The 567129-nt window shown below is 49.7% G+C and overlaps 11 protein-coding genes, 1 non-coding gene and 1 pseudogene across 38 annotated transcripts; 6 read left to right on the forward strand and 7 right to left on the reverse strand.

The window, feature by feature from the left end:
- The first annotated feature begins 5754 nt into the window (after positions 1-5754).
- COL6A2 (collagen type VI alpha 2 chain) lies at positions 5755-42681 on the forward strand. Of its 3 annotated transcripts, XM_068547227.1 has the most exons (29): positions 5779-5864; positions 9608-9701; positions 26287-26426; positions 26570-27168; positions 27440-27460; positions 28210-28275; positions 28912-28965; positions 29048-29092; positions 29407-29433; positions 29664-29690; positions 29789-29833; positions 30410-30463; positions 30893-30955; positions 31224-31286; positions 31546-31635; positions 32311-32373; positions 32911-32977; positions 33205-33263; positions 33582-33644; positions 33908-33958; positions 34255-34290; positions 34533-34595; positions 34696-34758; positions 34933-34968; positions 35150-35195; positions 35501-35653; positions 35809-36261; positions 36370-36408; positions 41599-42681. In XM_068547227.1, exons 3-29 carry the CDS (start codon positions 26288-26290, stop codon positions 42195-42197), a joined length of 3084 nt encoding a protein of 1027 aa, XP_068403328.1. In that variant the 5' UTR covers positions 5779-5864; positions 9608-9701; position 26287; the 3' UTR covers positions 42198-42681. The 3 variants fall into 3 exon arrangements, with proteins under 3 accessions (XP_068403327.1, XP_068403329.1, XP_068403328.1); XM_068547226.1 differs by lacking the exon at positions 9608-9701 and having other exon boundaries at positions 5755-5864; XM_068547228.1 differs by lacking the exons at positions 9608-9701; positions 41599-42681 and adding an exon at positions 39280-40407 and having other exon boundaries at positions 5755-5864.
- Positions 10770-11911, reverse strand: LOC137766630 (histone-lysine N-methyltransferase KMT5B-like; annotated as a pseudogene).
- A 15005-nt stretch (positions 42682-57686) lies between the features above and the next one.
- On the reverse strand, positions 57687-73758 carry FTCD (formimidoyltransferase cyclodeaminase). 3 transcript variants are annotated; one of them, XM_068547230.1, is made up of 14 exons: positions 73648-73758; positions 72814-72997; positions 72038-72166; positions 71165-71253; positions 70907-71086; positions 69754-69891; positions 69543-69674; positions 64217-64278; positions 63731-63860; positions 63473-63634; positions 60078-60121; positions 59737-59875; positions 59024-59119; positions 57687-57906 (listed from the first exon to the last, which is right to left on the reverse strand). In XM_068547230.1, exons 1-14 carry the CDS (start codon positions 73699-73701, stop codon positions 57850-57852), a joined length of 1596 nt encoding a protein of 531 aa, XP_068403331.1. In that variant the 5' UTR covers positions 73702-73758; the 3' UTR covers positions 57687-57849. The 3 variants fall into 3 exon arrangements, with proteins under 3 accessions (XP_068403331.1, XP_068403330.1, XP_068403332.1); XM_068547229.1 differs by having other exon boundaries at positions 57687-57936; XM_068547231.1 differs by lacking the exon at positions 69543-69674 and having other exon boundaries at positions 57687-57936.
- Positions 73759-76456: 2698 nt separating this feature from the next.
- SPATC1L (spermatogenesis and centriole associated 1 like) lies at positions 76457-98195 on the reverse strand. Of its 2 annotated transcripts, none has more exons than XM_068547237.1 (4): positions 97994-98195; positions 86092-86436; positions 77297-77448; positions 76457-76783 (listed from the first exon to the last, which is right to left on the reverse strand). In XM_068547237.1, the coding sequence occupies exons 1-4, from the start codon at positions 98193-98195 to the stop codon at positions 76457-76459; spliced, it is 1026 nt and encodes a 341-aa protein (XP_068403338.1). The 2 variants fall into 2 exon arrangements, with proteins under 2 accessions (XP_068403338.1, XP_068403337.1); XM_068547236.1 differs by having other exon boundaries at positions 86092-86442.
- Positions 98196-103462: 5267 nt separating this feature from the next.
- On the reverse strand, positions 103463-143970 carry LSS (lanosterol synthase). Of its 3 annotated transcripts, XM_068547235.1 has the most exons (23): positions 143233-143321; positions 143021-143086; positions 142586-142739; positions 142355-142493; positions 140181-140289; positions 138956-139077; positions 137462-137558; positions 135445-135580; positions 135058-135166; positions 134287-134405; positions 132878-132975; positions 132593-132620; positions 130875-130931; positions 130181-130252; positions 129886-129936; positions 129186-129335; positions 128684-128780; positions 127796-127901; positions 108449-108514; positions 107960-108040; positions 107206-107376; positions 106289-106367; positions 103463-105763 (listed from the first exon to the last, which is right to left on the reverse strand). In XM_068547235.1, the coding sequence occupies exons 4-23, from the start codon at positions 142431-142433 to the stop codon at positions 105632-105634; spliced, it is 1959 nt and encodes a 652-aa protein (XP_068403336.1). In that variant the 5' UTR covers positions 142434-142493; positions 142586-142739; positions 143021-143086; positions 143233-143321; the 3' UTR covers positions 103463-105631. The 3 variants fall into 3 exon arrangements, with proteins under 3 accessions (XP_068403336.1, XP_068403334.1, XP_068403335.1); XM_068547233.1 differs by lacking the exons at positions 142586-142739; positions 143021-143086 and adding an exon at positions 143868-143970 and having other exon boundaries at positions 143233-143401; XM_068547234.1 differs by having other exon boundaries at positions 142586-143086.
- A 6470-nt stretch (positions 143971-150440) lies between these two features.
- MCM3AP (minichromosome maintenance complex component 3 associated protein) lies at positions 150441-193421 on the reverse strand. 4 transcript variants are annotated; one of them, XM_068547239.1, is made up of 29 exons: positions 193314-193421; positions 191132-192460; positions 190666-190886; positions 188440-188518; positions 188076-188217; positions 186768-186958; positions 184661-184800; positions 183060-183257; positions 182474-182742; positions 180709-180871; positions 178650-178810; positions 177677-177918; positions 177220-177431; positions 176490-176590; positions 172836-172967; positions 172350-172463; positions 170910-171062; positions 169127-169324; positions 167269-167337; positions 167050-167184; positions 165588-165741; positions 160034-160292; positions 159713-159810; positions 158498-158888; positions 157147-157404; positions 156540-156669; positions 154556-154762; positions 152121-152271; positions 150441-150840 (listed from the first exon to the last, which is right to left on the reverse strand). In XM_068547239.1, the coding sequence occupies exons 2-29, from the start codon at positions 192351-192353 to the stop codon at positions 150682-150684; spliced, it is 5949 nt and encodes a 1982-aa protein (XP_068403340.1). In that variant the 5' UTR covers positions 192354-192460; positions 193314-193421; the 3' UTR covers positions 150441-150681. The 4 variants fall into 4 exon arrangements, with proteins under 4 accessions (XP_068403340.1, XP_068403341.1, XP_068403339.1 ...); XM_068547240.1 differs by having other exon boundaries at positions 191177-192460; positions 193223-193418; XM_068547238.1 differs by having other exon boundaries at positions 193223-193417.
- Positions 193395-197748, forward strand: YBEY (ybeY metalloendoribonuclease). Of its 3 annotated transcripts, none has more exons than XM_068547243.1 (5): positions 193395-193471; positions 193804-194034; positions 195035-195163; positions 196426-196494; positions 197408-197748. In XM_068547243.1, the coding sequence occupies exons 2-5, from the start codon at positions 193825-193827 to the stop codon at positions 197615-197617; spliced, it is 618 nt and encodes a 205-aa protein (XP_068403344.1). In that variant the 5' UTR covers positions 193395-193471; positions 193804-193824; the 3' UTR covers positions 197618-197748. The 3 variants fall into 3 exon arrangements, with proteins under 3 accessions (XP_068403344.1, XP_068403345.1, XP_068403346.1); XM_068547244.1 differs by lacking the exon at positions 193395-193471 and adding an exon at positions 193482-193689; XM_068547245.1 differs by lacking the exons at positions 193395-193471; positions 196426-196494 and having other exon boundaries at positions 193482-194034.
- Positions 197749-200837: 3089 nt separating this feature from the next.
- On the reverse strand, positions 200838-214376 carry C6H21orf58 (chromosome 6 C21orf58 homolog). Its single transcript, XM_068545711.1, has 9 exons — positions 214317-214376; positions 213468-213528; positions 212121-212194; positions 211145-211309; positions 207862-207973; positions 203095-203216; positions 202510-202745; positions 202054-202160; positions 200838-200893 (listed from the first exon to the last, which is right to left on the reverse strand). Exons 1-9 carry the CDS (start codon positions 214374-214376, stop codon positions 200838-200840), a joined length of 993 nt encoding a protein of 330 aa, XP_068401812.1.
- A 3878-nt stretch (positions 214377-218254) lies between these two features.
- On the forward strand, positions 218255-323483 carry PCNT (pericentrin). 7 transcript variants are annotated; one of them, XM_068547250.1, is made up of 46 exons: positions 218255-218422; positions 221034-221240; positions 226819-226896; positions 228530-228731; positions 230069-230124; positions 231039-231213; positions 231646-231782; positions 233711-233822; positions 235292-235535; positions 235788-235866; positions 240220-240376; positions 241175-241380; positions 243604-244055; positions 245329-245866; positions 254550-254678; positions 258113-258259; positions 263427-263578; positions 265270-265400; positions 265491-265729; positions 267501-267663; positions 267870-268082; positions 273064-273293; positions 273694-273810; positions 273939-273950; positions 274649-274855; positions 276949-277119; positions 290036-290917; positions 291346-291531; positions 296717-297433; positions 298323-298419; positions 301043-301194; positions 303431-303625; positions 306167-306340; positions 306980-307175; positions 308304-308526; positions 308810-308960; positions 309463-309876; positions 313072-313292; positions 314078-314180; positions 314884-315063; positions 317024-317131; positions 318008-318240; positions 319662-319738; positions 321035-321158; positions 322858-322985; positions 323418-323483. In XM_068547250.1, the coding sequence occupies exons 1-46, from the start codon at positions 218366-218368 to the stop codon at positions 323459-323461; spliced, it is 9216 nt and encodes a 3071-aa protein (XP_068403351.1). In that variant the 5' UTR covers positions 218255-218365; the 3' UTR covers positions 323462-323483. The 7 variants fall into 7 exon arrangements, with proteins under 7 accessions (XP_068403351.1, XP_068403347.1, XP_068403349.1 ...); XM_068547246.1 differs by having other exon boundaries at positions 265270-265729; XM_068547248.1 differs by having other exon boundaries at positions 265270-265729; positions 314887-315063.
- Positions 323484-336308: 12825 nt separating this feature from the next.
- Positions 336309-429226, forward strand: DIP2A (disco interacting protein 2 homolog A). 9 transcript variants are annotated; one of them, XM_068547254.1, is made up of 38 exons: positions 336309-336622; positions 352227-352298; positions 357162-357281; positions 362016-362135; positions 363259-363486; positions 367748-367885; positions 374649-374768; positions 375908-376105; positions 383459-383550; positions 386920-387030; positions 388227-388350; positions 388696-388805; positions 389146-389248; positions 390605-390669; positions 390892-390985; positions 391927-392046; positions 393225-393339; positions 394685-394824; positions 398485-398621; positions 399080-399160; positions 399629-399756; positions 402022-402136; positions 407500-407701; positions 408560-408669; positions 408764-408844; positions 411272-411395; positions 416448-416569; positions 416676-416787; positions 417963-418072; positions 418575-418705; positions 419223-419391; positions 419707-419877; positions 421777-421838; positions 422411-422468; positions 424474-424548; positions 425851-426025; positions 426550-426673; positions 427227-429225. In XM_068547254.1, exons 1-38 carry the CDS (start codon positions 336532-336534, stop codon positions 427477-427479), a joined length of 4701 nt encoding a protein of 1566 aa, XP_068403355.1. In that variant the 5' UTR covers positions 336309-336531; the 3' UTR covers positions 427480-429225. The 9 variants fall into 9 exon arrangements, with proteins under 9 accessions (XP_068403355.1, XP_068403356.1, XP_068403357.1 ...); XM_068547255.1 differs by having other exon boundaries at positions 367751-367885; XM_068547256.1 differs by lacking the exon at positions 408764-408844 and having other exon boundaries at positions 427227-429226.
- Positions 429227-446904: 17678 nt separating this feature from the next.
- On the reverse strand, positions 446905-453473 carry S100B (S100 calcium binding protein B). Its single transcript, XM_068545811.1, has 3 exons — positions 453425-453473; positions 450405-450543; positions 446905-448155 (listed from the first exon to the last, which is right to left on the reverse strand). The coding sequence occupies exons 2-3, from the start codon at positions 450540-450542 to the stop codon at positions 448015-448017; spliced, it is 279 nt and encodes a 92-aa protein (XP_068401912.1). The 5' UTR covers position 450543; positions 453425-453473; the 3' UTR covers positions 446905-448014.
- Positions 453474-479596: 26123 nt separating this feature from the next.
- On the forward strand, positions 479597-518847 carry PRMT2 (protein arginine methyltransferase 2). Its single transcript, XM_068547263.1, has 12 exons — positions 479597-479747; positions 481022-481118; positions 486622-486729; positions 487394-487576; positions 492254-492415; positions 493336-493500; positions 494275-494376; positions 513688-513863; positions 515122-515251; positions 516037-516173; positions 517547-517718; positions 518264-518847. Exons 2-12 carry the CDS (start codon positions 481080-481082, stop codon positions 518294-518296), a joined length of 1407 nt encoding a protein of 468 aa, XP_068403364.1. The 5' UTR covers positions 479597-479747; positions 481022-481079; the 3' UTR covers positions 518297-518847.
- LOC137766926 (U1 spliceosomal RNA) lies at positions 488257-488420 on the forward strand. Its single transcript, XR_011074452.1, has one exon. It is a non-coding gene; the product is annotated as a U1 spliceosomal RNA (small nuclear RNA).
- Positions 518848-567129: the final 48282 nt, after the last annotated feature.

Consider the following 567129-nt stretch of genomic DNA (forward strand, 5'->3'; position numbering starts at 1 on the left):
AGGGCTTGTCCACATGGAACCACTTAAGGCCTCCCGCGGCCTGAGAACATGTGGGCAGAGGAGGAAACGACACTTCTTTTTTTTTTTTTTTTATTTATTTTATTTATTTATTTAATTAATTTATTATTTTTAGCTGCGTTGGGTCTTCGTTGCTGTGCACAGGCTTTCTCTAGTTGCGGGAACGGTGTTGTGGTGCACGGGCTTCTCGTTGCGGTGGCTTCTCTTGTTGCGGAGCACGGGGTCTAGGTGTACGGGCTTCAGTAGTTGTGGCGCACGGGCTTAGTTGCTCCGTGGCACGTGGGATCTTCCCAGACCAGGGCTCGAACCCATGTCCCCTGCATTGGCAGGCAGATTCTTAACCACTGTGACCAGGGAAGCCCAGAAATGGCACTTCTTAATCCCTCGGGCGGGGCCGGCAGGGCCCACAGCCAAGGGCAGCTCCTTCCCTCACTAAGGGCACACTCACATCTTCAGGAATCGCTGGTCCCCCAGGCCTCAAAGTGCGTCTTCCCCACAGACAGGAGTGACCCTGGCACCCCTCGGGGCCGTGAGCCCCCAGCCTCGGGCCTCAGCCAGGCCCCTCACGGGACGCTGCATGGATCGGGCAGCGTGGCAGTGCAGACAGCAGCCCGGGGCCAAAGCTGAAAGGGCCGCTGGACTCAGGACACCTGGCTGGGGTGGGGCTGACCCGGGTTCCCCTCCGTATCCTTCTGCACCTCAGAATCCTGGGGGAACATCCGTGCAGGAGCAAGGGGAAGGCTCCTCAGGCCCAAGGGACCGTAAAGGCTAAGTGACGCCTCCAGAACTCTCTAAATACAGCCACAGCAGGAGGCCCCGGTGGTTTTCAGGGGAACGCGGGGTGTCTGCTTTCACTGCATCTGACACCTCACAGACCCCAGCCGAGATGGGCTGGACGCAGAGGGCAACTCTGAGGGTCTTGGTCCCCACGAATCTCCATAGGATATCGGGGCCCGGCAAAGCCTGCGTCTGAGGCTCAGGATTTACCGGTTCAGCAGCCCCCTCCCCGCGCTGAAGCCGGGCCCTGCCCTGCAGGCACAAAGGCACAGGGGGCCGGCCTCGCCACCCAGGCTGAGGTTCTTCCCAGGAGGGTTACCTGTGCCCTTGGGCCTGTTTCCTGTGCAGCCGAGGGCGCCGGGCAGCAGGTGCCATGAGCCGTGTGCGTGCAGTGTCTGGCAGGAAGTGGGAAGCCATCCAGTGACTGATGCTGTCACGACCGCCTGGATCGGCAAACAGAGCCGCAAGCACGGCGGGTGCTGATGGCCCCCCACGGAGGACGGGGTGGGGACACTGGCTCCCAGCAAGGCCGCAAAGCGCCCAGCCTCCCCCGGAGCCTGGCGTCCCCGGTGCAGAGCTGCAAGGCCCGGCTGCTCCCCGAGCTCGGGAGTCGGGAAGCGTCTCTCTACAGGTGAGGATCATCCACAGGCACACGGCCTCGCTCCGGAGCCCAGGGACTGCCCAAAGCCCACAGGGCGCTTCCCACTGACACCTCCGACGCCAGGGGTCCAAGCGCAGGGCCGCCTGCACCCAGCCCGGCCTGCTGCGCAGACATGCCTGCTCCCCGCCCCTCAAAGCTGCCTCTGAGTCACCTGAGACACGTGGGTGGGGCGATGTTCCTAAGAGTGGAAGGTGCGCCTTCAGAACCCAAAAGGCCTGCCGGGCCTGTGCTTCTTCCAAGAAAGGGGACGCAAGGCGCAGCAACTCGTCTCTCACTTTGGGGGGACATCCTGGCTCACCCCTGACCCCGGGCCCTGCAACCTGCCTGAGGCGCAGCTCTCTGCATTTCGCAGGGCTCCCCTCCCACATCTGGGGCACACGTGTCCTAAGGCCCTCTGCTCACAGCCTCCTGGCTCGTCCTGTCCAGAGCCTAATGTCCTCACTGCGACGGGCCTATGTCCTGTCCTGGGGGACGTCCAGGGGCCCAGTCTCCTTGACTGTGTTAGGACAGAGGGGACAGTTAGCACAGCCCTGAGGCCAAACCGTAAATGAGCACTAAGTTCCCTCCCACGTGACCGCAAACCGTTTCTGGTCCTCTCTTTCTAATTGGGATGGAAAAGAACGTGACCACTGATCCTGCGACAAGGATGTCACAAGGATGTCACACCTGGCACGGCAGGTGCAGCTGGGCTGCTCCCTGGCTAAGCCTCAGGGGTCTACACTCTCCAGGACCAGCCAGTCTCCGCAGCCCTTGTCACCACAGAGACCGACAGCCCACCCCGCCTGCCTCCTCCAGGTCGTGACCTCCAGGACAACACGTAGTTTGTGGTTTACCTTCTGGGCCACGAGGGGGCAGTGTCTAAGCTTCCCCTTGGGCTTCCCTGCTGGGCTGTCTGTGACCACACCGGCAGGGAGCCCCATGTGCAGTTACTCCAGTGGCCCGCTGCACACTTGGGGACAAGGAAAATGACCACTGAGTGGTCTGACCAACACTTTGGCCAGGATTCTTTTATTACGCGGCCTGGTAAACCCCTCCTCCGACAGGGAGGCCATGGTGACATTGTGGGTCTCCAGGTGTCAGTATCCACTCAGATTCTGTGTCCAATTGTCCTCATAACGTCTTGACAGTTCCCTACCAGAGCGTTGGGGCCACCCAAGTAAATGCTGTAGGTCTCTGGGAGAATCGGGGAGCCTCACAGTAAAAACTGACCAAGGCGTGGCCCGGCCCTTCCTCCTGGCCGCCTGGCCGCCTCTGCAGTTAGTGGTTCCGATGGGAAATTCGTGAAGTCTGGGAACGGAGTCAGGATCCCGCCTTTTCACTGGAGGCCCTGCCCTCGGCCTCTTCGTTCCTTCCTCTGCCATCTACCAGGGCAGCTTCTGCACTTCTATTCTGCTCACTGTGGGCCAGAACTTTCTCCAGGCCTCTGTGAGTCATCCCAGAATTGAGTGTGCCCTTTGACCTGAAGACTTGCCAGGAGATTAAATCCTAAGTTCCGAGTAAGTGCCTCCAAGTTGAGAACTCCTGCTTTCACAGTCTTCTGTTCTGGCCTCTGGGTCAAGGACCCTCAAATTCAACCCCAGGACTGCTGCCCGGCGCCGGCAGGTGGGCCGGCTCTCCCGCAGCTCCTCTGACGTACGACCTCTGTCCTTCTGACCCGGCCCACAGGTCCCCATCAGGTTACACTGGACTCTCTCCCGGTCATTGGCCTGGCAGCCAGGAGATGGGCCGGGGTGGCCTCCACGGGGGGCATCTGTTGCCTTGCGGCAGGGAGGCGCCTGCAGCGACTCCCAGCACAGTGAAGTGCCGGCTCTACCAGGGAAGAGTGGGGGCCCCGCCAGCTCTGAGGGCTCAGGGGTCTGCAGAGCCCCTTCCTCAGGGCTTCCACCCGGATGTCCCCACCCAGGTTCAGGGTCTCGGGTTTACTCGGCCGGGGCCTGACCGTCACCGACCAGCGACGGCCGAGCAGTCACCGCGCCTGGAGCCGGGTGCTCCTATCATTCTCAGCCGCTGCTCAGCCCTCAGTTCTTCCCCCGAAGGAGACGGGATCTCTTTTTAGGACAAAGAGACCCCTGGCTCTCACCCTGAGCCCTTAACCGTTGGCTGACTGCCTCGGTCTCCCGTTACCCCCGCAGGGCCGTCGGTGCAACTCAGCACTAGCCAGGTAGCCCTCCGACCCCTTCAGACTCCTGAGTCATCACACCTGCGAGGTGCTCCTTGTAACAGGACATTTTCCCAGGTCACGCCTGGTGGAATCTGGCAATTGGGCCTCCACGTTGTGCCAAGGACTCCCTGCCCCCCCCCAACACCAACCGGGACGGGGTCCCCAGTGCTGGGAGAGGCAGCACCAATGCCCCCTGCACTCCTGTGCCCACTGGGGCCCTCCGAGAAGGCGGCACCAAGGCAGGCGGGATGTGACTAGAGATTTCCTGGGGCAATGGCTGCGAAGGATCCAGGGGAGGAGGCCGAGGATGATAGGGGAGCCCTCAGACCAGAGGTGAGACCCCTGGGAGGACACGGGGAGGGCGCTGGGGAAGGCGAGTGGCTGCCCACAGAGCAGCTCCTAGACTGTCCTGGCCATGTTGACAGGGACACCTGGAGCCAGCTTAGCCCCTTAAAGGATTTGGGTCTTGTAGGAATGGGCCTGTGTTCATAGCTCTGGGAGCAGCCCCCATGGGCAGTGTGGCCCCAGAGGGCACAGGTGGACCCAGCGGGGCGGCACCATGCGGGGCCCTAGGCAGCAGCACTCCAGGGCAGGGAGCCTGGGCTCGTGTTCCTGGCCGCCACGCAGCTGCCACACTCAACACACTTGCACACAGACACACAGCACACACACTGCACATCCACCCACACACAGATACACACACTCACACAGCCACACCCCCACCTCAGTGCCCCCTGGCTCCGGCGCCCATCCACACGGGAAAGGCCCCTGGGGAGGAGACAGTGACTGGTGCTGCCAAGGGATGGGTGGGCAGTGGGCGGTGGAGTGGGCACTGATGGGGGTCCAGCCGGAGGGGCTCCGGGAGGGGCAGCAGGTGGAAGGCAGCGTGCCGGAGCCAAGGCGTAACTCGCAAGCCCTTCAGATGGCAGAGCAGGGGCGGCCTGTCTCGAGGCTGCAGGGACTGCGTGTCCCTCCCCTTCTGCTTCAAGTCACTACTGCTGGGCTCACTGAGCACACAAAGACCCCTGACCTCGGCCACCGTACTATCCCAACAGGAGATGGGACCCAGCTGCACCAGAATCAGGGCACAGACAGAAAGAGGTGGTCAGGAAGACCAGCGGGGCTGCACGCAGTGGGGCTGCACGCAGTGGGGAAGTCCTCCTGGGCACCACAGGTGACCAAGAAGCTCTGGGGTCCCTCTCCTCTTGGGTGGAGGGGCTAAGCCAGAGATTTGCAAAGCTGCTCATCTGAGGCTGGAGCCACATCTCCTGCTGCCTGGGCCCCCTTCAAGGATGGCGGTGGCACGGCCTATCCCAGAGCCCAGGGACCTCAGCCCCAGCCCCACCTGCACCCTCCCTCGAGGAAGAGCACTGGTCTGGGGGGCTGCCGCTCCAGGGCGGGTGGGGGAGTGGGGATCCCCCCCACAGCCCTGACAGGGACCTGCTCACCCTCTCCCAGCCTCGGCTCAGGTAGGGCCGTCACAGTGGCCCCAGGGCCCAGCCCCAAGAGCACCTGTGGGGTTCTTGCAAGGAAACCGGGGCCCAGCCAGCACCACTAGGCCCTCGCTCCCCACCCAGAGCGCCTGAGGCTCCCGCTGTCCTGGCTGCCCTTGCCCCTCCCCGGCCGGCCTTTCACCCCTGAGGGGCGGGGGGCGGGGACCCCACAGCGGGACACCCGTTGTGATCAGGGGGTCACAGAGCTGCGTGTCCCTGCATGAGGAAGAAGACCCCAGCCCGCTGGTCCTGAGCAAGGGGGACATGCGGAGGGGACGCCGGGCGGGAGGACCCTGCGGCCTCCCAGGGCTGCTCCTCCAAGGGGCGAGTGAGTGGGGAGTCCGAAGCGCCCCAGGCCCCGGAGTAGACGCCGCAGGTCGCGGGGAAATGGGCGGGGGGGCGGGCAGCAGGCAGGGAGGTGGGCAGGCGTCCAGTCGGAGCAGCAGTCCGAGGGCGGGGAGGGGTCCTGTCTTCCAGGGCCCGCTCTCCCACCCCGTCCCCCGACTCCCCGCACCCCTGCCCGCTCCGGTCCCCTCCCGGCCGCTCGGGTTCCCTGTCGGCCCCGCCCCACCGCCATGCGCGGGGCCGCAGCGCCTCCCGGTGGCCTCTGTGAGCGCGGGGCGGGGCGGGGCGGGGCGGAGCGGGGTCTAGCAGCGGCCCCTCCCCCTGCCCACTCGGCGCCGTCTCGCACCGACGGGACCCGGAGCCTCTGCGCTCGCGAAGAGTCCGGCGAGGGGGCCCGACGCGCGGTCAGGTAAGGCCCTGGGCAGCGCGGTCCGCCTCGGCGCCGGGACGCGGGGACTTGGCGTTCGCCGGGGGACGCGCCCGCCGCGGTGCCCGCACTTGCACCGCCGGCCTCGCTCGGAGCCCCCGGGTCCGCGCCTGGGGCGCCTCGCGCGGGGGCCCGCCCGTCTGTCCCCGCCTCTCCTGGGGCCGAGTTGGGCTCCCGGTTCCCGGCGCGGTGCTGAGGCCACGGCGCCTGCCGTCCCTGCCCGGGTCCCCCATCTGCAGCCAGACCCTTGGCCGCTCCTGGGAGGCTTGGTTCTGTCTCGGGCCGGGGACACCTCCGGAGGTTGAGGAGCCCAGCTCACTCCCACGGGAGGACCCCCCACGGAACTGAGCACAGGGCCTCCAGGGGTGCTGGCCCCCTCCTCGGCTCGGCTGAGAGGGAGCGGATGTCCCTCCTACCCCTGGAAGGACTGGCCCCTGGAATGAGCTCTGAGGGGCCAGCTTCCCGGGCACTCGGGCTGCAGGCGAGGAGGGGGTCTCTGCTACCCGGAAGCAGGGGTGAGCAGGGAGGGGGAGAGCACAGGTCACACACCCCACCCTACCCAGGAGTCGGCAGGAGCCCAGCCTGCCCCCATTCCTCTGAGGCTGGAGGGGCGCACCGGCATCCGCCCGACAAAGTCTGCTAAGGGAGACTAAGGGGGCGCCGAGTGGGACACAGGGAGGGAGGTGGGAGCCCAGGCGGACTGTGCCAGGGCGGCTCCCCTGCTGGTCGGGCCCCACACCCACCCAGGGCTCCTCACGGGCCCAGCAGAGCCCGGGACAGGGCCCAGCACCCACTGGGGGGGTGGGGAGGTCAGCCGCTGAGAGTATCAGCTGATGCTGGTAACAACCAAAAACGGCAGGGCGCAGGGCGGCGCCCTGGGGTGCCTGCCATCCTGCCCGGGGCCCCGGAGAATGGTCCCCTGAACCCAGGGAGAAACCTGATGGCCCCCACACCCCCAGGCCACCCAGCTGTCCCCAAGGGAAGGATCTGCACTTGTAGAGGGACACCCAAAAAGAAGGAGGCTTGAGGTACACAGATTTCCCTGGGTTTTGTTTCCAGTAAAGGAGTTCTGGCTTGGAGGCCATCTTACGTTGGGGCCTATTTCCTGTCTGCCTCACCGGGGCCAGGAGGCTGGACGGGCACTGGGGGCTCCCAGGAGGGAGGGAAGTGGTCTGCCTTCCTTCCGTCACTCTGAGGCAGGAGAGCTGGGCGGGGGAGAGGGCCTGGGCCCCCGGGGCATAGGTGACGGGAGGGGCTGGATGCAAGGGGCGCAGATGTGTCCCCTTGGCAGGACGTGGCTCTCAGTGGGCCACTGGGCCACTCTGGCCACTGGGAGGCTGCCACCCTGGGCTGATGAAAGTGACCTGGGAGGCCTGTGAAGACCGCGGCAGGTTGGGGGCAGTTGTTGGGCATGTCCACAGTGGAAACTACAGGGAAGGCAACATCCAGGTGAAAGCCAGGCTCCAGCCGCTGGGTCACCTGGTCGGGTGGAGCGCGGCCCTGCACCGGGCAGGGCACATCCACGCCCAGCAGACTCTGCATCGCCAGCCAGCACAGGCAGCTCTGTTGTGCAGCAGGCCCGCCTGAGGTCCCTCGGGTGTGAGATGAGCTCCCTGAGATGGGCCGGTGCCTGGGAGAGGAGCAGGACCCAGGGGTCTTCCCGGGGCCTCAGCAGGGGGTGTGGGCCAAGGCCAGCCTCCTCTCTGGCGCTGCTTTTTCATCTGTAGAACAAGGTCTCCAGGTTCACAGGGTATAGGGAGACCGTGTTTGTGGCCACAAGTGCTTTACAGTGCTGGGAAACCTAGCTCTTGTGATTATTTTAAGAAAAACTCAAATAGTTTGATTCTTTTCCTTTAAACACGGCCCCGTGTTCCAGTGGGTCTCTCCTTCCTGTGGCTCCTTTCAAACATTTCTGCAAAGCCGGGGGACCCTGGTGCGGGGCACACCTGCAAAGAAGCAGGGCTCGTGGTGTGCTGCTCCCTGAACAGGACCTGGGGGGCCGGCCCCCGCCCTGAAGCCTGTGCTGGGGTTGGGCCAAATCGGGAAGCAACACCCTGCAAAGACCGGGTGCAGATCCGCCCCAGAGATCTGAACAGGCCGGCAGCCTCACGCGCCGCCAGCGGGTAGCCTCCGGGGGCCCAGTGTAGACCCTGTGACGGGCAGACGGAGGGTGGGCAGCTCAGCTGTGGGGGGCTGCTCCTTGGAGAGCAGAGTCTGGGTCACAAGTTCTGAAAAGTGTCAAGGCTCCCAAACCTGTTGTCAGAGCCACCAGAGGAGTGGAGACGGGCCCTGGTGCTCTGGCTGTGGACAGTGTCTGGTTTTCTGTCCTATTTGCCAGTTTCATAGATGAGGGATGGTGCCTTGTTGGTTTGTCTGCATGTCCTTGGTTTTTGTGCAGCTCGATCACTGACCATTTGTACTGCTGTTACCTTCCTGGTTATGATTTCCCCATCTTCCTAATGGGTGCTCATTTTTTACTGCTTTGTAAGAGATTTTTTCCCCTAATTTTTTAAAATTGTGGTTAAATACACATAACATAAAATCTACCTTCTGAACCATTTAAAATGTATAGTTCAGTGCTATTAAGTACCTTCATATTGTGATACCATCACCACCATCCATTTCCAGAACACTTTTCATCTTGTAAAACTGAAACTCTGTCCCATTAAACACTAACTCCCCAATCCCCCCTCCCCCAGCCCCTGGCAACCACCATTCTACCTTCTGTCGCTATGATTTCTGAGATATTCTAAGTACCTCATATAAGTGAATCATACAGTATTCGTCTTTCTGTGTGTGGCTTATTTCACTCAGTACAATGTCCTCAAGTTTCATCCATGTCATAGCATGTGTCAGAATTTCCTTCCTTTTCAAGGCTGGATAATATTCCATTGTATGGATGGACCACATTATGCTTATCCATTCATCCATCGATGGACACCTGGGTTGCTTCCACATTTTAGTTATTCTGAGTAATACTGCTATGAACATTGATGTACAAATATCTCTTTGAGACCCAACTTTCAATTCCTTTGAGTATGTATAGCCCCAGAAGTAGAACTGGTAGATCATATGGTAATTCTATTTTTATTCTCTGAGGAGCCACCATACTATTTTCCATACAGCTCTACATTTGTACATTCCCACCAACAATTCCAATTTCCCCTTATCTCTCCAACATTTCTTGTTTTTTGATACTGTCCATCCTAATGAGTGTAAGGTGATATCTCATCGTAATTTTGATTTGCATTTCCCTAATGATTAGTGATGTTGAGCATTTTTTCATGTGCTTATTGGCCATTGGTATAACTTCTTTAGGGAAATGTCTATTCAAGCCCTTTGCCCATTTCTGAATCGGGTTGCTGGGGTTTTGGTTGTTGAGTTTCAGTTCTCTATATATTCTGGATATTAATCCCTTATCAGATATATGATTTGCAGGTATTTTCTCCAATTATGTTGGCTGCCTTTTGACTCTCTGGATAGTGTCTCTTTTGTATTGTTCTGCATTTATTATTAAAACCAACAGTCAAGGGTAAATGACAGACTGACTGCCCGTCTTTGTTCACTTTGGACATTAAAGACTGGAATAGGAACACGGTATCACTTTTCCACGGCAGAGGTTACCCCTGGCCTCTGACCCCCAGCAGCAGGTAGAGTCAGACTTCACGGCAGTGACAGTCACCATCATGGGAGACACCCTCCCTTTTCTTTGGGATCTTCTGTAGTGGAGAGGAGCACCCAGAGTTGGGCTGAAGACATCTGAAGACAGGGAGAAGAGCCGAAATAATCAGACCTCAGAGGGTACTTACATGCTAAGAGGTATGTATGGATATTTATTTATTGATTGATTGATTGATTGATTGATTGATTGATTGATTGCCGTGCTGGGTCTTCATTGCTGCACACGAGCTTTCTTTAGTTGCGGTGAGCAGGGGCTACTCTTCGTTACGGTGTGCGGGCTTCTCATTGTTGTGGCTTCTCTTGTTGCGGAGCACAGGCTCTAGGTGCATGGGCTTCAGTAGTTGTGGCACACGGGCTCAGTAGTTGTGGCTTGCGGGCTCTAGAACTCAGGCTCAGTAGTTGTGGTGCACGGGCTTAGTTGCTCCGCGGCATGTGGGATCTTCCAGGACCAGGGCTCGAACCCATGTCCCCTGCATTGGCAGGCGGATTCTTAACCACTGTGCCACCGGGGAAGCCCTGTATGGACATTTATAGTGCCAAAGCAGGCGTGCTGTGGGGACCATCAAGTTAAAACTTTTAAACTTTATTCCTATCAGAGACAAGTCAGACTAAAGAGGCTACTGCTTTAGGGGCAACTAGAGAAAACTGGTGTCACCCAGATGAAAAACAGTAGCGATCACAGTGATTCCAGGACTTCAAAGCTCCACAGACATGATGTGTTTTCTTTTGCTTGTTTAGGCTTTCTTCTCTTTCTTTTCTCTTTATTCTTCATTCTCTCTTTCTCCGGTCTCCATTAGGTTCTACCCCCACTCACCACGGGTATCTAAAAGCTCACTTCTTTTTTCCTCTTCATCTCTCTTGCTACTTTGCGGAGCGGCTATTACAACACGTCATAGTAGAGCAACATTCAAAATGCTCCTCTATCACAGTTCTGAGTCTGAAAACTGGTGGTTCGGTGAAATGGGTCAGCTCATTTTGAAAAAGGCAAGCAAGTTGTAAAAAGGGGGTGGGGAGCCTTGAGGCCAGACGCTATGAACTCCCCAAGTCCACCAACCAACCTAACAGACTGGCCAGGCGTGGAACACGTGTGTGCCTGTGTGATGCCACGTCGTCCTTTCTCTTCTCGTGGGACCTGACAACATCATCACAGAGAAACTAACACTGTGGAAGGGTTTCTTCCAAACGTATGATGACCTTGCGTTGTTTCTATTCCTGAGTGGTGTCTGCGTCAGTGTTAGGACTGACAGACTGACTGAATTCTTACTGCTGCCACCTAACTTTTTAAGCCGATTTAAAGGTTTACTGTTTCTCTGAGTCCACATTTGCTGTTGATAACAGCAGCAGAAGCAAGAGTCCCGCTCTGGATTTAAAAGCACCAGTTGCCATCTTTCACAAGTGTAACACTCGCAGAACTCATTATTGCCCCCCAGAAAACCCATCTCCATAGTAGCAAGAATTTCTTCTCCAGGTTCAGTATCTCTTAGAGCCTTCGCACTTGCTGTGTCTTGGCCAACTGACAGAAACTCACACTTAGGTCTGCAGTCATGGTTTGTAAATGCAGCAGGACCAAGGCAAGCTGAGCACAGTTTTTCCTTCTGGAATACACAACACTGAAGTCGTTTTCTCTGGGTCCAAGTAGGATGTTCTCCTCAATTTCTGAAAGCTCAGCAACACAACCCACCAGTAATTCTATTTTGTCATTTCATTTCCACTCTTTGGTTGCAATTATTTTGGCTCTCTTTCGTTCTAATGAGTATCTATCACAAGGCATTATTTCAAATCCACTGTCAGTTGCAAACATTCGCAAGTAAATAAATACGTGTTCCTTGAATAAATTCTCCTGCATCATTTTTTTTAATAAATTTATTTTATTTGTTTATTTATGGCTGCGTTGGGTCTTCGTTTCTGCGCGCGGGCTTTCTCTAGTTGCGGCGAGCGGGGGCTACTCTTTGTTGCAGTGTGCGGGCTTCTCATTGCGGTGGCTTCTCTTGCTGTGGAGCACGGGCTCTAGGCGCACGGGCTTCAGTAGTTGTGGCACGTGGGTTTCAGTAGTTGTGGCGCGTGGGCTCAGTAGTTGTGGCTCACGGGCTCTAGAGCGCAGGCTTAGTAGTTGTGGTGCATGGGCTTAGTTGCTCCTCCTGCATCATTTCTGTTGCAAAGTCAGACATTTGACGGCTTTCTCCAAGTGCTCATCTTTCTTAAAATGTTCAATCACTTCCTTTAGTTCTTCTTGCCTTCCTGTAACAGACCGAAAGCTAGTATTCATTTTGTGTGTTTGAAAACCAAAATAGGGATCAAGAACCAAACTGGTTGCTAGGTCATCATTTTCAGAGTTCCTTGGTGGACATTCCAGAAGATGGTACATATCGACTCTGCCCTTCGCATCCTGAGTTACAATAACCTCGCCTCTTGTGCTACCCTGCGGTCCCAAAGGCAGCGGCTGGTCTGGGGACTCCGTGTCCTGGGTCCCGAAGCCTCGTGTTCTGAGGCTTTGCTGCTGCCTCTGGTGTCAGGCTGCCCTCCCCTCACAGCCCCAGAGCCTCACTGCCCTCCCCAAAAATGCATCTCCACCCCCAGTGAACCGCTCAGACCCTGCCCACGACTGGTGGAAGGACACGAAAAGGAGTGCCCTGGACCAGGCTGAATAGTGTCTTTTTTTTGAATAGTGTCTTTTGATGCACAAATTTTTAAAATTTTCGTGGAATCCAGTATGCCTCTTTTTTTCTTTAGGTGCTTGTGCTTTTGTTGTCATATTCAAGAAGGCATTGCCAAATCCAGTATTGTGAAGAGTTTTTCCTTCTGTTTTCTTCTAGAAGTTTTATAAATTTAGGTCTTACACTTAAATCATGGATCCGCTTTGAGTTAATTTTTGTGTATGGTGTTAGGTAAGGTCCAACTTCGTTCTTTAGAATGTGGATATCCAGTTTTCTGGCACCATTTGTTGAAAAAGACTGTCTTTTCCCCCACTGAATGGTCATGACACCCTTGTTGAAAATCGTTTGATTACATATGTGAGGGTTATTTTTGGACTGTATTCTATTCCATTTGTCTATATGTCCCTTTATCCCAGTACCATACTGTTTTGATTAGTGTAGCTTTGCAGTAAATTTTGAAATCAGGAAGTTTGTTCCTCAGTTTGTTCTTCACTTTTAGAATTGTTTATGCTATTTAGGGTCTCTTGATATTCTTTGCGAATTTTAGAGTGGTTTCTTCCATTTCTGCAACAGTCATTATTGAGATTTCAATGGAGATTGCATTAAATCTGTGAATCACTTGGGGTAGTATTGACATCTTAATATTAAGTCTTCCAATCTATAAACACAGAATATCTTTCCATTTATTTATATCTTCTTTAATTTCTCTCAGAAATGTTTTATATTTTTCAGTGAGTCTTTCACTTCTTTGGTAAAAATAATTCCTAAGTATTTTATTCTTTTGATGCTAATGTAAATGGAATTGTTTTCTTATTTTCCTCTTTGTGTTATTCATTGTTAGTGTATAGAAATGCAACTGATTTTTGTGTGTTGACTTTGTTTCCTGCTACTTAGCTGAATTCATTTATTGTAACAGTTTCTTTTTGTGGACTCTTCAGGATTTCCTACCTATACAATCATATCATCTGTGAACAGAGATAATTTTACTTCTTCCTATACAGTTTGAATGCCTTTTATTTCTCTTTCTTGCCTAATTGCTCTGACTAGGACTTCCAATACTATGTTGAATAGAAATGGTGAAAGTGGGCATCTTTGCTTTGTTCCTGACCTTAGAGGAAAAGCTAATAGTCTCTCACAATTGAGTATGATGTTAGTTGTGGGATTATTATAAATGACTTTTATTATACTGAGGTAGTTTCCATCTATTCCTAGTTTGTTGAATTCTTTAATCATGAAAGGATATTGAATTTTATCAAAAGATTTTTCTGCATCAATTGAGATGATCATGTGCGTTTTTCTTTCATTCTGTTAATGTGGTGTGATACATTAATTGATTTTCATATGTTGAATCATCTTTGCATTCCAGGAATAAATCCCACTTGGTCATGATGTTTAATCCTTTTTCTATCCTGTTGAATTCTGTTTGCTAATATTTTGTTGATGATTTTTGTATCCATGTTGATAAGGGATATTGGTCTGTAGTTTTCTTTTCTTGTAGTGTCTTTCTCTGGCTTTGGTATCAGGGTAATGCTGACTTCATAGAATGAGTTTGGGGGTATTCCCTCCTCTTCAATTTTTTTGAAAAGCTTGACAAGTACTGATGTTCATTCTACTTTAAATGCTTCCTAGAATTCACCTGTAAAGCCATCACATCCAGGCCTTTTCTTTGTCAGGAGATTTTCAATTACTGATTCAAACTCCTTACTAATTACAGGTCTATTCAGAATTTCTATTTCTTCATGGTTTTGTCTTTGTAGGTTTTGTGTTTCTAGGAATTTGTCCATTTCATCTAGGTTATCTAATTTGTTGACATACAACTGATTGTAGTATTCTCTTATAATTCTTTTTATTTCTGTAGAATCAGTAGTAATTTCCCACTTTCATTGCTGATGTTAGTAATTTGAGTATTCTCTTTTTTTCTTAGTCCATCTAGCTAAAGATTTGTCAGTGTTGTTGATCTTTTTGAAGAATTGACTTTTGGTTTCATTGATTTTTCTCTATTGTTTTTCTATTATTTCATTTATCTCTGCTCTAGTATTTATTATTTCATTCCTTCTGCTAGCTGTTAATTTGTTCTTTTTCTAGTTCCTTAAGTTGTAAAGGTAAAATTAGGTTGTTAATTTGAGATCTTTCTTGTTGTTTTATGTTAACATTTGTAGCTGTAAATTTTCTTCTTCATACTGCTTTTACTGTGTTTCATATGTTTGGTATGTCTTGTTTTCATTTTTATCAGCCTCTGAGTATTTTCTAATTTCCCTTGTGATTCTTCTTTGACCTATTTTATTGGTTTTTTAAGGGTGAGTTGTTTAATTCCCACAATTTTGTGAATTTTTTAGTTTTCCTTCTGTTATTGACTTCTAAAGTCATCCCACTGTGATTAGAGAAGATACTTTTTATGTTATTTTCTTTTTAAATTTATTGAGGCTTCCACTGTTGTTACACTTCTCCTCATCATTGCAAGCCTTGCCCTCTCTGGTTGAATTGACTTCCAGGAGATTTAAAGGGCTGGCACCTTTTTTCCCCCATTCATTTTTCTCTTTTTCTCCTTTTGAGAGCCAGACATTGAAGATTATGACATTCAAAAGCAACTGCATATACGGGGGAAATTAGACAGGAACTGCACATGCTTGGGGGAAAGTGCAGGCTCAGGAAGGAAATGAAAAGACCTTACCTTTACTCCTCAGGCTGAACCTTGGCACGGAGACAGCCTACAACAATCAAAAACAAAAAATAAAAATGAAAACAAACAAACAATCAAGAACAGCAAACCCTAGGGAAGGAGAAGAATCTGATTTCCAGAGTTACCATTTTAGATTCAAATGTCCAGTTTTTAACAAAAAATCAAAAGGCAAACAAAGGAACAGGAAAGTATGGCCCACTCAAAGGAAAAAATATAAACTAACCAAAACTGTCCCTGAAAAAGACCTGATGGTGGATCTACTAGACAAAAACTTTAACACAACCATCTTAAAGATGCTCAAGGAACTAAAGGAAGATGTGGAGAAAGTCAAGAAAATAATGGATGAACAAAATAGAAATATCAATAAATAGAAAACCTAGGTAGAATCCAAAACGATATAATAGAGCTGAAGAGTACAATGACTTTTAGTTATTTATTAGAGGGATGCAAAGGCCAATTTGAGAAGACAGAAGAAAGCGTTAGTGATGTTGAAGATAAGACAATGGAAATTATGAGTCTGAGGAGCAGAAAGAAAAAAGATTAAAGAAAAATGAACAGAACCTAAAGAACATGCATACTTGTTTTGGGAGTCCCAGAAGGAGATGAGAGAGAAAGGGGCAGAGGAAATATGTGAAGAAACTTCCCAAATTTGATGAGTGACATGAATATAAACATCCAAGACAAGTAGGATGAACTTAAAGAGACTCACAGTGATACACATTATAATCAAACTGTCAAAAGACAAAAAGAAAGAGAGAATTTTGAAATCAGCAAGAGAGAAGTGACTCATCATATCCAAGGGATTCTCAATAGGATTACCAGATTTCTCATCAGAAACTTTGGAGACAAGAGGCAGTGGGTTGATATATTCAAAATGCTAAAAGGAAAAAAAAACTATTGCCTAAAAATTCTATATCCAGCCTAATTGTCCCCCAAAAGCTGAAAGAGTCCATTACTGCTAGACCTGCCCTGTAAGAAATGCTCAAGAGGGTCCTGCAGGTGAAATGAAAGGACACTAGACAATAACTTGAAGTCATATGAAGATATGAAGCTTTCAGTAAAGGTAAATACATGAGCAAGTATAAAGCTATTATTATTATAACAATAATTATTGTAACAATGGCATGTAACTCGCTTTTTTTCTACATGATTTGAAAGACTAATACATTTTTTTAAATTATTAATCTAATATATACCCAAGAGTGGAATTGCTGGGTCATATGGTAGTTGTACTTTTAGTTTTTTGAGAAACCTCCATATTGTTTTCCACAATGGATGCACCAACTTACATTCCCATCAACAGTGCATGAGAGTTCCCTTTTCTTCACATCCTCACCAACATTTGTTATTTGTGTTCTTTTTGATGATAGCCATTCTGACAGGTGTGAGGTGATATCTCATTGTGGTTTTGATTTGCAATTCCCTGATGATTAGCAATGTTGAGCATCGTTTCCTGTGCCTGTTGGCCATTTCCTCTTTGGAAAAATGTCTATTCAGTTCTTCTGCCCGTTTCTTTTTATAATTGCTTCACAATACCGTGTTAGTTTCTGTTGCACAACAAAGTGAATCAGCCATATGCATACACGTGTCCCCATATCCCCTCCCTCTTGAGCCTCCCTCCCATCCTACCTATCCCACCCCTCTGGGTCATCGCAAAGCACCGAGCCGATCTCCCTGTGCTATGCTGCTGCTTCCCTCCAGCCAATGATTTTACATTCAGTAGTGTGTATATGCTGATGCTACTCTCACTTCACCCCAGCTTCACCTTCCCACCCCATGTCCTCAAGTCCATTCCCTATACCTACCTCTTTATTCCTGCCCTGCAACTATGTTCATCAGTACCTTTTTTTTTTTTTTAGATTCCATGTATCTGCGTTAGCATACAGTATTTGTTTTTCTCTTTCTGACTTACTTCACTCTGTATGACAGACTCTAGGTCCATCCACCTAACTGCAAATAACTCAATTTCGTTTCTTTTTATGGCTGACTAATATTCCATTGTATATATGTGCCACATCTTCTTTATCCATTCATCTGTTGATGGACATTTAGGTTGGTTCCACGTCCTGGCTATTGTAAATAGTGCTGCAATGAACGTTGCGGTGCATGTCTCTTTTTGAATTATGGTTTTCTCAGGGTATATGCCCAGTAGTGGGATTGCTGGGTCATATGGTAGTTCTATTTCTACTTTTTTAAGGAACCTCCATACTGTTTTCCATAGTGGTTGTATCAATTTACATTCCCACCAACAGTGTAGGAGGGTTCCCTTTTCACCACACCCTTTCCAGCATTTATTGTTTCTAGCTTTTTTGATAATGGCCATTCTGACTGGTGTGAGGTGATACCTCATTGTAGTTTTGATTTGCATGTCTCTAGTAATTAGTGATGTTGAGCATCTTTTCATGTGCCTCTTGGCCATCTGTATGTCTTCCTTGGTGAAATCTGCCCACTTTTTAATTGGGTTGTTTGTGTTTTTGATGTTGAGTTGTATAAGCTGTTTATATATGTTGGATAGTAACACCTTATTGGTCATATCATTTGCAAATATTTCTTCCCATTCAGTAGGTTGTCTTCTCGTTTTGTTGATGGTTTCCTTCGCTGTGCAAAAGCTTTGAAGTTTAATTAGGTTCCAGTTGTTTAATTTTGGTTTTATTTCCTTTGTTTTAGGAGAGAGCCAAAAAAATATTGTTGTGATTTATGTCAAAGAGTGTTCTGCCCATGTTTTCCTCTAGGAGTTTTATGGAATCTGGTCTTACATTTAGGTCTTTAATCCATCTTGAGTTTATTTTTGTATGTAGTGTTAGAGAATGTTCTAGTTTCACTCTTTTACATTTAGCTGTCCAGTTTTCCCAGCACCACTTATTGAAGAGGCTGTCTTTTCTCTATTGTATATTCTTGCCTCCTTTGTCATAGAGTAATTGACCATACATGCATGGGTTTATGCACTGGGCTGTCTGTTCTTTTCCATTGATCTATGTGTCTGTTTTTGTGCCAGTACCATACTGTTTTGATTACTGTAGCTTTGTAGTATAGTGTGAAGTCAGGGTGCGTGATTCCTCCAGCTCTGTTCTTCTTAAAACTAGTATTATTGTAACTCCACATTTTGTTTTCTACATAATTTAAGGGACCAATGCATTAAAAATAATATTTGCTTGTGTTTTGGGACACAAAACGTGTAAAGATGTAATTTTGTGACATCAGTAACTGAAAGGGATAGGGAGGGAGCTTTTAAAGAAGCAGATTTTTTTGTATGTTGTTGAAGTTAAACTGGCATAAATTCAAATTATATTGTTATAACTTTAGAATGTTAAATGTAATCCTGTGGTAACCATAAAGAAAGTACCAAAAGAATATGCACAAAAAGAAATGAGGAAGGGATATAAATGTTTTACAACAAAAATCAGCTGCACACAAAAGAAAACAGTAATGCAGGAAATGAAGAACAAAAAGGCTAGAACTACATAGGAAACAAATAGCAAAACTACAGAAGTAAGTCTCTCCTTATCAGTAGTTACTTTAACTGTAAATTGATTAAACTGTCCAAGCAAAAGACAGAGACTGGCAGAATGGATGTTAAAAAAATGAGATCCAACTATATGCTGTCTACAAAAGATTCATTTTAGAACCAAAGACACAAACAGGTTGGAAGTGAATGGATGGAAACTGTTATTCCATGCAAATAGGAACCAAAGGAGAGCAGGGGTAGCTATACTAACACCAGATTAAAATGGACTTTAAATCAAAAAGAGTTACAAGAGGCAAAGAAGGACATTATATATTAATAAAAAGTTTAAAACAACAAAAATATATTACACTTGTAAACATTTACACAATAATAGGCCATCAACATTTTTAAACCTTAAGAATATGAAATCTTGATCATGCATTGGGAATATGGTTGCCTGGCTCTTGGTATGTTTCCACTCTGCTCATGTTGTTTTGTTTTAATGAAGGTGATATGTGGGAGCCCGGTTATCATGAGTGTGGACTCAGAACCATGCTGCCTGGATTTGGATCTCAGCTATTTTCTGAGCACCGAGGACAAGTTACCTGTCTCAGTCTCAGTTTCCTCATCTATGAAATGGGGATTATAATAGCACCAGTGTGCTATCCACAAGGGCTCTTGTGAGGGTTAAAAGAAAAGATGTAGCATAGTGTCTGGTGCAGAGTAATCATAAGACATTTCATTGTCATTTCATCTTTTCTATTTCCTTCAAAGACTTTTTGGTCCATGTTTTACACTCAGTTACTTACTTCTCCTGGACTTTATTTGGGTGTACTGTGTGAGGTGGGATTACTTTATTTCTAATCACATCGTGACCCCTTTTCCCAGCCTTCTCTCAGTGCTCTGAAAAGCAGCCATCTCATTTCCTCAGTTCTCATATGGTGTTATGCCACTGCTGTGTGTTCTGTTGGCCATTCCAGCACCAAAACCACTAATGCTTTATTACTGTAATTGTATTCCATTATTGCACTTGATAACACAAGTTTCATCACCCTTCATTTTTTATTTTTCTCAGCTACTCTTATTTTTTCTTCCAGGTAAATCTTAGATTCATTTCGTCAACATGTAATGGCAAAAAAAGCAAAAAGGTTTATTGGAAATTTTAATCAAAATTACATTCTATTATAGATTCAGTTAGAAATAACTGATATTCTTAAATATTGTGTCTCTCATCCAAAAACAAGGTTTGTCTGTCCACTGTGTTCCTTAGAAATTTTTGGACTTTTTTTCATAAGTCCTGCACATCTGTAGATTCTTATTAAGTTTATTCCTTGGATTTAAGTTGTTTTTCTTGCTAGTGTAAATAGTATTTTTTCCATTACATTTTCTAATTGGTTGTTGCTGATAGAAGAAAATCTGTAGATTTTTGTGTATTTTTTTTCTTAAAATTGCCTCATTGAATACCCCTTTCTCTCTCCCCTAAACTTTGTTCAATTGATTTTATTGGATTTTCTAGGTAGACAGTCCCATCTTTAATAAGGACAGTTCCTATCTCTTCCTTTCCAAGACTTACATTTTGTTTCTGTTTACTGTCTTATTGCATTGGCTTCCAACACAACAGTGAATAATATAATGAGATCAACACTCTTTGTCTTTTTTATTTTTTATTTTTCGTACTCTAATGGTCATTCTTCAAGTGCAGGAGTTTTTAATCCAGAGTCAGTTCCATAGATGGACCCCCTGAATTAATGAGGACTATGATTTCTCCATATGAGTAATCTGTGCATATGTGTCAGGTGAAACTGTCCAGATTCTTAAAGGAGTCTGTGACCCACAAAGATAAGAACACCTATTTAGTTTTTGTGTAAAATTTGATAGTGGCTGTTGATTTGAAATTTATATCCTTTATAATATTAATCCAACACCTAAGTTTCTTATGAGGTTTTACTTTTATAATGTTAATCCAACTCCTAAGTCTCTTATGAGGTTTTGCCTTGTTTGTTTGTTTGTTTGTTTAACCACAAATGCATGTTTTGGGGCTCTTTTAGAGCAGTTACACACGTACCTCATTTTAATGCACTTCACTTTATTGCACCTTGCAGATGTTTTGGTTTTTACAGATTGAAGGCTTGTGGCAACCCTGCATCGAGCAAGTTTATCAGCGCCATTTTTCCAACCATGTTTGCTCACTTTATGTCTGTCACATTTTGGGAATTCTTGCAATATTTCAGACTTTTTCATTATTATCTTGTTATGTTGATCTGTGATCAGCAGTCTTTGGTGTTACTACTACAACTCACTGAAGCCTCATATAATGGCTAGCATTTTTTTTAGCAATAAGGTATTTTTAATTAAGTTATGTACATTGTTTTTTAAGACATAATCTATTGCACACAATAGACTACAGTATAGTGTAAACATAACTTTTACATGCACTGGAAAACCAAAAAAATTCCTGCAACTCCCTTTATTGCAATGTTTGCTCTATTATGGTGGTCTGGAACCAAATCCAGAATATCTCTGAGGTATGCCTATACATGATTTTCTTTTTTATATTAATGTGACTTACATTAATATGTTTCCTAATGTTGCATCATTGTATTTTTAACTAACTTCATCTTAGTACTGGTTTAGTAGTCCTTAATATGCTACTATATTTTATTTTCTAATATCAGTTAGGATTTTTGCAACTGTATTCAAAAGTGATATTTATCTATAGAGTTTCTTTTAGGGATATCTTTTACCAAGTTTTGGTCTTAGGTTTTGCCAAGTTAACAAATGAATTGAAAAGCTTATCTTTTTATGTTCTGAAATAAGTTAAATAGAGAAGTGTTTGTTCTTGAAAATGCAAAAGAACTCACCCAAAAGCTGTTTGGGCCAGAGTCTTCTCTCGGGAACGTGTTGCCTTCCAGCGTTTCCATTCCTTCCAAGTCAGAGTGCAGCCGGTTCCTCACCTCCTCTCTAGAGGTGAGGCCACTTTCCCAGAAAACGGTCTTTCGCATTTACTAGCTCACTCAAAGCTGCACTTGGTATGCTCTTAAAAACAAACAACAATAAAAGCTCTCCTCATCCATCATTATTTTACTACTTAAATTTGTATATTTCTATATTTGTGTTTACATCATTTTTATTCTTGCTTAGACTTGCTAAAATTTTTTCTATTTTATTGGTCTTTCTGAAGAACCAGCTCTTAGATGTATTTATTATTCTACTGTGGGGTTTTTTTCAACCAATTGGTTGTTGTTGTTTTTTTTACCACTTTCTCTCTCTTGCTTTCCTGAGATTTATCTCTTTAAGTTTTTTTGTCCCTATTCTTTAACCACATGCCTAATTTGTTACACTAATTTCTTATTTTATAACATAAAGCATCTAAGGCTATGTATTTTCCCCCGATTATAGTTTTGGCCTTCTCATATTTGTTTTTATGTGTACATCGTCATTGTCACTAATTCCTATGTAGTTTTTGCGAGAGTTTTTCAATTTCATGTGCTTTGTTTTGGGGTTTTTTTTCCTATGTCTTATTAGTGACAAATTTTGCATTGTAGCTCAAAGAATTTTATCTGTAAATTTTCCATTTTTTTAATAAATTAAAACTTTCTTTGTGGCTTACTCTAGGATTGAATTCTGTAAAATTTTTAAGAGTGTATGTTCCCTACTTGTAGGTTTTGAAAACATAGGTATATATGTAATATGTGCATGTGTTTTATGCACATTATCCAAATCCTTTATGTTTAGAAAATACATATTCCTGGCTTGTTACTATCAAAGTTTTATAAAACATGACATTCAGATCCTCTGTTTTTTTTAATATGATCTGTCAGTAACATAAAAAGATGAGTTAAAGTCTACTTGGTTGCAGTCTGTCAGTTTTTTCTTTGATTTTTCACAGATTGTGCTTTAAGTAATATTGTGTTATGAAATTAGGTACATAAAGATTTATAACTGGACTGCAGCAGCTTTTATCTTTTCCTGAGCCCCATCCCTCATCCTCTGTCTTAAATTCTAGTGTCTCAACAACACTGCCCCTGTCTTTCTCTCCATTTGCATCCATCCCTCCCCACTCCATTTTCTTTGCACCATCTGTGGCTTTCTATTTAAAGTGTGACTCTTATAAACTTCATGGCGATGGGTTTCATTTTTTGACCCAATTTAGGAAAGTTTGTCTTTACAGGAGAATTTAAGCCATACACCTTTATTGTCACAACTGATCTATGTGAAATTTCTGGCTTTTAATTTTATGCTTCAGTTCTTTTCCCTTCATTTTCTATATTTTACTGTATGTCTCAAGTTTCTTTGCTTTTCATTTATTTTTATTCATTTCTCTATTGTCTGCAGAAATTCCTTGCAGAATATTTTTAGGAATGGTGTGTGGATGGCATAGATCTGAGCCCATTTACGTCTGAGATGTTTATCCTTTTTTTATTTTTAATGGAAGTATAGTTGATTTACGATGTGTTAATTTCTGCTGTTTGGCAAAGTTACTCAGTTATACACATATATACATTCTTTTTTATATTCTCTTCCATTATGGTTTATCCCAGGATATTGAATATAGTTCCCTGTGTTATACAGTAGGACCTTGTTGTTTATCCATTCTGTACATAATAGTTTGCATCTACTAACCCCAAACTTCCAATCTATCCCTCCCCCATCCCCCATCCCCCTTGGCAACCACTAGTCTGTTCTCTGTGTCTGCGAGTCTGTTTCTGTTTCGTAGATAAGTTCATTTGTGTCATATTTTAGATTCCGTATGTAAGTGATATCATATGGTATTTGTCTTTCTCTGACTTACTTCACTTAGTGTGATAATCTCTAGTTGCATCCATGTTGCTTCAAATGGCATTATTTTGTGTTTTTTTATGGCTAATATTCCACTGTATAAATACACCACCTCTTCTTTATCCATTCATCTGTCAGTGGACATTTAGGTTGTTTCCATGTCTTGGCTATTGTGAATAGTGCTGCTATGAACATAGGGGTGCATGTATCTCTTTGAATTAGAGTTTTGTCTGGATATATGCCCAGGAGTGGGATTGCTGGACCATATGGTAGCTCTATTTTTAGTTTTCTGTGATGTTTATCCTTATACATGAAAGATAAGTTGGCTGGGGAGACATCCTTGGGTCATTTTTTTTCCTGTCAAAATCCTGAATTATTGTCTCATCTCTGTCTACAACGTTGTGGAGAAAAAGTTTTATGCCTCTGTTAGTGGTCTATTGCTGTGTAATAAAGTACCCAAAACTTAGTGATTTAAAACAATAAGCATTTACTATCTTGTAACTTATTCAGGCCAGGAGTTCAGGAGAGGCTTCGCTGGGTGGTTCTCACTCAGGGTCCCTCATGAGGTGCAGTCAGGATATTGGCCACAGCCTCGGTCATCTAAGTCTTGGCTGGGGTGGCGGGTCTGCCTCCAAGATGGCTCACTCACCGCTGTCGGCTGTAGGCCTCTTCACCTCCCCCATGAGCTTCTGCAAAGGCTGCTTGAGCGTCTCCACGTTACAGCAGCTGGCTTCCCCCGTAGCAAGCAAGTCAAGAGGGGACCAGGCAGAAGGCACCCTTCCTTTTATGAGCCAGTCGTGGAAGTCACACAGCATCACTTCCACGTTGTTCTGTTGGTCATACTGGCCAGAGACAGTTCAGGGGGTAAGAGGACTCTGTATGGGCAAGAGTAATCGGGGGCCACCTTGGAGGCTGCCTACCGCAGGCCAAAGTGATTTTTCCCTTCGGATGTTTTCTGTATTTTGTTGTTGCTATTGTGTTTTTCCCCTGGGTAGATATTTTTAGAATTTTTCATTACATTTGAGAGTAAGATTTTCCACCAGTACACTTTATTATGTGGGCCTCTTTTAACTTATTATGTGTGTTTTTGTGTGTGGTGTATGATGTGTGAGTGTGTGTGATGTGTGTGTGTGTGCTGTATGTGTGCTGTGTGTGTGTGATGTGTGGTGTCTGTGTGTGGTGTGCTGTGTGTGTGTGGTGTATGATGTGTGAGTGTGTGTGATGTGTGTGTGTGTGATGTCTGTGTGTGGTGTGTGACGTGTGTGTGGTGTGCTGTGTGTGCTGTGTGTGTGTGCTGTGTGTGTGTGGTATATGATATGTGAGTGTGTGTGATGTGTGTGTGTGGTGTGTGATGTGTGTGTGGTGTGCTGTGTGTGTGTGCTGTGTGTGTATGGTGATGTCTGTGTGTGGTGTACTGTGTGTGTGTGGTGTGTGTGGTATGTGTGATGCGTGTGTGATGTCTGTGTGTGTGTGTGCTGTGTGTGTGTGGTGCGTGACGTGTGCACTTGGAGAACAGTGCCAAGCTGGGCAAGCCTCCCCTCAGTTCTGTCCCCTCTCACCTGTAGCACACAGGACATGGTGGGCCTTATGGTGCCCTCTCTGCCGTCTCTCCTCCATGGGGCAGCAGGGTGAGGGGTAGTGGAGGACAAAGCTGTGCCCACATCCTAGTGGTCAGCCCTGACTGGCCCCCCTGACTGAGGTCCCACAGTGGCCGTCGCCAGTGGTTGATGGCTCTGGACCCTTGGCTCTGGCTGGTGCAGCCCGACTCCCTCTTGGCTTCTGGGTGCTTCAGAGCCCCTGGCCTGCCCCTCACCCCACCTTCTTGGTCCTCACCTCAATCGAGTGTTGCCCCCAGACCTCCCTAAACCAGACTCCTCTCGGCCAGGAGCTTCCTTCCTCTGGCCATTCCCTCAGTCTGGGCACATCCATCACCTCCTGCAGGAAGCCCTCCTGGATTTCCTGATACTTCCACGGGGCTTGCTTTAATCTCAGCAACTGTCACCACCCTGCGGGGTCATGACTGTTACCTGTAGCCTCACAGCCTCTTGAGCTAACCATGACCCCATGCGGAGGGAGGCAGGACCACGTCCTGTGCACCCCTAACTACGCCAGGAATAACCCCTCTCACCTTAAACCAAGTGCAAATTCACCTTCTCTCAAAAATGAGAGGTTTCCACAGTGTTGAGGGGCATCACCAAGAAACAGCACCAAAGCGCCCCTAACGCCTCTGCTTCCCTTCAGAGCTCTCCAGGTGCCTCCTCTCGCCCCCAGCCATGCGAGGGCCCAGGCTGCCAGCAGAGCCCAAGTCCCCGGCAGGGCTGCATCTTCAGCAGGTTCACCCTCTGTTCCAGGGGCGCCAAGTGAACCAGTTTGCAGGGTCCCCACTGGAACAGCAGGGTGACAAGCCCCTTCCTCGCCTTCCCACGAAGGGTCCCCCTTCCCCTCACACCGTGTCCCCAGAGCCTAGCCATCCCACCCACGCCGCACCTCGAGGTCCTCTCGCTGCATTTGTCCGGCAGAGGGTGCACCCGAGTGCAGAGGCCACAGCATCAGGACCACCCCAGGCTCCGCGGAGACACGCCAGGGCGCAGTGACCTCTCTGGAGAAGGGTCCCCTCCACCCTGTGCAGCTGTCCCCACGTCCCTCAACAAAGCAGGACCCGGAGGCCACTGCCTGCCGGCCCTCCAGGCCTGTCCTCGTCAGCGCCCACGTTCCGCTCCCCAGGCCGTCCCCCTCCCCAGTCAGCATGGCGTCAGGTACCAAGGCGCACCCTGGCCCAGCCTGGGCCTCTCTCCCCTCCCCGGGTGCCCCTCCTCCCAGTCGCCCCCAGCGACCCCTCTGCCCTGCCCACCGCAGGACCCCCTCTGTCCTCACCGATGCCAGTCACTGGCTTTTCAGTTCCCAGGACGCACCTGTCTGCCCAGCGCACCCAGGCTCTGCAGGGCCGGGAGGAGTGGCAGAGCGTCCCACCCGGAGCGGAGCCCAAAGCTTGCGATCTCTGCTCCCAGTCAATGCTTGTGGCCCATCCAGGGCAGGGGGAGAGGGGCCCCCGAGCCCAGCTGCTGGCCGGCCGCGTGTGTGCCGCCCCCACCGTCTGGGGAGGAGGGCTCGGACCGTGCTGTGCGCGCGGGGCACCGTCTGCAGCGCCGCTCTCCCCTGCTGCAGGATGTCGGGGCGCACGGGCGCTGCCAAGATGCTCCCAGGCCCCTGCTTCGCCGTCCTGCTCTGGGGGCTCCTGGGGGCCGTCCACGCTCAGCAGCAGGAGGTCATCAGCCCCAGCACCTCCGAGAGGAACAGCTGCCCAGGTACCACCGGGGTGGGTGCGGCAAGGCCTGGGCGGGGCCGGAGGGCGGGGGCGGGGCGGGCTGCGGGGAGGCCGGGCAGCCAGAGCCCGGCACCAGCCTGCGCAAGGGCCCCCGGCGCCACGGTGACTCGTGTGCGTCCCCAGAGAAGGCCGACTGCCCGATCCACGTGTACTTCGTGCTGGACACGTCGGAGAGCATCACCATGCAGTCCCCCACCGACAGCCTGCTCTACCACATGCAGCAGTTCGTGCTGCAGTTCATCAGCCAGCTGCAGGACGAGCTCTACCTGGACCAGGTGGCCCTGAGCTGGCGCTACGGCGGCCTGCACTTCTCCGACCTGGTGGAGGTGTTCAGCCCGCCCGGCAGCGACCGGGCCTCCTTCACCAAGAGCCTGCAGGGCATCAGCTCCTTCCGCCGCGGCACCTTCACAGACTGCATGCTGGCCAACATGACCCAGGAGGTCCGGCAGCACGTGGGCAAGGGGGTGGTCAACTTCGCGGTGATCATCACCGATGGCCACGTCACGGGCAGCCCGTGCGGGGGCATCAAGCTGCAGGCCGAGCGGGCCCGCGAGGAGGGCATCCGGCTCTTCGCGGTGCCGCCCAACCTGAAGCTGAACGAGCAGGGCCTGCGGGACATCGCCAACACGCCGCACGAGCTCTACCGGAACAACTACGCCACCATGCGGCCTGACTCCACCGAGATCGACCAGGACACCGTCAACCGCATCATCAAGGTCATGGTGAGTCGCTGGGGCGGGGAGGGCACCCCCACCCGCCAGCAGCAGGGACGGAGCATGGGGCCCAGAGCCCTGGGATCCGCTCACCCGCGTGGCAGGGGGCAGTCCACCGCTCTGGGCCTCAGTTTACCCCCTCTGAGTGAGGTGGCTGAAGAGGGTGGGCCCCGGGCAGGGTCCTGTCTACTCCGATGTCCTGCATCCCCGCCCAGACTTGGAGCTGACCATGTCTCCAGGTCCCCCCTAACCAGGGTTTCTCTCTGGGTCTTTTCCGCAGAAACATGAAGCCTACGGAGAGGTGAGAGCGTTTCCATCCCTGCCGGCCCTGCCGGGAGCTGCTTGGGGCCTCTGAGCCAGCAGAGACGACCACCTGCGCCCCACTCCCTGGGGCTCCCAGGGTCTAGGACAATGGGGGGGGGGCCGGCCTGGGAGCAAGACCCCTCAGCTCCATGTGGGGCCTGAGACTCGAGTCTGGACAAAGGGCTCCTGGCCACAGCCAGGCTGTTTAAACGCAGGAGGTCAGCGTTAGGGTCTACACAGCCAAAGGATGAGGGTCGAGGTTGAGGGTTGCCCTCTGGGCTGACGGGCTCCATCCACCTGAGGGAGGCCAGGAGGAGAAGGCAGGTGGCCAGCTGGGTGCCCAGCACAGGACCTGCAGCACAGGACCTGAAGCCTGTGCTTCCCCAGTACCAGCTCACAGCCCAGGATACTACAAGCACACCCTTTCCCGGAGCAGCTGCTCAATACCACAGCGATTTAATGTGCAAGCGCAGTGGGGACTGGCCAGCAGCGATTTAATACTTTCTACTGTTGGTCATTGCTTAATGCAGCCTTGATTTCCAAAACTTGCCTAGAGCACTGGTGTGGACCCCTGAACCCGCCCCTGGTGGGCACAGGGGCCTCCTGGGCACCTCCCAAGTCTGTTCCATCATGCAGCCCCCAGCTCAGGATGGCCCAGTGTCCAGTGGGCCCCAGGCTGCACCCTCTCCCTCCCTCCTGGGACTTGTGGTGCTAGCCTCACACGCTGCCCCTTGCTTCCTGTTTCAGTGCTACAAGGTGAGCTGTCTGGAGATCCCCGGGCCCCCCGGCCCCAAGGGCTACCGCGGACAGAAGGTAAGATGCCCAGACCACCCAAGGGGTCTGTTTCCCAGGAAAGCCCCCGACCTGTCTTGAACTCCAAATTTAGGGCCACTGCACCTCGGATGGACTCACCACTTCTCACCCTGGCAGAACTAAAATTCAGCTTTTATCAGCTGCATTTTATATGGCATTTTGAGAAAAGTAGGAATACTTTTTAATTAAGATTTGCCCATAAAAGACTCCTGTAAAGTAAACAAGCATGCTCAAGTACATAAGGAAACATGAACTCCGTTACTCTTGGTAGTATGGTGCTAATTCATACAGGGCACTCACTGCTGTCATTTGTTAAATAAGTAGGTTTTAAGGGGTTAGGTTGGCCCTGCGTTTTCGTAACAACAGAGGTGTATCAAATGAAATCCTTCCAAAATGACTGCCAGGGTATCAGAAACACCAATGATTCATGTCAAAAATTGTAAAGGCAGGAGAGGGGAAAGAAACCTCTGAGGACATGAGACAGAGCGTTTGAAATACTGTTACGGGGAAAGTTATTACTAAGTGGCTTCTTTCTAAATTCGGGAGAGAAGTGTCTGCCTGGCTGCCAGGCCGCTGGCCAGACGCACCCTCTGCCTCCCACCTTGATTTATTCCTTTTTCTTTCGTCTGCTTTCAGGGCGCCAAGGGCAACATGGGTGAGCCCGGAGAGCCTGGACAGAAGGGGCGACAGGTGAGTACCCTCCACACCCTGTCCCGGCGGCCCCCGCTCCCCACGGCTGAGGTTACATCCACGGCCCTTTGCTCTTCCACAGGGAGATCCAGGCATCGAAGGCCCCATTGGATTCCCAGGACCCAAGGCAAGTTGCTGCGGACCCTGCCCGGGGGGCGGGGGACATGAGGACAAGCCAAGGGCTCCCTGGCTCCAGGCGGGGCCCGCCGCCAGGGTCAGGATGTGTCTGGCGTGGCCCACTGCTCCCGCCCCTGCCCCAAGGAAGTGAAGCGCTGCTGCATTTCCAGCGACGTCCCTGGTGGCGCCTCTGCACCCGAGCCTGACGACCACCACCCCACCCCGATCCCCCCCACCTCCCCATCCCCCCTTCTTCCCCCCAGGCCTGCTGGGTCCCAGCGCACACACCCTGGTAACGCTGCTTTTCTTTCCTTCCGACCTCAGGGTGTTCCTGGTTTCAAAGGAGAGAAGGTGAGACTGGGCTCTGGGCGGCCAGACCTCACACGGCCCCAACCCTGGCAGCAGTGTCCGGTAGCGAGCCGGGGGTCCGTGCTGGGGCATGGGACCCGGTGTCGTGCCGGTAGTAGCCTTCTGGGGCCGCTCTGGCCTCGTGTTTTGTCCAAGGGTAGACTTGGGCCCCTAAGGCAGTGGCGTCTGTGATGTGTTAGCAGTGCTAACTGGCCTCGTTTCCTCCCGTGCAGGGCGAGTTTGGAGCCGAAGGGCGGAAGGTGAGCAGACAGGCGGGCAGGGGTGGGGTGCCTACCTCCCCACTGCTCAGAAGGAAGGAGCATCGGGCTAACGGGGTCCCTCCTCCCCTCTCCTCCAGGGCGCCCCCGGCCTGGCGGGCAAGAACGGGACGGATGGACAGAAGGTAGGGTGCTCTGGGGCTCCGTCCCCGGGCGGAGCAAGGGTGCCCGTGAACTGACAGCCACGCCCTCGAGACTCTCAGGTCCCTCCAGGGGCCAGGCCTCTGGGCCTCTCTGGCCATTGCGCACAACCTGTGGCTTGGGTGGCCCCTGGTTGCATCTACCCGGTGGACACAGGACACACAGGAACCTTGCAAGAGCGGAAGTGGACATTTGCTCCTGAAAAGCAGGGCCCGGCCTTGCAGGACTCTCCCTGCCTGTCCTGCAGACCCCACGTCTGGCCTGACTGGTGGTTCACACACGTGCACAGGTGCACACAAACAGCACACACACACATGTCACAGGTGAGCACGCACCATGCATGCACGCACACGTGCACACGCCTGGAGGGGGCACCACAGACACTCATGCTCCCAGCCGCACCCCGGAGACTCTGGACCGCCACCCTGACAGCCACTGACGCACACGTCCACAGTGGGGTGCCCGGTGCAAAGACCCGGCACCACTGACGTCTGTCGTCGGGGCCCTTGTCCTCCGAATCCTGGCCTTGACGCATCTTCTGCTCCCCTCTTTTCCTTCAGGGCAAGTTGGGGCGCATCGGACCTCCTGGCTGCAAGGGAGACTCCGGGGATCGGGTGAGCACAGCGTTGCGGCTTTGCGTCGCGCCCCTGGCCCCGGGAGATGCCAGGCGCCGGGCAGGGGCGGGGAGCGCAGCCACCAGCGCTGCAAGCTGCAGCGGGAAGCCAGTAGCTGGGCTCCTCCCTGCAGCCCCTCCCCCGCCTGTCCCGGGACCCCGCCAGCGTTCAGCCGGGGTTGGGGTCACAACATGACGAATGGCCTCAGCAGCTCCCGGGTCAGGTGGCGGGTGGCTGCTTCCAGAGTCCCGAGGGGCTCCCGTGCCAGCGGCTTGTCCGGTCTGCCCGCCCAGGCCGGGGTTCCCGGCAGCCAGTCCAGCGATGGGGTGCTGGTCACCCTCCCCCTGGTCAGCTGGCCCTGACCCCACGGGGAAAATGCAAGCACAGCTCCCGGCCAGAGCCCCAGCACAACCCTCTCCCTTCTTGCAGGGCCCGGATGGTTACGTGGGGGAAGCCGGCAGCCCTGGCGAGCCAGGAGATCAAGGCTCCAAGGTAGGCAGCCTGGCCGAGGTGGCAGGCCGGCCAGAGCAGAGGGGGTCGCCACCTTCCTGGGGGCCTTCTCTCTGCCTGCAGCACCAGGCCAAGACGCCCAGCAGAGAGGCCCTGGCCCCGCAAACCGGGCAGGGGGCCATGGGTGCCCACACGGGGGGACCTGCTCCACAGACGCGGGAGGGGAAGCGCGCGCCCCCAGCCCCGTCGGGGTCCTGCCCCACTGCTGGCATCTGAAGAGCACGAGGCTGATTTCTCCAAACCCTTCCAGGGGGACCCTGGCCGCCCCGGACGCAGAGGGCCCCCGGGGGAAAGCGGGGCAAAAGGAAGCAAGGCAAGTGTTCCCGGCGGGCTCCGGCCGCACGCCCGTGGTGCCCCATGGGGGGGGGGCGGTGGGCAGGCAGGCCAGCCCTGGGTCCTGAGCGCCCCCAGCCTCTCTGTCCCTGCTGCCAGGTGACGGCGCACCGCACCGCGAGGGAGACACGGCCCCACCGGAGACGGCGGGCATGCGTCCGCACGGGCCGGGCTCTGCCCACAGCCGTCCGTGCGCCTGGGCAGATCACGGCCGTAGCTGAGCTGTCTCTTCCCCGCAGGGCTACCAAGGCAACACCGGAGCCCCCGGAAGTCCCGGCCTGAAAGGAGCCAAGGGTGGGCCTGGGCCCCGAGGCCCCAAAGGCGAGCCCGTGAGTTCACCTGCCCACAGGCCCTGGGCACCCTGGCCGGCCCGCCGCACCCTCCCGCAGGGCTGCCTCGGCGCGCGCTGCTCTGGGCCTCTGTGAGCCCAGCGTCCTCCGGCCTCTCCAGCTGAGCCTCCTGGCCCCCACACAGCAGCTGCCACGGAGGGCCGCTGGGGAGTGGCTTGCGGGGCCCAGACACACCCCTGCCGGACGCTCGGTGCCCATGAAGTGGCCCCGGGGCCCCACCTTGCCCCCCCGGCAGGACCCCCCGAGGGCTCAGCCTAGACCCAGGCACACACTCTGCGGGTCCACACGGCGACCCCACTCAGCCGTCCCTAAGGGTCCTGCCACAGGGTGGGTGGAGCCCAGTCCCAGGGCTGACCCCCAGAGGGGACTAATCCCGATCCGGAAGGAACAGAGGGACTTCGCGAAGAGCTGGTCCAAGCTCAGTCCCAGTCACGTCACCTGAACTCCTGGACTTACAAGCTCACCAGCCCCCATCATTTCCTAAATCCTCGTCTGGGACCAAACCGACCCAGCAGAGGACAGGGTCTCGGCTGAGGCCTTCAGGAGGGGCCCCCAGACCCCACAGCCAGAGTCCTTGTGGGGAGAACAGACTGTGGGGTTCCAGTGGGGCTCCCACGCTGGAACCCCACACTCCCACGTGCCTGTTCTCTGCAGGGGCGCAGGGGAGACCCTGGAACCAAGGGCAGCCCAGGCAGCGATGGCCCCAAGGGCGAGAAGGTGAGTGTCCGCACGGGGGAGCCTCGGGCACTGTCTGCCATGTCTGTGTCTACACCGGAGTCTCACCGTGGTGCCAGTGGAGCCCCTGTGATGAGGGATGACCAACACCCCCTCCACGGTCCACCTAGGAGAACAAAGGCAACCCCCGGGGCCTGACCGTCAGGGGGCGCTCCCTGCAGGGTCTGGGAGAGCAGGAGGCACTCCCTGATGAGAGGCCTGGGCAAGGACAGTCCCACGCACGCCATGCACAGCTGCTCCACCCCCCAGCGTCCCCCCCACACACGTGCTCCTGTAGCTGGCGCAGGAGGTCTTTGTGGTGAAATCCGAGGGCAGCCATTTCCCTGTGAGATGTGGGGGAAGGTCGCAAAGGAGAGGCTCCCTCCTCTGGGACTGGTGGCCCCTGCCCTGCTGCATGAGGCCGAGCGGGCAGGCCTGCTGTTCCAGCTCCGCCCTCCACCGTCTGGGGCCTCATCCCCGGCGAGCTCATGATCCCCTCTCCTCACCTCCCGCAGACTAACCTGGCCTCTCTTCCCACAGGGGGACCCTGGCCCTGAGGGGCCCCGGGGCCTGGCTGGAGAGGTTGGCAACAAGGGAGCCAAGGCAAGTGGGGCAGCGGGTGGGCCGCCACAAAGGCCACATACCCTCCTGGGGTGGCACCGCCAGGGCCCCCTGCCCCTCTCCTGCCCTCCGCCCTGCAGACCCTGCCTGGGGCCACTGGGGTCAGGGCTAAGGACCTCATGGAGGGCAGCAGGGCCCCCTGCCCTTGCCGAGGTCCACAGTGAGTGACAACAGGGTCTCTGAAGCGCCCTCGTCTCTTTTCTTTCCAGGGAGACCGAGGTTTACCTGGACCCAGAGGTCCCCAGGGGACTGTTGGAGAGCCCGGGAAGCAGGTCAGTAGCAGGATGCCTGGGAGGGCCCATGGCTTTGGGTCCTCCTGTCCTCGGGTGGGCAGGATACTGTCCGCACAGTAAACCTGGGCAGCGGGAGAGGGAGCCGAAGGCCCCCATGCACCTCACACCATCATCCTGCCCTGAGGGGTCAGGCTTTACCGGGGGGGGGGATGTGCCAGGGGGAGCCGGGACGTGGCACGCGGAGAGGAGAGACCCTCGGGACGGCCAGCCCTGCAGGGCAGCAATGCTGCCTGGGGGTCAGAGCTGGATGAGGTCAGCCCCGTCTGTGCCGACTCCCTGCTTCCTTTCTGCCCTCAGGGATCTCGGGGAGACCCTGGGGACGCTGGCCCCCGTGGAGACTCAGGAGAGCCTGGCCCCAAGGTATGCCCCCTCCCCACCCGGCAGGCAGGATGGGCCAGGGCTCCTGAGTAAGGCTGCCGGGAGCATGCCGGCCCTGCCCCCTTGGTGAGGGAGGACATCAGGGGCCTGGGCAGCAACCTCCCACCCCAGCCCGTGTTCTCACCCTCAGGGGTGGCGTGTCCTCCCAAGGCGGGCCCTGCCCACCCACCCCCAGTCCAGGCCGACTGACTCAGTCTCCACCTTTTCCACTGGCCCTGCCCTGACTGGCCTCCCGTGTCCCCCAGGGAGACCCCGGCAGGCCTGGCTTCAGCTATCCGGGACCCCGAGGAGCACCTGTAAGTCCTGGGGTGGGACAGGGACTGGGGGAGGGGGTGGGCATTGTCGGGAGGGCCCTGACTGGAAGGTTCCTGCTAGCTCCTGCCAGGGCCCCCCGCCGGGCCCAGGGTGAGGCTGGGGGGGGTGGGCCATCAAGAGCAGAGGCGGGTCCCCTGGGAATCTCAGACGTTCTCCCATAGCTTCTGCGTCTCTGTACAGATTTCGATACCCAAGCCCACCCATCAGGGAAGGGAGGGGGCTGCACAGCCATCAGCCCTCAGCTCAGTGCTGAGTGACCCCTGTGCTTGCTTCCCAGGGAGAGAAAGGCGAGCCTGGCCCCCGCGGCCCCGAGGTACGTACCGCGGGGCGGTCTGTGCAGCGGGCCTCTGTGCTGAGCTCTGCTGGTGGGAGCGGGCCGCGCCCTGAAATGCCGCCGTGTGGGGCTGCATCTAACCGCCCCGCACTGCTGAGTACAGGTTCCTCCTGAAAAGGCGTGTCCCTCTTGGGCAGATCCCTGGAGGGCTGGGGGGCGGCAGGGAGCAGTGCCAGCTGCTGAGCTCTCTGCGTTGTTAACACGGGTGTCCTGTGTCACAGGGGGGCAGAGGTGACTTCGGGTCCAAAGGAGAACCCGGGAGGAAAGGCCAGAAGGGCGAGCCTGTGAGTACCTCTGCTGCCTGTTGACGGTTGCCGGGGGCAGGGCCGCGTGGGGGGACCACCCAAGGTACTGCCGGAGCCCACCTGCCCTTTTCCTTCTCAGGCAGATCCTGGTCCCCCTGGTGAGCCAGGTCCGCGGGGGCAGAGAGGAGCGCCAGGACCCGAGGTAGGTCAGTTGCCCATCCCTTTGGCCCTCGGGCCACAGTCCCTGGGCCAGCCAGGCCAACAGGCAGCCCGAACCACGCAGGGGTCCTGGAGTGGCCGCGTGAGAACAAGTCCAGCCCTCCCAGCCTCGGCCATGACAGGTGTCACATCTCACAGATACCCTTCCTCCTTCCAGGGAGAGCCTGGCCCCCCAGGAGATCCCGGCCTCACGGTAGGTATCAGTCGGGGTGGGACTCAGGGCCCTCCTCCCTCTTAAAAATCTGAAGGGCAGGTCAGCAGGGGTGAGGTCAGAGCAGGAGGTGGGCAGGGGCCACAGGCTTCCTGCAGAAGCGCTTCCAGCCCCTCCCCAGGGTTTGCGCTCTGGGCTGGGGGCTGACCCCGCTGTGTCACAGGAGTGCGACGTCATGACCTACGTGAGGGAGACGTGCGGGTGCTGTGGTGAGTCGTGGCCCCCGCGCGGCTGGACTGGGACACTTGTGTCCTCGGGGGCTCTTGTCCCGGGGTCAGGGTCATCCATCCGAGTCCTACCCTCCCGCTCACATTCACTGTTTCCCACGGTGCACCTGCCTGCACGCCCCTGGGGTCTTAGGCTGTCTCCCTGGGCCGGGGGTCAGCGCTGTCACCCGCCCGCCCCTCCGCTCACCCCTCCCCGCCTGCTCGCCCCGCCCCGCCTGCTCGCCCCGCCTTCCGCTCGCCACGCCCCCCGCTCACCCCGCCCCGCACGCTCACCCCGCCCCCCGCAGACTGTGAGAAGCGCTGTGGCGCTCTGGACGTGGTGTTCGTCATCGACAGCTCCGAGAGCATCGGCTACACCAACTTCACCCTGGAGAAGAACTTCGTCATCAATGTGGTCAACAGGCTGGGGGCCATCGCCAAGGACCCCAAGTCGGAGACGGGTCAGCGGCCCCGCAGTGGGGTGGGGGTCCGGCGGGGCAGGGCTCGAGCAGAGGGGCCGCAGGACGCCTGAGGTCCGGATAGAAATCCACGGGAGGGGTCCCGGAGGGGTCCTAGCCCTGCCGAGGGCCGCCCTCACGCCCACGCCCGCCCGCAGGGACCCGCGTGGGCGTCGTGCAGTACAGCCATGATGGCACCTTCGAGGCCATCCAGCTGGACGACGAGCGCATCGACTCACTCTCCAGCTTCAAGGAGGCCGTCAAGAACCTTGAGTGGATCGCGGGCGGCACCTGGACGCCCTCGGCCCTCAAGTTCGCCTACAACCAGCTCATCAAGGAGAGCCGGCGCCAGAAGACCCGCGTGTTCGCGGTGGTCATCACGGACGGCCGCCACGACCCCCGCGACGACGACCTCAACCTGCGGGCGCTGTGCAACCACGACGTGACGGTGACGGCCATCGGCATCGGGGACATGTTCCACGAGAAGCACGAGAGCGAGAACCTGTACTCCATCGCCTGCGACAAGCCGCAGCAGGTGCGCAACATGACGCTCTTCTCCGACTTGGTGGCCGAGAAGTTCATCGACGACATGGAGGACGTGCTGTGCCCGGGTGAGTCTGGAGGAGAGGAGGGGAGGGGCGCGCGGCCGGGGAGGGGCCGGGTCTCCGCAGGCCTCCAAGGGAGCCACCGGGACCCCCGCCTCTTTTCCTCTCTCCTAGACCCCCAGATCGTGTGCCCGGACCTTCCCTGCCAAACAGGTAACGCGGGCGCCGCTGGCCCCCCAGGCAAGCCGGCAGCCAGGGCCGGGGGGAGGGCCGTGCAGGGACCCTAGGAATTGCCGCTGCAGCCGCCCCAGCGAGAAGCCTCAGATTCCAGACCCGCGGTGGCCCGGCTCCGGGACCCCGGCACTTCCAAGGAGGGGCTGGGGGTGCAGTTGACGTCTGGAGTCACTCGGCCACCCCACCCACCTGGCGCATGTCGGGAGGGGGTGCGCTAAGCTCTCGGGCCGCTGGTCTCGAACTCAGATTCACGGCCTCGTGGGCTGAGGTGCCCAGAGGCACAGACACCCCAGGGCCACCCTGGTCCTGCAGGCGGAAGCCCTGGATCCAGTAAGTGAAATGGCTGGTCTTAAACCCTCAGGGAGGCGAACACATCCACAGCCACGGGGGCGGCTGCAGAGCGGGCCTCTGCCCTGACGCCCTGAGCTGCTGCCTGGCGGCTGGGGTTTGGTCTTCCCTCCGGAGCAGACATGTTTAGGGGGCCGTGCCTCGAGCCCTACGTGGTTGCACTAGAGCGGGAGGCTGGGGGCTGGGGACCCACGGAGGCTGCCCCCAAGGGGTCCCTCGGGGCAGGGAAGGGGCAGGATGCGTCAACCAGCTCCTCTGGGCATCCTGCTGCTGCTTCGGAGGGGCCCCTGGGGCCGGCTCTGGGTGGTGGGGGCTCCGCAGCAGGCGGGGAGCAGGGTGAGTCGGGCTGGACTGTTGGCAGGTCCCACACTGATGGGAACCTTGGGGCCTGCGTCCACATCCGTGTCTGCCACGAGGTCAGCGTTCCGGCAGCCTCCTCCCAGGCGTCAGGGGGCCCCGGGCAGGTTCAAAGGCACCAAGGCAGCCTGAGGTAAGGGACCGTGTTGAGTTGGGGACAGGGGTCCGCACACTCATTCTGACAGAGAACTGCCAAGGAAGTGCTCGCCGAGATTGTACCAGTGACTGTGCCATGGCCATTGGCAAGCTGTGGGGTCATCCCAGAGACGGCCTGGGCCTGGGGTCCCCAGAGCCAGCTGAAGACGGTTGTGTGTGGCGCCCAGAGCCACCCCAAACCCCAGAGGCTGGCCCAATAGCGCCAACCCCAGTCTCCCCCGGGGGCTAAAGAGGGTGGGGTCCGCGCAGAGACCCAACTAACCCCTGGTCTGTGCCCCTGCCTTCAGGGCGCCTGACTCCTCCCAGGGTGCGGTCCCGTGGTCAGCTTGGCCCCTCGAGGGCAGAAACCTGACCCAGCCCCTGGTGCCAGGGCCCAGCGGTGATTTTGCTGGGGAAGCTGTGAGTTTCTCGCCATGGGGAGTCCGCTGAGGGTCTCTGTAGATGTTCCTTATCAAGCTGAGGGTGGCCCCCCATTCCTAGGTACTGAGAGTCTGTCGTGAACGAGTGTGGGATTTTGTCAGATGCTTTTTCTGCACCTGTTGATATGATCAGGTGGTTTTTCTTCTTTAGCTTGCTGATGTGATGGATTGTGTTCATTGAGTTTTGAGTGTTGAAACAGCCTTCCATATACATATATATTGGTAGAGTTGATTGCTAATATTTTATTGAGGATTTTTGCATCTGTGTTTGTGAGACATCTTGGGCTGTCGTGTCCTTTCTTGTGATGTCTTTGCTTTTGCTGCTAGAGTAATGCTGGTGATCTCACTTCCCCTGAGCCTCCAGGACCTGCCAGTGAAAGGGAACAGCCCCCTTAGGGACCCCTCCCCTGTTCTCCTAAGTCCCCCCTCTGCTAAACTCACAACCTCATTCTCCTTTAAAGTGATTTGAAATTTCCTAGTAAATTAGACATTGTGACCAGAAGGGAAGAAAGTAGATGTTAACTACAGAATATGCTTTTACAAATGACCTCCTTGACACGAGTGGACTCTGGCATGCTCGCTGAGGGCTGAGCAGATGGGGCGTAGTGTGGACGCCGCCTGCTCTGGCACGGCCCTGACCTACTGGGCCAAATGGCCCCTTCCACCCAGAGGCTCAGCTACATCTGGGCTTGGACCAAGCCAGGTGGGCAGCTCAGCTGGGGCAGAACCACGAGGCTGTCAAAGAGAAACAAAGGCAGACACCAGTCAAAGGCAGCCAAGGCAGGTTTTCTTCCGCGACAGCTGCTGCAGGAGGGGGAGAGCCAGGGGGACCTGAGCCCTGCTCCCCACGCCAAGGCAGGAGGCTCCGGAAGGCTGGGCGCCCCAAAGGAAGGGCGCGGGGCAGGGCTGGGGCCGTGAGGCCAGGCCACCCGGGCGTGCTAACTGGACATGCCCGAGGCACCCTGCAGACAGGAGGCCATGGTGCGCCTGGAGCGAGGGGCCCGGAGGGTAGGCCCTGACCTGCCCCGGACGTGACAGGACGGGGAGAGCATGGGGCGTGCTGAGCGTTTGCTCCCTGGTCCTCGGGGCAACGGCTCCGGGCGGGGAGGTTTACGTCTGACGGTGAAGGGTGGAGGAGGATTTGTAACCACAAGCCGGCGAGAAACCGCCCTGAGAGGGGCTCCAGGGGCCCCCACCTATCGCCAGGCGGGGCTGGAACAGGCAGGGAATTCTCCCCGCAGTGCTGAGCGTTTTAAGGGGGCTGGGGTCGTCCCCGGGCAGGGCCCTGAGCTGCCAGCAGCCGCCACAACCTGGTTAGTCTCAGCAGCCGTCTGTGCCAAGAGTCTTGCAGTTCTAGAGCTTCTGTTCCCCGTCTCCTCCGGGCTCCCCGAAGCCCCTTTATTTACCTTTGGCACCCCGCGCTGACCATGCGGGAGCTGCAGCCTCCCCGGCTCCTCATCTGACGCCCTCGCTGAGCTCTTGGTCCCTCCTCATCTCCGAGGAGAGAGGCGGCTGGAGCCCCGATCACGCCGACCAAGTCCCTTAAAGACTTCTCTGGAATCCCCCGCAGATGGACCGCGGCCTGGCGGCGAGCCCCCGGTCACCTTCCTCCGCACGGAAGAGGGCCCGGACGCCTCCTTCCCCAGGACCATCCCCCTGATCCAACAGTTGCTAAACGCCACGGAGTTCACACAGGACCCAGCCGCCTACTCCAGGCTGGTGGCTGTGCTGGTCTACACCGCGGAGCGGGCCAAGTTCGCCACGGGCAGCGAGCGGCAGGACTGGATGGACCTGTTCATTGACACCTTTAAGCTGGTGCACAGGGACATCGTGGGCGACCCCGAGACCGTGCTGGCGCTCTGCTGAACCCCCGGGCTGCAGCCCCGCCGGCTGCATTAGCTCCCAGGCACTGCCTGCCTTACACTGCGGGGCTTAAGACAGCAGGAAGCTGTTCTCTTGGTCCGGAGGCCAGAAGCCCAAAAGCAAGGTGTCCCAGGGCCGCGCGCCCTCTGGGCCTCTAAGGGAGGGCCTTTCCTGCCTCTCCAGCTCCTGTCTCTGCCTCTGTGGACACGTGGCCTCTCCCCTTCCCCCCACGCCCTGCCCCGGCCTGCCTCCTACAGGGACACTTGTGGCATTTAGGGCCAGATAATCCAGGAGAGTCTCCCCATTTCAAGGGAGTTATTAATTGAATTCCATATGCAAAGTCCTTTTGCCATATAAGGTCATATTCACAGGCTCCAGGATTAGGACGTAGGCATCTCTTGGGGACCGTTATTTAGCCAAAAAGAAAGAGGGAAGACCAGAGCCTCATAAGCAACTCCAACTCCCGGCTTCACCTCTGGCCTCTGTGCCCAGGTCACCCCTTGTGCACTTCTCTCGTCCCCCTGGTTGATACATTGAGAAACCCCCCCAAACCAGCAGTCCCTGCGTTTCTGACTCCGACCACAGGGACTTACAGGCCCAGGGGCACACAGGGAACTCGCTGGGCAGTTTCAGCTCTAGCTCCAGCCCTGTGGGTTTAAAGCCAAAGCTGCTCTTCATCTGCACTGCCATATAAATAAGCTCCTTTAAAAAAAAAAAAAATCTGCCAGAAACACTCGCTCCTCCGCGGGTAGCCCAGTACTGCAGGCGACACACCAAGAGTGTCCTTCAGGTGCTGTGAGCGCATCTCATACGTTCTATAAAAGCTGCAAAACGAGGAGTGTGAATGTGTGCTGTGGTCAGCGACTTGCTGAGGCCAACTGCTGGCTCGCCTGGACCTCGGGGGTTGCCCATGCAGTGGGGCACCTGGGGCCTGCGGGGCCCAAGCGGGATCCTGAGCCTCTCGTGGTCGGTGCCACAGGTCAGGAGCTCCTTCAGATGGGATCGCTGTGCTCCCGACCCTGGCTCAGCACGCCTGGGCTGTGACCGGAGTCCTTTCCTGCCCCGGTCAGGAGGGTGCCCATGGGGCTGAGGAGCTGGACCCATGAGGGAGGACCAGCCCCGCCCCTGCCGAGCCCCGTTGGCCGTTAGAGCTGAGATCTCAGCAGTGCCTTGGGCGAGGGGCTTGGCTACACGTTCCTGGACGGAGACCCAGCCTGTGGTCCCGTGTGTGGAGCGGGTTTTCAGGCTGTGCAGAGGCGCCCACGTCCCTCAGAGGCCCAGCCTCAGCCCTGGTGGCAGCCTTGCCCTCACACTGTCCAGCATGTCCTGGGCTGGTGACTGGCCGGATGAGGGCAAGGGTCTCAGGTAACAGGGAGTCACCCGGGCTGCCACAGGGGTCTGGCCACACCTGTGCCCACTGCCCACCAAAGCCTTGGCCAGTTGAGGGGACACAGGCCCCTTCTCTCCCTGATGCTCCCAGGGCTGGGAGAGATACGGCCCAGCCTCCAGAGGTGGGTCCTTGCGTCTGGGGATCTTCATGAGGTCTTTTTACACGATCACAGGTGTGATGACACCTCTCTCTCCCACTCCTACTCCCCATGGACCGTGGTCCTTTGGGGCACATCCAATTCTTGGGCCAAAAGAAGGGGCTTTACTGATCCCTGCGTGCCTGCCCGCGAGGCCTGAAGGAGGTCGCTGGGCAGAGATGGTGCTGGGAGAGTGGAAAGGGACCCCTCAGCCTCAGGTTTGGGGACATTTCCTGGTGGGAGCACAACCAGGAGAGACGGTGTCGGTCCCAGGGAGACAGGGTAGGAGCCTGGACCCACGTCCTGGGTGCTGGGGAGGGCTCCCGACCGCCGGTGATCTTGGGTGAAACTCCAGCGGTCTGAGTGGCTCCTGTGGACGGGTGCGCGCAGAGAGGCGGGCGCAGGGCGCGGCCTGGGTGGGCGTGGCCCGGGGGCGCGGCTGGGGCGGGGCAGCGGGGCCTCACCCAGGTCGCCCGCGCACCACCCCGTCTCGCCCCCAGAGCTGTACGTGGCCCAGTGCACGCAGCGGCCCGTGGACATCGTCTTCCTGCTGGACGGCTCCGAGCGGCTGGGCGAGCAGAACTTCCACAAGGCGCGGCGCTTCGTAGAGGAGGTGTCCCGACGGCTGACCCTGGCGCGCAGGGACGACGACCCGCTCAACGCGCGCGTGGCGCTGCTGCAGTTCGGAGGCCCGCGCGAGCAGCAGGTGGCCTTCCCGCTGACCTCCAACCTGACCGTCATCCAGGAGGCGCTGGCGAGCGCGCGCTACCTCAACTCCTTCTCGCACGTGGGCGCGGGCATCGTGCACGCCATCAACCAGGTGGTGCGCGGCGCGCGGGCCGGGGCGCGCCGCCACGCCGAGCTGGACTTCGTGTTCCTCACGGACGGCGTCACGGGCAACGACAGCCTGGAGGAGGCGGTGCACTCCATGCGCAAGCAGAACGTGGTGCCCACCGTGGTGGCCGTGGGCAGCGACGTGGACGCGGACGTGCTCTCCAAGATCAGCCTGGGCGACCCGGCCGCCGTCTTCCGCGAGAAGGACTACGACAGCCTGGCCCAGCCTGGCTTCTTCGACAGGTTCATCCGCTGGATCTGCTAGCGCCCCCTGCCCGCCCCCACCACCAGCCCCGCGACCCCTGCCCCGCGGGCGCTGTCCTCCTGTCCGTGGTGCTACTCAGACCCCACCTGAGAGGTCGGGCGCACTGAGGGCTCAATCTCTCCACGTGTGGGTGTAAAGTCAGGAGCGGAGGACCCCCGCCCACCCCAGCTCCTACCGGGGATCCCGCAGCCCTGGACACCCTGAGCGCATTCCTCTCTTCACCATTCACCCTTGTCCTGCCCTCTGTGCCCTCCTGGGACCCCAGAGGCTTCCCGGGGAGCACATCTGGGGCTGGCCTCCCTCAGCCCAGCCTCATTCCCAGACTTGTCCTCCCCCGAGTGCCCTCCAGAGGCTCTCTGCCAGCCCTCCTGGCCCCGCTCCCAGGTCTCTGGGCGTCACCTGCCCCATCAGACTGAGCTGTGACAGCAGGCCCTTCACCTCCCTGTGTGCACACACCCCAGTCCAATAAAGGCTTTGAACCCCGCTTGCTCCCCAGCTTGCAAGTGTCTGTGCCAGTGGGGACGCTGAGACCGTTCACATGAGCCCCAGGACTCATCATGCCCCGGGGTCCCCGGATTGCTCTGTGCACCCAGAGGGTGCCGGGCCTGGCCTCCTGTCCTTACAGGCACCCACTCCCAAGGGCACCGACTGGATGGCTTCAGCCGTGGAATCCACCTCTGTCTGGTTGGCTTTGGGCTGAAAACAAAGTATTTGGTCAGTGAAGTCTCACTCTGTCCCCAGAACGGGGCCAGAGCACTTTAGGGATGTTTGTTGGTTTGCATGAGGATACTTGTGGATAGAGATAGGTGATAGAGAGATGACAGATGATAGAAAGAGAGGGGATACAGATAGATGGTAGACAGATGACAGGTATACAGATGAGAGAGAGATAGGTGATTGATATATAGATAATAGATAGATGACAGGTACACAGATGACAGAGAAGTAGATAGATAATTGATTGATATATAGATGATAGATAGACAGAGGAGAAATGAGAGAGAGGCTCTTTTTTTCTGGCAGCCTCAGTGACTTTTTGTCCAGACGCCCAGGTCTTTTAAGTTCACCCTCTGGGAAGTGCCCTGTTAAACCCCAGGCTGTTTAGTCTGCTGGGCCTGGCCTAAAAAAGTACCTCAACCTGGGGGCTTAAACTACGGTCTGGAGGCCAGCAGGCAGCGCAGTCCAGGTGTCCTCAGCGCCGCGCCCCCGCTGAGCTCTTGGGAGGGGTTGTTCCAGGCCCTCCAGCCCCTGTCGCTCCTCCGCTCGCAGCGTCCCTCGGATCTTCACACGTGATCTCCCCGGGCCCGTCTGTGTCCACGTTTCCCTTCTGGACACGGACACAGCCATTTTGGATTAGGGCCCATTCTACCCCAGGATGATCTCATCTCAACTAATTACAGATTATGTTGCAACGACTCTATTTCCAAATAAGGTCAAATTCTGAGGTACTGGGGGCTAGGACTTCTACATGGGAATTTGGGGGAGGGGGACACAGTTCAGCCCAGAACACGATGACACCCTGTTGACCCCCCCTTTGGGGGTGACTGACTCACTTCCGCCTCTCCTGTCATCTGCCTACACAGCCTGCAGCTGAAAGGCAGGGCGTCACACCAAGTATCTTCTCTTCCTCTGACCCCCTCCCTCCCCGCAAAGAACCATACAAAACGCCTGCACGAGAAAGAGAAGAGCCGGCAGCCCCAGGCCTCAGGCTGGAGGGCTGGCGCCTGTGAACTTCCCGGGGGGGGGAGGCAGGGGCCCCTCCCTCCACGGATCTGGAGTTCTGCCCGCTGGACCCTGCACGGTGTCCCCTCTGCAGAAGAAAGGACGTCCCTCTCCGTGACTCCGGCCTACGACCCCGGCGAGCGGGTGGGCGGGGTCCTTCCAGGGCGCAGGCCACCTTGGAGACCTGCAGGGTGCCCTCCACGCTGGTGTCCCCCGCGCTCTCCGCTGGGGCCCCGACCTCCCTGGAGGGCAAGGGCACCAGCTCCCTCTCAGGGCTGTTCCTTGAGGCCCCACGTCCCCAGCCCTCAGCCCCTTGGAGGGGCGCTCAGACACACTCCCTGCCACGTGTGGTGTCTGAGTTAGGGTTCTGCGTTTTCCTACAAGAGCCTCCCCTCATACACACGGGACACCCTCAGGGCCTCCTCTACAGCCGGGGTTAGCTGGGCCCCCGCTCTGCCTGCTCCCCGCCACCCAGCCCCACTCGGACGTGGATCCTGTCCCCTGAGAGCAGGCCACGTGAGTGAAGGAGACTCAGCACAGATGAACCCAAGTGGGCTCACCTGGGGCCAAGGTCACAGAAGGAAGCCAGCAGAGTGGCCATAGAAGCCGCCCAGGACAGCCGCTGTGCAGGCATCACCGGCATGCAGTCCTCGGGGGAGCCCAGTGGACTCCCCAGGCCTCAAAAGTGTGCACAAGGCCATGGGTCCTCATACCACGCCCTTATTCTGTGACCGAGACACAGTGTTCGAGGTGGTCCCTTAGCCTGAGTGGATGTCATGCCTGTCAACTCCACCCCCCACAGGAAGGACAGACGCAGGCCAGAGCGCTCTAGGCCCTCAGAGTGTCCGTAAGGAGCCAGCCACGCTCCTGCCTCTGAGAGTGGCGTATCCGTCACCAGCACCCCCACACCGACACCCCGCATGAGCAGCCCAACACTAGGGCCCCTCAACAACATCTCTGCACAAACACCCCTCACCCAGGGCCCTCACCAGTGTCAACATTCTAATGTCCCCACACCCACGTCCCACATTAGTGTCCCCTCATACCATCCGGTCATCACTCAGCAATGGCCACACAAACGTTACCCCACCGACAAGCCCTTACAATCGTCCCCACACTACTGTCCCCTCAATAACTTTTCACAGCACCTCTCAGTAACGACCCATCCCCAGCCTCCTCACCAACACCCTTCACTAGATCCCCACACTAACAGCTCCTAGTGTCCCCTCAGAAATGTCCCCTCAGTAACGTCCCCTCACCAGCATTCCTCACTAACGTCATCTCACTAATATACTCCCAGTAGCGTCCCTCACAGACACTCCCTCAACAATTTCCTCACCAACGGCCCCACAGTAACATTCACACTGTCTCTACCATTATCACTTCACCCGTGTCCTCGCACAAATGTCCCCTGACCAAGGCCTCCCCACCAACATCTCCTCACACTGTCCCTCACGAACATTCTTCAGCAAAGTCCCCAAACCAACATCCTTTCACTAACAAACATACCCTCAAAAATATGCACTCACAAACGTCACCTCTTAACATCCCCACAAGAACGGCCCCCACTAACACCGCCTCAGCAAAGTCCCGTCACTAACGCCCTCTCAGTAGCACCACCCTGTCACCCACATCCCTCACTAAGGCCTCCTCGCCAGATCCCCCGCGGTAACACCTCTCCCCATCACCCCTCACACACCACCTCACCAGTGTGCTCCCACTGACACCTCCACACTAACATCTCTTCCCAAAGTCGCCTCCCCAAACCTTCCCCAGGCAGGGGCTCAGCCTCCAGCCGTCCCTAGAAAGGCCTGGGCAGGGCGCAGGGCTGGGGGACAGGGAGAGGACAGGACAGGGCTGGGGCAGGGCCCCATCACCTCTCAGGCGGGGTTGAAGCAGAGCTGCAGCCCCAGCGAGGAGGCCACTCCGGGGCCGACAGGACACAGTCCCACAGCTCAACGGTGGCCACTCGGGCCTGACTTAGTGAGTCCCCACCACGGCCGCCCCCGAGCACCTGAGGCCCTTCCCAGACCCCTGGGACAACCCCCTCCAGGTCCAGGACTGGTGTTCTGACCAGGCCCAGCTGACCCTCCCAGGGCAGCCTCTGTGCCCCACCCTACCTGCACTCAGCTGCCTCCATCAGGAAGTAAGATTCTCCCAGGACCACCCTGTCAAGGTGTAGCTGTGCTCCCCAGACAGAAGGGCCCATCTCCCTTCCCTGCCCCCAAGGCCCCATGCCCCACCTCCAGGCAGCCAGGGACAGACCTGTGCTCGCACGGCTGGGCCTGCTGCTGTCCAGGGAGGTCAGAGGCGAGGGGCTGATGCCGGGACCTCCGGCCATGGTGTGAGGGGCCCGGGAGGGCACCCACCCAGGTGGGGATAGTGGAGGTGGTGGTCCTAGTAGCATTCTCAGTGAAAAAAGAGAAACAAAAACTGTGATTAGATCCTTCTCCCCTTCCCTGTAGTTGATAAGCATATATATAATAAATTTGACTGTAAAATTTTTAAATGACTCTATAACCAAAATGCTATTGTAAACAGAATTAGAAACAAACTGGAGAGGAGCAATTGGTTCAAGATGGCGGAGTAGAAGGACGTGCGCTCACTCCCTCTTGCAAGAGCACCAGAATCACAACTAACTGCTGAACAATCATCGACAGGAAGACACTGGAACTCACCAAAAAAGACACCCCACATCCAAAAACAAAGGAGAAGCTGCAATGAGACGGTAGGAGGGGTGCAATCACAATAAGATCAAATCCCATAATTGCTGGGCGGGTGACTCACAAACTGGAGAACACTTATACCACAGAAGTCCACCCACTGGATTGAAGGTTCTGAGCCCACGTCAGGCTTCCCAACCTGGGGGTCCAGCAATGGGAGAAGGAATTCCCAGAGAATCAGACTTTGAAGGCTAGCAGGATTTGATTGCAGGACTTCGACAGGACTGGGGGAAACAGAGACACCACTCTTGGAGGGCACACACAAAGTAGTGTGCGCATTGGGACCCAGGGGAAGGAGCAGTGACCCCCATAGAGACTGAACCAGACCTACCTGCTAGTGTTGGAGGGTCTACTGCAGAGGCGGGGGGTGGCTCTGTCTCACCGTGAGGACAAGGACACTGGCAGCAGAAGTTCTGGGAAGTACTCCTTGGCGTGAACTCTCCCAGAGTCCGCCATTAGCCCCACCAAAGAGCCTATAGCCTCCAGTGCTTGATCATCTCAGGCCAAACAACCAACAGGGAGGGAACTCAGCCCCACCCATCAGCAGACAAGCAGATTAAAGTTTTACTGAGCTCTGTCCACCAGAGCTACACCCAGCTCTACCCACCACCAGTCGCTCCCATCAGGAAGCTTGCACAAGCCTCTTAGATAGCCTCATCCACCAGAGGGCAGACAGCAGAAGCAAGAAGAACTACAATGCTGCAGGCTGTGGAACAAAAACAATATTCACAGAAAGACAGACAAAATGAAAAGGCACAGGGCTATGTACCAGATGAAGGAACAAGATAAAACCCTAGAAAAACAATTAAATGAAGTGGAGTTAGGCAACCTTCCAGAAAAAGAATTCAGAATGATGATAGTGAAGATGATCCAGGACTCTGGAAAAAGAATGGAGGCAAAGATCGAGAAGATGCAAGAAATGTTTAACAAAGACCTAGAAGAATTAAAGAACAAACACCTAGAAGAATTAAAGAACAAACAAACAGAGATGGGTAATACAGTAACTGAAATGAAAAATACACTAGAAGGATCAATAGCAGCAAAACCGAGGCAGAACAGATAAGTGACCTGGAAGACAGAATGGCGGAATTCACTGCCGCAGAACAGAATAAAGAAAAAAGAATGAAAAGAAATGAAGACAGCCTAAGAGACCTCTGGGACAACATTAAATGTACCAAAATTCACATTATAGGGGTCCCAGAAGGAGAAGAGAGAGAGAAAGGACCCGAGAAAATATTTGAAGGATTATAGTTGAAAACTTCCCTAACATGGGAAAAGAAATAGCCACCCAAGTCCAGGAAGCACAGAGAGTCCCAGGCAGGAAAAATCCAAGGAGAAACACGCCGAGACACATAGTAATCAAATTGGCAAGAATTAAAGACAAAGAAAACTTATTAAAAGCAACAAGGGAGGGCTCACCTGGTGGTGCAGTGTTAAGAATCCGCCTGCCAATGCAGGGGACACGGGTTGAAGCCCTGGTCCCAGAAGATCCCACATGCTGCAGAGCAATGAAGCCCATGTGCCACAACTACTGAGCCTGTGCTCTAGAGCCTATGTGCCACAAACACTGAGCCCGTGTGCCACAACTACTGAAGACTGTGTGCCTAGAGCCAATGCTCCACAACAAGAGAAACCACCGCAATGAGAAGCCCACACACCACAACGAAGAGTAGCCCCCACTCGCTGCAAGTAGAGAAAGTCTGCATGCAGCAATGAAGACCCAATGCAGACAAAAATAAATAAATAAATTTATATATTAAAAAAAAATGCAACAAGGGAAAAATGACAAATAACATACAAGGGAACTCCCATAAGGTTAACAGCTGATTTCTCAGCAGAAACTCTACAAGCCAGAAGGGAGTGGCACAATATATTTAAAGTGATGAAAAGGAAGACCCTACAATCAAGATTACTCTACCCGGCAACGATCTCATTCGGATTTGACGAAGAAATCAAAAGCTTTACAGACAAGCAAAAGCTAAGAGATTTCAGCACCACCAAACCAGCTCTACAACAAATGCTAAAGGAACTTCTCTGAGTGAGAAACAGAAGAGAAGAAAAGGACCGATAGGGCTTCCCTGGTGGCACAGTGGTTGAGAATCTGCCTGCCAGTGCAGGGGACACGGGTTCGAGCCCTGGTCTGGGAAAATCCCACATGCTGCGGAGCAACTAAGCCCGTGTGCCACAACTACTGAGCCTGCGCATCTGGAGCCTGGGCTCCACAACAAGAGAGGCCGCGATAGTGAGAGGCCTGCACACCGCGATGAAGAGTGGCTCCCGCTTGCCACAACTAGAGAAAGCCCTCACACAGAAACGAAGACCCAACACAGCCAAAAATAAAAATTAATTAATTAATTTAAAAAAAAAGGGCTTCCCTGGTGGCACAGTGGTTGAGAGTCTGCCTGCCAATGCAGGGGACACGGGTTCGAGCCCTGGTCTGGGAGGATCCCACATGCCGCGGAGCAGCTGGGCCCGTGAGCCACAACTACTGAGCTTGCGCGTCTGGAGCCTGTGCTCCGCAACAAGAGAGGCCGCGATAGTGAGAGGCCCGCGCACCGCGATGAAGAGTGGCCCCCACTCGCCGCAACTAGAGAAAGCCCTCGCACAGAAACGAGGACCCAACACAGCCAAAAATAAATAAATAAATTTATTAAAAAAAAAAAAAAGAAAAGGACTGATAAAAACAAACCCAAAACAATTCAGAAAATGGTAATAGGAACACACATATCAATAATTACCTTAAATGTGAATGGATTAAGTGCTCCAACCAAAAGACACAGGCTCGCTGAATGGTTACAAAAACAAGACCCATCTATATGCTGTCTACAAGAGACCCACTTCAGACCTAGGGGCACATGCAGACTGAAAGTGAGGCGATGGAAAAAGATATTCCATGAAAATGAAAATCAAAAGAAAGCTGGAGTAGCAATACTCATATCAGATAAAATAGACTTTAAAATAAAGAATGTTACAAGATACAAGGAAGGACACTACATAATGATCAAGGGATCAATCCAAGAAGAAGATATAACAGTTAAATATACGCACCCAACATAGGAGCACCTCAATGCATAAGGCAAATGCTAGCAGCTATAAAAGAGGAAATTGACAATAACACAGTAATAGTGGGAGATTTTAACACCTCACTTACACCAATGGACAGATCATCCAGACAGAAAATTAAGAGAACACACGCTTTAAATGACACAAAAGACCAGATAGATTTAATTGATATTTATAGGACATTCCAGACAAAAACAGCAGATTACACTTTCTTCTCAAGTGCATGGAACATTCTCCAGGATAGATCACATCTTGGGTCACAAATCAAGCCTCGGTAAATTTAAGAAAATTGAAATCATATCAAGCATGTTTTCCAACCACAACACTATGAGATTAGAAATAAATTACAGGGAAAAAAACGTAAAAAACACAAACACATGGAGGCTAAACAATACGTTACTAAATAAACAAGAGATCAATGAAGAAATCAAAAAATACCTAGAGACAAATGACAATGAAAACACGACGATCCAAAACTTATGGGATGCAGCAAAAGCAGTTCTAAGAGGGAAGTTTATAACAATACAAGCCTACCTCTAGAAACAAAAAAATCTCAAATAAACAAACAAACTAACCTCACACCTAAAGGAACTAGAGAAAGAAGAACAAACAAAACCCAAAGTTAGTAGAAGGAAAGAAATCATAAAGATCAGAGCAGAAAAAAATGAAATAGAAACAAAGAAAACAATAGCAAAGATCAATAAAACTAAAAGCTGGTTCTTTGAGAAGGTAAACAAAATTGATAAACCTTATCCAGACTCATCAAGAAAAAGAGGGAGAGGACTCAAATCAATAAAATTAGAAACGAAAAAGGAGATGTTACAACGGACACTGCAGAACTACAAAGCATCATGAGAGACTACTACAAGCAACTCTATGCCGATAAAATGGACAACCTGCAAGAAATGGACAAATTCTTAGAAAGGTATAACCTTCCGAGACTGAACCAGGAAGAAATAGAAAATATGAACAGACCAATCACAAGTAATGAAATTGAAACTGATTAAAAATTTTCCAAAACCAGACAAAGATACTACAAAAAAAAGAAAATTACAGACCAATATCACTGATGAATATAGATGCGAAAATCCTCAACAAAATACTAGCAAACAGAATCCAACAACACATTAAAAGGATCATACACCATGATCAAGTGGGATTTATCCCAGGGATGCAAGGATTCTTCAACATACGCAAATCAATCAATGTGATACACCATATTAACAAATTAAGGAATAAAAAACATATGATCATCTCAATAGATGCAGAAAAAGCTTTTGACAAAGTTCAACACCGATTTATGATAAAAACTCTCCAGAGTGTGGGCATAGAGGACATCTACCTCAACATAATAAAGACCATATATGACAAACCCACAGCAAACATCATTCTCAATGGTGAAAAACTGAAAGCATTTCCTCTAAGATCAGGAACAAGACAAGGATGTCCACTCTCACCACTATTATTCAACATAATTTTGGAAGTCCTAGCCACGGCAATCAGAGAAGAAGAAGAAATAAAAGGAATCCAGTTTGGAAAAGAAGAAATAAAACTATCACTGTTTGCAGATGACATGATACTATACGTAGATAATCCTGAAGATGACACCAGAAAACTACTAGAGCTAATCAATGAATTTGGTAAAGTTGCGGGATACAATATTAATGCACAAAAATCTCCTGCATTCCTATACACTAACAATGAAAGATCAGAAAGAGAAATTAAGGAAAAAATCCCATTCACCATTGCAACAAAAAGAATAAAATATCTAGGAATAAACCTACCTAAGGAGGTAAAAGACCTGTAGTCAGACAACTATAAGGCACTGATGAAAGAAATCAAAGATTAAAAAAAAAAAGACAAACCAAACAAAAACAAAAAAAATCAAAGATAACACAAACAGATGGAGAGATAAACCATGTTCTTGGATTGGAAGAATCAGTATTGTGAAAATGACTGTACTACCCAAAGCAAGCTACAGATTGAATGCAATCCCTATCAAACTACCAGTGGCATTTTTCACAGAACTAGAACAAAAAATTTCACAATTTGTATGGAAACACAAAAGATCTTGAATAGCCAAGCAATCTTGAGAAAGAAAAATGGAGCTGGAGGAATCAGGCTCCTGGACTTCAGACTATACTACAAAGCTACAGTCATCAAGACAGTATGGTACTGGCACAAAAACAGAAATATAGGTCAATGGAACAGGATAGAAAGCCCAGAGATAAACCTTCACACATATGGTCACCTTATCTTTGATAATGAAGGCAAGCATATACAATGGAGAAAAGACAACCTCTTCAATAAGTGGTGCTGGGAAAACTGGACAGCTACATGTAAAAAAATGAAATAAGAACACTCCCTAACACCATACACAAAAACAAACTCAGAATGGATTAAAGACCTAAATGTAAGAATGGACACTATAAAACTCTTAGAGGAAAACATAGGAAGAACACTCTTTGCCATAAATCACAGCAAGATCTTTTTTGATCCACCTCCTAGAGTAATGGAAATAAAAACAAAAATAAACAAATGGGACCTAATGAAACTTAAAAGCTCTTGCACAGCAAAGGAAACCATAAACAAGACGAAAAGACAACCCTCAGAATGGGAGAAAATATTTGCAAACGAATCAATGGCAAAGGATCAATCTCCAAAATATATAAACAGCTCATGCAGCTCAATATTTAAAAAACAAACAACCCAAATCAAAAAGTGGGCAGAAGACCTAAATAGACATTTCTTTAAAGAAGATGTACAGATGGCCAAGAGGCACATGAAAAGCTGCTCAACATCACTAATTATTAGAGAAATGCAAATCAAAACTACAATGAAGTATCACCTCACACCAGTTAGAATGGGCATCATCAGAAAATCTACAAACAACAAATGCTGGAGAGGGTGTGGAGAAAGGGGAACCCTCTTGCACTGTTGGTGGGAATGTAAACTGATACAGCCACTATGCAGAACAGTATGGAGGTGCCTTAAAAAATTAAAAATAGAATTACCATATGACCCAGCAATCCCACTACTGGGCATATACCCAGAGAAAACCATAATTCAAAAAGACACATGCACCCCAATGTTCATTGCAGCACTATTTACAATAGCCAGGTCATGGAAGCAACCTAAATGCCCATCAACAGACAAAGGGATAAAGAAGTTGTGGTACATATATACAATGGAATATTACTCAGCCATAAAAAGGAACGAAATTGGGTCATTTGTAGACAAATGGATGGACCTAGAGACTGTCACAGAGAGTGAAGTAAGTCAGAAAGAGCAAATCAAATATCGTATATTAACGCATATATGTGGAATCTAGAAAAATGGTACCGATGAACTGGTCTGCAAGGCAGAAATGGAGACACAGATGTAGAGAACAAACGTATGGACACCAAGGGGGGAAAGCGGGGGTGTGGGGGTTGGTGGGATGAATTGGGGGATTGGGATTGACATGTATACACTAATATGTATAAAATAAATAACTAATAAGAACCTGCTGTATAAAAATAAATAAATTAAATTAAATTTAAGAAAAGAAACAGACTGGAGAGACATTACAGGACATACGACAAGCCGAGGCTTGTGTCTGCGCTGTAACAAACCCACAGATTCATAAGAAGGAAAGTGACTCCAAGGAAACGGACAAAGAACATCAGTGGACAGAAAGTGAAGCAGGTATAAATGGCCAACAGGCACGCTTTCATAAGACAAATCATTAATAACCAATTAGACCCGAGCGTGTGCTGGAGCGTCTTTCCAGCAGCACCTGGAAGCACAAGCATTTGTCCCAAAGCTTGTGAAATACCTGAGACCTGGGAATGGCCTCCTGTGGGGGGTCAGCATGCAGACACCCCTGGATTTGCCTGGCAGAGCCTCTCCCAACTCAGGTGGGGGTCCCTTGAAGACAGGGTGTCCCCAGGCCAGAGTCCCCCAAAGACAGGATCTCCCCAGTTCAGAGTCTCCCTGGGGTCAGTGTCACCAGGGGAGGGTCCCTCCCATCTGCCCACAGGGCACCCCCTGGTCTGTCACAAGAAACAGGCCACATGGTCGCTGCTGAGGATGAAAGGTGTCTGGAGGCAGAAGCCCAGCACCCTTGGTCTTGCAGAAGGTCGTCCCACCATGGGGTGGAGGGGGCAGCATCTGGGGGGAAAGGGTGTGGAGCAGCTTTGGGGGGCCCTCAGGGAAGGCGGGAGGCGAGGCGGGCGGGCTGCAGGGCCTCCCGTGAGCGCCCCAGAGCTGGATGAGCCCCCCAATCCCAGCACCCGGTCCTGCGGGAGAGGGTGGGCGTGGCGGGTCTCCCCTCACTCAGGGATCGGTGCCTGGATTCCGCCGTGCGGTGGGCGCCAAGCAGGGTCCTGGGTGCCGCCCTGAGATGTCTGGGATCAGCTGAGCCGGGGCCGTGGGGAAGGAGAGCGGAAACCCCGCGTTTCTGAGCCAACACACACACACTCACACACACACACACACACACACACACACACACGGCGAGACCCCAGGCGCCTCGCCTTCCAACCCCTCAAAGGCAGCAGAGGAGGGACCTGGCGGAGACGCGGAGAGTCAGGACCAGTGGGCTGGGGTGGAGTGGGGCCCGCGCAGCGGACGAGCTCCTGGATCACGAGGAGGGCCTCCTGCTCAGGGACGCTGTGATTTCCACCAAAAATAACGACCATGAGCAATTACAAATGCCTCAGATACAAGCAAGAAAGAGCGGATGAAGGGAGTCGTGAAGGAGCTGCGGTGCCTCCTGGGCAGCCTGGACCCTCGATGCGCCATCTGGGGGGTGGATTTTAAACCCACTTGCAGTTCTTCCCCTAAGGCCCTTGGAAGGAACTCCATCCCTCCCCATACGGGCCTGCGGGTCCCCTCCCCAGGACAGCCCCCCACCCCCGCTGCTCCATGTGTAGACCGGGCCCCTACGAGAGCCTCTGGCCTGCGCCCACACTCCACTGGGAGAATACGGTAGAGGTAAGGGAGACCCTGCACCCCAAGCTCACGCCCTTTCCAGAGTTCACCCCTTGAGGAATTTCCTGGAGCTGTCCTTGCATTTGCACAGATACATGCACACCGGCTTGCACACGCAGACAAGCACACCCACCGCACACCTGTTCAGACACTGTCCTTGTCAGTTTAATTTGTAGGAGCTTTTCTATTGGTCATAGTAACTCTACCTGTTATCTATATTGGGTTTTTTCCTTCCCATAGGTTCTTGACATTTACTTTGGGATATGATGTCTTTTACCAAAACAAGTTTTGGGGGGGTTTTGGGGGTTTTTTTTATAAATTTATTTTATTTATTTATTTTTGGCTGTGTTGGGTCTCGTTGCTGCACGCAGGCTTTCTCTAGTCGCGGCAAGTGGGGGCTACTCTTCTTTGCGCTGCGTGGGCTTCTCTTGTTGCAGAGCACGGGCTCTAGGCGCACGGGCTTCAGTAGTTGGGGCATGCAGGCTCAGTAGCTGTGGCTCGCGGGCTCTAGCGCACAGGCTCAGTAGTTGTGGCGCATGGGCTTAGTTGCTCTGCGGCATGTGGGATCTTCTCGGACCAGGGCTCAAACCCGTGGACCCTGCATTGGCAGGCAGATTCTTAACTACTGAGCCACCAGGGAAGCCCACAAAACAAGTTTTTAAATTTTCAGATAGTAAGACTTCCCTGTAAAACATTTGGGTTCTCTGCCTTGCTCAAGGAGGATATACTCCCCAAATCATTTTCTCTTAATATCTTGTATGGTTACCTAGCAAGTATGTTCATACTTTTTGTTTTTCCATGTGCACAGCCTGTCTGGAAGGAATTTCAGAGTGTGATGACTTTTCCAAATTATTTTTAACGGGAACTTCCTGGAGGCAGGAGGCTACAAACACAAACACGTGAACATATATTCTTCATTCTTCCTTCACTACGTAAAGAGAGCAGATCAAATGCAGCCGAGGATGCCCCCCGGGAAGGAGCTGGAGGCTGGTGGATATTTAGGGCCAGTCTAGTGCCCAATAGAAAAACAGGCTACGCACATGAACTGACTACAGAAAAGGAAATCCATCATTAATGATATGAAGAGACAGTCAACCTCAGATATAACAAAAGATAATTAAACCATACTGACACCCATCTTCCACCTCTCAAGGCAAAACCCCCAAAGTTTGACAATACACTCAGTTGGGAAGTGTATCTGTCAGCTGCTGCTACATAACAACCAGCCACGACGTCTCATGGATGGGACAGTTGAAATTTATTTCATTCCAGAATCAGCCAGGGCAGCTCTGCTTAAGACTCCTGGGGCTGCCTCAGGCCCGACTCTCGCCGAGGGGCTGTGGGTCAGTGGGGAGGCTCAGGCCAATGGCAGTGGCCACCTGGGGAAAGCCATCCTCCGGTGGAGGTCAGGGGTTCCCAGAAAGGCAACAGGTGAGAAGCAGGGAGTCTCCTCCGGCCCGGTGGGCACCGTGCTCACCCCCTCAGCCCCCATCCCAGCATCTGAGAGCTGAGGACACACTCCACCGTCAGTGGTGAGAACTGGGGCTCCTCCGAACTCTGCCACAGGGACAAGGGGGGATTGAGTGCAGTGGTGCAGCTGCTCGGGAGGATGACACCCCGGGACTCAGCGGTCCCCCCACCCTGTGAGCCTTGTGCAAGATGCACGCAAGGTGGAGAGACACAGCAGATGCCGAGGGCACACACGACCCCGTTTACCCAAATGTCAGCCCACAGGGAAAACTGAGCCTTTGTGTGGGAAGTGTGCACTTGTGTCGGACGGCCTACAGGAAACCAGAGTGCAGTCACCGTGGAGCAGGGCCGTTGGGGTCAGGGGTCAGGGTGAGGAGTCTGTGACGGGGAGAGGGCCGATGAGGACATGCACCTTCCTGAATGTATCTTCTATTTCACAATGAAATGGTGAAGGAAATACGGGGAAAGGACGAGTGAATAAAGTATTAAGTAGGAGTCTCTAAAATAAACGCTGATGTGAAAGGGCTCCGGGCTATGGCCTCCAGGCTAACGTGTTAACTAGGAACAAAAGTCTGCAATTGATCTGCTCTCTTAACGCAGTCAAGGAAGAATGAAGAGTATATATTCACATGTGTTTGTGTTTGCATAAACACTGAATGGGCGCAAAGAGGGAATTCAGTGATTTCCTGAAGAGGTTACGAAAGGGCTGCCGGGGGCCAGGTGGTGGGGACTCCGCACAGCCCTGGTGTTTGAACTACGCGACGCGTTGCCTATTTTAAAAGACCAGGTTGGGGCCCTCCTGCAGCTCCTGGTGTCGCCCGGATCTCCTATAGTAGCGCCGACGCTCGCGCGCTTACAGCTCCAAGCCTCAAGGATGCTGCCCTACCGGGGCAACACGGCCGCCTGCCCGGGCCTCTCCTGCGATCCCCGCAGGGCCCCACACACACCTCCCGCCCCCCCAGGATCCCGCGGCCCTCCCTCCAGCATCACCGGCTCGGCAGCCCCTGGACCAGGTCGATTGCCCCCAGCCCAGGGGGCTCTCCGCCACACCCCCACCTCCCTCACTGCCCAGGCCCTCAGGGACCCTCCTGGGACCCCCACCACCGGGCCTCAGCCCCCGAGCTTCCACTGAGGGAAGTCAGTGCCCAGTGCCCGGGACCCCCCTCCCGGAGCCCAGGTCCAGCGCTTCGAGCTCTCCCGCCAGGACGCGGGACCCGGTCACACGTCACCAGCACCTCCCCAGGGACTCCCGACCCTCTGCTGCTCCTCACCGTCTCCTGCCCTGCGAGGAGCTGGCCTGGCCACCCTCACCTTGGCGGGTCCCTGCCCATCAGGCAGCACGGCCTTCATCCCTCCATGTGACGTGCTCTTTCCCCCAGGACCCCAGGTGCTCTGGGACCCTGTGTCACCTTGGGCTGCGCCCCCATTTCCCCCAACCTGCCTCCCCACACTGGCACCTCACGGGGTCCCCGTCACAGCCGCTCGGCTCAGCCCTCCCCCAGCCCGCCCACTGATCCCCTGCATGCACCCCACAGGCACCGGTGTGTCCTCACTTTACTGGAGGCTCCAGGTGACGGAAGGTGACACCACGAACCCCAGACACACCTGCCCCCCACACCCTCCCCTCTCTGGGCCCCATGGGATGTGTCTGGAGTGGCCTCAGGGGGAAGCGGAGTCCAGTGAGGTCCCCCGCCCGGCCGTCACTCCTGCCGGGCCTCCAGCTGGTCCAGCACCAGTGCCGCCTGCGTCTTGGCTTCCTGCAGGAGGCCGGAGATGCGCTGACGGACCTGACAGACACAGGGGCCCCGTCACCACCCCGAGCCTGCCACCGACCCCACTGGCCCCACCTCCCCGCCACCTCCCTGGGCTGTCCACTCTGGGTGACCCCAAGCCCCTGACCTAGGGGCCCCCAGCTCCTCATGGGTCTCTTGGTGGTGATGGGAGGGGCCCCTCTGTCTTTCCTGAGATTTGGGGCCAGCCAGCCCCCACCCTCCCGGTCTCCCCACTTTAGCCATGACTGCCAAGGGCAGGGCTATGTCTTGAGGCCCTAAGGGCCAGAGCTCAAGCGGCCCGTCCGTTATCTCAATGCCCCCATGGTGGACAGGGCCTTCCCTGATGGCCAAGCCCAGCTCGGCTGGAGAGGCAGGTGGGGACGGGCTGACCCTCGAAAAGGCCGTGCCACTCCCATTCCGAGCCGCGAAATCACTTTTTTAAAGATTGTCACAAAATCACAGAGACACATGGGCAGTGGCCGGGGCTGGGAATGGGGGTGACTGTGGGGCATCCTTTGGAGTGATGAGAATGGTCCAGATCTTGATAGCGGTGGTGGTCTCGCAACCGCGTAAGTGTGCCTAACGCCACTGAATTGCATCATCTAACACAGTGAGCTGCGTGTTTCGTGAATTTTCCTCCAATAAACAGTAACAATGAAATTATCACAGATGCTGAAGTGGGGTCATTGCTTAGGCTGGAGACTGTCCTTTGAGACCCTGTGCTGCCAGTGCTACAGCCCAGCCCCCCTGGGAGAGACCCCAGCCCTGGCCAGAGCCCCCTGGGAGGGAGCTAGGGGGTGCCGGCAGGCCCCCAGGCCACCTGCCTCCACAGAGACGCTGAAAGACGGCCCCGGCCATCCCCGACGCCTGCGTTCTGTGGGCCAGGCCTCGTCCACCTGCAGGAGCTGGAGGAACTTCTCGTCTGATGGACACTTCCCTCCCCGAGGGCCTGCTGGCCGGGTGCCCTGGGCCCCTAGCCCAGGGGGCTCTCCGCCACACCCCCACCTCCCTCACTGCCCAGGCCCTCAGGGACCCTCTGGGAGCCACGGCCCGAGGGCAACCTCCAGTCCCGTCGGTGGGCCCGGCCCGCACCCCTGCCCACCTGGTCCTTAAACGCGTCATCGGTGACATCCTTCAGGTTGATGAGCACATTGAAATACGCACCAAACACTCCCGTCTCCAGGGCCTTCACTGCCACCTGCAACCGCCAAGGGGCAGGGCCGGCGTCGGTACCAGGGGGGCAGCAGGGCCTCGCCCTGCCCACTCCTCAGCCCAGGGACAGGGCCGGGGGGCCTCACGCCTCAGCCGTGAAGACGGCAAACTGACCAGCCCAAGGGCTCCCTCCCGGTGGCAGGGCCGGCCCTCTCCCCACAGAGACAAGCAGCTCGGCCCGGCCCCTCCAGAGACGGATGACGACCAGCCCGAGGAGACAAGGCTCCTCCCCTCAGGATGGGCTGCGGACACGCAGAGCTGGCCCTGCTGTTCCTGGTGCCCGAGCCTCCGCCCACGGGCTGCGGACGGGGGGCCTGTGCACGTCTGCAAGCCCCTGGGTTTTCTGGAAGAGGGGCGGTGGGAAGGAGGGAAGGGACGGGGTCTGGGGGACGGTTAGGGGTGGCCTCTGGAGACACACTCGAGCTTCTGCTTCTCTCTGCCGCGCGACCTTGAACAAGACCTTAATGGGTGACGGAGCTGGCCCTGCGGGCTGAGACTGACCGAAACGCCCCGTGAGCGCTTGTGCCTGCCCGGCTTGGCGAAGAGCTGTGACGCCCAGTGACCCTCCGCACGTCGCCCCTGCAGCGGGGCTCCGCCGCGTACCTGCAGGTCCGACCGGCAGGCCAGGTTCACGCACAGGGCCAGCTCCTGCAGCGCCGGCCACAGCGACGTCACCATCTCCGCCAGCGCCAGGGGCACGGCCACCGCCCGCTTCAGCCCCTCCTGCAGGGCAGCCGCGCGTCTGGAAGCAAGAGGGTCAGTGGTTAGAGCCCAGGGCGCCCAGGCACCTCTGGACCCACCTGATGGCTCCGCTCTGAGCAGACGGAACCAGGGTGGGGACCACAGGGAAGCTGTTCTTCAATCACAACACGCCCCAGAGGGGGGCTGACTGGTGCCCGGGCCTCCTGAGGCGCCCGGATGTCCACAGCCGCCACTGCGCTCACCTGTCCTTGTCCTCAGGTGTGTTCTTGGGCAGCTTCGTTGCTTTCTGCCGGAGCAAACACAGAAACGTGCGGCTGACTGGCTGTGATGAGGGGACACGGGAGCCTGGGGGAGGGAGGGGCTTCGCGCAGGGCCCACACCACCCCCGAGGTCGGTTCCGTGGATTAGAGCCCTGGGCCCCCGACAGAGGAGGGCAGGCGACCCGGCGCAAGGCCCCACGTTGTCAGTGCTGGAGGCTGGAGAGGAGGGTGGAGGGAGCGGGTTCTCCAGCCCCAGGCCTCCCAGCCTCCAGGCGAGGCAACCGCACAACCCCCGAAGTCCTGGTGTAATGGTTCAGGCCGTGTCCCCGCATCCCCGAGGGGCCACACAAGCCAGGCCTCCTCTGAGGAGCCATCACCCCGTGTGTCACTCTCCTCGCCGCTGCCAGGAAGGCCTCCCCGGTCCCGCACCCCGCGCTGTGAGCACCCGTCCAGGCTCGCTCGCTCACACCAGCGCCCAAGGCCTGCCCACGTGCCGGGTCCAAGGGCGTAGCTGGTGGGGAACGTGCCCTGCTGGTTTTGTAGGTTTCGCCAAATCTCCGCCCAAAAGCCGTTAACAGTCAGCTGGTCCATCAACCCTGCACGAGCGTAAAGGATCCCTGGACCCGACCTGAACCAGATTCGATCAGCATCCTGACCCGACCAGAACCAGATCCTGTGACCATCCTGACCCGACCTGAACCGGGTTCTGTCACCATCCTGATGTCTCCTAGCCTCCCCGGGCACCCCTCCGGCCGCCTGTCTCCGGTGACACGTTTCTCTTTTCCACGTGGACCCACAGCAACTCCTCACGAACACGGGAACCTGCTGATTCCGCTGCAGACCCAGGTCGGGGAGCGGGGACACGGGGGGCTCCACTGGGCAGAACTTTGCTGATTTTAGTCAAGTCTGACTTTCACGTGGCCACGTCTGTGTCTGGCTGAGGAGGGCTGCCCACCGCAGTTTGATTTATTTTCTGATTCACCGTGAGGTTTGTTTGGTGGGGAGGGAGGTACACAGCTAGCTTCCGACTCCACCTAGAGATTGCTCATGTATTCGGTGGAAGATAAGGATGTTTTCTTATTTTTGTTCAAAAGTCTGTCTTCCTGTTGCTCGGTGGGGACATAGACCAGTGCAGTATCTACCACACTCACATGTGTGTGTGTGTGTGTGATTGTTGGTCGGGTGTGTCTTCAGTCTAACCATTCTATTTTAGGTTTTCTCTAAACCACACCTCTTTGCTGACTATTTTTCTTTTTCTTTCCTGCCTTTTGATTAGATTTTCATTTTTCTACTGCCCCCCTCCAGTTGTTTTATACTTGTCTTATTTCTAATCTCTAGTGGTCAGAATTTTTCATATTTGTTTTTAATTATGTATTATTATTTATATGCACGCTGATGCTTCTACTCGAGCCCCTCTCAGCATCTGAAGTTCTTCAGACCACAGATGGCTAGAGGTACCCGGAGAGAAGTTCAATAATTCTGGCCTGGGGAGGCCGTTTAAACTAGGACACAACACCAAGGAAAGAGCAAAAGAAAGACTGAATATTCGACGACATAAAAACACAAGGCTCGTATGGTCAGAAACCAGTACAAGCAAAGTTGAAAGTCAAACAAGCTGAGACTCCCTGGCTTATGAAAAGTCCTAGTCAGCACTAAGCAAAACAGAGAAGAAAAGGACACCTCACTTTCCTGAAAAGGAAAGAAAACCGCTGCAAAAAGTATGAAAATGCTCCTGCCCCACCCACATGAGACGCTCACACCAGGGCAGCAACAAGAGATGCACGTGACCACCAGGTCCAATGGCCGCGGCGTCGGGGTAAACGGCGGGAGGACCACTCCAGGGCTCGATCCACACAACCTCTGCCAGGGCCCCTGGGCAGCACCCTTCAAGTGGGGAACACACCCACCCTGGAGGGAAAGCCCTTCCCCGAGTCGTTCCTACAGCCCGTCCACCGAGTGCCCAGCGACGGAGGCCAGCTGTCCACACAGCCTGTCCCAGGTGCCGACTGGACCTGGCCAGAATCCCCAACGGGGCTGGTCCAAGGCCTCCACTCCAGGCGTCCCCAGAACCCCGGGCCACTGAGCCGGGGGTGTCCCTGCTCCAGGAGGACGTCAGGTGAAAGACGCAAGCTGCAACTGGACATCTGCCTGCCAGCACTTGTGTAAGAAAGGAAGAGAAAGGGGAACCCAGTTCTGCCCGAATGCACGCAAACATCTCAGGGAGACGTACGCACTGGGGCTGCACCTGCTTGGGCGGGGGGACGGGGAGGACGGGGGGCAGCTCACCAGCTGCCCTCTGCCCCTGTGAACTCTGAACCCCTGAGGCTTTCACCTATTTTAAAAAGCAAATAAACGAAATTAAAACATAAAAGCGCATAGGGGAAAGGTGATCAGTCTCTGTACCCCGCCCCCAGGGACCCAGCTTCTGTCACAGGGTCACCTCCTCCCGCAATGCGACATCCTAGACTGTCCCCGTGCGGATGCGGCACTCACGTCGGGGTGCCCAGCCCAGCAGCCCCCGAGGTCGCCTCCCGAGGTCGCCTGGCCCAGGTCCTCCTGCCCCGTCCCCACCCCCACCCCCGAGGCGGCTCTGGATGCCTGCTGTCTGTTGGGAGCTCATTCCTTCCCAGGTGTGTCTTCCTACCCCCGTGGGGTCCGAGCGCCCTCACTCCCGCCCCTCCCGGGTCCTCTCTGCTGGATCTGCCCTCAGACACGCCTGGGGCTTCTTGACCTTCCTGCAAGTTCCCCATCCCCCGCCCGGTCTGATGGACGTCCCTCCTCCGCTGCCCCCTGGATGGGCACTCCCTGGAGGCAGCCGCCCACATCCTGTGCTGCTGAAGGTTCCCGGCTCCCCGGGGGCCCTTTGTGTCTCGTGGCTGAACGTCTTCTCTGATCTCCGAGACCATGACCCTCAGCGTTTCTTCTGTGAAGATTCCTGTTCCCACCCTTCCCGGGATGGGAGCTCTTCCTTGGGGACCTTGCTTTTCCTCCGGCATCTGCAGGTCTGGGTGTCGCCCATCAGCGGGACTCAGGGACGTGGGCAGGGGGACTCTGAGCCTGGCTCACCCTCAGAACAGGTGCCCTTCTCGGCCCTCCCCCAGCCTGCAGAGACCCCGACCTGCAGTCACGCCTGCACCACACCCGCTGGGCTTGGCCCTGCACGAGCGGGGGAGGGGGGCCCAAGAGGGGCCAGACCACTGTCTCCTCCCTCCAGCCCCCGGCGTCTACAGACACCTGTGCTCGTGGCAGCCCCTCCCCCTCCCCCTGTGACGCTGACCCACTTGTCTCTCCTCCGGACCCCGTACCGTCCACCGACCCCACTCGCCCTCGGGGCTGCCTCTGCGGGGCTGGTGGTGGAGGCCCGCCTGCACGCTCACCAGGTAGGCCTCGAAGGCCCGGGCGTCGGCGTCCACCATCGTGGTCAGCTCAGCCCAGGCCGCGTGGAAGGGGGGAATCAGGCGCCGCACGGTCGCGTCCAGGTGTTCGAACTGGCGCCGCCCGTAGGTCATCAGGCCGGCCATGGAGGCGAGCGCGGCGCCCTGGGGAGAGCGCCCTGTGCGTGGGACCGGCCCCAGGCCGGGTGACGCCCCCAACCCCGGCTGTCCGCCCCGCATCCTCGCCCCGGCCCCACTCACCATGGCTGCACTGGCTGCGGCCACGGAACCGCCCCCTGGGGCTGCCGAGCGGGCGCCCACCTCACGGACGAAGGTGCGCAGGGGCTGGTCGACCAGGCTCTGCTCTGGGCCGGCCTCGGGGACCAGGTACCTGCAGGGATGGGGCAGCTGGGAGTGAGGGTCTGCGTCGTGCAGGGGCGGGGACAGGGAGGGGGCGGACAGGGCCCCGGGTCGTTGCAGCCAGGCCGCAAGGGTGGGGTCGGCCAGGCCGGGAGCCCCTGACTCGCACCAGTGGGGGCGGGGGGCAGGGATGTGGGCCCGATATGCAGAGTGGCTGCCCCGGGGAGGGGCTGTGACCAGCCAGGAGCTGCGTGAGGACAGAGTGGCACCTTGTCGCGGCCCCACTGGGCCCCCCAGCAAGCTCCCAGCCCCTCGCCTGGTGACAGAGCAGAGCTCTGGAGGACTGAGGGGGCCTCCACGCAGGGGCGGGGGTCGGGGGCTGCTCACTCGATGATCCGCTCCTTGGGGTTGAAGGAGGACAGGGAGTCCAGGCCCAGCCGGTTCACCACCTGCAAGAGGGGCCGGTGACTGGAGTCCCCTTGATCGCAGGTCCCACCCCTGCCGCCCGCGGGGCGCCCTGCCCTGGTCGGGAGCCTGCAGGGGCACAGCTGCCACACCCCATGCCCGCCAGCAGCCCTGCCGACTAAAGGCCTCGCCCAGAGCAGGCGCCCTGCCTGGCCTCCGGACACACCACCCACCCACCGTGCTGCTCCAGCGAGACCAAGGCCCGTGGTGACCCCATCCTGCCCGCACAAGAGCCTGTGCTGGAAAGGGGCCAAGAAAACTGCCTCTTTGGACAGGATTCCAGCTCCTCGGGTGTCAGGGTCTCTCTGGTTCTTAAAGGCCGGGAGCTGCCTGATCTGCCCAAATGTGAGACTTGATATGTGAGGAAAAGTGAATTTTACCCGAATTCAAAATCAAGTTGGAAATATCCCCATTTCGGAGTAGAATTCTTTCCACCAAAAAACACTCAGGACACTTTATGATGCTCGATGCCGTCAGCACAGCCCCAGCCCCTCTGAGCCACACAGGTGACACGTTCCACACAAAATAGAAAGTGACAAGTGCAGCTTGAGGAAACGAAGCAGCAGGTCCCAGGGGACGGTCATGAGGCCTCCCTGAGGACGCGGAAATGGGGCAGAGAGCGCCCGAGAGCTGGCGGTAGAGCCAGCAAGCGGCCCGCCTGCCGCAGAAAACCTCAGAATGAGGAACAGGACTGTCAGAGTGGAATTCAGCTCCCGGCAAAGCCGGCAGAACATAAAGGAAGCCATTCACAGCCAGAAGCGACCAGAAATGCCCGGAAAGACCTCCTCTCCCAGAAGCTGGGTCCACCCTGGAGACATCTGAGACCTCTCACGAGCAGGGGAGGTCTCGAGCCCTCAAGAGCTGGGTCAGACGGGAGACCCTTGAAAGAGGACATCTCCAGGGATGAATTTGGGAAAACCGCCCATCACAGGAAATATTGGGATACTTCCCAGTCTCGGCCTTCCGTTTGGTGAAGCACGAAAAAAATCTTTCCTGGGAATTCTAACCTGACGGGGAGGTGGGCCACCGTTCACACAGAATTCTCTTCCTGTGTGGCTCCAAAGCTCCAAGCAAAGGGCTCATCTAAAGTGGTCCAAGCATCTAACAGAGGCAAACACAAACTAAACCAGGTGACCAAGAATTACCGCAGACGAGACTCTAAAGAACAGGCAGTCACAACCAAACATCACAAAGCACAGGAAGAAGCATCACCACGAGAATCCGCAGACACACAGTTTGCAGAATCAGACCTTCAAAGACTGCAGACCTCAGAACTTTCAGTTAAAAAATATAAAATAATATGTTTTAAAAGACAGTAGAGAGCGTCAAACACATTAATAAGGAATAAATAAATGTGGGAGAGGTGAAAGCTTCTTACAGAAAAAGGATGAAGTTAGAAAATTCTCCATGCTCCTAATACTTGTGGCTGGAATTTTAAGAGGAACAGGTCATTTACACATTCTTAAACTACCTCCCCAGGGAGTTCTTATTAACAACAAAAGGAAAACAGAAACATTGCAGTGATAACCCTGGGTCGGGGGATACCAGCTTGACCAGAGGACCCAGGTAACGCCCTGAGGGGGACACTCCGTCACTTCTGAGCTGCTCCTGCCAGAAACGCACAAGCACACCCAGCCCTGAGACAGGTCAGACCAGCACCCAGTGAGCGGCGCTTCACAAAGCCACCAGCCGGTGCTCCACAGCCCATCACGGTCAAGGAAAGATGGGGAGAACTGGGGACCTGATCCAGATTAAAGGCCATAAAAGACAAGCCACCCGAACCCACTGCTGGTCTGGGGCAGACCATGGAGTGGGGGGACACTGATGCGATTTGACTACGGTCTGCAGATTAGATGCCAGGTTGTACCGTGCTGGATTTCCTGGTTTTCATCATTGCACTGTGATGGGTGAGAGAACTTCCTTGATCTTAAGAATTAAACCCTGAATAAACAAGGGGTAAAGGGCACAGTGTCTTCAATCTACTTTTAAATGATCCAGAATAAAATATGATTATGCGTGGAATACAGAAAAAGAGTGATACAGCGGATGGGGCAAAATGCAACAATAGGTGAATCTGGAGAGTATAAAAGAGTTCCTGGTACTGTTCTTGCACCTCTTCTGTGAGTAGGAAATTACATCAAAATAAAAAGTTACACAAAACTTTGTAACCACTAGAAAGAAAATAGACCCAGCCATAAACTGCATCAGTGATTGCAAAGTGAAGCCTGAGAAAACCACAGTGAATACGGTGGAAAGAAAGTACAAAAAAGACAGAATATGTGGAAGAAAATGCTACCGTGGTGTAACGGGTGTCGGTAAAATGAAAGGACCAAAAACTGGATCAAAAATACAATAGAAGAAAATATTCCTGAAGCTAAACAAGAATGAACCTGTGAATCACAAGAAACCCTGTTCCAGAGAAAAAAATGATGCAGAATAATCCACAGCAAGACTCTTATGGCAGAGTCATTGAATTTCAAGGATAAAGATGGAATTCTTCAAGCATCCAGGAGAAGGAACCGGTCACCAGGGGTGGGGAGATGACCAGATGGCCTTAGAGCTCCCCACAGGGACATTTATTCCAAAAGGTGGTATGGTAAAGATGTGTTTGCAACATTCTCAGGAAAAGACATGTGACTTGAGGTTTTGGTTGTCCTACTGTCTTGCAAGCATAAAGTCACAGAAAGACATTCCCAAACATGCCAGAACCCACAGAATAAAGCCCCTATGAGCCTTTCTTTAAAAATCTGCTTGTTTGTGAAATCCAGCCGGACAGATGGGAAAGGACAGAGATGCATAGTGACCTCACTCGTGTATAGAACCAAGATTAAATATCTGTGGATATTTAATATGTGTGGATATGGTTACAGAAGGTAAATGTTATACAGCTGACAATGTAAAAATAACAACAAAGCAATTTAAATCTGGAACAGAGATGACCACTCACACAAGTGCATTAATTTTTTTGTCTCTCTTCACCAAGAGTCAACAGACATTGTCTAACATTGATAAAGAGCTTAAGGATTAAATACATTATTTAAACTTAACAAGTTAAACACCTAGAACTAATAAATGAATTCAGCAAGGTAGCAGGATACAAAGTCAACACACAAAGGTCAGTGCATTTCTAAACACTAACAGTGAACAATCCGAAAAAGAAATTACAAAAACAATTCCATTTTCAATAGCATAAATACTTAGGAATTAATTAACTTAACCAAGGAGGTGAAAGACTACAATGAAAACTAAAAAACATGATGAAAGAAGGCAAAGATAAGTGAAGGGGAACACAGCCCACATCCAGGGCTGGAAGGACGGGGCTGTAAGACAGCACCACCGCCCAAAGTGGCCTGCGGAGTCGGTGCGAGCCCCGTCACAGTCCTGACAACGTCTTTTGCAGAAATAGGAAACCCCATCCTGGACACGGGTGACAGCTACACAACTTTATACACATACACCAGTGGCCAGTACACTTAAAAATGGTTAAGATGACAAATTTTATGTCATGTCTCTTTTACCATAATTTAAACAACTGAAAAAATATTTAAGCACCAAAATAACCAGCTCCCTAAAAAATAGCACAAGTCTAAAAAATCAGGAAATAGAGAAAGAAGAAAAGACAGCAGTAAATGCTGTGTAGTTACTTTCTCATTCATTTTCTGTGTCTAATGTTACGGGAATGTAGATTATTTTCTTAAAGTGTATATTATGCTTTCAGATGATTATTTCTTCAAAGCTACACAATTGAGTATAAGTTCTGTTGGTTTCTGCCAGCCAGCAAAAGGCAGACCTCCCTCTACCGCACTTCACAGATAGTACGTTTTTGACAAATTGAAGGTTTGTGGCAACCCTGCTTCAAGCAAGTCTATTGGCACCATTTTTCCAACAGCATTTGCTCACTTTGTGTCTCTGTGTCACATTTTGGTAATTCTTGCAGTATTTCAAATCCTCCACCGGCACAAAGATCACGACTCTCTGTAAGCTCAGATGATGGTTAGCATTTTTTAGCAATAAAGTACTTTTAAAGTAAGTATGTACACAGCTTTTTTAGACATAATAGTATTGCACACTTAATAGACTACAGTCTAGTGTAAACATAACTTTTATACACACTAGGAAACCAAAAAAATCATGTGAGTTGCTTTATTGTGATATTTGCTTTATTGCAGTGGCCTAGAACCAAAGCTATGCTATCTCCAAGGTGCCTGTATTGACAAAAATTAAGTCAAACTGATACATTTGGATAAAGTTTTTAAATTAATAAATCAAAAAATAGAGGTAAATATATTATTATAAGGTAATTACCAGAATTCCTAAAAATAGACTCCCCCATACAGCCCAAAGGAAACCACACACTCTCATGCCTAAAACTAGGACAGAAGTAAGTCCAGACATACCTGCTAAATTAGCAGATACAAAAGGATAAACCCAACTACCAAAAGACAAAAGCTTTCAGAAAGGGCTTCCCTGGTGGCACAGTGGTTAAGAATCTGCCTGCCGATGCAGGGGACACGGGTTGGAGCCTTGGTCCGGAAGGATCCCACACACCGCGGAGCAACTAAGCCCGTGCGCCACAGCTACTGAGCCTGTACTCTAGAGCCCCTGAGCCACAACTACTGACGCCACCGCAGTGAGAAGCCCACGCACCGCAACGAAGAGTAGCCCCCGCTCGACACAACTAGAGAAAGCCCGCGCGCAGCAACGAAGACCCAATGCATCCAAAAATAAATAAATACATAAATAAAAATAAATTTAAAAAAAAACTTTCAGAGAAATCCAATCACGCGTTCATTGTAAGAAACGCCCTCAAGTCAAAATGACTCAGAGGCCAGAGCAACAGGACTGAGAAGGACGGCCACACCCAGAGCAGGCGGTAGGACCTGGGACCAAAGGAACAACTTTGTGAATAACCCATGGACACTAGATTCACGCACCCAAATCCCAACAGGCAGGGAGCGGACGAGGGGCAGGTGCTTCCATCCGCAGGATGTGGCTCCAGGACCGGCACCAGGCCTGTCCTCTCCACTGAAGCTTCACAAGACTGAACACATTTTAGGTCACAAAGAAAACCTCAACAGTGTCCCCCAGGTGAAAACAGTGTGATCTCAACTTCCAGGCACAGACAATAAAAAAAAGAAGGAGGAGGAGGAGGCCTGGCCCCGCAGACAGTGCCCCAGGCCTGGGGTGCAGATGCCCGGAGCCCCCGACCTGCTCCCTCTCCCTGACACACCCCCCTAGCCCCACCCACCAGCCGGAGCCGCTGCCCCTCCTCCAGAACAAAGAGGTTCTCCTTCTCGCAGTAGAAGGCGGCCACGTCCAGCAGGGCCTTCAGAGGCACCAGGCCCACCAGCTGCGAGCCCACCACTGGGAGGCTCAGCCCCTGCAGAGATCAGAGGTCGGAGGTTGGGGAGTCAGCGCCCAGGGGGCTGGGCTTGAGAATGGGGGGAGGGGGTGCTCACCTGGGCTTCTCTGCAGGTCTCCTCGTAGACCGTGTGCAGCCCTGTGACCTCAAAGTCCAGGAGGTTCATAGACACCTGAGCCAGGTTCTTCTCATCCAGGTACCAGCCGATGCCCTGCACCTTTCTCAGGCGTCCTGGCTGTCGAGGACAAGGCTTGCCCAGCCCGGCCCGGCCCAGCCTCTCCCGTGCCCCGCACTGAGAGCCCCTTGCCCCTGCATCCCCCAGCCAGCCCGAGGGCTCCCTCCCACCCCAGACACCCGGACGAGGGGGGCCGTGGCCTGAAGACTGTGCGGTGCGGCCGGGCAGCCGACCTCAGGCGGGTCTGCGCCTCACTGTCCCGTTCCCATCGGAGCCGGGAAAGGGCCCGCCCACCACGGGAAACCAAGGCCCCACAGGGTCAGTGCCGCGGTGCCCGCCCCGCACAAGCCACAGGCTCAGACCAGGCCCTGCGGCCTGGGCATCCCCGCCCACAGCCCTGTCCTGGGCGCGGGGCCCTGCCTCCCACCCCTTCCACCCCTTGCCCCAGAGGCCAGCTCCTGGCCCTCACTCCCTGGGGCGACTCAGTCTACCTTTCGGGGTTAGGTAGACTCTTGACTTCAGCAGAGCACAGAGAAGGATTGGGAAGTTGCTGTGTTTTTGTATTGTGCTTGCAGACAACTGAGTGTTCGGCACGGAAGCTGGGCTCCCAGGGCCTCAGCTGCCTGGAAGGCCCAGGTCTCTGGGAGTGGGGCCTGACAGGTGGGCAGGGCCTCCTCCACCGGGTGTCTCTGTGTCTGTGTCCAACTCGAACTTTCTGCAGGAGCGATGCTCACACTAGGTGACAGCTATGATGGCCGACTTGGTGGATCAGGGCACCTGGGGGTACCTGGAAGTACCTGAGGCATCTGGAGGTACATGGGGGCACCTAGGGGTACCTGGGGTGCAGAAGCGGCTGTTTTCCTATCAGTGTGGAAATGATGCAGTATTTTAACCACAGCTGCAGCCCTGCAACTTCCATGGAAAATGTCCTTAAAGACCTGCTCCCCAACTTCAAAACCTGGAACCCTGACCCTGCCGGTCCCACGTGGCGTGGACACCGAGGTGGGCTGCTCAGCAGGTCCACACACGGTGCATAGCCTTGGCCCTCTCCGGCGGCACCCCGGGGTGCCCTCACCCGGTCCTTGCCGCGGCCCTGCTCCCGCAGGTCGAGGGCGATGCGGTGCGCCTGCTCCCTGGTGCTGAGCAGGTTGACGTTGAACGCGATGAGGAACTTCCGCGCCCCCGTGACAGTGGCCCCCCAGCTGGGGACGAAGGAGCTGGGGCCGAAGTCGGGCGCCCATTCAGCCTGCTTGAGCTGGGGGGAGACCAGTGGGTGAGGGAAGGGGGGAGGAGGGCCCACCCCCAGACCGCCCCCTGGTAGGGGACACCGCACCTTCTCAGGCAGGGCCTCGTACTCCCCGGCCCGGATGGCCGGCAGAGACTGGCGGCTGGCCGTCCGTGCTGCCTCGCCGTACAGGTACACTGCAAGGGGCCTGGCCGGTCAGGCCCTCGGCCGGCGGGCGCTGCAGGACCCCCATTCCCGCAGCTCCGTCTTGCTGGCAGCGACCCGTCTCTGAGCCCCATCAGATGGGTGTGGGTGGTCGCTGATGGGCACTCTGTATGGGCCAGGACCCCTCCTCTGCCCACCCCCGCTGCCCCTGCACAGATGCCCCAGAAAAAAGCCATTGCCCGCCCTCAAGAGGGGCTGGAAGGATATTCGTGTTTCTCTCCAAAGTGCATTTTCATTGAACAATCAACACACCCGCAAATTAAGGAACGAGGAGGAGAGAAAACAAAACTCACCACCAGCTCTGACACCTGCACAGGGCAGGTGACACCCGTCCCCCAGCCCGTCCATCAGCCACATCGCAGGGGGCTGGACCCGTGCCCGGGCTCACAGGTCCGCCTGCTGCCCTGTGCTGGGCTTTTCCTTGATTTGGTTAATTCCCCAAAGAGACTGTTTAGGGCTCCCCATCCATCCTGCTCAAGTCCTTTACAGAGCGGCTACTCGGTCCCACTGCCTCCCTGACAGCTGGGACCCTGTCCCTGTGGTTTGTCCCATTGCAGGAGAAGCAGGACATTCCTGCCTGTCAAAAACGTGCATGGTAGTGTTTTGGGGTTTTTTTCTTAAAATGCATTTTTAAGGATGCAAGAGCAGAGAACCTCAAGGGATGGCTGCTGTTGCTGCTGATGGGAACTGAAGTAAAGTGAGGAGGGGCCGGCTGGGGGAGCCCCTGGGATAGGCCACCCTTCCCCAGGCACGCACCTGGCACACCCAGCTCCTCTGCCAGCCTCTGGCCAAAGGCCTGAGCACAGAGCACGCATTCGTCCATGGTGACGCCCCGCACTGGGATGAAGGGGCACACGTCCAGGGCGCCCATCCGAGGGTGCTCCCCTGCACAGAGATGGGGGCTGAGGAAGCGGAGGCCCAGGTGCGGAGCTCGGGGCGGACCCTGCCCTCCGGCCCCCCACACACGCACACCTGCACTGACCACAGGGCCCCAGGAGAAGCAGCCCCCGATTTCTGCGGCATCTCAGGGGTAAACCCCTCCCTCCCCTAAGAGCCGAGAGGATAGCTCCAAGCCCTCAGGGAGGGGCGCCTTCACCCGGCTGCCTTACAGAGGGTCCTTCTCAGAACCCGAGTCCCGCTGCGGGTCAGATGGCGGCCCCCGCGCCCCCCTCCCCCCAGGCGGTTCCTCTGAGATAAGCCTCCATCTCTCTTCACCAGTTGGGATCTCGTGTGAATTCCCTCCCCCGCTGTGGGCGTCCAGAGACCCTGCCCTTTTGACCAGCTCCCCGTGTGTCCACCGATCTTTGACCCTGCAGCCCAAAGAATGTGTTTGGTTTGTGGGCTGTTGACAGATCGGGCTGTGTCCCCCACCCCCGCCCAGGGCCTGCACAGAGCGCAATCACCTCTCTACCAGCCACTCTAGGGCCCCCTGAAACGTGGACGGGGTCCAAGGAGCATCCAGCCAGCCCCATGGCCCCATGCCCTTGGCGAGTCCTGCGGGCGAGGCCGGCCGCGCGCACTCGGGCCCTCACCTCTGTGCCTGCCCATGTCGATGAGCCGGTGGGCGGCCCGGGCGGCGTTGAGGGCCCCCTCCACCACGTCCTCGGGGCGCCCCACGAAGGTGTAGACGGTGCGGTTGGTGGAGGGGCCAGCGTCCACGTCCAGCAGCACGCAGCCCGGGGTCTGCACCACCGCTCGGGAGATGGCGTCGATCACCTGGGGACAAAGCCAGGCCTGTGCCTCGATCTCCCCACGCGGAAGAGGGAGCGGGAGCTGCAGGGGCCATGCCCGCCCTGCCCCCATTCAGACATGACGCGGGGCGAGGACCTGAGCATAGGGGGGCAGGCACCCAGGCAGCACCCTCCGGAAGAAACTGAGGCAGGAAGCAGAACCTGGGCACAGGGGCTCTCAGGGCCCCGAGAAGGTGACCCACAGGCCAAGGTTACAGAGGGTCAGGGCCCCGGCCCCCAGGCCACCTGTGTCTGGGGTGGGGGAGGGGGAGCGTGAAGGGCCCAGAACCTTCCAAGGCAGCAGGAAGGCCTGCCCAGCTCTCTGTGCCTCAGTTTCCTGCAGGTCACGTGGGGATGAGAGCGGCGCCCGCCTCACAAGGTGGGGAAGGGAGACGGGGTACCCCCCGGGGACCCTGAAATGGCCCTGGGGGTCGGGCTTCAGGGGCCCTGTTTTCACACAAGAGGCCAAGTGACCCGCCCAGACCCCAGGCCCAGACCTGGGCCAGGACCTGCCTGCCCGCCTGCTGCCCCCTTCCTCACCCTTTCCAGAGAAGATAATCCCCAAACCCCACACTGAGCCACGTTCTCCTTGCCCTGAGCCCCCTACACTGTCCCCCGCCGCCCCAGGTGCCTCACCTCCTGGTTCTTCCCCTCCGAGAAGTTGGGGACACATTCTACCAGCTGGGACATGGTCCAGGCCCTGCTCCAGACGCTCCTCTCACCAGCAGAGGTGGGAAGGAGGCCAGCGGGGCCTTTATGCCCTCGGGTGGCGCCCCACCCCGGGGCCAGGCTTCTTATTAACTGAGTAGATGGGGGAGGGGCAGAGCCAGGACCCCAAGAGGCTGCCAGCGGAGGGGGAGGACTGAGGCCTCCACCCACGTGGGCGTGGGCTCCGCCGAAGGAGGTGCCTGTGACCTGGACCCTCGGGGGAAAGTCCTCAGCAGGCGGCGGCCTCAGGTCAGCCCAGGCTTGAGGCCCAGCTGGGTCCAGGGTCCCCTGGTGACCCTCTGGGTGACCGTACGATGACCCTCCACGCCTTTTGTCTCTTGGCAGAACAGCCAAGCCTCAGGGCTGCAGGGGGATGAGAGGGACCGGCTGTGAGGCCCCGGCACTGGCCCTGGCTCTCAGCAGAGGTCAGCGCACCTGGTCGGGCAGGAGGCGGGGCAGGGGGTGAGTGCGTGCAGGTGCGTGTCGCTGCCGGAGGGGCCCCACAAGGGCGACGCACCCCAGGTCAGCAGCACAGGGCCCTGAGCCCAGAGAGCCAGCTCGAGTCAACGCCGTCTTGAAGTCCTTCGTGATTTTTGAACAGGGCAGTGTTTCCATTCTGCAAAGGCCCATGGATCACATGGTCATCCTGGCAGCACACGGTCCCCCACAGACCCCTGCCCCCCAAGAGCAGACTGCACCCATCCATGGGCCTCCCGGAAGCGGGCACCCCACGCGGCCTTTGTGGGGTCAGCGTCTGCAGCTGTTTCACCCCTCGCAGTCACCACGGGGCCGGGAGAGGGGATGCCCAGATCTCTCGGGCCAGCAGCTGTCTGGTCCTTGGGAAGCCCACCCCTCCAGCAGCTGCTCACGGGGAGTGGAAGAGGCAGGGCTGGGCGAGCCCAGAGACGCTGGAGGCCAGGGGCAGGCCCGTCCTGTCCAGCTGTGGCTCCCCGGGCTGACTGTGGGTGGACGTGGGTGATGGCCGTCCTGCCCCCCGGGTCCCAGGAGGGGACGTGGGCACCCCGGCAGCACCTGGTCCTTTGCGAGGGCTCAACCAGGGCAGCTCTCCAAACTCAGGCCCCGACGCCAGGTCCCACCCGAAAGAGCCCACAGGCCCAGGGGTGGGGGCCCAAAGTGCCCACCAGACGGCCCTGCATGATGCAGAGGGCCCCCAGGTGGTGGGGAGTCTCAGCCAGGGTAGTGTCTGGCGGCTGGGAGGGATAAGGTCTGTTATGGGCTGAATTGTGACCCCACCCCCAAATTTATATGTCGAAGCCCTAATCCCCAGCGTGACCGTGCCTGGAGACAGGGACTTTGCAAAAATAATGAGGTTAAAATGAGGTCACTAGAGTGGGCCTGATCCCATAGGACTGGCATCCTTATGAGATTAGGACACAGACGCCCACAGAGAGTGATGACCACGTGAGGACACAGGGAGGAGACGGCTGTCCACATGCCCAGGGGAGAGGCTCCAGGAGGAACCAGCCCTGTGGCACCTGGATCACAGATTTTAGCCTCCAGAATTGTGAGATGATAAATTTCTATTGTTTAAGCCGCCCTGTTGGTGGTATTTGTTACAGCACCTGAGCTGACTGAGACAGGGGCCAGTGCATCTGGGACACACAAGGCTGTGACAACCAAGGGACAGGGCGCCCTAGCACCTTCATCCTCATACCTACAGCAGAGAAGGAACCAGGAAGGTGTCCTGACTGCAGAGCCCCAGGGGGCCACCTGCCCTCTCCAGGCTTCAGAAGAGTCGGGGACCAGAGGGCTCTGGCAGGAGTGGGGCTGTGTGTCCTACGGAGACGGTTCTGGGCCAGGGCTTGGCCACCGCTGGGAATGCAAGATGCAGGGACAGGACCCAGTGTGATGCTGTGACCAGTTTTGTTTTTTTTGTTTGTTTGTTTTTTTCTATTATTTTTCTATCTCAGGGGAGTGGGACCAGTTCTTGGAGGCAGTTTTGAGACATTAAAATTTTTGGCAGGTGCTAAAAATAGTTCCTGAATAGCGGACCCTGGAAAGCTCCACCATTTACAGGAAAAAGCCATCTCACCAGTGCCCGATTGCTAGTTTCTACTACCACCTTCCAACCAAAGGGACCAGGGCTCTCGATCTCAGAACCAGGCAGAAAATCGACGCCCTTTGCACACTGGCTCCCCTCCCCTGGGGGCTCCTGCTTCCTCGAATCATCTCCCAAGTAAACTGGCAGGGCACACCCACACAGCTGCACGCGGGCACGTGGTTTAAAGCGCTGCAGTCGCTGTCCTGCAATTCCTGACTTTTGAAAAACGGGCCTGTGTTTTCACTCCGCCCTGCAGATTCTGCAGCTGCCCTGCCTGCTGCCGAATCCTTGCCTCGGGCTCCGCCTTTGGCGAAACCCCTAGGGGGAGGGGACGGACCGCTGCCCTTCCGAGAGGAGGCACTGCGACCCCAGGGGAGGGGGCCAGGCGCCGAGTGTGTGCGGGCGGGTCCTCGGGGTTGGTGGCCTCGTTCCAAACACAGCGGGGCCTCCGCCCTCAAAGAGCAGCGGTAAGGGAGGAACAGCAAACAGACGACTTTTAATAGAGTCGTGCGACTCGCCGCGCAGGTGTGGGCAGCGGGGCGGCCGGGTGGCCGGGCGCCGCCCGGCGGCGCACCGGGCCCCGGCGCCCTCAGCGCGCCCTCCGGGGAGCGGACGAGGACCGCGGCGCCCGGGTTGCAGCACGCGTTTATTGCAGGGAGGCGCGGGTCGGCGGGTTCACCAGGCGAAGAGCGGGCGGCTATCCTCCTTGGAGAGCTCGCACAGGCAGTTGAGCAGCAGCAGCGAGTCGCCCAGGAACTTGGGGGGCACGACGTCGATGACCAGCTTGCGCAGGGCGGCCGGGCTGCTGTGCAGCGGGTTGGCGCGCAGGTCGGGCCGCTGCTTCAGGATGCCGTAGGTGTTGATGAGGAACTCGCTGAACGCGGGGTGCACGTGGCGGCTGTAGCCCAGCCTCTCCAGGCGCGCCGTCAGCGTCAGGAAGCGGTGCGTCAGCTCCCGCCGCCTCTTCTCATCCACTGAGCCGTCCAGGGGCTTGATGGACGTCTGTGGGCGCAGGTGCAGGTGGGCGGGCACAGCCCGGAACCCGCGGACCGGGGCGTGGAGGGGGGGCGGGAGGCGAGGCCCAGGGCCGGGGCGGGGCAGGGGCTAGATTCCCTGAGTGCAGCTGTGTAGGTGGTGACATTGGGGCCCACAGCCAGGCCCCCGCTAGGGGAGCCGTCTCCCAGTTTCCCTCCAGCACACAGTGTCAGGGAGAGCAGGGAGCTGCACCGCAGGCGCGCAGAAGGTGTCTTACCAGCCGGGGCTGAGCGTGAAAGTACTCCCTGGCCTGGAGCCACTCCTGAGACTGTCCCAAGCCAGGAAGAAAAGGGACTCATGGGACCAGCTCGTCGTGTCCCCTGGCACATGTGCCTCAGACACCACTCAGGCTCGCCCAGGGCTGCAGCTGTGTGGGCACCACATGTGACGGGGCAACAAGGGGACCCCAGGGCAGGGGGAGGGTCCTAGGGCAGCAAGGGGACCCCGGGGCAGGGAGGGCCCCCAGGCAGGGAGGCGCACCTGCTTGATCTTCTCAGGGATGTTGGACACAGTGAAGCCATAGAGCCGGGTCACCCCTGGGAAGACATAGGCCAGGATGCGCCGGTCCAGCTGGAAGGCGATCTCCCCAACGATGCGCCCGTCCTTCTCGGTGCCGGCAAAGCTCTGGATCTCTGTGGGGGGGGGGGGCGGGGGGGGGCCAGTGACACAGGCCGGCCAGGACTCGGAGGTCAGGGGCCACCAACCTTCCTCCTGCCTGTGCTCCAGGGTCCATTTCAGGGAGAGGACCGACCCAAACACAGACACTGTGGGTTTGGGGTGAAGCCTCGGGAGCCCAGCAGAGCCTTCCCGCAGGACCCTGGTCGTGACCTGAGGGGGCACCCTCCTCCCCACTGACACCTGCCCTCCACTGTGAGGCAAACACAAATTTAAAAGGAAACTTTGAATTTTCTGTTGCCAAAGGGGAAAGAGCTTTCCTCTCCTCCCTGTTCTTGGCATGTTCCGTGAGCACCCTGATCCCAGGTCCTTTCTCCATCCCTCCCCTGCTGCCCAACACAGATGGACGTAAACACTTTAAAAGCCTGTTTCACAGCCCAGGATTATTTTCTTGTCCCCGAGTCTGCTCAGCACCCAGTCAAGGTTGACCCCTCAGAGGCCCCAGCCCTATGACCAGGTGAACTCGGGATGGGCTAGGCGTGTCCCCCACCTGAGCGTGGGGTCTGGTTAACTGAAGAACACGTAAGTAACACGTGTGGGTCCAGTCTGCGTAGCTACGTGAAACGGTGAGGCTCTGTCTTGGCAGCCTGTGTACATCGCATGCTGGTCTAGTGCTTATTCAGTAATAAGACTTTCCTTCGTTGTGAACAGGATTGCTGCGTTGGCAGGAAATTCTAATTTTAATTATTTCCCACCGTCACCCCAGCACATCAACCACCCTCCCCTCCAAAACCTGCTTCCAAATCTCCCCTCCCCACAGCAGTCTCCGATGTCAGCAAGTCTTCCACCTGACAACCGTGATACGATCAATACCCTTCACAACCACTGTGCTCTTTGAAGATCACACTGCCCACTGTGCGCCTGACCTTGAGAGACGGCCGAGTGAGAAAGGGCCTGCCTCACAATGCCCGGGGCGCCCTCACTGACCAGGACATGCCCAGCTGGGGGGGCGCGGGCTCTCGGCACAGGATCCTGTGCCTTCCATGCTCTGCCCTTTCTCCCGCACGGGAGACATTTAATAACGTGCCCGTTTCTAAAGCTTTTCCTAAAGCCCTGCAACCTTCAAACCCGCCCGTGATCCAAACCCCTTCCAAGGGTGTTGGATGGTGCAGCCCTGCCAGGTCCGTCCACCGGGCGGGCAGTGCACAAACGGGCTGGGTGCTCCGCGTGGAGAGCCGGCCCCCCGGTCCTGTTACCCATAGACACCTGTGCCCACCAAAGGCTCAGGACCCCCAGCACACAGAGAGGTCGGCCTGACTCCCCACCCATGCTGGCAGGGCTCAGTGGCCCGGGGAGTTGCTGAACTGCTCCTGCGGGCTGTCTGTGTGGGCACGAGCGCTGGGCTCCAGGACCAACCCTGCCTGTGACCGCGGGCAGCTGTTCTGCTTCCCTCAGCCTCATCCTGTGACTGTCCACACAGCCCCCCATCCCAGAACCCCACCCGGTCACTCTCCACAGCAACGTGATCGCCAGTCAGCACGGGCTTATCAAGGCCAGGTATTGGCAGCCTCCTCCTCTGTGGACACCAGGAGAGGCTGGGGAGACATCCGTCCTTCCGCTCCCTCGGCCGGGCCTGTGCAGGTGCTGAGCGGGGAGGACGAGGCCGAACTCAGAACAGTCCGGGTCTCAGGGGATGTGGGCCAGGCAGATGGGTGGGCCGACGGGCCGAGGGGGTGTGGATGCCCAGGGCAGAGGGCCTCCCCTGAGCCACAAGACCCAGAGCCCTGTGAGGGCCCTGGGGTCACAAGGTCACAGGGTTGGGGGCGGCAGAGAGCCAGGTGTCCGAGGGCCCAGGAGAAATGCTGGGCTGACCCTGTGGAGACAGGGAGCCACAGAGGGTGTCGAGACAGTAATCTGGCGGCTGCGGCCGGAGCGGCAGGACAGGTTCTGGACTCAGGGTTAAACCGGTGGTGACGGGGAGGTTCCTGGTGACAGGGGCTCGGACCGCCTCAGAGGGGCCCTCGAGGCCGCCAGCAACCAACCCAGCTGAGGCCGGGCTGCGTCCGTTCCCTCCTCCAGGAGCAGCTCTGGTCCTTCCGTGGTTTGACTCGTCCTCACGATGAGCCTTCGAGGGGCCTCAGACTCCACTCACACACAAAGGAACTGAGGTTGAGCGGCTCGCTGATTCCCAATGACTTTTAACTCTTTTTATTGAGACGTAATTCACATGATAAAATTCACTCTTTTCAAATATGCAGTCCAGTGGCTTTTAGTATATTCACCAAGTCATATAACCATCACCACAGTCTACAAAACCCTGTACCCAATTAGCAGTCACTCACAGTTCACGCTGCAACCACACATCTACTTCTGTCCCTATGGATTTATCTACTCTGGACATTTCATATCAGTGGAATCACACAATATGTGGTCTTTCGGGACTGGCTTCATTCAGCCAGCATGTTTTCATGGCACGTCCGTGTTGTAACGTGTGTCAGAACTTCAGTCCTATTTATGGCTGAATAACATTCCATTGTAGGGATACAGCACATGCTGTGTATCCATTCCCCCACGGACAGGCATCCGGGCTGTTTCCACTTGTTGGCTAATATGAGTAATGCTGCTATGAACGCTCATATAAACATTTTTGTGTGGACAAATGTTTTCAGTTCTTTCGGTGATATACCTAGGAATGGAATTGCTGGGACACGAGGTAACTCTACGCCTAACTTTTTGAGGGACTGCCAAATTGTTTTCCACAGTGGCGATGTGTGTAGGTTCCGGTTCCTCCGCACCCTCTCCAACACTGGTCCTTGTCTGTCTCTTTTATTATAACCATCCTAGTGGATGTGAAGTGGTGTCTCACTGCGGTTTTCATTTGCATTTCGCTGATGGCTGAGGATATTGAACATATTTTCAGGTGCTTATTGGCCATTTGTCTGCCTTCTTTGGGGAAATGTCTATTTAAATTCTTCACCCGTTTCTAATTGGATTGTTTGTCTTTTCCTGATGAGTTGTAAGTGTTCTTATGTATTCTGGATACTGTTCCCTCCCTCATCGGATATATGATTTACACATATTTTCTCCCATTCCATGAGTTGACATTTCACTTTCTTGAAATGTTCCTTTGAAACACCAAAGTGTTTACCTTTGATAAAGTCTGATATATCTATTTTTTCTTTCGTTGCTCATGCCTTTGGTGTCACAGCTATGACTCTATTGCCAAATCCAAGGTCATAAGAGTTATGTCTATGTTTTCTTCTAAGAGTTTTATGGTTTTAGGTCTTTTAAGTCTTTGATCTATTTTGAGTTAATTTTCATACATGGTGTGAAGTCCAACTTCATTATTTTGCACGTGGATATCCACTTTCCCAGCACCATTTGTTGTAAAGACTCTTCTCTCCCCACTGAATTGTCTTGGAACCCTTGTCAAAGATCAAACCTGTAAATGCATGGGTTTATCTCTGGACTTATTCTATTTCATTGACTTGTATGCCTGTTCTTATACAAGTACCACACTGTTGATTACTGTAACTTTATAGTAAATTTTGAAATTGGGAAATGTGAGTCCTCCGATTTTATTCTCCTTTTTCAAGATTGCTTTGCCTATTCTGAGTCCCATGCATTTCCATACAAATTTTAGGATCAGCATGTCAATTTCTGCAAAGGAGCCAGGTGGGATTTTGATAAGGATTGCATTGAGATTTGTAGATCAATTTGGGAGGTTTTGCCATCTTGATAATATTAAGTCTTTTAAGCCATGACCGCAAGATTTCTTCCATTTATTTAGGTCTTCTTTAATTTCTTTCAACCATGTTTTGTAGTTTTCAGTGTTCTCCTTCCTTAATCACTTAGCAGTGCTGCAGAAGGTACCCAGGAATTAAAGCTGAGAACCAGATACACTGCACAGAAACATGTTAGGGAAAATGGGGCCCACGGAGGAGCAGGGTGCAAACTCCCCCTTCTGTATTAATACATTTATCTCATCAGGAATCAGTCCTTCTCCCTGCTTCCCTCTCTCCCTAAAGTATAAATTAGGCAGAAGAAACGAGCTACACCTGAGAGGATCTAGAAATCATGTCTAGCCAACTTGGGTCTTCCAAGATCCAGCCAAAAACCTATTCCTCAAAGAAAAAAAGTCAGTAAGACTGATAAACCTCTACCCAGACTTATTACAGAAAAAGAGAAAGAAGACAAAAATTACCACTATCAGAAATGAGAGATGGCATCACCACAGATTTTACAGACATTAAAATGATAATAATGTAATATTAACAACACCTTTATGCCAATAAATTTAACAACTTGGATGAAATGAACCAATTCCTTAAAAGATACAAAAGCTCACTTTTGTATCTTCTTTTGTGAGTGAACTACCAAAGCTCACTCAAGAAGAAATAAAAAAAAATTTGAACAGCCTTATATCAACTAAGGAAATTGAATTTGTTGGGGTGGGGAGAGAATGTTCCTACAAAGAAAATTCAACGCTCAGATGGTTTCAGTGGTGAATTTTACCAGACACCTAAGGAATACATAATGCCAATTCTACACAAACTCATCTAGATAATTAAAGAGAATGGAACACTTTCTTCCTCACTCACTGAGGCTGACATTAACCCAATATCAAAGTCAAAAAATGACATTATAAGAAAACTATAGACCAATATCCCTCACAGACTGCAAAAATTCTTAACAAAAATTTAGTAAATTGAATCAAACAATACAAAAAAGTATAAATACATCATGACCAAGTGAGGTTTATCTCAGTAATGCAAGGTTGGTTTATAATTCAAAAATCAATCAATGTTATTTACCATATTAACAAACTACAAATGAAAACCAAATGCTCATCTCAATAGGTGCAGAAAAAGCATTCAACAAATTCCAAAATCCATCCAGGATAACTCTCAGCAAACAAGGAATTAAAGGGAACTTCCTCAACCTGATGGAGGGCATCTACAAAACTCAGCTAACATCATACTTAATGGTGACAGACTGAATGCTTTCCCCCTAAATCCAAAAAAGACAAGAATGCCCACTGTCACCATTTCTATTCAGGCCTTCAATTGATTGGATGAGGCCCACCCACATTAAGGAAGTCAATCTGCTTTACTCAGTCTATTGATTTAAATATTAAACTCATCCAAAAACATCCTCACAGAAATACCCAGAATAATATTTGACCAAACATCTGGGCACCTAATGGCCCAGTCAAGTTGACAAATGGGGTCAATATACAAAACCAATTGTGTTACTATATACTAGAAACAAATAATCAGAAATTCATATTGACAAAAACAATACTATTTATTTTTCAGCATCAAAAACATGAAATACTAAGGGATAAATTCAACAAAAATGTGCAAGATCTGTACACAGAAAACTGTGAAATATTGCTGAGTGATATTTTTAAAGAACAAAATAAATGGAGAGATATACAGGCATACCCTGGATATATTGCTGATTCAGTTCCAGACCACCACAATAAAGCAAAATATCACACTAAAGCAAGTCACATGAATATTTTTGGTTTTTCAGTGCACATAAAATTAGGTTTACACTATACTGTAGTCTATAGTGTGTGATAACATTATGTCCAAAAAAAAACAATGTACATACCTTAATTTTAAAATACTTTATTGCTAAAAAATGCTCACCATCATTTGAGCCTTAGTGTGTCACAACCTCTTTGCTGGTGGAGGGCCCCTGCCTCAGTGCTGATGGCTGCTGACTGATCAGGGTGGTGCTTGCTGAAGGCTGGGGTTGGTGTGGCAATTTCTTTAAAAAGGTAACAATGAAGTTCGCCACATTGACTGACTCCTCATTTCAAGAATAATTCCTCCGTAGCATGCAATGCTGTTTCATAGCATTTCACCCACGATAGAACTTCTTTCAAAATTAAAGTTAATCCTCTCAAACCCTACTTTAGTGACTAAGTTTATGCAATGTTCTAAATCCTTTGTTGTCATTTCAACAATCTTTACAGCATCTTCACCAGGAGTAGATTCCATTTCAAGAAACCACTTTCTTAGCTCATCCATAAAAAGCAGTTCCTCATCTATGAAGGCTTTATCCTGAGATTGCAGCAAGTCAGTCACATCTCAGGCTCCACTTCTGATTCTAGTTCTCCTGCAGTTTCCACCACATCTGCAGTTATTTCCCCCACTAAGTTCTTTTTTTTTTTTTAAATAATCGAATATTAGGGTTTTGTTTTGTTTTTGGCTGTGTTGGGTCTTCGTTGCTGCGCGCAGGCTTTCTCTAGTTGCGGTGAGCAGGAGCTACTCTTTGTTGTGGTGCGAGGGCTTCTCATTGCGGTGGCTTCTTTTATTGCGGAGCACGGGCTCTAGGCGTGCAGGCTTCAGTAGTTGTGGTGTGCGGGCTCAGTAGTTGCGGCGCACGGTCTTAGTTGCTCCACAGCATGTGGGATCTTCCAGGATCAGGGCTCAAAACCGTATCCCCTGCATTGGCAGGTGGATTCTTAACCACTGCGTCACCAGGGAAGCCCCACACTGAGGTCTTGAACCTCTCAAAGTCATCCATGAGGGTACCAACTTCTTCCAAACTCCTATTAATGTTGATATGTTGACCTCTTCCCATGAATCATGAATGTTCTTAATGGTATCTAGAATGATGAATCCTTTCCAGAAGGTTTCAATTGACTTTGCCCCGATCCATCAGAGGAATCACTGTCTGTGGCGGCTGTAACCTTACGAAATGTATTTCTTCAATAATAAGACCTGAAAGTCAAAAAGACTCCTTGATCCATGGGCTGCAGGATGGATGTTGTGTTAGCAGACATGAAAACAACCTTTATCTCATTGTCCATCTCCATCAGAGCTCCAGGGTGACCAGGTGCATTGTCGATGAGCAGTAATATTTTGAAAGGAATCCTTTTTTCTGAGCAGTAGGTCTCAGTAGGGGACTTAAAATATTCAGTAAACCATTTTGCAAACAGATGTGCTGTTATCCAGGCTTTGTTGTCCATTTATAGAGCACAGGCAGAGTGCTCTTAGGGTTTTCAGATGATAAATGCATAATTCTTAAGGGCCTTAGGATTTTCAGATGATAAATGCATAATTCTTAAGGGCCTTAGGATTTTCAGATGATAAATGCATAATTCTTAAGGGCCTTAGGATTTTCAGATGATAAATGCATAATTCTTAAGGGCCTTAGGATTTTCAGATGATAAATGAGCATTGGCTTCAGCTTCAAGTCACCAGCTGCATTAGCCCCTAACAAGAGAGTCAGCCTGTCCTTTGAAGCTTTGAAGCCAGGCAGTGACTTCTCCTCTCTAACTGTAAAGTCCTAGATAGAATCTTCTTCCAACAGAAGACTGCTTCGTCTACATTGAAAATCAGTTGTTTAGTGTAGCCACCTTCATGAATTATCTTACCTGGATCTTCTGGACAGCTGGCTGCAGCTTCTACATCAGCACTTGCTGCTTCACCTGGCACTTTTATGTCACGGAGATGGCTTCTTTCCTTAAACCTCACGGACCACCCTCTGCTAACGTCAAACTTCTCTTCTGCAGCTTCCTCACCTCTCTCAGCCTTCATAGAATTGGAGAGAGTTAGGGCCTTGCTCCGGATTAGGCTTTGACTGAAGGGAATGTTGTGGCTGGTTTGATCCTCTATCCAGACCACTGAAACTTTCTCCGTATCAGCAATAAGGCTGTTTCACTTTCTTATCATTCGTGTGATCACTGCAGCACTTTAATTTCCTCCAGAACTTTCCTTTGCCTTCACAGCTTGGCTAACTGTTTGGCACAAGAGACCCAGCTTTAGCCCATCTCGGCTTTTGACCTGCCTCCCTCACTCAGCTTCATCATTTCTAGCTTGTGGTTTAAAGTGAGAGACATGTGACTCTTCCTTTCACTTGAACACTTAGGTTATTAATTGGCCTAATTTCAATATTGTTTTGTCTCAGGGAATAGGGAGGCCTGAGGAGAGGGAGAGAGACAGGGGAGGGCTGGTAGGTGGAGCAGTCAGAACGCCCACAACATATATGCATTAAGTTTGCCGTCTTGTATGCGTATAGTCCTTGGTGTCCCAAAACAGTTATAACAGTAACATCAAAGACCACTGATCGAAGATCACCACAACAAAGATAATAATAATGGAAAAGTATGAAATATTGCAAGAATTACCAAAACGTGACACACAGACATTAAGTGAGCAAATGCTGTTGGAAAAATGGTACCAATAGACTTGCTCCACGTAGGGCTGCCACAAACCTTCAATTTGTAAAAAATGCCATATCTGTGAAGCACACATAAAGCAAAGTGCAATAAAACAAGATACGCTAGTACAGTGTTCACACATCTGAAGATTCAATATTGTTACAATGCCATTTCTCTGAAAAGTGACCTGGAGGTCCAGGACAATTCCAATCAAAATGCCAGCAAGGTTTTTTTGTAGAAATGGGCAAGTTGATTCTAAAATTCATACGGAAGAACCTAGAATAGCCAGAACAACTTTGACAAAAGGAACAAAGTTGAAGAACTTATACTATCTGATTTACAGTCTTACTATAAAGCTACAGTAATTGAGACAGTGCATATTGGAATCAATACTGACACAGATAAATGCAGCAGCACAGAGCCCGGACCACGCGCCCCAGCAGCAGCCTCCCACCCCTCACCCACCCCTCGCCCGCTGTACCGTTAAGGTAGTAGCTCCTCCTGGTCCTGTCCCCGGAGGGCAGGCTGCTCTCCAAGAAGCACACCTTCTTGGGCCGGCCCACCTCCCTGGGCTCCAGCAGGGTCTTGTCCGCCAGCGGGTCCTGCAAGGGACTCAGGAGCGGGGACAGCTTCCAGTCAGAGCTGTGGGGTGCAGACAGCTCCGGGGAGCTGAGGAAAGCCTTGAAGGGCGCCGGGGAGGAGGTCGCACAGCCCGGGGAGGCATCGTCCTCGCTGGAGAGGGGGGCGTGTGAGCGCAGCAGGTCCTCCAGGGAGGACGCCTGCAGCTGGGAGGGCGCATCAGGGCCACTGTTGAACCTTCCAAAATCTGGAACTGGGGCAGGGAGGAGAGGAAGGAGACGTCAGGCTGAGGTTCCCGAAACATCCCGAGAAGTGTAGAGACCACTTTAAGAACACGCGCACACCCTGCCCCGGCTCTGACACCTGCTCCCATTTCTGCTTTGGAGGAGGTGACGGACACGTGGGTGAAACAGCTATGGGCACCAGCGCCCAAGGACACTAGCAGCCTCGGGTTCACGGGCACAGTGAGCGTGGGTGCCTCTGACGCCTCCTCCCACCTGTGCATCCACACACTATGACAGTGACTTTTATGTGCTTCTTAAATTTTACATAAATGGTATCATCTGACACATGTTTTATTCTGAAACTTATCTTTTTTTGAGATTTATCCACATTGACTGAGTCATTTGGTAGCTCACTGGTTCATGTAACCATTTCCCGGTACATGTGCACACACACTTGCACACAGACACAGATTTTTTTATCCATCATCCCACTGATGCATGTGGGGCTGTTTCCAAGTTTCCTTGTAAAAGCAAAGCCATGATCAGCGTCCCTCGATGTGCATCCCCTGCCAAACACACAGCCCACAAACTGTCAATGGGACACACCTCAGGAACTTAACAAGGCTGAGGCATCAAGGGTCCCCAGAGCTGGATTCTTCCTCTGACTCAGCCCCAGAGGAGCCTGGAGCCCTGTGCTCAGGACGCAAATATTCTGAGGGGAGGTGGGCTGTTCCAGCAGTGGGCAAGGGCTGGAAAAACTCACCTCATGGACTTGGGGAAGAGCCACATCTATGACCCAGTTTTAAAGGGATTGTTGTGTGGCCAGGTGGGTTTGCACTTTTCATTTAGTTTCTATTTAGTGAATTGAAATTCCCTTCTGTTATTCCTAAGGCTTAATAAAGCTGTGTTAATCGTTAAAAAAAAATTTATTTAATCCTCAGTGAAGTCCAAATTTTCACGTCACATTACAATGAAACTGTAAATGAAAAATGAGAGTCAATAGAAAACTCCATCTCCTCAGAATTAAAAGCATTCTCTTAAGTAATGATCAGATCAAGGAGGAAATAAAAATAGGAAAAAAATGATTACTGAAAAATAATGAAAATCAGAACACTATATATATTACGACATCAGTACATTTAAAACTGTATTTAGGCAGACGCTGGGAGGGCTCATGCCAAGGAGTACTTCCCAGAACTTCTGCTGCCAGTGTCCTTGTCCTCACGGTGAGACACAGCCACCCCCACCTCTGCAGGAGACCCTCCAACACTAGCAGGATTTCAGAGAGGATTTAACATGTAACGGGAAGAACTCTGCTCTCAGTTTGAAGACAGGGTTTTCGATCAGCAGTGGTCCCTTGGTATCATTAGACTGACTATTGATTCATTTTCGTCTACATCAGTCAAGATCTATCATCTGAGTTTCTGATGCTGCTGACTCTACGTCTCAACCCGGATGGGTTTTTTTTGTTTTTTTGTTTATTTTTGGCTGTGTTGGGTCTTCGTTTCTGTGCGAGGGCTTTCTCTAGTTGCGGCAAGTGGGGGCCACTCTTCATCGCGGTGTGCGGGCCTCTCACTGTTGCGGCCTCTCTTGTTGAGGAGCATAGACTCCAGACGCACAGGCTCAGTAATTGTGGCTCACGGGCCTAGTTGCTCCACAGCATGTGGGATCTTCCCAGACCAGGGCTCGAACCCGTGTCCCCCTGCATTGGCAGGCAGGTTCTCAACCACTGCACCACCAGGGAAGTCCAACCTGGATGTTTTAAGAGCATTACAAACTGAGCAAGTCTGAAAATGAACTGGTGGATAAAAGTAATCATCTAAATTCTCCTCAGGAGAGGGCAGACAGCAGAAGCAAGAAGAACTACAATCCTGCAGCCTGTGGAACAAAAACCACATTCACAGAAAGATAGACAAGATGAAAAGGCAGAGGGCTATGTATCAGATGAAGGCACAAGATAAAACCCAGAAAAACAATTAAATGAAGTGGAGACAGGAAACCTTCCAGAAAAAGAATTCAGAATAATGATAGTGAAGATGATCCAGGACCTCGGAAAAAGAACGGAGGCAAAGATCGAGAAGATGCAAGAAATGTTTAACAAAGACCTAGAAGAATTAAAGAACAAACACCTAGAAGAATTAAAGAACAAACAAACAGAGATGGGTAAATAACTGAAATGAAAAATACACTAGAAGGATCAATAGCAGCAAAACCGAGGCAGAACGGATAAGTGACCTGGAAGACAGAATGGTGGAATTCACTGCTGCAGAACAGAATAAAGAAAAAAGAATGAAAAGAAATGAAAACAGCCTAAGAGACCTCTGGGACAACATTAAATGCAACAACATTCATATTATAGGGGTCCCAGAAGGAGAAGAGAGAGAGAAAGGACCTGAGAAAATATTTGAAGAGATTATAGTTGAAAACTTCCCTAACATGGGAAAGGAAATAGCCACCCAAGTCCAGGAAGCGCAGAGAGTCCCAGGCAGGAGAAACCCAAGGAGAAACACACCGAGACACATAGTAATCAAACTGACAAAAATTAAAGACAAAGAAAAATTATTGAAAGCAACAAGGGAAAAATGACAAATAACATACAAGGGAACTCCCATAAGGTTAACAGCTGATTTCTCAGCAGAAACTCTACAAGCCAGAAGTGAGTGGCATGATATATTTAAAGTGATGAAAGGGAAGAACCTACAACCAAGATTACTCTACCCAGCAAGGATCTCATTCAGATTCGATGGAGAAATCAAAAGCTTTACAGACAAGCAAAAGCTAAGAGAATTCAGCACCACCAAACCAGCTCTACAACAAATGCTAAAGGAACTTCCCTAAGAAGGAAACACAAGAGAAGAAAAGGACCCACAAAAACAAACCCAAAACAATTCAGAAAATGGTAATAGGAACATACATATTGATAATTACCTTAAACGTGAATGGACTAAATGCTCCAACCAAAAGACACAGGCTTGCTGAATGGATACAAAAAACAAGACCCATCTATATGCTGTCTATAAGAGACGCACTTCAGACCTAGGGACACATACAGACTGAAAGTGAGGGGATGGAAAAAGATATTCCATGCAAATGGAAATCAAAAGAAAGCTGGAGTAGCAATACTCGTATCAGATAAAATAGACTTTAAAATAAAGAGTGTTACAAGAGACAAGGAAGGACACTACACAATGATAAAGGAATCAATCCAAGAAGAAGATATAACAATTATAAATATATATGCACCCAACATAGGAGCACCTCAATACATAAGGCAACTGCTAATAGATATAAAAGAGGAAATCGACAGTAACACAATAATAGTGGGGGATTTTAACACCTCACTTACACCAATGGACAGATCATCCAAACAGAAAATTAATAAGGAAACACACACTTTAAATGACCCAATAGACCAGATAGATTTAATTGATATTTATAGCACATTCCATCCAAAAACAGCAGATTACACTTTCTTCTCAAGTGCACATGGAACATTCTCCTGGATAGATCACATCTTGGGTCACAAATCAAGCCTCAGTAAACTTAAGAAAATTGAAATCATATCAAGCATCTTTTCTGACCACAATGCTATGAGATTAGAAATCAATTACAGGGAAAAAAACGTAAAAAAAACAAACACATGGAGGCTAAATAATATGTTACTAAATAGCCAAGAGAGCACTGAAGAAATCAAAAAATACCTAGAGACAAATTACAACGAAAACACGACAATCCAAAACCTATGGGATGCAGCAAAAGCAGTTCTAAGAGGGAAGTTTATAGCTATACAAGCCTACCTCAAGAAACAAGAAAAATTTCAAATAAACAATCTAACCTTACACCTAGAGGAACTAGAGAAAGAAGAACAAACAAAACCCAAAGTTAGCAGAAGGAAAGAAATCATAAAGATCAGAGTAGAAATAAAGGAAACAGAAACAAAGAAAACAATAGCAAAGATCAATAAAACTAAAAGCTGGTTCTTTGAGAGGATAAACAAAATTGATAAACCATTAGCCAGACTCATCAAGAAAAAGAGGGAGAGGACTCAAATCAATAAAATTAGAAATGAAAAAGGAGAAGTTACAACAGACACCGCAGAAATACAAAGCATCCTAAGAGACTACTACAAGCAACTCTATACCAATAAAATGGACAACCTGGAAGAAATGAACAAATTCTTAGAAAGGTATAACCTTCCAAGACTGAACCAGGAAGAAATAGAAAATATGAACAGACCAATCACAAGTAATGAAATTGAAACTGTGGTTAAAAATCTTCCAACAAACAAAAGTCCAGGACCAGATGGCTTCACAGGTGAATTCTATCAAACATGTAGAGAAGAGCTAACACCAATCCTTCTCAAACTCTTCCAAAAAATTGTAGAGGAAGGAACACTCCCAAACTCACTCTACGAGGCTACCATCACCCTGATACCAAAACCAGAAAAAGATATTACAAAAAAAGAAAATTACAGACCAATATTACTGATGAATATAGATGCAAAAATCCTCAACAAAATACTAGCAAAAAGAATCCAACAAAACAGTAAAAGGATCATACACCATGATCAAGTGGGATTTATCCCAGGGATGCAAGGATTCTTCAACATACGCAAATCAATCAATGTGATACACCATATTAACAAACTGAAGAATAAAAACCATATGATCATCTCAATAGATGCAGGAAAAGCTTTTGACAAAATTCAACACTCATTTATGATAAAAAAAACTCTCCAGAAAATGGGCATAGAGGGAACCTACCTCAACATAATAAACATAACACAACAAAGCCACAGCAAACATCATTCTCAATGGTGAAAAACTGAAAGCATTTCCTCTAAGATCAGGAACAAGACAAGGATGTCCACTCTCACCACTATTATTCAACATAGTTTTGGAAGTCCTAGCCACGGCAATCAGAGAAGAAAAAGAAATAAAAGGAATACTAATTGGAAAAGAAGAAGTAAAACTGTCACTGTTTCCAGATGACATGATACTATACACAGAGACTCCTAAAGATGCCACCAGAAAACTACTAGAGCTAATCAATGAATTTGGTAGAGTTGCAGGATACAAAATTAATGCACAGAAATCTCTTGCATTCCTATACACTAATGATGAAAAATCGGAAAGAGAAATTAAGGAAACACTCCCATTTACCACTGCAACAAAAAGAATAAAATATCTAGGAATAAACCTACCTAGGGAGACAAAAGACCTGTATGCAGAAAACTATAAGACACTGATGAAAGAAATTAAAGATGATACAAACAGATGGAGAGATATACCATGTTCTTGGATTGGAAGAATCAACACTGTGAAAATGACTATACTACCCAAAACAATCTACAGATTCAATGCAATTCCTATCAAATTACCAATGGCATTTTTACAGAACTAGAACAAAAAGTCTTAAAATTTGTAGGGAGACACAAAAGACCCTGAATAGCCAAAGCAATCGTGAGGGGAAAAAAGCGGAGCGGGAGGAATCAGACTTCCTGACTTCAGACTATACTACAAAGCTACAGTAATCAAGACAATATGGTACTGGCACAAAAACAGAAACATAGATCAATGGAACAGGATAGAAAGCCCAGAGATAAACCCACGCACCTATGGTCAACTAATCTATGACAAAGGAGGCAAGGAAATTCAATGGAGAAAAGACAGTCTCTTCAATAAGTGGTGCTGGGAAAACTGGACAGCTACATGTAAAAGAATGAAATTAGAACATCCCTAACACCATACACCAAAATAAACTCAAAATGGATTTGAGACTTAAATGTAAGACCAGACACTATAAAACTCTTAGAGGAAAACATAGGAAGAACACCCTTTGACATAAATCACAGCAAGATCTTTTTTGATCCACCTCCTAGAGTAATGGAAATAAAAACAAAAATAAACAAATGGGACCTAATGAAACTTAAGAGCTTTTGCAAAGCAAAGGAAACTACAAACAGGACGAAAAGACAACTCTCAGAATGGGAGAAAATATTTACAAACGAATCAATGGGCAAAGGATTAATCTCCAAAATATATAAACAGCTCATGCAGCTCAATACTAAGAAAACAAACAAGCCAAGCTAAAAATGGGCAGAAGACCTAAATAGACATTTCTCCAAAGAAGACATACAGATGGCCAAGAAGCATATGAAAAGCTGCTCAACATCACTGATTATTAGAGAAATGCAAATCAAAACTACAATGAGGTATCACCTCACACCAGTTAGAATGGGCAACATCAGAAAATCTACAAACAACAAATGCTGGAGAGGGTGTGGAGAAAAGGGAACCCTCTTGCACTGTTGGTGGGAATGTAAAATGATAGAGCCACTATGGAGAGCAGTATGGAGGTGTCTTAAAAAACTAAAAATAGGATTACCATATGACCCAGCAATCCCACTACTGGGCATATACCCAGAGAAAACCATAATTCAAAAAGACACATGCACCCCAATGTTCATTGCAGCACTATTTACAACAGCCAGGTCATGGAAGCAACCTAAATGCCCATCGACAGACAAATGGATAAAGAAGATGTGGTACATATATACAATGGAATATTACTCAGCCATAAAAAGGAATGAAATTGGGTCACTTGTAGAGACGTGGATGGATCTAGAGACTCTCATACAGAGTGATGTAAGTCAGAAAGAGAAAAACAAATATCATATATTAACACATATATGTGGAGCCTAGAACAATGGTACAGATGAACCGGTTTGCAGGGCAGAAACAGAGACACAGATGTAGAGAACAAACATATGGACACCAAGGGGGGAAAGTGGTGGGCGGGTGTGGTGAATTGGGAGATTGGGATTGACATATATACACTAATATGTATAAAATGGATAACTAATAAGAACCTGCTGCATAAAAAAATAAATTTAATTTAAAAATTTTAAAAAAACCCTGTATTTAGAGGGACCTCCCTGGTGGCACAGTGGTTAAGAATCCGCCTGCCAATGCGGGGAACACGGGTTCGAGCCCTGGTCCGGGAAGATTCCACATGCTGCGGAGCAAGGAAGCCTGTGCACCACAACTACTGGGCCTGCGCTCTAGAGCCTGCGAGCCACAACTACTGAGCCCATGTGCCTCAACTATTGAAGCCCACGTGCCTAGATCCCATGCTCTGCAACAAGAGAAGCCATGCAATGAGCAGCCCGTGCACCGCAACAAAGAGTAGCCCCTGCTCACCACAACTAGAGAAAGCCTGCGTGCGGCAACAAAGACCCAACGCAGCCAAAAAATAAAATAAAAAAAAAAACTTTATAAAACATAAAACTGTATTTAGAGTGAAATTAGTAACTTAAATCCTTTAATTACTTCTAAAACATCACCAAAAAATTAAACATTCATATGGGAATAAACTCTTGAAGAAAGAAAAAGTTAGAAAATAATAAAAATGGCAGCAGAAATAAACTCGACACAGCTCTATGGAAAGTCCAATAAGATAGTGAAACTGTGGAAAGCTACTTTAGAGAAACAGAAAACATAAAGGAATAAAATTGGAAATGAGAAAAGTGATATAAGAATGACTAGCAAGATAATGTTTAAATTATAAAAGTATTGATATTATGTACAACTGAATATTAATTGAAAATTTTAATAAAGGAGAGATCATCTGGGAAATTATTTTAAATGACTCAGAAGTAGAAAACCTAAATGGACCAATAAGCAAAAAAGAAAAACCTAGAAGTTACAGAATAATTATGCTGCAAAGGGCTGCAGGCCTGGGTGATTGGTTGGTGAGTGAGTTCTTTCAAGTTCCCAAACAATCCCTACATCATATAAATGAGGTTGGAACACTGAAAAAATTAAAAGATGCTTGATTATTAAGGTTATAAATTGTCACAACTCTGATATCAAATCCCTGCAAAGACAACCCACAGAAAGAACACTGTAGCCCAGATTCATGTAGGAACAGGGTCCAGAGATACTAAGCAAAGCCCCAGCCAAACAGATGCCACAACTGACACAGCTCAGGCCCAGGACCCACGGGGTCTCTCAACGAAGCAGCATAACAAGACCCCACAGACGAGATGCGAGAAGCAGCTGAGGGCACTTCTGCCGAAGCCGAAACGAGGTCATAAAAATTTAACAAAATGAGCCGTTTCTCAATTCTTTTTTTTTGTTCTTTAAAAATAAGGACTACTTCCCCAGCACCCAGACTGCACCCAGACTGCACCCAGACTGCATCCCCCTGATCCCTGGGCAGACAGGGCCATTCACTGCCCACCACCCACCAGGAGGATAGGGGGGAGGCTGCCAAGGCCAAAGGTCCTGGGAGTTCTGAGGAACAAAGACAAAGACAGAAACAAGTCTATGAGCTGACATGTCAACCTCGTTTAAAATGATCGTTTGTAAACAGAGCAACTACAGACTTAGAAAACATAGGAGAATGAACTGAAAAACTTAGCAGAATAAAACACCTTATGAACGGGCTGGATATAGGATAAATATCTACAAATCAACAGCTTTCCAAAACATAGCAACACTGATAACCGAAAATACGATGGAAAAAGAATTCCCATCCATGATTGCAACAAGTAACATAAAGTGCTCCAGGAATAAACTAATTAATGGGAAAGATTTATGCGTGAGAAATGGCTAAAGAGACTTGAAGAAACAGAAAATAGCTTAATAAAACTGCAGTAGATGAAACCATCCTCTGGGTTAATGTAAGCAGAAGAAATGTGAAAAAAATTACCCCTGCCTTCTGAGCCAGTGATTCTACTTTTAGGAAAACATACCCTAAGGAAATAACCCTAAATATAAAGTATTTTGCTGTGGTATTTACCTCAGGGTAAGAAAAAAGAACTGTCATTTCAAACATAAAAAGAGTTCTTTAGGGCTTCCCTGGTGGCGCAGTGGTGGAGAATCTGCCTGCTAATGCAGGGGACACGGGTTTGAGCCCTGGTCTGGGAAGATCCCACATGCCGCGGAGCAACTGGGCCCGTGAGCCACAATTACTGAGCCTGCGTGTCCGGAGCCTGTGCTCCGCAACAGGAGAGGCCGCGATAGTGAGAGGCCCGCGCACCGCGATGAAGAGTGGCCCCCACTTGCCGCTACTAGAGAAAGCCCTCGCGCAGAAACGAAGACCCAACACAGCCAAAAATAATAAATAAATAAATAAAATAAAATAAAGAAATAAACTGATTAATGGCTGTGTATTTTGAAGATTTAAAAAAAAAAAAAAAAAAGAGTTCTTTAAATTGTGGTTCATCTGATTTTTGGAATATTACACAGCCATTTGAAATATATTTATAACAATACAGAAACAGCTACATCACGGTGTTAAAGGGAAAGAGGGGGAGAGATACTCAGAAACTACTGAAATCACCTGACACTCCACCCAGGACAAGGAGTCCAGGCAACAGCGGAGGTTCCGTGACTCGAGGGGCTCGGGGACCAGCATGGTCTGAAGGAATAAGGCCCAGGAGGGAGGGGCCGGGACGGTCGAGGCCGCCCCCGCCTCTGTCCCTTGGCTCATGTGTGCCATATGCTCAAAGCGGCCCCAGGAGCCCCCGGTGTGGCCTGGCTCAGCTCCCACGGGTGAGGCCGTGCACTGGGAAGGTGCAGGGTGTCGAGGCCGCAGCCTTTTGGAGAGGGTCCCAGTGTCCTCTTCAACGTTTCAACTGCACGCGGCCTTTGACCTAAGGGCTTCCCGACAGCTACCCCTCGGCAGGCCGCAGATGCACACGTGAGGCCATCCGCGGTCACAGGGAGCTGGAAAGGCGCTGCTGCTGTGGGGTCCAGGCTGAAGGGCTTGTGGTGAGCCCACAGGGAACAGTGTACCCTCCAGGAGAGGGCCGATGGGCAACGACAGCAAGATGGACGGTCGGGGAGATCAACGTGTAGAACGGCTCAGCCCCACTTATGTAAACCAAAAGGATCCCTAGACACACACACAAATGGCCACCGACAAGGTCAGGGAGACGCCGAGTAGACGCTGACAGCGGCCGCCTCTGGGAGCGGGGCCAGGGGCTCAGGCCCAGCCTTGGGGTACCTCGTGTTCCCTGAGTGACGCCGGTAAATGAGAAAAGCGGGTTTTCAGAGCACATCCTGTTTGGAATGCAGACAGTGAGCCGCTGCTGCAGGCAGCTCTCTTCCGTCTGTACCTTGAGCTGCTCGCAGGAACTCCTGCTGGTTCTCCAAGTCCAGCCCCAAGGCCAAGGCCGCACCCTCTGCCGAAGGCTGAACCCTGGGCATGGAGGTGACCCTGAGGATGGCTGGGGCCCACGCCCTGCAGCTGGGGCTCCAAGGCCTCTCTGTGGAAGGCCTGGTGGCCGCGGGCTGGCCAGGGGCTGCGGCTCCCCCTAAGACTGCTGTCCGGCAGGATCTGGGCCTGCCCACAGGCGGGGTGCTGGCCACGGTCCCGGAGACTCCGGGCCGACTTGGAGTGTGACGGGGAACAGCCCAGCCCGAGCGAGGGCCTGCACCTCGCCCGCAGCCCACCCTTCCGGCCCGGTGAGGCGGGGACTGAGGGAGGGCCCAGCAAGCCTGTCCCCAGCTGACCGCGTGGATGGCTCTGAGCCCTGAGGGTAGGCCCTGGCACAACTCAATTCTTGGGATGAAGGGTGACAGAGTGGCACGAGGCAGGTGACTCTTGACAGTTGCCCCAGTGCAGACGAGGCCTTGGGACCAGTGCCTCATGAGCCACCGTGCACTAGGCGTCCCTCGTAGGCTGCGAAGGCGGCACGGGCCCTCTGCAGGCGTCACACGCGGGACACAGCACCGTGAGGCTAGCCCCTCCTCAGCAAGCGCCCGGGGACAAGTGTGTGCCTTGACCACCAGCAGGAGCTCAGGACACGGGCCCCCGGGTTTCTCCAGCTGCCCCTCCTTTACCCTCCATCCCCCCACGAGGACCCCCTGCTTATCTGAGCTCCTTCCTCAAGGCCCCCTGAGGCTGAAGGTGTGGAGATGCCGTGAAGGACCCTTGCACCCTGGGGACACACTCGCTCACGGGGCCCTGCGCCCACAAGCTGCGTGCAGGGGGCTGATGGGTGATGGTGCCACCTTCCACGTGGGCCTGCTTGCTCAGGGTGGCAGCAGGCATGCGGTGGACTCCAGGAGGTGACCCCACAACGGAGGTCCCCGGAGCAGCCCGGGCATCCTGCTGCAGAACTGGCAGCAGCTCAATTGCTTCCAGAAGGAAAGGAAAACATCTCACGCCCAGTCGAACGGCTCACCCCAAGAGAGGCGGGTCCACGGGCGCGGGCACCCCGGAGCGAGGGCTGGGGTGTGGACTCTGCCCGCCCTGCTGGGCAGTGAGTGACCACCGCCTCGGGGCACAAGGAGGCTGCCCGGTCAGGGGCCCACCGTCCACATCCCGACCACTCAGGCCAAGGCCAGGGCTCCAAACGTGCCCTAAATCATATTCCACGCGTGAAAATGTTTACAGCACAGCCAACTAATTCCACAGAAAGCGCCACGGCCTCCGGAGCGGCTCCCACAGGGCGCGCTGCTTCACGGCTCCTCCCTCACCTCCTGCCCGTGACGCAGCAGGTCCTACCTCCCCGGCGCCCTTCCCGCCCCGCTGCGGACCCGCCTGAGGACACAGGCCCGGGCTCACCTGCACTGCCAGCGGAGCAGGCCTCGGGGCAGGCAGGCGCCTTGGGCATGAGCAGGCCGCGGCCCCCGCGCCCACAGCTCTCCTGGCAGCTCTCACTGAGCAGCCGCTTCAGCATCTGGTTCTCCTTCATGAGGCGCACCTGCTTCTTGAGGTCCGCGTTCTCGCTCATGAGCCTGTTCGTCAGCTCGCTGCCCTCAGCCATGGCCGTGTCCTCAGGGCTCATGTGCGGGCCGTGGCCCCATGGAGGTGGGAATCCGGAGCCCAGGGGCGCCCCAGAAACGCCAAGAGCCCGGAGTTCCACGCGCCTGGCCTTCCGCAGCCTTGTGATGTCGCCCTTAAAGCAGCGGCGCCCCGCGGCCACGAGGGAGCGGAGGGTGGGGAGGGGGCGCCTGCGGCCTCGCCGGACGGGCACCCCAGCGCAGGGAACAGCGCAGGCCGAGGCCCAGACAGGAATGTTCTGGCGTGTCCCAGGAACAGCCAGAGCTCTGGGCCGCACCCCTGAGGGAGAGGAGGCCGTGGACGCAAGGAAGGCGGGCCGGGGAGCCCCTCGACGGCCCCCGCGGCCCGCGCAGCTCCAGTGGGCTCGAGGGGGCTGGCAGTTGGAGGCCACCTGCCGACCACACTCCCCTGGTCCAGAGGGTCCGGGCGGCACGTCAGTGTCCCCACACGGACCACCAGCACTGAGTGTCGGGGACATGGACCATTAGCGGACCTGAGGAGCCCTGGCCAGGGCCCAGGGCCGTCTGGACCACCCACCCACATGCAGAGTCCTGCCAGATTCCAGTCCTTGGTCAGGGTGACCTCCGTGAACCCCCCACTCCCACTAACTACCCGGAGGTGCACAAACTCAGCACTGTCTCCTGGCTCCAAAGGCCGCAGCCGAGTCGCCTGCGTCTCCGCCTGAGGACACAGCCCAGAACAGGAGCAGCGCCTTCTCTCCCCTTCAGCCGACGCCTCGACGCCTCGAGGGCAGGAGCCTCCAGGCAGAACGCAGCCCTGCCTTCCCCAGACTCACAGCTTAGCGTAACGTCGCCCACCCAACCCCGGGGGGGGGGGGGGGGATCTGCGAAGGGTTGCATGCCGAGACAGAGCTGACAGGACGGCGGGAACGTGGACAGCGCCCACTGAGGAAGGCCCCAGGGCAGATGCCCCGCCAGCCTCCTGAGAACAGGGCCGGGGGGGGGGGGGGGGGGGGGGGGAGGAGCTCCCCTCCGCTGGCCCCTCCCCTCACATTTACAGTGCCATTTCTTTCCCCCCACAAGAAAACCCTCTCCAGGTGGTACCCTCCAGCCAGGGACCTGGGAACATCCTGCCAGTTTCCTGGTCATGATGCACGTCCCTTCTAACACATCACTGGATTCAACTTCTAGTATTTTAAGTATTTTCTATGTTCATGAGGGAAATTGATCTGTATCTCCTTTTCTTGTAATGTCCTGGTCTGGTTTTGCTATCAAGGTCATATTGACCTTATACAATGCATTGCAAGGTGTTCCCTCCTCCATTTTCTGGATGTTGTGTTACATTGCTATTTCTCTCTTAAATAGTTGATAAATTCACCAGCAAAGCCATGTGAGCTTAAAGTTTTCTTCCAGGAAAGCTTTTAGTTTCTGATTCAATTTCTTAAATAGATATAAAATCACTTACATTTTCCATTTCTTCTCATGCCCATCTAGATAACAACTGTGTCTTTTGAGGAATTTGTCCACATCATCTACCTTGTGGAGCACTGGCATTACACAGCTCATATTTCCTCATTATCTTCTCTGAGGTGTCATGCCTCTGAGGACAAATAGGTCCAGCCGAGGCAGAAAACCAAATGTGAAAGTGCAGAAACAGGGTTAGCAGGTTTTTGCAGGAGCATGTAAAGCAGATCATGTGGGAACCGTGTGATCCAGGGAGAAGGGTGGCCAGGCTTAGGGGGCAGGCTGGACGACTCACTTCTGCAGGATCTATAGTGAGGTACCCTTTTGCATTCCCGATATAGGTTGTTTTCTTTCTTACTTGGTCAGACTAGAGGCTTGTTACTTTTCTCAAAGCATCAACTTTTGGTTTCACTGATCTTCTTTTATGTTTTCTGTAGCATTTGACTTCTACCCTTTTGTCTGGTATATCCTTCCTTCTACTTACTTTGGTTTTAAGAGTCTTAAGATGGACACTTAAATCATTGATTTTAAACCTTATCTACAGCATTAATATGTAAGCCTGTAAATATTTCTCTAAGCACTGCTTTAGCTACATCCCACAAATTTTGATGTCATGTTTTTATTTTCATTCAGCTTGAAATATTTTCTAATTCCCCTTGTGCTTTTATTTTTTACTATAGATGATTTAGAAGTGTATTGTTTCATTTCCAAATATTAGGGATTTTCTAAGTCTTTTTGTCACTGATTTCTAATTTAACTCCACAGTGGTCACAGTACACTCTGTACAGTTTCAATCCTTTTGAATTTCTTGAGACTTGTCTCATGATCCAGCATATGGCCTATCTTAGTGAATGAGCACTAGGAAAGAATGCTGGGAGCTGTACAGATGCCAAGTCCTCAAGTCGGTTGAAGGTTTTGTCTACAGTTGCTGAGACAAGTATTATAGTCTCCCACTTCAATTGTGTATTTGTCTAATTCTTTCTTTAGTCCCACCAGTTTTTGCTTCATGTATTTTGAAGCTCTGTTATTAGGTGCCCATACATTTAAGACTGCTATGCCTTCTTGATGAATTGACATTTTTATTGTTAGTAAATGTCTTTTTATTTCTGGTACTGTTCCTTTTCCTGAAATGTACTGATATTAATATAGCACTTTTTCTTATTTGTGTTTTTATGTTATGTATTTTTCTAAACTTTCACTTTTATCCTGTATCTTTATACTAAAAATTTCTATGGACAACATTGATGGGTCATGCTTTTTCATCCAATGTTAACAATCTCTGGTTAAAGTCTCTGCCTTTTAACCGGAGTGCTTGGCCTTTACAGTTAATAAAATTATTTAAATGGTTGGTGTATTAGTCTTCTAGGGCTGCCATAACAAACCACCACAGACTGCGTGGCTTAAACAACATTTATTTTCTTACAGTTCTGGAAGCTAGAAGTCCAAGACAAGGGTACTGGCAGGGCTGGTCCCTCCTGTGGCCTCTCTCCTCATGTGCAGACGACCACCCACCCTGGGTCCTCATGTGGTCTTTCCTCTGTGTGTGTGTTCCTGGTGTCTCTCTCTCTTACAAGGATACGAGTTCTACTGGATCAGGGACCCACCCTTAGGACCTCATTTAACCTTAATTATCTTCTTAAAGGCCCCATCTCCAGATGCAGTATCATATGAATTTGGAGTTGGGGGGCACAATTCAGTCCATAAGAGTTGGGTTTAAGTCTATTATATTATTTGTTTTCTATTTGTCCCATCTGTCCTTTGTTCTTCTTTTTCTCACCTTCTTTTATTTTAGGAGGGTTATTTTACCTCCTTTATTAGTTTACCAGCTGTACCTCTTTCTTTTTTAGTGGTTTCCTCTAGGGTTTACAGTAGGTTTCTTCTGCTTATCACAGCCTACCTTTACATAGCATACCACTTTATACACGAGGTAGGAGCCTCCATCCTCCTTCAACATCCTTTGTGTTGTCATATCTTTTACTTCTTATGTTAAAACCACCATTATTATTTTTGCTTTTAAAAGTTAATTTTAGGGACTTCCCTGGTGGCACAGTGGTTAAGACTCTGCCTGCCAATGCAGGGGACATGGGTTTGAGCCCTGTTCCGGGAAGATCCCACTGCTGAGGAACAACTAAGCCCGTGTGCCACAACTACTGAGCCCACGTGCCACAACTACCAAAGCCCGTGCGCCTAGAGCACGTGCTCTGCAACAAGCCACCGCAATGAGAAGCCCGTGCACCGCAACAAAGAGTAGCCCCTGCTCACCACAACTAGAGAAAGCCCACGTGGAGCAACGAAGACCCAACGCAGCCAAAAAATAATTAATTAAAAGAAAAAAAAGTTAAAGAAAAAATCTTTTAGACAAAGGGGGAAAGCTTCTATACTTACCACGCACTTCCCACCTGGTGCTCTTCATTCTCTGAAGATCAGTTTCCACCCGGTATCTCTTTCCCACACCTCAACAACTGAACATTTCTCGTAAGGCAAGGCTGCTGGATGATTCCTTCAGCGTTGGTTTGTCTGGAAAAGCTCCACTCTGCTTTCATTTCTGTTTTCTTTGAATATGGAATTTAAGGTTTCAACACTTTGAAGATGTCATTCCAGCATGTCTGTTCCTGATGAGAAGTCGCTTCTCATCCTTGGCTTTGCTCACCAGTACATAACGTGCCCGTTTCGTTTGCTTTTAAGATTTATTCATCCTTGGTTTTCATCAGATTATCATGAGCCTTAAAGTGGGTTTTGGTGGGGTTTTTGGTCTGTCGCTGAGGTTCATGGATCTGTGGGCTTACACGTCTTGTGTTAGGGAAAATTTCAGCCACGGTTTCTTCCAATGTTTTTCTGCCTGCCTTCCACCCTCCCTCCCGCTTTTCTAGGTCTCAGATAACACGTATTGGACCACTCAGTATTATCCAACAGGCCACTGAAGCTCTGTTTGATGTTTTAAGTCTTCTGGCCACCATCAGGCCGCTTCAATGCTCACCTATTCCTAGAGGGCCCAAGGGCAAGCCCTGCTCCTCTACCTTCCCAAGAACCAGGGCCATCAGGGAACATGAGGTCTCCGGCTCGCTGCATCCTGCACAAGAGGCCTGGCCGTGGGACAGGCATCAGAGGCTGCCTAAAGCCACCAAAGTAGCTGTTCTCCACCATGTGCAGCACGGGTCTCAAATGGCCCCTGGGGCACCACCGCCCTGGGAGGAAGGCTGGAAGTCACATACCAGTAATAGTCATCACACAGAAACTACTGGTTGAATTATTTTCCCTGAAGAAAACAAGTAACTCTGAAGTTATCGCTATCACCCTAATCCTGAGCGAGGAAAGAGGGTTTTTAAAACAGCACCAGAAATTCCAAGTGAAAATGCCAGGCACGTGTCTTTGAGGGGAGCCCAAGGTCAAGACATGCTGCCCCAGTGCCCCTAGTAAGTTTACTGAGCTCGTCAGAGCTGCGTCTTCAGCTTCCTACGGCTGCCACTTGCGAGGGCGGTTCTTGTGAATTCTGCTGTGACCAGACACCTTGTGGAGAGGCGCAGCCCAGATGCCCCCTTCCCACAATCAGTGAGAAAGTTGAGCACTGACTTTGGAGGCCAACGACAGCAAGTGAATCAAGCCTCTGGCAGGTACCTCATGTGTGACATCCCTGCCAGTCCCCTCTAACTTTCTTGCCTTCATGTCCCCTTGTCTTGTGTTTCTAACCTTAATTTCTTTTTGAAACAAAGGGAATTACAAATAAAACTTTATATTGCAGAGGGAGAGATGAACATAAATCAAGCTGGCCAATTAACCTACAATTAGTTGCTGAGAGCTGAGAGAAGAATGAGGAGGCAACAGTTGATTGTATCAATTGTTCAAACATTTTTATTGTCCGAATAAAACTTAAATCTATGTATCGACATTGGTTATGTTCAGTAAGGAAAGCATTTTCTTGGAGTTAAGTTTCCATTGTGAGTTAAGCATTTCCAGTTAGAGAATCCCTCAAAGGGTCATATCTGAAGTTTACATCCTGCTGAACAAGAAAAGCTAACCTGGCTCCAGAGAAAACTTCCCAGCACAACATTCAAAATTTGCTCCTGATAACCAAAAATAAAACAATTTGAAGTCAAGACATGTTAATCATTCACCCAGGATAGAGAACCTGACTTTTAATCAGGTTGAGGCAAATATTTTCCCCTCAAATAACTAGAGGTGTATCCTGCTTATCTGGGAACAATTTCTCTTGTTCCCTGAGACTGAGGGGTGGTGGTCCAGCGTCCGACGTGGGGCACGAGGGACCCCAATCCATGACGGTTTCCAGGATGAAACAAAACACATGCATGACAAGCCTCTGCCTAAGGGACTCAAATGTCTGTGTATTAAGGTAGCTGGTAAGATAGGTGACGTTCAAAAATGTTTCAGTATAACAGTGGATTTTCATTTCTTTCCTGGAAGCTTTATGTTTCGTCCAGTGATCTGATCATGGCTGGGCAGTGACCGCTGCAAGAAGCAGACTGTTGGAAATCACCGTCTGCGCTGCTGGTGCAAGAGCAACTCTGACAGATCTCAAAGGGGCCCAGCGCAGCTTCCTCAGCAAAATAAACCCTAGTTTAAAAATGTCTGGGGCAAGTGCTGACATCCACCTAGCACCAGCTGAACACCCGCTACGTTCCACAGTGTGGCAGCCGGTGGAGCCAGCAGGACCTGCCAGGGCGTACACGCGCCCAGGCCCTGCGGGGCTCAGAGCAGGTAGAGCACCACCTGGGGCAGGAGGGCAGTGGGGGGCAGCTCAGGCAAAGGCCGGACGCAGGCAAGCCCCGGGCAGAGTCAGGGAGAGCGCTCGGGGGCCACGAGAGCTGCGGAAGCAAGGCCACGTGGTGGAAACCTTGGAGAGCGCCCTAAGGGTCTGGGCAGGGATGGCGGGAGCAGGGGGGCATCCAGGCGTCTCTCTGGCTGTCAGAGGGAGGGCGGTCCGCTGGGGCCGCGCAGCCAGGGCTGCCGTCAGACAGGGAGAGGCACAGAGGAACAGCAGACGGAGAAGGCCCTGGGGGGGACGAGAAGCAGGTGGGCTCCTGGGGTGACACCAGGCCTGGGTTTGACCCTCATCAACGCTCTCAGTGACCCTCACAGCCACACTCCTGCTCATCCTCGTAGGTCAGAGGCAATTCCAGGATTTGGATTTTCCATCCTGAGCCCCAAGCCCATGCACGTTAAGCCAGACGGGTTTAGAAGCCAGAGGGGAATTCAGAGGCTCACCACCTGAGAGGCAGCACCCTGGAAATCTGACCCTCCCTTCAGCTCAAGAGCACAAAGGGGGGTGAGGGGTGTCCCCAACACACATCAGGGCCCCACTGTTGTGTGGCCATTAACAACCCCTCACCGTTCCTTACGCTTGGCCTCCCATCTGTCACTACAAGACGACTACAACCTCTGGAGGTAGCGATGCTGGCGCCCCACAGGCTGGCTGAACCATGACGCGGCGCTGGTGACCTCGAGACCCGGGGCAGGCCAGCGTGCAGCGTCTGGTCCCCGATCCTCGCCGAGCCTGAGCCGCCACAGTGAACAGGGAGGTCCAGCCTCTCCTGCCAGGCCGTTCGGGGCGGCTGTCCCATCCCTCAGCCAGAGACAGAGACAGGAAGAGCCGGTCCTCCAGGGCCCAAGGCAGGACGCGGACGAGGCACAGCTGCTCCGCTCCTGAGAACTCAGTCACCGGTCAGGAAAGCCCTCCCAGCCCCACGCCCACAGAGGGGACACGTACCACGCCAGGGGGTACCACGGAGCGCACTGTGCTTTACCCACCCTCATGGCTCATCCTGTTCCTTCCCTCACCCGAGCTCGACCAACTGTTCTCAGAACTAACCCTACACTGAAAATCGGGTCTGAAGGCACCAGCCCTGCCCGTGCCACAGGCCCAGGCTCAGTGCTCCCGCCGAAGCGGGCAGGGAGGGGGCTGCCTCGGCCCCTATGAGATGCCCCAACCTCGCCTGGAACTCGCATGACCAGCCCCCCCCAGGTGCCCACAGACGTGCTCTCAAGGGTGGCCGGCCAGGGCGCTCTCGGGGTGCAGGCGGGAGAAGCGCCCAAGGGCCCAGATGGGGAAGATGTTTCTGTAGCTCGTGTAGCTGATGGCACAGGACTTGTTGAAGACCCCAGCGATGTTGTCCTGAAAGGACACAGGGAATAAACACAACGGCTCCACCAGGTGGCTGGACAGCTCCCTGAACCGGGACCCTGGCTGGAGGGCTGGCCGGCTGACCTCAGCAGGCGGGCTGACCACCACCCCAGCTCTCGGACCCCAGGCCCTGCAACAAACCCTCCAGCCCGGGCCACCAACCCCTCGCAGCCCCACCAACCCCAGACTCATCCAAGGCGGGGTCAGCCTCATGTGACCTCGTGACCCCATGCCCTTCCACACTTCCTTCTGAGTGAGGGGCTGTCAGGCTCAGCCCAAGGGTGTCCTGGCCCATGGGCTTCTCCCCCACCAGCTCCTTCCCCGACACCACCAGCCCTGCCGCCAAGCCAGTGCTTCAGCTGCAAACGGCCCAGGCCTTCAGGACCCGCCACCATCACAGACCTGCTTCCAACACAGGCCACTCATCGGTGGTGTTTGTGACTCTCAAATCCCCAAGGTGAAACCCCACCCGTGGGCCCATGAAGGACGTGGGGCCAGGCGCGGGCCCACTCGTACCTGGGGCCAGTCGCCATTGGGCAGCTGTTTCCCAAGCAGGTAGCTGACTCCCCTCTCCAGGGCCACTACGTCAGGGTGCCTGCAGGGAGAGGGGCACTGAGCACTCCCACCCCCACTCTGCACGAGCCCACCTCCGGCTGCGGACAGACCTGCATCCTCACCCTCACACAGCCAAGCACAGGGACAAGGATGTGAAACGCTGCACGATGACAGACAGACCTGAACTGCAGACCCGCCGGTAACAGTCGGCCCACCAGACACCCCGAGGAGCAGGAAACGCCACCAGGGCAGAGGCGAGCAGGCAGGAGGGCAGCCCACGCGTGGCCGGGCGAGCGGTCCCTGCCATGAGGTGCTGCTCTCCTGTCCCCGCGGCCACTGGTCCTCAGGGCCCTCTGAGGGCCACCGAAGCCACATGTGCTAAGCTTGCTCGTCCCGGCCTGATGAGCCACCAGAAGGCTCGATGGCTCAGGACGGAGCTCAGCCTGCCCGCTCCTGCCCACGCTACCCGGCCTTCCTTTGAGGGGGTTTTAGGGAGATTTCCCAGTGGCCCCAAACCCAACAGGGCAGCACAGGCTGGGACACCGTGTGCACGTCTGTGTGCACACGTCTGCGTGGGTGTGTTGTGTGCACGCGCCTGAGCACGTGTGTGGCTTAGGGCCAGCTGCGGACACAGAGCAACTGCAGGTGCTGCCACACCTCACGCTGCTGACGGCCCTGCTCCCCTGGCTGTCCCTGTTGGGTGGCCTTTCTGCAGGACCTGCCACCTTGCCCTGGGAGCCTGTTGAGGGGGCCCCGCAGGCCTCGCCTCCTCCCACTGCTGCACTCGGAGCTCAGCTGCCGTGCCCGCCCAGGCTGCCGGCTCACCGCCCTTCCTTCGCCCAGCCCCGCAGCTCTGGGACAGGCCTCGTCGCCCCCACCTGACGGCCATCAGCCCCATCAGGGCCCAGCATGTGTTGTGGATCTGGGAGCGGGCGCTCTGCACGTAGCACCGCTGCTCACAGGACTCGAAGTCCTCCCCCCAGCCTCCATCTGCCATCTGGCGGGACAGCAGGAAGTCGCAGGCCTGGGAGACCTCTGCACAGGCAGCCCTGCAGAGACCAGCAAGACACGAGACACCATCATGCCGGGCGAAGTCCCGGCCCCGCTTCTCGCCCTGGCCAGGCCCCTCAGGGTCACGGAGAGGGCCGCGTGGGCCTCCGCACTCAGGCCCACCCCACCGTGGGACGTTGAAGGGGGACAGGCGCCGGCACCGCAGGGCCGTTGGAAGGTAAAGGGAGATGCTGTGCATCTGCAGATGGCCTCCCAGACGTGGCCCGCCAGCAAAGAAGCCCTCAGGGAGGCAGCTGGAGACAGCTGACCCGAGGCCTCCTCCCTTCTCCCAGCCAGCATCCTGGCCTCGGGCCGCTCCTGCTCTTACTTGGGTGTGGGGCTTGGGTACGGGCGGGCGGGTGAGCTGGGGGAGGGCCAGAGGCTTCCCTCCCCCACACGAGCCGGGAGGCTGCACAGTGAGGCACAGTGGCTCACACATTTTCCGGAATCTTGATCTTATCTCACTGTTTAAAAACATGTAAGAACACCCCCAAAATCAAACAACAAAGGGAGAAACGCCTCCAGCAGAGTGTCATGCTGAGAAGACCCCCATCCCGCCAAGGTGGGAATGTCCACACTCACCCATCGCGGTAAGTGTGCCCCATGCAGGCGAAGGCTTCCAGCCCAAAGCAGGTGCCGTAGGTGAAGCACACCCCCCAGGAGCTGGAGGAAGAAGGGGACAGCGCCCGGCCCCTGAGTCCTCGTTCACAGCGGGGGCAGGGACTCCCTCCAGCATGGGGGTGCACGGGGGGCTGCGGCTATCTTCAGGAAAAGTATCCACAAGGCCTTCAGCACTAAGACAGACCTACCCAACCTGGCCTCCGTGGGCGGCTCCATGTGCTGGATCCAAAGCCAGATGAGAACGGATCCAAACACAGAGGAGGGGTGGAGCCACCAGGCCACTGCGCCCTTCCAACGCCCTCACCACACTGCCTTAGCAGCACGCTGAGCAGTCACCACCAGGGGAGGCTGGGCATTCATAAAGGAGCAAGGCCCACCAGGAACATGTCCAGAAACCCCTGGGGCAGCACGAGCACCCCACACGCATCTGCACCCACAGGCATCACTCACCCTTCCCAGGAGCCATCAGGCCTCTGCTTCTGCCGACAGAACTGCAGGCCCCGCTCGAGGGTCTCCCTGGAACACAGCAGGATGAACATGCCCGATGAACATTCCAGCAAAACAGCAACTTACCTGCTACCCCCATTCCCCCCACTCTACGGCCTCAGAAGAATGAGCATGGTCTTCCTTAAAAATATGTAAAAACAAACAGTTCAGGGAGGAGATACAACGTCAAAGAAGCAGCGATTACAGGCTACAGGAGGGGAGCAAAGTGGCAGTGAAAAGAAATTAAGGAGAGGAAAACCTCAGGGACGAACCCACATTAGAAGCAGCTACAAACAGGATCGATATCACCGAAAACAAGGTCAGTGACACAGGCTTGAGTAAATCACATAAACGAAAATTTTAAAATAAACAAAAAATGAGAGAGAAAATGATACATTCAGAGGACAAAGAAGATCCATCACAGGTCTAACTGGTACTTCCAAAGAAGACCTGGTTCTCTGAAAGGACTAGAGGTGAAGGTACGAATACAGCCTTTAGGGTGACCCGCCCCCCATGACGCTCACTGGCCTCCAGGTGCTCAGCCCGTGTCATCCCTCTCGAGCGGCAGCCTCGTGTCCTGTTTGTAGCCAGCTGATCCCTGCACCGTTGATGGTCGCTGCTTCCAGCTCCCACCTGGCTGGCAGACAGACTCCCTGGCTCTACTGATCCCTCCCTTGCTGGCTCTCCTGGAGCCTCCATACAGAAGCCCACGTGGCAGGAAACTAAGGGTGGCTCCAGTCAGCAAGGGTGACTCCAGTCAGCAAGGAAATGGGGCCTGAGGCTGACAACCTGCAAGGGATGGAAGCCTGCCAACAACCACACACGCCTGGGGCAGACCCTCAGTCAAGGCTCAGGTGAGGCCCCAGCCCTGGCCAGCATCCTGACTGCAACCCGGGGAAACCCCGAAGCAGGGGGCCCAGCTCAGCCACGCCTGGACTCCTGACCCACAGAAACTGCAAGGTGATAAACGTGAGCTGTTTTGAGCCACCAACTCAGCAAGACATGTTAATACAAAGAATGAAAGTACAAATAAACAACATTAGCAATAAAAAGAGCGGTATGACTATAGCTTTAGTGGAAATTAAAAAGTGAAGAGAAAATAAGAAAAACTCATGCAATACATCTGAAAACTTAGACAATATGTACAAATTACTCAGAAAATTAATGTATTGAAACTGCCTCAAGAATAAAGAGCCTGAATAGTCCTACAACTACTAAAGATATACGTAAAAAACATAAACTTTGCCCAGAAAAAAAACTCCAAGTCTAGACATTTTGTAAGTGAATTCTACCAAATTATCAAGAACAATCATTCTAATCTTACACAAACTCTCCTAGGAAACAGAAAGAGGAAGGAACACTTTCCCTAGTTCATTCTGGGAACTCAACATAAGCTTCTCAACAAACCAGACAAGAGGGATATGGTAAAGTAAAAATTTCAGGCTGTTCATTAATGGACACAGATGCAAAACTCTAAATTAAATATTGGGAAACTACATACAGTAGAGATATACCAATACTAAGTGAGGTTCATCCAGAAATGCAAAGGTGTTTTAACGTTAGAAAAATCTACAATAATTATCTACAACATTAACAGATAAAGGAGATAAATGTATAATCATCTCAATAGAGACAGAAAAATCATTTGCTGAAATACAACACCCATTCACAACAGAGAGAAAAAACAACTTAGCAAACTAGGAAGAGAAAAGAGCTTTGTTAACGTGAAAAGGGATAATTACCAAAAACCTACAGGAGATGTCATTTTTTTTTTTTTTTTCGTCCACATCACACAGCTTGTGGGAACTTAGTTCCCTGACCAGGGACTGAACCCAGGCCCCCGGCAGTGGAAGTGCAGAGTCCTAACCACTGGACCACCAGGGAATTCCCAAATGTCATTCTTAATGGAGAAATATTAGAAGCATTCCCCTTTAAAATCAGGAAATATGACAAAGATGGCACTATTACCACTTCTGCTAAGCAGAATACTGAAGTCTTAGCCAGGGCAATGAGACAAGAAAATAAACTATAGGCCTATGGATTGAAAGGAAAAATATGTCATTTACAAGTGATATGACTGTCTACAGAGGAAACCCAAAAGAATCTACAAGCAATTAATTAGAATAAAAAGAGTTACCCAGATGGATTCGCTGGTGAATTCTACCAAACATCTAAGGAAGAAATTGTACCATCTCTACAATCTCTTCCAAAGAACAGAAACAGAGGGAATTTTGCCTAACTCATTCGATGAGGACAGCGTACCAAAACCAGACAAAGACATTATAAGAAAGGCAAGCTAGGGATAAATATCTTTCAGTAGCACAGATATAAAAAATCCTCAATAAAATATTAGCAAATCAAATCCAAAAATGTATAAAAAGAATTACATATCACAAACAAGTGGGATCTATACCAGGTATGAAAGGCTGGTTGAACATTCTAAAATGCAATCTATCAAATCAACTTCTTTTCTAAAGAAGAAAAAAAATCACATGATCATATCAATAGCTGTAGAAGAAATATTTGACAAAATCTAACACCTATTCATGATAAAAAAAAAAAACTTTCAGCAAACTAGGAACAGAGGGGAAGTTCCTCAACTTGATAAAGAGCAGCCACAAAAAACCCACAGCTAACATCATACTTAATGGTGAGAAAAACTAGATGCTTTCCTGCTGAATCAGGAACAAGAATGTCTACTCTCACCACTTGTATTCAACTTCATACTGGAAGTCCTAGCTAATGCAATAGGATAAGACAAGGAAATAAAAGGTATACATATTGGGGAAGAAGAAATAAAACTGTCTTTGTTCACAGATTACATGATTATCTATGTAGAAAATCCCAAAGAACCGACCAAAAAACTCCTGGAACTACTAAGCAATTACAGCAACGTTGCAGGATAGAAGGTTGATATACAGAAGACAACTGTTTTCCTACCAGCAATGAACAATTAGATTCTGAAATTAAAATCACAATACCAATTATGTTAGCACCAAAAAAAATTTTAAATACTTAGGTATAAATCGAAAAAAATATATACAAGATCTATAAGCGGGAAACTATAAAATTATGATAAAGAATCAAAAGATCTTCCCAACTTGATCTATATATGCAACACAATCTCAATCAAAATTTCAGCAAATCATTTCAAAGATATCAACAGATTCCAAAGTTTTATGCAGAGGCAAAAGAACCAGAATAGAAAACACACTATTTAACGGAAATAAAGTTGGAAGACTGACACTACCCCACTTAACTGTAAAGCTACGGTCATCAGGACTGTGTGGTATCAGTGAAAGAATACACAGATAGATCAGTGGAGCAGAATAGACAGCCCAGAAACAGACCCACACAAATACAGTCAAGTAATCGTTGGCAAAGGAGCAAAGGCAATCCAATGCAGAAAGGAGAGTCTCTGTGACAAATGGTAATAGAACACCGAACATCACATAAAACATAAATATATCTAGATACAGACCTTACACCCTTCACAAAAATTAACTCAGAATGAATCATAGACTTTGTGTTTTCATGTAAAACACAAGACTATAAAACTCCTAGAACATAAACATAGGAGAAACTCTAGGTGACCTTGGGTTTGGTGATAGCTTCTTAGATATAACACTCCAATCACAATCTATGAAAGAAAACACTGATAGGCTGTCCTTCATTAAAATGAAAAACTCCAGCTCTGCAGAAGACATTGTTGACAGAATGAAAGTGTAAGGAGCTCTTTTGCCCCTTTCCTGTTTGCCCATTTCTGTTGCCCTCAAACCTTACAGAAATCAGGTCACTAGGTGACATTCAACCTACCTAACTCCTGACTCACGCTCTACTGAATGCACACCATGCCTTGCCTAACCTGTCGGTCCTTTCCCTAGACGAAAAGAAGTAGGAATTAAGAACTGAGCAGTTAAAGAGTGACTAGCTGTCTACCCCCAGCAGCCCCCTTAGCAATCCTGCAGGCAGGCCGCGTGGGGCAAGACAACATCTGAAGAAAGCTCATGAGGAGTCAGCCAGCCTGCACACGAGGAGAGGACACAGAGCTTGACCTCCTGCCTTGACGGTTCACTGAGATTCTTTCCCTTTTTCCCCTTTAAAATCTGTCAGGGCTGAGCGGAATCTCTGGAGTTGATTCGGGGGACATGAGCCCACCTCCTCCGCACATTGCCAGCCTTCTGATTAAAGCAACCTTTCCTTTCTACCAACACTTGCCTCTCAAGTATTGGCTCTTGAGCAGAGAGCAGCCAGACCTGAGCTTGCCACAGACTGAGAGAAAATCTTTGTAAAATACATAGCTGACAAAGGGTTGCTATTTAAAATATACAAGGTACTTCTAAAACTCAACAATAAGACAACAACACAAATTTTAAATGTGCAAAAGATCTGAATACACACCTCACCAAAGGTATACACACGGCAAATAGATACATGAAAAGATGTTCAGCATTATACGTCATTAGGAAATCACAAATTGAAACAATGAGATACCACTACACACCTATCAGAATGGCCAAAATCCGGAACACTGACAGCACCAAATGCTGGCGAGGATGTGGAGCAACAGGAACTCTCATCACTGCTGGTGGGAATGCAGAACGGTGCAGCCACTTTGGAAGACAGTTTGACGGTTTCTTACAAAACTAATATTCTCTTACCATATGAGCCAACCATATGCTCTTTGGTATTTACTCAAATGAGCTGAAAACATGTGCACACAAAAACCTGCACAGGAATAATTATAGCAGGTTTATTCATAGTGCTAAAACTTGGAAGCAACCAAGATGTCCTTCAATAGGCAATGGATAAACAAACTGGTACATGAAGATATGAATAAACTTTACATGCATATTACTAAGTGAAAGAAGCCAATCTGAAAAGGCTACAGACTGTATGATTCTAACTATATGACATTCTGGAGTGGTTCCCAGGGGATCGGTGAGGGGGGAGGACGAATAGGCGGATCATGGAGGATTTTAAGAGCAGTGAAACTATTCTGTATGATAGAGTAATGATAGACACATGTTGTATACATTTGTCAAAACCCACGGAACGTACAACACAAAGAGTGAATCTGAACGTAAACTATGGACTTTGGATGATAATAATGTATCAATATTGGCTCATCGATTGTATTTAAAAAGTACCAAATTAATGCAAGATATTAATAACAGGGGAAATGGGGTGGGAGGGGGAGCGAAATGGCTTAACAGGAACTCCCTATGCCATCTTTCTGTAAACCTAAAACTGCTCTATAAGACAAAGTGTATTAATTTTTTTTAAGTTTAGCAGATTGTCTAGCTATAAGATCAACATCAAAATCAATTGAAGAGGCTCCTGGAAAGATGGCAGAACAGGCAGCACTGGGAACCCCTGTCCCACCTGGACAACTACTGCATAGGCAGAATGTGCCTGATGTAACTATTCTGGAAGTCTGCAGACTGCTGAAGGCTTGCAACTTCCAGGGGAAGGTTTGGAGGGTTAAACTGCTCTCAGCTCTTAGCACGGGAACAGCTACCCATTCCCCACCCCAGGGCCCAGCAGGCAGCTGTGCATGTGTCCCTGCAGCATTCTGCAGGACCTAGGGTGGGCAAAAAGGACCCTATCCTCCAAAAACTGGGAATCTGTTCTGAATGATGCTTCTGATCACAGAGGAGTAGGCAGAGAGGCAGGAGGCCACGGCTGCTGCACCTGCCCCCAACTGTGCCAGCCCCTGCCCTTCTGGCTGAAGTGACTTTCAGGGGATTTAAATGCTATTCACAGTAGCATTACTCACAATGGCTAAAATGTGGAAGCAACCTAAGTGTCGACCACAGATGAACGGATAAGCAAAATGTGGTTCATCCATACAGTGGAATATTATTCAGCTTTTAAATGGAATGAAGTACTAATAATACCTGCTATAACGTGCATGAACCTTGAGGATATTACTCTCAGCGAAATAAGCCAGACACAAAAAGACAAATATTATATGATTCCACTTACACACGGTACTTAGAGTAGTCAAAATCATAGAGACAGAAAATAGAATGGTGGTTGCCAGGGGCTGGGAAGAGTGGGGAAATGGGAGTTATTATTCAATGGGTATCAGTTTTACAAGATGAAAAGAGTTATGGGGATGGATGGTGGTGATGGTTGCACAACAATGTGAATGTATTTAACACCACTGGATTGTACACGTAAAAATGGCTAAGATAGTAAATTTTATGTTACGTGTATTTTAACACAAGAAAAAAAAATTAGTAGCATAAGAATCTGTGAGTCCACACTAACAAATAAGCAAATAAGTAAACAGGGGCAAAGTAAAGCTCTTAATAGAACACCAACTAATACATAGGAAAGGAATGACAATTTTGCAATCGTTATATGAATAACTGATGCAAGCAAGAATCATCATCAGGTGCTAAAACTAATGGGTAGAAGTTTGATGAGAAACACGATATTTACATAGTTTAAAACTTTCTCCCCGAGAAGGCAGACAGCAGAAGCAAGAAGAACTACAATCCTGCAGCCTGTGGAACAAAAACCACATTCACAGAAAGAGAGACAAGATGAAAAGGCAGAGGGCTATGTACCAGATGAAGGAACAAGATAAAACCCCAGAAAAACAACTAAATGAAGTGGAGATAGGCAACCTTCCAGAAAAAGAATTCAGAATAATGATAGTGAAGATGATCCAGGACCTCGGAAAAAGAATGGAGGCAAAGATCGAGAAGATGCAAGAAATGTTTAACAAAGACCTAGAAGAATTAAAGAACAAACAAACGGAGATGAACAATACAATAACTGAAATTAAAAATACACTAGAAAGAATCAATAGCAGAATAACTGAGGCAGAAGAACGGATAAGTGACCTGGAAGACAGAATGGTGGAATTCACTGCTGCAGAACAGAATAAAGAAAAAACAATGAAAAGAAATGAAGACAGCCTAAGAGACCTCTGGGACAACATTAAACACAACAACATTCGCATTATAGGGGTCCCAGATGGAGAAGAGAGAGAGAAAGGGCCAGAGAAAATATTTAAAGAGATTATAGTCGAAAACTTCCCTAACATGGGAAAGGAAATAGCCACCCAAGTCCAGGAAGCGCAGCGAGTCCCATACAGGATAAACCCAAGGAGAAACACGCCGAGACACATAGTAATCAAATTGGCAAAAATTAAAGACAAAGAAAAGTTATTGAAAGCAGCAAGGGAAAAACGACAAATAACATACAAGGGAACTCCCATAAGGTTAACAGCTGATTTCTCAGCAGAAACTCTACAAACCAGAAGGGAGTGGCATGATATATTTAAAGTGATGAAAGAGAATAACCTAAAACCAAGATTACTCTACCCAGCAAGGATCTCATTCAGATTCGATGGAGAAATCAAAAAATCAAAAAATCAAAAGCTTTACAGACAAGCAAAAGCTAAGAGAATTCAGCACCACCAAACCAGCTCTACAACAAATGCTAAAGGAACTTCTCTAAGTGGGAAACACAAGAGAAGAAAAGGACCTACAAAAACAAACCCAAAACAATTAAGAAAATGGTAATAGGAACATAACATATTGATAATTACCTTAAACGTGAATGGATTAAATGCTCCAACCAAAAGACACAGGCTTGCTGAATGGATACAAAAACAAGACCCATCTATATGCTGTCTACAAGAGACCCACTTAGATTTAATTGATATTTATAGATTTAATTGATAGATTTAATTGATAATTAAATTATCAGATAGATTTAATTGATATTTAGAGCACATTCCATCCAAAAACAGCAGATTACACTTTCTTCTCGAGTTTTGGAAGTCCTAGCCACGGCAATCAGAGAAGAAAAAGAAATAAAAGGAATACAAATTGGAAAAGAAGTAAAACTGTCACTGTTTGCAGATGACATGATATTATATATAGAGAACCCTAAAAATGCCACCAGAAAACTACTAGAGCTAATCAATGATTTTGGTAAAGTTGCAGGATACAAAATTAATGCACAGAAATCTCTTGCATTCCTATACACTAATGATGAAAAATCTCAAAGAGAAATTAAGGAAACACTCCCATTTACCACTGCAACAAAAAGAATAAAATACCTAGGAATAAACCTACCTATGGAGACAAAAGACCTGTATGCAGAAAACTGTAAGACACTGATGAAAGAAATTAAAGATGATACCAACAGATGGAGAGATATACCATGTTCTTGGATTGGAAGAATCAACACTGTGAAAATGACTATACAACCCAAAGCAATCTACAGATTCATTGCAATCCCTATCAAATTACCAATGGCATTTTTTACGGAACTAGAACAAAAAATCTTAAAATTTGTATGGAGACACAAAAGACCCCGAATAGCCAAAGCAGTCTTGAGGGAAAAAACGGAGCAGGAGGAATCAGACTCCCTGACTTCAGACTATACTACAAAGCTACAGTAATCAAGACAATATGGTACTGGCACAAAAACAGAAACATAGGTCAATGGAACAGGATAGAAAGCGCAGAGATAAACCCACACACCTATGGTCAACTAATCTATGACAAAGGAGGCAAGGATATACAATGGAGAAAAGACAGTCTCTTCAATAAGTGGTGCTGGGAAAACTGGACAGCTACATGTAAAGGAATTAAATTAGAACACTCCCTAACACCATACACAAAAATAAACTCAAAATGGATTTGAGATCTAAATGTAAGACCAGACACTATAAAACTCTTAAGAGGAAAACATAGGAAGAACACTCTTTGCCATAAATCACAGCAAGATCTTTTTTGATCCACCTCCTAGAGTAATGGAAATAAAAACAAAAATAAACAAATGGGACCTAATGAAACTTAAGAGCTTTTGCACAGCAAAGGAAACCATAAACAAGGCGAAAAGACAACCCTCAGAATGGGAGAAAATATTTGCAAACAAATTAACGGACAAAGGATTAATCTCCAAAATATATAAACAGCTCATGCAGCTCAATATTAAAGAAACAAACGACCCACTCCAAAAATGGGCAGAAGACCTAAATAGACATTTCTCCAAAGAAGACATACAGATGGCCAAGAAGCACATGAAAAGCTGCTCAACATCACTAATAATTAGAGAAATGCAAATCAAAACTACAATGAAGTATCACCTCACACCAGTTAGAATGGGCATCATCAGAAAATCTACAAACAACAAATGCTGGAGAGGGTGTGGAGAAAAGGGAACCCTCTTGCACTGTTGGTGGGAATGTAAATTGATACAGCCACTATGGAGAACAGTATGGAGGTTCCTTAAAAAACTAAAATTAGAATTACCATACGATCCAGCAATCCCACTACTGGGCATATACCCAGAGAAAACCATAATTCAAAAAGACACATGCACCCCAATGTTCATTGCAGTACTATTTACAATAGCCAAGTCATGGAAGCAACCTAAATGCCCATCAACAGAAAAATGGATAAAGAAGATGTGGTACATATATACAATGGAATATTACTCAGCCATAAAAAGGAACGAAATTGGGTCATTTGTTGAGACGTGGATGGATCTAGAGACTGTCATACAGAGTGAAGTAAGTCAGAAGGAGAAAAACAAATATCGTATATTAACACATGTATGTGGAACCTAGAAAAATGGTACAGATGAACCGGTTTGCCGGGCAGAAGTTGAGACACAGATGTAGAGAACAAATGTATGGACATCAAGGGGGGAAAGCCGCGGGGGGGGTGGGGATGGTGGTGTGATGAATTGGGCGATTGGGATTGACCTGTATACACTGATGTGTATAAAATTGATGACTAATAAGAACCTGCTGTATAAAAAAATAAATAAAATAAAATTTCAAAAGTTAAAAAAAAAAAAAAAACTTTCTCCCCATAAAGAAAAAAATATTAACTTTACAGTGGGGAAAACAAGTGGCCATCTCCTTAATCAAGCGGTCAGTGTTGACACACGCTTCCTAATATGATGCACTGAGGAGCCCCATCACTTTTGTTACTTTCCCGACAAAAATGCTTAATTTTATAACCTGAATCTTGTCATGGGCAAACACAGAAAAACATACACTGAGGACATTCTACAAAATAACTTGCCATATGCTTCAAAAATGTCAGTCATCAAACACAAGGAAAGAATAAAGAATTGTTCCAGGTTAAAGAACTAATACATGACAACTAAATACAATGACCCTGGATTAGACCTTGAGGAAAAATGTTTCTATAATCCACACCACTGGTACAACTAGGACAACTGAAATAAGTTCTATAGATTAAATAATGGTATTATACCAATATTAATATTGTGACTCATATTTAACTAAGAGAATATCCTCATTAAAAAAAATACTAAAAGAAGCCACGACAATGAGAAGCCCGCACACTGCAACGAAGAGTAGGCCCCGCTCACCGCAACTAGAGAAAGCCCACGCACAGCAACAAAGACCCAACACAGCCATAAATAAATAAATAAATTTATTTATTTATTTTTTAAAAATACTAAAGTATTTAGGGATTAAGGTAATCACATTTGCAATTTACTTTCAAATGGTTCAAGAAAAAACATACATGGGAGGGAGTATGATGAAGGAAATACAGTAAAATGTTAAAGTGGAATTAATTAAAGAAGCTTCACCTAAAGGTGGAGTCAAGACAGGCCTGTAAGGGAAGTGCTCAGGCCCACCAGGCATCATCAGTTACCCCAAACAGGAAAAAATGTCCCTCCACATCTCGGGCAGGAAGGTGTCCCTGCTCACTATCCAGCAGGAAGAAGAAAACTCTCTTTCCCACGACAGCCCAGCCAATCAGAGACGGCAGCAGCCCATCAATGGGAAGCCTCCATACTCTGCATCCCCAACCCCTCCAACAGACTCTTTGGTTATCACAGCCCCTATACAAGCAAGTTCCCTTTCTTATTCTATGGATTTTCCTGTGATCTGTCACAGTTCGCATGTCCCGAGTTGCAATTCCTCTGCCTATTCTGAATAAACTCACTTTTGCTAGTTAATTAACTGGCTATTATATTATTAAAGTTGACATTAACACCTGAGCAATAGTTGGAAGAGGTAAATAGAAGTGCTTTTTACTTCTTTTATAACTTTCTTATAAGTTTGAAGTTAATGAAGAATTTCAAGTCAATCTAGTAAAATGGAATATCCCATATATGTATTACTAGAGTAACTGACACCCTCAAACTATACCTAAAAACACTCCTAGATAAATTAAAAATTTTAATATAACAAGTTAATATATTTGTTCAAAAAATAAAAACTTATGTTCAAACTCTCTAGAGGTAAAAATAATAAAGTAACTGGGGGAAAATATCTGTAACATAAGATAGAGAATTACTTTTTGTGCTTAATAAACATGTAAGGCAAGAAGAAAAATCATCCCAGCAACAAAGTTGGAAAGGGTATGAATGGCAATTCACATGTGAAAGAAGAAACAGAAATGACCTATAAATGTCTGGAAAGAATATTTTAGCTCAGTAATCTCCAAAGAAATACAAATGAAGTAAATCCACCAGAAAACTATCATAATTTACCTTCCAAAGCAGGAGTTTTTACACAATAACAATAGTTATACTGTGCTTATCACATGCCAATCTCCCAGTGCTTTCGTGTGGTATCTCAATCCTGCCAGTTCCATGAGGCTGTACTATTGCCGCATGTGGCAGGGGGAACCTGGGCAGGGGGGTGAAGTGACTGGACCAGGATCTCAAGCAGAGAAGGGGCAGGGGCAGGGGCATCCACCCAGACAGGCTGACTCCAAGCCCACATGGCTCTAGGGAAGAATAATGGCCCTGAACAAAGATTTAACAAGAGGATACTGGTTCAGGTTAAAATGGGGAAAAGCTGGAAAACAGCAATGAAAATTCAGAAATAACCATTACAACTCATGTTGGAGGAGAATGCCAAATGACAAGGGAAGTTATCACCTGCTCTCAGGAACCTCAGAGTAAACAGAGCCAGTTACGTGAAAGGTGCACCGTGGAGATCAGTCAGAACGCCCTCTTCTCAGGGGTGAGGAAGGGCAGCTGACTTTCTTCCTGGTGCTTTTCTGTATCGTCCAAGTCTCCTTCAAAGAGCATGCTTTACTTTTATTATAATAATTCTTAAAAAGATGATTAAAAAGGAAGGTCAATCCTGTGAGGGCATCTCTGAGGACAAGGTGGCCAAAGGAAAGGACCCCAGATCACACGCACAGCACACGGCCAAGGGACCAGCCTGGCCTGGGTGACAAAAGGAAGACTAGACACAGTGCCCGCTAGTGCCCCCTTGTGGCTGCACCTCCTGCCAGAACAGACGGAAACCAGCAAAAACGTGACTGGATACTCCTCCAATTTTTTGGGGGAAATAAAGCAACATGCTCCTAAATAACTCACGGGCCAGAAAACTTACAATAGAAATAGAAAATGCTTTTAACTGAATGATACATCAAAACTTACATATAAACTTAAGTGTACATTTAAAAAGAAAGCCTGGGGCTTCCCTGGTGGCACAGTGGTTGAGAATCTGCCTGCCAATGCAGGGGACACGGGTTCGAGCCCTGGTCTGGGAAGACCCCACATGCCGCGGAGCAGCTAGGCCCGTGAGCCACAATTGCTGAGCCTGCGCGTCTGGAGCCTGTGCTCTGCAACAGGAGAGGCCGCGATGGTAAGAGGCCCGCGCACCGCGATGAAGAGTGGCCCCTGCTCGCCGCAGCTAGGGAGGGCCCTCGCACAGAAATGAAGACCCAACACAGCCAAAAATAAACAAATAAAAAAAATTTTTTTTTAAAAAAAGAGAAAGCCTGAAAATCATTTATCTAAGCATCCATCAAAGAGAGCTTTCTCCTCTGTGGGAGGATTTACTGCAACTTCTTATTTTTCAAACACCGGTCATAGACCATTGGTGAGTTATGATTAACATTTATTTAAATTGAAAATATACATATTATTTATACCTATATAAAGGGATAGTATACATCTTTAATTTTAGCTATACCTTATAGATACATTTATTAACAGATTCATTTATTATCTGTATGTAAGCAATAGTTTCATAAAGTACAAAATAGGATGCACGCATGCCATATACTGAAAATAAGAAATACACGTCCATTTATTACACTGCTGCCTCAGTTAGTTGTTCAGTTTTATACACAAAGGTATGGGCACGATATACACTGCGTCTCTCATTAAGGAATGGCCCATCATGCTGGAAAACGGCCACTCTTACGCGACGGCAAACCGAGCAGCAGAAGCACCGCGCAGCCAGCTGGACAGGCCAGCCCGACCACAGCCACCCTTTCTGCCCTGTACACACAGCGATGGCTCCTCAAGGCCAGGCTGCAACCTCTCTGACAGGCTCAGGCTTTGTTGCCTTGCCTTTTCAGATTGCAGCCAGGGAGCAATCTTATAACTACTTGCAAGCCTGGGAATTCTGGTGGCGTTTTCCCATACAGTTATAGCTCAGCCATCAGTTTAGAGGTTGTTCTCCATCCTTCAAATCTTTATTCTGCCTACTCAACACAGAGCAACCCTCTTCAGCAGTGACGTGAGGATCCTGCAGCCCCTGCCTGTTCTATGCTTCCCAGTCTAGTAGAGCAACATTGGGATGAACCTGTAGACACCAGAGAATCTCATAATGTAATTTCCAGAAAGCATATATTTTATTTTAACTGTATTATGTAGAAAGAATTTATATTCATTTAATGTCATTCACAGGCAATTATGCTGTCCTCTAAGAGTGAATGTGTAATTATTCTGTAACAACTTCCTTGCATCATTTTTTCTCTAGGTAAGCTTTGTAAGTTTTTGAAATTGAGAAAATAACATTTGAACTAATAAAGTTGAAAAATCAGCATTTTTTTTAAAAAGAGGCTTTTAAAAAGAAATACAGACTGCTATAGAAGTTCCCTTGCCAAAACTGATTCATAAAAGAGCTAAGGTTTGTTTGTTTACAAAACTACTAGAAAATACAGATAAAAGAAAATGACTATATATGAAAAGTTGGATGTGTGTTTTCAGTAGAAGGTATGAGGGGGACTTCCCTGGTGGCGCAGTGGCTAAGACTCCACGCTCCCAATGCAGCGGGCCCGGGTTCGATCCCTGGTCAGGGAACTAGATCTCACATGCATGCCACAACTGGAAGTTTGCATGCCACAACTAAGGACCTTGCCTGCCGCAACTAAGGACCCAGTGAGCTGCAACTAAGACCCAGTGCAACCAAATAAATAAATAAATATTTTTTAAAAAGAGAAGGTATGAGGAATAAGGATGCATTTTTGTTGAAGGAAAAAAAGAAAGTAATTTTTTTCTAAGTAAAATGATTGTTCCAGAATAAGAAAGGAAAAAGACAGGACAAAACCTGAATGGATATAAAAAGCTGTAGGTTTATAGAAAAGGAATCTTGAGAAAGGAATTTTATGTGTAGTCACGTTACTAAGACTGGAATGGATTTATACAAGTTTTTAAACAAGGAAGAATTTTTTTGTTGTTGTTGTTTTTTGTTCTTGTTTTTTTTTTTATTTATTTTTGGCTGTGTTGGGTCCTCGTTGCTGTGCGGGGGCTTTCTCTACTTGCGGCGGTAGGGGGCCACACCTTGTCGCAGCGCGCGGTCCTCCCATCGCAGCGGCCTCTCTCATTGCGGAGCACAGGCTCTAGAGCGCAGCCTCAGTAGCTGTGGCGCACGGGCCCAGCTGCTCCGCGGCATGTGGGATCCTCCCAGACCAGGGCTCGAACCCGTGTTCCCTGCATTGGCAGGGGGATTCCTAACCACTGCGCCACCAGGGAAGCCCCAAGGAAGAATTTTAATATCAAAATTACACTGGTTCTGGGACTTCCCTGGTGGCTCAGTGGTGGTTAAGAATCCGCCTGCCAATGCAGGGGACATGGGTTCGAGCCCTGGTCCGGGAAGATCCCACATGCCGCGGAGCAACTAAGCCCGTGCGCCACAACTACTGAGCCTGTGCTCTGGAGCCCGTGAGCCACAACTACCAAAGCCCGCGTGCCTAGAGCCCATGCTCCACAACAAGAGAAGCCGCCACAGTGAGAAGCCCGCGCACCGCAATGATGAGTAGCCCCTGCTCACTGCAACTAGAGAAAGCCCACACGCAGCAACAAAGACCCAACGCAGCCAAATATAAATTAAAAAAAAAAAATTACACTGGTACTAAATTAGAATTTGCTTTTCTCTATTAAAAGGATAGTTTTCTTAGATTATTGATCTGCTCTTAATAAGAAAGGGTAAACAAATGTTTTTCTTTACCTTTAATGCAATATGTCTAGAAAACTAAGATTCTAGGATTTGTCTTTATCGGGTCTTTGATTACTTAAGAAAACTGAGTCTTCTCTATTAAAAGAGACAAGCTTTTTTACAAGTATGTAACTTTTCATATGTGTTAAATTTCATGGGAAGCATTTTCAAATAAGAAGTGATGCTGAACTTTTTTTAGGAAATATTTATGTGGAAATTATTAATAAATATTCCAGGACTTCCCTGGTGGCGGGCGCAGTGGTTAAGAATCTGCCTGCCAATGCAGGGGACACGGATTCGAGCCCTGGTCCGGGAAGATCCCACATGCCGCAAAGCAACTGAGCCCGTGCGCCACAACTACTGAGCCTGCACTCTAGAGCCCATGAGCCACAACTACGGAGCCCACGTGCCACAAACTACTGAAGCCCATGTGCCTAGAGACCGCGCTCCACAAGAGAAGCCACCACAATGAGAAGCCTGCACACAGCAATGAAGAGTAGCCCCTGCTCGCCGCAACTAGAGAAAGCCTGTGCACAGCAACAAAGACCCAACACAACCATAAATAAATAAATAAATAAATAAATAAATAAATAAATAAATTTATTGAAAAATAAGTAAATAAAATAAATATTCCAGAAATCATATGAAATTCCCAAAAATCTGGTATGCCCTGATATAATTCCAACTCTTTTCATTTACAAATATTGTTTGTCACTTGCCAACAGTTATTATTTTACTCTGATGCTTTTGCAAAAATGTTCCTGCAAAAGTGCTTCATCTTCAAAGAGATTCATGGAAAAGGCCCTCACAAGTACTCTAGAATGTAGGCTTCTGATAACTGCTCATTCTTTAGCGTTCTATTTTCCAAAATTAAAGGACCCTTTTTCTCCTCTTTTAAGCTGTCTACAACTTACAGCAATTTAGTAAACATTTATCTTTTTCTCCCTACCTGGTCCCTCAAGAATTCTGAAACTCCTATTAAATATTCTTATTTTTCATAACAATACATATTTGCAAAAGTTAAGTAAGAATCTCTTCTTGTAACAGGACACAACTGGACAAGTCCTTGTCTTGGCCTCTTAGCCCAAAGAGACTTTAAAGATCCAATATGAGATTCCTCATGAAAAGTTCCACCGAAACAGATTTTAAAGAGCCTATATGGTCAGTCGCTATTCCTGCTGCACTTATATAAATAATCAGGCCAAGTTTATTGAAACTAGACTCGGTTATCTTTGATAGAAATGGAGATGATTATAAAGAGAAAAATTATGTTTCAATAATACACCTTTATGTACATCAGATTCTAGTACCATTAATTGTCTTTTAAGTTTGTTTTCTAAGTGTAAACTGGACTGAATCCTGAATTCTTCTGATTTCCTCCAATATGTGGCTAGAACTCTCCAAACTAACATTTACAATTTTCTTCCACTCTTTTGATTTTTGAATCACTATGAAACTAAAACTGCCCTTTTCCCGAAGCCCTGCAAGCAAGAGCTGGACAACTTGATACAAACTTCAACAGCTCATGTGAGGACGATCCTCATGCCTGTTGCTGTGTGGCCACTCAGAAAGATCACCAGAGACATTCACACTGAAAACCAGGAAAATCTGTCTAATTGCCACACTTGTCCTCACTGCATCTGAAGATGCTTAGAACCCAGCATCTAGAAATCATCTCAACTAGCTGCTCTCCAAACTCAGAAACTGAATTTATAATTTGCTTGAATTATTTACCATTGTTTTTCTTTTGTTTCCATAGAAATGCCTCTCATTGAATTACCTGATTGCACAGATCATATAGAGGTCTAATTTAGGTGGAAAGACAACTACGATGCTGCCTCCTGAAGTAAACACCCAAGGTGCATCCTGTCCTGAGGAACACTGAGGACATGTGATTGCTGACACAGCATGTGCGCCTCCGTAAACAACTTTTAAAGTTTTTGTAGACTGACTCAGAAAGGTAATACCCGAATCTGATTATAACCCATTTGATTTATTTAATTGATTAAATTTGGGCTCTGGGAAATTTTTCAATCTTGATTATTGTTCTTTTTATAGTCATCACATTAATTTCGCAACAGTTTTAAATGCCTACCGGCAGCCACTCACATACCAAATGGTATCCATCGGATCAGACAACTGGATGAAATTTGCAATAACCACATGAATGACGAAGATGGTGACTACACGGCCCTCCAATCCGTCAATTCAACTAATGAAAACAGCAAATACGTGACTCTTCAGCCTGACTACACCAACGGTGGAGAGAGAGAATAACACTACACTGGTTGGTGATACTCTCAGCCAGCTGAGACAATGACCAAAAGGGGGAACTGTTAAAATCAAAAACAAACAGAGCCCAGCCTCGAAAATTCCCTGAGCAGACAAAACCAGTTTAATCATACAAACAAAGGCTAATTTAGCTTATTTTGCAAGACTAACTTGACCTGGGTCATTTCTTGTTTACACCTCTGGAAATCATAAAGAAAACTTGAACTGCTTCCCAAGGTTGATACGAGGTAATCACTGAAAATTCTAATATTGTAACCAGTCACTGTGAAGAATAAACAGTTACTGCTTTCTCACAATATAAGCTCTTTATAACAATATATACCCGAGCCTCATTCAATGTTTTGGTTTGTGCACTCCTGGTTTGCAAACTGTCTTTGTGGTGTGTGCATGATAAATTTTTACTAATGATTCACTGGCTTTACTTTTAGCTATTTATGAACCTTTGACAAAATCCTAAACAAAATACTTATTAAATTGAATCCAACAATATATAAAAAGTAAAGCACATCATGACCAAGCTGAATCTATACCAGGTTTACCAAGAGCCATGAAACAACAGAATCATACAAGGATGAAGGAAAATCTACAAAAACTGCACAGAAGCCCCATAACACAGCAAGTCCACATCTACATCCTCAAGAAATGGGAACCTCTGTGCCCCAAAACACAAGTCTGAGATTGTTCACAGCAGGATGATTCATAATAACCCACTGAGAGGCCCTGAAGGATATATGACAAGCACACGCATAAACAAAGCGTGGCATCTGCATTCGACAGTGGAGAGAGACAGACGTGGGATTCCACGTTGGGATCACAGTGGGCAGAGGAGAACCAGGAGGGGAGCTTCTGGTAATGTGTTTGCCTGACGTGGTCACATGGGTGTGTCCACTTCATAATTAATCCAAGGGCTATATGTATGGTTTGTGTACTTCTCTAAACACGTGCCAGACTTCAACAGGAAAGGTTTATTTAAAAACTACCATTATTTGGACACAGGTGGAGCTGGGGGTACAGGCATACCTCATTCTATTGTGCTTTGCTTTACAGCACTTCGCAGACACTGCGTTTTTTACAAACTGAAGGTTTTTGGCAACCCTGCATCGAGCAAGGCTATCAGTGCCATTGTTCCAACAGCATTTGCTCACTTCATGTCTCTATCACATTTTGGTAATTCTCACAGTATTTCAAACTTTTTCATTATTATTATATCTATTATGGTGATCTGTGATCAGTAATCTTTGATGTTACTATTACAAAAAGAATCTGACTTGCTGAAGGCTCAGATGATGGTTAATATTTTTTAGCAATAAAATATTTTTAATTGATACGTACATCGTTTTCTTAGACATAATGCTATTGAACACTTAATAGACGACAATATAGTGTAAACGTAATTTTCATATGCCCTGGGAAACCAAAAATTCACGTGACTCACATTACTGTGACATTTGCAGTGGCTGGAATTGAACCCACAGTATCTCCTAGGTACACCTTTATGTGTCTTCTTTTAATGTTATTAAGAAGATGCAAAAACTAACTCATTTTTGTGTTATAACTGTGCTACTCTGACCCTCAATACACACATTTGATATACTTCAGGGCCTACAGCAGGATTCAGGAGCATCTGAAACCTCTTCCATTTTTAAATGAGCTTTATTCCAGAGCCCCCTGTCTGAGATGGGCCCCCGGCCTGAGCACCCCAAGTGAGCAAATGGCTTGCTCTCAATGATATCAAGGCTGTCTGATTTCTTGGCCCCAAGTTGATGGTACCCATGCTGCGTGACTGAGCATCCCTGTGCCAAGGCCGCCCTTACCTGATCTCTCCGGCCCTGTGGTCTGGGAACTGCTTGTGGAAATGCTTCAGCGCCTGCATCACAGCCGAGGTGCACTCCACATATGTGTAGTCAATCATGATGTCCCCTGGGAAAGAAAAGGAAGGCTTGAGGAATGTCAACTTTACCTCAGCTGCCCAATTTGGCAATTCAGGCCAAACCGTGACACAGGAGAACGCCATAAAATGCAGAGCCTGTACAACACATCACAAGCCTGACCATCCTCCAAAGGAAAGGAGGAAGCATCACCAGCGACCAGCCGGTGACATGGCCACCAGGTGGGAGGGAGGCACCTACACAGGTGGCCCGGAGGCCCATCTGTGCTGCAGGACAGCCAGGTCAGTGGGAGGGGAACAGAGAAGCACACACAGCAGAGCTGCACCCCACCCTGAGAAGGCCTCCACAGGAGTACATTTGCCAGTTACAGGAGCCCAACAAATGTAGACCCGGAAGGAGGGTACAGGGGCGCACGCAGACGCAGCAGGAGGACACAGGCGAGCGGGTCCCCACTGTCACCTCCCTGTGAGGAGCTGTGGGCTCCATGAGGAGCACTCAGGAGACAGGCCGGCCTCTATGGACGACAGAGCAGGAGCCGGCCCAGGCTTGGGCCAGAGAGCCGGTGTGAATCCCACCCACCTCCAAGAGGCAGACTGCAGCTTTTCTATCCACAACCAGGGTCACCGCACCCTGCGAAGTCGAGAAGCATGGAACACTCTGGTGCTTGGGGGCTCCTTAGAGCATCCGCCCGCATCTGCCAGAACATTTGTTGGCACTGCCCCCCGCCAGGGGAAAGAGCTCCAGGCTCTGGCGGGAGATCCGGCCTCAGGCACGTGGGGCCCCTGAGTCTGTGGCAACTGGCCGACCACTCACCGAAGATCTCCGAGGGGTTCAGAAGCTCCAGAAGGTGTCCCCCACGCTTGGTCTCGTAGGTGGCAAACCCTCCATCAGGGTTTCTCATGCTCAGCAACTAAAACCAGAGGGAACATCCTGAGAATTCGCCCATGCGCTGAGCACATGCAAGGGCCCACAGGCTGTGGCACAGCTTTCTAGAAACACCCCAAGGCTAGGAACCAAGGAGCAGGGATGGGAAACAGGGAGCCGGTTTTCATGTTAAACCAGGACCCTCAGGCACCCAGAACAGTGGGCTGCAACCTTTATCAACCAGGTACTCCGTGACCACCCAGGACCACTCCCCGGCACGTGCATGCTTACCACTTATAAAGCACACGTGCGCCACCAAACTATGTGATCTCCATCGTAAAAACCGGACAAAACTTGGGTGTGCTAAGAGGGTCTGTGGTGGGGTGGCCAAGACTCCACGTGCACAGCGCCCTCGGCTGTGCGACCAGAGTCCCACACCCAGCAGCCTCACCACAGCGACAGCATCGAAGAGCCGCTCTCGTGGGACGTGCTTAGTGACAAAGGGACACTTTTCCTGCAGGAGAAGGAGGGACTTCAAGGCCTCAGCAGTGCAGTCGGCAACAATCCAGCCACAGTCCAGTGTGCTGAAGGAGAAGCCGCCCTGGAAAGTGTGGGGCTGTAAGGGTGGAGGCCAAGCCCACACCTGGCCACCCCAGGCCATGGCGCCTCGCACGCCTGCACAGAGCCGAGGCCCATCCACAGCGGAGGCACAGCCACAGCCCCAAGCCACACACACGTGGACGGCCTCCAACTTCCAGCACAAGGACTGCAGCCTCTGCCCGTCACCGCCTTCAGGCTCTACTGCGGGACGGGCACAAGCAACCCGCTGTGAGAACGCACCATGGCCACGTTCACGCCCCCACGCGCTGCAAGAACTGCCCTCCCCACTCCTCCCCTCATCGCTGTCATTCATGTTCTGACAGCTTATTTAATGCCTGCACGTGCTGCTGAGTGCACACAGTGTGTGACGTGGTGGGGTGAAGCCCACATAGCTCAGCTACTGCATTTATGCACAACTCTTCAGTCAAGAATATCTTGGGTACATCGGTGGAACCCCACACTGTGCCTCTATCAGAACAGGAAGCCGAGGAGAGAGCCCTCCTTGAGGGCAAGGCCCAGCTAACCGGGGCGCGTAGGGTTGGCCGCGGTACCTTGCTCATCTGGCGGTAGTACTTCTGGTAGTCGGGGAGGTTGTCTGGGACCTGGTGAGCATCCGAGGGGCAGGAGGGAACACATCACCACCATAGTACGCAGACACCGGGCAGGGAGGGGCCAGCACAGCAGGACATGCGGGGACCCAGTGCCGCCGCCCCCTCGGTCACCAGTGCCAGTGGGAACCCTCCAGGCAGCACCCACGTGGCCCACTGCCCCCACCCACAATCAGGGCACGCCCTGGGCTGGAGGGGCACCCCGCCTGTGCGAGGCACGGACCAGGCCTGGTCTCACCTGCGAGACCCGGAGATACTCATGCGCCTTCTGCAGGCAGGACGAAAACTCTGGCCTGTGTTGTGCACCCGCCTGGGAAAGAGGAGGGGGTGAGCCGCTAGCCGGCACATGCCTGCGCGCGTGGCTGGTCCCTGGACGACCCTGGTGATACCCGGCCACCACTGGGAACCAGGAGCAAACCCACCCAAGTCTCGGGGCGCTCGGGTTTCTGCCGCCAAGTCAGAAAGACACGGTGGAGCGACAGCAGAAGAGGTGGTCCACACCACCCTAGCCCCAGCCCCAGCCTGTGCCCACAGGGTCCCTGCCCATCTAAGGCAGGCCCCCACGTGGCCCAGACTCCTCCCCAAATCCTGCCAACCTCATTCCCACCAGCATAAAAACACGCTCCTATTTCTCTCTAGTACGTGCTCAAAAGTATCCGTAGTGAGCAATTTGAGCACTGAGAAGAGCCTGGAGCCACTCCCCCTTATAGAAGACCCCAGCACCTCGTCACCTCGGGAACAGCCCTCACAAGCTCCTTGCCCCTGAAGACTTCAAGCCAGCCCCACACCTAGAGCTGCCAGGCAAGACCACTGTCTCGGAGCCCAGGTAAGCAAAGGGTCAGGGCCGGCAGGTGCCGTGTCCGGCTGGCTGCAGGGGTGGACACACGGGAAGGGCAGACGGAGGCTGGAGAATGAGCGACAGAGCCACATACCTCCAGCAGAGCCTGGATGGCGAATGCGGTGTCCCAGATCTGCGAGCCATTGGTACCCTGTGCAGAGGGGACAGCATTACAGCAGCCACCTCCCACCCCCACCCCAACTTCCCAGATCCGATGGGTGCCTAGAGGGCCAAGGAAGGGTGCAGGGGCTTCCACCAGCTCCTACAAAGAGGTAGGAGCCCAGCCGACTCCTCACCCCGGGCTCTCGGCTCTGTACCCCTAAAGCCCACGAGGCCCTGAGAGGGGCTGGTCCTGCAAGGAGACGTGGGTCAGGCAGCCCCACCTGCCTTCACCAGGCCACCAGCCAGGACAGGGCTCCTAAGAGCACTTCCAGGATTTGGATGAGCACCGCCATGGCCTCCACTGCTTGCCCACTGGCACGGAGCCCAGACCAATCGGTGGCACTAAGGGACACGAGACACTGCAGCCTGGCGGGACAATGTGTGGGAAGAACACACACAGCGCCTGGCCAAAAAGACCTGAACCGGATCAAGCCTCAGGGCCTAACCGCCAGTTTGCAGAAAATCTGGGGTGCAGAGCAGGCAGAAGGTAGACACGCTAGGGACAAATGACCCAGGAGAGAAGGGCACCGGGAGATTGTAGGACAAAGGTGACATCAAAGATCAGCCTCCCGGATTGAATCCTGATACCAGTGAACACACAGCAAAACCCCACCGGGGGCTGCCGTGAACCCAGTGGGGACGGCACAGCAGTTTTGCCAGAACCAGAAGCCCTTGTAAGCTCCAGGGCTGGAGGTGTCAAAGGGGGTGGGGAGCCACATGAGGGCTCGTCAGCCTCCTGCACTTCACGTGTTTCAGGAATCTTTTCACACGAGATTGGCGGCGTGGGGGCCAGGGAGCTGCAAGTGGGGCTCAAGTGTGCTTGGCAAGGGCACCTGGGGGGGTGGTCTGCACTGGGCGGGGCTGGGCCCACGTGCACTCATCCCAAAGGGCCCAGAGTTCAGTGTGACGCAAGGACATTGCTGGCGGCACCACATTTGCACACTGAGTGACAGGAGACAAAAGCCCTACAGCTCCCGGCTCGCTGACCCCAGGGCCCCTGCAGCCGGGATAGGACCAGGTCAGCCCAGGCTGCCCAGTGACCCAGGAGCCCCACCCCCAGGGACACGCACAGGACGTAAGCTGGGGGAACAGCATCTACAACATCCAGACACTGGAAATCAGCAAACAGTACAAAACAGAGGTGCGGTGTACGCGGAGAGGGGCCACAGGGAGTGCGTCTCTGGACTCTGAAGGGGGTACCTCTGGGATGCTCAGCTCGGGGCAGCAGAGGGCACGGGTTCTGCTCTGACCACATCCTGCTGCTGTCCTGACCCCACTAACCAGACCCAGCATACGAGCTGTGAGATCAGCTGTCCAGCAGCAGTTGGGCTGGCGTCTGAGAACCACCGTGGCCCTCGTCCCCCCGCCGAGCTGCAGCTCTGAATGACTTTGGTGTACAGACTGCTCCCATGGTGTGGCTGCAGACCCTCAGCTCTCCCACCACCCCCCAGGGCCTGTCAGCATCCCTGCCAGACAGCACACACCCAGGAGGTGCCCGGCGGTGCCCCTGAGATGCGGGACAAGGGGCACCTGCAGCCACTCACCACACGCTGACAGAACACGTCAGGAGGAGTGACTTGGGATCTTAACAAACCCAAAAGGCAGGAACGGTTGCAAGGAAACAAGCAGCTGTGGCCCTACAGCCCTTACCTGCACTTTCATGCCATCGAGGCCCAGCCTGCGAGGAGAAGAGCCCAGGTCAGGGAGCACAGGGCAGAGCCGTAAGTCAGGGGCCCAGAGCCCGTGTCCCAAGAGCAATGCACCCATGCAGCAGGGGACACGTGAGGACAGCTCCCACCCCCCACCCAGCTGTGTGGAGGGCCCACCAGGGGAAGAGGGCTCCCTCAAACACAGAAGTCCCTGCATGGGACACGTTGGCCTTCAGGCTCTCAGCCACGCCCTTCCCAAGGGCCACGCCCTCCCCGCCACACTCACCAGAGGTAATCGGGAATCCTGGACAAGTGCTCCTGGAAGGCAGAGGAGGCCGGCCCTTCCCTGTGCCAGCACGCAAGCATGTTGATGGTTTTCGAGATCTGGAGGAGACAGCCCTCCCTGTCAGGGCTCTGCTCCACACCTGCCGGGGTTCCCGGGCTTGAGGGCCGCAGCCCTACCCCAGCGAGGCCCCAGCACGGCCTTGCTGCAGGCCAGGCCTTCTGTTCTAACCACTTTCCCAAGCACTCACTGCTACCAGGCTGCAGCCCTGCCCTGGGAAAGGTGGGAATGGGCCAAGGCACGTGTGCCAAGGAAGAAGGGGGACGGCAGCAGGGCAAAGACAGGGTGACCCATAGAGGTGACGGGAGCCCAGCCAGCTAGTGAGCAGAACCACCACGAGGGTGACGGGCAAGGCGGGGACCCGACTGGGCACGTGGGTTGTGGTGTGTCCTGAGCTGCCTGAGGTAACTCAGGGGACGGAGGATAGGGCTGAGGGCCACGGGAGAGATGGAACGACTTGGAGGCGAGACCAGCGGCGCAGGGCCTGACTGCTCAGAGCAGATGTTCTAGAGGCCCAGCCCTCCCACCCCGGGACCTCCTAGGCCAAGGTCCGATTACAGCGCATTTCTAACTTGCTTTATGCAGCGTTAGGTCAGAGCCCACGCAGAATCCCCTGGCGCTGAAAGGGAAACAACTGGCCCCTCGGTGGGGCGGTGGCAGTTGACGTCCCCCGGGTACCACCCGGCCTCGAAAACACCTGGGAGCAGGGTCACGCGTGGGGCTCACGGACACTGCGCCCACTGGGCTCACACAGAGAAGCCGTGGGCTGACCCAGCACGGCGGCCACAGTCACAGCCGCCCGAGGCTCGCTACAGCGCTGCCTCCTGCACCCAGTGCCCTAAGGCTGCGGGCCAGCCTCCCGACCCTGCACTGGCCGCCCGGGCTCACGGGCTCACGGCCCCACGGGGCAGAGCAGGGTCGGGAGCCCAGAGGTTCCGAGAAGCGAGTCTCGAGCCACCAGCCTCAACAGGAATCAGGAGTGGAACGCAAGCACCCTGGTCCTGCAAACCCCATAGGAGAAAGGCAAATGATGGGTTATTAGGGGTGGGGAAGGGGAGAGGACCAGGGGAGGAAAAGCAGCCCACCCCACCGGCCAGAAAGACCTCAGGAGGCAGCCGCAAGCAGCAGTGCTCCAGACACACCAGGCGGTGGGACGAGAGGGCGGGCCAAGCACAGGGGTCCTGGGGGATCAGAGGCCCACGTCCCACATAAAGGTGTGGCAGCCTCCAGTGGGAGACCGCACCTCCAGGGAGACCCCCACTCCCAGCTCCACAGACACAGGCCTCTGGATAACCCCCCCTAAGTCCTCGCCCACCCCAGGCCCAGACACCCAGTGGGCGAGGGGCGCTGACCGGGCCGATGCTGAGGTACTTGGTGAAGCGGTCGTCGGCTGCGATGTGCTCGTACAGCTTCTGGATGGCCCGCTGCCGCAGGCTGGCGCTGTGGTGGCGCTCGTACAGGTTGAGGATCGCTGCGAGGGAGGGGGGCGTCAACGGGCACCAGACACGGAGAGGAGTCCAGCCCCAGCACAGACCCACCAGGGCGGTCGGCCCACGGCGGCCAGTCTCTGGGCCCCCCCTTGCCACCCCCCTCACCCACTCTCCTTGCCTGCTGGTGCAGCCCCCTCCCTGGCATCCTGGTGCCGCCCTGCGGCCCCCGCAGCCGTGCAGAGCATGCTGCCTCCCAGTGCTGACAGGGCGGGTCCCGGCTCCCACCCCAGGGCCCGTCTGCAGGACCAGTGAGGGAACGAACGAATGAACGAGGGGGAACGTGGCCGCCTGCGCCCACAGCACCCGCCAGGCTCCAAGGGGAGGCCACTCGGCTCTGAGCAGCCAGGAGGACCCACGGGAGACGGGCTTGGACTGGGCCTGGTGGGGTCCCGCCCCTTCTCTCCCACTGAGGAGGAACCACCGGCCCCTCAAGGCCCTGGGCTCCGAATCCTCTGTCCAGGAGCCCGAGCCCCAGGCGGGTCTGCTGGACACGAGGTGTGCACGGCCGGCCCCGTTGTCCCCGCAGGACCCCAACGCCAGGACTCATCGTGGGGCCGTGTCCCTCCGCTTTCCCTGTCACTTTAGGTGTCGACCGACCCCCGGGGGGCCCAGCCAGCCCCTGGGGGCACCCACCGTACACCACGTGGAGCAGCCAGCTGTGCGGCGTGTACAGTTCATCGGGGGCCACGCTGTCCCTGTGCGCCGGCCAGTCGATGCGGCCGTAGTCCTCCACGTAGAGCTCCTGAGGGCGGCAGCGCCTCAGCCCCGGACCTGCCCGTCCCCTCCGCTGCCTGCCCGCCCAAGGGCAGGCCCCGACGAGCAGCCTGCTCCCCAAGCCGCATGTCAGCGCTGCTTCCCGGGGACGCACTGGGGCCTGGCCTTTGCTCACAGGTGCCCTGCAGCCCACCCCACTGCACAAGCCCCCAGGCAGTCATTTAGGGACAGGAGGTGGGGGCTCCATTCTGTGGCGCTCTCGGCTCCGTGGGCCCCCCGAGAGCGGGCGTACGTGGTCAGGCTCACCTGGCGGAGGCTCTGGACCAGCGGGTCCTCCTCGGCGCTCAGCCGGGTGCCGTAGCAGTAGGCCATAGGCAGGTACACCTGCCGGCAGTGGCACCAGATGGTGGAGGGGTGCGCAGGCATCCAGTCAGGAAACAGCCTGGGGGGACAGCGTGTCAGCAGGCCCCCCCCCCCACCACTGCAGCCCGGGGCCCTTTCAAGCCGGAACACAGGGTGGACGGCTGTCTCCGGCCCAAGTGGGCAGAGCCGTGCTCCCGAGGGGCACGGTCCACAGAAGCCGACAACTTCTCCTGGCTCACCAGGTGCCTCCTAGAGCCAGGAGACTTGGCTCCTAAACGGCGAGGACTGCCTGCGGGTTCCCAGTTGTGACAAACGCGCCACAGCAACAAGAACGTTAATCACGGAGATACTGAGTGAGGGGTCTACAGAAACGCTCTGGACTATCTTTGCAACTTTTCTGGAAATTGAAAACTATTCCAAAATAAAAAGTTTACCTAAAAACCTTCAGGACTGCCACATCTTCTCAAGGCCTGTGTCTTTGATCGTTACCTCTGCTGTGCTTCACCCAGATACGCAGCCTGACGTGAGCACAGCTCTGCCAGCCTCCCAGGCAGGGGCTCGCCTGGGCTGTTTTCTCCACCCGCCCCTTTCAGCCTCCGTCCTCGTGTGAGAGGGGAGGCCACGTGGAGGCCACAGGGAGGTGAGCCCGCCTCCCCTGCTCCCAGGAGTAAGGGTTGGGCAGGTGTCCTCAGCCCCACCACCCCTGGCCTCACTCTCTTGAGGGCTCCTCCACTCACCTTAAAGGGCGTTTGCTACATTTTGGGTAACATTTCCAGCTTTCCTGCAGCTGAAGTGGTTCAGGGTCTCTGGTCCCTCATCCTGCACACCTGCCCTTTACACTCCAACCTACGCCCTCCAAAACAACTTCCGCCAAGACTAGCAGTGCCCTAGTTACCGAGAGGCCCAGCACCCACGGCCTGGGCCCTGTGGTGCAGGGATGCAGCCAACGCAGTCCCCCACAGCCGCCTCTGACACCACACCCCTCCCAGCGCCTGCTCAGCGCCTTCCTCTGCGGCTCCCTACATACCAGGTAGGTCGGAGGTCCAGCCAGCAGGCCCACCGGTGAGGAACGCTGGAATGGCCCCAGACCACTTCCCGCCCCTTCCATTGTGGCCAGCCTTGGGCAGGTCTGCCCCGGTGAGGCTGGGCCGTCGGCCCTTTCATCAGGCCCCTGCTGTCATCTCCTGATTGGCCCCTTCACCTCGCACCTCTCCTCTACCGAAGTCCCCTAGCGCAAGGGCCTCCCAACCTCCCTGACAGCTCCCTGCTCCAGGGACCTCACCTCCTGAAGGTGAGATTGGGGTACTTATATGTATATGAATGTATTCGGGACACATGTCCAGAGATTTCATTAGATATTCACAAAATGTTTAAAATCTCTGGCTTATAAGTATCACACAATATGGAATTAATGTTGATTTTGCTGAGTTTTTAAGCAACATTGTAGTTCTGTTGAAAGAAAATTCTTATCTTTTAAAAACACACACTGAAGAGTTCACAGGGGAAACAGAATGTCTGGGATCAACTTTAACATTCACTAGCAAAAAAGACAAGGGGGACTGTCAGCACGGCACACCCAACACTGGGCTGGGGAGGGCTGCATGGGCTGTCACCTCCTTTATTTCTATAGATGCTCAAAATGTCCAAAACGAGACACAGTCACAGGCATCTACACAACAAAGGCAGCACGTCACGCCCCACACCGGAGGTTCTGTAACCAGCAGGCAGGACCCCAGCCACCTGCCACATGGCCCAACCCCACGGCACCTCCCTCCTGCCCAAACGGGAACCCTCTCCTACAGTCTGTAGGACTCAGCCAAGCAGGGGCTCTGCCAGGAGCCTAACGCCACCCCACTCCACTGAACGGACAGCCCCTCATCTGACTAATAGGCAGCAAGTGACCCAGGGCGGCATCACTCTACTCGCTAAGAGAGTGGTGACCGTAGATGGGGAAGCGTACCACATTTCTGGGAACAGAGTGTTGAGGCCTTCCCAGCTGTACACGTTCAGGACAGCCAACCAGAACTTCCCCCAGGAGGGGATGAACACAGCGCCACCTGTGGGGAGAGAACAGGCCCCATCACCTGCCTCTGACTGTGAACATGAGACCCTCAGGAATCGGGTCCCCTTCAAAAGGCAGGCCTGCTAAGGATCCTCTCCCTGTCGTAAGAAGCAGGCTCCAGAACCACTCGGGACCACCCAACACCAGGGCTGCTGGGTGGAACCAACGTCTTCCCCAGAACAAGCCCGCCTGGCCCCTGCCCCCAGGAAGGAGCAGCTGGGAAGGTGAGAGGCCCAGGTGCACACGGCAGCCTGGGTCCCCACGGGCCTGGAGGTGATGAGGGAGCTGACGTGCACGCTCGGCCTTCTCCCTCCTGGGGTCCACCTGGCCGTCCCGCGCTGCACTGCACCCACGCAGCAGACGGATCTGGACTGCAGCTGTGGGGATGCTTGTGGCCCCATGTTGGAGACCCCCCCACCCCCGTAGCACTGGTCCCAAGCACAGGAAAACCATCCTGGACACGGTTCACAAGGAGGCCTCACCCCGAACCCAGGTGTGCAGAAGGCAAAGACCCACAAAGCTACTAGGGAAGCGTGGCCTGAAGACATTCCTTCCCAGACAAGGAACCAGAAATCAGCCTTGGGACCTCACACTAGTGAGCCCAGAAGCTGACGATGGATTCGTTACAGAGCAACACATGTGTGAAGAATGCAGGCTCGTGAGAAATTGCAGCAGGAGGCGTCACCCAACGTGGCAGGTCAGGAAGTGACACGCAAGGTGCCAGGCGAAGGGTGAGCAGGAGTCCCTGAGGCAGCGGGGTTGGGTGGCAGGTGGGACAGCCCAGGCAGACAAAGCGGCACGTGCAGAGCCCTGAAGCGGGAAGGGGCTTCGAGGCGCTGACGGGAAGCCGCTGTGTGTGAGCACAGAGCACGGAGGGCGAGCAGCCTGGGGAGTGTCCGTGAGCGGAGGGCAGGCGGGCGAGACGCACCGGGCTCTGCAGAGGAGCAGCGAATACTCTCGGAGGAGCAGGAGAGGAAGGGCCTCCCCAGGGCGAGGGCAAAGGAGTCACCCCAGGAGCCCTACAGGACACACAGGAGAGCGAGGGTGGAGGGTGCAGACAGAGCTCCACCAGCTCCCGCCACTCTCGTGCGGCCAGACTGCCCTCTGGGAAGGAACACTCCCACAAGCAACGCACGAGCGTGTTGTTCCTGAGTCCTTGCCCATTTGTGAAACAAACAGAATTATACGGCAACCTTAATTTGTGTTTTAAAAATTTACTGGCAAGGTTAGACAGTTTCCTCCTGCTCCTGCTTTTTTTTGACGCCTTCCTGGCTCACGTGTTTTGCTGTATGTGAAGTGCAGGTGCACCTTTCTATTTCCCATTTTCGAGCACTCATTATGCTGAGGTAACGTGAACTCTTTATTACGTAGCACGTGCCATGCAGGGTGTACCTTTCTTGTGAAGAATATTCCGGGCTCGCACCAGGTCGGGATCGTCAGGCCCCACGCCCAGAATTCTCAAAGACACATAGTTGAGCGCAGTCCCAAACACCGTGGACTTGTCCTCAATGTGCCTACAGGAGCAGGAGATAGGTGAGAAAATGACGTCTTCCATTACTTGTAAGAAATTAAGCAACGCTTCCATTAAATTTCCTCAGCAAATCAAGAATGACATAACAACAAGAGAAACATCCAGAACAGCCATTCTCCAGTAAGAGCTCCTGCACCTCCATGACAACTGAGCAGTTCCAAAACTGCCCTCAAGTGACTTTCCTGGCGGTCCAGTGGTTAAGACTCCGTGCTCCCAATGCAGGGGGCGCAAGTTCGATCCCTAGTGGGGGAACTAAGATCCCGCATGCTGCAGAGCACAGCAAAACTTCCCGTCCCTGTCCGTTTACTTCCCATGCCTGAATCAACATGACCCCAGGCAGTGGCCCACAACAGACCCTATATCACTACGGCCCACAGAGCAAGCTCCAGAGGCAGCATGCCAGGGCAGGCGAAGGCACTGGTGAGACCTCAGGTCTGTCCCAGGACCCAGATGGCAAAGAGCTGGGATCTCAAGCTCGAGATGCCCACGACCCCATCCAGGAGGCAAGCAGGGCTGAGCTGTCCTCCTAGGGTTCTGTAACGAAGGCTGGTGGTGTGGAGTTAGCCAGCCCAGGAGCGGCGCATGTCCTGGTTGCAGGGCAAGAAGCACCAGGGCCCCACAGCCAGGTGGGCAGGCAGTTGACCACCTTGGGACAGGGCCCTGCTCCCAGAGCAAGCGACACCACAGAAAGGCAGGCTGAAACGTGGGGAGAACTGCCCGGCCTGCCTCTCCCTGCTGCCATCGCAGGGTCAAGGACAATTTTCTTCTGCCTTACTGATGACAGCAAATGGTTTTCACTGTGGTATATGGGTCTCAGGAGTCTCTCAATCAGTCATGAAACTCATTACAACACGAGCTGCAAAACCAAGGCCTGGAAAGTGAACAGGCCCATTCTGAGAGCCCCAGGGAAACCCGGACCCAGCCTGCACGTAGCCTGCAGCCCATCTCCCTCCTGACAGGCTCTCCCCGCCCACCCAGGGCCAGAGCTACAGTCACCCCACCCCTTGACAGGTGCATCTCCCACATAAGAACAGGTGTGCACATGCATGCGTACACACGCAGCGACGCAGGGTTGGGCAGACTCACAGGCCCCAGCCGCCATCAGGAAGCTGCACAGACCGCAGGTACCGTGTAATCTCTTCTCTGTATCCAGCCGGCAGAGGAATGTGCGCCACGTAGCACGTGATCAGGAGGCCTGTGCGGCAGAAAAGATACTCCTCAGCAGGCACTCAGCACTGCTAAGCCCAGGCCCCATTCCTCCTGAGAACCCCAGGTAACAGGCAGCTGTCCGCTAGGGTCTCCTTCCTGCGGAAACAAGCCTGGGAAGGCTATTACTCCCGGCCCCATCAGGGACTTTAGAACTGGGGCCCCAGGAGTGGCAGCAACAGCACACATGACACGTATCACACGGGGCGTGCAGAGCCCACCCAGCCACTCCAAGGTCCCGCACTACTGACGTGCCTACTGGGAAAGAAAACACTCAACGGATCATCCCTGGATGGGGTAGTTTACTCGCTTACATTTACATTTTCCTGTTTTATTAATTTTAATAGCACACATCACTTTGCAAGATGGACAACGATAAATATTACGCGCAAAGAACCTTCTGTTCCCAGCCTAGCCCTCCTGAGCATGGTGTTCACAGGCCCCCCCCCGCCCCCCCGCCCCTCCACCCTACCCCGGGCCTAGGCTCCATCAGCCACGTGCCCATGGCACTGAGCACGCGGGGTCTCAGGCAGGCCCCAGCAACAACGTTTCATGGAATGGATGCCCAACTATGGCCAGAGGCATGAGAAGCCCCAGTAGACACACCCACACAGACACACTCTGGAAAGGCAGATAGATATGGAGACACCACAGAGGTTCACAGAAAAAAGCCCATCCTCTTTCATAACAGGTATGATGCTGTCAAGACAGGGAAACACAAAAGCAGGAAGCAGAGCCGGTGTCTTCCCCATTTTACAGGCAAAGAAACTGAGGCACAGCCCCTAAGTGGTGGGGCTGGGGCCGGAGCCCAGGAGGTCCAACCCCAGAGTCAGGGATCACCACAGTGATGCTCAATGCCACACGGGCCACACAGAGTCATGACCTCCAGGATCATTTGCCATATTAAAGCAGAAAAAGACCGGTCAAACTTCAGCCAGCCATGGAAGAACCCTGAGATGGCACCCCCAAACAGGCCAGTGTCCACCTGAGAAAGATGGCCTGTCCAGAGTCCAGAGGGAGAGAGGAAAGCCCCAACCTACAGCCTGCAGAGGGCAGGTGGGGCAGCAGGCTGAGCCCAGAGCTACAGCAGCAAGCACAAACCAATGCAGTGTCCCCATGACCAATCACCACTGAGTGCCTGGTGCCATGCACATGTGACCAAACCCAATCCCCACGATCCCCACATCACAGATGAGTCAGCCAAGGCATGGTGAAGTCCTGCCACCTTGCCCAGGGTCAGAGCAAGCCAGTGCAGTCACTGCTTCCCCATGAAGATCCCTGGGAAAAGTCTCAACAGGCTCCAGGTCCGACCAAGGGAAGAAAGCCCAAAGCCTTGCCCCCAAGCATCAGGCCCCTGGGTCCCTAGTCAGGAAGATGCAAAGCTGTACAGTCCAGCAGGCAGCAGGGCTTGGAGTCAAAGCAGAGATGGGAGCTGGATGGACTCCCAGTGCGACTCCCACTAAAGGAAAAGGTCCTTCTGCATAAACTCAGGGAATTTTCCGGATTACAAAGCTGAGCATTTCTTTAGAGAAACATTCCCAGGATGCAAAACAGACCTGTCTAGCCAAACCAGTTCAGCACCCAGGGGCTCCAACTGCGGTCCTCCTACAACTCACCAACCCGCACCTACAGGTCCCATCTGAGCTCTCCCGGCCAACACTTCAGGTGAGTTCACACACACAAGCTGCCTACACAGGACTTAAAAGATTCCTACCCACCTCTGCACCTTGGCATAGGCTAGGCCCTCCACTGACGCCCCTGCTCTGCACTGGGACTCAAGAGCCCCCCCTGGCCCCCACAGCACCCCCCGCTTCCTTTTTCAGAACGCTAGCTAGCTGAGCCTTCGCTCCCATCCCCTGGCAACAACAGCAGGACCACTCAGGCACAGGGTGCAGGGCAACCTCCCCGGCCCTTTTCTCTGTGAGCTCCCAGTGTGTCACCTGTCCACTCATTCACACCTCAGACGTTCACCCAAGGCCTGAACCAGATCAAGCCAAGACGCCAAGGATGCCCCAGGGGGGCCCCGCCCGCAGGCCACGACAGCACCCTCCTACCTGGCAGGAGGAAGAGCGGGCCACCGTAATCACCGGCCCAGTGCCCGTCCTCAGCCTGCAGGGCGGCGTAGAACGTCATCCCATTGAGAGCCCCCTCACGGGCTGTGACGGCTTTCGGCAAGTCCTTGAAGTGACTCCTCTGCCAGGAAGAGAAAGGAGTTGAGAGCTCAGTGGTCTGCAGCCAGGCCAGAGGAGCCCTTGGCACTTCGAGACCAGTTCAAAGTAACAAACCTGAACTGCTTTGAAAGTTTCAGCTGTTTCAGTCAAAGGCCTAAAACTCTGATGACGGCATTGCCAATCTTAGCAAATGAATGGTTCCACATCCTCGTGGTTCTGCGTTCCAGTCACACATTTGCAAATTTCTTCACAGCTTCTCCAAGACATCCTGAGTGGAGCAGGTGCCCACGTGTGTGGGGCGGGGCACTGATGCCCACCCAGACCTGGAACTCAGGCCCCCCTCGGGCAGGGGCCACGGGATGGCGCAGTGACAGGGAGACCCCATTTCTATGTCACGCTCTCTAACTAACTGAATTTCTCTTATGAAACTCACTAGATCAGAAACTTCTTTTTCTGAACAAAAACGAAGTTAGAGCAGTTTCTTACACGCGGCTTAGTGATAAAGGGATTGAAGCCAAGGGGCCCACTCACTTCACGCTCCATCTTTACCTCGATTAACTCCGGCAGGAACCAGCTTTGGCGACACGAGACACAGGTGCCCAGTACACATCCCTTCTGTTTTACCAGAGAAGAAAACGCCCTTCACGTCTAGCTGTTTAAAGCTCCCTACTGGCTCCCGGTGCCCACTGCTAAGAAGGGAGGCAGGCGGGTGTCTGGTGGCGTCCCAGACCCCGCACGTGGCGAGCAGAATCAACACTTACGGTGTCCAGGCCCAGTAAGTGAGCTTCCAGGCCAGACTGCCCTCGGCCAGGGTCTTCTTCTCCTTGGAAGTATGTCCACGTCTGCCTCCCCCTCTCATTGCTGAGTCGCCAGCGGCTGAGGTCGGTGGCGGGCTCTGTCTTATAGGGTCCCCCTCTTCGGCGCAGACACCTGGAAGCGATCATGCTCAAGTGACCTGCTCGCCAGGTCAGAGGCCAGAGGCGCAACGAACTGCCCGTTTCACCCCAGCGACCTGCGAGCAGACCACTGTTTCCCTTACCTTGAAAAATAAAAACCCTCTTGGCGCGCTTCTGCACCTAAACACCGCGCCATTATTTCTCCGGGAGAGGAGACACATGCCACAGGGACCGCCGCCCACGTCCCAGTCCCCACCCCGACCCCCAGCCCCACCCGGCTCTCCTCGGCCCGGCCCCAGAAGGTCCCCGGGCGACACCGCCGAAGGAGAGCCTGCCCCGCACCGCCCCTCACCGCCCCCAGGGCCGGTGCCGCAGGTCTCCACAGACCGCGGGCGAGGCCGGACGGCGCAGCAGCCTCGCTGGAAGCCCCCGACCCAGTGAGACCCCCTCCGCGGCGCCCCCGACCGCGCCCTCCCTTCTCGAGGGGCGCGGGAACTCACGTGCCCTCCGTCATGACCGCCGCGCGCTCCCGGTTCCCCTCAGCCTGCGCCCCGCAACCGGACCAGCCACCAGCCCGCGAAGGCCTTCACCTCTGCAGACCGGAGAACGCGATGGGAAGATGACCGCGCAGCCAATCAGAGCGCGGTGAGGGTGGGTCCGGGGCGCGGCCGGCTAGCTCAGTGGTGGAGCGCGACGGTCTGAGCGTTGGGGGCGGGGCCGGGGAACCTTGACGGAAGCGGGATCTGGGGGGCGGGGCGTTGAGTGGGCGGGACTGGGTGGGTAGGCGGGGCTTGGTGAGTGGGCGAGGCCGGGAGGGGCGCGACTGCCAGTCACGCCTGCCGCCGGAGGCTGTCAGCCTCGGAGCGACTTGTGGGGCGATGCGCCAGGACGAGGCCACCAGGGGGCGCCTGAGACTGAATGACACTTGGGGAGGGTCCCACCTGAGGCCGGAAGGCAGGGGGTCTGGGGAGCGGCTAGTGCCCTTGAGGAAGAGCCAGAGGCCGGAGGCTGTAGGTGAGTGAGTGAGGGGAGACATGGCCGCGAGGTCCCGCGGAGGGCGCGACGCGCGGGGGAAAGGCTTCCGGGGGGAGAAGGGGCGCTGGCGGGCACCTGAGAGGAACTGACAGGAGAGAGCTGCTGGGAGGGCAACTGACAGGAGGGGAGATGACACCAGAGGGGAGATGGCAGGAGAGGGAAGGTAACAGCAGAGGGCTGGCAGGAGGGGAGAGGGCAGGAGAGGGGCTGACAGGAGGCGGAGGGCAGGCTGGTGCTGACAGGTGAGGGGCGGTGCATCTTCAGGCAGGCTGAAGGCTTTGCTGTGGGGCTTTCGAGGTAGCGGTGCCAAGCACCTACTGGCCCTGGGAGGGAGCCACGTTGGGAGAGCTTGTGCCACTCAGAGAGAGCCCTGCAGTTTTGCGGTCCCGGCGAAGTAAATGTGGAAGGCCTGGACTGTAAAGGGAAGCGAGAGAAAGATGGAGAATGTGCTGAAAGGACTGGGGGTAGGTCGGGTGGGGATAAAGTGGTCGCAGGGTGTGCAGCAGGAACCAGGGGCTCCGGGGAGTTGGAGGAAACTGTGCGGACACTGAGGTCCCAAAGGCGGCTCTGCAGGAACTCACGGACAGCCCCACCATTTCTTCATCTTCCCCACAGAAGCCCTGACATCAGGTCACAGCTTCCCCAGTTAGGTGAGTGTTTCTGTGCCCATCCCTGAGTCCTATCCCCATGCCATGAACCCCACAAGCCAGGGGGCAAGGGGGGATTTGCAAAAGGAAACACACATACACCTTCCCCCAGTGGAACATCAGGCTGTTAGATGGTCAGTAAAGGACACTTACCTCTTCCTATCCCGGTTCAGAAACCAATGAAGAGACGCAGCAATAAGAGGTTTGGATATCAAAATACCAGCCTTGCTACAGAGAAGAAACTAGTTTGGAAGACATGGCTTAGACTGACGATCAAGATGGCTAGCTACTTCCACCTCTAAATCAGACACATATACCTCCCAGCCTCTGGCCCAGGGGGACAACGGCAGCTTCCACAGAGCTGCCCCACCGAGCAGCATGCAGCCAGGTGCCAATGAGAAGATGCCTGTCAGCCTGCTGACCCCAGGAAGTGTACCCAGAGGAGCCTGAGCACGCTTAACCCTGTCTGTTCTCCCAAATTCACCAATTCACACTTCCCTGGGAGAGGGGGAAAGGCTGGAAGTTTTTCTCCAGGGACGTCCCTCCAGTGTGGAAACACAAAGCATGGGAATAAGGGCTCCAGCCTACATGAACATCTCAAACTCTGACTCTGGTCAAGCTAAGGGAGGAAATAGGTTTCGCTTGGAGCAGAATTTGAGTTTTGATATTTTACTGGACTGGACTTTTTATGAGCAAAACAATAATCCTCTTTTAAAAATTTCTAAGATAGGAAAAACCTATAAAATCTATCTGAGAATCACAGATGAGAGTTTCTAGGGAGAGTCATCAGAAAAAATAATGCTTCTCTCCACTTGCACCCTACCAGTTCCTGCTCGTCCAAGAAACAGGACACGGAAGACTCTGAGGTTTTTGGCATGGACACCTGGGCATATGATAGTGTCATTTCTAAGGTAGAGAAGAAGGTCTGGGGAAAACTTTCAACTTAGATTAGGGACATGTTAAGACAGAGATGCCCATTAGACATTCAAGTGGATAGGCTGAGTAGACAGGCTGGTATTCGGGAGAGAAGACAGAACTAGAGAGAGGAACTTGGGAGTCGCCTGTTTTCAGGTGATGTTTGAAAACATAAGACTGGATGAAATCAGCTAGGGCGTGAGTGTTCCAAAGAGAAGAATTTCCAGGATCAGTCCTAGGGCACCAACCATTTCCAACCTAGAGGAGGAGAGGTGGCCAGAGAGAGGAGAAAAACTAGGGGAAGGTGGAGTCAGGGAGGCCAGGTGAAGACATGGTGATCTGTGCAGAGATTTTAAAGGGATTGTAAAATGAGGTCTGACGATTGGCGACTAGATGTGGCAAGACAATTTACTGGTGACTGACAGGTGCAATCTCAGGAGATGTGAGAAGAAAAGCCCAGAAGTAGTTAAAAAGGGTTGGGGGGGATTTCCAATTAAACATGTCAGGCTGAGCACAGGCATTAACTTCCGTTTCCCACCTAAACCCTACATACATAAAGTAATGAAAGAGATAAAAATGCACAGTAGTGAAAGAATGGGAGAGGAAGCACCAGTAAATGAGAGAGGTCAACAAAATTGGAGAGGCCAGGAATGCAAGGAGGAGTACTCACTGCCTTAGCAAGCCAGAGGAAGCTGCAACCCATTGTCGGGGTGAAGCCATTGAGGAAAAAAAGACCATTCTTGCCCGTGAGCCCCAGGAAGGTGCAGAAATTAGAACTGGTGTAAAGTTTGAACAAGAAGCAGTCTGACAGTAGACCCCTTCCCCTACCTGGACGGAAGCCTGCAGCAGTGGAGTCAGAGCAGGTGTGAACTCAGGCACAAGGCATAGCTGAGGGCCACTGAAAGCAGGGTGTTGAGTGAAAGTCTCCACTGTTGTGGCAGTTCCACTTCTCCCACTCAGCCGTATAGCTCCGGGCAATAGGAGGATTTCTCTGGAGCAAATGGCCCTCCCCCAAAAGACCTCCAAACATTGGCAGCTGGGACCCAGTGGAAAAGCAGAGAAGCCTATCAGCTGGCAGGCTGTATCTGTTGGCACAGAGCTTCCAGCAAGCTCCTCAGAGCCCCATCATCAACATGAGCCAAACATTTGAGGAAAACCTCTACCACGAAAGGCAACGAAACACAAAGAAAAAGGAAATTTTTTTTTTTTTTTTTTTTTGGCTGCGTTGGGTCTTCGTTGCTGCGCGCGGGCTTTCTCTAGTTGGGGTGAGCGGGGGCAACTCTTTGTTGCGGTGCGCGGGCTTCTCGTTGCGGTGGCTTCTCTTGTTGCAGAGCACGGGCTCTAGGCGCGCGGGCTTCAGTAGTTGCGGCACGTGGGCTCAGTAGTTGTGGCACATGGGCTTAGTTGCTCCGGGGCATGTGGGATCTTCCTGGACCAGGGATCGAACCCGTGTCCCCTGCATTGGCAGGCGGATTCTTAACCACTGCACCACCAGGGAAGTCCCGAAAAAGGAAATTTTGAGAAATGGAGATGATTGAAAGTTGTAGAAGAGGACTTTGACAAAAACATGTCCTCACAGAGATAGATGGTTCTTGTTTCGTGAGTGCAACATCCTGACATACTCTTTCCCTCCCTGCCTTATTTTTTTCTGTGCTGATCACCAGTTAGCATACCAAATGTTTTGCATAATTATCTTGTTTATTGTCTATCTCCCCACTAAAATATAAGCTCTGTGAGGGCTGAAATTTGTTTCATTTGTTGCTATATCCCCAGCACCTGGAATAATGCCTGGCATATAGTAAACATTCCAAAAGTATATACTGAATAAATGAATGAATTAACAGGAGTTGTCTCTAATAAGAAACATTAAGAAAAAGACTCTCAGAAATTAAAAATATGGCAGCAGTTTAAAATGTTTTAAACTTTTTTTATTGAAGTATAGTTGATGTACAATATTATATGTTACAGGTGTACAATATAGTGATTCACAATATGGTAGCAGTTTTAAAATCACTAGAACAGGGAGATAGAGAAATTTTAGAATAGGAGGATAAAAAGATAAAGATATAAAAAAATTGAAAAGAAAATTGGAGCATCAATACAGGTAGTCAAACATCTGAATATTAGGAGTTCCAAAGGGAAACAGTGGAGGAGAAAATTGTATTAAATAATTTCCAAAAATTCCCAGAATTGGGGAAAATTTTCTGGATTGAAAAAGCATGGGAGAATATTTTCTAAAGATGCCTGCAAAATCTCCCATCTCACGTGCTCTTTTACAATGTGGTCTTACCACTCATCCCCACTGAGAAGTAGGACCTATGTCCTGTCCCTTGAATCTATAACCAGATGCTTGTAACCAATACAATGCAGTGGGAGTGATCCTGCACAGATTCCAAAGCTGGGCTTGCATTTCGCTCACTGGGGCACTTGCACTTGGAGCCCTGAGATGCCATGTGAGAAGTCCTATCTGAGGCCACCTTGCTGTGAGGAAGCCAAGCCACATGATGAGGTCACATATAGCTACTCAGGTCGAAAGCCCCAGCTGAGCCCCTAGCCAACAGTGCAACATCACCTGCCCACTATGTAAGTGAGCTGTCTCAGACATCCAGCCAGAGTCAAGACTTCAGATAATCACAGTCCCAATACCTGCAGTCAATACCTGACTGCAACTGCATGAGAGATCCCAAGAGAAAGCTGCCCAGCCTATCCTTAAAGCTGCCCAGCCTATCCTTCCCAAATTTAAGCTATGGTTGGGGTAGTTTGTTACATTGCAAAAACTACTGGAAAAAAGCACTACAACGTGCTGAGCACAATAAGTTCGGCAGGGAATAGGGGAGGCAAACCAATACATCAAGCATGTTGTTGAGAAATTTGAGACCACCAGGGATAGAGATGATCTTAAAACTCCCAGTAACAAAAAACAAACAAAAACACAGAGGAATAATTTCCAATGTAAAATTCTACTTCCATTCAAATGATGAATCTAATGTAAGGGTAGAAATAAAGACCTTTTAGATATGCAAGCTCGGAAGGCTCTAAAAGATGAGCTCCATCAAAATGAGAAAGCAGACCACAGAAGAGGAAGATATATGACTCAGAATCCAGGAAACGTCCAAGGTGGCACAAAGACGGCGGGTGGGGGGGGGGGTCCCAGCGGTTCATTTCCAAAAGAAAATGGAGCTAGCATATTACCTGAGGCACCTGAGTGTTGGGAGGAGCTTTACACTTAGCGAGGAGAGGTTTGGGTGAAGTAGTGCTAGGAACACAGAAAACCAAGCAAATGAAAAAGCAAGGCAGTTGACTCCAGGTACAACTGAAAGTTGTACCTAAAGGAAATGTAATCATAAACCAATACAGGGCTCGATAGCAAACGGTATTAATACAGTCATACTGAACTCTGAATGCAGATTTCAGCTAACATCTTAAATCGTTTTGGGAGACCAGTGGGAGAGGAAATGTAGTATGCATGTGTGGGTGATACACGTTGCAGAGAGGATAGTATAAGAGAGCTGACTCATTTTCTATTGTAGGAAATCAACAGATAATGTTTAATATCGAGATTAAGAAATAGCATTACTTAAGTCTTTACTGATAAACATGAAGTTAATCACTGAAGAAATCCCTAAGAGTTGATTAGTGTTTGTTCTGGCGGATGCAGGGTTTGGCTGGTAGATTTGGTGGTGGTAGGATGAGGAAGCTCTGTTCCTGGTGCTTCTTTTTTCTCAGTGAAATAAGAAGCAGGTCATCATCTAGGAATGTTGTAGATTTGAAGAGAAGAAGAAGATATGAAATAGTTTTCTCAGAGAGTCTAGGGGATGTGGGATAGAGTAGGGAGATGCTGAGTGCCAATTTAAGACTGATGGTCATACTCAGCATCAAGTCTATTAATACCTCTTTCTGTATATGGCTCAAATGTCTCCCTTCTCTCCACACCAACTGCTAGCAGACTCAGGATTGTACCCTCTTCTTTCACCTGGACGGCTGCAGCATCCCCCTTTCGAGACCCACTGCTTGTCTTGCTGTTGTTCCCCATATGCAGTTTCTGAAACAAAATGTGACCAGATCACTTCTCTGCCTAATATCCTCCAATAGCTGATTCCCATAGCACTCACAGTAAAGCAGCAAGGGTCTCGGCGGTCTGGCCTATCCCCTCACTTGGCAGTAATACCAAACTGGCACCTCCAGGTTTTCATCACATCCTCTCGGGTATACCCCTGCACTCCTCTCCAAGAATTCTGCTCTGTCCTCCGCCCAATCCCCTTGTCTCCCCCTGCTTCCAATCCTGGCACATGCCCCGTGCCTCAGAGAGCTACATACATATACAGTTGGCTCAGTACATCTGTTGGCTCTCTGAGGTGTGAGCTGGGCAGGCCTGGTGGGCAGGGTCCCTGCACCTTATTCATCCCTGCACTACTGATTCTGGCACATCAGGGACTGCCACTGCTGCTAAGACAATGAATGACCACCATTACACACTGAAATGTAAGAGCACGTGTTGGCGGACAACAGAAGAGATCATGAAAACAGGTAAGAGTATCAAAGACATTACACAGGAGAAAACAGCCTTTCATTCTGAAAACTGAGGAAGACCTCATTAGATATTCCAGTGGTTTATTTGCATGATTAATAATCACATTCCAACATGCATCAAGCATCTGAAAGTAACATTATTTTGAGTAAAAGAAAATCTTCTAGACCCTCTCTCAGGTCCAGCAGCTCAAATGTCCACCATGTCCAGTAGTGCAGAGAGATGGAGCTCAGAGGCAACGTCCTCTTCCCTTGAACTCCAGATCAGCCTTTCTAGGTGCTTCAGCCGTTCGGTCAGCGATGTGCCTGTTGCCTCTGACATCTGCAGTTGCTCCCCTGTCCTGTCATTCTATTTGAACAAAAAAAGAAACTAAAAATAGTTTTGGGATATCCACAAGCCAAGATATATTTTCTTTAAAGGCACTAGATCTGACTCATGTTAGAAACCTCTTCTGGGGCCTGCTAGGCTCAACAAACCCGTCTCTTGGCATCTATCACACATCCTTCCAGCCCCTTCCAGCACATACACATACAGCTGGCATCATCTGCCATGGAATGTTTCCTCTTCTGATTCTTTATTTATATTTTTAAATTTTATTTTCTGGCCGTGCCGCATGGCATGTGGGATCTTAGTTCCCCTACCAGGGATCAAACCCACACCCCCTGCATTGGAAGCGCAGAGTCTTAACCATTGGACTACCAGGGAAGTCCCTCCACTTCTGATTCTACCATGAACAACTTTTAGTCGTTTTTATAAGATACTGTTATCAAGAGCTACGAACTATTCCATCATATGTATTGTAATCGCTGAACCAGACTCTCATCTTTGGATGTTTAGTTTCCACTTTTATGTACTATAATTAATGCTACAGTGAACAAAAATACATTAACTTTTGTCATCAGTAATTTCTTTAAGGCAGAATTGTTAAGTCAAAGAGTACAAATATTTTTAAGGTATCTGCCAAACTAATAATTGGAAATAGTATGTCATCTTAATTTCTTTTTCTCCGCAATTGAAGGGCTTCCTAAAAGCCAATCCAGGAGCATACATTTTGCCTGTCCAGCATTATACATATAAACTCTGCTTTTGTTTCTTTTATCACTGAAGGAAGAATGGTGAGGTAGAAAGACCTTGAGCTTCGGAGCCAGTTGGGTCTGGCTTTAAAAAGCAGCATTGCCACTGACCAGCTGAACACTCTTAGGTGAGGCCCTTGACTTCTGTGAGCACACCCTCCTCATTCATTAATTTTCCTTAGGGAAAATTAATACCAGAAGGGAGGTCCGGGTGATGCCAAAGCTTGGACAGTATGTGCTCCATAAACCGAACCACTGTTGTCACCTCTGTTTTTCTCCTCAAAACTTTACTGCATGTCAGCATAACACGGTTATGGGTTTTGTTCAGTTCTTAAGCATGTTTCAATTCCATTCTTCATTCATTTCATAAGCAGAAACTGAGAATTAGTTGGGCCACTATAATACTGACAGATTAAGTTTAAGAAAATATCTGATTTAAGCTAATAATTTATTGGTCATCATGACATCATACTATGACTCGAGACATTACTTTTTTCCCAGTCATTCTCTCAGTTGTTAAGTCTAATATAGATGTCAAATGTACTCTCTTCTCACCTGAAGGCTAGTAGTTGTAGATGTTTTCATCACAGGTTCGATAGTCTGAGGCAGAGACACCAGAGTATGAGGAAGGTAGAGTGGAAGGGAAGTTGAATCTGTAAATGCTCCCGAGTCCTCTGACAACCACTGCTGAAGTTGATCTGCAAACCTGAAACATTTGAGCATTAGGAAGCAAAAATTTAACTATCACTCACTTTTCTCCTATATATGCTTTAAATTTTTTAAAGCTTCGCTTTTTACTAAGGGTGGAACTAAGTTATGACATCAACTAAGAAGCAGAAAAGCACCGTTTAAAAAAATTTAGTATCTTCTCTTTAACTTATAAACCTGATTTATATTTAAAGAAAAAGGTGGCATTTATCCAAAACAACTGGTTTTTAACAGTACTTGTACTTCTCTCATTTGGTTTATCTTCTCTGGCTTATTTTGCTATTATGTGTCTATAATTAATTTGTATCTCTTTGGATTATCCAAAATGCACGGATTGCTGCTTTAGTTTAAAATTAACCCAAAATAACATCGCACTGCCACCTAACATACTCCAGAGCTGTCCACTCCATATACTTGTTTTCTAAAGAAAAATAATCTGATCCAAACTGCTTAAATGATACAGACCTAGGAAAATCTACTTTTAGAAATCATGACACATTCATTCACTCTCCCAACACATCTTTATCAAGGCTCCACCAAATGCTAGGCATCATTCTGGGTACCAGGGACACAGCACTGAGACAGAACAGACAAGGCCCAGCTGGAGGCAGCTGACACTCTAGTGAGGGAAGACAAAGGAGACATCTGAAGACAAGAAAGACAAGGCAGAGACATGGAGACAGGGAGGACTGGTGAGATGGGTAAGGAGGTCCTCACTGAGCAGATGTGAGCAGAGGCCAGAAGTGAGCACAAGGTGGGCCACGGGGATATTAGGGGGTGGCTGGGAGTCCCAGGCAAAAGGAACGGCTAACACCAAGGCCTGCCTGTGCACTGCCTAGTATGATGCAGCAAGGAGCAGAGGTCAGAAAGGAAATGGGAGGTGGATCGCACAGGGCCTTGCCCCCTTGTGAGGGTTCTGCCTTTGATTTGGTGAGAGGAAGCCACTGGAAGGTTGTGAGCACAGGAGAAACATGACCTCTGCCTCACACTTGAAAGGCTCACACCAGGTCTGCTAAGACTGACTACAGACTACTGCAAAAATGGTCCAATTCTGAACATATTTGAACAGAGCCAATGGGATTTGTGGGTGGACTGGATGTAGAGGGGTGACTCCCGGGCGTCTGGCCTGGGGAGCTGGAAGGGTGGAGCCGCCACCAACTGAGACGACCACAGCAGGAGGGGCCGGTTGGGAGAAATCGGCAACTGGATTTGGGATATGTTAGCTTTGAGATGGCTACCAGGCATCCAATAGATGTCTAATGAAGAATTCAAGGAAGAACTACAGTATTCAAATCTGGAGTTCAAGTCTCAAGGTTTGAGATATAATTTGGAGTTGTCAGAATATTGACGCTTCTTAAAAAATCCATTAAACTGGATGAAATCCCTGGGGAGTCGGTGCAGCTAACACAGAGAGAAGGTCTGCAGAGTGAGCCTGGGCAGGTCGGCAGGAGGCGGGAGGGAACACTTGGGGCTGCTGGGGCCTGGGGTTCATGGTCAGTTCAGCCGTGTGCAGGCTGCAGTACCCTGACCACAGCAGACACCCTGGGGCAGGGATGGGCTGCAGAAGGCTGGGAAAGAGGACTGGAGAAGTGAGAATCACAGTTTTTGAGGAGTTCACTGTTAAGGGAGCAGAAACATGGGGGTGGTGACTAGAGAGGGAAATGGGGCCAAGACAGGGAGAAGTGGCAGCCTGTTTTCACGTTTGTATGCTGATGGGCGAGTGAAGGACTCTCACTGGACTAGTGTCCTTGAGTGGGTGGGAGACGAGAGTCCAGCCAAGGGGAGGGGCTGACCTTGCCTACAGGCTGGACACGGAGGCTGCTGGAGAGGACGGGGCAGGGGGAGTCATGAGGACGACAGGGGAAACTCCCTTCTTGCCGTCTCTTCTTCCTCAGTAAAACCACGAATACGGGTGGTGGGAGAGGCAGAGGAAGCCCTGCTCCAGCTCCTGCACACCCGCAGTGTGGGAATGCACCAACGCCCAGGCTGGCCAGACGGGCAGAGCGCATGCCAGCCACGTGCCACAGAGGCTTAGTTAGCCAGCTACACTCACTCCCCACTAGGAGACTCAGGACTTTCAGTGATAAACAATCAACGAAACCGATTTCAAATAATAAAACAATCGAAGGCACACTATCAAGGGCACTGCCTCTGTCCTCAAAGAGCTTACCCTTCACACGTCTGACCTGCCTTCTTTTTTAAACAGTCTTGTCCCTGGGATCCTTGCTAACCCAGCATGAAGCGGCCTAAAGGAGAAAACGAACCCCGAAAACGGGCTTCACCTCTTGCTCTCCTCTTTCTCCAGCAGCAGGCTGCTGGACAGACACTGGGCCAGGAGCTCCTGGGCAGAGGCTCCGTGCATCAGGTCCTTGGTGCTGGGAATCCGCCCCTCTCGGCCATGCTCCACACCTCTCTTCCCTTTGCGGTGCCCGTGAAGTAACCGAGTGGGAAGCTTGTTTGCAGAAGGATGAAAAGACCTTATCCCCAAACTGTAAGTAAACGTTTTGAAATGCTTACGGTCAGGAAAGAGAGGGAGAAAGGGTTCCTCTGGCATCAGGTAGAGTAGGGTGCTTTGGGGTCAGGCACGGGCGCAGAGGGAGGACAGCCTCTGCCTTGCAGCAGCTTCCCCTCTCCTGGGCAGCAGGGCTCCCAAAGCTTCTCTACTCTTTTTGAGTTTTGCTTCCCATTCCAGGGTCATCAGCAGTCTCTGTTTTTCCTTAATACTGGCAAGGGTCTTATTTTTCACGTAGCTCCTAAATCCATCTGGATTTTTTTTTTTTTTGCTGTGATGCGAGGCCTGCGGGATCCTAGTTTTCTGACCAGGGATTGAACCCGGGTCCTGGGCAGTGAAAGCGCCAAGTCCTAACCACTGGCCCGCCAGGAAATTCCCCTGGAAGTAATGTTTACAGCAGCAGGAGACGAGGGTCTAATGCTTTTTCTAAACAGAGGCCAAAGTCTGTCCTCTCTGCATTAATTTCCCTCATTTGGCGTGGTACTTTTATCACATATGGTTCTGTCCTTGCACTTTCTATTCTGATCCATTTGTCTACTGTAACTTTATTATATGTTTTGAGATCAGGCTGAGCAGACCTTCCTTGTTATTCTTATTCAAAATTTTCTCAGCAATTGCTACACATTTTCTCATCCTGATGAATTCTAGAATTAACTTGTCAAGACCAGGCGGAAACATCCTTTTGGGCTTTTGATTAGAAATGCCCTGACTTCATAGTTTGAGAACTGACATCTTTATTGCATTGCGTCCTCCAGTCAGCAAAGCCTAGCCTGCCCCTCATTTATTCAAGGTTTTCTTTGCACCTTCAGGGCCCTGAGAATCCCCTTCACAGGGGTTTAGCACCTCTCCTGGTCAGTTTGTGTCCATATGTTCTAGATTTGTTGCTGCCGTGAATGAGAATTTCTGTACGTTGTAGGTTGATCTGTCTGATCACCTTGCTGAATGCTGAACAGTTCTAAGGGTGTGACTGTCGATGATCCTGAACTGACAATTTTACTGTCTGGAAATAATAGGTCTTCGTCTCTTGATATTTATGCCCTAAACTGGGCAGGGTCTCCAGGACAACAGTGAACAGCAGTGATGTCAGGGCAGCTCAAGTCTGGTTCTAACTTCAGTGTTTCTGATGTTTTTTACCAAGAAGCATGGGGGCTTTTTTAGTAGTTTTATGGTAGACAGCCCTATCAAGCTAAAGAACTTTTTTACCCAAGTTTCATAAGAAATTTTATCAGGAATGGGTATAAATTTTTTTCTTGGAGAGAGGGAGAAGGAATGGGTATAAATTTTAAGGAAAACTTTTCAACACCTAGTGAAATGATCGCTTATTTTTCTGTTATGGCAGCCAATTACACGAATAGATTTCTACTGTTGATATTGTATAGCATGGTATAAAGCGAGCTTGTGAGTTTTTTATGTACTGCAAAACTGCATGTGCCAACATTTTACTTAGTATTTTTAAACCAGGTTTGTAAGTGAGATCAGACAACAGCTTTCTTTTGTCTGCACTCTCCTGGTTATGTTACGACTTCAGGGTCAGGTTTGTCCAATAAATGCAATGAGATTCTTGTTTCCCTCTACTCTACAACAGCTTCTACTACATGGGAATGATCTGTTCCTCGAGTATCTGTCTGAATCTCCCCACAATGGGCTGGATTTCACGTATAGGATGTGAATTTCTGCTGTATACTCTGTTAGAGAATACAGCTCACTCTCTTGGCTGAGGGATGACAGAAACACACACTGAACACAGATCTCACCGGCTCTGACTGAACTGTAGCTCCTTCTGCGTCTGCATTCTGGCTTGTTCCCACGACAAAGGAACGTCGTATTTTTTCAAATGATTTTTTAAAAAATACACATATATCTGACCATCTTTAGTCAGTGCCTCTGAGAAAACGATACAAAAATAAGAAGAGAAAAGAGTATCAAAAGCACAACAGGTGACCACTTGACGTCTGCTTAAATTCACTGACTTAAGGACTAGCCCTTCCAATTAAAGTCGCACAATTATGTGACTCCCATGCTTGAGCTAAATATGCTCCAAGTGTCCATGGGTCATTCAAGGTCCAGAGAGGCTCACGTCCAGACCTGCATGGCCAGTGTGACTACTCAGAGAAGTCTCTCTAAAGCCAGCCTTGGGGGCCCATTTCAGGGAGATGAGTGCAGGCTCTCCTGGAACCTTCTCAGCTCTTCCCAATGTTTATAAGTCACCTGGAGGTCACTGGCTTGGAGAGGTAGCCCCAAGGAAAGGAAGGGTGGGGACCCGCAGGAAGGAAACAACCATCAAGTAAACATCTTCCTTTGCTGAAACTGGACCAGGAAAGTCTCCTGAGGAGCCGGCCCACGGCACCAAGCACTAACTACCTGATGTGACGGGAAGCCTGGGGGGTGTCCAGTCCCTCAGCCTGTGGTTGATGCACAAGGCGATGATGTCATCCCACGGGATCTCGGCAACTGAGGGCCGCGCCCCCTGGCCTGGGGAGGGGCTCTTGCTCTTCCACCTGCGGTACGTGCTGTGCAGCAGGCTCTCCACCTGGGACTGCAGGACAGGCTGCGTCTGGAGAGAGCTGGGGATCTGGGAGGTGTACTGGACAACCATGGAGCACACGGGGAGCCAGGGAGCTGGAGAGAAAGCACCGCATGAGTCACAGGGCTTGGTGCAAATCTACGTGCAATGTTCTTCACTCTGTATTTTCCTAGGAAAAGGCAACTATGTAGCTGAGAAGTCTGCCTTCAACTCTGAATACAACAGAACCACAGCTGTTAAAGAAAGAACATCTCCCTCCCCATGTCCAGGTAAGGGATGCAGCCACCCAGGTCAGAATTCACAACAAAGGGTCCATCCTAGAGGCTTTGACTGCACAGGCCTGCAGATGCATGCAGGAATCCGTATTTGACCAAGCACTCAGGGAGGTCTGGTCCCAGAGGCACAGGCTTCTCTTGGGGAGCCCCGACCTAGCTCACGGCAGAGGATTTGCGCAGTGCTGTTTGTTTCCCTTTGGGTTCCTTCAGTAGCAAATGCCTGTTAGGCCTACTGGAGACTGCACCTCAAGATTCAGAATAATGCCTGAGGCCTCCGTTCCACATGGGCTAAAGGAGATGGCCCCGCGAAGGCCACGTGCTGCGTCACGTGAGCACACACAGCCTCGTTCCCTGCTAACAGCATCGGCAAGGGAAGCGGCAGCCTCCTCACAGCACAGGGACCCATAAGGCTGCGTGAGAACAGCCCGAAAGCCTCACTCAGGCACAGCCGGAGCCACAGAACGAACTTCTTTGACAAAGAAGGAACACTGGTGTTAACGCAGCACTGAGTGCCGTGGCCCCAGCAGAGCCAGCAGTGTGGGGACGGGACCGCACAGCCCCCATGCCTCTTGCTCCCAGATGCCGTGGCACAGGCAGGACGGGACCTGTGGTTGACTGAGGATCCCAGGCCTGGGGCGCGGCACTCCTCCTGACACCTTCCTCCCGGGACGGAACAGGTGCCCCCAGGCCGCTCAGATGGTGGTGAAGGGCCAACAGGGCTCACTCCACAGAACCCCAGCTCGTCCTGACTCACGCATCCAAAGGCAGTGTGGGGCCGGGGTGCCCAGTGCAGGAGGACCACCTCACACCGGCGCCCAACACCTGCCAGGGCGTCTCTACAGCAAGAAGGAGACGGGGAACTCGGCCGCACCGCACTGCTTCCCAGCCAGTACCCCTCAGCATGAGCACACACCTCCCGGGGGTGGAAGGTCCATCTGTGGGAGCTGGAAGCCAAGGACAGCCTGCCTCAGCCAGGCCAGGTGCTCTGGGGTGTTCCAGTGAAGGTGAGGAAGCAGTCGGCTGCCCCCTGCCTCGGCGAACTCAGTGACAGGCCAGGACAGGTCACAGAGCTGCGCGGAGGACACTACAGAGGCCAGGAAGCTCAGCACGCTGTTGAACAGCTCGATGACGGCGCTTGGCTCCTGCGGGGCCAGGCCGCCTAGCCTCCGCTCTCTTCTGTCGTGGAAAAACCGGCCGCTAAACTCCCGGCTAACGCCATCTTCCACGTACTGAATGAGGGTCTGGCAACAAAGGTCAAGGGCACTGGGGCAGTGGGAGACCAGCCACTGCACAGCCTGCGAAACCTGAGAAGCAAAGACAGTGGGGAGAGACCTGGTTCAACAATTCACGCTGTTTTTCAGGAAGAGACTGCTGAAGGCGCCCCTCCCACGGCTGCCACAGCAGGTGCCATGGGAGCAGCAGCCTCTCAACCGCACCAGGAGGGGGAGCAGACACTGCCACTGCAGTTGAGTTTGGTCTCCCAGGGCCCTGGAGACCCACACAGCAGGGACCCCGAGAAGGGCTCCCGTGGCCCTCGCCCCCGAGGGGCGTGGCCTGAAGGATCGCCCCGGAAGGGCTGGAGGCCCAAGGGAAGCCAGCCCTGCACGTCCTCTTCACCTCACACGGAAAAGGAAGCCGCGTCTTCCCATTCTTAGAAGGACTAACAGCTTCACTGCATGCCTGGATGCTTTCACAGCCTGTAGTTACCTTTCTTCCTGTAGTTACTTTTATTTTAACTCCTGGCACTTCTTTCCCTAAATGTAATTGTCAGCACAGACTTCCTTTTTTAAGGAAACTTCTGAAAACATTATTTCTTCATATTCCAAGGACAAAACCACTTACAAAAATAATTATACATCTGACCCTCATATACAAGACATGAATTGTCATATTTTAAATCCATAACAACAAAAGCTCTAAAAAAATTTACACAATTTAATTTATTGCCGATAGCAGGACTGTGGGCAAATTTTATCTTTTATTTTGATTTCTGCTTATATTTTTAGAAAGTTTCCTGTCAAAACATAAAATTAAAAATGCAAGCAGTAATGTACACTAAATTCAAGATAGAGTGAAAGGGAAAAAACTGAAATATCTTGTTGGACCTTTAAAAATGATGAAACCTTACCTTAGTCGTGCCTTGTAAATCACTAATGGAATCAGGGATCTCAATAACGGTATAATCTGAAATCAGCTTAGCTGAAACCAAATCCTGTAGCATCAGACCTTTAAGACAAACAGACGCAGGTCACCTGTCTCCTGGTAGAGGTCTGCAGGCGAGCAAAGGCATCTCACTGCTCTGACCCTGCCCAGCCCTGCCCCGCCCCCAGTCACTGCAGCAGCTGCTGTCACATGACTCCAGACACCACACTGCCAGCACTTTCTCATACCCCCGGCTCTACCCACTTATTAAACATGCCAGCTCATAAATGGAACTGCCTTCACACACCAGCTTCCACTTCCTTCTCCATGGCGTCCCCTCCCGGGCTGGACACAAGAACCACCAGCGGAAGCGCAGGCTGGAAGGGCTTGGCCTGCAGGAGCTGCTTGATCTGCAGCAACGCCGACAGCCAGTACACGTCCTCCTCCGCCATGTCCTCGCTCTTCACTTTGGGAGGAAGCAGCAGCATGAGCCCACTGGCTCCCAGGAGCTCCTTCTGTGTCTCCACAGCATCGAGGGCACAGTCGCTAAGAGCACCGTGGGCCACCTGGAACAGCACCCAGACCATCAAGATGGATGCACCAGGGGACAAATCAACAGTGAGCTTCGGTCCCAGAGTGAGCAGAGCCAAATGCTCACCGCACGCCAGGTCAGCCTCCCTCCGTGAGGCCGAGAATTAGTATGAAAATTAGTCATAGGTAATTCAGCCTCTGGCTAGACTTGTGTTGGAGCGATTTAATCTTAACAAGTACCTCAAACAGGCTTGTAAAAAACGAGTAAGCCGGGACTTCCCTGGTGGCTTCCCTGGTGGTTAAGAATCCGCCTGCCAATGCAGGGGACACGGGTTGGATCGCTGGTCCAGGAAGATCCCACATGCCGTGGAGCAACTAAGCCCGTGCACCACAACTACTGAGCCTGCGGTCTAGAGCCCATGAGCCACAATTACTGAGCCCACGTGCCATAACTACTGAAGCCCACACACCTAGAGCCTGTGCTCCGCAACAAGAGAAGCCACCACAATGAGAAGCCTGCATACTGCAATGAAGAGTAGCCCCCACTCACTGCAAATAGAGAAAGCCTGTGTGCAGCAACAAAGACCCAACGCAGCCAAAAATTTTTAAAAATTAAAAAAAAAAAAAAAAGAAAGAAAGAAACCCAAAGGAAACAGATACCGCACGGCACCTAAGAAAACTTATGCAAAAATCCTAATTTCCTCTGAGGATGCCTCCCTCTGGAAACAGTCATAAGATGATATGAAAAAGTCAAATAAGGACAAGAAAAAGGAAATCAATAATATATATATTATTAAAAACTCAATAGAACATTTGGAATACAAAGTCAAAGAAATCTCCCAGAAAACAGTATTAAAAAACAAGAGAGAAAATGGGATAGAAAGGATTAAGAGGCTCAGAGGCTCAACTGATGAGGTCAAACATCAGTCTAATAGGAGTTCAAGAGAGAAGAGAATAAATGAGAAGGAAAGCAGATGTCATCAAGATGGAAAAATGTCAGTCTCCAGCCCACAAGGGCCCACCAAGCCCAAATGATGAGGGAAGGAAGTCATCACCAGAGCGCCAGGGACAGAGTGCAGGCTTCCAAAGAGAAACAAAGTGGGCCACAGAGAAAGGAACAGAACAGTTTCAGACATCTCAACAGCAATGCTGGACGGCAGGTGACAGTGGAGCAAACTAGAAGGAAAATAACTTTCAACCCATAATTCTATAAACCTAGCTAAACTATGAAGCAAATGTGAGGGTAAATACATTTTCAGACAGGCAAGAACACCAAAAATTCTCCTCCCACGCAGTCTTCCTTTGGAAGAAAGTGGAAAATGTGCTCCATCAAACAAGAGACTAAACCAAGAAAACGTCTTGCTGCTGCTGCTGCTGCCGCCAATGGCAGCACCGAGCAAGTGCCTGATGTGTCGGACTGTGCGCTCTGTATGTATAGCTCACTTCATCCTCAAGGGTCCCTGTGCACAGTGGCACCACGGAGCAGCTGTGTGGCCCCAGGCTATTTGTTTTAGCTCCTCCCTCCCTGGCAAAACCGAATCATGAGTAAGAGCACTGACCCACAGGCGGCCGGCCACGAGGACCCTGCCCAAGGCCAGGGTTAGGGGTGGAAGAGCAGGACTGAGCTCTAGGTCTGGAGGCCCCAGCGGCAGCCACACCCTGGGACACGTTATCAGCCTCAAGGGGAGCAGGAGAATGGCGCCTTCTCAGAGGGAGGGATAAGGTGAAGTGACAGGACATTTAGAAAACTCTACTAAGACATGTACAGCCCATGTGCCGGCACGTTTGGGTAATTATTAATGAAAGATGAAGGTAAAACTACTTAAGTAAGATAATGAGACAACTACTATTTGCAAAAAAATAAACAAATGTAGTCACAGAACACTTGCCGGTTCTGGGGCAAATAGCCGTCACACAGCGCACGCGCGCACACACACGCAACACGCGGACCCACATGACCCCACTTGCTGAGATAATATAAAGTAATGATGTAGCCACCTGGAAGATGGGGAGGCTGAGAGGAACTGGGGTATGAAGAGTTCACGCCTCCCATAGTGGGGTGTGCAGCCCCAGGACGGCCCCCACGATGCCACCTCCTCGTGCTGATGTCCATGCACCATCACCTGCCCTGAGTGTGAGCTGGGCCTAGTGACACGCTTCTACGGTATCAGACAAACGTAATGGGATGCCACCTCTAAGATCAGGCTACAAAGAGATTATGCCAGCTTGCTCAGCTGACGGGAGCCAGCTGATGCCCTGTTGTGAGCTGCCTCATAGAAACCCACGTGGCGTGGCCTGCAGGGAACTGAATCCTGCCAACAACCACGAGAGTGAGCTTTCCGAGGAGACCAGAGCCCTGGCCTACATCTTGACTTACACCTGGTGAGGAATCCCGAGCCAGAGGGCCCATTTAAGCCACACCTGGACTTCTGCCCCACAGAAATTGTGAGTAACGAACGTTTGTTATTTAAAGCTGCCACATTTGGATGTTTTTTGTTTTTTGGGTTTTTTTGGCCGTGCCGCACGGCATGCGGGGTGTTAGTTCCCCAACCAGGGATCGAACCCAGGCACCCTGCAGTGGAAACGCGGAATCCTAACCACTGGACCGCCAGGGAATTCCCAAAGCTGCCACATTTGGAGGTAACCTGCTATGTAGCAATAGATAACTAATACACATATTTTAATGCAAAGTCGGCAGAGAACATCTAAAGTGGATAAATAAGAGAAATGGCAGAGTAAGAACATGATATGGAAACAGGACAGAAGTCAAGCCTTGGGGAAAGGAGCTAGAAGAAGGGGCAGGGCCTGCAATTTCTCATCATAAGTCATGTGGTGCTATCTGAGCTTTTAACTACATGCAAGTATTATTTTGACTTAAAATTTTAAGAATAAAGGCAAGAGCAAACTAATTGTCCAGTAGGTGAAGTCTGACTCTGTCATCATAAGAAAAAGGGAAGTACATGCCCCAAGATGTGTCTGTTACCTCTGAATGGTGAGAGCTTAGATGGCTCTTATAATCTTTATACTTCCTCTGTATTTCCTTATATTTTTAAAGTTTCATATATGTATTACTTTCACATTTAAGAAATACAATAAATAGTATTTAAATGGAAAGAAACAAAAATCCTATAGTCAAACTACAATTTGAAGCAGTTCCAAGGACAGAAGGAGCATGCAGTGGAGTGTCACATGCAGATGTCTGGGTGTGCCATGAAGGTGACTGTCAGGAAGAGGAGAGATCTGGAGTGGAGACCTTCAGGTCAGGACGCGGTGGGGAGGGCCGCTTCCACTGGGCCCTGCTCTGAGCACGCCACCGGTCGTGATCACCACACTATGTAAGGCACCAGGCCCAGGCCAGACAGCTGGCCACAGCAGCAGCTGCCAACACCAGGTCTGCTCAACGCTGAAGCCCACACTTCCTGCCCTGCACTGCTATTTTCTTTTTTTTTTTTTTAAATAAGCATTTGAAATTTAATGCACATTATAATGAATATAGACAATAACATTATACTATAATTATGTAATGTGTTAAATATCATTACAATGGCAGGCATATTACAATGTATAAATGTATCAAAGTAACATGTTGCATACCTTAAATTTACATAGTGTTATATGTCAAAGTTATTCAGTTAAAAAATATACACATACAAAATAAAAAATAAAACTGCTCTGGAACATAAAGTAATAAGAAAAAAGGTAGTGCAAAACAAGCCATCAACAAAATGAAAAGGTAACCTACTAAATGGGAGAAAATATTTGCAAATCATATCTGATAAAGGGTTTTAATCTAAAAAATATAAAAACTCATACAACTCAATTGAAAAAAAAATAAACTATCCAATTTAAAAATGGGCAGAGAATCTGAATAGACATTTTTCCAAAGAAGACAGATAGCCAACAGATATATGAAAAGATACTCAACATCACTAATCATCAAAGAAATGCAAATCAAAACCACAATGAGATATCACCTCACACCTGGCAGAATGGCTGTTACCAAAAAGACAAAAAATAGTAAGTGTTGGCAAGGATGTGAAGAAAAGGGAACACTTGTGCACTGTTGGCGGGAATGTAAATTGGTGCAACCACTGTGGAGAACAGTATGGAGGATCCTCAAAAGATTAAAAACAGAACTACCATATGATCCAGCAATTCTACTGCACTGCTATTTTCTAAGTAAATAAAATACACATCTCGTTTTATTTCTGAACACACACAGTAAAACCTCAAATTCACTTATGCAAGTCTGAATGTAATGAGGAAACAGGTTCTCATTAAACAAGAATCTCTCAGGGAACCAATTAAGCTCAGTATTGTACAAACACCTATAACGAACAAAAATTAGGGACTTCCCCGGTGGTGCAGTGGTTAAGAATCTGCCTGCCAATGCAGGGGACGTGGGTTCGATCCCTGGTCTGGGAAGATCCCACATGCTGTGGAGCAACTAAGCCCGTGCGCCACAACTACTGAGCCCGTGTGCCACAACTACTGAAGCCTGCGCACCTCGAGCCCGTGCTCCGTAACAAGAGAAGCCACTGCAATGAGAAGCCCGTGCACTGCAACGAAGAGTAGACCCCGCTCGCCGCAACTAGAGAAAGCCCACGTGCAGCAACGAAGACCCAACGCAGCCGAGAGAGAGAGAGAAAGAAAGACAGAGAGAGAGAGAGAGAGAGAGGCAGAGGGAGAGGGAGAGAAAGAGAGAGGAAGGAAGTAAGGCAGAAAGGGAAAGGAAACGAAAGGAAAGAAAATTAGAACTTATAATCAAAAACTGAGGACAACTTTAATGTAAAACAAAAACAAGTAACCTGAAATGCCCAATACTGAACCTATGTGAAAACTGCATAGGATTAAAAAGCATTAGTCTTTTGGTAAGACCTGATATATCAGGAAGCTATTTTAACAAAGATTTCAGCAGCTGACAGACCATATGAGATGCAACAGCCACTGCATTTTTTTGTAATGCTCTGTCTCATCCCTCTTGGGTTAGCTACCAGAGGTCCGTGGAATTCAGGGCTTCTGAATTATAGGTGAACATATGTACTTTTCAGGATTGTTCTGGGTTTTCACCAAGTTCTCAAAGAGAGGTCTGTGACCCAAGACAGTTAAGATTCACTGCACTCCTGAGAATCTAGCCTGGTCTCTCACACCAAGGGGGTGTGCATGGGATGTCGTCAAGACGCAAGGAGGAACAGATACGACACTTGCTTCTGAGCCTCCCACATTGTTTCAGGGCCACTTCAGGGAAGTTACATGATTCCAATCATGCCTGGGAGTGAGTGCGAATGAGAAAACCACAGAAGTAAATACACTAAGTGACGGTCACTCACCTTGATGCACACACTGACAGAAACTGTCTCATTCCCCTTGCTGCTGAGAGTGTTAAAGAGAGTGAGTGTCTGAATGCCACCAACATCACGGCATGTGTCATCCACTGAGCCATCATCTCCTATGAACTTGACCTTTAACCAATTTGCTAGAATTCTGTGAATAAAAGAAAGTAACACTTGAAGGAGAGTCTAATCCTAAATTCGAACTACAAAGAGAAATATTACACAGATGTAAATCCACAAACACCAAATCTTACTATAAAGTTGATCTGAACTAATAAACAGGCTGTGATTTTTTAAATGGAGTTAGGAACTCTACTGGGTTATATATTTGAGAAGCCACTCATTCTAATGTGATTTATGATTTTGAAGCACTAAGAAAAGATTTTGAGCAACAGAAAAGGTCCTTAGAGTTTACCATACAACCCAGCAATTCCACTCCTAGGTATGTAACTAACATAACTGCAAACATATGTCCACACAAACACTTACACGTCAATGTTCACAGAAGCGTTATTCATAATAATCAAAAAGTGGAAACACCACAAATGCCCATCAACTGATGAACAGAGAAATAAAATGTGATATATTCATGCAATCAAATATCATTCGGCCACAAAATGAAGGACTAATATATGCTACAACATGCATGAACCTAGAAAACATTATGCTAAGTGAAAGATGCCAGTCATAGAAGACTACATGTTTTCGGGTTCTATTTGTATGAAATGTCCAGAATAGGCAAATGAATAGAGACAGAAAACAGATTAGTAGTTGCCAGGGGCTGCAGGTAAGGAGGGATGCACTGCTAATGGGCATGGATTTCTTTTTAGGTGCAAAAATGTTCTGCAATTAGATAGTTGTGATGGTTATACAACTCTGTGAATATACTAAAACCAGTGAAATGCACACTTCAAATGGGAGAAATTTATGATATGTGAATTACATCTAAAAAAGAAAAGTAACATGTTCTGTAGTTGCTTTAAAAGTATGGTTTCTGGAAGCAACTTGGTTATAAGAAATTATGCTATGTCAACTTTTTCTATTTCTTTTTAAAAACGCCAGAAGTTTTTTACCTAAGGAAAAAATGGAACTATAGCAAACAAACTAAACTGTCTTCCCCAAGAGTCTAAAATGAAGCAGGCTCTAATCAATATACCTCAGCATAGCTTTAAGTCACAATCAAGTCTGAAATGTTTTTGGACAAAGACTGTTGCCAACTGTACAAAATAAAAATGTGAAAAATCTAAAGCGTCAACTTCAAATAACAAACAAAACAGCCTGCAAAACTAAGCATCAAAATGAAAGCAGGCGTCAGGGTCCCCCGGAGGAGAGGAGCACACTGGGCTGACACCCGGCCACCCCCGTGTGCACCACTCAGCTCCCAGATGCTCTGGAGAAGTCACTCCGCCTCCCGGCCGCTTGCTCAGCACCCAGCCCCACAGGGGGAAACCTCCCTGACCTGCCAGGACTCCCTGGGGACTGCTCTTCTCCATCAGGCAACACCAGCACCAGCTTCCAAAACACGCGCTCCTGCTGCCCCGGGAGGTGCTCAGCCACGAGGGATGGCAGGTCCAGGGGCGCCCATGCCGCATCCCTGGAAGGGACAGAGCACCACAGGTGAGCCACCACGCGAGCCCCCGGCAGGAGCAGCGTACATGGCGGGCGGGGGGTGACCAACCTCAGCAGCTGCTGGTAGAAGTGCTGAACCCTCATCTGGTGCGCCACCTTGTTTCTGAGCCGCCTTAACCTGCGAAGGAAGAACCACACAGAGCCTACGTGAGGCCCACTCAGCACCCACGGAGGAACTTGATAAGCACTGAGTGATGTTCTGAGTGCACAGTAATTGGTTAGTGAGTGTCTCCCAGCGGGGAATACTTAGGAGGCCAAGAAACTTTTTCTGATAGAGAAACAGTTTAGTCAGAGGACTTGTTCATTCCATAAATATCAAGCAATTATCTACTGTGTGCCAGTCATGGCAGATCAGCAGTAAACCGAAAAAATCCTGCCCTGCTAGAACACACGCTCTTGTAGGGAGAGAAGGGCCTCTGTTAGTGGATGGCGTGACAGGTGAGGTGGGCATGCTGTGGACTTACACAGGGTGGTCAGAGGTGATATGGGAGCAAAGACTGAAGGAAATAGGGGCGCCAGCATGTGAGTTCTGGGGGACAGGCCAGACCAAGTCAGGAGTGGGCCTGGCACGTACACAGAATGAGCACAGGGAGAGCAGCGGGGGCCAGCCAGAGGGCAGGGTGTGGGCCACTATGAAAGGACTCAGAGAGCAGCCCAGGGACATCAATAGGGACGTGAGGCGACCTGACTCTGATGTGGTGGTGAGGACACCACGGTGCAGGGGTCAAGGGCGGAAGCCAGCAGACGGACAGGTGGCTACGTGAGAGGGGTTGGCAGTGGAGGTGGTGAGGGTAGAGCCGCAGGATGGTGGGTCTGAGTCCAGGTGTGACCCAGCCCAGGGAGGACAGGCTGGCATCCTGTGAGCCAGAGGAGGCACCGAGTGCAGCAGGCCAGGTGAAGATTAGGTTCCGATGTTGAACTGGGGACACGGGGAAGAGGCATCGGCTGGAGATGCACGAAGGGAGGTGTCAGCGTGCAGGATGGAAAAAGATTACCAGGGGAGGAGGCAGAGGGGAAGAAGAGGGGACGGGAGTTGTGCTGGAGGGCAGGGGAGAGGACAGAGAGAGCCGTCCTGACACAGGTGACACAGCCAGGACTCCAGGAGGCAGCCGGGCCAAGGCTGAAGGCCCCGACACGCACAGCACATCAGAGACAGGCCAGCACCGTCACCACCCTGCTTGCAGATGCAGGCACAGGACCCGGGGACGTGGGCAGTTACACAAAGTTTGTTAGAGGCGTGGAGCTGGTGACAGCCCAGGCGAGGACAAGATGTGCCTCGAGACCCCAGCAGGGTGGGCTGCCACTGTGCCTCTGTGTCGTCTTCCTAGGCCCCCACTGGGAGGTTCCTCTCCAGAGGCGACAGTGGCCTGGTCTGAAGAGAGAGGCCGAGCCCTGCATGGCCAGGATTGGGCAGCTGAAGCCAGGACCTGGGCAGGGAGCTGGGCACATGCGGGGTGGCCAGGAGGAGCGGCAGGGAGGGCCATGAAAGGGGACACAGGGAGGGAGCCCATAAGAGGAGAGACCTGACGGCGGGAGGGGGAGTCGCTAAAACGCTGCCACCGCAGACCCAGGGTAGCAGAGGGGTCGGGGTGGTGGTGGGGGTGAGGCCAACATGGACCTCTGGCTCCACCACTGAGAATGGACATGATGTGTCCTTAAGCTAGGAAGGCAAGGAGAAAACAGGTACTTCCAGGGAAGATTCGATTAGCAGGACCAGGAGTGTTTTAAGGGGAAAAGGCAAGTGAAATCACAGCAGGTAAAGCAACTCGCACTCCAAAAACGTAATCCTGCATCTGTCTTCACCTCCTCTGACTCCACCCATCTTCCCTGCAAACAGACGTATTAATCCACACTCTCGATAAAGCCAGTTGGGGCAGGAGGCACTTAGGAGGCCCCGGGCCACTGACCTGGTGCAGGAGATGCCCACTCTCCCTGCGTGGCCCAGATCGAGGAGGCCCCTGGCCAGGTTCTCCTCTGCAATGGGGCACTCTGCGCTGGGCGCCAGTGCCCTCAGCCGGTCGTTCACGTCCACACAGCAGGGCGCCGCAGGGAAGGCCCGCATCTGGCGCCTCAGTTTCTTCCGGGCTGCGACAGCTTCCCTCCACCTAGAGGAGAGACCAAAGTGTCATCACTGGGTGTTCTTGCCATGGGGAAGAGGCAAAAACATCTCCAGCATGAACATGGGAAACATTTTCTTCCAGTATGTTTAGGTCTTTTTCAGCAACAGATCTCAAACTGAGAAATGGATCAGAACTGAAACTCAAGGTACAGGGGATGGATGATAGCCAATGAGTGGTGGGCAGCGAAACTACTGAACTTAAGAGTGAATGCTGAGGGACTTCCCTGGTGGCGCAGTGGGTAAGATTCTGTGCTCCCAATGCAGGGGGCCGGGTTCGATCCCTGGTCAGGGAACTAGATTCCACATGCATGCCGTGACCAAGAGTTCGCCCATGCCCCAACTAAGGAGCCAGTGAGCTGAAACTAAGGAGCCTGCGAGCCACAACTAAGGAGCCCGCCATGCCACAACTAAGGAGCCCGCCATGCCACAACTAAGACCTGGTGCAACCAAATTAATTAATTAATTAAAAAAAAAAAAAAAAAAGAGTGAATCCTGAACAGTCTCTGGAGGCCAACTTGCCAATCTGGATACAAACACAGATCCATATACCCTTTGACCCAGCAGACACCACCGACAGGATTTTCCCTCCAGACATGTGTGCACCTGTGTGAAATGTCTGTACAAGGATGCCACTGCAGCACTCTTTGTCACAGCTAGAGAGAGAAAGCCATGTGAAAGGCTACCAGTGGGACCAGGCAGGTCATCTACCATGTGCTCTGGCAACGCCACCTCAGTGCACTGACGGCAATGGGGAGAGGCCACTGTGCTGCTGCAGTCAGGTCTCCGCCCTATGTCACAGAGAGTCAAGAAGAGTCCGGCACACAGTAGGGAACGTGCGCCCACCTGTGCCAGCCACCACACAAAGGTCAGAGGTCCTCGTGGGACGGAGACTCATTTCTCACTGAGTCCCCTTTTACACGGCTGCAACTGTCAAGTACACTATTACTTTCTTTAACTGTTATTATGAAATGAATTATCATATAACATACGTAACACATGTACACCCATTTTAAAGATTAATGATAAATCAAACATCCACATCCTTCCATGCAGTTGAGAATGGGTGGCCAAGACCAGCACCTGATGCCCACGGGCCCTGCTCAGTCACACACCCTCTCATTCCCAAAGGTAACCACTATGTTGGGTTTATGTTTGTTATTTTCCTTCTTTAGGGTTGTACTACTGTACATAAATCCAAAACAATCCATTTGGTTTGAATATGCAGTTTGTATGTTGCACACATTTCCCTAACAATTGCTTTTTTTCACTATAAATTATGTTTTGGAAATTCATCCACGTGGGTGCATATAGCTGTCATTTGGCTTGTTCATGGCCCTCTCCCTGTGTCTAGCACGTTGGGTAAACAGCAGAACATCTGTTTCTGCAGATAAACATCTGTCGAAATATAGAGCGAACGTTCCCCCAACCCCAATCTAATTCTTTACTTAGTTTATACCCTTTAGGAAGGAACATGTTACATGTGCGTATTATCAGCTGCTTCTGAAAGTATAATCTTTGTAAAAGACTCTCCCTGTATGCATTGATTTTATCTGTAAGGACATGGGACTCACCGCTGGAGATACTTGCAGAAGCACTGAAGTTCCTGGAGGGTCTCTTTTGCAGTGTGGAAAATTTCCTCCCCAAGAAACAAGTCCACCAGGTGGGCACAGACGTCCTCACAGCAACGGGCCATGCGGAGCCTCTGCTCTGTCTCCACTGCACTCCTAGGGAAAAGGGCAATCAGCATGAGAGACACTGCACCCAAGGCCCCACCCTGAGGGCCTGCCTTAAAAGCATGAGTCCACGTCCTTAATACTGAAATGTAATGATATCTTTGCTGCAAGAAAAGCTTGAAGATTTTATTTTATATAATGCACAGACATCTGGAAATTTAGAGAAAAAAAGAACTAAAGTGGTACAGGGTACAAGATTATAGATCCAACAGGGCCCTTATAGATAGTCAAGAGATAACCCTGTATCTTATAGTGAGAAATTTAATTTTTAAATGACCATTGAGACAACTGAAATATCTTCTCATCAACAATATCTGATGTTTGCAATTAGAAATGTCTCAAGGATATGATAGCTGGCTACAGAGGCTGACAGCCTAAGGTCATGTGACAGTGGCCCTCAGATAAACCAGAATCTGAAAGAGATTTTTTACAACAAAATCCTATCAACCAAGGGATCACAGAGGCCTTTATCAAATATATTTAGCCATTAAGTCAAAGAAGCCCAGACAGGCAAGACCCATTTCTGATAGCCGTACTCTGTGGCGACAGAGACAGCCCTGGGCCAAGCTGTAGTCCAAGCCTTCTGGAACTGCAGAGAACAGCAGTTTCCCTGCACGTCAATGAGTCCTAGGTTTTACTTCTCTCTTAATACCCCTTCCTGGGATTAAGAACAGACAAACACCCATCATTTGTGAAGTCTCTTGCTTATAGTAAACAGTGAAATAGACTCCCAATTAATAGAAATAGAAAGAAATATTAATTAAACAATATACTCTGCCTCCTGGCTATATTCCCCATCTGCACCAGAGGCTGCAGGCCTATCTCAGGGGAACTTAAATGCAAGGACAGATTTCCCAGCACAACTGAACCTCTTTCTTCCCTGAAGCTTGGCACTGAAATTAATAAAGTTATTAAGTGAAAGAGCTCAAAGGAATCTTTTAACATACGAAACAAAGGAAAGGATCTTCTACTTGAGAAAAACTAACGGTAAGTAACCTGGTGTGGAGAAGACCACCAGCGAATTCTTTTGCTAACAGAAACATCCCCACACCCAGGGCTGGGTCAACAAGGAGGGTGAGAGTGAAAGTGAGGGCCTCCCTGGAAGCAACGCACGCAAGAACAGGGAGAGCCTGTTAGTGTTTGGCCAACCAGAAGATATGCTCCTTGTCAAAATGAAAGCCAGCTAGCCTGAGCTGGACCAGCTTGGCCATGGTGCCTCTAACCCTCCTCCCGCCCGCCCACCCACCTCACACTGCAGGACACCAGCGCTTCACTTACTTCAACTCCTGGGAGCAGGTTTCCCTCACACGTTCTGTCACCACGAGCTCTGTCAGCTCTGCAGCTAGGTCCTGGCTCAGCTGAGTTAACACCAGTTCCCTCTCTTGTTTCAACCTAAGGGAAAAGGAAAAAGAGCACAAGAAATAACAGTCGTCACACTCTGTGACCTTGCGAGTGGGGATTTGAGTTGTGCTGCCTGGCCCCTCCGGCAGGCCTGACACCTCTGGTTCCACCAGACAGGCCACACAGCCACGCCCACTCCAGTTCCCGGACCACCACCCACACTCCCTCTGGCTGGGGAGGGGCTGCTGCTTACAAGGTGGGACCTGCCGGCTCCCTGGGCCACAGTGTACGAAGGCGCAGGGCGAGCCGTGGGTCTGATACGAGTGCAGTGGGCAAAAGCGAGAGCACCCTAGGCCAGGGCAGGCTCTCCCCCGTGCACACACTCCACCCCCCACGCGCACTGCAGGGGCGCGACACCCTCACCTCTCTTCTTCAGCGCGCCGCCTCTCTTCCTCTTTTCGCTCCCTTTCCTTCGTCAATTCTTCAGTTGCCATGTGCCTCAAAATGCCCACGGTCGCAGCTGTTAACAGCTCCTCCATAGCAGCACTGGAAACACTAGACAGAGCAAAGTGGACACGGCTCTAAGTAAACAATAAAAGCCACACAAACCGTATCACTAGACTTCTAATACGAGCAAGGGAAAAAATACCTATTTGCCTTCCAGCATAAAAATCAAGCCCATGGTTAGGAACACACAATCTATCAAAACTGACGCAGGAAAAAAAGAAAATCTGAATAAACCTATAACTAGTTAAGAGATTGACTCAGTATTTAAAAACATCTCCCAGCAAAGAAAAATCCAGGATGAGATGGCTTCACTGGCAAATTCTACCAAACACTTAAAGAACTAACACCAACCCTTCTCAAACTCTTCGAAAACACCAAGGCACAAGGAACACTTCCTAACACCTCTACGAGCCCAGCATTCCCCTGACCTGATACCAAAGCCAGACAAAAACACCACAAGAAAACTAGTGACCAATATCCCTTGTGGATGTTAAAGTAAAAATCCTTAACAAAATACTAGCAAACCAAAGTTAAGCAATATACCGAAAGGATTATACACTACCAAGTGTATAATCTCACACTACCAAATGAGATTTATTCCTGAAATGCAACAAATGAAAATCAATATAATACAACCACATTAATAAACTGAAGGGGAAAAAACCCACACAATCATCTCAATTAATGCAGAGAGAGCATCTGACAAATTCAATACCATTTCATGATAAAAACACTCAATAAATTAGGAAGAGAAGGGAACTTTCTCAAAATGATAAAGACCATATATGAAACACCTACTGCTAACATCATATTCAGTCGTGAAAGACAGAAAGCTTTTCCTCTAAGATCAGTAACAAGACAAGAGTGCCCTATCCGCCATTTCTATTCAACACCGTATTGAAAGTTATAGCCAGAGCAATTAGACAAGAAAAATAAAAACATCCAAACTGGAAAGGAAGAAGAAAACTATGTGTATTCACAGATGACAGGATCTTATATGTAGAAAATCCTAAGGGATCCACTCAAAAGCTATTACAATAAAATAAAGTTCAACAAGATTGGAATATAAAGATCAACACCCAAAAATCAATGGCATTTCTATACACGAGCAATGAACGTTCTGAAAGTGGAATTGAGGAAACAATTCCGTCTACAATAGCGACAAAAAGAATAATATAATTAGGAACAACTTTAACCAAAGAAACAAAAGACTTGTACAATAAAAATTATAAAACGCTGCTGAAAGAAATTAAGGCAGACATAAACAAATGGAAAGACATCCATGTTCATGGACTGGAAGACTTAATATTGTTAAGATGTCAGTACTACCCAAAGCAAGCTACAGATTCATTGGCATCACCATCAAAATCCCAACATAACTTTTTGCAGAAACAGAAAAACCCATCCTAAAATTCTTATGAAATTTAAAGGGTCTCCAAATAGGGAAACAGTCTTCAAAGAGAAAGTTGAAACAAAGCTGAAGGACTTGCACTTTGTGATTTCAAAACTTACAACTTACTACGAAGTTATAGTAATCAAATTAAAACAATATGGTACTAACATAAAAACAGACATATATGCCAATGGAATACAGAGCCCAGAAAGAAACCCTCACATATATGGTCAACTGATTTTGAACAGGGTGGCAAGACCATTTGAAGGGGAAAGGATAGTCTTTTCAACACTGGTGCTGTGAAAACTGGATACCCACATACAAAAGAACAATGTTGGATCCTTATCTTACACAGTATATAAAAACAAAATCAAAATGGATCAAAAACCTAAATTTAAGAGCTGAAACTATAAAACGCTTAGAAGAAAACCCAGGGGAAAATCTTCACAACATTGGATTTGACAGTGATTTCTTGAATATGATACCAAAAGCACAGGCAACAAAAGAAAAATAGATAAACTGGACTATATAAAAATTTTAAATTTTTGTGCATCAAAGGACACTATCAAAAGAGTGAAAAGACAATCCACAGATTGGGAAAAAATATTTGCAAATCAAATATTGAAAAAGGATTAGTATCCAGAATATGAAAGAACTCCTACAACTCAACAACAAACAAATTCAAGAATGGGCAAAGGACTTAAGTAGACATTTCTGTAAAGAAGATACACAAGTGGCCAAAAATTACATGAAAAGATGCTCAACATCATTAGTCATTAGAGAAATGCAAATCAAAACCACAGTGAGTTACCACTTCACACATTATAATGGTTATTATTTAAAAAAACCAAAAAAAGGACAGCAAGTGTTGGCAAGAATGTAGAGAAACTGGAACCCTTGTGCACTGCTGGTGGGGATGCAAAAATGGTGCTGCCGTTGTGGAAAACAGTTTGGTGATTTCACAAAAAAGTAAAAATAGATCATATGATCTAGTAATTCCACACCTAAACATATACCCATAAGAACTGAGAGGGACTCAAACAGTTATTTGTGCCCCAGTGTTCACAGCAGCATTATTCACAATAGCCAAAAGGTGGAAACACCTTATTAAGCACAGGTGAATAAATAAAATGTGGCATATATACATGTGTATGTGTGTGCATATATTTAACGAAGTATTGTTCAGAAATAGATCTGGAAGTAGACAATGGTGATGAATACCCAACATTGTAAATATACTTATAATGCCATTGAATTGTGAGCTTAAAAATGGTTAAAATGGTAAATTTTGTTATGTATATTTTACCACAATAAAAAAAAAAACCCCATGGAAGTCTTACTTATTTTTAGCTCCATCAAATAGAAAGTATGTATCTAATTCTAGTATATAAAAAACTGAACAAACCTATGAACAAGACTGACCCTTTTGTGTAAACTACATTTATACAGGGAAATATCTGGTTGGCCAAAAAGTGCCTTCAGTTTTTAAGTATTGATAATACCCTTTCGTATAATTGTGTCACTTTATATGTACTAGAATTTTTTTAAAAAGTTTGAAATCCTTAAGAAAGTCTGACTTACTAAACTTGACAGATTTTAATTAACTATTAACTCCAAAAGTTGCTTAAACGTTTAGAAAGATTTTGATTATTAAACTTATCAAGACTAGATGCTTAAAGGGTTCCACAAAATCAGCTTTATAAAATTTATAAGTGTAGTTTGAAATGTCTAAGGAAATTTCATCATGGTGTTAAATGCAAATGGTATAAAATGTTTAAGGGAATTTAATCTGTCAAATTTATAAACTGCGACTTAATCCAAGATCAAGTAAAGTGAGTGTTTTTATTTTTTAACAGAGAATGAACTAATTATTACTAGATTTTTTTTATTACTAGATTTTTTATCACGTTCAAAGTTTAAAGAAAAACAGGTTTCTAATTTACAACTTTAATAAACCTAATGCTACTCAAAAATCATACACACAGAGAAACCACCTGCAAACGACAAACACAGGTCAGGAACGTGAGGGATTATACCCACCAGCGAGCAGGACCGACATTTAAGCCTGTACAAAGGCGTAGCTGTGATCTCTCGTTGGAGACTGAGAGCAGCTTTATGAGAGGAAGCGTCTGGAGGGAGTGCAGACAGCCTCAGAGCAGGACAGGCACCACACTTACCCCAGGGCTGCGGCTGCGAAGGCCGCCCCAGCGGCACCAACTTCCTCGCAGTCCCCCTGAAGAACCTCCTGGATGAGCTCATCCACCACCTGCACCAGGTCCTAAGGAGAGGGCAGACGGGCGTCAGGAGCACTGGCTGGGGAAATGCCGCCTCGATCCAGACCCAGCTTATCACCAAGCAGTCCGCCTCCACAGCCTAAGGTACTGAAGGTCTTCACGGAACCAGAGACATCATGGACCGTCCCGCCCAGCTCAGAAATCCCTCCAAGACCTCATCACTGAGAGCTGTTTGAAGGCGTCTAATGACCCTTACATGGGGGTCGGCTGTGCGCTCCTGGAAAGGGTTCCTGCTAATAACCAGAGAGGAGCCTTCTGGACATGCCAGGACAAGCCTGCTGCCTGCTCAACGATGGCCATTCAGACGGCCACAGTGCCGCACCCCAACGTCACACGTCCCCAGCTTCTGCGGCCCTTCCTCATTCCCCACCTCGGGCCTCCTAGATCCCCCAGTGGGGTGGTGCCCAGTGCCTGCCCAAGCAACAGGGTGGCAAGATCAAGTCACACAACCTGTGTGGTGGGTAGGCCCTGCTCAGCCCCGGGGCCACCTGTCAGAGGCATGCTGACCCCAGGGACACCCCAGGGACACAGACAGTGGTCAGACTGGACATCAGAGGCAGCTGGATGTTTGCCCACGACGGGCTCTCAGAGCCCTGACAGAAAGGTTCCTTACCTCGTCCGAGTACACAGGTGCAGACTTCGGGGGAAGGAGCTCCAGCTGCACGGGGGGCTGCACGGGGGGTTGGAAGAGGCTGGGTGCCATGCTCAAGGGCAGTGCCGGGAGGTGTGGAGGAGAAGCTGGCACAGGGGTGGGCAGGGCCTGAAGGAGGAGAGCCGGGGGGGTCTCGTCCCCCTCCGCACCGCATTCCTCTCCTCTCCCTATACCTGGAAGGAACAGGCAAACGTGGGCACCGAGGACAAGCCCTGGCCACCCTCCCCAAACAGACCACCACAGGGCGCCTCCTGAGCCATGAGCCGGGGGACCGTGTGCGCTCCACCCGTGGGAACAAAGCACTGTGGCGCCAGGGAGCCGTTCAGGCAGCACCGAGCTGATGTCCGCCGGGCCCCAGGATGAGGACTCCTAGAGGGGAGCACAGCTGGTGCCCTCCTGAGACCGCAGCCTCACTCACCCGCCACGTCCAAGCCGGGTCTCTGAGTGCCCGTGGGCAGCTCCGCAGCCAGGCTGTCCCCGACGTACTTGTTCTGGGAGTTGAAGCTGCACACGGGGGTGTGACGGGGGACAGGGGGTAACGGCCCTCCATTCATGATCTCCCCAACTGACACCGTCAGCTTCCTGGTAATAAACACCGACTTCCTGGCCTTGGATAAACCCTCTGGTTCCAGGAACGAGGACCGGTTCAGCTCAACACAGCTACACAGACCACAAAGAACCCACGGAGAAGCGTTACACAGGCGAGAGGCCGCCCTTCACCTCCTCAGTGCCCTGCGGTCACTGTGTCGCCAGACGGCCACGTGGAAATGAGGGGAGGCAGCAAAGGCCGAGCCCAAGGCCCGGCCCACGGCATCCACCACTGCCAGCGTTTCCTTCTGACACGGGAGCCACCTGGCCTCACTGTTAGCGGCCCCAGGTGCAGCAACGCTCCCCTACACGCTCCCAGCTCATCCCGCGAGGGCAGGTCTGCAGGGAGCAGACGGGGCCAGGGCTGAGGAGTCAGAGGAGGATGGGTTCAGGGAAACCCCAGATCCGGACACGACAGGCTACACATTATGGAGCCATTTTCTGGGAGAGGGTCCACAAGTTCCACCACGTTCTCAAAACTCTGACTGCAGCAGAGGAGAAGCCCTGGCCTGGCCTGAGAGGCCATCTTCAGGGACAGAACAAGGAAGGCCCCAACCTCGACCATCAGGCTCTTGAGTAACTTGGGAAAAGTCAGGAAGAGTCTGAACCCTAACCTGCTGACGAACAGCGTGTGGCCTGGGGACATCCCCCGCGGTTCTGACCCTCGCCTGCTCCCCGGCACCCCAGGCAGCGGAGCGTGCCTTCTCCAGGGCCTGGCGCACAGCTGGCACTTCCCAGCAGCCTTCCCAGAATTAAACGGGAGGAAAGGAGAGAGGCCCGGCGGTGCGGGCCTCGGTGCTTACCCGTCGGAGACGGTGAGGCCGTGGCAGCTGAGGAAGTCTGTGGCCTCCTCGCCGTCTCTGAAGAGCAGCATGCGCACCACGCCGTCCAGGGGAAAGGTGGTGGAGCGCTGAGTGCTCGCAGTGTAGGCCACGTTGAGCGCTCGGAGCGCGTCCTTGCGGATCTGAGAGGAGAAGCCGAGCCACTGAGTCGCAGAGGGTCAGGCGCTCCATGACCGCAGACGGCTCAGTCCCTCTGGAAAGCACCCCGGGTCCCAAGCTTAGCGCTCATCGGGCCGTCTGCTCAGCAGAATGCCCAGAAGTGATGCAAAGCAAACAGTTTCACATCCGGAAAAGGCTGGGCCATGAAGGCGTTATTTGTAAGAAAAACTAGAAAACAAACCACCCACCAGCAGGGCAGGGAGAGTACACTGTGCATCCGCCACTCAACAGAAAGCGCTACAGCTGCTAAAAATTACTGCAGACATGACGGAACGCCATGGAAAGTGTGTGACATGAAACTGAGTACAAGTCAGAGAGAAAGGTGCTTCACAGCATCACACTGAGCATTTTAAGCACGTGGACAGAGGGAACCATGAAGGCGCTGACTGCTTAGTCTGATCCCAGGACTCCGGTGGCCCTGCTCCTCCTCTTCAGTGTGCTTTAACCAATTCAACCCCGATCAACGGTGTGACTTCAAGGCTGGCATGCATGTCCATGCTGAGTGTCCAACAGTGAACAGACAAGACCCCTGTCCTCACGTAGCTGACGTGGCAGGAGACACCAACATTGAACAAAATGAACGTACCAAATGCACAGTGCGTTTAACGGTGATAGAGCGGCAGAAAGAACAGCTGAGGAGGAGGACGGGGAGCGCCCTGCCGAGAAGGGGGCAGCCAAGCCAGGCCCCGCAGGAGGGGAGCACCGTGCGCTCTGTGAGCAGGGAGGACAGCAAGCGCAAAGGCCGAGGCAGGTGCGTGCTGGGGGCTGCGGGCGCCGGGGGCGGAGCCAGGGAAGACGGGAGAGGAGACGAGGTCCAGGAGACAATGGGCCACTGTGGGCCGCTGTTAGTGAAACACTTTGTCCTTCTAAAGAAAAACACTTAGATTTCTTTTGAGTTTCGAATTATTAAAATGGGTACAAATGGTCGACTATCACTTGTATTTATCAACTGCACAGAGTTCCCCAAGCGGCACATTGTTACAAATCTTTTCATTTGTTCCAGAATTTCAGTTCTCTTGGAAACTGTCAGATCTGACAGTGAGCAAGCTTGCAGAAGACTTTGCCTGGGATGTGATGGTGGGTTTAGTCACTGTTTACAGGAGGACTAGTGACCAAAGAAGAAAAATGACCTGGAGTCACAAAACCAGCCAGGCAGGTTCCCGAGATCTCCCAGGCAACCTTCTCTCCACCCAGCAGCCGCCAGGGGCTCCCAGCAAGGACTCCAGGTGGCATTCTCCCGGCATTCCCCTGCCCCCCGCCCGCCCGCCCGCAGCTACAGGACAGCACAGGGGCGTGCTGTGTGAGGTGGGCGTGCAGGCTGCTCTATTATCTTCCCCAAGTGCTTCAGAAGGTGAAGACCTGACTCTGGAAATCTGAGACCAGGAGTTCACACTCTATGCAGATCCTGAGGTAAGAGACTGGTCTTGCCCCGTCTTTGTAACCCCAGTGCAACAAAGAACAGGCACTTTAGATATTTACCGAAATGAATTTAGCAACATCAAGCTCACTCTAAAAATGAAGACTGATAACACTAATAAGTTCTAGGTTAGGGGTTTGTGCATGCAGTTTGCTTTTTGGCTTCTCTGTTTCCATGGAAGATGATAGGTCTGAACGCAAGTTATCATCCTGAAGAGATTTCTCTCATCTGAACCAGAAGAAGAGTATTTCCCACTGCACAGCCTTTCCATCGGTGATCAATGGTGCCAACCCCATAAACAGGTAACAGCAGTATCCCCTCAGGGGCTGCTGCGCAAGACTTAGCCCAGGACCCGCTGAGATGCTCCTGTCACAAAGAAGCTCTTAAATGTCACAAGTAGCAACCAGCTTTCGTCAATTCTGCAAGTACAGTGTCAGTACTCACCTGATTAAAGTAACAATGCAGAAGACAAGCGTTCAGATAAGAAGCTGATAGGACCAGTTTGAAAAATCGCACAAAATTATTACTGTTCAATGCAGCAAAAGCCTGAACAGCGAATTTCACCTCAGAGGAGTTTCTAACGGCAGGATGGAACTGCTGCACTTCTCTGTTAATTAAAGGAGATGAAAAGGGTTAGAATTTGATCTTTAATTAGACAAAATTTCCATGAAAATAGGTCTGACAATAAAACAGATTTCAACTATACTGAAAAAGAAGGTCTTGATATGGTCACATGTGCCAATATGTTCATGGTTTACCAATGTCAAAGCCACCACTCTTGGGCTGGATTGGTAACAAAGATTTTCTTTAAAAACATGATGAATAATAAAGTAAACAAATTGAAGCAATAATTTAAGAATGATTTTCAAAGAGTTACTTTAATGCCAACTGACTGCCAGCTGTGTTTGAAGATGTTGTCTAAGAAACAAAGTTTAACTTTGTTTTGTTTATAAATAAACTGATTTGGGGACTTCCCTGATGGTCCAGTGGTTAGGAGTCCGCGCTCTCTCTGCTGAGGGCCCAGGTTCCATCCCTCGTCGGGGAACTAAGATCCCACAAGCCGTGCAGTGTGGCCAAAAAAAAAAAAATTATTAATTATTCAAGAATTACTCAAGATAGGGGACAAATGCCCATCATATACGAAAAGACTACACAGCCATTTTCCCTAACTAGTTTATCTCCAAGGCTTAATTTAAAATCAATCACACATCTAGATATTCTGCAAGCTGAAAAAGAGTTTCAGCATAAATAAGGGAAACTTGGGATCCAGTTTACCAACAACAGGAATGGAAGGCTAGTGGACTCTAACATATTTCTCATGTAAATGTCTACAGATAGATCAGGGCAAGGTTTAAAATTCATCCTTAGTATCCCACCCTTAGGGCTTCCCTGGTGGCTCAGTGGTTAAGAATCCGCCTGCCAATGCAGGAGACACAGGTTCAAGCCATGGTCCGGGAAGATCCCACACGCCGCAGAGCAACTAAGCCCGTGCGCCACAACTACTGAGCCTGCGCTCTAGAGCCTGCTAGGCCACAACTACTGAGCCCGCGTGCCACAATTACTGAAGCCCATGCGCCTAGAGCCCGTGCTCCACAACAAGAGAAGCCACTACAGTGAGAAGCCCGCGCACCGCAATGAAGAGTAGCCCCCGCTCGCCACAACTAAAGGAAGCCCGGGTGCAGCAACGAAGACCCAATGCAGCCAAAAATAAATTTTAAAAAAATTAAATAAATTTTTAAAAAAAGAAAAAAAAAAAAAAAATCCCACCCTTAGCATTTCTGTTTCACACGATTTTTTCCTCTCCTATGACTCAGACCTTTGACGAGGTTTGTGTGCACACGTATACGAGGAAACACGCTGACAGCTCTGACGGGGACCCTGAGCTTTCCCGTCCTAGTTCACTCGCCTCTTCTGCTCATACAGCAGACTCCTGCCTCGTGCTCTCCCACTGACAAGGAGAAGCCGTGCTCAGGAAGGGCCTGGGGCCCACTCTGGACGCCCTGGCGCCGGCAGGCAGCCCCAGCCTCCTGCTCCCAGCGGCTCAGCTCCAGGGGCTGCACAGCTGAGCCCAGCTTTCCCACGGACGTCCCAGCGTGCGACACCAGAGAAAACTCAGTGCTCCCAGCACCGCTAATCCTAAGTGCTCTCTTCCTGGTTAAACCCTGCCTTTCCCTATGGCTTAGGCTGGCTTCTGAACTGGGAAGTTCACCTTAGGATGTCCCCCTTGTTGAGATTGAGCAGAACGTTGTAGCCCTGGAACTCTGCTTCACTGGCACAGAACACGCCCTTGTTTCTGAGGTCTTGGTACATTTCCTTCAGACTCTGAAGGCACTTGGTCATGTTCTCATTGTTGATCTTGGCATCAAAGGAGGACATGGGCTCCTCACACATGAAGTGAGCACAGTGGATGTGAAACCGGGTGCACTTCTCAATCAGAGACACCGTCACTGGGTCGCACAGGTGCTGCTGCGTGATGTCCTGGACACGAGTGAGGCGGAAAATTACATACGCGCCTGCGCTGTACGCACACACGCACACACACCTTACATACACGTTTCTCGTACACACATAGATCTCATTAACGTATTCCCATACATAAGAATCAACTATTAGAAAAATCATGCTTATTACCTGAATTTCTCAGATTTCAATTTGAAACAAAGCCATGAAGTACATTTTAACAGGACTTTGTAATGATTTTAAGTAACAATGTATTTTTTGTTACAGATGAAATGTAACTGAGTAAAATGACAAGAACTCTCACTTTCACTCTGGACTTGACAAGTGGCCGATACCTTCCGTATGCCCCGCGTGCGGTTCCACACGAAGTCGTACCAGTCCCGCAGGCTGCCCTCCTTCTGGTCCATGACCTGGGTCACCAGGTAGTCCATGGTCCTGCTGAGCACCGCAGACGGGCGCAGCTCGTGCGGCAGGGGCTCCTCCTGGTCTGCTGAGGAGCGGCTGTACTCCTTCACGGCTGCCGCGTGGTCCACCTGAGGGCGGGGAACAGGGGTGAGCGGCTGGGTGGCAAGCGCTAGGCCAGCCTCCCAGCTGCTGTGCCCGAAAATGGGGAAAATCACACATACACGCTTAAATAAGGTCAATACTACAGGATACAATTTTAAAGCGTAAAATTTCTCTTTGGAGGTAACAAAATTCAAAGACAAAATAGAGAAACTTGTTTTTGGCAAACATGAAAAGAAGTGAAGGTAAGAGGCTATCACATCAACACACACAGGAATTTTAGTGAAGACACACCTGCTTGGCTCCAAGCACAGAGGTGTGACAGGTAAAGGACGTTAAAGATTCTAAAAGGTCTCAGCCACGCTCAAACACCAGATTAAGTCTACATGGACCAGAAACGGAGCCGGCAGTGAGGAGGGCGAGGAGGGGCAGGGGAGCAGCAGGGCCTCGGAAGGCCCTCAAGAGTCTGAAGCTGCATCTTCCGCCTGCAAGAAGAGGCTGAAGAGGTGCGGCCGAGGGTGGAGCAGAGACGCCCATAAGCCCAGGCCCTGGGCACCGGCTGTGAGCTGTCACCGCCGTCTCCTGGGGCAGGAGCGCTGGGCCTTTGCCTTGACAACTGCTGCCTAGCTGGGGACCCTGAGTCAGGCGAAGGCCGCTGTGTGAAACCACCGGCCAGGAAAGGAGCAGAAGCCCGCAAGCAAAATTAACAGAGAGCAAAAGAATCTAAAATGGTGCAGATTTCTGGGGAAACAACTGGGAACGTGCACTGACACATATTCAGGAACCTTAAGAAAGGTCAAACATCTGATACAGCACTTCATGCGTAGGATCCATCAGAAGGAAGGAAGCTGAATACCTCAGAGGCATTACACACAGCATGCCCAGCAGAATTCTTAATAACACTGAAAAATCAGAAACAGCCTAATGATTGCAAAATGGGGAGTTTGGACAGAGCTACATAATCAAATAATATGCCTACATTCAAAATTTTGAATGCTTATAAAGAGTTTACCATAACAAAAGAAAATGCTCATGATAAAATTTTAAGTGAAAAAGATTCACACAAAATCATACCTAGAGCATCCTCTCAAATGCACAAAGTATAAACATAAAAAAGGACAGGAATAAAACTGTGAAAAGAAAAAATGGGAAAATTTTTTTTTAATTTATGAAACAAATCTGTATCTATTTCTTTAGGGAACCATGTGGTCCAGTCACCTTATGCAAGACTGCTTCCTACACACCTCACAATGCAGACAATGGAACACGACTGTTCATAGCACATCCCCACTGCCCTCTAGAAAAGTAAACACCAGACCAAATATGTACAGAAAGGACCAGTGCAGCCTTCCCTCCCCTGCACACGCCCCTCCACCCCAGTGATTAGTACGGACAGCAGCCTGGAGAGCACCCTGGGGGCGTGGCGCTCTACCTGGTCAGTGCCTGGGACCACTTCAAACACACTAAGCTGGCTCCGGGTCTCCCGCATGTATCGCTCCTTCTCGGGACACATATCCGGGCACGTCCCAACAAAAGTCCTCGCTTTGTCCAGGTCGGTCCTTTTCACCCGAGCTGAAGGCGTCAAGTAAAAAGAATGCACCACACAGTTACTAGGAAGCCAGAGAAGTGCACTTTCATAATGATAAAAGGAGAAATAAAAATAAGCATCAAACTGCAAAGGAAAAGAAAGAAATTTTAAAAACACTGGGCCTTAGAGAAAGGAAAGCACAGCCTACCACACCACGTGACAGGCCATCGAGGCCCATGAAGACCCTCCAGAGCTTCTCCCCTTTCCAGATGGGTCTCCTATAATGACCTCAATGACACACAATCATGCTGCAGTATTTTTGTTAAAAGGATCAATTTGTTAAATGAAAATATTCAAAATTCGCCAGTATTCTAAAACTCTCAGTATTTCATCATATTTTTAGTACAACAGGAATCACATAATGGAAGTTAGCTGGGTCCTGACCTAAATAAACCACTATGATGACCCACAGAATTAAACAGTTAACAAAAGTATCCTTCAAATGAAATGGAATGCAACCTAAAATTTAAAACATTCACATCTTATTTTTATTTTTAAAAATTCCAATATCTAGTAATAATTTTTTTTTGGAATACAACAATCACACGTCAATGACATAACGTATGATGGCAGGTTTTACTACCGTGTTAAGGAGACACTGTGATTATTCCATTACAGCCTCTCCACAGAGGAAAATCCTACAGGTTAAACTTACTTTTGAAAAAACTTTGCAAAGAAGGGTACACGTGCTGTTTTATTTTTGGTCACTGCTCATATTGCTTAGGGTTAATAGGACACTTGCTTTTTGAGTAGGTTTTAAATACATTCCTGTGGCTCAACATTCCAAAGGTGTAACAATGTCCAAGATTGGACGCCCCCCGCCCCTTGCTCCCCCGTCCTGACCATCAGCGTGAGCGATCCTTTCTCACCTCCATGACTTTTACACACACATAAGCAAGTACGCTTACGTATTTACAGACACACACACACTTCCCCCTTTTCTGTACACAACTGGTAGACATTTCCCACGCCTTGCTTTTTCCACTTCACAATAAATACTGATCATTTTTCCATAAAGAATTCCCAGTCTTCTTTCAGGCTATTTAGAATCCCACTGTATGGATAGTCAGTTTCCAAACTCTGTCATCACAAACAACCTTGTGAGTGAATCGCACACACGTGGGGCAGTCTGTGGGACGCACTCCTGGAAGTGGAATTCTGGGTCAAAGGCGTGAGTGTCCCCAAGCCTGAAGACACTGCCAACTTGTCTCCTCCGGAGCAGCCTGCACAAGGATGCAGCGCTGGGGCCCGATGGGGACATGCCGCCCTAGCGGGTGTGGTTTGCGTCTCTCAATCTCTTGATGCTGTGTGACGGACCGAGAGCATCTGCATCTTTCCATTTCTATTTTCCATGTTTAAGAGCCAACTCTTTTTTTTTTTTCGGCCACACTGAGCAGCTTGCGGGATCTTAGTTCCCCGACCAGGGATTGAACCCAGGCCCTCGGCAGTGAAAGCAGCGAGTCCTAACCACTGGACCACCAGGGAAGTCCCAACAGCTCTTGACACTTCCTTTTCTGAACCTCTCAGACCTTACTCGTTTTTCTACTGGATTTGGTCTTTTTCATACTGACTCTACAGGACTTTCTGTATCTGGGAAATCAGCCCTTTGTCTGTGATGACCTACAGATTTTTCCCCTGGATTGATATCTTTTGTAGTTTTATTTGTGGTGATTTCTGTTAAATAGGAAGTTGTAATTTTTTTAATGTGTGCTTTGTCAATATCTAAAAACTGCCCTTTTAAATTATTTAATCTAGCGTGGATCAATGGTTGGCTTTCTTCCGAAAATAAAATTACATTACAAACACATCTGCACTATTCACTGCCTCAGGAGACTAGAAAGCAATAGAGATCATACGTGCAGACTCAACGGCAGTGGAGCCCACAGACGGAGGTCACCCCTTCCCTCATGGCTCCCGAGAAGACCGCCTCAGCCGAGACGCAGCCCCGTACCTTGCCGCATGACTCTGTCCCGCTGGTCAAGCAGGCGGTACTTCTCCTCGGATGTCTCAGCCACAGTACCTATCAGGGCACTGAGAGACGACACACACGGCCCAAGACCCTCGGAGCCCTCGGAGCCCTCGTCAAACGGGTCTCCCTCAAATTGAGGGGGCTTCAGAAGACTCGGCTTCTTCACTGGAGAGCTACAGGGAAGATGACATGCTAAGAGCTGTGTGTCCATCAGGCATTCGGATCATTTACACATCCGAACACTTCCTTTATCCTCCAAGATACCCTGCTCCTCTACAGCTGGGAAGCCCAGCGCTGAAGACAGGCGGCCTTGACGCCGCTGGCGATGACCGTGAAGGCATTACTCATACTGCGCGTAATTCGTGTTCTTCAAAAGTGAGATGCGCCCATTTAAACAGCTGAAATGAATTACCTGTAGATTTCTATCTCAAAGAAATGAAACTAAGAGTGGAATAAAAGAACGTTTTAACACCATGAGGAAATACCATGCCTACACGTTTTCATACACAGCTCCCCTTCAGTAGAAGCATGTACTAAAAAGAACCAGGCGTTCTCTGTCAGCTTCCCCATTTTCTAGCTGGCTTTCAACATTCCATGAACTTGAACGTCAAAGAAGATGTAAGGAATGGAAAACACAAAAGCAAATCCGCAACTAAACTGTTGACTGCAAAGCGTGAGGAAAACTATATTGACCAAAATGTGCAAAACGTGAGGAAAACTATACATTGACCAAAATATGTGAAGAAGGATTGAACAGAAGCAGGCCTGATGTGAAAAGGAAGGTGAGGTCACACAGGAGTCTGAGGCCACGAGCCAAGGGGAGGGAGGGAGGGAGGAGCCTTTGGGAACAGAGGTTCCACACACACAGGGAGGTCTCTGAAGTGCACACTGAGTGCCAGACCTGGCCTGAGAGCTGTGCACACGGCTGCACAGTTATAACGATTGCGAGAAGCGATTATTAGGAACACGTGGTTTACAGCCAATTACACGTTTTAAGGGGAAAAGTGATTGCCTATACATGCATACATCAGACGGGCTGCAAGACAGCAACTGCGTGGGCTGTGGGACTGAGGGAGTTGAGGGGCCCGGGCCTCTTCAGGGCCACCTCCCTCTTCTCCTTCCGCAGGCCCTCTTCCCATCCTTCAGCCCCTACTTAGGTGTCAGCATATCACCCACTTCCCTTTCATGCTCTGTCATGATGGCTATGAAATCCCTCCTGTTTAGTGATAGTAGAAGTCACAGAACCCACTTGCCCTGTAAAACACAGGCATTCAGAAGGACCAGCCACACCTTTTATTCAGGCTGCCGGCTGCAGCCCTGGCCACGGGCTTGCCAAGAGGGGAGTGCTGAAAAGGTGTGTCCTCGGTGCCCGGGCCAGCGTCACCATCACCTGGCTGCTTCTCCTTGAGGGAAAAGGGTTTCTTGTTGGGACCTGAGGACACAAGAGTCAGAACAGAGTTTATGATATCACAAGTCACTCGACACTGGACTTTGCTTTTTCTTGAAAAAGTAATATTGTAATTGTGACAGGATGTTACAAAGGATCCCAAGGAAATATTACAAGGCAACCCCACCCCACCCCCACCCCACTCAAAGCTCGAAGGCCTTGCACACAAAGCAGCAGAGACTGTGCAAAGATCAACTGAAAACTCACCTGTTTTTTTCTTGTGCCAGAAGATGGCCATATCCTTATGCAAACCTTTCCCCTTCTTCCTAGCTAGGGCTGCAGATGCCTGGAAAACAGTCCACAACACAAAGTACGAGGACATCAGGAGGCCAAAGGAAATGAAGCTCTCAAATGCAATTAGCAGAATTCTATACAGCGGAGCTACACCTCTGCCAGCCACATGTTCTGACCACACCATCCGCCTTCAGCCGCGGCAGCCACAGCCCTCACCTACCTTGCCTATCTCACAAGCATGTATTTGCCCTTCTCCTTTTCGAAATTAATCACTTTACTGTGATAGAACCCATAAACTTGGCCTTACTGGCATTTGGTGAGATGAGTCTCACCAGCTGACTTCCTGTACGGGAACAGAAAGACTGCCAAGTCACTTAAACCCAAAAGGAAGCTGCAGAATGACACACATGGGGTACAATTTATCATAAAATATACATACACAAAACCAACTATATGTTAGTATACATATAGATGTACCTATGAAAAAGTTTAGGAAAACACTCACCACGCTAGATAATGGTGCTTGCTCTAATGGGAGAGATGGGGGTGATGAAGGACCTCAACTTTCCATTATCAATGAACTGCTTACAATGACAATGTATTTATATATTTTATTTTTTAATGTATTTTTTTAGGGTTCAGCTGGAAAAAAAGCACATTGCAATAGCTAGAAAATAACTTTAAAAAAGTGAGGATTGCTGTATGACCCAGCAATTCCACTCCTGAGTATATACCCAACAGAATTGAAAGCAGGGTCTTGAGGAGATATTTGCACACCATATTCATGGCGGCATTATTCACAATACACAAAAGGTGGAAACAACCCACATCCACGGACAGATGAATAGATAAACAAAATGTGGTAACACCCATACAATGGAATAAAGGAATGAAATATAACCACATGAATGAACCTTGAAGACATTATGCTAACTGAAATAAGCCAGACACAAAAGGACAAATATTGCATGATTCCACTTATCTGAAGTATCTAGAACAGGCAAATTCATAGAGCTAAAAAGTAGATGAGAGGCTTAATGGTTACAGAGTTTCTGTTTGAGAAGATGAAAAAGTTCTGGAACTAGACACTGTGATGGCTGTATAACATTGTGAATGTAATTGATGCTGCTAAATTAAAAAAAAAAATCAACAGAAGAGAATAAATAGCAAAACCCCTAAAACTGCACATATATTTTGGCACAGAACTTCCACTCTCAGGAATTTAAACAAAAGATATATTCAGAAATATATGCACAAAAATGTCCACAAACAGAAAGTTAGCCAAGTAGGTAAACAGGATAGAATGCCATGTAGCACTTAAGAACCCCATTCTCATCTACACCGTTCATGGATTTCAGAAGCTACTAAAGATCACCACATGAAGAGGTTACCAAACGGTGTATGTGGTTGTGATCCCATTTGTGTAAAAACAATGTGACTATAAATTTACAAAGACGTCTACCATAATCTTCATAGTTGATATCTTAGAGGATAGAACTATGGGTGATTTTGTGCCCCCTGCCATAGGACTTTCTGGGTTTTTTCCCTATGTTGACAGTTAATACTTCTATCATTTAAAAAAGTATGAAAACATGCTTTCTAAATTTTTATAGAACGTAATTTTTCCCCACAAGGATATTCAGAAAAAATAACAAAATACATAAAGCTACATAATGTGAGCAGCTCATGTAAGTGTACACCCTACAACCAATGTGTTATGTGTATATATGCATATACACAAATTTAAAGTCAAGGTATATAAACGATTAACAGCAGTTCTCTCTGGAGGATGGGATTACAAGAAGATTTTACCTTTTCTGTATTGTTCTGAATGTTTACAGTCATCATGTACTATGACCACATAAAACAAAATCAAAAACAAAACAAGAAAACTCAAGTCTGAAAAAGTGCTATGTGGTTACAGGGACACTCCCATGTGCTTTAGAGAAATCTGACTTCGCGGGAATCATTCACCCAGCATTTCTAGAACACTGCATTCAGTGGGGACTGCAAGCTTTCCACAAATGACTCTAATTTATGAAATAAATAGTGCTATTCCAGTCTAAGTTAAGACATTAGAGTACTTTTCTAAATTCTAGCAAGCAAGTAACTGATTTTAAAAAACAGGTTTTAAAGTGACAAAGTTCACTCTAACTTTGCCACTTTTTTCACTCACATGAACTTTATCGGAGTACTCACATGATCAAAAAAATACACCACTGCAAGCTTTTTGCTGCGCCTGGTATAGATGCGCTGCACTTTAGCAATTCTGCCAAAGTGGTTCTCCAGAGTGGTTCTGTCATTGAGATAGTCAGGGATGTTCTTGCACTGGATCGCTGTGACTTCAGGAGACAAGCCCCCAAGACTGTCTGTGCTCTCACTTCTTTTACTCTGACGGCCAGGAGTTCCTCGTAGAGAATCTAGGGGATCAGAGAACGGGCACAGATGTGTATCAGATGCAATGTTTTCAAACAACAGGAGGCACCAACCAGGTAAGAGCAAAGGAAATTTTCACGGATGTAAGACCTGCTCTGAGATCCTATGGTATGTTAGGATCCCTAATGTTTACAGGGGGTTTACTACAAAATTCAAACTAACACCCAGGGAAATTTACCAAGAACTTGCCAGCAGGATTTACTGTATTTTGTACATTTTTAGAGCGCACCTTCTTTTTTATCTCTACTTTCAGTTTCTTCCTCTTTATTCACACCTGGAAGCCGGGAAGGTGCCAGGACAGACTGACTGCCTCCTGGGACGGCCAAGTGGTCATTTTCCCCAGACTCAGCACAGCCAGTTTCCTTTTTAGATTCCTTGTTGCCCAGACGACCTACTTCTTTATTGCTTTTGAAGACATCCTGTATTGTCCGACCGAACAAAGTGCCTCCCCGGGGTCGATTCAAGCGGACGGGTCGTTTATCTGGAGGATGATCGCCCCTCAACAGAGGGTCCAAATCTTCTGCCGCATCATGACCGTGCCTCCTTGGGGACCGATCCTGGTCCTCCTTCCTTTTCAGTCCTTTCATGAGGCTGGGAAGTGGCTCCATTTGGGAAACAGCTTCTTCGCATCCTTGTCTGACACCTGTTTTGCTAACTGGGAAGGGTTCACCCAAGGACCCTGAAGAAGATATGGGGAAGCTAGTAAAGCCACTATTAGAACTTCCAAATAGTGATTTTGGGCCTCTCTTCTCTTCCTCCACATTTTGACTTGACAAAGCAGGAGTAAAGGCAGATGATGATGAATTATTATTACCTGGTTTTGAAAAGGTAAAATCTGAATTGGTGGCTGAACTACTTGTCACCTGAGAAAAACAAAATGGGGCCAGTCCCCCAGGTCCACTACTGACTGGGTGGGAAAATGTAAAAAATCCGGAAGTAATTTGGTTCTGTGTTTTTGCTGGCTCGGATTCAGCCCCCAATATTGGTCTGAACACTGAATTTTCCAGAGGTTTAAAGCTAAATTCTGTTTTCCCAAAACCAGAGCTTGCTATTTCTCCAGTCTCTGGTCCAAAAGTAGAAGTACTTGGGAATGCTCCAAGGTTGGGTGATTTAAAACTAAATCCTGGGTTTCCAGACACAGATGAACTTGAAGGCCCAGAGGTAGCTACAAAGGCCGGAATGTGTTCAAGTCCAGAAAAGAGTCCAACATTTGAGGTTTGGGAGAATCCTAATGTTTGCACTGAAGAAGAAGGACTTTGTCCAGAAGATGCTGGAAAGCTGGACACCTGTGAAAATCCTGAGCTCTTCCCAGATAATGTATTGTTTTGTCCAAAAAGAGAGGGCTGACCAAACCGAAATGGTGGCTTAGCTTGAAACGTCCCTATGGAACTACTGGAAGATGGTGGAAAAGCACTAGGCTGCTGCCCACTGAAAAGATTAGCTGGATTCATCTTCTGATCCAATTATTGGAAGGTAATAAATAAAACGCACAGAAAAACAGTCCCCTTCCTCAAACGATCTGTTCAGCTAGGGAGCTCCCCCTCATCTTCACAATAAGCTGAAAGACAAAAATTCAGACCATCACAGCTATGTAGTGCTGGAAGACCAAGAAAAGAATTTTTAATCACATGTCAGGTAAAGCAAAGGGCTAAGTATTCTTATTTTCTGAGAGCCAACTGGTGGGGTTGTTTTGTTTTGTTTTGGTTTGGTTTTGAGTGCGGGGTAGAAGTTGGTACAAATAAATTACTTTGTTACGGAGCTTTAAAGCATGATCGCTTAAAACTAAAAACAAAAATTCAAAACATTTTACTGAATCGGTAAATTCACGGAAAACCTCAAATAGCAATATGAAAATACAAGCCGTTACTCTTTTCAACTTAAAGACAGGAGGTTTCTGACGTTTTTCAATCTCAACAGCCAGAATTAGAATGCAACACTATTAGAACATTAGTGTTTCAGTGTTTCCTCCCGTCTAATTTTTCTCGCAGTAACCAGAGCACCAAATACTCTTTACAGACAAATAATTTGCGTTTTTACACGCGGGCGATTACTCCCAGGAGCTGGCTTGAAGAACAAGAGTGCTCACGCAGAGAGGCTACCCCACCCCAGACCGCCGCGGGACAGGGGCACCGGCGCAGCGCAATCCAAACCTCGGGCGGCGCGGTGGGTGGCCCCGCACCCGCTGTGTTCCCCCCCGCGCCCGCAGTGTCCTCCCGGCGCCCCTGGCCCCGCGCCCCCGGCCCCCACTCCGTCAGCGACACGGGCGCGGCGGCGGGAAAGGGGGAGACCTCCGCCCGCCCAGGCCCCAAGCCGCGCTCACCGTCCGGCTCAGGGACGCCGCCGCCCGCCGTCCCAAGGCCCCTTGGCGCCGAGCCGGAGCCGCACGCAAAGACCGCGGCAGCCAGACTCACCGCTTCACTGCGCGCAGCGAAAGAAAGCTAGGCGGCCCCACTTCCGGTCCGTCCCGCGCCTGGGGCCCGACGCGCTCGGGTTCCGCTCTCTGGCTGGGCGGCGGCGGCGGAGCTTCCGGTACGCGGCGTCCAGGCCCGGCCCAGCCGGCTTCCGCCCGGTAAGTTCCTCCTCCCCAAAGAGGGGTGGCGGGTGTTCCCCGCGGGCGGCCCGGAGCCGACGGGGCGCCCCCCGCCCCGCCCCCACCCGCACCCCTTCACCGTTGGGCCCTTCCTCCCCGCCGTCCCGGTTTCCTAGTGGCTGTTGACGTCTGTCTGGCGCGCCTGACTCCACGGCCTGTTCACGTCCTTCCGTGTTATGGCTTCCTTGTAGTGAAAGGCACATTCCATGACGCTTTTCCACGAATTCCACCAAACAAGATGAATTGAGTGTGTGTGCGCGGGGGTTTCTACAGAACTTAGGATGGCTTTCTGATTTGTCTGCCTTTTCTAGGGCGCGGTGGCTCCGGCCGCGATGAGCTTGGTGCTGAGGAACCTGCAGCGGGCGGTGCCCTTGAGGCGGGCGCGGCTCCGCGAGAAGGTGCAGGCGGTGCGGAGAGCCCTGGGGGTGCAGCGCTTCGATCTGGGGGTCGTCTGTGTCGACAACAGAAAGATTCAGCAGATTAATAGAATCTACAGAGACAAAAATACCCCAACAGATGTGCTTTCCTTTCCATTTCACGAGGTAAAAGCTGTTTTCCTGTTCCTGTCTGGCCTGCCTTCCTCTGTAAATCCCTGTTAATTATACCACAGACATGATTTTAAGTTTTACTTTGAAAAATTTCAAATACACACAAAAGGAGAGAGTACCGTGTGACCATCCCCTATTGACCAGATCCTGTCGCTGGAGGAGGGGAGGTGATTGCCCCCGTGACCCCGCGTTCTGTACCAGTGAATTAAAGAGAAAGTGTTTCTGCAGTTTTAAGTGTGATTCAATAAGGCTTATGTATGGATTGAAAACTTTTAAATAACTCTGAGAATAAAAGGACAGAATTGGGTGAATATTTTAAACAAATATGTGACATGTATCAGGTCACTGCCTACGTTATGTGAATGATCCACGCGAAGCTCCCCACACTGTTAGTAACAGCGTAAATTGGGGCAGCCCTTTTGGAAGGCAGTCTGGCAGTTTACTTGAAGTAAATCTTGATTACTGTTTAACCCACTAGTGTCACACCTAAGGAAATAAATGGAAAGAAAATAAAATGTTCACTGTGTAGTATAAAACTGTATTAAAGTATCCACTTATCATTCTCCCTGATAGGAAGTAAAAATATTAACACCCTAAGTATCAAGCCATAGGTGACTGGCTTAGTGTGAACAGGCCTCAACTGAATGGACTGGTCTTTATGGTCTTTATGTGGGAAAATGAGAAAGATTATTTGTTTAGGACAAAACAACAACTGGAAAAAACAGAAATGTAAGCTTGTATCGATGTGGTGATTTAGCTCCTTGGAAGTTAGGGAGCTGGGTGGTTGTGCCTTAGGAAGGAGGAAAGAAATGGAAGGTTCATTTGACAGGGTGGGAACATCTTCAGTCAGTCGTGTGTAGCGTCTCTGCCACGGTTCCCGACTTGTCTGCCTTGGGACTAGTGACACAGGGTATTTCGGGGTGAAATCTGTAGGCCTGTGGTCGGTTAGTGTTCTGAGGTCGTGTTCTCCAAATGTGTGTTTCCTCATTTTCAGAATCTGAAAGCAGGCGAAATTCCCCAGCCTGATTTTCCAGATGACTATAATTTAGGAGACATTTTCCTGGGAGTGGAGTATATCTTCCAGCACTGCCAAGAAAATGAAGATTACTATGATGTCCTGACTGTAAGTGCTGAAATGACAGATCCTGATTGGCAAAGCAAAGGCTGATGTCCTCCATCCAGGCCGTGAGAAGAGGTGGAGGCGACACGGGCATACACACCATCGTCCTCATGTAGGACAGAGGTCACTGGGGGAGACCCACAGGCAGGGGCAGCACCCTCTCACCATCCCTCAGAGAGGAGAGCCTGGGCCGTGGGGTCTGCGTGCCCCGTGGCACCCCTGGGTGAGGGGAGAGGACAGGGAGCATCTATGTGTACAACTGAGGAGAGGGAGCCCCAAAAGTGGCCTTGTTCTTAGCTTTACCTCTGGAGATCAGCAGGCTGTGTTTAGCCAGCTCGGACCTGCTGCATGAGCTTCTTACTGAACTGCCCAAAGCAGGCAGGATTCTGGCCTCCAGAACCTTCAGATCTGTCTCCTCAGCTTGGTGCCACGCAGGGTGGTGGGAGTGTTCTGAAAAGCGGTGTGTGATTGAGTCGTGTTTTAACGTTCCTGTGGATTCAGTTGAGGTGTTTTCCTTTGGCCGAACAGCCACACCCTGAGTTATCATCTTGGGGGAGCCTAGTGCTTCCGAGGCTTGAAGCAGAGCGTAGAGCTTCCCAGCGAGACGCCCTGTGCTCAGGTGTCAGGGTGCTGCCAGGAGGAGGGTGTGCTTTCCCCCTGGAAGTTGGGGCAACTGCAGCATAGACAGGACTAGTCAGCACAGGTCTCAGCTCTGGGACCTCTGTGGCCAGCAGCTGTGCACCCCTGGGGGCTCTGGGCTGGGGGGCAGTTGTGGACCTCTTCCACTCCCCCACATCCCCTGAGGATTCTCTTACCCCCAGCGGAGGGCCAGCCCACACTCCTAGGGCCCTCATCCCCCGGCACAGGGCCAGGCCAAGCCACTGTCCTCCCAGCTGGTGCCCAGCTGCACGTTGGCACCTTCTAACAGCCCAGGGTAACTTCCCCCTTCCCCTGCCCTGGTCCTCCATGTCTCCACAGCTACCCACCCATCTGCCCCTTCCCTACCCCACCCCAGAGGAGATCATGATCTTCACATCCTGCCACAGGGGCCAGGCCTACTGCTGCTCCCCAAACCCCACCCCTGTGACCTCACCACCTGCCCACAGACCTGCCTGGGCCCACAGGAGGCTTCCTAACCTCCCACCAGGCATCCACTGAGCTCTCCCTGACTTCCTCCTCCTCCTCCTCTTCCTCCTCCTCCTCCTCCCTGGCTCGTGGCTTGGTCCTGACCACCCCCTGAGGCAGCTTCTTAATTGTTCTAACAGGTGACTGCCACCCACGGGCTCTGTCACCTGCTGGGCTTCACACACAGCACGGAGGCCGAGTGGCAGAAGGTAGGAGCCATCCCCTGTCCCCAGCACACACACCGGGGGCACTGCAGCCCAAGGCCCCGGGAACCGGGGCTGCACCACCTGCCCCTTGCGGTCAAGTATGAAAACCAAATGGAGAAATGCAGTGAAATAAGGAACTTATAATGCCTGCTTTATAAAAAAGACTCAACAATGTTTGTCTTAAATATTGGACTCTCTAAATGCTGTTAACTGCATTATTTATTCACTGTTGAAAGAAAGGTCTGAGGAGAGACACTACGTTCTATAAATTCTATAAAATTCAAATGGCTTAAAGTTAAAAAACCTTTACAAGAGACATTGTGATGGTACTTGTCAGTGGAAACAGGATTTAGAGCGTGCAGGTGTCTGACCCAGGCCTGTTGGGTAAAGTTCTGTCAGCTTGTCGCCTGGAAGGCTGCCCGTGTTTACTCTGCCTATGAAGGTCTGTGTTGGTAGATGCACCGTATTGTGTTTTATTAACTCACATTATATTCGTAATCAGTCGGGTTCCCTGAACAGCATAGAAGAAAAGCATGCAGCCCACACGCCCACCGGCAGCATCTCAGGAAAGCCTCCAGCGCGCTTCCCCCCCGCCCTGCCCTTTCCCCGGGGGGCCGTCCTCACACACCCCTCCGGTGCTTTCAGGGCCGGGCCACCCAGTCTGGCCCCTTCTCCTGCGACCCAGGCAGGCGCTCCTCTTCATCCACGAGACCACCGCCTCAGCACCCGGCCCCAGCCCCCTGCTGGCTCCGGGGTTCACACGCCACCAGGCAGCACGTCGGTGCTCCCTGTGTACTGGGACCGCGGCCTGCCTTGGGCTGCGTGGGAGGCCCCGGGCCTCGGGGAGGGAACCCCAGGGCCCGAGGAGGCCAGGCCTCTGGGCCAATCTGGAGCTGTTTCCACCCCTTTCTTTCAGATGTACCAGAAGGAGAAGCAGGCTCTCGAGGAGCTGAGCGGGCACACAGGGACCAGGCTGCAGCCCCTGACCAGGGACCTCTTCTCACCGAAGTGCCACAGTGTGGATGGGAAGTGGGTACCCCCCCAGGCCCCAGGGACCAGGGCTCCCCACGCTGAGGTCCCCGCTGGCCACTGCTGGCCTGTGGGGCTGCACAAGTGCCAGCCCTAGCAGGCGCTGAATTCCACGAGTGGAACTTGCTTCTTAAAACACGAGAGAAATTTTCACTCATTTCTTTGTTCAGGACACAGTAGGTGTGTTATTTTCAGTGTTGTAAATAAAATAGTTGCAAGTGCTCAGGATGCAGAGGTGTGTCAGGGGCGTGTCAACCGCCTCCTCCCTGGGGCTCTGCCTTTGACAAAGAGGCATCTCCCACGTCTGCATCCCTTCAGGACAAATCAAGCAGCCCAGGTGGGCCTGCCCCCACTTCCCGTTGGAATCCTGCTGGATTCGGTCCCATCCAGCTCTCAGGAGCGCTGGGGCGTGGAGCCTTTGCTTGGTGCCTCTGCAAGGTGAGGGACAAGGCTGACCCTCGAGGTGGCCGCAGGGCCAGGCCTACCCCCCGCAGGGGACCCTCAGCACGCCTCCTGCCATCACCCACCCCTACCCATCGGTCCCGGTCAGGCAGTTGCTCACAGACTGTGCTCGAGTCCCTGGTCATGGCCCCGGCGTGGCAGAGCTCCGACTGCCATGTCCCATCCTCCTGTAGGAAAGCCTCCCTCCTGTCAGTATGTCCTGCCACGTGAATATGAAAATAAACCCAGGAGTTCACCCCAGAGCTTTATCCAGAGCTGTGCACAAGCTTCGGGCATCACGGGTGGGAGCAGATCTGGAAGGGGCGGGCGCCGAGCCACCCCGGGGCCTCCAAGCACTGACCACAGTGCCACAGACCCTCCAAGGAGCTCTGAACTGGTCGTGGCAATAAAACAGAGCCTCTCGGAGATCCTGAAACCCCAAATACTATGATTCGAAGAATCTGGTTTCTCTCATAAATCGATTTCAGAAACACGAAAACGTGTTTCCCACTGGATTTGTGTCCTGAGCCTGGACTTTCCCTGGTTCTCAGGGACACGGGCCCTGTCACGTTCCTGAATCATTGGCCACATGACCTATTTGTCGTCAGTTAAGCTTGTTCTCGGTTTAAAGTCTAACATGGCAAAGACCAAAGATAACCCCACAAAGCTCTTTGTTCCCCAGGCCTTTTTAAGGGACTGAAGGGGTCCTGAGACCCACTGGTCCTATCAGCGAGTATTCGGAGGTCTCCACCTGCCATTAGAGCTGACCCTCCAGAACCTCTGGTCATGTCCGGAACACAGGCAGGGTTTCTCCTGGGTACGGGCCTGAGCAGAATTGCTGGGAGCTGGAGGTGTGAGGTCCAGCTTTATAGGCTGATGCCTATGAGTGTTTCCCCAGGGCTGGATGGTTTGTCCCCGCCGGCAGCCCATAGTAGTGGCCCCCAGGTCCTGCTACCTGGTGTCAGGTACCGAGCAACCTGCGTGTGCTCTGACCCTCCACTTGGACGGTGTCCGCATGTGCACCGTGGCTGTCCTGCGTTTCTCTTGTCACCAGTGACCCTCTCCATCGGCATCCCCTCCACCAGAAGGGTGACTGCTCAGGTCTTATTGCCCATTTTCTACTGGTTTTTCTTATTAATTCTGGGGTGTTTTTATATATGGTTGAAAACATGCCTTGAATTTTAGTACACAATACGAGCAAGTGTCCTTCTGACCTGAATCTGAGAGAAGGCCGCCCCACGGTCTGTCAGCAGCCGTGCCGGCTGCGTGGTCTCTTGGTTCTATTTCATTCCGCTGGTCGTTCCTGCCCACCCTGCCCGGGCATGTGCTGTCACATCCCAGAGCTTCCTGCAAACCCAGCATTGCCAGAGCAGGGCCCCTGCTCTGGGTGTCGCCGGCATCCCCAGCCCTTTACTGTCCTAGGTGTGTTCTAGATTCAGCTCCCAAGGCCGTGACGCCCCGGAGGCGCCGTGCCGGGTCTGCAGGCTGCCGAGCACGTGCAGTGCCTCTCACTTCGTGTCCTCAACGTCTTGCTGAGGGGACCCCCGCCAGCAGCCCTGCCAGGGTACCAGGCACAGCTGGTAAAAGGCAGTTTTCTCACAACACTTGCCACTAACTGCCAGGAGCCAGTGCAGAGCCCACAAGTGGAGGGCTCAGGCCCACAAGACTGCCCCCACTCTAGACCAGGGGACCCACTGTCCAACGTCACCAGAAATCGGGTTCCCACGACCCCCGCCTCTGGTTCAGTAATTTGCTAGAATGGCCCACAGAACTCAGGGAAACACTGGTTTCTTACAAGGGACACAGATGAATAGCCAGATGGAGGCGTCCGTAGGGTGACATCTGGGAGCTTATGTCCCCATGGGGCTGGGGTGCACCCCCCAGATGTGTTCACCAGCCCCGTCTTCTAGGGGTTTTGTGGAGGTTCTGTTAGGGTGGCATGGCTTGATTAAATCACTGGCCACTGGTGATTGGCTCAGCCTCCAGCCCCTCTTTCCTCCCTGAGGTTGGGGGTGGGGCCTAAGTTCCAAGCTCTAATCAGGGTTGGCTCCTCGGGCGACCAGCCCCTCCTGAAGCTCTCCAGCGCCCTGAGTCGCCTCGTTAGCGCAGTCACGAATCACAAAGGCTTTCCGATCCCTGTGCCAGGAACCAGGACAAAACCAGATAGACATGTTGTCTTCTGCTGCAGTATCACGCCATGCCACCACTGTACTCCCGGCACGGCACCTGGACCCCAGAACCCGCCTCCCTAGCAGCCCCACCCTCACTCCCAGGGCCTGCTCAGACCTCTTCAGCTTCCCCAGGTTGGCATGCATCGGGGTGCTTTCCCCCCGGGCCCTCCTCAGCAGTGACCGCCCCTCCTGCAGGCCCCCCCAGTGGTGGCCTTGCCCGGCTTCTCCCGGCCCCGGACTCTCCCGGACTCAGGAACATGTTTCCTTCATCCCGGTTGACCCAGCAAGGCCAGGTGTGCGGTCGTAGGAAACACGTACGTTGGTCTCTGCCCCTGGCTCCTGACATGGGGCTCCTTGTAAATTCCCAGGTGACAAGAGCACCAGGAGCCCCATTTGTCCTAATAAGTTGACTCTGGGTGGCCCCTGGGTGGAGGCTGGTCGCCAGGAAGACCAAGCCAGGATGAGAACCTTGGAGCTTACAGGGCCACCCCACGCCCATTCTCCAGAGTAGGCAGGGGACTAGAGATGGAGTTACCCGTGGATCAGGCCTCCGTGCAGTCCCCGCAGCATAAGGCTCAGGGGGCCCGGGTCGCAGACACATCCACATACCAGGAGGGTGACACACCCCGCTCCACGGGGACACAGGTGGCAACCTGGCTTTGTGACGGGTGTCTGAAGCGAGGACAGTCCTGTGGGACTGAGCCCTTAACCTGTGGGATCCGACACCATCTCCAGGTGGGTGGTGTCAGAACTGGACTGAACTGTAGGACACCCATGCGGGGGTCACGGAGGACTGCTTGATGTGGGGAAACCCCGCACATGTGGTGACGGGAGTGAAATGTTCTGTGTGCAAGTAAAGGAGACTCGCAGGTGAGAAAGACACAGGAGGGAAGAGCGGGGTTTTCCCGACTTGGGAGGTAAACAAAACTGAGTTTTTCCAATTTACCAGACCATCCAAAGATGATGAACTTCTGTCAAATCTCTTCCCTCTATTGAATTAATAATTACGTTGAGAAATAAAACCAAAGGGAAAAGCCATGTTAGAAGACGTCAAACTGAATGGGGATTCCCTGGTGCCCACCCACCCCGCCCCCTGCAGGCCGCAGTGCTGGGGGAGAAAGAAAGAAAGAAAACATCAACGTGAAAATAAGGAAATTGGCTCAGACATTTAGCTGCATGTTTAACAAGACACCGGCTGTCTGTTGAGACAAGCTGCACTCAGGCACCCAGGCCGCGGCCCTCTCCTCGCTGGGCAGCTGCACGGGGCGAGGTCAGCCCGGGGGGAGCCTGTGTGCAGCCAAAGGGCAATTCCGAGGTCATCTCGCTTCCTCCGACGAGCCTTCTGGCAACTGCGAGGGTCCAAAGATGCAAGGCCAGAGCAGGGCTCCTGCTCGTGTGGAACTTGGGGAAAGAGACAATGTATCCCAAAAGGGGCCAATGAAAACATGCATAATACTTGAAAATGGCATTTGTGAGAAAATTATATTAAAGCATCCAGGAAGCATAATTCCACCAGAAAAAAATAGGAGCAGAGAGTGGAGTAAAGGTAACTCGTCCCGTGGGGAGAATCCAGACAGAGGCAGATGGGAGACGGCCCTGCCTCGGCCCGGCCTGCGGTGCTTTGCTTCAGGAGGAGAAGCTACGTGAGTGAGCCAGCCTGCAGCTCTGCCCTCACACACACACCAGGCACATGTCCTGCGGCTGCTCCTTTCCTGCGAGGAGCCGGAGCCTCTCCCCTGGGCCACCGGGCACCACGAGTGTCGCTCTGCTCATGGCGTTTTCCCCCAGGGAGGTTTAAGCTCTGTGTGGCTACATCAGTCGACCTTTTCTCTCCTGGCTCCTGAGCCATGTCTCCTGATGAACCCCCCTGTCTCCTCGTGACCCTCAGCCCCCTGGGGGAGCACGAGGGCCTGCCGCTTACCCGAGCCCGCCGTGGGGTCACAGGCCTGGAGCCTGTGTGGGCAGGACGCCGTCGGACGCCGCCCTAAGAGGAAGGAGGGTGTCTCTGGACGCAGCTGCTGCCCTGGTCTGGTTCACAGACACCATGCTCAGGTGGGTCTCACCGCCAGGGCTCGGTGGGGACCCTCACAGCCGGGCTTATACTGGGCCCTCCCCTGCTGGGCTGGACAAATGACCCACGCCTCGGGCAGCTCCCCTGGGAGGAGGGCATGGGGTCCACACCCAGGCGTGGCAACTAGGACTGAGGCTGCCATGGTTACCTCCCACCCCCAACCCCTCCCTCAGGAGCTGGCAAGGCCTCCCCAGGCTCCTGCTGCAGCTACAGGCCTGACAGAGGGTGAGGAGGGGCGACCCAGGCCCTGGGGTCCTCCCGCCCCGCAGGCGCAGGAGGCTGGCCTGGAGCCCAGCCCGGACTTACGTGCTAAGGGCGGCCACTGAGGGACCGGCCACGTGCCACACGGTGGGCAGGAAGCTGGCAGCAGGAGGGAGGGCAGTGGCGGAGACCACCAGGGGCCACGTGGAGTAACCGGCCAGGGAGGCAGGAGTGGGGCTGGCCTGCAGCGGGGCTGGGGGCGCGTAGTGGTAATGGTGGTGCACAGAGGGCGGCTTCTGCCTCTTGGCTCGCAGGACGGCGGGGCGAGCCCACTGCGGGTCCTCAGCATGACACACACCAGGGCGTTTCAGCAGGCCCCCCGCTGCTCCTGGGCTCCCCTCCCCCCACGTGGTTCCTGACTCAGGATGGGGTCAGGGTCAGAGCAGCGGTGGGCAGGGGTCCAGGAGGGCAGGAGGGTGGGGGGCAGGCTCCAGCAGAGCTCATCCGGCTCAAGGGGGCCTGAACCGCGCAACCCGTTCCTCATCTGGGTGGGACTGGGGGCGCTGGGGAGCTTCAAGCTGGAGCACAGAGCCGGAGCCAGAAATGTGTTTCTCAGAGCTCCACAGATGTGTGGATCTCTGGAGGAAGAGCCACCAGCTCCTCTGGACTTGGTTTGGGGGTGGAGCCTACCTGCGGGGGGCGGCGCGGGGGGGCGGGCGCGAGCGCTGACGGGGGCAGGGCTCTGAGCATCAGGTTCCGCATGAGGATCTGGTGCATCTGTGCGTTCTGCATCAGCATCATCTCCGCCACGTCTGAGGGAGGGCACGGAGGGCTCGGTCACGCACGGACGGCCGCCGATGACCGGGCCGCTCCCGGCACGGAACTCAGGTGGAGCAGACGCAGAGCTCTGCGAGCAGGCGTGGAGTCCTGTGGGCCTGCGGGTCCCAGACCGTGTTCGCAGACGTGTCCTTTTGAGCCCTATTGATGGTGGAGCCTTCTTGCTACTGGATTCCTCACGTGCGTCCGCTGGGCTGCGTGGTGGCCCCGACGGTATCCACATCCTAATCCCCAGGACCTCTGAAAGTGGTCTGATTTGGAAAAAGGGTCTTTGCAGGTATGATAAGGATCTTGAGATGAAATCACCCAGGGGAGCCCTAAACCCAAGGTCAGTGTCCTCCTGAGCGAGAGGCAGACGGAGCTCTGAGACAGAGGAGGAGGCAAGACACAGAGGAGGCGGGCAGAGGCTGGAGGGACACCCAGAGCCCCAGGAGCTGGAGGGGCAGGAAGGACCCTCCCTGGGCGCCTTCGGAGGGCGCACGGCCCCGCCACACCTTGAGTTTGGACCTCAGCCTCCAGACTGTGAGCAGACACATTCCTGCGGTTTCAGGCCACCCGGCTTGTGGCGCTTTGTTGCAGCCACCCGGGAAGGTAATAATATTCACCAACTCAGGACACTATGAAACGCTAATTTTGGTCAGTGTGGGACATAAATGTTGCTTCTTTCCACAGCAACTAGGCCCTGGAAATTAGGTGGCCCTCCAGGCTCTGTTGGCCTCACCAAAGGAAGGCGAGCCTCTAAGGACCACTCACACTCGCAGCCAAGCAGATGGGGCCTGCAGGCCTGGGGTGGGGCTTCGGCAGGCGCTTTGGGGCTGCGGCTGCAGCAGACAGCCTCCCACTCAGGCCGCTCTCCCAGGCCTCCCTGAAGGTGTGGACTCGCCAAGCCTCCACAATCATGTGGGCCAATTCCTTAAAACACGTCTTTCTTGCTGTATTACACACCCTGCTGGTTCTGTTTCTCTGCAGAGCCCTGACTGGCACAGATGTCGGCACAGGGCCGGGGGGGCTCTGGGGAGGGGGCCAGAGCCAGACTGCTAGTGCAATAGCTGAGTCTGGCAGCCCCACAGGGGGCAAAGGCCCTTGAGGAGACCCACGTGGGCCTGGGCCTGGGGGCAGCCCCACCCACAGTGAGCCCTCTGAGAGGGAACCCTCCCCATCAGCCCTGCAGGGTCCCCCCCAAGTAAAATCGAGCATGACAAGATTAGTCGACAGATGGGGGGGTAGAGAAATGGACCCACGTCTACAGCCTCACCACAAGGGCACACATCAGTGCAGTGGGCAAACAGTCTTCAATAAAGGGCAGGGGGTCAAATTGGTATCCATGGCAAAAATAATAGCATTGATCCCTAATTCACAACACACACAGAAGTCCATTGCAGGTGGATCATAAATCTAAATGTGAAAGGAAATACAGCCGCAGAAGAAAATACCGAAGAACGTCTTCCTGACCTTGACGGGTAAAGACTTCTTAAACAGGACACAAAAGGTACCAACCATAAAGAGTAAAGCCTGAAAAACTGAACTTCACCAAAATTGAGAACTTCTGTTTATCCAAAGACACCACGAAGAGAGTGCAAGGGCCACAAAAAGGACTTGCTGTTTGCAATACATATGTCAAAATGACCCATTTTTAGAATACATAAAGAATTCCTAGAAATCAATAAAAGAGGCAGAAAACCTGAAAGAAAAATGGGCAAAATACTTGAATGGGAACTTCACAAAAAAGCATGTTCAAATGGCGAAAAATATATGAAAAGGTGAAGTGCAAATTAAAACCAGAATAAGCTACCATGACCTGCCCACCAGATTGGTGAAAATGAAAAATTCTGAAAACATCAAGTGTTGGTAAGTTGCTGTGGGCAACCAAAATTCTCCTCCCCTCCCGTGCGGTGTACATGGGTACAGGCACTTTGGAAAACTGTCTGGCAGTATTTCCTAAGCAGCCATCCCATCCCCGGGTGTGTGCCCCACAGACACGAGCACGTCCATTCACCAGAAGGCACGCAGAGCAGCACTGCGGCTACAGCCCAGCTGCACAGAACCGGAACGCCCAACCCCCCAAATGGGCCCACAGTTTGAGGGACTGAATAGTGTGGTGGCTAAAGAATGGCCCCAGCGATGTCCACACTCTGATCCCAGAACCTGCGAACGTGTTCCGTTACACAGCAAAAGGGACTCGCAGATGTGACGAAGTTAAGAATCCTGAGATGGGATGGAAGCGACCTGAGTCTCCACCCACGGATGAAGGTGTAAGTAAAATGGGGTCCATCCACACAGTGGGATATTACTCAGCCTTAAAAAGGCAGGATGCTCTGACACAGGCTACAACATGTATGAACCTTGAGGATGTTATGCTCGGTGACATATGCCAGACACAAAAAGACAAATACTGTGTGATTCCACTCTTATGAGGCATGTAGCCCAATCAAAATCAAGAAGATGGAACACAGACTGGTGGGCGCAAGGGGCTGGGGGAGGGGGCTGGGAAGCTGTTCCCCAGGGACAGAGTTTCAGTTTTACACGACGGAAAATTCTAAAGATCTGTTGTACAACAGTGTTGAATATAGTTAGCACGACTTAAACATGGTTACGATGGTCAACTTTATGTTATGTGTTTTTTACCACAATTTTTTAAATTAATTTTTTTTAAAAAAGGATCTTCAGATAGGGAGATTATCTTGGATTATCTGCGTGGTCCCAATGTCATCACAGGGGTCCTTAGAAAGTGTTGGGAGAAAATAACTATCAACCTACACTTGAATATCCAGCAAAACTAGTGTTTAAGAACAAGGGGAAATAAAAAGAAGGTGAACACTAAGGGAGCTTCAAAAGCCTCTCCTGCAGGACCTTGTAAAAGACTTGTTCCCAGATGATAGGAAGGGATTCCAGAAGGACGGTCTGAGATACAATAAAGGGAGAGTTAATTCAAATGTATTTTCTGTATGACGTTATACCGGTGTCTTTTTTGTGAAGTTTTCCGAAAAGGTAGAACTGATGTGGAGAGCAGTCACGGGGAGTGGGGTGGGGTGAAGCTCCAGAAACCGCGTGTCCAACTTCACAGGAAGCAGCCCAGCAGTTCTCCAAAGGGGTTGTTGTAGTACTTTTGAGATTCCCTATTTTTACATTCAAGTATTTGATCCAGTTGGAATTTGTTTTGGTATAAGGAGTGGGGTAAGGAACGTGACTTTACTTTTCTGAATAACTAGCTACTTACTGACTGTTTCATTTTTACCAGTGATTTTAAATGCACTTTTTAAAGGCACACAGACACTTGCGTGTGTGCATGCACACACACACACACACACACACACAGGGTATGCTGGGTTCACCTCTACACACACACACACACACACGCACAGGGTATGCTGGGTTCACCTCTACACACACACACACACACACACACGCACAGGGTATGCTGGGTTCACCTCTAGAGCCTGACAGTCACTAAAGTTCATCTGGAAAAACCAAGGAGGGTGGTGAGGAGAGACCAGCAGGCTGTTCTCTCTGCACCTCCAGGCCACCTTCGTGTGTGTCACGGTGAGAACGGTCCCCCTGGGGAGCTGCAGGCCGCCATGGACCAGGCCTGGCATGTACCACGTACACGGTGGTGCTACAGTCACGGGGACAGAGTTGAGGACACTCATCAGGTGATTCTACACACAAGTCTGCCTCGGACTCTCAACACCTCCCATCGTTAGGGAAACGCAAACTACAACCCCAGTGACCGACTACCACCCCTACTAACACGGCTGACCGCACCACATGCGGGCGAGGGTGTCGAGGAACTGGACATCTCACACATGGCAGTTTTAAGCACACACCTGCCATGATTCAGCCATTCCAGTCCTACATATTTACCCAGGAGAAATAAAAATGTACATCCAGACTCAGATGTGAGTGTCCATGGAGCTTTTGTGGTGATAACCAAAACTAGAAATGACCCAGATGTTCATCAGCAGGTGAAAGGATAACAAACCAGTCCATCCACACAATGTAAGGTCACTGGGCAATTTCAAGGAGCCATGGTTTGCTACGCCCAACAAGAGCGATGAGTCTGAAAACAGTGCCACTGAGCGAAAGAAGCCACACAGAAAAGAGTGCATACTGTGTGATTCCACTCATACAAAAATCTAGGAGACGCAAACTGACGCAGAGTGACAAAGCAGGTAGGACGGCGGGAGAAGGCGCCTGAGGTGATGCTGTGTTCACTGCCTTGATTTAGTGATGGGTTCACAGGTGTGTACAGGTGTCAAAACTATCAAATTGTACACTTTAACAGTGTGCAATTTATTCTATGTCACCTCAATAGAGCTGTTCTAAAATTCAAGTATTTAAAAGTTACTTAAAGAGAAAAGCAGTTTAACCAAGGGTTTTTGGAAGCTAATCACTGGATGAGTTGGGTTGGAACACAGTTCTTTCAAATCTGAGTCCAGGCTTCTTCCCTCAGGGATATCCATCAGTAAGGATTTTTCAAAGTGAAATTATTTTCATGTTGGTAAATACATAGCTTCAGTTGAGTAGTCAAAAGCTGGCCCTAAAATACTACCCTGCTTACAAAACTATTTTTTCAGTAGAGAATTGCGTAAACCAATGACAACATTCGTTATGAACACTTACCTTCCTTGATGCTTCCCGACTGCTGAGTGGGGAAGGCCTGGGGAAGGGGAATCTGTGCGATGAGTGGCTGCTGAGGCAGCTGCTGGATGATGGTGGTGGGAGGTGGGGGTGCCTAGAAGAGCCAGACGACCCATTACCTGAATGTGCCCCGGGAATAGTGACCTACAGAACCACCCACCACCCATCCACCCACCATCCACCCATCCATCCAACATCCATCCGCCATCCATCCATCAATCCATCCCCCATCCATCCATCCATCCATCCATCCATCCACCCACCATCCATCAATCCATCCATCCAACATCCACCCACCATCCACCCATCAATCCATCCCCCATCCATCCATCCACCCACCCATCATTCCATCCCCCCATCCATCCATCCATCCCCCATCCATCCATCCATCATCCATCCATCCATCCACCCATCATTCCATCCCCCCATCCATCCATCCATCCCCCATCCATCCATCATCCATCCATCCATCCACCCACCCATCATTCCATCCCCCCATCCATCCATCCATCCCCCATCCATCCATCCATCCATCCACCCACCATCCATCAATCCATCCATCCAACATCCACCCACCATCCACCCATCAATCCATCCCCCATCCATCCATCCATCCATCCATCCATCCACCCACCCATCATTCCATCCCCCCATCCATCCGTCCATCCCCCATCCATCCATCCATCCATCCATCATCCATCCATCCATCCATCCACCCATCATTCCATCCCCCCATCCATCCACCATCCATCCATCCATCTACCATCCTTCCACCCACCGTCCACCCATCAATCCATCCATCCACCATCCACCCATCCGTCCCCCCATCCATCCATCCACCCACCCATCCATCCATCCATTCATCCACCATCCAACATCCACACACTATCCATCCATCCACCCATCCATCCATCCATTCATCCACCATTCAACATCCACACACCATCCATCCATCCACCATCCATGCCCCCATCCATCCATCCACCATCCATCCATCCACCCATCCATCCATCCATCCACTATCCATCCACCCACCATCCACCCATCAATCCATCCATCCATCCACCCACCCACCATCCATCCATCCACTATCCATCCACCCACCACCCACCACCCATCCACCATCCATCCATCCATCCATCCACCCATCCACCCACCATCCATCCACCAGCTGTCCATGGGGGACTTTAAATGAGAAACCCTAGAGGTTAAACAGATGGCTGAATAGATAAATATTTGAGTCTGGGTATCACTTAGGACGTGGAATGTTATGGACTGAATGTTTGTCCCCCTTCAAATTCATATGTTGAAGCCCTAACCTCCAAAGTGACTACATTTGGAGATGAGGCCTATGAGGAGGTGATGAAGGGAACGAGGTCGTAAGAGTGGGGCTGTAGTCTGATAGGGCTGGTGTCCTTGTAAGAAGAGAAAGAGACACCAGATGCTGTCTGCCCCATGAGGATACAGTGAGAAGGCGGCCACCCACCAGCCAGGAGAGCACGCTCATGGGAACTGCATTGGCTGGCACCTTCATCTGGGACGTCCAGCCTCCAGACTGTGAGAAGGTAAACGTCTGATGTTTAAGCACCCAGACTGTGGTATTTTGTAATGGAGCCCAAGCTGAGTAAGACATAGTGTTTTTCATGTTTCCCACATTTCCCGGCTTTAGTGGGCTAAGCTCGTCCCTGCTTCCATTAATTCTGCTTTAATAGAGGCATCCAAGGATCTTGGCTTGGAAATACCCTCTGGCTTCCCTCCTGAGTTAAAATAAATGCACAAAAATTTTGGGCGCACACCAGGTGTTGATTTCTATTTTAATCCTCTTCTGGATGCACAAGGCCCTGCCCTGTCCCTTCTCTCTCGGTTCACGGAAAGGATGGCATAGACCAGAGTTGGCAAACTTCCTGTAAAGGGCTGGACAGTGTATCGTTCCCGCTTTGTGGCCATACGGCTTTAGTTGTAACTGCTCACCTCTGCCTTTGTAGCTGGAAAGCAGCCCCAGACACATAAGCACTTACTAACCCTGAGATGTGTGTTTCATATCATTTTCATGTGTTACAAACTATCCTTCTTCCCCTAACTCTTTCCCAAACATTTAAAAGTGTACCACCCCTCTCGGTTCACAGGTCGTACTGACACAGGTGGCAGCCAGCTTGGCCTGTAGCCACAGTCGGCCGCCCCCCGCACACCACCCCCCGCCCCGCACAGACCAGCAGGCAGTCCCAGTGGTGGTGCTGTCGCGGCAGAGGGGACCTCCTACCCCAGAGTCTCTGGGAAATTCAAGGCCCCTGCTTGCTCTCGTGGTGTCACCGGGGCTGAGACTGAAACACCCAAGCATGACTGGGCCTGAGGAACTGCACTAAGTATGAGCACGTTTGGGACTGGGGGAGCCTCCAGAACCTACACCCTCAGCCCACCATTCCTGGGGCAAAGGGGGCTCTGGGGGCTCTGCTGGCACGCCCCTTCCCTCTCTGTTCCCTCCACATGGGCTGCCAGGTCCCCTCCCAGAGGATAAACGCCCTCCAGTTCACGGACCCAGCCTGTGGGCACCACCAACCTCCCTGGCCAGCCGATCCAGAACCTTCTCAACTTGGCCCTGCCCACCTCCTGCCTTGTCTTCTCCTCATGCACTCAACCCCCGAGGCCACAGCCCGCCAGGCACCAGCTGCCACCCTTCCTTCCTCTGGGCATCCAGCTGCCCCCGATACAATCCCTTTTGCTTAAGAAAGTCAGAGTTGCTTTCCATCGCTTGTAACCCAGGATGCTGAATGTAGGCGTGAGGATCTCAGAAGTGGAGCAGTCTTCCACCTTTTACAGTTCTGCCCTGGAGACTAGCGGCTAAGCTTCCCCAGTCATGAAGTTTCGGAAAGGAGTTGACACACTTCTTCCCCAAATTCAGGCCCTCCTGATACTGAAACCCCCTAATACTTCTGCTCCTAGCACAAAGGTTAGGACGTGGGGCAGAGCTGGGACCCCAGCCTCTCACCTGTAATGAGGAGATAAGCACCCCCTACCCCCAGCCAGTTCTCAGGGCACCTGTGAGGCCTGATGACACACATGAGCCCCGACAGAGCCAGACACGGACTGCAGCCACTGCCGCCGCTTAGCCCACGGCCCCTTCCGCGTACTTCCCTAAGGTGCTGAGAGAGGCGAGAGACGGAGGTGTGGAGACACCGCCATCCCTGCTTAGGTGAGAGGTCTCTGGGGGCGTGGCACCCTCCCTGCGTTGGTTCTGTCCCCCAGATTCACCGCGAGGAAGACTTACCGGGTGTTGGGTGATCTGCGGTGGGTCCAGGGTGGGTGGGGCCGGGGAGACAGCGGGGTGGACGCCCACGGGGGGCACCTCTGGGGGCAGCACTGACCCACGGGCTCCTCCGTCCAGCCCCCTCCAGGCGCGGGCCCTGGAGACCTCTTCCAGGAGGTGCTGTTCCTGGAACGCCAAAGCAGAGCCTGTGCTCGGAGGCGGGGAGCTGTGACACCCGGAGCGGGCTGGCATGTCCCAGGCCCTCACCCCGCCTGGCACGACAGCGCCAGCGCACAGGCGTGTGGCCCCCTGTGGGGGAGCGGCCCCAGGACCACCTGCCACCCCCGTGCACCAGGCTCCCTCCCACCCGACCCGGGCGCACGATCAGATGGTAGGCCCAGGGCACAGCTGGGTCGGAGTTGGAGCCAGGCCCTGAAGGCAAAGCCTGAAGGCCCTTGCATGGTGCACACAGGAGAAATTGACCCCAAACGACTTTTTCCAGCCTATAGAGGATATTCTGTCTCTCCAGCATGCTTCCAGGTCGACTTCACTACAAAGCAGTGAGTTTATCACAACTATCGTTTGGACCCGAACGCACCCCTTCCCATGGTCATTCCCTGCTGCTGGTGCCTCTGGTTTGGATGAAGCCCTGGTCATCTTGGAATCCCACTTCCGGGGGAACCGGACCCTTCACACGGCATTTCCACCTCTGATCGAGTGCAACCAGAGCAGTTTTTTTCAGCTAACAGCCCCCTGCGAGAGCCCAGCCTAGGGGAAACAGGCGAGTTCGCCTCTCTCCATGGAGTCCGTGACTGGGGAGTGACGCCCCTCAGCTGCTCAAGTCCATCAGCTGTCCACCCCCAAGTCGCAAACATCAGAACCAGCATGGGTTCCAGAAGGGCCCCCACCTCCACTGGCCCGTGTTTGCTCTGAGCTCAGGCCGCGGTTTCAGCTGCAGCGAGCTCAGGCCAAGGCTCCCTGTGGCCGCATGGCCTACCCAGAGTCTCTGCAGAAGGTCCTTCCTCATCCGCAGAGCGCTCCGCAGGGCGGCCTCTGGCCCATCCTCATTTCCTGGAGGGAAGCGCGTGCTTCAGGGCTCAGCACTGCAGACCCCGGCAGCGCCCATCCCCGGGACCTGCACGCCTGTCCCGGAGAAGGAGGGAGGTGCCTGGGGATGGAGCTCGGGGGGCTGCCCCGTGGGGATTACGTGGGCAGTGGTGGGGGGCATTCGGGGAGCTCAGTCTCTCACGGGGGTCTGTCTTACTCCTGGAAAGGAGCCGGAAGTTGCAGAGTGACCATTTCCCCTGGGGCCCGAGCACCCTGTTGCTCCTGTGCCTTTGCCAGAAAGTCCCTCGGGCTCCACGGGACGCGGCGAGAGGAAGGAGGCCCGCACAGGATTCGGGATGGGGCCGAGAGCCCAGCCTCCTGTCACCTGGAGCCACCCCGCAGCCCCAAGCGGCCTGGAGGCTGGCGCGGTCCACAGAGCCTCAGGGAATGGTTCCTGCAGCGTCCTGGAGACCACGCCTCTGGTGGTCCCTGAGCTCCTTTCCTCTGGGTGCACGGGCCTGCCCCCTCCCCCCAGGCCTGCCGCCTCCCCCTAGAGCTGGCAATGCCCAGGCTGCCTGTCCTCTGGGGTCCCCACTCCCCCTCCAGGAGTCCCCACTTCCCTGGCTCGTTTGTACTGTTCCATGTTCTGCGCTTGTCCTCGGTCATGTGACCTGGTTTGGGGTTTTTTTTTTTTTTTCTATCTGGATTTGGGCCCTGGGCTCTGTCTGCTGCACTTGGGAGCTGCCTGGAACCCCCGCAGCCCAAGGGGCTACGCCACGTAGTAAAGAACAAGCAGTGTCTCCCCAGCACCTCGCCTAGATGTCCCTGAGCCCGGAGCCCGTCACCAGGGAAAGCAGTCCTTGCCCTGGGTCCTGTGGCTTGAGCATCGGACCGCCAGCCAGGCTGGGGACGACGGGGCGTCTGGTCTGGGCGCCCGAGGATGTGCAGGCTGACACGGATGGGGTAGGCCCTCCACACCCACACCGCAGAGCAAGTTCAGGGCAACATGGTCTGATGCAGGTGTGGCCACTTCCGATCGAGCTGGGCAGCCTGGGCTGGTTATCTAACCTCTCTGGGTCTCTAGCGCTCAACTGTGAAACAGCAATGATGAACGGGCCCTCCTGGGTATGCAGACTGGATGTGGTACGATATGAGGGTGTGTGTGTGTGAGTGTGTGTGTGTTAAAGACACAACAAAGGCCTTTCCGCTCTGAAAGTAAAGAAGTTCAGAGGACAGTCTCGCCATAAGCAGAGGTTGCTCCAGGGCCTGCGCAGCTTCAAGCAGCCCGGGCTCTTACCGGGCGTGAGGTGGGGGTCCTCAGAACCCGCTTCCACATCCTCGCGCTCCTGCTTCAGCTTCTGTGAGGAGAAGAGAGCAGGACGAGCAGCGTGCTCCGGGCGCAGGCTCGGTGTGGGGGGCCAGGCCGGGCGCCAGCGCCCAGACGGAGCGGCTGGGAGCAGGAAGCGTGTGAGGCGGACCGCGGGGCAGTAGCCAGGGTGGGACCCTGAGGCCACGCTCCCCATGCGACGCACACACGCTCCCCCCTGAAACCCACAGGCCCCTGCAGGAGGCTGTCTGAAGAGCCTGACCAGGCCGGCCCTGTGTCCTGACCACCCTGACTGCCGCACTGAGCCCTGGGCCGAGCAGCTGCTGTCTGGGCCAGTTCTGGGGTGAGCCCTGCTGCCCCTGTGGGCAGCCCTCGGGGGCAGAGGAACAGAGCAGGCAGGTGAGGTGGGGGGAGCCGTGAGGGGCCCGCAGACCCTCGGAGGAGGAGAAGGAGGCCGGCCTGAGGGCGTCCACTGGCTGCCCGCCCCAGGCCTGGCCGAGACGCCGCACCCGGTAGGGTCTGTCTTCCCTTAAACTCGGAAGCCGGGAGGCCCCGAGGCGGAGTGTCAGGGCACCCTGGCAGCGCTCCAGCCTGGGGGTGTGGGCCTGCCTCCTGGCTGCAGAAACTGCCAGGAGAACCTACTTGGTTCTGTACAAACACAAAGAAGAAAACCCAAGGAACCACAGTTCTTCACTACGAGGCTAAAACCGCTGAAAAGGGTTTTGCTTGGGAAGTGGGCTCATTACAGGTATAATCTTACCTTTCAAAGCTGTGCTTCTGTAACAAGCTGTTAAAAGCACGAGTGCCCAGCTGTCTTACCTTCTCCAGGAGTTTCAGGGTCAGCCGGGTCAACCGATCTGCCACCGAGGAGTCCAGCATCCTGGGGCCACAGGAGGGGATGCCGCGGGCCCACCCCCTCCCCGTCTCAGTTCCCTCTGGAAGAACTGCTCAGCCAGAGAGAAGCAGCCCAACCCTGGGGTCACTGAAGGAATCCCACGCTGGGCTCGGTTTACCTTCTGGCCTCTACGGCCAGAGAAGAGCTTGGGGGGTGGGGGTGGCACACGCCCTGGACGCACAGCGTCGGGCATCGCCATGGTGGTTGCTAGGAGCCGCAGACATGGCGAGGCCCGGTTGCCAGGTTTCCACTGAGAGTCCTTCCCAGGCCCCGCCTGTCCCCATGCAGGGGTTACCAGTAAACACTGCTGATCCTCAGGTGTGGCCAGGCGGGGCTCCTTGGGAAGGAAGAAGTGGGCAGCAGCTGGGGCCCGAGGGGTAGAGCGCAGCCCTGGCGGGGAGGACAGAGCCCAGAGGATGGGGTGGGGGAGGAGGCATGGCATCCATCCCCCACGCACCACAGGGGCCTGCCACCCCTGCCCTCAGTCCGTTATGGCCTCCAGGAGGCCAGCAAGCCCCTGGCCTTTCTTAGGGATCCTCCCAGCCAGACGGGAGTAAAGGCCAGAACACTGGAAGACAGGGTGCGACCACCACCTCCCTGCAGACTTCAGGAAACTCTGGGTGGCAAGGGGGTGGCACCAGGGAGCTGGCCAATGAGGTGCCTGGGGGCTTCTGGGTGGGAACTCAAGGTGGGCTCACCCCACAGGCACCCAGCTGGCACCTCAGAGAACATGGGGCCACCCCGAGGCACCACCCCTCAGGGTGGATGTGATTCCATCGGGGGACTGCCCAGCCGGGACCCATGCCCAGAGAGGGGCAGGGGTTCCTAGTGTCTGAGGGGCAGGGGCACCTGGGAGGGGGACCATCAGTGGGTGACCCACCTGCCCGGCAGAGGGCATGTCCACAGGGCTGGTATGGGGAGGGGGTGTGAGGGGAGGGGAGGGGGTGTGCCCATCAAGGGAAGACTTTTCTAAATGATGCTTCACTTCAATGCTTCCCAGGAAGGGCAGTTTTGAGGAGTACTATTGTATTTTGTTTTATATTGTATCAATACGTACTGTATCTGGCATTTTGTAGGGTGTCCCTCTACTATTGGGATTTGTTTGATGATTTCTCACAATTGGACTGGGGTTATGGGTTTTTGGGAGGAAGACCACAGAGGCAAAAGGCCCTTCTCATCACGCCCCATCCAGGGTGTGTGCCGTCAACATGACCTACACTGTGGATGTTGACCTTAGTTACCTTGCGGAGGTGTGTCTATCAGGTTTCACCACTGCACAGCTACTATTTTTCTCTCCCTTTCCACATTGTTTTTTTCAGGAGGAAGTAGCTATGCACAGCCCATACATAAGGAGTGGGGGGTTATGTTTCCCTCCTTGAAGGTGAGTATCTACATATTTGGACAGCTGTTTAATTGTTAAAAATAAATTAAGAGTCAGATCCAACATTTACAGAATATCTAGAATAGCCATGGAAATGATTCTGGGGTTCCTCGGAACACAGTTTGAAAACCACTGGCCAAAGCAGCGTGGGCAAACACATGAGCCCCCTACAAAGTTTTAGATGTACTGCAACATGTAAAGGTTGAGAGATTCAGGCATAGATCTGAGTCTCTGACTGCTCTTGGGAAATCCGATCCTGTAGTCAGCTAGTGTTGCCTGCCTACCCCTGGTCTTATGAGGCCACCGCCTCATGTCTGTGAGCCAAGACTGGAAGCTCCACTCACCACACAAAGGGCTGTGGTCTGACTCAGGAGGGGGTTGAATTTCCAGGGCTCCCTGAAGATTTGTGTAAGTTGCAGTTGCTTAGACTCACACGTTCACACTGAGGTTGAAAGGTGAGCTTGTGTCAGTAAAGTCACTATAGCACGTTCGTGGAGGAGCATAGTTACTGCCACTCAGTCTCAGAGAGCAGACAGGGAGCACACGGCCTGCACACAAGCCCTACTGCACTGAAGGCACAGGAGTGAAGGAAACACAGAAACCCACAGTGTGTTTGCTGGACACCCCTGCACAGTCACCCGCGCCAGTGCTGCTTGATATGCCACCTTTCCTCTAGTTGCCGCTTGCAGCACTGTCATCCTACCCAGCTCTACCCCGGCCAGATCTGACGCAGGGGCAAGTTTGTGGGTGTTTTCACTTCTCACACAGGGAAACCGAGGCACAGCTGCTTAGGGGTTTCCTGTGTTTCTTCCCGAGTTTATGACCCCCCCCCCATTTAGGTAACCATAACCAGTCGGTGAGAGCATCCCCCCACCCCACACCCCACCCTCCGCGAGGGAACGCTCACCCAGGCACAGTTACGCTACAGTAACAAGAGGTGCCGACAACACGCTTTGGATCAGTGTCAGTTAGTCAGAGCTTATCAGCTTCCAATGAGCTTGATAACTGTAGCAGCATTTGATTGTTAATCAAAACCGTGGGCTAGGAATAAAAACCTCGCCTTGCTTCCTCATCTGGACAAACAGGCTTAAGTGGAGTCTGAAGCTAAGGAACAAACAATGATTTCATGAGACTCCAATTCCCACACGGACCATGAATTCATAACCCACGTCACATTCCTTTTCTTTTTAAAAAATTTTAACAGACTCTCTTTTTGAGCAGTTTTAGCTTCACAGAAATTTGAACAGGAAGTACAGCACATTCCTTTTTAATAACCATTTACAATATATTTGGAATGATTTACCCAAACGTTTCAAGGCCTTAAAACTTTTCCATGTGAGAAGAGACTTTTTGCCTTTCACTGAAACAGCTCTCTCCCTCTGGTGATCTAGAACTGTGTACAATTACTGTATCATTTAAAATTGCATCCTTACAGGCCCCTTGGCAAGTTGGCCCTATGGAGCCCCTCCCACACTGGGGTTCCAGGGGCTGTCCTAACAGGAATACACTTGTATTCCGGGGGTGGGTTTGCCTTTCCTGCCCGCAGGGCCTCAACCTGACCCTCTCTCAGAGTTTCCCACTGCGTGGGGTCCCTCCTAACACTCTTTGATGCAGGGCACTGCTTTATGGCAGAGGTGCCAGAGTGGACCCATGACTGTGCAAGCTGGGGGCAGACGCATTAAACCAGAGCCCTCGATATGGCACTGTGTCCCCAGTGGTAAGAATCCATGGGTCCAGGAGTGGCAGCACCGCCGGTGGCTTCTTGTCCCTGTAGCTCTGGGCTCCGTGGGTTGGGGGTGCCGGCCCCGATTCCCACTAACTCTGGCCACCCCCCGGCACTCCGGTTCTGTGGGTCCAGGCGCCAGCGGGACCCAAGGGAGGGACTCCTAGGAACGGAATCAAGTGATTTTGCTGCTGGCTGGCTGAGATCGTGACACGAACAGGGCCAGCATCCCGGTCGGCGAAAGGACCCCTGGAGACGAGAGTTTGGGTCCTGCCACCCCCGGGCACGGCCACAACCCGGAGCGACTTTAGGGGCAGCCCTGAGCTGGCGCACGCAGGCAGTAGGGCCCAGCTTCCTGGGCTATCCCCGGGCGCTCGCGAAGCTTGACTCAACTGGACACCGGCGCAGACTCCCCCGGGACGGCCTCAACCTTGCTGGAACGCGAACCGGCCTCCGCGCCAGTCCCAGCCGGGCCAGACGACCCCCGTGCGCGGGGCCCTTCAAACCGACCAACCACAGAGAGCGCCGAGGCTGCCGCGCCCAGCTCAATGGTCCTGCCCGAAGAGGCGGGAGCGTCCGTGCGCCAATCGGAGGGACAGACGCAGGGGCGGAGTTCCGCCGGGCCGCGCCTCCTTGGGCACCGCCCTGAACGCGCGTGCGCGAGGGCAGGACCGCGGCCTCTGATTGGCCGCGGGCCGGGGGTGCACGCCCCGGGGCGGGGCCGGGCGCGGGGCGGGCCCACGTCTGCGTGACAGTTGTCGTAGGGGGAGGGTGAGCCCAGGCGATGGGGAGGGAGTGTAAATAGAGCGAAGGCGGCGCCGCATCGGCCCCGCCACCTCCCGGCGACCTGCGAAGAGCCCCGGAGTAAGATGGAAGAAGATGAGCGAGAGCAGCGGCGCAGAAAAGTGGAGGCCGGGAGAGCGAAGGTAAACGGCAGCGCCTCCTCCCCCCGCTGTCCGGCGTGGGCTCCACAGGGTGGGCTCCGGTGCCTGCCACCGCCCCCTGCCAGGAGCGGACGCGGCCACGAGGGGACCGCTATCGCCGCACTCTTGCCTTTTCCGCCGACGGGGCTGGGAGCCGCCCCTTGGCCGCCGCCATCTTGAATCCGCCGCCCTCTGCCTGGGCCCGCCCCCGCCGTAGCCACAGCCAATCAGCGGCCGGGGGCGCGCGGCGCCTCTCGGAGAGGTCGGGCGCGGGGTACGTCGGGACTGGCGGGGCTGCGCTTGTGCTGGGCAGGGGCGGGGCCGTGGGAGCCGGGCGTCCCCGCCCCGCCCCCCCCGGGACCCCCCGCCCCCCCCCCCCCCAGCCCCGACCATCCCCGGGGAGCTGCCAGAGGAGCCGGCGAGGCGGCTTCATTGACAGACAGTGGTGTCCTTCGGACGCGGCGTCCCTGACGGCCGCCCGCTCCCGGAGCCCGACGTACCGGGACGGGCGCTGTCACCACACCTGCGCTCTTGTGCACACCTACTGGCACCTGCGCGTCTCCCTGTCCTCGCCCGGATTCCTGAAGGGCTTGGAGGCCGGGACTGGGCGCTACCCCTAGGGCTCAGCTCAGCTTCCATCCGATTAAAACGACGTGCAGAGATTCGTTTTACACGGAATTCTGCAGTTCTTTTTGCTACAGAAGTTCGGAGTGGTGTTCCCGAGCACGGGACTTGTTCACCCTGTGGAATGCCTCCCACCGACCCACGCCCTGGTGTCGGGGCTCCTGAGACGCCTGTGCCGCCTCCTCGCTGCTTGGGGCCCAGGTGGACGGTCCTGGGCAGGTGAGGGCGGAGGGCCTCTGCCGGGGCCGCCCCTCGCGCCGGGCCTGGGAGCTCCAGACGCCCGGACGGAGCCTCCCGGGAGGTGTCACGTCCCTGCGCTGCGGATGCCCCCGGGAGCTCTGTGCGGTCCCGGAGTGGCCTTTGTCATCCACGTAGGCACCGTCCGGTACTCACTGTTCTGGGCGTGTTGTGGCGATTGAGCCGTTTGCCAACCAGACGCGGGCCCTAGAGACAGTGGAGAAAGCCTGGGCGCGTGTGCTGTGCCGCCCTGGCCCACCCCGTTCCGGCTGTCGGGGGGAGCCGCTGTGCAGTGCCCGCGACTATTAGGCAGAGCCCTCTGAGGTTGCTGTTTGAGGTCAGACGCGGTCAGACATTGGGAATTTCACGTGGATCAGCCCGCAGGGGTGTTCAGTTCCGTGCTAGTTTCTTCCCTCGAGGAAACCACAGGGCCACTGCATTAAAGAGACCACTCAGAACACATGGTGAGTGGTGTGAGGTGGTGACAGGCAGAGGACAGAGCGGTCTCCTCAGGCTTCCTGTGCAGGTCAGACTTATGACTGGGGTTTGAAGAGTGAGGCTGTTGTGTGTTTTTTCCCCTTTGCATGTGCCTGGCACATAGGAAGGAGATGGAAGCGAGCCGAAGTTTAGTACCCACCGTTTTCCCTGAGCTCACCATGGTCTGTAAATGTGCCGAGATGTTGCTTGAAGGAGCATTAATGGTGATGAGAAGATTTCACCTGGGGAGAAGAAACAGATGCTTCTTGTTGGGTGACCACAGCCCGGAGACTGGGTCTGTGATGCAGGAAGGGAACTCACAGACGGTTAGAGTTGATGGAGTTGGGCACAAAATCAACGAATCTGGGGCTGGTTTTGAAGGCAGTGTCTGTTCTTGAGAGACGGTTTCTCTCACTTAAATTGCCTCTTGTGATTTTCCTATGTCCATGAAATTGTGCACTTCTGTTATCATTTATACAAACATTTGTTAGATGCATTTGCTTTTATGACCAGAGTTGTCATTTGAAGGACCTTGTCCTCCTGTGAAAAGCTGACGTTAGCTATCATACCTTTTGAATAAGGTGTTAGTGGGAGATGGTGTGTGAACAGTCTAAACCCTCAGATTTGTGGGACTGAACAGAGCCAGGTGTGCCTTCTGATAGGGACATTCTGCAGAGGTCCCTGGTGCTTTGGTGAGCTGCGTCATGAAAAATAGAACATCTGATTCCATAAAGGAGGATGTTAGATTGACCTGGCTTAATTAATTTTTTGCTATTTCTGTACCTTGTCTCAGAATCTATGGCAAGGAAGTTTTGGCTAGGCTATGTATTTCCCTGATTGGGGGAAAATGGGGCAAAAAGGGAGAATTTAGCTTTTCTATATAGTTTTAAACCTTAAACATGCCTTGATTAAGCTGGCAGTTTTTAAAATAGATGTACTTTTTAATTTTTGAATTTTTCTGTAAACTGTCAGGGGCTGGAAAAGCTATTCTGCCAGTCAGCCTTATTGCTTTCCTTTGTCTGTAGGCATCATTAACAGGCCTTAATGTTAGATTCTTCGGGTGTCATTCTGAACCTTTAACTCCCAGTATCGTAGATGTTAACGGAGGTGGTGTTTCTGGGTCGGGGCCTGGTTGATGTGAGTCTGGCCAGGTGTGGCCACGTGGACTGAGCCAGCCCCAGAGCCTCATGTTCCCCACAAGCTTGCTGTCTTTGTGGTTCTGTTACTTTTTCCTCACTTACCTTTGTCTCTACTACCTCTCTACGTTTTTGCGCAGCTTGCTCACTTCCGACAGAGAAAAACAAAAGGTGACTGTGCGCATTCGAAGAAAACGCCGGCGAAGAGGAAGGGCGCGGCTGTCGATGCGCCTGACCAGGAGGAGAGTCCGATAGCTGCGGCCGAGGCCGGCGGACTCCTGGGAGGCCGGGACGTTGGCCAGAACACGTCGTGCAGCGACACCCCTGATGGCGCAGGAGTCCCTCAGGTAGATTTGCTCGGCTCTGTGTTTTCACGTTTTGCTTATCTTCTGGTTATTGCTAGCGTAATTTACTAAAAGTGGTCTTCGGTCTGTTTTTGCCTATCAGAAGTGGGGAAAGGGGGTTTTATTTTATCTTACAAAAGGGGCGTATATTTTTGTGGTTTTACTTCTAATTAAAGTTTTTTCTTCATCCCATGATTTTGAGAAATTTGGGGTGAACTGCTTGAAGGCAGGGGTCAGTATTGGTGCTCGGTGTGGTAACGGGAGTTTGAAAAGTGTGGGTTCCTCGGGTGTGGCTGTGCCTCAGCCCCCCTGACGGGTATCTCTGGACACTTAAGCCATAATATCCCTTCACCTACTGTCAAATCCACCTACTTGTTGGTCTTTGTCCTTTCCCTTCTTTCTGAATGTGGGGTGAGGAGGGCAGGGCTGAAGGTGTCACAGAAATGGTGTCTTATCTGCTGTTCGAGGCCCTGTCAGCCGCAGGGGCGGGTGTGGACCTGGATGTTGAGGGTGCATGGCCTCCCTGGGCCTCCTGGTTGCCTGCCTGTGGGTCTCCTTGGGGCCTCCTCTCCTTGGGGCTTCCTCTCGTGTGTACTTAAACTGGGAGTACCCCTAACCTGTGTGCAGCAGGGCAGGGGCAGGTGTTTGCTAGAATGAGCTGAAAACTGGTGGTTGAGAGCAGAATTTGGCTCAAAGTCATGCTGTGTCTGGACTGCCTTATTGGAAAAAAAGGAATGATTGCTAGCGTATAAAGTTTATGATATTCTACCTACAAACGTAGTATAGAATGTTCCTTCTTCTGAAGAATTGGAAGACCTCGCCATGGCGCTCAGACTTTGCCCGGGGAGCAGCTGCCCAGAAAGAACTCTGGTGCCTGAGTCTTTGGACCAGCCTGTGCCCAGCTCACTCTGCCTCCACTCCCTGTGGTCTGAGGGACCTGAGGCTGGATATCAGTTTCGGTTCATGTTCGTCCTCTTGTTGCTTCTCTGGGGTCGGGCTGCGGGTTCTCAGCAAGCTTGTCTCGTCACAGCTGAGTCCACGAAAGCCACGTTGAGAGTGCTGAGCCCTTGCTCTCAGTGGCTTTTCTCTGTATGTTTCCTGCTTAGGCTCTTTGAGGAGAAAGGCTCGTAGTGTAAATTAACGTTTATTAATTTCATATTTTTATTTTCAAATCAGAAGTCTTTTTTAAGTTAAAGGTTTTGTGGTTTTTAGCTTTTCGTTTTAAGGTGTCAGACCCACAAAAAAACTGCAAAAAATAACACAGAGTTCCTGGAGATCCTCACCTAGCTTCCTGAAATATTGACACCTTTGTAATCATAGTATAAATCGCAGTCAGTTTTAGTTAACGTTGAAACAATACTGTGAGCTAATTGATAGAGCTTATTCTAATTTTTCCGATTTTTCTGGTCCAGGATTCTGTATTGCATTTCAGTGCCTTGTCACCTTAGTCTCCTCCAATCTGGACAGTTTCTCAGTCTTCCTTTGTGTTTTATAAGTTTGATACTTGTGGAGTACTAGCTACTTATGTTGTAGGATCCCTGTCAGTTTGGGTTTGTTTGATGTTTCCTTCCGATTGAAGTCAGGTTGTGCATTTTGGCAGGAACACGGTGGAAGTGATGACGATGTCTGCTGAGTGCATCCTGAGAAGAGGCACAGGTGGTGTGGTGTTAGCTATGTCTCACTACCGGGGGGCCTGCCAGATTTCTGCTGATAGAGAAGTTTTTGTTTTCCCCTTTGTAGTTAATAAGTGTAATATGTGGAGGTACTTAGAGACCCTGTAAATACTCCATTTCTCATTATACTTTCCATTAGTTTTAGCTTCCATTGAAGATTCTTGCCTGCAGTAATTACTGTGATGGTGTTGGCCAAATGATGACTTTGTTTCCATCATTCCATCTACATATATTAATTGGCATTTTACTCTAAGGAGGAACTGTTGCTTCTCCGCAATTTATTTATTTATTTATTCAATTATTTGTATCAGTATGGACTCCTAGATACTTACTTTATTATGGGTTTTAATCCGTCATATCAGTGTTTATTTTGTTGCTGAAATACGTACATTTGGCCACTGGGATGCCTTTGAATTGGCATCTGTGACCTTTCAACATGCCCTCATCACTTTCTGGCACCTTAATTCCTGGCACCAAGATTTTCTAGGCTTATTTTGTCCTTTCCTGCTGCAGCCCCAAACCAGCCATTTCTTCAAGGAGCCCTGCTTCCTTTCGGTGGAGAATGGTTTTAGAATCCAAGATCTGGGTGCTAGGTGTGCTTATTGCTTGCGGGGTATGGTTGCTTCTAGGCTGTTTCAATAGACAGAGCCAGAAAATATAAATGTACGTATATACATGCACATCTGTATCTACTTGTCTATTTGTATGTATAATAAAAACCATGAATTCACATTAATATCTTCAATTCCAATCCAACAGCACAGAATTTATTCTAGCTTTTCCCCTCTCCTTATTTTTAGCTCCTTTTTCCCATAGTGAGAAAATGGGGAAAAGGCTTATCTACAGTATCTTTACTTATTTGCTCAATCTTAAAATACACACAGATTAATTTCAGAATTGCTACTTCTCATGCCAGTAAAACACAAATTTACCAACTATAGAATACTTGTTTATACAGCTATCCCTCACTTTTTGAAAGCTCGCTTTACACCACTTCACTTTTACAAAAGACCTACATTAGTACCTGTTTTTGCTAACAGAAAGAAATCCAAAGAGGATATTCAGTTTTATGAAGAAATGTAATTGCCTCTTTACCTCTGTGCCATTTTGGTTTATGAAAGCTTTCAGAGGAATGCTCTATTTTTGGTAGTCGGGGACACCTGTAGTTGTTTTTGTCTTTATTTTTACAAAGTTTATTGTTTAGCGTTCCCAGGTTATTTGTTAGATATATGTACTGCGAATATTTTTCCTAGTCTTGCTTACCTAGTTGTTTTCTTAATGGTGTCCTGTGATAAGCAAATGTTCTTAACTTTGATGCTGAATTTATCATTGTTTTCTATGGTTAGTGATCTCTGTGTCCTGTCCAAAAGATCTCCCCTAGTCCTGAGGTTGTGAAGATAATCTCCTGTGTCTTCTTGAGGCTTGATGGCCTGGCTTCTATGTTTAAGTCTGTGATCCATCTCAAGTTACTTTCTGTGTGTGGAGCACCTTGACTTTTAGAAGAATGGTTTGGTTTCGCCGGTTTTGAGTGTTTTATAAATAGGATAATCCAGTATGCATGTCCCTAGTCTGGGTCTTCTCATCCAGCATCCTTTGGGAGTGAAAGGCTATATCGTTCTTGCATTTGCGTTGTTGTGTCCTGTTTTGCTGTATGGATGTGCCTTGGTTTTTCTGTTCCGCTGTTGATCGGCATTTGCTGTGAACATTCTCATGCAAGTCTCTTGGTGTCTGTGTGGGCACGTTTCTATGGGGCCGTAATTAGGTGTTTAATATCTGAGTCAGTATTTAGGTACATGTTCAACTTGTGTATGTTGAGCTGTGTTTTAAAAGAGTTGTTCAGTTTATATTTTCAGTGGTGGCACATGAGTGTTTTCCTTGTTCCATAACATCTGTGATTGGTGTTGACATTTGTTTTCTATTTTAACACTTTTGGTGGGTGTGGAGTGGAGTGTATTTTAGCGGAGTGCAAGCTTAGTCAAACATTCCAAAAAAATCAGTGTGATTCACTTAAGAGACTAAAAGAGAAAAGTCATATGGTCCTCTCAGTTGATTTAGAAAAAGGGTGTTTTGCGAGAGGATGACCTGTGATTTTCCTCTCTTGTCAGGTTTTTGTGTTGAGGTTATGTTGGCCTCACGTGACGAGCTGAGAGGGTCCTTTGCTCTGTGGGTGAGCTGGTGTAAGATGGTGGAGCTGTTGGGGACTGAAGCTTTCTTTCTGGAAAGACCTTTACTTGCAGAGTCAACTTACTGAACAGTTTTACCAGACTATTCAGTTGTGCTTTTTCTCAGAATGTGTCCTTCTAATCTTCCAGTTTTGGGTATTAAGTTATTCGTAGGAATATTCTTCTGTGGCGTCAGTGTTGACGACCCTTTTTATTTTTGTTTGTCCTTAGGTATGTTTTTTGTTTGTTTGTTTGTTTTGGCCACACCCTGCGGCATGCGGAGTCTAGTTCCCCGACCAGGGATGGAACCCGCACCGCCTGCAGTGGAAGCGTGGAGTCCTAACCACTGGACCGCCAGGGGAGTCCCTGTCCTGAGATATGTTGCTCACTTGCTGATTCCTGACGGCGAGGAGACTGAGGTGCCGTCCTGGGGAGACGGGAGGTCTGCGATGTCGCTGTGACTCCCGCTTCCCAGCATCGTGGCCCGAGTGCTGCTCTCTGCGTTCTTCTCTTGATTCGCCTGATGGTTGTGAAAAGTCCTCGCTGTCAGCATTGCTCTCTGCGTCATTTTGGGAGGAAAATGAAAAACTCTTAACGAATTGTCTTTTTTAAATTTTATTTTTAATTTTTAAATTTTTTGGCCACGCCGTGCGGCATGTGGGATCTTAGTTCCCTGACCAGGGATGGAACCCGTGCCCCCTGCAGTGGAAGCGCGGAGTCCTAACCACTGGACCATCAGGGAAGTCCCTGAATTGTCACGTTGAAAGCAGGCTACTGAGGTGGTCTCTCCAGTCACTTAGAAAACTGGAGGGTGGATGAGTTTACTGTCCCTCGTCCTTCTAGGTGGTTCCCTCATTCTTCTGTTTCCTCATTATTTAAGGTGGTGTTGGCATGGTTGGGAATAATTGAGTGTGACAAAACAATCCTTAGGATGATGAAATAGCATCGTGATATGGGAGAATCAAGGTTGCTCAGGTCCATTTTGGGTCTTAGATAAATGCAGGGGTCTGGTAGTAACTGCAAGGTAAAATGTTTTACTCTGGTAAAAAAAAAAAGTAAATTTTCTCATTGTTCTTTGGAAGACCTGTAAGAAGGAATAAAATTATGCCGGTCCTGTCAAGCAGTTACAACTGCCCAGAAAAGAAACTTGATAAGTGCAGTTAGGTCCAGCAGACGCTAACGCTCACCCTGACAGCGGCAGAGTGATGTGTGGTCGGGGCTGGAGGTGCAGGTGGACATGGGGGTGGAAGCCGCCCGCGAGCCGCCAAGTCGTGCGCACCGAGCCTTCCTGCAGATAAAAGCCCCAATTCTTGTAAACTTATGGGTCAAAACTACTGGGGGAAAATTCATTGGAAAACTTTAAACTCAATTTTGAGGTGATTTGCAAAAAGAAACTAAAAATACTATTCTGCAAATTATTAAGGAAAAGATTTATCTAAAAAAGGAAAATCTTGAAGATGAAATATTTGAATTTATATAAAATTAAGAACTTAGAAAATACGTGTTGAGCAACTAAAGTTTAGTGATTTGTGTTAAGCACGTGGTGAAATAACTTAAAGAAGCAGAATTCGTTAAAAGTCGGGCAGCAACATCATTAAGGAAGCAAGTTACATAAAAAATGTTTAGAGCTTGAGATTTGTGTAGAAGGAGAGTGCAGGTGGAACTGGCGGGCCTGGAGGCGGGCGGGGCCGGGGGGCCGGGCTACCCCGCGAGCCGCTGTGAATGCTCCTGGCCCTTCCCCTCCAGCTGCAGGAGCCCGGTGGAGCGGGGACGCTGCAGAAGCTGGACGGCGATGGTCCGGAGCAGCCTGGGGTAATGACGAAGGTATGCCTCTCCTGGGTTCTCGGTTAAGTTTGATCTTAGTGGTGGGCGTGGAAGGGAGAGTCGCGCTTCCTTCACTGAGGGTCCTGTGGGGTCAGCGTGCCTCCTGGGCCTGGCCCTCGATGCCCACGCCCACGTGGGTAGCCCCGCATGCGAGACACATTGGGGGAACGGGCTTGCCGGCTGGGCGCTGGTCTTACCGTCCCAGTTCCTACCACAATGCTTGGTGTGACTTCCATGAGTGCTGAATTGATTACTTTTCTTTAATCCATTCAGTTTTTGTTAGCATTTGGGAGAAAATTTATTAGATGTTGACCAATTTCAAAGTGTTATATTGAAAGTCCTGTATTTTATCTTATTTTTTTTATTATAGTTGATTTACAACATTGTATTAGTTTCAGGTGTACAGCATAGTGATTCAGTAGTTCTGTAGATTATAGTCCCTTAGAAGTTAACACGAAATAATGGCTATAATTGAGAGTCTGTATTTTAGACCTTCGATTCTAGCTGGACTCAGTGCACACTACTTTTGGCAGTGAGCAAGTTTGGTGTTTAGTCTGCATTATTGCAGGAGAAATCTAGCTCAGAGCAGGGCCTGGCAGGGCCTGGAGAAATGGTCTCTAGTGGGGTCCATAAAACCCAGCCTTAAATACACATGTCATACTTGTTTTAAACTGTGACTTGTAGCATCTTTGTGGAAAAGTACACAAAACTTAGATAGAGCCTAACAGATGAGTACACCGCGAACAGCACGTGGTCTCTACAGGCTGGGGCAGGGCGGTGCTGGACCCTGCTCCCTGCTGCCCGCCCTGAAGGGAGCACCCTCCTGGCTTCTGTGCCGATTCCGACGTAGAGCTTTGTGTGAGTGGATCAGACACGGTTCTGGTCTTCTCTCTCCTTCACCTTGAGCGTCTTTGCATCCTTCTATTTGAGATGTGTGTCTGGTGAGCAGCATACGGTTGATTTTTAACTGACTCTCACAGTTACTGGGCAGTGAATTCCCTTATATCTAATGGAATCACTGATGTGCTTGTACTTACATTAGACGTTTAATTTGGCCTTTCTGTTTGCCCTGCCTGTTTTGTTTCTTTCTCTTCTCCTTTTTTGTCTTCTTTGGATTATTTTTTATCAGGGGATTAAAAAAAAATTCTCCCTTTGTTCATTTTGAAGTAATAATATATACAGTTTCTATTCTTTTAATGGTGAGGTTATTAAATACAACATATATACTTAATTTATCTAAGTCTAAATTTAGTCAACACCTTCACCTTCCTCTTGCATAATTACTGAAACTCCATTTATACTTCCCTCAACCTCCGCTTTTGTCACAGTCTTTTTCTTAATTGTAAAGCACTCATGAATTTTACCATCTTAACTACTTTAGGTGCACAGTTCATTGGTGTTCGTACATTCACACTGTTGTGCAACCGTCAGCACCATCCGTCTCCAGAACTCTTTTCATCTTGCCAACCTGAAACCCTGTCCGCTAAGCGACATCCCCCAGCCCCTGGCAGCCGCCATTCTGCCTTCTGTCTCTGTGACTTGGCGATCCTACACGCCTCACGGCAGTGGGGCAGTGGAATCGTGTAGTTGTTTTTTGGGCCTGGCTTATTTCACTGCACTTGGTGTCCTCCAGGAGCTGGAGCTGGAAGCGCTGCGCCTGAGCCTGAGCGACATGCACGCGGCGCGGCTGGAGCTGACGCAGGCGCACCTGCAGCGCGAGAAGGAGGCGGCGCTGGCCGAGCTGCGTGCCGAGCTCGCCGGGCGGCACGCGCAGGAGCGGGCCCTGCTGCAGAGCCGCGCGCGCCGGGAGCTGGAGCTGGTCCGGGAGGAGGCAGGTACGCTCGGCGGCCGGCCCGCGGGTGTCGTCGGAGGCGCCTGGCTTCTGTGCTGTGCTTGGGCCTCTGTGTGCGACCAGGCCTTGTGGAGCCCGCCCCCGCCCCCGTCCCCCCCCCCCCCGCGCCCTGTGCCAGGTGGCGGCTCAGGTGCCTCTCAATCTGGCGATGCGCTGGCCTCAAGGTGAACTTATGTGATTTCATTTTCTTGGTACATTTTTTGTTAGTACTTTTAGTAAAAATCATACATAGTAGTTTTATTGAGCTGTAATTCATGTACCATGTGGTTCACCCACTTAAAGTGTTTAAAGGCAGCACTTTGGTGGCTTTTCGTGTTTTCACGCTTAGAACGTCCTTCCCCCGGAGGAGAGACCCTGGCCCATTTCCCTGGGATCTGCCCCGGTTGCAGAGTCTGCCTCTCCTGGGGGCCCACCCACCTGGAGGAGCAGCCTTGTCGGTCCTTTGATGCCTTGCCTGTTTCTTCACCTACTTTCAGGCAAATGCAAGGAGATAGTTCCACGTCCTCCCCTGCTTTTGTTAAATTTTAAAAATGTGAAATATGCCTTCCTTAGTTAGGCCTGTTCGATGCTGTTTCCTCCATGTGCACCCCTGGGAACGGTCCCCCGAGAGGCCCACCCTGCCGTCCGGTCCCTGAAGCTCTGCTGCAGCTGGGGCCCCTGTGGACCCGGCGGGACCTGCCCTCAGAGGGTGGCTTCTGGGCCTTTGCGTGATTTCTGGAGTTGCTCGGGCCGCCTTCCCCGCGCCCAGGGGTTGCTGGTTGTCGCCTGGTGCTACTTCTCCCCAGCTCCACGCTTGGCCGCGCCCACTGGTCCAGCGTCCTCTGCCTAGCACCTCCTTTCGTGTGCTTCTCCTCTCAGGCGGGGAGCTGTTGGGACCTAGCACGTCTTTACCTCTGTCCGTTTACTTGTGGTCCAGCACCCAGCCTGGAAGCTGGCTCAGCGGGATCCTGGACTGCGGGACCCTGGGTGCGCGGTGGCCCAGCGTGGAGTGGACGGGCCGAGGTCCCCGTAAGCAGAAGGATGACGCAGGCTCAGCGCTCAGTGATCTGTGCAGCCCCGCAGTTGGCCTCGCCCGGTCCTCCTGGACTGTCGCTCTGGCTGGACGTCTCCCGTCCTTTGTCAGGCACGAGTGTGATTTGCTGATTAACCCAGACATCATCACCTGCTTGCTTCTCACAGACGCGTCCTGTCCTGTTAATGTCAGCAAGTGCTCGGTGGAGCGGCCAGAGGTGCCGGGAGCCTTCTCATCTCCTGGGGATTCAGATTGGGGAAAAGTCTGAGCCGCGGTGATCTGAGCGACTTTTTATGTTTCTCTTCCAGCTGAGCTGAAGGAGAAGCTACAATCAGAAATGGAGAAAAATGCCCAGATGATAGAGGTACAGAGGATAAGAAAATTCATTCCGTGTACACGGCATTTCCCTCATCCCCACCCGGGACCCCTCCCCTTGATTCTAACAAAATGCAGTCAGAGCTGGAGTCGTGGGGGTGAAGCATGACGCGCTGCTTTGTCTGCACAATGTGAATTCATCACAGCAGCTAGTTGTGGGCTTTTGTGTTACCTGGTGTGATGGGAGTCTCTTTCCTCCCATCTGGTTTCTAAGCAGCCCTGTGGCACGGCCCTGGCTGTGCTTGGGACACAGACCTCGGTCCTCACGGACGGGAGGCGTGGACGCCACGGAGGTGGTGATCAAGTGACGTGTATGGGCCTCGGGGAACCACGGGCGGTGGGGGGGTGGGACGAGCGTGACTCTTGCGACCCATCCCTTTCTCAGGGCTACGCTTGTAGAAGGGCCGTTGGCGCTGGTGACGGCCGAGGAAGTGGGTAGCGTTAGGGGATGTGTGACGTCAGGCCGAGGGGACCTGTGTGCCCTGGCCACTCTGGACAGGCGGTGGGTGGAGGACGGCCTCGTGCCCCAGCCCCCGCCCTCTAAGCTGGACAGAGGGGCTTCGTTTCTTAGGGCGCCTGGGACAGAGCCTGACCCCATCCGAGCTCGACGGTGCCGCTGTGGTGCCCGGGTCTTGCGTGGGGGACGGATGCCTGTCTTGCTGGCCGAGTTCCTGTGCTTTTGCTCAGCGACCAGTTCTGTTTCTGGCAGGTGGTCCTGGTTCTCATGTCCTGGGCTGTTTGCCTGCAGGTGCTGCTGTTCCTGTCTGACTGGACGTCCCGAGCTGTGTCCTGTACTCACAGTCTGGTCTGGGCGGGGGTGACGGCTTTCGAACGCACAGTTGAAATTTTTTACCGCAGTAATAAACTGTTGGCCATCATCTACTTTTTCCTCATTTAAATTAGACCCTGAAGCAAGACTGGGAATCCGAGAGAGACTTGTGCTTAGAAAACCTATGCCGAGAATTATCGGAAAGGCATCGGTCAGAACTGGAGAATTTACAAAACCAGTTTAAGAAAGAATTGGCAGAACAGAAGGCTGAGTTGGAGAAGGTTTTTCAAGACAAAAATCAGGCTGAATGTGAGTCTCTAATTAAAATGAGCAAGTTTGGAAGGGGACTGAGTTTTCCTGTGTCATCCTAGAAAAAATGCCGTGTGACTGGCTGGCAGGAGAGTTAGCCTTGGGGTCCCTCCTCGTTGGTCACAGGCATCTCAGGTTCCCTAAACCTTCCGAAACCTTCATTTCAGAGACATCTTTTGCATGTTCTTCTACTAAATTGCTATCGAAAAAGTAGTTCGTGATTGTTCCCTTTCTGTTACACGGTGGGGCCCACCGGTCAGTAGATGCTGTCTGCTGGCCTGCGCCTTCCCCTCCCTTCCTCCCCGAAGAGAGCAGAGTCCTGAGAATGGGGGCTGGAAGAGCCTGGGGGACCCGCCGTGCCTGCAGCTGCCCCTGCTGAGGAGGAGGACGCTGTGCCGTCACAAACTGAGTGAGGCCCGTGCCTGTCTCCAGTTTCTCTTCAGACTCAGGAGGCTCAGCACGAGGTGGCCCTGGGCAGGTTACGCGCAGACCTGCACTTGGAACACTGCCAGTACGTGGAGGACCTGGAGCTGAAATTCAAAGAAAAGGAAAAGGAAAACCAGCTTGAGGTAGGCATTGTACGAGGGGAGTTGGAGGAGATCTTGGATTGGGGTCATTTCACGCTCTATTATTGCCTGAAACTTAAGCCCTAATATGTGTATGTTTGTGTTTATTTTTAAATCGAGGTATAGTTGATTTACAATATTATGTAAGTTTTAGATGTACAACATAGTGATTCACAATTTTTAAAGATTGTACTTCATTATAAAATATTGGTTATATTCCCTGTGCCGTACAGTGTATTCTTGTAGCTTATTTTATACACCGTAGTTTGTACCTCTTAATTTCCTACCCCTAACTTGCCTCTCTCCCCATCCCTCTCCCCAGTGGTAACCACTAGTTCTTTATAACTGTGAGTCTTTTTCTGTTTTGTATATACATTCATTTGTTCTGTTCTTCAGATTCCACATATAAGTGATATCATACAGTATTTGTCTTTCTCTGACTTATTTCACTTAGCGTAATAATCTCTAGGTCTATCCATGTTGCTGCAGATGGCAGCAATCCTTTTTTATGGCTGAGTCGTACTCCATTGTATATATACACCACATCTTCTTTATCCATTCATCTGTCAGTGGATGCTTAGGTGGCCTCCTATCTTGGCAATTGAAAATAGTGCTGCTGTGAGCATTGGGTGTATGTATCTTTGCGAATTAGTGTTTTCGTTTTTTCAGATATGTACCCAGGAGTGGGGTTGCTGGGTCATATGGTAGTTGTATTTTTAGTTTTTGAGGGACCTCCATACTTTAAGCCCTCCTTTAAAGAGACTCTCAGTATTTGGTGGAGCTGGTAGGTAGCCATGTCAGGATATAGAGTCTGTGACTTTGACTTAATGATGGTGTTCAGTCCTACACCTGGAGAATTCGTGCCCTTGACAAGTGCCCCTGGGATGTCTGCAGGCTCCAGCCATTAGGGGTGCAAGGGCACACGCTCTGACCTTGACTCAATAAACAAGAAGTTAGCAAGAAACATTTCTGCGGCTCACGTATTCAGAACTCTTTTCCATTGGAGCTTTACATACCGAAATATGGGTGATGTGGCCAGATCTCACTCAGGGACCTGAAGGGCCTTTATCACCAAGACCAAGAGCCAAGCAATGCCCCAAGCATTGGTTCAAGGAATTAGAAAGGAAATAACTGGAAGACGGAGTTAGCCGAGGCCCGCGTGTGGGTTTGCGGGGAGGAGAGTCGTGGAGCCCAGGAGGAGCTGCGTCTGGCCCTGTGGCTCTCGCACCTGCTCCTCCCCCCTCTCCTCCAGGCAGAGGCTAGCTCGGCCGGGCAGGACCAGGGCCAGGCGGGGCCCTGCGGGCTGTCCCTCGTCCAGGGAGAGAGGCAGCCGGGGGTCACCTTCTGCCCTGTGCCCTGGGTGAGGAAAGGCCTGTTCCACGAGGCAGCGGAGCAGCCGCAGGCCAGCACCGCCCACGCTCCCCCGGGAGCGCTCGGCCCCGTGCTTGTGACTCGGGGTGCTGGGTGGCCACCCTGACCCAGGCCCCGGGAGGGCAGGTGGAGCCACTCTCAGCTCCGGCGGTGCAGGGCCGGCTGGCACACGGCACACGCTTGGTGTGCAAGCTCTGTTCATCCCTGAAAGTGTCGCTTCCCAGGAAGGTTGACCAGGGAATGCGGAGAAAACCACACAGGCCACACAAGGGTGAGGGAGCCCGTGGTCACAGATGGAGGGGGCCCATCCACCCTCCCTGACAAAGTAGGGGGACAGGTCTCTGCTGGGAACGAGGCCGAGGCCTGGGAGGCGTCCACATGAGAGGCCGCGGTGGCCGTGGATTCCTCTGGTCTGCTCTCGGTGCCGCCTGGAGGTGGGTGGGCTTGAGCCGAGACTGCGCGTGTTCACCTGGTGCCCGTCGGGTGCTGCACGGGTATCACCGGCACTGCCTTGGGCCCGGGTCTTGGTCGGGCTGCCACACCATCGCCTTCTCTTCCAGCTGGAGGACCTGCGTGCCTCGTACACGGAGCTGCAGGCCCAGTCACAGGAGGAGATCCGGCGCCTGGGGGCCCAGCTGGAGTCTGCAAGGTCCAGCAGGCAGGAGCTGAGTGGTGAGGGGCCGCATGTGCACGATTCAGGCTCCCAGAAGCTGGAGCTGTGTTTTCACTGCTGAAACCCCAAACTAGGATGTAACGGTTCTGCAGGCCCAAAAAGGTGGTTTAGTAAACTTCTGTGAATTTTGAGGTCTGCGGCTTCACGGTGCAGAGCTGCTGGTGGCAGCCTTGGCTTCCTCGTAGGCGCGTTGGCGAGCGATGACTCTCGCATCCTGTGTCCTCGTGTGGACACGCACCGTTCATGTGTGAGACCGGGCTCACGGTGGGGCCTGGTTGAGCGCTGTCGAAATGCAGTTCTCAGTGGGCCTTCGGGTCGTGGGTGTACACCGCCTCCTGGGTCCCGTAAGCTCACCTGCACCAGGTGTTGTCAGGCTCCTGGGGCCCTGAGCTCTGGTTTTGGAGGGTGACGCCATGTTTACTGAGGGCAGCTCACCTGGGTCTCCCCCTCGCAAGACCCCAGGTCAGAGGGGTCTCTGCTTGCCGGTGGCACCTTCAGAGGGAGGAGGTCACGAGACGCGGGGCAGAGAGACGTGGGCTTGTCTGCTGCTCTCCAGACAGGCCTGAAACTGTAGGGTCTGCCCTGTGCATAAGTGTTACTAAGGAGCAAAGAACAGAGTTACGAGAAAGGGCCCGCAATAACACCTGACGGCCTGTGTGGGTGGATAGGCCTCCCGTCCCCACCCCAGCCAGGCTCCGAGCAGCCGCAGGCGGAGCTGGCGGACTGACCTGTGGGTGGGCTTCAGGCGTGCTCTCACACACGGGTTTCAGCTTGTGCGCCTTCCACTGCAGCCTCCCCCGTGCGTTCAAGGACCCTCGTGGGGAGCGCTGATTTGGGATGGTGACCTGTTTCCATCCCTGTTACTTGAAAGCTCATAACGAGCTGTGGTGAACTAGCTGGCAGCACCTCTCGATGAGAGCCGTGATGGGGACAGTTCTCTTACGGTCTGCGTTACTCTGCTGTTGCCGTTAACAAAATACCACCAAGTCAGCAGCCTGAAACCACCCAGGGTCACCCAAAGCCCAAGTCCAGACGTTGGGCTGGGCCTTGGCCTGGCTCCCTCGGTCGGCAGGGTCCCGTCCCTGTGCTTGTAGGACCGAGGTCCCGTTTCCTTGCTGGCTGTCGGCCCAGGGGCTGCCCACGTTCCTCGCCGCGCGGCCCTCTCGTCTTCAGGGCCCCCGCGGCACGCTTCTCACACTTCCGATCCCCCTGACTTCTGTGCCGGCCTGAGAGAGCTCTCTGCCCTTCAGGGGTCTGGGGTTTACTGAGGCCGCCTGGGTGGTCTCCCTGTGCGAGGCCCCCTATGCCACGTAGCATAAGCCCTGGAGGGTCCCACGTCCATTCATGGGTTCTGCGATGGGACCTTTTACAGTTCTGCCCCCAGCACCACACTACAGGCTCTTAACCACCTTCTGATTTCCCCTAAGTATTTCATTTTGAGATGATCGGTTACTTTCATCCTGTAAAGAGTTACACAAGCAGCTCCTGGCCCGAGCGTCTCACGTGGAGGGGCTGGAACACCTGAAGTGGGATGTAGAGCGGCAGCGGCTGCAGGAGAGAGCCAGGCACGAGTCCGAACCGGGACAGCTGAGAATCTCTTGTGAAGAGAAGTTGAGGGAGGCTGAGAGGGGCTATCAGGAGGACCTGACCCTGTTACAGCAGCGGCTGCAGGACGGGAAGGACGGCTCCCCGCCGGAGGCGGTGGGACTCAGGTAAAGCAGCGCAGGAGAACACGTTTATGTTTGGGTCTCGACAAGATGACATTAAAGCTGGGCGCTGGTCTGACCCGCGCGCAGGCCGCAGACGGCGCCGTGCTGCTGGGGTGGGTGGGCGCCAGCCCCGCTGCGCCACCTTCCCGGCGGTCATCCTGTCCTCAGCACAGAAGCGGGATCCCGGGGACAGCGGAGTTCAGTGGAGGGGCACCCGCGTCAAGTTGTTACAGCACAGTTTCTCAATTCATCCAGTGCCTGTTCAGAAGAGACGTCTGCAGAAGAAGGAGGAGACCGTCTTCATCAACTCGGCCTTCAGCTGGAGCAGCACGAGGTGATGGGACACCTTAGTTGTGTTTTGCGGTCTAGCTGACACAGGACATTATGACATGATTATTGGAAGCCTGGGTGTGCTGTGAAGGGTCGGTCTGGTTAACGGCCACCACCACACAGAGGGAGAGTTTTCTCCTTGCGCTGAGAACTTTTAAGATCCACTCTCTTAGCAGCCTGTAGATACACAATACAGCATTGTTAACTGCAGTCCTGTGCTCTACACGACGCCCCAGGACTTTTTATCCTCTAACTAGAAGTGTGCATCTTTTGACCCCTTCATCCATTTTGCCCACAGCCCCTCTCCCACCTCTGGCAACCACCAATCTGTTCTCCATGAGGTGGGTTTTTTAGATTCCACATAAAAGTGAGATCAGACAGTATTTGTCCTTCTCAATCTGACTTATTTCACTTAGCATTAACACCCTCAAGGTCCATCCATGTTGTCACAAATAGCAAGATTTCCTTCTTTTTTATGGCTGAGTAGTGTTTCCATTGTGTGTATGTACGTACGTGTGTATGTGCCACATTTTCTTTATCCATTCATCTGTTGGTGGACATTTAGGTTGCTTCCATATCTTGACTATTGTAAATAGGGGCTGCTGTGAACGTTGGGGTGCATGTGTCTTTTCCAGTTAGTGTTTTTGTTTTCTTTGGTTAAATACCCAGGAGTGGAATTGCTGGATCATATGGTAGTTCTTTTTTTTTAACATCTTTATTGGAGTATAATTGCTTTACAATGCTGTGTAACAAAGTGAATCAGTTATACGTATATATATATCCCCATATCTCCTCCCTCTTGCGTGTCCCTCCCACCCTCCCTATCCCACCCCTCTAGGTGGTCACAAAGCACCGAGCTGATCTCCCTGTGCTATGTGGCTGCTTCCCACTAGCTATCTGTTTTACATTTGGTAGTGTATATATGTGCATGCCACTCTCTCACTTCGTCCCAGCTTACCCTTCCCCCTCCCCGTGTCCTCAAGTTCATTCTCTATGTCTGCGTCTTTATTCCTGTCTTGCCCCTAGGTTCTTAAGAACCATTTTTTTTTTTTTTTGATTCCATGTGTATGTGTTAGCATACAGTATTTGTTTTTCTCTTTCTGACTGACTTCACTCTGTATGACAGACTCTAGGTCCATCCACCTCACTGCAAATAACTCAATTTCGTTTCTTTTTATGGCTGGATAGTATTCCATTGTATATATGTGCCACGTCTTCTTTATCCATTCATCTGTCGATGGACACTTGGGTTGCTTCCATGTCCTGGCTCTTGTAAATAGAGCTGCAATAAACATTGTGGTACATGATTCTTTTCGAATTACGGTTTTCTCAGGGTATATGCCCAGTAGTGGGATTGCTGGGTCATATGGTAGTTCTAGTTTTAGTTTTTTAAGGAACCTCCATACTGTTCTCCATAGTGGCTCTATCAGTTTACATTCCCACCAACAGTGCAGGAGGGTTCCCTTTTCTCCACATCCTCGCCAACCTTTGTTATTTGTTGGCTTTTTAATAGTAGCTATTCTGACAGGTGTGAGGGGGTACCTCATGGTTTTGATTTGCATTTCTCTGAGGATTGGTGATGTTGAGCACCTTTTCATGTGCCTGTTGGCCATCTGTGTGTCTTCTTTGGAAAAGTATCTGTTCCGGTCTTTTGCCTGTTTTTTATTTAATCAGGTGGGTTATTTTTTGTTTTTTGTTTTTTTTTGCTGTTGAGGTATATGAGCGTCTCCATAAACATTGAGAAAGGTTTTGTTTCATTAATCTTTAGTTGGGAACTGGACTGTCTTTATGTTATCAAATCTGAATTTCCATCCTTTTCACAAAAGCTTCCTTCTGTGACCCTGACAAGCAGAGGGAGGCTTGCTTTTGTGTCTCTGGTGACTCCACAGGCTGCATTGTGTCTGCTTGTTTAAAACAACAACCCGAGGTTCAAGGCATGACTTGGAGGCGGGTGGCTGGCAGGTCGGGTCCTGCCTGCATCCCATGCAGGCGCGGTCACCTGCCTCTCTCCACGAGCTCCCCAGCCGCCTGTGTCGTGCGTGTTGATGACCGGAGAGTGGAGCGCTGGGGAGAGTGCGTGCTGGGCGTCTTTTTATTGGCCTTTACGCTCCTCTTCGTTGAACGGCCTCCACGCCGTTGGTTTCTGGCATCTCCGACCTTTGTGGGCAGCCGTGTCCACACGGCTCTCTGTGGCAGTGGAAGCCTTCCGCGCCTGTTCCGACACGGAGCTCTGAGGAGCCGGTGGCTCCCCTGTCCTCCTGCCCCCGGTGCTGGGGGTGGAGGTGCCGTGCTGGCGGCATGGCTGGGCCCCCGGCCGCTCTCAGGCCCCTCCGCGCTCCAGGGAGCCCTGAGATGGCAGTCTGTGTCCATTTTTCACACCAGGAACAGGCAGGGCCTGGACTCTGTCTCCACTTCTGGGAAGTCTTGAGCAGCCGTTCAGCGTGTTCGGACAGCTGTTCCTCCATGTGGTTTGTTCTCTCTCTGATCCTCCTGCGAGCCTCACGCTGGACCTCCAGGCTGGAACCACCGGTTTCCTTCAATTCTCATTTCTCTTTTTATGTTGCTTTAGGCTTTTTTGGAGGGGGTGGGAGATTTTTTTCTCCCCTCTCCTCTAATTCTGCAGTTGACTATCTTATTTCCGTTGTCACTGTTAATTTCGGAGGGCTTTGCCTTCTTGTTCTGTGTTCTTTCCTGTGTCCTCTGCTCAGCGTCAGGGACGGGATGTCTTTGGTCTCCTGTCTGAAGGCGGCCGTTAGCGTTCAGAGGCCTCTTGTGGCTCCGTGTAGTTCCTGCTGTGTCTCCGTCCGTCTGGGTCTCTGTGTTGTGTGGCACGTCTGTGGTCCGTGCATTGGTTGGTGACCTGAGGCTGTGCCGTCACGAAGCGTGAGGCACCGTGGGGTCTTGCGGGGCTGTCTGACCAGGCAGGCTCCACCTGGGGGCTGGGGGGTGGCCTCCCCTCCTGGGGCCATTGGTCTCCACCAGCCTCCTGCTGGGGTCCCTGAGGAGAGGGGCACAGTGGGGTCCCCACTCCAGTCGGCCAGGTCCCTCCCCCCACGCCAGTCTTCCTGGTCCGCAGCCCCTGGGGGTCGTGCAGTCACCTCTGTGCCCCCTGTACCTGCTTCCCAGCCTCCCGGGTGTCTGGGCAGCTCTCAGGTGGCTCCCCGTTCAACCCCTGTGAGCATCCGTGATTCCCGTCTTCCAGCAGTTGGTCACCTTTGGCTTACTGATTACCTCTTTCACTGTTTCTTCTCCTCATAGGTTTATGAATTATGTCTCCTATCATCTAAGGGAATATAAAAACGATAGAGTATACGTGTGTTTAAGCAAAAGTCCCGTGTGTGGGCGCATGCGTGGTGTATATTTGGCGTGTTGACGCGCCATGTTGACTGAGGGTGCCTGGTGGAGCTCCCCCAGCTGGGTTTGGGAACCCCCATGCCCCTCTGGTCGGCGCTGACCCCTGGCCAGTGTCTCTCTGGCTGCAACTGTTTGGTTGTCACTGAGGCTGAATGTCTTTTGACTTGTTTGGTCGTCGCAGCCATGTTTCTGCCCTTTTCTCAGAGGCCGGGAGCCCCTTGCTCTCGGCTCCCCGTCCCCAGTCTCCAGGCACAGCAGGATTTCCCTGTATTTTATCTTTGTTTTTGTCATCTGGAATGGGCTGTTGCCTGGCGGGGGGTGAGACTCTGGCCCCCTTTTCTTTCCCGGGATGGCGGGTCTCTCTCGTCCGACGTGCTGGGAAGCCTGACCCTTGTGAGCCGAGCTGTGTCGGGGGCGCTCGACTCCGCCCGTCAGTCAAGTTGTTTTCTCCCGTGACCGTGTGAGGACTCCAGTCTTGATTTAAAAGATAACTCGAGCTTATTGAGAGCTGGACATTTAGGCTGCCGTGGCCTCTCTGTGATTTTGAGGAAGACGGGGTGACTGGTTGCATTTTGAGGGAACAGGAAACGTTGACACGGCCTCGAGTCCCTCGGACCCTGCGCTCCGGAGCGTCGTCCTCGGGGGGCAGGCCCAGCGCCCGGCTCTGGATGGGAAGCGCAGGGCAGGGAGAGAGGAGAAACCCGGGCGCCGCAGGTGGAGCGGGACGCCTTCCACCAAGGCCCTGGCCGTGTGGCTGGTCCCGGAGGCCTGACCTGGGGTGCGGAGGGCGAGGGACGGGGGTCCGGTGGGGGACCCAGTGCCCACGGCTCGGTGTCGGTGGAGTAGGCCCGCCTCCCTGCTGGAAGTGAGACGGGCAGCAGGCGGCGTGGCCCTGCGTGGCGAGGCTCCGTGGGGGGTTCCGTGGGGGGGTTCCCTGGGAGGCAGGGATTCAGGAACGTGGCTGAGAGAGTCATTAGAAGGTTTTCTCTGTGATTCCCCAAAGGAGAGCCTGGGGTTGCACACACAGCTAGAAGAAAACCACCAGCGCCAACTAGCAGCGGGGGAGTCCTCCCAGGAAGTCCAGCAGGAGGCGGTCCTCGCGGGGACCCAGGTGTTGGAAGGGGAGCAGCACGTGGGGCCTTCGGAAGAGCCCGGCCAAGGTGTGTGCTTTCAGTGCCGCTGTGTCACCTGGAGTCCGGCCTGCAGGGGACGTTCTGGGCGGTGACTGATTCCCATGAGAGCCACGTGCACACACTGGCCGTTTACTTTGCAGTGTGGGCGCCGGGGGCCCTTCCTCGCGGGTTGAGGAGCAGGCCTGGGCGTGTCAGGAGAGGGCCTGCCCGGGGTCACGGGGACGGAGGAAGCTGTGGTCGTCCCCGGGTATGGTCAGGGACCCAGGAGAGCAGACGTAAGGCCGGCCCTGGACACGAGCCCAGGAGAGGGTGGGTCCCGCGTAGAGCTGAGGGGGCAAGGCAGAGGGTCCCCGCCGGGGGCCTCGGAGCCGGGCGGGCCTGTGGAGGGGAAGAGTGCAGCCCAGAGAGCTGGGTCACGCCTGCTGGCGTCTTGTGCTCCCTGTTCTCCGTCCTGTGTGAGGGGTGCCCCGCGGCCGCCGCTCAGCACATTCCTGCCAGCCGGTGACTCGGCCACGCTTGGCTCTTTATCGAGCCTGGGACGGTGGTGAGCCCTGGCCAGAGGAGCTCTGGGGGTGCCACGTCACCCGGTACCCAGGCGGAAGGAGCGACAGCGGGTGTGGGCCACTCAGGATGGGCCTGCTCGTCTGGGCCTGGGGCTCAGTGACCACTTGGCTGAAGACCACTTGGTGTGTCATGTCCACTTCTGACGCCAAGCCCACACGGGGAGTTTCAGGATCTTCGTGCAGTTGTCTGAGGCTTCTGAAGGTAGGTGTCTAGCCTGAGTTGCGGGTCAGCCTGACGGTCCTGCCCTCTGGTCCCCTGCAGAGCTCGCCCGGCTGCCCCTCCTGGGTGCACACAGCACGGCCTTGGAGGTGGCAGCCGGAGACTTGGGTCTGGAAACCATGCACAAGGCTCATCTCCTGCTTCTTCCCACGGAGCTCAAGGAAGAAATCGACCTCTTAAAAGTAGAGAATAGAAATTTACATGAGAAATTGCAGCATGAAATCCGCCTAAAAGAGGACTTGGAGAAAGTAAGTTGAAACACGTCACCACTCTGCACTTCCCACGTCCACCGGGGCCTCGTGTTAACCGGCCGGGGTCAGCGCAAGCCCCCGAGGTCCAGCACGCCCTCCACCTGGAGCAGTGTTTGCTTGCTGGGTGCCTTCCTCGGGGTCGGGATGGGATGCCACCTGAGCCGGGGCCCGAGTGTGCTCTTTACAGGTGCCCCCAGTGCTCAGGGGAACTGGCCGGGGTCCTCAAGGGGCGCCAGGGTGGTTGGCGAGGCCCCCTTCAGGCCTCATCCACTGTGTCTTCTGTGGTGTCCTGAGCTCCAGGCTCTTCTCGCTGACTGCTGGTCGTGCAGCCGCGGACACGCGGTGATGAGACCCCTCCCCTAAATTACTGGCGAGCCTCACCGCAGTTCGGAGGAGCGGAGTGGAGATGACTTTCTCTCGTGTTCCCTCCGAGCGGCCCAGGGTGACCATCTGGGAGGTGCTGCTGTCGCCCCTGGTCTTCCCCGCGAAGCCTCCCTGGGGTTCCTCCTCCATCAGAGCAGTTGCATAGGAAGCTGCTGTTACCGGCAAGGCGGATCACGTGCTGTCCCCACACTGAGGCGCTGGGGGTGCGGACGGGGGCAGAGCAGGCTCGGACAGGTTTGTGGGAGGCCCGCGGCCCCGCAGCGGGCGGCTCGCTCGCCGGCCGTCTGCCTTGGCACACGACCTTCTCAGGCACCGTTCCCTGAAGGACAGACTCTCCTTGAAGGCTTTTGACGTTCAGGTGTATATGTATTTCCTGGACCACCATTTTATCTCCTTACGTAAATTATTAAGAGAGGTGTGTGGAATTATCTCTCTCCCCCTTCAGTTCTCTCAGTTTTTACTTTAAGTATTTTATGGTTCCGTTATTACACATTTATGATTGTTATGTCTTCCTGAGAAATGTACCCTTTTATCATTAATGAAATGTCCCCTTTCTGTCCTGTAGTTTCTTTGTATTGAAATCTACCTGCTCTTTTACCAGTGTAGTCATTCCAACCTTCGTTTGCATTTTCTTCGATGGAGTACGTTTTTCTGTCCATTTTACCTTTGACGGTATCTCCTGGGGTTAGTGCCGACCCCACGGGTTAAGGGTTCAGTCCCAGGAGACCGCCCCGCCCCCACCCCCTTCCGAGGCCAGTTGCCCCCCCATCTTCTCCGTGCTGGGCCCTTCAGTTCTCCTGGCCTTGGCTGTGCTCTGGGGTCTGCTCGCGCGTGTATGACCGGGGACCAGCCTGAGAGCTGGGCTGGATTCAGTCACAGATTCTGCAGCTCTCCTGCTCTGCCTCTGTCCTAATGGGCTTTCCCCCCTCACCTCCCAGCTCCTCTGGTGCAAACAAGTAAGATTTCTATGTGCACGGCACCAACAGGTCGGTGACCCAGGCCGTTTCCTCATTCTGGGTGTCAGACCACCCCCCCCCCTCCCCCCACCCCACACACCTCCTCCCGCCCCGGGATCTCTTGGATTTTATCCAGAGTCTGCAGTTGTTGTCTCTGATGAGAGCTGATTCTCAGCCATCACTAAGAGCAGGCCCTGAGCTTTAATAACTTGAATAAAGAGTTGAGGTCAATCTCACAAACCTTTTTGGTTTGGTTTTGTTTCTTTTCGGTGATGATCAGTAGTCTGTTGACCTTTCTTTCCTTTTTTGAAAATTGGGATATTTGTGTGTGTTCAGCTTTCTGGTTCACCTCCCTTTTCACACGACACCTTTAAGGGTGTTGGTTTCAGTCTGTTGCTCAGGGCCCGTGTAGAGCCCGGAACGTTCATTGTGCGAGTCCAGAGGCTTGGCGTGGCGCTGTTTGCTGCCCTCCTGTGGCTCCATCCTGGCTGGTGGTGCTTCCTCTGTCTGGGGGGTTGGCCTTCCCTTGACGGGAGGCCCCTTACGTGTCTGATCCCCTGGGCTGGTCTTGGCACCACAGAGGAGCTCCCCTTCGCGTGTGTGTCCAGACCTGCCAGCCCCAGAGCTAACAGTCGGGGCCAGGTGCCGGGATGCGGACACGTCTTACTTAAGCAAACAGTCTTAGATTTGTGCATTCTAGGCTCCCTTATTCCCATCAGGACGCGAAACACTGCCATCGCTCTGTTCAGTGCAATACGTTATGGAACTAGTGCTTGTATGTTGTGGAACTTCTCTCTCTTCAGAGGTGGATTTGGGTTGTTGCTGCCAGTGATCTTTTCATTTAATTTCCTTCTCTTAAATAAAATTGTGCTTTCTGCAGGTGAAATGTACTTTAGTTGAAGCTCACCAGGAAGCACTGAAGAGCGCTAAGGAGAAGATTGAGTTAATGAAACGAGAACTCGGCGAGAGAGAGGCCGAGTGGAAAGCCACAAGTGAGGACCTGAGGAGAGGGGCTGAAGAGAGGCTGGCGCAGGGGCTCCTCGACCTGCGGGAGCAGGCCGAGTCCGAGAAGCTGTCCCTGATGCACAGGTTTGAGCTTCGAGAAGCCGAAATGAGGCAGCTTCAGGACCAGCAGGCGGCCCAGATCCTGGACCTGGAGGGGTCGCTGGTGGAGCAGCAGGGCCGCCTGAGGCAGCTGGAGCTGGGGCTCTCGGGGAACGAGCCTCTGCAGTGCAGCCAGTGTGGCCGGGAGCTGGGCGGCGGTCCGGCCCCCACGGACCGGGACCGCCTGAAGGAGGACTGTGCGCTCCAGCCGCAGCTGGCCCAGAGCAGGTGTGTGACGTTCCTGTTTGGCACGGAGCCGCCTGCCTGGCTGGGTGAGGCCGGCCCCCGGGAGGGCGCACGTGGCTCTTGGGGCTGCGGGACCTGCTGGCGGCAGCAGCCTCCCCGTCCTTCCTGTGGAGCCCCCGTCCCGTGATCCACGCTGCCCTGCATGCATCTTTGACGGGCGTTTGTGTTCTTTGCACGGTTTACAGTTTCAGTAGCAGAACTTCAGCCTCATTTATCATAGGGACGTGTGGTTCATTTCTGAAGTTTCTTGTGTATTTTGAACTCAAACAGATTAAAAAAAAATAGTTTGTCTGAACTATGTACGTACACCTTGAAGTTTTAAATAGATTTAGAATGTGATTTGGTTTGCTGCCTCTTTGCACATCTGGGCTGTAGTGACCAGGGGTGTTGGTGAGTCCTGGTGTCACTGGAGCTGCTGTTGGTTTTGCTGCTTCTCATGGGGCAGATGCTCCCCAGCGTCATGAGGCAGGTGCAAGAGCTTCTGCTCTGGGGTCTGAGAACTGAGTTCAAATCCTGACCCACTGTGTGAGCTGGAAGGACGCAGGCACGGTGGACAAACTCATGAGGCCTTCGTGCCCTCCTGCATGGGCTGATCAGTGGAAAGGCTTTCGTGGTGTCTGGTGCACAGTTAGTACCTGAAACCCATCCAGCTCTCGTCACTCACCTGAACGCACCACGTGGCACTAACGTGGAATGGGCGCCCCGTAGAGATTCTTCCCTGTTCTGCTGGGGTGCTGGGTGCTTCAGTTAGAGGGGCGTCTCCCCGCTTCTGTGTTTGCCAGCCAGTGTCACCTGCAGCTCGTTTAATTCCTGCCCCTAATTCACCCAGAAGGGGTTTTGGGGGTCTTTCGAATGCTCTTTGCAGCCCTGTTGGCTCCTGTAGACGATGCCGCTGCCCCTTCCCTGTTGATGTCCTCTCCTTGCCGAGGAGCGGTCACACCTGCTTCCCTGTGGTGTCTGTGGAAATGTGTGTGTGGTTTCTTGCTGGGGGTCCTGTGTCCTGTACTTCAGTCTGTGACCGGGGGCCCCTGGGCTCTGGCCTCTGAGCTCCTCTGGCTTCGTGGGCCCCTTCGCTGTCCGCTCACGGCTGGCAGTGGGGCTCAGACCATTTGCAGCCCAGGGAGGTGGAAGAGCAGGTGAAATCTGGGCACGATGGTCTCACCGGTAGAAAGTGGTGTCTCCTGTGAGAAGTGTGAGGTTGATGCTTTTGTGGCTGCACGTTGGGTCTCCGTGTTCACTTGGCTTGTCTCCTCAGGTTCTTAGAAGAACGTCGAGAGATCACAGAGAAACTCGCCGCAGAGCAAGACGCCTTCCTGCAGGAGGCCCGGGAGAAGCACGCCCGCGAGCTCCAGCTGCTCCAGGAGCGACACCAGCAGCACGTCCTGTCCTTGACGGCGGAGCTGGAGAGCCGGCAGCAGGCCGAGGTGGATGCGCTGAGGGCTTCTCTGGAGCGAGAGTGGTGGGCTCTCTCAGAAGCCCGCGTGGCTGAGCTGCAGACAAAACACGCTGCGGAGATGAGTGCTTTGGAGAGCAGACACGCGTCCCGCCTGGACGCTTTGGAGTCGCGTTACCTGTCTGAGGTGCAGACCTTGCGGGGCCTGGAGCTGCGGGGCCTGGAGGAGCAGCCGCAGGGAGAGGACGCTTCTCACCACGTGGTTTTGACTCGGGTGTCAGAGAAGCTGAGGCTGAGACACGGCGAAGAGCCTCCGTCCGCAGAGGACGGCCTGGCAGCGGGAGTGAGCACAGAGCACGTGGAGGGCGTGAGAGCCTCCCGGCCGCGCGGAGCTCGCCAGGTGAGGCGCGGGGCTTCGCCCTTCCCCAGGACTGGTGTCTTCTGTTGCCCAATGTGTGTCAGCTGCACGTGTGTGTGTGTGTGTGTGTGTGTGTGTGTGTGTCCCAGGGACAGCGGCGGGTTTCAGGCGGGTACAGAACAGTGAGTTTTACGCGTTTTTTGGTCACAGGCTCCTTGGTGAAGGCTTTGGATCTCTGATCCTGGACAAACGTGCGCCTGTGCCTGCGTACGGCGTTCCCTGTGGGATTTCAAAGGGTTCAGAGTGCTCCTCGGGGCCGCTCCCGATTTCTGTGAGATTAAACCCTCTGTCCTGTGTCAAGAGCAGCGACTGTCCCCTTGGCAGGTGCTTTCAGCTGTAGTATGAAAGGAGCTTCTGGAGACGGCCCCATTGCCCTGGCCAGCGCTCCCCTTTCCTCATCTGCAGACCCCTGGCACTCGTACGTCATGAATAGGACGCACTTATTTGGCTAGAACGTGGTCACGTAGCGGGAATTCAGTGTGGGGACAGGCTGCTCTGTGCCCGTTGGGCCCGGTGTGCACGCCAGGCACTCAGGAACGACCCTGTTCTGGCGCCTTCATACTTTTGTCACGTATTTAAGAAGTAGATATTCCAGATTACAAAGCAGGAAATCTCAGCCTTGTGAGAACACAAGTACCAGGTAGACCCTTCGCTGGTGACTGAGGCGTGCTGTATGAGGTGTTCCGGGGGGGTTTTGTCCTTTGCTCCTGGTTTAGCTTGTTGAAGGGCGGAAGGAAGAAGGCAGCCTAGTGCTGACAGGTGGGGTGGCTTCATTTTATGCTGCGGCTCTGCCTGTTCTGTGTGGTCTGCGGGCGAAATCTTTTCCTTTTCTTAAAATAATGTTTATTTGTTTATTTATTTATTTGGCTGCACTGGGTCTTAGTTGCGGCACGCGGGATCTTTGTTGCCGCGTGCGGGATCTTTAGTTGCAGCGTGAGAACTGTTAGTTGCGGCATGTGGGATCTAGTTCCCTGACCAGGGATTGGACCCGGGCCCCCTGCGTTGGGAGCGCCAGGGAAGTCCCTGCAGGCGAGATCTTGAACAAATTCCTCGAGGGCTGAGCACATTCCAGCTGGGGTCGTGAGCCTCGGGCCTGTCCTTGAAGTCGGGCCCCGGGGCAGGGGTCGCAGCCCCTCCCTGGGAGTTGTCCTCTTGGTGTGAATTTGGAGGGCTGTGGTGCCCCCAGGCCAGTCCAGCGAGCTCTCAGCGTCAGCTTCGGTTTCCTCCCATGCAGACGGATGCCTGGGGAAGGGGGCTTGTTCCCAGCCTGTGGATTTAAATTAGATTCCCTCGGATTATAGGGTTTGAAGAAAATGAAGCTCTAAAAGAATATCAGGAGGGAGAAGTACGCATTTTTTACATGAGAAAGCTATGTATGTATTTTAAACCGTGGCTTAATTTTATTAGTGTGAAACGCGCTTGTAGGAAGCACGTGGAGTGTTTCCCACCTTGCAGTTGGGAGGTGTGTGTGGGTGACAGGACAGGCGTGTGGGGGGCAGTGCCCTGTGGACTCGCTCTCTGCAGGTGGAGCTGGTGTGGCCTGCTGAGGGCCTGCCCCTGGGGCAGCAGCAAAAAGCCCTGCAGGAGCTCAGGGGCGGGCATGTGGCCGAGATGCAGGTGCGGGAGGCTCTGCAGGAGGGGGCCCCCACAGGTTCCTTCTGGGCAGCAGTGGCTTCAGGGATGGCCTGGGGGTCAGACTCTGGCCACCACGGGGGTGCCGGTGACATCAGCAAAGCCGCTGGGCCTCCTGAGGCTTCTCCTCGTGATCCGAGCCCTCGGGGCATCTGTGAGGCCCGCAGTGGGGTGGACGCTGGGCAGGCCTCACACCTGTCAAGAGGGCCCGGGGCCTGCTCTGAGCTGCGTGGGACCTGCGGGGTCCCTCAGGGGCTGCCTGTGCAAGGTGCCCGGCAGGTGCTACGTGTCCTCTGCATCCCGTGCTGCACCCCAAAACCCCGGGGCCCATGGTGCAACCTGGGGGCACAGCCCTGCACAGACTCCGACCAAGCGTCCTCTGGCCCGATGTCCTGTCTTCTTTGTTCTCGTGACGCCGGACACCTGCTGCCTGGCAGTTTCTGGAACACCCTGGCTGTGACCTCCTCTGAACTTGGCCTTGTCCCCCGCCTGGTAACTCCCACTCTTGCCTCCCTTTCGTCAAGTCGTTTTCTCCATGAGCCCTGCCTTCTGGGACGGCCCCTCCGTCCGGGACTCACGGCCCCGCGCCCTGTGCCCTGCATAGCCCACGGTGCGTCCCCTGTGGAGCGCGTGCCACGTGCTGCGCTCCTCACGCTTGTGCTCTGCTCAGCGGTGGCCTGGGCCCAGAGCGGTGCACAGACCGGGGCTCCAGGGCAGCGCGCCCGGAAGGGTTTTGCTCCCAGGGGCCCCGTCCTGCAAACCTCTTCAGGGCAGTTGTTGCCGAGGTGCCCATGGCCCTGCCACACAGTGTCGCTAGGATCTCAGAGGTCAGGTAGGCAGTAAGGACCTGACCGAGGGCAGGGCCCCTGGAGGGCAGGACAGCGGCAAAGTGCCCGGATCTGTCCCACGGGGGCCGTTTGGTGGAGGCAGCTGCCCTGCTCTAGGTTGACCGAGGCTCGCGGGGAGCCTGGGGGCGGGCGGTGTCGGGGGTCTGCCGGGGCCAGGGAGAGGGCCCGTGCCTCTGGACCCAGGGGAGGCCGGAGGAGGCGGGGGCTGTGGAGGAGGATGGAGCAGGCGGGCTGCTTGGGTGTGTGTGTGGCGTGTGTCCACGCAGAACCACCACCCCCAGCAGGTGCTCTTAGGGATCGGCACACGCTATGGGCTCTCGTTTAGATTTTTTTTCTTTTTTTTCTGGTTCCTCTGGGCGGCTTGCAGGATCTTAGTTCCCTGACCAGGGATTGAACCCGGGGCCAGGCAGTGAAATCGCCGAGTCCTAACCACTGGACCCCCAGGGAATGCCCACTTCTTTGGATTTTTAAACGTAGCGCGTCACCATGTGTATAAGCAACATGTCGAATTGCGAGGTCGAGGTTACAGTGGAGTCTCACAAAGCAGTTGGAATCTTCTTGAATATGTGCGGCTGCCGTGGAGGCTGGGACCTGGCCTGGGTTCTCGTGACCCGTGTGGGGCTCACACCCCTCAGTGCCCTTTGCATTGACACAGGATGGCAGAGGTGTGTGTGGACGCCATGCAGCCAGGCCCCACGTGGTGTCGCTGCCCCGCCTGCCCGCCCTGCATGTGTGTAGTGCACACGCGTAGCACACGTGCAGACATGCGTGTATGCACGGAATTCTGCACACCATCCTCGCAGGGCTTGCAAAACCCCTGGAGTCCATCTGAGGACACTTGGCTGGACGCCCCTGAGGCCCTTCTGCCTTGGTGTTCTTAGATTTGAAATACTTGTGTCTCCGCATCTTCTGGTCTTCCTGGGGGTAAGGATAACTGGTGTTTTTTTGTGAAGTCATGTGTACAAACTTATTGAGGTTATAAATTTTTGTAGGTACTTTTTCTGTGGGGCTTTTCAAAAGGACGTGCTAATAGCTCATTTCAACCGTAAAATGAGGCCTGGTATTCGCCTGGGTTTCCTAGGTTAATAGTCAGTGCTCTTAGCTGTGTGTGTACATATTGACTGATCTGAAATTAGCATTTAAACTGTTTTTTCACGTGGAAATTCCCAGAATGAGAATTAGTGGATCGGAGAAAAATAAAGGGAAGCACAAATATGACATTTATCCCTTTTGTTTGGCTGAAGAGTCTGGGAGTTGGCATTTTTCTTGGTTTGCTCCTTGGACCCTGAGATGCCCTGAATCCAGGTCTCCCGTGTTTGGGGAATGAGGACGGGAGAGATCCACACCCAGGGAGCCCGTGTCCACGAGCGCTCGGAGAGACCCGGTAACCTGGCTGAGCCCAGACGCGCCGCTGGCCACGGGTGACGTCACGCAGGCCGTCTTCTCTTCGCAGTGTCCTCTTACTCGGCTTTCATTACAGAGGACAAAACGCCCTCAGCCCCTTCAGTGTCCCCTCAGTGTCTCCTCATCCCCCTCAGCGTCCCCTCAGCCCCCTCAGTGTCCCCTCAGTGTCCCCTCAGCGTCCCCTCAGCCCCCTCAGTGTCCCCTCAGCGTCCCCTCAGCCCCCTGTGTCCCCTCAGTGTCCCCTCAGCATCCCCTCAGCCCCCGTGTCCCCTCAGTGTCCCCTCAGCGTCCCCTCAGCCCCCTCAGTGTCCCCTCAGCATCCCCTCAGCCCCCGTGTCCCCTCAGTGTCCCCTCAGCGTCCCCTCAGTGTTCCCTTGAGGCAGGAGGTAGATGGGCCCCAGGCTGAACAGTTTCTCCCCTGTGGGCGGAAGCTCCATAAGAGCAGGGTGATGGAGGAGGCTGGGCCCCGCCCAGATAGAAGATAAGAGACCACATGTGCCTCATTCTCGAAGTCCAGGAGACCCTCCCGACACACATGCGCAGAAGGGCTCCTGGGAGGTCCAAAAGGGAGGGGCGCCACCTCACAGTAAGTGATGCCAACCACCCACAGGCCTCTTCGCTGGAATCCGTCTTGGCTAAGAGACGTGCGCGCAGGCATGGGAGGACCCTGAGATGCACCAAACGCGGACTCAGAACCAGGCAGAGCAAGAGGGTCGGTCAAAGGAAACCCGGAAGAAATGCCCACGAAAGTGACTCAAACTGCCCTGAGGGCGTGACTCTCTCTCTGAGCCCGCCCGTGTGTCTACTGTACTCTTTTTCCTTCTAATGAACACTTTACTTGCTTCACTACTTTCCCTCTCTCTGCGGAAATTCACTTCTTCACAGCTGACGGACCAGGGCCTTGTCACTGGCCGCTGGTCCCTGGTGGTCCGGTGGCCAGGATTCAGCGCTCGCACTGCCGCTGCCCAGCCTCCGTCTCTGGTCGGGAACTGAAATCCTGCTTCAAGCCGCTGCAGGCCGAGGCCACCGAGGTCACCCTCACCGCCGCAGCCCGCGTTCTGTCCCTGTGATGTCCTAAGTGCCCCAGCCCCTCGAGTTCAGTCCTGAGGGGCCTTTACAGAGGGGTCAAGTGGCTGCGGGGACCGTGCTTGCTGCAGGCACCGTGGAGGAGACGGTGGTCCTGGCCGCAGCCCAATTGCTCTCGTTGCCCTCGTTTCCCTCCTTGCTCTCGTGCTCTCGTTGCTCTCGTTTCCCTCCTTGCTCTCGTGCTCTCGTGCTCTCGTGGCTCTCGTTGCTCTCGTGCTCTCGTGCTCTCGTGCTCTCGTGGCTCTCGTTGCTCTCGTTGCTCTCGTTGCTCTCGTTGCTCTCGTTGCTCTGGTTGCTCTGGTTGCTCTTGTTGCTCTCGTTGCTCTCGTTGCTCTCGTTGCTCTCGTTGCTCTTGTTGCTCTCTTGCTGTCGTGCTCTCGTTGCTCTCGTGCCCTCGTGAGCAACGTCCTCCTCTTCTGGGGCGCTCCCCTGAGACCTGCTGACCTGTGGAGGTATCTGAGTTTCATTTCTCTAATCCTCTGAAGAGTCAGACTCTGCCGCTGGCCTTCCCTGGTATTTACTGACTTAAAATCCTCCCTCCAAAGAAACTTTGTTGGATCCTGTTTGTTCACTCTGATGGTTCTGTCACCTGGTCGTGACATGTGTCCTGCTCTTCCGTTCGGCATTTTTGTAGTTCCGAGTTGACTCTCTTCAGAGCGCTGAGATCATTTGGGAAGTATTTTTCTAGTTGTTTGTTCAAGTATGTCATTCTTTTACTTTGCTTCTAAGGATGTGAATATTAGATACTGTTTAAGTGACCTAAGTCTAGCTCATTTCACAGGAGAAAACATCTGGGTTTGTGGGAAGGTGGGATATGCAGTTTCTTCCCCTATTTTATTTTAACTCTTTATTGGAGAAAATTTCAAAATATACAGAAACAGAGAACAGCTCAGAATCTGACTGCCCATGGGTATGTGCCAATCTCAGTGCATTAGCCGCCCAAATATACCATAATATACCATAACATGCTCCATGCTAACCTGCAGAATTAACAGTAATCCCTTAATTTCATCACATATCCAGCCTAAGTTCCAGTCTCTACCTGTGGCTGGTCAAATTGGGATCCACATAGGGGGGCTGAGTTGTGCTGAATCTGTTTTTACTGCTTCCTGTGACGTTGGCTAACATTTCCCCCTTATTCCCTGGAAACGTGTCAGCAGTCTACACACGGGATGGGATTCAGGTCCATGTCTTGGTGAGAATAGTTCCAGGCGTTGCTTCTTCCTCCTACCATCTTCCCTCAGGCTCTCCTCACAGGCAGATACTCCATGAAGCCTTGCTGGGTGTCTCCTGGGGTGCTGTGGTCATTGTCCCCAAAATAGCAGGGACGTGCTGTTCTTTCTCTGTGAATGGGTTTTATCTGGGCCACAAATATCTCTGCACCTGTTTGAAAAGCAGTGTCACTTATCAGAAGAGTTGTTTACCCAGCGCTTGTGAAGCGATTGGATTATTTTTCAGGTTACTTCCCTTTGGAGTTTGGTTGTGAGAAAAGTTCTCTGAAAACGTAAGCCTCATTTCCTTTTCTTAGAGATAAGTGTCCTGCAAAGAAATCACCCTTATATTGGTAACACTAAGCAGTGGAAGGAAAGCAAGAGTTAACCGTCGTATGACCACTATTGATTGCTCAGGCAATGTCATCTTTTCTTGGGGGGAAAAGAAAAATCTGTTCATATGATTTTTAAAAAATATTAAGAGAACCTGTGGTTATTTTAGATATAGTTTGAATGTCTTTAATTCATTATCAGTTGAATTTATTTTTAATACTATGTTGGTATTCTTTGTGCAAAACTACTTTTTTTTTTCTTTAAGTGTATCCGTTATGTTTTTTTAATGATTAAAATATATATGACACTTCCCACGTAATTCTGTGGATTTTCAGAAAAACTCGAGAATAAGTTTTTAAAAACATCTTTTTCTTATATTGACTTCACCATTTAGAACAGATTAAAGAGAGTTTAGTCAGGCTGGAAATAGAACGATTGTGTGTAAGGAGGTCTTGAGGGGGTGCAGGGAGTGGCACAAGTAAAACCCCCTCTGAGCCTGTCCGGTCAGGTTGTGGGGGCCAAGGTCGCGCAGCCAGCCCCGGGGTGCCGAGGCTTCCAGGTCACGGGGCTGAATGCGCGATGCCGTCTGTGGCCTCTCCTGACTGTGCCCTGCTCCGCCACACTGGCCTCGGCCTGGTGCGTTCTGCGAAGTCCTGCTCCAGACCTGGGGGCGCACTGGGCAGGACAGGTCGCGGTGTCCCCACTGCCCCTCGCAGGTGTCAGGTTAGGGTGATCTCCCCAGCCACAGGGTGCCTGGGAGGGGCGCTGCGTGCTGCTGCTCCTGACTGTGTTTGGGACGTCTTGCTGGACTTGGCGTTTCTCTGCCAGCTGCCTGGAAACCCTTCCTGAGACAGTGAAGGTTGGGAAACAAGTCCTGTGCTTGGCTCCCGCTCCCTGTAGCAAGGGCAGCTCTGTGCTGGGGCCCGTGGGGCCTCAGTGCGGCATACGACCCAGGGGCTTGGCATCGGTGGGCTGGTTCTTCCTTCCCCCTTCCCAGCCACAGCTTCGTATGGCACCCACCCTCCGTCCTCTCTGTTTGTGGGCAGTGACCCCAAGGCCTGGAAGGACCCCATGGCCAGAAAGAGCAGCCTGAGCCCCCGGGCCCGGACTCTCACGTGTGCAGTGCAGCTTGCAGGTCCCGGGACTCGAGGCACGTGGGGGTGTGGGGTGCTCTTGGACTCTGACCCTGACCCCAAACAGAAGTTCACTTTTATCTGTTTGTATACGTTTGGCTTCCGTGAAAGATTTTTGCCTGAAGAATGTGATCTGTGGCTCAGTCAAGTTTTTCAAGAAGCAGGTGTTTACACTTCGATCTGTCAACCAGAGCATTTAACAGGAAGGCGAGCGTGCGGGGTCTGCCCTCAGGACCTGTTTGCCGAAGGTGCTGAGAGGGAGGAGTGCGGATGCTTGTGCCGGGGCGCTGGCGCCCAAAGAGCGGTCCGCTGTGATTCATGTTTATCATGTGCCTTGGGGGATTTGCCTCTTCTTGGGTATTGATGTTTTCTTATTTTTCCCAGCATCCTTCAGTGTCCTAGAGTCTGTTTTTGGGGAAAGGGAGTGTGGCTTGTCCTCCTCTCCCTTGGCCTTGCCCTGCCGATCTGTGGTGCCCGTTGGCATTCAGGGTTTTGTTCTTGTTCACTAGCATTTTGTGGTTGGCACACACGGAACCAGCATCCCTGGTCAAATCCGGTTACTGTCAGGGCTGCAGCGTCCTTCCTGGCTGTGAACCATCTGGGTGAACCCCGTCCTTCCCATGAAGTGGTTGTGTGGTGCAGATGAGACAGTTAAAGGGCTTTGGAAACTGCCACATGTCCTAACTTGAAATTGCACTTGATTCTTCCTTTTAAAGGATTGAAATAAACCTATTCCAGGAGAGGAAGTTTATAAAAATGTTCTGTGTTAATTCAGAAATGGTCTCTAGAACTTGAAAGTATAGTTTCAGTGTTGTGCTGTGCAAACCCCATTTTCTGATGCTTGTGACCGAGGTGAGAATCCAGAGCCCACAAAGAGTGACTTGAATTTTTCTATGAGCTATAACCTGACTGCTGCGTGTCGTCACAGTGAAAATATGTGGAATAAGCTGAGTTCCAGCCTCACCACAGATCCACGCACATGGTCAAGGCCCAGTGTTGACCTTCCTCCCCACTCAAGCAGGGCACTTCGGTTCCTGCGGAGCTGGAAGAGGAGAAGGAGAAGCAGCGGCTCTGCTGTCAAGAGGAGATTGAACTGCTGAAGTGTCAGTCAGAGGCGCTGCTGGAGCAGCAGGTCACACAGTTAAAGGTACTGGGGTTAAGAGTGATCTATTTCATTGCTATCCTTTCTCACCTGCAAAGTAAGTAAGAAAAATTTATTCTAAATTAATTTTGATATGTAAAATTAAAACACATTTTCATTGTCTTAGAAACAGATTTTTCGAGGCAACTATTTTTCTTTCATTTTTATATTTAAATTGACTAGTTAGCATTCCTTTTCTTTTTTTTTTTTAATGTTACTTTTAATTTATTTATTTTTATTTTTGGCTGTGTTGGGTCTTCGTTTCTGTGTGAGGGCTTTCTCTAGTTGTGGCAAGCGGGGGCCACTCTTCATCGCGGTGCGCGGGCCTCTCACTATCGCGGCCTCTCTTGTTGCGGAGCACAGGCTCCAGAAGCGCAGGCTCAGTAGTTGTGGCTCACGGGCCTAGTTGCTCCGTAGCATGTGGGATCTTCCCACACCAGGGCTCGAACCCGTGTCCCCTGCATTGGCAGGCAGATTCTCAACCACTGCGCCGCCAGGGAAGCCCACATTCCTTTTCTTTTAAGAAGTTGTCATCAAATAGTTGACCCTTAACCAACACGGAATTAAGGGTGCCGACCCTCTACACAGTTGAGAATCTGCGTGTAATTGATAGTTGGCCCTCAGTACATGTGGCTCCTCTGTATCCGCCATTACTGTGCATCTGCAGATTCAACCAGCCACGGATCGTGTGGTGCTGTAGTGTTTACCATTGAAACAAAATCCATGGCGCTTGCCTGCGGTCCAGTGGCTAAGACTCCACGCTCCCAGTGCAGGGGGCCCGGGTTCGATCCCTGGTCAGGGAGGTAAGATCCCCCATGCTGTGCGGCACGGCCCAAAAGAAACAATCCGAATGTAAGTGGACCCACACTGTCCAACCCCATGGTAAAGAGCCGGCTGTATTTAAGCCTGGGAAAATCTAAGCGCTGCTCATGGCCTTGCTTTGGTGACTCAGCAGCGGCCACGTCAAGCCTTTTCTTGCTTCAAGGGGCCTGTTGCCACGGAAGGGTGTCTGCACAGGATGAGTGAGCATTCAGCACTACTTCTCACAATGATTTTTACTGTGGTTTTGTTTTGTTTTGTTTTTAATTACAACATTATTGAGATATAATGCACATATCATAAAAATTACACTTTTTGAAATATACAGTTCGGTGGTCTGCAGTATATTCACAAAGTTGTACAACTCCTATTGCTGTCTAATTCCAGAACATTTACATCACCACAAAAGAAACCCCCCACCCGTTAGCAGTCTCTTCCCTCCCCCAGCCCCTGGCAACCACTGATCTACTCTCCACTTCTGTGGAGTTGCCTTTTCTGAACATTTTATAGAAGTCGAATCATACAAAATGTGGCCTTTTGTGTTTGCCTTCTTTCACTTAGAATAATGTGTTCTAGGTTCATATATGTTGTAGGGTGTATCAGTACTTGATGTTTGCTTTCTATATATCTTCTGTCTCTTTTGTTCCTCTAAATCTCCATTACTGCCTTCTTTTGTTTTGATTTCCTTGATGTTTATTTTTCTATATTTTTTTGATTTTTGTTTTTGTTTTTTGTTTGTTTGCTTTTAGTTTTGTTAGTGCCTGCCCTGGGCATTACATTGAACATTTTATAACAATATGGTTCAGGTTAATACCAACTTAATTTTAATAGTTCACAAAATTATTCTTCGATATAGCTTCATTCCTTCCTTCCTTCCTTCCTCCTTTGTGCTAATATTGTCATACAAAGAACATCTGTATATACTTTATGCTCGTTCTTTATGCATTTGTCTTCTAAATTACATAGAAAAAAGAATTACAAACTATACACATAAATATAAAAGACAAAATAAATTGCTTGCTTCTCACCGCTTTCTAGATTTTCTTTGTCTCTCAGCAGTTTGGTTATGATGTGTCCAGGTGTGGATCTCTGAGTTTATCCTACTTGGCGTTCGTTGAGCTTCTTCTATGTATAGATTAATATTTTTCATCAAATTTGCAAAGTTTTTAGGCATGTTATCTTCAAGTATTCTTTTGCCCTGTTCCCTTTGTCCTTTCCTCTGGGACTCTCATGATGTGTATGTTGGTCTTTGAGGATGTCCTAGAGGCCTGTGAGCCTACTTACTTTATTTCTTTTTTCTTTTTCTTTTTTTTTTTTTGTTCCCCAGAATGAATAATCTCATTTGACCTGTCTTCATGTTTGCTGATTCTTCTACTCACTTGAATCTGCTGTTGAGTCCCTCTAGTGAAACTTTTATTTCAGTAATTGTGCTTTTCAGCTTCAGAATATCTATTTGGTTTCATTTTATAATTTTATCTCTTTATTGTGGGGCTCTGGTTGGGGCATGCCTTCAATGCTGTGGCAGGCAGTATACGTCTCTGCCTTAGCTTTCACTTCCTTTTAAGTTTTTTGATCAGCCTCTTATTAGCTCCAATTGTTATCACTGCCTCAGGCCGCTGAGATGTTAAACAGTTGCTGCTAATTGTTTTTGCCAAATGGCTTGGGCACAGGATTGTTGAGGTGAGTTCTGAATCAGATCCGATAAAAAACCAGCTTTGAGAACGGAGCTTTTCAGTGAGCTGCCAGTCAGGTCAGTTCGTGACAGTTGGTGGTGGTGCTTTGGTGGAGCTGCAAACCCATTCTTCTCCTCCTCCCCCCATAGTTGCTGGGCTGCATTTTCTTTCTTTTTTTTTTTTTTTTTGGCGGGTTCCCTGATCAGAGATTGAACCCTGGTTGAACCCCGGGGCCCACAGCAGTGAAAGCTTGAAATGGTCTTAACCACTGGACCACCAGGGAATTCCCTGGGCTGCATTTTCAAGGCTATCCCAGAGACTGGAGTGATGGGATTAGGGCAGGTTCAAACACCCAAAGCTTCCTGTTCTGATGGCGACTCAGCCTTTGTTTTTAATGAACACTTTAATTTCCAGAGCTATGAAAAAGTTGATTTTGACAGTTTTTGCCAGTGTTCTCGGTGCTCTTGTAGAGGAGTGGATTTTTGAAGGTCCTTATTCTGCCATTCTGGAAGTGCTATATCTGTAGTTAAAAAAAAAAGCTTATTTCATTAATGTATTTTAACTCATTAGGTGAACATTATTAAAAAATATTTTTTATTATTTAAGAAGAAACAGGGTTTATTTTTTAAAACCAGAGAAAATTAGGTTTCTAAATGTCTTGGATTTTGATGGTCATGATACCCTGATGATGGAGACTTTCTTAACCTGATCATTGGGAAAGGTAGCAGGCTGTTTCTTTTGTATTCTATATGATAAGCACATTTGAACGCATGTTCACTGGGGATAGTGGCCTTGGCCTTTTTGATCATTGTTCTTGGCACAGAATACGGAATCAATAAATATTTGTTGAATGAACTAAAATCTAGTGAACAGCAGAGAAATGGAGCAAGGATAATTTTATAACTTAATGGCATTTTTTGTTGTTGTTAATAATGTGCTTTTGTACAGGGTGAACTTGAAAGTGAGAAGAAAGCTGCTTTGCATGAAAAAGAGGCGATACATAAACTTGAGCGTGAGCAGGCACAGTCTCTTTACCAAAAAGAGAAAGAGTCTTTGTCTCTGCAGCTTCAGGAGAAGAATAACCAAATTCTGCAGGTATGTGGGATGCATCTTTTCTTTGTTAATTCTTTTTTTGTGTATGGTAAAATATGCATAACATAATATTTACCATTTCAACCATTTTAAGTGTACAGTTTAGTGGCATTAACCACATTCACAGTATTGTGCAAGTATCGCCACTATCCATTTCCAGAACTTGTTCATCATCCCAAGTAGAAGCTCTGTCCTCATTAAAAATAATTCCTGGGCTTCCCTGGTGGCGTAGTGGTTAAGAATCTGCCTGCCAATGCAGGGGACACAGGTTCGATCCCTGGTCTGGGAAGATCCCACATGCCGCGGAGCAACTATGCCCGTGTGCTACAACTACTGAGCCTGCACTCTAGAGCCTGCGAGCCACAACTACTGAGCCCATGTGCCACAACTACTGAAGCCCACGCGCCTAGAGCTTGTGCTCCGCAACAAGAGAAGCCACCGCAATGAGAAGCCCGTGCACCGCAACTCACTGCAACTAGAGAAAGCACGCACGCAGCAACAAAGACCCCAATGCAGCCAAAAAAAATTTAATCAATTAATTAATTTAAAAAAAACTCCCATCCCCCTCCATCCTGCCCTGGTACCCAGCACTGTACTTTCTGCCTTTGTGAATTTGACTCCTCGAGGGACCTCATTTCAGAGGAATCATACAATATATGTTCTTTTGTGTTTGACTTCTTTCACTTAGTGTAATGTCCTCAAGGTCCATCCATGTTGTGCGTGTATCAACATTCATGGCTTTTTATGGCTAATATTATTCCATTGTATATAGACACCATATTTTGTTTATCTGTTCATCTGTTGATGGACATCTGTTAATGGTTGTCTCTTCCTTTTGGCTGTTGTGCATAATGCTGCTGTGAACATTGGGGTGCAAGTATTTGCTTCAGTCCCTGCTTTTGATTTTTTGGGGTATATATCTAAGAACAGAGTTGATGGGTCATATGATGATTCTGTCTTTAACTTTTTGAGGAACTGCTAAACTGTTTTCCACAGCAGCTGTGGCATTGTGCATTTCCACCAATAGTGCTCAAGTGTTCCGGTTTTTCCGCATTCTTGTCAATACTTGTTGTTTTTCATTTTTTAAAATAATAGCCATCATAATGGATGTGAGGTGATATCTTGTTTTTATTTGCATTTCCCTATTGACTGGTGATGTTGGACATCTTTTCATGGGTTTATTGGCCATTTTTGTCTGTTCAGGTCCTTGACAATTTTTTTTTATTGAAGTACAGTTAATTTACAATGTTGTGTTAGTTTCAACTGTATTGCAGAGCAACTCAGTTATATATATATATGTATATACATATGTGTGTGTGTGTGTGTATATATAAAGTGTATATATATACTTTTTCAGATTCTTTTCCCTTATAGGTAATTATAAGATATTGAATGTAGTTTTCTGTGCTATACAGTAGGTCCTTTTTGGTTATCTTATATACAGTAGTGTGTACATATTAATCCCAAACTCCTAATATATCTCCACGTCTGAGAGTCTATTTCTGTTTTGTAAATAAGTTCATTTGTATCATTTTCTTAGATTCCACATATAAGTGATATCATACAGTATTTTTCTTTCTCTGTCTGACTTATTTCACTAAGCATAATACTCTCTAGGTCCATCCATGTTGCTGCAAATGGCATTATTTCATTCTTTTTTATGGCTGAGGTCCTTGACAATTTTTGAATTGGGTTTTTTTCATTAATATTATTGAAAATACGGATGTGTATTTATACTATTTTTAGAGATAGTCCCACTGTGTGATCTTTCAGAGTCATAATAGTACTGCTGCTTTCTTTGACTTTATCATCATACAGGGTCGCTGGATTTGAACTTATTCATACACTGGAGGCACAGTTTTCTTAGGAATATGTGCAGGCACCGCACTAAGCACATTAGATGTAGAATTTTCTCATTTCTGTGCAGCTCTCTCCCTCTCAGGACACTGAGGCCCAGGAGAAGTTCCGTTAATTTGCTCAAAGTCCATGGCTGTCAAGTGGTGGAGCCAGGCCTTCTGACTGTAAACATTGCACATGGGTGCGTCTGACTTAATTTGGTACCAAAGATGTCAGAGTCACTCCCAGCCAGATTCAGGGCAGCATGTATCTGTGGAGATCAGTCATTAGCTGCCCATCAAGGGGCATGTTCCTGGCTGCAGAGGCCCCTCCTGTGCTGGGAGCCCAGCCACGAGAAGGCAGGAGGGTGGGGGGCACATGCAGGGGAGCAAGGACGGCACCAGGGCTTAGGCAGGAGGGGGTTCCATGAGGAAGAACGAGCCTTTCGAAGTATTTCTTAAGCTTGTTCTTCAATATGCCAGGCATTTCTGCTGATACATGATATGCATTCTTAAAAAAACTCATTCTGTACAAAATACTAAAATTAACATGGCTTGTGGGCAAAATAGGGTTAGAGATACACCATTCAAAGCCTCTGCGATTTTATACCTCAAGGACCAGAAACAATAACAATCCTAATAAAAGTATTAGTACAGTTAAAAAGAAATGTTAAATTCTGAATTAAGAGAGAAATTGTAAAACATACATAGTGATTTACCTTTAAAAAGGGGGGATGGAAGCTTGATGGCAGGAGTGTGAGAGAAGGTGGGGAGGAAAGACTGAGAGGCACCAGGAGTGGGGGAGGCCCTCGTGTGGGCGCGTGGCGGGCAGCAGGCGACTCCCGTGGGCCAGTGGGCCGGGCTGTCGTCCCGCTGCCCAGAGGCTCCCCGGTCGGAGGAGGGCACGTGACCCTTCAGGAAACCAGACTGCGGAAGTTGTTTCCAGTGTGAAATTATCTTACAGGTGTCCTTAAAATGTACGTGTTCGCTTAAAGTAATACTGACGAGTAAGGAATGGTGTCCCACCACCCACGTTAAGCACCTCAAGAGACCGCCCGCCCCCTGCCCCCCGCGAGGCAACCACCCTTCTGATTGTTACAGATTTCTTGCTCACTGATGTGTTTATTCCCGGACACTCTGCTGTTGAGCCTCAGCCCTTTCCGGCCGTCACAAGGGGGTGTGTACTGGCCTCTCTCGTTCCGTGTTGACTGGAGGTTCACAGATGGCGATGGTGGGGCCGTACCCGCCATCCAAGCTGCCGAATGGCATCCGTTGCGTGTGTGCTCATTGGTGGACTTGGGCTTGTTTCTATCTTTCTGCCATTATGAATAAAGCTACCCTGAGTTTCCTACACACACCTCTTACCACAGATGTGCAGGAGCTTCTTAAACCTAGAGGTGCGTGTCCCAGTTGTGGGGTTCTGCCCCTGGTGGGTAACCCCAAGGCTGTTTCTGGGTGGTTCCACCAGTTGTGCACTCGAGCTCCTGTTACTCCACATCCTCTCCTGGAATGTTCTTACGTTTTAATTTTTGCCAATTTTGTGGCAACGAAATGGTGTCTCTCGGTGGTCTTAATTTGCTGATGAGATGCACATCTGTTACTATGTTTGTGATCCATTTGTGTTTCCCTTTCTGTGAAACGCCTTTTTGTATCTTTGGCCATTTTTCTATTTAAAACAGTTGTTTGTGTTTTTCTTACTGATTTAGGGATTTTTTTTTGTATTTCTGGATTTCTTCTAATTTGTAGGGTTTTTTTCCCCTTTTGTCATCTTTTGATGAACAAATGTTCTTCATGGATGAATTAACTCTATTAACTTATCGAGTACAGACAGTCCCTGACTTACAGTCGTTTGACTTAAGATTTTTTGACTTACGATGGTGTGAAAGAAATGCACATTCAGTAGGAACAGTACTTTGAATTTTGAATTTTGGATTTTTATCTTTTCCTGGGCTAGTGACATGTGGTCCGGTTCTCTCCTGTGATGCTGGGCAGGGCAGCCACACGACCAGAAAGGTGAACGACTGATACGCTGACAGCCATTCTGGACCAAGAGAGCCAGCCGCTCTGCTTCTCCTTTTCAAAAGATTACTGTTAATTAAAGAAACCAGGCATCTCAGATTAATGAATTTAGCGCTTTTCTATATACGGGAAGAAGCAAAGTCTGGGCTCACTGAAATCATTTTTTGATCTGCACCTCCTCTACCTGGGGCCAGTATCCTGTGTTTTCCCATCCTGAGCCCGCTCAGGGCTCACTGTCCGGGCAGCTGTGGTGGCTTGATGGCTGCAACATTCTTTGTATATTGATATGGCAGGTAACCCTTTTCATTCACAAGTGTATTAAATGCATTTCTTTTTTTTTAAAATTAATTATTTAGTTTTGGCTGAGTTGGTCATTGCTGCGCGCGGGCTTTTTCTAGTTGCGGCGAGCAGGGGCTACTCTTTCGTTGCAGTGCACGGGCTTCTCATTGCAGTGGCTTCTTTTGTTGTGGAGCGCAGGCTCTAGGCACGCGGGCTTCAATAGTTGTGGCTTGTGGGCTCAGTAGTTGTGGCATGCGGGCTCAGTAGTTGTGGCTCGCGGGCTCTAGAGCGCAGGCTCAGTAGTTGTGGCGCACGGGCTTAGTTGCTCCATGGCATGTGGGATCTTCCCGGACCAGGGCTCAAACCCATGTTCCCTGCATTGGCAGGCGGATTCTTAACCACTGTGCCACCAGGGAAGTCCTTAAATGCATTTTCGATGTATGGTATTTGCAGTTTAGGATGGGTGTATTGGGATGTAATCCCATTGTAAGTGGAGATTTGATAGGAATGCAGGTGAGGGAGCAGGACCAGCAGAGGAAGGGTCTGCCATCCACAGGCTCTCTGCGTGGAACCCACCACCAGCCACACCCTGGCATCTGGGGCCGCCCCAGCCTCGAGCCATCCGGGCATGCAGTTCATCTTCTGTGTCTCTTTTGTCCATTTTTTGGTCATTGTTTGCCATCTTGAAACCTGCCATTCTCTGTTTACTTATTCCATTTTCTTTCATTTTTCCAGCGACCTGTATGGCCCAGTGGTTTATAGGAGCCACACTTTTTTCCCAAGTTCCCTCTATGCACAACATTGAAACTGTTTTCTGTCCCTTTTGTTCTCTTCAGTAAATTGGTTTCAAAATTACACCCTTCTTTTTCCTCTGGCCTGTGTTTTGTGTACTTTATGGACCCCACGCTGGTGTCGCATCATCCGTTTTCTCCATCCCACAAACCACAAACCTGCTCTTGGATAAAGAAAGTTCCTTACAGAAACTTATTTTTAACTAAATTGTCTTAACTAAAGCTTTAACAATTTTTCTTCAACAGCTAAAAGACCAGATTTTATCCTTAAGTCACGAGATAGAAGAGCGCCATTCCGAACTGGAGAGGCTTCAGCAAAGGCGGGAAAGGGAGAACCAGGAGGGCACGACTCTCATCTCGATGCTCAAGTCCGACATCGACCTGTCCCACGGCGAGAGGTCAGTGGCCGCCTCTGCTTCTTGGGCTGGAGTGCATGTTGGCACCCGGCGGATGGGACCCTGTGCTGCGTGGGTCCTCTCGTCCAGGAGGGTCTTAAACTTCAAGACGAGCGCTGAGTCGTGGCACCCACATACCCACCACCTCGCTTTGCCAAACCTTTCTATTTTGCCAGGTTACAAGATTTGATGCTGCTATGCAGGCAGTTACTGACCCGCCCTTTTCTTGTTTGTTTGGGGGTCTTATTTAGGAAATAGTTTCCCACCTGGCGCTAGGCAGGTTTTAGCTCTGCTTCTTGTGTGGTTCTCGAGTGAGCCGTTCAGTTGTGTTTGCCTGATGTCAGGAGACGCTCTCGTCTTTGCCTGTCGGGGCCATTGGCTCAGCGTCGCCCGGGAAGGTGCAGCTCACTGGCCGGCCTCTCTGGGCCCCTTTGTGCATCTCTCGGCCCGTCCCTGCTGGTCTGGGGTCCCCGCTGCCCCTGGACCCTCGCGCTCAGCACCGCGGCGCTAGCGTGTATGCAGCGCTGAGGGTCAGAGGAGACGGGGGAGGGCTGCTGTGCGGAGGGCGGGCGCTGCTCACGGGGGCTCGGTCTCTCCGTTCAGTCTTTCACGGCTTCATTGTCTCTGCGAGGACCTTGTGTGCTGTGTCCAGCTGCCTTGCGGCTCGATGAGGGGAGTGCAAGGCAGGACGTGTCAGGCCTGGCCCTGCACTCGGGGGCCTGGCAGAGAGCAGAGGCCCCGAGGCGTTCGGGGGGCGTACCGGCGGGTGAGATGCCCCGACACCCACGAGTGTTTAGAGTTCATGAGGCTCCTCAGGGAACAGGGGTCGGCATGGCCTGGACGGGGCCCAAGGAGGAGGGGGGGCTGGGGCCTTCTGGCATTTTCTCTCAGAGCAAAGCAGACACCGCCTGCCCGAGCCCGTCTCGGGGTGGTCCTTACGCCCTCCCCGCACGCTCCCTCCGAGGGGCCTGGGCGGCAGCAGGGGCTGTCGGGCCTGGCGTTTGCGGTCTGCCCCCGCCTGCCCCCGCCCCTCACATCCCCGCGTCCCTTTCTCGCTGTCTCTGGCCCCGGCCTCGGGTGTCAGCTTCCCGAGGGGCGGCTCTTCCCGTGTCTTGAGTGGCGTTGCCCTGTGCTGGGCCTAAGGGAGGGGTGTGAGCCGTGGGTGGATGGGGATGGCCAAGCCCTGACGTCTCGTGGGCACCGGAGCCACGTCGTGGGCGGGGTCACCGTGCCCCAGACGACGCCCCGCAGCTGGAAGGGCTGGTCTGGGAGGATGCAGCTCAATGACAGGACTCCTGTCCTGGGGAACCAAACCCCCCAAACTCCGTGGTTTGTGTGGCCCCCGAGGGAGACACGGGGAGATGCGGCGCCTTCCCATGCTGGTGGGCTGTGGGCGAGCGGTGACTTGGACTTCGGAGCCGGTGTCTCCTGAGGGGCTGGAGCCGGAGGGGCCACGTCGGCGCCCAGCTCTGCTCCCGGGAGCCGGGGAGGCTGTGGCGTGGCGCAGGCCGGGTCTGTGCAGCTCGTGGCGGCGCCGCCGCGGGGAGAGCAGCTGGGAGGAGGGCCCTGGGCGAAGCCCCGGTGCGGGCTGGGCACAGGCCTCCAGAGAGGGGCGCTTAGGTCACCCACAGCGCTGCGCGCGTGCCGTCGGCCGGGCGGGGTCTCGGCTGACGCTGCCCGTGTGCCCCTCTCAGGAGAGCGCTCCAGGACGCCCTGAGGAGGCTGCTGGGTCTGTTTGGGGAGACGCTCAAGGCCGCCGTTGCCCTGAGGAGCCGCATCGGCGAGCGCGTGGGGCTCTGCCTGGAGGACGAGAGCCCGCCCACGGGTGAGCGCCCACAGCCCTGTGCCCACAGCCCCCAGGCCGGCCGCCGGGCGTCCTCCTGGCAGCGCGGCCTCTGTGTCTGCTCGCTTGTAGCCCCGGCCCTGGACGAGGCGTGGCCTGGGCTCGACGCGGCCCTGCCGGAGCCAGACGGCGCGTCGCCCGAGCGTGCCGAGACGTCGTCAGTGGCCGAGATCAGCAGTCACGTCTGTGAGAGCTTCTTCATGAGCCCAGAAAGCACGCTGGAGTGGGAGCAGCCCGTCAGGAGGGTCTACCGGAGCCTGGGCCTGGCGGTGGACGGCCTCCTGGAGATGGTCCTGGACTCCACCAGACAGGTGAGACGCGGCCCCTCGGCCTCCCTCTGCAGAGGAGGGCGGCGGGCCGAAGGGGCGGGCAGGGTGTCCCTCCGCAGAGGAGGGCTTCGGGCCGAAGGGGCGGGCGGGGCGTCGGTGGGTGACAGCGCAGCCCCAGGGGCCTGCCGGGTGCTGTGCGGTCAGGGTTTCCGGTCCTCCACCAGACCCTGCGGGCGAGACAGGAGGTCTTCTCTCTCCAGGCGGGTCTGATTTCTTTCTCTCCTCTCTCTGCCGGGTGTCGTCCTGAGCCTGTTACCCCCAGGGAGGTTCGCCCACAGGTTTTCCTCAAATAGGAGTCTTTTCTGAGCCGAAATACTTGGGGAAGTAGGCTTGCTGTGAATGAAAAGTAAAACCTCAGTGCACTTAATTTAGATCATGTGTGTTCAGCCTCTTTTACTGCACCTTGTACACCATTTTAATTCTATGTTGAATACACTTAACGTTTAGAGATTATTACTGAAGACGGGAATTTTTTTGTTAACCTTTTAGAATGTTTCAGACAATTAGCAGAGGCATTAAGTAGGAAAACTTAGAAAGCAATAGCCTTTTCCCAAAGTTGCCCAGTTAAAACATAAGCATTTTCACGTGAAGCATCGCTATTCAGTCTCAGAAACATTGAGGCGCGAATGCAGGTAAAGCCACAGTGTCGAGCCCTGAAGTTCCTCCTCTGGTTTCGTCCCATCTTCTCTCAGAAACCGGACAGAGTTGGGCAGCATCTGATGATAAACAATCAGGTGCTTTTGATTGTCCCCAAGCACAGTTAACGGAACAGACGCCGTCGGGTCTGCAGTCTGACCTGGCCCGCGGCCCTGCGTCCCCGCTGCCCCCACTGTGTGCTCTGCAGGGGCACCTGGGTGTGTAAGCGGGGAAGCAGGGGAGGTGGGAGTTGGCACAGGGCAGCGGCCAGAGGGGAGCGAGGAGCCCCTGTTCAGGTCGGGGTCAGTGGTGGGGGCTGCCCGAGGACCGCTGGCTGCAGGAGGGGGCAGCGGCAGCCGAGAACTCGGGCGGGCGGCCCACAGCAGGGCATGAGGAGAGGTGGCGCCAGGGGCTGTTTTCAAGGTAAAACCAACAGGTTTCCTTAGAGGCTGGGGCCGGAAGGGTCAGAGTGGGTTACACGCAGGGGGAGGCTTAGGGGGCCCGGGCCAGGTGCTGAGTTGTCGGTCAGGACAGCTGGGTGTAGGCGTTTAGCATTCAGAGATTAATCTGGGCCCTCCAGCCTGTGGGTGGCCTGGGGGCTTCAGCCTGGACATGCCCACCAGGGGAGCTCAGGAGGAAGGTGAGGTTGGGGCCCCGGGCTGTGCCTGGGAAGGGGGGGCATCCCATGGTGTCCGACCTGGGGAGGGAGGGTCGCGTCAGGTCCCCTGCCCGGTGTGGTGATGGCCCAGGAGCCTTTCCCCATCCTCCACCTGCAGTCACCAGGGGGCCTGTCCCTGCCCGGGTGCCAGGCTCCTGCCCGTGTGTACCATGAAATGACCACCCCCCCCCCGCCGTGTTGCACGCAGACACACGTGGGGTCGACGGTCACAGACGGTGTGTCCGTGCAGCGTTGTCTGTGTCTCCGTGTGCAGAACTTTCCTTTTTTGAAAATTTGTTGCTTATTTAGTAACTGACATAACATTGAACATGGAAATTGCTGTTTCTTACAGGATATTTATGGTTTCCCCAGAATTCTATGCAAATAGAACTCTGTTGGTGTCAGTATAAGCTTTGATTACTTTTGGTCCAAAATGCTATTTTCAAACGCGTTTCACAGCTGGAGGAAGCCCGTCAGATTCATTCTCGTCTTGAGAAGGAGTTCAGCTGTAAGAGCGAGGAGACAGCGCAGGTGGTGCGGAAGCACCAGGAGCTGCTGGAGCACCTGGACGCGGAGAGCGCGGCCAAGGCCCGGCTGGCGCTGGCGCTGCACACGGCGGAGGGTGAGCGGGGCCTGCCTGCCGGGGGCGCGCATCGTGCTGGGGTCTCGACAGCAAAGCCGTCAGCCACCTTCCCGGGGGCGCGCCACCGCCCCGACCCCACGCGCCTGTGCCTCTCAGGGAGGGTGGTCCGGTGCCGTCCCTGGGGGAACAGGATGCCCCGCCCCCGCCCCCCGGGGCCTTACAGCGGTCTCCCGCGTGGACCGCAGGCATCATCGAGGGCTTCACAGAGGAGAGGGCCGGCCTGCAGGAGGCGCTGGGCCGGAAGGAGGCGAGTGAGCAGGGCCTGGTGGCCGAGCTGGAGGGCCTGAGGCAGCAGCTGCAGTGCGCGGCCCGGCGGCAGGCAGAGCTGCAGGAGGAGAACTCCGTGCTGTGGAGCCAGAAGGAAGCCTTGGCTGTGGAAGCCGGAGAGAGGGAGGCCGGTAAGGAGGCCGAGCTGCAGCCTGGGGCGCGGGCAGAGCCGGGCCGGCTCGGACTCGAGGCTTTGAGGTCAAAGGGGACGAGGTTGCTGGCCCTCGGGGCTGCATGTGGCTTGAGGGTGGCTGCGGTGGCTGGCTGTGCTGTAGGAAAGGCTGCTGACTCTGAGGCCGGGTCGCCTGGCCAGGGGGTCGCCCACCTGTGTGCGGTCGTCAGCCTCGGCGTCCTAGAGGCAGTGGTCCAGCGGGGAGTGTTTGTTTGGGATCAAAGAATTGCAGTTTGGAGCACGCAGATTCTGGTCCCGCTAGGCAATAGAAACAGTCGGAGCCTTTGTGGGTGAGGACGGGGGGGTTTGCCTACAGAGAATTTAATTGGAGTCAGAGGCAGAAGCCAGTCTGGGCTGAACATGCCTGAGGGCCGAGGCCGTCACGAGGGAGGAGAAGGTCCGTTTCGGGGACGGGAGCAGGTGCGGTTCTTGCTGCATCCCTGGAATCTCTGAGCTTCGGCCCAGGTCCCAAGTTCACGGCTCCCCTCGCTGGGGACGGGCTTGAGTTCCACTCCTTAATGGCCCCCAGGCTTCGTCTTAAAGCCCCTTGACGTGCTGACTCTGTTTTGTTTCACATTTCACAAGATAAATAGCCAAGAATGTGAAAAAAAATGAGGGCTACTTAAAAATTTTCTTTAAAATTACCAGAAAAGTGTCTGTTAACCTTAGCTAGGAAGACATACAGTTTTTGCTTTTGTTTTTTTTTTAACATCTTTATTGGAATATAATTGCCTTACTGACATACAGTTTTAACAAAAGTAGGTCATTATAGTTTCAGATTCTTAGAAATTTTAGATCTTAAAATATTAAACATAAAAACAGTTAAAACATAAAAAGCTTGAAATGTGGAGCTTGTGGGCAGTGGCGGCGGCGGGGGCAGCCGGTCTGTGAGAAGTGACTGCGCCTTCCTCTCCCCGCGGCCCCCGCGGCCCGGCCCCCGAGCGCGAGTCCGGCCGGGCCCGCCTCTCTGCTGCCCCCACCCCACAACAAAGGCGTCAGCGACCTTCTGACTTAAAGGGGCTCCTGCTGAGCCACCACCCCAAGCAACTCAGAAAACTCATTTCTCTTCCTCCAATTCTTCTTTTTAGTTTTCCGATGAATAAACAAACAGTTGTCTGTTTAATTGGCTTCTGCCCTCGTCTTCGGTACCTCTTGTGGGCGAGACGCGCGTTCACGCTCCCACGGCTCTTGAGTGGATGTGCGGGTCCGACGGACTTGCAGGCTCTTGAAGCAAAGAGTGATTTGTGCCGTTGTCTTGGTTTCCATCCGCCTGGGTTATTAAAACTATTTATAGTCATCTCCAGACCTCATCTTCTTGTTCAGCTTTAATATATATAATATTCTTTTGTCTCTTTTCCATTTTTTGATGTGAACTTCTGATGGTAAAAAATTAACCTGCTTTCTTTGTTCCCTTGGATGTCTTTTTTCACTCCTTTGCTTTGTCCTTTTTTGTACTTGAACTGTGTCTAATGAATGTTGTGCTAATTGAGAGCAGACCCGAGGCATCTTCTCAGCTCTGTGTCTGCGGTGACTCTGTTCCCGGGTCTGCTCAGGCTTCCTAGGACTTGCTCTCCCCGCCACCTCGAGCTGGGGCAGGGCCGTCCCCTGCTGACTGTGGCGCCTTCCGCTTGGCTCGTGTGCTTGCTTCTTCCTCGTTCAGGTCGTGTCCTTGGTCCCCAGCACAGAAACCCGTCCCGCTTTCCCCTCTCTGCTCGGCCCCCAGGGACAGAGGCGTGTGTGAGCACATGAGCGCGTGTGCTCTGTGTGTCTGTGTCGTGTGCACGGTGCTCCCTAAATGGCAGTAAGATGTGGGTTGTTTTCTCTGCGGCTCCCCGCAGACTGGACACTTTCAGAGAAGGACCTTGAGGGAAACCTTCCAAGACCTCGAGTGCCTGAAAGTTACCTTATTTCAACCTCATCCTTAAAGGAAGTGGTAGCTGGAAAGACACAATTCTAGATTTGGTTTCTTTTACTTGAATACTTTTGAGACTAAAAACCATTGTTTTCTTGCATCTGGACACTCGGTGGCACGTCTGAGCATGTTTCTTTGGAGGTGTTTTTAGAAGTTTCTCTTTGCTTGGATGTTCACACGTCCCGGAACCGTATCTGGAGTGGTGTCCCATGCCTGCCCTGCTCTGCCTGCAGCCGGGCGTTTGTTACATCTGGGGCTTTGTTGTCATTACTTCTTGGCAGTGTCTCTTCCGTGCGCACACTTTGCTGTCCCCAGACGCCCTGGGCCACACGTCCCAGTGCGGCAGTGTCCTGGCTGGGGCCCCCTCCTGTTCCCGGGTGTTGGCGTCCCAGCCTGTGGGTCCAAGTGGTGGCTGGGCCCTCCCCATCTGAGACCCATGTTTGTTGTTACGGGCTCTCGTACCTCCAGCCTGCTCTCCCTGTGCGGGGCGTTAGGGCTTCAGAGTCGGGACCACGTGGGAGATGCAGAGGTGTAGGGTCAGGCGAGCGGCCACGTAGCCCTAGGCCTGGCGCCTCTCCTGCGTCCCCTGCGTCCACTGTGACCGCCCCTCACCCCTGCAGAGAGGGCTGGCCCACCTGTGTGGTAGGGGCTGGCCGGGGGGTGGGGCAGATCCATGGAAGCTTTTCCCGGACCCAGGCCAGTCTTCCCTCCTGCGTTTGTTTTATCCCCAGGAAATTCTCGTGTTTCCTTTGGGTCCTCTCGGTTTGCTTTCATCTTTATTTTACATGGTTAACCCACCTTAATTTCTCACTGTTGTCTGGTCCTTGTCTCTACCTGCCCGGCCATCTGGGGACTCCCGGTGCGCTGCTACCCTGCAGGAGCCCGCCGGCCTGGCACCTGACCTTCCCTTCCCTTCCCAGGCGCGGTCCTGGGGGCCACTTGGTCCTGATTCTGCTTTGGCTCCTCGTGAACACGGGCCAACTTCCAAAGGGCGGGGGGTCCTGGCGCCCGTGGGGGAATTCAGCTCAGCCTCACCTGTTCTCGGCGTGTCTTGTGCCCGCCTTCAGGGCGGTGCCATCTGTCCTCTGTGTTTTTCCTTGTTGTCTTTAAAAGTCAGCGGCAAAGCCCTTGGGAGCCGGGACCTGCTGCGACAGGAGGGCCAACAGTGGCCTCAGTCTTTACAGAGACCTAGCGGCTTACGCTGCAGCCGTTACTCATCCTTACGGTCCTGGAGGCGGGAATCCAAGGTGAAGGTGCCGGCACGGTCACCTTCTGGTGCGAGCCCGCTTCCCACTCGTGGACGTGCCTTCTTGCTGGGCCCTCACGTGCAGGAGGGGCGGGAGCTCCGTGGGGCCTCTTTTGTAAGAGAAGCACTCATCCCCTCATGGGGCTCCGCCCTTAGGACCTCATCACCTCTGAAGGCTCCACCTCCAAACACCAGCATATGAATTCTGGGAGCACAACATTCGGACCAAGCAGTGGCATCATGGAAATGACGCACTTTTCAGAGGTTGTCCAAGGCCTGGCATCAAGGCCACGTTTCCTGGAGTCCTGCTGCTGACATTCTCCCTTCTCTTATTTCTAACTTTCATACCCTAAGTCACCCAGTTTTCTGTTTTCATTTCTGAAAATGCTGTGTGTTTTCATTTATAGGCACTCCTGTTTCTATAGCACGCAAGGATTCAGGTTTGTAAAAGCAAATGAGTGATTTCTGTGTGGTATGCTATATGTTTGCATCAGGTTTTCCAATTTTTTACTAAAGAGGACAAGTACTTAGCTTTTGTGGCAAACTACTACATAAAAGATAACTTTGATCTTCAATATTCATACATAAAAATGGGCAAGCATTTCTCTCACGATGCTTAACTGCAGTTACTGAGCCGCAGGAAGCCTCTCTGGCCATAGTCGTCCTTGGGCTGGGGGCCTGCACTGGGGGCCCCAGGAGGTCTCCTGATTCTGGGGTTGGCCCTCTGTGTGGCCCTAATGGCCGCATGGACGCCTCCCCTCAGTCCTGCCTGCACAAAGGCCGTGAGACCCTGAAGCGGGTCCTGTCTGGGTGGCTGAACAGGCAGCACCGGTCATCACAGCAGCGACACACAAGCCCTGGTTTCGAGTCTCTGAGACCCGTGAGGGACACTGTTCTAACTGCATGTTTAAGCCTAATTTGCCATCGTTGCTGACTTGCTGGCCTGGAAGTTCATTGAGAATGTTACATTAGTGGGGGTGATAGTTTGTCATAAAAGACTGACAGATTTATACAAACCAAAATAATTAACTTTGGAAAGCTGGTGAAATGTAAATACAAACATATGGGTTTAACATTTCAGTTTCAGGATAGTTTCAACACTTTGGGATCCGTTGCAGGGAGACCTCTCTTCCAAAGATGCTTATTAACCTGTCGTTTCCCTTGGATCGTGGCCTCGTCGCCCCATCCATTTTAGGTCGGCTTTAGATTTGCTGGCGGCTCGACCCTTTTCCTCAAGACAGGTCACCCCCGGGTGCGTGGGGAGCCCTGTGCGGTCAGCACATCAGCCGGGAACCTCCCCAGCGGGCCTGGTGTTCCCTCTGGTGGAGGTTTTAAGTTACATTTTATTTTTCCATGTTGGAGAATATACGTGAAGGCAGAATTCCTAGAAAGCTACCTGATTCGTCATTTGGGGACACAAAGATGTATTCTCTTCTCAGGCTTTAAAATTTTTTATTTTAGCCAATTTTCGTTTAAAAAGTATAATTTTTCCTTCCTCCCCCCCCACCCCCCGCAGAAGTACTCAGCTTTGTTTTCAGTGGGTTTTGGCAGATTTGTGGCTGTTTATTAGGATGTGGGCTCGGGATCTGACAGGTCGAGGGTGCACATCCGTCCTCTTGAGCTGGCTGTGTGTCCTTGGCTGAGTCACATGCCTGTGGCGGGGGGAGGGATAAGCATGCTGCCCCCCCGCGCTCCATCGCTGAAGAAGCACGCGTCTCCATGTTTCTGCTGGCACACGGCACCCTGAGCTGGGCTCCTCGCCTGTTTCCTCGGCACCTTTAGCTCTTCGGAAGGAAGTGGAGTCTCTCACCCAGGAGCAGTCGGAGACCAAGGAGCAGGCGGAGAAGGACCGTTCAGCTCTGCTCTCGCAGATGAGGCTTCTAGAGGCCGAGCTGGAGGAGCAGCTCTCTCGGCAGCAGGCGTGCACGCGGCAGGCCGAGGAGCTCTCCGCCCTGCGGCAGCAGATGGGCTCCCTGGACCAGCACCTGCGCCGCCAGCGCCAGTTCATGGATGTAAGAGTCTCGAGCGATAAGCTTATTTGCGTCACCGGAGGTCATCTTCGTAGCATGAACTTCTTTCCAGGTTGTTAAGTAGCTTCTGTGCTGGCATCGGGGTGAACGTGAGCGCAGCCTGGCGGACGTCTCGGGTGTCGTCCACGCGCATCTTGCCCTGGCCCGGGGCGGCGTCTGCTGGCCCCCTGCTGTCTGCTTTCTGTCCCTCCTTCTGCCCGTGTCTCAGAAGCCGCCCTGGGTCCCACCTGGGGGCTGCGCCTCTTCATGTGGCTCCATGTGTCATTCGCGGTGCCCATGACAAGGGGGCCCCTTCCGCCCGGTCCCCGTCCTCCACTCCTGCCTGCAAAGGGCGGTGGGGACGCTCGGGGAAACGGTGCAAACAGGCCGCCTCTCGCGACAGGCGCAGGCGGTGGAGCGGGAGCGCGAGCGCGAGGACTTCCAGCAGGAGATCCGGAGGCTGGAGGAGCAGCTCCGCCAGGCGGCCCGGCCGCGCCCGCCGGGTCCCCGCGACAGCGATGTAAGTCAGCCCGCCCGCCGCGCGCCGGCCCCGCCCGCGGGGGCTGTGTTCTGCGCCGCTCTCAACAACAGCTTCATCTGTACCCCCCTTCTTGCCTTCCATGTACACGCAAACGACCACGGGTGCAGCTGGATGGTGAGGTGCGAGAGCTCCGTGCTTGTCTGTGTCTGTCCGTCCGTTCGCACCCTCGGTGCTGCCGCCTCTTGCCTGTTCTCTGCATGACCAGACAGGGAGGGGTTGGTGCACGGGGGCCTGTCTCTGGTTTGTTTTTCTTGCTTCCTTCTGCTTGGGGTTGGATCTGTCTGCTTCCTCCTGTCTGAGGTCGCTGTAGTTGATTTCCTTATTCTTATTAAAAATTAAACTTACTTTGAGATGATTGTGGATTCACTTGCAGTTAGAGGAAATAAGACCAATTCCCCCCATGGTGATGTCCCACAGGAGGTCCCAGCCAGGGTGTGGACGTGCAGACAGGAGACGGCGCCCACTCCCTGTGCAAACGGACCATAGGTGTAACCTTTGCACTCAGCCTGCTTCTCGACCCTGCCCCAGGCGGTGCTGTATCTGTGCTCGGTTCTTTTTTTTTTACTGCTCAGTGGCTTTCCATTCCTTCCTCTCAAAATTAATTTTATTTTACTAACAAATTCTGTGTTATTTTTTGTGTATCATTTTACGGAGAGAATTCTGTCTTATTCTTTCACCAGGCTTCACTGTGCAGCGTGGGTCTAGAAAACCATGTAGAGGATCAGTTTTCTCACAGTTGTGTTGTACTTTTTAATTTGCAAGGTGGGTTTTTTTTTTTTTAAACTATTGTTTCTGAAGTATTTTCTGTGGTTTTTAGATTGAATTGTTAGAAGAAAAATTGAGAGAAAAATCAGATGGACTTAATGAGCTGATTATAAAGAAAGAGTTGGCAGATAGACAAGTATTAATCCAGGAAGAGGAGATTAAACGTCTGCAGGAGACGAACGCCAGCACCACAAGAAAACTGATGAAGCTCCAGGGAGAACTGGAGAGACAGCGGAAAGCTGCGAGGGACCTGGAGCAGGTGAGCGTGCGGTCCTGGGGCGGAGGGGGGCGGCAAGGGGGGAAGCTGCTGTGGCGGGGCTTCCTTTTCACCGCAGACCCGCAGCTCTGACTGCTCCACTGTGGACACAGGGTCACCAAGCGTGTGGGGGTCTCCCCAGTCCCCAGTGACCCCAGCTGGGTGTCCTACGACTTAGCTCAACTCTGACGTCGTCTACTTGGAGATGGCGTCAGACCCCACAGCTTAAGAGCTCAGTCCCACAGGACTGTCCCCGCCCCCAGATGTCCACCTCAGGTCCAACTTTTATAAATTGAGGATCCCACGACCCCCTCCTGGGTTTTGACGAATTTGCTAGAGTGGCTCACAGAACTCAAAACACTTTACTTGCTGGGTTGCCAGTTTATCATGAAAGGATGCAATTCAGGAACAGCCAGATGGAGGAGGTGCGGAGGGCAGGTGGGGAGGGCGCACCGACCCAGAGGCTCCTGGAAACCCATCCTTTTGGGTTTTGTGGAGGCTTCATCATGCAGCCATGATTGGCCATTGGTGGTGGATTCACCCTTCAGCCCCTCTCCCCTCCCTGGAGGCCAGGGCTGAGACTGAAAGTTCTGACCCTTTAATCCCATGGTCAGTTCCCCTGGCGACCAGCCCCCATCCTTCAGTGGCCTGGGGCTTCCCCAAAGTCACCTCTGTGACACAGACTCAGATGTGGCTGGAGGGGCTTGTTGGGAAGGTAGGGCACCTTTGTCACTCTCATCGCTCAGGGAGCGCCAAGGTGTCAGGTGCTCTGTGCCAGGCATCGGACAGAGACCAGGTGCGTGTTTCTTATTGCACATCACAGTGTCGCATTAGTGTAATAACATTTCATACCAGTTTTATAGCACTCCTTTGTCTCTCAAGTACTCTTGAGTTTATCCCTAGTAATTAAGTAAATCTTCAAGATTTTAGGTTTAGAAAGCTTATTTTATTAAATACTTTACATAGAGCCTAGTTATAATTATTTTAATTTTTGAGTTAGGAATTTATGTCAACTCCTCAGTGAAAACACCTCTGGTGATAGTTCTTCTAGTTGTAGTTTGGAATTACGCGTCAGTCATGTGCACGTTCTTGTGTCTAAGAGTTTAAGATGAAGTGGGAAAGCTGCCTGTGGGCAGGTCCCCTGATTGGGAGTGGGGCAGGGCGGGGCAGGAGGGCCTTTCCAGTCAGTGCTGCCCCTCCTTTGCGCATTTAGCAGGAAGGAATTCAAGTTTCTTGTATCTCCTGTCACTGGAGGTTTAAAGGTTACTTGAAAGTCTGAGGCTCAATGAGAAATTTTATTTTGGAATCGTTTTGGCCCTAAGAAAACCCTGGCTCAAGGAGGAGAGTTTTATCAGGTGTGTTTGGTTTGAAAATGCTGATGAGAACCATTAGGTGAAGCCCAGGCCCCTTCTTGAGGATGTGCTGTGTGGGAAGGACGCCCAGCACAGGCCCCGGGGCTCCTGAGCCAGCCAGCTGTCCTCTCTGTCCCCCCCTGCTCGGGGACAGTTCTGGGCGGCTCCCCCCCCCACCCCCGCAGCCAACAGCTACTGAGCTTACTAGGCACCAGGGTGTAGAAAATGCCTTTTTTTTCCTCTACAAAGTTGGACCATGTGTACAATTTTGGATGCCTATTTCTTCCCCACTTAATATGTTGTGACCATTCTATCCATATTAAATGTTCCTTGAAAACTTTTTACATTCATTCATAACTTGCTCCTGGTGTCCACACTGCAGTCTAAATGTAAAAACATTCGTTGTATGGATGTGTTGTCAGCCATTGCCCTGTTCTTTGTCAGGTTCTTCCCAATTAAAACAATTTGCTGACAGTCTGGAGACCCTTTTGGTACCTTGTTGAATAATGACTGGGCTAACTTCCTTGCAGTGGAATCTCGGGCGCCTGCGGCGGCTCTGTTTGGGCCGCACCCTCCACTAGGCAGGCGTCTGCTCTGGAGCGTGGCTGGGTCTGTGGATGGTGTGTCTGGCACGTGCAGGTGTACGCAGGTGTGCTCCAGAAGGGCTGAGGAGGACAAGCTGCAGTTTGAGGCCCCCGATTTCCTGAAACACTTGCCTAAAATAAATCTGTTTTTCTTAAATAGGACAAAGAGGCATTACAGGAACAGCAGATGAGTAACTTGCTCCTGGTGTCCACACTGCAGTCTACACTGGATGAGGGCAAATGCCTGGGGTCACCTGCGGGCAACCGTCCTGACGATCCCGAAGTCCAGCTGGAGGCGAGGCACAGGGTGCTCCTGCAGCGTGAGGACGAGGTGCGTGTGGGGCGGGCCTTGCACGAGTGTCCCCTCACTGCTCCGCGTCCGCTGGTGGCCTCCCCTGCGCTTCTGTGTAGCGGGCAGGACATCCAAGCGATACAGTTTGTGGGCTTGTCACTGCTGTGTACACTTTGTAATTTTAACATTTCTATGTGGATTATAGGACAGTAAGTTTTTCTGGCACGTACTTTAAATCTTTCAAAGTAATTTTAACAATTATTAAATCAATTAGAATATTAGATCATTTTTAATGCTTACCTTTAATGCAAAGTTTTGGACTTAAAAGAACAATTAGAAAAAATTAAAGGTGACTTTGTAAGTGAAAATGAAGAAGTATTACAGCTGAACTTGAAATCAGACGTGCAGGACAACAGCACTGCCGTCCGCATCAGAGAACTTCAAGAAGAGAATGCCAGTTTGAAGGTGAGCGAGAAAAACCCACCGACTCCGCCTGTGTCAACCGTGTACGTGCTGTGATGGCTGGAGTGACCATCAGCTGTGGGGAGTTGGCCTCGGGCTCCCTGACATTTGTGCGCCTTGCTGCTGAGACAGAAGAGGGGCCTCATGCTGGCACCCCTGGGCCAGCTCTGAAGTGTGCAGTGGGGCCAGCTTCTAGGGACCACTAGTGGGAATCAGAGTCACCTTGACTGGTGACGTTCACCTCCTGCACCAAACTCTGCTTCCTGTTTGCAAGTCCTTTAAAGGGTTCTTGTTGGAGTAAAGCTGCAGGAGAGGCCCTTCCCTAGTGACAGAAACTGTGAAGAGGAGATAAATCATAACTTAGGAACCGTGTGACTGCTTTGGGCTCCGTTCTAGAAGAGGTGATTTCCAGGACATAGTTGCTTCCTTCCAGGAGCAGAAGAAAATCTGTTTTTAAGTCTTCTCTATTATCTTAATGTAATTGTGCTTTTGAAGGAAAAAATAAAAACAACCTCTGTATAGTGCAGACGGCAACTAAAGTCGTAGAGAGAATATCACCTTCAAAGATGGCCTTGAAATAGTTGAGTTTAGACTCACTTGTTGCCTGTGGTTGCAGCCTGGCGGTCGTTGGATGAGTGTGAACTCACCGCATTGAAGGAAGTCGAAGGGTCATGTCATTTATGCCTGTTCCTCACAAAGGTTACATCTTCGTGATTGTAAAATAATCTTTAGTGAAAATGGAGTTTTAGGCCAAAGGACAACACTGGTTGTCCTTTCGGTGGGAGTTCTTCCTTAATTAATAGATGAGTGGCAGATAAGAGCACACTTTGCTTGTTCTTTGGTGATTGCTTTGAAACGAGTTGCCTAGAAAAATGCAGTAATTGATTTTTGAAAGCTGAACTAATATGTCATTTTAGGCAGAAAGCACTTTAATAGAAACACATTTTCAAATTGAGTGTTACTATTTAAAACTGTAGGCTTATTTAATTAGGATATTTCGCATCTGCGAGGTCAGGGGACTATTTCCCATAGTAATGCTTTCTTGGCATTATTATCATTGTTATCATTTCCACAGGCATTTCTGCAAAACAGAGAAAGGGAGATGACGTGTGTGAGTGAGTAGGCCGAGGCGTAGCTGGCCGGGACGGGGAGTGGCGCTCTCAGCGAGGTGGGCCTTGCCTGGCACTGTGTGTGGGGCCGCAGTCTGATCTGGCGTCTTAGGCATTACGTTCTTGGTAGTTTGTAAGGTGTCTGGGTGTCAACAGGGGGCCTCCGTGTCCTTACACAGAGGTTATAGTGTTTTTTTTTTTTATTAATGTTGGAGGAGGGTTTAGAGATGGTGGGGCTGTAGAGTAAAAAGGAGTTTTGTCTGCAGTTCTTCATGACCCCAAATGCTGCAGTGACAGAGGCTATTGGGAAATTAATGATCTGTGTTGGTACCTTATATATGTGGCAAAATTTTACAATATCCTTTTGTGTTACTTTGAGGATGCCTTTAAAACCAATGACTAGTTTTTTTAAGGAGATTATATCAGTTATTTGTCCTTAGTACTATAGAATGAGCCATGTGAGTATAATTTTACATACTAAAAAATATCATAAATATTAAAAATAGTTTATGTGATAAGGAAAATACTTTAGTTGCATTAAGAATAGAAAACTATTATAAAGACAATCCCAAATATTTTCTTTTGGGATTTTTGTCTATTTCTAGACATGTAAATTTGTACATCATTTGTTTTATGTAATTCTACTCATTTTTTGTGAAAGTGTCAACGATATCTTTACTTTGATATAATAAACCAAAATTCCATTCGTAGGACTGACTCTCATTAGATTTCTAATTCTGTGAAAGAGAGCACGTTTTGTTATATTTTCTGTCCTTATTTTGTGTCAGTGAAGGTTTTCATCATTTAGAATCATGGTACCGTTAGGTTTTTTGGAATGCTGTACACTTATGTTCCCACCACTCTTTGTTAAGACCTCTTTTGATGTGGTTATTGTTCTTTCTTTTCTGTGCTTCCTTCTCCAGCAGCTACTTGACATCCTAACACCTTATTCTCAACATGTATTGTCCCTTCCTTCATTATTTATTCTAATACTTGGATTAGTGTTGTTTCTTTAATTTTATCATTTACTCTCCCCCTTATTCTATAGTTTTCAAGGAAGAGGTCTTGAACATTTTTTATTAAATGTATTCCTGAGTATCTTAGGTTTGTTGCACTATTGGAAATGGGCTTAAATTTATTTTTATTATCCAGTTGTTTGCCATGAGTATACACACATACATACATATATGTATATAATTTTTGTATATTAACCTTGTATCTTGTTACCTTGCTAAACTCATATATACTAGTAGTGTTTTTATAGATTTCTAGGGCTTTCTTTGTAGAAGAGTACACTGTCTGCAAATAGACAGTTTTGTTTCTTTCCAGTCTTTGTCCTTTATTTCTTTTCCTTTCTTATTACAATGTCTGGCACTTTCAGTGTAGTGTTAAATAAAACAGTGAGAGCAGTCATCCTTGCCTTGTTCCTGATCTTGGAGGAAAGTGTTCATTGTTTCACCATTAAGTATAATGTTAGCTGTAGGTTTTTCATAGATATCTTTCATCAGATTGAGGATGTTCCCTTTTGTTTCTGCGTTGCTTCCTCTAAATCTTTTGAAATAGTTATATTATTTTCCTTTTAACTCTTCTAATAGGGTTAACTACATTGAGTAATTTTTGAAGGTTAAGCCAACCTTGCATTCCTAGGATAAACTCTACTTGGTGGTGATGAGCTGCCCTTTTAATATATTGTTGGATTTGACTTGCTGATCTTTTGTTAGTGGATTTTTCATCTGTGTTCATTGAGCTACTTTTTTAAAAAATATATTTTATCAGGTTTTGGTATGAAGGTTTTGCTGGGCTTATAAAATGTTGGAAATTTTCCCACTTTCTTCTTTTTCTGAAAGAGGTTATTTAAATACATGTGATTTCTTCTTTAAATGTTTTAATAGAATGCACAGTGAAACCATCTGGCCCTGCAGGCTACCTAAGTGGTGAGGTTTTTGGTAATGAATTCAGTTTCTTTAATAGGTATAGGGGTGTTTACATTTCTGTTTTATCTTGTGTTAGTTTTGACTGGTTGTGTTTTTCAAGGAGCTTGTCCATTTCATCTAAATTGTCAAATTTCTTGGCATGAAGGAGTTTATAATCTTTCCTTATTAGCCATTAATCTTATTAACCATTTTCTTATTAACTCATCGAATAGCTGGAAGTTATGCCTTGATGACCCTTTTTTCATTCCTGATATTGATGAATTTGTGTTTTCTCTTTTTCCGAGGTCTCTCTAGCCTAAGGGTTTATCAGCTTTACTGGTGTTTTAAAAAAACAGCTTTTGGCTTTACTAGTTTTCTCAATTATTTTCCTATTTCTTTGATTTCTCTTATTTTCATTATTGGATTCCTTCTACCTCCCTTGGGTTAATTTTACTCTTCTTTTTCTAGCTTCTTTAGGTGAAACCTTAAGTCACTGATTTCATTTATTTATTTATTTAATTTATTTGGCTGCGTCGGTTCTTAGTTGTGGCATGCGGGGTCCTTCACTGTGGTGCGTGGGCTCTTTGTTGCAGTCTGCGGGCTTCTCTTTAGTTGTGGCACGTGGACTCCAGAGCGCACAGGCTCAGTAGTTGTGGCACGTGGGCTTAGTTGCCCCGTGGCATGTGGGATCTTAGTTCCCCAACCAGGGATTGAACCCGCATCCCCTGCATTGGAAGGTGGATTCTTAACCACTGAACCACCAGGGAAGTCCCGTCACTGATTTTAGACAGTCCTTATTTTTTTGATAAAACCGTTTCTTATCTGTAAATTTTTCAGGGTATTTAAAAAAAAAATTCACACACACTAAAATTCACTTTTTGGGGGATAGTTCTTTGAGTTCTGAAAAATGCATTTAGTCCTGTAATCACCACCACAAACAAGACACGGTACAGCGCCCCACTCAGGAAATCTCCCTGTGCTGCTCCTTTGTGGTCACCAACCCCACGCCCAACCTCTCGCAGCCACTGATCTGCTCTTCAGCTCTACAGGTTGTGCCTTTTGCAGAATGCTATGTCAAGTCACTTGGCATAATATGTTTGAAATTCGTCCATGTTGTTGTGTGTGTCAGTAATTTGTTCCTTTATTTCTGAGTAATACTGTCTAGATGTCCCATGGTTTATTTATTCACTCATTGACATATGTTTGGATTGTTTCTAGGTTTTGGCAGTTATGAATTGAGCTACTGTAAACATTCATGTGCAGGTTTTTGTGTGAAAATAAGTTTCCAGTTCTTTAGGGTAAATACCTGTGAGTAGAATGGCTGATTCATATGTAAGTATATGTTTAACCTTAAAAGAAACTGCCAAACGGTTTTGCAAAGTTGCTCTACCATTTTACATTCCCAGCAGCAGCGTATGAGGGCTCCAGTAACCATGTCCTCATCAGCACTTGGTATGGTCAGTCTTTTTCACTTGTAGCCATTTTAATAGGTGTGTAGTGGTATCTCCTTATACTTTTAAGTTGCACTTCCTTAATGACTAATGATCTTGAGCGTCTTTTTATGTGCTTGTTTGCCATCCATATTGTGGTGAAATGTTTGTTCAAATCCTTTGCTACTTTTTTTTATTACTGTTTTTTAATTAAAGTATAGTCGATTTGTAATATTTTGTTAGTTTCAGGTGTACCAGATAGTGATTCAATATTTTTGTAGATTCTACTCCATTTAAAGTTATTACACAATAATAGCTATTATATTTCCCTGTGTCATACAATATATCCTTTTTGCTTATTTATTTTATATAAAGTAGTTTGTGTCTTAATCTCATACCCCTGTCTTGCCCTTCCCCCTTCCCTCTCCCCACTTGTAATCACTAATTTGTTCTCTATATCTGTGATTCTGTTTCTGTCTTGTTATATACATTCGTTTATTTTATTGTTTAGATTCCACATATCGGTGATAACATACAGTATTTGTCTTTCTCTGTCTGACTTATTTCACTAAGTATAATACCCTCTAGGTCCATCCATGTTGTTGCAAATGGCAGAATTTCATCCTTTTTTATGGCTGAGTAGTATTCCATTGTATATATGTGCCACATCTTCTTTATCCATTCATTTGTTGATGGGCACTTAGGTTGCTTCCTTATCTTGGCTATTGTAAATAGTGCTGCTATGAACAGTGGGGTCCGTGTATCTTTTTGAATGAGTGTTTTCATTTTCTTCAGCTATATACCCAGGAGTGGAATTGCTGGATCATATGGTAGTTCTATTTTTAGTTTTTTGAGGAACCTCCTTATTCTTTTACGCAGTGGCTGCACCAATTTATAGTCACGTCAACAGTGTGCTAGGATTCTCACATCCTCTCCAAAATATGTTATTTGTGTGCTTTTTGATGGCAGCCATTCTGACAGGTGTGAGGTAATATCTCATTAAGGTTTTGATTTTCATTTCCCTGATGATTAGTGATGTTGAGCATTTTTTCATGTGCCTGTTGACCATCTGCCTTTCCTCTTTGGAAAATTGTATGTTATGGTCTTCTGCCCTTTTTTTTTTTGGCTGTGCCACATGGCATGCGGGATCTTAGTTCCCTGAGCAGGGATCAAACCCGTGCCCCCTGCAGTGGAAGCGCAGAGTTTTAACCACTGGACCACCAGGGAAGTCCTTCTGCTCATTTTCTAATCAGGTTGTTAGTGTTTTTGAGGTTGAGTTGTATGAACGGTTTATATATGTTGGATATTAACCCTTTATTGGTCATAATATTTGTAAATATTTTCTGCCATTCAGTAGGTTGTCTTTTCATTTTGTCGATGGCTTCCTTTGCTGTGCAAAAGCTTTTAAGTTTATTTAGGTCCCATTTGTTTATTCTTGCTTTTGTTTCCTGTGTTTAGGAGACAGAACCAAGAAAATATTGCTACAATTTATGTCAAAGAGTGTTCTGCCTGTGTTTTCCTCTAGCAGTTTTATGGTTTCCGGTCTTGCATTTAGGTCTTTTTTTTTTTTTAATAGTTTTTATGGAGAGATATATATATATATTTTTTTAACTTATTTTTATTTTTGGCTGCGTTGGGTTTCGTTGCTGTGCGCGGGCTTTCTCTAGTTGCGGTGAGCGGGGGCTACTCGTTGCCGTGCGCGGGCTTCTCATTGCAGTGGCTTCTCTTGTTGAGGTGCATGGGCTTCAGTAGTTGCAGCACACGGGCTCAGTAGTTGCAGCACGTGGGCCCTAGAGCACATGGGCTTCAGTATTTGCAGTGCGTGGGCTCAGTAGTTGAGGTGTGCAGGCTCTAGGCGCGTAGGCTTCAGTAGTTGTGGCTCACGGGCTCTAGAGTGCAGGCTCAGTAGCTGTGGCACATGGGCTTTGTTGCTGCGTGGCATGTGGGTTCTTTCCAGACCAGGGATTGAGCCCGTGTCCCCTGCATTGGCAGGTGGATTCTTAACCACTGCAACACCGGGGAAGTCCTGTGCACTTAGGTCTTTAATCCATTTTGAATTTATTTTTGTATATAGTATTAGAGAGTGTTCTAATTTCATTCTTTTACATGTAGCTGTCCCGTTTTCTCAGCACCGCTTATTAAAGAGGCTGTTTTTTCTCCATTGTATATTCTTGCCTCCTTTGTTGTAGATTAATTGACCATAAGGGTGTGGGTTTATTTCTGGGCTCTGTATTCTGTTCCATTGATCTGTGTGTCTGTTTTGTGCCAATACCATGCTGTTTTGATTACTGTAGCTTCGTAGTGTAGTCTGAATTTAGGGAGCATGGTACCTCCAGCTTTGTTCTTTTTCTCAAAATTTCTTTGGCAATTTGGTGTTTTTTGTGGTGCCATATACATTTTAAGATTATTTGTTCTGGTTCTGTGAAACCTGTCGCGAGTATTTTCATAGGGAGTGCATTAAATCTGTAGATTGCTTTAGGTACTATAGACATTTTAACAGTATTCTTCCAATCTCTGAACATGGAATATCTTTCCATTTCTTTGTATTATCTTCAATTTCCTTCATCAGTGTTTTATAGTTTTCAGAGTAGAGGTCTTTCACCTCCTCAGATAAGTTTATTCCTAATATTTTATTCTTTTTCATGTTTTCTTTCTCTTCTGGTACTTCATTATTAATGTATAGAAAAAGCAACAGATTTCTGTATATTAATCTTGTGTCCTTAAACTTTACTGATTTCAGTTTAGTTCTAATAGTTTTTTGTTGGAGACTTTGGGGTTTTCTATATAAAGTATTAACGTCATCTGCAAATAGTGATAGTTTTAGTTTTTCCCTTCCAATTTGGATGCCTTTTGTTTCTTTTTCTTGTCTGATTGCTGTGGCTAGGACTTCTAATCCTATGATAAATAGAAGTGGCAAGAGTGGGTACTCTTGTCTTTTTCCTGATTTTAGAGGAAAGGCTTTCAACTTTTCACCAATAATATGATGTTAGCTGTGGATTTGTCATAAATGGCCTTTATTATATTGAGATATATTTCCTCTTTACCAACTTTGATGAGAGTTTTTATCATGAATGAATGTTGAATTTTGTCACATGCTTTTACTGCATCTAGTGAGACGATCGTGTATTTTTATCCTTCCTTTTGGGAATGTGGTGTATCATATTGGTTGATTTACAGATATGGAATCTTCCTTGCATCCCTGGTATAAATCTCACTTGATCATTGTTTGTGATCCCTTAATGTATTGTTGGATTGGTTTGCTAATATTTTGTTGAGGATTTTTACATCTATATTCATTAGAGATATTGCCATAACTGTCTTTTTTGGTAGTGTCTTGTTTTTGGTTTTGGTATCAGGGTATTGATGACCTCACAGAATAAATTTGGGAGTGTTCCCTCCTCTTCAGTGTTTTGGAATTGTTTGAAAAGGATAGGGATTAGCACTTCCTTACATGTTTGGTACAGTTCCCCTGTGAAGCTGTCCGTTACTGGACTTCGATTCTTTTGCTAATTTTTTAAAAGTTGGGTTCATTTTCTTATTGTTCAGTTTTGGGAATTCTTTATATCTTCTGAATACTTTTTTGATATATGATCTGCAGATATTTCACCCACTCTGTGGTTTGTCTCTTCACTCTTCAATAGTATGTTCCACAGATCAAGACCTTTTTAGTTTTGATAAAGTTCAATTTATTAAATTTTTAAATGGGTTATGCTTTTGGAGTTGTATCTAAGAGCTCTTCTCCTAACCCAAGACGACAAAAATATTCTCTTATGTTTTCACTTAGAAATTTCATAGTTTTGCTTTGTATTCAAATCTATGATATACTTTATATTTGGGCACGTGGATGTCTAATTTTTCCAGCCCTGTTCAAACACTAATCTTTTTTACATTAAATTGCCTTTACACCATTCACAAAAATCTGTTAACCATATTTGTTTAGATATCTGAACTCTGTTCAGTTATATTGATCTAGGTTTCTCTTTCTTTACTAATATCACACTATTTCTATTTCTATACTTTTACAGTAAGTCTTGAAACCAGGTAATGTAAGTCATCCAACTTTTTCTGTTTACAAATTTGTTTTGGCTATTCTACTTCCTTTAACTTTCCATGTAATTGTAGAAGCAACAAAGTGATAACTGCAAAAATGTCTTGCTGGTATTTTGATTGGGATTGCATTGAATCTATAGATTGATCTGGAGAAAATTAACATCTTAACAATTTTGAGTCTTCCAAACCATGAACATGGTGTAAGTGTCCATTTATTTGTCTTCTTGGATTTCTTTCAGTGATGTGTGGTTTTCAATTTATATATCCTGCATATATTTTGTTAGATTTATATCTCGGTGCTTTATTTTTTGTTGTGCTATCTTAAATGATATGTTCATTTAATTTAAAAAATGGTGTGTTTTATTTAACGTTAAATTCTAATATGGTAGATTATATTGATGAGTTTTCAAATATTGAACCAGCCCTGAATCCCTGGAATAAACCCCACTTGGTCATGGTGTATGGTTCTTTTATATCTGCTGAATTCTATTTACTAGTGTTTTATTAAGAATTTATATATTCATCATGGATATTGGTCTGTAGTTTTCTTGTGATATCTGTCTGGTTTTGGTATCAGGGTAATATTGGCCTCACTGAATGAATTGTTCCCTCTTCTGCTCTCTGTAACAGATTGTTTAGTATTAGTGCTATTTATTATTTAACTCATTACTGATGGGGGGATTTTTGCAGAAACTAACACCTGTGGCCAGCGATTTTTATTTTGGCCAGTCAAAAATAATTCTGTTATTTCAGTAACACTTTGCAGGTTATTACATTCAATAGTTACACCTGATGCACCTGTAAAGTCTCCTAATTTTTGTGAAATGTTGTCTTCAGTCCGCTCTTCTGTAGAAGCAGAGGAGCATTCTCCAGCACCGTGAGTTTCATTTTCACTTTCCGCATTGGAATTAATCACTAAGGTTTTCTGTCTTTTTGTTGATCTAATATTCACATCATCTGAATCAGAACTATATTCTGAAGAATTATCATTTTCTGAGACACTAGTATATATGTCGCTCGGACAATCAGAGAAAGTATCTGCATAAAATTCACCGAAAACTTCTCCTTCACTCAAAATTTCACGAGGGGTCATTTTTGAAAATTTTACATTTATAATATACACAATGTTGGAACAAAAACCTAACAGAGCAAAATGTGAATGATAATGACAATCGTTAAGTTTTATAATGAACCCTTGATCAGTTTTAAGCTTTAGCAGCTTTGCACAGTGACGTTAATTGTATCACTGTCTAAAAACGTATTGATACGTCTCCAGTCAATAACATTCAGGTAACAAAAGACATATTAATATGTCTCCTGTCAATAATGTGTTAGCTGTTGAGCAACACCATCTGGGCCTGGCAAGTTCTCTTTTTGTGTTTTGTTTTTAAATTACAGATTCAATTTCCTCAATACTTATGGGGTTGTTCAAATTAATATTTTGCACTGGGAGGTTTTGGGCCATTATTTATTGAGGTATTTTTTTGCATCATTCTCTTCTGGAGCTCCAATTACAAATACGCCATACCTTTTACATCGTCCTATGGGTATTGGAAGCTGTGTGCATTTTTTATAATTCTTTTCCTCTGATGGGATAATGTCTGACTCTTCAGACTTTGAACTCTGTCATGTTCAGGATTTTCTCAAGCCCATTGGAGTGATTTTCTAAATTTCAGACATTATTTTTAGTTCTAGAATTTTGGGTGTTTTTTTTTTTTTTTTTTTTTTTTAATAGTTTATGTTCCTCTGCCAAGACTTCCTGTCTTTTTGTTTATCATGAACATGCTTACCTTTATGTCCTTGAACACAGTTATAACATCTTTGTTTGCTTGTTCCAGCATTTTTGTCATCTCAGTTTTAGTTGTCACTGGTTGTCTTTTTGTGTCAGAGTAGGCCACGTGTTGCTGATTTTTTTTTTAAATAACTTTGATTTGCGTACTTGATATTCTGCAAATAATGTTGTGGGAACTCTTGCTTCCCAAAACAGTGAGATTTTTCTTTTAGTGGTAGTCATGTTGGTCGGACTTGAAGTTTGCACTCTGTCTTGCCTGCAGAGATCACATGAGGTTTGGTTTCCCTTCCCTGCTTCTCTGTCTGTTGTCTTTCTCTCTCCAGAGTCCTGGCAGCCCTGGCTGCCCCAGTTCCCTCTTCTCGGCCTCATCTGGCCGCACTGCCTGACGGCACAGCCTGGAAGATGAAAACTCCCCCGTCTGGTAGCCTTTGCTGCATCAGAATCCCCAGCATGACGTCCTGGGCCTGTAGGCAGGTGGGATGTACCTCTGGGTTTCACAGAGTCGGTCTGCATGCCCATTGTGGAGCTCCGTGGGCCCTCTTTGTGACGCCGTGCTGGTGCTGACTCTCCAGACGCCCACAGAATCTGCTGGCTGAGAGAGAAGCACCCTCTGAGCCTCACTCTTAGCTGCCTGGGGTGTGTGGCACTGTCCCGTGCACTATGCACTGTCCCGTGTCAGAAGGCACCACTCCTCCCACATTCAGGGAGATGTGACACGTGTGTTCTGGCCCTTCTTCTAGGTTCTGCAACTGCAGTTCTGCTCTTCCCTCTCTGGGCTTTGTGAACATCGTTGCCCCTCTGCTTCCTCACGTGCTCCAACTGCACTGTATCTTAGAGGACTTATTTTAGATTCTAGTGCCTTACTTTTTAACGCCACTTTCACGTGCTAGCTTTGATATTTTAAGTGTGATGCTTGTGTTGTGACTTTGGCGCTTTAGTTGTGCACACGTTTTCATCTCAGTGTGCTGAGTGCATCAGGCCAAACGTATGCAGACAGTGTTACCCCCCGACTCCTTTCAGTCATCTGTGGGTGGGGAGACGTGGGTCTGTGCAGCACACATCGTGGGGCTGGGTAGAGGGTCTTACCTCACACTGAGAACTTTTCTTTTGCCAACTACATACAGTGGCATTCAGATGTGGTAAGTGTGAGTGTGATGTACAGCTTACGCCATCCAAACCAAAACCAAAAATCAGTTTTCTTGTTTTTGTTTTCGCTATGGGCCAGGTTTGGATTTGTGTTTAAAGTAATGGTTAAATAGTACTAGTGAAACCAAGAATTGTATGAAACTCTTAATTTTTAGGACGTATAAGATGTTACTATAACCAATTGGTTGAAAATTGTTAACTAGAGCACAGATTGCTTAGAACTTTTTAATTTTTTGGTCACTACTATTGATGTAATCTTAAGAGAATGTAGTTTGGAGCCATATTGACATAGATTTCAATTCTGATTTTCCATTTACTGTCTTTGTGGTCTTGGCAAGATATTTCATATCTAAATTTCAACTGTCCCATCTTTGAAGTAGGAACAATAACATTTCTTACCTTAAAATTGTTGAGAATTAGATTAAACAGCACAAGTAGAACCATCGTTGGACGCCCGGTGTGGTGAGTCCCCGCGTCCCTGCTGTGCACAGTGTGGAAAGCGTGCTGTGTGCTCTGGCTCATTCATGTGCTTCATGACTGCAAACTCCCTCAGCCAGTCTTCTCACTTTTATTCTTGTTCTGGTGTTAGAGTGACACCTAAAATCTAAATACCCGTTTAGGAAAATCAAACAAATCCAAGTTGTTTCAATGTTAAGAAAATAGACATTGAAAAGGTGGTGAGAACATTCATGTGTAGTGTCATCGACTAGGACGTGGCCAAGTTAGAGCTTCCCCTGAATCCTGGCAGCCAAGCGTTGGGGTCTGTCACAGCGATGGGGTGTGGCCTTAATGAAGCATTTGAACGAGCAACAGAGCAGCAACTGCAGATATGAATATTTGACCATTCTGACATACTTGAACTGGCTGGGTGTTCTGGGTGTTCTTCAGATCGTAATGTCATTTGGTGATGTTGTTAGTTACTTCCACAGCTACTTCTAAGTTACGAAGTCTCTCCACTTCTGTAAGAATGAGTTCAGGCCCAGCTGTAAGTGGAAAGTGGAACTTCTGAAGTTGAGGTATGTAATTTGCCTCTGAAATGTGCTTTTTCTTCAGGTTGCGTATAACAGAAGTTCTGAAATTGAAGAGCTGAAATCCATTATTGAGAATTTGCGAGAGAACCAAGAGAGGTTACAGAAGGATAAAGCACAGGAGATTGAACAGCTCCATGAGGTCATCGAGAAACTGCAGAGGGAGCTCCCGCTCGGGGGACCCGCAGCGCCCCAGGCCGGTGACGGCAGAGCCGCCAGCCTGCAGAGCGAGCTGCTGGGCCTCCCGGCCGAAGGAGCCAAGGCCTGCGTGGAGCTGGAGGGCGAGCTGCGTGCCGCCCTCGAGGCCAAGGAGGCCCTGAGCCGGCTGCTGGCCGAGCAGGAGCGCGGGCACGGCCAGGCCCTCGAGGCCCTCCAGCAGCGCCTGCAGGCCGCAGAGGAGGTGGCCGTGCGGCAGCTGGCCGCATCGGGCCCCCGCGCCGCCCTCAGGGAGGCCGAGGTCCAGGCCCTGGCCTCACAGATCCGCGAGTTCGAAGCTGCCCTGCGGGCCAAGGAAGCGAAGATCGCAGAGAGAGAGTTAGAAATCGACGCTCTGCACCGGCAGAAGTCAGCCCACTCCGCCGAGCTGGAGGCCATCCTGGCGGCCGTGGCCCGCTTCCGCTGCGCCCTAGAGCAGCAGCTCCTGGCGGCCTCTGGGGAGCCCCCCGAGCTGCAGCGGCTCCGGGCGCAGTGTGTCCGCCTCGGCTGCCAGCTGCAGGCGCTCAACCAGCGCTTCCTGAGGTGCCAGAAGGAGCCGGACGAGCGGCAGGCGCGCGGGGCCCACGTGGCCGGCAGCTCCCGGGGGCGGGTGTCCCGGGGTGAAGAGGCCTCCTGCCACGAAGAGGTGGAACAGGATGTGTGTGGCAGGCGGCTGGCTGAGGCCCCCCACGGCCATGGTGGGAACCCACAGGTGGGCTCCTTCTTCGTCAGGACACAGGTGGTGCAGCCTCTGTGTGCAGAGAGCTGGGTGCACGTGGGGAGCTGGGGTGTGTCCGGGGAGCTGGGGGCGCAGGTGGGGATCTGGGGTGTGTCTGGGGAGCTGCTGGTGCAGGTGGGAAGCTGGGGGGCAGCTGTGCTGTGCTCCACGTCTGCTGGGGCCGTGCTTCGCGGGGTTGCCCCAGCTCCAGCACGTCTTGACCTGCTGTGTGCACCTCTCGTCTCCTGCTCCGCGTGTGTGCTTCTGGTCCTGAGCTGTGGGCTCTCCCTCGGGGCCTGCTGGCTGGTGCTCCGGCTGCAGAGCTCCTGGGACTCTGAGGTAGCCTCACTGCACTTGTGACTTTGTGATGCCTTCGGCTGTGTGCTCATAAGCATTGTCCTCGTTTTCTCTGCTCATCATAGAGCCCTGTTAAGGAGGATCCGCAGCTGGCCAAAGCCCTGCCGACGTTGACCCGCGCAGATCTCAGCCAGCAGGACAGCGTGATGTCGGTGCTTGCGGTCTGCCAGCGGCAACTGGAGTCTGAGCTGCTCTTAGTGAAAAAGGGAATGTGCCTGCCTGCAGAGAATGGAGTGTCGGGAGCAGTGAAGGTGCCTGGGCACGTTCGGGGGTTGGGGGGGGCACAGGACACGGCAGCTGGTCGCAGGCAGAGACCCCCTCGGCGTCTTTGCTGCGCCAGCACAGGTTACGTGCACTGCAGACAGGGGCGCCTTCTCCAAGTCCGTCACTCTTGGCGGTGCTGCTCAGATCCGTTCTGAAATTTCCCGCGTGTTTGATTTAAGCATGCATTTCCCATGGTCTCATCAGCTTGTGAAAAGTGAGCAGTCAGTTAGTTTTTCCTCCTAGTTGATACCAGTAGGATTTAACTGGGCTCCAGGGCTTGTGTCTGGATTTTCCGTGTGAGGACAGTTGCCCACAGCTGTGCTGCCTCCACAACCTTCATCACTTGCAAAGGCTTCACATGTATTGCTTGAACCTCAGGTGTTTTCCCTACCTGTGTTCACTTGTCCTCCCAGCAAAGAAGAGCAGAGTAACCTATGATTCAGCAGTTTTAAATTCTGCTCACCAGGACAGAAGCTACAAGAAGCTGCCTTTTCTTTCCCGGGGCGGGGAGGGTGCGGGTCGGCAGCATCACATTGGTGCAGAGCTGAGATGTTTGAGAACCAAAAGTGGGCTTGGTTCTGAAGCCTGCTCAGACGCGGGCTCTCATGAGCCAGTCACCCTGCTGGTGTGGACGTTGCACACTTCGCTAGGTGTTCCAGCCCCTCACCTCCTGGGAGCGCTCCTGGGATGTGCCACGAGCCATGTGCACCATGTTGGAAATTGGAAGATTCTGAATCCCACAGCACACAGGACTCTGGGCCTGGGTCTGCAGTTTTGATAGAGGAAGCCTGCATCTGATGTTATGTGTTTATCAGATGCCCTCAGAAAATACATTCTGTTTGGAGAGAACCTTCACCTACTCTGTGTGGCAAACTTGTCTCAGCATCCTTGTGATAAGAACATTTCTTTAAATTCTTAAAAGAGAGCTCGGCCCTGGGATATCCTGAGCTGGTCGCCAAATTTTTAGGAGTTATATACACTGACAAGGAAATTCCAAATTCATTCCATAAATTACAATTTTGTGTTTTCCAATGTTTGCATATAGAACCTTCCAGGCCTTTTTTCCTTAAAAAACCCAAAAAAGAAACTTAACATCCTCAATAAATTGCCACAGAAATAGGTTATAACAGTTGCCTTTTTTTGTGTTGTGTGTGGCAAAATACATACACAATTTACATCTTAATCATTTTTAAACGTATAGTTCAGTGGTATTAAATACGTTTATAATGTTGTGTGACCATGCATCTCCATAGCTCTTTTCATCTTGTAAAACTGAAACTACCCATTTAAACAATGACTCCCATTTCCTCCTTCCCCCAGGCCCTGGCAACCACTGTTATGCTTTCTGTTTCCGTATGATTTCTGAGATACTCTAAGTGTTTACATAAGTGGAATCACACAGTATTTGTTTTTTTGTGTCTGACTTATGTCACTCAGCATAATGTCATCAAGGTTCATCTGTGTCATAGCAGGTATCAGAATTTCCTTCCTTTTTAAGGCTGAATAATATTCCATTGTATGTATACACCACAGTATGCTTATCCATTCATCTGTCGATGGACACTTGGTTTGCTTCCACGTTTTTTTTTAAAATAAATAAACACATTTATTTATTTATTTATTTATTCATTTTTTTCGGCTGCGTTGGGTCTTCGTTGCTGCATGCGGGCTTTCTCTAGTTGTGGCAAGCGGGGGCTACTCTTCGTTGCGGTGTGCAGGCTTCTCATTGCGGTGGCTTCTCTTGTTGCGGAGCACGGGCTCTAGGGCGTGCGGGCTTCAGTAGTTGTGGCATGCGGGCTCAGGAGTTGTGGCGCACGGGCTTAGTTGCTCCGCGGCATGTGGAATCTTCCCAGAACAGGGCTTGAACCTGTGTCCGCTGCATTGGCAGGCGGATTCTTAACCAGTGCGCCACCAGGGAAGTCCTGCTTCCATGTTTCAGCTGTTGTGAATAGTGGTGTTATGAACATGGATGTGCAAATATCTCTTTGAGACCTTGCTTTCGGTTCTTCTAGGTATATACCCAGAACTAGAGTTGCTGGATCGTATGGTAATTCTACTTCTAATTTTTTGATGAACTGCTGTAGTGTTTTCCACGGTGGCTGTACCATTTTACATTCCCATCAAAAGTGTACAAGAGTTCCAAGTTCTCCACATCCTCACCAATATTTGTTACTTTCTGGGTTTTTTTTTTTTTTTTGATAGTAGTCATCCTAATGGGTGTGAGGTGTATCTAATTGTAGTTTTGATTTGCATTTCTCAAATGACTAGTGATAGTGGATATCTTTTCATGTATATGTTCTTCGGAGAGATGTCTGTTCAAGTCCTTTGGCAAATTTTGAATCAGGTTGTATGTTATTTTGATTGAGTTTTAGAAGTTCTTTATATATTTCTGGGTATATTAATCCCTTATTAGGTGTATGATTGGCAAATATTTTTTCCCATTTTGTGGGTTGCATTTTTACTCTGTGGATAGTGTCTTTTTTTTTTCGGCTGTGTTGGGTCTCTGTTGATGGGCATGGGCCTTCTCTAGTTACAGCGAGCGGGGGCTGTGCTTCATTGTGGTGGGCAAGCTTCTCATTGCGGTGGCTTCTCTTGTTGTGGAGCACGGGCTCTAGCTACACAGGCTTCAGTAGTTGTGGCTCATGGGCTCTAGAGCGGAGGCTCAGTAGTTGTGGTGCACGGGCTTAGTTGCTCCGTGACATGTGGGATCTTCCCGGACCAGCGCTTGAACCCGTGTCCCCTGCATTGGCAGGTGGATTCTTAACCGCTGCGCCACCAGGGAAGCCCCTCTTCTCTTGTGTTTAATTGATTTTTTTAAATGGTGAAATGTTTAAATTCCTTTCTCACTTCTCTTTCTGTATATTCTTTTGCTATTTTCACATTTAGCATCCTAACATAGAGCACTCTGACTTGAATTTATACCAGCCTAAGTTTAATAACACATAAAACTCTGTTCCTTTGTAGCTCCATCCCCATTCCTTTTGGTTTTTGATGTAACAAAAAGCCATCTTTATACTTATGTGCCTTTAAACATAAACTAATAATTCCTTTAAATACATTAATCTTTTAAATTATGTAGAAAACAACGCATGGAGTTACAAACTAAAGTTACACTAATACTAACTTTTAGACCAATAACTTAGGAATATGTATATTAGTCTTTTAGTTCATGATGAAAACAAAAAGCGCAGTTATAAACCATTGTTACAATAACGTTAGCTTTTATAACTGCCCATGTATTTACCTTTATTAAGATCTTTATTTCTCCATACAGCTTTGAGTTACTGTCTAGGGTTCTTTCATTTCCCCTGCCGGACTCTCTTGAACGTTTCTTACAGGGCAGGTTTTAGTGGTAACAAGATCCCTCAACTTCTGTTTATCTGGGAATGTCTTAATTTCTAACCTACTGTTGATGGAGCTTTGCTGGATTTAGGATTCTTAGTTGACAGTTCTTTTTCTTTTAGCACTTTGACTATATTGACCTACTGTCCTCTGGCCTCCAAAGTTTCTGGTGGAGAAATCTGTTGATAAGCTTATCGAGGATCCTTTGTATGTGACAAGTCACTTCTCTCTTACTGTTTTCAAGATTTTCTCATTCTTTGGCTTTGTGTAAGTTTGATTATTATGTGTCTTTGGTGTGGGTCTATTTGAGTTCATCTTACTTGGAGTTCGTTGAGTTTCCTGGGTATTTATGTTCATATCTTTCATCAAGTTTGGAAAGTTTTCATTCATTATGTCCCCATATATTCTCTTTGCTTCCTTCTCTCTCCCTTCTTTTGGGACTCCCATTATGTGTACGTTGGTTTGTTCAGTGGTATCCCAGTTACCTGATGCTCCACTTACTTTTCTCAATCTTTTTTTTTCTTTTCCCCAGACTTGATAATTTCCATTGTTCTGTCTTCGCATCCACTAAATCTTTCTTCTGCCTTCTCAGATCTACCTTTGAATCCCTTTAGTGAGTTTTTAATTTCAGTTATACTTTTTAATTCCAGAATTTCATTTCTTTTTCTTTATTGATATTTCTATTTTGTTCATGCTTTTTTTTTTTTTTTTACTTCACATTTTCCTTAGTTCTGTGAGCATCTTTAAGAAGGTTGTGTTAAAGTCTTTGTCTAGTAGATCCATCATCAGGTCTTTTTCAGGGATGGTTTCTGTTGACTTACTTTTTTCCTATGCCTAGGCCATACTTCCCTGTTTGTGATTTTTGTTGTTGTTGTTGAACACTGAATATTTTTAATCTATTAACGTGGTAAATCTAGAAATCAGACTCTCCCTCTTTCTCAGTATTTGCTTTTTTGTTGTTTTTGTTACTTTTTTTTTTTTTTGGTTGATGTCTCTGTGCTAAGGATCAGCTTGAGATGTAAACTTAAGTTCTCAGATCTTTTCTGAGCCTTTGCCTTTACCCAAGCACACGCAGTCACTTTAGAATTTCCTCTGTATATGCAGTTGTTTTTGAATGTCCTAGTTTTAAATTTTTCCCCAAAGGGAAAAAGAGAAAAATGCAGTGGTGGGGAAAAAGGCACACCAATCCTTTAAATCCCCGGAAGTCACTTCAGCCAGAAGGGCAGGGGCTGGTGGAACAGTTGGGGGCAGGTGCAGCAGCCGTGGCCTCCTGCCTCTCTGCCTACTCCTCTGTGATCAGAAGCATCATTCAGAGCAGATTCCCAGTTTTTGGAGGACAGGGTCCTTTTTGCCCACCCTAGGTCCTGCAAGATGCTTTAGGGACACATGCACTGCTGCCTGCTGGGCCCTGGGGTGGGGGATGGGCAGCTGCTTCTGTGCTAAGAGCTGAGAGCAGTTTACCCGCCAAGCTTTCCCCTGGAAGTTGCAAGCCTTCAACAGTCTGCAGACTTCCAGAATGGTTACATCAGGCACATTCTGCCTGTGCAGTAGTTGTCCAGGCGGACAGGGGTTCCTGGTGCTGCCTGTTCTGCCATCTTTCCAGGAGCCTCTTCAACAGTTGCCTTTTAGGCAATGAGCTTTAAGCCTTGAGTCTGTCTTTCATAGGATTTTTAAAAACTTGAAATCTTAAGAGTCTAGAGGGACAAAGGGCTCATCATAGAATCTCATCCTTAATTGTTCAGACAGTCTCTGAAATTGGCTCATAAATAACAAACGTGACAACGTGTAATTCACTTATTTTACTGTATGCATGTTCTTTTTTACCTGTAGGATAAGGAAAAACTACTGGAAGATTGTCAGCTGCGGAAAGTTGATCTCGTAGATCAGGTGAAACAACTTCAAGAAAAACTGAACCATCTGGTACATTGCATGAGCTTCCAAAACGTCAGGACAGAGGACTTTAAATTTCAACAGGCATTGGAATCTCCACATGTTTTAGAAAATAATGCGAGTGATAGTTCCAGTAACAGTGAAGAAACTGACGGATCATCTCCTGTTGATGCATTTAACGTCACATGGGATCTAGTTGACATTACTGGAAATCAGGATTCGTTGATACGAAACAAGGTGCCAGATACTCCCACAGGAGAGCAGGTTGCTTTGCAAGACAGGTCACTCTGCTCACAGGGGAGCTTGTACGGGTGCTCCCGTGACCTCTCCCACACCCAGGGGACCAAGCCCTTGAAGAATGTGCTCAGGACGATGGACCTGTCCTCCTGGAGCTCCCCCGAGGTTGTCAGGAAGGACTCAATCTCTGAGCACCCCCCCAGCCTGCCCCTCACACCCTGCTCAGATGCCCTGAGCCAGCGCAGCCTGGACACCTCCCTGTGGGACGGGACGAGCACCCAACTGCTCCAGGCTGACCGGATGGGGCTGCTGTGTTACCCGGGCGAGTCAGCGGCAGGAACGGCCCCTAAGTGGGCGGGGTCTCCATTAGCTGCAGACGGGGCCCCCTCCACCGACCACCATGCTCAGCGGGTGCCTGTGGTAAGTGGTCTCCGTGGGTGCTGTCCTGGTTTGGGTCCATGGGATGCCCAAGGCCCCAGTGTGTTCCCACTGGGTTGTGTCTACATGGACGGCGGGGTCACAGCTGCAGTCATTGTTGGCTCACCTCCTGTTGTGGCCTGTTGGCCAGGCCTGGGTGAGCAGTCCCCTGGTCAGCAAGTGTAGGGACAGTCAGCGTTCTGCAGGGTGGACCCAAGTCTACTGTCATAGGAACATTCAGAGCACTTTGGTTGTTTTTAAAAATACATGAAATGCATTACTCTTACTCAGAAATTCACCGCAGGCCTAAGTTAGCTAACTCACACTGGCTTTGGGAAGTATAATCATAAACCTATCTTCATGTGTGGTTTGCATATGGGTTCTTTGTCTGGAAGATGTTTTTTAGATTTATTTTCAGTTCTATATCATGTTTAACAGGTTCTACATATAATGTTAATTTCAAGAACACTTCAATATATTATTTTGGGGTTAGATTATATTTTATCTAACATAATTTTGAGATTTTGTGTATCTTAGATTAGATAAAATGAAAAATAAATTACGGGATATGTGTAATTTAAGGTACCCATATACGACCTCATCATATCCATGTGCTTCCATTTCATATCCATATGCTACTACATCATGCAAAATTTTGAAAATCTGAAATATTTGCCAGTGACTTCTTAAAATATTCCTAGAGAACTGTGGATGAATTTGATTAAATTATTATGAGTGTATGGCCTCGTGTCCACAAGCTGTGAACACTTTGAGTTCTGTGTGGGAAGATGATAAATTCAGGACTTAGCAAGTTTTCCATCTGGCAAGTTCCGTTCCATGATATAACATGTTATCATTTTATGACCATTTAAACATCTACCTATTTGAACAGGAGAAAGATGTTGAAGATTTTATCATAACGTCTCTTGATTCTCAAGAAAAGTCAAGATCACCTCCTCTTGGGTTAGAAGGAAAAAGCGATGGAAAAAGTGAGTCAGTCACAAACTTTATTTTTACAGCTTCAGAGTGTAGAGCAGTGCAGAGTCCCTGCGCACCTCTCGCACGTCCCATGTTAACGCGCCGTGTTGCTTGCGCACACTCTGCCTCTCTCTCTCTCTCTCTGCGTCTCTGCATCTCTGTCTCCCTCTGGGTTTGTGCTCTGTTACTTGAGGACCTGATGTCGTTTTACTCCTGAGAAGGTCCCTGTGTATTTCCTGGAGTCCAGTCCACGCCAGGACATCCGCCCTGACCCAGGGCAGCGTCGCGTCCGCACGCCTCACTGAGATTTCGTCCCGTTAGTGCGCTTTACAGGAACAAGCAGTGGCTGCCACCATGCATCCATATGTCCTTTGCAGGCCAGGGGCCTGGTGCAGTGCTTGGGCCTGGACCCCACGAGGGCTGGCTCTTCATGTTCGCGGCAGGTTCGTCGGCATGTGTGCATCTCGTGGGACACCGTGAGCGCCCTGGCGGTGCCGTGCTCTTCATGGGGGTCAGTTTGGACTCTGCAGTTGTGCTGCCAGGTTTCATCCTGTTCCTTCTGAATGGCCGATGTCCTGGGTAGGTTTTCGAGACCCTGGGACCTTCTCTCCTCAAGCTCGGACCCTCTTAGCCTCCACTGATGGTTCTTGGTGGTCTTGCCTGGATCCTTGTCACTATGATGGCTGCCACACCGGGACTTTCTAACCTTATACTTTCTTCTATAATTGTTAGGTTTTTACAAGTCAGTCACCTCAAGGTGTTGTGACTTTTGAAAAAAGTCACCATTGGCTCATTGGGTGCTTTTGAGGACAAGGCAACAGTGAAGTCCAGTTCACTGGGCATGTTGGCATTTGCGGAATGGGGCCAACAGCTTTCCAGCTGGTGCTCTCACTTCTTCCCAGCAGTAGCCACGTGATGTAACAATTTGAGCAGTTCTGTGAGGTGCGTCCCACGAGCAGCCTCTCATCCAGTTTCCCTGCTTAGAGTCGCCGTTCCCTGAGGATATCATGTTCAACTTTCAGAAATTTGCTCTAGTATTTATTTATGCAGCAAACCCCACACACCTCCCTTCCCGTCTCCCTAAAATGGCCCCACCTGCACTTTCTGCCCCATCACTGCCGAGTGTCTGCATTTCGAGGATGCGTGTTTGAGCACAGGTATGCGCTGCCCATGACGGCCTTCCCCGCATCCTGAACGTGGTCCTGGCTTTCCGGGTTGGACCCCCTACAAGTTTCTGGAGACGAAGCGTGTGCGGGGTACTTTTTGTGTGAGTGTTGACGTCTTCCTGTTGTCGGCATCTTGGCCTTGGGCTTGACCCTGGGTGGGGAGATGGGTTCCTTCAGAGCGTGGAGCCCGCCGTCCTGGACCCAGGTGTCATGAGAGCAGTGCGTGGTCCCCTGGAGCACGTCCTCCCACCCCGAGAACTCTGCTTAGTCCTTTGGTCATTTCCCCCACGGTTTTCTCTCGTCTGTCTTGTTAATTCTTATTGATCACATGTTGGACCTCCTGTACTAATTTTCTCATTTTTTCTTTTTCCATGTTTGTATTCTTGTTCTCATTTCTAAGAGATTTTTCAGAGCTTTACTTCTTAAGCTTTGTATTGACTGTTTTTGTTTTTGCTGTTTTAGTTTCTGACTACTCCTTTTTCCTAACGCTAACCCTTGTTTCCTGAACGATACTCCCCTTCTTATTTCTCTGGGGATGCTCTAGTTTTTCTGATGTGTTCTTCTGTTTGCTGCCTTTACTCTGTTTCTTCCACACTTTCTCTGAGTCTCTGTTTCTCTCTGTCTTTTGTGTTTGAATGTTCCCTGGCATGTTTGAGAAGGTAGACTTCTGAGAGGGCAGTCGTGAACGGCTCACTGGATGGCAGCTCTGTGCTCAGAGGGGCCTTGCCGGTGGCTCCACGAGATCCACCTGCCCTCCCCGAGCTGTATGCTGGTGGGGACGGTGGGCTCTGCTTTTCCACCGGGTGCCTCCTTCCGTTTTCCAGAGTGTGTGCTTCCAAGTCTTCCTGGACTGGCCACAGTTCAAGGCTCAGGAACAGCTCAGGGAGCTGCATGCTTCCGAGAGGTTATGAGTTCTATTTTGCGGCCCCTCCCATCAGACAGAGGCTCCTGGAGTCTCGAATTCGAGACTTTGTTGAGGGCTCCCCAGCCGGGCTGCCTGGTCCAGGCTTTTCTCCACCCACCCCCAGATCAGGCATCCCCCGCCCCGCGAGATGCCGCTGCTCGTCCGGGCGCTTCGGGCCTGTCCTCCCGCTCAGCCTCCTCCTCGTGTCCCGCTGCCTCTCTCGTCCGTCCTCCGAGGCGCTCGGCACAGTTGCCGATCTGCCCCGTCTGTTGGGGGTGAGGAAACACACATTGCATCTGTGAAAATGAGCTGAGCTGCCCGGAGGGTTTATGTTCAAATCACGGACATTAACATGCTAAACGTGCAAAATGTACGTTTTCTTACTTAACGTGTGTAGCTCTCATCTTACGTTTTTATGAAACATTTTTACTGTCTGGGGGTGTCCATCGATGTTTCCTTTGGTGAGAGGAGCCTGGCCGTGGCTCTCCCGGTGCTTCGGGGCCGTCCCTGAGGATCGCCACCAGAGTCGCGGGTCTAGGCCCTGACTCTGCGGTGTGTTTCTAGGTGATGGCGCGGGGTTTGGAGAGACACTAAGCCAAGGCTCGGGAAGACCGGGAGCGCCCACTGCTGGTCCCGCAGCGCCTCTCAGCCCCCGGGGTTTCCGACGGCCGCTGGGCGCCATGAAGGAGAAAGAAGTCCATCCGAAGCAAGTGAAGGTACTGGCTGGCGGGCAGCAGGGGAGGGGGCTCGAGGGGCCTCCCCTCTGGCCCGTCCGCAGCTGCGCTGGCCTCAGCCCTGCTACGACTTTGTGCCTTGTGTAGCAGCTCAAAGGGAGGAGATGCGCCACTGTGGCAGGACCACAGGGACGGTGTCCCAGGTGGGACCTGGCCACGCTCGGCCGCGGGTGCTGTGCCCGGGGCGGCTCCTCCTGCAGCACCTGTCACAGCACAGCGCCCAGAGGGCCTGCACGGCGTGGCGCTGTCCTGAGTCGCAAGGCGAAACTGCATTGGTCTTCCTGAGTGTCGTTCAGGTGCCAGACCTCGTGACCCTGTTTTGGGAAGCAGTTGTGGTTTTTGCTTGTTTGGCTTTGGAGGCTTTCCCGACTCTTTGAGGGTTCTCTTATTCAGATAGTAAGTGTTCCCAAAGGAAACGATTTTGATGTTAAGTAAAATCTTCTCTGAAATTGTATTTGAAATGAAACTGGTTTTATTCCTTTAAGAATTGAAATTGGAGCAATGTCTTCTAGCTGTTTTTTCTTTTTTTGCATTCCTCAATTTTTTATATGACATAAATACTAGAATTCCTGATTTTTAAGGAAAAAGTTTGGTTGTTAATGACAGTGTTTCATGCTTAGGCTTTGACGTTTAATACTTGATACTTAGTTATTAAAAAAGAAAAGAAAGAAAGAGACCCAGCAGAGGCCCTGGAGCCTTTTCCAGAAGTGCTGAGGCGGCAGGAGAGAAAGTCAGGAGCGGCCACCCTGCAGCAGCCTGTTGGGTCAGTCAGCCCGGCTTCTGTGTTCCCTGCCTGCCCCTCCGCTGCACCATCCTCAGTGGGGCGCGTGGGCCACTCGCCGCGGGGCCGAGTCGCAGGAGCCTCGTGCGGTCGCGGCTCTGGCCGCCGTGAGGCCGGCGACGCTGGTGAAGGTCCGTCACGCCGGGAAGCGCGTGTCAGCTGGGCAGACGGGCCCCACGGGGCGGCTGGTTCACATGCGGCTGCGAGACTGCAGGCCGAGGCCCCCTGCGACTCCGCGGTCCTCAGGGCAGAGGCTCCGGGATCTCACGGCCTGACTGTGCCCGTGGCCCGGGGGCCGCTCCACGTCCGTCCTCCTGGCCACCGTGCGCCTGTTTGGCGAGGGCGGAGGACCTCGCTTGTCACAGCTGTTCTTTTCCAGAGGTGTTTTTCAGAACACCTTTTTTGTCCTTCTGTGACCCAGGAGGAGGTGTTTACGGCCTGCGGCCCTGTCCACTCTACAGCCTCCCCGCCTCCCCACTCCTCCTTCCCCGGGGCTGTGATTTGCCTCCGTTCTGTATCACATACGTTGTTTTTCAAGTGAAATTGTTGTAGGGTGTTCAAGATGGCCACTTGTAAACAGTTTACAGTTTGGTGTCTAGCACTTTCATGTTACTGTTTCACGTTTTTGGTCACGTCATTAGAATTAGAGGAAGACCTGTTTCTAGTTAAGTAACTAGTCATTCTTTGGCATAGGCCTCTTCGTTGCTACTTTTAATGCTTCCCTAACGTGCCCCTTGCGGGAACCTGTGTTGACACGCGGTGTGAGGACGGTCACAGTCACTTGCGCTCTGCATTGGCCGTAGCACTAGCCGTCCAGAAGGGTGGCCCTGGGCGGGGTGCGCCTTCCTCTCTCAGCCTCTGTGGGCAGCACAGACGGCCGGCATGCACGTCCCAGGTGCCATGTCCCATCACTCTGTAACTACCACTCCACATCCTGGTGGTGTGGAAGACCCCTTCCTGTGCTCACATACTCTGGGCTCCCCCGGGGGCGTGAGAGGGCTGCAGTGGCCAGTAGCTGGCCTGGTACCATCTGCAGGTGCCTTTCCCCCGAGGTGTCCCTGTGCGGCTCTCGGGTCTCCCTCCTGGTGGGGAGCTGTGGTCCCGGGAGGGCCAGGGAGGTGTCTGGCGTCTTGCTGACTTGGCTGTGGATTTCCCTGAACTGAGCAGCTACTGTGAGGGAGCAGGCGGGATAGCTGGATTGTGGGGCCTTTGTTGGAGCAGCTCACACGGAAATTCACTCGTTCAAAACCGGTTTACTTGTCTATGACAGCTACGGGGAGGAAAGTTTGAGAACCTCACGGTCAGAGCAGCAACTCTGGTCTCTGGTGCAAAGGCCATGGGGGTGGCCTGGTGAGCCTTGGTGAGTGACAGCGGGGCAGTGACGGTGACAGGTTTCAAGCTGCTTCTCCTCCTTTCTGAAATGTTTTTCCGTTTCAGGCTTTGCTGCAGATGGTGTGTGACGAGAGCCACCACATCCTGGCCCTGTCCGAATACCGTGGACCCCCAAGCATCCTGAGCAGGGGCGAGCCCAGCACCCGCCTCGAGTGCCTCGCGATGGGGGGCCAGGGCCTGCTGGAGGCAGCACCAGCTCCCAGGGAGCATGCCACCCCAGGACCCCCGATGGGGGAGAAGGTACAGGCCTTCTAGATACAGAGGAGAAGCAGTGGGCACGGACCTGGTTGAGGGCTTTTCTTGGCCCCAGAAGTTGGAGTAGAGGAGCAAGAGGCGGGTCAGCGGCAGGCAGGGAGGCCATGCCTGGTCAGCCACCCTCCTGTTTTCATTCCCTGGGCTCCAGCCTCCAGGAGAGGCTGCGGGGAAGGGGCCGGCTGCAGCCCTGCAGGGAGGCTCTTGACGGAGAGATGGGTATGGGGGCCGGGCCGAGGGGCAACATGGAGGTGAGGGCCAGATGCGGAACCGTGTGCAAGGAAGCCAGCCGGCCATGGAGTGTGGACGGAGCAGTGGGCAGACCCCCAACTTTAAGGGAAGGGGGCAGGTGGGCCCAAGCAGGTGCCAGAGGGCAGCCAGCGGGTGCATGGCCCATATAGACACCACCCCCCCTGCGTGGATACTAACCCTAACCCCACCCCTACACACACACACACACACCCCTGCACACACACACACGCACGCACACGCCCCCACCTCTGCACACACACACGCCCCCACCCCTGCACACACACACGCTCACGCCCCGGCACACACACGCGCACACCCCCACCTCTGCACACACACGCCCCCACCCCTGCACACACACGCGCACCCCCCACCACTGCACACACACACGCCCCCACCCCTGCACACACACACATGCACACACACACGCCCCCACCCTTGCACACACACGCCCCCGCCCCTGCACACACATGTGCACACACACGCCCCCACCGCTGCACACACGCGCCCCCACCCCTGCACACACGCTCACGCCCCTGCACACACACGTGTACACCCCACCCCTGCACACACACATGCACACACATGCGCACACCCCCACCCCTGCACACACATGCACACACACGCGCACACCCCCCACTCCTGCACACACGCGCGCGCACACATGCCCCCACCCCTGCGCACACACGCGCTCACGCCCCTGCACACACGCGCACACCCCCACCCCTGCACACACACGCCCCCGCCCCTGCACACACGCTCACGCCCCTGCACACACGTGCACACCCCCACCCCTGCACACACATGCACACACACGCGCACACCCCCATTCCTGCACACACACGCGCGCACACACGCCCCCATCCCTGCACACACACATGCACACACACGCGCTCACGCCCCTGCACACACACGCACGCCCCCACGCCTGCACACATACACACGCACACACATGCACATGCCTGCACACACACATGCACACACACGCCCCCACTCCTGCACACCCCCACCCCCACCCCTGCACACACGCTCACGCCCCCAACCCTGCACACACATGCATACGCCCCGTCCCTGCACACACACACGTGCACGCCCCCCACGTCTGCACACATACACACACACATGCACACGCCTGCACACACGTGCGCATGCCCCCCGCCCCTGCACACACATGCACACGCCCCCATCCCTACACACACGCGCGCACACCTCTCGCCCCTGCACACACACACGCCCCCCACGCCTGCACACACGCACACACACACGCCCCCATCCCTGCACACATACACATGCACACACACGTGCTCACGCCCCTGCACACACGCGCACACCCCCACCCCTGCACACACACGCCCCCCGCCCCTGCACACACGCCCCCGCCCCTGCACACACACGCACGCCCCCCACGCCTGCACACATACACACGCACACACATGCACATGCCTGCACACACACATGCACACACACACCCCCACCCCTGCACACACGCTCACGCCCCCCACCCCTGCACACACATGCACACGCCCCGTCCCTGCACACACACACGTGCACGCCCCCCACGTCTGCACACACACACACACATGCACACGCCTGCACACACGTGCGCATGCCCCCCGCCCCTGCACACACATGCACACGCCCCCATCCCTACACACACGCGCGCACACCTCCCGCCCCTGCACACACACACACGCCCCCCACGCCTGCACACACGCCCCCACCCCTGCACACACACGCACGCCCCCGCCCCTGCACACACACACACGCCCCCACCCGTGCACACATGCACACACACCGCCCCTGCACACACATGCACACGCCCCCCACCACTGCACACACACGCACACACCCCTACCCCTGCACACATGCACACGTGCACACACACACGCACACACCTCTGCTCCTGCACACACACACGCCCCCTGCCCACACACGCACACGCCCCCCCGCCCCTGCGCACACACACGCACATGCCCCGCACATGCACACGCGTGGGCGCGCACACACACACACACACACACACACACTGTCTCCACCATTCAGGGCCTGGCCTCCCCTGGATCTGAGGCTCATGTGCAGCGGTCGGAAGAGAGATTTGCTTGCTGACATTCACTCTGTCTTACTTCCCCGTCGTGTTGGGGAGGTTCTCTGCCCAGAGCTGGCTCCTCGTGCCCCTAGGTGGTCACGGACATCCGTGTGTCCCCGTAAGTCGGGGTGGGTTCTGTTTGAACCTGTAGGATGCGTTTATAGGGACACAGGCTCTTTGTTTCAATATTTTAGGAACCTTCCAACGTGGGCCTCGACTGGAGAGGGGAATTTCTGCAGATCGTGCAAGAGGCCTTTGAAAAGGAACGGGAGATACTGAGAGTTGAGCTGCGGCCCCGGCCCTGTGGCTCAGGCCCTGGGGGCTGCGGCTCCCTGTTGGAGAGGCTGGAGAAGGTGGTCCAGGAGCAGGTGAGCCCATGCCTTGGCTTCCGCCCGTAGCCCACCCTGACACAGAGGGTGACGGAACGTGTTTCACACGTGAATCGTGGTTCCCACGTTTCACTCGACCTTAGAGCAAGGCAGTAACTGAGCAGCAAATCCTGCTTCAGTCCACAGATAACACTGTGTTTTTATGCATGAATTCCATGAAGTGGAAAACTCTGTGCACTTACCTTCCTCCAGGATCTTACTCTGTTCTGGAAATAACTGGCCTTTCCTTGAAAGCAGAAGAGCAGTTCTAGGCGGCCCGGCTCCAGGCTGTGAGCGCTGAGCCCAGGGTTGGAGGGTCGGCACCGCGAGGGCTGTGGGAGCCTGCTCCCCGCCAGTTCCCTCGTAAGAGAGGGCAGGGTGCATGGCGAGCGTCGACCAGGCCCAGGAAGCGAGACCAAGGTGCTGGGGGCAGAGCTGCCTGCGACCTGAGGGTTCCAGGGCCGCTGTGCCCGCATTCATGCCGCACAGCTGTCGCCCGCGTCCTCCTGTGGCAGGGACGCTGAGAGCATGAGCTGCGGGGCAGGGGCTGCTCTTGCCTGGCACGCCAGCCCTCAGGACCCCCTTTTTCTGCTGTGTCTTATGTCCCCCTGCCCTGATCCCCTGCCACCCCATCTGCAGGGGGACCTGCAGGAGAAGTCCTTGGAGCACCTCCGCCTGTCGGACAGAAGTAGCCTGCTGTCCGAGATCCAGGCTTTGCGTGCCCAGCTGCGGATGACGCACCTGCAGAACCAGGAGAAGCTGCAGCAGCTGTGCGTGGCACTGACTAGCGCGGAGGCCCGCGGGAGCCACCAAGAACACCAGCTGCGGAGGCAGGGTGGGTGTGGCCTCTTGGCTTTGGCCCCGAAACGTTTATCCTGACACTCACCTGTCGGGAGGTGGCAGGCAGGTCAGCGAGCCCCTAGCTGACTCCCCAGGCCGCCGAGTGCAGAACGCATGCCGGTCAGGGTGGAGGCCTTGCCCAGCATCCTGGTGAGCAGCTGGTGGGGGCTGCGTCGGCGCCAGCGTGCTGGGTGCTGCAGGCCCACGTCTGCGAGGGCCACTGGGGCTCGCAAGAGGCTGAAGTGGCCTGTGGCAGGTTTCTGAGTTTAATTTAGACTCTGGGATTTTTACACAGACACTCATGTCATCTGCAGGGAAAGAACACTTCATCTTATTTTTTCTTCCCCATTTCCTCTCCTCCTGTTCTTGCTACTTGCCCTGGGGATGCTCTGAGTGCCGGGTGAGGACTCGACTCCGTCCCGTGGGGCAGCCTGCCTTCGAGCCCCAGCCTCGGCGTGAGGCCTCACGCTGTGCACCTCTGGGCTGGACTTGCTCGTATTTTGCATCTGTGTTCATGAGGGTCCTGGCCTGTGGTTTTTTTCTTCTGCTTTCGGTTCCTGGAGGAGTGGGTGTGTCTGCTCCTAGTTCTGGGAGGGTTCTCCAGCGAAGCTGTCCGGGCTGGGTTGTCTCTGGTGGGAGGCAGTTAGAGCAGGGGTGGCGGGTGGGGTGGCCACGGGATGGTCACACCGGGCTTCGTGCGCCAGTCTGGGTGGGCTCTATGGAGGTCCATCTCGGCCCAGCTCCAGCCTCTGCCCTTGGGAGACCCCAGGCCTGAAGATCGCAGGGGTCGAGAGGGCGCGTGCCCCCCCCAACCCCGGAACCCCATTGCGTCACATGGCCTGCACGGCTGGGTGATCCCGCCCGCTCTCTGCCTGTGTGTCTCTCTCTGGATGCTCACCGGCCACGAGGGCGAGGCTGGGGCGGGTGTGGGTAGAAGGCATGTGTCCTGAGTATCTTGGTTCCGTCAGAAACAACGGTTTCTGGGTCATAGACGCTTCCTGTCCCCCCAGAATGAACACATCCCGTTCTTTTACTGGTTGGTTACTAATTTGTTAAATCATTTGTGCAGCTCACTTTGGACTCGTGGATAATGCTATTTTAATTCATTTAATCTCTTTCTTAGTTGAGTTATTGGCATATAAGGTTGAGCAGGAAAAAGGTATAGTAAGCGACCTGCAGAAGACCCTGAACGAAGAGCAGGAGAAAGCAAATGACGTCCGGAAGCTGCTGGTGGTGGAACAGAGCACAGTCAGAGATCTGAAATCTGAGCTCTGCGAGTGTAGACAGGACAACGAGCGGCTGCTGAAGTCCCTCAACGAGGTGCAGAAAGAGGTCCTTCAGCTGAGGTGAGACCCCACTGGCAAGGCTCCACCTTCTAGCGCCGTCCTGCCCTCAGGCTTCTGGCCGAATAATGATGGAAGTCACGTGGCTCCTGCCACGTTCTTGGCCTCGAAGTGAAAGATGCCGTCCGAAGCCGTGGTTTTCCCGGCTGTCGTGATGGGTGTTGGGGAGGAGCCTCTGCCCCCGCAGGCTCGTGGGGGGCCGCACACACCGCAGGGCCCACCCTCCCTGCGCTGGGAGCCCCGGGTGCTGGCCGGCACCCCCTTGAGAGCCCATGTCCCCACACAGGTCGGTGCTGGACGGCAAGGAGGGTGAGCTGCAGGCCGTGCGGCAGCAGCTGGAGGGCGAGCGCGCCGAGGAGCGGGCCCTGCAGAGCCGGCTGGAGGAGGAGCGGCTGCAGCGCCTGCAGAGGGAGCGCCAGAGCACCAGGACCCTGGAGGTGACGCGCGGCCGCCATCGTGCCCAGGGGCCAGGGCCTGGGGCTGCGACGCGGCTGCACCTTCAGGGCTCAGAGCATCCCTGCACGTGCGGCCCTCGCCTCCGGGCATTCGCTTCCGTGAGGGCAGTGCAGCCTCAGAGCCGCGTGGGGGCCCCGCCCGTGCGCAGGGGAGGCCTCTGGCCGGCACCCTGTGTGGCAGCCGCGTGGCCACGCGCAGCGGCGTCCCGTAGGCCTGGCTGAGCTGAGCACCGTGAGGGGGTCGAGGGCCCGCCCTTCCGCAGCACCGGAGCCCCTGATTCAGGGAGGGAGGTGAACCTGGGACGTGGCACTGCGCTCAGAAAAGCGCCGCATCCATGAGCAAGGCCGGCGGAGCCACGAGAAGAGGGTTATCGCTCGCCCTCCTTTTACCCAGAGTGTGACGTCAGAAGCTCCAGCTGCGGAAGCTGTTCAGATGCTCTTGCTCTGGCTTTGACTTGCCTCGTCCCACTTTTCCCCGATGCAGGAGTTACGGGCGTCTTTGGAGAAGCAGTGCGCGCAGAGTAACCAGCTGTGCGTGGCGCTAAAACACGAGCAGACGGCGAAGGACAACCTCCGGAAGGAGCTGCAGATCGAGGCCTCGCGCTGCGAGGCGCTGCTGGCGCAGGAGCGTGGCCACCTCTCAGAGCTGCAGCGGAGCCTGGAGGCCGAGCAGGGCCGCTCCCGCGAGCTCTCGGAGGCCCTGCAGCACGAGCGCCTGCTCACGGAGCGGCTGAGCCGGCGGCCGCAGCCCAAGCAGGCGCATCCGGCTCTGCTGCAGAAGCTCAGGGGCTGCGAGGCCCGCGTGCTGGAGCTGGAGGTGGCGCTGGAGGCCGCGCGGCAGCGAGCCCTGGAGGCTGAGGCCCACGTGCCCCGCCAGGAGGTGGAGAGGGAGCAGGAGGTAAGTGCGGGGCCGAGGCCACCCGTGGAGACCCCACCGAGAGCGCGGGAGAGGTTAGAGCAGCGAGGACGCGGGGACAGCAGCACAGCCGAGGCCGAGCCGAGCGGACGCGGAGGAGTGGAGCAGGTGGCAGAGAGACAAGGAGACGCTGGTGAGCCTGCCACGGCTGGAGGGCCTGTCCTGGCTCCGGGCTGTGCCTTCGTCTGGCCACCGCGGCCTTGTAGCAGGTTGGAAATCGGGAAGCGCGCGTCCTCCGACCTTGTTCTTTCCCAGGTGGTTTTGGATCCTCGGGGCCCCTTGCGGTTCCGTGTGCATCTGAGGATCGGCTTTTCCGCTTCTGCATTAAGGCCCTTGGGATCTTGGTAGGAATCACACTGAATCTGTAGATCGCTTTGGGGAGTGTTGTCTCCTTACAATGCTAGGTCTTCCCATCTGTGAAATCGGAAGGGCTCTCTGTTTATTTAGCTCCTTAGTTTCCTTCAATAATGTTTTGTCACTTTCAGGTGAAAAGCTTTGCGTTTCTTTTGTTAAATTTATTCCTAAGTATTATTTTTTTGATGCTGTTGTAAATGGAATTAGTTTTTACTTCCGTTTTCAGGTTGTTTGTTGCGAATGTGTAGCGATACGGGTGATTTTCACACCTTGATCTTGTGTCCTGTAACCTTGCTGAACTGGTTTATTAGTTCCAATATTTTTAATGGATTCTTCGGGATCTTACATATAGAAGACCATGTTTTCTGCAAATAGACATAGTTTTACTTGTTCCTTTCCAACCTGGATGCTTTTGTCTCTTCTCCTTGCCTGACTGCCCTGGCCAGAACCCACAGTGTGTGAGGGCAGGCGTCCAGCCTTGTTCTTGATCTTGGGGGACCAGTCAGTCTTTTACTGCTGAGTACGATGGTAGTTGTGCCATTTTTGTAGATGCCCCTTATCGGAGGAAATTGCCTTCTATTTTTAGTTTATTCAATCTTTTCTATTTTTTACTTTTAATCATGAGAGAGTATTGGACTTGTTCTTTCAGTGTCTTTTCAGATTTATGGGTTTTGTCCTTCTCTTGATATGGTATAGGACATTGATTTTCCTATATTCAGTCATCCTAGCACTCTTGGGATGCCTCCCACTTGAATTTGGTGTATAATTCTTTTTTAAATAGTGTTGGATTCAGTTTGCTAGTATTTTGCTAAGGATTTTGCATTTATATTTATGAGAGATATTGTTCTGTAGTTTTCTTTTCTTGTGGTGCTTTTGGTTTTGATATCAGGAAGATCTTGGCCTTGCAGGATGGGCTGGGAAGTGTTCCCTCCTTTATTTTTTGGATGGGTCTTAATTTTAGATACATTATACATTGACCAAAAGTATTTGTTTTTGAGGAAATTATATCCTGTGTTTTCTCATGGATTGACCTTTATTTTGCTCTCTTTAAAAATATTTTTTAGAACTTCAAAAACATTACCTTTATTATTTCTTTTTGGGGGTTTTGGGAAATTATAAAAAGCTCTTAAAATGCACAAGGAAAACCAATGGCCTGGTCTTTTTAATGGTTAGGCTGCTGTGAAATCGTCAAGAAATAAATATTAGTGAGATATCATTCACATGCTACTGAGTTCACCAATTTAAATTGCACAATGCAGCGGTTTTCAGTGTATTCAGAAGTTGTGCAGCCATCACTGCAATCAATTTTAGAACATGTTCCTCACCCACAAGGGCACCCCTGGGCCTGTTAGCAGGGACCCAGCCCCTGGCACCCACTGGTCTACTTTCCATCTCTGGATTTGCCTCTGCTGGTCGTTTTGTGTCGGTGGAATCACACGGTGTGTGGCCTTCTGTGTCTGGTTCCTGCCATGGGGTTTTCAAGGCTCACGCGTGTTGTGTGTGTAATGACTGGTGTTTTTGGTGGGGTTAAACAACCTGGAACGCAGTCGTGTTTCATCACTAGAGGTCGTGGAAGTGGAGGAATCGTTCGGGGCTGTGGCAGAGGCCGGGGGTTTCCTGACGGAGGCGGCTAGAGTCACGGCCCTGGGTGGGCCTTGGTCACTCGGGACCCCCAGAGCGTGTTCCAGGTTTTTTGTGCGTGTGGGGGGAGAGAGGTTTGTTGTCTTCATGTGCTTCTCAAGGGGCTTCCCAAACCTTATCCAGAGTCTTCTGCCAAACCTTTTTATTTAATTTTGGGTTTTTTTTTCTTTTGTTTTTCTTTTTATTGTTTGTTTTTGGTTTTTGTTTTGTAAAAATGTAACGTGATTGCTTAAAAAAAAAAAAACAACAAAGTGTTTTCCAAGTCAAATTAGTAACTGTCCTTCATGATGCACCTTGATATGTATTTTTCTTTTTTAAGTATGTTGTGCTTTTGGTGTTATTTTCACTGTAGGTAGTTAGCTTGATCTGGGTTGTGGGGTCTTTTTCTGGCCGTAGTGGCCCAAGCCTCTGATAGTTATTTCAGGGCCAATTTCATCTTTCCTAAACAAAATAAACCAGTGGGTCTCTTGGTTTTGTTACTTTCCTCATCTGGAAAATGGATAAAAAAGGATCGCAGTTTCCTGAGGAGGCTCGAGCACTGAATGGGGGTGATGCCGGGAAAGGGCGGGAGGCGCTGGGTGGGAAGCAGGCCTGGTCCGTGTGCCAGCCTGAGGAGCGGCTGGGCTGGGCCTGTGCCCTCTCTGCCCTGCCTGGTCCGGCCTGGCCGTCTTTGTTTCCCTGGAGCCCCCCTCCCCAGGCGTCATCCCCTGGGGTCAGCCCCCATGCTCTCCGAGCCCCCGCCGCTCCCTGAACTTCTCAGCACGTGGAGTGGTTTCTGTCGGTGGTCTGCTGTCTCCCTGTGGAGACTCGGGTCCTGGGTGTGGGGCAGGGAGCGGCCTGGCCGGCTGGGTCCCCTGGCACCTCCGCACTGAAGGGCGGGGATCGCGAGTCGGGGGCACAGGGCCTCCTGAGACTCAGGCCCGCCTTCTCGGTGTTGAGCGCCCACTCAATGCCCGCATGTGTGCTGAGGTGGGGGGCCGGGCTTGGGCTGTGGCTCGTCCCGTCCCGGGCCCTGTCCCGGATCCCCGGGGTGGGGGGACCCTGACTCCGCATCGCGCCCGGAGCCCCCGTGTGGAGCGTGTTGGGGGCTGGTCGGTCGGGGCCCGGAGCCGAGCTCCTGGCTGCGGTCTCCACCCTGGACCGTGTGTGAGGCTCGCTTCTGTTTTTCGCCGTTGCTGGCAGCGGGAGTTAGAGCTGCGGCGCCAGCGGGACGCGCACAAGATCCAGCAGCTCCAGCAGACGGTGAGGGAGCTGCAGGCGAGGGAGGCCGTGCGCCCCTGCCCGGAGCCAGACTCGGAGCCCGAGCGCCCCCGGGAGCAGCAGCAGGGCCTGGAGAAGGTGCGGCAGCAGCTGCTCTGTGCCGCGGGGCTTCTGACCAGCTTCATCAACCAGACGGTGGACAGGTGAGTCTCGGGACTGACCCGGCCATGTGCCCAGCACCTGTCGTGTTGAGAAAAATTCTGAGTTTGGGGCGTGTCTTTGATTTCGGGTTCAGGTTTTAATGAAACGGACTCTATTTCTCACCCCACGTGTGCGGATGACTTCGTGGGCAGTATTCTCTTGAAAGATGACGACAGCGTTGTGGTCTTTGCATTCTAATATGACAGGAAATCCAGGTGTCTTTCAGATCAGGTCTCTCCGTGGCCCTTTACCCTTGCTCAGCACCCAGAGGGTCCGGCCCGAGGCCAGCCCCCCTCCCACCCGAGTCCCCCAAGGCAGGGCTGGTGCCCGGTGTCTGTGCAGCGTTTGCCTTGCCTGACACCCTGGCCGGCTGCCCACGGGGCCGGGATGCGTCTGCCTGGTCGAGGACCCACGGCCCTGCTGTTTGGCGGGAACCAACGTTGATTTGCCCTTTTCTGAGCACACGGAAGCTCAGACCGTACAGCCCTCCTGTCTGTGATTGGGTGTAGTTGATGGAGCAGCAAAGTCTTGCTTAGGGACAGCGTCTCAGTAGCCGACTCAGAGTCCCGGCAGAGAGCAGCGGGGGGAGGTGGGCACACTGAGGGAGCCTCCGTGGTCCGTGGTCAGTGCTCAGGGGCTGGAGGCTTCTGGGCTTCACAGACTGCCCGCTTCCAGGCCGTGCCGCCTCCCGGCTGCCACGGTCACCGCAGGGCTCCCCGGGCGCTACGCGGAGTGCCTGCCGCCCGGGACCCACACGCCCCTTCTGAGTGTCCGTGTGCCTCTCCAGGACCATCAGCGATTGGACATCGTCAAACGAGAAGGCAGTGGCGTCCTTGCTTCACACGCTGGAGACGCTCAAGTCTGAATTGGGCACGACCAGCTCCTGTCGGGTGAGACCAGCTTTCTTGTTCACTGTGGCCGGGGCTGCCTCCCACGTCGGCCTGTCGCGTGGTTGGCTCAACGCACTGTTCCTGGTGCCCACGGGGGCGCTGGTCTGTCCCGCTCTGTGGCCGACGCCCCGGCCCATCTGCCGCTCACGCACTTGTGTTGAGGCTCTGGGCTGGAAAGGAGCTGCCCGTCAGCAGCGTCGGGGGTGCTTCAGGAGTCCTGACTGCTGCTATGAATTCCCGACAAACGTCCGTGGCAGTTAAGACGTCGTGATGTCTGTCGTGGAAGCAGCAGGCAGCGCAGGCAGCAGGAGAGCTGACCCTGCCAGGTGTCCTGCGCCCGCTGGGGCCTGGAAAGAACACGCCTGTTCTGGGGACCCTCAGGGATAAGCGTGCTCCTCCCGTCACCCGTCGCGCCCTGCCTGTGCCGGTGGCGCTGTCGGAACAGGGAGGGGGTTGTGTTTTGTGACAGCCTCCCTCTGTCCATGCCCGGTTTCGTGCAAAGCCTGTTTCATAGGAGAGCGAGAGGAAATGTGATCTGACGGCTTTTGCCCTCTCCTTCCCGTACATGGACTCTGCCCAGCCCCGCGAGCTTCCCGCCAACCCCAAATGCGTTTAAAGCTGCGATCCGTGAGAACAGCCCACAGTAAAAGCCACGAGTAGCGGCTTTGAACAAAACGTTTTCCGACCTTGTTTTCTCCTCAAGAAGAAGACGACGGTGGAGCTGCAGGTCGAGCTGGTGGACGTCCTGCTGAAGGACAACGAGTCGCTGAGCAGAGCGCTCAGCGCGGTGACGCGGGAGAGGGCGGAGCTGTGCAGGGCCGTGTCCCGGCTGGAGAGGACGCCGCGGGCCCCGAGGGCCCCGCCGGAGGGCTGCGTGCGCAGGGTACGCGTCCTGGGGCCCCGGCGGCTACAGGCTGGGTTCGATTTGCTTATGTTTGGCGTACGTTTTTGTATCTGGCTTCATGAGGGATGTTAACCTGGAGGGTTTTTTTCATTGTCTTTGGTCTTGTCCTTATGAAATGAGCTGGGACGTGTTCCCTCCTGTTTTCTGGATAGATTGTGTAGAGCTGGTATTCATCTCTTCCGTAAGTGTTTGTTAAGATGTACCAGTGAGACCATCCGTGCCTAGTGTTTTCTCTTCCGGAAGGTTCTTTGTGCTGGGCTTGGTGTTTCTGGTGCTCCTGGGCAGGGTGCCCTGTCAAGGCCGGGCAGGTCCCGCTGGCAGTCACCAGAGGGCGGTGGTGTGTCCCCAAGCAGGACCTCTGTCTTCTCAGTTCTGTCCAGTTCCGCTTTGTCTGTCCGAAGCGCTGTGGGGTTAAGGGGGCTCCTGTGCTCGTGAGGCCCAACCGCCGGCAGACCCGTGGCCCTGTTCCTCGTCGGGAGGGGCTGTAAAGGCGAGAGGTGCCGTTGGCGCCGAGCACGGCCGCCTGCTCCCCTGGGGGCTGCTTGTTCAGAGGGCGCCCGGGGTGGACTAAAGCACCATCACCTGGAACGCTTTGTCCTTCGCCTGGAAGGTAATGAATCCGGAAATAAATGTAATGAGCGAGCGAGAGGCAGGCTGAGGGTGGAGAGACTGGAGCGTCTCTCCTTTGTGTCGGGGTGACTCCTGTTGCTAGAGTGTCTTTTCCCAGGAGAGACCGGGCTCTGTTAGAACCAGGAAATGTGGTCTCTTCCTTCTGCCCCAGCAGGGAGGTCACCCAGCTCGGCACCTCCCTCTTCCGAGTCCTGCCCTGAGCTGTGGGCGGTGCAGCCAGGCTGCCTTGGCGGCAGCTGCGCACATGGCCCCGGGCGTGCTCCGAGCTGGCCTTGGCCTCGGCGACAGGCGGTCCTGGCTGTGCGCTGTGGGCGGCAGCCTTGGCCCTCCCTGTGGGGCCCTTCTTCTGTTCGTGTGTCCACACCGGAGCTCTGGGGCGCTCAGCACAGCGTGGTGTCCAGGCCATGTGGCCAGTGTTGGCACACGTGGCCTGGTCACGACATCCCCTCTGTGCGGTGTGGGCCCCTCCTGAGGTGTCCAGGGTGCGTGGCTCGATGGCGCTTCAACAGAACTGGGTGTCCGCGTCTGCCAGGGGCAGCATTTCCAGGGCCAGGGAGGACAGGGGTGTCTAATAGGCTTAAAGCTTTGAATTCAGGGTGATTTCTCAAATGTGAGGGTTTTGTTTTTAGTAAAAATATACCTTTTGTACAATTGTACTTCAGTAAACGGTGTGTAGTAACCATCCTTGAGTGTAATAAAATAATCATGTAACAACCGGGACATCACTGAGAAGAGGCTGAAGAGAGGGACCCAGGTGACCGGCACCTGCCCCAGCCCACCCGTGTCCAGTGGGCACAGCATGTGGGCGGCTCGGGCCTGGGAGCGGTCACCACTGTGCTCTCAGCCCCTTTTCTTTTCTTTTCTTTTCTTTTTTTTTTTCTTTTCCCCTCCCTCCCTCCCTTCCTTCCTTCCTTATTTTTTTGGCTGCGTTGTGTCTTTGTTGCTGCGCGTGGGCTTTCTCTAGATGCAGTGAGTGGGGGCTACTCTTCATTGTGGTGCGCGGGCTTCTCACTGCCGTGGCTTCTCTTGTTGTGGAGCACGGGCTCTAGGCGCAGGCTTCAGTAGTTGTGGCACGTGGGCTCAGTAGTTGTGGCACACGGGCTGTAGGGTGCAGTCAGTAGTTGTGGTGCACGGGCTTAGTTGCTCCGCGGCATGTGGGATCTTCCCGGACCAGGGCTCGAACCCGTGTCCCCTGCACTGGCAGGTGGATTCTTAACCACTGCGCCACCGGGGAAGCCCTCAGCCAGCTTTCTTGAGATGCTGTCCCGGGAGAGCAGCTGTGTAGACACGCTGTCTGTGGCCATTGCAGAGGTCGGACAGGTCTGCGTGGAGGCAGGACAGGATGGTCTCGCCGGGCTCAGCGCGACACCCAGACCCAGCACTGCCCGCGCCGGAGGCTGGCGCCTGCAATGCCAAGGTAAGACCAAGCCCATGGGCGGTGTTAGGTGTGCACACACCGTCTCATGGCTGCTCCTTACTTGTTTAAGATTTATGTTTCTAGGCAAGTTTTAGGTTCACAGCCAAATTGAGGGGAAGGTACGGAGATTTCCCGAACCCTCTGCCCCACCATCCACTTCCCCCCAGGCAGTGCGTGTGTTGCAGTCAAAAGACCCACAGCGTCACGTTGTCACCACGTGCGGGCTGCTCTTGGGGCCATGCATTCTGTGAGTTTGACAAGTGTAAGATGACAAGTGTCCACCACAATGGTGTCATGCAGAGCGTTTTCACTGCCCTAGAGATCCTCTGCGGCGCCCGTGGTACTTTCTAAAATCCTGGGTTAAGGAGGGAAAGTCTTGGTGCTTGAATTACAGATGATAGTGTCCACAGCCTGGAAAAAGCCTTGAGCCCACAGCTCAGTCAGCACTTCTGATGGTGAGGCCCAAGCTGTGGGTCTCTCTGGAGGGAAAAGCCGTATTAGGATATGGACACCAACCTCTGCCTGTGACCTCAGGTCTCCCCGACCCCCGATGCCTGCAGACCTGTGATGAAACCCCCACCTGCCCCCAGCTTTGTCCGTGCTTGGTAGTCCAATTCCTGGGCCCTCGTGGGGCTCCTCTGATGCTGGTGAAGGGTCGTCTGTGCTCTGTGTTTTGTCAGATAAACAAGATCCAACTCTGAACTGCAAGATTGTTGCTGGTTATAGATGTCGTGCGGAGCTGACTGCTGTGATAATTTGCTGAGGAAAGAAGTCTGGTTCTTTTTAAAGCACCTGGTACAAGTGTGCTATGGAGACTTGTGAGAAGGATGTCTTTGTCCTGTGGTTAAGTTTCACTGGTTTTTCTTTTTCTTTTAGATGGAAAAATTGTACCTGCATTATCTGAGAGCAGAGAGCTTTAGAAAAGCCCTGATTTATCAAAAGAAGTATCTTTTGCTGTTGATTGGTGGATTCCAGGACTCTGAACAAGAAACACTCTCCATGATCGCCCACTTGGGAGTATTTCCTTCCAAGGCAGATAAGAAAGCGGTGGCAGCACGCCCTTTTACGAAATTCCGCACTGCCGTCAGGGTGGTGATCGCTGTCTTAAGGTACCGCCGAGGCACGTGCCTCCTGTCTGCTTTGGGGTCGTTTAGTCTTTGAAACGCTACAGCTGTTCCCTCTTTTAAGATGAATGATATTTGAGGCCTTAAAATATAGACGACCCTTGTCTTCCGGAAACCACGTTATGTAGAACTGCACCTTCTAAGATGGAAGGGTTTAAGGCTGTCTTTTTATTGTAAAACAAAGCCTTCCCCTTAATGGTATTCTTATGATGACAGACATGTCTGATCGAGCTTAAAACTGCATTTCACTTCTTCGTGTTTCAGTTTCTTATATTTTAGTCAAATCTGTGTTTCATAAAGGGCGCCATGTGCACAGGAGGACACGCTGTGGGCCCCCCAGCAGGGAGGTACACCTGACCCCTAAGTGTCCGCCTGGCCCAGCCCAGCCCAGCTCCAGCCATTATGCATGCAGGGCGCCACTTTGGAGTACGGATGGACTCCCTGGTGTGATAGGGACTTTTGACTATTTCAGAATTAACAGTGATGAAAATCTATTTTATTTTATAATTTTAAAATCTGCTGTATTTCTAAAAACGTTTGTCCCACTAAGAATTGTGCCACTGTGTCTGCTCTGGTGCCCACGGAGGTGCCTTTTCTGGGCCGCGCTCACCTCCGTTTGTGGGACCAGGCACAGCAGGGTGGGCTGGGCCCCCTCGGCCTTTCCCTGGACTGCACCACAAAAGGCAGTGTGGGTCCCATTGCCCTCAGAGACCCAGCACCGCACACGGTCCAGCCGCACACTTGCCAGGAGTCCCCGCGGAGTGGAGGCCTCCCCCGGCCTCTGGGCACTTAGCGCCCGCCCTCCCTCCCTCTGAGTTCTCCGGACCACAGACTGTCCTCCCACCTGCCTGTCACTCTGTCTGACACCTGTCCGTCCGTCCGTCCATCTGCTCTGTATTTTCGGAGAACGTGCCCCGTGCCAGGAAGTACGTCAGATGCTGGGTTGGGGGGCGGGGGGAGAGCCCCAAACCCTGCCTCCGTCTTTCCACCAACGCGAAGCGGAGGTACCTCCTGGGCCTTGGGTCTCAGAGGCAGCAGTGCTGTGAGGGAGCTGCTGGGGGCCGTCGAGGAGAGGGGTCTAGGGGCCCCAACACCGCTGCACCTCCCGTCACCACGTGGAGGGCGAGGGTCTCCATTTCCCCCAGCTGTCCAGGGCCCGTCAAGTGCGTTAGCGATGGAAGGGAGTGCGGTGAACCAGACAGACCCCAGCTGGCGGGTCTGGGAGTGGAGGGGCAGGGTCGGGGGCCTGGGGGCCCAGGGGCCGGGGGCGGGGCCGGGAAGGTGCTGGCGGCTGCCCGGGTGGAGGGCTGTGCTCTCACTCCATGGTCCGGTCACGTCTGGATTTTCTTGGTTCTTTTCACTCCTGTTTTGCTCTAGTTTTCAATGTTTTCTATCTTTTTTTGTAGGTTACGCTTTTTGGTTAAGAAATGGCAACAAGTAGATTGCAGAGGAGCCCTAGCGCCGGGCCGAGCACCCCGCCCAGGTACCCCCCTTGCCACCCCACCCACGGGCTTCTTCAGTGCCCGCCTGGTGGGAGATCGCAAAGCACAATAAGAAACCAGTAATTCAGCCAGTGCGCTTGTCAGGAGGCAAAGGGTTTTTGAAGGAAAGTGGTTTTTATTTTGGGAACAAGCACAAGTTTATACAGTTAATGTTGATGAATAAAAGTGGTTCAGAGGAGCGTAATAATGACTGAAAAATACAGAAATGCTAAATGTATCAACCAATAGCTTATTTTCAATAAAAAGTCTTTTTTATTCTCCCAAATGGAGTGAAGTTCTACTTCACACTGTGCACATCCCCTGGGAGCACCACTGCCTCCTCTGCCTCAGTCCCGTCCAGTCTGCAGTTGTCCACTGCCCCATCTGACGGGCCGCTGCCCAGGTGTAGCCGGGCTGCCTGGGGGAGCTGCAGTGGGCAGCGCCCTTCATGGCCACTGGGCTTCCCTGGCGGTGCCAGTCCCCTTTGATTTCCACGTGTGAATCCTTACGTCTCGGAATCAGCTGGCTTCGAGGTTCTTCAGGAGGTCCCCCCACACCCCCTGCCCCCCGGCTGCACCTGGTGGTCGCTGGGGTTTCTGCCCTTACCACTCCTCAGAGCTGGGTGCAGGAGACCCACCCCAGGCCCACGTGGCGCCCTGCTCACTCCATCAGGGTGCTGAGCGCCCCTCCAGGGCGCTGCCCACACAGACACGGGGGTCAGGGTTGGCCTTGCAGGAATGAAATGCAGGTGCTCAGAACTCAGGTTTCAGACTTCCCTGGTGGCACAGTGGTTAAGGAATCTGCCTGACAATGCAGGGGACGCGGGTTCGAGCCCTGGTGTGGGAAGATCCCACATGCCGCGGAGCAGCTGGGCCTGTGTGCCACAACTACTGAGCCTGTGCTCTAGAGCCCGTGAGCCACAACTACTGAAGTCTGCACGCCTAGAGCCCGTGCTCCGCAACAAGAGAAGCCACCGCAACGAGAAGCCCGCGCACCGCAACGAAGAGTAGCCCCCGCTCGCCGCAACTAGAGAAAGCCCACGCGCAGCAACAAAGACCCAACGCAGCCAAATAAATAAATAAATACATATATTTAAAAAACAAACAAACAAACAACTCAGGTTTCTTCTAGAGTTTTTTTAATACAGTTTTTATAACGAGTACTTTTTAAACGTTTTGAAATTGCCATGCAGACTCTTAAAAGCTTGTAAATTTTAAATTTTGGTGGATGGACCTCCCTACTAAAATGCATTCTTTTCTTTTTTTAATCCCTTCGTTGCTAAATACTTCTGGGGGAAGGATTCCTCGTGCCACGGCGGCAGCAGTCTCCACCCGACACCCGCGAATCCCCGCCAACCCGGGACATGTCTTCCAGCCACGCCAGGGGCCCTGTGCCAAAAGCGTCCCCACGCAGGAGGGAAAGGTGAGCGGTGGTGCCTCAGCTGCTTTTCCACTGCAGGGTTGTAGCCATCAGCAGGGGCCCCGTCTGCAGAGACAGGGCCATGCGCGGAGGCATCCCTGCATGCGCGGAGGCGTCCCTGGGCAGATTTGTGCGGGTGCCCAGCCCCGCCTGTGATGGAAGGGCCCCCGGGCACACATGACCCCCCCACACGCACACACACACACATACATGCAAGGCCGTGGTGTTAGCTTTACTTAATCTTTTTCTTTGGGATTGGGGGTTTTTTTGTACACGTAATGTGTTTTTATACTTACAACTTACTTGGCAATTGCAGTGTTACAGTGATAATGTTAAACATCCATCGGTTATTTGGGGAAAAAACTGTTTTCAATTAAAAACATAATTAAGAGGCCTTGTGGATATATTGTAGAATAGAAATTTGTTTAAAAATTCAAGTGAAGAAAGGTTTCCCTGATGGCTGTAACTGTCACGTTCTGAGGCCCTGGGTACCTTCATCACGGTTTGCAGCCCATTTTCCTGACCATGAGATTTCTTATCCAAGTGCTGCTTGTGAGAGATGTGATTTCCATTTCCATTTCTCCAGACTGAAACACAAATAATAATAATCCTATTCAAATTCTCGAATATGATTACGAGTCATTTATTTAATTCATTCGACTATGACTCCTCCAGTATTTGGAACCTACCCGTGAAGTGAATAGAAAGCTCAGTTTGTGTCTGTGGTATTTGTCACACACATGTGACGGCTCGTGCAGGCATGTCGTCTGCTCTCTCTGTGCGTGCTTTCCTGGGGTTCTAAAACGAGCTTGTCAGAGCAGAACGTGTCATCCACCTCTGACATCGGACCAGCAGGGATAAAATGCTCACGTTTGCTCTCTTGCTCCATGGTTTCCGGTTGGTGATGAGACCTCCGTATGAGCTGCGTGTTAAGAGTGTGACGATCTCGGGCGTAACTGCCCTGATGGGGGAGGCCAGACCGATGAGCGTGGGCGGCACCGCCGTGCGCAAGGCTGTGTCCCCACTCACCCTGCGTCTCTGCCTATGGGAACCCACCAGCGTGTGTGGTTCCTCACAGAAATGTGTTCTGAAAGTTTTGGTCCCAGAGCGAGGCAGGGAGTGCAGCAGTGTGAGTCCGTGAGGGCCCAGAAGCCCGGTTCTATTCGGGGAGGGCAGGCAAGGGTTCTCGGTCTGGCTGTGGCTCCCCCATGCCCGAAGGGGTGATATCTTTGAAGGAGTAAGTGGTGGCCAAGGCCTCTATTTTGTGGATGGCGCACGGGTAAGACGCTCCCTGCCCTGGAGAGGAAGTGAGCAGTGACGCAGACGGGGCTCCCTGGGCCCAGCTGGAGGCCAGGAGGAAGGGACCCCTGTGAGGGATGCTGGGCAGAATCCGGTTGGGATGATAGACTCATATGTGAAGATTTAGTGAATTAAATAATATACAGTAGTTTTCATTTGTTTTAATTTGGAGACATTGTAAAGAAGTTAGTTTTAAAGCACTGTGTAGCACTTCTTAAAAAAACCTTACTCTTTTTTCCGCTGTGGTAAAGAAAATATAGGAAGGTAACAACCGCCTAGTTTACCCCATTTCCCACAAGTGTCTGGTCAGCAGGCCCAACTCCACTGCCCCTCCGCGCTGGCTGCATTCAGACCGTCTGCTGAGTTCAACTCTTTGTTTGTTTGTTGGTTTGTATGTTTGAAGATCCAATTCATCCGAAAATCCCAGATCAGAAAGATCCCTGACTGCTTCTCAAGATCCGGAACATTCCTTGACGGAATACATTCACCATTTAGAAATGATCCAGCAAAGACTGGGAGACGTACCACCAGGTAATGAAAGTCCTCTGTCTTCTGACGTGATCTGAGTGACCCAGGAGTGTTCAGTCCTGGAGAGGAGACAGCTTAGTCACTGGGGTCCAGCTTAGTCACTCTTGTTAGTTTCAGTCCTGCTGATCAGCCATCATTAATAGTATCAGAAGGAGGGTTGTGAGTGGAGACACCCGGGGGTGGGTGTGAAGGACGCACGGTGTGGGGATCACGGTGTCTCAGACTCACAGCGACCATGAAGACCGTGTTTACAGGATGTCGTTTGTCCAGCGTTTCTCAACTTTCATAATGTAAACCACTACGTATCTTAATTGCTATTCTTATTTTTACCAAAAATAAGGTTAATTCAGTGGTAGTGTTTCGAAACTGTGAAATTCTTCTTAGAAGATGTGAAGGCTTCTAACAAATTGCTTCCTCATTTCTACTTGTGTTTAGATTCTACTTCAGAGAAGTCCTGCTGCCAGAAGAGTAAACAGTGAATAAAGTCCTGTGACAATTGTATTTGAGGAAGAGGTTTGATTTCCTGTGGGAGCTTGTGATGTGGTGGGTGTGCTGAGTGGTGCTGAGCGCCAGCCCCGGTGTCGTCAGTTAGATGCTCTCGCCCTTACGCTTTGCTGCAAAGCCAAGTGGAGTATTTTCTATGTGATTTCAGCACATCTTAGCTTCTTACCTTGATGAGGTAGCTGTGCGCTCATGAGTGACGGGCATCTGCCCAGTTCTCCGTTGGTCGATCCTCCCTGCCCGCCCACAAAGGGTAAGCAGAGGATGGCTTCCTGTTGTTTATTTTCTAAAGTGTACAGCTGGAAACTTGGTTTAAAACAAAAACACACAAAAAAACAAAAAGAATAAAATTAAAGCCCCGGTGTGTTTGTGAATAGCCCTGTGGTTTTTTTTTCTTGTTTTATCCAGTCTGCTTTTATCACAGGCAAAAAAATAAAACGTAGACTTAGAATTTATATTGAACTTCTGTAAGTCAAAAATTTTCAGTGGAACTTAAAGCACTAGTAAGACAAATAGCCACATGCCTATTGATTCATCTTGCTTGGTTTCTTATTTTTTTTCTGTCAGATGCTGTCACTACATATTTATTTCTCATGATTATGCTCTTTTTATGTTTTACTCGTGCTCGTCTGTACCTGGTGGTGGTATCTAGCCAGTGTCCTTTACCCAAATGTCTGTTGTAAAGGTATGTTTATAAGTATCTCAGTGTGTTTCTAGGACCTTTGAACATGACATTTATTCTGCTGGGCTTGGTTTTAATATAAAACAACTTTTTCCTAATCACTACTTACTTATTTTCGATTTTTAGATTTTAGACTTATTTAGATGTTTGCTTACTTATTTTAGATTTTTCTTTCCAGTGCATGTCTGCATTTTCCCCTTCTTAGCCAACACTGCCTTAAGGTCACTGTTTTACAATCTTCCCACCTTTTCCACTGAGTCCTGTGTTCTTCTGCTTGATGTTATTGAAGTGAAATCTTGACCAGCCCCAGGAACAGGAATCCAAGAAATGTCTCTTCACTTTAGAGAAGAATGACGTTTGAAATTGATGATCAAATACTGAATAAATAAATATCCATGTCATCCATGTTAAGCTAATGAGGGAGGGAGGGCCCATTTAAAGCCGCCAGTGGACGTAACCATCACAGCAACTTGTTACCATGGGGGTTAATAATTAAAAAGAAAGAGACATTCACCCTCCTTTCGTGGAAGAACACAGGTCATACCCGCTGATGAGGGAAATTCTTCTTCACGGTAAAGCACCCAGCTAATTAATATACAGGGAGCAATACAATTAGAGAACCACCAATTCTGCCCCCAGCGAAATAATCAGTTCACGGTGGGTTCATCAACAAGTCCTAAAACCAAGGCGAAGTTCCACTTTCACAGTGCAGGGGCCTGGGAGTGTCCACTGTGACCCCAGCTCATGGCAGGCCCGGCACAATGCCGTGTGAGATGCACAGTCTCCCCCAGTTTACAGATGGAGGGACAAGTGACACAGAACCACGAGGAGAGAGACACAAGGGATGTTCTGTAAGTGACTGGCCTGGTTGCATCAAATAGACAACGTTACTCAGAAAACAAGAGTGAGGGACCTGTTTTACGTCAGAAGAAACTGAGGGGACATAACCAAATGCACGTGCAGAATGTAATTAGCTCCTGCATTGGGGGAAGCAGCTATAAAGTCATTTTGGGGGGTAACGGGGTAAATTTGAGTATGTACTGGAGCAGGTTCTAGGGGAATTTGTGTTAACTTTCTTAGGTGTGGTCATGGTTATATGAGAGAAGGCTGCTTTTCTTAGGAGCTGTATGCTGAATTTTTTAAGAAAACGGAGCCGTAACAATAACAAATGCAATTTACTTTGAAATGGTTCCGTTAGAAAAAGAGTACACATATATGGATTAAGTAAACATGCAAAATCTTTTAAAAATATCGAATCTAGATTGAATCTAGTTAGCATATGGTTATTTATTTTTTGAAAATTTTCATAATGAAAGATGAAAAAAGTGTCATGACCAAACTGAAGTCTGACCCAGTACGTCTTAATCAACTACAGGACACTGTGTCAGCCCAGGTGGGAGAACATAACCACGCTAGGCTTTCCAGCTAAGGGAATCCAGTACAAGCATTTGATCACTGTGATGATGGAGGAGCCCTTTCCCTGGGGCTGGCGGGTCAGCAGAACGGTTACTGGGACACAGGGACAGAGCCCCTCCTGCAGGAGCTGACCCCTCAGGGGAGATGCATCCGCATCACTGTGGAAGGGAGAGAGACGCCCATCTTTCTCCTCCTGCCCTCCTGTTCGCCAAACTAGACAGGGGAGCCTGGGACAGTTCCTTGCAGAAGTCGGCACCTTGTGCAGAGCAGACGAATTGATCTGAAAGCACACTGGCAGGTGACCCTTTGGCTACGAAGAATGTGTTCTCACCCACCCATACTTAGTTACCAAAATGCACCTGCCTGATGCGGGGCAAACATTCTTCCTACCAAGGAAGGCCCACGAGGTATCGTATCTCAGTAATGCAGGCTCTCCAGGTAATGCCGGACTCCTCCCTCGGTGCTGGGTCTGCCCTTTGCTAATCGGTGTAGTTAACACACCCAGCATGTCGTGTAAAGTGGGGGAGGTGAGGAGGAGACGTCCAGAGCAAGCATTAAACAGGGCTGCGCCCCTGTTTCAACGAGTCTTCCTTCTACCATGTAGGCCTGGTTTTCTGGGCCTCACTGTCCTTTCTGAAAGATTTGAGACCTTAACAGTTTTGTTTTTGGAGGACTTCCTTTCCTTCTTTTACAGTTGAACCTGGAAGTACCAAGTAACGAGGAGGTGCCCAGTGAAGACGTCAGGTACAGATACAGGTTTTACTGTCCTCGAGTTGTGCCGGCCTCCAGGCTCCCCCTCAGTAATTGGGATCAGTCCCACCAGCTGATGCAGGAACCCCCATCCCTGCTGGTTCAGAGGGGGACCACTGTCACCGGTGGCAGCAGCCTCCCCGCACCCCCGGGACAGCAGAGCCCAGAGTCATAGGATGGAAAGCAAAAATTCCTCCAGGGTTATCTGGCGTAGCAGTAAGAGGGGCACTTCCCATCTTCTGATGGCCCCAGGCTGATGTATTCTGGCTGTGGGAGAAATGGCCATAAGTGGGTCTGCAGTAGGGCAGCCTTCCCACTGTTGGTAGCTGAGCTGCTTCTGGGTTGACGTCAGGGAATCCCATGGTCGTAAGCCTAGTGCCACACTTTTGCTATGAGAGGAGTTTTCTGGTCAGAAGCAGCGATGGTGAGTAAGTAATTTGGGCAGTCCCCAGATGGGTTCTGGGCAGGGACAGCAAGTCCATACGCAGAACAGGAGTAGACAGGGCACAAGGACAACTCAGAGGGAGAAATTTTATGGGAACCCTAGCCATCTGTTCATGGGGTTTACTTTTGCCTTCCTGACCTGCTTGAGTCTTATCTCATCATTCACCACCTCCTCTCCATCACCACCCGAGTGTCCTGCAGTTCAATTCTGACACTACCTGGGGTCAGTACAGAAACTTTACGTTAAGGACTCAGTCCCAGGGGCTTCCCTGGTGGCACAGTGGTTAAGAATCCGCCTGCCAATGCAGGGGACACGGGTTCAAGCCCTGGTCCGGGAAGATCCCACATGCTGCAGAGCAACTAAGCCCGTGAGCCACAACTACTGAGCCTGCACTCTAGAGCCTGCGAGCCACAACTACTGAGCCCACGAGCCACAACTACTGAAGCCCGCACGCCTAGAGCCCGTGCTCCCCAACAAGAGAAGCCACTGCAATGAGAAGCCCGTGCACCGCAACGAAGAGTAGCCCCCATTTGCCGCAACTAGAGAAAGCCCGCGGGCAGCAACAAAGACCCAGCTCAGCCAAAAATAAATAAATTAATAAATTAATAAATTAAAAAAAAAAAAAAGGACTCAGTCCCAGAAGACAGCCACGTTAGACAGCGGCCATCAGTGGAGCCCCCAGGCTGTCCACACTTCTGCCTGGCCGGCTACAAACTTGTCCTGAGTATCAGAGCTGCAGGTCCTTGTCCAGGTCTCGTGAAACCAACAGCCTACAGCTTCCTCAGTCAGTAGGTGGGAGCAGCACACCCAGACGTGGTCATATCAAAGTCCACACACGCCAAGCCTGGGCCTTGCCTTAGTTGTGGGCAGTGCAAGGTGCAGCTGCTTGTCTTTCACTTTGGAAGGGAGACCATGATAGTCCACAGACCACTGATTTTTCATGGAATTTAGCTCTCACCATCCAAGGCATCTAGGGTACTTCTTCCTGCTCATTAGGACCAATTACCATGATGTCTTTAATGCATCAAAATGATATTATGATGTCTAAACAAAGACCCTAAGGTAAGGTAGGGAAGTTGTCCCTGCCAGTTGAAGTCGAATTCATCATCTAATTGGTATTGAGAAAAAAATGATAAGGGAGCCTAAATGTAAAACCTTTCATGATTGCACCTGGGACAGATGCCATCACTTCTGGACCCATATCAAGAGTTTATCCCAAAGTAGCCAGAGAAGTACAACAAATAATGAAACTGGATGTAAACAGCAGCATTCCATTGAGAACCAGAAACAGTATCGTCTTAGCTTGGGCTGCTATAACGAAGTGCCATAAACTGGGTGGCTTATAACCAACAGAAATGTGTGTCTCACAGGTCTGGAGGCTGGAAGTCCAAGATCCGGGGGCCGGCAGGGTGGGCTTCTCCTGAGGGCCTCTCCTGGGTTGCAGACGGCTGATTATTCCTTGTATCTTTACATGGTGGAGAGCACAGAGGGGGAGCAAGCACTCGTGGCTCTTTTAAGGGCACTAATCCCATCCGTAAGGGAGGGCTCCGCTCTCACAGACTCATCTGCTTCCCAGAGCTTCTACGTCCCAATGCCATCCCATTGTGGGCAGGATTTCAGTGTAGGAGTTTTGTCCATCACAGGTACAGCTGGGCATGAAAAGATCCAGAAGGCGTACGTAAATGATGTGGTCGATAGTCAGACTCATGGTGCTGAATCTTCTGTTTCACTGTCTCAGCCACGTCTGTGGTCTTCTGGGACATTCCCTATGACCAGTTGGCAGAACAGGAAGAAGCACAAGCTTGTTCTGCAGCTGGATCTGCACAGTGTGCTGGCCTCGGCCAGAAGTAGACAGTTGCCACACACACGCAGCTTATGGGATTTGGAAGAGTTCCAGTTGGCAAACTTCGGATAGTACATTGGTGCTCCATTCCATATGGAAAGAGAGCTGACCTGGATTCCTGATCCATAAGCATTCTTATGGGTAATTGACTGTCCAGCTGGTCAGTACTTGACGGCAGAAAGATTGCAAAGTGGTATCAAGGTCATCTACAGGACGGGTATGTGAGAAGACCTTCCTCCCTCAGGGCACCCACTGCGCAAGTGCAGTCCAGTGGACAGGATGACTTGCTCGTGGGTGTCACTCAGCCTCTCTCCTTAGGTGGCAGGAAAGAGACTTGCACTGGTTCAGCAACAAGACCTCCTCTCACCAAGGCTTCCTGGCTTCTCCCATTTCTCAGTGCCTGAACCGCCAACCGCAGAGGCCAGGGCTGAGACCTTGATGTGGTGAGCTGGTTCCTCCATCACAGAGGACGCAGTGGTTGGTCCCGCCAGGAATAGACACACTCCAGGTGCGACTTTGGCTTCCCTGTCTGCAGTGCATCTGCCAACACCACTCTCCGTGCCCTTGGAGACGTCTTGTTCGTTGCTGTAGCTCTGCATGACACTGCCTCTTAGCAGCAGGCATTATTTTAAAGCGATGAAAGTGCAGGATGAGTTCACACGTAGAATCCACTGGTCTTACCATGCTGGAGGAGGTCTTCGAGAGGACATGACCGCTGGTTGACCTGTGAGCTGGCCCTGGGCCATCAGAGGCTCCCTACCCCCTCCCCATCCTTGGGTTGTGCATTGCGCTTGCCCTCCCCACACTGGCAGCTGCCCCAAGGATGCAGCCTTGAGAGAGCAAGGTGGTGTGGAGACCATCTGGAAGGTGTGCATGACTGAACCCAGTCAAGGCCTCTGTATAAGCTCTTAAGATTCTGGCGGTGGGGTGTGGAGATCTATTCGTCTTCTGGCCGCCAGGACAAACCTCGTAAGTTCCCTGCTTATTAAACCTGCTGATCTGGAGTGTCTGTGTCTCTTTGGTCTCTCCTTGCCCTCACGTACAGGGGCCAGTTTATGAACCAACATCATGTGTCCCATCAGCTGGCTGAAGGCTCTCTATCAGCGCCAGCTTGGAAATCAGTCTTTCAAGTTGGACGCAATGTTGCAAACTCGTGTATGCCTTAAACTAGGAGCACGTGTATCATGTACTTCCCTTACAGCCAGACTGCAGGGGTCTGAAAATCAAGAGGCAGACTCTTCCACTGCGTGCGCAAGTTGGATTCTCTAGTTTCTCAATCGCAGATAAGCAAAGGAGTACCGAGCCGCACCCATGTGGGTCACTCAGGTTCTACACATTCTTCCCCGTTGTGTAGGAGTAGCCCTACCCTCTCTATCACCAAGACAGTGACTCCTCTTTTCACCTGCTGGTTCCTAGACGCAGGAACCCAAGGTTCCCAGACATCATCCACAGTTTATAATCCAATGGAACACTTGGTGTGTTCCCCGGGGAGTGTCCCTTTTGGGGACCAGAACCTCTAACCCTGCAGAATCTAAACTTGGGAGGACGGGAAGCACAAAGTTCCCCAGTGGATCGTTGGGGGTGTTGGTTAAGTGGGACCACTCCTGTTTCCACCCCTTGGGCTTCAGATTCAGGTATCTTTCTTGTTGGGAACACAGTGCCATGTATAGGTCTTGAATGGCACCCCATCTTTGCAGAACATTACCTCCAGTTTGGCACTTGAGCTGTGCCTTTAGCTGACTGTCCCCGTGCTCTGTCAGGCAGCAGATCCCGTGGTCATTGCACTCCGTGCTGTGCACTTCCTTTGCCATAAAGTGAACCCCACGTTTGATATGGTGCCACATGGGATCCTGTGCCAGAGGAACTACCACTCCATAAGGCCCTGTTGGCTGACACTTGTGGGCAGGAAGTCGAGCCTATATATGGAATATGAATCTATTTCTGTGAAAACAAACTCCTGGCCCTTCCAGGATGGAAGAGTTCCAATACAGCAAACTTGGCCGGTTGACCTTCTCAGTGGAAGGAGCCACATTCAGAGCTCAGCGTTGGTCTCCCGCTGGCAGGTTAGACCTTCAGTGTCAGCTAGTGGTTAGATCAGCTTTGGGACCACAAGTAGCCTCCAACCTCATTACTTTGGTCCCTCTGTTCTTATGCCCATCATGCCAGTACAGGGGTTGCCAAGTAAGAGATGCTGTCCAGGGTCAACTGGCTGAATCGTTCTGTCTGCTTGGTGGTTTATTACTTTCATGGGTGCTCTCTGGTGGGCATTAATATTTTATACCAAGACCATCCTGCTTGGCGCCTATCCCAGTATGTCTTCCCACATGCTTTCCTTGTCCACAGTTTTCCTTCCAAACCCTTAGCCAGTCACACAGGCCATCCAACACTGCCCGTGTGTCCATGTATAGTCTCACCTTGGGCCACTCCTTACGCAGAAAAGGGAATGACTAGGAGCTCTGCCCACGGGGAGGGCATATCCTTACCACTGTCTGTCAGGGCCAGCCCTGAGTGAGGCTGTAATGTAGCTGCTGTACACTTTCATTTTGAACTCACATACCAAGCCAACCCATCTGTGAACCAGGCTCAAGATTTTTCCACCTCTGTCAACTTGCTCTGAAGGCTTCCCCATATGGTCATAGATGCGAAGGAACAGAGAGGCTCTGATACAACAGCAGTGGATGCCATGTGGGTCTGGGCCACCTATTTTGCACTCCCTTGTGACCTCTGAACAGTCTGATGCTCAGTCTTGAATGTGCTCCTTCCTTCCACCTGGTGATGGACTGTTTCTGGGCCAAACCGACCTGATGACTTGGTGAGTTTGGCAGAACCCACCTCACAAAGCACTGTTCTGTCTGCGGGGTCACTTGGTGTCCCAAGGTCAGATGTTCCATCTCTGTCAGAGCACAGAAGCACACCAAGATGGCTTTTTTCCCCCAAAAGGCATATATAATTCTCTGCTTCAAGTGGCATCACAGAACCTAGGGTTCCTGCTTTGTGAATCTCCTGCTGAGATGTGCCAGAAACTCCACATTGCATTGTTCCCCACCACCAATACCACCTGCTAGGCCGTATGGCCCAGGCAGCAGAACTGCTTGCACCACAGCCTCGACCTGTGACAGAAACTTTTACTTTTCTGGGCTCTTCTCAAACCTGGAAGTCTTCCAAGTCAACCAGTATTTGGGCCAGAGCAGTATTTATAGGTGTGGAATATGCTGCTTCCAGAACCTGAAGAGGCCCAACAGTGTCTTCCTTTATTAAAAAATGGTTGAAGGTGCATGATGCAGTAATTGTCTTTTTCTTTCGGAAGGGATGCCTTAGGGCACCACTGACCACTGGATCCCTAAAAACATTATAAGTGTAGCAGGTCCCTGAATCTTCATACGGTTTATCTACTACTCTCTGGAGCACCTGTATTTTACCAATGTCTCCAGCATCTTTATAATGTTATTGATGTAATGGAACAATGTGATGTTCTTCAGGACGGTGAAGTCTTTGGACTGTGAGAGGGCGAGAGGTAACACAGGCTTCAGGCAAAACTGCATCTTTGTTCCACGTGAATGTGAAATGTTTCTGATCCTCTTTTCTGATAGGGACAGAAAAGAACACACTGGATTAGCAGGCAGCTACCGCGTCTGACACAGAGACTACTCTTGGGGCTGCTACTGAGTTGAGTTTGCAGGCTACTCTCATCCTTCAGGATCCTTCTGATTTCTGCAGGGATCATGCTGGTGAAGTGAAGGTTTTGGGGACCACCATGCTGTATCCTTTAGATCCTTAAAAGTGGCACCCATCTCTGCCATCCCTCCCACCCCCAGATGTGATGCTGTTTTATGATCCTGATAGGAATAGATCAGTTTTAGAGGTTTCCACTTGGCTTTTCCTATTGTGATAGCTCTAACCCTACAGGTCAGGGACCCAAAATGAGAGTAATGTTAATTGCCAAGTACATCAATGCCAATTATTCACTTTGGGACAGGGAAATGACCACCAAGCAGGTTCACAGACCCAGTGGACCTACTGTAAGCTGGACCTTGGGCAGGACTCCATTAATGATCTGGGCACCACATGAGCCACTCTGACAGGGGAGCCGTGATGATCCAGGGGTCTAGATGTCGAAGTCAGTTCAGACCTTGTGTCCATCAATCTTCAAAACGTTTGGCTAGCCACTTTTCCCTGGGTGTAGTTATCAAAGGAAAGGCCTTTGGGATTCATTTCTGTGTATACTTGTGGTATATTGCAGGGTCCTTCTTGGTATTTGGCCACCTCTTCAGTTCCATGTCTGAAAACTGGCTCAGGTCCAGAAACTGGCTGTGGGATCCTGATTTTTTATATTGGGCAACCAGCTTGATTTTCCTAGTCATCCATCCTTGACTTTTTTCTGCTGGTTGTGCCTTCAACTGCCCATCTGTTTTGCCTCTAGGGATGCTGTGTTTTATGAAGCATTTCTGTGGCTCTCTGCAGGTCAGGCTCCCTTGGCTGCCATGCACACCTTGCTGGCCATTGTAATTTGCGATACTCGGACTTCTGTCAGTTCCGTGCTGCTTCCTGGCCTCTTCTGTTTTAGGATCCTATTGTCCCCAGTGCCGTTCTGGAGTAGCCTTTCCTACTGTCAGCTCTCACCTAAAAGGTGAGCCACCATTGACTAGTGACATCAGTACCCCTTTCATCAGTCTGTTTCTTTGGACTTTTGTAAAAATTTGTTATTTGTGCCTTTATGTGGAATATAATCATCTGGTGGGTCTCAGGAAGCACAGAGTATTTAAATTTCAGCACAGCCACATCCCTGACCCTTGTACTCCTTTCCATCAGTCCGCTGTAGCAATTGTCATTTCAACTTTGCTTACTGTGGGCCATAGCTTTTTCTACATGTAGTGTTTTTAAAATATATCTGCAAATTCTGAAATTTCTCTCTTTGAATGGAGTCTGATGCCTCTCCCCTGAATATAGGTGAGATTTACTAACAGCTAGGGAGTGGCAGAAGTGATGGTATATGACTCCTGAGGCTAGTTCACAAAAAGGCCATGGCTTTCCTTTGTCTTTGGACAACTGCCCTTGGAATCCAGCCATTACATTGTGGGGAAGCCTAGACCACAGGGAGTGGCCATGTGTGGGTATGCTGGCTGACACCCCCAATCCAGGCTCCTGCATCAACTGTCAGACATGTGAGTAAATGAACCTTCAGATCATTCCAACCCCTGGCCTTCAGGCTGCTCCAGCTGAGGCCCCAGATGCTGTCGAACAGAGACAAGCCATCTCCACTATCCCCTGACCCACAGTAACCTAAAGAGATAATGATTCTTGTTTCAAGCCACCAAGTGTGTAGTAATTTGTTATATAGCAATAAATACAGCATCATTTTAGGAGCATCCTTTCAGGGAGTTTGCTACCAGTCTTTGCCTGGGCGTTAAATCCCGTATCTTAGAAGATTGCTCGTAATAGTCTTCTACCCCATTTTACGCTCCAGTTCTCTCCTGATTTCTGCAGGGGTCATGCTGGTGAATTAGACAAGGATGCTGGGGACCACCACTCACCAAGCACACTTATAATCCAGCCCCACACAAACTTCCCTAGCTCCTGGCAGTTGGCTGGTTCTCACAACCTGGAGCGGGTTGAACTGCGTCCCTGCAAAAGATGTTGAAGTCCTAATCCCCCGGCACCCGTGAAGGTAACCTTATTTGGAAACAGGGTCTTTACAGATAATCAAATTAAGATGAATTAATTAGGGTAGGTCCTAATCCAATGACTGGTGTCCTTAAAAACGGGATTTGGACACAAACACACACACATAGGGAGAAAGGCATGTGAACATGAAAGCAGAGATGGGCATGATGCATCTACAAGCCAAGTAGCACCGAAGATTGCCAGCAAACCACCAGAAGCTAGCAGACAGGGATGGACGATCCTTCCTTCACAGCCCTGTAACCTTGTTCTGACTTCCAGCCCCCAGAGCTGTGAGATAAATTTCTGTTAAGCCACCCAGTCTGTGGTACTTTGTTACTGCAGCCCTAGCAAACTAATATGTTCTTTTGAGGGGGAGGGGGCTATAGTCCACCTGAATTATGCTAAGAAATAACCATAATTATATGCCTAGTACCCAACAGGTTGGTGGGGAAAGGTGAGCCACATGGGCAGGCTGCAGAGGTTCAAGGCAGTCTTGGGGGTGGGGAGTGGTCAAAAGCTTTGAGGGCATCTACCCAGATATGAGATCTCTTTGACATGTGTCATGGGCCCAGATTTTCCCAACCAGGGCCCCAAACTTAGCATAACAGAACTGCCTTGACTGGGTGTTTACCATCTTTGAGATGTTAATTCTTGAGCCTGGCCCTTGTCTGTATTGTTTCAATGCAGGAGATGAGGCTTCTTTTGCAGGCACCCGAAGAGACACCATGGCTTTCAATGGTCTGTTGGTAGCCATCCACTGTCCATTATTTCTCTTAAGGGCATCAGTAGTGTTAAGGAATAGCTACCCAATTCCACTACCCTTCCTTATGGCTAATATTTCCATCATACGTAAAAGGCTTCTAGGGTATTCATTTCACTTCTCTGGTTCACTCTTCTACACGGGTGGAAGGTTAACAATCAGATCACTTTGTGCCAGGGGCTCTTGAGTGTTCCACCCACAAGTGGTGAGTGAGTCACCCCATCTTATCACCTGCCATCTAAACCCCAGGTGCCAACTGTTGCAGGATGGTTTCTCCAGAAGCAGATGGTGAGAGAGAGTTTGGGGTACAAGTTTATATGGCATCAACACCTGTGAAAGGAAGGGGAAAGAGACAGGGTTGAGCCCAGGAAGGAGAGGGCCACGCAGGCCCAGCTAAGCTGTAGGCAGCCTGCCGTGCTCTGGAGCGAGCACTGCTTCTCAGAGGCCTTCTGTGCTGGGCCCAATGGCCAGGCCGGCTCAGTCACCTCAAGAAGGATACGACCTAGGAAGGTGGCCCTCTGCGGACAAGGCCGGGTATTCGCGTCCACTACAGTCCACCGTCGCACCTGGCAGATACGCTTCCCGCCGACACAGGGGAACAGCTCCCTCGGGATTCTCGGGGTGCGTGCGTGTTCGGGGGGGCGTGGTGTCTCAGTTCAGCTCCACCAGCCCCCAGGCTAACACACGTGTCACAGCGCGTCTACGAAGGACGCGTCCAAAGGTGCCCAGGGTGTCCAAGCTCACTCCCGAGAGTCGTGAAAAGCCCCACGCATGAGGCCCACGCGTGCTGGGGAGAAAGCGTGTGGACGCCCCCCGCCCGCCCCAGCGCAAGCCCAGCGCACCCCGCAGCCTCGTCCGCGCGGACACCAGACCAGGGCCTGCGGGGTCGCCGTGGACCGACGCCCGCCTGAGGCCCGCGACCCCAATACCGGGGGTGAGGGGCGTCTCGTGCCCGCAACCACAACACTGAGGTGACCGCGCTGAGAGGCGAGCCCGGGTTCCTGCCTGTCTACGATCCAAGCCCTCGGCGCAGAGCCTCTCGGGAGTGACGCTCTCCCCGCTCTCCCAATGGGAGCCCAGAGCGGCCTCGCCGCGGCCTCGCGGCCAATGGGAGCGAGCCTCTGGTGTTGCTGGGCGGGGCCGGCCGCCCACCTGGCAGGCGACTCGCCGCGCTCTCCCTCTCGCCCTTCCCGCCGCGCACGCGCGCTTCGTACAGGGCCGGCTGGGCGCTCGGGGGCGCTCGGGGGCGCGCGGGGCGGTGGCGGCGCCGGAGGAGCCGTCCGCGCTCGTGCCCGCGCCTCTGTGGAACCGCCGGGGCCGCGCCCCTGCCCGCCGCCTGCGATCCCCACGGGCCGATGCGGGTCGCCGGGCAGAGGGGAGCGACGTAGCTGCTGCCAGTGCCGCCGCCTCGGCTCGGCCCGGCCCGACCCCGACCCAGACCCCGACCCCGCCCGGCGCGAGCCGGACGACCGGCCGTCCTTCGGCGGGGCCATGGCCGAGCGCGGGTGCCCGCTGGAGGCGGTGCCGTTACCCGCCGAGGTGCGGGAGAGCCTGGCCGAGCTGGAGCTGGAGCTGTCGGAAGGTGAGCGTCCCGGCGCCCGGGTCCCCCGCCCGGCACTCCTCCCAGATCCCCGCCCGACCCTCCGCGGGCCCGGGACCCCCGCCCGGCCCTCACACCCGAACCCCGACCCCCGTCCGGCTTCCGGCGCCCGGCGGGTGGCCGCGCTTTGGGTGGTTTGGCCTAAGGCGCGGGAACCTGGACGGGGATGACCGTTCGGTCCGAGCGGGCTGTCCCAGCCGAGGGCCGCGGGTCAGCGCCCTGGCAGCCGCGCCGGCTGCAGCCCCGCGTACCTCGGTTTCCTCCTCCGAGACGGGGTGGTCGCAGCACCTGCCTCTAGGGGCCCGTATGAGCCTAATGCCTTAGCAGGTGCAAAGCACTGAACACTTCGAACGAGGTTGTTAGCCCCTTTTAGGGAACTTTTGAAAATTAAAAAAGCATATTCAGTAAGTGGTTGTTTGTTTAAAGTAGACTGAGTGATTAGGCCTCCGAGGCGTGGTGGTGGCGTTACCCCTCCGTTACCCCAAGGCTCGTGTCCTGAACTCCGCGTGGCTGTCGTTTCACAGAGTTTAGTTCTTGTCCGGGATCAGGGAGGCCTCGTAGCCCTTGAAGAGAAGCAACTAAATGCTTGACTGTTCTTGACACTTAAATGCGTTTTCAACTGTCAGCAGCCATTTTCTCCATAGTCTGAACCCAGTTCAAGTTCCGCTCCGGTTGGGGTAGTGACTTGTTACCACTGTCTAATAAATATGCACCGGACTGTACTGACTGCTCACCAGCCTTCGGGAGGTAGGTTCCGTCGTTATCTTTGTTTTACAGATAATACAGCATTTACATGCAACCGCTTTGAATTCAACATCCAAATTTTTAAACGTTCTGTGACGTGTGGCATTTTTTTTTTAAATGGAAGTGCAATTGGAAAAGGGTGGATTTGAGACTTCTTGGTGATTAGCTGCTCCTGGAAAATCTGAAAAGCTCAGATTAGGGATGGTCCTGACAGTAACTGCTGTCCTGAGTTTGTTATAGTTCTTCATCGAGGGAAAAATCATGTAGATGCCGTTTAGATTTTACACAAGTTCAAATATGTTTTTGCATATTGCTCCTAATTTCTGCTCCAGTGTATTAGTTATTCCCTCAATTCCTTGTTGTTTTGTGGTTGGATGTTGAAGTTCTTTCTAGGAGTTGAGGGTTAGATAAGATTGAGAGCTTCATGATTTGTGTGACAGAACACACATAAAGACAAGTACTTCAACAAAAGAAATGCTTCTCTATTGAATCCTTTTATGCTGCTGTCATTTTAGACACATGTAGAGGATGTACAGTTGGGTGAAGGGTACAAGATTACGCATAGGTGGATAGGAGCCTGGAGACGTAGCTTAAGCTGAGGAAGGAGAAGACAGTGTTGAGGGGAGGGGACAGCGGAGTGCAGTGCAGCAAAGGAGGCAGGAGCTCTGGCCTGTCCCATGCCCACACCGGTAAGGTTTTATTTGCATAATTAAAGGAAGGTGTTGTTAACGAAGCACGCTCCTGAAGCAACCAAAGTTCATGTCATCGTCATGATCATTTTTATATTTTCATCAAGTAGAAGTAGAAAGTGGGTCTCCCTTTGCCCTACATGCTGTGTCTCTCCCCCCTCCTCCCCCGCACCCCGTTTGAGAGAAACTTCTAAGTTAGAATAAAGTCAAGTTGGAATAGGGTGCCTTCATGGCACTCACATTTGTCTGAATGAGGAGTTGCTTGAAACTTCGAGATGACATCATACGAGGCAGGTTGGAGGGAGGAGGGAGCTTAACACAGACAAAAAGCTGCCCACGTGGAGACGGGGGTCAGTGACAGATTCCAGGGTAACCTGGAGAAGCCTGCACGATGTCCCCTCAGCCCGTACCCAGCCTTGACTAGTAGAAAATACGCCCCTGCCTTTATTCATAACTCGCACGTGGCCTTGTTCTCCAGCATCCTCCCTGGGTTCTCACTGATTGTTGAAATTGGGGTTCATCCTCAGGGATGGTTCTGGTCTTTGGACACTCATCTCTCCCCATAGAGCAGGCTGGTGGGCTTCCTCATTCCAGAGGGAAATAGGCACAGCCGCGGTCTTGCTGCCTAGCTTTCCTGGCTGTTTTGCCCGTCGTGACTTAGGGGTCTTCTTCAAATTAAGGTGAGGGTGACGGGTGGAGGTACACAGAACCTCACTCTTCTTAGAAGCCCCCCCACCCCATGAAATACTCAGGAGAATTCACGTATGTGGCTCCTCAAAGCATCTGTGGGTGAAAATGAGGTTATTAGCGGTATAATCTTGATTTTTATTTAGAAGAATTAATTCCCAAACACTTATGCTTTGCCTATTACTGTCTGAAATTATGCCTCACAACTAATTTCGGTACTGTACAGTATCTTGGGGCTGTTGCTGCTGAACTGCTTTAGAAACGAGGATGATAGGGTGACTGGGTGGGCACAGGGGATCTTTAGGGCAGTGTAACTATTCTGTACGATACAGTAATGGTAGATAGGTAGATACAAGTCATTCTACGTTTGTCAAAACCCAGAGATTGTACGACACAAAGAGTGAGCCCTAATGTTAGCTGCGGCCTTTAGTTATGATAACGTATCAATTGTATTCATCAATTAGAACGTATGTACCACAGTAATACAAGATGTAAACAGTAGGGGGTGTGTGGGAAATCTCTGTTGTTGCAAATAAATTTTTTGTAAACCTGAAAAAAACCCCCACAAAAAACCAAGGGTGATGGTGTGAAGTTTGTTCTTTGTTTTAGTTGCCTGCAGAGGTTTAGAGAGGAAATTCCTACACAATAGGTTACACTTGTCCCACTCCTGTTTTTTCATTCCGGTTAATAGGTCTATTCTGTAGCTTTAACTTCAGTCTGTTTCTTGTTTTCATGCAGTTTGATAGTGCAGGGGCTCCAGCCTGGATGGAGTTGACCAGAAAGGGGAAAAGCTCCATTTGTGGATGTAGAGGAAGGGACTTCTTTTCACAAAAAGCGTTTTTCCTCATTAAATGTCTTTAATTTCTAAAATTTGTGATATATTGATAATTCCTAGTTTTCCAAATGACAGCCTGACATTGCCTTCACATCGATAAACATTTGTTGTGCTTCCTAAATATTCTGTGCTGTACTTAAGTTCTCATGTCCAAATTCCATTCATCTGTCAAAGCCCAGCCCAAGTGTCTTATGTGACCCTTTCCTGATCCTCTCTGATGAGGCTCCTTTCTCAGAATTCTCATCACCTTTTGCCCCCTCTTCTGGAGTTCTTGCCACCTTTTGTTTTTTGTGTTTGTTATTTATGTATATTCATTCATTCAGTAATTATTGAGTACCTGCTGGGTGCTAGGTAAGGTTTTGGCTGTAGTGGTCAGGTTTACCTTTGTTTCTCCATTGGTCATAAGGCTTTGCACAATGTTGTATTAAAATAGGAATGTAGATACGCATTGCAGAGAAACGAAACAATTTAAAGGAAATGTAGGCTGGAGTGAGCACCCCTCCTACCTCTGGCGTCTTCCCAAACGTGGCCTGTGGTATCCGTTTCTTGTGTTTTCTTCTAGAAATAATCTGCCAGCGGTTCCCATACAGTGGTTCACACACCTCTCGGGCTCCCTAAGACGGTTGCTGGGGGCCTACGAGGGAAAACTATTTTTTTATAATAATACTAAGACGTCATTTCTGTTTTCCATGTTTGTACTGATGGTACAGGAGCAGTGATGGATAAAACTACTGGCGCCTTGGCAGAAACTGTGAGGGAAGGGCCCCAAATCACACTGACAGTCAGTGCATTCTTCACCACCTCCCCACTTGCAGTAGAAACAGTGCCACTTTGACTTAGACATATCCTTTCTTGCTGAAGCAGTAACAGTTAACTTTCTTAAATCTCAATCCTGAGTACTTGTTCTGGTCTCCTCGTGAGGAATGGGAGGTGCACGTAAAGCACGTCTGCCACACTGAGAGGTCCAGGGCCTGTGAACAGCTCTGTTATGCAGTTTGTGCTGCAGAACAAACAGTCCACGTTTGTTGTGGAGCGTGATTTTTACTTGAAAAAGTGAGTGACAGACAAGCTGCAGTTACTCAGAGCTGGGTATTTGGTGGACGTTTTCTGAGAAATGAAGAACAATTGTCAGAAATTGTAGCCAATGATAATATTTGTGCTTTCAAGCAAAAATATAAAAATTTAAAACTTTTATCTGCTACCATGAGCTTGACAGCCTCTCAGTACTTAAAGACTTTTTTTGATGGGATCAGTGGCAATATTAATGAATGTGAGTTATTGACATTATTTAGTGAAATGTGTCAACGTTAGGAAGAGCTGCGTAATTCTGTGAACCAGCATTTTCCAAATGAACAGTGTATCATGTTACAAATTCGTGCATGGGTAAAAGATCCATTCAAAGATATACCGATGGATTGCAACGAAAAGTTGCAGTACGAAAAGTTCATTGACAAGGTTTTAGATTCTACGTTGCAACTGTCGTTTAAGAAACTACCACTTGCCTGGTTTTGGTGTGGTATCAAAGCAGAATGTCCACAGTGATCTGAAAAGGCTGCTGAAATACTCCTCCCTTTTCTAACCCACGTGTGTGTGAGGCTTTGCTTCATAGACGTCATAGACAGGATTTGCTTCATTGACTTCAACCACATATCCTGCAGCCAGCTGAATGCTGAAGCAGATATGAGAATCCACTTGTCTTCTAAGAAGCCAGATATTAAGGACGCTTGTAAAAGTAAAACAATACCTGTACTCACTAAATGCTTTGGAAATCTATTATTTTTTTAATTTAAAATATTACTTATGTTAACATGGTAGGTTTATTATAAAATTTTTTAAATTAATTAAATGTTAAAAAATTGCATCGTTTCAGTTGCTAATATGGTAAACATTGATAACTCACAAAGAAACAACAGCTCCTTGGGGTCCTCAATAATTTTTAAGAGCGTGAAGGGTTCTTGAGGGCAACACCTTTGAGAACTAGCAGACCACGCAACACTAACAGAGCTTTTAAGGAGATACCTAGATGTCAACTGGTATTTCTTGTACTTTGTGTAACATTTTTTTAGCTGTTGCCTGGTATAATGTGATTTCTGTTTATATTTTTAAGGGCAATCAGATGTTTCAATTTATAAAACACATGTTTGAAAATCTTTAAAAATTGTACTTACTGATTAGCTGCTTGTACGTCCATCCCACTTTACGCAGAATCCATTATCATGATTCAGGTGTATTCCCTTTAGAATTTTTTTCTTTCTATAGTAAATCATCCTAGTGCAGTTGTCTTTTTAAAAAATTTTGATTTATAAATTTTTAAAAGAATATCAATACTAGGATTTCCATTAATATCATAAAACTTTGCACATGCTGTTCATTGCCAGCTCTCTGTACGTGTTGAATTCCTTCCTTCGTGTGAAGACTTAAGTTTAAACTTCACTTTCTCTTTGAAGCTCTGCCTTCCTCTGAGAACAGCCTGCCCAAAGTTAGGTGCCTGCTCTTTTTGTCCCTTTAGCACTTCCTGTGTCATTCTTACAGGATTTATCCAATTCTGTGTTTATTGTTTGTTTGGCTTTTCTTTGCCACTTCATAGGGAGCAATTCCAGAGGAAGTTTGATCTGCCCATCGTCATGTCCTCAGCGCCTAGCATATTTTAGGCGTTTTACTGAGCGCTTGCTGAATTAATAGAAGAGTGACCCAAGCATGGTGCTTATTCTCAGTTTTAAATCAAGAATCCTCCGTAATTGGCTTGAATACTTAACTTTTTGATAATAGTTTTTCAGATTCAGTGAAGCCCTGGGAGGACTGACCTGTGCCTCGGGGAGCCATTGAACCAGGATGTGGTCTTTGTTGCTCTGAACTCCTAGGAGGAAAAGAGGCTGAGATGAGTGCGCTGGGAGTCCGGCCCCGCCGGGTGGAGCTCCAAGACTCCAGTCTAATCCGGCACCGCAGTGGCCATGATCCCCCTGGGCCTCCCCTGCTGGGGTCCGGGTCCACATTGACCACAACTGAGGTCACGACTTCTGCCGCAGGAGTACAGCAGCTGCCGCATGCCTGGGAGGCTGTGACTCCCGACAGGGACCTTGGCTCAAGGACCCCACGTGGCCTGCAACTTTCCTAGGGCTGCCTGGAGTCTAGGACTTTTCCTGCCCGACCTGCCTGCCTTTCTTCTTCCTTCTGCAGTCACATCCGACAGCTCGCCAGCCTCCTCCGGGGCCCTCCCCATTTTCCCACCTAAATCTCTTCACGTCTGATCCTGTCACGATGTCTGCTTCTTGGAGGACCTGAACTGCCTACAGGGTCACCGTTTTAGACCCGTGTTGGGAGGGCTGGTTTATTTGGTGTTCTGGTTTACGTGTCTGTCTCCCTCGTCGATGGTCCGCCCTTCGAGGTTGTACCTGGCATGCAGTTGGTGGTCAGCGTGTACTGAATTGAACTGTTTGCTCTTCTCAGGACTCCCTTGGCCGTGGCCGGCTCTGGCTTAGCTGTCCATCGTGATGCTTCACGAGAGCAGGGGCCGAGCCCACCTTGCTCTCCTCGGCGTCCCAGGCACCAGAGCCGCTGAAGTATCGGCCATGTTCATTGACCTGTTACACTTCCAGGCTCTGTCGTAAAGAAAGGCGCCATTTGCTCTGTCCATTTGCCTTCTGTTAACGCCTGGCAGACAAAGGGAGGTTGGGACTTTGGGGAGGTAACCTCAGACTGGGGGTCAGGAGATGCCTCTGGGCAGGCAAATCGGGGTCAGGAGGAGCCGTCCCTGTGGCCGGGGAGGGAGCAGTCGAGGCTGGCGGGCTGGCTGGGCCGGGGCCGCAGAGGAGGGAGCCTGGTGAGTCATGGCGCGGGGGGCAGGCCCTGGGAGACGGGCCAGGAAGGCAGCCCGGGGCTGGCCGGGCGGGTGTGCTGGGCCCTGGGCTTCTGCGCCAGGTGTGGTGAGGAGCCGCTGGAGGTCTTGCTGCTCTGACCACTGGTGCCCTTAAAGACTCACCGGCTGCTGGGAGGAGGGAGAGTGAGCCAGAGGCCAGCTGCGGGGCAGGCGCTGCGGGCAGCACGTGGTTGGATGCAGGGCGGCGGCCGCGGGGCTGAGACGCGGCTGGGGCTGAGGCGGGTCTGGAGCAGGACTGAGGGCATCGCTGTCGCTGTCGCTGGAGGATGGCCAGGAGTCAGGACTGAGCGCCAGGATTTGCTGCGTGTGCCCCGTGAGATGGGAGAGGGCGGGGAGGGCCGGGCTGAGGGCAAGCGTGGCCGTTCCTCTATTCGCAGAAGGGCTCCCCGAACACTCGGGCCGTGACGCGTGTGTGAGGCGGCCGCCTGGAGATGTTACAGGACAGAAGTTTCTGCCGTCACAGACGTGCGTCCTCAGTGGGGGGAGCAGACGGCCAGCTGAATAGAAACATACGGAACATTAGATTTTGATAAGTGCATTGAGAGAAACCGGGAGGGAAGAGGGACGGGGAGGAAACACTTGTAGATTTGGGGTGGGGAGGCTGCAGTTTTCACCAGGGTGGGCGAGGAAGGCCTCCCCGAGGGGGGCATTTGAATCCAGGGAGAAACTGCATTTCTGGGAGGTCTGTTTGCGGGGAGGGCTCTGCAGGTGGGGAGGCCCCAGGGCAGGTGAGGACTGTCCCGTGTGTGTGTGTGTGTGTGTATGTATGCGGAGCAGAGGGGGGTGAGCAGGGGCTGGAGGAGATTCCCCAGGGCCCCTCGTGCCTCCGCAGGATCAGTGTTTATCCTGGGGGTGGGGCTCCGTGGAGGAGGGCCGTGGTCTGACAGGTGCCTCGTGCCGGGTCTCTGTCCCCACAATGAACTGGTTGCCTAGGATGTGGCTGAAGGCAGAGAGTGGGGTGGTGAGTGAGGGTGGGGACACCAGCCAGTCTGCTCCATCGTTCCGCTGTGTTGGGATGACTGGGAGGGGCGCGCCTGTTACCTTGTGCAGTAAATGCTTCCCGCGTGACGCACGGGCCCGGACGCGGGATGGAGAGGTGAGGGTCCTGTCTCCCCGTCGGCAGTCGCAGCACCTGGGAGAGAGTGACTGCCGTCCTGCTCGGCACTGGCCGGTCTGGCCAGGCCCCTTCCTCGGCTGGCGGGCAGGAAGGAGCGGGTGTGTCGGGGCACAGTGCCCTTCTGGGGGCAGCTGCCTGGCGCAGGCCTCAGCCCGGGCGTGTGGGTCGGGGTCGTGCACTCGTGGCAGCCTCTGTGGTCATTCACTTCCCTGCCCTCCTTTGACCTTCAGTCTCGCAAAGTGAGATCAGTATACATTCAGGACTTAGAGTCCGGAAAGAGACCGGGGCGGGGGCACTGGTCTGCTGGGGTGAAGAGTCCTCGTGGAGCGGGAGCCGGGGGTGGAGTCCCTGCCTGCCGATGCGGCCCGCACCCCCATGGGGCGTCCCCGCAGGTGTCATCGTCGGGCTCCAGGGTGAGTGCTCCGTCGTTGTAGTTGGAAAGTCCCAGAGGCTTGTAATTTTGAAGACACATCTCTCTTTCATCTTTTAACTGACATGATATGCACCATTTATTTAATATAAAATGAACGCCTACAAAGCATTTAGTCACTCTGCGATGACACGGCCGAGGAAAGGGGGGGAAGGAAGCAGGGCGGTGGGAGTGGGAAACGTACTGCTGGTGCATCCTTAAGACGGACTCTTCCTGTAGCATTTTGCTTGCAGTGAGCTTGCTTCTGAGTGAGACCAGCATAATCCTTGTGGATCAGTCTTTATACCCTTAAGTTATCTAACATTTCTGGTGGTGTACTTTCGTATTAAAATGACTAAGAAGTTATGTACTATTTGGCAAAGAAAAACCTCTGTTGTCAGGGAAGGAAACATCTAAAAATTGTTACCTTTGTCATCTGTTGATGAAGAATCTTTTGGAGTGATGCCCCCCAAGGGCTCCCTTCCCACTTTTCACACAGGAAATGAATGGCCTGTGTTTTGAGAGTTCCTGGATTCTTGGGGCAGTACTTCAAGTAATCGCTGGGGGACAGTGGTCACGCAGGGGTTTCCATTCAGACTTGGCTTTGTGTCACTCAGCTGTAAGGAGAGAATAGAGATCCTGTTCCTTCAGTCTACACTGGCTATGCGTGATTTAAGATTACCATTTTGGAAACAGAGAAAGAACTTTTATTCCCTTTCAGACTTCAGAAATTTTCTACAGGGTCTTTGGTAGAGAACCTTTAAAATGAGTATCTGAAACGTCAAAAGGCATGCTTATGCTTGTTGAAAACAGGCAACTCAAAAGAGCATGTCCTAGTAAGTTCCTCCATAACTCATGGGTTTGTGTCTTTAGGTTACTTCTAAAGATGAAGGAGGCTAAGGATTAGCCTTTTCAGGAAACAGCTAGGAAACACTAAAACTAGGATGGTTTTGAAATGAAGGTCATAGAAATGTTATAGAAATAGAGATTCTTATCTCATCGTCAGATAATCTTGGTGCTATGGACTGAACTGTATCCCCCAAAATTCATATGTTGAAGCCCTAACCCCCAGTGTGACTATATTTCTTTAAGGAGGTGATTAAGGTTAAATGAGGTCCTAAGGGTGGGTCCCTAATCCCGTAGGAGCGGTGTCCTTAGAGAGAGAGACACACACGCACACACAGAGGAAAGACTACGTGAGGACCCAGGTGGGCGGTTGTCTGCACATGAAGAGAGAGGCCGTGGGAGGGACCAGCCGTGCTATGACACTTGGATCTCAGACGTCCAGCCTCCAGAACGGTTGTTTAGATCACCCAGCCTGTGGCATTTCGGTATACCAGCCCGAGCAGACCAAGACCCTCAGCGTGTCATCCTGTCTTTCAGCAGCCTTCAGCAGACTGAGTAAAAAGGCTCATGACCTAGTGGGGCTGACAGACACGTGAACCGGCAGCATGGTGAAGTGTGTGCAGGACCCAGTCGGCGCTACAGGGGAGTGATGGTCAGGACCGGGCGAGCAGGAAAGAAAGTTTCTTCCAGCTTTGCTTTGAAGGCACGTGTGAGGAGGATGGAGCAGAGGAACACGGAAGAACGTGCTGGACAAAAGGAGGATGAGCCAGAGCTGAGTGGGCTGGGCGTCCAGACAGCGTCCCCCGGCCGGTGGCGGGAGAGCAGGTTGGAAGCACGGGGCTCGCTCGTGGGAGGATTTATGCGTGCCAGAGAGGAATTTGGACCGGACTCGGGAGTCTAGACCAGTGTTGGAACAAAGTCACATGCTGCCTACAGCCCGGTGGGTGTTGTGGGTGTGAGGTGGCAGGCACAGTAGCACTTTCTGTGGTGGTGGAAATGTTTTGTGCTGTCCGGTGTGGTAGCCACTGGCCACATGTGGCATTAAGCACTTGAAATGTGGCTAGTGGGCCTGGGGAACTAAATAGTCATTTAATTTACTTTTAATTAATGAAAATTTAAATAGCCACATATGGCTAGTGGCTGTTGTATTGGACAACACAGCAAAGTGTATGGTCTGCTAAAGGCATTGTATTAAAAAAGAGTAATGCCATCAACGTATACCTTATGCAGTCTTCTACCTCAGCTCTCAGCAGTGGGGAGAAGATTAAAATGAGTGTGTGCATTCAAGAACCCACAAAATCTTGAAAAGAGAGATGGCCAATTTTCTGTTTTTAAAGAAGGGCTAAGGGAGTGGTTACCCTTGGGTGCTTTATTTTAAGCAGGTCTTCCTTAATAAATGCTGGAGCCGGCAGGGTTTTAAGGCATTAAGCAGCAATTGAAATATTCCTGTGTGATCTCTGTCTGTCTCTCTTTACTCCTCTCTCAGATTTAGAATGATTCTTCTGGTGGCGTGCAGAGGGTGGTTTGGATGAGTGTGACGTTGGGCGCAGAAACATTGAAGAGCATGTTGCCGTGCTCCAGGGCAGGAGGCGCTCCAGGGCAGGAGGCCGTGCCGGCCTGGGTGGAGGTGGAGCCAGTGGGCTGGGGAGAACGCTCTGAAATAGAAGCAGCAGGCTTGGTGTGAAGAGGTGCACGTCGGAGGATGACTCCCGAGTTTCTGAAATGAATGCCGGGGAGGTGATGGGTCTCTTCATTGAAGATGTGGGACACAGAAAGAACACGTCTGCGTCATACCTGTTGAGTGTGAGGCGCCTCTGGGAGATCCGAGGGATGGTGTCCAGGGAACATTTGGATGTGTAGGACTGGCACTTTCTAGAAAGGGCTAGTCTGGAAGTAGAAATTTGGAAGTCATTGGTATAACAATTGCCCCATATGGAGAACTGAAAAATGCAAAGAAGGCCTAGGGCAAACCCTCGAGGAACTCAAACCCCAGAGGGAAAGGCAGAGCGAGGAGACCACAGGGGAGACTGAAGAAGGAAGGCAGCACAGCAGGAGCAGAAGCAGGGGTGTGGGCCTCTGTGCCCTGAGGCCGGAGAGGGTTTCAAGCCAGGGAGCATTTACTTGGGGCGGGGGATTTTCTAGGTCAATATGCGTGACCAGTCATCAGGTGAAGATGACCCTCCTTCCCCAGATGTCACGGAAATGGTAGCGGTTTTAAAGATTGAAAGGAAATTGTCAGCAGTCTAGATTCTGGAAAGTCAGAAAGGTTGGTCGGCACAGTGAGCAAGGTCGGGGCGGGAGGGTGGGAGGCAGGACTGAGGCGGGGGAGCCACTGCGCTGGGGAGGAGAGGGTGCCTTTTCCACTGGTTTCCAGAGTCTGCCACGCCACTCCATTGGGAGGAAGGGGTGCCCAGAGGGCAGGCCCGCCTCTGCCTCAGCAGCACAGTTTCTCACTCACATTCCTCAAAAGAGTTCGAGTGGAAGCTGTGCAGCTGAAAAGTTGGGAGACCCCGGAGGGGATGATATTGAAGTTCTCCTTTCAGCTGCAGGAGTGTTCTGCGTTCTGGTCACGAGCATCCAGTGTGAATCATACCATGGTGTGGTTTCATCTCACCAAGGGATGTTTGAAAGCAACCTGCACGTGGCTGTTTATCGGGGCTTTATTCATAATTGCCCAAACTTGGGAGCAACCAAGATGGATGTCCTTCAGTAGTTGAATGGATAAATAAACTGGTACATTGAGACAATGGAATATTATTTAGCACTAAAAAGAAATGAGTTCTCAAGCCAAGAAAAGGCACGGAACAATCTTAAATGCACGTTACTCAGTGAAAGAAATCAATCTGAAAAGGCTACTGATTCCAACTATTCTGGAAAACTATGGAGACAGTAAAAAAGATCAGTGGCTGCCAGGGGTTCAGGGGTTCAGGGGGTGGCGAGAGGGATGAATAGGCACGCGCACAGAGGATTTTTAGGGCCGTGAAGTACTCTGCATGGTAGCGTAATGATAGATGCATGTCATTATACGGTGGTCCAAGCCCATGGAACGTGTGACAGCAAGAGTGAGCCCTGTGGGCTTTGGGTGGCGATGACATGTCAGTGTAGCTCATCGTCTGTGACACATGCGCCACTCTGGCGGCAGATGGTGATACTGGGAGAGGCTGTGCATGTGCGGGGCAGGGGATGGATGGGAACTCTCTGTGCCTTGCCCTCAATTTTGCTTGTGACCCTTAAACTGCTCTAAAAAAAGTAAAAGCAAAAGAGAGAAGGAAAAAAAAAATCTGGAAAATAAATCTACAAGCCCAGATGGTTTCACTGACAAAATTTATCAAACATTTAAAAAAGAAATAACACCAATTTTACATAGTCTCTCTCACGTATATTTTAATTTTGGAATAATTTTAATCTCATAAAAAATTGCAAAAATAGTGCATAGAATTCATTCGGTTTCCCACAATAACATCTTATATAGCCATAGTACATTATCAAACCATATTCCATATATTCTTAAGTACGATAGATTATATGATTATTGTGTTAAAAGATTTAATGAGTTCAAAAGTGCATGAAGTAAAAAGCGAAATCTAACACCCACCCCAAGCCAAATAAATAAATCACTTCCTAGGGGTAACCACTACTAATAATTTGTTGGGTACCCCTCCAGACATTTTGTGCACATACAGAAATATATATACCTACATGCATGTGAATATAGTTTTATTTATTTATTTTTATCAGAATTACATCATTTTGTATGTACATTGTTTTTCAGCTTGCTGTTTTTACTCAGTAGGATATCATGAAGCCCGTGTAAGTGATACCCACCCCTTCCCCACCCCCCCACCCCAAGTACCAAAGTATTTTTTAGGACTCACAGTATCCTGTAGTAGTGATGTATGGCAGCACATTCACTTCTTCCTACTTGTTTTCATGGACAGTTAGGTTTTCTCACATACTTTGTTGTTACATGTAATGTGCACCGCCTGTCCTCGTTCCCATGACCTTAAGGAGTTGTTGAGTGCCTTCGAGAATAGGTCTTTAGAAATTGTGTTGCTGAGGTAGAGACATGATGATAGCATTCGGGGTTTTGCCTTTATAGTCGGAAGTGAATTTGGTCTGTGGCCGTGGAGGTCAGCCCGAGCCACACGTGGTGCCCCTGCCTGGAGCACTAGTGAGAACAGCTGCCCACAGGCCGCCAGAGAGGAACCTTCTGCAGGTGGCCTGATGTGTTTCCAGAACTGCCCCGGGGCCTGGGTGCCCACCCAGGGGAGACCTCCTCTGTGTCTGGGATTCCCTCTGGCTGGCGGCCAGGGTCTCCCGGTTCTGTGCCGCAGACTGAGGAGCTTGGTCTGCTGTCTGTCTCTTTAGTGTTTACCGAACCTGGGGTCAGAAACCTTGGATGTGAGTCCCTCTATTAGTTCATTAGTTTTGCCCTGGAGTCTGTTTTGGATTCCATTTTGCTGTCTGTGGCTTGAAGCTTCGCATTCAGAGGCGTGTCAGGTTGGTGTCTACATTGGATACTTGAAAACATGCTAACTGGTTACACGTGAAAATGTGTAGCTGGTTATATTCAGTTGGTTTGGACAGCTTTCAGGATATGAGCCCCAAACTGGGAGTTAGCACGTTTCCTTTCTGAATGCTCCTTGGTACCTTCACCGTGTAAGCATTCATTTGAAATGGGAACATGAGAAGAAACTGTTTCTAGGAAATGAGTACTTAATTTTATAATATCCTGAGATTGGAATTGACGTATACACACTACCATATATGAAATAGATAACTAATAAGAACCTACCGTATACCACAGGGAACCTTATTCAATACTCTGTAATGACCTATATGGAAATAGAATCTAAAAAAGAGTGGATATACGTATATGTGTAGCTGATTCTCTTTGCTGTACAGCAGAAACTAACACAACATTGTAAATAACTATACTCCAATAAAAATTAATTTTAAAAAAAATTGAAAAAAAATCCTGCAAAATCCAATGCTCTGCTTTAAAATGAGGATTTATCTGTTTTAGTTTAGTGTTGCAATATTGTTTTCATTTAAATTTGTCTTAATTACATATTTTCATATGTTCGGGAGGAAAATTTTTTTAGTAGATATTGTTGAAAAAAACACATGTGCTTTAAATTTGTTCACAAGTTGCAACTCAATAAGCAAAATCATGCAGTCGTATCCTGGATCCAGTCAGGGTCTGTGAGCGTCCAGTGAGTGTAAGACGAGGACAGCGCAGCCCACGGGCCACTGCAGTCAGCAGTGGATTAGGTGTGCTCCTTACATCACAGGTCGGATGATGAGAAAGGCGAAGTGCTTAGTGAAGAATTGACAACAGAGTGAGATTTATTATATGGTGTCATTCAGGTAAAGTAAAAATACACGGACACAAGGCAGGATATGTTCTGCAGAACGTATTCAAATTAAAAGGCCCACAGGGCAGTAGACTAGTTTTGGGTGGGGTTGGGGGTGGGTCAGGTGCGGACCAGGGCCGAGTCCAAGGGTGTCGGTGGCAACCGGGAGCAGCTCCGTGGGCGCCCGACTGGGTGCGCAGTCCGCAAAGCGGAGGCTCTGTGCAGTGGCCTCACCACTTGGCCTGTTTGTTTGGGGTGGGTGGGCGGGTGGCAGGGGCAGGAGGGGCGCGGAGGGGGTGCCAGGAGGGCTTGCAGAGCACTGGAAGATTTCTGTTGAAGACCACTCACCCAAAGTGCAAGATACTAGTGGACACTGTAATACATGCTTCTGGTCGAAATAAAGTCTCCCAAACATGCTGGATCTGCCTGAGCACTCCGAGTCGTCCAGGAAACCAGCTGGTGTGCTTAGACTGAGAAGTGTTTCCCTGCAGACACATTTCCTGCCCCGTCTCTGGGTAGGTTAATTCATTTTTAGGCTGTTCTTCTTTATGTCCTATTCCCTGAGTGCTGGCCCAGGGACACCCCGTGGCCTGCGAGGGTTGGTTTCCTGTGGGTCCCTTCCACCAGTACTTCCACAGTTTGAACCTGCACAGAGTCACCTGGGGATCTTGGTAAAATGCAGATTCAGATTCTGTCAGTCTGGGGTGTGGCCTCGGAGTCTGCAGTTCTGACTCTTTTCCAGAGTGTCATGTGGCTGGAATAATACAGCATGTAGCCTTTTGAGTCTGGCTTCTGTCACTTAGCAATATGCGTGTGAGATCCACCCAGATTGTTGTCTATCAATAGCTTGTTCCTTTTTACTGCTGAGAAGCGTTCCATTGTGTAGATGCATCATGCTTTCTTTATCCAATCACCAGTTGAAGGACCTAAGTGTTTCCAGTTTTTCCATTATGAATGAATTTTTAATTAAAAAATTTTGGGAACCTCAGAAGAAATGTAATTCTATTTTTCCATTGTTGTTTTAGGTGACATCACTCAAAAAGGATATGAAAAGAAAAGGGCAAAGCTGCTTGCACGTTATGTACCACTCATTCAAGGTAAGGTCAGCGCGCGTCTCATCAAACTGTTTTAAAATTTGGTTTTAGAGCTTGACATTGGTAGTTTCATATTTTATTGAGAAGGTCTGGGCAAATAACATGTCTACTATTGAATTATAAAATCCAAAGGCATAGAGTATAATTTATATCTCTGGTTTGGTATAGATTTCATTCCCAAATAGGATTTCTTTTATATTTATGATCATAGACCATGATTATTTTTATGATTTTAGTAAGGAGCATTTCCTTACTTAGGTTTGGAACAAATATTATAAAGATGTCAGTTCTTCCCACCTTAGATTGATCTGTAGAGTGCACATTCAGTGTTTCAACAGAGTTTTTGGGGGTGGAATTTAACAAGCTAATTTTAAAATTTATATACAAGTTTGGGACTTCCCTGGCAGGCCGGTGGTTAAGACTCTGCCCTTCCCCTCCAGGGGGCACGGGTTCGATCCCTGGTCAGGGAGGTAAGACCCCATGTGCCGTATGCGGCACAGTCCAAAAAAAAGAAAAGTTTAAAAAAAAATGTATATACAAGTTTAAAGGGCCAAGGGATTCAAAATATGATAAAAAAAGAAGAATGAGGTGGGAGGATTTGCTGATTAGGATACGAAGAGTTAATATCAAGCTGTCGTCATTAAGACAGCCTGGTTTGGCACAAGGGAAGACAGCTAGATTAGCAGAGCAGAACATGGGCCCAGACAGACACGCACCGCTGTGGAGACCAGGCTTATGGTGGAGGTGGTGTTGCCACTTCCGGTGCTGGCACAGTTCCGTAAGACACAGAAACCAGCTCCACAGAAACCAGATGTTAAGGGCCTAAATGAGAAAGGCAAAAATTATAGCACCTTTGGAAGATCATACAGGAAAACTGTCACCGTCTCTAAATAGGAGGGATTTCTCAAGTCCCTAAAGGTACCAAAAAGCAGCAACTGTAAAGGAAAAAATTGGTAAATCGGGGTGTGTTAAAATTAAGAATTTTATTTTGTCAAAAGTCCCCATAAAGAGATTAAGGACAAGCCACAGTGTGGGAGGAGATAATCCTAGCACAAATAACAGGAAAAGGACTAGTTTTCCGAGCCTGTAAAGCAGCAGTGTCAGCAGAGCCCTTTGCGATAGTGGGAATGGTCTGTAGCTCCACTGTCTGGTACACTGACCACTTGCCACGTGTGGCTCCTGAGCACTTGAAGTGTGGTAGTGTGACTGAGAGACTGAATTTTTAATTTAATTTTAATTAATTTAAACTTTAAGGAGCCAGAAGGTCCCCCAACATGATTTTTTAAAAAGCCCAGTAGGAAATTGGGCTAAAGACTTGAGTAAGTATTTTATTGGAGGAAACCCTAATAGCCAGCAAGCAAACGAAAAGATACTTACCTAAGCTTGGTAGCAGTCAGAGAGATGCACGTTAAACCATGACCCACCTTGGGTTGTTGGAGAGGATTCAGACGGGTGTGCACAGCTCGTGGGACCTGGCAGAGTTGAAGAGGTGCAGAGGCAGCCGGCAGCTCTCCTTCAGGGACGCGCATGCCCTGGAGAAGCTCTGGGCGCCTGCACCCTGGCCTTGTTCCGTGCACAAGAGTGTTCATTGTTTTCCCTCAACTGCCAAGTGCTCAAACGTCCATCAGCAGGATGCATACGTGTGTCATCAAGGATGAGTCTCATAAACGTAACGGGGAGTGAAAAAACGATTACACGGGAATATAGCCTGTAAAACTGAAAAACCCACCAAACTGCCACTTCTCAACCTTTTTGTAGCTGGTAAAGAAAGAAGGGGAGAGAAGTGGTCTTCCCTGAAGTGAGCGTGGCGTTTCCGTGTGTGTGGAGTGAGATTGGAGGGGCCACGAGGAGCTCTAAGGCACATGAGTGTTTATTTCTTAACTGCTGCAGTTGTTACACTGAGTTTTTTTCTGTATAATAATTTTTGAACTGAATACATGCTTTATTCTGCCTGTATTGGTATGATATATTTTACAATAAATCAGTAACAAGAAGAGTACTGAGGAGGTGCTTTATGTACTGACATTCATCCATCCAAAATAAAACAAAAACAAGGAAAATTGAGTACAGTTGGAGGAAACTATTAAAAACAACATCTTGAAGCCCATTTGCCAGGCATCAACAGCAGCTGTCCAACGAGGCGTCCATGTGCCATCGTACTTCCTTTCCTCAGGGGCAGCCATGCCCGCCATGCCACTCCCAGGCCCTCCGTCGGGGTGGCCAGTGCCTGTGCAGCGTCACAGACAGACAAGGCAGGCGAGGGTTAGAGAGCACAGCATGCCATCCTTGCACAGGTGCTGTTATTTGATACCTTGAAAACCTAGGTGACTCCTTACTTAGCTATTAGAATTAGTAAGAGCTTTGGTTTGATAGAAGACAAATATGCAAGAATCAATAAGTTTTCTCTGGCAATATTTCTGTTTATAAAACAACTCACGTTCGTAATGGCAATAAACTATCAAATGTTTTTAATACATTTAGCAAGAAAGCCACAGGACCTATGTTAGGATCATGCAGTCTGTTTGAAAGAAATAACCAAGACCCTAAAATATGAAGAAATATACCAATATCCTAAATGGAAAAATTTAATATCATAAAAGTAGTAGTTTCCAAATTAATGTGTGAACAAAATGTAGTCCATTCTGAATACCAGTGACTGATTTAATATTCCTGAAACCTGGCATTGGAAGTAATAACCCACTTGAAGGAGAAAAGTTCTGCAAGTAGCCAGTACATTTTTGGGAAGGGGCACCAGTGAGAAAGGCCTGGCCTTCATGGTGTTCAACCCGTTTGTGTGCACTTGATAGTCCCAACCGGAGGGTGTTGGTGGACGGCGTGGAAGGCCCAACAGTGTAAGAGAGGGGCGTCTAGAAACGATTCAGGACAATTCAAAGGAGGGAAGATTTATTTAGTAACTGGCGCCATCCCTTTGGAGGCAACAGTGGGACACTCTTCCTCTCCACCATTAGCGAACGTAAGCTTTAGAAGGATTAAAGCTCTAAATATGTTTGTAATTATAAAATACTACAAAACTCCGGAGAACATTTGAATAACCTTTGAGTGGGGGTTACAAGATCGGAGACCTGGAAGAAAAACAGGTTATGATTGTCTCCCTAGAAATGAAAACACTGCAGAGTGACTGCGACCAGCCGGCCGTGGCCTGGGGGGCGAGCACAGCCCAGGGTGGTGCCTCCAGCTGACCCGGGCTTTCTGCAGGTCACTTGGCGGGGGGCTCCTTAGCTGGATAGGATGAACAGAAATTCAAAGAAGAGGACATACGGATGGGCAATAAACAGTAAAGTATGTTCAACCTCACTAGCAGATACGGGAATGCAAATTAGTGAACCATTTTTCTCCTGTCAGATTGGCAAGATTCTAAACCTTATAACATCCATCGCTGACAAAGATGTGGGGAAATGGCACATTGTGGGAGTGCGAATTGCTGTGACCTTTCTGAGAAGTTCTCTCTTGATACCTGTTAAAAATATACCTACTGTTTTATCCAGTGATTTCCCACTGGGCTTTATATCTTCGTTGAATAAATGAATCGATCTCAATAAAAGCACTGTATTTTGGAATAAAAGTGTAAGGATGTCCATATGCATATATGTCACTTAGCAGCATGCCTGATTATAGTCTGTAACACGTAAGATTCTGTGTTCTCTGTTACGGACTCTAAAGAAATTTTATCGAGTCACAAGAAACAAAAAGCCAGAAGCAGTGCTGACCAGTATTGCTGTCTGTCGCATATGTGTATGTGTGTATATGTTCACACTTTGAAGAGCTGAACATGGATTTCCAGGGGCTCTTGCTGTCCTCTCGTGCTGCGTAACTAACACCCCAAACCCGGTAGGTAAAACAACAGCAAGAGCAGCGTTTTGCGCCCAAACCTGCGGGTTGGCCAGGCTCAGAGGGCAGCTCCTCCCTGTCTGCGGAGCCAGAGCTGGTGTCCTGGGGGCTCCGCAGTCACAGGGGTGGCGTCAGTGCCGGGAGGCTTGGGCAGCCGAGCGTGGATCCCCCATGGCCCCCGTCCCCTCTGTCCTCTCTGTGTGTCGTCAAAGAGAGCTGGGGGCCGGGTGGCCTTTCATGAGCAGCGTTGGAGGTCAGGACCCACCCGGGCCCAAGTGGGGATAGGCTACTGCTTTTCGGGCAGTGATAAGGGCTGGGGGCCCTGGAGGCGATTTTTCTGAGACGTCTTGAAACTAAGGCTAAAACACTGAACAGATTATTGTGATGAAGTCCAGCTGAAGGCTTCGCTTTGTGTTCTTCTCAGATGCCAGCAAGCCAGGGCTCGGGCCGCACCGGCTGCACGCTCGTGCGCCACGCCTTTCCGCGGCACGTGGCGTCCGAGGGCCCGGGTGTCGGGGCTGTGGGCGTGAGAGCCTGGGGGGCTGCGACGGGACGTGGAGAGCCGGCCGGCCGCCCGTCGGGGTTGGTCGGCACCCGTCTTCGTCCCTGGGTCTGAGGGCGGCTGGCGACACCCCCAGTGGTGGCTTTTTGGGCTGTTTCCCACTGGGCTTGCTGACGCCAGGGACACTGAGGGGGAGGGAGAGCCGTCCCAAGAGAGCTGGCTCTGCGCCCGCATGCGCGCCCAGCTCGGGGCCCAGGACGGCTGGGTGCCGGTGGGCGGTGAGGCCGCGGGGCTGCGCTGGGCTGTGGGCAGCGGGGCTGGAAGCGGACCTTGACGTCTCCGCCCTGACCTCCAAGTTCAGGGTCTTCTGGCGTTGGGGCCGCCACAGCGTGCATGGTTGCGGAGCGGGTGCTGTGCAGCAGCGGACGGGAAGCGGGGGCTGTTTTACGTGGGTTTTTCCATGACTGGAAAAGCAAATTGTTCACACCAGGTGCTCCTGTAAAACTGTGTTTCAGGAGTAGATCCATCCCTACAAGCGGAGACTAGGATCCCCGGGCCCTCACCAGCCACGGCCCCCGCGCCCAGACAGCAGAAGCCGAGGCCCAGCCACGCCCGGGACGAGCGCTTCAGGTCAGGTAGGGACCAGAGGCCTGCAGGCCTCTGCTCGGACACCGCGTCTCCGCTGAGGAAATTGTTTTCTTTCTTTCTTTTTTTTTAACTTTTTATTTTATATTGGGGTATAGCCGATTAACGATGTTGTGATAGTTTCAGGTGCACGGCAAAGCGACTCAGCTGTACATGTACATACGCGTATCCATTCTCCCCCAAACTCCCCTCCTATTCGGAAATTATTTTCACTTGAACCATAACTTACCACGTCATATTTTTCAAGAAAAAAATAAAACTTCCACATAAGACAGTATGTTTTTTTTGGGTTTTTTTGTTTTTTTTAATTTTTGGCTGTGTTGCGTCTTCGTTTCTGTGCGAGGGCTTTCTCCAGTTGCAGCGAGTGGGGGCCACTCTTCATCGCGGTGCGCGGGCCTCTCACTGTCGCGGCCTCTCCCGTTGCGGAGCACAGGCTCCAGATGCGCAGGCTCAGTAGTTGTGGCTCACGGGCTGAGTTGCTCCGCGGCATGTGGGATCTTCCCAGACCAGGGCTCGAACCCGTGTCCCCTGCATTGGCAGGCAGATTCTTAACCACTGCACCACCGGGGAAGCCCCAAGACAGTATGTTTTAATGTAGCCTGGAGTGTAAGTGTTCTCTTCTTAGGGGATGCTTATAGAAATCTCAGGAGAAAGCTAAATCTTCCTTCCCCCATTAGAATAATTTCTGTAAATGTTTGTGTCCATTTTCCTACCTAGATCTTTGGGGTTGGTATTGGTGGATTTGTGCATCAGGGACCGCTTTACTACTGTAGGTGTTTTAGTATTTTTTTCTTTCTCTAATTTTGGAGATTTCCTTCTAATTAGATTTCTGCCACTTTGTCAGTGCTTTTGTAAATATTTAAATTTGTCTCTGACATTTTATTTGAATCATCAGGACATCCATTGAAAAAATTCGTGCTTTCTGTTATAGATTACATATGGATAACTTTTGAACACTCTTTTGCCTGTTTAACATTTTCACCATTGTGTGATTGTATATTTCCTTTATATTTAAACTCTCTCAATAAACCTTTGTATAAAGAAAAACTTTCAAGAGAGATAAAGAAATGGCCGTTTTGTTTTAAGAATACCTAAAAAGAACATTAAGATTTTAAATGTTATGTCAACATGGGAGTGTGATGAAGTGATTCGAGAAATTTTTGACCAGATAATTTCTTACCAGTTTAATATACAATTTAGAAAACTTCCTCACGCCGATAATAGTTTCTTTTCTGATTACGTAAATGATACACGTAACATAGGATAGTAGAAACGGCCCCATCAACATTACACTGACACCATCTTCTTTAGCCCTGGGTACAAAAGCACACGCACGCACACGCGCCGTAAGTAGGATCACCAGAGGTCCCCTTCCTGTCCCTGCCTGTCCTCATCTCCCTGCTCCCTGTCCCCCCTCCCCATTTCCGTGTAACTGACGTTGATGACCTGCTTTCTGCCCTTGTGAACTGTATCTGGTTCTCATTCTTTACTTTCTGAAAACAAGACCTTTATCATTAATGTGCTTTGCTCATATTTTCCCCAAGGCTTTGTCTTCTCTTTGAACTCTCTTACAGTGGCTTTTGTAGCAGAAGTTTTTAATTTTAATGAAGTCCAGCTTATCAGTTCCTTTTCATGAATAGTGCTTTTGTTCTCGCACCTAAGAAATCTTTGCCAAACCCAAGGTCACAAAGATTCTTACCTGGGTTTTCTTCTAAAAGTTTTATAGTTTTAGGTTTTTTGGTTTTTTTTTTTAAACTATTTCAGTGGAGGTAAGGCATTTTTCTCTTTTTTTTAAAAAAATTATTTATTTATTTATTTATTTTATTTACGGCTGTGTTGGGTCTTCGTTTCTGTGCGAGGGCTTTCTCCAGTTGCGGCAAGCGGGGGCCACTCTTCATCGCGGTGCGCGGGCCTCTCATTATCGCGGCCTCTCTTGTTACGGAGCACAGGCTCCAGACGCGCAGGCTCAGTAATTGTGGCTCACGGGCCTAGTTGCTCCGCGGCATGTGGGATCTTCCCAGACCAGGGCTCGAACCCGTGTCCCCTGCATTGGCAGGCAGACTCTCAACCACTGCGCCACCAGGGAAGCCCTAGTTTTAGGTTTTACCTTTAGGTCTATGATTTAGATTTTAGTTAATTTTAGTATGATTCAAGGTATGGCACACAGCTTACTTTTTTGCATGTGGTAATCCCGTTGTCCCCGATGCCCTTGCTCCTTTGTCTAAAAGCGGTCGCGCGCATGTGTGACTCTCTTTCTGGACTCTGTCCTATTCTGTTGATGTATTCGTCTGTTGTTATGGCAGAGCCAGCTCTCTTAATGATTGTAGCTTAACAATCATTGTTCACATCAGTAGTGTTATTCCTCCAAGTTTATTCCTTACTGTTGTTCCCTTGTATATACTGTGCCTTTTTTCCCTCTGGTACCTTTAAGATTTTTCTCTTTGTCACTGGTTTTGAGTGACTTGATTATGATGTACCTTGGTGTAGTTTTCTTTGTTTTTTGTGCTTGGGGTTTGTTGAGCTTCTTGGATCTGTTGCTTTATACCCTGTAATGTTGACATTGTCTAGATTTTTAGTTGTTGGTTGTCTTATCTGTACTTAGGTTTTTGTTTGTTTCTAAGGCGGCAGTAACGTTTAAGGTGTGTGCTCACAGTCACAGCCAGGTCTCTTGCAGGGGCTCCTAGGTTTGTCTCTCTCCTGAGCACTGTCTTTCATGAGTGTTTTCGGTTGTATGTCTGGGAGTATTTTTATTAGACCCTCAAGCTTAAATGATACTTTGGCTGGATATAAAATTCTAGGTTCAACGCTCGTTTCTTCAGCTGTGTTGCCTTCTTGCACCTGGTGGTTACTATTGAGTAAAGTCAGTCTGTTTCCTGATCCTTCAAGATTATTTGCTCTTTCTCTCTGGAAGCTTTTAGGATTGACTGGCTGTCTTTGATATTTGTAAATTTTATTTTAATACGCCTAGGTGTGAATTTTTCATCTTTCCTGATAGTACCCTATGAGCCATTTTACTATAAGGTTTCTAAATGCTTTAAAAACATTTTGTTGGGGAAAATTTGAACACATACGAAAGTGGACTTGGTGGTGTGATGAGCCCCAGACTCGTCCAGCCCCCGCAGTTCCTGCCATGCTCAGGCTCAGTCTTGGCTTCTTCATCAACCCCCTGCTTCCTCCCTTCCCATGTGATTGTGAAGCACATCTCAGAGATCATGTTATTTCATTTAGAGGTCATAATATTCTTGGCTTCTGTATCTGAAAAGAACGCATGTGTCTCTAAAAGATAATGCCGTTGTCACAAAATAATTAACAATAATTCCTTAGTGTCAAATACCCGAATGTTCCTGTGGTTTGGAAAAAAAACAGTTTATTTGGACCCAGGATCCAAATGTGGTGCACATATCTCAGGTGGCTGATGTGTGTTTCCACCTTCGATAACTCGGTCTTGGGGCCTGGGCTGTGGTCCGGTGGCTCCATGGCTCCATGGCTCCAGCAGGTCACTTAGGGTTCTGTGTTCTCTCACCAAGAGGCACTGCAGGCCTGAGTCTCTCTCCTCCTTGGGATGCTGGCAGACCCATTTGTTCGTTAGGGTGGCAAAATGGCTGGACTGCTTCTATGGAGAGAAACTTGTGCTCGCTCACCACAAGGCACAGGAGAGCCTGGAGAAACGCTCAATTCTTTCCATCTGTTTACTCCTTTTTAAAATAATGGGTTAGGTCACCGGCATCCTCCAAAGGCAGCCAATTACTTTTGCTTCCTCTCTTCCTTCCTTTCTTTTCTTTTATCTTGTTTTTCAGCATTGTAGTTGATATTCAGTCCTTCTAGCATTTACCCTTGGTGATGTTCCAACTGCCCCATCTTTATGAGCCTTTGGGAGCGTCTCCACATCGGCTCCGGCATTTGGGTCACTGGGCCATGTACTTGTTGGCTGTTAGGATGCAATGCTCCAGGCTCCCCTGTGTGCTCCCTGCCCCCACCCTAGAATCCACCGTGTCTCAGGGTGCTTGCAGTGAGGATGGTGCTTTAAGACCACAGGCTGGGTGGTAGGGATGCTTGTTGCTATCGGGCTTGTCATCATTCCTAGACATTCTTAGGGACAGAGGTAAGACATACTATTTAAAGCTAAAATGCCACGTGTGTTCACGCTGATAATTTCCACTCAGATTCAGGACTGCAGGGTTTTCCCTCACTTCTTTGGTCTCTGTTTGTGTCTCTTCTTTCCCTTACGAGTGTCTTGGTTTCCAGGGAGGGGCGATGGAGTGAGACCATCAGGCCCCTCTTTGCTCGCTCTCTCACACTTGACCACAAGTGTGGCAGTGTGGCGGGGCCCCATGACCACCAGCAGCAAGACTGCAGGAGAGCCTGCATTCCCTGTGCGGTTCTGCCATCCTGGGGCTTGTCTGGGGCAGCAGCTTGACGGTCTGACCATAGGGCTTTAGTGCCACTTGGAGTGGTTTGTGCCACAGTCAGAGCACATTAGGTTCATGTTTCATTTTATTTTTAGTTTTGGGGATTTCTTCTTTTTGATTTAAATCTGAAAATATTTCCAAAGTCAAATCTACAAGCCGAGAAATATTTATGGAAATCTAGGACCAATGTGTGGGACCCACGTGTAGGCCGAGTTTGTGTTCCTTTTACACTCAGTGAAAACAAATAAAAACGTGGACCATGGTTTTGTTACTTCATAAGTAACACATGTTTTTGTTGCTGTTCTTTCCGTGCAGATGTTCACACCGAGGCTGTGCAGGCAGCTTTGGCCAAATACAAAGAGAGGAAGATGCCCATGCCTTCCAAGAGGCGCTCCGTCCTCACGCACACGTCCGTGGAGGCCCACACACCCCCAGGTACTGGGCAGGGTCACGGTGGCCTGGGAGGGGTTTCCCGTTGGGGCGGCACAGCCTCCGACCGTAGTGAAGAGTGTGTGTGTGGGGGGGGGGTGGGGGGGGTGTAGGCTTGCTTCCTACAGGACATCTGTGTAGATTTTAATGTTTTCGCTAAGATGCAGTTTGTGTCTTTTAGTAAAGAGAGGAACCTGGAGAACGTGCTTCGTGGGATGACAGAGTTCCCTGAATTCAGAATTCTAAAATTATTCTCATCTCATTAGCTGTTACTTGTTATGTTGTTACCAGGCCTTAAATGGGAAAGAATAAGGCTATTTGGAGGGTTTTTTATTTATTCTGCTATTGTGGTTTTGTTGTCGTGACCATTAGAAATGAAAGCTTTTACGTGGGGTCTCTCTTCAGGATAGTTAGTATGTCTTAAGTTTCTTCGAAAACCCTGTCCAGGTGCTTGAGAGCGCGAGGCTGCTGCCGCCTGTCTGGTTATTTAAGTCATAAAACTGGCGACGCGCGTGTTTGGTTTGAAGACATGGTAAAAACCCAAACACACCAGGTCTGCAAGATAAGCGTAGTGTTTTGGTGATGCTTCCTCACTTAAAAAAGAAGTTTATGTTGTTGAAAAAAGTCTTAGAAATGGCCGTCAAATTCTTGTTTCTACTGAAAATAACCATAGATACTACCCAGTTTTTAAAAAACCTACTGATAACTGTGAAACCCATGATAAAATGCAGTCGTGCTGACTGGAGGAAACCAGAACTCACATCAGTTTCCTTGCCCGAGGCGGTGGTCTCAGGCAGGGGTTCTTTTCAGAGCTCAGTCACGTCCGTTGAGGGGACACAGGTGCCCTTGGGGTGGACTCCCGGGGCCCCACAGCACGCGCTGAAGCCGTCAGGCTTGGGGCTGGCTGCGCTCCGGGTGTGGCGCCCCGAGACTGAGCCCTCCGGGGGAGCCTGGGGTGAAGCCAGTTCCCGAGTTGCCCCGCGGGGCTCACGGTCGGTCAGACGCAGGCCCTTCTGGACGTGCGGGCGCGGCTGTGCAGGGGCCCAGGGCACGGGCCGGCTGGGGCCGGTGGGGACTCCGCCCTGGAGGACGCCCCCCCTCATGCCTGTCCTCATTATTCTGACCACAGACACGTCGTCCGCCTCAGAAGATGAGGGCTCTTTACGGCGACCCGGGCGACTCGCCTCCGCTCCGCTCCAGAGCCATCCCAGCGTCGAGCCCTGGCTCGAGCAGGTCACTCAGGGCTCGTCCACCTCCTCCTCCGCCTCCTCCACCTCATCTCACCCGGGAGGGCAGCCTGCCGCCGCGCCCAGCGCCGCCGCCGCGCCCGCAGGCCCCGCGGCCCTCGCCCGCGTAGGTCAGTGCAGCCGCAGGGACCCCTCCAGGCAGGGGAGCCCCCGCGCCCACCCAGACCCACCTTCTCCTTTTCCTACGGAAAATGTCCTTTTGGTAACAGAAGTGGTTCCTGATGCTTCTGTGGTTTGGCAGCCCCAGACCCTGTGGCGTGTGGGCCTGCCCCGGGGTCCCCGATGAGTGCCTGGTGTTTCTGCTCTGGGTGGGGGGGGGGGCCGGCACAGGTGGGCGGTCCCTGACGATCAGGGGGCCTGCCGCCTGCACGTGGTCCCCGCCTTTGCTCCTTCCTTGTGTGTCCAGCTGGAGCCCTCGGTTGTCCCTGCACTGGGTGTCCCGAGGCGGGGCTGGGGCTGCAGCCACCGTCCGGCCTTTCTTCCTCCACATACCAGGGTTAGACAGCCCTCAACCTGAAAAGACATGTCAGTCAGAGTTCAGTCATACGGGTGCCTAGACCTTTTCCAAGTCACCCAGCCCTTTAAATTTCGTTAACCTTAGCGGCTTCCCTGGTGGCGCAGTGGTTAAGAATCCGCCTGCCAGTGCAGGGGACATGGGTTCGAGCCCTGGTCCAGGAAGATCCCACATGCCGCGGAGCAGCTAAGCCCGTGCACCACAACTACTGAGCCTGTGCTCTAGAGCCCGCGAGCCACAACTACTGAGCCTGCGCTCTAGAACCCGCGAGCCACAACTACTGAGCCTGCGCTCTAGAACCCGCGAGCCACAACTGAGCCCATGCGCCACAGCTACTGAAGCCCATGCGCCACAACTACTGAGCGCACGTGCCACAACTACTGAAGCCCGTGCGCCTAGAGCCCATGCTCCACAACAAGAGAAACCACCGCAATGAGAAGCCCGCACACCGCAGTGAGGAGTAGCCCCTGCTCAACGCAGTTAGAGAAAGCCCGCGCACAGCAATGAAGACCCAACGCAGCCAAAAATAAATAAATAAATAAATAAATAACATTAATCTTAGAAAGGAAAACATTGCAAACTTTTCACCATTTAAAGTCATTTTTTTAAAAGCAAAACTAGTAACGTAGCTGGCATGCAAAGCCCACATGCATTCTTGCACGAGTACCTTAAAAAAGTGTACTTCTCAGATGGTGCATCAGTATTGCTGGGATCATCTGAACACCCTCTCCTTCCAGCTGTGGAGGGAAGAGCTAAGTCGCGTGATTGCAGCCTGCCTGAGACCACACAGCTGGCTGTGCTGGAGCCAGGGCTGGCCCACAGTTTTCTGATTCCTGTTCATTTTCTTTGCTGTTCTGCTAAAACCAACATGGTGCATCAGAGGTGTGCCCATGACTGGCCAGTGTTTTGGGTGGGCTCCCAGTGGGTTAACACCCCAAGGCAGGCCCGGGTCTCAGGTGCTGAGCTGCTTTCATGTAAGATCTTGGTCCTTTGGCTGGACTGGGCATTGTAAGTGACCGACGTCTTCCATCTCTGGCCTCTGTGGGCCCATCAGGGACGCTCTTTGTTTGTTATTGGCTGTGTCACTGCAGACATCTGCACGTTTCTGTGGAGCTCATGCCGTGAGTCTTGGGTGAGAACTCACGACGCCTTGACCTGCTTCCGGCATGTGGAGGAGCCTCTAAGACCGCCGGGGTCAGGCTGGCAGGACTGTCCTGGGGAGTTTGCTTTACGAGAAAAGGCTCCTTTGGAAACAGCCTGCCAGGATTGTTTTGGTAGCTTTCCTGGGGGTCCTAAAATGGCTGGTGGTTATATAGCCCACCTGTCCTCACGGGGGTTTACAGTGGAGAGCTTGAAAACAGCTTGAGATGGATATATTTTCCTGTTTGTCACGGCGATTTCACATTTTGGAAATACACAGGTACCTCCAGTGTGAGGAAAACGGTAGCGTTTGAATGTTCTCTTGGCTTAGTTCAACTTCCCGAAGCTCTCTTCTGCGTTCGACGGTGAGGGGAATAGGGCAGAGTTTGCGTGTATTAGCCGTTGCCGAGCTGTCGTAAACACGGCTTCCTGGTGGGTTAGAAATAGAAGCATATTTAGCATGAAAAATTGACCACAGTTCAAAATGTTTAAGCAGACAGCCCTTGACTCCCCAGGGTTGTGGGGTGTTTTGAACGTAAGATGTGTTTGAGTGGGCGTCTCCATCCCCGAAAGGCCCTGGCTGTAAAGACTTCCAAGGCGGGTTTGTCACCTCTGTGGGTGGAGGACTCCTGATTGTGCAGGTGTGGCTGACACTGCTCTTCTCGCATCCTGCTTGCCTGGCCTCACGTGCACATCGTGTGATTAGTTCTAGTAGATTCTAAACATCTTAACTCGGGCTCTGCTTAATACCTCACTGTTGTTTGTAACCTGCATATGCTACCTGTTTGACCTGAATTTTTAAATCTGAAAAATACTCCATTTCCCTCTCCTTGTTATAAAAACCATCCTTTGTTTTAGTTTCTGACACTAGAGAATTCTTCAATTTGGGCTAAGGAAAGAAGTATAGAAAGAAGATGACTATAAAAAATTGGAGGCAAAAAATGTTAGGTAAAGGTAATTAAAAATATATATCATTTTCAATTTTGGGTTAGGAAAATCATATACATAAAACATTTGGACACAAATTAAATACCTATGTTTAAAAGCAGTACATTTAACTACAGTAGTTCAGTTTTGTTTTGTTGTAAATTAATTAATTAATTTATTTATTTTTGGCTGCGTTGGGTCTTCATTGCTGCACGTGGGCTTTCTCTACTTGCGGCGAGCGGGGGCTACTCTTCATTGTGGTGCGCGGGCTTCTCATTGCGGTGGCTTCTCTTGTTGCGGAGCACGGGCTCTAGGCATGCAGACTTCAGTAGTTGTGGCATGCGGGCTCAGTAGTTGTGGCTCGTGGGCTCTAGAGCACAGGCTCAGTAGTTGTGGCGCACGGGCTTAGTTGCTCCGAGGCATGTGGGATCTTCCCGGACCAGGGCTCGAACCCGTGTCCCCTGCATTGGCAGGTGGATTCTTAACCACTGCACCACCAGTAAGTCCTAGTAGTTCATTTTTATTTTGAGTGTAGTTTGCTTATTTTTATGCAGCTATTTAAGAAACTACTTGGTAGTTGAGATTACCATTTGTACCTTTTTTCATTAGTAACTGTTAAAATCACTGGGTTTTTTTTGCTAGATTCGGAAGGGTGGGGAAATTTCTTTTTAAACTGAAGAACTTTATGATAAGCCTACTTTAAAATGCTAATTTCATTAATATCAAGCTTTTTCAAGGGTTGTAAAAACTCTTGTCAAAAAGTTAGGTTTTTCTAAGTGGTGTTTTCTGCTATGTTAAGAGTGAGTTTGTGTTTTTCTTCCACATAATTTCATCTTTCTACATATTTTTAAAAATTCTTAGATTGCATACTGCCTAGGTTATGAAATGATAGATAAAATGATTGGCATTAAAAAATTTTAAGTATCAAAGTGCCATCTATGATGGTGGGAGCATTCATTTGAAGACTAAAGAGATTACAGATCAGTATCGATTCTCAAGAGTGGACGAGCGTCACGCTAGGTCCAGACTCGGTACTTTCCTGGTGGAAGGCTTGGTTGTAGCAGAGATGCTATAGCAGCTCTCAGCCAACCAGTATCCGAACAGATAAAAATGCCCTACAGTGAAAACGAAACCCAGAGTCGACATTCAGATAGTGGAAGGAGTGACTTTAAACATTTTCTGTATCTGACATAGTTTGTCTTTAAATGTGACATTAATACATTCTGCCTTAAGAAGCTGATTGCAGCCTCTTAATAGTGGGACTTTTGAACTGGCAGTAGGGATAGTTTTTAATCTGTGTAGGTTTATTCTGTGAAGACTGTGAAGGTTTGTGTCTGCATGACAGCCAACTTGCCTTTTCGGGGCGTGGGGGTAGTTTATAGAAGCCTGGCAATTTTTCTCATAACACAATGAAAAATGTTCCAACAACGATTGATTTAAAATGTGTTTCTGCTTCATTGAGGGAGATTTCTAAGTAAAACCTCATTAGGCCGTTGGGAAAGGCGAGTTCCCTGCACCGTCTCTGTGCCGTAGTTGGTGGTTCTGGTCTAGTTGCCTCTCAGAACTGGACGGCCACATGCACACAGTGCTGTCGGGCCATGTCTGGAGTTCAGAGTTCACAGGATCCGATGTGCCTCGGTCAACCTGAAAAACAAAATGAGTCAGAATGCCCCGTGCCTTGCTTAGAGCTCAGCTAGTGAAGCTTCAGCTGAATGGGGTTTAAACAGCAGCTTAAGGTTAGTGCTCTTCTGAATTAACAGCACCTTTATTCTGGGTTTGTTTTTCAAAAGCAGATCTGCACTCTGCCCCTCCCGATGTCACCACGGGCCTCGCACAGCATCAGCACGCCTCCTGTGAGCGTCCACAGCTGGCTTCCGCGACAGGAGTCCCTCGGGGGGACAGCAGGCGCGCCCTAGAGACGGCAGGTGGTGAGCAGCCCCTCTTCCTGCTTTTGAGACAGCAGAGCACAGGTGTTGCACCTCACCTTGGTGTCTTCGGTTTAGCAAACCTGAGCCAGTCATCAGGTATCCTCCTGGTGCATTTAAACTGCCCGTGTGTATATCTTGCGGAGAAATAATCAGGAATAGCTTCGGAATTGGTCAAACGGGGAAAGAGGGGAGTAGGGAGGAGAATGCCTTCACATTTAAATCAGACGCCCAGAGTTTGGATCTACGGTACTGTGGGAAAATGAGAGGCTGGGGAAGTTTCCTTTCGTGGACCCAGTAGGATGAGTGCAGCCCCGCCTGGGACAGCAACCCCTGCAGTCTCCCTCCTCAGCAGCCTGTGCTCAGTGCAGCCATGGCCGGGCTGTCCCACATGCAGGCCCCGAGATGTCAGCATGAGTCTCGTCTCCTCATTTGTACTATTTCCTTTTGAAACAGTTTCCAGTTATCTTTTATCAGAATCACATGGAGTTTTCCTTCCAATGTGCCAAATTTGAGTTGCAGAAAAATCCAGAGTATCTCAGGAGTGTTTTATACTCCTGAGCAGTTGGTCAGATTTTGTTGAGGTCTTTCAGCTCCTTGTTCAGGTGCAAGAGGAGAAACTGAGTCAACATGAAGCAGGCTTTACATTTGTTAGATAGGTTTTAAAATTTTTATTTTGTTATTCTTTATATTTAAATTTTCTTTTTTAAAATATTTATTCATTTATTTATATTTTGGCTGCGTGGGGACTTAGTTGTGGCACGTGGGATCTTTCGTTGCAGCGCGCGGTGTGCGGGCTTCTCTGTAGTTGCGTCTCGCGGGCTTAGTTGCCCCGTGGCCTGTGGGATCTTAGTTCCCCGACCAAGGATCGAACCGGCATTCCCTGCATTGCAAGACGGATTCTTAACCACTGGACCACGAGGGAAGTCCCTATTTAAAATATTTTAAGAATTTGGTTGAGGTATAAATGACATTATCTACTGCACATATTAACGTGTGTAATTTTATCAGCTTTAAGAGACATGTACACCGTGAAACCCCCACTGCAGCCAGCACACCCAGCGCTCCTGGAGGCTTCCTTCCTTGTGCGCCTTTGTAATAACTCCTTGCTGCCCTTTTTGGCTTCCCTCAGGCAACCGCTTATTTACTTCCTGACACTATAGATTAGTTTGCACTTTCTAGGATTTTATATAAATAGAATCACCCAGCATTTACTCTTTTTTGTCTGGCCTCTGCCACTCTGCAAAATTATTTCGAAATTCATCCATGTTCTTGCATGTATCAACAGTTCATTCCCTTTCTTGACCTATTTCATCCTACAGATGCACACTAGTTTATCTTTTTACCTCCTGACGGATACTTGGGGTGTTTCCAGTTTTTGGCTATTAGAGGTAAAGCTGCTGCTGTGACTATTCCTTTACAAGTCTTTGTGTGGGTATATCCATTCATTTATTTTGGGTCAATACCTAGGAGTAGGATAGCTGGATCATATAGCAGGTTTATGTTTTAGCTTTTTAAGAAATTGCCAAACTGATTTCCCAAGTGGTTGTACCATTTTACATCCCCACTGTTAGTGATAAGAGTCCCCGTTCCTCCACATCATTGCCGAGAATTGGTATTGTCGGTTTTTAAATTTTAACCGTCCTAATAGGTGTGTAGAGGTATCTCATTATAGTTTTAATTTGCATCTCCCTAATGACTGATGATGTTTAGCATCTTTTCATGTGCTTATTTGCCATCTATATATCTTTTTAGAAGTATGTTCCAATCTTTTGCTTACTTTTTAAATTGTGTTGTTTGTTATCTTACTAAGTTTTGAGAGTTCTTTATATAATCTGGATACAAGTTCTTTACCAGGTTTATAAATTGTACTTTCTCCCAGTCTATGGCTTGTGTTTTCATTCTCTTAATAGTGCCTTTCAGAGAGCAGAAGTTTTTAGTTTTGATGAAGTCCAGTTTACCATTTTTTGCTTTCATGGGTCCTATTTTTGTGTCATATCTGAGATATATTTTCCTAACCCGAGGTCATAAAGGTTTTCTCCTATAATTTTATAGTTTTATGTTTTATGTTTAGGTATATGATTCATTTTGAGTTAAGTCTAATATCAGTGCAAGGTAGGAACCTAAGTTCCCTTTTCTGTATATGGATGTCCAGTTGTTCTAGGATCATGTAATACAAAGACCCTTCTTTCCCTATCCAGTTTATTTGGCATCTTTAGTGAAGATCGGTGGACCGCATATGAGAGAAGCCTATTTCTGGGCTCTATATGCTGTTCCACTGCTTTGTCTGTCCTTATACCGATACCACACTGTCATGATTATATATGTATATGGGGGGGGTTTATATGTGGTTTTATAATAAATCTTGAAATTGTGTACTGTAGTTGGTCTTCAGCTCTTCTTTTCATTTAAAAAATTGCCTTAGCTATTCCAGCTCCTTTGTATCTTAATATATAGTTTAAAATCAGTTTGTTAACTTCTACCAGAATTCCTACTGGGTTTTGACTGGTACTTCACTGACTCCCTAGATCAATTCGGAGAGAATTGGCATCTTAACAATACCGTATGTTTCAATTGATAAATACGGTATATCCCTCCATTTACTTAGCTCTTTAAAAAGTTTTTTCAGCACTGTTTTGTAGCTTTCAGTCTACAGGTATTGCACATATTTTGTTAAAATTATCTCAGAATAGGGACTTCCCTGGTGGCGCAGCAGTTAAGACTCTGCGCTCCCAATGCAGGGAGCCCGGGTTCGATCCATGCCACAACTAAAGGAGCCCGCGAGCCGCAACAAAGGAGCCTTCCTGCCGCAACTAAGGAGCCCACCTGCCACAACCAAGACCGGGTGCAACCAAATAAATAAATATTTAAAAAATGTGTACATTAAAAAAAAAATTATCTCAAAATACGTTATATTTTTTGATGCTTTTATTGTACAAATGGTATTTAAATTTTTTTCCAGTTTATTGCTCATCTGTAGAAACATAGTCGGTTCTTGTATGTTGACCTTACATTAATTCCTGTAGTCTTTTTGGTAGATTCTGTAAGATTTCCACGTGTATGATCATATTGTCTATGACTACCATTTTACTTTTCTTTCCAAATTGTTTGCCTGTAGGAACATTTAGTTTCCTGGCTTTATTGCAGTGTCTAGGACTTCTAGTAATGTCAGTTAGAAATGTCAAGAGTGGACACAACTTGCCTCGTTTCCCATTTTAGGGGAAAGCATCCACTTTTCAATTTTTAATTGTGGTGTTAGCCATGGGTTTTTCATAGATGCTCTTGATCAGGTTGGGGACGTTCCTTTTTTTCCCCTAGTTTTCTGAAAATTTTTATCATGATTTTTGTTAAATGATTTTTAAAATGTATTAAACTCATCACATGGTTTTTCTTTCATAGTTTGTTAATATAGTACATTTCATTGACTGATTTTTGAAGATTAAGCCAAAGGTATGTTCTCAAGATAAACCCCACTTGGTTATGGTGCATTACCTCTCTTACATATTGTGGATTTGATTTACTAATATTTTGTTAAGGATTTGTGTCTATGTTTGAGATAAATACTGGTCTGGGAATTTTGTCTGGTTTTGGTATCAAGATAATACTCACCTCAAATGAATTGAGCAGTGTTCCTTCCTCTTCTGTTCTCGCGTCAGTTTTGTGTCTTTGGAGGAGTTTGTCCGTCTCGCCTCCGCTCCGCAGGTTCCCTTGTTGTCGTGGGCGGGTGTGGGGCCTGCGATGCTGTCCTGCCTGGTCCTGACACCAGCAGTTAGGGTCTCTTCACTCTTCATCTTAATCGTTCTAGCTAGAGAGTTCACTGGATTTTGTTTATCTTTCAAAGAACCAGTTTTAGTGTAATTGTTTTTCTCTATTGCTTATCTGTTTTCCTATTGCATTTATTTCTACTCATATATATTACTTCTTTCCTTCTACTTACTTTGGCTTTCCTTTGCTCTTCTTTTTCCAGTTTCTTTTTTTTAAATCCAGAATGTGTTTATCGGGATGTTTTTCCGTTCGTCTTGATTCAGGGTGCTTTCAGTTGCTGCCACGCCTGCCCCTCCCACATCGTCTGCTGCTTTCGTGATGGCAGAGACGGTGCCACGGCCCCAAATATTTACTCTCTAGCCCTTTAAGAAAAAGTTTGCCAACTCCTACTACAGGAAAATAAGCAGAAAATACAGACAGTTCACAAAAAGAGGTGTAAAAATAGTTCTTACACATGATGTTCGTTCAGCCTTTTTCGCAATTGGAGAAATACACATTGTTGGTGGGAATGCAAAGCAGGTCAGCCTCTCTGGAGGAGCAGTTGGTAAGATCTGTGTCTGTACTTCCATTTGGACCCAGCAGCGCCAGTGTAGGAGTTTACCCTGAATGCACACCTCCAAAAATAAGGAAACACATGCACACGAGGTCGTTCATCGCAGCACTGTCTGTACCTCCAAAATATTGGGAAGTACCTACTATCCAAGCCTCTCAAATTGGTTGAATAAACCTGGTACGTTCACATTGTGGCGGACCGTGCAGCTGTCGGGAATAGCGAGAAGACCTTTATGGCCTGGAATGAGGTGCTTTTCCAGGAGACATTAAGTGAAAAGGCAAAGAGTAAAGGAACGTTTATAGTACATCGCCTTTTGTGTGAGAAATAGGAAAATAAAGCAAGCATAAGCCTACTATCTCTGTAGAAGGAAATGCAGGAAGGATAAGCCAGAAAGCAGTGGGCTGGTTCAACCCGCAGGTGCATGGGGTGGGGTGTGCAGAAGGACTTTAGGAGGGAGTGACATTTCTTTGAGTTTATCTTTTTATATAGTTGTGATTTTTAGAAGTACGTTCTACACATTCGAAACATAAACTTGATGGAAGGAAGGGGAAAACCCTAAAACTGAAAGGAATTGTAAATAAACAAACCTGATTGTATTTCTAAGAACTACGTAGCCACCCTTAGGAGGGTGAGGGGAGAGAGCTGGCAGAGGTCAGTGATGGACACAGCACCCTCGGTCCTGGACGAGGCTGTGTAGGAAGCACAGCAAACCAATTCTGAACTCTTGTTCGTAGCTTTGTTCCTGTAGTGGTTTGGGTACAACAGTTGGAACTGATTCTGTATCTGTGATAGCACTGAGCGAAGGTGCTGGTGTTGGGAGCCAGGGTTCTCGCTGCAGACGGAAGGCACCCAGACGTGGAGCACAGCACGAGGGGCCCTGGCATGGACTCAGGGCTCTAGGCTAGAGACCTGTATCTGTTACGCGGCCCGTGTGCACATGTGTATTGTGTGTGTAGGGGGGTGTGCGTATCCATGGATACATACGTGTGCACGTGCACAGCATACTTTCTTAGCTCCGCGTGCTGGAAGAAGAAAGACACCGAGCAGTAGCAGTGAGCACACCGAGGCGCCAGGTCTTGGTCTTCAGTACCTTTCCCTCAGGAGAACCAGGAAGGAAGGAAGGAAGTCAGGTGTCAGGGGTAAATGTCAGTGGACTGCTCAAGCTGGAAAATAATTTGGCAACCGTTGCAGTAAACCTTGCCTCTGGCAGAATGACCAGTGGCTGTTAAATGGAGGGAGAGAGCTGTATGAAGATCACGGTACTCGTGAGGTCCTGAAGTGTCTCCTCTCACACTCTTATTAGAGGCACAAGCAAAAACTAGTACCGACAGTGGAGCACTGGACGGCACATTGCCCGGGTGACAGAATCCTGTGTCTCCCTGAGGGTAGTTGGGTGTCCCGTGGGTCTGGACGTGATACTCAGGTACTGCTTCAGCCAGAAATGCAGCATCTGACTTGAATCCTTAGAAAAGCTCAAGCAAATGCAGGATGAAGTATGTGCTACTTAATGATGGAAAGAACTGGACTCTTTCAAAGTGCTGGTGTTGTTAAGGACAGAGGAGACTGCTGGCCAGTGAGTGCAGCTCTCGATCGCTGGCCCAGCCCTGGAGGAGGGAGGTGCCAGCTGCCTCGCGGTGCACGGGTGTGGCTGGGGCTCCAGGCCTTGCCCTCGCCTCCTCTGCCAGCGCGCCTGCTTGTGTTCCCACGTGCCTTTTCCTCCGAGCGCTTGTCACCGAGGCTGGTGCCCTGTTCCACCAGCACATATATGTATTTCTGCTGGTTTTTGTGCAGTTTGAGGGCAGACTCTTATCTGTCTTGGCTGACTTTACATCTCCCGGAACGGCGTTCCTTGATAATTATGGAGGACACCAGAGAGCTTTTAGCTTATGTGGGTTATATCTCTGTATATTTACCATATTAGAAATTAAAACGAAAGATTTTTTAAAATATTCATTAACTCATTTAAAAATAACAATAATAAACTAATTATCTCTTAACATAAGTAGCACATATTTATGAAAGCAGTTCTAATACAACGAGATGCCATGAGAAGGGTAGCTTGTCTGCTGCGGTTGCCGGTCTCTCGTAGCTGGCGAGAGAGCAGCTTCTGGGTGGGTTCCATCTGCTGGGCGTGTGGCCTCTGGAAACCTCCACTGTGCACGTGTGAGAGAGGAGAGGGAAGGAGCAAATGGCGTCTATAACATGACCCCTGAAGGGGTCTCGGGCACCCCCAGGGGTCCCTGGGCCACTCTGAAAACCGCTAGCTTAGAACAAGTTCTGGTTCCTGGAAGGCATTCAGTACATCTTTGTCAGATGAACTAATAAATTCCAAAATGGCCATTTGAGGGGGCCAGCGCTTGGCTGGATTTCCAAGTTCCGACGCGCTCACGCGGGTGGTGTCTGGACCTGCGTTCCGCATCCAGCCTCAGCACTCTCTTCCCGTGGCAGGTGTCCCCGTGAGCAGCAGAGTGTCCTCCAAGATCCAGCAGCTTCTTAACACCCTGAAGAAACCAAAGCGCCCTCCACTGAAGGAGTTCTTCGTGGATGATTTTGAGGAGCTGTTGGAAGGTGAGCGTCCCAACTCCGGCCCCTGGTTTGTGCGGACAGGGCGGCCATCACATCTGAGGACGCAGGCAGACGTCCTTCCTGCGTGGGTCACACCCAGACTCTGTGCTCATCGTGTGTGGTGGGACCTCAGCGTCACACACGACCTCGGGCTCTGTGTCAGCAGCTCGTAGGTAAGAGACAGCGTCTCTCTGTGCCTCTGGTCCGGTGGTTAGTACTTGGTAAGAATACATCTAAGATTTCATTTTACTTCCATGATTTAAATTTTTATTTAAACTTTAAATCTGAAATACTTGTCTTCCCGTGGTTTTATTTATTTATTTATTTTCCCCTTGGTTTTAAAGTATTATATCTTTAGCAAAGTTTGGGCTCTTTTCCAGGATTTTAGCCTCTCATATATGAATGATACATATATTTAGAGAAAAAGAATATAGACTTATTTTTTTTTAATTACCAAGAAACAGAAAGGAGTGTAAGTAAATCTGTAGAAAAGTAAGAGAAGTGAAGCCCCGTACAAGATAGCAGCGTGTGACGTGTGGCTGGGGCCTCGGGGCACCCGGCCGCCCCCTGCCCCCGGCCTTGCACCTCTGCTGTGCGGTAGTCCCACAGACCAGCTCTGGTGTCTCCTCCCACTTGGGGATTCGACATGGCTGTTAGGGCACGTCTGTGTGATCAGATCACGACTTTCAAATTCAGAGTTCAATGCTATGAATGCTTTTTAGGAAGTCTTTCTTACATTTGGGCAAATCTTGATGACATATCCACTGGAAACGTAATAGATTTTACTTTATTTTTTTCTTTCAACGTGGTTTGAGCGCCTAAACCGAAGTGGTGATTCTACTCTCATCCTTTATAAGTGGGGACACCTGCTTCTCAGGTGCCTTCCGGGTGAAAGCCTGGGGGTCGTTGTAATCCTGGGGTTACAGTAGCCAGGATTCATCTTGATCCATGACTAGCTCTCTTTCCATCCTTGCTCAATTGGTCTGTGACTGTTACAATGATAGGGAAATCTAAACAAATCATGGTAGCCTTCTTATAACTGGTATTTGTAAAGAAGAAAAGTATAACATGTGAATGCCTAGCGGCAGAGTGTGTGCCTGCTTCTGTGAAATGCTGCTTTTCACGTGCGGTTTTGCTTGTAGTGCAGCAACCAGATCCAAGTCAGCCGAAGCCTGAGGGCGGCCAGATGGCAGTGCTGGAAGGGGAGCTGCTGGCCGTGGGCAGCACCTGGCCACCGTCGCTGCTGGCCGCCTTGCAGCAGTGGGGCACCACGCAGCCCAAAGCCCCGTGCCTGACCGCCCTGGATACCACGGGGAAGGCCGTCTACACCCTCACCTATGGCAAGTGTCAACAGAAAGCAGCTGGGAGCTGGCTAGCTGTGAAATGTTACATGTCATACAACACAGACGTGCAGCTTGAGGAACATGAGAGAACAGATTCCTGACAAGCTGACACAACTGGCAGGGAAACAGAACCTCGCCTCCCCCCGGGGGCCCCTCCCGGGCCACTGCCCTTCCCCCACCGGGGGACCGCTCCCTGCCTGGTGGTTTCGAGAGTTCACATCTGTGTGTGCATTTCTGAACAGTGGAGTTTAGTTTTGCCTCGTTTTGAACTTTGGACAAATGGCGTCAAGCAGTATGTGTGTTTTGTGTTTGGCGTCTTTTGGTTCCATTCTACGTGCTTATGTAACACGAATCGCGTGCATTTGGCTGGACGTGTTTTCACGGAGCACTCGGCCCCGAGGCACTTCTGGCCCCCAGGCCGGCGTCCCCCACAGCCGAGGCCAGTGCGCTGCTGACCGCTGGGTGTGAGCCAGTCCGAGGTGCTCTGGGCTGCGTCTTGCTCAGCGCTGTCTGAGGTTCACCCCTGTGCTGTGTGCTGCGTGGTCAGTTCATTCTCGTTGATGGACGGTATCTCATCGTGAGAATGCGCCACGGCCAACGTCTGAGCTCAGCAGTAGGTGGGCGTCTGGGTTGTGTCCGCTCTGGGGCTGCTGCGTGTCGGGCTGTTGCGAACGTTCTCTGTGGGTCTGAGGTGGATGTGTAGGCGTTCGTGCTGCTGTGGGCGTAGGACTCGCGCGTCAAGCTTCAGGACGAGCTGGCGAGCCATTTCCAGCCCCCAGCCCCGGGGAGGAGTCCCAGCGCTGGATACTGACTGTTCCCGTTCGCCTGCCTGGAGGGAGCTTCGTGGTGTCCAGTGCCTAGTGCTGAGGGTGCTTCTAATGTGCTTACTGGCTGCTTGAACACCTCCTTCTATGAAGTACCCAGATCTTTGGGTCATTTTTCTGTTCGATTGCTAATGCTTTTTATGTTTCAGATACACCTTTTGTCCAGTACATGTTTTGCAAATATCTTCTTCCACCCTTTGCACTGCCTTTTAACACTTTTAATTGTGGCTTTAGATGGATAAGAAGCCTTAACCTAATTAGTCTAATTTATCTGTTTTTCCCCTTTTTTGTGCCTTCTGTTCTGTGTAGGAAGTCTTTGCCAGACCTAAGGTCACAAAGGCATTCTCCTCCTCCGAGACTTCTTCTGAAGACTCGTTCTGCCTTTCACACTTAGCGTTATGATCCATCTACGGTTTAGTTTTGTGTGTGGTATGAACTTGGACTCATTTTCTCTCCTGTGAATGGAATTGACCCACTATCATTTGTTGAGAAGCAGCCCTTCCCCCAGATACGGCTTTGTCATCCGTCAGGTGAAAACTGTACTTGTGGGTCTGTTCTCTTCACCATCCGCGCCTCCTGAGTTACTGGAGCTTTATGAGTCTGTGTTGGATGTCAGTCCTCCAGCTCTGTGATTGCTCCTCAAGATTTCCTTGACTATTCTTGGCCCTTTACATTTCCAAGTAAACTCTTTTTTTAAAATTTATTTATTTAATTTATTTATTTTTGGCTGCGTTGGGTCTTCGTTGCTGCATGCGGGGTTTCTCTAGTTGTGGCAAGCGGGGGCTACTTGGCTACTCTTTGTTGCGATGCGCAGACTTCTCATTGCGGTCGCTTCTCTTGTTGCGGAGCACGGACTCTAGGTGCGTGGGCTTTAGTAGTTGTGGCACGTGGGCTCAGTAGTTGTGGCTCACGGGCTCTAGAACGCAGACTCAGTAATTGTGGCGCACAGGCTTTGTTGCTCCGTGGCATGTGGGATCTTCCCGGACCAGGGCTCGAACCCGTGTCCCCTGCATTGGCAGGCGGATTCTTAACCACTGCGCCACCAGGGAAGCCCTCCAAGTAAACTTTAGAATCGGCTTGTCCATTTCCAGAAAAAAATCCTGCTGGGGTGTTGATTGGCACTGCACTGAACCCATAGTCCAACTTGAGGCAAATCGGTGTTGTTGCAGTTATGGGATCTTCCAGCTCATGACCCTGGAATATCCCGCCTTTGAAGGCCTGCTTTAGTTTCTCTCAGTGACGTTTTATGCTTTTGAGTCCGGGAGTCTTGAGCTTCTTTCGTTAGATTTATCCCTATTGTAATGGAATGTTTAAATTTTTTCTACTCAATTGTTGCTTGTAAATAGAAATGCAATTGATCTTTTAAGTGGTGACTTTGTATCTAGTGATCTTGTTAAAGTGACATATTAATTCTTTTTGGTCTATTAACGAGTAGTTTTGGACATCCTGTGCACAAGTTGAGCCCCTGTGAGCAATGGCCTTTCTAGTTCTCACACCTTCGGTTTCTGTTCTTGTCTCACTGCACAGGCTGGAACCGCCGGTGCGGTGTGAATCCTTCTGTGTCTCAGGTGGAAAGCAATTGGTCTTGAAGTACGCTGTTTACTGTAGCTTTTTTGCTTGTTTTATGGTAGAAATTCTTTGTTGTAATGAAGTTCTGTTTCTGGTTTGCTGAAAGTTTCGCATCATGGATTGGCTTTTTCTGCTTCATCGGGATGACCATACAGTTTCTCTGCCCTTCTCCACTAATTTGACGAATTACATTGATTAATTTTCAAATGTTAAGCAGCCCTTGCATTCCTGGAATAAATCCCATTTGGCCAAGATATCTTTTCAATACATGCCTGGATGCTAGTTGCCAGTATGCTGTTTGCGCTCTTCGCACCTCTGCTCGTTAGAGAGATGGCTCTGTAACTCTTGAAGAAAGGCGCTCGCTGCGCACTCATGAGTGTGCTTTGCTGACAGCCTCCCCCTGGAATTCAGCTTCCGGGTGCGGGTTACGCGAGGCCTGTGTTGCGCTCAGCACAGACTTCCCTTGCGAGGGAGCCTGCGGGGACTGCGGCCGGACGGTGGGGACTGCGGCCGGACGGCGTCGCCCGCATCTCGCCGTCCCCCGCATCCCGCCGTCCCCCGCATCCCGCTGTCCCCCGCTTCCCGCCGTCCCCCGCATCCCGCCGTCCCCCGCATCCCGCCGTCCCCCGCTTCCCGGGAGCCCTTCTCATGCCTCGCTCCGCCTCCGTGCTTCCTGAAGACCCCAGCCTGTGGTCCTTCTCTCCTTGTCTTGCGTTTTAAGTCTGTAGCCACTACACCCGTAAGACACCACTCACTACTCTTGCTTTTTAAGTCAGGAGTCGTACTGTTCTTTCTTTCCTTTGTGGAATGTTCCTTCCTGCCACCCCGCGTTTCCCACTGTAACCTCTCCTGCTGGCTGTGGGACTGCCTGCATCTTCCTTTGTGAAGGTGGTCAGGCATCTGTCAGCACTCTGAAGACTTCGTGGTATCCTTTGAGGAGTGAGATGCCAGATTATTGCTGCTCTCTGGATGAGGATGTGTCTTTTTCCCTGTGATGGCTTTTTGGCTTTGGCTTGCATCTGTCTTACTGTGATGTACATATTTAGCTGTTATATTCTCTGAAAGTTTCCTGCTTGGGGTCCACAGGGCTTCTTAGATCAATGGAATGGTATCTTTCATCAGTTTTTGGAAAATTATAGCCATAATTTCTTGATATAGTGCTTCTTCCCCATTTCTCTCTCCTATCCTTCTGGGACTCTGATTACATTTATATTAATACCTTTTCTGAGTCCCATGTGCCTTTTTTATATTTTGCATTCTTTTTTAAAAAATTAATTAATTGATTAATTTTGACTGCGTCGGGCCTTAGTTGCAGCATGTGGGATCTTTCGTTGTGGCATGTGGGCTCTTCGTTGCAGCCCACAGGCTTCTGTCTAGTTGTGGCACGTGGGCTCTCTAGTTGTGGCATGCCGGCTCAGTAGTTGTGGCACGCAGGCTTAGTTGCCCTGTGGCATGTGGGATCTTAGTTCCCCAACCAGGGACTGAACCGGTGTCCCCTGCATTGCAAGACCGATTCTTAACCACCGGACCACCAGGGATCCTTTTTATATATACACTTCAGTTTGGAGATTTTCTGTTTTCCTTTATTCACATTTTCTAAAACTGGTGTGTTCTGTGTGACCCTTTCCTCTGCTGGGGGGGGGTCCCCAACCATGGGTTTTGTCTCATGTGGCGACTTTGGGGCTCTGCCTGGCCTTTCAGAGGTTTCCACCCGCTGTGCATGGCCCCGAGATTCAGCAGACTCTTCTTGAAGCCCCGGTCTCCGCGCCCCAGCAGCAGCACTCCGAGGGGCACAAGGCCGTGAGATGTTCATCTCCTGTGGGCGCCAGACGCTAAGCCCCGCCCCCAGCTTTTGTAAGAACAGCTGCAGAAGGTCAGCTCACCTCCCAAGGGTTTCCCCAGGGGTCTTAACTCCTCTAATTGTCTTTGCTGCCTCCGACAGATGGTTTTGCATTTTATCCAGTTTTAAGTCATTTTGGGTGGGAGTGCTGGTCTGCCACCACTGCTCTTTCCTGCTTGGAAGCAGAGTCTCAGACCTTTATGCTTTTAAGACTCATCCGTATTACTGTGTATAGTTGTAGCTCATTCATTTCTGTTGAGGAATGAATATTGAATATTTCAGAATATATGTCTCCATTATACTGTTGATGGACTTCTGGGTCATTTCCAGTTTTGAGTGTTACAGACAGTGCTACCGGGAACATTCCGGTGTGTGCTACCTGGTGTGTAAGCGTGCATTTTTGTAGGGTATATACTTAGGAGAGGAGGTGCTAGCTAGTCCTGGGATTATGACATCTTTACATTTATCAGATAATTCCAGACTTTTCCAGTTTGCACTTAACTGGTCAGTGTTATGAGTCCCACCTTCTCCCTGTCATTGGCAGGCTTATTAATTTTGGCTAATGTGGTGAGAATATGGTGACAGTCGTTGTGGTGCTAATTTGCATTTTCCTGTTGACTGAGTAGGTTGAGATCTTTTCCTGTTTTTGATCATTTGGGTTTTCTCTTTTGTTAAGTGTTGTTGAATCTTTTGCACATTTTTATACAGGGTTATTTGCGGGCGTTTTGTGTGTTCTGGATGCCAGTCCTTGGCGGTGGCTTACTGTGAGCCCTGGCCGCTCACAGCTCTGCAGCAGGCTTCCCTCCTCCCGTCCTGGGCTCTAGCACTGCTGTTCTCCCACCCGCGTTTAGACCTGCCGCCCACCCGGAGGGAGTTTAGTTTGTGTGTGTGGTGTGGGCCTGGGCTCGGGGTCAGTTCTTCAGGAAAGATGGCAGGCAGCTGTCCCGTTCTTGTCCCCTCCGTGCTACCCGTGTTGTAACTGGAGTTGTCCACACGGGGGTGGGTCTGTTTGGGGTTCTTTGTTTTATCACATTGATTTATATTCTACCCTTACGCCAATAGCACACTCTTTTCTTTTTTTTTTTTTTTTAAAGATTTTTTGATGTGGACAGTTTTTAAAGTCTTTATTGAATTTGTTACAATGTTGCTTCTGTTTTATGTTTTGGTTTTTTGGCTGCAAGGCATGTGGGATCTTAGCTCCCCGACCAGGTATCGAACCCTCACCCCCTGCATTGGAAGGCGAAGTCTTAACCACTGGACCGCAGGGAAGTCCCAGCCACGCTCTCTGAATTGCTGTCGCTTTATAATAGTCTTGGCGTCCACTGAGAAAGTCTTCCTGTCTTGTCTCCTTTTTCCAGAGCGTCTTGGCTTCTCTCGCCCTGGTATTTCAGTGTCAGTTTGTGTCAGGTGCCACAGACACACCTGTTGAGGTTTTGGTTATCGTTGCCTTGAGCAGTTTGAGGAGAATTAGCGCGTTTGCATTACGGTGCCTTCTAGCAAATGGACATAATAGGTTCCTCCGTTCATTCAGATCTTTTTCAACCTCAATACTGTTTTATAAGTTTCTGGGGGGAGACTTTGCATATTTTTGGTAACACATATTCTTAGATATTTGGCATGTTTATTTAAATCTTATTATAAATAGTATCATTAAAATTTTTATTTACTGTTTATCGATGGCACATAGATATTAAATGCTATTTGCGTATTGCTGTTATATCTGATAGCCTTACTGATTTCAGTTATGGGATTCATGATATGTGCAGTCACGTCTTCTGCAAATAATGACGGTTTTGTTTCTTATTGTTTTACCTTCTCTGCCCCTTGCACCCCAGTTGCATTGGCTGAGACTTTGAGTGAAAAGGCAGTTGTCCTTGACTTGCTCCTCCTCTCTGAGGGAAGGCTTTCAGTATCTGACCATTAATGAGGATACCTCCTGTGGAATTTTTAAAGATGGCTTTTAACAGTCACATTAAGGAAGTTTCCTTTCATCCCAAATTTAAGAAGGATTTTTAAAATCCTGAATGATTAATTATTTTAGTTTTTTTCACCTTTATTCTGTTAATGTGGCAAATTATGTTGATTTTCTGTTAAACCTCTTTGCATTGTTGCAGAGAGGTCATGATGCATTTTTCTTTTTATAAATATCTGGATTCAGTTTGGGAATCTTTATGTGTTAAAGTTACAGTTATTAATATCTTGAGTTGACCTTTCTATTTAGGCAAAGGCAGCGGTGTTTTGAGTTGACTGTTTTTCTCATTTATTTCTCAGGCCCCGCAGTTCACTTATCTCACAACGTTGTGCCCGAGTTTAGACTATTTACGGCAAAGGGCGTGTGGTTGCCGCGTGGTTGCCCAGGGGTGGGGAGGGTGAAGGACGGCTCTGTCTTCCTGCGTTGCTGCACCGCGCAGGGTGAGTGGGAGGGCTGCTTCCAGTTTGGGGTGGACTCAGGCTTTTCCGTCTTCCTCCCCCTCTCTCCCTACCCTTCACTGTCCCGTGTATCATGTGCCGTGTTCCTCAGGGAAGCACCCACAGGGCTGGGCACCTTCAGGAGGGGTCCAGACGCTCCCCTCCAGCCTCCCGTGCCTCTGCCAGGTTCCCTAACATCTCCCTGACTGTCTCCTTTTTTGAGTGAAAGCAGAGATGAAGATGGACCCACCTCATGAATTGTTGTTGTAAAGGTTAAATGACTTATATGCCACTCTCATAAGGGATATAATTGAGACACATTCAATGACATGAAAGCGCATTCACAGTGCAATGTTGATTGAAAAAAGGGTGAAGTATGATCCCGTTTCTTAAAAATTATGCATACGTGTGTGTGTGTGTACATATATAACAGAAAGAATGCTTTTTTCAGCTGGCTTTTCTATATTCTGAATTTTCTATGATAAAATGGTGTTTTACTTTTCTGTTAAGAAAAATAAATCGGTAAGTTGTTTTTAAGAGAAAACTTCATTGCAGCATTGTGCAAAATAATTATCAATTGGAAACTACCTGAATTTTCAGCAATAGAGTAATAATGGTATGTTAATGGGATGTTATGATTGCTACATTAAAATGTTAATTATTAGTTTCTTAAATTTTACATTGCTTAGTATTTTTATTTTATTTTAGGCAAACTTTGGAGTCGGAGTTTAAAACTAGCTTATACTCTACTTAATAAACTGACTAATAAGAATGAACCACTACTTAAACCCGGAGACAGAGTAAGTAACCAAATGCACCTTTGTTGGAGTGAGTGAGGATGGGGACTAAAAATCTGTTTCAGTGACATCAGTGTTCTCTCAGCTGTTCAGACTTACAGCATTAATCGAAGGGCTTTAAGTCAGCAATGAAAAAATATTAAATGTGGAAAAAGTTTGTGTTGGTGTAGATAAAATGATCGTTCCTTTTAGTCTCCCTCATTGCCCATTTCCTGATTCTTAAACCTCTTTTCTCTTTGACTTCATATGTGTTGATTTTAATAAAAATGTTAATGTCAGGTATTAATCAGTGCTACATTTCCAAAGCTTAAGTTTTGTGAAGAAACGTTGACCTTACTTTGAAATTCTGTGTGTTTTATATTCATCTCCTTCCCTCTTCCATGGGGCCAGAACAGAACTCAGAGGAGGCTTGGGGCTTAGTTCCTCGTCCTGCACTGCCCAACGTGGTTGGCAATAGCCACAGGGAGCTGTTTAAATTAACCCAAATTAAATGAAATTAGAGTTTTAGTTCCTTAGTTGCACGAACCCCATTTCCAGGGTCCAGTCCCCGCGTGTGGCTGACAGCTACCATGTGTGATAGCGCGGAGAGAGAACGACTCCACCACTGCGGGGAGTTCTGCTACGCAGCACTGCCCTAGGCAAACTGAGCCAGACTTGAGGAACCCCGGCGTAGCGGGAGGTCCGGCATGGTGGAAGCCAGCATGCTTAGCAGTGAAATCCCCAGTGAGAAGGGTTGCCTGAGGTCGGCTCACCCAGCAGGGAAGCTGTAGGTTGACAGGGTGATGTGGGGTCTCAGGCTGCTCTCGAGCCCTCAGTCTTTAATGTGGACCAGTAGCCAAGGACGTCTGTGGACGACGAAACTTCAACGTGAAAGAGCACAACCAGAGCGCAATGAATGGGGAAAAAAAAAGGGGAAGGGGGGGGGGAGGGAGGAAGAGGAAACAACCAACTTGGAGGAGAGCTAGATACAGAAGACAGGTTTTTAAAAAAAAAATTAGTCTTAATATCCCTGGAGATCTGAGGTGAAGATATTGTTCCATAAATCAACAAGGAGATGCGAGTGGGGGAGACCAAGAGACGGAAAGTAGGAAGGAAAAACGGTGCAGATTAGACTTGATCAAGAAGGCCGACATCTGACTAATAGGACTTCCAGAAAGAGAAGGGGGAACGGAGAGTGGAAAGTGTTTAATGCTAATGATGATGCAAGACTATGCCCCGGAGCCGGGGGTGAAGGACCGGCGGGCGGTGCGGGGACCCCCACCGAGGCGCTTACCCCAGCGCTGCGTAGGGCAGGGTGCAGTAACCTCGCAGCCTCCCGGGGAAAGTGGGCTGTGCACAGAGGCCAGCAACCCCAGGGGGGCTCGGTTTCTCAGCGTGGCACTGGGGGAGACAGCTGTGCTTCGGAAGCCCAGAGGGAGTGCGGTCTTCCTGGGCAGTCGACGGGTGTGAGGGTGGGGCACCATTCTCAGACAGGCGGGACTCAGAAGCCTGGGCTCTTTCTCGCGAAGCTCACAGAGGGAGTGCTCCCGCAAACGGGTGCGCGGTCCAAACAGGAGAGCCACCAGCGCGGCCCAGGGTCCGCGAGCTGCGGGCGAGGAGCAGCCAGGCAGGGCCAGCAGGCTGGTCAGCAGCTGGTGAAACCCAGGAGCTTACCTGACTGGTTGGTCATTTAGAAATACTATTGACAGGTTTGACACACCCAGCGGGGCATTTCCGAGCAAGCTGGCCGGTGCACACAGAGGAAGGGAAGCCGGTGAAAGAGGCAGTGGCTGTCACCACCAGAAAGAAGGGGCGAGCTTGGCTGTAGAAACGTAAACAGTACGGGGATGATTCCTCATGATACCTGGCGCTTTAGAACAAACCTGTCGGAACCCCTGACTTATGTTGTGCTTTAAAATGATTCTAAGAATCACTAATTTCTTTCTCTTGAAGAAAGTTCTTGCAAGGACAAGGACTTCCAGATACTTCATTGACTTGCAAGTGAATCCACGTAATTGGGTTAATTATAAAGGACTGATGAGATCACAGTTAGCGAATTAGTGATTGGAAATGAATGGCAAGTTCATCCTCCTGTGATAATATACTTTATAAAAGTGAACAAACACAACTCTTTATAACAGATTCTCTAAGGACAGGTATGTTCTACCAGACATCCAGTCTCGAGGCTAAAGGTCACAGTTCTTAATCGTGGGACAAACGCTATTAACACCGACTTTCAAAGGAGATCTTTACCGTTTTCAACAAACTTATTAGAAACTTGATTTCCAGACCTCAAGTACAGAATTTTGATACAGATACAGCTTAAATTTTGTCTTATGAAGTACAGGGTTATTAGCTATCCAAGGCCCGGCCCTCAAAGGCCCTGTGTTGTCAGTCCCCTCAAATACTGTTCTGACTTATCATGTAGGTTTCGAGCACACTATTATTACAATATTTGGGACTTAGAAAAACCTCATCCCATAAATAGCTTTTAATTTAACCAGATATTATAAGAAATGGAAATTGGGATGATGGGAGAAGAGAAAGGTGGGGAATGAAGAGGGCTCAGTGTTTGTCTGCAGTAACAGGAAATAAAACACATGTCCAAATACCTTCACACATAAGACACAGCAGTGTGAGCATAGTATCTAAAAAGATGAGAGCAGTTGGCAAAAAGAGGATATACAACATGTTAAAAGTGGCTGCCTTGGGGAGTGGGGAAGGGTGATATGGGTGTAGCTTTTCGTTAGTACTTTTTGGTCATTTTAATTCTGTGTTTTAAAACTTTTTTGATAAAAATGTAAGATAAATGTAATAGAATATGTAATTTAAACAGTGGCAGCATGACGACCAGGTGGGAGCAGGGAGTGGGCCCTCCATGGAGACTCCGAGAGGGCAGCTGTGGGGGGTCTTGCTGAGTTCTGTGCCCACCACCCTCCCCTGTTAACGTTTCGGTCTTGAGCGAAGGTCTGTCCAAGTAAAACGTTGGTGTCAGGATTTTTTCTTTTGGAAGATCTTTTGATAGACTTTGATTCCTGGTTCCCTCTTCATGTCCAGGTGTTTTTCACCTGGGCTACTTGATGGTGGGTGATGGTCCCTCGCGTCCTTCCCTGGGTCGCTGCTGCCCAGATGGTCAGAGTGGGTGGAGCTGGACCTAGACCCCGCGGGCAGACCCAGCTGCGCTTGCCTTTAGCCCCAGGAGTTTAACGTTATTTTGTCGCATGCGGGGTAAAGACCATAACCTAAAGACTGTGTATTAGAAGTTACATGGCTGCAGACACTTAAGGACCAAGGGTTAGCACTCAAAGTAACGTTTTCTGTCTCAGCAGCAGGCATTCAGATGACTGCATTACTCACCAGTGGATTTCGCGGTTTTCCTTTGTACTCTCGTAGGTGGCGCTGGTGTTTCCTAATAGCGACCCCGTCATGTTCACTGTTGCGTTCTATGGGTGCCTCCTGGCAGAGCTGGTTCCTGTCCCCATCGAAGTGCCACTAACAAGAAAGGTAGCAAGCGCGGTGCGGGCCCCAGGTTCACGGTCCCTGAGGCTTCATCCTGAAGTCCACGTGTCCATTCGCAGGCCTTAGTCTCCTCACTCCAGGTGCCGTCTGGAGTCGGGGGACAGGTGGGCGGGGCTCAGAGAGATTAGAGCAGCTTCATCCCCGACGCTCCTTTTATGTATCTCGCTGGTGACAAGGGCGCTGGAACAGCTGTTGGTGGGGCCAGTACGTCACTTGCTTGAATTTCCCAACAGAAACTAACATTTTTTTCCTCCAATGCATAGAAGTTGGGATTTGATGAGGGTTTGTTAAATCATTTCTCAAAATGGTGTGTTTATTGATAATAACTTGCATTTCTTGGGGATAAGTAAATCATTACAGAGATGTCTTGTAGCTCACTTCTAAGTGATAGTTTTAAACATATGGCATCTCTTGCATTTCTGTTCACTGCCATAACAGCGAGCAGCTTTCATTGCTGAAATGAATGACTCTGGCCGGGGCAGGGGGCGGGTTGCTGGTGTTCTAGGGAGCTGTGACGTTTTAGGTATAAATACCAGTAACCTGATTATTGAAAAATAGATCATTTTAGGAGTCGACTCAGCATGTATTTTAGAAAATCCTAGTTTTCTGTGGTATCCCAGTGTTCAGGCAGTTGTTCACATGAGCATTATCTGCAAGAAATACTCAAGAATCCCAAAGGTAAAGCTTGTGAATAAAAGCAGTATATCCCAAAGGAGAACGTATGGTGAACAGATATTTGAATACCGGGATTCTTAGGGTAAAACTAGAGTTTGTAAAATTTATAAGAAGAAAATGATAGAACTCTACTGAAGGACATATTCTGTGTGGAAATAATTAAGATTGCTAAAGGTCAGGCCTGCCCACATTAATCTGTAAATTTCAAACACAAATCAAGTGTAAATTTCAATGCTGTTATTTTTGGAGTTTATTAAAATGGTATATTAAATGTCATTTGCAAGAAAAAAGTTTGAGAAATTAGCCCATTACCCAGAACTTTATATGTCATGGCAGAAAATATATCTTTCAGATTTAAAAACAATTGTATTTTCTTTGGATGAAAACATAGTATATACCTATAGTATATACCTATACAGGGCTGAATTGTCCTAATTTTCCAAGGGCTGAGAAAAAGAGTTCTGCTCTGTGTGAGCTGAGCGCCTCTGCCTTCTCTGTTTCCGCAGGACGCTGGCAGCCAGCAGGTCGGGTTTCTGCTGGGCAGCTGTGGCGTCGCCCTGGCCCTGACCACGGACGCTTGTCAGAAAGGCCTGCCCAAGGCCCAGACCGGAGAGGTGGCGGCCTTCAAAGGTGGGCCTGGGGGCGGGCAGCGGGCGGCCCGGTTCTCTGCTAACCCGGGCCCTCGGGTGTCCTTTCCTGTCAGCGACCGCTAAGGAGACGGAAGGGCCCCCAGGGAAAGCGAGGCTGTGTTCTAGGCCTTGGGGAGTCTCGCTCCTCGCCTGGGTCAGGGTCTGGACCTGTGCTGTCCCGCCTGGGGGCCACTGGCCGTCAGACGTGAGTTCATAACGGTTCAGTGAGGCGAGGCTCCTCGGCTCTCGGCAGCTCAGGCTGCGTGGTGGGCGGCAGAGGTGCCGTTGCGGGGAGCAGAGACCCCTGACCCTCGCCTCTGCCGGGTCCCTGTCTGCGCCCTCACAGGTTGGCCCCCCCTCACCTGGCTGGTGATCGACGGGAAGCACCTGACTAAGCCCCCCAAGGACTGGCACCCGTCGGCACAGGACGCGGGGGCCGGGACCGCCTACATCGAGGTAGCGACCTCGCCTGGCGAGGCTGAAACAGACCCCCGTGTTCAGGGCTTGTTCCCCGAGTGTAGCTGCTGCTGCTTAGATCACGGGCGACAGCTTCTGTGCTTTGCCTCTGCCCCAGAAAGATGAGGTGTCCTGTTGGGAACTCACCCAGACCCTCCCCTGGGGACCAGCCTGCGTGCCCTGTTGCCCTCAGTACCTGCCCCGGGTGACCCGACTTCAGCTGAGGGCGTCACCTCGAGGGCCTGGGCGTGAAGTGCGCTCCAGTTGAACCGATGGTTGGTGAAGGGGGACGGCCTCCAGAGACATCGCCTAACGAGCTTGTGCTTTTGAAATCTTTCAGTATAAAACCAGCAAAGAAGGCAGCACCGTGGGGGTGGCGGTGTCCCACGCATCCCTGCTGGCACAGTGCCAGGCTCTGACCCAGGCATGCGGCTACTCGGAAGGTGAGGGCGTGGGGCGGCTCTCCGGCCGGGCACAAGGCACCTGGACGCTGTCCCGCGTAGCGTCTGCTGTTTAATCCAGGTCGTGCGGCTCGCTTGCTCGGGGCCTCTGCTCTCCTGGACGGGTGGAGTGTGGACACTGGCGTTACAGAGCGTGAAACCCACTCACTACCCATTGGTCTGTGCCCAGTGGGCTGGTTCAAGCTGTGCCGTAGCTGAGGGGCAGCGCATTTTGCGTTTTCTTATCGGGACACACTTTTTCTTACTGTTCTCTGTGACTGGCTTTGGCTTAAGCTGTCACGCACTCGGATGTACCAGTGGAATCTTTGTGGTCAGGGCTTGTCTCTTGGCAGTATACAGGCAGCTCCCCCTTTACTGTGAACTATCAGCTATGTAACGTAGAGAACTTTACTTCTTTCCACTAAAATACTGGAATTGAACAAAACTAGGAAGTAAATTGAGTGGTGTGTGTAAAATCTGAAATATCAGTGTTTAGAAGCAAGGGCTAGTTGAGGGCACCGGGCAAGACCTCGGTGGACATTTGGAAAAGGATTTTAGGTGTGTTCAAGGGCCTACGTAATTTTTAAAAAATTCTATCAAATCAGGTCCCCTGGTTTTCTTTTTCTTCAGATCCAGTGTTAACCGTACACGTATCACCTATAATTTGGGCTCTTTAGCCAGCAAGGGAACGTGTGTACAGTATTCTCAACAGAATGCAGCAGCATTTCCTGGCACACAAACCAAACTTCCTGTTCACTGTTGGGTGTTCCTTCTGTGGGTGCACCTGGCAGCCCCAGGCTCTGTCCTCTGCCTGAGCTCTGAGCCTCAGGGCTGTGCTGGGAAGCGGCCCTGGGACCCCAGCTACCCCTGCGCCCTACAGCACGCTCGGCACAGCCTCTGGGAGAGAGAGTGGGCAGGAGGGAAGGAACAGCTCTGAAGGGAAGTGACACGGGGAGCCTGTGACGTTTCCCGGGGCTGCAGGATGACGTGAGAAGTGGGGGTGTGCGGGCGTAGGGTTGAGAGGTGAGAGACCCGCCACCGTCCTTCATCTCCACGTCCAAGCCTGCCGCCTCTGGAGTGTACGCTGCCCCCTGTGTTTACAGATGAGTGATCAGCAGATTCTCCGTTTTAATCCACAGTTGTATGACCTTCTGCTTTTATGTTTTTCCAGTAATTTGAATAACCAAGTAACTTGATAACCAAGATTATTGATTGATTGGTGCATGGCATTTGGGAGCGCTGTGTATCTTTCCTAAAACTCTTATATGTTGATGATGTAATCATCTCAGGGTTTCTCTGAAAATGCACATGACATGAGGAGGGTCACTCGGTGGTTTAACCATCTTTGTCCTCTTTCAGCTGAAACATTAACAAATGTGCTGGATTTCAAAAGGGATGCCGGCCTGTGGCATGGAGTGTTAACAGTGAGTGCTGTACCTAAACGACCTGACTGTTAGAGGGAGGGTTGCTAACGTTTCACGTCCGTGGGTGACACCAAGCCCTGTTAAAGCTGATGGAGTAACCCTTAGTCGTGTTGGTGTGAACCGTGTCTCTGCACTGAGCTGTCCTGTGAGCAGAGCTCTGATGCTCTCTGTGCCTTTCCTGGCGGGGTCTGTGCTCAGCCCCGACCGCTCGTCTCTTTGCAGAGTGTCATGAACAGGATGCACGTGGTCAGCGTCCCGTACGCGCTGATGAAGGCCAACCCACTCTCCTGGATTCAGAAAGTGTGTGCGTATAAAGGTAACGGGAGTAGCATCTCTCGATTCATCCTTCATTAGAGAAGTCTCTTTGATTTCATCTTTGGTGATTAAGAAAAAATAAAGCAGCATGCAGAACCGCAGGCGTGTGTGGGCCGGGGCCAGGCTCCCCTACAGCCGTGGTGGGTCTGAGTCGCCAGCGCTGGGGAGCTGGGGTGTCGTGGAGGACAGCTCTTTTCTGCAAGGGCCGTAGACTCCTAACTTTATTCTCTCACAGAAATGCTCCTAATTCTTAGTTCTTGAGGTGGCTTTGATTTGAAGTTAGGGCTCTTCAAGCCACCAGTAGCAAAGCTGTTTACTCATAGCGGCTTATGACCCAGAGTGAGGGGGCTGCCCGTGGGGCCCCGCCTGCCCTGCTGTCCACCTGTGGTCAGTCGGTGCTTCCCCAGCACGGCCACACCTGTGTGGTCTGAGCGTCCCTCTGGCTCTGCTTCGGTAGAGCTCGGGGGCACCGTTAGTCACCCCTGAGGGGGACTCGGGTTTTCCTCGCACTGACTGGTCCCGGGTGGCCGTGTACTTGTCCACTGCACTGATGATGGTGCCGGTTACCGACGTGACGTGGGCCGTGCTCTGCAGCGTGCTGGGCGCTGTCTCTGTTTACCCTGTCTAACGGAGGAGAACCAAAGTCTGGTGGGGCGTTTGGCGGGTGCCTCTGCCGGTGAGAGCAGGGCCGGGAATGAGGCCCAGCCCGTCTGTTCACATCGGGGGCCGCCCCGCAGCCCCACGTCCCTGGGGCCCCCAGCACAGGGCAGGCCCAGCCTCGCGGCCGTGGGAGGGGCAGGTGTGGGGAGAACAGAGAGGCTCCAAGAGAGAATCAGTTGCGAACGAGCGAGTCGATCTCTAGGTAGGCCGGGCGGCAGGGAGCACGCGGCCTGCTCTGTGTGCTCGCGCCCCTGACGCAGGCGCGCCCTCGCCCCCCCTCAGCCCGGGCCGCGCTGGTGAAGTCCCGCGACATGCACTGGTCGCTCTTGGCTCAGCGAGGTCAGAGGGGCGTCAGCCTCAGCTCCCTGCGCCTGCTGATCGTGGCCGACGGCGCAAACCCGTGTGAGTACCGCCCGCCCCGCCGCCGCCCCCGCCGGCCGGCCGCCCCGCGTCCTCCTGGGCTCTGTGCCCCGGTCTCTGCTCGGGGCCCGAGAGGAGCTAGCTGCTGGTTGTGCAGGGCCTGCCCGGGGTGTCCTGGGGAGCCTTGGTTGGCCTTTGGTGGGGTTTCCAGGCAGCACAGAACCGGGGGGGTGGGCGGTGGTGGGAGTTTTCTCACTGCTTTAACACCTGTGTGTCACTGTTTGTGCACTGAATCCATCCTGGACCAGAGGCTGCCTTTCATCTAATCCCCTGTCCAGCTGTGGCCCCGACACTCGGGAGGGAACCCTACCTTCTAGCACCCCAAAGTCTCTCCTTCCCTCCACCCACCCCGAACCCTGAGGGCCCCGCCGTCCTGCCTCCAAAGCACCAGGAGCTGCCGGCTTCTCTGAGCCTCCACTGCGGTGCACCCGTTGAGCCACCAGGAGCCCCTCCCCGGGCTGCTGCCCCCCAGACCCCAGATCCCGCCACTCCGAGTGCCTGTCTCTTCCCTGTAGCTCCAAGCCCTCTGGACGGTCTTGTGTGTCCTCTGCTGGACACGAGGACCCATGACCAGGTCCCCTCCTTCCCTGCAGCCTCACTGTGCAGAGAGGGTGCAGGTTGTGGTGCAGCCCCGGGGCCCCAGTGGGTGCAGGGCTGTGCTGACTCAGGCCCTGAGCGGGCAGCACCCAGCCTCCTAGGAGCTGAGTTTTCATGGCCCGGTGACGCTGGCAGAGAAGCAGGGACAGAGAGCTAGGCTGCGCCCGCAGGAGAGGCACAGCAGGGCCGCTTGGCAGAGGCTGCAGTTCCGAGGCACGCCCAGGAGAGGGCGTGCACGTGGCCGGGGCCTCATGCGGTGGAAGGTTCGGCTGCAGGCGTCTCCGTTAGTGCCCTGGGTCACCTCCCCCGTGGCAGAGCTGCCAGGAGGTGGGTGAGGCCGTGGGTTAGACCTCAGAGACAATGCGGGGCTGAGAGTTGGCTTCTTGTTTGCTGGCGATTTGAGAACGTGCCCTGTTTTTCATGGAAAGGGCCCCACCCGCTCCCCATGAGACTTTGACTGTGAGGTGAAGGGGTGCAGCCTCCAGGCCCGGCGCCGGGCGTCCCCCACGCCGGGTGCCCGTCGGCTTTGCGCTCAGCTCTTGCGTCCACTCTGTCTCACGCAGGGTCCATATCCTCCTGTGACGCGTTCCTCAACGTCTTCCAAGCCAGAGGGCTGAGGCCCGAGGTGATCTGTCCCTGCGCCAGTTCTCCGGAGGCGCTCACGGTGGCCATCCGCAGGTAGACCATCCTGTAGACGCCTAGTTCTTCCTCGTTCAGCCGAATTACCTGTGGTAGCGAATTTGGTTGATCTGTTCCTGAGCAAGAGAAATTGAGAGCAGTGCCCAGCCCTGGGCCCGTTTCCCAGGTGTGTTGGTGTTGTAATGGGGCAGCCCCAGGTGCCACGTCCAACAGCCTGTGTTGGCCGCACGTCCCACACCGGCCTGGTTTGTGGCGCAAGTTCAATAGCGGCTCCCTGGGTCGCGATCTCTGGATTCTTGCAGCACGCAGGCTGGTTTTCCCGAGCGCTCCTCAGATCAGGAAGGCCTTGTGTTCCGCAGTAAACACTGCAGCCAGGACTCGCCCCTGTTCCAGGAAAGGGTGGCCGGCGGCCAGTGCCCGTCAGCTGTGGACGGGGGTCTGTGCCTGCGGGACCCTTGACCTCCCAGTGATGCCCCCTGGCCCCACCGCCCCCAGGCCGCGTCCTCTCTGGGCTCATCCGTGTCGCTCCCCAGGCCCCCGCAGGTGTGCCCTTCGGCTCACCTTCCTGCCCGGGTTGTCCACGCTGCCCTGAGCGCCATCCTCGGGTAGAGGGCAGCATGCTCGCAGCTGAGGGTGACTTAGCGTTAATTTTCCACCCTCAACTCAGATTAGCCTCAGCTGTGGTCTTGTGTTATGTCTGTGTATTTATAAATAGTAGTGTAAGTGATGGTAAAATTTTAGTGATAATTAGCGTTAAAAACAACATCTTTATTCTTCACAGGGAATCAGGTGTTCTTCGTTCCTTTGTTCTATGGTGGTTTCTTGTGCTCAGCAGAGTAGTGTTTTCCCGCTGGAGGAGACATGACGTTTGTCTCTCAGCGTCCTGGTTCCTGCTGCTGCGAAGCTAATCAGGCCCAAACTTGGCTTCGCAAACAGCAGCAGTCACTTTACTCCCTCTCCTGCTTCCCGTGGTCAGGAGTTGGGAAGGGCTGCTCGGGGCAGTTCTGCCAGCCGTTCGAGGGTCTCGGGCTGGGGAGTGGCCGGCCCTTCGTTCTTCCTGCCTGCGGCCCCGGGCTCCTTGCCCTGGTTTTGGTGCCCGCAGGCTTGCTCCCAGGAAGCGGTCGCCCTGCTCACCTGCTGCTCGGGGCTCCGGGGGACGTCCCAGGACGGCCTGGTGGAAACGTCCTCGCGGCCCACCGGGCCCCCCTGCGGAGGAGTGCGTGACGGGGGGCGTCGCGCACACCTGTGGGGACACGCGCTGCCCCCCGAGGCCCTGCAGCCAGCACAGATGGGCACCTGGCTGCTCATCGTCCTGCCGGCAGGGGGCCGTGGTCCCACGCCCACGGGCTCTGTCCCCGCGTCAGTGAATCCGCTTTGTTTCCAGGCCGCCTGACCTGGGGGGCCCTCCTCCAAGAAGAGCTGTGCTGTCGATGAGCGGCCTCAGTCACGGGGTGATCAGACTGGACGCGGAAGAGAAGCTCTCGGTCCTGGCGGTTCAGGACGTCGGTCAGGCGATGCCTGGAGGTGAGGTCGCAGCTGGGGATGGTCTTGTCCTGCGGCCGGGCGGCAGCAAGGGCTCTGGAGCACGCGAGCACTGGAGGGCTTCAGGTGATTCCCCGTGTGAATTGGGATTTTAATTTGTAACATATTTTTTGTTTTTGGCCTCCCTTTGTATCACGTTAAAGTTGTGCTAAGATACGGGGTGTGTCTACGGCCTGTGAACCGGACTCTGGTCCCCCACCGTTGGGGAAGTAGTGCCAGAGCTCGGGCTCTGGGTGCTCGCCACGTGCCAGGCAGTCGTCATGCCTCCCCCGAGGCCAGGCGCCAGCCTCAGGCCCCTGGACGTGTGCAGGTAACCCGGTGATGCGACTGTGTCTACGTCCTGACAAGGGCCTGCTAGGGGGGCAGTGTGGCCCTGAAGGTTCCCAGGGGTCCCCGTGCTTCCAGAAGGGCCCCGGGCCTGGATGACGCGTGCGTCGCGGGGTGTCTGTGCCGCCGTGGCAGCCAGCCAGCGCAGGAAGGTGACGGCGCTGTGCCCTGCAGCTCCCCCACAGGCGCGAGCACACGCGGGACCCCGTGCAGGGTCATGGGGGAGAGTTAAGAGCAGAGCCTGGCCCGGGAGGCCCTGTGGCATTGTGAGTTGGGGAGCGCCCCTCACCGCGGTGATCCCACGGCTGCTCCAGCTTCCCCCCTCCCCGTGCCGGCCCCTCTGGGCTCCGGGCAGCTGGCTAAGCCACCTGGTCACCTCCGGAGAGCGGCCCCATCTCTGCGTCCGTCGCCCCGTCCGCTGCTCCCCGGGGTACAGGGCCTGCATGGGCCGGGCGTGAGCCGCCCACGCTCGGGGGCCGGCTGGGAACCAGCGGGAGGGCCGCGGGCCGCGGTCTGGGCCTGTGCGTGTGCCAGAGGTTGGACACGTAGAACAAGGCTGGACGTTTGAGTTTGTTTCTAGTTCCACTTTCTTAGAAGCGTGAGTTGTGTTTTTTCCTGGCCTAAGTCTACCAGAAGTAAGGACTCATCGGTTCTGTAGAGGCAGGAACTCCAGCATAAACGTTTTATGAGGGGTAAAGAGCAGAGTCTTTCTGATTTTCAGTTGTTATGTGGCGAGCACAGGAATTCTTTAGAAGATGGCGAAATATTGTAATAGGTGATTCTTTTGATTGAAAGTATAAGGACTTTCATAGTGGGGCTCGTTTTATTCTTAAACTTGGACCAGGTTCTGTGTGTGTGCCCACGCTCCCTCAGGCACGTGTGTGCTCCCTCGGGTGTGTGTGTGTGTGTGTGCACGCGCTCCCTCAGGTATGTGTGTGTGCTCCCTCAGGGGTGTGTGTGTGTGTGGTGTGTGTGCACGTGCTCCCTCAGGTGTGTGTGTGTGTGTGGTGTGTGTGTGCACATGCTCCCTCAGGTGTGTGTGTGTGTGTGGTGTGTGTGCACGTGCTCCCTTAGGTGTGTGTGTGTGGTGTGTGTGTGCACGTGCTCCCTCAGGGGGGTGTGTGTGTATGTTGTGTGCACGTGCTCCCTCAGGGGTGTGTGTGTGTGTGGTGTGTGCACGTGCTCCCTCAGGGGTGTGTGTGTGTGTGCATGTGCTCCCTCGGGGTGTGTGTATGTATGTGCACGTGCTCTCTCAGGGGTGTGTGTGTGTGGTGTGTGTGCACGTGCTCCCTCAGGTGTGTGTGCACGTGTTCCCTCAGGTGTGTGTGCACGTGCTCCCTAAGGTGTGTGTGTGTGTGGTGTGTGTGCACGTGCTCCCTCAGGTGTGTGTGTGTGGTGTGTGTGCACGTGCTCCCTCAGGTGTGTGTGTGTGTGGTGTGTGTGCACGTGCTCCCTCAAGTGTGTGTGTGTGTGCTCCCTCAGGGGTGTGTGTGTGTGCTCCCTCAGGGGTGTGTGTGTGGTGTGTGTGCACGTGCTCCCTCAGGTGTGTGTGTGTGTGTGTGGTGTGTGTGCACGTGCTCCCTCAGGTATGTGTGTGTGTGCTCCCTCAGGTGTGTGTGTGCACGTGCTCCCTCAGGGGTGTGTGTGTGTGTGTGGTGTGTGTGCACGTGCTCCCTCAGGTGTGTGTGTGTGCTCCCTCAGGGGTGTGTGTGTGTGCTCCCTCAGGGATGTGTGTGTGTATGCATGTGCTCCCTCGGGGTGTGTGTATGTGCACGTGCTCTCTCAGGTGTGTGTGTGTGTGGTGTGTATGCACGTGCTCCCTCAGGTGTGTGTGCACACGCTCCCTCGGGTGTGTGTGTGGTGTGTGTGCACGTGCTCCCTCAGGTGTGTGTGCACATGCTCCCTCAGGTATGTGTGCACGTGCTCCCTCAGGTGTGTGTGTGTGTGGTGTGTGTGCATGTGCTCCCTCAGGTGTGTGTGTGTGTGGTGTGTGTGCACGTGCTCCCTCAGGTGTGTGTGTGTGCTCCCTCAGGGGTGTGTGTGTGTGGTGTGTGTGCACGTGCTCCCTCGGGGGTGTGTGTGTGTGTGTATGTGCACGTGCTCCCTCAGGTGTGTGTGTGGTGTGTGTGCTCCCTTGGGGGTGTGTGTGTGGTGTGTGTGCACGTGCTCCCTCAGGTGTGTGTGTGTGTGTTTGTGTGTGTGTATGTGCACGTGCTCCCTCAGGTGTGTGTGGTGTGTGTGTGTGTGTGTGCACGTGCTCTCTCAGGTGTGTGTGTGTGGTGTGTGCACGTGCTCCCTCAGGTGTGTGTGTGTGGTGTGTGTGCACGTGCTCTCTCAGGTGTGTGTGTGTGTGTGTGGTGTGTGCACGTGCTCTCTCAGGTGTGTGTGTGTGGTGTGTGTGCACGTGCTCTCTCAGGTGTGTGTGTGTGTGTGGTGTGTGTGCACGTGCTCCCTCAGGTGTGTGTGTGGTGTGTGTGCACGTGCTCCCTCAGGTGTGTGTGTGGTGTGTGTGCACGTGCTCCCCTGGGTGTGTGTGTGTGTGTGTATGTGCACGTGCTCTCTCAGGTGTGTGTGTGTGTGTGGTGTGTGTGCACGTGCTCCCTCAGGTGTGTGTGTGTGTGTGGTGTGTGTGCACGTGCTCCCTCAGGTGTGTGGGTGGTGTGTGTGCACATGCTCCCCTGGGGGTGTGTGTGTGTGTGTGGCCGGGACTGTTGCAGGTCTGAGTCAGTGAGGACCTGGGGGGTCTTGTTTTCGGCAGATGCACAGCCTTCTCTGTGTCAGCCCCAGGGTTGTGTTACCACGGCACGCAGGGGCTGTCCCTTTTGGTCTGGTTGTGCTGTGGGCGGGGTCTCTGTTGGTTTAGAACGCAGGCGAACGCGCGGATCTGGGGGGAAACGCACACGCAGCAGCGCCAACCTCCACTGCCTGCCCTCCTGAGGCTCTGGGCCACAGGCGGCCGCGTGGGTGGGCGTGCTGCTTGGTGAAGACAGAAGGGGGTCACGGGGCCGCGGGAGGGGCCCACGCTCGGGTGGGGTCGTCAGGCCTGGTGTGGGAGCCAGCCCGAAAGGCAAAGGTGCGAGCGGATGGCACCTCCCATCTCCTGCGGGTTCAGGAGGGCGGGGCTGGGGGCACGACAGAGCCCGCGTGACTGGGAGCGTTTCTGTCACCTTCATGTACCGTGTGTGGAACACGCAGGCTTGTGGCCAGCGGGGTGTGAGTGTCCACCCTGCAGAGGCCAAGCCCGCGGGTCTCTGGGCATGACCCATCTCGGTGTCCTCTTTGTTCGTGCCCTTGAGAGTTGTTTTCTCTCTTTAGCTAACGTGTGTGTTGTGAAGGTGGAGGGGATCCCTTATCTCTGTAAAACCGATGAAGTTGGAGAAATCTGCGTCAACTCCAGCGCGACGGCGACAGCGTACTATGGGCTGCTCGGGATCACAAAGAACATCTTTGAGGTCCGCGCCTGGTCCCTACCTTTGTGCTGAAGTCGAGTCCACAGCTGTGGAGGGGTAGGAGGGGACAGTGCGTAGGGCTGGCTCTGGCAGGCCAGCCGTACGCGGGCGCCTCGTGCCCCTGACGGATCCAGGTTGGCCCAGGGAAACCGGCCTCTGGGCTGGAGCCGTAGGGTCGTCAGGAGAGCCCAGCGAGTGCCCCCCAGCCCCCAGGCCGGGCCGGGCCGGGCCGGGAGGGGGAGCACGGGCCGTGGAGGCCAGGAGCCTGATGGAGGTCTCACCAGACGGCAGGGACTTTGGCCCTGGTGGGAGCCCCTTCCCCTCCAGGGAGACGCGGTGATGCCCATCTGAGGAGCCATGCCCGGCGTGGGCAGCGCATGCCGGCCCCTCTCTCCCCCCCACCTGCCGCTCACTTGACCCCTGTGGACCATGCCTGACCTTGTCCTCTCCACTCTGTGCAGACTGTCCCAGTCACGGCAGGGGGCGCGCCCATCTCTGACAGACCTTTCACCAGGACGGGGCTGCTGGGCTTCATCGGGCCTGTGAGTATGTCCCGCTGGCAGACCTGGGCCTGCAGATGGGCTCAGAGCTGGGGAGGGGTGCTGCTCTGCGTCCCCTGTACACAGGAACCCCCCCCCCCCGACAGAGTCCCGGCCTCCAGAACGTCACTGGGGCCGAGCTGGGGAGCCCTGTCTATAGCGCAGGAGCATCAAGTCCTTAACAGACTTCACCCTCAGCTGCATTCCCATCTCTGACCTTTCCGGTGCTGACGCCTGCCCTGGGTGCCCCCTCGCACCCCCCCTCCCCCCACAAAGCCCGCCAGGCTTAGGGCCCCTTTACCCCTGGTGGCCCCTGCCCACGGTCTCCCTGGGCAGGGAGACCGTGGGCAGGGGGCCCGCTGGCCCTGTCTGTGAGTTACTTGGTCTCTGAGCTGTCGGGTCTCTGTAGCAGGGCCTGAGCCACAGGGCCTGCCCACGTGTCCGGGGCCCGACCAGCATCCTTGCCTTCAGGATAACCTGGTCTTCGTCGTGGGCAAGCTGGACGGGCTGATGGTGGTAGGGGTCCGCAGACACAACGCGGACGACATCGTGGCCACCGCACTGGCCGTGGAGCCCATGAAGTTTGTCTACAGAGGCAGGTGATGCGCTGCGGGTCCCCTTGCCGTGCCTTTAGGTTCCTTCTCTAGTTAACCTTCGAGAGGTCTCCTGCAGTGGAAGGAAAGCCCAGTGATTTGAATACACAAAACCTAAAAATTCCCGTTCATCAGAGGAACTTCACAAAGAACAGGATGACATTTGCAGCGAGGAGGCCAGAGTTGGAGTCCTCACCGTCCACAGAGCTCGTGGTTCCTTAGTGGGTGAGATCCAGACCTCGACCTGGGCACGGAGACCGGGCCCAGACGCCACACGCGGCACAGTGCACGTGAGGGCGAGGGCATCTGGGCAGCTGCCCGAAAACCTTGGGAGTGCAGCCTGGAGCGGAGGGCACCCTTTTCCCTGAAATCACCCGAGGCTGTTCTCTCCTGGGATAGAGTCAGTTCACCTTCTCTGAATGTGTTAGGCAATCACTTTACAGATTCTCATGTCTATAGAGCACGTAAGGGGGCCCCTGGCCTGGGCCCCGGGTGGCTGGGGCGGGGAGGGGGCGCCCTGTCCAGCTCGTCCAGCTCCGAGCTCTTTGTCCTGGAGGAGGTGGCCCCTTCTCCTAGCTGGTCCACTCAGCCACTGCATTTCTTCATTTTTTTATTCTCAAGGTAGTGCTTTCGTTACTCAAACTAGGGTGCCTGTGAGCCTGGCTGGAGCCTTCCTTTAAACATACCTTAAAGAAACGATCAGGGAATTCTGCCAGTGGTAGGTCAGCGTGGTCTGCCGGCCCTTCCCTGGGTCAGGATGACGGCCGCGTATAAGCACTCGGGAGAAACCAGCAGGGCGGGCAGGCCTGGTGGGCGCGTGCAGCCTGGTGCTGGGGCGCACAGGACTCACAGCAGAAACCGAGACACCGTGAGTGCAAGTGTCCACCGAGGGGACGCCGGGGTCGCCCGCGCCCGCTCCTGGGTACGTTAGGGAGCCTCGCATAGCCACTGACACTGGACGGCAGCTGGAGGTGACGCCGGCCCAGCGACTAGCGGGGGTGCAGGGTGGTCGCCCCCGCGGATGGAGAGGTGGCCTGCGTGCCTCCGCCAGGGCGGAGCTGAGCACTGGCGAGGTCGCGGCGTCACGACAGAAGCCTGTTTAACAGATGGAGTAAACGCAGGGCAGAGGTGGCTGTGGAGTGAGCTGACACGCTGGAAAGCCAGATAAAGAAATTTCTCCAGAAGTCAAGAGATAGAAAGTTTAAAAGAAAAATTAAGAGGGAAGCAGAGCAAGAAGGGCTGGCATCCTGAGAGCAGACTCAGGGTGGGGGGTGCATGTCTGGACCCTGAGGAAAGGGACCTGTGGGGTGGGCCTCCAGCCAGGATGCGTCAGACTCCCCGGCAGAGGGGCTGGAGCGAGAGGATGACAGTGCAGTAACGTTTTAAGTTTTTCAGAGGAACTTTTAACCTAGATTTTATATTCATCCCAAGATGTCGCTTAATTGTGCAGTTGCAGTAAAAGTATTCTTGGGTACATAAGGTTCAGAAGTTTTGTCACAAAAAGACTATGTTTGTGAAAACACTTTTGGGTGAGGTACTAAGAGAAACAAGATGTGTGAAAGTAAGGAAAGGTTAATACTGGGTAAAGTTTGTTGCATTAAAGAGAGTGGGTGCATGTGTGTGCATGTGCGTGCCTGTGTGTGTGCATGCCTATGCGTGTGCCTGCGTATGTGCGTGCCTGTGCGCGCAGCGGCCAAAGGAGCAGCCAGAGAAGGTAGGTCTGTGAGGGCCCAGAGCTAGCTTGGCAGCCGTGCCAGCAGGATGGGCGTGATGGGGACACAGATGCTTGTCTCATAAAGAAAAAGAGAATCCACTCAAAGTCCAAAGGAAGAAAAAGGCAACACAGAAAAGGAGAACATGTTGAACTTCTTCGATAAGCCATGAGAAAGAAGACCACTGACGTCAGTCACAGACATGAGCAGAGTGATGAGTGGTGAGAGATTTCGCCTGGACTAAGAAATAGATAATTAACAGAACTTCTAGACAGAGATTTTTGCATAAGGAAGTACATCACATAGATTAACATTGCAATTAAGGAAAACCTTCTTTTACAACGTGTGCCTGGTGGTTTGCTGTGCACTGAAGTCCTTTCTGTTTTGTGAATCGAAACTTATTTCATCCACATTGGAGGAGGTTCGTGGCTGCTTCCGTTTAAATTCTGTTGGACAGCGTCTCCTTCCAGCCCTGCTGCGGCTTCCGTCTGGGCGGGACAGGGCATCTGCGTCCCGGCCCCCCTTGCTGGGCGGTCATCTCTGTCCCTTCCTCCCCCAGGATCGCAGTGTTCTCCGTGACAGTGCTGCACGATGACCGGATCGTGCTGGTGGCAGAGCAGCGGCCTGACGCCTCAGAGGAAGACAGCTTCCAGTGGATGAGCCGTGTGCTGCAGGTGGGTGCGTGTGGGCACACGGTGGGCACTGGCTGAGCGCGGGCTGACCCTCGAGGTGAGGGGCGGCCCCGCGGAGCTGCCGTCCACCGGGGTGAGAGATGCAAACTTGCACGCATCGGTGTTTCCACCGTTGTGCTTTGAGAATTTCAAACGTGTAGCAAGGCTGGAAGCGTAGCCCAGTGAACCCCTCGCGCCTGGGCTGGGGCTCCGCGTGCTTCCCACCTCGTGACACCCGTTCGACACGCACGTGCCCTCGGCCTCACCCGCGTGCTGCGCGCTGTCCTTCCCTACACGTCCACGTTTACATCCTTAAATACTGAACTAGATTCAACAAGTTCTTTTGCGGGGAAGGGAGTAAACTTTGCCTGCAGTAAAGAGCACAAACTAAATGTCCACTCAGCTTTACTGAATGTAACTTACATGTAGAAGGAGCCCATTTTCAAGTGTCCAGGTTGATGAGTTTTGACAAATGTAAGCACCCAGGTAACCACAGGTAAGAGTGCTCCCGTCTAACGGGGAATCGCTGGCTGCTTTGTGTCGCCGGGGATGAGCCCTGCCCCCGCCCTGGACGTCCGTGCGGACGAATCTCAGTGTGGGCTCCTGGTCTGGCATTCTTTCCCTCAACATCACGTTTGTGTGGTTCCTCGTGGTGTGTGGATCAGTGGCTCATTCCTTTTTATTGCCAAGTTGTGTTCTTTTGCTTATCTGTTCACACCTTGGTGGACATTGGGTTGTTAATTTTCGGCTATTGTGAATAAGGCTACTGTGGACAATAGTGTACAAATCTTTGGGTGAATTTCAGTCCTGGCGGCTTTTCAGGGAAGCCCTCTGGTGTCCCGACAGCTCCGGTTGGTTGTGTGGCGTGTGCTCGGCCCCAGCCACCTAAGAAAGGACACTTGTACAGAGCAGACAAGGTCCAGTGTCAGGGAGGCCAGGGAGCTCTGAGCTTCAGAGCGTAGGTTTTTCTACTAATATTTACAACGTTTATTTTAATGAAAATTTTTAATGTTTTGTTATGGAATATTTCTAATATACGAAACATACAAAAGAGAGTGTAACAACCCCTGTGTGTCCATCGCTGCTTCAGCAATGACCAGTCAAGGCCCCAGCCGTGCCCCGCCCATCCTCCCCGCTTCTCCCTAGGGAGCGCTTTGAAGCAAATCCCGGACTCACAGATTTACCTGTAAATTTGAGTGTCTCTTTCTTTAAAAAAGAAGTACCAGTGTCACATCTTAAAAATTAACAATAAAATCTTTATTCAGGTATAATTGCCATGTAACACTGTATTAGTTTCAGGTGTACCACATAATGATTTGATTTTGTATATATAGTGAAAGAGTCACTACAATACGTCTAGTTAATGTCCGTCAACACACAGAGTTACAGAATTTTTTTCTCGTGGTGAGAACTTCTAAGATCTACTTTCTTAGCAACTTTGAAACACACGGCACAGCAGTATTAACTACAGTCCCATGCTGTACATGGCACCCCCAGCACTTATCACCTTATAACTGGAAGTTTCTCCCTTTTGATGCCTTCACCCATTTCTCCCACCCCCCACCCCTCACCTCTGGCAACCACCAATCTGTTCTCTATGTCTATGAGCTCATCTTTTTGTTTTTGTTTTTAGATTCCACATATAAGAGATCATATGTTTTTGTCTTTCTTCGTCTAATTTATCTCACTTAGCATAATGCTATCAGGGCCCATCTATGTTGTTGCAAATGGCAAGATTTCATTATTTTTTATGGCTGAGTAATATTCCTCTCTCTGTGTGTGTGTGTGTGTGTGTGTGTGTGTGTGTGTGTGTATACCACAGTTTCTTTATCCATTCATCCATTGATGGATGCTTAGGTATGTTGGCTATTGTAAATAATACTGCAATGAACAGAGGGGTGCATATATTTTTTTCAAGTCAGCATTTGGGTATTTTTTTATTTACTTATTTATTTATTTTTGGCTGCGTTGGGTCTTCGTTGCTGCACGTGGGCTTTCTCTAGTTGCGGCAAGCAGGGGCTACTCTTCGTTGCGGTGCGCGGGCTTCTCATTGCGGTGGCTCCTCTGGTTGCAGAGCATGGGCTCTAGGCACACGGGCTTCAGAAGTTGTGGCACGTGGGCTCAGTAGTTGTGGCTCTTGGGCTCTAGAGCGCAGGCTCAGTAGTTGTGGCGCACGGGCTTAGTTGCTTCGCGGCATGTGGGATCTTCCCGGATCAGGGCTCAAACCTGTGCCCCTGCATTGGCTGGTGGATTCTTAACCACTGCGCCACCAGGGATGTCCAGCATTTTTGGGTTTTTTCCAATGAATACCCAGAAGTGGAATTGGTGGATCATATAGTAGTTCTATTTTTAGTTTTTTGAGGAACCCCCATACTGTTTTCCATGGCAGCAGCACCAGTTTACTTTCCAACCAACAGTGCACGAGGGCTCCCTTTTCTCCACACCCTCACCAACACTTGTTATTTTTTGTCCTTTTGATAATAGCCATTCCAACCGGTGTGAGGTGATATCTCATTGTGGTTTTGATTTGCATTTTCCTGATGATTAGTGATGTTTAGCATCTTTTTATATACCTGTTGGCCATTTATATGTCTTCTTTGGAAAAATGTCTATTCAGGTCCTCTGCCCATTTTTTAATTGTATTATTTGATTTTTGTTTTTGGTGTTTTTTTTGCTATTGAGTTGTATGAGTTTCTTACGTATTTTGGATCTTAACCCTTATCAGATATATTATTTGCAAATATTTTCTCCCATTCAATAGGTTCCTTTCCTTTTGCTGATGGTTTCCTTTGCTGTGCAGAAACCTTTTAGTTTGATGTAGTCCCACTTGTTTATTTTTGCTCTTGTTGCTTTTGCTTTTGGTGTCAAATCCAAAAAAATCATCACCAAGACTGATGTCAAGGAGTTTACCATAGCCTATGTTTTATTCTAGGAGTTTTACGGTTTCAGGTCTTACATTCAAGTCTTTAATCTATTTTGAATTAGTTTTGTGTGTGGTGTCCAGTTTTCCCAACACCATTCATTGAGGGGGCTCTCTTTCCCTGTTGTCTGTTCTTGTCTCCTTTGTTGTAAGTTAACTGACCACATATGTGTGGGATTATTCCTGGGCTCTCTATTCTGTTCCACTGACCTACATCTGTTTCTGTGCCAATACCACACTGTTTTGATTACTATAGCTCTATGATGTTTGAAATCAGGGAGCATGATACTTCTAGCTTTGTACTTCTTTCTTAAGATTGCTTTGACAATTCAGGGTCTTTTGTGGTTCCGTACAAATGTTAGGAGTGTATTTTCTAGTTCTGTGAAAAATGTCATGGGTATTGTGATACTGCATTAAATCTGCAGATGGCTTTGGGTAGTATGGACATTTCAACAATATTAATTCTTCCAATCCATGAACTCAGAATATCTTTCCATTTATTTGTGTCTTTTTCAATTTCTTTCATCAGTGTCTCATAGTGTACATGTGTCCTTCACCTCCTTGGTTAAATTTATTCCTAGGTATTTTGTTCTTTTGGATGTAATTGTATATATAATTATATATATATATAATTAAATATTTAGTCACTATTCAAATTTCCCGGATTATCTGATGTTTAGTATGTGTGTTAAACTCAGGATCAAAATAAGGTGAAAATTGCACTTGGTGGGGCCAGGTTTTTAAGTCTTTTTTAATCTATAGACTCCTCTTCTGTCATATTTTTCTTGCAGTTTGTTTATTGACAGAGGCAGGTTGTTTGTCCAGTACGTCTCCCCGTCCTGGGCTCTGACGGCTGTGCCTCTGCGGTGTCACTCAGTGTGCTCCTCTGTCTCCTGTATTTCCTGCGTGTCGGTGGGTAGATCTTGAGGCTTGATCAGACTCGAGCTCGATTTTCTGGCTGTCTCATGGGAGGTGGCATGTTGTGTCCGCTGGTTTGTTAGGGCTTCATGGGGCTGCTGCTTCAATTCTGTTGCTTCCTCATCATTAACGCAGCAGCTTTGGAAGGGTCTTCTACAAAGAGCGCTGAAGTCGCTGGGGGACCTGGAGGTTGTGCAGGAACGCGAGATCCAGGGTTGATTTCAGGGTCCTGAGCTGGCTTCCTAGAGATGTTTTGGCTTTTGTCTCACTATGAACTAGTGGATTATAGTTATTATATATATATATTTTTAAAATTAATTAATTTATTTATTTATTTATTTTTGGCTGTGTTGGGTCTTCGTTTCTGTGCGAGGGCTTTCTCCAGCTGTGGCGAGCGGGGGCCACTCTTAATCGCGGTGCGCGGCCTCTCCCGTTGCGGAGCACAGGCTCCAGACGCGCAGGCTCAGTAGTTGTGGCTCACGGGCCCAGTTGCTCCGCGGCATGTGGGATCCTCCCAGACCAGGACTCGAACCCGTGTCCCCTGCATTGGCAGGCAGATTCCTAACCACTGTGCCACCAGGGAAGCCCTATAGTTGTTATATTTTTGACAATGGTCAGTGGGAGCCTCTTCGGATTGGCTCCTGAGTCCTTTAGACACACCTCCTGGGTTCTTTGAGGCCACACCGAGGAACAGGAAGCTCGATTCCTGGGGAGGTGGTGCATTTTGTGTCCTAGACCTGATACTACTGAGGCCCCGCTGCCTTCTAGGGGAAATGGAATTTGGGCACTGTCTGGGAACTTGATGTTACTGGCTTTTTTCAGTGGGCAGAGTAGGAGCTGATGCCCACCTGCTTACAAGATTACCTGCATCATGAGTTTATGCTGCTAGTTCCAGCTCAAGACCTCAGGGTTTTTTCTTAAGTCACCGATCTTTCTCCACAATGAAAAACTGCAGTGGTGATACTTCCAGCAGAAGTACTCATGTCCTGAGGGCACTCTGCACACACCACAGTCTCCAAATAACCGTCTCCACACTACCTCTCAAGTGTGACATTTCCGAGCGCAGCTTAAGATGTTTTTTCAATTCTTTTTGCCCGTGGGACTGGATTAATGAAATTCCTGTGTTTAAAGTCACTCTAAGTAGATTCTCTCTGTGGGGCTGTGCCACCAACCTGATTCCACTTCGGTTGAGTTCATTTGTTTTATTTTACTTTCAGTTAGGGATTGCTTTTTTAAATTTTAAGTTTTTTGTGTGTAAAATATATCCATGGTTCCAAATTTGAAAGCAAGGTGTATTCCGAGGAGTCCAGCTTTTCTGCCTTGCTGTTCACTGCTTCTCCCACAGGAAGTCACTTAACTGCTTTTACGGCTTTTTTTTAACGTGAGCAGTTACAGATTTATGTTCGATTGTGCACATACACAGTGCGTGTGTGTAAGTGATAGGAAATGCACACTCGTCTCGCCATGTTTCTCTTCTAACAAAACGTCCCAGAGGTCACAGTTCCCCGTCTCATGCCCCCCCTTCCAGGCCATCGACAGCATCCACCAGGTGGGCGTGTACTGTCTGGCCCTGGTTCCTGCGAACACCTTGCCCAAGGCCCCTCTAGGAGGGATTCACGTTTCTGAAACCAAGCAGCGCTTTCTGGAGGGGATGCTGCACCCATGTAACGTGTTGATGTGCCCTCACACGTGTGTTACCAACCTTCCCAAGCCTCGCCAGAAGCAGCCAGGTTAGTGTACCTCATGCAACACGTGTGCTCCGTCTTCAGACTGCGGCAGCTACGCTTGTGTTTAACTGGTGCAGCCCTGTTGAACGCTCCGTCTCTGGGGTCGGGGTTAAGAGCCAGGGCGAACGAACGGCACACCGGGTCGGTCCCCACCTCCTGCCCCCCCGGAAGGAGAGCACCGCCCCACGTCCCCAGCATGGGGGTTCCCCCCGCCGGTTAGCACCCACCCCGGGACTGGATTCAGGCCTGGTGTCTGAGCTGTGGAGGCTGCTCCCTGGGGGCGGAACTGATGCCCAAGAGCAGCCCTGGAGCCGGAATCTAAAGCACCGCCGTGGCCGCCATTGTGCCGTGGGGCGGCCGGCCACGCCGAGGCCACGGGGGCTGTGGGCGCTGCGCGTGCCGCTACTCGGCTCTGTCATCAGCCACAGTCACCGGGTTGACGGGACCTGGGAGCCCCGACAAACGGTCAACTTCCCTTCCGGGGTTTAACTCTTATGTACAGTTTTCCATTCCTTTGGTTATGTAAATTTTTAGTAAATGCTAACCTGTGCTGATTATTAAATACATAAAATACCATTAAATGAAACACAACCAGTAAAACAATGAGGTAAATACTTTAAGCTGTGGCTGAGGTCTAATCATATCTCCCCAGGGCATCTGCCGTGTGGTGAATGTCTTCATCTGGCTTGTTTGTAAGAGAGAGATTCTGTCTGTCACTTAGCATAACCCTTGTAGCTGGTTTCCCGAACACCTGTATCATAGTGAAGAATTAAATGCCTGCCTGTTCAAATAAAAAGTTGTGTGATGATTGCCTATCAGATGTCACCCACCTCTCACTCACGACCCCCCCTCGTTTTCTAGAGGTCGGACCAGCCTCCATGATCGTTGGGAATCTGGTCGCTGGGAGGAGAATCGCCCAGGCCTCGGGGAGGGAGCTGTCTCACCTGGAGGACAGTGACCAGGCGAGGAAGGTAAGGGCGGGAGGGCGGGCGGAGTGGGGGGGGGGGGTGCCTCCCTGGCAGGTGGGGCGCCGCCAGGGCTGAGCACCCTCCCCGCACCCTGCAGTTCCTGTTCCTGCCCGACGTGCTGCAGTGGCGGGCCCACAGCACGCCCGAGCACCTGCTCTTCCTGCTGCTGAATGCCAAGGTGAGGCCGCCCGCTCCTGGAGGCCACGCGCTGCCCGCGTAGGTGAGGGGCCGCGGGCTGTCTCCAGCCGTGGTGCTCAGGCTCGAGGCCTCACGTTTGGAGAACAGCGAGCCTTGGCACCCAGGCCCCAGCTGGTGTGCTTCTCTCTCTGGAAGCCTCAGCTTCCACACAAGCCACACAGTTGCCTTTCTGTGGCTTTTATATTTAACAGGAAAATTCTCATTACCTTGTCTTTTGATTATGAATAGTATGCATGTAAATACTCCTAAGTGAACTAAAAGGAAATGTTTATTTTGTAAAAATTAAGAATTTAGACTCTCTACATTTGTTGATAGCTTTAACATGACAAATACTGCTTGGTGCCCTGATCCTGGGTGCCTTTCAGTGGGCGTTACACGATACCAGGAGCTTCTAGGGTATAAAGGAGAAACTGTAAGTTGCGGGCCAGGAGACAAACTATGAAAACATGAAAAATAACAGTGAAAACCCTGCATGACTCGCTGTCAGGTGCTCCCGGGCCCACGAGGACGCTTGCGCTCTGACGTCTTAGAAACACTGGCCTTGGGACTTCCCTGGTGGTCCAGTGGTTAAGTCTGTGCACTCCCAATGCAGGGGGCCCAGGTTCAATCCCTGGCTGGGGAACTAAGATCGTGCATGCCGCATGGTGCAGCCAAAAAAAAAACGAAGAGAAACACCAGCCTGGCTTTCAGTACTGCTCGTTACTGGCCACTGTTCCTTCATTCAGAAATATTATTGATGCCTGCTACATACGCAGTGTTAAGACAAAAAAGGCCCCTGTTCGCCAGACAGTGAGCTAAGTCTTCCTGCTAGAAAACCAGTGCTCAGGAGAGGTGCCGTGTTCCTGGTTCACGTGTATCTGCAGATCTGGAAGGCGTTCAGTAGACATTTGTTTCATGGCTGATGGAATTCTAAAGCCAATAAGTAACAGTTGACCAGGATAAAGTCAGCTCGTGGTGAGAAGCTGAAAATCAGTGCAGCCGGGGCTGTGAGGCGGCGAGGCCGGGGCACTGGGCTGACCCCAGGCGTGAGCTGTGAGGGGTGTGACAGGGCCCGTGATTCTGAGCGATTCCTCTGGATTGTAAGAGGGCAAGGGCGGGAGCAGCGGGCCAAGGGGCCGTGGTCCAGGTGAGAGATGACCATTCAGAGAAGAGGACGTGGGGACGTGGACGCGTGTGAGGGGGTGGTCAGAGGCAGGCCCACGGGATCGAGGGTGGCCTGCGTGGGGGCTGAGCGCCTGTGCGGATGGGGCGCTTCCCAGGGAGGAGGGGGCTGTGGGTGGGCGTGTCCAGAGACGCCACCAGGAGCACGGTCAGCCCAGAAGACCCCATGATCGTCTTTAAAACTCAGAGCTCAGGAGGAACCAACAGAAGACCACCTGGCCTTCTCCAGGTGCATTCCAAAAACTTGTAAGTTTTTGTACTTCTTTTGGCTTGTCAACCTTCTCAGGTTTGAATTGTCCTTAGGTCTCCAAGGACATGCCGGCCTTCGACCCGGGAGGAGGCCTGTGCCTGGCAGGTGGTGTCCCTGGCACGAGGTGGCCCCTAGCCTTGGGGACTGGCGGGGCTCCGGGCCTTTGGGCTCCCGGTGCGTGCCCGGCATGGCACTCTGTACCTCGGCTTGGGTGTGAGGAGAGTCTGACCTGCTGTGCGAAGCCCCCGGGCCTGCGTGGTGGGGCCCCGGCCGAGGAGCAGTGAGGGATTTGGAGGCTGCACCGGGCTGTCCTGGAGGCTGGTGGTGGTTAGGCCGAGTGGCGCCCTACTTCTCCTGAGAAGGGCCGAGAGAGCTGTGAGGCCTGACTTGGGTCTGCAGGGGGAGGGAGGGTTAGCTCGGAGCTGGCCCCTGGCCCAGCTCTCCACAGAGACCCAGGTGCAGGGCGCCCCGCCAGCCACTCGTCCGCCCAGGCTCCCTGAAAGAGCAGCCTGCGGCGACCCAGGCCCCGGGACCTGGTGGATGGGGTGCCTGAACATGCATCAGGGTTCAGTTTAGGGGTGTGTATTTATTGTTTATCATTTACCTATGTGTGTTTATATTCAGGATAAGGGTTGCTTTTAGGGAGGGAGAGGATGGAATTGGGGGTGTATGTAGAGTGGTGATGATTTATTTTATAAAAGAGACATTGAAACAACGTAGCAAAATACTAGATAATGAAAAGCTGGATATTTATTACGTTATTCTTTATAATACTGTTACATTTAAAATATTTTATCATAACGGCCAAAAGGGTTTTCTTCAATCGCCAAGTCTTTGACTGTGGTGGGCGACCAGGCTCTGAGAAGACTGCAGACGGGTCTGGGGTGGCACCTGTCCCGGTTCCTGACCACAGGGGCTCAGACACGGGCTGTGCGCGGAGTGTCCACGGGCCGTCCCCCGCCCCCCGCTCAGCAGCGCCCACGGTTGCTTTCCTAGGGCACAGTCACCAGCACCACCACCTGCATCCAGCTGCACAAAAAGGCTGAGAGAGTGGCCGCTGCTCTGATGGAGAAGGCCAGGCTGACCACCGGGGCCCACGTGGCCCTGGTCTACCCCCCAGGTAAGGACCCTGCCGGCCTGCCCTCTGCCTGTGCCCACCCTGCGCTCCCGTCATGCGTGCCTGCACCCCTGTGAGCACTTGAATGTAATTGTGAGTCCACTCTTGCCTGTCTTAGTGCAGCCTTTCCTTTCTGTTTGCTTTTTTCATCTGGCTGTTCTTCCCGCATCTCTCCCCTCTGTTGTATTGCTAGAAAGCAAACACCCTTGTAACCACCAACCAGGTCAAGAAGTGGATCTTTGCTTTTCCGGTCCCAGCCACCTCCTCCATTCTCCAAAAGTAGCCTCTGTCCTGACCTCTGTGGTCACCACTTCTTCCATTTCTTTATAGTTTGATCACCCAGATGAGCGTCCTAGCCATCACAGTTTAGTCTGCCAATTTTCTTTAAATCTGACATGTGTTTAAGTTTCCTTTAACCTGCAGGCTGCCCCCTGTCCGTCTCTTCTGTGGCCCTGGAGCGTCCCTGCCGTCTGGAGTGGCTCCGTGTGTGCCGGGCGGCCGCTCCTGGGCTCCCGCTCCTGGGCTCCCACAGGGAACCCCGGGTCAGACTCGGGCTTGCTTCCCTCGCAAGACCCTAAGCGCTGTCGGGCTATTTCTTCCTTTTGCAGAATTAGCACACTTGGCAGCCAATGACATTCTCTGTCCCGCATTCATTAACGCTTTAAGGGTCACTAAACGGTGGTGTTCTAACTCTGTCCTTTCTTTTTCACTTGTCAGCCATAAACTATAAACAGACACTTCCCCTCCTCGTTAGTATCTGGTCACCCAGTGGTAGAATTCAGCTGTGAAAGGTAGAGTAAGTGTTGCTTCTTTCCTTCTATCAATAAAATGAATTCTGTTTCTTGTCGCACTCTCGTGGGAGCTACTCCCACGTCCTCGGGTGTGACCTCCCGTCCTGATGCCTCCTGCTGTCTGCTGGGACCAGGTGCCCTGGCCAGTTCTCCGTGGAGCCTGGTGTTCACAGCACCAGTCTGGGCCAGGGGCTCGTCCCTCCTGGGCTGGCCGCTGGCCCTTTCCTTGAACAGAGCTCTGATTTAAAATGAGTATAATAATTATATCTCGGAGACAGGCAGTGCCTCATGAGTTCATACTGTTGTACCCGATCAGATTCAGGGTTACAGGGTTTTACTGAACCCTTCTTGACGTTCTGTCTGCTTTATGCCTGTGTCTCCCTTCTTCCCTACTGAGAATCCTGATTCTCCAGGATGGGAGGCGATAGAATTCAAATATCCCAAGATCACTCACTTGCTTTATCCTGTGTCACAAGCAGCACCCCCAAAATAACGGTAGTAATACGTGACCACCTGTGTGATTTTTGAAAGCAGCTTAAATATTTTCACACGTGCTTTTTCCACCCGTTTTCCCTGTAGCTGTGCTCTCTGTGTCGCCGGGGCGGGCGAGGCTGGGGGCCTGCAAAGCCGGCCTCTCCTCACCCTCAGTCCACCGGTGACTGCATTCAGTGTCTTTCTGCCACGCTGGTTCTCTAATTGGTTTCTCAGGAAGGGTTCATGGGAACAGTATCCCCTGAGTTCTTGCTTGTTGGTAACAGTCTGTACACTGCGCAATGAAAGTTGTTTTTGCTAGATAAAAAAATCCCTGACTCACATTTTCTTTTCTTGAGCCTCTCAAATATGTGTCCATTTTCTCCTGGCCTTAAGCATCAAGTCTGACGATAATCTAATTTTCTTTCTCTTATTAGTCACCGGCTGTTTTGCTCTAGGTGCCAAAAGGACATTTTTTTCCCTTCTTAAAGTCTGGCATATGGTTGTAACATTGATTATTACAGGGCAGCGTTCTCTTACCTAAGGTATCTTTGGAAGGCAGCTACGCTCACCACTATACCATCAATGCCATACAATGTATAAGGTATCTTTAAATAAGAAGCTGCACATCTTTTTTTTTTTTTTTAATTTCAAGGAAATTTTCTAGAATTGTAGTCTTTTCGCTGTCTCTTCCCTTGCTTTGATTTTCCTCGCATCTCCTTCCTGCTCCCGTGGCCCACGTGTTAGGTCTTCTCTAACAAATGTCGTTTTCCCCAGGAGTGTCTCCGTTGAGTTTCCAGTCTCCTCCTCTTCGTGGTTTCTGTGTCCGTTGTCTTGTTTGCTCTTGGGCTCCTTCTAGTTCCATCTTCGTTTCTGAAATGATTTTTTATGGTTTCTACTTCTTTCCTCACTTCTTTTTTCTAGTTCTGATTTTGGTTATTCGTTGGTATCTTGCATCATTTTCTTAATGCATTTTAGCGCATGTTAAAATGGACTGCAGTTCTTATCTGCTGTCTTTGTCTGGACAGATGACGATCTGCCCCGATTCTTTTCCTCGTACCTGTGTGGGACTTGGCCCCCGGGCCACCCGCACGGAACCCCCCCCCTCCCGCCTCCTTCTGTGCCCCGCATCCTGAGCCCCGAGCCCCACTCCGTGGGCCTCTCTGTGTTGGGCTGGATTGCTGGGCCCAAACCCTCATGGCTGCTCACTGGCACCGGTGAGTGGGTGAATGGTTTCCGTCCCTCTCCCTGCTCTCTGATCAGACCCACAGTCGTGGGAACAAGATGCCTGCGCCTCCCCAGTCGGGACGTCTGGGCCTCCTGGGGGCTCCCAGTCCTCCCTGCTCCCTCCGGGGCCACCTGGCTCCTGTGGGATCCCCTCATTCTGCCCAGTGCGGCCCCTACAGCCCCTCCTCACCGTCGGCTCCGTCTTACCCGCTCGGCGCCCGCTCTGCCTCTCCTGCCTTGTCTTGGGGTCTTGGTTCTGGGAGTTTGCTGCTTGGCTGTTAGGGGATGTTTTTCTCCTGTGTCTGGCGCACGGGTGGTGGGCACTCGGAAGACCTTTCCCGTTCCCTTTCCCTGGCGGCCTGGGCCTTAGCTGGAACAGGAATCACAGGTTTCTCTGGCTTGGTGGGTGCTTCGCCAGGGTTGTAGGTGGTTTGCTTTTTTTCCCCCCATTATAAGTCTGTTGTTGTTTTGCCTGGAAGCTTGTTGGTTCTAGCTCAGGGATTTTACTGGGAAATGCCTGGGTCTAGGTCCTCTCTCACTTTCTTGCCCACTTAATCTTCATTTCAGGGAAATGTTCTTTTTCCTTACTGCCTTTTCTCCCTCTTTTTCATGCTTCTGGAACTCCTGACTCAGGTTTTGGGTACCGTCTCTTTTCAGTGTGTCTGGCGGGACACGACTTGTACTGGGCGCTTTCTCTCTGCCTGTGGGATCTGGGGGCCTCTTCCCAGGGGGCTGCCGTGGAGTGCTCCCTGCCCGGCAGCCAGGGCGAGCTGGCGGCCCGGCTTGTTTCTTGACACGGATGCGTGGTGGCTTGGACGCTCCAGAACTCCCACTGGCATTACAATTATTCTGCTCTTTCCGGTCCCGGGAACGTGCGGTCATTTTTCTCCAGGACTGATTGCAGCTCCCACTCTTCTCGTCTCCCTGGGCTCAGTGTGAGGCAAACATCACCCCGGCTGAGATGAGGCAGGGACGCAGCCGCTCGGGAGCCCCGGCCATCACCGTCCACACCAGGCGGAGAGCCTGGGAGGACCACAGCCATTCTGGGGCTCAGGGCTGCAGCTGCAGGCGTGCAGCGTGAGGACATGCTGGGGGTGAGGGACGCTGAAGTAACAGGAGAATAGGAGAAAAGACGGAAGGAGGCCCGACGCCTCTGTCCCTTTGGGGCATGTTTGACACTGTTTATAAAAAATTTTTAGTGAATAAAGGAAAATGCTTGGTGAAGTTCTGAATTTACGACCTTACCAGCAGGTGGAGAGTATAATTAATAGCTGGAGGGCAGATCCCACCCTGCTTGAAGGCTGGGAACGGATGCAGGTGTTTTGCAGATGCACACCGGGGTGTGTGTGTGTGTGTGTGTGTGTGTGTGTGCGCGCGTGCGCACGCGCGTGCGTGTCGTGCATTTCCTGATTTCCTGCGAGGGGCCAGGACTTTCTCCTCGGGTGTGTGGCCCCGGGGTGACTCTCTGGGAGCTGCAGACAGGTGGGGTGCGGGCAGGGACAGGGCTGCCCCGCATGTTCGCCTGGTGATGCCAGGACAAGAGGAGATGCACACGCAGGGACGGCAGGAGCTGCGTGAGCTCGTGGAAGTGAGCTGCTGATGGTGCCTTCTTGTGTTCAGCTTGGTGATACCTTTGTGGCGCGCTGGGCAGAGTGGCCCTGCGGGGTGCGAGGACGCGCGCCCGCGTGTCGGCCTGCCTGCTGGCTCTGTCTCTTGAGCTGCCCACAAGCGCAGCGCAGATGGGTGGTCCCCGGTGGGTGGGCTCAGGCCCGTAAAGATGACCGTGCTGAGCACCCCTGGCCCTGATGGAGCGTCGTGAACTTGTAATCTGCCGAAACCCATGAGCTGGGTTAAACGTTGCGTATTTATTTTGACCCTGGAATCAAAACAGCCTGAGACTGGTGTCTTGTAGCCAGATGATGTCAGGCAGGGCCTTGCGATTTGAGGACAGTATCTGGAGGAGTCTCCAGGGTGTGGGACTCAGGTGTTCTCAAGTCGGACTGAGTTCAAGAGGGGAAGATGGGTTTTAAGTGTGGTACAGTTCCCCCCGGTTTTAATTATGGAGAACTTGAAACGCATAAAAGAGTTGAAGGAGCAGCGAGTGGTCCCACGTTTCGGCGCGGGGTTGGGAGCGGGGCGGGGACATCCTGGCCCATCCCCGGGGGTGTGGGCCTCCCTGGAGAAGCGGCCAGGCCCCCCACGTCAGGGCGCAGAGGCACGCGAGAGTTGCGGGGCTTCCGGGGTGGGCAGCTCGCCCACCCGCCCGCAGTTCATCCCGACGCACAGGTGGCGGGGCCTCCCGCCCTCCATGGCCTCCTCTGGGCCGTGACTGTGCCCCCCCCACCTCCTGGCCTCCCCGTGTCTGGGCGGGGGGTGACCTGCAGCAGGGGTAGCCCTCTGTCCCTCCGTAACAGCGCTGTTCGGTGCACACCCTGTTAGTGTGGAGGAGGGTGGTTTTATTCAAGCACAGCAGGTGAGGCCCCTGGTCTTTCTCGTGGATCCACGGCACTGGACGTGGGGAGCCGCCTTTGACCCGCCGATGCCCTCTGACCATGTGTCTCCCCAGGGGTGGACCTCATTGCCGCCTTCTACGGCTGCCTGTACTGCGGCTGCGTGCCCGTCACCGTGCGGCCCCCGCACCCCCAGAACCTCACCACCACACTTCCCACCGTCAAGATGATCGTGGAGGTAGGCAGGCACCACGGCCAGCAGGGCGGGCCTGACCGTGGGCCCGTGTGCAGTTTGCTCCCAGGCACCGAGTCTCACCTGTGCCTTCAACCCCTGTGCCCTGCAGGTCAGCAAGTCTGCGTGCGTACTCACGACGCAGGCCATCACGCGGCTGCTCAAGTCCAAAGAAGCACTGGCCGCCGTGGACGTCAGGGCCTGGCCGACCATTCTAGACACAGGTGCGCATCCTCGCTGCGCTGGTGTGCTCGCCGGCCCCACCAGGATCAGCCCCCTTTCCTTCCTCTGTTGTAGGGATTGCGTTGTCGCCACGTGAGCATAAAGGTGGGCTAAGAGCAGCTTAGCAGCTTCAGTGAATGGTGAGAGGCTACTAACAGGAGCCTCGCCGGCTGGGTGCCTGACAGCCTGTGTCCACCAGCTCGAGCCTAGAGCCGGGCGCGCAGGACAGAGGGCGGCTGGTGGGGAGCGGAGGTCCTTCCAAGGCCCGGCGCCTGTGGACGAGCTCCTCTTGCTGCCTTTCATGACCACGCAGCCGTTGGCAGCTGTGGGAACATAGACGGCGCCCACAGCACACACACACCCGTCCAGGGTCCCCTTCATGGGTGCGTGCTCCCACGCCCCAGAAGATGCTTGTGGGCCCCTCTGTCTTGGCCTGTTGGGTCAGCCATCAAGGCACCCCAAACCAGCAGCACCCTGCAGGCTCCATCGGTAACTCGAGGCGCATGGCCACATGGGTGCCAGCTGGCAAGCAGAGAAGGGTCCCTCCTTCCCCGTCGCGCCTGGTGGGTAGAGGTGCCTGTCCTTGCCCACCAGAGGAAGTCAGGGACCGTGTTGTCGGTGGCCACCTGCCTGATACCAGCAACAGGCACGGGGAGCTGGTCCAGGGCGGCTGGCGGGGCGCCCAGGGGTGGGCCCGGGAGCAGATGGGCACCGGGGAGTCCCATCACCTCACCCGCTCCGTGCCCTCGCCTCGCCTCGCCTCACCTGTGTGCGGTCAGTGCTGTGCCCACTTCACGGTCCTGAAGGAACGCGATGAAGCACCCAGAGCCCTGGGGGCCCATCCTTAGCACTCACTATGCACAGAAATGTCGGGAATCCTGGCTCCATCACAGGCTCTGGGACCCTGGCCAAGTCCCCGCTCCTCTGAGCTTTCCTGTGGGGCTCCCTCGGCCCATCTCCAGCCCTCCGTGTCCACCTCGTCCCGTCCCCATCACCACATGCTCAGCGTGGTCGGCGAGGGTCCGTTCCACGTGACCTTCCCTGCGTACACACGCGGCCTGCTCTCCCGCAGCCTGACTTCTGCCCTGAGCTCCCCAGCTCCCCAGGTGCGTCCTGTCTCCTCTCTCCACGAGAGCCTGAGCTAGCATCCACGCCACCCGTGTCTCCTGACCGACAGATGACATACCCAAGAAGAAGGTGGCCAGCATCTTCAGGCCCCCGTCCCCAGACACGCTCGCATACTTGGACTTCAGCGTGTCGACCACGGGGATCCTGGCGGGTGTGAAGGTGGGTCTTCTGGCTGGAGCTCCCCTCCACTCCGGCCCCTGACACAGTGGGTGGGCAAAGGGCAGAAAGGTGTTGGCTGCAGGTCTGTGCAGGCCCTTCCTCCTCCCAGAGCTTAAAGCAGCAGTTTTGCTCCTTAAAGTTTGTGTTAAATACCAATAAACCCGCAAATTAGGTTAGCCTGAGAGTAATGCGTATTTTGATGTTTTATGGTAATGTCTGAACTCTCTGATTCATGACTCTCTGGCCTCGAGGACCAGGTGGCTTGGATGAGTCTGTCACGTTAGCAGGCACCAGACGCTCCATTAAAATCCTTTATTACCCTGAACTCTCGCCTAGAAGATTCCCAGCGTGCCATTCCTGGGTACTGACTGGTGTATGTGGGATTGGGCCAGCCACCCTTTCAGGAAGTGAAGGTGTCCGGCTGCTGTGGGCGGCAGGCACTGCCGTCAGCCCTCCCTCTTCCCTCACGGCACTGAGCAGAGCTTTCCTTTCACTCCTTAAGATGTCGCACGCAGCCACCAGCGCCCTGTGCCGCTCCATCAAGCTGCAGTGTGAGCTGTACCCCTCCAGGCAGATCGCCATCTGCCTCGACCCCTACTGTGGCCTCGGCTTTGCCCTGTGGTGTCTGTGCAGGTGAGTGTGCAGGTAGAGTGTGCAGGTGAGTGGAGGGTGAGTGTGCAGGTGAGTGTGCGGGTAGAATCCCCCCACTCCTTACCCCACCCCCGGCTGAATTGCTTCTTTAGACGCCCCCTTTCTAAGGTACATTTTTGATGCCCACCTAGCGGAGGATACACGTGTGAGTGGGTTGGTTTGTGTGGGTGTTGGGTGGGTTGGAGTTCAGGTCTGAAATTGAGTAAAAGAGTAAAAATGCCTTTTTATTAAGTGCACACTCTCCATTACTACTAATTCCATCCAGAACAGGGAAGTAGGAACCCATCTTTGTAAGCAGAACCCCGTCCCTGCCGGCTGGGCCGTCCCTGACAGCGACCCTGGATCCTTGAGCGCTGGTGGCGGGACCTGCGCCCCCAAGTTTTCTACTGAAAGCCCCACTCGGCCAGAGCAGAAAGGGTGGGCTCTGCCGGGGAGGGCAGTGTCCTTGAGGGGAGAGGCGCCTGCACACGTGCTGACCCCACCCCTGTCGCTGTCACAGCGTCTACTCGGGACACCAGTCGGTGCTGGTGCCCCCGCCGGAGCTGGAGGCCAACGCGTCCCTGTGGCTGTGGGCTGTCAGCCAGTACAAGGCCCGCGTCACCTTCTGCTCCTACTCGGTGATGGAGACGTGCGCCCGCGGCCTGGGCGCGCAGACGGCGGTGCTCAGGGTGCGTGCCGGCCGGGCCTGGAGAGACCCCCGGACCTCTCCCAGCGACCGAAAACCCTCCCGGGGCGCCCCGCCCCCTGCTGCGAGCTCCCCCTCACACTCCGACACACACCCGTGGTGCACCTCCTGGGAGGAGAGCGGGGTGGGCGCAGGGCAGGGTGGGTCCGACCCTGGGTCGGAGCGCACCGCAGGGTCTCCGAGGCCTCAGGGGCCGGGGCCAGAGGGCGGAGCGGGGGAGACGGAACCGAGGAGGCGGGGCTCGAGCAGCTTGGCCTTTACGCTCAGACCCGGCCGTGTGCGCCCACTCCTCCCACAGATGAAGGGCGTGAACCTGTCGTGTGTGCGCACCTGCATGGTGGTGGCCGAGGAGCGGCCCAGGATCGCGCTCACACAGTCCTTCTCCAAGCTGTTCAGGGACCTGGGCCTGCCCGCGCGCGCCGTGAGCACCACATTCGGCTGCAGGGTCAACGTGGCCATCTGCCTGCAGGTAGGCGGCAGGGCTTCCCGCTGGGCGCCACGTGCACATGCCGCGCTTCTCCGCCCTCCTTGGGTCCTTTCCTGTCCCCCCAGCCTTTGATGTTGCGTTTTCCAAATAGCACATTAGCTTTGAGAGCTGAGCATTTTACTTTAAAAGAGATTCTGTTCTTGATGAACAAAGACTTATTTGGAAAAATTAAAATTGTTTGGAACGGTGACTATCGTCTGGAAGAGTTTCTCAGTTGGACGTGGCGCGCGGTTAATATTCTAAAGAGAGAGGAAGCTAATTGGTTTTAAGACGTCTAGCAATTTTAAATGGAAACATTAACGAGTGTGATCGTTTATATTGCCCGGAATTCATTTTTGGAACATTAACATATTTTACTTATTAAAAGGAAACAAAGTTTCAGAACAGCTAACTATAGTGCAGTGCTGTTTACTGCTTCTTCAGGTGACTCTGGCTGTTTTCCAGATTTCCTACTAGTACCTCAGTCCCACTTCTTTCTAAACCACGTTGCATGCTCACGCACCCACGTTCAGGAGCTGTTGGGAGGAAAAGCCTCAGGGGAACCACAGTTCCTCATCCCGAGCCCGTACTGGCCAGTGCCTGCCGGACACAGGGAGGGTCTCGACTGCAGAGTCTGGCGTCCTGTTGTCCTGGTGTTCCTGCGACGGCCTCTCCACAATGGAGATAGCTGACCATCTCGCTCGGGGAGACGCCCAGGCCTCGCTCGGACGCTTGCTGAGTGGCAGGAGGAGTAGGGTGGTCCCTCGTGAGGTCCTCCCGTTGTAGGCAGTGTGACTGCACCTCGGCTGCTGGCGCAGGGTTGGTGGCAGTCAGCGCAGCCCTTCTGTCTGCTCAGCGTCTGGCAGCCCGGGCCCTCCTTCCTGGAAACGCGATGGCATCTGTGTTGCTTATCAGCACATGGGCGGCAGAAGTCTTGCTGGGAAGTCCTTGGTTTGCACTCTGAGATGCAGTGATGCACTTTGCTCTCTCTCAGCTGTGTTTCTCACGTGCCTGTGCTCTCTGTGTTTCCTGTGGCTTCTCCTCCCTGTCTCCCTCTGCTGGCCTCCTTTGTTTCTGTCAGCCCAACAGGCTGGGAAAGCTGGCTAAGCAGGTACGACCTTGACCTCGACCTCGAGGTGCCTCTGTGCTTCCCATGAGTTCACGTGGCCTCTCGTGAACTCCAGACAAATACGCGTTTCTTCTGCTCACAGTGGATGTTATTTGACGTATTACAGAAGCTCCTTTGTAACTGAATTTAAGACAAAAAGTATTTTCAGAAGCATTTAACCTTCATTTTAATAAATTGCCTCTGGAGGAAGGGCTATGTTTAGTCTCAATGAAAAAATTTCCGTTTTCATTCCAGGGCAGACATAGGTAACTTTGGGATCTTCAGAGAATGATGCCGGGGCGGAGTGTCCGTGTAACTTGACGTTCTTTATCTAATGAAAAGGAACGTGCTGTCCTGTAATCAGGGCCAATGTCAGCTGTCAGATGAGAGGAGAGAGAGTGAGGACGTCATTCTGGCAAATCCCTGGTGGGGCCTCACCGTGCCCAGCCCTCAGAATTAGGTCGGAGCGAGCATGGCGCGTGGAAATGCCCCAAAACCCATAGCGGTGTTTTCTCAGAGACCAGCGGGGATAGAGCTATCAGGACTGAAATGTGAAATTGTTTGACTTGACATCTTCCTTCAGCGTTACGGGAGGTTTCCCTCGGTGGTACCAAGCCTTGTAGATGTTTGCAGGAGGGCAGACTCTTGCTGGGAGCAGAGCAGCTGCCCTCCCGGCCCCACCCCACCCCCCGGGCCGGAGGAGCCGTCCCCCAGCTGCACCCGTGTGGAGGCGATGCCCCTGGAAACCACGGCGTGAGGCCCGAGTGGACATACCTCTGCTGCTCCCCTTGCAGGGCACAGCCGGCCCGGACCCCACGACCGTCTACGTGGATATGAGGGCACTGCGCCATGACAGGTAACAGCACCCGGGCCCCCGGGCAGCCTGGGCCTCCCCTGCATCCCTGTGTCCTCCCTTGATCAGTCATTCCCACGACCAGGAAGGGAATGACCTTCCAAGAGTGACCGAGCATTTGACACGTGGCTCTTTATGGGGTAGAAAACAAGTAAGCCCATCGTTGGGCAGGACAGAGGCGTCACGTCAGCAGACATGTCCCGGGGGCCACGGTGTGTACCTGCGGGTCGGGGTCCCTCCCAGCTTTGGAGCTGGATCCCAGTTCTGGATCCTCAAATGCAGCTTGAGGTAAACCATGGTGGAGCTTCCTGGGGGGCGAGGCCAGCTGGCCAGGGGCCCCCCGAGGACATAGAGCCAGCTCCTGCCCTGAGCAGTGCTTGGTGAGCCACGCACCCGAAGTCACTGCTCCAAGGTCACAGCAAGGTCCTGATCAAAAGGCTAAAGGCTTGGCTGTTGTCAACGGACTGGCTGTCGCAGTGATAATCAATTTCTGACCACCTTGTGAGTTGCCTTTTTAGAGATTGTTGTCTGTGTAGTAAATTTTATTCTGAAATTTTTCCCTTGTTAATTTTTAGGGTACGTTTGGTGGAACGGGGTTCTCCGCACAGTCTGCCATTGACAGAGTCTGGAAAGGTAGTGCAGGGGACTGGGCCTCCATCCTTACATTGTCCTGGGAGGTGCTCTCAGTGAGCACAGACCCCTGTGGTCGGGCTGGGCTGGGCTGACGTAGAGGCCTCTCCTCGCTGCAAAAACACACGCACGCGCGCGCGCGCGCGCGCACGCGCGCACGCGCGCACGCGCGCACACGCGCACACGCGCACACGCGCACACACACACACACGCACACACACACACACACACACACACGCTAAGTCTTTACGTCTACATCTGAGTTCCAGTTCCAAAAAGGGAGGACCTCAGGTGCAGAGACCTAGAAGGAACTGCACTGCTGGGTCTTGAGGCCACGGGGCGCCTGTTGCCTTCATGGCGGCCCTGGAGCAGCCCTGGAAGAACTCAGCCCCTGGCTCAGGTGACAGCCAGGAAGTGGTCCCCACCATGGTGGCAGTTTACCATTAAAGCAGTCCAGGCCTGGTGCAATCTCAGGAACCCAGAGTGGGCTCAGGTGGTGGGGCTGTGAGACCACCTGAGGGCACCCAGGGAAAAACTTTGAGCCACCGTGAGGGGTCAGCAGACATAGAGCCAGGAGAACAGGCGTTCTCAGAAGCAGGGGAGGTTCAGAGGAAGGAAGAAGACCCCCAGGAACCCTCAGACAATGTGATGGGGTGGGGAAGGCCTGCGCCCAGCCCCCGGCCTCGGGGCTCCCTCTGCAGCTGCACAACCAGAGGAGGGCTCGGCACAGCCCCTGCTCTGCTCGCGCTCGCCCGAGCACACGCCACAGCTGCCTCCAGGGAGACGGGCCCGCGGTGAATGCGGGGGAGGAGCAAGCGGGGGCTGTGCACCAGCAGGGGCCACCCCAGAGGAGGAGCAGAGACCGGGGGAGAAGGCTCAGCTGGCGCAAAGGTCCTGGGGCCACGGGGAGGCCTGCGTGGGGGAGCTGCACTGGGGGGAGGGGAGGAGGAGAGAAGGGCGCTCTCGTGGGCAGGTGGGCGTGGGGCCTGGGAAGGAAGGCACAGACCCTGGAGGGGGAGGCGGTGGGCACAGGCCAGGGCTCCCTTCCTGTCCCTCCCCACGCGCACAGAAACGCCCCGTGTGCAGTCCGCATTGTCCTTTCTGCAAACGCAATTCTTAATGCCTTCTGGTGCCTTTTTGTTTCCTATCACATATGGCTCTGCATCCATTTTTGATGGACTTTCCCCCCATATTTCTCTGTTATGATAAATTGGGGCTGACGGACCTGGGTCCTGGAAAGAGCTCTGGCTTCAGGGTTTGGGTGGGCCACACGGGGAGAGGTCGGAGGCTCAGCAGCATCTGGGGAAACAGAGCGGTCCCACCAGGGCTGTGGGGACAGCACGAGGAGAGGAGGGTCTGGCGCTGGCCATGGCGACCTCCTGTGACCCCTCGTCCCTTCCTCCACTGCCTGGAGGTCTCCACTGTCACCTCCCGTTTTATACCTGGGGAAACTGAGGACACAGAACAGGTGTCCAGGAGCAGCCAGGTGGTCTGACTTGAGCCCAGTGAGGCCCCGCAGGCCCGGCGGAGGTCCTGGACCCGAGGCACACTCCCCTGGAGTCTTCACGGCCCCTGGTGGGCACGGAGCCGGTGCTCAGCAGCTGCCCCACTCTGAGTCTGGGGGCAGGAAGGCCTCTTGGGGGCCAGGTTTCCATCCAGAGCCGGGGGCTCAGGGGGGCCGGTGGGGGGACACGGCCGAGGCATGTGGACCCCCGGCACTCGTGAGCCCTCACAGGGGGCCTCAGAGAAAGACCCCCTCGACCCCTCTTGCCATCCAAAATAGGGTCCATTCTCAGGAACTGGGTGATTTTGCTAAGATTCAGAATTTATTTTTCTCTATTAAAATCTCTTCTGTTAAAATTCAAAGTCAGATTTAGGTTGGCTCCCGAGCCTGATCAGCCCCGTGTACGTGTCACATCCTTTGGATCAGCTTCGAAGGACGTTGTTTTGACGCGCTTGAATCAGGAGGGCCGTGCGGCCTCTGACCGGAGCACGGCTCTCCTTCCAGATCCTGCCTGGAGTGAAGGTCATCATTGCCCACACCGAGACCAGAGGGCCCCTTGGAGACTCGCACCTGGGGGAGGTGAGGCTGCAGAGCCCCGCGCACCCCCGGAGCCGCTCCGTACCCTCCTCGCCTTTCTGCCCCAGGTTCGGGAGTTCTGAACCTTGGGGTCGCACGTGCTTTGGGGAACCTGTCAGAAGCTGTGTGCCTCCCCCAGTGTTTGTGCCCCTGGACCCAGTCCCTGGGTAGGATTTCAGGGTCCTGCCCTTGGGATGAAGCCCCCCACCCTGCTACCCCACTAGCAGAGGGAAACCTTGAGTTGCAGACACTGGGTGGCCTAAGGAGCCTCGCAGGAACCAGCAGCCATGGAGGAAACAGCTGTCCCTCGAAGAGAAGTTCCTGCGGCCCCCAGTGAGGGACAGCACAGGGCAGACCCCATGGCTAAGAGGGACGGACTTCTCCATCCTGGGGACACGGGGCGGGGTGTCCTCACTGCCCCAGGACACAGGCTGTGCTGGAGTCCTTGGTATGCCTGCGTACAGCTCCTGGTCTAGAGTAACGGGACAGGTGGGACCCAGTACCTGGTGGCCAGGATGGCAAGTGGAGCCTGGGTGTCCAGGCTGGCCTGTTACAGTGGGAATGGTCTCAGCTCCCAGTTCCGGGCCTGGGGGCCAGCATCCTGCACTGCTGAGGGCAGCACCCAGGGGTGTCCTCACACACTGCCCAGTCCCTGACCAGCTGGGACGAGGGCATGGGTGGGCCCGGGGCTCATGCCGCATCGGCCAGGAAAGGTGTCCCAGTCCCAGGGCTGGGTGTGCTCCGCCTGGGGTCTTCCCCGCGCCATCCCCTTCCTGGCCAGCTGGGCCCAGGCCTGTTAGGGCAGCAGTGGGTCCCAAGACAGTCCTGGCAGGTCTGCCCCAGGCTGGGACCCATGTGGCCGCCCTGTCTCCTCTTTCGGACCCTGCTTTCGGGGGGTACCTAGAGCCTGGTAGTCAGTCGGGAGCCGCCTGTGGGCCCTGGAGGGCCCTGGCTTTAGAAGGGTGCCCTGGGGGCCCGTGACGCCCTGGGCACCGTTAGCCCACGTGCGGGTGGGTCTGCGCCCCGACTCTCGCTGGCCCTGGGTGCATGTGCACGTGCAGGTTCTTTCTTACCGTCAGCTGTGTACATCGCTGTCCTACAGGCGTCTCTCCGGGGTCCGAGGAGGGGAACGGTTCGTCTGAAGGAGGACAGTCACTTGCCTGCTTTCCGTGCCTGTTGTTGTAACTTAGTTCGAGCGCTCTGTCCCCGGCCCCGCCCCCGTGTGCTGTGGCGTTGCTGCCGTGCATCGGCACAGACAGTGCCTGGCACCGTGGCGACTGACCCCCTCGTCCCCCGGGCCCCCAGGTCTGGGTGAGCAGCCCGCACAGCGCCACTGGGTACTACACGGTCTACGGGGAGGAGGGGCTCCACGCCGACCACTTCAGTGCCCGGCTGAGTTTCGGAGACACCCAGACCGTTTGGGCAAGGACTGGCTTCCTGGGCTTCCTCCGAAGGACAGAGCTCACCGACGCCAGCGGAGGTGAGGGGTCCCTGTGCAGCCCCACGCCGGCACCTGAGCCCCGTGCGGGCGGCATCTTGGGGGTCCCCGCTGACTCACCTCGCCCCTCGCTAGGAGCTCCTGTCTCTAGGTGCCCTGACACGGTTTTCTCTGAAAATTACTCTTTCTCCTTCACTGGTCTTGGACCCCAGCCTCTGCGGAGGATGCAGGGTTGCTGGCAGAGGCTGTGGGCCCCCCAGGCTTAGCCGTGGGCACGTCTCACTAGCCATCTGTTGGGCCCTCCCCACATGGCCCCCCAAGCTTTCAAAGTCCCTCGGCCACAGCAGGCTGGCCAGATGCCGTCAGAAGTTTTGGGAGCCCCTGTAGCTGCTGCTTCGTTTCCAGAGATAGTAAAGTTGTTGTTAAATACGTATTCAGACGTGGGCGTAACTTCTCTGAGTCTCGGGGGGCCGAGCGTGGCAGGAGGCTGTCGTCAGGCAATGTTTGAGTCGCCAGCCGTCGGCACCGCGTGCCGTGCTGAGGCGGGCGAACTGTGCTGTCCGCAGAGCGACACGACGCGCTGTACGTGGTGGGGTCTCTGGACGAGGCGCTGGAGCTGAGGGGCATGCGCTATCACCCCGTCGACATCGAGACGTCAGTGATCCGGGCGCACAGGAGCGTCGCCGAGTGGTGAGGGCCTGGGACGGCCGTCCCCCAGCTCTCCGGGGCCGGGGCAGGCGCTGCGGCCACGCGTGGGAGGCAGCAGCCTCCTGCCTCTCCCGGAGCAGACCCCAGACACGCTCTTGGAATCACGGGCCAGAGACCCCTGGCTTGGGTTTGCTTGGTTTTTCCTCTTCCTAATCAGTCTTAAGCTAAGAGTCTGTCCCCAGATGCACAGGCAAAATGTGAGAGCTCCACAGTTATCCTGAAATGCTTCTGCTTTTAACGTGAATTTCCTAATTTAAATGGTCGAGACTCAGGATTTCTTCACTTTGTAGGCAGCTTGCCTTGGGAAAGGTACAGCTTTCGACATCACGTGTTCTTGATTCTTAGCGAGAACTTTAATTAGAATAGATACTCCTGTAAAACACACTTGACCTTTGAATTGTAACTGGCCTTGAGCAGGAGGGTGACGTCAGTGAACCTACGCTGGTTTTTTCCACTGGTCTCTTTCTGACGCCCTTTCCCAGCCCCCAAAGCCTGTGCCTGACCCCGTGCGACACCATCCGCCTTCTCCCCGCAGTGCCGTGTTCACCTGGACCAACCTGCTGGTGGTGGTGGTGGAGCTGGATGGGCTGGAGCAGGATGCACTGGACCTGGTGGCCCTGGTGACGAACGCGGTGCTGGAGGAGCATCTGCTGGTGGTGGGCGTGGTGGTCATCGTGGACCCAGGCGTCATCCCCATCAACTCCCGCGGGGAGAAGCAGCGCATGCACCTGCGTGACGGCTTCCTGGCCGACCAGCTGGACCCCATCTACGTCGCCTACAACATGTGAGCACACAGCGCACACCCTGGCCCCGAGAGGGGCCTCGGGACGTGTCGGAGGTGCTGGGACGCGTGGAAACACGGCAGCACCTGCAGCCCCCAGGGAGAGGACCCCAGGCTCTGGGAGCGCGGTGCCCCCGCCTCCTACGCTCTTACAGGTCCGTGTCATTTTAGAAACCACTTCCTGAGTTATTCAAAGAACTCTTTTAATTATCAAGGACATTTACAGAAACATGAATCTCAGTATTTTAACAGATGGGGTGACTGGGAAAGAGGCCTGGTGCGGGCGCCGCGGGAGCTGCAGGTGTGAGTTTGCACTTTTTTAGGCTGAAAATACAGTTCTCAATTTTAAAAATTCCACTGTTTATTCCCACTTCAAGTGACGAGTTCATGTATAGAGTTTACGCTAGGAGGAATTTGAGGCCCAAGTACAGCTGCTTCGATTCTGATTCACAGGAAAGCGCAGAGCCCAGAAAGGCTGGTGGACGGGAGTGAGCCTGGCCTGGCCGCCCTGCCCACCTTCGGGCCCCAGACCAGGCACTGGACGCACACGCTTCCTCTCTTGAAACAGGTCTGCACGGCTGTCTGCTTGCGTGGTCGCTAACGCTTGACAGGGGCCATCTGGGGCCGTCAGGTGAGGTGCTCTGTTTCGGAAAGATAAACCAGCACTGAGTTTTAAACCACTTTCTAAGTTTCTGACTTCTTGCTGTTCAACTGAAGTGCTTGTTTTCATAACCACAGTATAAGCTCTTCTCACTGCACGGAACTGTACCGAATTATTATTTTTATTCCACGTCAACAGATGTGGAAGCCCTGGTGAGGTGAGGTTTCCTTCCTCGGTGATGTCTGCTGAGCACCGGCAGTACAGCCGAGGGGCCCAGCCCAGGAGAGCCTTGCCCATTGCTGTTGCATTTTGAGTTGTGTGCCTGTAAAATTTGGCCAAATCATGTTCCGTTATTTTATTCTAACTTGACCAGACTGAGTGGTATAATATTATAGTAAGTCTAAATCAAAGAAGAAAACGTGGTATCCTTTAGTTACTTCTAAGAACTTGAAGTGAAGCTCGAATCTAAGGCAGAGTATTTTTGTATCGCTAATGAGTATGTTACCAGCTGTCGGGGACTGAGGGTGGGAAAGTTTACGAATCATGCCTGCTTCCTAGACAGCCAGGTTTTTCTGGAATTAGCCTGGATCAGTGCCTAACAACGTCGTTATTAATTCTCTACCATTTGAAATTCTCCACCAAAAAGGCCGGGCTAACTGGGCCAACTCTCACGTGTGACTCACGTTTGGCTACGAGTAGCTTGCACTCAGTAGTTGTGGGCCTGCGGCGTTGGCCTGCAGTGTGGTGTGTAACAACATACTGGAATTTGAATAATCTTCTTGTAATTATGTACATAATCTGTGTAACTTATTGTTGGACATACAGAGGTCCTAGTAGTTGACTAATGGGCATTCCTTGTAACAGAATGGCCATCAGGGGAAGAACTACCCAGCCTTGTATGTTGTAGTTTTATAGCAAACAAATATTGTAAAATTTTTGTATTGAAAGGTCGGTGGCAGTAAGACAAGGTGTCTTGTAAATTAAGATTTTAAGAAGCATTAAAATGTTTTAAAACTACTCTCTGGGAATTCTGTATATCACACTAAAAATTTTATATCATTATGTTAATAAAGTTATTGACTGTTTGTAATTCTGCATTCTGAAATGTGTGAAAAGGTTTTTAAAATTACCCCAAATACGATGTATTTTATTATGCATTCTTCTTTCCTGAATATAAAAGCATTTATGCTACAGCATAAAATCTACAAAGCATATTAAAGTATAAAGAAGAAAATTTAAATCTCCCATAATCCTACCTCTCGGTAATGACAGCATTAGTATTTGATGTAAATCCTTTCAAGGATTTATTTTTTCCTTTAAAACACTTTTACAAAATTAGGATCGATCATTATAATTTTATAATCAGCTTTTGCAGTTAATAAATTAGACTTTTAATCTGTTACATATATTCTTCTACATGTTTTAATGACTGTGTCATATGGGAGGGGGGCTCGACTGAATGCAGCTTGTATTCACTTGCTCTGTGTCAGCGTCGTTTCAGCTGTGCTGCCGTGAACCTCCTCGCGGGTGTGTGTTCACACACAAGACCTGCCTTGGGCTCAGTTCCTACAGGTAGAGTTCGTGCCAGGTGTGAAGCTTTGGGCACCCCTGCCCTCGCAAGCGCACAAGGCAGCATGGGAGAAGCATTTTCCTGGCAGCCTGAGAGCACTGGCAATAAATAAATAAGTCCTTGTCAATTTGATAGTCAAATAAGTATCATGTCTAGTGATGCTGAGTGTGTTTTCATGTGTTTGTGGTCATTTTAATTTCTCATTTGATGCATTCTATTTGGCAGGGTTTTTTTTTAAATTCCTTTTTAAAATTTATTTATTTGGCTGCGTCGGGTCTTAGTTGCGGCACGCGGGCTTCTCTCTAGTTGTTGCGCACAGGCTCCGGAGCACGCAGGCTCAGTAACTGTGCCGCGCATGGCTCTCTAGTTGTGGTGCGGGCTCCAGAGCACGCGTGCTCAGTAGTTACGGTGCGCAGGCTTAATTGCTCTGCGGCATGTGGGATCTTAGTTCCCCGACCAGGGATCGAACCTGCGTCCCCTGCATTGGAAGGCGGATTCTTAACCACCGGACCAAAAGGGAAGTCCCTCAAGGGTTTTTTTTTAATCTTTATTGGAGTATAATTGCTTCACAATACTGTGTTAGTTTCTGTTGCACAAACAAAGCGAATCAGCTGTATGCATACACATGTCCCCATATCCCCTCTCTCTTGAGCCTCCCTCCCATCCTCCCTATCCCACCCCTCTAGGTCATCGCAAAGCACCGAGCCGATCTCCCTGTGCTATGCTGCTGCTTCCCACCAGTCAACGATTTTACATTCGGTAGTGTGCATATATCGACACTACTCTGACTTCGCCCCCCCACCCCATGTCCTCAAGTCCATTCTCTACGTCTACCTCTTTTTTCCTGCCGTGCAACTAAGTTCATCAGTACCATTTTTTTTTTATTCCATATATACACGTTAGCATACGGTATTTGTTTTTCTGACTTACTTCACTCTGTATGACAGACCCTAGGTCCATCCACCTCACTACAAATAACTCAGTTTCGTTTCTTTTTATGGCTGAGTAATATTCCATTGGATATATGTGCCACATCTTTATCCATTCGTCTGTTGATGGACACTTAGGTTGCTTCCATGTACTGGCTATTGTAAATAGTGCTGCAGTGAGCATTGTAGTACATGTCTCTTTCTGAATTATGGTTTTCTCAGGGTACGTGCCCAGTAGTGGGATTGCTGGGTCGTATGGTAGTTCTATTTTTCGTTTTTTGAGGAACCTCCATACTGTTCTCCATAGTGCCTGTATCAATTTACATTCCCACCAACAGTGCAGGATGGTTCCCTTTTCACCACACCCTTTCCCGCATTTATTGTTTCTAGATTCTTTGATAATGGCCATTCTGACCGGTGTGAGGTGATAACCTCACTGTAGTTCTGATTTGCGTTTCTCTAATAAATAGTGATGTTGAGCATCTTTTCATGTGCCTCTTGGCCATCTGTATGTCTTCCTTGGTGAAATGTCTATTTAGGTCTTCCGCCCATTTTTTAACTGGATTGTTTGTTTTTTTGATGTTGAGCTCCATGAGCTATTTGTGTATTTTGGAGATTAATCCTTTGTCTGTTGTTTTATTTGCAAATATTTTCTCCCATTCTGGGGGTTGTCTTTTTGTCCTGTTTATGGTTTCCTTTGCTGCGCAAAAGCTTTTAAGTTTAATTAAGTCCCATTTGTTTATTTTTGTTTTTATTTCCGTTACTCTAGGAGGTGGGTCAAAAAAGATCTTGCTGTTTATGTCAAAGAGTGTTTTTCCTATGTTTTCCTCTAAGAGTTTTATAGTGTCTGGTCTTACATTTAGGTCTCTAATCCATTTTGAGTTTATTTTTGTGTGTGGTGTTAGGGAGTGTTCTAATTTCATTCTTTTACATGTAGCTGTCCAGTTTTCCCAGCACCACTTACTGAAGAGGCTGTCTTTTCTCCATTGTATGTTCTTGCCTCCTTCGTCGTAAATTAGGTGCCCATATGTGCGTGGGTTTATCTCTGGGCTTTCTCTCCTGTTCCATTGATCTATATTTCTGTTTTTGTGCTAGTACCATACTGTCTTGATTACTCTTGCTTTGCAGTATGGTTTGAAGTCGGGGAGCCTGATTCCTCCAACTCCGTTTTTCTTTCTCAAGATTGCTTTGGCTATTTGGGGTCTTTTGTATTTCCGTAAGAATTGTAAAAAATTTTGTTCTAATTCTGTGAAGAATGCCATTGGTAGTTTGATAGGGATTGCATTGAATCTATAGATTGCTTTGGGTAGTATAGTCATTTTCACAATATTGATTCTTCCAATCCAAGAACATGGTATATTTCTCTATCTGTTTATGTCATCTTTGATTTCTTTCATCAGTGTTTTATAGTTTTCCGAGTACAAGTCTTTTGCCTCCTTAGGCAGGTTTATTCCTAGGTATTTTATTCTTTTTGTTGCAACGGTAAATGGGAGTGTTTCCTTAATTTCTCTTTCTGATTTTTCGTTGTTGGTGTATAGGAATGCTAGAGATTTCTGTGCATTAATTTTGTATCCTGCAGCCTTGCCAAATTCATTGATTAGTTCTAGTAGTTTTCTGGTGGCATCTTCAGTATTTTCTATGTATAGTATCATGTCATTGGCAAACGTTGACAGTTTTACTTCATCTTTTCAAATTTTTATTCCTTTTATTTCTTTTTCTTTTCTGATTGCTGTGGCTAGGACTTCCAAAACTATGTTGAATAAGAGTGGCAAGAGTGGACATCCTTGTCTTGTTCCTGAGCTTAGTGGAAATGCTTTCAGTTTTTCACCATTGAGTATGATGCTTGCTGTGGGTTTGTCATATATGGCCTTTATTATGTTGAGGTAGGTTCCCTCTTTGCCCTTTCTCCGGAGGGTTTTTTTTATCATAAATGGGTGTTGAATTTTGTCAAAAGCTTTTTCTGCATCTATTGAGATGATCATGTGGTTTTTATTCCTTAATTTGTTAATATGCTGTATCACATTGATTGATCTGAGTATATTGAAGAGTTCTTGCATCCTTGGGGTAAATCCCACTTGATCATGGTGTGTGATCCTTTTAATGTGCTGTTGGATTCTGTTTGCTAGTATTTTGTTCAGGATTTTTGCATCTATGTTCATCAGGGATATTGGTCTATACTTTTCTTCTTTTGTGATATCTTTTTCTGGTTTTGGTATCAGGGTAATGGTGGCTTCATAGAATGAATTTGGGAGTGTTTCTCCCTCTGCCATTTTTTGGAAGAGTTTGAGAAGGATCGGTGTTCGCTCTTCTCTAAATGTTTGATAGCATTCGCCTGTGAAGCCATCTGGCCCTGGACTTCTGTTTGTTGGAACATTTTTAATTGTGGTTTCAATTTCATTACTTGTGATAGGTCTGTTTATATTTTCTAATTCTTCCTGGTTCAGTCTTGGAAAATTGTACCTTTCCAAGAATTTGTCCATTTCTTTGTGGTTGTCCATCTTATTGGCATATAGTTGTTTACGTAGTAGTCGCTTATAATCCTTTGTATTTCTGCAGTGTCAGTTGTGATTTCTCCTTTTTCATTTCTAATTTTATTGATTTGCATTCTCTCCCTTTTTTTCCTGATGAGTTTGTCTAAGGGTTTATCAATTTTGTTTATCTTCCCAAAGAACCAGCTTTGAGTTTTATTGATCTTTGCTATTGTTTTCTTCGTTTCTACTTCATTTATTTCTGCTCCGATCTTTATGATTTCTTTCCTCCTACTGACTTTGGTTCTTTGTTCTTCTTTCTCTAGTTGTTTTAAGTGTAGGGTTAGATTGTTTATTTGAGATTTTTCTTGTTTCTGAGGTGAGATTGAATTGCTATAAGCTTTCCTCTTAGAACTGCTTTTGCTGCACCCCTTAGGTTTTGGGTCATCATGTTTTTGTTGTTGTTTGTTTCTATGTATTTTTTAACTTCTTCTTTGATTTCTTCAGTGATCTCTTGGTTATTTAGTAACGCACTGTTTAGCCTCCATGTATTTGTGGTTTTTTTCAGTTTTTTTCCTGTAATTGATTTCCATTGTGGTCAGAAAAGATGCTTGATACGATTTCAGTTTTCTTAAATTTGCCGAGGCTTGATCTGTGAACCAAGATGTGACCCATCCTGGAGAATGTTCTGTGTGCACTTGAGAAGAAAGTGTATTCTGCCATTTTGGGTGGAATGTTCTATAAATATCCATTAGATCTATCTGGTCTATTATGTCATTTAAAGCTTGTGTTTCCTTATTTATTTTCTGTTTGGATGATCTGTCCATGGGTGTAAGTGGGGTGTTAAAGTCCCCTACTATTATTGTGTTACTGTCGATTTCTCCTTTCATGGTTGTTAGCATTTGCCTTATGTATTGAGGTACTTCTATGTTGGGTGCATAAACATTGATAATTGTTATATCTTCTGCTTGGATTCATCCTTTGATGGGGCATTTAATTTAATTTAATCCATTTACATTCAGGGTTATTATCGATATGTATGTTCCTATTACCATTTTCTTAATTGTTTCGGGTTTGTTTTTGGGGGTCTTTTTCTTCTCTTGTGTTTCCTGCTTAGAGAACTTTCTTTAGCGTTTGTTGTAAAGCTGGTTAGGTGTTGCTGAATTCTCTTAGCTTTTGCTTGTCTGAAAAGCTTTTGACTTCTCCATCGAATCTGAATGAGGTCCTTGCTGGGTAGAGTAATCTTGGTTGTAGGTTTTTCTCTTTCATCACTTTAAGTATATTCTGCCACTCCCTTCTGGCCTGCAGAGTTTCCAATCAGCTGATAACCTTATGGGGATTCCTTTGTGTGTTATTTTTTTGTTTGTTCCCTTGCTACTTTTAACATTTTTTCTTTGAATTTAATTTTTGTTAGTTTGATTAATATGTGTCCTGGTGTGTTTTTCCTAGGGTTTATCCTGTATGGGACTCTCTGTGCTTCCTGGATTTCGGTGACTATTTCCTTTTCCATGTTAGGGAAGTTTTCGACTATAATCTCTTCAAATATTTTCTCAGACCCTTTCTTTTTCTCTTCTTCTTTTGGGACCCCTATAATTCGAATGTTGGTGCATTTAGTGTTGTCCCAGAGGTCTCTGAGATTGTCTTCAATTCTTTTGATTCTTTTTTTTTTTTTTTATTCTGCTCCTCGGCACTTATTTCCACCATTTTGTCTTCCAGCTCACTTATTCGTTCTTCTGCCTCAGTTATTCTGTTATTGATTCCTTCTAGTGAACTTTTCATTTTAGTTTTTGTGTTGTTCATCTCTGTTTGTTTGTTCTTTAGTTCTTCTAGATCTTTGTTAAACATTTCTTGTATTTTCTCAATCTGTGGCTCCGTTCTATTTCCGAGATTCTAGATCATCTTTACTATCATTACTCTGAATTCTTTTTCAGGTAGATTGCCTATTTCCTCTTCATTTATTTGGTCTTGTAGGTTTTTACCTTGCTCCTTCATCTGTGACATATTTTTTTTTGCCTTCTCTTTTTTTTTTTAATGATTGGGATTGTGTTCCTTTCTTACTGGTTGTTTGGCCTGAGGCTTCCAACACTGGAGTTTGTAGGCTATTGGGTAGAGCTGGGTCTTGGTGCTGAGATGAGGAACTCCGTGAGACCACACTCCAATGGATATTCCCTGGGGTCTGAGGTTCTCTGTTAGTCCAGTGGTTTGGACTCTTGAGCTCCCAGTGCAGCAGCTTTGGCCTGACCCTCAGCTCATGAACCAAAATCCCGCAAGCCACGTGGAGCAGCAAAAAAAAAAAAAAAAGAACAATAACAAAGTAAAAAACAAAATTAGACTAGGAAACTAACAAATATGTTCGAAAGAATATAAAAATAAAAATATAGATGAATCAACAACCGGAAGGTGCATCAGTATTACAATAGTGAAAAAGAGGAGGAGGGAAAAGAAAAAAAAAGGGGGGGGAAGGCCTTGTCTGTGGAGGGTGGGGCCTAAGCAAGGGCGAGATTTGGGTGGTGGGCGGGACCAATGCTCAGGACCCACAGGGCTGCAAGAGGCGCTGGGGGCTGTGCGGGGTGGGGCTTAGTCTCAAGGAACGGAAGGGGTCCAGGCGTGCCCCCCACCCCTGATCTCAGAGGGCGGGGACCTCACCTGGGAGCCCAGCAGGCTTCTTGGGCTCGAGTGGGTGGGGCAGTTGCCCTCCTCTCCTTTCCTGCTCCTCCAGTCTGGGAGGGCCCCTCCCGCCTGCCTCTCCTGATCTCGCTGGCCTCCCTCCTATGCCCCCAGGACCCACGTGGCCTGGAGGGGTGGGGGGCAGCCTTGGAGGGCAGGGGACTGGCCTGGGAGCTCAGCAGTCTCCCCGGACTGAGTGGGCAAGGTGATCGCCCTCTGCTCCTCTCCCGCTCTTCCCCGAGGCCCCTCCCACCTGCCTCTCCTGATCTCCCCAGCCTCAGGGGCGCCGATCCTGTCTGGCCTCCACTTCTCCTCCCCCCTCTGTCCCCCTACGTACTCCCGGATCACTTGGAGGTTCCTCCCGTCTCCTTGGGCATCAGCGTACCCCACCAGCAGCCGCAGGTGCCCTAATTGTGGGGAGACGCTAACTTCGCGTCTTCCCACACGGCTGTCTTGGCTCCGCCTCCCTCAAGGTTTTTTTTTAAATTGATTTTTAGGAGCCAATTTATATTAAGAATCATAATCTCCATATAATCCATACTTTTTCTAGTGGGTCATTTGTATCTTGATTCTGTTTGTTTTTGAACTGTTCTAATTATTTTATGAAAAGTATGGTTACTTGTGCTTAATTTCAGATTATGAATATATCTGATTTGTTTCAAAGTGATTCTTCTGGGGTGGTCAGCATAACCCTGTGGGGGAAACAGCTTACCTCCTGTGTTTGCCCACTTCCTGCCAGAGGCTGCCCCAGACCTTCCCACCAGGGCCTCTGTCTCACTGATGGCGTATATTGTCCACGAATCGTGCGCATGCTACTTGCAGCGTGCCAAAAGAAGAGAGAGCAGCATTCTCTTTCTATCTGAGATCAGTTTGCATAAGTTTTGGGTCTTAATGGCTTAAGGAAGAAATACTTTATCTTTAAACTGGATGCAGTAACAGTGTCATAACACCCTGTATAGCATTCATCGTCTTCTGTATGATACTCGGTTTCAGTAATGAAGAATTCTTTTTTGTTTTTTTTGTTTTGTTTTGTTCTGTTTTTTTGGCTGCGCCGTGGCATGTGGGATCTTAGTTCCCCAACCAGGGATCGAACCCGCACCCCCTGCATTGGAAGCGCAGAGTCTTAACCACTGGACCGCCAGGGAAGTCCTAAAGAATTCTTTTAATAGGTAACTACATGGAAAATTTCAAAACTTCTTGTGTTCAAGAGGAATAGTCTTTAAATTATCCATGCAGGCGTCTGGGTCACCCTCCCCGCTGTGGGTGGTCTGAGAGCCTACAGCCTCACCCCAGGTAAGCTCACTCCCTTCCTCACCCTGATCCCCACCCTGGTCTCCCTGCATCTAGCTCTGCCTTTCAGGGTTCAATGGGGGAACCTTTTTACATGAGGCCGTGAGATGGTTTGGAAGTAAAGTTTGCCAGGGGCAGTGCAAAGTCAGAAATTGAGATGTTATTCTTAGTTTTAAGTGCCAACTGAGTATGGGGCACCTTAACTCCCCAGGCTCTGAAATTGACTGAAAAGGCCAGATATCATGAATGTTCATTACAGATGCCACAAGCCCAAAGTTGAAGAAGGGCCACAAGGGGCCAGATGAAGCTTTGAGGGGAAAAGGGAGCACAGAGGCATTGTCACCTGTCACCACTCCCAGCAGCAGCGAGCTGGATTTGCAGGTGTGTGCACCCAGGTGCTGCAGGGCTCCAGGTGGAAGCAGCAGGACGGAGGCTGTCTGGAGGCTGTTGTGCTCTGGTGGAGTGGAGCACAAGTTCAAAGACAAGCAGTGCTTAGCATTTACTTTACATGAGAAGATAAAGAAAGAAGGTCAACTTCTGGCATGATGGCCTGAGAAGCTCCATAGACATGCTCGCCAGCAAAATGGGTGAAAATTATTTTTTTTAAACTTCTAAGCCTTTGGAAATAGTCCTAAGTGCATACAACAAATGAAGAAATGTCTATACATGAAAGCTCATTAATGAAAGCAAGAGTCTGTTATTTGAACCAAGACTGCTCCTTCCCTCCCACCTCCCAGCTGAGCCAAGCAGAAACTCCACTCCAAACAGGCACAGCCAAGAACACAGGCTCCTGCCCCCAGTTACCTGTTGATGCAGCTAAGTTCTGGGTGAGTGCAAGTGAGAGGTGAGAGATCTCTTCTTCCATCCAGCCTCTGCTCATGGAATGGAGCCTCTACCTTGGGTAAAGTGCCTTTGAGTGTACAGGGCCCTGGGTGCCCTTCCCAGCTCTTAAGATAGTGGTTCCATACCAGGAGAGGCAAGCTGGGAGGACCTTAGGCTACTGCCCCCAACTCCACTGAGTGCTCAGCTCCTAAAGCAGGGGTGTCACTCAGAGAGACGTGTGCCGTTGTTCGCACTCCTAGGCCCAGAACCCTGGCTTGGAGGTTTTGCCTGGGGGGAGAAGCAAGCTATAAAACAGATATCTCCCCATCTCTTCCTAAAGGAACTGACTTCATTTGCACCAGAGCATGGAGAAGTTCAATCATAAGGACACTCTCAAAAGCAGTACAAGGCTTCCCTGGTGGTGCAGTGGTTGAGAATCTGCCTGCCAATGCAGGGGACACGGGTTCGAGCCCTGGTCTGGGAATATCCCACATGCCGTGGAGCAACTAGGCCCGTGAGCCACACTACTGAGCCTGCGCGTCTGGAGCCTGTGCTCCGCAACAAGAGAGGCCGCGACAGTGAGAAGCCCGCGCACCGCGATGAAGAGTGGTCCTCGCTTGCCACAACTAGAGAAAGCCCTTGCACAGAAACGAAGACCCAACACAGCCAAAAATAAATAAATAAATAAATTAAAAAAAAAAAAAAGGCAGTACAAGTGTGGTGAAAGGCAATTGGGAGGAAGTTCATAGATTCAATGAAGATACAAGCTAACTTGTAGGCCAAGTAGTTTGCAGGAGAACCAGGGAAAGAGACAGCTAGGAAGAGCCCTCCTGGCATTAGAACAAATCTCAAACACTGACTTTGGGAACTGTTTCTTCAATAAATCCTGAATTGGACCAAATTCGGCTATAGAGCAATTTATGCCCCCGGAGCACTGCTGAAATGATAGAGCAGTCAGCTGGCAGTCGGTGGAACTTCACACCTGGGTGTGGTCAGGGAAAGGGACTGGAGAGACCTGCCAAAAGCACCATCACCCCAGGCCGACTAAGCCTGCCCAAGGCTGTACCTCCTTGAGGGACAATAGCAGAAGCTTCACGCGGGGGGCAGAGGGGAAGAGATTTCACTGAAGTAATCCAGCCAGTCATTAAACTAATAAAGGCCTGGAGGGAGGAAGGAGTGGCAAGAACCAGGAGTTGCTACAATGTATTATCTAAAATGCCCAGTTTCCCCCCCACATTACAAAACACGTAAAGAAACAGAAAAGTATGACTTATACACTAGGAAAAAAGGACGACAACAGATAATGCCTGTGAGATGAACCAGATGTCAGATTTAACAAAGACTTGAAAGTAGCCAAATATGTCACAGAACTAAAGGAAACCATGATTAAAGAAGTAAAGGTGTGATGGCAGTGTCACATCAAATAAAGAATATCCATAAAGAGATTAAAATGTTAAATATAATGTATAATGTTTTATATAATGTAAATAATATAGGTATCATTTATATAAACATAAATGTATAAATACAGATATCATTTATATAAATGTAAACCAAAGAGAAATTTCTGGAGTTGGGAAAGTACAATCACTGAAAGGAAAAATTCACTAGAGGGGCTCAACAGTAGTTTTGAACTGGAAGAAGAAAGAATTAGCAAACTTGAAAGTAGATTGATAAATATTATGCAATCCAAAGAACAGAGGGGGACAAAAGAATGAAGAAAAATGAACATAGTCTCAGAGACACGTGGGACACCACTAAGCTCACCAACAATATATGTAATGGGAGTACCAGAAGGGGAAGAGACAGAGAAAAGAGCAGAAAAAAATTCAAAGAAATAATGGCTGAGAACTCCCCAGATATATTGAAAACCTACACATCAGGGAGCTCAAGAAACTCCAAGTAGGATAAACACAAGAAGCTGCACAGACGTGTGGTAAAAATACTGAAACACAAAAGGGGAAATCTTGAAATCAGCAAGAGAGAAACTATTTTCACTTACTAGGGAACCCCAATAAGATTGATAGCTGAATTCTCAGCAGCAATAATGGAGGCCAGAAGACAGTGGGATAACATATTCAAAGAGCTGAAAGAAAAAAACTATCAACCAAGAATTGTATCTTTCAAAAGTGGAGGCCAAATAGACATTCCCAGATATACAAAAACCGATTGAATTTGTTGCTAGCCAACTTGCATTACCAGTAATACTAAAGAAAGTCCTTTGGGCTAAAAGCAAGTGACCCCAAATGGTAACTTGAATTCACATGAAAAAACAAAGAACACTGGTAAAGGTAATTATAAGATGATATAAATGCATAATTTTTTCTCCTTAGCTGATTTAAAAATCAATTGTATAAAATAATATGATTATAATATAATCTTGGCCTTAAAGAAATAAAATGCATGTGTAATATTTTTACCAATAACAGTACAAAAGAAGTTGGTGGGAGCAAAGCTGTATTGGGCTACTTTTCAGATGGTAAAGTAATAATTATAACAATGTGCTGTTGGGTTTGTAACATTAATAGATGTAGTATATATTTAAAAATCATAAAAAGGAGGAAAATGGAATAGAGAGATGTAGGAACAATGTTTCTATATCTCACTGGAAGTAAGCTAGTATAAATCTGAAGCTGATTCTGATGTTAGGATGCATACCACTAAAAAAATAGTGAAAATATCATTCAAGAAATTCAAATGCTTCATTAGAAAATATTTACTTAATGCCAAAGAAAGTGGTAAGGGAGGATTAGAGGCAAAAAAAGAAAAAAAAAAAAAAGACGAGACATACAGAAAATGAAAAGTACAGTGGCAGAGGTAAATCCAACTATATCAATAATAACAGTAAATGTGGGTTAAACATTCAAAGGGCAGATTTTTCAGACTGTGTGTATTACCCTACTATATGCTACTAACAAGAGACATGTTTTAGATACAAAGATACAAATAGATTGAAAGTAAAACAATGGAAAAAGATATTTCATGCAGATAGCAACCACGAGAAAGCTGTAGTGGCTTTACTAGTATTAGATAAAATACACTTTAAAACAAAAATATTTACTAGAAGAGATAAAAAGGGACATTTTATAATGATAAAAGGACCAACCCATTAGAAAGACCTAATAATTATAAATATGTATGCACCTAACAATAGAGCACTGAAATATATGGAGCAAAAACTGATAGAAAAGAAAGGATGATAGTTGGAGACATCAATACACCATTTTCTATAATGGATAGAATAACTAGGCAGAACATCAACAAGGTAATGGAGGACTTGAACCACACTATAAACCAACTAGACTTAAAAGACATCTATAAAACACTCTACCCAAGAACAGCAGAAGGGACTTCCCTGGTGGTGCAGTGGTTAAGAATCCGCCTGCCCATGCAGGGGACACAGGTTCGAGCCCTGGTCCGGGAAGATCCCACATGCCGCGGAGCGACTAAGCCTGTGTGCCACAACTACTGAGCCTGCACTCTAGAGCCCATGAGCCACAACTTCTGAGCCCGCATGCCACAACTACTGAAGCCTGTGCGCCTACAGCCCGTGCTCCGCAACAAGAGAAGCCACCAAAATGAGAAGCCTGCGCACCTCAACGAAGAGTAGCCCCTGCTCACCGCAACTAGAGAAAGCCTGCATGCAGCAACGAAAACCCAATGCAGCCAAAAATAAGTTAATTAATTAATTTAGAAAAAAAGATGTCATAGGTTCTGGTTCAAAAAATAAAATGCATATACAAAGCTGTTAAAAAAAAAAAAAAAGAACAGCAGAATATACATCCTTCCTAAGTGCACATGGAATATTCTCTAGGCTAGGTTGTATGCTAGGCCATAATACAAACCTCAATAAATTCTAAAAAGATAAAAGTAATACATAGTTTGTTCTTCAATCACAATGGAATTAAATTAGAAATCAACAAAAACTTTTGAGAAGCTGAGAAATATGTAAAAATTGAACAACACATTCCTAAATAAGCAATGAATCAAAGAAGAAATCAGAAGGGAAATCAGAAAATACTTTGAAATGAATGAAAATGAAGAATGGCATGTAGCTAAAGCAGTGCTTAGAGGTAAATTTATAGCTGTAAATGCCTATATTAAGAAAGAAGAAAGGTCTCAAATCAATAACATAAGTTTCCATCAAAAGACGCTGGAAAAAGAGCAAATAAACCTAAAGCAAGCAGAAGAAAGAAAGTAATAAAAGACAGTGGGAATTAATGAACTGGATAAGAGAAAAATAATAGAGAAGATCAATGAAACAAAAACAAGTTCTTTGGAAATATCAACAAAATTGACAAACCTTTAGCTAGGTTGACCAAGAAAAAAGAGAAGACTCAACTTACTAGAATCAGAATGAAAGAAAGGACATTACTATTGACCTTACAGAGATTTAAAAAAAAATTATGAAGGAATACTATAAATAATTGTATGCCAACAAATTAGATAACTTAGATGAAATGGACAAATTCCTAGAAAGACATAAACTATAGAACTTGACTCAAGAAGAAACTAACAATCTGAATAGACCTATAGCAAGTGAAGATATTGAATAAGTAATTTTAAAAAAACAAACAAAAAAAAACCCCAAAATACTCCCCACCCAGGTGGCTTCACCACTGAATTCTACCAAACATTTAAGGACAAATTAATACCAGTTCGTCACAAGCCCTTCCTAAAAATAGAAGAGAGAACATTCATTTAATGAGGCCAATATTACCTGATACCAAAACCAGACAATGACATTAACAAGAATAGAAAACTACAGACCAATATCTCTTATGAATATGAACACAAAGATCCTCAACAAAATACTAGCAAACCAAATCCATCAACATACAAAAAGAATCATACACCATGACCAAGTTGGATTTACCCCAGGAATGCAAGGTTGGTTTAAACTGAGAGGCAATTAAGGTAATATACCATATCAATAGAATAAAAACAAAACCCACATGATCATCCTCAATAAATGCAGAAGAAAAAGCATTTGACAAAATTCAGCACCCTAGGAATAGAAGGGAATTTACTTAACCTGATAAAGGACATTACGAAAATCCCACAGCTAACATCGTACTTAATGATGAAAGACCGAATGCTTTCCCCCTACGATCAGGAACACTTAGGGGAGGATCACACAAGGTGTAAGAACCAGGAGAAGGGGAAGGGGGTACCCTAGGGTGTATCCACACACCAGCCAACACCCGTTCCTGAGCGAGAACGCTGCAGCGCAGAGGGGGCCGACTGCAGTGAGACTGGCCGGGGACTGGGGTGTCGCTGCTCCCTCCTACCCTCTGCCTCGCACACCGTTCAGTCTTGAGTGAGGCCTGCCCTGCAGGGCGGGCAGGCACAACTCCTCCAGCAGGATCACCCAGGCACACAGTGCTGCCTTGCTAACCTGGTGTTCCCTAACTTCCCTGAGGATGAGACTCACCTGAGTTCTTATTAAGACAGTCCCACAGCCAGACAAGGTCACATCCCAGATCTGGGAGGCCTGGTGCCTGGGATAGTTAACAAGCTCCCAGGGGAGTTTTCTGTTCAGGGCTCTGTGGGGCCCACATGACCCAGTGTCCGCACCCAACCCAGCACAGAGGGGAACATGTCAGGAGTGGCCTCCTCTGTGCGCGAGCTACTCCAGGGACCTGCATGATAAGTGAATGGTGCCGGGGTCAGGCTCTGTCCTTGAGGAGGTTGCCAGTCTCAGCCTCGGCTCTGCTCCAGCTCCAGCCGAGAGGCCAAACCTCCCTGCTTGGCCTCCTGCCGATGTGCTTGAATAGCGTGTCTTTTTCACACGCCCTCCTTTGCAAGAGGCCAGTCCTTTCCTCCACAAATGCAGTGAGAGGAGGTTGTGAAAGGGTCTTACTCTGCCGATTGCTAGCAGACATGCCATGAGTGTCATAATTAAAGGGGTGCAGGACCCTCTCTTTGCTTCAGGATGAGGGACTGGGTACCCCCTGTCCACGCCTGCCTGGCCCAAAGGCCACCCAGCTGCCAGCACGGGGGCTGCCCAGGCCACGTCCAAGCTCCGGCTGGTTGAGGTGAAGGGTGAGAGCCACTGTCCTCCGATCTGTCTCCTGATGCCCAGAGGTCTCCATCATCTGCAGTTACAAGAACCCAAGTTTCCTGGGCCAGAGAGGGATGGATCCCTAAATTTAAATGTCCTGCTCAAGAAAATCTCGATGCTATGAACCATGTAAGTTGGCTGCTGAGGCTCATATGAGACAATTGTCGTCTGAGCCCCTGATTTTAATTTTGATTATAATCTTTGGTGTTCATCAAAACAGACTTGTTTTTCATTGACTTTGAATAAATGTGATAAATTTGAACTGGAAAATTCAAACAAATAAAGTAAATAAAAATAAAACAAAGTAAATAAAAATAAAAACCCTGAAACAACAGCAAACAAACCTCATGGGGCAGAGATGTGGGCCTTCCCAGAACTTTCCGGGAAGAGTTGTCAAACTGGGGCCTCAGCTGGGGGCAGGCAGGCCAGGGCTGAAGGGCCCCCCTCGCCTTGGAGACGAGGGTGGGGTCCTGCAGGTAGCAGCTCACAGGCTCATGGAGCTCAAGGGGCGGTCATGCTGTGGAGACCAGCTGTCCCCAGGAAGAAACCTAGAGTGGGGCCCCCCACTGACCCAGGGGAAAGCTCGCTTCCCTTTGTAGCTGAAGGGAAGCAGGGCTGGTGCTGGGGAGGGTCAGGTCTAAAATGATGGGCGGAGTGAGAGCCAGCGGGCAGAGGCCCCGGGAACTGACCCCAGGGCCAGAGAAGGCCGGGAGGGCCGGGGGGCCTGCGCCTACCCAACCTCCACCTCCATGTCACTGCTCCTGGTTCTCTGGGCAGGGCCGGGGCTAAGGAGGGAACGTGGCCAGGGGTCAGGAATCGCGGTCCCTGCAGGCCTCGAGGACAGGGTATGGCGGGACTCTGTGCGGCGGTGGGGGGGCCCTGAAACCTCGAGTCCCCCTCCCGCTGTGATCATGAGTTGAGGAGTCCTCCCTCTGGTGGCAGGAAAGTCTGGCGATGTTGTTGCCTGGACTGCGGGCAGGGGCAGCCGTGCCTGCCAGGGTGGTCCACGCTGTCCAGAGGGTGAAGGGTGGGTCCCCAGCAGGCCCCAGACTCTTTGACAGCACTTGACACTGCCAACAAATGGGATCCTGGCCATGGCCTCAGGGTCTCGCCCCGAGACACTCAATGCTGCTCTCAGGGACAGTCCTCTGGGCGGCTGTGGATCAAGCTGATAAACCGATAGAGCACAGGAAGTCCTGTGAGGCTGAACTGGACCATGGGGAAGGCAACCTGGGGCAGAGTTCCCCTTGTCCTTTCTCTGAGGCCCTGAGTGAATTGTCTTTGCTCCTGGCTAAAGTCGGGACCTGATTTTCCCTGGTGATGCCTGAGACAGGTCATCCCCACAACCACATGCCCCAGGCACCCTCCTACCCACCTGGAGATGCCACCTGCCAGGGGCCGTGTGGGACCATCACCACCCATTCATGGAACTAGACGGTGCCTCTAGTTGAGGACAGGTCAGAGGAGGATGAGGGACGTTTTACAAACTGGAGCTCATGGTAGTAGGTGAGAGGAAGCCCCCAGGAACCCCAAAGATGGCCATGTAGATATGCTGAGAAGCAGCTTCCCTCCTTGTGGTAAAGGAGCATCCCCTGGATGTGGGGTCAGGGGGCACACTCAGCGGCTGCCCTAGGCAGGCTCCCTGGGGGCTGGGGCACTGGGGTTCTTTCCTGTGCGCTTTGGAAGCACAGTGGACATCTGGGAACTGTCGCTTTGGGATTCTTGGGTCAACGGGGGCAAGGGAAGTACCAGCAGAGACTTATTCATCTTGTGGCTAAAGCAGTGATGAACAGAGGCATTGAGACGTGGTTTGAAAGCAAGCTGGAGAGGTACATCCACCGCAGCACCACAGCCCAGAGCCAGCTCCCCTCCCCATCCCCGTCTGACCTTTCGTGCACAGGCTATGCTGGCCCCTGGGCTGAGCCAGACAGGCGTGGTCCACCCTCCAGGCTCCCCACCCTGGCATGTCCCTGTGTCAACAAAAATTCAACTAGCAATCAAGAAGAAAAATGGAATTTTACTCAAGACAAACAGAGGATTATAAACTGGAAGACAGATAGAAACTCTGACAACTGTTCCACCTGTTAAAAGTTGACGGCACAGTCATACATTCTCAAGACAAAGGATTGTACATCAAAATGACATACTGATAATTTGCATAAAGTTCACCAAGGATACATGGTCCAGGTAAGCACATATAAAGTGAGAAGCAAGTCACCATGACCCCCTGCAGAGTTGGTGCCCACTCGGGGCCACTTTTGGTCTCTGACGTTCCTGCCAGGACCAGTGTATTTCCCCTCCCTGGCAACTGGTCCAGAGAGGGCCACGTGATGCCCACCAGGCTGGAAGTTCCTAGCAGGAGGTGGTGAGCAACTGAGGAGAGAGAAGGTCATCCCTCCGGACAGGCACTGCCCCTCCAGCTCCATCCCTCTACACCCTGGCCCTTTATGTCCCTCCCATGGCCCCACCCCTCCAGCCCTGCTCCTTTATGTCCCTCCCATGGCCCCGCCCCTCCACAACCCACCCCTTTATGTCCCTCCCATGGCCCCGCCCCTTTATGTCCCTCCCATGGCCCCACCCCTCCAGCCCTGCTCCTTTATGTCCTTCCCATGGCCCCGCCCCTCCACAACCCACCCCTTTATGTCCCTCCCATGGCCCCGCCCCTTTATGTCCCTCCCATGGCCCCACCCCTCCAGCCCTGCTCCTTTATGTCCTTCCCATGGCCCCGCCCCTCCACAACCCACCCCTTTATGTCCCTCCCATGGCCCCGCCCCTTTATGGCCCTCCCATGGCCCCACCCCTCCAGCCCTGCTCCTTTATGTCCTTCCCCATGGCTCCGCCCCTCCACAGACCCACCCCTTTATGTCCCTCCCCTGGACCCGCCCCTCCCCACCCAAGCTTCCTGACCCTGGCCTGGGCGGTGCAGCATCTGCAGCCCTGATGACGCCAGGATGCGTGGACTTCACTCCTTTTCCCAGTTTTGCAGGAATTTAGCTTTTATTTCATGTTTTACGGCTACAGAGGCTTGTTACAGTGCTTTTTATTTAATGCAAATACAAGTGACCAATTAGTTTATGATTTCCAAGTCTGTGTCCTTAAAAAAAAGCAAAACAGAAAAACGGTGGATAAGCTTAATTTGAATTTTCCTGGAAGTAATTCTTAATATTTGTAACTTGATTTATTTGAATTGGTGGATACAGAAGCATAAAGGTCATAAAGTTCCCTGGCTTCACCAACAGCCACAAGCAGACCCTGTCTGCGCACAGACAGGTCGGGAATGACCTTCACCAACAGACCAAACACATCCGTCATAACCCTCATTCTACAGGCAGGACAGGAGGCGTGGGTGCTTGGGTACAGCTGTCTCCAGAGGCAGGGCTGAGACCCGCCCCGAGCCCCCTGCCCCTGCTGCCCCATGCCCCATAGAGCCAGCAAAGTGTGATCCTGTCGGGAGAACCCCACTGAATGTAGACGCTTGATTCTCAGTTCTGATTACAGTTACGATGTCAGTACTTGTTGGCTTGTGAAACAGATTTTCCATTTAGAACTGTTAGCATTAACTACACACTCAATAATCACAGCTCACCTGTAGGAAAGGGCTCTAAATGTGACCATGCTCTTTGGTAGGTGGGACAGACTGTCGGGCCACCCAACCACATTAGGTTTCATTTGCCCCAGTGATGAGCAGATTTAATGAAGGGCAGCCTTTTCAAAGGATGGTGGACAAAGCTTTGTGTTTTTAAATGTAGTGGAGGCTTACAGAAACCACAGTGCTCCAGGCATTTCTGGTAATCTTGTTTTTTCTGGGTTAGGGGGTCTACACAGCCAGGATAGCCAGTACAGCACATGCTTTGTGACTGAGGATTGACTTTCCTAAGTGATGATTACCAAGAGTCCCTGGGGCCAGTCAGCTAACACGGATGCCTAACAGCGCTGAAATAATGCTGGGGGCCACTAAAAACAGCCCTTTGGAAAGAGGTTTCAATTTTTCATTCGCGAAGCAAATCAAGCTCCCTAATTAGCTACGACACAGCTGGGAAGCTCAGCCCCTACTACCCTGCAAGCCCTGCCTTGGCTTCCCTGCCCGACCTCCGTCTCTGCTACAGGAACAGCCCGGCTGCTTTCTCTAGTTCATTCGTGTTCAAAGAACTCATGGCAGGCAGTGGTAACCATGGCAACAAAAGCCATAAATTCCTGGAAGTCGCATTCACCATCTCCATCGTTGTCCAGTGTCTCCATGACTTTGTCCACAACCTCCTGCTCCTTGATTTCCTAAGAGAAATAAGAGCAGTTGTCCAGCTTGTTTCTAAATGAAATATAAGGACATCAAAACATGATCAGAAGTTGGCTGGCTTTAATAATTTGTATCAGAAACAACCTAAGACATGAAATGCAAAATGCCAGAAAGGACTTCTCCTGTGACCGGGAGGCTGTTGGCTGGCAGAAGTCTCTGGGGGTCTGAGCCTTGTCTTCCACCTTCCTTTAGGTCCAGTGGGGCCTGGCCTACTTAAAAACTGAATGGAACAGCCAAGATCTGAAAAACTGCGGGTTGTTTGTGTTAAAATACCCAGAAAAGAATAGTACGGTCTAGATCAGCCTGAGCATATTATATGCAAATGTCGGAACTTCTGGCCCCTGTAAGTTTTTCATTGCTTCTGTGTGTAGAAGGCCCTATAGTGAGGGCTTCCAGTGGATTTTCATGTTTTGAAAGCGGTTTTTGGCTGAAATAACTCTTGGGAACATACCCTAAATTTATTAACTTCTTGTGTCTTTTTGCCACTTGAGTTGCCTTCCAGGTGTCCTGGGACTTTTCCTGACATTCTGCCCAACGTGCAGCCAAGTGAGGGTGAAAGAGTCTCAGAGGAACGGACACAGTGAAGGCAAGATGTACACTGAGCGGACTGCTCTGAATAACCAGTCCTCAGGGCAGGAGAGCTTGGCCTGAAGAAGTTGAGTGTAATGTACAGTGGCTGCCTTGGATGTAAAACATGTAAAAGGGTGAGATTCCTGTGGGCATTGGGGTGGGACCTATACACAACTGCTAAAAGATTAATTTCAATTACATGATAGATTTGCCTCCAAACAGAAACTACCTCATAAAACCAGGCCAGCAATGTTCATGATACCTTGATACACTTACTGTGAATTACTTATCTTTTACAAGTTGTGGTTCCCACATGCTAAGCTTTTTCTGTGTTTTAAATCAATAATTAATGACAGTAGCTGCACTTGTTGAGCCGCACTTGACAAGCACTGTCTCATTTCATCCTTTCAACAATTCGTTTTACGGAAGAATCAGGGCCCTTCTTCTGATTGTTAGGTTACGAGGCAGAATCGGGGGGACCAGGTAAGTGAAAGCATGCGTGGGGCAGCTGCCACTCGGTGAACTTGGATGCCTGAGAAAACCAGCCCCAGAATCAGACTAGGGGGTCCCACCCCAAGCCTGCAGGCCTCTTCCTCTGCCAATGGGGTGTTTGGGCGGGGCAGGAGGAGCCCTGCAGACATGAGACATGGAGCCTGGGGCTTGTCCTACACAGTGGCCCAGCCTGCCCAGGAGGACAGCTGCCCACCACTGTGTGGCAGGGCCCTGGCCTGGGGCTCTCGTATCTTCCCCGGAATTAGCTCTTGGTCAGACACTAGTGCACTGGTTCATGGTCTGGCCATTTCCTCTGCGTGTGACTGGTCACTTCAGTGACCTTGGTTCTGGGCACCAAGGGAAGGTCAGGCACCAGGTGGACTGCAGTTCATTGCCTCGAGGACACGGGGCTCATGCAACAGAGATAATGCATGTGGCTGATCCGAGGGCAGTGGAGGCAGCGGGTGGGAAAGCCTGGACACACGTCCACCAGAGCAGGAGCTGCCAGAGCAGGACGGGGCTCATTGGGCGCCCTCACACAGCTTCTCAAGTTCCCCTCCAAGGCCCCTCACCCCACAGAGCCCCCTGCAAGGCCCCGGGGCCTCTCTTGTGAGCAGCTTGTGGCCACTCAGTGATGCATCAGGTCGTGGGGCCTGTGTCTCTCCCAGCATTGACCGAGCTGAGAGCTCAGTAACGTCTGCTGAGTGAACGGCATCTTATCACCATGTAACCATGCAGGAAAAGCCGAAACAGTCCTTTTCCCAAGAACAAAAGCTTATTTTTTTAACAGCCTTCTTATATGTTCACTGTGACCCACGGTAAGTCATGAGTATATTTTCCATCCCATTTTGTCATCTTTATTGCTGTACATCCTTAGATTTTTCAGAGAAAAGGCAGTATTATTTGGAACCTGTACTTTTGCATTTGAGACAGCAGTTTTTCCTTGATGCTCCTACTGCACACAGAATGAATATGGTGGGGCCTACCTAAGCCAGCCTCTGTACTGAGGGCTCATCAGTGCAAACACGTTTTCAGAAACAACCTAGGAGTCCTGACACTGACCTGGAACCACCTTCAGGGCAGCTCAGAAGAGAAAGTGGGCAGGTGTTTTCACAAGCAGACAGGAGAGCAGATTAACTTGTCAGTTTTAAAAAGCAAGACTCACCTCTAAAAAATGCGAAAGCTCATTGTTGATGAGCTCCTTGAGTTCGGACTTCTTCAGCTTGTGCTTGTCACCTTCCCTTCCAGAATATTGATGGAAGACATCAATGAGGGCCACCATGGCCTTCTCCAGCTCAGACATCCTGGGGGCCACAAAGAAAGATGCCTTCTAGCACAGAACAGTTAAGGTGTTACCTACTCAGACCTCAGCCCCCAAGGGGCAAGACGGCCTTGGCTCACCTCCCCTTTTGGGCTCAGAGGGGTGCATCTCTCCGGTCACCCCTTGGGACCACTCTTCCCCACCCCCGTTCTCTTTACTCTGTTCCCACGCCCTCTGGCTTCTGGTTGGTTTGGCCAATGGGAAACTTCAGCCAAAATACAGAGGCAGAGCAGTGAAGGGGCTTCGGACTGACTCCTTCCACCACCCCCCCAGAGGCCCCCTCTGCCCTGGCTCCAAGATGAGAGGACAGAGCAGGGGAGCAAGCTGTTAGAATGAACTGCGGTGACTAGGAACCAAATGAGGATACGAAAGTCAATAGGGTCCCTATGCTCTGTCAATGAACAATTAGAAAACATAGCGGGAAAGTCTTATTTTACAGCAGCACACACGTATTACTAAGAATAAGTTTAGCAAGAAAAGTGCAGGTCCTTCCAAAAGATACTAAGGTCATAAAATGTAGGAACTTACTTTCCTTCGAATGGATATATAAATTTAACTCATTTTTTAAAACTCAATTTTTAACAAAAATGTCTATGGCATTTTTTTGTTTTTTGGATGGGTGAGGAACATGACCAAAAGACAGCTGTAAAATTCAACTGGAAAAATAAATATGATAGAATTGCCACAAATTTTTTTGAAAATGAAGATCAAGAAAAGGTACCTTGACTACCAGAAACAAACATGTATTATACGGTCGTCTGACGAAGCTGTCGTAGGGAGCAGAACTTGCCACCCCAAATGTCTCTTTGGCATGCAGATTATTTTGGGCTGAAAACGATCAAGGCCCTGAAGTTTCAGGAAGAAACACTGACCTTCCCCCTTAGCTGCCTGAATCAGAATTTAGATGGAGGGCCTGTTACAGGAATGGACCACTCACTAGAGATGTCAGCAGAGAATATGGGCCAGGGGTGGGCAGGGGAACTCTTAGAGATCTGAGTCCACTCTGTGTCCCATCACGTCTTCATGGCACAGCAAACACTGCTTTACCAAACATTTGCTTTTCCATCTCCGTCTGAATTGCTTTCCTCCCCTTTGAAGTCCCAGACCACCCCCACCCCCCAACAGCCTCCTTTGTCTTTAGCTGATCATGGTATTTAAGGTGAAGGTCTGGGGCATTTTTGTGAGTGACTCAGTCTTCCTGGGTCTCTCCCACGTATGCATGTTATTAAACTATGGTTTGAGTTTCTCCTGTTAACCTGTCTCACGTCTATTTAATTCTTAGACCAGCCAGAAGAACCTAGAAGGGTGGAGGGAAATGTCTTCCTCCCCGACACCAGCCCTGAAGCCAGAACAAATGGGCCGGAGGCTGGGCCACTGCCAGGCACTTGGTATTCATGGAGGCGTCGCCATCCACTTCTCCGCACTTGCACTTATCGAAGCAGGAGGCTTCCATCTCCCGTCCCAGCGCATACCTTATACCGTGGCCTGCAACCTAAGGAAACAGCTGTTCAACCCTGGGAATCAGGCAGTTGACAAAGGACTGCTTGTCAATTGTTTCACAGAACTGAGACACTCAGCGAGAGAAATTTGCCAACTTTTGGCCTTGAGTTCTAATCATTAAAGAGTCTTTGCAATGTCATAGTTAAAAATAAATAAAAGAATTATGTCTAATTTTTGCAAAACCATTCCTGGGTGGAATATCTTTTGCACCTTAAAAATAAATTGGAATATAACATTTAAATTTTTATTTTTGTTTCTGATTTTCAAATGAAAAAGGATTGAGGATTTTTGCCTTGGCCTGATCTTTGCTAAATTCACCCTATTAATAATCAGTATACTTTGTTTTGCTCTAAGTCCCTAAAAATCAGATATATCACACATAGATAGAATAATGCAGATGGATTAAAATCTTTAACATTTCATACATTCTTATCCTTTGCATTCGTTTCCAATTATTAATTTTTTTTTAAAACAAAAAACCCAGGAAACTTTCGCATGACCCTTATGCTTCTCAAGCTTCATGATGATTTGGGGACGGGGAGGCTGAATTACTTTCTGTGTGAAGTATGACTAGCGGGATTTTTTTTAAAGGAAAGGCATAAAATATATAACCCACATGCGAAAACTCCATAAAATGTGATTTTCTTCATAACCACACTACAAATTAACTTTTTAAAGTTTTTCCTGTTAAATTCTTCCCAATTGATGGTTAAAGGTTGTCTTTTAAGAGAAATGGAAATCAAATATCCATGCTTCCCTTTCACTTCATTCCATGAATGTTCCACATTAACCTTTTATTTCGAAAACAAGAGAACTTTTGGGGGTTAACTCCTCAAGATGTGAGAGTCCCTCTGGGCAAGCGGCCCTATCTCCCCAAGAAACTGTAAGACTGAGGAAGGTGAAACCCGCCGTAAACCGCAATTTCTTGGGCTCGATGTGGAGTTTACTTGCAAAGGCCCCCCTCACTTGCCAGGTGTTGTGGTTTCTGCGCGGCGTCCGGGGCGCCCTGACATTTGCGCGGAGCAAGGCAAGACGCTCGCTCGGAGCATCAGGCCGCCTGTCCTTCTCCGCGGAGGGACGCAAACCCCTGGTCTTCAAGGAGTTAAGGAAGAGGCCTGTTTGCAGCAATCACCTGAGCCACCAGACGTGACGTTTCCCCGACTTGTGGCGACAAAAACAGGCAGAACGGACCTCTAGCTGCCCCGAGTTGAGGGAGCCGTGTCCACAAAGCAGTAGTAAGAGTCACACTTTTGAAATGCTGCCAATTATCCTAAAGGGGTTTTTAAACTACCACCCAGTTCCCAAGCCCACCCTCCGGGCCCTGCCCCCAAAAGAGCAGAGCAGGTTCCCCTGAGTGTCCTCACGTCAGCGGTCCTTGGTGGTCGCTCCCGGAACCTCCTGGCTGCCGCGTCCTGAGTAGCAGGAGTGGGGCGGAGGCAGCCTCTTATTCGTTCCCGGGCAGGGGCGGGGCCGGCACCGTCCCCCTGCGGGCCAGGCAGCCAATGGGGGCCGAGGGCGGGGTGGGGGGGCGGGGCCTGCGCGTCAGCTGGCTCCGCAGCCGGTCGGGCGGGGGGCGGGGGTGCTGGGGCTGCCGGGCTGCACACAGGGCCGCATTGACGGCGCCACCGGGGACTCGTTGGGGAGCCAAGCCTGCACTCGGGCCAAGGAAGAAAAAGGCCCGTGGGGCAGAAAGCGGGGAGTCAGCTTTTTGTGCTGTTTTTAAATTTATGCATGAATATTGATGTTCCTCTAAAGGCAAGGATGGGGGTGGGGAGAGGAGACGAACTATTGATTGAAACCGACAAAGCAAATGTGCAGCCAAGCGCAGGCTGAATGCGGGGGATTCAGGGCCCGCGAGCCGGTTTCCAGTGGGGAGAGCCCTGAGCTTCGCCCCTGCTCTGGCCCCACTAACCCTCAGGCGGGACGCCTGTGGACATCAGTATCCCGAGCTAAGCCACTGGCCCAGCGTCTGCAGGGACTGAAATGTGGGGCGAATAGTTTAATATGATCGCGGACACATGCCAGGCCCACCCGAAGGCCTCCCCATCCCCCCGGGGTGAGTGGCCGCAGACTGTCAGAGCAGCACAGTGCCCAGGCACGCCCTGTCCAGATGCTCTGGTTTAGGGGAGGTGCAGGCAGGGGTCCCTCACCGAGGCCTCACAACCAGCCAAGGTAAGTCAAGTCCAGACTCCCCACTGCCGTCTTGAGAGGCTCCCTACAGGCCTTCCTTTAGACAAATTATACAAAGCGCACAGGCCCCAGACTCATCAAAGGACGTCTGAACCAGAATCAGGCCCTCTGCTGACTCGGGTTCACAGTGGCCGCGGAAGGATCAGCACACAAGGATGTCTGTGGACACAGCTGTCTTGTTCTTGGTACTTTCACTAGCTTTCCCTATCACAGTGGCTACACGTAGGGGAGCCAGCGAGGGGATTCTGCAGTGGCCAAGCATGTCTGTCTTGACTGTACATTCAGGCGCTGAGAAGTAACTACAGGGGCGCTCTGTGCACCAGCGGGGCCCCCCGTGAGTGTGCTGAGACTCCCCCTGACCACCAGAGAGTCCTCCTTTGACTGGTGGGTCCAGGGCCAGTTTGCGGCCCCAGGACTTAGCATCAACTCAGAGCCCGTATCTGAGGATGCCATCCTCGGGGCCTCACAGCACCTGAAAGCCCGTCTCATCCCGATGGGCAGCCCCTCTCCTCCCTGTGGGCCCTGGAGCCGGGCGGGACGCAGCCTGCACTTGGCTGTCCCAGGAGGCCGAAGTCTGCGCCCAGAGGGCAGGCCCTGCGGTCACGAGTCCAGTAGTTGGATGAGAGAATTCCAAACTATTTTTTTACTCCTGAGGGAGCAGGCTAAAGTTCTTCTTGTGCACACTGAAGGGCAGACCCAGAGTCCAGGACGTGGCTAAGGCCCACAGGGGTGGCGCCTGGCACCCGTGTGAAGCCCCCAGAGCACAGCTGCTCCTTTCTCGGAGGCGGGCAAGTTCTGTGCTTCCCCGAACAAGCCTGCTCTCCCTGTGGGGCAGCTGAGGAAGCAGGGCCAAAGCACGTGGCTCAGGTCCCAGCTACGGGGTGTGGGGACAGGCTGGGGACCAGGCCGGTCAACTCAAACCCAAGGCTCACGGCCCAAGCTATTTCCAGGCCATACTTCTGGGACAACTTTCCCTTATCATGAGAGTGAACCAGAAGCTGTGTGTCACCCCTGGGAAATTAATGCCCCGATCAAAGGGTTGGCACAGCAGGGGGCGATGCTCATCACAAACCCATTTAACTTGCCACTTTGGCCTGTGCAGAAGCCGCTGGGTCTGGGAGGCTGGCTGTGGACTCTTAACAAACGCAACCACCCTCGGCTTCGACCGCAGCTGCTGTGCCAGGTGATGTGTCTCCCACAGAGAAAGTCGACACAGCCCCGGCTCTTGGTGTGCAGCTATGGATTCACTAATGCCTTTTTCTTCAAACCAGTTTCCAAGGACCACCAGCAGCAGTTTGCTCTTACCTGTCAGGGCCAGAGGTGCACCCTCAGTGTCACCCCAGGGACATGTCAGTTCTGCTCTAGGCCAGACACTGTCTGCAGAGACCTGCACCACGCGTGGGCCGCTCTGCTGATGACGGTGTGCTGGTTGGGTCTGATCGGAAGGAAGTGGCAAGTACTGTAGATGCCTCAGCAAGACATATAAAAACTAGAGAGTGGCAGATAAGCCCCACAGAAATTTAGGGCCCACCACCTCAGAGAAGTCCCTGGGGCTCCAGTGGTTCAGGACACATTGAAATATCCCCTTCACATGAAAGACAAATTGCTGCATCTTGCACCACCTGCCAGGAAAAGAAGTACAGCATTTAGCTGGGGTTTGGGGAAATTAGATATGCCATACACTACATTTGCACGTGCTATTTCACCCACGAGGCTGGCAGTGCCAAGTGGGGACCAGAGCAGATCTAGGCTATGGTACAAGCTGCTTCACCAATAGTTCTCAGGACCCAGCAGATCCGACGATATTCAGAGTGTCTACGGTGCCCTGGGATTGGCACGGACCCTCTGACAAGCACCAGCGGGAGATCCTAGCACAGGAGTTTGGAAAGTCAGTGTCCTCTTTGGCAGCTAATGATTGTCATTTCAAGAACAGCTTCTGGCTTGCTGTTGGCCTTAGTGGAGGCCTCCCAAACACCTAACCCAGGGACCTCAGGAGACCACGCAGCCCAAGTGTTGTTGGACCCACCTCGCCACAAGGTTGGGCGTGTCACAGCAGCGTCCCATCAAATGGAAGGTGCAAGAAACATGCGTAGGCACTCAGACTCCTTGGACACCAACTCCTGTGGCATCACCCCCCCTCTCAATCCACGTCTGGGGTCTCCAGGGTGTTTCTTATAACCAATTGGCTGTGGAAGTAAAAACTTGAGCCTGCTTTCTGGGGGGTCTGCATGACATGCTGGGACCACCCCGAAGTGGCCAGAAGCAGCCCTGCAGCCCCACCCAAGGGTTACCTGGAAGGAGACAGTGAAGGGAAGTCCTCTCAGGGCAGAACTTGGAGTGGTTTGTTTGGCTGTCCATTGTCAGGAGTGAGACGTGGCTGGAGCAGGGATCTGTATTAATTCATGGGTGGTTGCTAATGATTTCATTGGTCAGCAACTTGGAAGGAACAGGATTGGAAAATTGGTCCAAGGAAGGCTCTGGAAGAGGTGTGTGGATGGACCTCTCTGAAGGAGCAGTCTGTGGACACATTCGTGTTCCGGGCGGATGCCCACCAATGGGTGTGCCCTGCAGAAGAGCCTCTTAATAATCAGGTGGAGAATGACCGCCCCATGGGTGTCAGCTAGCTCCCACTGCAGCCACTCCAGGGCTCGCTCGATGTGTCCACGAACAAAGTGGCCATGTGGCAGGGGTGGAGGCGTGCAGGGCTCAGCAACATGCACTCCCCTCACCGAAGCTGGCCTGGCCCCTGCTGCCGCTGAGTGCCCGGTCTGCCGGCAGCCAAGACTGACGCTGAGTCCCGTGGTGACCGGCCAGATGCCTGGTGGCAGGTGGATTACGTTGGACCTCTTCCATCATAGAAGGGGCGGAGATATGACCTCACTGGAATAAACATACACTCTGGGTATGGAAGACGTTGCTGCCTGCACTGCTGCTGCCGGCACCAGCATCCGTGACCTCCCAGGGCCTCCACTGCGTCTGAGCCGGGGACTCAGTTCCCAGCGAAGGAAGAGCAGTCTTACCACACATCCCGTCACCCAGAAGTGGCTTGACCCGGTTGAAAGCTGGAATAGCTTCGTGAAGAGCTGGTTATAACGCCAGAAGGGAGGGAGGCAACACCCTGAAAGGGTGTAGGATACGACCCATTCTTTGAGTTAGGGACCATTATATGGTGCTGTGTTCCCCAGAGCCAGAATGAGTGTGTGTGGGAGTCGAGAGTTAGAAGTATGAGTGGTCCTCTCACTGGTACACTTCATAACCTCCTTGCAGAATTTTTGTTTCTTGTCCTGGCAGCTTTGGAAATTTTACTCTCCAGAGGGGAAGGCTTCCACCAGGGCTCAGAGCAATGGTCCCACTGACCTGGAAGCTGAGATTGCCACTGGCCACTTTGGGCTCCTTATGCCTCTGAACCAACAAGCAAAAAAAGGGTTAATCTATTGGCTTGAGTGATTGATCCCAATTACCAAGGTGGGGAGTTGTGTTACTGCTACACGACGGTGGCAGGGAGGACTTTGGAACCTGGGGATTCTCGGGGGCTCCTCTTAATACTTCCACCACCAGCAGTAACGGTTAATGAAAAAACAGAGCCACCAAAAAATGAATTATCAGTGATTAAATAAAGCAGGAGTATTGAGGACCCAGGCCCCTCAAGAATGAAGGTTTGGTCACTCTGTCCAATAAGGAACCCAGAGCAGGTTCTTGCTGAGGGCCGGGAGAGATGGGACGGGTGGCTGGAGAAGGAAGTCACGCACGTCGACCAGGACCTCAGGACCGGTTACACGGATGAAGGCTGCAGCAGCTGAGCATGTGTTTTTCTTGTTATACGTTGTGTTTATCTGCTAACCATTTTCTCTTCTCTGCGTCTCCGTTTTTATTTTATAAACAAGTTGTTGGAGGTTAGCATTTCAGTTTAATCTTTAGGTAACGATTTTCTGTGAATGGTGGGTTGAGGACTAAGCAACACAGCCAGCGATGGATACAGTAGCTGGAGGGAGTGTGCGTCTCCTCACGGGGGAGGAACCAGCTCACTGGTAACAAAGAGGCCTGTGTCTCCTGGGGCTGCTTTAGTTGCTGAAAGGGAGTCCAGACGTGTGTAGAATGTTGCTGATGGATGTTGAGCACCAAACGGGGGTGACTGTTGTGAATTCATTGCCTCTTGGGTCCGGCTGCCTTCAGCGCCCCCTAATCAGGCCTCCTGGCGGGGAGCCTGGAGTTGTGCTTTGGAGGGAGGGCCTTCGAGGCCCGCATGGGGAAGGAGCTTCTCTCCTGCTCCTGGTGGAGCACGTTTGCCTGTCCCGTCCTGCTTCACCGTCCTTCACAGCATCTACTGGTGCTTGGCTCCGGGACGTGGCCAGCGCGGGCTGCCCTTGCTGCCCTTGCAGCCTGGCCTGGCGTGGAGGCCGCTTCGCCCTGGTTCTTTGACGCGTGTACTCCAGACCCTGCATTCACATCAGCCCCTCCCCTGCAGCCCTTTAGATTCCTCTGTGCAGTTACTGCGCGATTGTAGGTTCATAATTCTTTATGTTAAACTTGCCCTGTTTGAATTACTGTGTGGTTTCCGTCTCTTGATTAGAACCAGGCTGATACACTACGTAACAAGGAAAATAAAAGGGTTTATTAAGTTTTTACTATGCTTTTATTAGTCTAAAGTGATTTCAACACAACATTCTTATACAACCGTGCTCCAATATCAGATAAAAATTCTTTTAAAAAATGGCTACCTAAAAAAATAAAATAAAATGATTTCAAAATAAAAGATTTAAAAGATGTGCTGAGGAAAGAGTGCGCTTGGCAGAAGGGACAAAGTGGAGGGAAGAAGAGCTCTGACGCCAGAAGTCAAGTGTTAAGTTTTGAGTGTATAAAATCCCCCAAACGACGTGCTGTTTTTTTACCTACAGAAAACACTTCTGACACCAAATGTGTGGGCTTTTCCCCACAGCAACCCACTCTCCTGTACCAGCTGGGCGTCCTACAGGCTAACTGCATTCTGACAGCGTCCACCGCAGGTTAGGGGCTCAGTCCCACGAGACGGCCCCCTTCAGCGGCCACTGCAAGACCCTGGCCATGGACGGCCTGTAAATTGGGGTCCCACGCCCCCTCCTCTGGTCCAGTGATCTGCCAGAGCAGCTCACAGAACCCAGAGAAGCATTTTACTTGCGTGGTTTCCAGTATATTGTAGAAGGGTAGAACCCAGGAACGGCCGGATGGAAGAGAAGCAGAGGGCAGGGGTGGGGAGGAGCCCGGAGCTTCCTGCTCTCTGGGTGCCTCTCCCTGCCAGCCCCGCCACGTGCTCGCCAGCCCGGAAGCTCCCTGCCCTTATGCTAGTGGGATTGTATGGCGGCTTCCCCACGTGGGCCTCACTCACCAGTAACTCCATCTCCAGCCCCTCCACGTGGTCACCAGCCCGGAAGCTCTCCAAACCCCTTTGTTTGGGGTTTCTATGGAGGTTCTATTACGTAGGCATTGGTTGATTAAATCACTGGCCACTGGTGATTAACTCCATCTCCAGTCCCTCTCCTGCCCCTCTCCCCTCCATTAGAGGATTAGAGGTTGGGGGTGGCGCTGAAGTTCCAACCCCTAATCACGGTGGGTTCCTCTGGGACCAACCCCGTCCTGAAGCTCTCCAGGGGCCTCAGGGTCACCTTGTTAGCATAATCTCAGGTGTGGTTGAAAGGGACTTATTATGAATAACAAAAGATCTTCCTCTCACCCCTGTCACTCCGGGAATTACAAGGGGTTTAGGAGCTCTGTGACAGGAACCAGGAACCAAGACCAAACGTATCTTTATTATATCACAATATCACACAATGTAATGAGACTTTGTAAATATAAACAGCCCATCTATAAAAGGAATATGTACTATTGCCCAAATAATAAAAAACTTAGGGAGACCGAGCACCGACAGGGCTGGCTGTTGGAACGCCATCACTGTGGGTGTTTTTCCAGGAGCTTGAGACCAAGGGGCTGCTGGGCGTTGGCCCTGGAAGGAAGGTGTCTACTGTGAATAACGCTGCAGCAGCTCCCCTGATTTTGCCGTCTCCACAGCCCAGGGCCATCCGCTTGGCTGGTGGTCGTGGCATTGCTGAGAAGCGCCCAGTCTCTCCGTCTGCAGAACTTCAGGAGTAATGGCAAGCGGTGAAGGAGGCTCAGACCCTGTAGCACCTGTGGCGCCAAAGGCCCTCGAGTGCCCTATGGTGAGGGTCTGCTGGCCAGGGAAGGTGGGCTCCTGAGCGGGGTTTCCAGCATCAGTCATGGTGGGGAAGGGGTCCTCTTCCCAGGCGGCAGTGCCTTCACCCAGTGGGCGGAGACACTGGTGGGTCAACAGTACCCTCTCGGACGCACAAAGCTCCTTCCAGGGTCTTCCTCCTGCCCAGCCTTCACCCACCTGGCAAACATTTAGCCCCAGTTAATTCAGTAACCAGACCCAAGCCTAGCAGAGTCAGCTCCGGGGGAGGAAGAGTCATTCTGGCTTGAGCTTCCAGGAGGAAAGGCCTTGGGCAGTGACATTGTTCTCTTGCACAAAGGACAGTGCCATCCGCCACCAAGCTGCTCACGAGGTGGGTCACAGTGACCCATGTCCATAGGGAGAAAAGGATGCCTGTGTTCCAGAGGGATGTGGGAGAAGGGACACAAGGCTTCTGTTGTAGTCAATGCAAGTGTCAGGAGATGAGAATCAATTGCCTTTCCTGCTCTAGAGAGTGCGGCCCAACCATCAGCACTGGGGCTGGAGCCTGGAGCTGGGTTCAAATCCTGTCTCTGTGGACAGAACTTTGGCAAATGACTTAAGCTTTCTCAGCCTCAGTAAATGAGGGGAATTTGTGCATGCACACGTGAGCGTGCACACACACACACACATGTGTATATATAGTGTGCTGTGCCTAATGCACCCAATTAATGGTCATTATCATCATAAAAGTTACTATTCTCGTCTATCAAAGGAACCTGCAACTGTCAGGTGAACTCCTGGTACAGAAGGCAGACAAAGCAAAGCAAAGAACAGCAAAGAAGAAAAGGGCAGGGATTTCTTTCTGAGCCAGATATATTAGGGTCCAAAAGTGCAGAAAGAGCTCACTGGCTAATTTAGAAAACTTTGAGTCCAGGAGGCCCCAGTTTGGCCAATTGTGATAGAGCATCTGTATTTCATGGGTATCACGTTTTATTATTTTTATACCACATCAAATTCCATGAATCCATTTAGTTTCTAGCCAGTCATTCCAAAGTCAGAGCTCCCTGCGAGAAGGGCAAGCGCAGCGTGAGTGGAGCTGGCAGCCGCCACGATGCTGGGTTTGCTTTGGATCCATGGCGACGTCAGGGTCCAGCTCAAGACAAGAGAGCTTTTGTTTTTGTTTTTGTTTCTGTGCTTTTTTTTTTTAATTTTGAGAGGGCGCTGGAGGTTGGAACAGCGCAGCACGCCCCACACGAAGCTGCTTCCTCAGCCTTGCTTTGTGAGTGTAGTTTGTTGCCCTGGAACTGTGTCCGGGGATGTGAGAGAAAGTGATTGATGCTGGGAAAGGCACCCAGAGGAGACTGGCCAGTGCTTCCCCGGTAGAACTCAGTGCAAATATTTATCTGGTTATACTTTTAAGGACTCAGAAATTTGCCATTGTGAAATAAAATTCATATCTATGGCAAGACAAGAAAAATTTAAACATAAAAATTCTTCTCCGCCCTTTGCACCCCGCCCCCCTGCCACTGTGCGGCACGTGTCCGCGTTAGGCATCCCCCAGACCTCCCCGTCAGCAGGGACACCGGCTCAGCCTGAAACAGCAGCATTCTCCCAGCTGCTGGGAGGCAACTCCTCGAAGGTAACTTTCCTTCTTGATCTTATAAAGGGTCACATGACACACCACGATGGCACTTAAATCTGGATTATGTAAACTGTCAATAATATGTTATTTAATGTACAGCCTCTGCCTCAAAAAACTTATATAAACTGTGTTTTCTCATGGCCGGGACAGTTCTCAGGGCTTTCTGAGATGCTCTTCCTGGGTTACAATCCTCAAATTTGGCTCAGATAGAATTTTCCAATTCTTTCTTAGATCGACTGATTAATTTTTCGTTGACACCATAAAAACATGTCAAGTTTAAGGTTAAAAAAATCACTAGATTAGCCTACTTGGTTTTTTTACTCAATGGGAACATTTTTTGTTTAACTGCTTGATAAGCACTGCACGTTTTATTGCCTTCTCCCACGTGGGCGCAGCACGGCACACGGTATTCAACCACATGAAGCCAAGTGAACCACAACAAAAATCTGCTCAACTGAGTGTTAAAATTAGTCAATAATGAGGATTCCTACACCTTGCTTTAAAAATAACTCTGTGGAATTGAACCATCTCCAAGAAGAATGATCTAGGAGGTGGGAATGAGTTAACTTATTTAGAGATTTACATGAACAATTTATCAAACAAAATAGAGAATATTAAACATAAGAACGTGTAAATCTGGCAGCCTAATTCCTAGCAGTTTTCCTACTGCAGGACAATAATATTTTTTGCCTGTTAAAAACAAACTAAGTTAAAGACACTGTAAAGAGTTGGCTTGATATTTAAAATTTTAGTATAACTGAAATATATCCACAGGTACATTTATTATCTAATGGTACAATCGAGTGCCAATATAAATAAAAATGTAAAGAATACTTAGATAAAATCATAGGAAGGATAAACTATTTTTGGAAATTAAAACAACATAGCCTCCATAATAGAACTGAATAAGTTGATACAGTTCTCATGATGTGTGTATTACTCACCAGCAAGGTGATCCCTGGATGGTCAGCCTCTCACACGGGGCCGCCTTTCCCCAGAGGAGCTCCCGCCAGAACCGGCGGAGGTGGCATCCACCGTTGTGACCTCAGAAGTCATGGGGGCCCCTTTGTCCTTTCCTGTTGGTTACAGACAGGTGGAAGGCCTGCTCGGAATCCCAGGGAGGGCATGGAGAGGTGGCCCTGTCACACTGGAGAAGAGCATGTGGGAAGGAAGACAAAAGGCTCTGCCAAACCGCATGTACATGCACAGCAACCCCGCCCCCCAGACCTGCCAACCAGGCCTGCCAGGCCACGTCCACCATGACGGCCAGAGCCCCAGGAGGTGGTCCACGTGCGCAGAGCCTCCTTGGGCATGACTCCTCGGGAACAGCTGCTTGAGGATGTTTCCTTCAAAACTGTGACCTAAAGAGGCAAGTTACCTGACTCCATCCTCTAACCCCACGTCCAGCGTGAGGACAGGGTCAAGAGCGCCTGACTGAGACAGTCCATTCTTTTCCTTTTTAAATAGATCTTTATTGCAGTATAATTGCTTCACAATACTGTGTTAGTCTCTGTTGTACAACAAAGTGAATCAGCCACATGCACACATACATCCCCACATCCCCTCCCCGCGAGCCTCCCTCCCACCCTCCCTATCCCACCCCTCTAGGTCATCACAAAGCACGGAGCTGATCTCCCTGTGCTATGTGGCTGCTTCCCACTAGCTAACTATTTTATGTCCGGTACTGTATATATGTCAATGCTACTCTCTCACTTCGCCCCAGCTTCCCCCTCCCCCTCCGGGTCCTCAAGTCCACTCTCTACATCTATGTCTTTATTCCTGTCCTGCCCCTAGGTTCATCAGTACCATTTTTTTTTTTTTTTTTAGATTCCATATATATGTGTTAGCATACGGTATTTGCTTTTCTCTTTCTGACTTCCTTCACTCTGCATGACAGACTCTAGGTCCATCCACCTCACTACAAATAACTCAATTTCGTTTCTTTTTATGGCTGAGTAATATTCCATTGTATATATGTGCCACATCTTCTTTATCCATTCGTCTGTTGATGGACACTTAGGTTGCTTCCACGTCCTGGCTCTTGTAAATAGTGCTGCAATGAGCACTGTAGTACATGTCTCTTTTTGAATTATGGTTTTCTCTGGGTATATGCCCAGTAGTGGGATTGCTGGGTCATATGGTAGTTCTATTTTTAGTTTTTAAGGACCCTCCATACTGTTCTCCATAGTGGCTGTATCAATTTACATTCCCACCAACCATGCAGAGGGTTCCTTTTTCACCACACCCTTTCCAGCATTTATTGTTTCTAGATTTTTTGATAATGGCCATTCTGACCGGTGTGAGGTGATACCTCATTGTAGTTTTGATTTGCGTTTCTCTGATAATTAGTGATGTTGAGCATCTTTTCATGTGCCTCTTGGCCATCTGTATGTCTTCTTTGGTGAAATGCCTATTTAGGTCTTCTGCCCATTTTTTAATTGAATTGTTTGTTTTTTTTGATAATGAGCTCCATGAGCTGTTTGTATATTTTGGCAATTAATCCTTTGTCCATTCTTTCACTTGCAAATATTTTCTCCCATTCTGAGGGTAGTCTTTTTGTCTTGTTTACAGTTTCCTTTGCTGTGCAAAAGCTTTTAAGTTTAATTAGTCCCATTTGTTTATTTTTGTTTTTATGTCCATTACTCTAGGAGGTGGGTCAAAAAAGATCTTGCTGTGGTTATGTCAAAGAGTGTTTTTCTTAGGTTTTCCTGTAAGAGTTTTATAGTGTCTAGTCTTACATTTAGGTCTTTAATCCGTTTGGAGTTTATTTTTGTGTATGGTGTTACATAGTGTTCTAATATCACTCTTTTACATGTAGCTGTCCAGTTTTCCCAGCACCACTTATTGAAGAGGCTGTCTTTTCTCCATTGTATGTTCTTGCCTTCTTTGTTGTAAATTAGGTGATGATATGTGCATGGGTGTTTATCTCTGGGCTTTCTATCCTGTACCATTGATATATTTCTGTTCTTGTGCCAGTACCATACTGTCTTGATTACTGTAGCTTTGCAGTATAATTTGAAATCAGGGAGCCTGATTCCTCCAGCTCTGTTTTTCCTTCTCAAGATTGCTTTGGCTATTCGGGGTCTTTTGTGTTTCCATACGAATTGTAAATTTTTTGTTCTAATTCTGTGAAGAATGCCATTGGTAGTTTGATGGGGATTGCATTGAATCTGTAGATTGCTTTGGGTAGTATAGTCATTTTCACAATATTGACTCTTCCAATCCAAGAACATGGTATATTTCTCCATCTGTTTATATCATCTTTGATTTCTTTCACCAGTATTTTATAGTTTTCTGAGTACAAGTCTTTCACCTCCTTAGGCAGGTTTATTCCTAGGTATTTTATTCTTTTTGTTGCAATGGTAAATAAGATTCTTTCCTTAATTTCTCTTTCTGATTTTTCATTGTTAGTGTATAAGAATGCAAGAGATTTCTGTGCATTAATTTTGTATCCTGCAACCTTACCAAATTCATTGATTAGTTCTAGTAGTTTTCTGATGGCATCTTTAGGATTCTCTATGTATAGTATCATGTCATCTGCAAACAGTGACAGTTTTACTTCATCTTTTCAAATTTTTATTCCTTTTATTTCTTTTTCTTCTCTGATTGCTATGGCTAGGACTTCCAAAACTATGTTGAATAAGAGTGGTGAGAGTGGACATCCTTGTCTTGTTCCTGATCTTAGTGGAAATGCTTTCAGTTTTTCACCATTAAGTATGATGCTTACTGTGGGTTTGTCATATATGGTCTTTATTATATTGAGGTAGTTTCCCTCTATGCTCATTTTCTGGAGAGTTTTTATCATAAATGGGTGTTGACTTTTGTCAAAAGCTTTTTCTGCATCTACTGAGATGATCATATGGTTTTTATCCTTCAGTTTGTTAATATGCTGTATCACATTGATTGACTTACGTATATTGAAGAATCCTTGCATCCCTGGGATAAATCCCACTTGATTGAGGTGTATGATCCTTTTAATGTGCTGTTGGATTCTGTTTGCTAGTATTTTGTTCAGGATTTTTGCATCTATGTTCATCAGGGATATTGGTCTATAATTTTCTTTTTTTGTGATATCTTTTTCTGGTTTTGGTATCAGGGTGATGGTGGCTTCATAGAATGAGTTTGGGAGTGTTCCTCCCTCTGCAGTTTTTGGAAGAGTTTGAGAAGGATCAGTGTTTGCTCCTCTCTAAATGTTTGATAGCATTTGCCTGTGAAGCCATCTGGTCCTGGGCTTTTGTTTGTTGAAAGATTTTTAATCACAGTTTCAATTTCAGTGCTTGTGTTTCGTCTGTTTATATTTTCTATTTTTTCCTGGTTCAGTCTTGGAAGGTTGTGCTTTTCTAAGAATTTATCCATTTCTTCCAGGTTGTTCATTTTATTGGCATATAGTTGCTTGTAGCAATCTCTCATGATCCTTTGTATTTCTGCAGTGTCAGTTGTTACTTCTCCTTTTTCATTTCTATTTCTGTTGATTTGAGTCTTCTCCCTTTTTTCTTGGTGAGTCTGGCTAATGGTTCATCAATTTTGTTTATCTTCTCAAAGAACCAGCTTTTAGTTTTATTGATCTTTGCTATTGTTTTCTTCGTTTCTATTTCATTTACTTCTGCTCTGACCTTTATGATTTCCTTCCTTTTACTGACTTTGGGTTTTCTTTGTTCTTCTTTCTCTAGTTGCTTTAGGTGTAGGGTTAGATTGCTTGCTTGAGATTTTTCTTGTTTCTTGAGGTGAGATTGAATTTCTATAAACTTCCATCTTAGAACTGCTTTTGCTGGACAGTCCATTCTGAAGGGGAAATGGGAGGCACAGTGTAGCACCGTCCAGCCCAGCACACAGCACCAGCCTTCATCAGCCCACAGTGCCCAAGAATGATTCCCCTGACTTGGCTTTACCCCTTTCCATGCTCTGAGTCATTCTTCCTTTTCCATGAACAGTAGCCCCTGTTTGTAGCCTCCACCTACCTGGAGAAGTTCAGGGTCCAAATGCCTCTTTCCATCTTGTGCTGTCTCTGCTTCTTTTAGTGCAAGCTGCTGTGGATTCTGCTGGTACCATTCTCTAAATAACTGTGGGTTTTCTACAAAGTTCATCAGTGTTCATGCCATTTGACAAAACCTACACCCGAATCTCTTTGAAACAGGCCCTTTTCTAATTGGCCCCCATGAGACTTCTGCGTCCAGTGACCTCAGGTTTGGGGCTGATTGACACAAGAGCATCCGAGGGGCCCAAGTGCAAGGTCCACAGAAGGCTTTTGCCCACCTGAACGAGTCTATGAGGCAGCAATTAAATTGTTTCCGAGTCTTAGAGGGTTTTACAATTCCACCTCGTCTTGCTTTTATTCTGAGACCACACTCCCCCAACAGTGTCACGGATTCAGCCTTTGCCCTGAGCTCTCTCTTTGTTTGAGAATTTTCTGCTGGGAGAGACTGGGGGTGGGGGGGCGGTGAGGAGAGGGTGGGGGTGAAAAATAGTTTCATTTTTGAGCCAATCGTGGCTCCTTTATAGCTCCTTTAAGTTCTGTTTGAAAATTGGATAATCCTTCTTTAGCTCCTCTCTCCCTGACCATTGCTTAGATGTGTAGCTGCAAGACCCCCACTGACACCCTGACGCTGTCTGGAAGCCGCTTCATCAGTCCTGGCGTCAACTCCACTTCCACGCAGGCCACCCTGGTGCCCGGCTTCCTGGGATGAATAACAGGGGTCTTTCCTCTTGCTTCCAGGAACATCATCTTGCTGCCATTGCCTTGGCCGACCGTGCCCCCCACCCCCGGTCCACAGGCCCCCCAGCTTCTGCCTAATTTCAAGCTGGTGCTGCAGGCTCTAGGCTCCTGCTTTGGCAGCACCCACGTCGAAGCACCAAACTCCACCCCAGTTCCCACTGCCACACAAGAAACACCAGCAAACAGCATAAAACCCTCAACCTCTTCCTCCTTCTCACTGTGCACGATGGTCAGAGTGCGGGGGAACAGCTTGCTTCAGCTCCACAATGTCCAGGGCCACAGCTGGGAAGCCTGGAACAGTGGAATGGCTCAAATGATGGCGGTGGGTCCCCTGGCCCCCTCCACAGTTGCACGTCTGGCATCTGTGTGGGTCCCCGAGCGGCTTGGGTCCCGAGAGCAAGCATTCCAGCAGAACTAGAGGATGCTGCATGGCCTCTTGTGAGCTGGCCTCAGAGGTCACTGCTGTTCTCCTGTTCTGTTGATTAAAGCCCACCCAGATTCAGGGAGAGGAATGTGATGGGAAGAGTGTCAAAGAATTTACAGCCCTTAAAAACCCCACAGTTCACCCTCCAGCCACAAATTACTTACACACAGTGGAGGGCACACATCTTTTTAAACACATTGAAAGATTAATTTCAATTGAGGTGTACTTTACATTGTGTGGCTTACATAGTATACAACACCCATTTGTATCCTTTTAAAGATATGGAACACTCCAGGACCCCAGAAGACTCCTTCACGCCGTCCCTCCACAGTGAACCTTCCTTGCACTTATCTGTTGAGGCGTGTATGCAATTTTGCGGGGGTGGGGCACATACCTATGAGTGGAATTGTTGAATCACAGGACAGGCATATGTCTAACTTTACCAGAAACTGCCAAATAGTTTCTAACATAATTATACCGGCTTACATCCCCCCACCCCCAGCAATGTATAACTCTAATCGGTCAAGGTACTTACCAACACTTCAGTATTTTTAGTCTTTCAACCATTCTGATGGGCGTGTAGTGACATCTCATTGTGGTTTTAATTAGCATTCCTTGATGTATCAATTAGCTTTTGCTGCATACCAAACTGTCCCAAAATTTAGTGTTTTCAAACAACAATCATTTCTTTAGCTCGCGATTCTGTGCATTGGCTATTTGGGATTTGGTCAGCTGGGCAGTTCTTATGCCGGTGTCATCTGGACTAACCCCTGTCTGTAGTTACTGCTGGTCAGCCAGGTGGCTTTGGTTCTGGAGGTGACTGGTTGTCAAGTGTGTATGTGTGTGTGGTGTGCATATGCCTGTGTGTTTTTGTGTGTGTGTTTGTGTGCATGTGCATGTATATGCGTGTGTGTGTGTGTGTGTGTGTGTGTGTGTTTATGTGCCTGTGTGATTTAGCCCTCGATCTCTGCTCATCCAGCAGGCTCACCTATGCCTTTTCACCTGGTATGGGTTTCAAGAGTGAGATTGGACACTGAGTGGCCTCTTGAATCCTAAACTCGGAAATTGCACGTGGTCACTTCTGCGACTTCTGTGGGTACATTGCAAGGCCAGCCAGGATTCAAGGGGTCCACTTCTTGCTGGGAAAACCTGCAAAGTACTGTGGCCCTTTGGGGGTCAAAATTAAAGAGAAACCTCATCTAAAATGGAGTCAGGAAGCCCTGAATGGTGAGATCCCACGCCCGTACCTTCCCTCCCAGCTCGGTTCACATTCCTGGGCAGGAGGCAGCCAACTTTACACCCAGCAGGAGAAGGAGGGTTTTATTCCTGCCCAGCAGTAGCCCAGCCAACGAGAAGCCGTCACCCTGAAGCCTCCATTCCCTCCAGTGGACTTGCCTGCAGAGAAGCCCCTCCCAATTCCCCCTTTTCTCTGTGAAGTGGCTTTCCTCTCCTGTGTTCTCTAGACTTGACTACAGTTTGCCATAGCCTGCATGTCCTGAATTGCGATTCCTCTGCTATTAACAAATACATCCATTTTGCTGGTAAAATAACTGGCTGTCGTATTTTTCAGGATAGCATCTGCAATCTCCCACACTTAATATTCTAGCCACAAAATATTTACATTCCTTAAACATAAAGCGTTTGCTCACCCTGTACCAGGAACCCCCCCCGCCCCCCCCCCCCAACCAAATCTTATCCAACTGTGGCATCAGGCTTGAAGCTCAGGACCTCATGATTTCAGTCAGGTCTAGTAGCCACTGGGGCTCCTGAGCAGCATGTCTTCTTGTTCCAGAGACTTGTGAGCTAGGAAGACAAGTCATCTGGATTTCCTGCACACACACCCAGCACATGCTGGTGAGACAGGAGGGTAGACATGAGAGACACTCCCATTCGCACAGGGGCAGAGCACAGGGCACGTGTCCTTGCTCGCTCGCTGCAGCCCCGAAATCCACAGGGCAAAGTTCCCAGGGTCCCTGGTCCGCGAGCAGGTGTGTTTGGATTAGAGCCTTGCTCAGCTCCTTACAGGCGGTTCCCCAGTCCGAGTCCCCCGCTGCCCCCTGGGAGGGCACACAGCCTCCTGTCCTTCCTTTTCTGACTCCTCAGTTGAGAAGGTCAGGGTCCACGACAGCCTTGTTTCATTTTGAATGATCTCGGTCCCTTTTAGTTCAAGCTGGTCGTGATTTCACCAACGTAAAAGTAAATCTCGTGAGTGGTGTTCATTGTGTGAATATACCACAGTTTGTGTATCCATTCTCCTGTTCACTAACATTTAGAATGGTACCAACTTTTTTGTTATAAAGTTGTTATAAACATTCTTGGGCAAGGCACTTTCATTTCTTTTGGAGAATGCCTTGGAGTTCTTTTTCTGGGCTGTAGGGTAGATCAGTGTGACCCCTCAATACTCATATGTTGAAGTTCCAACCCCCAGTGTGATTGCACTTGGAGGTGGCCTTTAGGGGGCAATTTAGGTTAAATGAAGATAGAAGGGCGTGGCCCTAATTCGATAGGGCTGGTGTCCTTATGAGAAGAGGGGGAGACACAGAGCCTGTCTCTCTGAGCTCTGTGAGGACAGAACGCGAAGGTGGCCGTCCACAAGCCAAGGGAGCGGATTTGCTGGCACCTTGATCATGGACGTCCAGACTGAGACAAAATAAATGTCTGATGTTTAAGTCGCCCAGTCTGTGGTATTTTATTGTGGCAGCCAGAGCCAACTTACACAATATGTAAAACTTTACAGGAAAAGGCCAAACATTTTCCCATAGCGCCTGTTGTATTTTATACTCCCACAACAGTGTATGATAATTATGGTTGCTCCACATCCGTCCCGACATTTGGGTGTCAGTCTTTTGAATTTTAGCCAGTCTGTGTAAAAGTATCTCATTGGAGTTTTGATTTTCATTTTCCCAACAACTAACAATATTGAGGAATTTTTTTCATGTACTTATTGACTGTTTGTATATCTTCTTCCATGAAGTGTCCCATTAGAATTTGCCCATTTCTATTTATTTATTTGTTTATTAATTTAGTTTTTTAATTTAGTTTTTCGGTTTTAGGAGTCATATATTTCATATACGAACCTTTTGATAGGTAGATGTTTTGCAAATACTTTCTCCCAGTCTATGGTTTGCCTATTCTTTAAAAAAATTTTTTTTCATTTTTATACAATTTTAAAGGTTACTTTCCATTTACAGTTATTACAAAATATTGGTTCTATTCCCCGTTTAGTACATACATCCTTGTAGCCTGTCTTACACCCAATAGTTTGTACCTCCCACTCCCCACCCCTATACGGCCCCTCCCCGACTGATAACTGCAAGTTTGTTCTCTATAGCTATAAGTCGGCTTCTCTTATTTTATATTCACTAGTTTGTTGTATTTTTTTAGATCCTACATATAAGTGATATCATATAGTATTTATCTTTCTCTGTCTGACTTATTTCACTTAGCATAATGCCCTCCAAGTCCATCCATGTTGCTGCAAATGGCAATATTTCATTCTCTTTTACGACTGAGTAGTATTCCATTGTGTATATATACATATATACCACAGCCTCTTTATCCATTGATCTGTTGATGGACATTTAGGTTGTTTCCATGTCTTGACAATTGTAAGTAATGCTGCTATGAATATTGAGGTGCATGTATCTTTTCAAATTATTGTTTTTGTTCTGGATATACACCCAGGAATGGGATTGCTGGATCGTATGGTAGCTCTACTTTTAGTTTTCTGAGAAACCTCCCTACTGTTTTCCATGGTGGCTGCACCAATTTACACTCCCACCAACAGTGCACAAGGGTTCACTTTTCTCCGCATCCTCACCAACATTTGCTACTTGTAGACTTTTTGATGATAGCCATTCTGACAGGTGTGAAGTGATATCTCATTGTGGTTTTGATTTGCATTTCGCTGATGATTAGAAATGTTGAGCATCTTTTCATGTGCCTGTTTGTCATCTGCATTTCCTCTTTGGAAAAATGCCTATTCAGTTTTTCTGCCCATTATTTAATTGGGTTGTTTGTTTGTTTGATGTTGAGTTGTATGAGCTGTTTATATATGTTGGATATTAATGCCTTATCTGTCATATCATTTGCAAATATTTTCTTCCATTCAGTATGTTGTTGTTTCCTTTCATCGATGGTTTCCTTTGCTGTTATAGCTTGCCTAGTCTTAACTGTGTTTTTTGATGAGCAGAGTTTTAAATTTTGATGGTCTAGTACAGCTGCCAGCAATCTATGGACAGTTAGCTTTTTGCCTGGATTTGTAAATAAAAGTTTTATTGAAACACAGCCGCACCCATTCATTTGCATATTGTCTATAGCTGTTTTCATGCTACAACAGCAAGGTTAAGTGATTCTGGCTGAGACTGCCCGCAAAGGTTAAAATGTTTACTCTCTGGCCCGCCCTTTGCAGAAAATGTTTGCTGACCACTGGTCTAATTTACCAACTTCTAATTTTATTTAGTGCTTTTTATGTCTAAGGAATCTTTGCTGCTTCTAGCTTTAAAGTTTTATATTTAGGTTTGTGATCCATTCTAAATAAGCTTTTATGTCTTGTGTGAGGCAGGCAGACAGGTTCATTGTCTCTAAACAAACATCCTGTTCTCGCAGCCCACCTTTTGGAAAGACTATCTTCAGCCCATCAAACTGCTTGGGCACCTTGGTTGGAAATCAATGACTGTAAAAGTGTGGGTCTACTTCTGGACTTTCTCTTCTGTTCCGTTGATCTCTTTATCTATCATTTTGCCCGTTCCACACTGTCTTGACTGCTGTATCTTTATAAAAATTCTTGAAGAATTGTGGAGAATTGACTTCTTAAATATATTGAATTTCCAATATGTGAACATGGTGTCTCTCTCTACTTATTTAGATCTTTCAAAATTTTTTTCATCATTTAAAAATTAGTTCTAGTGTACAGTCTTGCACATATTTCTGTGAAATTTATTCTTACGCATTTTATGTTAAGGCTTATTTCGGTCAGTCTCAGCCTGTCCATAACGATGTTATCAGCTGGAAGTGCCTGGGGGCCCTCACCTGGGCCCTTACTGTCTGTGGCAGCCCCCTCAGACATCTTCCGAGGTTGTGCCAAGGTTGCGGTTGGACCAGCCCTTGTGGTTCTCCTTGGGGCTGCAAGATGCACCTCAGCAACCAACGTCAGAGGGCTTTGAAAAGACAAGTTTTGTTACTCACAGGTCCTGGAAGGTACGTGGCTTGTCTGGGGCACACAGTCAGGCTGCACTCTGGGGCGGGGGGAGGTGGAGAGAGAAAGCTCTCTCTCTGGGGTTCTGCCTTTATTGGGGTCGAGGGTAGGGTCTACAGTTTTTTTGGCTCACTCTTTATTGGTGAATTTAAAATGCAAGTGTGGGAATTAAGGGTCAGGAAGGGAAAGCAAGCCATCAAAGGGTCAGTTATCTAGGTCAACTGGTGTTTCCTGAAAAAGGGAAATTCATGGGTGGGGTGGCCTGGCTCTTTATCTAGCTGTGTTGCTGGCGATGTGCTTTTCTGAGATGGATGTCTTCGAAGTAGATGCCTCAACCATGGAAAGCTTAATGTCCGGCATTATATATATGTTACATTATATTCGAAAAGCTAATTGTCAGGTGCTTACACTACAGTAAATGATTTTTTTAAAAAGTTCATTTTTGATGTTTTGTTCCTAATAAATCAAAACATTTATTTTTCTGGGTTGATCTTGTATCCCACAATTTTGCTAAATTCACTTATTCGTGCTAATAATTGTTCTGTAGATTCCTTAGGCTATTGTATGCAAACATTCTAATCATCTGTGAATATAAATAATTTTATTTCTTCCTTTTTAATATTTATTCCTTGTATTTTTTTATTGCTTTACTCGTGTTGATGAAAAATTAATCAGTCGATCTAAGAAAGAAATGGAAAATTATATTCGAGCCAAATTGAGGACTGTAACCTGGGAACAGCCTCTCAGAAAGCTCCGAGAACTGTTTCACCTGCTAGACGTCAAAGAACAGTTATATAGGTTTTTGAGATGGAGGGCTGTACATTAAATGACGTAGATAGTTTACAAAATCCAGATCTGTAAGTACAACGTGGTGGGTCATTGTGGCCTTTTATAAGATCAAGAAGGAATGTTAGGGCTTCCCTGGTGGCGCAGTGGTTGAGAATCTGCCTGCTAATGCAGGGGACACGGGTTCGAGCCCTGGTCTGGGAAGATCCCACATGCCGCGGAGCAGCTGGGCCCGTGAGCCACAATTACTGAGCCTGCGTGTCTGGAGCCCGTGCTCCGCAACAAGAGAAGCCGCGATAGTGAGAGGCCCGCGCACAGCGATGAAGAGTGGCCCCCACTTGCCACAACTAGAGAAAGCCCTCGCACAGAAACGAAGACCCAACATAGCCATAAATTAAAAATAAATAAATAAATAAATAAATAAATAAATAAAAATTTAAAAAAAAAAAAAAAAAAAAAGAAGGAATGTTATCTTCTTCTTCTTCTTTTTTTTTTGGCCGCTTCCTGGGGCTTGTGGGATCTTAGTTCCCTGACCAGGGATGGAACCACTGCCCCCTGCAATGGAAGTGTGGAACCCTAACCACTGGACAGCCAGGGAATTCCCAGGAATGTTATCTTTAAGGAGTTGTCTTGATGCTGGGAGAATGCTGCTGTTTATGATCGAGCAGGTATTCCTGCTGATGGCTTAGGGTTAGGCCAATGCCTAATGCAGATACATGATGCACAGTGAGGGGAGACAGGGGCCAAAGGGCACAGAAAATTTTTCATGCTTATAAATTTTTCACATCTTGCCATAAAATATGAATTTTGTTTCACACTTGCCTTACTGTACTGGCCAGGATTTCCTATAAAATGTTAAATAGAAGTGGTGAAAGTGGATATATTTACCTTGTTTCTAATGAAAACTTTTAATATAATGTCCTTAAGTATGATTTTAGTGATGGGTTTTTGATAGATGGCTTTTTACAGATAGAAGATGTTCTATTTTTGTTGAGATTAAAAAAATGATGATTGTTGAATTTTGTAAAATTATTTATTTATTGAAATAATCAATATGATTTTTCTTTTTTCTTCTGTTAAAATGGTGAATTACGTTGGTTTTCAAGTGTTAGTCCAATTTTGCATTACTGGGATAAATTCCACTTGGCCATAATGTATTGCCCTCTGTATATATTGTTGGGTTTGATTTGCTAATATTTTGTTAAGGATTTTTGCATCTATTTTTACGAAGTATATTTGTCTGTAATTTTCCTTCCTTGTATTTGTGAGGTGCTTGTATAGAGTTATGTTTGCCTCATACAACAAATTGGGAAGTGTCCATGCCCTATTTTCTTAAGATTTTGTTTAATATTGGTGATGAAATGAAATTCATATTTTATGGCAATACAAGAAAAATTTAAACATAAAATGGTTCTCTGCCCGTTTGGGCCTCTTCCCTCCCCTTGAGTGTGTGTTGTGCATCTGCACTGACCAAACCTCCTTGGGAGACAACATTCCTTCTTAATCTTGTAAAGGGTCACGTTGACCCGCTACTCACTTTGTATTGATACATGTAGATATGGATTGTGTAAATGGTCAATATGTCACTTGACATAAAACCTTTGGTCTCAAGAACTTATCTATAACTGTGTGTGACCGCTAATGGGTGGAACAATTCTCAGAGCTTTCTGAAAGACTGTCTCCTGGCTTATAATCCTCAGGTTGGCTCCAAAAAAAATTTCCCCTTCTTTCGTAGATTCACTATTGATTAATTTTTTGTTGACATTGGTGTTATTTCTTCTTTACACATTTCATAGAATTCACCCATTAAACCATTTGGGACTGGAATTTTCTTGGTGAGAAGGTTTTTGTACAAAATTTAAAATCTCTCTCTATATTCTTTAATTTTCTCTTGGGTCGGGATTGGTAGGTTATGCCTTTAAAGGAGTTGTCCATTTCATACAAGTTATCAGATGTATTGGCACAAAGTTGGTCACAGTTTACCGTTTATCTTTTTAACGTTGGTGTCATCTGGGGTGAGGTCCCTTTTTCATTTCTAATATTGATAGCTCTTTTTTTTTTCTCTTGATAAATCTTGCTAGGAATTTATCAATTCTATTAATTTTTTCAGAGAACCAACTTGTGTCTTTGTTAACTTTTTCTGTTGTTTCCTCATTCAGTAATTTATGTTTATATCTTTAATATTTCCTTCTTTGACCTACCTTGCTAAACTTTGTTTGCTCAAACTTTGGTTTTAATTTGTTTTTCCTTTATTTTTTAATTTTAGCTTCTTAAGTTGGAAGTTTAGATCATGGATTTAATTTTTCTTCATTTCTAACATAAGCACTGAAAGCATCAATTTCTCTCTAAGCTCTGCTTTATCTGCATCACCCAAATTTTAATATATGCATCTTAGTCTGAATGGGCTGTTACAACAAAAATACCATAAACCATGTGGCTTATAAACAACTAAACATTTATTTCTTACAGTCGTGGAGGCTGGAAGTCCAAGATCATGGCGTCCACTTCCTGTGTCTGGTGAGGGCTTCCTGGTTCACAGACGGCCATCTTCTTGCTGTGTCCTCATGTGTAGAAGGGGCAGGGAGCTCTCTCGGGTCCCTTTTATAAGAGCATTGATCCCATTCATGAGGGCTCTACTCTCATGATCTTATCTCCTCTGAAATGCTCTGCTACTTAATACCATCACCTTGGGGTTAGGCTTTCAACATATGAGTTTTGGGGTGATGCAGACATTCAGTCCATAGGAGTATATTTTCATTAACATTCAATTTGAAATTGAAAATAATATCTCTTTGGTTTCTTTCTTTCACTCATGGGTTATTTAGATGTATGCTGCTTAATTTCCAAATATTGGGACTTTTCTAGATTTCTTACTGTATTGATTTCTAATCTTATTTCACTATGGTCAGAGAACATACTCTAAGATTTCAATCTTTGCCACTTATTGTGACTTATTTTATGGGCCAGTCTATGGTCTATCTTGGTTAACATTCCATATGACCTTAATAATAAGGTGTATTCTGCAGTTGTTTGGTGTACTATTGATACTTTGATTGTTAATTAAATCATGGGTGTGATAGTGTTGTTTAGATCTTCTACATCCTTACTGTGTGTGTGTTTTTGTTTGTCCAGTTGTTCTGTCAGTTACTAAAGGGTAGATGACATTTGATGTTACTTGGTGCTATTGTACATGACATTTTTAGATTGGAATTTCCAACTGTTGATTGTTACCATATTGGGCCTTCATCTAGAGACCTTAGAAATTCACTCATTCACTCATTAATTGTAATACTTTATTTGTAGATTATCTTGGATTATCTGCAAACACAATCATGCCGTCTGTCAACAATGACAGTTTTACTTTTTCCTTTCAATCTTTACATTCTTTGTCTTTCTCTATCTTTCTTGAATTGGATAAGGCTGCCTGTACACTGTTGAATAGAAACAGTGATAGAGGACATTCTTGTCTTGTGCCTGAATCCAGGAGGAAAGCATTTGCTGTTTTGTTATTAAATATTATCTGTGTGTCCTTTCACAAACTAAGGTATTTCTATTTCTAGTTTTGTAAGAGTTTATTGGGTGTTGAATTTTATGAAATGTTTTTTTCTGCACCTATGTAGATGCTCATGTTTTTTCCCTCTAATCTGTAATGTGGAAATAACATTGATTTTTAAATATTAAACATTCTTTCATTCCTAGAATAAACCACACTCAGTCATGATATGTAATCACTTTATATATCACCGGATTGTTTTTGCTGATGTCCAGTTAGAGAAAGATGCACAACATAAGAGTTGCAAGTTTAAGTTTTATGTAGGGTCTTGCTGAGCATTATAGCTCGGGAGACAGCCTCTCAGTGGCTCTGAGGGAACTGCTCGGAAGAGGTAGGGGAGAGGCCAGTTTATGTATGATTCATGACTGCATGAATACATGCAGTCAAGCATGCGTTTTGGTAAAAGATTGCTGTTAATCACAAAGAACAGATATCCCAAGTTAATGATTTTAGTACTTTTCTATGTATGGGAAGATACAAGAATCCAGGTCATTGAAATTCTTCCTGAGCGATGCATCTAGGGGTCTGTGTATCCAAAGCACAGAGTGCCAAATCCTGAATTCCTCTCAGGGTGCACTGTCGTCCAACTGCAGTGGGTTACGACTTAACCCTTGTAGAACTGCGTGGTGAGCAACGCTCTCTGTCTTAGCCATTTTAACTTTTTTCTGTGTCTACTAGTATTTTATAGCAGGGTTATGCTGGCCTCATAGAACCAGTTAGGAAGTGTTTCAGTTTTCTTTATTTTCTGAAAGAATTTGTGTAACATTAGCACTATTTTCTCCTTATATGTTTGGAAGCATTTACTAGTGAAGCCATCTGTTCCTGGAGTATTCCTTGTAAGAAAATTTTAAATTATGAAATTAATTCCTTTCGAAGATCTAGAACTATGCAGATTTTCTAAATATTCTCGTTTAGTTTTGGTAAGTTGTTCTTCAAGGAATTTGTCTAATTTATCTAATTTGTTAAATTTTTTGGACAAATTTTCATAATATTAGTATATTATCTTAAAAAAAATCTACAGCATCTGTACTGAATTCCCTTTTCATTTCTTATATTGGTAATTTGTTCCTGCTCTTTTTTTTATTACGGTAAGATACACATAAAACTTATCTTAACCATTTATAAGTGTACAGTTCAGTAGTATTAAATAGCTCACATTGCTGTCCAACGATCGCCAATCGCCAGCATCCATCCCCGTAATTCTCATCATCCTGTGAAACTGAAACCCTACACCCATTCACATCGTCTCCCTATTTTCCGCTCTCCCAGGCCCTGGCACCCGCCACCCTACTTTCTCTAGGATTTTGACCACCTTCTCCTACCTTTCCGGCTCCAGCCATCACCTGCCCACCCCCATTAGACCACCACATAGCAGTGGCCAATAACGTTGTTGTTTTTCTTTAAATCCCAAACTTCCTCTCGGTAAAATAAAAAATCACTCTGCTTCCACTTGTCAACTGGAAAGAACGACACAGGGTTTACACTTCACAGTGTGGTTGGGAAGGTTAACTGAATTATTACAAGAAAAGCACGAGAAAGCGGGTCCTGCTCCGGAAATCAGCCGCTTCTGTCACTCATAGCGGGTTTCTGACCCCCCAGACCAGGATGGCTCCCGCTCCCCGCCACCTGCGCCGCCGCCGCGCCCCCTCCCCGGGCTGCCCCCAGCGCCCGGGTACGCGAGCCCGAGCCCGGGCTCGCGCGACGGCCGAAGGCGGGATCCGCGAGGCGCGCCTGCGCGGGGCGCTCCGCCCATGACCGGGGCTTCTCTGGGATGCCCCTCCCCCCCGACCGCACTGCGCCTGCGCGCTCCAGGGCATTGGCTCCCCTCTCCGGACAGCGGAGCGTGTACGGCGGCGCATGCGCGCGAAGCCGGTTCCAGGGCGGGGCTTTCTACGCGGGCAGCCTGCGCACATTGCGCCTGCGCGAGCCGAGGGCGGTGGCTCGGGGTCTTGGTGGGTGCTGGCTGCCCCTCCGTGCCGGAGGTGTGGACGCCAACCTCAGCGGAGAAACGCGGCTGAGGTAGGTTTCCCGTGGGCAGCTCTGGCGGCTGGACCGCGCGTGGGGCAGGACATGCCAGGTGAGGGGTCCTCGCCCGATGTCGCGTCAGCGGGCGGTCCGAGGCCGCCGCCCCTTATCGAGATTTCTCCGCGCCTTCCCGCCTCTGTGCTAACCTCAAGCTTGGTGCCCCGCCCCCGCCAGGGCCACGCCCTCCCTCCGAGCACGCCTACGGCGCCACACCCATCGCCCCGCAGCCCCGCTACCTCCCCAACCACACCCACAGTGCCCCGCCCCTCCCTGAGCCCCGCCCCAGTGCCACGCCCACATCCCGTCTGCCTTTGGCTTCCGGGCCAATGTCCCACCCTCTCAGAGAGCAGGTCACAATTCCTTCCCTCACTACGCCGTCTGCTCTCGCATCACGCCCTGCCCCTCCCTTCATCCTCTCTTCCCCTGATTCTCTCCCCACCCCGTTGGCCACCTGCCCTTCAGGATCCTTGGCCCGCTCCCCCAACCCTACCCCGCTCCTCAACCGAGCTCCGCCCCATCCAGGCCCCGCCCCATTATCCCACCCTGGCCCCATCCGTCATCCCGGCCCCGCCCTCCCACCGGCCCAGCCCCATCCTGGTCCCACCGCCATGGCCCCGCCCGCCCACCAGGCCCCACCCCATTCTGGCCCCAATGCAGTGTTTCCAGCGAAAATGCAATGAATGTGTATTAGTATTTATAATTACAAACGTCACCCAAAGAAGTATTAGGTCTTGATTGATAAAGTGAAGCCCTCATTTTAAACAAAGAATTGCTGTATAATTGAAAAAAACACACATCCATCTCAGAGCGTAGTATGGGTTACACTGTCACTGGAAAAGTAAGATTGAGAATGAGAAGAAAAGACTCTGGGAGATGCAGACCTTGGTTCCTGTTAGTGGAAACACTTTAAAGCCTCAGATAGGAAATTCTAATTGGAGTTAAAGTTGTCAGGGTTCCAAGGAAAGAATTGACATCAATTTATTGTTTTAATTCAACCCAGTGATCTAACAGAAACTAACAGTCTTTGGCCAATGAACAATTAACACCTTGCAGGCTAGTGATGAAAATATACACTGTTTGGAGTTCATAAATTTTAAATGCTTTCAATTGATTTTGTAAGAATTGTGTTTATAAATTTCATTTCTGTTCATTCTTTACATTTATTTCCATTTGGTAGAGGAGCTTTTTCATGGACCTTAGAAGTTATGTGGAATTAATTATTATGCAACATAACAAGCATTTTTTCATTCTATCTCCTTTTAAAATAGAAATGGAGGGGAAAATGAAACATTAAAGCAGCAGCTATGTGCAGATCCCAAAGGAATTATGGCAACACCAGGTGACTGCCCCAGAAGTGAGTTGCAGGTAATTTCGGTTCTGCTGTGTGAGAACTTGTATTTAAAGACCAGGACCATTACAGAGAGTGGAGCTCAGCCCAGAGTGATGGCATTTTCCTTGGACCTTGGAGGGTGGCTAGTAACCAGGGGACGCTTCAATAGAGGAAATGCACAGTGTGTAAAGGTCACACATGACGTTCTGAAATGGGCACTGTAAACACTTCTCAGGAATCTAGGGTTCCATTTTTGGCACTTGAGCTGGTGAAGAAAGCACATTTTTTTTAAGTTATTTAAAAACATCCCAAACATAATATGTTAGAGACAGGTTGGACATTAGAAAAGATTTATATATTCATACTGTTTTTCTGCCTGGGACACACATATAATTTCATTCAAGTTAACAGTAAAAAAAAAAGTCACCTTAAATTTAAAGGAATGTCGATTATGTAAAGTTAAAAACCAGAATACTCTAAAAAATAATGTTTTTTAAAAAACATTTTCATGTCTGTGATGTCAATTTTAACATTTTTTTTTCTCTTTACATTCTAATTATCGTTCTAAATTCATTTGGGTTTTTATATATAGAAATTTTATTTGTAGTTGGATAATTTCATTAATCTGTTTCTTAAAATTATGAAAATATGGTTCTTAAAATATTAAAATTAATCATAAGATGTTTTAACTTCATGGATCTCTTAATTTTCTTTTGAGAAATTAAAAAACTACTGGAACATTTACAGAATAACATTGCAGACATCAAATATCAATACATATTACCCAGAAGTGGAAACTTGCTAACATTTTGTCATATTTACTTCAGAATATAAGTATATATATGAATGAAAAAGCATAAATAAAGTTTGTTCCCCAGTCCCATTCTTCTTTCTCTGTCTCAAGGGCAAACACTACTATGAATTATGAATTGATATTTGTGCTTCTGCACCATCTTTTATATTTTTATACCTTAAATAGGCATCTTTGAGCAACATATGATATTGTTTGTGTGTGCTTTTTAGAATTTACCTAAGTGGTGTCATAGTCTGTGTGTCCTCTGCAGCCTGCCTTTTCCACCTATGTTACTTCTGAGGGATTTGTCTTTAATGTATGGGTACAGCTGGTTTAGTCCTGAAGGATGGTCCCTGTAGTGTGTTCCTTATATGAAATGTATCACATTCACAGGTAGGTATGTAGGTCTGTTCAGTCTTACTGTTGTACGTTAGGTATATACCACATTTTATCTCTTTCCCTTTTGTTGGACACTTACATTGCTTCCAGTTTTTCTCTATTTCAAACAGTGCTGCAGTGACATCCTTCAATGTGTCTCTTTGTGCACATGTGCTCCAGGGTATTTACCCAATAATGGCATTGTAGGATGGAAGAGATTGCATATTTTCAGTTTTACTAGATAATGAGCAATTGTTCTCCCAGGTGGTTTACCAGTTCGCAGGTCTGCCGGGAGCCCAAAGTGCTTGCTAACACTTGAGAACATCAGGCTTTTTAATTTTGGTCAGTCTGTGGGTTAGAAATGGTATCTTGTGATTTTAGTTTTCCTGGTTATTTATGAGTCATGGTAGTATTTCAATAATATTTGTGTTTCTCCTGGTAATAGCATTCTTCATCACAGAAGAGATGCCTGATAGTCACAGTTTGCGTTTTATCTTTTTAGGATTTTATCAATTTTATGTTTTCAAAGAAACCTTTGTTAACTTTCTCTTGTCCATCTGTGTTCTCTTTCATTGATTTCTGCTTTTATTTCCTTTATTCTATTCTATTTGGGTTTAATTTTCTCTTTTCATAGCATCCTGAGATGGAAGCTTGGATCACTGATTTTAAACCTTTCTTTTCGTGTGTGTGTGTGTGTGTGTGTGTGTGTGTGTGTGTGTATCTTTAAAGCTGTTAACTTTTCCTCTATTCACTGCTATAGCTGCACCTCACACATTTAAATGCATTGTATTTTCATTATTGTTCACTTAAAATACTTTCTAATATATCACAGTGGAAATTAGAAATTTTCTGGGCTATTGAGAAGTGTGTTGCTTAATTTCCAAACGTGGGAAATTTTATATTAATTTAATTTTGGTTTGATTATGTTTGGTCAGAAAATATAACATTTCAATCTTTGGAAATTTATTCAGGCCTGCTTTATGATCTCATCGTAAGGGTTATTTGGTGGATGTTCCATGTGCACTTGCGGAGACTAAGTTATTCTGCAGTTGTTGGGTGTAGTGTTCAATGTCTTCACTGTCAAATGGGTTATTAGTATTGCTCAAATCTATATCCTGTTTGATGTTTTGTCCATCTGTTCTATCAATTACTGAGAGAGATGAGTTTCAAAAATCTCCACAGTGATTGTGGATTAGTCTATTTTTTTTGTTATTTCCTTTTGGGTCTATCACTTTTTGCTTCATACATTTTGAATCTCTTTTATTTGGTGCATATGTTTAGGTTAGTTTTTGTTTTCTAGATTAGTTGACCCTTTTATTTTTATGAAGTCTCTCTTTTTACCTATTAATACTTCTTGCCTTGCATCTACTTTGTCTTAGCGTTTGCATGGCACACAGACACATATATACCTATATTTTCAGCCAGACTAACTCCATATATTTAAAGTGTTCCTCTTGTAAGGAGCTTATAGTTATGTCTTTTATTTTCCTGTCGGATAATGTTTGCCATTTAATTGGAGTATTCAGTCCATTAACGTGTAACATAAGTCTAACATGAGCCTAACATCTTGCTGTTTGTTTTCTACTTGTCACAATTCTTCCTTTTTACCTTTCTCCATTCTTGCCTTCTTTTAGATTAATAAAATATTTTCTATAATTCCATGTTATCTCCTCTGTTGACTTTTTAGCTGTACCTTTTTGGGCTGGCCAAAAAATTTCGTTTTTTCTGAAGATGTTATGGAAAAACCTGAACAAACTTTCTGGCCAGCCCAACATTATCCTAATGGTTACCCAAGAAATTATGATATGCATCCTTAACCTATTCGAGTCTTTTTCTTTTTGACCACTTCAGAAGAATCCTGTAAATTAGTTCCATTTACCAGCCGCTATTTTTGTGCTGTTGTTACAACATATTTTACTTCTATATATGCTATAAACCCCACAATAAATTATTATTGTTTCTCTGTACTATCAAAAGTCTTTTTTATAAAGTATAAGTAATAGTGTTTCCCCACATGTTTACCTTTTCTGGAGTCTTTACACCTATTCCTCTGGCAAAAATTAAAGACGGTTACTCCATGCACTGCTGGTGAAGTGTGAAGTGCCGCGTCCTTTATGGAAAGAATCTGACAAATGTTTGAGTGAAAACTATGTTTATGTTTCAGCCCTGTCAGTCTATCCCATAGAGATAAAATGTCATCATGTCAGGATAAATGTGCACAGACGTTTGTGGTGGTAGAAAACTGGACATCCAGAGAAAGTCCATCAGTCGAAGATGACTTAAGGCTCAGGCAGAATCCCCGCTGCAGAATGTTATGTAGCCATATGTTATGTATGTACATGTGTACGTACATAACATATATACGTATGTTATGTAGAGTTCTGCAGGTGGGGAGTTTGCCACAAGTTATTGTGTGAGTGAAAAAAGAAAAATTTTAAAAAACTGGTATCTTTTACAAAAAGCGATGTCAAAAGAAAAAATAAATTGTGTGTGTGCACGTGTGTGTGCACGCACGTGTGACACGAGCACAGGTGTGGGGACCGTCCTCCCTCTCCATGCTGTCCATGTACACCAGGCGACCGTGAGGATCGGGGGTGTGGGGGGCCGGTGACAGACAGCGCGGGTGGAGCCGGACAGGATGAGGGTGAGCAGAAACGAATCGTGTTACTGTGATAGGAAATGTGCAAAGGATGCAAACAGGTGATTATTAAAATAAAGACGACTAATGTATAGGTAAAATCATATTTGATCACTATTAATCAAAGGAAGGCAAATGGAGGTAACCAAGAGGTAATTTCTCGCCTTCAGACTGGCAGAGGCTGCAGTGATTAACATCCACTGTTGATCGGGCGCAGGGAACTCACGAGGCTCCGTCCTCACATGCAGGAGCTCGAGCGGCCGCCCCATGGAAGGCATCGGGTGGTGGTATCAAAGCCGTAAAAGACCTTGACCCTCAGTGTCATATTCAGGAATTTATCCTAAGAAAATTATCAGGGACAGACCAATTCATATTAAAGTTCACCTTAACATAATTTATACTAGTCAAAACTGAAAACAGTTTAAATGTTTATAGGAGATTTGATAAATAAGTTACAATAATTCATGGAATGGAATACTATGAGATACTGAAAACGTGCTTAGAAGTGTATTTAATAATGGGGAAAAATGTTCAGAATTTAATAAGTGCAAAATATGTCATAAGGCAGAGTTTTATGATCCCGGTAAACACCGTATAAGGAGGTATTGCGTGTACACGTGAAGAAAGCCTGAAGTGCTGCAACGGTTACGTGTCACCGTCACTGGTCTCTGACCAATGAGCAAGCTCACACTTAGCTTTAATTTTCCTCCTTGTGCTCTTGTTCTTCCACACATTTTCTAAAATGAACATGAACGATGGTTACATTTAGGAAAATCTGTTTAAACGTATGTCCGGGCGGGGTTGCTGCAGTGAACTGGATCGCGAGCTGGGGCCCTGCCGCCTCTGGGGTGGCCTCCAGGGAGACCCGTTTGGACATAAAGGGAGGCGGGCCGCGTGCAGCCGAGACCCAGGGCGCCCCCTCCGAGTCCTGAGCTGCAGTGCGCCCTGAGGGCTGCGCCCTGCCCCCTGTCGGCCCTCAGCACGGCCGCCCAGCTCTGCCCTCGGGTCTGACGCCCAGGCAGGGCTGCTTTCTCCTGGGCCGGTCACCACCTTCAGAGCGTTGCTGCTGACGGGGTCAGTCACTAAGTGGTCACTCACGGTGCCTCTTTCTTGTTCTTTCTCTGACGTTCGCTTAAGGATGCGAGTCATTTTGTACTAGAGACTAAAGTCAAGGTGGAGGGAGGGTGAGATCCTTTCATTCTGCTGGTGGAGACGACCCCCAGTGTTTGTAGGATGAAAACGTGGTCACGTGAATCTTGATTTGAAACCATCCTAATAACCTGGAGCCAAGAGAGACAGACAGAGACGGAGACAGAGAGAGAGGCAGAGGTGGAGAGAGACAGAGACGGAGATGGAGACGGAGACAGAGAGAGAGGCAGAGACAGACGGAGAGGGACAGGCGGAGAAAGAGAAACAGGCGGAGATGGAGACGGAGACAGAGACAGACAGAGACAGAGAGACGGAGAGGGACAGAGGCGGAGAAAGAGAAACAGAGGTGGAGACAGATACAGAGAGAGAGGCAGAGACAGACAGAAAGGGACAGAGACAAACAGACGGCGACAGAGAGACGGAGAGGACAGAGGCGTAGAGAGAGACAGAAACAGATGGAGACAGAGACAGGGAGGCAGAGACAGAGGCGGAGCGAGACAGATGGAGAGACAGGCAGAGGGAAGGGCGGAGAGGAATGGCAGCCCCACAGTCACCTCCCTTTCTCCCTTGCTTTGAACAGGAGGGAGAGGACCCCGCCGTGCAGGGTGAGGAGGGGAACCTCCAGGGTAGTGTGCACCCCGAGGAGTTCGTGGCCATCGCAGACTATTCTGCCACCGATGAGACGCAGGTAGCCATGTGGGCTTATGCTTTGTGGATTCAGCATGTTCAGGGACAGGATTAGATGTAAAATTTGCAGAAGTCATAGCAGATTTAAATAAAGAAGTATTCAGATACTTCACAGCCACAGGAGACCTGTGGGTGACCCTCCCAGCCTGACAAATTCGGGTCCCAAGCCTGATGTGAAGGATCCCCGGGTGAGGAACGGGGGGTGGAGGTACCTGCTTCAGTTTCTGCTTTGAAACCCTTACTTAGAACCTATTCTAATTAATGAAAAATTGGGTGTAAAATAAAAATATCTACTTGAATGTAGCATTCTTTACTTTGTAATAGGAATTTCTTAGCATAAGCCTCCAGTAACCGAATCAGCTACCACCCAGCTGAGTTACGGTGAAGGGGCTGTTAGAAATTTTGTTCTAAGAAATTTACACTGTTTGAAAATGTTTAATCTTTTTTTAAAAAAAAATCAGTTAAGGTGTGCTTTTGTTTCGTGTAGATATTCCACAAAAATCTTAAAATCCTGGTATCATTTTCATATATTGTCAGTTGATGCATTTACCCATTGACTCCTTTTCGAAATTGCTGTGATTTGGGCCCCAGTGATGGGGGATTTATCACTGAAATACGAACTACAGGTTTTTCTTTAATTTTCATTTCTCTGTATGTTTTTATAGCTCAGCTTTTTGAGAGGAGAGAAAATTCTCATCCTGAGACAAACCACTGCCGACTGGTGGTGGGGTGAGCGTGCCGGCTGCTGCGGGTACATCCCGGCGAACCACCTGGGGAAGCACGTGGAGGACTGGGGCCCCGAGGACTCGTGGCAGGATGAGGAGTACTTCGGCAGCTACGGGACCCTGGTACTGCCTCCCTTGCCCGCCCGGCCGGCTGGCGCTAGCTTCTCGCTAGTTTTAGGTTCTAAGTTTAAAAATAATTTCTGGGCTTCTACTCCTCATTCAGAGCAGGGCCCACAGATGTTTTCTTCACCTTAGCTGCTCAGCCCTGCCATCCAAATGCTGAAGCAGCTGTACAAAACTTCAAGTGAGCAGGGCTGTGTTCCAATAAAACTTTATCCGTAGACACTGAAATTTGACTTCCATATGATTTTCATGTGTCATATTCTTCTTTTGATTTTTAAAAACCGTTTAAAAATGTAAAAGCCATTCTTAGCTTGTAGGCCATATAAAAGTAGGTGGTGGGCTGGACTGGCCCACGGGCTGTAATGTGCAGACCACTGGTTTAGAGGTATTGTTTGAGCAATGGAGGTATGAACCTTTCTCAGTATTAAAAAAAAAAAGTAATAAATTTTACATTAAAAATGATATACAGATGTAAATCTTGCAGCGTAGGGGTACAATTCCCCACGAGCCACTTCCCGGGCTGTGGAAGTTTTCCAGAGAAGTTGCTTGGATTTTATTAGCAGAGTCGTTTGGAGGGGCTGAGAGGCGTGGAAGGGGAGGGGGGGCGGAGGGTGGGTAGGGAGCGTGTGTGTACAGTGTAGGAGTCTAAGGCTGTACGGGGGGGCGGGGAAGAGTGGTTCATACTTACCTGGCAGGGGAGATACCATGATCATGAAGGTGGTTTTCCCAGGATGAGTCTCACCCATTGCACTGGGGGTGTGCTGACGCTTGCGATTTCTCCAAATGGGAGAAACTCGACTGCATAATTTGTGGTAGTGGGGGACTGCGTGCGCGCTTTCCCCCCGCAACTGGTGTTTAACAGTAGAGTTAGTTTGTGTAGATTATTAAATAAAAGAAACATTCGGTTCGTAAAAAAAAAAAAAAAAAAAAAAAATTATATAAATCAACAGTAATACCTATAAATAACTAGCTTATTAGTTTGTTTTTTTTCCAATGTGAATAAAGACCCAAAGTCCTGTGGTACAGACAACCCTGTTTATATTTTAAACTAAATAAAACTAAATGCATGATGAACGTTGCAAATACAATGTTGAGTGAAAGAAGCAAGACATCAAAGAATACCTTATGTTTGATTCAATTATATAAGTTATAAGGCAGCGTTAAAAGGTGTTGCCTATGAATGTATAAATAAGTGGTGGAGCTCTAGAGATCAGGGACCTGATTCCCCTGAGAATCTGGATGGGGGTTACTGGTAAGGGGGGGTTCTATGTTTGGCAAGGCCGGGTGAGATGGTCCAGGGTGCTGGCAGGGTTCTGGTGTGGGCACAGGAGTGTTTGGAATGTAGCTATGTTAAGTAAACTCTAAAGTACTTTTTAGTGTACTTTTTTGTAGATATATCATATTTGACAATTAAAAATGTTAAAGGAAATGAAAAACCACTGATGTGTGTACATATTTAGAGGTTTCCATCTACTAAGAAAGACATAGTGATAATCTGAAGTCTGTCTCCTCACTCTGCTCCTTGAGATTTCTTTCAGCAACAGTGTTTATGCTTCTTCCAAATCTAAGCTGCATCTGTTTTATTCTTTTAAATTTATAGAAGAGGAATAGTTCCACACACACTGTTTTTCACCTTGCTCTTCTCATGCAGCTGTACTGTTTTGAAGGTCTGTTCTTTACAACAGCTGCGGAGTATTGTGTTGATTTGAAAAGGATCATATTTAGTTTTCATCACAGCAAGCAATGCTGTAATGGATGTCCTCCTACATAAATCCTGCTAAACCTTTGCTGGAATTTCCACTGGGTAAATTTGAAGGGTGTACATATGTGTTTTTTACTTGGGTGGATCTTGCCAAGTTGCCTGCCAGAAAGATACCAACAGCATAGAATTGTGCTGTTGGTATTTCACCACCACAAGTCTTCAGAATGAAAAAAGATTTCCAATCTTAAAGGTGAAATATGTATCGCGGTTTTGATTTACATTTTTTAAAGTGAGATTGATCCTCTTTCATATTTTATTGGCCTTTTGTATTTCTTATTTTTTGATAAACTTTCATATAATTTGCCCATTTTTCGTTTGATTTCTGTCAATTTATATGTTAAATAGGCAGTTTAGCTTGTATTTATATGTATCACACTGACCATTTGCTGCTGTTTTTCCCCCATGGAACTTTTTATCTTTATATGGTCTAATTTGTCCTTCTTTTCTTTGTAGCTTCTGCGTTTGTGTCCTATTTTCAAGGCCTTCACTCCGAGATTATAAATATCCATGCTTTCTTTTAGAACTTTTGTGATCGCATTTTTAACAATGAAATATTTAAATCAATCTGGAATTTACTTGTAAAGAATAAGGTAAAATTCCGACTTAATTTCCCCACAAATATCCAGCTGTTCCAGCTTTTGGTTAATCTTCCTTTTCTGCATAATGTGCAACGCTCATTTATCATATGTCAAATTGTTAGGGTCTGTTTTGGGAATCTCTGTTCTGTGTCATTGATCCGGTTATTTCTTCTGCACGTCCAGATGCTTTTTAATGATTGGAAGAGCTAGGCCTCTAGCAGTTCTCCTAATTTTTAGCATTGTCATGGCCTCGTCTGTTTATTTTTTTGAAACTGTTGCCAGCAAATTTTGGCTCCCTGTGCACCGATGCCGAATAGAAATACAGAGACAGAGATTTGGAGGATAAGAAATAGAGAGGCTTTGTATTTTCTTTGCCAGGCAAAGGGAAGACCCAGCAGGCTAGCGCCTCAAGAACTGTGCCCCCTCCTCCTGGGCAATTACAGGGGGTCTTGTAGGTGGAACTCACAGTCCAGGATAAGTGATAGGATCAAAGTGGTGAAGGTCTTGCATCCTTCTTCTTCTTGCAGTATTTTAAAACAGTCACTGCTGGCGTCAGGCAGCCTGGTAATTGGGTCCGTTCATCTCTGGGTTATCGGCCTGCGACCTTTCTGAAATGTAAACAGATACAAGGGGTGACTTGCTACAAGTGAATGCATCGAGAGTAAATGCCAGGTGCAGGGTACCATTCATATGGAATCAGAGTAATTAGCTCTGTTTAGCTTTGTGAAGGACAAGTCTAGCTACAAGTGTTTGTTAGTAGTAACAGCTAAAGATTAACCAAGATGGCTTAACTCTTTCAGGCCTGTTTATGCTGTTTCCCCAGCCTGTTCATTGTTGCTTATTGTTCTTGTTTATCAGAAAAGTCTCATTTCTATTTTTGCTGCAACAAAACTAATTTTATTATCGTTTTGTTGGCTCCTCCTCCACCCCTGTCCAGGTGTTTGGCATTCTAATGTCTTACATGGAAAACGTGCATTAATTTAGGGAGAAGTGACATCTTTGTGATGACTTTTCTCATTTCTTAAGCCTTGTGTTATGTGTCAGAGTTTTAAGGTTTTAATCATACAGGGTTGTGTACCTTTCTAGGTAAATCTGTTCCTAGATATTGTTGTGTATTGTTGTAAATGGTTGGGTGAAGCGTTCTATCAGTTGGATTAAGTTGGCTGAAAGTGTTGTTCACGTCTCTGTCTTTTCTGATTTTCTGCTTCTGTCAGTTACTGAGAGAAGGGTGTCGAAGTCTCTGACTATAATTGGGAATTTGTCTGTTTCTTGTTGCATTTTTACTGGCTTTTGCTTTGTGTATTTTGAAGCTGTTATTAGGTCCGAGAATATTTAGAATTCTGATGTCCTCTTGCTGAAGTGATTCCTGTGTTGTCACGACCTGATGCTCTTCGCTCTGAAGTGTATCGTGTCCGAGGCGAATGCAGCCATGCCAGCCTCCTCCCCTGGGGCCTCCGCATCCTGCTCTGGCTCGGCGTCAGGGTGGCCCCGCAGGCAGGACAGCTGGGTCTCGACTCCGTCCACCTTGGTGGCCTCCCTTTGTCCGTCTCCGAGGAGCCACGGGGCTCCCGAGGCCCGTGCAGGCCTCCTGTTGGTGCTGACCTGGTCTGGGTGGCCGGGCCGTCTGTCCCCCTGTGCGTGGCGCCGCTTGAGCTGGGTCTCCATGGCGTGGGGCGTGGGGACGGGTGCTGGGGGCGCCGCCTCGCTGGCAGCCGGGGCTCCAGCAGCCTCTGTGGCCCCAAACTGTCTGGAGGAGCCTTGCTCTGCCTCCCTGGGGACCGGCCGATGCCCGTGGAGCGTGTCCTCAGGTTGGGAGTCCCGCCCGCCGTGTGGCTGGGGACCTGCGCTCAGGCCCGAGCGCCGGCGCAGAGGCTCCTGCTGTCCCCAGGCAGCGAGGGGAGTCACGTGGGGGGCCTTGCGGGCCCCGCGCGGAGAGGACACAGTGGGGCCCGTGCGCCTCCCGCAGCCTCTCCCAGGCTTGGCCGTTCGCTCTCGGTGGATCGTGGCCACGTTGTGTCTGGACGGGAATGTGGCCGCTCCTCCACCGCCACCTCCGTGGTCCACACCTGCTTCTCCGCTCCCCTGGCTGTTGGGGTGGTGCAGCCCGCTGAGCAGGGAGGGTTCCGGAAGCTTCCCTCTCATTCCTTCACTGTCTACTCTTGCTTGTGTCTGCTGCATATTTTGGCCTTTTATTTTTTAAACGCTGTCACTCGTAGTTTAGGGGTGGGGTGGCGGGGCCGAGCGGGTAGGTCAGGCTCTAACCCTCCGCCTTAAGCCAGAGCTCGGCATAGCTCCAGCTACAGGCAGTGATCCTCCCTTCATGTGTATTTCCCCTAGAAACTTCACTTGGAGATGTTGGCAGACCAGCCACGAACGACTAAGTACCACCACGTTATCCTGCAGAATAAAGAATCCCTGAAAGATAAAGTGATTCTGGATGTCGGCTGTGGAACTGGGATCATCAGCCTCTTCTGTGCACATTATGCTCAGCCGAGAGCAGTGAGTAGGAGGCAGCAGCCCTTTCACAACTTCCGAGCCGGGTCTTGGTGAAGCGCCCGCCACGTAGGTGAAACCGGCGGCGTGTTCTTGCAGGCTGAGCCCGCCAGAGGCTGCGACGTGGGTTTAATGAGTCGCAGACAGCACAGAGTGCATAGGACAGAATAGAAAATATCCCAGTGAGTTGCAGCTGGTGGGCTGTGTTTGTGAAACTTATTTCAGTCACGCAAGGAGACACGTGCGTCCACGTGTCTGGGCTGGGCTGCTTGTGTAGACCACTGTCCCGTGTCCTCCGCCGCCGAAAGTGAGCCTTGGCAGGGCCAGGGTGGACCACTCTCTGGGACCCCTGCTGGGCTCCTGTTCTGCTCCTCCCATTAAAGCCCGTCCGGGCCACGGAGAGGTGCCGCCTCTCGACGGCCCCAGCACAGGTGGGTGAGGTTCCTAGCTCACAGGTGCCACCGCAGGGCAGTGACCGCCCGAGTCCAGACCCTGCCAGAACCAGGACATAGCATTCAGGACCTCCTGAGGATCTGGATTTGTAATTAGCCGCTGAGACCCTAAAAGTCTGACTGTTCAGTCGAGTGCCAAGAATCTCCTGAGTCGGTTATGGACTGTGTCGCTGCGTGTGTCGGAACCTGGGGCCCTGGGGTGGGCGGCCCACGTGGGTGCAGAGGCTTCTGTCCACCTGCAGCCCTGTGTTTGCGTTTAGGCAGAAAGTGGAGTTACGTGTAGAGGCAGGTCCTCCCGGGGCTCCGTCAGGTGGAGGCGGCACAGCATGGCCGTCCACCGCTGCCGTCCGGCGCGCCGCCTGCCTTCCGTTGCTGGCTCTGACTCAGCCGAGGAGACTCAGGCTTGGGGAGAGTGGACGGCGGGCCGTGGTCTGGGGCCGGGGCGCGCACGGATGGTGCTTCTGTCACGTGCAGGTGTACGCGGTGGAGGCCAGTGAGATGGCCCAGCACACAGGGCAGCTGGTCATGCAGAACGGCTTCGCTGACGTCATCACCGTGTTCCAGCAGAAGGTGGAGGACGTGGTGCTGCCGGAGAAGGTGGACGTGCTGGTGTCTGAGTGGATGGGGACCTGCCTGCTGGTAAGGGGCAGCGGGCACTGCTGGGGCGGCTGCTCTGGGCTCTGGAATCTTCATAAATCATGATTCATTCTGACTTTTTTCCTGAGGTGATGTGTAATTGATTTCTTGTGTGAACAGTGTCTTGAATATTTAACTGATTAAAAAAATGCTGTTATGAGAAACCTAAATCAAAGTTAATGTGACTTTCTCGTGAGTGATTTACATAAACCCTCTTCTCTTTGGGAAGCTGCGCATATCCAGTGCTTGATGTGTGAGGCTGTTTTCAATGCCGGCAGAATCTTGTCTGCAGCGCCTGGTTTGCCTCCGTGACCAGCTCGAGGCCCAGGCTCTCCCACATTCTCTCCCCAGTCTCACGTGGGTTGGGGTGGAGAGTTTTCTGGTTCTGCCCACCCACGCTGCTCATGAACTCTCTGTGCTCCGAGGGTAAGTGAGAGGTGGGTGGAAGCCGGGCCTGTGGGTCTCCTCAGACCCTCGGTCCAGCCCCCTTTCTGGCTCAGCAGTCTGAAGTTTAGTCTCTGTCAAAACCCAGAAAAATGACATCTGGGGGAAGGGGAAGGGAGCACCACCAGGGTTTCCAGCAAGAAATCCATTTAAATAGTAAGTGAGTAACATATGAATAATAAGAATGCTGGCCCTAGCTTCTTACAGATCGCAAAGATTGAGGAAAATGATAGCAAATGACATTGGGCCTTTAGCTTTGTTGAAATTGTGTTGTCTGGAGATAGAGTGTAAATAGACTCAACGTCCATGATATAATTTTGTTGTTAATAACAGCTGTGGATTCACAAGATGATGCACGGGAAAAAGGTACTTGCTACACCTTTAATCCATGAAGTGGGCATTGGCCTTTGCCCCCAGAACGCCAGCGTTCTTTCGGTAAATGTTATTGAGCACCTTGGGGTGGTGGGGACACAGAGCCTGGCTGCGGTGATGTGTCCTTTGGCGCGGTGCGGGTCGGGGAAGCCTGGCTGCCTAGGGTCCCGCTCTGCCCCTGGGAGAGGTTATGTGGAGACAGAGAGGAGGGGTGGGGGGAGGGGAGGGGGAAGAGGGAGGAGGGGAGGGGTGCAGGGGGTGGAGAGGGGGCGGGGCGCAGAAACCTGGGATTCGGTGTCCTTGCCCCTGTGCGCCCGAAGCCCGGTGGTGTGGGCCGGGGGCGGGACTGCATGTGTCCAGCCGGGGAGGCTGGACTCGGGCTCTCTGCCTCCCCGGACTTGCGTGTGTCAGGTAGCCAGCCAACGGCATCCAGGACTTGGAAGGAGTGGGGTAGGGGTCATGATGCGGAGGCCCCAGGACTGCAGGGCACGGTGAGGCCTGTAGAGCAGAGGGGGGATGGTGCAGGGACCTGTGGGGCGTGCGGGGGCGGGGCCTTGGGGGCACAGCAGAGGCCGCTGGGGGTGCGCCGGCCGAGGGGGCGGCTGAGGAAAGGGCTGGAGGGGGGCGGAGGGGTGGGCCAGCGGGGTTGGGGAGGCTTGTTCACCCGCAGGTGCAGGGTTCGCGGAGGGGGCGTGGCCGGGCCGGGAGGGGGCGTGGTCACGGGAGGCAGCTGGAGCAGAGCACGTGCAACGAAGCGGTGGAGAAAGCCCGTGGCACTCTGTGGTCCCCGCCTGTCCACTGCGGGACGTATGGTCAGAGGGGCAGTGAGGACTGTGGCGACAGGACAGTGAGGACAGCCTGGGGTACCGAGTGGCTCAGGGCGAAGCGCCTGACCATGTGGAGCTGGAGGGCCTGGTGGTTTTGTGCAGACCGGGAGGGGCCGTGTGGCGGTGGTGGCCGTTGTGGGCCAAGTGGCAGGCGTGGAGACGGGACTGTGAGTCCGGCAGTATCACAGATCCATCAGCTGGACCATACCGTGTCGCACACAGAACCCTCCGTCCCCTGTGGCTGCCCCTCTTCTTCTGCGCTCTTTTGCCTTCCTGGCATCTCCCCTCCTGTCCGCTGTCTGCTCTCAGACCTTAGGTCCCCAGTCTCCCTCCCATCTTCCTACTCTGCTGCTGCCATGTAGAAAGTTGGGAAACAAACCCAAATATACGTGTATTTAGTTTATAATAATAAGAGGTTTCTAATCAATGAGGTACAGCTATATAATCATTCAAAGATGGGGCTGAAGCAATTGACAATTTTGGAGAAAATGGTTAGATTCTTCCTCATACCATATGCTGAAATAAATTCCAGATGGGTTATAGAGTTAAGCTTTTTTTTTTTTTTTTTAAGGAAAGAAACATGAAACAATCACTAAAAATATATCTGATGTTGGAATGGGAAGATCTTGCTAAGAACAAAGCACATAGAGAAACTATAAAATATTTGATTAATTTTATGAGACCAGCATTACACTAATACCAAAACCAAAGTTAGTACAAAAAATGAAAACTACAGACCAGTAGCACTCATGAACATTGATGTAAAAATCCTTGAAAATCATAGCAAATTGAATTGAGCAATACATAAGTTGAATACCACACTGCAACAGAGGAGAGATTATCTTCAGAATTCAAGGCTGGTTTAGTATAAGTCATTCAATGTAATTGACTGTATTAATAATCTAAAGAAGAAAAATCACATGACTACCAATTAATGCACAAAAATTTGACAAAATTCAAAATACTTAATTTCTGTTATGATTTCTTTTTTGACCCATGTTGTTATTTAGAAGTGTGTTTAATCTCCAAGTATTTTGAATTTTACAGTTATCTTTCTGTTACTGATTTCTAGTTTACTTCCACTGTGGTCTGAGAGAAGGCACTGTATGATTTCTATTCTTTTACATTTGTTAAGGTTTGTTCTTGTCCCGGAATGTGGTCTGCCTTGGCAAATGTTCCGTGTGAGCTTGAAAAGAATGTGTATCCTGCTGTTGTTGGATGAAGTAGTCTATAAATGTCAGTTATATCCTGATGATTGATGGTGGTGGTCAGTTCAACTATGTCCTTACTGGTTCTCTGCCTGCTGGCTCTGACCATTTCTGGGAAAGGGTTGTCAAAGTCTCCAACTATGACAGTGGATTGATCTATTGGTCTTTGCAGTTCTATCACTTTTCTGCTCATGCAGTTTGATGCTCTGTTGTTAGGTGCGTACACATTAAGGATTGCTGTGTCTTCTTGGAGAACTGTCCCTTTATCATTGTGTAATGCCCCTCACTATCCCTGATCACTTTCCTTACTTTGAAGTCTGCTCTGTCTGAAATTAACATAGCTGCTTCTGCTTTCTTTTGATTAGTGTTTACATGGTAAATCTTTCTCCATCCATTTACTTTTTTGTTTGTTTCTTTTGAGCTGTGCCACGCGGTATATGGGATTTTAGTTCCCTAACCAGGGATGGAACCCGTGGCCCCTGCAGTGGAAGCACAGAGTCCTAACCACTGGACCACGTCCCCCATCCGTTTACTTTTAATCTATAACTGTATATTTAAAGTGGGTTCTTATAGACCACATATAATTGTTTCTTGTTGTTTGATCCACTGTGACAGTCTCTCTTTTAATTGGTGTATTTAGACCAATTAAAAGTGATTATTCAAAGTGGCATTCAAAGTGATTATTGATATAGTTGGATTGATATCTACAGTATTTATTACCATTTTCTATTTGTTGCCCTTGTTCTTTGTTGTTTTCTTCTTCTCTTTTTCTGCTTTTTTGTTTCTGTTTGTTTTTGTGTGTGTTTGTGTGTGTGTGTGTGTGTGTTTTAAGCAGCTAAAGGTAGGGAGTTCAATCAGCATGAATTAAGGGTGAATTAATTCAGTGCTCACACATATGTTGGTTTAGAGCCTGACATGAACATGCTTTGATAAAAGTAAACTTAAGATACATATTTTCACAGGGTATATGTCCAGTAGTGGGATGGCTGGGTTGTATGGTAGTTCTATGTTTAGTTTTTTAAGGAACCTCCATACTGTTCTCCATAGTGGCTGTATCAATTTACCTTCCCACTAACAGTGCAAGAGAGTTCTCTGTTCACTGCAGCACTATTTACAATAGCCAGGACATGGAAGTGACCTACATGTCCATCGACAGATGAATGGATAAAGAAGATGTGGTACGTATATAGAATGGAATATTACTCAGCCATAGAAAGGAACCAAACTGGGTCATTTGTAGAGACGTGGTTGGACCTAGAGACTGTCATACAGAGTGAAGTAAGTCAGAAAGAGAAAAACAAACGTATATTAATGCATATATGTGGAATCTAGAAAACTGGTACAGATGAACTTATTTGCAAAGCAGAAATAGAGACACAGACATAGAGAACAAACATATGGAGACCAAGGGGGGAAGGGGGGGGTGGGATGAATTGGGAGATTGGGACTGACATATATATACTACTCTGTATAAAATAGATAACTAATGAGAACCCGCTGTATAGCACAGGGAACTCTGCTTGGTGCTCTGTGGTGAGCTAAATGGGAAAGAAATCCCAAAAGGAGGGGATATGTGTGTACATATGGCTGATTCACTTCACAGAAACCATCACAACATGGTGAAGCAACTATACCCCAATTAAAAAAATATATATGTTTTCATAAATTGATGGGATATTCACGTAATAGCCCATTTCCAAGTTTTAAAAATTCTCAGTTTTTAAATTCCTCTCTCCTGAAGCTCACTTCTTTTATCTATTTTCACTTTTATTGAGGTATAACTGACAAAATTGTAAGGTATTTAAGTGTACAGAATGATGATTTGATATCTGTATACATTATCAATGAATTGCCCCCATTGAGCTAATTAATACATCTGTCACCTCACATATTTACCTTTATTTTTAAAGTGAGAATACTTAAGTTCTACTCTCTTAGCAAATTTCAGTTATACAGCACAGTGTTATCAACTGTGGTCACTATGGTATACAGCAGATTCTCAGACCTTGTTCACCTCGTTACTGAAAGCTTGTGCCCGATTACCAGCCTCTCCCTATTTCCTTCACCCCCACAGCCCCTGGCAACCACTTTCCTACTGTTTCTCTGAGTTCAGCTTTTTTTTAGATTCCACATATGAGTGATACCATGCAGTATTTGTCCAGCTTCTTTCACTTACCAGAATGCCTTCTAGGTCCATCCATGTTGTTGCAAATGGCAAGATTTCTTTCTTTTTCATGGCTGAATAATACTCCGTTGTGTGTGTGAATATATATAATCACATTTTCCTTATCTATTCCTCTGTCAATGGATAGGTTCTTTCCATATCTTGGTTATTGTGATAATGCTGCAGTGAACATGGGAGTATAGGTATCTCTTTGAGACAATGGTTTCATTTCCTTTGGATATAAACCCAGATGTGGAATTGCTGGATCATATGGTAGTTCTATCTTTAATTTTTTGAGGAGCTCCACAGTGGCTGTACCAGTTTACATTCCCACTAACTGTGTACGAAGTTTTCCGTTTCTCCACATCCTCGCCAGCTTTTGTTACTGCTTATCTTTTTGATAATACATATCCCAACAGGTGTGAGGTGATATCTCATTGTGGTTTTGATTTGCATTTCCCTGATGACTAGTGATATTGAGCACTTTTTCATGTACTTATTGGCCATTTATATGTCTTCTTTGGAAAAGTATCTATTCAGGGTCTTTGCCCAGTTTAAATTGGGTTGTTTTTGTTATTATTTTTGCTATTGAGTTGTATGAGTTCTTTGTATATTTTGGTTATTAATCCCTTATTAGATAGGTGGTTTACAGACATTTTATCCAATTCTATAGTATATCTTTTCATTTTGTTGATGGTTTCCTTTGCTGTGCAGAAGCTTTTTAGTTCAATGTAGTACTTCTTATTTTTGCTTTTGTTGCCTTTGCTTTTGGTGTCTAATCCATAAAATTATTGGCAAGACCAGTGTCTCAAGGAGCTTTCATTCTTATGCAAGTGGCTGTCGAGTTTTCCCAGCACTGTTTTGAAGAGATTATCATTTCCCCATTGTGTATTCTTGGCTTATTTGTTGAAAATTAGTTGACCTCATATGTATGGGTTAATTTCTGGGCTCTCCATTCTGTTCCATTGATCTGTGTGTCTGTTTTTATGCCAATTCCATACAGTTTTGATTACTCTAGTTTGAAATCAGGAAGTGTGATGCCTGTAGCTTTGTTCTTCTTTATCAAGATTGCTGTGGTTATTTGGGGGTCTTTTGTGGTTCCATACAAATTTTAGGATTGTTTTTTCTATTTCTGTGAAGAATGCCATTGAAATTTTGATAGTGATTGCATTGTATCTGTAGCTTTCTTTGGGTAGTATGGACATTTTTTTTTTTTTTAATTTTTATTTATTTATTTTTATTTATTTATGGCTGTGTCGGGTCTTCGTTTCTGTGCGAGGGCCTTCTCCAGTTGTGGCAAGCGGGGGCCACCCTTCACCGCGGTGCGCAGGCCTCTCACCATCGCGGCCTCTCCTGTTGCGGAGCACGGGCTCCAGACGCGCAGGCTCAGCAGCCGTGGCTCACGGGCCCAGCCGCTCCGCGGCATGCGGGATCCTCCCAGACCAGGGCTCGAACCCGTGTCCCCTGCATTGATTGGCAGGCAGATTCTCAACCACTGTGCCACCAGGGAAGCCCTAGTATGGACATTTAAACAATACTGAGTCTTCCTATCCATGAACACGGGATATCTTTCCATTTGTTTGTGTCTTCTTCAGTTTCTTTCATTAGTATCTTTTAGTTTTCAATGTACAGATCTTTCACCTCCTTGGTTAAATTTATTCCTAGGTTTTCTTTTTCTTGATATAATTATAAATGGGATTGTTTTCTTAATTTCTCTTTCTGATAGTTCATTGTTGGTGTATAGAAATGCAACTGATTTTTGTTGATTTTGTATCCTGCAACTTTACTAATTTTGTTTATTAGTTCTAACAGTTTTTTCGTGGAGTCTTCAGGGTTTTCTATATATAGTGTCATGTCATCTTCAAATGGAGACATTTTTACTTCTTCCTGTCCAATTTGGATGCCTTTTCTTTCTTTTTCTTTCCAAATAACTGTGCTGGGACTTTTAGGACTGTGTTGAATAAAAGTGGTAAGAGGGGCATCCTTGTCTTGTTCCTGATCTTAGAGGAAAAGTTTTTAGCTTTTCACCATTGAGTATGATGTTCGATGTGGGCTTGTCATATATGGCCTTTATTATGTTGTGGTATGTCCCACCTATACACAGTTTTTTGAGAGGTTTTATAATGGAAGGTAGTTGAATTTTATCAAATGCTTTTTCTGCATATATTGAGATGATCATATGATTTTTATCCTTCATTTTGTTAATGTGGCATATTACATTTATGGATTTGCTAAGTTGAACCATCCCTGCATCCCAGGAATAAATCCCACTTGATTATGGTGTGTGATCCTTTTAATGTATTTAAAAAAATTTTTTAATTTTATATTAGAGTATAGTTGATTCACAATGTTGTGTTAGTTTCAGGTGTACAGCAAAGTGACTTAGTTATACATATTCATATATCTATTCTTTTTCAGATTCTTTCCCATGTAGGTTATTACAGAGTATTGAGTAGAGTTCCCTGTGCTGTACAGTAGGTCCTTGTTGATTGTCTGTTTTACATTTAGTAGTGTGCATATGCCAATCCCAACCTCCCAATTCATACCCCCTCCCCGACCTTTCCCCCTTAATGTATTGTTGAATTGGTTTGCTAATATTGTATTGAGGATTTTCCAACTATGTTCATTAGGGATATTGGCCTGTGATTTTCTTTTCTTGTAGTGTTCTTGTCTGGCTTAGGTGTCAGGGTAATGCTGGCCTCTTGTAGAATGAGAAATGAGTTTGGAAGAGTTCCCTCCTCTTCCGTTTTGGAAGAATTTGAGGTTTGGTATAAATTCTTTAAATTTTTGGTGGAATTTGTCAGTGAAGCAGTTTGGTCCTGGACTTTTGTTTGTTGGGAGGTTTTTGATTACTGATTCAATCTCCTACTAGTAATTGGTCTGTTCAGATTTCTTGTATCTTCATGATTTATTCTTGGTAGGCTGTATGTTTCTAGGAATTTATCAGTTTCTTCTAGGTTATCCAATTTGTTGGCATATAATTATTCATAGTGTCTCTTATGATCCTTTGTGTGATATCAGTTATAATAGCTCCTCTTTCATTTACAATTTTATATATTTCAGTCCTCTTCTTCGTAAGTCTAGCTAAAGATTTGTCTATTTTGTTTATCTTTTAAAAAAGGAAACTCGTTGATCTTTTCTGTTGTCTTGTTAGTCTCTATCTCATTTATTTCCTTCCTTCTACTAACTTTGGGCTAATTTGTTCTTCTTTTTCTAGTTCCTTGAGGTGAAAAGTTAGATTTGCTTATTTGAGATCTTTGCTTTTTCTTAATGTAGGCATTATTACTGTAAACTTCCCTCTTAGAACTGCTTTTGCTGCATCCCATAAGTTTTGGTGTGTTGTATTTCCATTTTTGTGTGTATCAAGATATTTTTTGATTTCTCTTTTGAATTCTTCTTTGACCCATTGGTTGTTTGGGAGCATGTTGTTTAATCTCCTCATATTTGTGAATTTTCCAGTTTTCTTCTGGTAATTTATTTCTAGTTTCATACCATTGCTATGAGAAAAGATGTTTGATATGATTTCAGTCTTCTTAAATTTATTAAGACTTGTTTTGTGGTTTAACATATGACCTATCCTGGAGAATGTTCCTTGAGTTCTTGAGAAAATGTATATACTCTGCTGCTGTTGCCTGGAATATTGTATAGGTCTGTTAATCCATCTGGTCTAATGTGTAGTTTAAGTCAAGTGTCACCTTATGATTTTCTGCCTGGATGATTTATCCATTGTTGAAAATTGGCTATTGAAGTCCCCTACAATTATTGGATTGCTGTCTATTTCTCTCTTCAGATCTCTTAATATTTTCCATAATATTTAGGTGCTCTGTCTTTTGAGGTTTTAATTGAGCATGTTATATGACTCCATTTTCTCTCCTTTCTTAGCATAGCAGTTATACTTGCTCTTTTTTGCTTTTTTAATTGGTTTCCCTACAGTTTTCAATATGTATTTACAGCTGTTCCGAGTCTGTTTTCATCTCACACTCTTAGGCTTCACGGTTAGTGTGAGCACTTTATGATAACAGAGTAATCCTGATTTCTCCCTCCTGTCCCTTGTATCATCATTTTCATTCATTTTATTATACATAAGCATAGATATACATACGTACATAAGCATACATGGTTAAATACTGTGTTGCTATTATTTTGGACAAATTGTTAGATTGATTAAGAATAGGAAAAATAAAAGTTTTAGTTTTATCTTCATTTATTTCTGTTTCAGTGATTTTCTTTCTTTATGCAGATCCGTGTTTCTGATCTACAGGCAGACCTCAGAGATATTGCAGGTTCAGTTCCAGACCACCGCAATAAAGCAAGTTGCACGAATTTTTTGGTTTCCCAGTGCATATAAAAGTTATGTTTACACTATACTGTAGTCTGTTAGGTGAGCGGTAGCATTATGTCTAAAATAGCAATGTACATACCTTAATTAAAATATACTTTATGGCTAAAAAATGCTAACCATCATCTGAGCCTTCAGTGGGTTCTAATCTTTTTGCAATAGTAACATCAAAGATGTTGATCACAGATTACCGTAACAAATACAATAATAATGCAAAAGTTTGAAATGTTGCGAGAATTACCAAAATGTGGCACACAGACACAAAGTGAGCAAAGGCTGTTGGAAAATGGCACTGATAGGGTTGCTCGATGCAGGGTTGCCACAAGCCTTCAATTTGTAAAAAGTACGGTATCTGTGAAGCACAATAAAATGAGATCTGCCTGTATATCATTTTCCTTCTTTCTAAAGAACTTCTTTTAACATTTCTTGCAAAGCAGGTCTACTGGCAACAAGTTCCCTCTATTTTTTTTTGTCTGAGGAAGTCTTTATTTCTCCTTCACTTTTGAAGGATAATTTCACAGGGTGCAGAATTCTAGGTTGGTGGGCTTTTTTCTCTCAATACTTTAAATATTTCACTCCACTCTCTTCTTGCTTGCATGGTTTCTGAGAATTCAGAGGAAATTTTATCTTTGTTCCCCAGTAGGTAGGTGTTTTTTCCCCCCAGCTTCTTTCAGGATTTTTTCTTTATCTTTTGAGTGTCTGTAGTTTGAAAATGACATGCCTTGTTTTACTTTTTTTTTTCCCCCCCACATTTATCTTGCTTGGTGTGCTCTGCACTCCTGGATCTGTGGGTTGGTGTTTGACATTAATTTGGGGAAATTCTCAGTCATTAGTTTTTCAACTACTTCTTCTGATCCCACCTCTCATTCTTCTCCTGGTACTTCCGTTTTGTGTCTACTATACCTTTTGTTGTTGTCCTACAGCCCTTGAATATGTTGTTGTATTTTTTAGCCTGTCTTCTGTGCTTTTCAGCTTTGCAGGTTTCTGTTGTCATTTCCTCAAGCTTGGAGGCTTGTTACTCAACTGTGTCCTTACTAATGAGCCATTGAAGACATCCTTCATTTCTGTTACATTGCTTTTCATCTTGAGCATTTGTTTTTGGTTCTTTTCAAGAATTTTCCTTTCTCTGCTTACATTGCCCATCTGTTCCTGCACTCTGTCTGCTTTATCCATTAGAGCCCTGAGCATATGAATCATAGTTGTTAAATTCCCAGCCTGATAATTACAGCATCCCTGCTGTGTCTGAGTCTGGTTCTAAGCCTCGCTGTGTGTCTTATACTGTTAGTACGTCTTGTGATTTTCTCCTGATAGCCAGGCATGATGACTGGATAAAGGTTCAGTGCAAACAGGCCTGTAGTGATGTGGTGGTGAGATGCGGGTCGGGGAGTGTTCTGTGGTCCTTCTGGGGTCTCAGTGTTTAGTGAGCCTGGGCCTCTGCACTGTGAACTTCACAGGTGCTTCTCAGTTTCTTTTCCTCTTTTAGGTGGGACACGATGGCTGGAGGGGGCTCAAGTTGGATATTTCTCGTTCTCCAGCTGGTTAGGTTCTGTTAACTAGTTTCTCCTGAGTGCAGATCCTGTTAAGAAGAACAGAATACTCTGGTGTATTTCAAATGCTTCCTTTCGAACTTGTCAGAAGCACTGAGGGGACTTTTCTCTGATGTTTACTGTGGGGACCTCTGTGACTGAGCCCGTCTGGAGCTTTGACTCTCAGGCTTGTCCACAGTGGGCCCCAGCAACTTGTCAACCACAGTTCATGTTTCCTCCCCTGGCAAATTGTGATTCTCTGTACGATCCTCCTCGACTTATGATGGGGCTACGTCCCAACACACCCATCATAAGTTGAAAATATCAAAGTCCAAAATGCAGGGACTTCCCTGGTGGCACAGTGGTTAAGAATCCGCCTGCCAATGCAGGGGAAACGGGTTTGAGCCCTGGTCCGGGAAGATCCCACATGCCGCGGAGCAGCTAAGCCCATGCGCCACAACTACTGAGCCTGTGCTGTAGAGCCCACGTGCCACAACTACTGAGGCCCGCACGCCTAGAGCCCGTGCTCCGCAACAAGAGAAGCCACCGCAACGAGAAGCCCGTGCACCGCAACAAAGAGTAGCCCCCGCTCGCTGCAACTAGAGAAAGCCCGTGCGCAGCAACGAAGACCCAACACAGTCAAAAATAAATAAATAAATTTATTTAAAAAAAAACAAAAAAACTTCAAAATGCACATAACACATCTAAGTTCCCGAACATCACAGCTGAGCCTTGCCTGCCTTAAATGTGCTCAGAGCACTCACATGAGCCTACAGTTGGGCAAAATCATAACCAAAGCCCATTTGATAATAAAGTGTTGACTATCTCATGTAATTGACTCAGTACTGTACTGAAAGTGTCGTTCACCCTAGCGATCTCATGGCTGACAGGGCTGTGGCTTGTGTGGCTCGTGTGTTGCACTGTGTATCGCTAGCCGGGAAAAGATCAAAATTCAAAATTCATAGTCTTTACTGAATTCCTATTGCACCGTTGTAAAGTTGAACCATCATAAGTAGGGGACCGTCTGTATTAGTCTCTCAGTTTCTCCTATTTGGGGGCAGCAGTTTGCTCTGTGACCTCATTTCTCTTACGGATCTAAGAAGAGTTCTTGATGTTTCAGTTTGTTCAGCTTTTCACTCGTTAGGACAGAATGGCAACTTCCCCCTAAGAGCAGGAGTGATGCAGGGACGGCCGCTCCACCACTTCTACTCCATATTGTACTGGGAAACCTAACCAGTGCAAAAGGGAGAGAAGAAGTGAAAGGCACACAGAATGAAGACAAAGAAATAAACCATCCCTTTCTCAGACAGCATGATTGTCTTTGTAGAAAATCCCAAGGAATCTCCAAAAACTTTCCTAGACTAGTAGGCAAGTTTAAGAAGATCACAGAGTACAAAGTCAACATACAAAAACCAGTCATATTTTTATATAAATACTAGCACTGTACAATACTATTTACAATAGCTCCAAAATGATGAAATCTGACAAAACATGTACAAGATCTGTATGCTGAAAACTACGTGATGCTGATAGATACGCATTGTTCATGGGCTGGAAGACAACCTTGTAAGGATGTCTCTTCTCCCCAGATTAATCTGTAGATTTAATACAATTCCAGTAAAAATCTAAGCAGGAGTTTTTGTAGATAAGTTCATTGTAAAATTTATGTGGAATGTAAACAAACTAGAATAGCTGATACAATTTTTAAAAGAACAAAATTGGAAGAATTATAGTACCTGACTTTAAAACTTAGTATAAAGCTCTGGTAGTCAAGACCGTGAAACTGGTGAAACGATAGACACGTAAGTCAATGGAACAGAATAGACAGTATATTCCTACAAATACGGTCAACTGATTCTTAACAGAGGGGCAAAGTCAATTTAATGAAGAAAAGATAGTCTTTTCACCTAATTATATTGGAACAATTGGCCATCCATGTGCAAAAAAAAGAACTTCAACTTTAAGCCTCATACCTCATACGAAACAATGAACTCAAAATTGATTACAGATCTAATTGCTTAGAACATAAAACTATAAAACTCTCGGAAGAAATCACAGGAGAAAGTGTTCATGGGTTAGTCAAAGGGTTTTTAGGTGTGACTCTAAAAGCATAATCTATTAAAGAAAAAGTGGATAAATTGGACTTCATCAAAAGTAAAAATGTCTGTTCTGTAAACGACAGTGTTAAGAGAATGAAAAGACAGGCTAAGATTAGGTGAAAATATTTGCAAATCACATACCCAGTGTGTATCCTGAATATACAAAGAATTCTCAAAATTCAACAGTCCCGAGGGGCACCTGGGTGTGCTGGGCTGCTCTTGACTTCGGTGCCACATGACCTCTGTGGCACTCCTGCTTTGATGTTCCACGTTTTTTTTTTTTCCTTTGTTAAATAAACATCAACATTTTATTCAAAATTAGGCCAGGAAATTGACATAGTCAAGTATAATCTAGGAACAGTTACTTTTTTTTTTTAACAACTTTATTGGACTATAATTGCTTTACAATTGTTGGATGTAAAGCAACATTTGCTTTACAAATGTTGGATGCTAAGCAACATTTGCTTTACAAATGTTGGATGCTGCTGTGTAACAAAGTGAATCAGCTATATGTGTACGTATATCCCCACATCCCCTCCCTCTTGCATCTCCCTCCCACCCTCCCTATCCCACCCCTCTAGGTGGTCACAAAGCACCGAGCTGATCTCCCTGTGCCATGCAGCTGCTTCCCACTAGCTATCTATTTTACATTTGGTAGTGTATATATGTCCATGCCACTCTCTCACTTCATCCCAGCTTACACTTCCCCCTCCCTGTGTCCTCAAGTCCATACTCTACGTCTGTGTCTTTATTCCTGTCCTGCTCCTAGGTTCATCAGAACCTTTTTTTTTTCTTAGATTCCATATATATGTGTTAGCATACGGTATTTGTTTTTCTCTTTCTGACTGACTTCACTCTGTATGACAGACTCTAGGCCCATGCACCTCACTACAAATAACTCAGTTTCGTTTCTTTTTATGGCTGAGTAATATTCCATTGTATACATGTGCCACATCTTCTTTCTCCATTCATCTGTCGAAGGACACTTAGGTTGCTTCCATGTCCTGGCTATTGTAAATAGTGCTGCAATGAACATTGTGGTACATGACTCTTTGAATTATGGTTTTCTTAGGGTATATGCCCAGTAGTGGGATTGTTGGGCCATATGGTAGTTCTATTTTTAGTTTTCTAAGGAACCTCCATACTGTTCTCCATAGTGGTTGTATCAATTTACATTCCCACCAACAGTGCAAGCAGGTTTCCTTTTCTCCACACCCTCTCCAGCATTTACTGTTTGTAGATTTTTTGATGGCCATTCTGACCGGTGTGAGGTGATACCTCATTGTAGTTTTGATTTGCATTTCTCTAATGATTAGTGATGTTGAACATCTTTTCATGTGTTTTTTGGCAATCTGTATATCTTTAGAGAAATGTCTATTTAGGTCTTCTGCCCATTTTTGGATTGGGTTGTTTGTTGTTTTGATATTGAGCTGCATGAGCTGCTTGTATATTTTGGAGATTAATCCTTTGTCAGTTGCTTCATTTCCAAATATTTTCTCCCATTCTGAGGGTTGTTTTTTCATCTTGTTTATGGTTTCCTTTGCTGTGCAAAAGCTTTTAAGTTTCATTAGGTCCCATTTGTTTATTTTTGTTTTTATTTCCATTTCTCTAGGAGGTGGGTCAAAAAGGATCTTGCTCTGATTTATGTCATAGAGTGTTCTGCCTATGTTTTCCTCTAAGAGTTTTATACTGTCTAGCCTTGCATTTAGGTCTTCAATCCATTTTGAGTTTATTTTTGGGTATGGTGTTAGGAAGTGTTCTAATTTCATCTTTTTACATGTAGCTGTCCAGTTTTCCCAGCACCACTTTTGAAGAGGCCGTCTTTTCTCCATTGTATACTCTTGCCTCCTTTATCAAAGATAAGGTGACCATACGTGTGTCGGTTTATCTCTGGGCTTTCTATATCCTGTTCCATTGATCTATATTTCTCTTTTCATGCCAGTACCATACTGTCTTGATTACTGTAGCTTTGTAGTATAGTCTGAAGCCCGGGAGCCTGATTCCTCCAGCTCTGTTTTTCTTTCTCAAGATTGTTTTGGCTATTTGGGGTCTTTTGTGTTTCCATACAAATTGTGAAATTTTTTGTTCTAGTTCTGTGAAAAATGCCATTGGTAGTTTGATAGGGATTGCATTGAATCTGTAGATTGCTTTGGGTGGTATAGTCATTTTCACAATGTTGATTCTTCCAATCCAAGAACATGGTATATCTCTCCATCTGTTTGTATCATCTTTAATTTCTTTCATCAGTGTCTTATAGTTTTCTGCATACAGGTCTTTTGTCTCCTTAGGTAGGTTTATTCCTAGGTATTTTATTTTTTATGTTGCAATAGTAAATGGGAGTGTTTCTTTAATGTCTCTTTCAGATTTTTCATCATTAGTGTATAGGAATGCAGGAGATTTCCGTGCATTAATTTTGTATCCTGCTACTCTACCAGATTCATTGATTAGCTCTAGTAGTTTTCTGGTAGCATCTTTAGGATTCTCTATGTATAGTATCATGTCATCTGCAAACAGTGACAGTTTTACTCCTTCTTGTCCGATTTGGATTCCTTTTATTTCTTTTTCTTCTCTGATTGCTGTGGTTAAAACTTCCAAAACTATGTTGAATAATAGTGGTGAGAGTGGGCAACCTTGTCTTGTTCCTGATCTTAGAGGAAATGGTTTCAGTTTTTCACCACTGAGAATGATGTTGGCTATGGGTTTGTCATATATGGCCTTTATTATGTTAAGGTAGGTTCCCTGTATGCCTACTTTCTGGAGAGTTTTTTATCATAAATGGGTGTTGAATTTTGTCAAAAGCTTTTTCTGCATCTATTGAGATTATCATATGGTTTTTATCCTTCAATTTGCTAATATGGTGTATCACATTGATTGATTTGCATATATTGAAGAATCCTTGCATTCCTGGGATAAACTCCACTTGATCATGGTGTATGATCCTTTTAATGTGCTGTTGGAGTCTGTTTGCTAGTACTTTGTTGAGGATTTTTGCATCTGTGTTCATCAGAGATATTGGCTGTAGTTTTCTTTTTTTGTGACATCTTTGTCTGGTTTTGGTATCAGGGTGATGGTGGCCTCGTAGAATGAGTTTGGGAGTGTTCCTTCCTCTGCTATATTTTGGAAGATTTTGAGAAGGATGGGTGTTAGCTCTTCTCTAAAGGTTAGATAGAATTCGCCTGTGAAGCCATCTGTTCCTGGGCTTTTGTTTGTTGGAAGATTTTTAATCACAGTTTCAATTTCAGTGCTTGTGTTTCGTCTGTTTATGTTTTCTATTTCTTCCTGGTTCAGTCTTGGGAGGTTGTGCTTTTCTAAGAATTTGTCCATTTCTTCCAGGTTGTCCATTTTATTGGCATATAGTTGCTTGTAGTAATCTCTCATGATCCTTTGTATTTCTGCAGTGTCAGTTGTTACTTCTCCTTTTTCATTTCTATTTCTGTTGATTTGAGTCTTCTCCCTTTTTTTCTTGGTGAGTCTGGCTAATGGTTTATCAATTCTGTTTATCTTTTCAAAGAACCAGCTTTTAGTTTTATTGTTCTTTGCTATCATTTCCTTCATTTCTTTTTCATTTATTTTTGATCTGATCTTTATGATTTCTTTCCTTCTGCTAACTTTGGGGGTTTTTTTGTTCTTCTTTCTCTAATTGCTTTAGGTGTAAGGTTAGGTTGTTTGAGATTTTTCTTGTTTCTTGAGGTAGGATTGTATTGCTATAAACTTCCCTCTTAGAACTGCTTTTGCTGCATCCCATAGGTTTTGGGTCGTTGTGTTTTCATTGTCATTTGTTTCTAGGTATTTTTTGATTTCCTCTTTGATCTTTTCAGTGATCTCTTGGTTATTTAGTAGTGTATTGTTTAGCCTCCATGTGTTCGTATTTTTTACAGATTTTTTCCTGTAATTGATATCTAGTCTCATAGTGTTGTGGTCGGAAAAGATACCTGATACGATTTCAATTTTATTAAATTTACCAAGGCTTGATTTGTGACCCAGGATATGATCTATCCTGGAGAATGTTCTATGAGCACTTGAGAAGAAAGTATTCTGGTTTTTTTTTGGATGGAATATCCTATAAATATCAATTAAGTCCATCTTGTTTAATGTGTCGTTTAAAGCTTGTGTTTCCTTATTTATTTTCATTTTGGATGATCTGTCTATTGGTGAAAGTGGGGTTTTAAAGTCCCCTACTATTATTGTGTCACTGTCGATTTCCCCTTTTATGGCTGTTAGCATTTGCCTTATGTATTGAGGTGCTCCTGTGTTGGGTGCATATATATTTACAATTGTTATATCTTCTTCTTGGATTGATCCCTTGATCATTATGTAGTGTCCTTCTTTGTCTCTTGTATTAGTCTTTATTTTAAAGTCTGTTTTGTCTGATATGAGAATTGCTACTCCAGCTTTCTTTTGATTTCCATTTGCATGGAATATCTTTTTCCATCCCCTCACTTTCAGTCTGTATGTGTCCCTAGGTCTGAAGTGGGTCTCTGTAGACAGCATATGTACGGGTCTTGTTTTTGTATCCATTCAGCCAGTCTATGTCTTTTGGTTGGAGCATTTAATCCATTCACATGTAAGGTAATTATCGACATGTATGTTCCTATTACCATTTTCTTAATTGTTTTGGGTTTGTTTTTGTAGGTCTTTTCCTTGTCTTGTGTCTCCTGTCTGGAGAAGTTCCTTTAGCATTTGTTGTAAAGCTGGTTTGGTGGTGCTGAATTCTCTTAACTTTTGCTTATCTGTAAACGTTTTAATTTCTCCATCTAATCTGAATGAGATCCTTGCTGGGTAGAGTAATCTTGGTTGTAGGTTTTTCCCTTTCATCACTTTAAGTATGTCCTGCCACTCCCTTCTGGCTTGCAGAGTTTCTGCTGAAAAATCATCTGTTAACCTTATGGGGATTCCCTTGTATGTTCTTTGTTGCTGTTCCCTCGCTGCTTTTAATATTTTCTTCTTTGTATTTAATTTTTGATAGTTTGATTAGTATGTGTCTTGACATGTTTCTCTTTGGGTTTATCCTGTATGGTACTCTCTGTGCTTCCTGGACTTGATTGACTATTTCCTTTCCCATGTTAGGGAAGTTTTTGACTATAATCTCTTCAAATATTTTCTCAGACCCTTTCTTTTTCTCTTCTTCTTCTGGGACCCCTATAATTCGAATGTTGGTGCGTTTAATGTTGTCCCAGAGGTCTCTGAGACTGTCCTCAATTCTTTTCATTCTTTTTCCTTTATTCTGCTCCCTGGTGGTTATTTCCACCCTTTTATCTTCCAGGTCACTTATCCGTTCTTCTACCTCAGTTATTCTGTTATTGATTCCTTCTAGAGTATTTTTAGTTTCAGTAATTGTGTTGTTCATCACTGTTTGTTTGCTCTTCAGCTCTTCTAGATCCTTGTTAAATGTTTCTTGTATTTTCTTCATTCTGTTTCCGAGATTTTGGATCATCTTTACTATCATTACTCTGAATTCTTTTTCCGGTAGGTTGCATATTTCGTCTTCATTTATTTGGTCTTGTAAGTTTTTACCTTGCTCCTTTGTCTGTAACATATTTTTTTGTCGTTATATATATATTTTTTAATGGGTGGTGCTGTATTCCTGTCTTACTGGTTGTTTGGCCTGAGATGTCCAGCAGTGGAGTTGGCAGGCAGTTGGATAGAGCTGGGTCTTGGTTCTGAGATGCGGACCTCCTGGAGGCCTCATTCCGATTGATATTCCCTGGGGTCTGAGGTTCTCTGTTAGTCCAGCAGTTTGGACTCGGAGCTCCCACCACAGGAGCTCAGGCCTGACCTCCAGCCTGGGAACCAAGATCCTGCAAGTTTCATGGCACAGTTAAAAAAAAAAAAAAAAAAAGGAAGAAATAAAGAAAAAAAGGAGCAGTACAATATCAAAGAATGAAAAACAAAATAAAATTAGAAAGATAAAAAATATATTAGGAAAAATAAAACCACAACAGAAAAAAGAAAATAAAAAGGGGGGGGGGTTGCAGCAAGCCAGGAGGAGAGATCACTAACGAAGTATAAAGAATAAAACAAAATTAGAAAAATAAAAGGTTTATTAGGAAAAACAAAAATCTAAAAGAATCAACGACAGTGAATCAACAAGGTAAAACAGAACCCCAATCTAAAAGAGGAAAAAAGAAAAAGAAAAGAAAAAAAAAGCCTTGGCTATGAGGGTGGAGTTCAGGTGAGGGTGGAACAGGCAGGGGCGGGGTTTAGGGTGGGGCGGGACCTAGGCGGGTGGGGGGGTGACGTTTGAGCGGGGAACGGGACCTCTGTTTAGGGCGGAAGGGGAGAGGCAGCAGGTGGAAAGGAGGGCCTCTGGAGTGTGGAGCTCCGGAGTTTGGAGGTAGGGCCCTGAGTGGGGGTGTGTGGGTGGGGTTTAGGCCCAGCGCGTTGGAGCGGGTCTCAGAGGTGGTCTCCGAGTGTAGGGGCGGGGCTTGGGCTCCACATGGCAGGAGGGGGCCTGGGTGGGCAGAGGATCAGGCCCAGGAGCCCAACAGGTTTCTGGGGGCCCGAGTGGGTAGGGGAGACCTGGCCACACTCCCTTTTGATCCTCTGCCCTCCCAACGGTCCCCCAATTTCCCCTTTCGGGTGTGGGATCCCTTCCCCTCCCCCAGGCACCCCTTAGGGGCACCAATCCTGTCCCACCTCCGCTTCTCCTCCCCCCTCACTCCCCCCACGTCCTACTGGTCGTTGAGGGTTCCTCCCGTCCCCTTAGGTGTCCATGGTCCCCCATTGGTGCCTGGTAGGTGCCCTAGTTGTGAGGAGACGCAAATTCTGCCTCCTCCTAGTAGGCCATCTTGACTCCACCCCCGATGTTCCACGTTTTTAAGAAGTGACTTCAGCCAACTTTAAGGGTGGTGAGAATCCTGAGGATACCCCAGACCAGGTTGATCCTGTTGGAGAGTTAAGACCCCGAAACACTTGAGGGCTTTAGGCACGTGGGGACAGCTGACTGCCGAGTGAGTGGGGTGGGCGAGAGGCTGATTTCCCTGACCGTTAGCCACGCCCAGTTCTGAACTCCACGCGGCTCGATGGGGCTTAAGCCCAGGCTGTGACTGGACTCGGTGACGACTGCCGTGTGGGCGCAAGAGAAGCCCTCCCCTGGGCCGGGCAGCTCAGCCCATTCTGTGCCTCTGGAGGTGACAGACGTGAAGACCCGAGTCTGAGCAGCGAGGGGGCTGCACAGACACGGTGTCTCCTGTGCGTCTCCCTCCCTGCAGTTTGAGTTCATGATCGAGTCTATCCTATATGCCCGGGACGCGTGGCTGAAGGAGGACGGGGTCATCTGGCCGACCACGGCCGCGCTGCACCTGGTGCCCTGCAGCGCCGACAGGGACTACCGCAGCAAGGTGCTCTTCTGGGACAACGCCTACGAGTTCGACCTCAGTGCCCTCAAGTGAGTGTCACCGGGCGCTCCCGGGCTGTGGGAGCGTGGAGGGCGGGCTGCAGGTCTCAGACCTGCCACCGCGCTGAGCTCAGTTTGCTCACGTGACTAAGAAGTTTGCACGTTGCCTTACAGGTCTTTAAACCGACAACAGATGTGATGGGAAATTGAAATGTCCCATTTATAAGACCCCAAATATAATGGGAAAAATAAGGTCATGTTTATAAACGCGTGGGCCGTTAAAACAAATGAATGTTCCCACTAAGAGCCGTAACCTTTTAACAAGAGTCAGAAAATGTGTTAGTGAAGGCATCGCTGGCATTTGGTAAAGAAAGCAGTGCTCCGCAAAAGTTCACTTGCTGGTGTATAACATACGTCAGGCTTGTGGTAGAGCTTCAGGTTTTAACATAAAACAGTCTTCTCTCAAGGCCTTCATGGTTGTCACATCTCCTCCTCTGAGAAGGATAGTGACACGTGTCGGCTGCGTCCCCTCTGAGGTGCCGTGGGACGTGGGCAGGAGAGACCCAGCAGCAGCCCTGGAATTAGGGAAGGGCCCCTTTGTCAGAGGCAGAAAGAAGCTTCTGTTCAATGAGCCTGGACACCTGCTAGGTATCCAGCTGGGGAGTTGGCAGCAAGATGGGGGCCTCTGGGCCTTTTTATTTTTTGTTAAAAAACTCAAAAAAAGAAAAAGTATCAACATAAAGGTATGGAATCTTCCCTAGTCAATGTACTCTCAACCCAAATCCCAAAGGGGATAGAGAGGAAGGGTCTCCAACAGAGTCGTTCCGTGGTTCATGTAGGACTAATGTGTGGGAAGGGCTGGGAAGGTTTGAAAAGAGCAGGCGGGGCGGGGGGGTGGTTTCTCATGCTGCCCGAATTAACGCCCAGTAATGAAAGCGACAAGGAAAGACGGAGGAAACTCTGAACAGGGTCTGTGGTGTCCGGAAAAGGCGCACCGTGAACTGGCGGGCGGAGGGATAAGGTGCTGAGGCCGCACGTTATCTGGGACACTGGTTGGCCCCTTGGAGGAGATGTCTGTTCTCCTCTCACGCCATTCGTTAACATTTAATTGCCCGTGGATTCCGTGTTCTCTGGGTGTGTGCTGAGACCCCACGAGTAGGACACCGAGGGGCCCCGGAGGGCTGGCCTCCTCGGGCCTCCTCAGCCCTGCCTCTTGCCCGTGAGTTAGAATTCCTGCTAACGCAGGGGAGGCGTGATAGCCGGAGATGTGGGTAAATGATATTGAGCAATTACTGTGACTTTTCCCCAGATCTTTAGCAATTAAGGAGTTTTTTTCGAAGCCCAAGTATAACCACATTTTGAAACCAGAAGACTGTCTCTCTGAGCCATGCACCATATTACAGCTGGACATGAGAACGGTGCAGATCGCCGACCTCGAGGTGAGAAGAGGTGACCTTTCCTTCCTATTCAAATAAACAGGTTAAACTTGTTGCTATTGATTTTCCCACAGTCTTTTTTTTTTTCCTACTCTGATTTTGTTTTTTGTATTTTTAGGTTATTTTCTTTATAGTTAACCTCTTTAACATCTTCAGTTACTTTTAGACTTATGTGTAATATTCTCAGCATCTTCAGATTCAAATAAATTATATGTTTCATCATGGAATTTGAATTAAATTTTTTTTCTAAGTTTTTTTTAGCTCCCATTGATGATAAAATTCTTAAAATTCTTTTACTTACCCTCTGTGGCCACGAGGTGGCGTGTGCGGGTTAAGGGCTGCTCTGAGGTGGAGGAACCCCCTTCTGGAACTTAGATGGGCAAAACCACGTGCAAAATGAACTTTTGAGGCTTTAGTTAGTTTGGGGATTGTAGAGACTCAGTCTGGAGCTTTATATTTGTACAAAGAATTGAGAAGAGGAAGTATTCCACTTGAATTTGGGGACAGAAAATTAGGCAAATGAGACCCAAATTGCTCAAAACCTCTTCTGATTATCTGCAGCCTTTGAGTTCAGGATGCAGGTTTTAACATTTACTTTCCCTAGGAGGAAATATGGTTTTTGATGTGTTCAGCTAAACTAGCAAGTTACAGATTTGTGGTATAACTACTGAAATAGACGGTGTGGCTGCCTGGGGCAGTGCTGTGGGATCTGGGACAGAGCCTCACGGAGGCGGGAGCTGCCCCCCCGGTCCCCAGCGCCCTTTTCTTACTCATTTGCTTGAACACAGATGATGAAAGGTGAGCTGCACTTTGACATCAAGAAGGCAGGCACCCTCCACGGGTTCACAGCCTGGTTCAGCGTCCGGTTCCAGAACCTGGAGGAGGACGAGCCACAGCTGGTGCTGAGCACGGGCCCGCTGCACCCGTGAGTGTGCCCCTCCTTCTCCTGTGGGCAGCACGGAAAGCCTGGCAGAGTCACGAGTTTAAAGATCTAGTAATATCAGAAGTGGGCCCAAAATCTCTCCAGACGCGGGCATGTGGGTGGGTGGGCTGGCGCTGGGGCCGGGCTGTGTGTGGCGGTGAGTCCAGGTTGCCCCCCCGGCATCGGGCTTCCTCGGGGCTGGGGTCGGGGGGTCGCCAGCACCCTGGATGGTCAGGCTCCACCTTCTCTCTGTGGCCCCAAATGCTGCTGCAGCTCTTCACCATCTGACACAGAAGCAGTCCACAGGGTTCCAGGGGCTTTTACTTCGACTTCTGGGGAAGGCAGATGTTTCCTGAGACACATTTTTTGAGCAGTAAGGTTTCGGGGCTGCACGCTTGCTCCTGCGCGTGGGGAAGTGCACCTTGTCTGTCGTGGTGCTGGACACAGCGGCCCCTGGGGGGGGCACCGCCTTCATTCGGGGACTTCCACTGCCCCTTTCAGTAATGGCCCCAATGCTCCCCTGCACCATGTGGTCGGCAGAAGTGAGCACGCCCAGGGAGGGACGCAGACGCCCGAGTCAGACGCCCCCGTGGTCTTTGGGCCCAGGCGGTCCTCAGCGTCCTTTGTGGAAGTTGAGCCGGAGGACGAGCTGCCTGGCCAGAGCCTCCTTCCAGGGCCCGCAAGAGAGGGGCCTCAGGGGCCCCCGCAAACCGTGTGTGCCTGGCGTTTCCCACCTAAGTGTCTGCGTGGGGTCATCCACACACAGGTGGCATGGGGACAGGATGGGGGGCAGGGCGTGGGCCAGGGAGGGAGACCCCCCCACGGTGGCTGAGGGGGCGGCCCAGCGTCAGGGAGGATGTGACACGAGGGGGAGACGCAGCAGAACCTCACTGTGGGGTGTGACCTGGGTCCTTTCAGGTGCTTGGGCGTGAGAGTCACAGGACTTACAGAATCTGGGGTGTCACTGCTCCCCCAAATGCTGCACTTGTTTGCTCACACTCTATTGAACCTTCACAGGAATTACGACTTTTTTTGGACACGATTTCAGCAGCGTGTATCTCGTTTTAACTGCAGAAACTAGAACCGTGGGCGTCAGCAGTTCAGAGAAGGTGGCTTTGGGTGGGCACTGCCGTGCCAGCTCGTGGAGGCTGGGTTAACCCCACGAGGGGCTGGGGACAGGCGGCCCCTGGGGACCTGTGTCTGGCCACGTGCCCCTGCGGCCCGGCCTCCTTGGCACCAGGGAATCTGTGCAGCGACAAGGAGGCCCCCCGGGTTGTGGGTCCACGCGGGTCCCATGAAGCCGTCTGATCACAGGGTGGGGGCATGGCAGTCCCGATGGGCTCCCTGAGGGGTGACAACACGCCCCTGTCTTGCAGCACCACCCACTGGAAGCAGGTGCTGTTCATGATGGACGAGCCCGTGTCCGTCCTCGCGGGAGACGTGGTCACAGGCTCAGTGGTGTTGCAGAGAAACCCCGTGTGGAGACGGCACATGTCTGTCACTCTGAGCTGGTCCGTCACTTCTAGGCAAGACCCCGGGTCGCAGAAAGTAAGATATTTAGCTGTGGAGTCACGGGCTGTGGTGCCAGTCTGGGCAGCTGGTGGGTCTGTGGTGGTCTCGGTGGCAGATGCCTATTCCCACCCGGCAGACCCCGTGGCCAGAGCTGGGGCTGAGGGCCGGGCCATGGTGCAACCTCGCTCACCCTGCGTGCCTTGCCGTGGGCAATGTGGACGTGCGGTGGAGTCGTGTTCTGGCCGTGGCAGCAGTTTGAGGGCTGAAGTGAGCATGTGGCCAGGCGGGGCCTTAGGGCTCACGGCTCACAGAGCCCACGGAAAATCCTCCTCTTCAGACTCAGGGTTAATGCAGGAGAGGGAAGAAAATAATCAAATGGTTTCCCTTTATTTTGTAGTACCTGTTTTGCGCTTTGCTTTATGCTGATTTTACATTAAAAAAGTTTAAATGTTTGTTGTTGAAAGTCTGCACCTGAATACCAGACTCTTGTCCAGTATTAAATTATTATTAGGAAATACTGTGTGTTAATCAAACTGAAATGATTTATCGTCTGATTGGTTTGTTTCCTTTGTCTTTCTCAGGTTGGAGAGAAAGTCTTTCCCATCTGGAGATGACAGGTGCAGCTCTGTGTGGGATGCAGCGTCTTGGAGGGACAGACGTGACTCAGTGGAGTCGGCCCTGGACGGGAACGCGTGTCCTGTGGAAGCCGCGGACTTGCACCAGGATGGGGTGGTAACACCCTCACCTGAGGGCTCGGGGCCGCGGGCCCTCCCCAGACGCGCCCGTGCTCCTCGGGACCCACGCTCGCCATTGTCACTGCCCTACCTGTCCTTAGAACTGGGCTGTGTTTCCAGGTGTCCACCTGTGGGTAGTTGATGGCCCAGTGTCCCTCAGCCAGGTCTAGTTCTAAGCTCGTAGGACACTCTTGTCAACCCTGTGCTCCTGTGAAGGTGGCTGTTCATGCGTCGTGTGTGCGTGTCCTTCCCGCCCTCGGCTCACCCACTCAGCTCGCGGGATGTGGGGTCACACAGAGCCTCGTGGGAGCCTGAGGTGCGATGCATGCGATGGGGCTCTGCATGGGGTAGTCCACTTGTAGAGACGTCTTCCAGATAAATTATGTGTCGGCACATAGTACATGCTCAATAAATATTTTTTAATAAATGAATGTTGGTGTATATCCTGTTTCTGTGCACATACATTATTTTTCAAAAGCATGGATCATACTGTGTGCACTGCTCTGTAACCTTTCTCATCTAATGTTATGAAGAAACTTTCATGCCAGTAGGTACATGTCTGCAGTTTTTGGTTTGTGTGGTTTTGATTTTTAGTTAAATATAAATTATATACACCAAACCGCATAAGTCATGAGTATACAGATGGATGAAGTTTCACAAAGTGGGCACACGTGTAACCAGTGCTCAGGCCCAGACCCTTCAACACGCTGGAGGCCCCAAGTGCCCCTCCCACTCAGAACCACCCCCAAGGCTGATACCTGGCTTCTATGACCAGAGAAGACTTTAGCCTGGTTTCAAACATTGTGTGAATGGGCTTGTACACTGTGAATCTGCTGTAGACTGAATGTTTGTGACCTCCCAAAATTCATGTGTTGAAAACTAATCCCTAATATGGTGGTGATAGGAGATGGGGCCTTTGGGAGGTGATGAGGTCATGAGGGTGGACCCCCAAGGATGGGATTAGTGTCCTTATAAAAGAGACCCCAGAGAGCTCCCTGGTCCCCTTCCTCCATGTGAGGACACAGCAGGAAGACTGAACCAGGAAGGGGGCCTCACCAGACACTGAATCTGCTGGTGTTTGACCTTGGACTTCTCAGCCTCCAGAACTCTGAGATAGATGTTTCTGTTGTTTATAAGACACCCAGCCTATGATATTCTGTTACAGCAGCTCAAACAAAGACAGGCCTCAGCATATTAATTTTGGAGGGACACAGACCATAGCATTCTGCCCCCGGGTCCCCCAAATTCATGTCCTTACCTGCAAATACATTCATTTCCATCCCAACAGCCCTAAAGTCTTGACTCAGTCCAGCACCAGCTCCGAAGTCCAAAGTCTCATCTAAATCTCATCGAAACCAGATATATGTGAGACTCAAGGTAGGATTCATCCAGAGGTGACCCATGGAACCACATGAGTTTGTGCTTCTAAAACATAGTGACAGGACAGGCACAGGACAGACACTCCCACTCTGAAAGGGGAACGTGGAAGGAATAAAAGGGTGGTGGGTCCCAGGCATGTCTAAAACCTAGCAAGGCAAGTTCCATCAGTATTTAGGTCTGGACAATAATCCTCTTCGGTTTGATGCTCTTCCCTCCAAGCCCACTGGGCAGCAGTGACCCTTCCGCTTGGGCCACTCAAACAGCTCTCTGCGAAGGCCCCACCCCTGAGGCCCTGGGCTGGGTCATCCTGGTGCCCTGAAACCGAAGGGGCAACCCCCGCCCCTGCCCTGTGAGGAGGAAGCAGCCTCACCTCCTGGGCCTGTGGGGGCAGTGGCAGCCGCTGGGGGTCAGTCTTCCCTTTCCTTGAAGGATAATCGTGTTCGCAGTTGAACAGCTCTGTGCTGTCGAATCCAATGCTCGGTGCCTTTTTTTGCTCCTCCTGCTTTAATGTTTGTTCTTTGTCTTTGATTTCAGCAGTTTTATTACATTGTCATGGAGCTTCTTAAATCTGTGGGTTGATATTGTTCGTCAGTCTTAGAAAATTCTGGGTCATTCTTGCTGTACATGTTGTTTCTGCCCTACTTTCTCTCTTCTGTGTATTAGGTTCCTTTACACATTTGTTGGAAACTACTCACCGTGCCCCACGTGACTCATAGTCAAGCTGGCGACTTTCTACCGACCTGCTGTCCAGCTCACTCACCCATCCTGTCTTTCACTGTGTTGGATCTTGAGCTCCTGGGCCCTTCCCTGGTGTTGGCCATGGGGGAGTGTGGGTCCTCCTCCAGCATCCGGGAGAGCCAAGCAGATGGTCCAGACGGGCCGTCACCCTAGGGGGACATCCAGACCTGAGCGAGCGGGGCAGGACTCCTCTTGGGGCCGTGAGTAGGAGGTGCCCTTGGATAGTCTCTCATATTTTATCAGAGAATAAAAAATGAGAGAACATTCTCCACTTGTTTTATTGAACCAATATAAATGTACCAAAAGTATACAACGACATTGTGGAAAAAATAATTATAGGTGAATACCAGCAAGTTAAAATCAGTGATATGTAAAAATAAAATATCATCAACAGGTATATTTGAATTCCAGGACTAAAAGACTGAATAAACATTTAAATATAAACTACTCAAATGCAGTGGGGAAGTAAATTGACCACATGAGTAGGAAAGGGGTAAAAATCATGTAATTTTTAAAAATGTAAAAATGATAAAATTCAAAACACATTCATAATAAAACATTATTAGCAAAGTAGGAATAGAAGAGAGATTTCCTAATCTGATAAAATTCAGAGGAATCCTGCAGCAGACATAGTTTTCATAGGGTTAATAAAACTTTAACTATATTTTTCTGTTACCTTTTGAATAGAGCCCAGAGGCAGAATTAAAAAAAACAAATACTTTTCAATACTGTGTCTTTTCTTTCAAAACACTTTTATGGCACTGTATCCTTCTGTTGAGAGGAAGGCTGGGTGGTGACCATGCCATCACTAGTAATTCCCTTTTATTAGAGAGCATTCTCATCTTGGCAAGGGAGGAGTTGAGGCAGGAAATTCTACTGGCATTTTTCAGCATCACCAGAGGACACATGGCTGGGTAGCAAGAGGACAGAAATCCAGTGATGCTCTCTAGCAACATGTTACTTTCAGATTTTAAGGACAAGTAAGTGGTAAGGCAGCTGTTGGTCCAACAAAAGAAGACAAAGCAGCTTACGAGCAGAATGGTGTTGGTGGCTTTGGTTTCAGGAGATGGCCTGGGAGAAAGGTTGTTGCCATGAAGATTCTGAATTGTCTTGTGATTGTAGAGGAGCATCACCATGCAGCCACTGGTCCAGACCGTGAGGTTGATGTAGACGAAAACCCGGATGAGCATGGAACCCTGAAATACCGCTGACTCCCTGTAATCCCCTCGCTTTGTTTTACAGTAAGCCAGAGAATAGCCCGGTTGAGCAGCTGAGGCATTGGTGACGCCTCATTGTTTGTGATGATCTAGATGTAGATGAGCATGTTGATGACCCAGAAAAAGAGGCATGAAGGCAAAACGCATGTGGAGGTTTGGGGTTTGAGCCATGCTCACTTAGCGTTTCCGGGGCTAATTTGGATGGCCCGAAAAGTGTTCAAGATAGAAATTGTGCAGAGAGAAATGCCTTGAGTCACCCTAGGAATGTACAACAATGATTAACAGCCAATATCACCCATTATAGGCCAAATTCCAAAAGATGACATTGCATCTTGAATGCCTCTGAACATAATGGTCATGATATTAGCTAGGGTTAGGTGCATGAGAATCATATCTGTGGGCTTCTTCTGGTGTGGATGAATTTTTTAAATGCACATGTATAATATTAATACGAACAGGTTTCCCAGATTCCCAATGCCAACTTGAGAGATGAAGAAAATTTCCAAAATGGTATCAGTTGAATATCTAATTCTTAGAAATTTTGTACAACAGTCTAAAGAGGACCACACCTCTGTTACACGAATAAAAATTGGCAATAGTTGAGCCCCAGGAAGGAAATATCAATGTAATAATTCTGTCTCAGAGGAAGAGATTTCTCAGCTACTCAGAATTCCAACCATGAGTCGTGTTTCAGGAGTCTGAAAGCAAGGAATTGATAAGGTCTCTACGGTAAAGAATCCAGGGCTCAGTAGGAGGTGAGCTTCCTGTTTTACCCCTATTAGTTTAGGCTTTCTCTTGGGAAATTCTAGGCCTTTCCCAAAGGTCAAATTTGCAATTGGCAATTGACAATTTTTCTCCTAAACATTAGAGTTAATTTCAACTATACTCTTCTATTTTTAAGTAGTCTGGTTAAAATATCCCTGAGAGCCGTTACCTATTAATTTTTTAGGACAGTTTTCGTGTTTTTAAATTTATTTCAGTATCTGATTTAGTAGATTCATGGAATATTAAGGATAGAATTGACGGTTGCTATTGTGATAAAGTTACTTGAGGAGCTTATTTATGTAGATTGTTTTGAATTTGTGTATCTAAAATCTTTCTCATCAACAATATTCTTCTCATTCAATAAAATAGTGAGTTCTCTCTTATTGGCACTTATCTCTCATTTGGCTCTGCAGCATCACCCAAGTGTTTCTATTCCAGTCGAATGTTTTTCAGAGCAAAGCTACTTAAAGAGCTTTTCTAACATACAAGGACCAAGCCTACTTCTTTAGCTATAATACTTCCTTTAACACCCTTTCCCATTTTCTTCACTATAATTTTTACCATCTAGGAACATAATCTTATATTAACGCAGGATCTAGTATGTAAGACATTCGATATCACAGATCTCATTTTCCTCACTTGGTTATATAAACTTTGCATTATTATCTTTATTTTGCAGGTAATGCAACTGAATTTCAAGAAACAAACACCTGTGTCCACATTAACTGTGCGTGTGGTTGCTGGTATTATTACTTGAACCCAGATTCATCTAATTTCAAACCTTCACTGATGAGCTGGCAGATAAATACATTGTCCTAATCAATATTCAATGTTCAATGTTCAATCAATGTTCAATGCTTGTTTCACAATATCTTTGTGATGTTTGATTGCTGTTTTTAGGGAAAAACTCTGTTATCACTGCTTCAATTGCATGACATTTTCCTAGCTATTTTAAAAAATGTCCAAAGACTTCTGCTAGCATTGTATGCATACAGTTCCATTCCTGCCCTAACATTTAATTATGTAGGGCTCCAACCTCACTTTTACTTTACTGTGATGCATTCTTCCCTCCACCCTCCTATTATTCTATGACCCAAACACTACTTATAGTTGATGTATAACCCAGACCACTCTCTTGAATTCCTGAATAACAGACAGTGGCCACAAAGGTCTTCCCAATCTCTCCTGCGTATGTTCTTCCTCTCCTAATATTCTTTTCTTGATCAGAAAAATGATTGAGTTGCAGAAAATTCTATTATTGGACAGTAACCAGGTCAACACATGGACAGTAGAGGTATCATGTGCACCTAAAACTCTGAGGGATTAAAGGAGATTAAAGGAGATGTGGTCCCAAGAGGATGAGTAACATATTATTGTTTTTTTTGTATATCTTCTTACCACTTGTCCCAGATGCACATGCAGTCACAGGAAAGGTGCAGACGGGCAGGGTAAATCAAGTCCTAGCATTCTGGCTGGAGTGCCAAAAAAGAGAGCTCTAGGGACCCAAAAGTACTGAGGACATCCAGAAAGGGAGGATCTCAGAAAAGGAACGTTATAAGCTTGTTGCTGAACCCCCGGCTTGCCCTGAAGCTGTGCATGCATGAATCTGACCTTAGGAATGTACCACAGACTCTGAGAATAACTACAGGATAGACCTGTACCTAGGTGTCAGAGTGGCCACTGGGTGACACACACATGTGACAAATCCAAAGAGTCAAGCCTTTGAAAACATAACTGACATTGAAAGCAGAACCCACTGAAGTCTGGCCAGAACTGTGGCCTGGATATAACTTGGTCAGTTGCTGGCTAAAACAAGCATTTTCTCATATTCCATTGTACTTCAGCAAGATCCAGAGGTCATAACATAATATTGAAAATGTCCTGGTTACGTTACATATTCACTTAGCGTGTAATTACTCAGAAGAATCAGGAAAACTTCAATTCACATGGGAAAAAAATACATAAGTCAACATTTAGTTAGCCCAGATTTTGGAATTATCTAATAAAAAACTTGAAAGAAACCACCATAAATATTCTATAAGGCAAAATGACAAAGACTCTTGAAATGGATAGAACGATGGAAAGTCTCAGCAAAATAAGTAGAAAATATAAAGGAGAACCAAATTGAAAATTTGGAACTGAAAAAAACACAATGGCCAAATTTTAGAAATAACTTCACAATATAAGCTCAATAATAAGAAGGAGAGGAAAATTTACAGAGTACTCTATAAATGAAAAAGGGTCTCAAACCTTTAATCTAAACTTCTTCCATAAGAAACCAGAAAAAGAAAAGAAAAATAAATCTAAAGCAAGCAGAAGGAAAGAAATAATAGCTGTAAGAGCAGAAGTAAATGAAAATAGGAAAACAATAGAGAAAATCAATGAAACTAAAATCTGATTCCTTGAATAAATCAATAAGATTGATAAACCTCCAGCAAGGATGACAAAAATAAAGAACATGCAAATCATCTATACCAGGACAAGATGGGGGATATCGAGAAAGAAACTCCAACTGTGAAAAAGATAATAGGGAAATACTATACACATTTTTACACTCATAAATTTAAAACTTAGAAGAAACAGTCATGCTGAATTCCTCAAAAAACACAAATACCAAAACTCAACAAATGAGCTAGATGGTCTGAATAGTCCATTAAAGACATTGAATTTATAATTAAGTAGCTCCCAACAAAGAAATCTCTGGGCTCAGCTGGTTTCACAGAAAAAGTCTTCCAAACATATAAAAAGAATGAACATGAATTTTACAATCTCTTCCATTACGGAGAAGAAGGAATGCTTAAAACCATATTTTATGAGGCTAATATAACTCTGTTACCCAAACCAAACAAAGACTTTGCAAGAAAAGAAAACTCAGACCAGTATCTTTTACCAATCTAGATACAAAACTCCTGAACTAAATATTAGCAAACTAAAAGTCCAACAATATAAAAAAGAATTATACACAGATTAAGTGGAATTTATGCAATGTAGCAAGGCTAGTAAGCATTTGAAAATAAATTGGTATAATTTATCTTCACTGTAAACCATCAGTTCAAAGAGACAAAGAATAAAAGTCGTAACAAACAAGTGAGGCGGAAAAACAATTTTATAAAATGTAATGCCTGCTCATGGTAAAACCTCTCAGGAAGTTAGGAAAAGAGAATTGCTTCAGTTTAACAGCATCTACAAAAGACCTACAGGTAACATCATACTTAATGGCAGAAGAGGAATACTTTCTCCCTAAGGTCAGTAACAAGGAGAAACAATAGAGAAAGTTAATGCAACAAAAATTTTGTTCAATGAAAATATTAACAAGGATGTTCATTTCCAGTACTCTATTCAACATTATACTAGATGGATTAAACCAGTCACAAAAAGACAAATTCTGTATGTTTCCATTCATACGAGCTACTTAAAGTATTCAAAATCATGGAGACAGAAAGTAGAATGGTTGTTTCCAGGGGCTGAGAGGAAGGAAGAGTGGGGTGTTCTAGTTTACAGGTATACCTGGCTTTATTGTGCTTTGCTTTATTTCACTTCACACAGATATTGTGCTTTTTGTTTTGTTTTACAAATGGAAAGTTTGTGACAACTCTGTGTCAAGCAAATCTATCAGTGCCATTTTCCCAACAGCATTTACTCATCTTGTGTCACATTTTGTGATGCTCACAACACTTCAAACTTTTTTTTACTGTTATGATATTTGTTATGGTAATCTGCGGTCAGTGGTTTTTGACGTTACTACTATGACTCACTGAAGGTTCAGATGGTGGTTAGCATTTTGTTAGCAATAAAGCATTTTGTAATTAAGGTATGTACTTTTTAAAAGACATATTTCTACAATACACTAGACTACAGTATAAACATTACTTTTATATGCTCTAGAAAACCAAACGTTTTGTGTGACTATTTACTGAGGTGGTCTGGAGTCAGGCCTGTAATATCTCCAAGGTATGCCTGTAATGGGTATAGAGTTTGTGTCACAAGATAAAAGAGTTCCATCCATCAGGAGATGGATGGTAGTGATAGTAGCACAGCATGATGAATGTATTCAGTGCCACTGAACTGTACACTAAAAATGAGTACGGTGGTAAATTTTGTATTATGTATATTTTAGCAATGTAGAAAAATAAAAAATACTTAGAGAAGAATGAAAATGAGAACAATACACCAAAACTTGTGCAAAACAGTGAAGCAGTGCTCAGAGAGAAATTTATAAGGGTAAATGTGAATATTAAAAAAAAGAAAGCTCTCAGTCCAGTGAATAACTTTATACCCTAAGGGTCTAGAGAAAGAAGAGCCAACTTAACCCTAGGAAGCAGAAGGATTGAGCTCTTGAGACATGCAACAACTTGAATGGATCCAGAGAATGATGTTAAGTGATAAGAGCAAATCCCAAAAGATTGTATGCTGTAAAATTATATGATCATATTTAGATAATGTTCTTGAAAAAACAAAATTTTAGTGAATAAAGAGGTAGCATGAGGGAAATCTTTGTGTGGATGGAACAGTTTTATATCTTCTTTTTCTTCTTCTTCTTCATTTTTTTTTTTTTTTTTTTGCTACACCACGACTTGTGGGATCTTAGTTTCCCAACCAGGGATCAAACCCGGGTCCACGGCAGTGAAAGCCCAAGTCTTAACCACTGGACCTCCAGGGAATCCCCAACAGTTTTGTATCTTGATGGAGATGATGGTTACATGAATCTACACATGTGATAAATGATATGACTATACATAAACATTACATCGATGTCAAAAATTTTTATATTTTACTATGATTATGAAAGATGCAGCCATTGGGGAAACCGGGTGAAGGGTTAATGGGACTTCTCTGTACTACTTTTACAACTTCCTGTGAATCTACAATTATTTCAAAATAAAAGGTTTAAATTTTAAAATGTAAATTTTTCATGTGTTTAAAGCTGCATAAGTTATATCACTGAGTATGTACTGGGAATTCAAATAAAAATTAGGATTTGGTCATTGAGCAAGAAAGAGCAATACGCTTGTTTCGTATGGAAATGATAGAAACTTGAAATTCAGCTCTGAATAGTCACCACCCCAGCCTCAGGGATGCTACATGGTGGCCAGTGTAACACTGAATGTTGGCATACTGTTTGTCAGCTGAGAGAATTAAACTTATGATTACCTTCCAGGCATTGTTCTGGAACCCTGAGAAATAATTACCAAGCTTAGTTCAACTCAGGAACAATCTATTACCTCAGAAGGTAATTGCACACTTGAAACTGTTGAGCCTAGGGAGGGCAGTTTAGGCTTCCCTGGGCATGCCAGATTGAGTCCCTGTACACAAGGCCATTTCCATTTTGGATAACAAACTAGTTAGTGCCCAGTGGGAGATGAAATCACACAGCCCCTTCCCCATAATTCTGGCATCCGGTCATTGCTTTTCAGCACAGCGTACGAGATTACCCTCCTGCACCAGGGCAGCGGAGACCGGCTTTGGTCAGGATGCTGGTGTGACTGGGGTCTCAGGGCTGCGAAGGAGATGCTAAGCCTTTTCTAGAATCTCTCCTACTCACTCTATTCTCTTCTTTCTAAATCTGAGCTCATGCTCATATCTCTTGCATTCCCCCCTCTATTTCAATTTCTTCTTTGTATTAATTTTTTATGGTACGATTACATTGTGGTTTTACTATAGCAACTTTAAAAATCTCTTCTGTTTATCTTTTTTTCTATTCTATTAGTAATTCCCCTTTAACTAAATTCTTCTTTCCTCTTTAAATTTCTTTCTTGGTTTCCCTGGTCATCTCCATTTCTCTTCTTTAATATTTGTTCATTTTCAAAAAAACCAAAAATCTCTTCCATGTAATTAAGATAATCAAATATACTTGATTATAGATCAAAATATATCATGTATTGATTGCATAACCTTTTTGTCCTTTTTCTTTTATTATTTCTTCTTGGCCCTTTATACCTTAAGAGTGTGCCTTAACCCCTGTTGTATTTCTATTCCTTGCTTCTTTTCTTGGCTGTGTTTTCTCTTCAACTTTCATGCACTCATTGTTTTAGAGTCTTTTGTTTCTTTTAAGTATATATCCAATCATTTTTCCTATGAATTAATATCTCAAGTCATTTTCTTCATTCTTCCGTTTATCTACTTCTGCAATGTACATCACCCTTTTCTCTTTCTGCTACTAATTACAGTATTTCTGCTGTTTCCATGATTTTCCACCATCTTCTATTTTCAGAGGAGTATTTGTTGTCCTTTTGTTTTTCTTTCCCTTGTTTTCCTTTGGTTTATACTTAACTCTACTATCTTTTAGCCTAAACACATCTGCACACCCTAATACATCTGCACACCCTAATGCATCTGCACACCAGAATTTGCAGTTATGTTTATGGCAAATATCTTCCTCCTCCATAGGGCTGGTTATTACACTCGCTTTATAGTCTTAACTTTAATGTGGTCAAATCTTTTAATATTTTTATCTTTACTTGTTTTTTTAAACATTTGAGGAAAATGTATCTGGCCTAAACTCTTGAAGATATTCTCTATATTAATTCCAAAGTATTTAATAGATTTGTTTTTATAATTAGATGTTCAATGCATACGAAAATGATGGCATTATATCAGAAATATCTGAGTTCATTTGTAGAAAAGAACATCATGTTTGTGAAAGACTCTTACCACTTCTCTTCTTTACTTCCTCCATCATATATCAGGACTAGAAAAATGTGTAGGGTGATTTCTAGGAATTCTAATGTGTTTTGTAGGGGCCTCCTGGACCAAAACGATTGTATTTAATGATTTAGCTTTATAATGATTTCTCTTGATACCTCCTGGAAAAATTGTTTACACATTTTTCTTCTGTTAAAAATTGCTTTGACTATTCTTGACATTATGCATATCATAGACATTCTACAGTTGGGAAAATCATTTTTCAGAATTAGGTTTGGATTCTGTAATATCCATATTATCATTTCTGAAAAATTGCCATCATTAACATATTAAAGCTTTGAGTCTTTGAAAGTAGTGTATCTTTACATTTATTTAGGGTTTTAATATTTCTTAAGAAATTGATATACTTTTCTCTTACTGCTCTCATATCTTTTGTATTTAGAATTATTTGATACTTTTATGCTATTTAGAGAGTATCTCAACCTTAAACTTTATCTTGTAATAGAGTTTGTTTCTGATATAAACAAATACAAGTGATTATAGTATAGTGATATTTTTATCCACTTACCTTGTAAAGTTCTCTTATTTCTACTTTTTAAACCCTAGGTTATTTGGAGTTTATGCACACAAAATAATAACACCTAATGGGAAAATCGTGTTTCTTCCTTTCCCAAACTTATGCCAGTCATTTCCTTGCCCTGTTTTGCGGATCATCTCCTCTGGTAAAAAGATGATGAAAAGAGTTACCCCGTTTTCTTCCCATTCACAAAGAGTGAGTTCACAAGGTTTACACAGGATGATTATGGACCAAGGGTTATAATTACTTTTACTAGGTTAAGCATGTACCATTTTATCCTTACTTTTCTACAAGTTAACTTAATTTTGAATGAATTTTGGATTTTATCATGGAATTTTGAGGCAAATACTGGGATGGTCATACTTTAGTTTGACCTGTGAATATAGTTATTTCATTGACTAATTTCTTTTTAATATTAAGGTTAGGGTTAGGGTTAGGGTTTAGGGTTAGGGTTAGGGTTAAGGTTTAGGGTTAAGGTTAGGGTTCGGGTTTAGGGTTTAGGGTTAGGGTTAGGTTTAAGCATAACTGGCCCTCTTCCCCTTCCTCTCTCTCCATCTCTCTGAGACCCCCATGAAGGACAGGACTAGTCCACAGTTACAAATGTCTCAGGGAGTTGAGCTGGACCATTGTTTTTCTGCCCCGCAGTCCTAGGCATAGTTTTGTGTACTGTCTGTGTATCTTCTTTGGCCAGGTGTCCATTCAGATCTTTCCCTATTTTAATGGGGCTGTTTGTGTTAGAGTTATTTGTATGTTATGATACAAAACCTTTACTAGATATGTGTTTGCAAATATTTTTCTCCTAGTTTGTGACTTGTCTTTTGATTTTCTGAGTAAGGTCATTCACAGAGTACAAATCTTTAATTTTATTAAGTCCATGTTACTCCTTGTTTTCATTTTTAGATTGCCGTTTTGTGTTGTGTGTTAAAACTCCAAAGCTCATGATTTACATGGGCAAACCCAAGCTCATGTTAATTTTCTTCTATAATTTTGAATAGTTTTGTATTTAAAATTTGTCTGTGGGGACTTCCCTGGTGGCGCAGTGGTTAAGAGTCCGCCTGCCAATGCAGGGGACACGGGCTCGAGCCCTGGTCCGGGAAGATCCCACATGCCGCAGAGCAACTAAGCCTGCGCGGCGCAACTACTGAAGCCTGTGCGCCTAGAGCCCGTGCTCCCCAACAAGAGAAGCCACCGCAATGAGAAGCCCGTGCACCGCAACAAAGAGTAGCCCCGCTCGATGCAACTAGAGAAAGCCCACATGCAGCAACGAAGACCCAACGCAGCCAAAAATAAATTATGAAATGAAATAAAATTTGCCTCTGAATAACTTTGAGTGAATTTGGTATAAGTTGTAAAGTTTGCATCTACATTCACTTCATTCCAGATGGTTTCCAATTAATTGTTCCTTAACTAATTTTAGAAAACTTTTGGGATAGAGACTCCATTTTAGTTTGAATTTCCAGTTTAATGGATTCAGCAGTCCTGTCAGTAGGGCGCGCTGCCTCCAGTGACCTGTGAGGGAGGCGCGGCCTGCACTTCCTGCACTGACCACAGGGAGGCGCCGAGTTCGCCTCTCTGACCCACAGCGCATGCTCGTTCCCTGCGAACTCGATTCGGAGCGCAGCTGAGAGGAGTTGAGCCTCGTCAGGCGCGGGGGCGGGGGCCTTCGGGTAGGACGCCCGGCTCAGCGTCTCTGCTGAGAGGAGCTGGGTCTCCGTCTCCTTAGGACTCGCTGGGGTTTCGGCTTCAGGACAAAGTGGGGCTGCGTCCACGCTGACTAGGGAACTAGGTTTCCTGAGGACCCAGGTGATGCCTGAGGAAAAGGTGAAGAGACGGTGAGGAAAAGTGGGGAGAAGCTTCCTGTGGGCGACTGACCGTTGAGGGGGTCCGTCTTCGTGTGAGCGAGGGAGGGCTTGGCGTGGAAAGGTGGGTTTTTGGTCAGGTTTGTGTGCAGGGTAGCCAGCGTGAGTTATGGGGCGTCCAGTTTTCCCAGCACCATTTATCGTGGGGAGTGTCGTGCTCCTTGGTGTGTCCTTGGTCCCTGTGTCATAAATTCACCGACCCCGTCCGTGTGGGTTGAATTGTGGTCTCTCTGTCCTGTTCCTCTGGTCCCTGTGCCCGTTTTGAGCCAGTTCCACACTGGTTTGGTGACTGTCGCTTCTCAGCAGAGTGTGACGTCAGGGAGGGAGATGTCTCCAGCCCGTTCTCTTTTTTCAGGGTTTCTTTGGCTATTTGGGGTCCTTTGTGGTTCCACACAGATATTAGGAGGATTTGCTCTATTTTGGGGGAAAATACCATGGAATTCTGGGAGGGATTGCATTCACTGTGTCCATTGCTTTGGGTAGCATGGATATTTTAACAATATTAATTGTTCCATTCCATGAGAACAGGATATCTTTCCATTTATTGGTGTGTTTTTCAATGTCTTCATCAATGTCTTAAAGTTTTCAGTGTGCAGGTCTTTCACCTCCTTGGTTGACTTTATTCCCAGGTATTTTGTTCTTTTTGATGCATTTGTAAATAGGGTTGCTTTCTTTCTCTTTCTGATGGTTCATTATTAGTGTTTAGAAATGCAGCTGATTTCTGTGTATTGATTTTGCAACTTTACTGAATTTATTTATTAGTTCTAATAGTTTTTTTGTGGAATGAAGTGGAAAATTGGAATTCAAAAATCCCACTGTTTCTACCATATCCAGGTCGTCCACAACACGGAGGACAGCGGCTCCTAATATAACCTTCCCACAGCGCCTCTAAATGACATGTGGACTTTGGGTGAACTGGATCTGGGTAAGGCTTGGCTTCTATATGGAAGTTTGATGTTTTCTCTGCTTTTCTGGCATGCTATTGACATACATGATGTTTTGAAAAGTGATTGACTTTCCAGTAATTTCAAACATACAACTTTACATACATAAAAACAAGTCTTGTACCTTGATTAAATATACTCCTAAATATTGATGTTGACATTATTAAAAATGGAATTGTTTTCATAAATTCTTTTTCAGATTATTTTTTGCCAGCGTATGCATATAAGATAGATTTTCATGAATTGATATTTTGTTCTATAACTTTGCTTCATTAGTTGATTAGCTCAAATAATTTCTTTGCTGATTATAGGTAGTTTTATATATAAGATGATGTGACCTATGTTCTGTGAAGAGACACAGTTTTAATTTTTCCATTCACCCACGGATGCCTTTTATTTCTTTCCTCAAGAGTCTGGGTAGAACTTCCAGTACACTGTTGAGTAACGGTGATGAAGGCCAGCTTGCTTGCCTTGTTCCTGACTTCAGGAGTAAATCTTGCAGTCTTTAACACTGAGCATGATGTTTGCTGTGGCTTTTTGTACTACTCTTTTCCATATTGAACAGATTTCCTTTTATTCCTGCTTTCTTGAGTGTTTTTCATGAAATAACACTGGATTTTCATTGTAGATTTTTTGCATTAATTGATATGATTGTGTTTTTACTTCACACCATTATTGTGGTTTAATACATTGCTTACTTTTTTTTTTTTTTAAACATCTTTATTGAAGTATAATTGCCTTACAATGGTGTGTTAGCTTCTGCTTTATAACAAAGTGAATCAGTTATACATATACTATATGTTCCCATTTCTCTTCCTTCTTGCATCTCCCTCCCTCCCACCCTCCCCATCCTACCCCTCTAGGTGGTCACAAAGCACCGAGCTGATCTCCCTGTGCTATGCGGCTGCTTCCCACTAGTTATCTATTTTACATTTGGTAGTGTATATATGTCCATGACACTCTCTTACCCTGTCACATCTCACCCCACCCCCTCCCCATATCCTCAAGTCCGTTCTCTAGTAGGTCTGTGTCTTTTTTTTTTTTTTTTTTAAAACATCTTTATTGAAGTATAATTGCCTTACAATGGTGTGTTAGCTTCTGCTTTATAACAAAGTGAATCAGTTATACATATACAATATGTTCCCATTTCTCTTCCCTTTTGCATCTCCCTCCCTCCCACCCTCCCCATCCCACCCCTCTAGGTGGTCACAAAGCACCGAGCTGATCTCCCTGTGCTATGCGGCTGCTTCCCACTAGTTATCTATTTTACATTTGGTAGTGTATATATGTCCATGACACTCTCTTACCCTGTCACATCTCACCCCACCCCCTCCCCATATCCTCAAGTCCATTCTCTAGTAGGTCTGTGTCTTTATTCCCGTCTTGCCACTAGGTCCTTCATGGCCTTTTTTTTTTTTTTTTTTTTTTTCCTTAGATTCCGTATATATGTGTTAGCATACTGTATTTGTTTTTCTCTTTCTGACTTACTTCACTCTGTATGACAGACTCTAACTCCATCCACCTCATTACAAATACCTCCATTTCATTTCTTTTTATGGCTGAGTAATATTCCATTGTATATATGTGCCACATCTTCTTTATCCATTCATCTGTCGATGGACATTTAGGTTGCTTCCATGTCCTGGCTATTGTAAATAGAGCTGCAATGAACATTTTGGTACATGACTCTTTTTGACCTATGGTTTTCTCAGGGTATATGCCCAGTAGTGGGATTGCTGGGTCGTATGGTAGTTCTATTTGTAGTTTTTTAAGGAACCTCCATACTGTTCTCCATAGTGGCTGTATCAATTTACATTCCCACCAACAGTGCAAGAGCGTTCCCTTTCCTCCACACCCTCTCCAGCATTTATTGTTTCTAGATTTTTTGATGATGGCCATTCTGACCGGCGTGAGATGATATCTCATTGTAGTTTTGATTTGCATTTCTCTAATGATTAATGATGTTGAGCATTCTTTCATGTGTCTGTAGGCCATCTGTATATCTTCTTTGGAGAAATGTCTATTTAGGTCTTCTGCCCATTTTTGGATTGGGTTGTTCGTTTTTTTGTTATTGAGCTGCATGAGCTGCTTGTAAATCTTGGAGATTAATACTTTGTCAGTTGCTTCATTTGAAAATATTTTCTCCCATTCTGATGGTTGTCTTTTGGTCTTGTTTATGGTTTCCTTTGCTGTGCAAAAGCTTTTAAGTTTCATTAGGTCCCATTTGTTTATTTGTGTTCTTATTTCCATTTCTCTGGGAGCTGGGTCAAAAAGAATCTTGCTGTGATGTATGTCATAGAGTGTTCTGCCTATGTTTTCCTCTAAGAGTTTGATAGTGTCTGCCCTTACACTTAGGCCTTTAATCCATTTTGAGTTTATTTTTGTGCATGGTGTCAGGGAGTGTTCTAATTTCATACTTTTACATGTACCTGTCCAATTTTCCCAGCACCGCTTATTGAAGAGGCTGTCTTTTCTCCACTGTATATGCTTGCCTCCTTTATCAAAGATAAGGTGACCATATGTGTGTGGGTTTATCTCTGGGCTTTCTATCCTGTTCCACTGATCTATATTTCTGTTTTTGTGCCAGTACCAAACTGTCTTGATTACTGAAGCTTTGTAATATAGTCTGAAGTCAGGGAGCCTGATTCCCCCAGCTCCATTTTTCGTTCTCAAGATTGCTTTGGCTATTCGGGGTCTTTTGTGTTTCCATACAAATTGTGAAATTTTTTGTTCTAGCTCTGTGAAAAATGCCAGTGGTAGTTTGATAGGGATTGCATTGAATCTGTAGATTGCTTTGGGTAGTAGAGTCATTTTCACAATATTGATTCTTCCAATCCAGGAACATGGTATATCTCTCCATCTGTTTGTATCATCTTTAATTTCTTTCATCAGTGTCTTATAATTTTCTGCATACAGGTCTTTTGTCTCCTTAGGTAGGTTTATTCCTAGATATTTTATTCTTTTTGTTGCAATGGTAAACAGGAGTGTTTTCTTAATTTCACTTTCAGATTTTTCGTCATTAGTGTATAGAAATGCAAGAGATTTCTGTGCATTAATTTTGTATCCTGCTACTTTACCAAATTCATTGATTAGCTCTAGGAGTTTTCTGGTAGCATCTTTAGGATTCTCTATGTATAGTATCATGTCATCTGCAAATAGTGACAGCTTTACTTCTTCTTTTCCGATTTGGATTCCTTTTATTTCTTTGTCTTCTCTGATTGCTGTGGCTAACACTTCCAAAACTATGTTGAATAATAGTGGTGAGAGTGGGCAACCTTGTCTTGTTCCTGATCTTAGTGGAAATGGTTTCAGTTTTTCACCATTGAGGACAATGTTGGCTGTGGGTTTGTCATATATGGCCTTTATTATGTTGAGGAAAGTTCCCTCTATGCCTACTTTCTGCAGGGCTTTTATCATAAATGGGTGTTGAATTTTGTCGAAAGCTTTCTCTGCATCTGTTGAGATGATCATATGGTTTTTCTCCTTCAACTTGTTAATATGGTGTATCACGTTGATTGATTTGCATATGTTGAAGAATCCTTGCATTCCTGGGATAAACCCCACTTGATCATGGTGTATGATCCTTTTAATGTGCTGTTGGAGTCTGTTTGCTAGTATTTTGTTGAGGATTTTTGCATCTATGTTCATCAGTGATATTGGCCTGTAGTTTTCTTTCTTTGTGACGTCTTTGTCTGGTTTTGGTATCAGGGTGATGGTGGCCTCATAGAATGAGTTTGGGAGTGTTCCTCCCTCTGCAATATTTTGGAAGAGTTTGAGAAGGATAGGTGTTAGCTCTTCTCTAAATGTTTGATAGAATTCGCCTGTGAAGCCATCTGGTCCTGGGCTTTTGTTTGTTGGAAGGTTTTTAATCACAGTTTCAATTTCAGTGCTTGTGATTGGTCTGTTCATATTTTCTATTTCTTCCTGGTTCAGTCTCGGCAGTTTGTGCATTTCTAAGAATCTGTCCATTTCTTCCAGGTTGTCCATTTTATTGGCATAGAGTTGCTTGTAGTAATCTCTCATGATCTTTTGTATTTCTGCAGTGTCAGTGGTTACTTCTCCTTTTTCATTTCTAATTCTATTGATTTGAGTCTTCTCCCTTTTCCTCTTGATGAGTCTGGCTAATGGTTTATCAATTTTGTTTATCTTCTCAAAGAACCAGCTTTTAGTTTCATTGATTTTTGCTATTGTTTCCTTCATTTCTTTTTCATTTATTTCTGACCTAATCTTTATGATTTCTTTCCTTCTGCTGGCTTTGGGGGTTTTTTGTTCTTCTTTCTCTAATTGCTTTAGGTGCAAGGTTAGGTTGTTTATTCGAGATGTTTCCTGTTTCTTGAGGTAGGCTTGTATTGCTATAAACTTCCCTCTTAGCACTGCTTTTGCTGCGTCCCATAGGTTTTGGGTCGTCGTATCTCCACTGTCATTTGTTTCTAGGTATTTTTTGATTCCCCCTTTGATTTCTTCAGTGATCACTTCGTTATTAAGTAGTGTATTGTGTAGCCTCCATGTGTTTGTATTTTTTACAGATCTTTTCCTGTAATTGATATCTAGTCTCATAGCGTTGTGGTTGGAAAAGATACTTGATACGATTTCAATTTTCTTAAATTTACCAAGGCTTGATTTGTGACCCAAGATATGATCTATCCTGGAGAATGTTCCATGAGCACTTGAGAAAAATGTGTATTCTGTTGTTTTTGGGTGGAATGTCCTATAAATATCAATTAAGTCCATCTTGTTTAATGTATCATTTAAAGCTTGTGTTTCCTTATTTATTTTCATTTTGGATGATCTGTCCATTGGTGAAAGTGGGGTGTTAAAGTCCCCTACTATGATTGTGTTGCTGTCGATTTCCCCTTTTATGGCTCTTAGTATTTGCCTTATGTATTGAGGTGCTCCTATGTTGGGTGCATAAATATTTACAATTGTTATACCTTCCTCTTGGATCGATCCCTTGATCATTATATAGTGTCCTTCTTTGTCTCTTGTAATAGTCTTTATTTTAAAGTCTATTTTGTCTGATATGAGAATTGCTACTCCAGCTTTCTTTTGATTTCCATTTGCATGGAATATCTTTTTCCATCCCCTCACTCTCAGTCTGTATGTGTCTCTAGGTCTGAAGTGGGTCTCTTGTAGACAGCATATATATGGGTCTTGTTTTTGTATCCATTCAGCCAGCCTGTGTCTTTTGGTGGGAGCATTTAATCCATTTACATTCAAGGTAATTATCGATATGTATGTTCCTCTTCCCATTTTCTTAAATGTTTTGGGTTTGTTATTGTAGGTGTTTTTCCTTCTCTTGTGTTTCTTGCCTAGAGAAGTTCCTTTAGCATTTGTTGTAAAGCTGGTTTGGTGGTGCTGAACTCTCTCAGCTTTTGCTTGTCTGTAAAGGTTTTAATTTCTCCATCACATCTGAATGAGATCCTTGCTGGGTAGAGTAATCTTGGTTGTAGGTTTTTCTCCTTCATCACTTTAAGTATATCCTGCCACTCCCTTCTGGCTTGCAGAGTTTCTGCTGAAAGATCAGATGTTAACCTTATGGGGATTCCCTTGTGTGTTATTTGTTGTTTTTCCCTTGCTGCCTTTAATATGTTTTCCTTATATTTAATTTTTGACAGTTTGATTAATATGTGTCTTGGCGTGTTTCTCCTTGGGTTTATCCTGTATGGGACTCTCTGTGCTTCCAGGACTTGATTAACTATTTCCTTTCCCATATTAGGGAAGTTTTCAACTATAATTTCTTCAAATATTTTCTCAGTCCCTTTCTTTTTCTGTTCTTCTTCTGGGACCCCTATAATTCGAATGTTGGTGCGTTTAATGTTGTCCCAGAGGTCTCTGAGACTGTCCTCAGTTCTTTTCATTCTTTTTTCTTTATCCTGCTCTGCAGTAGTTATTTCCAGCATTTTATCTTCCAGGTCACTTATCCTTTCTTCTGCCTCAGTTATTCTGCTATTGATCCCATCTAGAGTATTTTTAATTTCATTTATTGTGTTTCTCATCATTGCTTGGTTCCTCTTTAGTTCTTCTACGTCCTTGTTAAATGTTTCTTGCATTTTGTCTATTCTATTTCCAAGATTTTGGATCATCCTTACTATCATTATTCTGAATTCTTTTTCAGGTAGACTACCTATTTCCTCTTCATTTGTTAAGTCTGGTGTGTTTTGACCCTGCTCCTTCATCTGCTGTGTGTTTTTCTGTCGTCTCATTTTGCTTATCTTACTGTGTTTGGGGTCTCCTTTTCACAGGCTGCAGGTTCGTAGTTCCCGTTGTTTTTGGTATCTGTCCCCAGTGGCTAAGGTTGGTTCAGTGGGTTGTGTAGGCTTCCTGGTGGAGGGAACTAGTGCCTGAGTTCTGGTGGATGAGGCTGGATCTTGTCTTTCTGGTGGGCACGTCCACGTCTGGTGGTGTATTTTGGGGTGTCTGTGGCCTTATTATGATTTTAGGCAGACTCTCTGTTAATGGATGGGGCTGTGTTCCTGTCTTGCTAGTTGTTTGGCATAGGGTGTTCAGCACTGTAGCTTGCTGGTCATTGAGTGATGCTGGGTCTTGATGTTGAGATGGAGATCTCTGAGAGGTTTTTGCCGTTTGGTATTACGTGGAGCTGGGAGGTCTCTTGTGGACCAGTGTCCTGAAGTTGGCTCTCCCACCTCAGAGGCACGGCCCTGATGCCTGGCTGGAGCACCAAGAGCCTTTCGTCCACACGGCTCAGAGTAAAAGGGAGAAAAAATAGAAAGAAAGAAAGAAAGAAAGAGCCTATAATATAGTGAAGTAAAATAAAGCTATTGTAAAGCAAAGCTATACAGACAAAATCTCACCCAGAAGCATATACATATACACTCACAAAAAAAAGGAAAAGGGGAAAAATTAATATATCCTGCTCCCAAAGTCCACCTCCTGAATTTGGGATGATTCGTTGTCTATTCAGGTATTCAACAGATGCAGGCACATCAAGTTGTTTGTGGAGTTTTAATCCGCTGCTTCTGAGGCTCCTGGGAGAGATTTCCCCTTCTCTTCCCTGTTCGCACAGCTCCTGGGGATCAGCTTTGGATTTGGCCCCGCCTCTGCGTGTAGGTCGCCTGAGGGCGTCTGTTCCCGCCCAGACAGGACGGGGTTAAAGGAGCCGCTGCTTCGGGGGCTCTGGCTCACTCAGGCCGGGGGGAGGGAGGGGTACGGAGGAGGCGGGGTGAGCCTGCGCGGCAGAGGCCTGCGTGACGTTGCACCAGCCTGAGGCGCGCAGTGCATTCTCCCGGGGAAGTTGTCCCCGGATCATGGGACCCTGGCAGTGGCGGGCTGCACAGGCTACTGGGAGGGGTGGTGTGGAGAGTGACCTGTGCTCACACACAGGCTTTTTGGAGGCGGCAGCAGCAGCCCCAGCGTCTCACGCCCGTCTCTGGGGTCCGCGCTGATCGCCGCGTCTCGCGCCCTTCTCTGGAGTTCGTTTAGGCGGCGCTCTGAATCCCCTCTCCTTGCGCGCCGCGAAACAAAGAGGCAAGAAAAAGTCTCTTGCCTCTTTGGCAGCTGCAGACTTTTTCCCGGTCTCCCTCCCAGCCAGCTGTGGTGCGCTAACCCCTTCAGGCCGTGTTCACGCCGCCAACCCCAGTCCTCTCCCTGCGATCCGACCTCCAAAGCCTGAGCCTCAGCTCCCAGCCCCGCCCGCCCCGGCGGGGGAGCAGACAAGCCTCTCGGGCTGGTGAGCGCTGCTCGGTGCCGAGCCTCCGTGCGGAATCTCTCCGTTTTTCCCTCTGCGCCCCTGTTGCTGTGGGGTCCCCGCTGATAGCTGCGGCTCGCGCCCGTCTCTGAAGTTCGTTTAGGCGGCGCTCTGAATCCCCTCTCCTCGCGCACCAGGAAACAAAGAGGGAAGAAAAAGTCTCTTGCCTCTTCGGCAGCTGCAGACTTTTTCCCGGGCTCCCTCCCAGCCAGCTGTGGTGCGCTAACCCCTTCAGGCTGTGTTCATGCCGCCAACCCCAGTCCTCTCCCTGCGATCCGACCTCCAAAGCCCGAGCCTCAGCTCCCAGCCCCGCCCGCCCCGGCGGGGGAGCAGACAAGCCTCTCGGACTGGTGAGTGCTGGTTGGCACCGCTCCTCCATGCGGGAACCTCTCCGCTTTGCCCTCCGCACCCCTGTGGCTGCGCTCTCCTCCGTGGCTCCGAAGCTTCCCCCCTCTGCCACCCGCAGTCTCTGCCCGCGAAGGGGCTTCCTAGTGCGTGGAAATCTTTCCTCCTTCACAGCTCCCTCCCACTGGTGCAGGTGCCGTCCCTATTCTTTTGTCTCTGTTATTTCTTTTTTCTTTTGCCCTACCCAAGTATGGGGGGAGTTTCTTGCCTTTTTGGAGGTCGGACGTTTTCTGCCAGCGTTCAGTGGGTGTTCTGTAGGAGCAGTTCCACGTGTAGATGTATTTCTACTGTATCTGTGGGAAGGAAGGTGATCTCCGTGTCTTACTCTTCTGCCATCTTCTCTCCTCCCCTCTACATTGCTTACTTTTAGTATGTTGAGCAACCTGAAACTTCTGGTGTAGAGATACTTGCTTATGACATTATCCATTTAAAGTTCTGTTGGTTTCATGTTGCTATTATTTTGTGATAGATTTTTACATTCATATTTGTAAGTTATACTGGGGTAGTTTTCTTTTTTTTCCTTTATTTTTAAAATCTTTTTTAAAATAGTGGTTTTATTTCATTTTATTTATTTATTTATTTAGGCCACATCCCATGGCTTGTGGGATCTTAGTTCCCCAGTCAGGGATCAAACCCGAGCCCTTGGCAGTGAAAGCACAGAGTCCTAACCACTGGGCCACCAGAGAATTCCCCAGTTTTCTTTTTTAAGATGTATTTGTATAATCTGATTAGATTTGGCTTGGTGTAAGTGGTTTGGAGGGTTAACAATGAGGGCTGGGGCTGGTGTGAGGGTTGGGGCTGTGTATGGTTTATGGTTGCTGTTATGGTATAAGTTGCATGGTTAATGAGTTATTTATGGGTATGGTTAATGAATATATTTTATGGTTTGGTTATGGTTATGGTTTTGCTTATTGGTTAAGGTTTATGGTTTTGGTCTCAGGGTGTTAGGGTTCTGTGTTAGAGTGGGTGTTAGGGTATGGGTTAGAGTTGGGGTACAGGTAGGATACGGGTGGAGCGTGGGTTAGGGTAATGTACAGGTTTAGGGTACGGGTTAGGCTAAGGTTAGGTCAGGGCTTAGGGTCAGGATCAGGGTTTAGGGTTAGGGTCCATGTCAGGATTAGTGTCAAGGTTGAGCGAGGCCATTGTTTTCTGTTCCTCCAGTGCTGGATTCTGATTGATAGATGAATGAAATGTCTGCTCTGGTCACCCACTGTTTCAAATTGAGCTCAGCCTTAGTCAAGGGTTCTTAGGGCCTCAGAGGTCATGCAGGGTTTCCCTCCACCCTCCCTCCTGGGAAAGGTGATGCAGGCCCCACTCTGTGTGGGCAGCCCCAGGTCCAGCATGGCCCTGACATGCAGAATACTAAGTAGACGTTATGTAAGACTCGGTGCATCAGTCTGCCAGCCCCCAGGTGCTGCCTTTTTTTTTTTTTAAATTAATTAATTAATTAATTTTTGGCTGTGTTGGGTCTTCATTGCTGCACGGAGACTTTCTCTAGTTGCGGCGAGTCGGGGCTTCTCATTGCTGTGGCTTCTCTTGTTGCAGAGCACAGGCTCTAAGCACGTGGGCTTCAGCAGTTGTGGCTCGCGGCTTCTAGAGCTCAGGCTCAGTAGTTGTGGCACACGGGCTTAGTTGCTCCACAGCATGTGGGATCTTCCCGGACCAGGGCTCAAACCCATGTCCCCTGCATTGGCAGGTGGATTCTTAACCACTGCGCCACCAGGGAAGTCTGGTGTTGCGTTCTTGAGGGCTGGTGGGGCCCTCTTGGGACTGGATGGATCCTTTGTTCCATCTGCACGGGTGTCCAAGCAGGTCTCAGAACAGCCCTTGGCCTCTGAGCGTTCAGGCAGGAATCCACGTTCCTCCAGCTCAGGTCAGCCTTGGCCCCTCAAGCCCCCGTGGCCAATTACTGAGCTGATTGTGTCATTACTGTTTAAAATTAAATCACTCTCTCCAGGTGGGCGAGAAGTTTACTTGTGAACTTAGTTCCCTCTTCTCCATTCTTTGGCCACTGAATAAAGCCTGTGCTCTGTTTGTCTCAGTTTTGGTTTCGTTATTCGCCTATTTGAACCAGAATGGAAAAGGAAACGTTCCTTGTCGAGACAGTGATCCTCAGCCAGGCTAGGAGCCGAGTAGGGTTCATATGACTTGATTTGGTAACAATGTGTAAGGGGACGGTGGTCTCTGCCCGTGGGGTGGTGGAGGGCACACCTATAGCCACAACACTGGTTCCGTGGGCAGCATGGTCCCCTGTGGGCCTGGACCGTGTGCTCTCGTCTCCCCACGCCCGACACCACCTGACAGTCATGACGTGGTGACACTGGCTGCTGGGCGTCCAATCAGGAGGGACCCAGAGGCAGCTCCTGGTGCCAGACCAGACGTGTCTTTTCACGGGCCATGGACATACTGGGTCTGAGGACTTTGCTTTGTGTCTAGAGAACAAACTGAGCCGCTAGAAGCTGATCTGTGCTGTGGATTTGAAACTCATGGGCAGGGCAAGAGCTCCCACTGGACACTGGCTCGGAAGCTTCCGCACGGGTGATGACCACACCAGTGCTTCCTGCCTGAGCCCTCCAGGCTTCCCGCCTGCCTCCTGGGGCCCCAGATACTGGGCTGATAGGGCTCAGCGGCTGCTGGGACTTGAGGTCCAGATGCTCCCAGGTGTGGGGTAAACACGCCACTACCCACTGGAGCCTCCCTTCTCTGAGGTTCAGGAAACAGGAGGACCCACCAAACTGAGCCCATCCCTGGGCTCTGCTGCAAGTCTGCTCAGATTTGCTCTCCTGATCCTGAAGACAAACCTGCGGGAAACAGGGCCTGCGATTCCCATACTGATGGTGTTCTGTGGAATTTCCATGGGACCCCTTTCTACCCTGTTCTTCGCAAATTACTAGTCAATCCACGCTACTGTCACCCGATGAACAGACTGGGAAGTTGAGACTCCAAGAAGCCAAGTAACCTACGCAGAAGCACAGATGTGGGAGCACGAAGTGGGGTCTGTGCCCATCGCCCGCCCAGGGTGAATGAGTGCTCCCAGCAGGTTCCATGTCCCCCCTCTGCGGAGACTGGCTCACAGGGCCTCCTCTTAGGCGAATTCACTTTGCAAGCCTTCCCTTCAGCAAGATTCCTGTTACAAAACCTTCCTTTCATGGGATTCATCTCACAATCCTGTTTCTGGGGTCACCCGGGAAGTTTATATCACCCTGAAGCGTGTTCAGCCTCACGTCACCAGAGCAGCTTTCCTGGGTGATACTCACCACCTGCCCGTCCACTCCCAGCTGAGACCCAGAAGTGCCCCCTTGGGCCCCAAGCCCCACGGCTCTGCCTGGGTGCCCACTCCCCTCCTGCCTGGTCCATCCCTCTCATGTCCCCTGCAGGGTCACCAGGAGCTCCCACTCATCCTGTGCAGGCTGTCCGCTCTGTCCTGGGGAGGCCTCCGTGGTGTCAGGTAGAAGAAACAAGAGGTACTGGTGGGGCCTCCCTCACGCAGCACAGCAGCCAGCAACCGCCTACTGACCTCGTCACTGTGGCTGGGCCTAGATGGGGGTTCAGGGGGCCCACAGTAGCTCCTGGTTCTCACCTCACCCCGGCACCGCCCACAGGGAAGTCGCTCAGCAACTCTGTGCTGGCTGCATAGAGAGGACGCTCATTCACATGCTCCTCCCAGCCCCCGGGGCTCTCGTGGTCAGGCCCCTCCCAGGATACAGCGCTCACCTGGGCAGGCACCCAGCAGCCCCCGGGGCTCTCGTGGGCAGGCCCCTCCCAGGATATGGAGCTCAGCTGGGCAGGCACCCGGCAGCCCCCGGGGCTCTCGTGGGCAGGCCCCTCCCAGGGTATGGAGCTCAGCTGGGCAGGCACCCGGCAGCCCCCGGGGCTCTCGTGGGCAGGACCCTCCCAGGGTATGGAGGTCACCTGGGCAGGCACCCAGCAGGGCTGGGCACACAGGAACTGTGCACGTAGCCCTCGTTGCAGAGCACCCCAGCCCACCTTTTGGTCAGAGCTGACCCTGAGCACCTCAGAGCAGGACCTCAACTAACAAACAGCAGCTGCGACAGGTCTGTGACCCTGGGCTTCACTCTGTGCGGCCTCCCTCCGCCTGGTCTTCCGGGGGCTTCCACTGCAGCCGGGGCACCAGGCCTCTGTCTCCACTCACCACCCCTCCTCTCCCTGACTGCTGGGTTCCTCTCGTGTGGAGAGGGTCTTCTTGAAGTTGTTTCCTACTCATGAGCCAGTTAAAATGATTAGAAAATCAGCCAGAGTTGTAGCCCCATGTCAATCCTGACCCTCAGGACCCCACACCTGTTCCTTGGGCCTGGCCGGCACAACAAGGCCCGTTTTCTGCAATTATGAGCCCCTGAGGGGCGAGGATTGGCTGACCTGGGCAGCCTGACCCGGCCGGCCAGCCCTCCCCAGGTGTGCCTGGGCTGAGGTCAATATAAACACCCCTCCAGGCAACAAGAGACCCTGCAGCTGTGTCTGACGCCATATTCTTTGCCCCGTCAGCAGTCTCGGGGCTGGGCTGGTGGGAGGGAGTGAGGGGCAACGGCCTTGAGGGTGGCCCGGTCTGAGTGGGCCTCTCCTGGAAGTTCTCCCCGGGCAGAGGTGAGGAAGCGAGAAAAGGGCAGTGGGGGCCAGGACAGGAGGGGTAACTCGGGTAGGGGAATGGAAAACTTCCAGAAGAGCAGCCGGGGCCAGGACCATCCTGTGTGACGTGCAGGAGCCCACGTAGCATGTGTGCTGTCGCTGGGGTGGCTGCAAGCCCTTTCCTCCAGCCTGTGAGGTCCTTGCACATATTCAGGCGGCTTTCCTGGGAAGGGTGGATAAAGTTCAGGGGCAACTGGCTTGGAGGTCAGCTAACGTTTACAAAGAGACGCCTCCGCACGGTCCAACCAGCTTTCCAATGAGGATGCCCCTTGTGGGGCTGCTGGCAGCATGTGAGAAAATGCCCCGCCTCCAACCAACTTCAGAAATTTTCATCAGTGTAGCAAGTATCTTGATAGGGTTTTCCTCTAACTAGTGGGTTCTTAATTAGCAACATGAATGGTGACATTAAATGTCCTCGGTCAGGATTGAAATACCCCCAACATGTACCGGTGTAAGAACCTCGGGAGGCCGTGTGCAACCCGCACCTTTAGGGATGGGCTTCCTACTTGACCCCTCAACACTGTGGTGTCCAGCCACTGATTTAGGGTTTCTGGGGGCCCAGTGCTGACTCTAAGGCTGAGTGGTGGTCTCAGCATGAGCTGGGGTTTGAGAAAAGTGTGATGGAGTTAAGTCTGACTTTCTGTGACAGCTGGGGAGGGGTTTGTAAAGCACCTTGGCTTTTAGGGCAAAGGTTTGTTACTGGAACAAAGTGTCCCCCCCAAAATGGGCTGAAGCTCAAGATGTCTCTGTCCCTTTCATGTGAGAGTCCAGGGCAGGTGGGTGGCAGGGCCCAGGCTCTGTCCACCTTGTTTCTCCTCCCTGCTTCCAGGTGAGGGCTCCAACCAGCAGGGTGGGGTGACCAGGTGGGCATCATGCCCTACGTCCTAGGATGTAGGCTGGCCAAGGCCCTCACCACCTCCACCTCTCCCCCTTGGTAACACGAGACACTGTGCCCCAGCTGGAAGGGGTGGGAAGGCTGGGAGGTGCAGGGTAGCTGTGAACAGGAAAAAGGGAAATGGGATCTGGTGGGCAGCTGCGCGGCTCTGCTGTGAGGGTCACCTGGACGGTAGCGCACAGACTCTGGGTCCTGTGAAGCTTCGATGCTTTGTGGTTCTGGAAATCCTATAGGAGACGGTCCACAGCAGGTGAAGCTAATGCTCTCAGTGGAGGTGGTGAAGCCAAAGATCTCCGTTCAGACTGAAGGTGCCGATGTACATACAGGACAAGACCATCTCGTGTGAATGGACTTCAGGCACGTTTAACACGAATGCAGTCGTGTTAATGCCTAGCACCTTCTATCTTGTGCCTCTCCTCAGGGACCCCCTCCTCAGTTCCTGAGGATCCTGTAACTCCCGTACAGGGGGCTGGAGAGTGGGCTCTGTCCAGTCTGAGCCCTGAGTTACCCTGCGTGTGAGTCTGCTCAGGACCGCCGTAACAAATACCACAGACTGGGCCGCTTGAATAACAGACCGATCTCCCAGTCCTGGATGCTGTCTGAGATCAAGGTGTGTGCAGGCTGGCTTCTCCTGAGGCCTCTCTACTTGGTGCTTAGACAGCCATCTCTTCTCCCCAGGTCCTCATGTGGTCTCCCCCTTTGCCTATCTGTGTCCAAATCTCTTCTGGTAGGACACCAATCCTATTGGATTAGGATCCACCCTAGTGACCTCATTTTTACCTTGATCGCCTCTTTAAAAATCCCATCTCCAAATACAGCCACATCCTGGGGTCCTGGGGGTTAGGGATTCAGCATGTGAATTTGGGGGGACGTGACTGAGCCTATCCCATCCTCCTTAGGAGCCAAGTGTGCCTCGGTCCTTCCTTCCCTCAAGTCACGCGAGGTGATGTAGTGGCTCACGGAGAGGCCACTCGTGCAGAGTCTGTGTCCCAGCTGGGGAGCCCTTCTCTGCTCTCTCTGATCAGGCCGTGGCCGTGCCAGTCCCCTCCTGAGGTGAGCGGTTCTGGGGTTTCCTGCCGTGTCGCCTGGCCGGCTGAGGTGCTCATTGTCAGGGAACCCAGGAGCCAGCAGCCTCGTGGGGATGCCGGGGACTCTCAGGGCCTTGGCAGATGTCTCTCCCAGCAGATACCCTAGCGGAAGTGGGGAAACATTTGGGGGATTACAGGTGGGGGAGAGTCACAGTCTCGTTTATGCTTCAGAAGGACCACGTTGGGGTGGGATGTGAGGTGCGCCGTGCGGGCAGGGAGTTTTGTCAGGGCCTGGTGTAGGAACCAGGCCCAAGATCGGGCTTGGGCCAGGGCTGTGGGCGTAGAGGTGAATTAGTGTGGGAACTGGCCACAGACTGTTGTCGAAATCTCGGCTTCCCTGTGCACCGAGGCCGAACAGAAATACGGAGACAGGGATTTTGGAGGAAGAGAGAGATGGCTTTATTCTTTTGCCAGGCAGAAGGGAAGACACAGCCGGCTAGCGCCTCAACTGGGCCCGCCCTCCTTGAGAATCAGGGAAGGTTTTATACGTGGGGCTCTCGCAGTCTGGGGTATAGGATGAGGATCAAAGTAGTGAAGGTCTTGCATTCCTCCTTTTCTTTGCATTATTTCAAAACAGTCATAGTTGGCATCAGGCCGCCCGGTAATTGGGGTCCAGCAGTCTGGTAATTGCATCCGTTTGCCTCTGGTTTATTGGCCGGTGACCTTGTTTCTGAAATGCAAAGACTATAGGGGGTGATTTGTTATGAGGGGCATATAGAATGTAAGTGCTGGACATAGTAAGGTTAGGGAGTGAGAGGCAGGGGATGTAACTCACACAGAGTTAGGGGTGATGGGTGCCAGAGGTAAATTACATAGTGTCAGGGAGTGAGGTTCGCTTTGTAAAGTACAAATCTAGTTACTACAAATTAGTGACAAAGTAAAGCAAGGCGTGATGATCTCTTTCAGGCCAGGTTATGTTTCTTCTCTAGCCTGTTCGCTGTTCCCTTTGTTTTCCTTGTTCTCAGGGGAGGGAAAACTTCATTTCTATTTTTGCTGCAACAAGACTCTGGAGGAGCAGATGACAGTCAGTGGGGCACAAGGAGAGTGGGAGCCTGGGAGACCCCAGTGTTACCGAACAAAACTTGGGTCCGCTTGCCCGAGTGCAGTAAAGCCAGTCTACTGACACCGGGTGTGGTGAATGGAAGTGCAGCTTTAATTGTAAAAGTGCCAATACAAGGAGAACAGGCGGCTTGTGCTCTAAATCCCCGAACTCCCTGAAGGATTTCAGCACAGCAATTTTAAAGGCCAAGTGAAGGAGGGGGGTCGCAGGGTATGTGATCAGCTGGTGCACAATTCTCTGGTTGATGGTGAGGTAACAGATGGTTAACACTCTAAATTCTTAGGCCCCAGAAGTTCCGGGGCTACCTGTTCAAGATCATCAGGTAGTTAATTTCTTCCGTTTGGTGGTGGTTTTAGCATCTGTAAAACAACTCTGGAAGCGTGCATCAGATACTGTTATCCAGGTACTTCAGAGAGGAGCTCCAGCAGAGGATGTGGGGGAGGGCTCTGTCCTGGGAAGGCCCCGTAGGGTCCTGCTCGGTTACACCCCATGCCTGGGCTCAGCAACCAGGGAAGGTGGGGCTGCTTCTGGGTGTGGGGAGCTGCAGGATCCCGGTCCTCTGAGGGCCCTGTTAGCCCCCAAGGTGAGATGGGGGTGCAGTGACTGGACAGAGGCGTCTGGCCTGCGAGAGGGGTCCAGGCTGGAAACGTCATGGGAATCATCGCAGGGAGGGAGAGGAAAGGCCGATGGGGGCAGGTAGGTCACAGCAGACTACGTGCAGGTGACTGCGGTCCTGTTGGAAGCAACTCAGAGCCAGAAAGGAGTGGCCATCAGGGGCTCAGCTCCATTCTCTTGTTCCTTTGTAAAACCGCTGTGTCAGAGTTTGAGACACTGCCAGGAGACGTCTGGGGCCAGTGCTGCCATGGCTTCATCAAAGGGGCCCAGGGGGAACACAGAACCACTGCAGACCCCGCCCATGTCCGCACTGGGAATGAATCCCATCGGGGCTCCTGGGCTCACAGACTTGAGGGAACCTCTGTCCTCAGGACTGGTCTTCCTCCTTCCTCTCACCTGCTGGTCAGAGGCCCAGGAACCCCCATCCTGGCTCCACCCCCAGGGCCTGGATTCTGGGACAGCTTAGGGGTAAGCAAGACCCTCATGTTCCTTTATCTGCCTGGGGGCGAGAATGTCTTAAACGCTGCAATTGACTGATGATGGAGGGCTGAGTGTTTCCAGCAGGTATGGGTGGAAAGATGGGGTGTGAAGTTCCTGTGTCTGCAGGGTCTTCCCAGCGTGAAGATCTGTGTGTTTCCCCTGGCCAGTCAACATCTTCCCAGGAAGCCCAGATCCAGCATTACGAGGGCAGAGGCTCTCCCCTTGCTTATCTGTAACTTCCCACTCCCACAGCAAGGAGCCTGGCTCCCACCATCTGCCATTTATGTATGCATTGCTCCTTTCCAGGTTACACGTGCAGAGGTTTCAGAATTGTTAGCTACTACACCCTGGAAACAACTCCGTAAGATAAAGCCCACTGTATATGTACGGTCCAGTTTGCCTTTAGTCTACAGATTCCATTCATTTCCAAAGGTAACTTAGGTCAGCACCTTTTATCCCATCCCTTACAGTGAGTTGTTTCCATATATTTCTAATACATTTAGATTCTGTCACATTATGTATTCCATCCTGCAACACTCCTACATCCTAAATAACTAAATTTGAATAGATTATGATTGACCCCTTGGGCTATACACATCTGTGGGTTTAGACAAATGCATAGTGACAGGTATCCATCCTAGAGTGTCACATGGAACACTTCAAACCCCCCACCCATGATCTGCTTATCATCTGTGTAGCTTTGCCTTTCCCAGAATGTCACCAATGGGGTCATACTGCGTGCAGCCTCCTCAGCCTGGATGCTTTCACGTAGCAGTATATACTGAGGATTTATCCATGTCTTTCCATAGGCTGATGGTGCATTCCTTTCTGCTGAGTAGTATTCCACTGCACGTGTATGGGCGGAAAAACAATTTCCCCTCTACTTTTCTAGCTTCTTGGTTGAGGCCCCCCTGCCCCTGAAATAAAAGATTACCAGGAGAAAAGCAGAAGTTTAATTACATGTATACCTTCTGAATACAGGGGGGATAGCAAGGAAAACTGAGTCACTCCCTGAAATGACCAAAACCATCCCCTTAAATACCTCTTCAGCTAAAAACAGAAGAAATATGCTGGGGAAGGGGGGAAGACCACTTATGGCAGGTTATCCTGCAAAGCACAGTAAACAAGGGTATGAGTGTTTGCACATTTAAGTCAGGACTTCTCCAGTGAAAAGAGTTACTTAAGATTTAATTATCCTTCTATTTTTGGTGCAAAGAGGGACATGCCCTTATAACTGGAGACTTCTCTATTGTAAATGTCCTTCATAAAACGGCAATCTCGGGCTTCCCTGGTGGCGCAGTGGTTGAGAATCTGCCTGCCAATGCAGGGGACACGGGTTCGAGCCCTGGTCTGGGAAGATCCCACATGCCGCGGAGCAACTGGGCCCGTGAGTCACAATTACTGAGCCTGCGCGTTTGGAGCCTGTGCTCCGCAACAAGAGAGGCCGCAACAGTGAGAGGCCCGTGCACCGCGATGAAGAGTGGCCCCCGCTTGCCACAACTAGAGAAAGCCCTCACACAGAAACGAAGACCCAACACAGCCATAAATAAATAAATAAAAATTAAAAAAAAAAAAACAAAAAACGGCAATCTCAGTTTTCTGAGATTGTTTTTTTGAATAAATTTATTATTTTATTTTTGGCTGCATTGGGTCTTCGTTGCTGCATGCAGGCTTTTCTCTGGTTGTGGTGAGCAGGGGCTACTCTTCATTGTGGTGCGCATGCTTCTCATTGTGGTGGCCTTTATTGTCATGGAGCACAGGCTCTAGGTGTGCAGGCTTCAGTAATTGTGGCACACGGGCTCAGTAGTTGTGGCTCACGGGCTCTAGAGCGCAGGCTCAGTAGTTGTGGGGCACGGGCTTAGTTGCTCTGCGGCATGTGGGATCTTCCCGGACCAGGGCTCGAACCCGTGTTCCCTGCATTGGCAGGCAGACTCTTAACCACTGAGCCACCAGGGAGGCCCTTTTTTTTTTTTTTTTTTTTAAAGCAGACCAATAATCCTTATGCCAGAGAGACATATTTTGGGGTGGCATATTCTACTCGCCTTGACATGGATATACCCCAATTTGCTTATGCATTCATCTTTTGAAAGATATCCTGATTTCTTCAAGTTTTTAGCCATTATGAAAGTGCTGTTGTGCATAATTGCATCCTCGTTTGCATTTGGACATATATTTTCAAAGCAGTTGCCTAAATGCTGGAAGCATGATTGTTGGATCCCGACGTGAGACTTGTTTAGCTTTGGAAAAAACTGCCAAATTGTCTTACAAAGTGGCTGCACATGCATTCCCCCAGCTATGAGGGAGAGCTCCTTTTGTTCCTCACCCTCTAGCCATTGGTATTGTCATATTTTTGGAGCTTAGCAGTGCTAATAGGTGTGCTGTGATATCTCATGATTTTAATTTGTAATTCCCTAATGGTATATGATGTTGAGCTTGTTTCTGTATGACTTTTACTATCTGTATATCTTTTTTGGTGGGATGTCTGTTCAGATCATGCTGTTCACGTTCACGCTGAGAGGAGCCCTGTCTCCTCAGGACCCGCTGGGGCTTTGGCTTCTGGGACACGCGGGGCTGAGTCCACGCTGATGGCCGGGCTTCGGGACAACCCAGGGTCGAGTCCACACTAACGGAAGCCGGGTCTCCTCAGGACCCCCTGGGGCTTCAGCTTTGGGACACTGTGGGGTCCAGTTCATGCTGAGAGGAGCCTGGTCTCCTCAGGACCTGCCGGGAGGTGATGCCGCTGAGGGAGAAGGTGAGGAAAAGTGGGCAGAAGGTTCCTGTACGTGGCTGACTGCTGAGGGTGTCTGTCTTCAGAGGAGCCAGGAGAGGAGGGGCTTGATGTGGAAAACTGGGTTTTTGGCCCCTTTTGTGTGTGGTGTAGACAGAGTGCAGTGTTGTTCTTTGGCGTGTGGCGTCTGGTTTTCCCAGCACTGTTTATTGAGGGGACTGTCCTTTCCCTGGTGTATGTTCTTGGCTCCTTTCTTGTGAATTAACTGATCACATACCTGTAGGTTGAGTCCTGGGCTCTCTGCTCTGTTCCTCTGGTCTGTGTGCCTGTTTTTGTGCCAATTCCACACTTTTTTGGGACTGTAGCTTCGTAATGAAGTGTGAAGTCAGGGAGCGAGATGCCTCCAGCCCGTTCTCCTTCCTCAGGGTCGCTTTAGCTCTTCTGGGTCCTTTGTGGTTCCACACACATCTTAAGATTGTTTGTTCTGTTTCTACGGAAAATGTCATTGCACTTTTGGTAGGGATTGCATTGAATGTGTACATTAATTTGGCTAGGATGCATATTTTTTTTTAATTAAAAAAAATTTTGGGCCACACCATGTGGCATGCAGGATGCGGGATCTTAGTTCCCCAGCCAGGGATCGAACCTGTGCCCCCTGCAGTGGGAGCGCAGAGTCCCAACCCCTGGACGGCCAGGGAAGTCCCACCTTAGAATGCATATTTTCACAATATTCATTTTACCCATGAGCACGGGGTATCTTTCCATTTATTTTTGTCTGTTCAGTTTCCTTTATCAGTGTCTTCCAGTTTTCAGTGTGCAGGTCCTTCACGTCCTTGGTTAAATTTACTCCTGGTTATCTTTTTGGATACAATTGTAAGTGGGATTTTTTTAAAAATTCTTTTTCTGATGGTTCATTATCAGTGTGTAGAATCACAAATGATTTTTGTGCATTGATTTTTCTTTTTTTGTATCCTGCAGCTTTACTGAATTCATTTTTTAGTTGTAACAGTTTTTTGGTGGTTGAATGTGGAAAACTAGAATTCAGAAATCCCACTGTTTCAACTACATCCAGGTCATCCACAGCACCCAAGAATAGTGGCTCCCAATGTAATCTTCCCACGGTGCCTCTCATAGTATGTGGACTCCTACGAGGGTGATTGGCATCCCCACTGCGGGTGAGCTGGATCTGGGTAGGGCTTGGCCTCTATAACAGAGTTTGATGTCTGTATTTCTGGCGTGCTATGACATGGTTGTTTTGATAAGTACTTTATTTTCTAGTAAATTTCAAGTGTATAAATTATTTTAAATAGCAGTATAAAGTTTTCCACATTCACAAAATACTCCAGTTTGTTTTACCCTGTGAGAGTGGGAGGGCCACTCTCCCAGGGAACCAGCACATAACCCCAAAATGAGGAATAATTATGGTTTCCACATTATAATCCTATCCACAGACCTGCTTCAACTTTCACCAGCTGCCCCAGCTTTGTGGAAATGTATTTTCCCATTCGAATACAGTTTTCTTTTCCTGGAACCATCACTGGGGCTTTTCCTCACTTTAAAAACCTTGCTGGATTTAAAGTGTACAAGATGAGCATGATCTGGGTGGTTTTTCTGTATGGCTTCTTTCACTTAGGATGTTTTCAGTGTTTATCCACATTGTAAAATGTTACATTATTTCATTCATTATTTCATTCATTTTTTTCCATCGTGATTAAAAACACATAACATTTACCATTTAAACCATTTTTTTAAAGCTTTTTAAAAAAATTTATTTTATTTTTTATTTTTTGGCTGTGTTGGGTCTTTGTTGCTGTGTGCAGTCTTTCTCTAGTTGCGGCGAGAGGGGGCTACTCTTTGTTGCCGTGTGCAGGCTTCTCATTGCAGTGGCTTCTCTTGTTGTGGAGCACGGGCTCTAGGTGCATGGGCTTCAGTAGTTGTGGCACAAGGGCTCAGTAGCTGTGGCTCGTGGGCTTAGTTGCTCTGAGGCATGCGGGATCTTCCAGGACCAGCGCTTGAACCCATGTCCTCTGCGTTGGCAGGCGGATTCTTAACCACTGTGCCACGAGGGAAGCCCCATTTAAACCATTTTTAAGTGTACAGTTCTATGGCATTAACTACATTCACATTGTTGTAAAAATATCCTCACCATCCATCTCCAGAACTTTATTTTCCCCATGTGAAACCGTAGCCATTAAACACTAACTCACCTCAACCCCTGGCAACCTTATTCTACTTTGTCCTTGAATTTGACTTATCTGGATACCTCATACTAGTGGAATCGTAGAACGTTTGTCCTTTTTGTGTCTGACTTGTTTCACTTAGCATAATGACGTCAAGGTTCATCCGCATTGTAGCATGTGTGAGAATTACCTTAGTTTTAAAGGTTGAATCATATCCCATTGTGGATATAATACACTGTACTTATCCATTCATCTGTTGAAGGATGTGTTGTGTTGCTTCCACCTTTTGGCTATTGTGAATAATGTTGCTATGAATATGGGGTACAAATATCTGTTCCAGTCCTTGCTTTCTAATATTTTGGGATTCCACCCTGGAGTGGAATCAAGGGCTCATACATTTTCCATGTTTTTGAGGAGCCGCCATAGAGTTTTCCACAGCGGCTGTATAATTTTACTTTATTCCTTTATATGACAGAATAATGCAGCTTATGGATCTACCTTATTTTGCTTATCCATTTACCTGCTGATGGACATTTAAATCTTTTCTACCTTGAGCTATTGTGAACAGTGCTGCTATGAATAATTGTTGTACAAGTTTTTGTTTGAACACCTGTTTTCCATTTTTTGGGTATATATCTAGGAGTGGAGTTGTTGAACCACATGGTAATTATATTTTATATTTTTGAGTAAATGCTAAAGTTTTGTACACATAGACTGCACCATTGTACATCTCCACAAGTAACTTTTAAGGGTTTCAGTTTCTCTACACTGTTGCCAACATTTGTTATTTTTATTTATATATTTTAAAATTTATTTTTATTCTAGTGTGTGTGAAGGGGCATCACACTGTGGCTTTAATTTGCGTTTTCATCATGACTACTGATGTTTGACATCTTTTCATGTCCTTGTTGACCATTTGTATGTCTTGCCTGGAGAGCAGTCCATGCAAGCCATTTGTCTGTTTCATAAATTTTATTGTTTGTCTTTTTGTTGATGAGTTGTAAAAGCCCTGGGTATATTCTAGGTAAAGAGTCTTATCAGATATATAATGTGCCAATATTGTCTTCCATTCTGTGGGCTGTCTTTTTACTTTCTGGAGAGCCTCTTTTGATGCACAAGGGTTTGTAATTTTGAGGAAATCCAATTTGTCTATTTTTTTCTTTCATTTCTTATGCTTTACTGTCAATCTAAGAAACCGTTGCTAAATTCATGGTCAGGAAGATTTAATTCCTTGGTTTATTTGAGAGTTCATACAGTCATCCCTCGGTACCCACTAGGCCAGGCTTTAGGCCTGGGGTTGAGTCAGTGTGAGGGTTCAGGGGTCACGGTTTAGGGTTATGGGTCATTGCTGGAGAGTCATGGTTCGAGAGTTATGGTAGAGGGTTGTGGTTAAAGGGTCAGGGGCGAGGGTCTGGGGCTAGGGTTGTTAGGGGGTTAAGGTTAGAGGTTAGGGTTCTTAGGGTAAAGGTTAGAGTTAGGTTTAAGCACAGTTGACCCTCATTGCCTTCCCCTCTCCTTCTCTCTGAAGCCTCCAGAATGGATAGGACTTGCCCAGGGTCAGACAGGAGTCAGGGAGCTGAGGTCAATAACTGTTTTTCTGGCCTCCCTTCCCCCAGTCCTGGGCTCTGAGAGAAGAATGAAATGTCTGTTCTTGTCTCGGACTGTTTCTCATCCAACTCAACCTCTGTCAAGGATTAGGGAGGGTGTCAGAAGTCATGCATGGTTTCCTTCTGCCCTCCCACCTGGGAAGGGTGTTGCTGGCCCTACTCTGCCTGGGCAGCCCCAGGTTCCAGCACAGCCCAGACAGGAGGGCACTCAGTGGGCATGTGTGGATTTATACAGGACTGGGTGCAGTGACCTGCCAGCCCCCAGATGCTGCCTTCTTAAGGGCTGGTGGGGCCCTCCTGGCACTGGAGGCATCCTTTGTCCCATCTGAGTGGGCATGAATAGATGATCAGGTCTCAGGCAGGACAGCCCTTGACCTCTGACTATCCAGGCAGGCATCTGTGGTCCTCTAGCTCAGTCCAGCCTGGGCATTGTCAGGCCCTCATGTACAGTTACGGAGCTGACCAGGATGCCGGGCAATTCAAGAGCTACCTGGTCAGTGTAGACATTCCTTTGAGAAGTTTCAACTACCAACATGCATGTGGTTGAGAAAAAGGCCTCCTGCTCACAGCCTCATAGGCTGCCAAGAGAAGTAATAATCCTCTAAACATTGGAGTGTGTCCCTGACACAACAACCATACAGCAGACCATGGCCCTGCAATCCTTTGTCCTGTCAGTCGTTAGAAACTTTTGACATTCGTAGTCATTAAGAATCAAAGATATGGGGGCAACTGGACCTCCCAATGGAAGGTTCACAGTGACACTGCATTGTCTTGGAGAGCCATATGCATCCATGTGGCCTCTGGAAAGCCTGCCAATTATGGGTTCCATGGCTTGGAATAATTCTTGAGCCTCCCATTACATCATTGCACAAGAGTTTCCTTACCACCCTAGCATTTGGTTTCTTCCTCTTAGTAAAGGAGAGAGAAGAAACTGGAAAAGGAGCAGTATTGTTTTTCAGGGATGGGCAATTAATATGGCCATGGAGATGGCATAACTCAAGGGCTCCCACCTCTCAGGGGCAGGAATGAGGTCTGTGTGTCTTCTGAGGGCACATGGGCTGTTCTGGGCCAGCCTCTGAGATGTGAGGACCTGATGCCCAAGGAAAGAGACTTGAGTTTACCACCACCAACGATCCTGACTTTTCAGTAAGTGAAAGAACTTCTTGCAGTCTTAGGAGGACAGTAAGAGCACTGGATGAGTAGCTGCAGCCCCTGAACCTGAGTGAACCCCTTTCTTCCTTTTGTGTCAGATTCTGTGCTGTGCAGTGAGCTGTCGTTGACTTAGAATCTGTTGCTTTCTGCCAGCCAGCATCTGTTCTCAGGCCCAAGTGCCTCAGTTTTCCTTTGGGAATTACATCTCACCTGCTTCCAGTCCAAACAGTTGCAGAAGGATAAGCCCATGTTCCACCCAGCTCGAAGATGGGTTTACAGCCCACATCTAGCCAGTCCCATTTTCCATTTCTGGTGATGGGCCAAGGATGAGAATGCAACCCAAGCCAGATCAAAGGCATTTAAAACCATGACTTTCTTGGAATCCAAGAAAAGGAGAAACTCTTTCTCGGAAAATGGATGGTGAGTGGTTGTCAGCCTAGAAATTGCTGTTGGCCCAAGGGCAGTGAGAGAGCCTGTGCCTGTGAATGGGGTCCCCCAAAGGCACTGAGCAGGACAAAGTTTTGGAGAGAAGCAAGGTCACACTGAGACAGTGTGAGCCACTGGACCTGCCAGGTCCAAACCCATTCTTCAACTTGCCACTTGCAAGTATTAATTTATTTCTACCCTTACAATAAATACTAATTTATTTTACTTCAGTAAGTGTGTCCAGTCACTGGGAAAAGAAAAAGTCCTGGTTGATACATCTGAAACAATAATCCCTGATCCTTCCTCAGGTGTCCTCACTGGGTAGGCGTGGCTGGGGGAGATGAAGACACTGGGTGGGGTCAGATACTAGGGGAGCTACCAAACATCTCTGTCCCTGTTCCTTCCCTGTCCCAGGAGAGGGAAACCCTGGAACAGTGATAGGATAACCAGTATGGGGAAGAGGTTCCTCAGTGATTAATTGGTCTTTTTGTATTTTCCTTAATTTAGGGTGCATTTTGGTAATGTGTTTTTACAAAGAAATCCCCCTTTTCCTCTAGATTTCCAGTTTGTTACAGTAGGTTTCTCTTATTTGACTTTTAATCTTTCCTGTCTAATTTTCTACAGAATCATGACAAATAATGAACAATATTGATACTTTATTATTAAGTGAACTCCTTATTCATGTTCCCTTTGTTATACCTTTCCTTGTTCCAGGATCTCAAAGGACATGGGGCCATCATGTCTTGTTTAGTCTCTTCTGGGCTTTGACAGTTGCTCAGACTCTCCTTGTTTCCATGACCTTGACAGTGTGGAGGAGGACTGGTCAGGTATTTTATAGACTGCCGGGCACTGGGATTTGCTTGGTGGTTTTGTCATGGTTAGACTTTGCTTTGAAAAAGCAGACCACAGAGGTGAAGTGCTTCCTCTTCACTATATATCAAGAGGACAGGCTCTTAAGGAAACTTCTCACTTACATTCTAAACTTTGGTCACCTAGCTGAAGTAGTGTGTGTCAAGTTTTCCCACAGTGAGGTTAATTTTTTTCCCATGTCCATCCTGTGTGTCTTATTTAGGAGGAAGTCATAATGCAGAACCCACACTTGAGGAGAGAGGGGTTAGCTTCACATCCTTGATGGACAGCTGAGTGGCTATATACATTGCTTAGAAGCTTTCTGCATAGGAGATTTCTATTTAACACCATTCATCAAAAACTATGTAATTTATTTTTACCAGTTTGGACACGTGAATAATTACTGTAAACTTTTGGTTATAATCCAGCACTACATTATTAGACTGCTTACTTAATTCTTGCTTTGGCTGTTGAGCGCTTTTTCCATTTGCTCCTGTTTTCATTTTACATAATTTCTCTTTTGTGGGTTTTAAAAATTTTTGGTACTTCTTTACTTTCTGATATTTTAAGATTATCCTGCTTCATATATTTACTGTCTCAGTCCTAGTATCGGCCCTTTCTTCAAAGAGCCCTTGTTCCTTTTATTAGAGAATGGTATTAAAAACGTACATGTGGGAGCTAAATATGCTCAGCTGACAGTGCATGGAAATATATGCATGTATCCCAGCCTATGCATACACACATAATTATAAAGATTTCCATGTGGAACTATGTGCAGGCTAAAGATAGTTTATACTGATATCTCCAACCGGATCTGTTATGGCATGGTTATTGTAACCTTCTCCCTTTGTTTGACTGTAACATCCCACTCCAGTGGTAAGAAACCTGGCTTCCACCATTTGTCATTTATTAAATTCAGTGCTTGTTCCATTCGATTACTGATATAGTAGTTTTGGTACTGTTAGCTACTACCCCTCATGGAAAGAACACAGAGTCCACTGTGTATGTACGGCACATTTTGTCTTTGGCCTACAGATTCTGTACATTTCCAAAGTTAACTTAGGTCAGCCCATTTGTCCCACTACCAACAGTGAGTTTTTTCATACATTTCTGAATCAGTTAGATTCTTTGTTACATTCTGTATTCCAGTCTTTGACACTCCCATATCCTAAGTAGCTAAGTTTGAATAGATTGTAAATTACTTGTTGGGTTGTAAAAATCTGTGGGTGTAGACAAATGCATAGTGACAGGTATTCACCACTAAAGTATCATATGGACTATTTCAACCACATATTCCATAAACTGTTTACCATTGTCAGTTTTGCCTTTTCTAGAATGTCATATAAATGAGGTCATACAGTGTGTAGCACTTCAGACTGGATTCTTTCACTTAGCAATGTAAGTGTTAGATGCATCTATTTTTTTTTTTTTTTTTGCACGGGTTGATGGTCCATTCCTTTATATCTCTGAATACTATTGCATTGCATGTATATGAGAGGAAAAATAGTTTTCCCTCTACACTTCTATGTTCTTTATTGAGATCTCCCTTGTAATGAAAAAGAGACGAACTGGAGAAAACAATCAGAAGTGTAATATATACCATGCGTACCTCCTGTATACTTGCAAGATACCCAGGAAAACTGAGTCACTCCCTGAAATGGCCCAAGCCATTACCTTAAATGCTATCTTCTGCTGAGAACAAAAGAAAGATGTTAGGGAATGGAGGAAGCCATTTAAGGGATGTTATTAGTCAAAGCCCAGTAAACAAGGGTATGGTTGTTACACAGATTTACATCCAGGCCTGTTTCATTGACAAGCTTTTTTTCTTTTAAACATTTATTTATTTGGCTGTGCCGGGTCTCAGTTGCGGCCTGTGGAATCTTTAGTTGCGGCATGCGGGCTCTTAATTGCAGCATGCGGGATCTAGTTGCCTGACCAGGGATTGAACCCTGGTCCCCTGCATTGGGAGCATGGAGTCTTAACCACTGGACCAGCAGGGAAGTCCCAACAAGCTTTTCTTGATATTTAGTCATCATTCAATTCCTGGTCCAGAGAGGGACATACCCTTACAAATGGAGATATCCTTAATAAATGTAAATTTACCTCCTAAAAGGGCATTTTCTACTTGGTTTTGAAAGATTCTCCTGGGTCTGCTGTTTATTAAATTAATCAGTCCAAAATAATCCTTTTGTCAAATGGGCATATTTTGGGGTGGTGTATTCTGCTCCCCTTGACATGTATGTGCCCTAATTTGCTTATGAATTCATCTACAGAAGGACATCCTGATATCTTTAAGTTTTTAGCCATTATGAATAGAGCTGCTGTGCATTACTTGATGCTAGTTTTGGTTTGAACACAGTTTTTCAAAGCAGTTGTCTAAATACAAGAGGTACACTTCTTGGATCCTAAGGTGAGACTTTTTAGATTTGGAAAAAACTGCCAAACTGTCTTCCAAAGTTGGTTGTACGTGCATTCCACCAGCATCTTGAGTATATTCTTGTATGTTTATTTACTGCCTGTTTATCTTCTTGGGCCAGGTGTGTGTTTCAATCTTTACCAAATTTTAATGGCGTTGTTGGCATAATTTGAGTACAAATCCTTTATCAGATATGTGTTTTGGAAATAGTTTCTTGCAGTTTGTGGTTTGTCTTCCGGTTTTCTGAATAAGGTCACCAGACCCAAAGTCATGTAGATTATCTCTTTTTTTTCTAGGACTTTTATAGTTTGGTAATTTAAATTTGTCTATGGGCAATTTTGAGTGAATTTTGGTTTAAGTTGTAAAGTTTGTGTCTACATTCATTTCATTATATATGGTTTGTAATTAATTGCTCCTTAAGCATCTTTTGAGAAGATACAGTGAGATACTTGGCTCTATTTCAGTTTGTATTTCCAAACTTAGTATATACAGCGGAACTGCCTTCCGGATGAGGCCTCTGGGTTTGTGAGTGCGGCGCTCCCGGCACTTCTCTGACGCCCCACAGGGGGCGCCGAACCCACCTGTCTGACCCCGGGGGCACAGGTGCACCCTGCCCACAGATTTTGCTCCGTGACAAGCAGACAGGAGCTTTGTCTCCTGTCAGGGCTTAGGCTTCTGGACCATGAGGCATTGTCCACACTGACAGCAGCTGGGTTTTTTCAGGAACCACTGGTGAGGAGACTCCACAAGAGGAAGAAATGAGCAAGTGTGGAGAATCTTCCTGTGCAGCTGACTGCTGGGTGGGTGGGGCGCATCTTCAGGGGCCTCAGGAGAGAAAGGGTTTAATGTGGAATACTGTGCGCTTTAGTTAGTTTTATGTGCCGTGTAGATGGTGACCAGTGTCGTTCTTTGGAGTCTGGTGTCTAGTTTTCCTGGCACTGTTGATGGCTTTGGGTAGAATAAACATTTTAATAGTAGTAATTTTTCTGATGCATGAGCATGGAATATTGTTTTCTATTGTGTGTTCAGTTTCTTTATCAATGCTTTATAGTTTCCTGAGTATAGGTCTTTCATGTCCTTGGTTAAATTTATTGCTACATAGTTTGTTCTTTTTGATGGAATTGTAAATGGGATTGTTTTCTTAATTTTTCTTGCTGGTGGTTCATTATTAGTGTATAGAAACAAAACTGATTTGTGTATATTGATTCCATATTTTGCAACTTTACTGAATTTATTTTTTAACATATTTTTTGAAGTAATGTGAAAAATTGCAATACTAAAATCTCAGTGTCTACTGCACCCCAGGTAATCCACAGGACCCAAGACATGGTAGCTACTAATATACTCTTCCCACGGTGCCTCTTAATACCATGCGGACTCCTACAAGGGAAATAAGTGTCACAACTTTGGTTGAACTTGGTCTGGGTGAGTCTTGGCCTCTATAACAAAATTTGATGTCTGTCTTATCTGATTTTCTGGCATGATACTGACATGGTTGTCTAGAAAAGTAATTTACTTTCCAGTAATTTAAAATGTACAGAAAAGTTGCAATAATGGCAAAAAGTACTCACATTTGCCACTTCACACAAAATGCTCAGTGTGTTTTGCCCAAGGAACCAGCACATAACCCCTAAATGAGGAAATCCTGATGTCCACATTATAATTTAATACTCAGACCCACTTCAACTTTCACCTGCTGTCCCAACTGTATGAAAATGTCTTTTTCCATCCTGATCCAGTTTTCTTTTTCTGGAACCATTACTGAGTTTCCCCCTCATTTGGACAACCTTGATGGATTTGAAGCAGACAAGATGAGTATGGGATCTAGGTGGCCTTTTCTGTATGGCTTTTTTCACTAAGAATGTTTTTAATGTTCATTTTTATAACAAATATCAGCGCTACACTTTTTTTTCTTTGTCATTAAAAATGCAAAACATGACTTTAGCATTTAATTCACTTTACATATGCAGGTTTGTGGTATTAACTACCTTCATATAGTTGCACAAACAAGTTAACTATCATGTGTACCTCCTGTGTGCATGGCAGATACCCAGGAAATTGAGTAACACCCTGAAACGGCCCAAGACATCACCTTAAATACCGTCTTTATCTAAAAGGAAAAAAAAGGAAGGCTATAGTTGTTTCTGTCTGCATTCATTTGATTGTATGTGGTTTCCAACTGATGTTGTATAACTAGTTGTGGAGAAGTCATGGGATAGGTGGCTTCATTTCAGTTTGAATTTCCAAATTTAGTGGATTCTGCAGGCTTGATACAAGGTATACAAACTTCATATTGGATCAGGGCATCCCATGGTGTAACTGATATTCATGGTTTGTTCAACAATTAAAGTTCTGTATGATATGAGTTCATCCCGGAGTAATCCAGGTTAGTTTCTGTTATACATTTGTCCCAGGATGAAAGGACAAGAGAAATAAGGCCTGATTTATAAAAGTGCCTTCAAACTAATTGATACTGAAGTATAGTTGACCTACAATGTGGTGTTAATTTCTACTGTACAGCAAAGTGATTCATATATACATACATACATATATACATATTTTTCATATTCTTTTCCATTATGGTTTATTACAGGGTATTGAATACAGTTCCCTGTGCTGTACAGTAAGACCTTGTTTATCCATCCTATATGTAATAATTTGCATCTACTAATCCCAAACTCCCAATCCATCCCTCTCCCCTGTCTTCCCCTTGACAACCACAAGTCTGTTTTCTATATTTGAGAGTCTGTTTTTGTTCTGTAGATAGGTTCATTTGGGTCTCATTTTATAATCCACATATAAGTGATATCACATGGTATTTGTCATTCTCTGTCTGACTTACTTCACTTTGTATGATAATCTCTAGGTCCATCCATGTAGCTGCAGATGGCATTATTTCATTCTGTTTTGTGGCTGAGTAATATTCCACTGTATATATGTATCACATCTTCTCTATCCATTCATGTGTTGAGGGACATTCAGGTTGCTTCCATGTCTTGGCTATTGTGAATAGTGCTGCTGTGAATGCTGGGGCGCATGTATCTTTTCAAATTATAGTTTTGTCTGGATATGTGCCCAGGAGTGGGATTGCTGGTTCATACGGTAATTCTAGTTTTAGTTTTTGAGGACCCTCCATACTGTTTTCCATAGTGGCTGCATCAATTTACATTCCCACCGGTAGTGTAGGAGGGTTCCCTTTTCTCCACACCCCCTCGAGCATTTATTTCTAGACACTTTAATGATGGCCATTCTGACCACTATGAGGTGATAACTCACTGTAGTTTTGATTTGCATTCTCTAATAATTAGCGACGTGGAGCATCTTTTCATGTGCGTATTGGGCATCTGTATGTCTTTGCAGAAATGTCTATTTAGACCTTCTGCCCACTTTTTGATTTTTTTTCTTTTTTGAGTTGTATGAGCTGTTTGTATATTTTAGAATGAGGCCCTTGTTGGTTGCATCATTTGCGCGTATTTTCTCCCAAACAGTTAGCACAGATTCTGGAACGACTGGATACCCACATGCAGAAGAATAAACTTGGACCCTTACCTCCCCTCACCCCGTATACAAAAATCAACGCAAAATGGACCAAAGGCCTAGATGCAAGAACCAAAATTATAAAACTCGTAGAAGAAAACATGAGAGTAAATCTTCATGACCTTGGATTTAGTCATAATTTCTTAGATCTGCTACCAAAAGCACAAGCAACAAAAGACAAAATAGATGAATTGGACTTCCTCAAAATGAAAAACAGTTGTGTATAAAAGGAGCAAGGAATAAGATAATCCACCATCCAAAATGGCACAAGATGTTTGCAAACCATGTATCTGATAAAGGACTGTAGCCCACCAGCCAAGCCCCCGGTGGTCCAGTGGAGTGTCTGTGCGGCTCCTCCCGTCCTCAGTGATCAGGGGCTCTCAGGCCCCACAGCACCCGAGGGGTGGACACTGGTCATCCTCAGTACCCTCAAGGAGTGAGCGCTGGATGGTCTTGAGCCCAGATGCACTCCCATTACTGCCCTCAAAGGCTGACGGCTTCAGCATGCCTCCAGAAGGACACAGAGTATTTGCAAGTCTTTGAGAACCAAGAGAACCATCTTCACTTTTCTGAAAAGGGCATCTTATTATTTCACAGCATGACCATTTTCAACCTGGCTCTCAGGGGTGCCCTCCCACCTTCTTTATTTCTCTGAGAGTGGCCATGGTGGTTTGGCTGTCCCCAATCCCCACACCAGGTGACAAGGCCGGTGGGGCCAGATCCTGGTGGTCCTTAGCTTCATTGGAGACTAACCCAGACTCTCAGCATCCTGCTTCTCCCCATCACCAATCCTCATCTCCTCCCCTCTCTCTTTTCCTCTTGCTTTTCAGTCTCAGATTTACCTGATGGTCACCACTCAGACAGTTCCCGCAGAGCCCAGAGATTTCTCCTTGAACGAAAGGTTCTGGAAAATCAGAGGGATAAATAAAGAATGCAGCTGATTCCCGCCTTGTGCTGACGCCCAAGAGGGTGAGGAGAGTGAGTGTTTTCTCATTAGAGTTTTAAATCCTCCAAGTAATAGATCATTTGGGGGGGGGGGCATCCGATATCTTCCTGCTCATTCTAATAATGTCATTCCTGTATTTTAATGTGGTAAGTAATTTAAATCATAAATATGCTGAGGGGGAGATCCATTTAAAAAATGTTAGAGGTAACTCCAAGGGATTTACAGCAAACAAGGACACAGAACCCTGTGTCCAGACGCTGGCTGAGAGGTTCCTACCCTGAGCCGCAGTCCCCTGGAGGGCGGAGTGGCCATGACTCTCCTCCCGCAGGTGAGCCTACACAGGCACATCCCACGTGGGACCACTGCATCACAGAATCTTAGAGTGGCCAATGGCAGGCAGCTGGCTAGAGATGCAGACAAGAGAAAACTGCCCAGCAGCCTGGGACAACCCCGGGGTGAGGCCTTAGGAAGGGCCAGTGTCAGAGCATCAGAGATAACTTGAAGAGAGTTCAGGCTGTTAGGGACATCGTCAGAGATGTACTTAGGGACATATTCAGGGCCTTAGTTATGGACAGGATCAGGGCATTATTTAGTGACAGCTTAGACTATAAGGGACAGCGTCAGGGCCTAAGTTAGGGACAGTGTCAGTGCTTCAGTTAGAGATAACGTGAGAGCCTTAGTTAGACACAGTTCAGGCTGTTACTTAGGGATATCTTCAGGGCCTTCGAGCCAGCATCATGGCCATAATTAGAACCAGTGTCAGGGCGTTAGTCAGGGCCAAAACTAGGGTGTTAGTTAGGGAAAGAGTCAGGTCATTAGTTACAGACAGTGTCAGGGTTTTAGGTAGGGACAGCGGCAAGTCCTTAGTTAAGAAGAGTGTCGGGGCCTCACTTAGGGGCAACGTCAGGATGTTAGTTAGGGAGAGTCAGGACATTAGAATGTCAGGTTCTGAGATAGAGACAGCATCAGGGCCTTAGTTAGGGACAGCGTCAGAGACTTACCTAGGGACATATTCAGGGCCTTAGTTATGGACAGGATCAGGGCGTTATTGAGAGATACATGAGGCTATTAGGGACAGCATCAGGGTGTTAGGGAAAGAGTCGGCCGTTATTATAGACAGTGTCAGTGCCTCAGGTAGAGACGTCATCACAGCCTTAGTCAGGAAGAGGTCAGGGCCTTGGTGAGGGACAGGGTCAGGCCAACAGTGAGGGAAATCTAAGGCTATTAGGGACATCGTCAAGGCCTTAGATTGGGTCAGCATCAGGGCTGTAGTGTCGACCAGTGTCAGGGCATTAATGAGGGACAAAATTAGGGTGTTAGTTAGGGAAAGAGTCAGGTCATTAGTTACAGACAGTTTCAGGGCCTCAGGTAGAATCGGCATCTAGGCCTTAGTTAGGAAGAGCATCAGGGCCTCAGTTAGGTTCAGCATCAGGACATTAGTTAGGGCCAGCAACAGGGCCTTCGGGACAGTGTTGTCAGGCCCTCAGAGATAACGTGAGGGCCTTAGTAAGAGACAGTTTAGGCCGTTAGTTAGGGACACTTCAGAGACTTTCTTAGGGATATATTCAGGGCCTTAGTAATAGAATCAGGGTGTTATTTTTTCACCGCTTAGGCATTAAGGGGCAGCATCAAAGCCTAAGTTAGGAAGGGTGTCAGCATCTTGGGGATAGTGTTAGGGACTTTGTAAGTTATAGCTTAGGCCATTAGCTAGGGACAGTGTCAGGGGCTTATTAAGGGCAGTGTCAGAGACTTAATGAGGGACATCTTCAGGGGCTTAGTTATGGACAGGATCAGGTCCATACTTGGGACCAGTGTCAGGCCGTTATTTAAGGGCAGTGTCAGGGCCTTGTGTAGAGAC

Source organism: Eschrichtius robustus, chromosome 6, assembly GCF_028021215.1.
Source record: "Eschrichtius robustus isolate mEscRob2 chromosome 6, mEscRob2.pri, whole genome shotgun sequence".
NCBI lineage: Eukaryota > Metazoa > Chordata > Mammalia > Artiodactyla > Eschrichtiidae > Eschrichtius > Eschrichtius robustus.

Coding starts and splice junctions, on each gene's coding strand:
- PRMT2 (XM_068547263.1), top strand. CDS start 481,080: ATGGCAACACCAGGTGACTGCCCCAGAAGTGAGTTGCAG. Junction 481,119..486,621: donor GCCCCAGAAGTGAGTTGCAG/GTAATTTCGGTT, acceptor TGCTTTGAACAG/GAGGGAGAGGACCCCGCCGT. Junction 517,719..518,263: donor AAGACCCCGGGTCGCAGAAA/GTAAGATATTTA, acceptor TGTCTTTCTCAG/GTTGGAGAGAAAGTCTTTCC.
- SPATC1L (XM_068547236.1), bottom strand. CDS start 98,195: ATGGCTGAGGGCAGCGAGCTGACGAACAGGCTCATGAGCGAGAACGCG. Junction 77,449..86,091: donor GAGGAGCTACTACCTTAACG/GTACAGCGGGCG, acceptor CCCCCCCCACAG/AGATCCAGAGCTTTGCCGGC. Junction 76,784..77,296: donor TCCCTGAGAAGATCAAGCAG/GTGCGCCTCCCT, acceptor CTGCGCCCACAG/ACGTCCATCAAGCCCCTGGA.
- DIP2A (XM_068547254.1), top strand. CDS start 336,532: ATGGCCGAGCGCGGGTGCCCGCTGGAGGCGGTGCCGTTACCCGCCGAG. Junction 416,570..416,675: donor CCGTCAAGATGATCGTGGAG/GTAGGCAGGCAC, acceptor TGTGCCCTGCAG/GTCAGCAAGTCTGCGTGCGT. Junction 418,073..418,574: donor GGATCCTGGCGGGTGTGAAG/GTGGGTCTTCTG, acceptor TCACTCCTTAAG/ATGTCGCACGCAGCCACCAG.
- MCM3AP (XM_068547239.1), bottom strand. CDS start 192,353: ATGAATCCAGCTAATCTTTTCAGTGGGCAGCAGCCTAGTGCTTTTCCA. Junction 177,432..177,676: donor ACCCGGCTTGGACGTGGCGG/GTGAGTGAGGCT, acceptor TGTTCCTTCCAG/GTATAGGGAGAGGAGAGGAA. Junction 165,742..167,049: donor TCCCCAGGGAGTCCTGGCAG/GTCAGGGAGGTT, acceptor TTTTATTCACAG/AATTCTAGCAAATTGGTTAA.
- S100B (XM_068545811.1), bottom strand. CDS start 450,542: ATGTCTGAGCTGGAGAAGGCCATGGTGGCCCTCATTGATGTCTTCCAT. Junction 448,156..450,404: donor AGCTTTCGCATTTTTTAGAG/GTGAGTCTTGCT, acceptor TATTTCTCTTAG/GAAATCAAGGAGCAGGAGGT.
- YBEY (XM_068547243.1), top strand. CDS start 193,825: ATGAGCTTGGTGCTGAGGAACCTGCAGCGGGCGGTGCCCTTGAGGCGG. Junction 195,164..196,425: donor ATTACTATGATGTCCTGACT/GTAAGTGCTGAA, acceptor TTGTTCTAACAG/GTGACTGCCACCCACGGGCT. Junction 196,495..197,407: donor CGGAGGCCGAGTGGCAGAAG/GTAGGAGCCATC, acceptor CCTTTCTTTCAG/ATGTACCAGAAGGAGAAGCA.
- COL6A2 (XM_068547226.1), top strand. CDS start 26,288: ATGTCGGGGCGCACGGGCGCTGCCAAGATGCTCCCAGGCCCCTGCTTC. Junction 27,169..27,439: donor ACCGCATCATCAAGGTCATG/GTGAGTCGCTGG, acceptor TCTTTTCCGCAG/AAACATGAAGCCTACGGAGA. Junction 33,645..33,907: donor CAGGAGAGCCTGGCCCCAAG/GTATGCCCCCTC, acceptor CGTGTCCCCCAG/GGAGACCCCGGCAGGCCTGG.
- PCNT (XM_068547246.1), top strand. CDS start 218,366: ATGGAAGAAGATGAGCGAGAGCAGCGGCGCAGAAAAGTGGAGGCCGGG. Junction 290,918..291,345: donor GCCATGGTGGGAACCCACAG/GTGGGCTCCTTC, acceptor TGCTCATCATAG/AGCCCTGTTAAGGAGGATCC. Junction 297,434..298,322: donor ATGCTCAGCGGGTGCCTGTG/GTAAGTGGTCTC, acceptor CTATTTGAACAG/GAGAAAGATGTTGAAGATTT.
- C6H21orf58 (XM_068545711.1), bottom strand. CDS start 214,376: ATGCTGGACTCCTCGGTGGCAGATCGGTTGACCCGGCTGACCCTGAAA. Junction 207,974..211,144: donor CGCAGATCACCCAACACCCG/GTAAGTCTTCCT, acceptor TGGCTCTTCTAG/GCACCCCCACCTCCCACCAC. Junction 200,894..202,053: donor TGACCCCACGGCGGGCTCGG/GTAAGCGGCAGG, acceptor GGTGTCCTACAG/TTCAGTCCAGTTCTGACACC.
- FTCD (XM_068547229.1), bottom strand. CDS start 73,701: ATGTCCCAGCTGGTAGAATGTGTCCCCAACTTCTCGGAGGGGAAGAAC. Junction 69,675..69,753: donor AGACCTGCAGAGAAGCCCAG/GTGAGCACCCCC, acceptor TGATCTCTGCAG/GGGCTGAGCCTCCCAGTGGT. Junction 63,635..63,730: donor CCGCAGCCAGTGCAGCCATG/GTGAGTGGGGCC, acceptor CGCTCTCCCCAG/GGCGCCGCGCTCGCCTCCAT.
- LSS (XM_068547233.1), bottom strand. Junction 139,078..140,180: donor CCTGATGGCGGCTGGGGCCT/GTGAGTCTGCCC, acceptor CTGCTCCTGTAG/GCACATTGAGGACAAGTCCA. Junction 137,559..138,955: donor GAATATTCTTCACAAGAAAG/GTACACCCTGCA, acceptor CTCTCCCCACAG/GTGGCGCTGTGTTCATCCCC.